General features: G+C 37.2%; 15 protein-coding genes, 1 long non-coding RNA gene and 1 pseudogene across 33 annotated transcripts; 9 read left to right on the plus strand and 8 right to left on the minus strand.

Moving 5' to 3' along the window:
* Nucleotides 1-16357: 16357 nt before the first annotated feature.
* zdhhc21 (zinc finger DHHC-type palmitoyltransferase 21) lies at nt 16358-44830 on the minus strand. 2 transcript variants are annotated; one of them, XM_048185954.1, is made up of 9 exons: nt 44666-44830; nt 43893-43970; nt 41491-41685; nt 39906-40004; nt 32760-32871; nt 29430-29568; nt 26907-27023; nt 19883-19926; nt 16358-18254 (listed from the first exon to the last, which is right to left on the minus strand). In XM_048185954.1, the coding sequence occupies exons 3-9, from the start codon at nt 41642-41644 to the stop codon at nt 18125-18127; spliced, it is 795 nt and encodes a 264-aa protein (XP_048041911.1). In that variant the 5' UTR covers nt 41645-41685; nt 43893-43970; nt 44666-44830; the 3' UTR covers nt 16358-18124. The 2 variants fall into 2 exon arrangements, with proteins under 2 accessions (XP_048041911.1, XP_048041912.1); XM_048185955.1 differs by having other exon boundaries at nt 43893-43991; nt 44666-44826.
* Nucleotides 44831-46467: 1637 nt separating this feature from the next.
* Nucleotides 46468-49343, plus strand: LOC125265612 (zinc finger protein 37-like). 2 transcript variants are annotated; one of them, XM_048185953.1, is made up of 4 exons: nt 46468-47029; nt 47502-47831; nt 47906-48033; nt 48206-48344. In XM_048185953.1, the coding sequence occupies exons 1-4, from the start codon at nt 46606-46608 to the stop codon at nt 48263-48265; spliced, it is 942 nt and encodes a 313-aa protein (XP_048041910.1). In that variant the 5' UTR covers nt 46468-46605; the 3' UTR covers nt 48266-48344. The 2 variants fall into 2 exon arrangements, with proteins under 2 accessions (XP_048041910.1, XP_048041909.1); XM_048185952.1 differs by having other exon boundaries at nt 46469-47029; nt 48130-49343.
* Nucleotides 49344-55091: 5748 nt separating this feature from the next.
* zgc:112271 (uncharacterized protein LOC553698 homolog) lies at nt 55092-58008 on the minus strand. The gene is made up of 3 exons (XM_048185959.1): nt 57795-58008; nt 57530-57627; nt 55092-55458 (listed from the first exon to the last, which is right to left on the minus strand). Exons 1-3 carry the CDS (start codon nt 57855-57857, stop codon nt 55359-55361), a joined length of 261 nt encoding a protein of 86 aa, XP_048041916.1. The 5' UTR covers nt 57858-58008; the 3' UTR covers nt 55092-55358.
* Nucleotides 58009-58168: 160 nt separating this feature from the next.
* On the plus strand, nt 58169-63311 carry slx1b (SLX1 homolog B, structure-specific endonuclease subunit). Of its 2 annotated transcripts, none has more exons than XM_048185957.1 (5): nt 58169-58787; nt 58876-58927; nt 60838-61158; nt 61274-61524; nt 62896-63311. In XM_048185957.1, exons 1-5 carry the CDS (start codon nt 58615-58617, stop codon nt 62984-62986), a joined length of 888 nt encoding a protein of 295 aa, XP_048041914.1. In that variant the 5' UTR covers nt 58169-58614; the 3' UTR covers nt 62987-63311. The 2 variants fall into 2 exon arrangements, with proteins under 2 accessions (XP_048041914.1, XP_048041915.1); XM_048185958.1 differs by having other exon boundaries at nt 58180-58787; nt 61274-61489.
* Nucleotides 63312-75347: 12036 nt separating this feature from the next.
* sema4f (sema domain, immunoglobulin domain (Ig), transmembrane domain (TM) and short cytoplasmic domain, (semaphorin) 4F) lies at nt 75348-163471 on the minus strand. Its single transcript, XM_048185960.1, has 14 exons — nt 162679-163471; nt 92475-92629; nt 87170-87229; nt 84781-84879; nt 84338-84449; nt 83784-83903; nt 83515-83669; nt 83089-83270; nt 82833-82974; nt 81050-81263; nt 80818-80927; nt 80565-80710; nt 78699-78754; nt 75348-78153 (listed from the first exon to the last, which is right to left on the minus strand). Exons 1-14 carry the CDS (start codon nt 162764-162766, stop codon nt 77390-77392), a joined length of 2403 nt encoding a protein of 800 aa, XP_048041917.1. The 5' UTR covers nt 162767-163471; the 3' UTR covers nt 75348-77389.
* Nucleotides 163472-199718: 36247 nt separating this feature from the next.
* Nucleotides 199719-231150, plus strand: LOC125265618 (meiosis 1 associated protein). Of its 5 annotated transcripts, XM_048185962.1 has the most exons (11): nt 199859-199995; nt 200077-200162; nt 201043-201301; nt 201431-201613; nt 204249-204432; nt 226351-226539; nt 226739-226892; nt 227982-228123; nt 228280-228477; nt 229553-229738; nt 230974-231150. In XM_048185962.1, the coding sequence occupies exons 3-11, from the start codon at nt 201050-201052 to the stop codon at nt 231139-231141; spliced, it is 1656 nt and encodes a 551-aa protein (XP_048041919.1). In that variant the 5' UTR covers nt 199859-199995; nt 200077-200162; nt 201043-201049; the 3' UTR covers nt 231142-231150. The 5 variants fall into 5 exon arrangements, with proteins under 5 accessions (XP_048041918.1, XP_048041922.1, XP_048041919.1 ...); XM_048185961.1 differs by lacking the exons at nt 199859-199995; nt 200077-200162 and adding an exon at nt 199719-199852; XM_048185965.1 differs by lacking the exons at nt 199859-199995; nt 200077-200162 and adding an exon at nt 199719-199852 and having other exon boundaries at nt 229622-229738.
* A 2564-nt stretch (nt 231151-233714) lies between these two features.
* On the minus strand, nt 233715-251184 carry dok1b (docking protein 1b). Its single transcript, XM_048185966.1, has 5 exons — nt 250828-251184; nt 240695-240988; nt 240257-240347; nt 237752-237924; nt 233715-236573 (listed from the first exon to the last, which is right to left on the minus strand). The coding sequence occupies exons 1-5, from the start codon at nt 250882-250884 to the stop codon at nt 235461-235463; spliced, it is 1728 nt and encodes a 575-aa protein (XP_048041923.1). The 5' UTR covers nt 250885-251184; the 3' UTR covers nt 233715-235460.
* A 1420-nt stretch (nt 251185-252604) lies between these two features.
* Nucleotides 252605-258218, plus strand: nagk (N-acetylglucosamine kinase). The gene is made up of 10 exons (XM_048185967.1): nt 252605-252709; nt 252904-252988; nt 253076-253174; nt 253259-253400; nt 253494-253604; nt 255547-255659; nt 255748-255835; nt 255921-256018; nt 256112-256190; nt 257695-258218. Exons 1-10 carry the CDS (start codon nt 252681-252683, stop codon nt 257883-257885), a joined length of 1035 nt encoding a protein of 344 aa, XP_048041924.1. The 5' UTR covers nt 252605-252680; the 3' UTR covers nt 257886-258218.
* A 2665-nt stretch (nt 258219-260883) lies between these two features.
* Nucleotides 260884-273994, minus strand: LOC125265622 (polyadenylate-binding protein-interacting protein 2B-like). 3 transcript variants are annotated; one of them, XM_048185969.1, is made up of 5 exons: nt 273809-273993; nt 272443-272558; nt 262647-262807; nt 262232-262402; nt 260884-261583 (listed from the first exon to the last, which is right to left on the minus strand). In XM_048185969.1, exons 2-5 carry the CDS (start codon nt 272447-272449, stop codon nt 261527-261529), a joined length of 396 nt encoding a protein of 131 aa, XP_048041926.1. In that variant the 5' UTR covers nt 272450-272558; nt 273809-273993; the 3' UTR covers nt 260884-261526. The 3 variants fall into 3 exon arrangements, with proteins under 3 accessions (XP_048041926.1, XP_048041927.1, XP_048041928.1); XM_048185970.1 differs by lacking the exon at nt 272443-272558 and having other exon boundaries at nt 273809-273994; XM_048185971.1 differs by lacking the exons at nt 272443-272558; nt 273809-273993 and adding an exon at nt 272053-272073.
* A 12370-nt stretch (nt 273995-286364) lies between these two features.
* On the plus strand, nt 286365-304711 carry hspa12b (heat shock protein 12B). Its single transcript, XM_048185972.1, has 13 exons — nt 286365-286409; nt 288520-288616; nt 291445-291539; nt 292962-293086; nt 293194-293380; nt 293586-293690; nt 295824-295940; nt 298106-298283; nt 300007-300093; nt 301475-301579; nt 302258-302516; nt 302608-302711; nt 302794-304711. The coding sequence occupies exons 2-13, from the start codon at nt 288571-288573 to the stop codon at nt 303459-303461; spliced, it is 2076 nt and encodes a 691-aa protein (XP_048041929.1). The 5' UTR covers nt 286365-286409; nt 288520-288570; the 3' UTR covers nt 303462-304711.
* Nucleotides 304712-304774: 63 nt separating this feature from the next.
* cct7 (chaperonin containing TCP1, subunit 7 (eta)) lies at nt 304775-315622 on the minus strand. Its single transcript, XM_048185973.1, has 11 exons — nt 315469-315622; nt 313062-313215; nt 312828-312934; nt 312355-312533; nt 312090-312261; nt 308779-308943; nt 308251-308439; nt 306958-307055; nt 306697-306829; nt 305517-305723; nt 304775-305419 (listed from the first exon to the last, which is right to left on the minus strand). The coding sequence occupies exons 1-11, from the start codon at nt 315472-315474 to the stop codon at nt 305186-305188; spliced, it is 1644 nt and encodes a 547-aa protein (XP_048041930.1). The 5' UTR covers nt 315475-315622; the 3' UTR covers nt 304775-305185.
* On the plus strand, nt 309945-310061 carry LOC125265945 (annotated as a pseudogene).
* A 4823-nt stretch (nt 315623-320445) lies between the features above and the next one.
* slc8a4b (solute carrier family 8 member 4b) lies at nt 320446-396517 on the plus strand. Of its 2 annotated transcripts, none has more exons than XM_048185975.1 (9): nt 320446-321049; nt 355287-356369; nt 358037-358300; nt 358479-358963; nt 388342-388448; nt 389902-390026; nt 390228-390327; nt 391741-392013; nt 394788-396517. In XM_048185975.1, exons 2-9 carry the CDS (start codon nt 355332-355334, stop codon nt 395165-395167), a joined length of 2772 nt encoding a protein of 923 aa, XP_048041932.1. In that variant the 5' UTR covers nt 320446-321049; nt 355287-355331; the 3' UTR covers nt 395168-396517. The 2 variants fall into 2 exon arrangements, with proteins under 2 accessions (XP_048041932.1, XP_048041931.1); XM_048185974.1 differs by lacking the exon at nt 320446-321049 and adding an exon at nt 322050-322535.
* A 10235-nt stretch (nt 396518-406752) lies between these two features.
* plcb3 (phospholipase C, beta 3 (phosphatidylinositol-specific)) lies at nt 406753-475536 on the minus strand. Of its 2 annotated transcripts, none has more exons than XM_048185977.1 (34): nt 474904-475536; nt 460794-460877; nt 434934-435002; nt 434682-434822; nt 434340-434419; nt 432797-432850; nt 432588-432660; nt 431536-431639; nt 430954-431120; nt 430707-430853; nt 430464-430621; nt 428869-428951; nt 428694-428778; nt 427957-428104; nt 425794-425898; nt 425560-425639; nt 425372-425468; nt 425157-425241; nt 424653-424777; nt 424376-424530; nt 424068-424229; nt 423824-423923; nt 423609-423713; nt 421319-421413; nt 419726-419858; nt 419515-419550; nt 419283-419392; nt 415919-416028; nt 414320-414479; nt 414143-414219; nt 413975-414064; nt 412460-412517; nt 411405-411491; nt 406753-410051 (listed from the first exon to the last, which is right to left on the minus strand). In XM_048185977.1, exons 1-34 carry the CDS (start codon nt 475000-475002, stop codon nt 409770-409772), a joined length of 3744 nt encoding a protein of 1247 aa, XP_048041934.1. In that variant the 5' UTR covers nt 475003-475536; the 3' UTR covers nt 406753-409769. The 2 variants fall into 2 exon arrangements, with proteins under 2 accessions (XP_048041934.1, XP_048041933.1); XM_048185976.1 differs by having other exon boundaries at nt 412460-412520; nt 474904-475534.
* A 1456-nt stretch (nt 475537-476992) lies between these two features.
* On the minus strand, nt 476993-479498 carry LOC125264180. Of its 2 annotated transcripts, none has more exons than XR_007184010.1 (3): nt 478595-479498; nt 477552-477721; nt 476993-477453 (listed from the first exon to the last, which is right to left on the minus strand). It is a non-coding gene; the product is annotated as an uncharacterized LOC125264180 (long non-coding RNA). The 2 variants fall into 2 exon arrangements; XR_007184011.1 differs by lacking the exon at nt 478595-479498 and adding an exon at nt 478074-478149.
* Nucleotides 479499-481735: 2237 nt separating this feature from the next.
* Nucleotides 481736-508352, plus strand: ppp1r14bb (protein phosphatase 1, regulatory (inhibitor) subunit 14Bb). Its single transcript, XM_048185984.1, has 4 exons — nt 481736-482538; nt 505894-505977; nt 506077-506109; nt 506549-508352. The coding sequence occupies exons 1-4, from the start codon at nt 482338-482340 to the stop codon at nt 506615-506617; spliced, it is 387 nt and encodes a 128-aa protein (XP_048041941.1). The 5' UTR covers nt 481736-482337; the 3' UTR covers nt 506618-508352.
* Nucleotides 508353-508653: 301 nt separating this feature from the next.
* Nucleotides 508654-525955, plus strand: brms1 (BRMS1 transcriptional repressor and anoikis regulator). Of its 6 annotated transcripts, XM_048185978.1 has the most exons (13): nt 508654-508809; nt 510866-511093; nt 511490-511580; nt 511813-511940; nt 515353-515394; nt 515813-515892; nt 516698-516782; nt 518238-518348; nt 519708-519800; nt 520197-520261; nt 520342-520381; nt 524745-524853; nt 524959-525955. In XM_048185978.1, exons 2-13 carry the CDS (start codon nt 510880-510882, stop codon nt 525074-525076), a joined length of 1176 nt encoding a protein of 391 aa, XP_048041935.1. In that variant the 5' UTR covers nt 508654-508809; nt 510866-510879; the 3' UTR covers nt 525077-525955. The 6 variants fall into 6 exon arrangements, with proteins under 6 accessions (XP_048041935.1, XP_048041939.1, XP_048041937.1 ...); XM_048185982.1 differs by lacking the exon at nt 524745-524853; XM_048185980.1 differs by lacking the exon at nt 518238-518348.
* Nucleotides 525956-557591: the final 31636 nt, after the last annotated feature.

A 557591-nucleotide genomic window follows, 5' to 3' on the forward strand; every position in this document is an offset into this window, starting at 1 on the left:
GTGCTTGAAGGAATTCTGTTACAGTATGCAAAGTGTATTTGCATATAATTGTAAAATTTCTATATTTATTATATTTTAATCAAAAATGTATTTAATTTTTACCCTAAAAGTAGATTGAAACAAATAATTTTAAAATTATATTTTATATACTAGGCTACTATTTTTTTTTTTAAATACTTTGCATAGCAACCTTATTAGAAAATACCACAATTATTTTGATGTGTGTAGTCCACTCTGGATGCCTAACAAACTATGAAACACGAAGTCTTGAAATGAACATGATGAAACACACTGTAAACCCAAACAGTTCTACTAACTTATAAAGGTTGAGTACACTGAAGTTAAAGTCTGCAACTTAAAACAATTACATTTTCTGAACGAAGAGTTTAGTTTTATTTTTGTGTAGCTCAACATTTTTGAGTAAACCCTTATACTTAAATTATGTTTTTTAAGTTCACTGAGTGACAAAAAATGACGTCATCCACATCACTTCGTTTCTCTAACCGACGTTATCAGAAGAATCCATTCAACAATAAACTGAGTTGCAGCAGATTTCAAGTTCCCAGCATGCTTTGCATCACACTGTGAAAGGAGAATAAATGGTGAAATTGAGTGTTATTTTGTGTGTTTTTGCACAAGATTAAAGGGGAAGATGTGCATTTGTTTAATGTTCTGTTATTTTGGTATTTAAAGGTGTTTCTGTGATGTTGAAGTTTTTAGGAAAGAGTAGTGCCTGTGGTTAGGTTGAGAATGGGCTGTGAAACTTCAAGGCTGTATATACTGCATGTTGATTAACAGTTCATGCAAGTAAATAGTAATAGTGTCTTTGATGGTTATATTAGCGCATGCTGTTAGCATGTAGTGCTGTTGTTAACTAACACTTAACCATAAAGATTAGGTGCTAGTTTATCCAATATTTCAATTAAAATGTAATTAGCGAGTTTGTGTAGTGCAAAATACATTTTTTAAGTTCTACTATGATAATCTTTGAGTTGTTTACTTAAATGTTTTGAGTATTCTGAACGTTTTGGGTTTTACAACCACTGCATCATTACGTATGGTAAAACGTTACGTATGGTAGAACGTATGGTAAACAATAGTTTTAAGTACAGTGGATGATTTAACCCTTAAATGCACGACTGTTTCACCAATCATTCTTACATATTCGGGTCTTTATCGACCCGGATCTATATCTAACACGGAAGGATCTCTACCCGTCGCGATAATATAAAACTCCTCTGATATTAGAGTAGCAATTACAGAAGAATAAAATAAATCGTATTTTGTAACCTTTTGGAGCTTGAAAGGGCTTGGTTTGAGCAGATGTTTTATGCCATCATCACTGTCCTCATCAGAGCTCATTTCCCAGTAAATTCAGCAAATAATAGGCTAGTTTTATGTTTGAGGTCATGAATATGAGCCCATTCGTGATCTCAAACGTATTCTCAAAACTATATAATTTTCAACATCTTCAAAATCAATATTTTGATCGCTAACAGCTTCACCAGATTCATCCAGTAACAGTTACAGTCATATTTGATTGCGTTCAGTACTTGTTCTGCAGTAAATCGCTGAGCCACGTTTTGTTATTATTTCATTTTCTGTCTAAATGAGTCGTCACTTCAGCATTGTGTATCAGACATTGCCACCTTGTGGAATAAAGGTGAATTGCACTTATTCCGTCATCAAAGATTCAATTATTGTGTGCAGAAAAAATATGCGTACACTCATACACACCTCGGGTCGTTTGCGACCCTATACAATTTTTCTTGCATTCTTTTATAATTTTATTATTTTTTTCTTGTTATATTCTTTATAATGAATTGATTGAGGAATACCAAAGTTGATGTCTAACTTGAAAAAATGAACGAGGAGTGAATGACGTCCCGGGTCACTAAAGACCCGAGGTAAACATTTAAGGGTTAAAAGATTTTAGTTGCTTCACTTAATTTTTTTGAGGTAATCTGTATCTACAAAAATTTTGAGTATTCTGAACTCAACGGGTTTTACAGTGCATAACAGAAAGAACACTTTTTCGATTTTTGAACCTGACCTTTAAACAACAAACATTGAAACTGATAATGACCGACTCTGTAAACATCTAACATGCAGCATATAGATGCCATGTAAACCAACATCAGCTTCTTGACTGCTGAGGAGGCACACAGCTGCGAGAGCTGGTGAGACTAGAAGGTTTTCAAATATTCAAGCAGTCAGAATTTCCTAGAAGCAAGTGCAAAGGCATCAGCTAGCATGTAATAACTGGCTTGCATTAATAGCATTAGCGCAGCTTTGGCTGTTTAAAGCCAAGCAAAGGAGGCTTTAAAGACATTAACCAATTATAAGGATTCTCTTGTGTCAGAAGGCAGAAAGATGCAATGTGCTGGTGCCACTGATTTACAGTTCCTGCCCGAGCTGCACAGCAACCTCATGTTTGAGGCCTGTAAAGCATGCTCACATCCCACTCCTTCAGAATTATGCTTAATACACATACATGCAAACAAATGAAGCACTGCTCGTACTTTTGACATTTGCAGATTTACGCATCAACCTGACACTCTGCTGTGAGTAGTGGGGTTTAACGCTGAATGCCAGCTTTGTTCCATGTTTGGGACTCTCTTTGTAACCTATCCAGACCTTTTTCCCTCGGCAGCGCATTCCCAACCTCCACCTCCTCACAGAATGTTCCCGCCTGCAGCTGCTTCCCTCCACGTGAATTGTGGGATTGTGTGAGAACGTCCCGCGAGTCAGGGCACAGCGCGTCTGGCATTCAGGGGCCGAGGTGGCATTTCAGAAGCACCATGGCCAGAAGAATACCTAGAGTGTTGTTTATCCTCCTCGCCTTTTGCGTTGTGTCTTTCCATTCATTTCCGAAACCTTTCCCACATTTCCACACAGGGTTCCAAAGAGATTATTCTGTTTTCTTACACTTTGGATTTCAGGGGTCATCTAAAATACACGTTGTTCCATATATAGGCTCATTCAATGTAAGCATTAGTTGAATAATTAAAATAATTTGCAAAATAATAATAATAAACCAAAGTACAATGTTATTGATACATGAATGTTAAATGAAAGCAATCAGACAAAAGAAAACAGAGAAAAATTCCATTACTTTATCAAATATTGTGAGATGTTTTCACTGTTTTCTGAATGTGCTAATTGAGTTCATGGACATTGACATTTCACTTGAATTTCCCTAACGTGTGCCGTATTGATTTTGATGCTGCAGATCAATACATTTTCTAGCCTTGATTGGATTAAGGATTACCTTTTCAGACTCTAGTTTTAATTGGATTTCTACTTTCTTTCAGTCAAGTGTTTGTAAGATTTACATGAAAAATCAATAGGCAAATCAATCATTTGAAAGCCCAGGAAGTGAAGGCTGTTGAATCGATCCAAGTAATGTGAACACCTGCTATAGACTCTCTGTGTATATAAATCTGTTTGAGCTATCTACTTACTACAAATCATAACAGTTGGAAGACATACATAATTAAGTCTTTTGGTCAACTGATATATTTATTTAATTCAAATATATTATTTCATCAGTTCATGATGTAAAAGTTGAATACCTCAAAATGCTTTTAAAAATGTCATGTCAACCTAATTTTACATGGAGCGAACACAGCAGCCATGGCTGAGGATCATTTAAAGTTTATTTGAGACTGAATGTACAAACTAGTTAATGTTGACCCATATGGGTTGGGCAGTCAGGCAATTAGGAGAGAAGAGCACGTCTGTTACTAATTGATGATTACTAATGTCTAGAGATGCTTTTTAATCCTAGTCTAGGACTGTCCAATGTCCAAGACACATTGGGATTATAATAACTGCAATCATATAGATGTGTAAAAGAGATATCATCCCAAATATCACTCCTCTAGACACCCTGTTAGGTTTTATTAAGTTTTATTCCCATAATTCCCCCTTTTGTTTAACCAGATGTCCACTCCTAGAACAATAACAGGTGGCCATTTGTTTAATTAGGCCAGTTTACTTAGCGGGCCAGACACATGGGCAAGCGGCAAATTATAATTCAATATAAATACAATATGTATTCAATATACACCATTCAAATGCATTAATTTAGATATTGAAAAGTGATTGACTGTAATTGGTGCCATTTTTCAGAATGAAATAGGACTTAAACAGTAATTAATGTCAGAACAGACAATGATTGACAGTAATGGAGTAATCTTGGCTAAAAAAAAATTAATTACAAAACCTATTGCCATGATCTGTTGGAGAGTCTAATTTGTTCACAAATGACCACCTGTTGCTCCACAGAAGAAATTATGCCTGCTTCAAGACAATGGAGAGAAATCAGGGCTAATTTTCTGAAGCTATAACACTTAAACCTAAGTGTAATTTAAGTGTCAAATTAAGTGTCAGTTCATCATTTAAATTCTGTTATCACCTATTCATGAAGAGGTTTGCTTGATTTATTCAAATATTACCCTGAAATATAAAAAAAGATGTCTGTGAAATAAAAATACATTAAAGTTATTGGCCAATATTTGTGGGAAATTCCAGGAAAATTTCTGTAAATAGTTGAGCAACAACAAGGGGATGGGTTTGATTCACAGGGAATACATGGATAAAATCTTCTACTAAATGAATAAATGTGATAAAAGGCGAAAACAAACAGCTTCCTACTAAAAGACCATAATGAAAAGCGATTCAATTCCAGTTATAAATGCAACATGTCCAATGATTAATTTTGGCTGAGAGGAGCGACGCAGGCGAACACTTGCTCAGAGGTCATGACTCAGTCTCTCAGTGAGAGAGCGACATTAAAGAGTCCCAGCCAAGACGTTTTTTTTTCCCTCTGGGATGAGGTGGTCCTGCCATCACACAGGCAATCTTTTAGGATAATTCAAGGGAGGTACTATCTGCTGTCACTCAAGTGAAGAATGCTGAACGCCGGGGAGCCAGTCACTGCTGACAGGGGCCGTCATTCACACCACCACACAGTGCAGGACACACGCCGGGCCAATCAACAGAGGCCCCTACTGGGAATGGACAGCATCAGGGCGGGAGGCATCCAACCGTGGCAAGGAGAGAGAGGATGGGAGCGAGTGGGCGTGGGACCTTCTGGGGCAATGCCAAAGTTCGACAAGAGTTAATGGAAGCAACTAAACAACCACTAGGATTAGGGGTTGAGATACAGATTAGTTAAATTAAAGGCCTTGACATGATAGCATTTCGCAAAATGACTAAATAATTATCCTATTATATGAGGAGTCCATCAAATTCTTGTGAAATATAAAAAAAAAAAGTGTCGCATTCAACTAATTATGCTTACTTATACCTAAATAAAGCAGAAACTGATCAAATTGCATAGGAAATGAAAACAACTGCTTCAGGCAGAAGTTCAAACAAGGTGGGGAGAGGACGGAGGTAGAGCTAGTTCTTACTGGCCCAGACGCCACCTTTCAGCAGGGCACAACACATACACATTTCGCTGATTCAATGAATTGTTCTTTATCCGACACACCATCCAAAGCCTCTCTAAAAGACGTCTCCTCGCAACCGTCCCCTGTGCTGCAGTATTAGACCTGCCAGCCTAGAGGAAGTACATAAGGAGCCCTTTGTTAGGTTACACTGGAGGGACATTGTGTAAAATACAGTGCCTGCCCAAGATAAAAGGCTTGCCTTTCCTCTCATCTGAACTAAGTTTATCCTCCCTGAAGTCTCTCCTTTCTGCTCAGCAGACAAAGGGATGACTTTAGTCTTAGGACCAGCTACCTATCAATACATTCATCATCCTAAGAGAAGAAAGTCATGGGGATCTTGCCAGAAATTGTTGAATGTGGGAGTGTCGTAAGCATGTTTATACACAAAAAAGGGGGAAAAGGCCCCTTAGTAAACTAAGAAAAGTATAAGTAAGACCTAACTTATCTAACTGAAAATTGGTTTGCTCTTTGTTTAAGCCACAAAACCCTTTTCAAAACATCCCATTAAACACTACAGGTAAATTCTTTATAGGATTAAACTCTGCAAATTGAGTCTTGGCTATCAGGTGGTCTGTGAAGAGCAGTTGGAAGCAGAAGTCAGCCCGTTCATGGCTCAGGTAACTGAGGTTTTGGTGTAACACTGAGCCTTGAATGGAAAGGACAACGACAAACAGGAAACACACTGTGCATTTCCATGACAACAAACTTCCATGGGAGCCAAAGACCCTACATTGCCGAAGATCAAAATTACCAGGCTTTTATTTAATTAAGGATTAATTATAATATTGATAATTATAATGTTTTAACTTAAAATGTGAGAATTTAAAATATAGCTACAACAGCTAGTTTTGGTCCTCAAATCTGATTGGCTGAGTGGTGTTCCAACTGGCTTTGTAGTCCAACACAGAGCCGTTGAAAAACAGAGTTGGAATACTCCCATAGTGTTGTGTCATGAGGCAAACAAAAGTTCCAAACACCATATAATTCCAGCATTAAACCCCATTCATTTCAGTGTTCCTCAAACACATTTGCTGGTAAGTTGATGAATGTCACATTTGATCTGCTTGAGTTTTGTTCGAGTTATCCTGTTGGTTTTGTACTGTTCCCAGTTCAGTTTCCTTTGTCTTTGTCCATTAGTTGCCATGGTTTTTGTTTTGCCCTCACGTGTTACACCCATGTCTAGTTAATCATCTCATTTAGTCACTAAAGTGTGTTTGAAATCACCCCCTATACCCTTCACTATTCCCCACATTGCTCCACTAGCTACTATAGCTACACTTCAATAGCTACTATAACTACTTTAACTACTAACAGTTGTTAAATTTTCTGCCATGTTTCTCTCCCTGGAGGTTAAATGAGTTTCTATGAAAAACTGCCCATTCAAGGAAAAACTTATCTAGCCCCTCATTGGATATATTATATAATCTGAGTGCAGTTGGTTGACTTCTTATTTTTTGCGACACAGTCATTGGATTCGGATAGGTTGCTTTCCTACCTCCATATGCCACCTGTAATTTTTCAGCTTTCAGATGCAGCCCCTGAAGCGCCTTGATTGTATGCTTTTTAATAAATGTTGGTGCAGGATTATGTTTTGTCCTCTTTTCATCAGTCTTTTTAGCTTATGTGGCTTTAGATCATGTTTGACTTTCTCCATAGAGTTATAAAGTATTAAATTCTCAATAGAATTCAAATGGGTTGCACATTTTATCATCGACATCATGATAGGAACGGCTCGAGCAGATCTTATTCACACTTTTGGAGTGTGCTGGTAAACACCGAGAGTACGGTGATTTGTGTGCCACTCCATTCAGTTCTGACGGGAACTTAGTGCTTCTAAAAGCTCAGAACGCGTGAGGTATACAATTAATTAATGGACACTCATGGTGGGTCAACAGTGAAGCATCCTGAGACATCCATGTGTGGGGTTTCTTTTCATGCTTTCACGTCCAAGTGAGTGGGTTCTCACAATTCTGCCCAAAACATTGCCATGAATAAAGAATGGTATCAAAAGAGCAACTTCTCCCAACAACCCAGGAGCAATTTATTGATGATCGGTGCATTTTCCAGCATGATGGAGCATCGTGCCACAAGGCAAGAGTCAGAGATAATTACATTAACATTTAGATATTAGATACACATATGTGGCCAAGTAACTCCCAGATACTAATCCCATAGAGAACCTGTGGTCAATCTTTAAAAGGTGAGTGGACAAGTAGAAGTCCACAAACTGTGATCAACTCTGAAAACTAATAAGGCAAGAATGGATTGCCATAAGTGAGGATTTGGCCCAGAAGCTGATATCCAGCATTCCAGAGTGAACTGCAGAGGTTATGAAGAAAAAGGGTCAACACTGTAAATATAGACTCTTTGCTTATATTGAATATTTTTGCCAATAAAAGCCTCTAAAACTTATGAAATGCTTATTGTTTTCCAGTATACCATAGAAATATGTTGAAAAATAATCTACAAATACTGAATCAGCAAACTTTATTAAACTCAAAATTTATGTCACTGCCAATACTTTTGGCCACGGCTGTAGGTACTACACTTGTTGAAGAACTTCACGACCATTAAAAAAGTAAGCTATATGTGTGTAGTATGAATGAAATCCGGACTTACTTCATCTGCCATGTTGGCTCTGTCACGTGACCTACAGCGTCAGAGTTGCGTCACTTTACTGCAATTCACATCTCCTTTCCCGTGGTTTCTTGGGATAGTAAAGTGTGCATTGAATGTACACACCAGAAACTTGGCAGAAGTAGTAGGTCAGTAGATTTTGCCTATTGTTTTTCTAATACTATGAATTCTGAGAGTCTTCAGATACTCTTTTGTATGTACTGTTTTTCGCATTCTACATATTAGGGTAGTATGCATATTTGGACACAGTGTTTGATTCTTCCAGGAACAAAACACTGCTACTGTGTTCACCTTTGTTTGGAAATATTTACACTAGCAGGTAAATGGCCATTAGAGAACTGACAACACTTGAGTTGATTAAATGAAGTTCACAACCGTAATTTTGGGAGGAGTGAATCCATCTAATCTTTTAACAAACTGCCTAAGCATATAAGAAGCCACTCACCTTGCTTCGGCATCAGCTGTTTTGTCATCATCTGGATGTTCTTCTGTTCCCGAAACATGTCTGATCTCCCAGTTATTCCCATCAGACGACAAGCTCTCCAGCGTCCCAGAGACACCTGTTTTTTCTCCTCAACGTAGAGGACGACCAGGTCGTTCCACCTTAGATTGTGATCCACCACCTGAGCGCCCAGGACGTCAGCTTCAGCGCTAATAAGCTGTGGTCAAGAAGACCGTTCTCTCCTCCTTCACCACGATCGACAGCTTCCTCCGTCTCTCGTTCTTCTCCTCCTCCTCCTCCTCCTCCTCAGACTTCATCTCTACCCACTCACACAGACACTTCGTCATTCCCTCCAATTTCAAAATGAAATGTAAACAGCCTCAGTCAAGCACTTGCTCATTTTGGTATCCATTTTTTCATGCAGATCCTCAAAGATCCAATTATACAATCTTCTGGCAAGTTCTAAAAACATTCCCAGCCCTCCTATACTCAAAACCCTAAGAGCAAAATTCAAGCAGAATAGTCGCTACCAGTCTAAACGTGCTAATCTCAAAGTGACTACTCGTACTTCCTCGTCCACTCGCATCTTGTCACGGCCGCCAAACATAGTTCTGCAGTGGATCCCACTCCAAATAATCCTCACGCTCCTTTTCAGTTGAATGTTCTACCCCCTACCTTCTCCCTCTTCTTCTGAAGATCACAGAGTGAGAATGCCTCCACAGTCCGTCCCACATTTTTCTTTTCTTCCTATTGTCCATTCTCTTCTTTCTGCAACTATACTGGTCAGGAAGCAGGCACTTCAGCACCCTCTCACCCAACTTTCACATCTGCAGCTATTTTTAGCGCAGCATGAGGATACCCCCGCAATCAATCCTAGCTTTTTCTTTTCCTCCTAATTCAAGAAGTCAAGAAGCATCAACGAGGATGCCTCTAGCTCAGCCCTGCAAGTCCCAGCTCACTAGTCATCTCATACCCTTGCGTCAGCAGAACTTTCTCCTCACACAGTAGCCCAGGAACCTCCACCAGTATCTTCACAACTTCGCTCTCTAATCCTGCAGGATCCTTCGTTCCTTACAATGGTTCCTACCAATGAATCCCATGGCTCTTTCGAATGTGGTCCCTTCACCACACACCTTAAAGACTCCATCCCCACTACCAAACAAGTACTCACCTTTTTGGAATTTTGCATAGCTTTCAGTAGATTAACAGAAGTCACGTGCGCCATCTATCCCACAAGACGCAAAGAACTAAACTACTATCTCTCAATTATAGCCGAGCTCATCTTTATTTCGTTTTTTTGCAGTAGTCATTTCTACGCATACCATAAACTTTTTTCCGCAAAATGTGCCACTTGCATCACCCACTGGAATAAGTGTCCATATTCTTGATCTCGAACTTTACAACAGTGTTTTTGAGCTGTCGAAGTCTCTCCTGCACCATTTGTAGATCGATTACTCACACAACTTCGTCTAGTCCACAGATAACACCGGATCCCCTAACTCTCCCTGAACCACAAGTGCCCAAGTCTACATCACACATCCCCCATTCCAGGAGTGAACGTAGCATTCAGCCCATTAGTTTCAACTCAGGGAAACAAGTCTGTAACAACTTTAATAACTTTGGCATATTTGCAGTTACTGTGGAGGAACTCACGCCTGCTCTGTATGTGCTTTATGCCGTTCTTCAGCAAATCTAAATAAAAACCTCAAAAGTAACTCTCTCCCCTATCATCATTTCCTCTCTAGCAAACAAACTAAAAAAACCATCCGGACAAAAACTTTACACACTACCTCATTTCAGTTTTGAAAGAAGAATACGATCTTGGTTCGGAAAGCTACAAAATTCCAGTTTAATCTGTGACAATGTCCAGTCAGCCTCAGCCATACCAGACTCCGTAGAGGCCCTCATTAAAAAAGAAGTTGATTCTGGCTTCATGATCAGTTCACCCCAGCCATTTTCCCCCAGTACTGTCCAAAAAGTCTTCACACAGTTAGGAGTCCCCCTCTCCAACCCAACACCAATTCCTCCCTATTCAGAGCTCACATTCCCGTATACCACCCTATCAGTCATCTTTACACCCTATGAATGGTCAATATTGCAAGTTGTGTCTCCCAGAGCCCTACAATCTTACTGGACAGCCTGGAACTCCTTAAACTTCCACAGAGTTTATAGATTTTTCCCTCCTCTCAATATCTTCTTTTATTTCCCACCTGAACAGAACCAAATCCATTCCACCAGGATTCATTAAAGTCTACCTCAGTGGTATACATTTCTTGTTTAAACTCACCCATGGCCACCAGTGCCCCGCTATCTCAAATTCCCTGACATCTCTTCTTATCAAAGACCTTCAAAAAATTCACCCTATACCAAACCTGATACCAGGGCATGCTCTAACTATCGACCTCCTAGGCAAATGTCTGACAACCCTCCGCTCCAGGTTTTTCTCTCCAAACCCAACCAGAACCCTAGATGCTATGTTCAATTTCGAGTTTCATAATTCACAAGCAATTCTACTTCCAACCCAGCTATCCATCCAACCTTCTCAGTTCTTCAAATTTTAAACCATGATATAATTTATTTAAACATTAAACAGAGTAAACCCGACCAATTGAAACATGGCCACTCAGTCTTCTTTCTCAATCTGCCAACACCCATTCTGCCCTATCAGTCCCTTGCCAGCCTTCCTAACTTCCTAAGATATACACAAATCAACTCCCCGCTCGACCCTCTATTTGTCAACTTGAATCCCTGCCCTGCATCCAGACACTGCATCCAAGCCCTGCATCCAGACACTGGTTTCAGAAAAAAATAAAAATTGTCAAATTGCCTAAGGTCGGGCATCCCCACAAAAAATTTTCCTTCCACTCTTTGCGCATAGGAGCAGCAGCTACCACAGCTGCACAGAAGGGCCTATCAGAAAACCAGTTAAAAATGCAAGGTGGGTGGACCTCCCATACTTTCACACCTACGTGATATCAAACCTCTTTCATATTAGAAAACCCCACCAAACTCTCACATCCACATAATCTCACGGCTATTCTCCCATTCAAATGCCCATGAGCAACCACGGCTAGCGTGGGCTCTCCCATCCAGATGCAATGTGGGCTCTCCCATTTGTATCGCAGTATGGGCCCTCCCATTCGTCTAAATCAAGTGCTTTCATGTCTTATGTTTATTGTGTGCTCCCCATTTGAATTGCAGTGAGGGATCTCCTGTTCAAATTGCATTGTAATCCCTTCATTTGGGCGCAGTAGTGGCTTTCCCTTTCTGAATCGCAGTGTGCTCCTTCATGTTCTATATCATGAAGGCTCTCCCATTCGAATCACAGTGTGGGCCCTCCTATCTATACAGCGGACTGGAGGAACCCAGAATTCGTCCCTCCACCGTAGCGGACCCATGTTCTTGAGCAATTCAAGCATTGCATCTAATACATATCGTACATATCTTTCTGTGGCTGAGGGAGGGCTTATAGCTTTGGATACTGATTGGCTGGCTTCTCCAGGGACAAGGACCTCCTTCCTCACACATAACATTAAGAGCCCCCTGCTATTCTGACTCAGGGGCTCCATGTCATGAATGTTATGGCGGGACGTACTCCATCTCTACCACGTTTCTACCTCCAGCCACAGCAGTGCTCACTCACAACCCAGGTCGATAAACGCAGCAGTAAGATACATAATAAATAAAATAAATAAATAGCTTCCTACACTACCACAGGAGTACACATTCACAGCTCCTCGTCAAGTTGTTTCTCCCAGAGCCCACTGCCGCAGCAGTGACTCTCACTCACGATTCCAAGTTGATAAAGGCAACAGTAAGATGTGTTCCAGAGTAAAGCACCCGAAATTCCCCAACAGCTCCCCAATAGCCTCCTACAAACCACAGCTCCAACACTGCCCCATTCAAACTTCCTCCAGAGTCCAGCTACTATTGTCTTTCCAGCTTGCTGTCCTAAATCTAATTCACACTTTTTAGGGGATATATCTAAGCTCATGTTGAAGCTGCTTCCTCAAGTCCCTCCACTGTGGACAGCAAGCCAAACACGCTTAACCTTATTAGCTTAAAGATTATATGGGCAAACGAACTTGTGAAGTAAAGTTCACAAATGTAATTTCAGGAGGAGTGAACCAATCTAATCTTTCAATTAACTGTCGGAGCATATAAGCAGCCGCTCACCTTGCTCCGGCATCAGCTGTTTTGGCATCCCTCCACCTCCCCAACTCCACCAACATAATTTAGGGATCTTGCTACCAGACTCATCATTCAAGCACTACTAGTCCCACTGGGGGGTATATCCAAGCTTGAGTTAAAGCTGCTTCCTTGAGCCCCTCCACTGCGGACAGCAAGCCAAATACACTTAACTTTGTTTGCCCATATAAACATTAAGCTAATAGACTCATGAAAAGACAAAAAGGAAGTGTGATAAACTTGGATCTTAAAATGAATGCTGTCACAATTATAAAACAATAAAGTTGATTTCCTAAAGCCAAAGACCACTCCATTTCATATGGCCTGTCATTTGAAGAAATGTCAGGTTCACCACCTCCCAGATCACAGACTTTCTGGGAATAATAAAATAAAATACAAAATGAATTATAACATAAGCACTGTTTTGTATCTTTTAGTAATGTTGAAAAAACAATGCGAATGTGCAGTAAAGAGCAAAGGCAGATTGCAAGTTTGATGTAAAGACCGTGACTATGCTGATTGTCTCCTTTATTTGGAAGACGGGTTCCAATTTATCCTATTCCAGTAGTCTGTCTCAGCTATAGTCTCTGTAACTATATTTTTGAACACTAATAATTTTCATTATTAACAATAACATCATACAAACCATTATAAAAACATTATACTTACATTATATATTAGGTATACTACAGTTATATATATAGGTATAGTTAAGAATACTTACCAATTGAGTATCACATATTAGCCTATAAAATTACTTATTAAAAAAAGTTAGTATCACTGAAACAATGAAACATCCCAATGAAAATGTTCATTGGAAGCAAAAGCAAATGTTATGGTAATGGTGTGATGTCAAAGCTCTTAAGAACACAGATCTAATCCATCAGACCTTCTGCGCTTTTCAACCACTGGTTAGAGAGATATTGGCTATCAGTACATCTGTGTTGCCAGGGCCTCCAACTGGAACCCCAAACTGGCACTTAACTGTCACCGTGACCGTGTGTGGAACAGTGCCTATCACCAGAGAGACCCTGGCACACACCAGGGCATGAGACACAGAGGCAGGCAGAGAGGGCATTGGGCAGCTGGCCAGGCACATAGAGGGCTGCTGAGAGGCAAAGCACCACTGCCACCGCCAACACAATCTTGCCAAAACAACACACCCCTAACAAAAGCTGCAAATGCCCAAATAAAAGGTTATTTTGCAGATATATTTCAGTACCGCAAACTATTTCAATGATCTCCAACCAAGGCAAAGTGAATAAACAGGTGCTCCTTGTAAAGTCTTTTTCATGGTGGAAAGTGGACCACTATATTGATTAGTATTTCCTTTGTTGAGGACTACTCAGAGAGACTACAGAGAGTGCTCATTGTTTTCTTGGAGGCTTAAGGATTGTCTTTGCTATAAACAGCCAGGTGAGGAACTAGCTGACAACTCAGATCATGTCAATCATTAGATAAAGCAGACCAAGGTGTTCAAATAGCAATTGCTGTAATCTCATTCAAAGACCTCAGAGCTAATTGTTTAAATGTCTGAGGAAAGCTTTTGACGCAAAAGCCAAACAAGAAACTGTGGTGTTTTAACATCCGACGTTACAAAGCTTCTGTCAAGACGGTCAGCATGTGGGTGTGGATCGGGTTAACGGAAATGCTCAAACGCGCACATAAATGCAATTCTTTAATGAAAGGTCAGTGGTTCACTACAAAGTTTAAATGGAAAGGCATTTATTCAGTTGTTAAAAGTGGATGGAATATTACCAAATGTGACAATGTATGAAGTCTGAAAATGAGTACTAAAGATGAGTGCACAGGTTTGAAATGAGCTGCAGGGAAGGATGAGTTAAGCTTTATTTGTGTAAGCGTATGAAAATAATTTACACGGAAGATTGACAGCCAAAATTCCTGAGCAGATGGGTGGATTTCACATTGAGGAGAAATTCTTTATTAAAAAGAGAAACAAATGAAGATTGGACCTTTGCCCCTCTGTGATGGGATGTTGAGGTAATACTGATTAGTATTCCAGATCTCGCAGCATCAGTGTCCTGTTCGTCCTGAATGAGCTCAACACTGAAAACAATTCGATGATTAAACGAATTACGTAAACCATTTTGCAATATATTTTTCTTTAATATAAGGGTGTTTCTTCAACTTTTTCTTCAGCCACTTTTATATTCCAGGGGGTGATTTTTATAAAAACTCAGATTTCAAATATCAAATTTGTATAAGATTTTTTATAAGCCTGGTCACAGACCAAAACATAACCCCTAATATATATATATATATATATATATATATATATATATATATATATATATATATATATATATATATATATATATATATTTTTTTTTTTTTTGTAAAAATAAGATGCGAAATGAGTAACTACTGTGACTATGACAAATATTATTTGTGTGTGTTAGCTATTAAGACAAAGGAATTTGCAATTTTATTCCAAAAGAAGAAAAAAAAAAAAGATTCACCAAATGTTATCAAACACAAAACATATTTGTTCATTATATTATTTAATATACAAATGTCATGTCTTCTGTGATTCATGTATTTACACTGTTAGACAATGTTAGTGGACAAATTAAAGTAGTAAGAGTGTGAAAAGTGTTTTACTTTTATATGACAAAAAGCACAAAACAAAATAACTGCACATCCAGCAAAAGGACACCATTTATTTAAAAAAATGCCTTCATAAATAATCTGATATGCTTCAAACTCCCATGCCCCATACAAAATAAACATTGTGACTGACACCAAAAATTAAGCAGATAAAGAGAAACACCATAACTGATATAATTCAATCATAAACCTGAATGTGGTCATAATCCTCAACAGGACAGCGATTAGTGGTTTCTTATATTATAATATTCATGAAGAGTATATTCAAATAAACTAATGTTCAGTGAACTACCTGCACGCACAATAGTAATATCTGCTATAATAGTGAGTAAATTCTAGCAGGTCTTATTGCTTCACAATGGGCGCACACACACACACACACACGCACGCATGCACGCAGGTTTGTTTCTGTGAATTGTGGGGACATTCCATAGGCATAATAGTTTTTATACTGTACAAACCGTATTTTCTATCGCCCTACACCAACCCTACACCTAAACCTACCCATCACAGGAAACTGTGCACATTTTTACTTTCTCAAAAAAACTCATTCTGTATGATTTAGAAGCCTTTTGAAAAAAAGGGGACATGGGGTAATGTCCTCATAAGTCACCCTCTCCTTGTAATACATGTCATTATACAAATTTGTGTCCTGATATGTCACAAAAACACGCACGCAGACACAGACACACACACAGCCTATCAACATAAAGCTACAGTGAGTACTGCTCTTTTATAAGCTCTCTTAACTGATATGATGTTAAAATATTACAGTTGTTCTGTAATGTTAAACATATTAAATAAATGTCTCATGAATCAAGTAATGGAATCAATCCAATAACCCCTGCACTTTATCTTCCCCCATTACGACAGTCGGGTGGTGATGAAAAGATTTACACACTTCACATCATTGGCTTAACAGCAAAAAAATAAAAAAAATAAAAAACTAAATAAAATTTAAGAAACCACTACAGTGTTCATAAATACTAAAATAACCAGAGAAGAAATTCAGCAGTTTTTAATAACCCCCTACCGTAAAATCACAAGACACAAAATGTACAGAAAAAACAACACCAAAAAGATAAAAAGTTAATGGCATGATATTCCCAATACATATTCAAGTATGTACCTCTTCAAGTGAATGTTGCCAGCTTCTAAATGCTGTTACACAAAACAAAGAGCTATTTTATAACATTATTCGGGTGGAGCGTAATGCAAGACAAAATAAATTAAAATAGATTCTCGTCACTTGACAAACTGTAACTACTTCAGGTTATGATAGCACATTTTAGCTCCTTTTGAATTAAATTCATATTCTCCATCTCGAATGGGATCTCAACTAGAGAGGCTAGAAAGGGCTACCAGATCACCATCAGAGCTACGATAACAAGAAAAACGTGTCTATTGCAAAATCATAAAGACCCAGCTTTAACCGATTACATTCACTCAGGCCTAGTGGATAAAACCCACAATTAACATTGCACAATTAACCATTTGATGAAAAATATTGTTTCATTGTTTAATCTAGAATGGCTTGTCAGTATAAATGTGTTTAATATAAACCCAAATGTACTTGTGGATCATTACTGTGTTTTCAGGAAAATGTGTGAAGTAAATCTAATGTAAAACCACAAAAGTCACAGTAGTGTATTTGTGCACCTAACGGATAATAAGTTATTTTATTAGAACTGCATGTTTAGAGGCACTTCAGACAATTGGTGATTTGCTACTACATTTGGGGGTTGATTTGGAACATATGCAAATGTTATAAGGTAATTTAATGACAAGCTATAAGCATTTATAGTGTTGTGCAATAACCTTTAGTAAATTCTGGGCAAAATAATTAACAGCATAAATCATGTTTAATCCTTTTAGTGAATTACGTCTTTATATAAGTGAACATAATTTAGAACATTTTCTTTTTCTTTTTTTTTTCCACGTGTCACATTTAAAATATATTTTTTAAATATGAAACTTATATCATTGAGTATTATTATTATTATTATTATTATTATTAACATTAGTTTAATAGCTGCTTAAAAAACATGATCAAGGTTTTCAATGTGTGACTTAATATAAAAATAAATGTGTAATAATAAGACACAAATGATTTAAAAACATATGGATTTTAAAAGGCACAAAAACAAAGAAATTAAAAAAAATTAATCAAATACAGTTATAGTAGTCAAACGCTCAGTAGAGGCATTAGCATTGCTTGGTGAGGTTTGCGTAATTATGTGCATGATAGTGAAAGGTATCGTAAACGGTGTTTGTGTACGTGTGTGTATGCAAGCCTTGTTTTTAGACTTCAGCAGTGTCTTTCACCCATGCCAGAGGTCATGACTCACCTCGAGAGCCATCAACCCTCAGTGCCATAAAACCAGACAATCTCCACCCACTCGCGTCCCTACTCGCATGACAACCGCTCACGTGATCCAGAAATGGGGGAGAGAACTGGGCCGAGGTCTCAACAAATAAGGGTTACCCTGGAGACAACAAAGCCTCACAATCAACTATTCCCTTGTAATCCCGTTTCGGTAACCCTGACCCAGTCAAAACAGAAAAAGACTACATATTTGACAGTGTTATTTTCAACTTCATTCTATATGAATAGATCATTTTCAATTGTAATGTAGAACCTGAAAAAGTTTGATCCTGTAGCGATACCAAGCTATTGTAGAGAGGGGTTTGCTGAAGACAGGGTTTGGGGGGGGGGTCGTGGGGTAACCTTCCCCACTGGAGAGATGTGTGTGTGTCTCTGTCTGTCTGTCTACACATGAGCGCGGGAGGTCAGGTTGAGCCTTAGAGGCTGTCTGCTCCTGAACGGCAGGAGCCACAGGATCTTCCAGCGAGTGCCAAACACCTCAGCCATTGCTTGCTGCCACGACCGTCGTGGTCCACTGGGAGAATGGAATAAATTAAAGTACGCATCGTAAGTTCATGTGAAATAATATGACAATATGAACTATAGAGAGAAGCTAAGAGCTTTAGGAGAGACTGGGGCTAGTTGTCGCATTTTACTCAAGTGAATATTTCTCATTGTAGGTTTACTTTTTGAAAATGAACTTCTATATAGACAGGTACCATAAACATCTCGACTAAAAAAGCTATTAAAGTCATGGTATTCTGGAAGAAAGATGTGATTTATTGAACACAAATTGACCCATTGTGCACAGTACATTATGGAACATGCTATTAAACTTTCTATTAGCGGTTTTTCAGTTAAATTTAAACAGTAAAACAATTATGAAATACAAAATTAAGCAGAAGAAAAACAGAAAAGTATAAATATCAAACAAATTCTAAATTTTCTTTTTCAACCCAGTGTACTGTTCAAAAGTTAATGGTCAGTAAGATTTTTTTTTTTATGTTTTTGAACAAATTTTCTTAAGATCACCAAGACAACATTTAGTTGATTGGAAGATTGCAATTTAAAATAACACTTTTCTATTTCTGCAGCCATTACTCCAGTCTTTAGTGTCACATGATCCTTCAGAAATCATTCTAACATGCTGATGCTTTGAACTTCTTTCTACTTTTTCTTTATTTCTGAAGAAAAGCATTTATTTGAAATAGAAATCTATATCAATTTCTTTATATTGATAAATGTGATGCTTCCTTGCTGAATAAAAGTATTTAAAATATCTTACTGATCTCAAAACCTTCCAGTTTAACAAGCAGTGTTTGGGAAAGTTACTTTTAAAAGTAATGCATTACAAAATTGGGTTATTCCCTAAAAAAAGTAACTAATTGTGTTACCTAGTTACTTATTATGTTACATTACTTTTGCAGTACTTCTTCTCACCTGGGCTGGACTTGCATGCTTGTTTGTTTTTTAATAATAACAACAACAAAAAAAGTTATATTTTTGGGAAATGTTAAGGCCCTTTCACACCAAAAGTGAAATGAATAAGTCTCAGGCTTAAGGAAATGCATATTTATGCCTGTACAGTAGAGGGCGCAGTTCAAACAAACCTTTCAGCTGTGCTGCCATTCTGGATTAAAGAAGAATAAGATAGAGGAGAAGGAAGTTCAACACTCTTGTTTCTAAATCTAATCTAAAGCAATTTTTGCTTATTCGTATGGTTGAATTAGATAATTGAAGGTCAGCAGCAAAGACATTGGTTAATAAAGTGAGATTAAATACATAAAGTATATTTGTGTAATTTAATATAGTTAATTATTACAGGTTTGCGTAAAATTCTGAGATTGCATTTCACTGTTTTTATCCATTTTGAATAATACTGAAAGTTTTCGTGCAAGTGAGATGAGTAAATGCATGTTCACATTTAGTCTAGAACTACAATAAGTAACTTGTGTTACTTATTTGAAAAAGTAACTTAGATTTGTTGTAAATTGAAAAAGTAATGCGTTACTTTACTAGTTACTTAAAAAGTAATCTGATTATATAACTCAAGTTACTTGTAATGCTTTACTCCCAACACTGGTAACAAGTAGCCCCGATCTCCATGTTTACATGTAATGAGGGTGTAAACGGCATTACATTATTGTTACTTATTGTACTTACATGTCTTCCAATAAGTGCGACATCTTCTCTATGGTCGTTGTATCCTGTTGTGGAAAACATAAAGGATAATGCTTGGTATCAGCAATGAACTATGAACAAGTTATTTCTTATGAATGTAAGACAATACAATGACAATTCATAAAATGACTTATGACAGCGAGCCAGTGGATGCGAGGGGGTGAATTGGATCAGTTTTTGATCTTTCCCACGCTGGGAGTGAAAACCGCTACAGCATACACTGAGACAAAAGAGAGACAGTGAAGCTGACAGCAGCAACACTCCCTTGGTGCCCTCCTCACCTTGCCAAGTTGGCACAGGGGCAAAAGGGCATCTGCCTGCGGACAATAGGACCGCATGCATAGGGATGCTAAAATCCCCCCTGCTTGCCAGGTGAAGAGACGCGGCAAAGAGAGAAAAAAAAAATAGACTGAATATGTAAATAAGGTGGGATTAACAGAGGCGAGACTGAAGAGCCTGTTTGTGTGAAAAATGGTGGACGTGTGATTGACAGTGGCTTTCTAGAACAATCTGTGCTTTGTGTGCAATCCACAAGACAAATAAAAAAGGACCCCATTCCTAAAACCATTCAAGGTTATGTAATATGTCCGACTTGAATTGTTGAAGTCGATGACTCTTCATTAGAAATGAAGTCAGATTCACATTGTGAACCACTAGAGGACACACTCTTGGCCCGGAGCAGCCAGCGTCATGCCAAACTGACCTGGCTGCACTTCAGGCTGAACTGAGCTGCCCTCAGAGAGCATGCGTGAGGAAAAGATCTCTGCAGGGATCAATGGCTAAGTCTACTTCCACAGTTGCTATGACTGGCACAGGGCTATGCACTAACCACCCTGTCAGCCGCTAAATCTTCCAAGACATCACAACATGGGATAGCAGGGTGAAAGAGTAGCTTGTGCGTTAAAGCATCAGGACTTTCCTGGCCTTTGGATAAACGAGACGGCTTAAGGGCAGTACAGGACACAAGATAAAACAGCTTAACATGGGCTTTTAGCAACACAGGTTAGATTAGCACTGTCAAAAGGAAGTATCCTGCAGGAATGGGTTAGCGTCAAAGGACGTCTAAAAGAATGGCGGAAGGAAGAGGAAGACACAGTTGTACAGAGGGTTTGGAGAGAGGTTAGAGTTGAGTACACTGACCCACAACAAGTGTAATGGTTGGAAATTCGTAATGAGAATACGGAAGACGCTTGCGCTCAAACGGCAGAGGATAGGATGTGAAGTGGGATGTGTTCTTTGACACACTTCCACAGCATATGGTGGACGTGTGGGGGACAATTGATCATGACTGGGAACCAGAGAATAAGATTAAGGGGAGGTGTATTCTCTTTAAAGGGCTGCATTTTTTTGCCTAATTTAACTAGGTCACTACTAATCCTCTTTTGCATCCATGAAGTCATCAATTAAAGGATCAGAGTCAAATGTGATTATCCTGCCTGCCCCAATCACAGCCATGTTTCAGGCCTAATCAACAGAGAAAGGATGGAGGACATTACGGAAGTAGAAGACGAGAATGAAGGACTCAGTAGTGTTTTGTAAGGTATACATACAGCATATGACCAAATTTTAAAAGGATTTTGCGTATGCTTATCAGAATATGAAGGACCGCATGCATGCCAAACTCCAAAGAGAGAATTAATTATAATTTTTGCAAACATATCTGTTTGCGGAATGCTTTAAGACCAAGCAGAATCCTCTGCCGGCTGGTTGCTACCGCTTCACAGCGAGCGGGACACGTGCTAGTGGCTAGTGGTTCACTGTCATTGTTTTGAATTCAGCAAATCAGTTTGGGTGAATGGAGACAACTTGATAAGTGTTCATGAGCCCAACATCCAGCCATACAAGAAAACATACAATCTACCTGAGGGAAAACATAGTCAAAAAGGGAAGTTGTTTTCAATACTGTTAAGTTAATGTTGTTAAATGGTGGTAAACTTTTTACATTTAAGCAACTTTTATGGCGCTTTTTCCACTGCATGGTATGGTACGGCTCACTTTGTGTCGCTTTTTCACCACATGGGACAGTTCTGTACGGAACGGTATGGCTCGCTTAAATAGTACCACATCAGTTGAGGTTCCAAGCGTGCCATACCGATACTAAATGTGACATGTAAATGCTGCAGATCACTAATTGGTCAGACAGACAGAATCATCACTACCAGCATCATTGGATTGAAAAAAGAAAAAAGAAATGGTTGTATCGTGGTCAGACTCGTTGTTAGCAGAGGAGTGGATCCACGGCAGTAGAAGCGGCACAACTATACGATCAGTCTATAATCCCACCCACTTTGAAGTGGTACTAAACTGCAGTGGAAAAGCAAACCGAAAGTAAAGTGATCCGAGCCGTGCCGTACTGAGCCGAGTAGTACCACGCAGTGAAAAAGCACCATTAGTCTCCCACTCTTTTCATATAGTTCCCAGTTCTCACACCCCTGGTTTTAACTGAGCCTTTGTGACCCTTAGTGTTTAACAGAAAGCTGTAAGACAACAGACAGCAATATTACACACTAGGGCTGCATGATTATGACAAAAATCATAATTGTTGATATTATTAATTACGATTATCACAATTTACATTGAATGATGTATTGAATAGCTTTATACCATTGTTTGAAGCAACTGCATGCCATATATTTGTAACAAAAAAAAAAACAAGCTGAAAACACTTCCTGAATTTTTTTTATTGTTTTTCTATAGCGTTAAACCTCAAGGGCCCTATTTTAACGATCTAAACGCAAAGTGTAAAGCGCACGGCGCCGGTGCACTCAGGGCATGTCCAAATCCACTTTTGCTATTTTAACGACGGAAAAACGGTCCGTGCGCCGGGGCGCATTTTTGAAATGGGTTGACCCTATTCTCTTAATGAGTAATGGGCGTAACGTTCAATAAACCAATCAGAGTGTCATCTCCCATTCCCTTTAAGAGCGAGATGCGCTCGCGCCATGGCGGATTGCTATTTACATGGCGTACACGCGATGAGTCAGTTAATATATATGTGTGTGTATTGGCACGATTGTTCAATTAATTAGCCAATTTCGTTCATCATTATAAGTAGTAATAGGCTGAATTGAAAATAGGTAGCCTAATTCTAATACACACAATGACTATTCATCATTACATTTTTATATTTATGTAGCCTACACAATAATATTCTTTTTCACTGTAATCCTTTTGTTTTTAATATTTGGCATGTTTGTGTGATGGGCATCCTTGTGTGTAATAAGCAAAGTCAACGCGCACTGTGGCGCCCAGAGGCGCCCAGAGGCGCAGTTTCTACCAACGCGCTCTAACAAAAAAATATTGCGCCATTGACTTTAGACTTTAGACCAGGTTTGAGTTGGTCTATGGCGCAGTCTATTTTCAGCTCCTTAAAATAGCAATGCGCCGGCAATGCGCCTGAACACACCTCTTTTTTAGACCAGCACGCCCATGGGCGCACTAACTGGCGCAAATGCATTTACTAATTTAAGGACGTGGCGCTGAACGGGAAAACGCGAACGGCGCCGGACGCAAACTAGCAAACACACTTGCGCTGCGCCTTGCGTCGCATTGCGCCGGGTGTATTATAGGGCCCCAAATGTCAACTATACATTGGTTTGGTTTCTTCTTTAAATAATAATAATTTAAAAAAGTCAACATATGCATGGTATAATAGGGGCTTTTGCATCGGGTTGTTCTTGGAACTTAGATACAGGAATTAGACACTTTTAGGAATTAGGCAGACTTTTATTTTGATGGCGCTGCTGAGTGAGAACAGTTCAGACAGATCCTGAGCACACAGTGCTCGCATTCTCCGTCTTCATTAGATTACGATCTGTTTAACAGTCCTGTCTAATACATTATTAGATAGAACTGTTATACAAAGACAGTAGACAGTATATGAAAAAATATTAGCCGTGTGATTAATGCCGATTGTGGCTAGCTTAGCAGAAATACATAATGATGTTTCGCTTGGTCTTCTCAAAGTCGTGCTGTATTTTCTACTTAGCATTAGAATGAAAGGTCCTATCACTGTTTTTCATGTGTGTACAGTTAATTTGTGGAGTAAATATATAGGCTGTGTACACTGCTTTTTAAAAATGGGGGGTGTTGGTGTTTCGTGTGCAATCGACATATCAGAGTACACCTACATCACTGGTAGCTCCTTTTGTGCTGGGTTAGACCTTTTACTTTCTTAAGTAGTCGTGATTCGCCTCTCGCAACGTAACATGCTCAAAACATACCTCTTAAACACGCAGAATATTGTAAGTGGATATTTTCCCTTGTAATCACACCTTTTAACAATTATGAAATCGTGGCATCCGTAATCGTAATCGTGATAAGAAATTTGATTAATTGTGCAGCCCTATTACACACAGCATGAAAGGTAATATTCGAAAAAGCATAATAGGGGAACTTTAAAAAAAAGGTGGAGGAAAAAGTCATGAAAGCAGCAATATATTATGCAAATGAGAGTGTAACATACATAACATACTTACAAACATTTTCAGAGGACCAGCATGCATCATATAACTAGATTTGCAATTCTTGAAGGAAATACGAGTAGCAAGACTACTTTGCTGAATTGGTCACCTCGTTCGCATATGCTAATGATTGACTTTTGCAATACTGCAAATGCTTTGAAAAAATGAATGTAAAAATTTTGGTTATGCAAGTAAAGCAACTTAAAACTAAACGATAGAGGGTAAATCATTCATCCTGAGAAACATATGCTGATTTCCATCAAAAGTCCCAGAGATCGGAAGAAAGCTCTACTAAGCTCCTGTGTCAAAATGAATATCATCCATATTTAACAAGTTATAAAGTATAATATCTAGCTTCCACCAGACCGCCTTCCGTATTCAACTTACGAAAAAAGAGAAACTGACATTGTGTTATGATGTAGCTTTTTTCGTAAACTGAATAGGGAAGTTAGTTGGGTCTAGTTTTCTTTTTAAAACCATGGAGGAACCATATCAACAACTGACCCAGTAGGTTTCAACCCACTTACAATTTCCCGTAACCGCTGAAAAATTCAAATTGATTAAAAACAGCAGTCTATGTAACAGAGCCTAAAAAGTCACAACTCATTTGCGTAATCGTCCTTCTAAGATTCTCAATCTTTGTTTTTAATGAATTAAGAAAGTTCTCGCATACTGATGGGGATGGATCTACATTTAATATGGGAGGGTTTACTGCTGTATTTATGATATTAAACAATGTTTTAGTATTATTAGCATTGTTTTCTATTAACTCGACAAAGTACAAAGTATTTAGCTGCTTTTACAGTCCTCTTAAAATTTTTTCACGTGTTTGAATGAGAGCTTCAGCGTGCGCTGCTCCAACAATTGCAAAGGGAGCTTTCTTTGATCGCTTTCTTTATATAATTTAATCACCGTTAAATAACAGATTATTTTCATCCAACTAAGAGAAACAATGCAAGTTGATGTTTAGTCACGGGTTTGATTTACTGACACACAGACAAAGAATATCTGAATATACAATACAGTCCAAAAGTTTGGAACCACTAAGATTTTTAAATGTTTTTAAAAGAAGTTTCGTCTGCTCACAAAGGCTACATTTATTTAATTAAAAATACAGTAAAAAACAGTAATATTGTGAAATATTATTACAATTTAAAATAACTGTGTACTATTTAAATATATTTGACAAAGTAATTTATTCCTGTGATGCAAAGCTGAATTTTCAGCATCGTTACTCCAGTCTTCAGTGTCACATGATCCTTCAGAAATCATTCTAATATGCTGATTTGCTGCTCAATAAACATTTATGATTATTTTCAATGTTGAAAACAGTTGTGTACTTTTTTTTTTTCAGGATTCCTTGATGAATAGAAAGTTCAAAAGAACAGCATTTATCTGAAATACAAAGCTTCTGTAGCATTATACACTACCGTTCAAAAGTTTGGGGTCAGTAAGAATTTTTATTTTTATTTTTTTTAAAAGAAATTAAAGAAATGAATACTTTTATTCAGCAAGGATGCATTAAATCAATCAAAAGTGGCAGTAAAGACATTTATAATGTTACAAAAGATTAGATTTCAGATAAACACTGTTCTTTTGAACTTTCTATTCATCAAATAATCCTGAAAAAAAATATTGTACACAAATATTTTGTACAATTGTACACATTAAATGTTTCTTGAGCAGCAGATCAGCATATTAGAATGATTTCTGAAGGATCATGTGACACTGAAGACTGGAGTAATGATGCTGAAAATTCAGCTTTGCCATCACAGGAATAAATTACTTTGTGAAATATATTCAAATAGAAAACAGTTATTTTAAATTGTAATAATATTTCACAATATTACTGTTTTTTTACTGTATTTTTAATTAAATAAATGTAGCCTTGGTGAGCAGACGAAACTTCTTTTAAAAACATTAAAAATCTTAGTGGTTCCAAACTTTTGGACTGTACTGTACATGAATCATTACATATCAGATCAGACATTAGAATTAACACAGTTGCATTACTGTCGAGTCCAGGCACTGCACAATATTTTGTAATCCTCAACGGCATGTTTATTGCTTAGTAGCTCAATCTGGTTTAGCACCATATAGGCCTATGTTACTTAGGCTACCTATTCGATTGCATGTCATGCTCGAATTGGTGGGCGGGGCTAAACAGGCAGCGATTAAGTAGGCGTTGATCTTCTTCTGCGGAGGCGGTGCTTGCTGCCCTTTGACGTCATAGATCCCCACTTTGAAAAACCTGTCGTGTGCTGGGTCTGGTGTCAATAAAACCTTTTATTAGACTAACAAGGAAGTTTTCAGTTCTGAAACTTACAGGATATTCTTATAGTATGATGACCTCTTATGTCAAAAGCTCAAAGAAAAATTAAATTTCTCAGTTCATAACCCCTTTAAGTGGTTCAAGTGGAGTAGAAAATCCACACAAGATGATGAAATCTCACCACAGTCTTGCCTTGCAAGCACAAATAATCTCAAAGACCTCAATAATTTCAAAGTCAGTTAAACCTGCACAATTAAATTTAATTACTCACTGTGAGGATTCCTTTGACTTGTGTGTAGAAAAGGCTGCTCATTCCACCAAACATAATCAGCCCCATGAAACAGGACCCACGTAGAAGAGCCAACTCATGACGTACCGCAAACGCCGCCTGAGAAAGACAAACATGTTACACACATGCTATAAATTCTCATGGACGAATCAGACTATTCTCTTTATGCTACACATACAAAGGAGGATTTTTGCACTACGGGCCATTATGGGAAGTGATGTGACACACTGCTTGATTTCTTTCGCTGAAGGCTTTTCTGTGACTATTACAGCAAACACATGCAAACACACAAATATACAAAATCCACAATATTTTGCTTCTTATGGGAAAGTTAAGCTTTTCTGGGAGATAATGTCACTATCTCTTCCATACAGCCGTTTCTGTGCCCATACAGCATCTCTCGCTTCTCAGCTGTGTCTGTTTACTCACACACAATGCTCCACAGAATAAACAAAAACAGGAAATTGAGCGTTATGAGCTTTTATTTACAGGCGGTCTACCGTTGCCATGATGGCTCAGCTGTTCAGCTGCATTCAAGTTGGAATGATGCTCCTGTGAATTTAAATGCTCTGACAGAAAATACACCACTATATTAATGATTCCTTGAGACATTGAAACAAGTCCTACAACTTCACCTGCCATTAGTTTTTTTTAAAAAAATAGCAACATTTCCAATTTATCAGAGATAATCACTATGTTCTTAACACAACTGTATAATTTCATTTGATTTCAACAGATTTCATTTAAATTTTTGAAATTGCATTATAACTCACTACCCCTAAAACCTCCAATCCTCAGACCATAACTTTCAAATATAAGAGCAGACCAGACCATAAAACTAAATATTTACTAGGAAAAATAGAAATACTAATTTGCATCCTTAAAATACTAACATTATCTTGGCAGCAAGAAGAGGTTAATCTTAAACGTATTCCTCTTTCACAAGGTTTCAGAGCTGTCTTTTGGTCAAAACCATTGATATTTACGAAATCAAAATCAAATCCAGACTTTATCCTGAAGGTCTTATTTCCATCTGCTGTGACTGTGTGCAGATAAAGATCACACAGTCTCTTAGTTTTATAGTTTGTTTTTTTCTTCTTATTCTTTAAGAAATTGTTTTATATTTACAACTGTGTAACAACTATGTAATCATCAAGAATTTCTTATCAGGATTTTTTGATCAGTCAAAAAAAAAATATTACAAAGCAAATAACACTATTTGAAAGCAGCAATAAAATATGCAATAAAACAAGAAAGACTCAAACTTTGGGAAATTGTTGTTTGCAGGTGTGTTTTGGGTGAAGTAATACAACATAAGACCAGTACAAACGATCATCGCATGCAAATACAACTTGTGTTCAATTCAGTTTCTCTCTTTCAAAGTTTATTCAGTACTTAACAGTAATGCTGATGCCACCTGCAGGTCCCTAATCTCAGTTAAGAGGTGAAAATCCAGTGCTAATCATCTGCCTCCATTGAGAAGATTCTACTAAACCACAGAATAATAAAGTTAGCTAAATAAAAACTAACATACTACATTTAATATATCTGCATAACAATATGCATATGATAAAATGTAATGCATATTGTACTGTATCCCACAATGCAATGTACTAACTTGACTTAACTATCCATATCCAATGCGACAAATGAACTGGAAAAAATCAACCACAATTTTTAATTCGATTTATTATTTAATCAGTCAAAAGATTCCAAAACATTTATGACAAATAGGCAAAAAAAAAAAAAAAAAAAAAAAAAAAGAAAATCATATATATCATGTGACATGTTTACAATCAAGAGCCATAACTGTGTCATAAACTGCCATTGTACTCATTTGCAAAGTAAAAAAAAATGTATTGCTTGTTAATGGAATTTCTGTAGTTTTATCGTATTATGGCCAGTGTTGGGTGTAATGCATTACTAAGTAATTAATTACTGTAATTTAATTACTTTTCCATTGAAAAAGTTTTTCTGTACTTGTAGAAAAATTCTATATAAAACAATAGTGGATTTAACATAAAAGTGTAATGTCTTGTATGTTGTATGTTTTTAAATGTAACCTTTTCACTTTAATGTATAAACATATGCAATGACAATAAAGACCTAACTAACTTAAAGACTTGTCTGTTCAAGAATAATTTATGCAATTTTATTTGAAAAAAAAAAAATAAAAGTCTATTAAACTAGTAATTAGTAATAAGTAATGCAATACTGTTTAGAGAAAGTAATTAGTACAGTAATCTAATTACACCGTTGTAGTTGTAATTAGTAGCTAATAATTAATTATTTTTTTAGAGTGACTTACCCAACACTAATTACAGCCCATATGTACTGTGTTTGCCTAAAACAATGTGCACACTAAATTGGAGGGAAATTATAAGGTCCGCCTGCATGATTTACAATTGTGCTCTAAAATAGTTATTCAATGATTTAAACCCTTACAGTGACATAAAGCACTTGGGACAGTATAAATGTAGGTGTCTAAATGTAAGATGGTCTTACCCGGTCCACCGAGGACAGGGGCTGGAAGTAGTAGTACTGGCAGAAGTCCAGCACCAGAGTGTAAAGACTCAGAACCTGAGTGTAAAAACACAGCTGCAAAAAGAGCCAGTGGTTATCCTCCCCAACACAGTTATTAATCCTGCACAGAGACACAGCAGTAGGGACAGAGAGAGACAGAGAGGAAGTGCAAATTAATATGTCATTTTAATACCAAAATGCTCTATTACAAATCCTAGTAAGTCGGCTTGCTACCGTCTTTGCTCTTAATAACGTTTGATATTTACGTGTTAAACTAAATGGCGTTATACTCTAATGGCATAAAAAAAAACACACAGCCACAGCAGATTTCTAAACATCCTTGTTTCACTACACACCTGGAAATTTGGCTAATTGCTGACAAAATCACACACAGCAATACAAAGTCAATCTAACACACACATACATACATACATATGCAGTCAAACCAAAATTTATTCAGACACCTTGAACATTTCATTCATTAATACAGTTTAGTTTCATTCATTAATACAGTCACTATAGTTTAAAAAAATGGAAATAAAATATAACAAGATCTCAGAGTTAAACTTGTCAGAAAAAAATAAATCTTAATTATGTCACATAACACTTAAGCAAAACATGGCCAGGTCAGTGTCTGAATAATTTTTGGCTCAACATTTTTATCAATTTTACTGGTAGTCCACTGTATGAAGAATTTTTGGGTATAATATATCACAGTTTTCCTCACTGTACATAACTGAACTATTAGTGTCCTGCACCCACTAGTAAAAATATCAAAAATGTCTGAATAATTTTTGGTTTGACTGTACATATATATATTATATATATATATAAAAAATAATATAATAAAAAAGTCATTTGGTTTAACCAAAGTTTCAGTTTTAACGAATGACACTTTTGGTTATACCGAATGACAATATTTTCAAACAATGCTAACAGGCTGATATCTAGCTAGCTAGATAGCAAAAGTACAATCAAACATTTTATATTTAGTACAAGTTTTTAAAGGACACAATTACAACATTTTCAATGTTTTATAGCGGTTGTACCAAATGACCTGATGTTTTGGACATGCGTATGATCAAGTGAAAACATGATTTTTTCAAATAGTTAAGAGAGAGTTAGTTACTTTGCTTCACAACCATGTGGTCCTTTGCAGGTGTCTGAATGATGTCACATCTTGTCACATGATACTGACCACATGACTTGATCCAAAATAGTCCCTTTATATTGGTTACTCCGAATGACATCAATGACATTCATTTTTCCGGACATTCTTTCTCATAAGCAACGACTTCTACATTTTGCACTATGTTAATAAATGGTGTTATAAAATCATGCCAAAATAAAAAAATATATACATTTATTACATTTTAAGATATTTTAAATCACAAATGAAATGACCGTATTGGCCTTTGGACGGTTAAACCGAATGACCTTTTGACACTTCATAATCTTTAAAATACCTTTTGGATTCAATAAAAGAGATCTAGTTGTACTACCTTACATACTTTGGATGTCATATATTGGTTTTTATTATTATTAAGGCCTTTGGACAAAAAAAATGACCTGTCACAACACTGACCCATATATATATATATATATATATATATATATATATATATATATATATATATATATATATATATATATATATATATATATATATATATAGTAGCAAATGAGAATTGTCAAACAAAATGATCAAATATATTTGACAAAGATGTTGTTAATGATTTTCATTTTTGTTAAATAAATCAACAGTTTTTTTAATAACTGAAGAATACACAAAATGATTTGTAATTTGTAAAAGTAAATGGTATTTGGGGTGAAAAGCACCCCTGCTGTTGGGGCTAAAGGCACAATAATTAGATAACTGTTTGATCTGTATTGTCTTAGAACTGTACTTTTCTACAATATAGACATTACTTTGACAGTCACCTGATGACAGACTCTTCTTAATTATAATGTAAAAACATACACCTTCTGTAAAGCTGCTTTGAAACTATATGTATTGTGAAAAGGGCTACACAAATAAATGTAAATTGACTTGAATAAATGATTTGATAATAAATAACTGGCTGACATGTAAGTGTTAGATTAAAATGGTTAATAGAATTTTTTTTAAGTTGGATGTCCACCTTAGAGGTAATCACTATATTCTTAATGAAACCATCACATTTAAAAATATGTATCAATTCATATTATAAAAATGTTAATCATATCATGTAATAAAATATTCATTTATTACATTTTTCTGTATTTTTAAAATGACCACATTTTAATGAGTGTATTTATTAAATAAAATTAAATTAACTTTATTTATCATCAGAACATAATATGGTACAAACTTTGCTGAAGTGATTGTTTTGATGTGTTGCACGGTCAATTTTCAATACATTTTCAAATTATACACTATACAAGTAAAAAGTGGATTTTCCTTAAGGTGTGCCTTTAGCACCGTTCCACCCTAATAACCTAGTAATGATCAATTAATAAAGACTAATTAAATAAGTGATTCAAATCTGAAAAACATTGATTTGGCATAAATGTGTAAATGCAGCATTACTAAGGAAATCATACAGCCATCAATGTGTGTTTTAGGCTGCTGTCTCTGCATGATATTAATGCTATTCTCCTGCATTTTAAGGCAAGTCACGCCACATGAAGAAGCACCAGAATAAGGAACATGAGAGAAAAGAGTTGAGAAAGCGGTCGGAGAAGGCCAAAAGAGAGGGGAGAGCAGGCAAGGTTGAACTGTTAGTCAAACGAAGACGGAAAACGATATGGCCACGTTTTTTTTCTCCTCTTCCCTCGGCCATTACAGGCGATGACAGGGAGTCACGATTTGCTGAGTCCAGACAGACAGCAGCCTTCTTCAGCTGTACTGTAGGGCTGGACTTAACACGGGCTTCTCTGGTCACTCGATATCGCCTCTCCCTCTGTTTTACCCCTCTACAGAGACTTCATTAAACTTCCTCCATACAAAACCCACCAGGAATGTAAAGCTGTCTGGAGTACAGGGTCCTTTAAGGTTATACTGTGACCTCAGGTCAACATGCCAGATTTCAGTTTGGATCCTAAACAGTCGTAAAGATCTCAGCACGTCTCACATAGACATAACAAGCCTTAGAGCACCTGTATAAAATTACCTCTTTTTTTTTGTCACTGTTAAACAGTTAATAACTAATTTATTATACAATTTATGCACAAGTTACATGGACAAGATATAGATACAGAATTTTTTTTCTCAAACAAAAGCTGGCAGTAGTGTATTGACTTTAATATTTTTATTTCTTGTTAAAGATTTACCAGGGACAGTGGTGGTCCATGCGACGGACACAGTGGCCGCAGCGGCTGCAGTGGTGTGACCTCTTTGGCCTCATCATGTTGCATTTATTGCACATCTCCCAGTTGTCTCTCTCTGAAATGACAAGGCAAACAAAACTTAAAACAAAACAATTAAATCGTAAACTCATTTTCAACATTGAAACACATACAAAAACGAACTGTAACTCTAGCTTTAGCAAAGGAAAAAAAAAAAGGTCTTCATTGCCATCTAGTGGTATTCAGAGAGAATTTTTATTTTCTCTTATTTGGTGTATGGATATGCAGGAAAACAACTTCACTGAATAATTTTAATAATTTAAAAGAAAAAAAAAGGAAAATAGACAATGACAAAGAGAGACAAAGAAAAAGAGAAAAGATGTACATGTAGTTTTATATTTTTAACACCAAACTTATTTCATAAAGACATTATGTCCTCAGAGAACATGACATTTTGAAACTATTCTGGCTTCATTGGAGCCTATCCCAATAATATTATGATTTCATTGGAGTGTATATATTCTATTGTTATTATGATTTGTAGGGGCTATACATTATGAAATCATAACCTGCTGAAAGGCAAAATTATTTGGACTTTGGACTATACAATCATTAAGATCACACTAGAGACTGTATATGTTCCAAAATCACTATAATGTAATTTTATAAAGTGTAAAATACACTTTAAAATCTAATGAAATCTTTTCCAAAATCACTATGACGTCATGAAAGGAATGGTCAGAAATGAACAGGGGCAAAATGCCCCAAAATGTTTAATGTGTGGCCAAAAATGTCCTTATAGGAATAAGATATGTGGCATGGCAAAAATTGGGGTCAAACATTTACATAAATGACTGTTAAGTTAAAAGATTTCACTAGTTGGCTAATAACACTGAATGTATTTGTTTGAATATTAGAGTGTATTTCAATCAACTTAATCACTTAAAGGTGCCCTAGATTCAAAAATTGAATCTACCTCGGCATAGTTAAATAACAAGAGTTCAGTACATGGAAATGACATACAGTGAGTCTCAAACTCCATTGTTTCCTCCTTCTAATATAAATCTCATTTGTTTAAAAGACCTCCGAAGAACAGGCGAATCTCAACATAACACCGACTGTTACGTAACAGTCGGGGTGTACGCCCCCAATATTTGCATATGCCAGCCCATGTTCCCAACATTATGAAAGACATTAGACAAGGGCAGAACGTCTGGATGTGCAGAGCTGAATCAACAGACTAGGTAAGCAAGCAAGGACAATAGCAAAAAATGGCAGATGGAGCAATAATAACTGACATGATTCATGATAACATGATATTTTTAGTGATATTTGTGAATTGTCTTTCTAAATGTTTCGTTAGCATGTTGCTAATGTACTGTTAAATGTGGTTAAAGTTACCATCGTTTCTTACTGTATTCACGGAGACAAGAGCCGTCGCTATTTTCATTTTTAAACACTTGCAGTCTGTATAATTCATAAACACAACTTCATTCTTTATAAATCTCTCCAACAGTGTAGAGCCACGGAGCACAGCCTCAAACTCAGAATCAATGTAAACATCAAAATAAACACTGTACTTGCGCGATTAGACATGCTGCATGACGAACACTTTGTAAAGATCCATTTTGAGGGTTATATTAGCTGTTTGAATTTTTTTATGTTGTTCAAGGCAAGCGCGAGCTCCGTGGGCATGGAGCACGAGATTTAAAGGGCCACACACCCTGAATCGGCTCATTTCTAATTATGCCCCAAAATAGGCAGTTAAAAAAATGAATTAAAAAAAATCTATGGGGTATTTTGAGCTGAAACTTCACAGACACATTCAGGGGACACCTTAGACTTATATTACATCTTTTAAAAAAAAGTTCTAGGGCACCTTTAAGATACAGTGGGGGAAATAAGTATTCAACATTTCTTTTTTTATTAAACAGTTCCAAGTTCAGCAATTCACAGTAATCTACTCAAATCGACATAGATACAATCCATAAAAAGTTATGTGTAATAAAGTAAAATGACAAAGGAAAAAAGTACTGACCACGCTAACTGAAATTATATTTACTACTTGGTGGAAAAGCCTTTTTTGACACATGCTGTATGAACAAATTAATCTCTCACAGTGCCCAGGTTGGATTTTGGTCCATTCTTCTAAACAGACTGTTTTTAAATCTTAAATCTTCTGGGGGGCCCTCTTGCGAATCATGATCTTCAGTTTTTTTCCACAAATGCTCTATTGGGTTTAAGTGATTGACTGGGCCATTCCAACAACTTTATTTTCTTTCTCTGGAACCAATTCAGAGTCTCCGTTGCAGAATGTTTTGGATTGTTGTCCTGCTGGAAGGTCCACCCGTGACTCATCCTGGTGAATGGCAACAGATTTGTCTTGAGAATTTCCTGGTACATGGCTCCATTCAACTTCCCTTCAATAATATGGATTCTGCCAGTACCATGAGAGGAGAAATAGCCTCCATAACATGATGCTTCAACCTCCAAACTTCACTGTTGGTATTGTATTTTAGGGTCATATGCAGAGCCATTTCTCCTCCGAACATGGCGTGTGGTATTACTGCCAAAAAAAGTTCTATTTTTGTTGCTTCTGACCAGACTACATTCTCCCAGTATTTCACAGGCTTTTCCAAATGTTGTGTAGCAAACTTCAAACGAGCTTCAACATGCCTTTTCGTCAATAATGGAGACTTCCAGGGTGAGTGTGCACAGAGGCCATGGCGGTTGAGTGCATTGCCTATTGTTTTCTCTGTGACAACTGTACCTGCTGCCTCCAAGTTTTTCTGGAGCTCTTTCCAAATGGTGCTTGGCTCTTGGGCTACTCTTCTGATTAACCTTAGTTCTGACCCTGATCAGAAATCTTGCGAGGAGATCCTGTACATGGCCCGCACAGGCCCATGGTCCACTTGTGGATAAAAGACCTCAATGGTGCTTACAGGAACATTTAAGAGTTGTGAAATCCGTTGGTAACCAGTGCCGTTGTTATGTAGCGCAACAACCTTGTTGAGAAGGTCTTGCGAGAGCTGTTTGCCTCTACCCATCATGAGATGCTTGTATACTTTCATTCAGAGGTGGGTAAGCCTTTTTCTAACCTATCAACATGCACTAACCCAGCTGATTCTAATTTGCACAGGTAGGAGGTAGAACTACTTAGGGGAATCAGCTGCTGCTTTGCTGTACTGGTTTTCCTAATGTGTTCAATACTTTTTCCACGTTATTAAATACAACTTGTTTTATGGATTGTAATATTATGATTTCTTCTGTGTGGATTTCTTGAGCTAATACCAATGTCTGGTCAAAATTTCATGTGAATTATTTTTCCTCCACTGTATACATCAGTCCAGTTTGTTGCCCAGCATAAAATAACCAGAGTGGCAGAATCTTGGACAGACATGAAGACAGAGTGGCCACGTTTGCAGCACATCTACATACTGCATCAATACCAAGCAAAATAGAATGTTGCTAAAATTGCTAATTAATTTTTCTTTTCTTTTGTCAATACAACCTCAAATGCCCTCCGGACAAGTCAGACAACTCTTCTGAAGGTTGCCTTTAACATTAAGCCAAGTGGATATCAGGTAATCTAAGGCATGACTTGCTAAGACCAGCCATTTGGTGATAACTAGCTTAGCGGCAAGCTGTTTACAGTATCAGAGTCCTAGCTGAGTCTAATAAATCTTTCGGCAAACTGACACTACTCACAAATCCTTTGATAAAATCTAATAGCCTGTGGTGACTGGTGAAGGTTAGAGCAGGACAAATGACAGAGATCTGGATAAAACTCCTTATCCATGTGATAGGGATGCACCTTAAAAGGTGAATGCGAGTGTAAAAGCAAAACTGCTAAAATAATTAAAAGGTACATAATTGTAACTTTAGGCCCTCTAGCAGTAAAACCCCAAAACTTTTCTCACTCGTTGTGACAACTAACCTCTGCCACTCCCACACCATTCTATTATTCTATTAATGCAATAATAGTACTTAAAAACTGGGTACAATGAGGTGACAATATTCTCCTCACTCCTAAACCATCAAACATCAAAAGCAAACTTAAAAGTGTAAAAGTATTAACAAATTACTATCAGCAGACCATGAATAACCTCAAAAGCTTAGATGAGTCTTTCAGCAGCAATATTACAGATGTGTATGTTGCATCAAAAATGTTCCATCATTAACTGAACCACTGATGGATTTTTCAAAGTGCTTTCCCCCATTTTGACAGATAAATGTTGCCATTTTCCAGCTTTAGAAACACTGATAGGCATTTTAAAAGTGAAAAAGTAGTTTAAAGTGCCATTTGAAAAAAAAGGAAAGAGATGTGAGCAAAGAGATTTGAGAGAAAAATGGGAAAGCAGGTCTGTCACAGTGTCTGTCATCTTTTTCATATTAATATGGCGGAAAATAAAGAAAAAAAAGACGTACAGAACACAGCTAGTGGACTGAAAAGAGCTTTTGTCACAGACATTCTTGTGATATTTATGTCACATTAAAATACCGAGCGTATTTTCCTGATGAATAAAAATAGAGCATGACAGATAATATAAAGCTCATTCAGTCAAACTGTCAGATAAAGATTATTTGCAGTGCAACCTAATTACCTGAAATGATTGTGTCATTTTGATTGGAAGTTCCCCAAATCAGAGAGCCACCCATAATTTAAAACACGGCAGGATCGTTCAGAATAAAGGTGGATATTTACTTCTAGGTGTCACTGAGAAAAATGTCCATCGTGTGTTAGTTTACTTTAGACACAACATTTAGTTTTGTAGAGTCATGTTTATCATACAGCGTAATCAGCCAATTCTAACTTATTTCATAACATAATTATATAATAAACTGATATAATTTAGAACCAATTATTGATCATTTCATCATAATAAATTTTCAATTCAGATGATCATAATTAAAAGGTTATGTTCTGTAAAGTCAAATGTAACTACAGCTAAATAACACAGACGTTAACCCATTAACTAGCTAGCATATATCAAGCGTAGCTCAAAAAAATGGTAACACTTTATTTTAAGGTGACTCTATAACTGTAACTCTATAGTAAGCACATGTAGTTAATTAATATTACTCAGTACTTATTTCAGTAAGTACAATGTAACTGTGTCAACTTAAAATAAAGTGTAACCAGTAATAAACAATTCACTTACGTACTGAAACACAACAGCTATTTATAGGAGCAAAATTAGTGCTCATCAATGCTATACGAGGCAATTCATACACTTCCATACTCAACATTTACTCTATGTCACCTGATATCTCAGTGTCTAAAGAAACCAACAGATCCCTAAATGCCAAAAAAAGGTTATTTAAAATTTAAAAAAAGTGTACCAAAGAGCACAGTTCATTAGATCACTTGCACATTGCTGTAACATTCTGAAAATGGTCTAACATAAGTGATGGTATAGTCACTGAACACTGAGGTATACTGCCCTCATCTGGTTAGTTCATAGAACTTAATGAAGAATGGAAAGCATTTGCTCTCTGCCTATGACTCAACACCTCTTTAATTAAGAGATAGCGTTGTTTTACCAATGTTTTATATTTGTTTCTCACTGTTGTTCATTTAGCTTTAGCAATTTATTCAGATGGGTCAATATTTTATTTGTTTTTAATATTCAATTAAAGGATTAGTCCACTTTCAAAGAAAATTTTCCTGATAATTTACTCACCCCCATGTCATCCAAGATGTTCATGTCCTTCTTTCTTCAGTCGAAAAGAAATTAAGGTTTTTGATGAAAACGTTCCAGGATTATTCTTTATTATTATTTATTATTATTTATTCTTTATTATAGTGGACTTCAATGGACTCCACTGTTGAAAGTCAAAATTACAGTTTCAGTGCAGCTTCAAAGGGCTTTAAACGATACCAGACGAGGAATAAGGGTCTTATCTAGCGAAACGATTGGTCATTTTCGAAAAAAATACAACTGTATATGCTTTATAAACACAAATGACCGCCTTGCAAGTGGTTCCGCCATTCCGCCTTCCGTATTCTTCAAAAAGCTTACGCTGTATGTCCTACGCCTTCCCTATTGTACTTATGGAATAAATGGAACTGGCGCCGTGTTCGTTCTGTAAGTTGAATAGGGAAGGACATACAGCGTAAGCTTTTTGAAGAATACGGAAGGCGGAATGGCGGAACCACTTGCAAGGCGATCATTTGTGTTTACAAAGTAGTGGTTCAACGGATCATAAAACTCACGGTTCGGATCATAACACGGTTATTAAGTCACGGATTGGATCATTTTTCAGATCAGCACAAAAAAAAAAATATTAAAAATTGGGGGGTGGGGGGTAACTTTTCATTTATTACTTAGCCCACTTTAACTACTCCGATACCTCAGCAGAAAATACTAGCCTAACTAATACATTATTAAAGGCAAGTGAAAAGAACAAATACTGTACACCAATTACATAGATAAATACAACATAAAGTTACAAATAAAGTACAAGGTCTAACTGTAGTATTAATTTTCATGTACAGAAATGTAATAATTAAATATAAAATGACACTGTTCACTGTATAGATTTAATATAATTACTCTATTGCGGTGAAACTTGCAATTGATCCGCGAATCACATGCGTGCCGAACTGCGGGGCTTGGTCCGTACGGATCACGGATCAACAACGATCCGTTTAACCACTATTATAAAGCATATAGAGTTGTATTTTTTTTTTTTTTTTTTTTTTTTTAAATGACCGATCGTTTCGCTAGATAAGACCCTTATTCCTCGTCTGGTATCGTTTAAAGCCCTTTGAAGCTGCACTGAAACTGTAATTTTGACTTTCAACAGTGGAGTCCATTGAAGTCCACTATAAGGAGAATAATCCTGGAATGTTTTCATCAAAAACCTTAATTTCTTTTCGACTGAAGAAAGAAGGACATGGACATCTTGGATGACATGGGAGTGAGTAAATTATCAGGAACATTTTATTTGAAAGTGGACTAATCCTTTAATGCATTCTAAACTCCAGAGCGCAGAGTTTGATGGCCTCTAATTAATAAATCCTTCAACATGTGTGAAACAAAACTATGTACTAGAATACAAGTATAGTTATTCTGTGTTATAGAAAAACAAAACAGAATGTATAGGTGAGCATTATTTGTTTCATACCTCCGAGTGGAATTTTGGGATCCTGAGCAAGTTTTCCGGGGTCTGCGGTGGAAGCCCTGAATAATGCTGAGACACACAGCAGTGATGCTAGATAGTAACCTGGTGAAAAAGAAAGATAAATTTCACATTTATCACAAAAGTCACTATAATTAGAAATTAATTGATGTCAAGAACACATGTAGAGAGATATTTATTACATTTAACACATTCACCTAAACCACTTAATGTACAGACAAATGTGGTTTTATTGATAGCACACTTAAGGCTGAAGTGATCTCATTTTGTTTTTTGTAAATTTTTACATTGTTACAAGGTTTCTATTTAAAATAAATGCTTTCTATTCAAAGGATCCAGAATCCTGGAGGGTGGGAAATTAAGTTTCCACAAAAAAAAAAAAAAAAAAAAAAAAAAAAACTGAGCAGCACAACCATTTTTAATATAAGAAAAGTTTCTCAAGCACAAAATCAACATATTAGAAGAGTGAAGAATGACTACCAAAAAGTATGAAACATGAATAAATGCCATTTTAAAATATATTAATACAGTTATTTTGAACTGTAATAATATTTTACAATTTTACTGTATTTTTTATTTAAATAAAATCATCCTTGGAGATCTCACCAACCCCAAACTTTTGAATACTACACTTTTCAGTTTCACTAACTTCAAATTACACACATGCAAATGCAAAGGACCGGAAATGCAAACTCATGCAAATTTCAGTGCGTTCCTTCCAAAGTTCATGTTTGGTGAACTCTGACCTGTAAATTCGTATCATGTGAAGAGGTGTGACCAACAGAAGATCAATGTTTCACGACCACTTAATTTAAAAGAACGCACACTTTTTACGTTGCAGTAGATTGTTTATTTTTACATTTTGGATGCATCATATATTGAGTAATGTTCTTTAAAAAGACGGCATATTACGGACATTGTCCATAGAAATTTTGCATGTTTGGGGTGGGCGACTCTGGCCCTCGAGATCCACTTTCCTGCAATGTTTAGCTCCAACCCTGAACAAACACACCTGAACAAGCTATTCAAGATCTTCAGGATTACTAGAAAGCTACAGGTATGCAAGTTTGATCAGGGTTGGAGCTAAACTCTGCAGGAAAGTGGATTTTAAGGGCTAGAGTTGCCCAGCCATTGTCTAGTGTGACTGCTGCTTAAAGTCTAAGCTTGCTTAAATGTTTAACACCATTCTTTCGCTGTTTAATATTTATATTAACATATATTAATATATATTAATTGCTGTTTAATATATATATATATATATATATATATATATATATATATATATATATATATATATATATATATGTCAGGTTTGTAATTAGTTCTCAACTGTTGATGTGGTTAAAAAAAAACCTGCTGTACATGAACCTGTCCTGCTACTCTTACTTTCATGGTGAACGTGAGCTCATTATCTCACATCTCTGCTCTAATCTAAGAGGAATTCAGGTTTTAACTGACTCATTAGTAGCTTTTGCTCATGACCTGAACAAACCAGATTGTAAAACAATGAGATACTGATTACAACACGTAATAGGGGCTGTTATCAACAGAACATGGTGAGAGCACTTACAGACCACAAGCGAAGCAGGTATGTGTCCCTCCACATAGTGTGGCAACAGCACCAGTTTGGGAATGAAGAAGCTGTTATAAAGCCAGACAAACAGCACCATGCTTATGCAGAACCAGCCCATGGGGTCCACCACAAAATGCAGTCGCAGCTTCATCCTTCTGGATAGCGTATGTGCCAGGATAACTGAAGCAGCTCCTGATCATAGAGAGAATGCAGAGTTTGGATCAATGGTGGCCAAAAATACCATTTAATATGGAATGTATTGATTTGTCCATGGCCAAAATAGGATATGAAAAATGAACCAGCTTGTATAAGAACGTCTTCACAAGCACATCAATTGAATTAAAATGGAGCGAGCATACAGCGGAGTTCAAAAAATCTACTATAATTCTACAATATTCCAAAATCTAATCTAATTTGTTACAATTTTGAAACGATCATTACAAAGAAAGGTTATGACGCAAAATCGTGAGACTCTTTTATAGACGGTCAGATGTTCTTGCTTCCATTGCTCTTTGGATCATTTCAAACTATGCTGGAGAACATTATCATCCAGTTTCTCACAAACCCGTGGAGTTCATGCAGCTTGAGAGACATAGCAAATGCATGACATTCTGAAAATCATGGTAATTTTTCAAATATACTCTTATTTGCATATATTCTTATCCTAATAACATCTTTCATAATAAAAAAACAAACGAACAATGAAATACACACGCTTTCACAAATGTGTCCAGACTTTTGGACAACATTGTATATGAAATTATCTTGTCATAAAATCAAACCAACATATTCCACCAGCCTATGGTGGAAGAAGTAATAAATAAAGTATTAAAGTGGGACATTTTCTGTCTGATCGTTTGTCAGTGGCATAGTTTTAAAATATGATCCAAACGCTACATAAGTGTGTTTTGAACGAACTTACTGCTGATTTTTAAAAATGGATGGATATACACATAACAATAGATGATTATGCTAAAGAGTCCCAGTATTATTTTAGGATTGTATATTTTTGTATGATACCTGGTGTGTGCAGTGGTGTTCTGAAATGAAAAAGCAACACATTTTCCAGTTTAAATAAATAACATATTACCTCAAACATATATATAAAAAAAAGCCACGAAAAAGAAAAACATACAGTTACTCAATTTTGTATTTTTACAATGTAATTAATGTTCTGTTTATTATATTCTCATCAAGTTAGTGTCTTTTCAGCATTTCTACATTTGTTCCAAAATAATAACTAAAAGAATGCAGCACCAAATTTAAAATCTACTTTATTTGTGCACTAATGTTCAGCTGTTCTTTTTAATAATCAACTTATTTTTGGGATCATCAGTCATTAAAAGTCAACACTGCAGGTGTCATGATAGTCAGACAAGATGTACCTTTAATTTTCAAAAAAAAGTGAATTTGTTCATTAAGTCTAATTAGCGAAATGCACGCAAAAACAAGTGATGGAATTTATCAAGCGATCAGCCAATTATAACAAGATGGAGGTATTGCCTCTTCTCACTTGAATGTTCCCCATTCATTCTCATTTACCACCCACCAAACCCACAGCACGGCTTTGTTAAAACTCAGTGGGCTCAGGGGCAATAGAGACTCTAATCTTTAAGCAGAAGGAACTGGGTGAAACATGGTTCATTTGGCCAGAGGAGAACTGGTCTCCCGACTGAGTTTGGTTTCTCCCAAGGTTATTTTTCTCCATTCTGTCACCAATGGAGTTCCTTTCCACTGTTGCCTCTAGCTTGCTTAGATGGGGACACGTAATATTCAGCAATATTATTGATTTGACTGCATTGACGAGAACTGAACTGAGCTGGACGATTACATCACCGTTTTCTACAGAGCTGCTTTATAGTTGAATTGAACTCATTTAATATTTTATGATCTTTACAATTCTTGAAAGGAACTGAATAAACACTGAACTGACCTCAGCTGAACAATGACACTATTTTCTTTTTAGAGCTGCTTTACAGCAGAATTGAACTCTGCTTGCATCAACGAATCATTATTTTCCTGTTTATCCCTGTGAAGCTGCTTTGAAACAATCTGTATTGTATAAAGCGCATGAATTATGAATAAAAGTGACTTGACTTGAGAGACGCTGCCTCGCGGTTTAACTTTAACCACTGTTGTGGCTGTTGGAAAGTGTCTTTTTAGAAAAACAAGTGATTTAAAGACTTTTTATTGTCATGTTTTGTAATATTTGTGTTGTTTTATTTTTGTACTGTGGATTATCTCATCCGATTGTTGAGGAGGCACTGCCTACCTTGTCTCCTCAGAGGAAGCGACCCTGTACCTTTATTTACCAGACTGTAGCCTAGTACCAATTAAATGTGGTGCTACAGAAGATTTGTTGATTTAAAAACTTTCATATGTGGATGTATGAAGCTTACATGAATCAGTGAAGTTCCTCTTTAATGGTGTCAGTCCACAGAAACCAGCAGCATCACAGTGGTCCTAGCCATGACAACCTGAAACACACAAAACAAACACTGATAGCTGTTTATGAAAACTAGTCCTAGAAACAAACCGACGAAGAAAAAAAAACATCTATTGTAGTCAGCATATGTGTCAGACACGTTTTACATAAAAGTCCTCACTGACTTCAGGTGGAAGAAAAAGCAAAATAAACAACAAAAGTGCTCCCGAAATTGTTAACTTCCGTTGAGATTATCAATAAAGGTAAGTTAATGAATGAGGTCACAGGAGAGACACCTACTGGACTGCACTGGCTTTGTTCATGCATACGCCCATGTAATTAAACTGATATCTGAGCAATTCTAATAGGCAAAGGAAATAAAGAAAGAAAGCCAAACGATTACATTGTTGTGGTTTCTCATAAAACAGTATTTCTCTGCATTTTATAGCAGCTCTGTACTGACAGTTCTCATGATGTTGCGTGAACAGAACAAATCTGTTCATTTCATAAACAGTCCCGGCTACTAAAAAATAACTCTCGTAAACGTGTTTATATTTTAAGGGCATTTCTATTCTATTTATGTCTACTCATCGCAATAGTCACTATAACTAGTAAACATGTCCTGACAGTGCCTCATGAGTGATGATGCCCACGAGGATGATACACAGCTAAATAAAGATCTAACACACATGAACAACCTGCCAAACGGAATATGACATCGGATTACCGAATCAATATAATACTTACTGATTTTCTCACACCGTTGTGTCTCAGTTGAGTGTCGATGGTTTGGCGTTGGTTTCTTAGATTGAAAGATATCAGCTCTTCCTGGACTCGACTGTGATTGTACGGAAGCCGCGGAGTCCGGAAAGCTTTTAGTGGGCAGCGCCAGTGAACTGTCAAAATGGCACAAGCGCGGTCTAGGTGAGGAAACACATTTTATATATCTCTGAAACCACACATAAAAATGACAGTGGTAACAACAGTTATCAAATATTGTCCAAAATATGTCTAATAGTAGACTACTACAAAATAATTCGGTAAACGGATAGCCACTACTACTGTCATAATAAAATTTAAATAAAAACTAAAGTAAATAAAGTAAAATTAACTAATTAAAGGGTTAGTTCACCCAAAAATGAAAATTCTGTCATTAATTACTCACCCTCATGCCGTTCCACACCCGTAAGACCTTCATTAATCTTCGGAACACAAATTAAGATATTTTAGTTGAAATCCGATGGCTCAGTGAGGCCTGCATAGCCAGCAATGGACACTTCCTCTCTCAAGATCCATAAAGGTACTAAAAACATATTTAAATCTGTTCATGTGAGTACAGTGGTTCAATATTAATATTATAAAGCGACGAGAATATTTTTGGTGTGCCAAAAAAGCAAAATAATGACTTGTAGCGATGGACGATTTCAAAACACTGCTTCAGGAAGCTTCGGAGCGTTATGAATCAGCGTGTCGAAATATCTTAAAGCGGAACTCAGTAAGATTTGCGAAGCTCCCCCTACAGGTTCCTTCAGTGAATCACACTGTCGTAAATACTCCAAGCGCAGCTCTGGACTACAACGACTACAATGCTCACCAGCGCAGTCGTTTTGCAAATACAGAACAAGAAAGAGGAGGTGGGTAATTTGCAAATACAGTACACTCGATGGAGGTGGGTAATTTTCAAAATGATCTTATAAAGTCATAATATATACATTGTTTTTGAATTACCGTAAAGCATTTTGTCACTCTCGCGTGAACGTGAACATGAGGCGAGATTGTGTCGGGTCGGCGTAGCTCAACTTGCAAGTGCTGTATTCTGGCGTAGACGGGCCAGATGGGGTTAGTGCTCGCCTCAAACACACCACTACAAGTCAATTAACCATCGTAAGGAATTAGAAAAATATTTATGAAGGTAAAAAAAGTTACTTAGTTCTGCTTTAATACAAAAATATCTTAATTTGTGTTCTGAAGATGAATGAAGGTCTTACGGGTGTGGAACGGCATGAGGGTGAGTAATTAATTACATTATTTTCATTTTTGGGTGAACTAACCCTTTAAAGTAAAATTGAAAAAAAGTTTTCTTAAGAGACTTATTCGATACGTTTGATGAACTATTATCTAACATAAAATTAACCTGAAAATCAACATGAAAAATGAAAAAATAGCTAGTTTTGAAAGCACCAAAAATTATTTTTAATTCACTGAAAATATAAGTTTATCAATAACTACAATCTAGTATTTCGTCCCAAACTAGCAGTCCGTTCAGCGTTTTAAACTGTGTAGTAACTAATAATGTTGCAAAAATTGCAAGTCAAACCAACAATAAATAGAAAATAAAACTGATATTGATCATTAGTATGATTTGAAGGATAAGCTGCATATATATATATATATATATATATATATATATATATATATATATATATGCAGCTTATCCTAATGATCAATATCGGTTTTATTTTCTATTTATTGTCTGTTTATATATTATTTATTTATTTATTTATTTATTTATTTATTTATTGGAAGACGTAAAGACGTTTAATGACTTTTATTTTGAAGTATTTCCTGCCGCCAAATTCAGTGCTAAGCATTCAGTAGCTGCAGTATTTTAAATGAGTGAATTAAAGACTTCCGCATTATAAGCATTCTGAAGGTGTAGACAGTGAGACACGGTGTTTTTATATAAAATGAGTGCTCATGTGAACGGCAGCGGAAGGGAGCAGATATCACTGGTGTCCAGATGTGTGGAGAGCGCGCTCGAGACGGCTCTGCGCAGGGCATTTGAGGTGGCGCTCGAGATCGCGCTGAATGAGATCAGCAGGCTGACCGCAGGTCAAGCGCTACTGGGTGTCTGCTGCGAGCACATTCGCGAGAGACCGCGGGAGAACAGCAGTCTCAAATTACCACCACAGCATCTCAGTCATGGTGAATCAAACCAGAGCAGCTTGTACAGTCGGAGAGAGGATACACCGAGGAAAGTGTGTGAAAAGCAGGAGCGCGGTGGTGAAGTAGATGAAAATGTGGATGAGAGTGAAAGTCTGGATGGGTCTTTTCACAAAATCTCTCAGGGTCGTGTACGATCACACGAAATGAACACATCACCTATTAATGGTGCGTTTAACTTGAGTATTTTAAAATGAAAAACACAAATCGTGTGATTAGACACTGACAGTAATCACAGTTGTATACTACAAAAGTCATATATTTGGTAACACTTATTACACGTTACTACATGCACTTACTATAGTAATAACAGTAAATTATGCATAATTACAAGTAACTAACCCTAACTGTAACTCTATAGTAAGTACATGTTGTTAAATAATAGTACTCAGTACATATTTGAGTAATAACAATGTAACTACGGTACTGTAAAATAAAGTGTCCATTTTCTCACTTTTAAACAAAATGTATTGATCTAGCTGAGTGCTAGCTTAGTTTAGACTAAATCTGCAATACTATTATATATATATATATATATATATATATATATATATATATATACACACACACACACACACACACAGATAGATAGATAATTAATGATCCATTTTGTGTCCTGACGTCACTTATGTCTTCACAGAGCAAGATACATCAGACCAAAAGGAGCTCAACATAGATCACATACAAGATGTAGAGCCAAGCGATCAAGACTTATCATTTCAGCCTGCAATTGATCAAGTTATGGTGAAAAGTGAAAAGCCAGACTCAGAAGAACCAGCTCTGAATAGAAGCTCTAGATGTGGTTCTCCTTATCCTAGTCCAGACTATAGTTTTGACCCAACTTGTAATGAGGAGTTTGTGCACAACAGAATGACTTTAGTTCAGTCAAAACTGCTAGAAGACTGGAGGCCTGATCCAGAGAAGCCACAGGAGACTGAACCTTTGGATCAAGAACCCAGCCACAGTCATGGTAATGGTAAATCTATAAAAGAGTTCCACTTTGCTGAAATATTGTCAATATTGATTTATGTTTCATTTCCTTAGGCTCCTCAAAAATCAATTTGCCATCCAGTAGCTGCGTCTCTCCTGTCTCCACCCAGTTTCACAACCTCTACCTATCAGCAGATGACAGGACCTCCCTCATGCAGTCAACTCAACACTGTATTGAGCAGGTGAGGAGACACATCCAGTCCGGCCTGTATATTTGTAAATTCTGTGATTGTGTATTTCCAAGTTCAAATGATCTGCATAATCATCACATTCTGCAGCACAGAACCATATTAATGAGTGTGGAAGAAGGCACTGTCGCAACCAGGCCAAAAAAACAGCAGCTTTTCCCTCCAGGGTGCAGCCCGTATCACTGCAGCATGTGCAGCCGAGACTTCAATCGCCTGGAGAACCTGAAGACTCATTTAAGGATACACACTGGAGAGCGTCCGTACAGTTGTTCGTTGTGCGGGGTGCGGTTTCGCCACTCGGGGGCACTGACACGGCACTTCCGCATTCACACCGGGGAAAAGCCATATGTATGTGGAGAGTGTGGGAAGAGTTTTAGAAACTGTGGAGGTCTGCGCTACCACCAGAAATCACACCACCCTAATACCGTCTTTAAAACATCACACATATAAAATGATATCATTAGTCAGTTTTGATAGTAAGCTTGTTGGCATATACAGGTTTAGACCATTTTAAGTTATAGATCATGAAACATCAACAGCTAAGTTGTGTGTTTGTGTTTACTGAACCTTTTATAATTGTTTTATTTGGATTCTTACTTGATTTATCTGGATTTTGAAATGTGATCTTTGTCTAAATAATGTTAAATAAACATTCAGTTCAAACCTTCCAACTCCTTTAAAAGTCAAGTCAAGTCACCTTTATTTAGATAACACTTCATACAATAGAGATCGTTTCAAAGCAGCTTTACAGGGGGAAAATAATGATTCTGTGATACAAACAGAGTTCAGTTCAGCAGTACAGCAGCTCCAAAAGCAAATAGTGTCATTGTTCAGCTGAAGTCAGTTCAGAGTATGTAAAAAGTCATCTAATATTAAATTAGTTAATTTCATATACTGTATAGCAGTTCTGCAGGCAAACAGTGACGTCATTGTCCAGCTCAGTTCAGTTCTCATCCAATAGTGTCACAGTCAAATCAATGATATTGCTGAAAATTAGAAAAGGCCTAATAATGTTATGATGTTAAAACTACGCTTAGTCTTAGACACAAGTATATTTTTAGGCTGGTAATTATTAAATATGCATTTGAAACATTTAGTTGCCTTTTATGTTGTCAAAAGTAATTTTGAATGAAAATGTTAAAATAACATTATGAATCCTCAGTTATCATTTATTTTTTATCTTTTAACTTTTAAAATTGTGCTTCTTGATCAATGTTAATACAAAAATATGTTTTATGAAAATAACGTATTAAAATATTGAACATACATTCTTGTTGAAAAGGTTGGGGTCAGTAAGTTTAAAAATAAATTAATTAATACTTTTATTCTGATGCATTAAACTGATCAAAAGTGACACTAAAGACATTATAATGTTACAAAAAACTATTTCAAATAAATGCTGTTTGTTTGAATTTTCTATTCATTAAAGAATCCTAAAAAAATATATCATGGTTTTCACAAAAATATTAAGCAGAACACCAAAAATAATAACCAAAAATAACCAGGGACTGTGTCATGCTCGATGTAGCACCCTACCATCACCACCAGTAAAATCTGCTGGATCATGACACGTTTGCTGGCTTCAGGCAGGAGAAGAACCAACTCGGTTTCCTGCTAGGCACAAAACACATTTTCATTTCTTAGTTTTCAACCTGTCAAAATGGTTACAAATATTGCTTACAAATTAGCGACTCAGATCCAAGCCAGTGGCCAGTAGGGGAGGTGTTTGGGGTAACACATAATAGGTAACGTGAGTTACGTAATCAGATTACTATTTTAAAGTAACGATTAAAGTAACGCATTACTGTTAAATTTACAACAAAATATTAGCGATATATAGGCCATGTTATAGTTACTTTTTCAAATAAGGAACGAAAGTTACTTTGTTTCCCCATTTATTGACTGACACCTCTGTCCCCATGTTGCGAGAAATTGGGAGTAAGATGCAGAGGCTTTGTATGAGCTGTGTAAACATGATGGTTACTGTAGACTAAATGTGAGCATAAATTTACTCATCTCGCACAAAAACAGATTCAGTATTCCTCAAAATGAATAAAAACTGTGAAATGTGTGTGAAAAGGCCTTTACAAAACATATATATATATATATATATATATATATATATATATATATATATATATATATGTGTGTGTTATATATGAGTGTACAGCTTGTATAACAGTGTAAATTTGCTGTCCCCTCAAAATAACTCAACACAGCCATTAATGTCTAAACCGCTGGCCACAAAAGTGAGTACACCCCTAAGGGAAAATGTCCAAATTGGCCCAATTAGCCATTTTCTCTCCCCGGTGTCATGTGACTCGTTAAGGCCAGAACACACCAAGCTGACGCCGACGAACTAGTGGCGACAAAAGCAGACTGCGGGGTTGGCTCACGGCGGCAGCGTCTGTGTCCAAAGTTGCCCTGACACACCAAACCGACGCTAAACAGCCGACGGCCAAGTACCACGTCCGTTCTGCGCCTGCGTGAGATGAAACGCCTTTCCGTACCAGCAGGTGGCAGCATCTGAACAGCCAATCAGAATGACCAGATGGCCCGACGGACCGACAAGCTCCGATGTCGATTCAACATTTCGAATCGGCCGAAAAAAAGCCGACGAGGACCAACTTCAGCCGACGGTGCGGAACAAACTAAGAAAACTTAGTCGGCCGACGAAGAAAAACTGCCCGATGGCCGACCGTCGGCTTGGTGTGTTCCTGCCTTTAGTGTTACAAGGTCTCAGGTGTGAATGGGGAGTAGGTGTGTTAAATTTAGTGTTATCGCTCTTACTCTCTCATACTGGTCACTGGAAGTTCAACATGGCACCTCATGGCAAAGAACTCTCTGAGGATCTGAAAAAAAAGAATTGTTGCTCTACACAAAGATGGCGTAGGCTATAAGAAGATTGCCAAGACCCTGAAACTGAGCTGCAGCACAGTGGCCAAGACCATACAGCGGTTTAACAGGACAGGTTCCACTCAGAACAGGCCTCGCCATGGTCGACCAAAGAAGATGAGTGTACGTGCTCAGCGTCATAGCGTCAGAGGTTGTGTTTGGGAAATAGATTTATGAGTGCTGCCAGCATTGCTGCAGAGGTTGAAGGAGTGGGGGGTCAGTCTGTCAGTGCTCAGACCATACGCCGCACACTGCATCAAATTGGTCTGCATGGCTGTCCTCCCAGAAGGAAGCCTCTTCTAAAGATGATAAACAAGACAGCCCGCAAACAGTTTGCTGTAGACAAACAGACTAAGGACATGACTAGTGTTGCCGACACTAGAGAGCTTCAGTTCATTGAGGGAACCATGAATGCCAACATATACTGTGACATACTGAAGCAGAGCATGATCCCCTCCCTTCGGAGACTGGACCGCAGGGCAGTATTCCAACATGACAATGACCCCAAACACACCTCCAAGATGACCACTGCCTTGCTAAAGAAGCTGAGGGTACCTAAACCCTATTGAGCATCAGTGGGGCATCCTCAAAACAGAAGGTGGAGGAGCGCAAGGTCTCTAACATCCACCAGCTCCGTGATGGACTCCAGTGGCAACCTGTGCAGCTAAGGCAGTGCTGGAAAATAATGGTGGCCACATTTGGGCCCTATCTGGACGTTTTCACTTAGTGGTGTACTCACTTTTGTGGCCAGCAGTTTAGACATTAATGGCTGTGTGTTGAGTTATTTTGAGGGGACAGCAAATTTACACTGTTATACAAGCTGTACACTCACTACTTTGTACATACATTGTAACAAAGTATCATTTCTTCAGTGTTGTCACATGAAAAGATATAATAAAATATTTACAAAAATGTGAGGGGTGTACTCCTGTGAGATGCACTGTATGTATGTATATATATATATATATATATATATATATATATATATATATATATATATATATATATATACATAATATTAAAAAAAACAAAAAAAAAACAATCAAGCCCAGTCCAGGTGATAAAAGGTAACTCAAAAGTAATGTATGATGCATTACTTTCCATAAAAAGTAACACAATTAGTTACTTGTTTAGGGAGTAACACAAAATTGTAACGCATTACATTTAAAACTTTCCCCAACCACTCAGACTAGTGCCAGACCGAGTTTGGCTTAAAAATCCTATACCTGGATTTAAGAGGAATGCCAGACGGTAAAGTCTGTGCTTTAGACCGAAAAAGCTTTCTAGATCTGACTCTGTTTGTGTGTAAAATAAATTTTCAAGGACAAACTTGCACGCTAATGAACACTGCAGTCACATTTGATTTACTTTTAAATTGTCATGCACTGAAATTGCTTTTCTGTGCACTTATAGTGACATGTTAATCCATTTAGCCTTAAAATAAATACTGATTTGAATGTAATATTACTGTCAGACACATGTAGGTGCGAGCAGAATGTGTTTTTGTGTGAGAAAGAGCACTGAATGACTGCAGGAGTCTGTTGTCTTTATGTCAGACAGCAGGAGGCCCGTCTGCACTCTCTCAGCTTCAGTACAAATCTTACGTGCTTTTAGCTTCATGAATAAAACATTTGCTCACACAATGCTGTTATTAATCACTTTATATTCATGCGAACATAAGAGGTTATATCTATCCCGAATCAATGACAGGTTGCCATCTTAACCAGCACTTAAAGTATGCACTAATTGGCTTGGTATTCTAATACTTCGTTATCATGAGCTTCAAAGGTTATTTGTTGCAATAATCATTTGTCACCGGTTCTCAATGGGGCAGAGAAGTATTTGTCTGACTTAGAAAATCTGGAAAACATGGAGCCTTGGGATAGTTCACCAAAAACTAGAAATCTGTCTTTTTTTACCCTCATGTTATTTTACTCAAATTATTTACTTTGTTCTGTGTAACAAAAAAACAAAAACAAAAAAAAGAAGTTTTAAAAAAATATTCATGCTGTTATTTTTGTACATACAGTGAAAGTGGATGGGGACATGTACCAAAAAATTTGTCTTTGTTTGAGGAACATAATGAAATTTCAGTTGAAAATCATAGGATAGATTTGTTTCCTGGCCCTGGGTAAATTCCAGCTGAATTGAGGTAAAGAATCAAAACATACTGATATAGTTTTTAGATTTCAGAGCTTTCAAAGTGAACTTTTTCTAACATATTATCATGAGTTTTGAAAAAATTGAAATTGGTGGCCATATTTTCTATATCGAAACATTCTGTCTGAGCCATCCACTAAAGTTTTAACCTTTGGCAGCTTTCACTCCAAAAAGACAGACATTATAGAAATTGAACTAATTAAACTTGAAAATGTACAAAAAGTTTTAGGATTTTGTGATTAACTTTTTATTATGATTTTAGCTGCATCATAAACACTAAGACAGATTCAATGAACTATATACAAACAGATGCCATGAAAATTATCACAACCAAATAACAAAATTAGGAAGTCAAGGTTTAAGTAGTTCTAACAACATTTCGGCTGTTCTTGACCAGCTTTGAATAGTACTGTCTTTAGCCCCATTGAGTTTAGCAGTGGTTCCCTCAAGCAAGGCAATGTCTCTGAAGTAAGAAAGCCAGATGTAATTGTAGGAGGTGGATGGTTCAATCCATAGCTTTAAGATAGATTTTTTGGCTGCAGTACCTGCAGCCAATAAGATCCTTCTGTGATGAGTATTTAGCTGAAGTGTAGAGTCATCTAAGAGCAAGAAGATCATGGGGTCCCGAGGTATTTCTAGATGTAAGATATCAGAAAGAACCATACATACAAGGGACCATAAAGGTACCACCATAGGGCATTCCCAGAACATGTGCAAATACGAGCCTACTATAGAATTATTACATAGATGACAGTAAGGATCAGGTCTGATCTTCATTTTATACAATAAGCTTGGAGTGATGTAGGCCCTATTAATAAGTTTATAGTGGATCATCTGATGCGCCATGTTTTTGAAAAAAAAGTTTTAGGATTTTGATTAAAACAAAGAAAAAATACAGTATGACAAGTATGAGTCACTAAAGCCTCGTTTCCACCAGTGTTGCCAAGTCCGCGGTTTTCCCGCAGAATTGGGCTACTTTTACACTGTTGCCGAGGGTTGTTTTTCATGTCCACAGGTTGAAGCAACCCAAAATAACATGATATTTAGCCCCTGGAATGCGAATTTTACCAGGGGAACCCCGCCAAAAAAGCAGGTTTTACCTCCCGGAATGTGATTGGGCTAGTTTTGAGTAGCAATTGGGCAGGTTGGACCTGGCAACCCTGGTTTCCATCGAAATTACCCGGAACAATTTGTCCCAGGAACTTTTCCCCCCAGACTCGTTGCTCTCTGCATTTCCATCGCAGTCTGTACCGTGAAGATAAGTCTGGTGACATAGGACTGTGTGCGATTTTCCAGTTTTTCCTGGATTTCATCCTCTGCATAAGCTTTATAAAGCCTGAATTCGTCGTCGGTTCATCGGTTGACTTTTTGAACTCTATTGTTGATTCGAATAGCAACACCTTACTGCACGCACCTCAACATACTTTTAGAAATGGTGGATGAAATAAAATGCTGTGTGAACTCAACCAATCAGCATGTTCAGTGCCCAAGTCCCACCCCCGAAAGTTCCTGAACTTTGGAAAAGTACTACCTCGCGAGCAGGGACTTTTTGAGGGGAGAACTTTATTTAGACCCTGGTTCCTGTGGTTGAAACGCACCAAGTACAACCCCAAGGTCCTTAGGAACTAAAGTAAAGTTCCTGCGGTGGAAACTGGGCTTAATATCATATACATTATGTACATTTGTGACACTGATCATGTGACTCCTCTGTACAAACAGTCAGATGTTCTTCCACTGAAGCACAAGATGCGCTTTAGATAACTCTCAGATCATGATCATCAGGTTATAGGCTACACAAACTTGAGCAGTTCACACAGCTGGAGTTCTGCGGTCATTAAAGCTAATGGGGGACAAAAAATTGATTTTCAGATTTCAAACAAAGTAAAATTAACAGTATTTAATGTTTTATTGGTGGCCGTATTCAGTAGCTTTCACTCCAAAAAGATAGAAATGAAGATATGTCATCAGACATTAACAAACTGATAACAACCTACAAATTCTGTTCAGAAATGTTCTTTATTGTCAGCAAACTACATTTCAAAGATCCCTCATATAGCACATAATGTATTTCAATCATTTGCAAGAGATGTTTTGCATAAGTGACTAAACACTGAAGCATAATTACTTCATAAATGCAAATGAAATTATTTCTATTACATTGGTATGATACTTTAAGGAAAAAAAGGAAGTATCAAAAAATAGAAAAGGTCACTGCTGTTTTATTTGATGGCTGCATGAATGAGTTTTGTGTGTGTCTGTATGTGTTATTGTGCTTTCTGTTTCTCCCACTGCTCTGGTGTCAATGTTTTCTGCTCGAATGCATGGATCTCTTTCAGCTCCTCTGCCAGGCAATTATTCACCATCCTAACAACAAACATAAACACAGACTTTTATAAAAACATCACATGAGGTCAGTAAGTCTATTGATCCCAGCATGCCTGTTCCTCACAGCTTGCCTCCACAGCTCCATCCTCTCTAAAGACAATACTTTTCCACATGACTTGGTCCTGTAAAAAGACTCAGATCATTCTGCTAAGCCTGCACATCTGCGTCCGTGTCTGGGGCACTCTCGGCCAGCTGGGACTCTTATCAGCTGCAGATGACCTTTGCGCAACACTCTCCACTGCATCACTGATTTCATCAAACCACATTTTTTCTTCCATTTTCAGGTGTTCTGTATTTGATTGAAAAAGTATGCCAATTGTTTTCTTAAATGGCAATATCCACTACCGATAAGAAATGCAACCTGCTTGCCACATAACAGTTAAATGAGAGATTAACATAAAAAGGACCACATTTATGAAAATATTATTAACAAATGTCAACATAAACTGATCTTACACTTACAACTGCCCTTCTGTATGTTGTGTTAAACTGACTGCAGTGCATATAACATACTGTCTGTTAAAGGTGCAGTAAGTGATTTCTAAGAAACTCTGTTGAAAGTGGATTGGACCGAGCACAACATACTTTTATCACTTTGTGAAAAAACAAAGTATTATTTTGCTTCAGATATGATAAAGAGACATCCACTCTTGCATTGTGCGTTTTTGCATTTTGGGAGCAGAGCAATGAAGGGAAGGATGTGTTTGTTTGGATTGATTTGTTTGGGTTTTGTTCAACCATGTTTCTGAGAAATTGCTTACTGCACCTTTAACTTGAGAGAGAAAATTCAGTGATTAGACATTTTTGTTCATTAATAAATGAAACAGACATTAATCATGTGCACGAATGAAACTTATGTCATTTATTAGACAAGTATAAAAAAAAAAAAAAAAAATAGCATTGTATTTCTAGTTTGATTTTTTTTTACATTTTTATTTTTGTTTTAATTTCAATTTGTCACTCCAGTTGTTTAAAATAAGTTATTTTTATTTTAGTTTAGAGCAATTAAAGAATATCTATGTTTAGTTTTTGTTTTCATTAATGTTATTAACCAGATTCCTCTCTAATTAAAACCAGACTGAAATTTAACTAAAACTAGTATTTAGATAAAAAAAAAAAAAAAAATGAATAAGATTCTGTACCATCTCGGAGTCACTAATCTCATACATGTAAATTTGTGACATTGATCATGTGACTCCTTTGCACAAACGATCTGATCCTTTGAGCATCTTGTACTTCATTCTCAAATAATTGTCATCAGGTTATAGGCTATACAAACTTGTGCAGTTCATACAGCTGGAGCTCTGAGGTCATTAAACTAATCGGAGACAAATCCGTTTTGATTTTCTCATTTCAAACTCAAATTGTTATGCTTATAACTTGAAATTTAAATATTAAAAATAGTAATTAAAGGATTAGTCCACTTTCAAATAAACTTTTCCTGATAATTTACTCACCCCCATGTCATCCAAGATGTTTATGTCTTGCTTTCTTCAGTTGAAAAGAAATTAAGGTTTTTGATGAAAACATTCCAGGATTATTCTCCTTATAGTGGACTTCAATGGACTCCAAACCATTAAATTTTTTCCACAAGTAGAATAGGGAAGGTGTAGGACATACAGCGTAAGCTTTTTGAAGAATACGAAAGTGCGGTTTTGGTGAACATGACCAATCGTTTCTCTAGATAAGACCCTTATTCCTCGTCTGGTATCATTTAAAGCCCTTTGAAGCTGCAATGAAACTTTAATTTTGACCTTCAACCGTTTGGAGGCCATTGAAGTCCACTATAAGGAGAATAATCCTGGAATGTTTTCATCAAAAACCTTAATTTCTTTTTGACTGAAGAAAGAAAGACATGAACATCTTGGATGACATGGGGGTGAGTAAATTATCAGGAAAAGTTTATTTGAAAATGGACTAATCCTTTAAATATCAATATTAATAATATGAAAGGTGCAAAATAGAAGCATTTTGCAGTCTTTTGTATTTTCTGTGGAACATAAATCATTCTCTAGTCCACAGGAACCGTGTGCAGAAGAAGTAAACTCACCTGTGTCTCTGCAACAATGGCTTTCCTTCAAACTGAGGGGATACTACAAGAACTTTAAAACTGGCAGCACATCTATTGGGAGACGTGTCTTCTACATCCTGAAACAAAAACGGATTTTGACACAATGCACCATGTATTTTCCTTCATTAACTGTTGAAATGGGAAGAAAGCAACTGCTGCCTGTTTTACATCATAAATGTATATGATCTGTAAGTTAGTTCATTCTGATTCCAGCTTCATCTGACTGTGCAGTTATATTACATACCACGTGTATCGCACCAATCTCCGCAGTCAGTTTTTCACGAATCAGATCTGGGGTGACTGACATATTTCCCGGGATAAAGTATCAGCTTTGGTGACGACGTCGACGTTTTTATAAACACCGAGGTTAATGATTTTAATGTACAGCACACAGCGCAGTTCTCTTCTAATTATGAAGTAACTACCGGTATGCCTTAGAAAGGAGGAGCTTAATAATAAAAACACCCATTTGGGCTTGGAATCAGAGAAAGTCCACGCCTCCTAAACAGTAATGACCAATCCCTTTATCGAACTGTTTACCAAAGGCATGAAAACTGACCAATCAAAGCAGAGAATTTGGGGTCCTTGCTGTTATCGGTGTTCTCTTCATTTGCATGATCGGAAAAGCCACATCATTTAATATAAGATGATCAAACCAAATTAAATCAATACAGAGGGTCAAAACGTTATTTGTTAATAACACGAATTTTGGCAAAATATTTAACTTAATTTTTTATACGCTTAATAATTGACTCCTGTATCGCATATTTGCTCAGGCCATACCTGGACTTCTTTAACGGGCTAGTTTGAAACGAAAGAGCCACAATACCAAAACAAATGAATAATGTTTTGATGATTCAAGTGGAGGAAAAAAAACAGGGCAGGATAGAGTTGTATCGCTTGAGATAAGGAGCCCTTGAAGGGTATTGCTGTATTGTATATATGAGGAAATTGTTAAATATTGCCAAGTGAACTGAACAGATGACATATGTATAAGTATAAGAAAAGTCTCCACGTTAGTAGCCTCCCTCTGGACAGGCGCTGGAGCTGCTGTAGAAAACAGGATGGTGGTCGAGGTGGAGAGTTTCTATGGCGTGTATATGCTGTACTGTACGAACCCGAAATTCAAGGGTCGAATATATATTGGCTTCACTGTGAACCCAGAGCGCCGTATCGGTCAACACAACGCAGGACGACACCGAGGAGGAGCGAAGAGAACCAGTGGCAGGGGACCATGGTGAGATTTCTGCTGAACATTTCATATGGACGACCAGCAGAGACCCCGGTGGTTCTGTAGTAATCGTACGTTTTTTATTCATTTTAAGGGAGATGGTTCTTATCATCCATGGCTTTCCATCTGATATTGCAGCTCTTCGGGTAAATATAATTTTCTCTTTATGTGTTGTATCTTGTCTTTCACTTCCCCTTTGTAGAAAATGTTCTTGTTTATGCTTATTTTCAAGCTACACTATGTAGCTTTTTGATGAATGAATAGTAGTGTTATCAACAAGAGAGTGCAGGGGAAAAAAATCTTCCAGTCCTTTACTTTACCCAAATACTCCTATAATAAATAAACCTATAAGAATGATTTATATTTTTGGAGTTCTCGGGACGGATTCCGCGGGAAATTGCATACATACATCCTAGGCTGCGACCGAAATTCCATACTTAACTACTACACAGTGCTCAGCGTAAACAAGTACTCCCCCTTTGAAAAGTAACATTTTAAACAATATCTCAATGAATATAAAAACAAATTCCAAAATGTTGACAAGACTAAGTTTTAACATCTGTTTAACTTATAACATGAAAGTAAGGTTAATAATATAACTTTGATTACACATTTTTCAGTTTTACTCAAATTAGGGTGATGCAAAATGAGTACACCCCACAACAAAAACTACTACATCTAGTACTTTGTATGGCCTCTATGATATTTAATGACAGCACCAAGTCTTCTAGGCATGGAATTAACATTTTGCAACATCTATCTTTTTCCATTCCTCAAGAAGAGTGATTCTCAACTCGTCTCTTCAGAATTCCCCATAGGTGTTCGACTGGGTTCAGATCAGGAACCACTGAATCACTTTCACCCTGTTCTTCTTCAGAAATCCAACAGTGGCCTTAGATGTGTGTTTAGGATCATTGTCATGTTGGAAAAGTGCATGACGCCCAAGGGCACGGAGAGATGGTAGCATCTTCTCTTTCAGTATAGAGCAGTACATCTGTGAATTCATGATGCCATCAATGAAATGCAGCTCATCGACACCAGCAGCACTCATGCAGCCCCACATAAGGACACTGCCACCACCATGTTTCACTGTAGGCACCATGCATTTTTCTTTGTATTCCTCACCTTTGCGACGTTTTGAAGCCAACAGTTCCAAAAACATTTATCTTGGTCTCATCACCCCACGTTTAGTGGGGTGTACTCATTTTTGCATCACCCTAATTTGAGTAAAACTGAAAATTTTGTTCTCTAAGTTATATTATTAACCTTACCTTCATGTTATTAGTTAAACCAATATTATATAAGATGTTATATTTCCCAAATGAAAGCCTAAGCCCTCAACTATGCAAAAAGTACCCGCTTGACCTACTATTTACCGCAAGATTTTGAAGTGTGTGTACGATGGACAATTTACACAATCCCATGAGGCCACGGGAGAGGATATATGAGTGGTAGTGAAGCGACGCAACTGACGCTGCTAGGTCACATAGGTCGGTGCGGGCTGTGTGTGTTCACTACTCGCCACTACAAATGTGTGTGCACTGGATGGGTTAAATGCAGAGGGTTTCTATACTTGGAAAACCTTCACATGTCATTTTCAGTTTGGACAGGGCCAGAAAAGTAACTTTGGCATGGGTAGCATAAAGCTGAAAGTTGGTTGTCACAACGAACCAGAAAAATTGACCATGAATCATTTAAAATCCACTCTGTGTCCTGTGTCCATGTGTACAGTGGTGCCTCGAACCACATTTATCTGAGGTGCACAGTTGAAGCTCAACCAAAACTTCTGCAAGAGGCATGCGGTTTTATTTTTTTTTTTTTTTTTTGTGCTGAAAGTTACATAATGTACATAGCATTAGTAACAAAAAAAAAGGTAAGATTGTGCAAACAGATTGATTAACATAATGGTAAAAGAGTAAAGAAAATAATTTTAGGATAAAAAAAATTTCAAATTGAACAGTAAAACATTCCAGTCACATTACTGTAATAAAAATTGTGAGGTGAAAATGTGCGGTTTGTCTTTGTTTTAGTTCTTTGTTAATCTTTCCTCTGCTAGTTTGAGTGGGCTTGGCAGCATCCGCACATCTCTCGTCGTCTGTCCCATGTTGCCCGGCGCAGCCGTAAAGAGTCCAGTTTGCAGTTCCACTGGCGTGTGGTGTCAAACATGCTGCGGGTGGCGCCGTGGAGTCGACTCCCCCTCACTGTGCGCTGGTTAAAGCAGGAGTACCGGATGGACTTTGCCCCTGTGTTGCAGCCTCCTCTGCACATTCCTCTGGCGTTTGGCTGTGTTCGTGCTAAGAGGAAACCGCAGCAGGAGTGCGAGGAGCAAGAGGAGAGACAGGTGGAGCAGTGCGTGTTGTGTGGGGTGTTTGTTAAGGTTAGTTCCACTCTGCTTTCAAAGTAGTTTTGAGATACCAGCTCAAGATGTTGCAGGAGTAACTGTCTCAATCCTTTGGGTTTTGCTTCTTTTTTTTGTGTGTGTGTGATTTCAGGCTGTGGATAGACTATCTTGTTTCCACCCTTCCTGTCAAATGGTTTGTCACCTGATTTGCCTGGCTAAACACTTTCTAAAGGCAGACCCTTTCCACCTACTTCCTGTTGAGGGAAAGTGCCCTGGCTGTCATCACTCGGTGCTGTGGGGGAGTTTGATACGCCATAAAAACGGCTGTTATGGTGATTTGGAAGAAATTACCTCATCCTCATCTCAGGTCAGCTTTAATATGGTATCTGAATGTATTAAAGGGTAAGTTCACCAAAAAATGAAAATTACCCCATAATTTACTCACTCTCAAGCCATTCTAGGTGTATATGACGTTCTTCTTTCTGATGAACACAATCAGAGTTATATTAAAAATATCCTGACTCTTCCAAGCTTTATAATGGGAGTGATTGGTGGATTTTGGTGAGATTTTGAAGCCCAAAAAAGTGCATCCATTGATCATAAAAAGTACTCCACGTAATTAAAGGGTTAGTTCACCCAAAAATGAAAATAATGTCATTTATTACTCACCCTCATGCCGTTCCACACCCGTAAGACCTTCGTTCATCTTCAGACCACAAATTAAGATATTTTAGTTGAAATCCGATGGCTCCGTGAGGCCTGTGTAGCCAGCAATGACACTTCCTCTCTCAAGATCCATAAAGTTACTAAAAACATGTTTAAATCGGTTCATGTGAGTACAGTGGCTCAGTATTTATATTATAAAGCGACGAGAATATTTTTGGAGCGCCAAAAAAAACTAAATAAAGACTTATTTAGTGATGGCCGATTTCAAAGCACTGCTTCAGGAAGCTTCGTAGCACAGATGAATCAGTGTGTCGAATCTGCTGTTCGGAACACCAAAGTCACGTGATTTCAGCAGTTTGGTGGTTTGACACGCGATCCGAATCATGATTCGACACAAAAGATTCATAATGCTCCGATGCTTCCTGAAGCAGTGTTTTGAAATCGGCCATCACTAAATAAGTTGTTATTTTTTTTTTTTTTTGGTGCTCCAAAAATATTCTCGTCTCTTTATAATATTAATATTTAACCACTGTACTCACATGAACTGATTTAAATATGTTTTTAGTACATTAATGGATCTTGAGAGAGGAATGTCATTGCTGGCTATGCAGGCCTCACTGAGCCATCGGATTTCAACTAAAATATCTTAATTTGTGTTCTGAAGATGAACAAAGGTCTTACAGTTGTGGAACAGCATGAGGGTGAGTAATTCATTACATTTTTGGGTGAACTAACCCTTTAATAAAGGCAAGACAGAAGCTTGTTATTTTACTTTATAAAGTTTTTAAATAAGGATATTTTTCTTACACAAGCGCATCGGTTCACTTCAGAAGGCCTTTATTAATCCCCGGAGCTGCTTGGAGTTTTAGAATTGATGAATGCACTTTTTTGGGCTTCAAAATCTCATCCTCCAATCACTCCAATTATAAAGCTTGGAAGAGTCAGGATATTTTTTAATATAACTCTGATTGTGTTTGGCTGAAAGAAGAAAGTCATATACACATAGGATGGCTTGAGGGTGAGTAAATTAGGGGTCATTTTCATTTTTGGGTGAACTATCACTTTAATATGTGTTGTCAATAAATTACACTATTTTCATTTAAACAGAGTCACTGGACGGATGAACTACAGTTGTGAAGACAATGTGATACAGCCGTTTCTGCATTTTAAGAAGTATTTATTGGACTGGAGAGTCTGAACTGACACAGAATGACTCATTAAGGTCAAGTCATCTGTACATCCTAAAAAATGTGGAATAAACAAGGATACACAGAATGAGATGACGCGTTTAACTTTTGAAATATAAGAACATCTTTAGACACATTTTAAAATATGAAATAAAACATTTTAATTCAGCAATAATAATTGTTAAACATTGTGTGTAAGCTCAGTTATGATGAGAATGACAATTACTGTTTTGTTTTTTAAACTGTGACAAAAGTTTTTAAATGTGGTTATTTTTATCTGAAATCACGTGTGGTCATATTTATTGAACAATAAATCAGCGAATTTGTGTTTTTGTATATGTGTGTGAACATTATTTTTTTCCCCCTATTCCTTGGTTGCGATGTTGAATTACCACTCACAAACAAATTTTTAGTATGTTTATACTTACTAGATGGAAACAGATGAACATTAGTAAGAATCTATAAACCGTGAGGATGATTATTGATGCAATAAATAAAGGCTGAATTCCCAGAAGTGTATATAAACCCTGCAGATCAGCAGCTTTTTATAATTGCTTGGTTTGATCGAGTAGTTTGACAACTAATAGTGAGTTTGAAGTGGGATTAGGAGGATTTTTGAAAGCAGTCATAACTGTTTTTACAATTATTATAATTTTTGCAATACTGATCAGTGCCATTGGTGGGACAGAAACACAGCAGCACTGAGTCTACAATGGTTGTGCCCACAATATAGATTATAAAGGCCTGGCTGGAACAATCATAATTCATTGATATCTGTCTATTCAGTTGACAAGGTGATTAAATTCAAAATATTTTATATATTTGAGGTATAAAATAAAACATACTGTATGTAAAAGAAAATTTATGCAAATTAAATTATTAAAAGTGATGGAATATTAGAAACAAACTGAAATATGTTTCATAAAATATTGAGTGTAAATTCACAGTGCTGGTGAAAGTTACTTTTAAAAGTAATGCATTACAACATTACGTTACTTTCTAAATAACTACTTGTGCTACAACTTAGTTACTGCTAGGTACTGGGCTAGCTTGCTTGTTTTTTAATTAAAAAAAAGTTGTCAAATGTAAACACCCTTTCACACCAAAAGTGTAAATTCATGCCCGCACAGTAGAGGGCACAGCTCAATCAAACCTTTCAGCTGTGCTGCCATTCTGGACTGCAGAAGAATAGGACACAGGAGAAGAAAGTTCAATACACTTACTTTAAAGGGTTAGTTCACCCAAAAATGAAAATTCTGTCATTTATTACTCACCCTTGTGCCGTTCCACAGCCGTAAGACCTTCGTTAATCTTCAGAACACAAATTAAGATATTTTAGTTGAAATCCGATGGCTCAGTGAGGCTTCCATAGGGAGCAATGGACATTTCCTCTCTCAAGATCCATTAATGTACTAAAAACATATTTAAATCAGTTCATGTGAGTACAGTGGTTCAATATTAATATTATAAAGTGACGAGAATATTTTTGGAGCGCCAAAAAAACAAAATAATGACTTATTTAGTGATGGCCGATTTCAAAACAATGCTTCAGGAAGATTCGGAGCACAAATGAATCAGTGTGTCATCACTGATCGTGATTCAGATCGCGTGTCAAACTGCCAACGGCTGAAATCACGTGACTTTGGCGTTCCGAACAGCAGATTCGACACACTGATTCATCTGTGCTCCGATGCTTCCTGAAGCAGTGTTTTGAAATCGGCCATCACTAAATAAGTCGTTATTTAGTTTTTTGGCGCTCCAAAAATATTCTCGTTGCTTTATAATATTAATATTGAACCACTGTACTCACATGAACTGATTTAAATATGTTTTTAGTACATGAATGGATCTTGAGAGAGGAATGTCATTGCTGGCTATGCAGGCCTCACTGAGCCATCGGATTTCAACTAAAATATCTTAATTTGTGTTCTGAAGATTAACGAAGGTCTTGCAGGTGTGGAACGGCATGAGGGTGAGTAATAAATGACATTATTTTCATTTTTGGGTGAACTAACCCTTTAACAATAAAACACAAATGTGATGTTTATCTATAGTCATTGTTGCGTATTGCTATGGGTGATTTGAATCATCTAAGGTCAGCAGCAAAGACATTGCTTAATAAAGTAAGATTAAATACATAAAGTATATTTGTATTATTTAACATTTAATTACTGCCAGTTAGCATTTCAGTGTTTTTATTCATTTTGAGGAATACTGAATCTGTTTTTGTGCAAATGAGATGAGTAAATGCATGCTCACATTTAGTCTACAATAACCATCATGTTTATACAGCGCATACAAAGCCTCTGCATCTCACAACATGGGGACAGAAGAGGTGTCAGTCAATGAATAGGGAAACAAAGTAACTTGCGTAACATATTTTAAAAAGTAACACATATTTGGTAGTAAATGTAAAAGTAATGCGATACTTTACTAGTTCCTTGAAAGTAATCTAATTAGTACATAACTCAAGTTACTTGTAATGCGTTACTCCCAACACAGATGCCTGAAATGTATAAAAGTGATCATTCAATTCTGATACACATGTTGAACAAACAGTGGTTATATAGATCTATATTGTGGATATATATTTCTCCAGGCTCTGAAGGTCTCATCACTGAATCTGTCCTCACCGAGGATCTGGAAGTCTGTTAACCGTGATTACCGGCTGAAAGAGAGTAGAATTAGAGAGTTGTCATCATATCTTTCAAAACAGCACCTTACAACATGATCTACAATTTGAATTTTCACGGGGTCTTACCATACTAGACGTGGGACAGCAGCACTGAATGACCTTGCAGCAGTATGCAGCTAAAGTGGCAGAAAGGGCAATCTGGACTGAAAGCACCAGCTTTTGTAATGCTAGGTAATTTTCAAAACCTGTCTGTAGGTGGGTAAAAAGATGAAAAAGTCAAGTCATTTATTCATACAGCGCTGTATACAATGAAATACAGACTGTTGCTTCATAGTAATGAAAATAACAGCACTGATGTTTCAAAATTCTTCACTCATTCTTCATTCTTCAATTTTAGCTATAAAGCAGCTTTAAAAAAGATTCATATGTCATTATTCAGCTCAATTTTGTTGATTGAATTTAGATTAACAGTGTCAGTGTAGCAAAGTTCATCAGTTAGGAAACTAACTCAATTCAACTATATAAAGAAGCTCTACAGAAGACATTATTGAGCTCAAGTCAGTTCAGTTCAATAACAGTGCAACATTCATCAATTATGAAACAAGTTCAATTCAGCTATAAGCAGCTCTACAGAAAGAAATAGTGTTGTTATTCTGCTCAAGACAGTTCAGTGTTAATTCAGTTCAGTTTAATAAACTGTTGAAGCTGCAAACAAATATAAAACAGCTTTACAGAAGACAATAGTGTTATCATCCAGCTCAATTCAGTTTTGTTCTCATTCAATAGTGCAGTCAAATCGATAATTAAAGACAGCAATGTAAGTTGTTCTCATCTTAACATGGATTAAGAGAACTAACAGTTAGCTGTTACAATTTTGTGACAGCATTCAATTATGAACTGTGTGCCTGGCCTCCCCTACCCATATGAATACCATATGAGAATTGTTACAATACATTTTCATGACTTACTTCTAAATGTCTACATATTGTCCTTTGGGAGGGTTTTAAATCAGGATTCCAACAATAAAATAGGGAAGTGAAAACACTTAGGTGCAGTAAAATGCAGATCACAGAGGTTGTACAGGCCACGACTTGCATTCCTAAACAGGCCTTCAGCTGCGGAGAAACACAGTGTTATTGGATGCACCAAAACAACGACATTCTGCATGTTTGGTGACCAAAAGGTCATATTTCCTTATTGAATTAAATAAAATTATGTGTCTGAAAACTTACAGTTGGGAGGTGAAGATTCTGTGCAGCTATTGCCAAACATCCAGCGATAATTATCTATAAAAGGGAAAGATCAGGACATATTATACATGGTGTCTTCAGAAAACATTCAGATTTCAGCCCTTGGTTTTTCTCTCTTATCACACATATCAGGTTAACCTTGTTTCAAAATAGATTTACTGACTGATCTGCGGTGTTGGACTTGATTTGGAAAGGCACAATTTTCTTTATAATATCCCATGGAGGTTCAGCAAAACAACGTCCAGGGTAGACTTTGAGGCCCTCCAAAACAGCATTGTGTCAGTCTGCACATAACAATGTGTTACTGTTTAATGAATTGTTTTGTGTTTCAGAACTGTTTTACCTTTAAAAACCTATATTAGGATGTTGAAGCATGTTATCCTATAAGGTCAGTATGTGTTCAGTAAGTTAACTTAAAATACATGACATAAAATACATCAGTAATACCCCTTGTGATTTTTAAAGCTTTCAACAAATGGCTAAATGGCTCTTGACTGAATAACTTCTTTTGTAACTTTAATAAGGATTAATCTATATTTAATTTATACATGAGATGAAGATATGAAGAGCAGTGTTACTTTACAGTTCAATACCTGGTTACTACTGTTAGACCTACCCGAAAAACTTCAAGCACTGTTTATTTCATTCTTTGCTCTATTACTTGTTTTTTTGTTTATAGATAAACAATATATAGCCTAAACAAACTAACAGACTAGATTATTTCTAAATAAACTCTCTTATTGATTTGTTCTTAATTTATGACTGACTGTTTACTTGTCTTTAATCATGTTTGAACTTTATTTTAGTTAGGTAAGTAGTTTTTGCTGTGGTATCGAAATTGGAATTGTGAATGGTGAAATTTCACAAAATTTCTAAAATTTAAATTTTTAGTGTCATAACCTTATTTATTAGAATTTAAGGTCACATGGGTCAAAAACAACGAAAATATATATGTATGTACAGTATGTATATCTATCTATTTTAAAGGATTAGTTCACTTTCAAATTAAAATTTCCTGATAATTTACTCACCTTCATGTCATCCAAGATGTTCATGTCCTTCTTTCTCCAGTCGAAAAGAAATTAAAGTTTTTGATGAAAACATTCCTGGATTTTTCTCCATATAGTGGACTTCAATGGGCACCAAACGGTTGAAGGTCAAAATTACAGTTTCAGTGCAGCTTCAAAGGGCTTTAAATGATACCAGACTAGGAATAAGGGTCTTATCTAGAGAAACCATCACTCATTTTCTGAAAAAAAAAAATTAAATAAATTAATTAATTAAACAAGTATAAACAAGTTTTAACAATAAATGCTCACTTTGATCTAGCTCTCTTCTTCTTCTTCTTCTCTATTAGAATTCCAGCAGTGTAGACACTGCTAAGTGTATTACTGCCCTCCTCAGGTCAAAGTTTGAACTAATTGTTATATACTTGCACTAGAATATTGTATATGACAATTTAGTTCAAACTTTGACCTGTGGAGGGCAGTAATACACTTAGCAATATCTACACTGCTGGAATTCAAATAGAGAAGAAGAAGAGAGCTAGTTCAAGATGAGCATTTATGGTTAAAATGTATAAAATGTTCAAATGTTTTTAGAAAATGAGTGATGGTTTCTCTAGATAAGACCCTTATTCCTTGTCTGGGATCGTGAAGAACACTTTGAAGCTGCAATGAAACTGTAATTTTGACATTCCACTGATTGGAGTTCATTGAAGTCCACTATAAGGAGAAAAATCCTGGAATGTTTTCATCAAAAACCTTAATTTCTTTTCGACTGAAGAAAGACAGAAATTAACATCTTGGATGACATGGGGGTGAGTAAATTATCAGGAAATTTTAATTAGAAAGTGAACTAATCCTTTAATTTTTTTTGTGGTGGTGCCAGTGAAAATTTTGTCAGGGCAAGTAAAAATGAGCTAGTGGCCCGAAAGGGCTACAAAAACCCTTTAGCGTTGAGGTTTATTCACTGAAATGAAGAGTGTGACAACTAGCCCCAGTCTTCCCTTTTTATCAAATATTGTATAATTTTCAGTGTTTTATTCGTTTTGTTTTTTAGTTTTATCAAATAGGCCTACTTCATTTTTATCACGTAGTCTATGTATACACATGTTTAGACATTCATAATAATTATTTAATTAACTGATGTCTCAATTCAACTTCTGTATTCAACTTACGAAAAAAGCGTAACTGCCGTCGCATCAGTTACGCTTGTTTCGTAAGATGAATACGGAAGGCATAAGCGTAAGCATTTTGAACTGCTGGAGGCATTACACTTTCTTCGTAAGTTGAATACGGAAGGCGGTCTGGCGAAAGCTAGTTATTTTACTTTATAACGTGTTAAATATGATTTTTTTTCTTACACAAACACACCGCTTCAGCCGTGTGGAGTACATTTATAATGGATGGATGCACTTTTTTGAGTTTCAAACAGGCGGTTTCCGTGTACTGCCATTATAAAGCTTAGGAGCATCAGGGTGATTGTCTGAAAGAAGAAAGTCATATACAGTTGCACGAAAAAGTATGTGAACCACTTGCAGAATCTGTGTGAGTGAATTTGACCTTTTTTTTTTTTTTTTTATCATTCCTCACTTGCAAGCATATTAATAAAGGGGCTCATACTATAGCTAAATTTCAACTTGTTCAGTCACTTCTGGTTCTCAGAACCCCCAATAGCTTGTTCTTCATTGTTGCATCTCCATGGATCAGACAGAAAACTACATACTGTACTTCATAGATTATTCAACCTTCATTGAATTTTATGTATAATCAATGAACTCTGAGTTCGTTGAATTCTGATGGATTCCAATGAATTCTGAGTTTGTCTGTTTCAAAAAGTAACCAAAAAAGTAAACACTAAATGTTTAACTTTCTATATTGTCAAAATAAATAATTGCAACAGTTCTATCATAATTAAAATTAAACTCATTAGGCCTACAAAGAAAATTCTTTTGAATTCCCATTTGCTGATGCATAAATGTGATACATTTTTATTTGTACTTTATAAATTAGCATCTTCTAGTACAAATGCACAGTTCTCACATTTATTTATGCATTAAAAAATTACATATAAGCTTGTGCCTTATATTGTGATCTCACATAGCAGAATATTTTAGTCCAGAGACATGTGACGCATATAAAGGCCTACATGCATGCAGTTTTAACGCAGCTTTAATCGCCTTTTTTGGTTATTTCATGACTTAATAGACGACAAAACTACGACGTTGCATTTATAATGAGTACAGCGCACCAAATTTGCGCGTGATTGAAAAGTGCGCGGTCTTGCAACCCACCAGCTGAGAAACATTTACGTAAGCTATAGCTATATAATGTTCGCCGTTCACTGTTGTTCTGCTGAAGCTCATTCGGCACCTGTATCGTTTCCGCGCGCGTTTGACTTGCGCCTGGCGCTGAGGCGAAGTTGGAGTGCGCGTCTGAAAAGTCTCCCGTTTTTGTGGTGTTAAAGAGACGGTTCTGCGTTTAAATAAACGCAATTCTTGTCAACAACAACAACAACAAAAAAAGTAGACAGAAACAGCAATTGTGAGCGGGGTGGCCAAGCTTAGGCCAAGGGTGGCCACGGCCACCCCCTGGCTCCGCCCCTGAGTGTAGGCTACTCACGATCACGGAGGTACCGCCGCTCGCTGCGTCTGCAATCGTGGACATGCCATTCACATAAAACAACAAGATCGCAAATGACAGAAACACTGCCATCGCAATCTGCGTTACCTGTAATGAACCACAAAACATGTACGAAAATTAACCACGGGTGTATTATATTAAATAGTTCCTTTAGCCTGACATTTGTACCTGTAAAAACACTATAACCACGAATTTGCAATTGTTACTAAACCATGCTTATTATAATGATAATCAATCTGCCAAAAAAATGGTTACTACAGTTATTATTCTGTACAGTAATTTTTCACATCCATGAACAAGAGTGTGTAAGCAAAAAAAAAAAAAAAAAAAAAACTATGTCGGCAGAGCTGTAAAGTACACGCACTCCTAGTATTTTGGGTTCAGCCTCCAAGTATTTGAGTTTTTGGTTGGGGTTTTTCTGAAATCGGATGTCCAGAATCTCTCCGGGGTTCCGATCTTCCCAAGACTGAATCTGAGGTTCATCTGTCGACGACATTTTCATGATTAAAGGAATTAATACACACTTACATTTATAAACACAACAATTTAGCCAAACTCATATTCGTTTCGATTCAATTCAGCAACATAAACAAATCTATAATTCTGTGAATTTCACAGAGAGAGAGAGAGAGAGAGAGAGAGAGAGAGGAATCCCCTTTTCCTGGAATTCCTGGAGCAGTCCTAACAAAATTAAGCGGAAAAATAACTCGCAGTAATACAAAAACAAACGTACCTGCCATTTTGTTGATCCCAGTAGCCTAAATTCTCTCGAAAATACTTTGAAGGTTTTAAAATACTTAATTTCTCCACGCACTTCTCTCTTCTGTTTTGGAGTGTATTGGTCCCGCCCCGTTATGAAATCGGGTTCAAGAACATCTGAAAACAGTTAGTCAGCTGACAGCAGCCCTGATACTGAATAAAAGCCCCAAATATCCACAGACTTATATCGGCTCTCTTATAGTTAGAGCTGTAGTCTGATGACACTTACAAAAATAAGTTTACTCAAGTGTGCTATTAGTAGCCTCTACTTTTTTAAACTAAAAATGAGAAAGTATATATACTTTTTATGTACTCAATGAAGTTTTTGGCAGAATATGAGAAGTTGTGTGTGGAGTGACGCGAGTTACATGGCGATGCTCCAGAATGGTGTCTTCGAAAATCTGCTGAGAAATCTAATAATAAATGCATCTCTGCCACAGTGAAGCATGGAGGAAGAGGTGTCACTGTGTGCGGAGCATTTAGCTGCTGCTATTGTTGAGCTGCTTCATTGTGAAAAGTCACTTAATGCTTTGGAGAATATTGCAGAATGGCTTGCTTCCTACAAATTAAAAGTTGTTATCTAAAGAAGAATGATCAGATGTTATTTTTCAACAACAAGATGATGCTCCTGCCCACAATGAAAAGATAATCAAGAAGTGGCTTGAGAACAAGTTCATCAGGCTCATGTTTTGGCTTTGGTTAGAGTCCTGACTTGAACCCTTTATATGGTGAATATTCAGGAAGACATTTTTCAGCTACTCATGAAATGTTTGAAACCATTAACAAGTTACACCACTAATTCTTCTTCCTGTAAAAAGCTGTCTGCAAGCTGCAGAAGGCTATTCCATGCCAAGTTCATTTATCTACAGTATTTGTGCAGTTTTTGCTCATTTCATGAGAAGTGATTTGTGATTAAAATAGTTAAAGTGTTAGTTCACCCAACTGTCATTCATTACTCACCCTCATGTCGTTCCACACCCGTAAGACCTTTGTTCATCTTTGGAACACAAATAAAAAGATATAAACCCAATTCCAAAAAAGTTGGGACACTGTACAAATTGTGAATAAAAAAGGAATGCAATAATTTACAAATCTCATAAACTTATATTTTATTCACAACAGAATATAGATAACATATCAAATGTTGAAAGTGAGACATTTTGAAATGTCATGCCAAATATTGGCTCATTTTGGATTTCATGAGAGCTACACATTTCAAAAAAGTTGGGACAGGTAGCAATAAGAGGCCGGAAAAGTTAAATGTACATATAAGGAACAGCTGGAGGACCAATCTGCAACTTATTAGGTCAATTGGCAACATGATTGGGTATAAAAAGAGCCTCTCAGAGTGGCAGTGTCTCTCAGAAGTCAAGATGGGCAGAGGATCTCCAATTCCCCCAATGCTGCATCGAAAAATAGAGGAGAAATATCAGAAAGGAGTTTCTCAGAGAAAAATTGCAAAGAGTTTGAAGTTATCATCATCTACAGTGCATAATATCATCCAAAGATTCAGAGAATCTGGAACAATCTCTGTGTGTAAGGGTCAAGGCCGGAAAACCACACTGGATGCCGTGATCTTCGGGCCCTTAGACGGCACTGCATCACATACAGGAATGCTACTGTAATGGAAATCACAACATGGGCTCAGGAATACTTCCAGAAAACATTGTCGGTGAACACAATCCATTGTGCCATTCGCTGTTGCCGGCTAAAACTCTATAGGCCAAAAAAGTCATATCTAAACATGATCCAGAAGCGCAAGTGTTTTCTCTGGGCCAAGGCTCATTTAAAATGGACTGTGGCAAAGTGGAAAACTGTTCTGTGGTCAGACGAATCAAAATTTGAAGTTCTTTTTGGAAAACTGGGACGCCATGTCATCCGGACTAAAGAGGACAAGGACAACCCAAGTTGTTATCAGCGCTCAGTTCAGAAGCCTGAATCTCTGATGGTATGGGGTTGCATGAGTGCGTGTGGCATGGGCAGCTTACACATCTGGAAAGGCACCATCAATGCTGAAAGGTATATCCAAGTTCTAGAACAACATATGCTCCCATCCAGACGTGGTCTCTTTCAGGGAAGACCTTGCATTTTCCAGTATGACAATGTCAGACCACATACTGCATCAATTACAACATCGTGGCTGCATAGAAGAAGGATCCGGGTACTGAAATGACCAGCCTACAGTCCAGATCTTTCACCCATAGAAAACATTTGGTGCATCATAAAGAGGAAGATGCGACAAAGAAGACCTAAGACAGTTGAGCAACTAGAAGCCTGTATTAGACAAGAATGGGACAACATTCCTATTCCTAAACTTGAGCAACTTGTCTCCTCAGTCCCCAGACATTTGCAGACTACTATAAAAAGAAGAGGGGATGCCACACAGTGGTAAACATGGCCTTGTCCCAACTTTTTTGAGATGTGTTGATGCCATGAAATTTAAAATCAACTTATTTTTCCCTTAAAATGATACATGTTCTCAGTTTAAACATTTGATATGTCATCTATGTTGTATTCTGAATAAAATATTGAAATTTGAAACTTCCACATCATTGCATTCTGTTTTTATTCACAATTTGTACAGTGTCCCAACTTTTTTGGAATCGGGTTTGTATTTTTGATGAAATCTGAGGGTATCTGATCCACACATAGGCAGCAACGTCATTGCACCTTTTGACATCCAGAAAGGTAGTTAAAAACATGGTTAAAATATTCAATGTGACTACAGTCAACCTCAATCTTTTGAAGCGACAAGAATACTTTTTGTGTGCTAAAACAAAACAAAAATAATGACTTTATTCAACAATTTGAACTGTTGCCATATAGTGAACTCAGTGCAGGCTTCCTTGTTTTCATCCGAATGCCGGCTCATTATTGGCCAGATCCTATTTTGCCATGTTTGTCTTGGCCCTTCTCTCTTTTTTTTTTTGCCCAGGAGTGTATACTTGACTTATACTGAACAATCTAGGTATATATGGCATATAGCCTACTTGTACTCAATCTTTTGATCGATATAAAAGTATAATTAAATATTCTAAGTATACTTGGCTTGTAGTTGTGTTTACTCTTTTGATTGAGTAGAAGACCATTAAATACTTTTTAAACACAGTTTTACTGCCTTATAAACTTACACGTTTTGGTATCCAATAGCCTACAATATATTTGATGTTTAAAAATATTGATTTATAAAGAAAACATGTATGTTCTTAATTCTGTGTGTGTGAATTTTTGTGTAGCACATGGAAATATACTTCAAATCTACTTAAAGTCAAGTTATTTCAAGTACAAATGTTAATACCTAAACAAAAACAATATAATTTATAAAATACAAATTATAATGTATTATATAACAAAATATATAGGCCTATATATAAATAGAAAACTATAAGTATGATGTTAAGTTCACTTAAACAAATCATAAGTATGCACTATAAAACTACTAAACTAGTAGTTTACTGAGAGTATACTTCTATAGTGTACTTTCATAAACTAATAAATATGACAAGCATTTAAGTAGTAAACTATTAGTATACTTATAAGTTCACTTGTAGTGCAACTACTTGTGTACTCAAAGTTTACTATTGTTACACTTAAAGTATACTTTATACAGTAAAAGTGGTCCAATTTAGTCTCCAAGTAGTATTAAAATAGTAGCATACTTCTAGTACATTAATATTAGTATACTTAAAAATATAATTGAACTTAATAAAATGAACTTATTTTTTTGTAAGGGGACCCACAGCACAGTTGTTTAGTCTGATGTCTTTCATTAACAACTTGTGTTCATTCAAAAAAAAAAAAAAAAAAAAAAAAATCAATATATAAAAATTAAGAAAATGTAATTCAAATGCGATTCATTGAAAGTGTTTGAAAATTATGTGTGCGTAGCATTGCATAAACTCAGAAACAAATGACTTAAACACTGTCACTTAAAGTTGCACACTTTTTACAGAGCAAATCATCTGTATTATTAAAATAAAATATGTTATGGTATGTTTAAATGAAATATACAGCAGGCTATTCTACAAACAATATCTTTCATTTTTTTGTTAAAACTGTTGAAAAATGATCAAAAAACACTGTCTTGAGAGGTAGTTTTTTTTTTTATTTTATTCCAAATAGCATCACAAGGCATTCACACATACAGCCATTCACACAAACACCTTCAATAAATGTTTCAAACACAAATGTACATTTATCTTCATCATATATAAATTATAAAAATAGAAACTTAGAATACAACATATCTGTACATCAATTAACATATTTATTTATTCAGAATAAACAACAAAGGGCATGTAACACTAACTGATCTGCTATTTTTATGATTATCAACATAAAACCATTGTGGACAAGTCTAACTACAGCAGATTTATTACGGTACAATAAGAGGGTGAAGACGTGTTATAAACTATCACCATTAACTCAAGAGAAGATCGAGATTTTGTGAATGAGAAGTTTATGGGGTTAAATGTACCTGTTTTATTATTTTACTGAGCACTGACAAAGAGATCTATTCAGAAGACAAGATATATTGTTACCTTCACTTTGCTTGACAATGTTACAAATATTTGTTTTACAAAAAAGAAAAAAAAAAAAAAAAAGGTACAAAATAAATAAATGGAGAACATACAGTAGATCCAAGTTATTCTAATGGAAAATGGCAGTAAATGGCATTTAATGTGGTCCAACCTTTAAGATGGCAGTTTTACACTTAGGAAGAACTCCCTCTAGTGGTGAAAAGAGAATAAAAAAAAACATGTTTGAAAGATATTTCTCACATTTTCTTTTATATTCACAGATATTTACATACTCCTGAAACAGACATCATTATGGCTACATAAATAGAACACTCATTGTACTAAGAGTGCTTTAGGTTACGCCGTAGCCCCTGATCGTTGTATTACAAATCTGGAGCTCTGTATTCATGGCTGCTTTGTCTCATGCACTTTAGTGGGGCTAAACACACCTTCAAATGGCACATTCTCTGTCCTTAAAGGGAAACTCAAAACAATCAAACATTTCCTTCACTCTTCATTTCATCTGACAACTTCATGCTAAACAATTTAAAGTGACATCCATCATCTTGTGGTCCTTTGTCTGTGCAGATTATTACGAACAGAACATGCTACATCTGGTCCCTATACGGATGGCAGTGGATGCACAAAACACAGCCAGCTCCGTTCCAGAGAAAAATAACTGCCTTGCTCTGGGAATGTGGCTGGTTTATTTTATAGTGGCCAAATTCTCACCATCTGGTATCAGTTCACAGGTTTGACATGCTCTCTCCTACTGAGAGAAGATTGCTAAATAGTTTTGTTACTCATTTTCTCTCTCCATTAAGACTTGGGCACTATAAGTCAGGACCGGCTCATGTTCCCATGAGGGCACACTCTTTGGAGGTCCATTTGAGTTATTATTTCCATATATCCTACACCAAGGGGCCCGTTGAATCAGCCTGTACTGTATGCTCTGAGGACCCCTACAATCCAGCCCTGCCATAGGCCACGGTACCTTCATTAGCAGTACATTAACAGACCTCTTTATCTATAAGGCAAAAAAAAAAAAAAAAAAACGCGTTTCCAGTATCTCTGTCATTCGGTCATTAAATGCTGCTGTGAAGCATCAATCACAGAGCTATTTTTGGTGACAAATCAAATCATTTTATTTCAGTAATCGGCCCAGGATGAGCAGATTCTTCACGACTTTGTACTGCTCTGGTCTGCGGACCATTTGAATCCTCAAAGAGGAAGCGGACCGAGCAACTACAGAATTACACACACAGATGCACAGACTATGTCCACATGTGTGCGCATGGCTTTGAGGATGGTACGCAAAAGTGCTCATGATGTCGCCCATCCGTCTGATCAAACATGCAAAACCAGTAGGATAGACACAGCATGTTATGTACACAGGAGTGAACGGACTGGATGCTGTTGTAATGGAGTAGTAGAGGAGTCAGTTGTGTATGTGCTTCTTTGTGTATCTGCGCATGTTAATCGTATATTTGGAATGTGTATCAGTTTCTTTGATTGTCTGCTATCCTCTTCTCCTCCAGCCCTCCATCTGTGTTTGTGAGCCTTTCACAGAATTTAGTTTAAAAAAAAATCACGCGTTTGCCGGTCTTCAGATAGAGCTTTCTTCGCACAGTGCCAGTGGTGCTCCTCTTAGGCAAGCCATCTTAGACAACTCCTCCTCCATCTCACGAAGCCCCTCCCCCAGCCCCTCCTCCTCTCCATCTGGCCCCGCCCTTTCTCTTCCATCCAGCTCCTCTGCCAGGTTCACAGCTGACTCCTGCAGTTTCAGTTCACTTGAGTTGGTGTAAAAATGCCTGCCGTTGTGCCCACCCGGGTGAATACTGTGTCCGTTTAGCGTCCCGTTCCTTTTCTCTGTCAACGGAACAGCCTCCGACAACAGACTGGCGCTGCTTGGAGACTGCGGCGTGTCTGTAGAAGGAAGCAAGTCCCGCCCTTTTTCCAATGTGGACGATGAGTGCCCGCCCCCTCTCATGCCACCTTGTCGTTTGTAAATTAGAAACAAGAGGAAGCCACCCAATACAAAACCTATGACGAAAAAAATGATGTGCGAGGCCAGGAAGTGTCGGCTACCCGCGATGGCCACGTTCCCCCCCATGCTGGGGTTTTCGAGGGTCAGTTGGTATTCGGCTCTGCGACAGGGTGGCTGATCTCTGCCCACTTCATCACATAGGCACCTGTAGGTGCCCAGGCTCTTATTTGTGACCTGCACCTCCAGGTCATAGTTGTGGCGGCGGGTGTGACTATCAGTGGGATGCTCCCAGCGGCAAGGACGAGGAGACACCTGCACACAAGAGAGCAGGATGCGCAGACCCAGCACGACACGCCTTTCAATTACAGGTGGGGAACAAAGACCTAAAGTTACAGAGAAAAAGTGGGAAACAGATGATTAGGTCACAATTAGTTTTCAATGCAACAAAAATGTGTTGCATGACCCCCTTGGGACATGGGAGCCACTTCCTCTCTCTCTCTCTATATATATATATATATATATATATATATATATATATGCTACCCAAGGCTGCAATTGTTTGATCATATATATATATATATATATATATATATATATATATATACACATACACTATAATATTAATAAAAATTCACTATAATTTCAAAGCAACAAAAGGTAATGTTGTGGAGAAGGTGGCGTATAAAGATACAACACAAATGCTCATAAATTGTAAATTGTTCTCACGTCTATGTATATTTGGTTATTTCTTAAAACGCAATTTGCACATTTTTCTAGGAGTCGTTTCTGCTTTTACTCCATTTAGCCTGCTAATCTGATTTCATTGTAAGTGTATTTGCTGTAAAAGTATGTATGCACACTGAGAAAATTATTGTCTGTGTTGCCACAGTGACAGATGGTATACAGACATTAATACCGCCTGACTTACCTTCACCATTGTTGCATTGCTTGACTAAATCTTCTGCTTCAAACACTTCATGAGACCTGAAACATAAATGTAACTATGTGACGACAGAGAACAAACAAAGAGCGTGTGTGTGTGTGTGTGTGGGGGGGGGTGTTTTAGAGGAATTAATATTAAATAATTAACAGATTAAAAGGGAATTAAGGGAATAAGAAGAAGAAAAAAAGTTCTAGGTCTAATCTGATATGTCTGATATAAATTACATAAATCAAATGTAAGTTATAGCATATTTTCAAATCAAAACAGTGAAATTTCATAAAAAGTTGAGTAGCTGGCATTCCTAGAGGCATGTTGGTCATTCAACATTCCTCTTGTAAAACAGTTGTCAAATATTAAATGTTTAGCTACTTATATATTCCAAACACTGCTAAATGTATGTATGTATGTATTTCACTGCTAAAACTAAACCGTCACGCTGGAATTCGCAGTCATCTTCTGCGAACCATAAGACCTGCCTTCTTTGATTTGATTGGCCATCTTGCTCATTCTGACATTGACGAGCACTGTTAGACCTCTGAGACATAGACTGGGTAAACCCAGCCTGATCTGCCGGCGATTTGATTTCACCCGGCAACTCAGTCTGAAAACCCGTACATTCATTTCTGCTGCATCTGTTACACTTTTGCAGGAACCAATCACAGACTGGCTTATCCACCTTGCTCGCTATTGGCGGGTACAGAGCTCTTTCTATGGCTCTGGGCGGGTATAACACGATGACGTCTCTCGCACGACAGTCGATCCAATTCCTTTTAACCTCTCAACGATGCTAAATGACTTCTTTAGTTTAGCAAACAAATTGCTCGACTGGGTGTAAATACCACTCACTTTCATGTTTTTTTTTGCACAACCTGCAAAAATCGCTCGATGCCATTGCTGCTTCTGCAAACCGCTGATCAATGCTACAAACCAATACAAACTATAAACCTGTCTGGAGTTTTAGCATCGCTCTGCAAAAGTATGTCACCCGGATCATTGATCTGATTGGTTGAAGGACTATCCAATTGCATGAATAATGCTCGTTGCTCACGCCTCTTGTGCAGTAGGAAGATACATAGCAAACTCCCCAGACCAATGCTCAATTTTAAATTGAGCTTGGTCTGGTGATAGCCAGACAATCTGAGACATCTAAAAATGTAACTTTTAAAATGTTTTGTTATCCTAATAACAAACAGAGCTGTGCATAATGTGCAGCATCAAGACAATTTGGCTATTTCTAAATTTTTGGGAGGAACTTGTCACTCGATGGTGGTTACAGCCCTATATATAACATACATTCTACATTTTATACATTTATATAGCATAACTTTTCTACATTTAAAATACATTTACAATGAACGACTGCTATTCAAAAAAACATGCCTACTTAAAGCAAAAGAAGCCACCTCTTTTTCTGAGCTGAGTAGATGTTGACAGTGGAAGCGTCAGAGTTAGAGCTCCCACTCTTTTAGTTGTGGGTTTATTTAAAAAACTTTGAACCTCCATTTTTAGTTAGTCTGCTATTTAGCATAAGCATAAACTAAAGCGGGAGCAGAATGAGAAGAGAGTCCACTTGCCTACCGCAATACTTAATTTGCGAGTTGCGAAAGAATGGGTCTTCTTGGTTTTTCAGTATACTATTTAAAAAAAAAAATAGCCATAACTTACTCATTCTACCCACTCAAATAATAGGATAAGACAAATAAAATGAGAAAATAAATATTCTATTTTTTTTCATAGCTCAGACAAAATCATGGTTCAAAATCATGGTCCTCATATGTCTTATGTGAATAAGTCGTATGTGAATAAGTGTCGTATATGTCGTATGTGAATAAGTGTTTGTGTGTAACATACATGAGCATAGCACAAGTTTTATTTTCATGACTCCATATGCAGCCAAGGCCTCGGGCACGTGCACACATCTCGCAGGTAGAGTACCGAGGACAATTCACTGTGAGTAACTTCTTCAGAGAGCGAGGAGAGCCCACAAGAGTCTCATTCTACAGCAGAGAGACAGAGGGTCAGTTATGCATTCACTAGTCTTTAGGTTAAAGATACACTACTGTTTTATATCACAAAAAACTACAATAAAACAATATGTAATTACTTTGTATAGCAATATGTTATTCACTGGCTCCTGTGCAGAAAACAGGGGGATTTCTTCAATAAGAGTTGCATTGGGACCAACTACAGCGACATTGTGTAGCTCTCCATGATCTATAAATACACACACATGTATATAAACCACAAATTATTAAACTGAATCAAGCATATCAATCCACGCTTGGATGACAATAAATGACACGATTACATTTTATTTTCTGTTTAGTCTCTCTTACCTGTTCCAAGGTGCAAAACGGTGGCCATGTTTTGCTTTGTGCCATCGGAGGGCGTAACGGCAAGTTTAGTGTATGTGATGCCATTTCTGACCATTAATGGCGCTGCCACAACACTGTTCTCCATGAGCGGGTGATCACGCATGAACGTCAGCACTTTATCAGGCAGCTTCAGGGAGGACTCAAAGCCCTGCTCCTTCAGAGCATTATTCAAACACTGAGAGTGAAAAGAAGAGAGGAAAGAGATTATTACAGATTTAAAGCAGGCAGTAATGATAGCAGGGTTGCCAGGTTTTCAAAACAAAACTAGCCCAATCGTGTTACAGGGGGGTCCCCCAGTAAAAATTGTGTCCCGTGGGATAAAATCAGAGTCCCTTTAAGACAAGTCATTTCACTCGGCGGCCATCTTTGAAGCGCCTCTCGGGCATCCTGGGCATCATGCAGCTCCAAAGCTGTTTGCCAAGCTTTCGATTAAATTTCATATTTGAAATCACCAATGAAATCTGACAACAACTGTCTCATAATTTTTTTTTTCAAACGCTCAAATCATGACAAAAAAACTTAATGCGCGACCTAAATGCGCGTCTCTTGTGCCTCATTTCGGAGGCGCGTGTCTGACTGTTTCTAAAGAAACTGGTGATTCTAACGGCCGCTGAAGTGACGCGATGACTTTACCAGTCGGCGATTGGCTCTTATTTAGAAGGCGGGACTTATTCCGCCATATTGCGCGTTACACTTTCTCCCATTCAAAACAATATGAGTGACATGTCTTGTGTTATTCTATAGTCTTTGATAAAATCCACATTTTTTGGTGGGGTTTCCATGGTGAAGTTCATTTCCTCTTGTGAATACATATTATATATATATATATATATATAATATATATATTGTAATGTAGTGTAATGTAATGTAGTACTACACACAGTACTTTGTATACCGCTAGTTGTTTTGGATTAATGTATCTGCCAAATACATAAATGTAAAGGCTGGAATACACTACATGACTTGAAAAGCTGAACAGATTTTAAAACACCAGACATCATACACTTACTGACTTTATAATTGGTTACAGAGAAAAACTGGGCATCATACCCTAAACGACTGAGGATCACACACTATCAAGTCATTCCAAACACAACAAACTCACGCAGAAACATGCAGCTCATTACTAGGAGACGCATGACAGATGAAAACAACCATGGATGTACAGTACAGGAACTGACCACAGTATTTGTTATAGCAACTATGCTCAAACAAAACAAATCAAGACAAAGGTAGATCAAAATGGTCAGTATGGCCTGTACAGATCGCAACGGGAAACGTAAGTGGCTTTATAGCCAATTAGGCATGCATGTCATACACTACGATATGTGTTCTAAATATCAAACAGAGATGAAATCATAGTCTGAGGCTGTGTCCATCATACACTACGTGAATTTCGATAAGGTATAATGTATAGTATATTGTAATAATGTACCTAACAGTATTATATCCATCTAATTTTGCAACACGGAAGTATGGGAGATCTTGACCAAAAATTGATGCACCTCTTGATGGAAATAACATCACAACATTTATTTCCATCAAGAGGTTATATGTCTTTCTATATGACTGTTAAAATGAATAATAATAATAATCACTGCAATAATGATCCAATCATAGACTCTTAAGTATTTGCCTATTTAAATCCACACAGCAACTTTTTTTTTTGGCCGGGCAGTGTAGTACTACATGTATTGTATAATATCATAAGTTATGGTATGGTAGTGAGGGTGCAGTTGTATACCTGTCCTGGTCGTGGTGTTGGAATGGGCTCTGGGTTAATCCAGTTCTCACAGCTCTTCTTCATCTCTTTAAAAGGTCCATCCATCGCCTTAGTGATCTCCTCCAGACTGTACATACACACGGCTGACAGCTCCTCTCTTTCCCTACACATTAAATATCAACAACAACAAAAATCATTAGAGAAATGAAATGAAACAAAATGATTCAGAAGAGATGAGATCAGCTCAGAAGGTCAGAGGTGAAACCGATCAAAGTACCACTGTGAGGTGAATATGCCATAGAAGTGTGTGCTGCTGGGGTCTCCAGACTGGTGCTGTACAGTGAACACATCAGTCAGAACGTTAAATCGCTGTCCACTTGCTCGATCTTCACACACCAGCTGAGCCTTTAAAAACGTCGTCCACCGCCTCTGCAGAGTCTTCATACCACCTACATCAGACTAGAAAACAGAGCGAGAGACCAAAATAGATCAGACATAATATAAAATGGGTGAAGAATCACAGACAGATGGCAAAGAATAGAGGAACTTTATGACTCAAGAAATATGAACTCAAGTGGAACAGTACAATTACATAACATATCAACTGAAAGCAGAACTACTGTACAACATCTCTCTGAGACATCACAGGCATAGCCATAAAAAGACTAGAGAGACAAGAAAACACACTAGGTCTAGTTCCTACCTTGCAGACCCTGGCAACTCTGGGCACTTTGACTTTGGTGAAGAGGTCATACTCTTTAGCCACCTCAGTGAAGAAGAAGTAAATTTTGTCATCTTCACCAGTAGGATTGTTCTTCTCATCCTCTTGGATGAAGGCAGAACTGACAAACTCTGGATCTGAGTTCAGAAACAAGGAGTCAAGAAGACTGTAGTTATAAACAATCTGGGTGTGAATTCACATTAAATGTTGCCTTTAATGTGTAAATGTGTCTGGATGGATGGGTGTCTTACCACTAAGCCAGTTGATTGATTGCTCAGTCCGGATGCGTTCCTGCTCGATGCCCGTTGCCCTGGAAATGTCATACATTGTGCCAAGGAAGTTACTTGTGGCGGCGGTGTAAAGGATCTCTCCTGAAAGAGAGAGCGAGCGAGAGAGAGCAGAAGGTGAAGAGTAAAACCGAAAAATAGACATTTTATTTTATTTTGTACTTTTATGTACTGTAAAAAATGATTGTATGCTATTATACGTATGTTATTTCAGTGTGTTATTTTAGTGTTAAAACATTTTGTCCCTGCAAGAATGGTACCCTGAAATCACCTATATTGTGAGCCAATGGTCCCTATGAAGAAAACTGCTTAATAAATACACTAAATAATGTCTTAATGATGATCTAAATATGCAGAAAGGTTTCTGAGAAAGCAAAAATGATTTATTCTCAAAAGAAAAAGGCAGTTTTAATTTAGGGTTCTGGTTAGCATATATAATTAGCTTTACAGTGTACAGCAACAATAGACGTCTACCGAATGCACTCATTTAGATAGCCAAGCAAACATGTGTTTCATACCTGCCATGACAGCGGTGTAATGTTGGCTGGGCTCAAAGGGGCATTTCCCCTTCCCTGTCTCCATCCTTATGCTACCATCATCATTTTTCTCCAGAGAGAATGAAGAGATGTTCTAAATGAGGCAGAAAACACAGACAAATATAATAACTGTCTTTCATTTAATTGAAAGAAATAAGCAAAAATGGGATGAAGAAGGGAGTAAGAGAGAGAGAGAGGAGTACACAGGTACACACTTATGGTCATAAACCTCAGGTGGAAAACTCTCAATCATTCTAGGGTAACAGGTTTATTGAAGTTCATCTGCCACAATCCATACACACACAGCATATGTTTACTCGCCATATTTTGCACACGTTCACGTTTCATCAAACGACACATTTCTTTTTACCAGTCCAACTTAATAGTATGACAATATTTGAGTCAGTGTAGTTGTGAAAACTTACAATAAAAACACACTGGGGATCAAAGGCGAAGGTCCCACAGGCATATATGCGTCCATTTCCCAAAAACTCCAGCAGACGGATGTAGTTCTTGCAGTCACCCTGTGAGGGGCAGCAGAGTAAAGCATGACATACTGTAAGACAAATAACATATTCTCTTTTCCTGTTTTGTTATATTACATACATGCGCTACTGTTCATAAATTTTGAGGTCAGTACATTTTTTTGGATACTTTTATTCATCAAGGATGCATTCATTTGATCAAAAGTGATATTAAAGACATTTATAATGTTACAAAATATTTCTATTTTAAATAAATTCTGTTCTTTTAAACTATTCATCTATTTCAACATTGATAGTAGTAAGAAATATTCCTTGAGCACCAAATTAGAATGGCTTTTAAATGATCATGTGACTGGATTAATGCCTGCTGTATATTATATTTCATATACATATATTTTATATATAATATTATATATATTTTATTTAAACTATTTAAAATAAAAAAATATTTATTATCACTTAAGTTACTAAATTATTTATTATTAATGATTAATTAATTATTAAATATTATATATATATATATATATATATATATATATATATATATATATATATATATATAAAATACATATACATATATACACATATATACACATATATATATATATATATATATATATATATATATATATATATACACACATATATATATATATATATATATATATATATATATATATATATATATATATATATATATATATATATATATATATATATATATATATATATATATATATATATATATATATATATATATATATATATATATATATACACACACACACATATTTAATAATTAATTAATAATAAATAAATAATTTAGTAACTTAAGTGATAATAAATATTTTTTTATTTTAAATAGTATATATATATATATATATATATATATATATATATATATATATATATACTTACATAGTGTATATATATATATATATATATATATATATATATATATATATATATATATACTTTAGTTACTAAATTATTTATTTATTATTAATTATTAATTAATTATTAAATTATATATATATATATATATATATATATATATATATATATATATATATATATATATATATATATATATATATATATATATAGCAATCACAGTCAAAGCATTGAAAGCAGTTTTGATTATTTTCTTCTTATTATTATTATTATTGTCAAGGTCGACAAGGTCAACTGTCTCTGTGCAGAACAAGAGAGTTTCTGTATCAATAACAGTGATTGGTAACCTGAACCCAACTGGGCTGTATCTGAGACCCCCATACGTTTCCTACAGTGAGACCTCCCCCATCTTTTATCTTTTAAAGGTCACAGTTAATCAGTAATGATCGACATTTCACAGTTGGACAATTTATAAAGCACACAGAAGGTTTTCTCGTACAAATGCATCCTGACTATCGTATACGGCTGGAATTTTGATGAAAACCAGTTGGCTTTACTTGAAAAGTTTCCATTTCAGGACTAGACAGACCATTAAGTACATCAATAAAGATTAATGAGAAACCAGTCTGTATCGATTCGTAGTTTTCCATGTGTTGTAATCAAACGTGAATGTGTTTGAGAAAAAGGTGAAAGTGTATTCAAATGACCAGTCGCAGGTCTGTAGGGTCAATTAGCTCACTCTTTCAGATCTTTCTCTTTCGTTTCCTCTCTTTCTACATTCTATCATGACATACCTTTTGTTTGCCTAATCACACCCTTTCTGACCCTCCCCCACTGTGGCCTCAGCCCACATGTCAATCATCCACAGGCCCCTCCCCCCCCCAACATCGCAGCACTGAATGCTAAACACAAATAAGTGAGCTCATTAGCTCTCTCTCACACTCACTCGCCCCATGTGCCGCCCTCAGCTGAGAGAAAGATGGAGAGAATGACATGCACACAGGGAACAATACTAAAGCCTGAATGTGTGCTCAGTATTGTTCTTTTTTAAATTAAAAAGGTTTAAACATGAAGAAATTAATATTACTTTAGGAAATCAGGTACTCAAATAAGACTCACGACAGAATAAATGAATCATTGCTGACTGTGAATTTGTGCATTTCTACAGTAACTGAGAATATTTGCTTTTGCGTGATGCTGTCAGTAACAGTTTGACGACTGTCATAACGGTCAGTTAAAACAAAAGCAAAAGCATTGAGGGCACCCTTAAGAATGTTATTAAAAATAAAGCAGGCGAATGATGGATTTTGGAATTATGAGCTTTTCCAAGCCTTTAACAAGATTCATATTGTTTGTTTGCTTGCTATTGAGCTCTTTACATCGCCCACCTAAAGCACACTACATACATGCATACAAACAAATCATATGAGTTTACCTCGGTTTTTCCCTTAGCAACACAAGATTTCCTCCTGTCTTCTGGAACACTCCACTCAATCTACATAGATATTGAGAGAGATAGAGAGAGGGAGAGAGAGAGAGAGAGAGAGAGAGATCAGTACTTCAGATTCTTTCCTGGTTAAAAAGAAACTATGTCAGCCATGAATATGCAAAGCATGTTTGGCCTGTTAAAAACAGAGGCTTATAACACATGAGAATGTGAATTCAGTACCTGCAAATGTTATTTACTTATTTAACCATCAAACACATTAATACATTCAGTCAGAATCCAAAATACATACCATTTGTGGTCATTTGAAACATTAATTCTCAAAAAATTATTTTGATAATATTTTGATTTTGATAAAAAATAATTTGAGTAAATCTGTTTTCCAAGATGTAAACTGACATCATATCATTTTTTCATTAAAATATTGTGTTGGACAATGGGGGGGATTAAAGTCAAAAAGGTTGAGGTGAAGTCACATTAGACTCTCAGACTATGTCCATATTGGATCAACGTTTTCCTGCTCTTTATACAAAACATAACAAATATGAAATAATAAATATTGAAAATATTATATATTGATGTAATATTAAAGAGGTAATAAAGTGATATGAGATACATGAAAATAGCACAGTGCAGACACTGGTTGCCAGAGACAACAGTCAAATATACAGGTTAAAAAAACAAATATCATCATTATACAAAAATACATGACTGCAGAATGCTGTGACTGACCAATCACAATCAAGTATTCCAGAGAGCTATATGAGAATTTTGTATATTGAGCTTCTACACTTTGCTATTTTCACATCTCTCACAGCACTCTGTAGTCTTTCTACTCACATAATCAAATAATTTCAAACCAGATCAATATTTCATGTCCATTTAATTATTTATATATTTGGCAAATTACACCCCTTTATGGCCCTATTTCCACGTGGTATTAAGATGAGTTTTGGTCGATCAGATCAGAAGTGGACGAGTGAGACACATACCCATTTCCACCTGGTATTTTAATCCATCTCTTTTGACCACTTTCAACCACTCCTGTCCTGATTTCTTTGAGGGGAGGGTCTATGGGCGGGTAAATGTATTCAGATCTTTCGATATAATGGACAAAATGAGTTCACGCAATTCACATATGAATGTGTCCGGAGACGGCAGAAAAACATATTGTGATCAGCAGCTTTCATTTCTGCTCTGAGAACCTCAAGACCGGCCAAACGTGTTTAGTTTGTACAGAAATCAGGAATGGTGAGAACACTGTGCTTGGTACATTTTTCGGTAACACTTTACAATAAGGGTTATTAGTTAACATTAGTTAACTACATTATTTAAAGGTGATAAAGAGGATCTTTTCGTCGACTGAGAAACCAAAGACTGTTAGTGAGTTTTTGAATGAGCGCATGCGTAAGAACAACCCCCCTCCTTCACAGCTCATTTCGAGGGAACGCCTCCCAAAACTCGTGCACGAGTATTGGAACACGAGTGTTTACCACCGGCATTCGCTGTGTTGTGTTAGTGGATTCATTATGTCCGATTCACCACAGGTAACTCATAATCTGCAGTTGTTACTCCTGTCTCCTGACAAAAACATTGCATGCGGCGCCTGTGGAGTGTGGAAAGTTACTGGAGCGTGCAGCCGCGCACGTCTCTCACAAGGAACGTAATGGCAGTGATTGACAAGCCAGATCGCGTAAACGATTGGCTGATGTTTTTAAGGCCCTACCTCGTGCACAGATGATGTATATTAATATTATTCCTTTCAGTGCACCTAATAAATAGTCTTTTATCAGTTAGTAAAGACAGTTTCAAGTAATATTGCAAAAATGTATAAAACAAAACATCCTCTTTAGCACCTTTAACATGAGCTAATAATGAACTGCACTTATACAGCATTTATTAATCTTTGTTCATGTTAATTTCAACATTTACTAATACATTATTAGAATCTTGTTAACATTAATTAATGCACTGTGAACCAACATGAACAATGAAGAACTGTATTTTCATTAACTAACGTTAACTAAGGTTAGTAAATACAGTAACAAATGTATTGCTCATAGTTAGTTCATGTTAGTTAATACCTTAACTATGTTTAACTAATGAACCTTATTGAAAAGTGTTACCCATTTTTCATCTTCAAACCAAACTTCAAACGTGGGTCTTCAGCTGACAAAGTTTAAATCCCACCTGGCTCATGTGCTTTCCATAATGTTTACGCATTAGGTCAGTTAGTAGGAGGAGAGTGGCCGGTTTTTAATGGCTGTTCGAACACATTCAACCACATGAGCGTTTCCACTATGAAAGCAATCCAGTCTAATGCATTTTTGACTACCTCTGGATGTGGTTGAAAGAGGACAAGCTCAAAACGTTTTACACCCTATTTACACCTGTATTTAGCGTCGCTCACTTGTGATCCGATCGACCAAAATGCATCTTAAAACCAGGTGTAAACATGGCTTAAGATACAGTACCTGAGCACCTTGACTGGGTTTATTTAGGGTACATTACCCTTCACATAGATATGAGGTTAAAATCAAAATGTGTTTGTTCTCAATAAGCTGAAAAAGAGAAATTCTAACCACAAAAATCTAAAAACTCTTTGCCTAGGGCCAAGATCATTCCTTTTTAGCACAGGAAATAAGTTATCATGATTTCAGTGCTATGATCTCACCATAGCTCTCCTTAATCTTATAGGCCTATCTAATATTACATGACACTTAACAGAGTAATTTTGCAGTAGTATGGTGCAAGCATGTGCTGGGCTCTGACACACTCTATGTGCTCGAGGGTAAATGGACGTGAAGCTACATTACAGTATGTGATGAATTTTGACTCTGATGACAGGAGACAGCGAGAGGTGACTGCTGGGAGAAAAGGGAGGGCCGTCGCGGAGGGATAATTTGGTTAGAGAGCTGCACTAGCGACCAGGGATGAGATCATCTAGTTTAGCTTGATGAAAAGCTGTGTATTGAATCCTGTTTGGCTGTCTGTTATGACTTTATGTGAGTATATTGGTGTGCAGTTGGATATTGTTATTTGGCACAAAGCATTTTATGTAATGATTTAGCTGATCATTCCACTTTAATTAAATCTTTTCATTTTATTTGAATTAAACAAACACCCACTACAATTAGCGTAAATAGTAACACTTGACAATAAGGTTAAATTTCTTAAAATTAGTAAATGCATTAGCTAAGAGCTAACAATGCACAATGTATATATATATATATATATATATATATATATATATATATATATATATATATATATATATATATATATATATATATATATATATATATATATATACATATATACACACACACACACACACACACACACACACACACACACACACACACACACACACACACAGGGCTTGAAATTAAAGGGATAGATCACCCAAAAATGAATATTTCTCACTCACCCTCATGTTGTTCCAAACCTGTATGAATTTCTTTCTTCTGTTGAACATGAAAGAAGATATTTTAAAGAATGTTGGTAACCAGAGTATTCTGGTTATTATATCTTCCATAGTATTTTTTTCCTACTGTTTGATTACCAACATTCTTTAAAATATCTTCTTTTGGGTTCAACAGAAAAAAGAAACTCATATAGGTTCGGAACAACATGACGGTGAGTAAAGGATGGCTTAATGACTAAATTATGATTTTTTTTTTTTGGGTGAACTATCCATTTAACGCCCGTCAACCTGCCAAATGAGGGTGGATTTCAGCAGTGGTGTGTAACTGAGTCACTCCTACTAGCCACTTTGGTGGGCTGAATTTTATATATAATATATACATTTTTCAATTGAAGTCTTTTAAAAAGGCACCTGAAAAATAAACTAAGTGCAATGTAGTGTTAAAATATCAATTTTTTTCGATACGTATCGATACTGAAATATTTGAAACACTTCCAGTACTCATTTTCTGAAGAATAGATAGCCTCTACGATACCAGCAGTGCTTTCTCGCTCTCTTATCTCTCCGACAGCGAGTTTACACACAAACTCACCTCCCCTCACTCACTCGTTTCATTTGCTCTGGATGAATATTTTTGATGTTACAGTGCTTGAATTTCGGCGTATATTATATTTTCACATAATATTAGTTGTTTTCTTGCCTTTTGCATAACATTGCACCATTTCATGATTTTCATCTACAGAAAGATCTTTCTTCCTCCCCATATTGCATGAGAACTGTGGCTTGCTTAACAATGTGGAACAGCATTTTTAAAGGGTTAGTTCACCCAAAAAATGAAAATTCTGTCATTTATTACCTACCCTCATGCCGTTCCACACCCGTAAGACCTTTGTTAATCTTCAGAACACAAATTAAGATATTTTAGTTGAAATCCGATAGCTCCGTGAGGCCTCCATAGGGAGCAATGACATTTCCTCTCTCAAGATCCATAAAGGTACTAAAAACATATCTAAATCAGTTCATGTGAGTACAGTGGTTCAATATTAATATTATAAAGCGACGAGAATATTTTTGGAGCGCCAAAAAAAACTAAATAACGACTTATTTAGTGATGGCCGATTTCAAAACACTGCTTCATGAAGCATCGGAGCACAGATGAATCAGTGTGTCGAATCTGCTGTTCAGAGCGCCAAAGTCACGTGATTTCAGCCGTTGGCAGTTTGACACGCGATCTGAATCATGATTCGACACACTGTTTCATAACGCTCCGAATCTTCCTGAAGCATTGTTTTGAAATCGGCCATCACTAAATAGGTCGTTATTTTGTTTTTTTGGCGCTCCAAAAATATTCTCGTCGCTTTATAATATTAATATTGAACCACTGTACTCACATGAACCGATTTAAATATGTTTTTAGTACCTTTATGGATCTTGAGAGAGGAAGTGTCCATTGCTCCCTACGGAGGCCTCACGGAGCCATCGGATTTCAACTAAAATATCTTAATTTGTGTTCCAAAGATTAACGAAGGTCTTACGGGTGTGGAACGGCATGAGGGAGAGTAATAAATGACAGAATTTTCATTTTTGGGTGAACTAACCCTTTAAGTAGGGTTTCCATTTACCTATAGACCTGGCAAATTGTTTTGCATCTTTTTAGATAACTGGTATCAGAGAAATAAAACAAACACTTTCTTTGAAAAACTAAAATCTGAATGTTTATTGTACTGAAATCCCACTGATACGTCACTTGCATTATAATTTGAAACACAGTGTATATTGACAGGTTGTGTACAAACAGAACATTTCTGTTGGCTTTTGCATTATTGTCAAGCTGTGACATTAACTGCAAGAGAAAAGAGAGCTCACCAACTTCATCTTTGATAGGTTTGATAGGTTAGCAGTATCCACAGCAATGATTGCATCACGCGCACCAACGTAGAGCATCCCAGACACGGGGTCCAACAGAAAGGTGCTGAAGTTATATATGTCCCTAAATTTAAGGGAATCCGGCTTAGAAATGACTGTTGAGGAAAAAAAGAAAGAAAAGCATGGATTAAATATCAAAAGACTTATCACAGCAAGTTTCAGTAAATTAATTAATATAAGTCACACATATTAAATATAAAAATATTCACTTAAAAATAAGACACTTTCTTCTTCCTTGCATTCATGCACACACATTCTAGGACAATGCTACTTGCCATATCCTATACACTAGCCCGTGCACAAACCTATTAATATGATCAAATTTACAGCGAAACATGATTTCAAATAGTGTTACTATATTTGTGAGGATATATTCTTACAGGAATAGCCAAACTCTTACATACACGCACACACACACTATGAATGTCTCTTTAACATTATGAGTAATTCTGTTCAGATATGTATATTAGCATGTGGGTTGAGGCTCTGAAATTTTAATGCTGTTTAAGATGTGCTATATCTGATGCCCTGGGCAAATTTAATACAGCATCTGCACTGCACTGCATTTAATCTGTTCCTCTTTATTTAAAATGTGAAACACTCATTTGCTCCATTACCCTAATCACAACCAAGTGTGTATTTAAGAGATTAGAGAAATATATATAGACACAGCGAAAGAAAGAGGACATCAGAGAAAAGTCCAGGAAAGAGGACAGATCACACTCATCTTGTAGTGTGATATGAGTGTCAGAGGGACAAATCCAGTACACGTAAGTGACACTAAGAAACAAAAATGTCTGATCTGTACGAGTTTGTTCTTGCCATGAAACCGATAGAAATGTTATGTATTAAATGAACGCTCATTTCCTGAGCAGTTCAGACTGTTAGTGTCTCGTCTGTTTAATGTCTGAACTCATTAGACAACATTAAACACAGATCTGATGTGAAACAGAAAGGCTGTCTGTGATTGGTGAACTGTATGCGTGTATGGATCTGTTTGCCTTTATATTTGTGCTTGTTTGTTCTGACTGCAGTTCATTGGCTCTGGAACTGAGCACATGTGATTAGATTAATCACTTGTAATCGCTCTTCTGCCACTCTCATCTCAGTCAATCATCCTCCATTTCTTCTTCTTCTCATAATCTTTGTAATTCTGGCCTGGATAGACATCTTTGGACAAAATTCTTTCCCACACTAAAAACAATCCCTATTTACACCAAGACGAATATTTGTTTGGATAAATTTTGGAATTTGAATGAATGGAATATGAATGCATCTGTATAGGCCGACAAGAACATTAGCATACCATCAATGAGACCATCGTTTTTGGGGGTTTTTTTATGAAAAGGTGTTGGAATCTCTTTTTCATTGGCCAAACGATAAGATTTATGTTTTGGTAATGTGCCCGAAGATCAATGGTTGCTTAGGTGTTTGCTTTAGCATTATTAGTTGGTTGATTACTGGCATTTCTCTTGAAATTCTTTAAACGTTAGGCTTCTAATATTATATCCTATCATATCAAACAAGCACACACGTTTATCTTCTTAAGAGGTGATGAACAGCCTTTAATACAGCAAGATAATCACCTCCTTCTAAAGCTGCCAAGCCAAATGTGTCCTGTTATAATACCTCACTAATACTCTATAGAACACCAGCATGTGTGATTGATGGATACACACAGACCAGACCTGAGATAGAGGAACACTGAACAAACTGAACCACTTTATCTAACGAACACATGTGAGACACTCACAAGCAGACATTTTTATATGAAATGCAACTGCAAAACCCTCAGTATTATTATATTTTTAAGTCCCTCTGCAGACAAAAATGCAAAATATCTTGTGCTATGCAATGACACCAAAAGAAAGCCTCATTATTTTTCATTGCAATCAGTCACCACACCTGCTGTTCAACTTCAAAATCAGTTTGAGTTCAGACTAACATACACAGTTTGATAAGTGCATGATTATTCTCAAATGAATTCACAGAATGGATTATCTGTGTGTTTGGTTGACAGCCAGAGAAAAAAAAAACCTGCTGTACTTTTCAAAGACGAATGGCTCACGTGAAACTGCTGAAATGCAAACAAGGCAAATAAATATGAACATGTTTTCTACAGTTTACAAAACACAATACACACATAGGCCTAATCCTAGATGCTGATTGGTTCTAGTTTAATTACACTATAGTCTTAAAGTGTGCTAAAATACACAATATATTGACAGTTATGATCTGAAACATATGTTCACCGGTTGCTTTGTATGCATAACCCCATGCAGCACCCATAGATGCCAATTATTACTCTAACTATAGGGACTGTAACTATAGTCACTTTAATTCTTAAAGGGTTAGTTCACCCAAAAATAAAAATGATCCCATAATTTACTCACCCTCAAGCCATCCTAGGTGTATATGACTTTCTTCTTTCAGTCAACCACAATCGGAGTTATATAAAAAAAACATATATTATATTCTGGCTCTTTCAAGCTTTATAATGGGAGTGAATAGTAACCGTGACTTTGAAGCCTAAAAAAGCACATTCATCCATCTTAAAAGTAATCCATATGGCTCCAGAGGATAAATAAAGGCCTTCTGAAGCAAAGTGATGTGTTTTTGTAAGAAAAATATCCATGTTTATAACTTTATAGACTATAATCACTAGCTTCCGGTAACGTACATCCGCGCATTCCGACGTATGACGTAGGATGTCGGAGATAAGTAGCATAAGCTTAGGTGAGGGTAGACACCACTCACGGTTCAAACAATCAGGGCTGGGCAACAAACTCATGTTCCTCCAACATGTCTCTTTAAAAATTCTTGTTTAATGCTGCCTTCATGTGCTCTAGGAATTATCATAAATACGAGTTTCCTAGGTAAAAAATTGCACATGGACACGCCCTCCCATTTCAAAACTTGAACGCGATGAGCTCGTAATCATGACTTCAGAAGTGGAAATTATTAAATTTCCGATAGTACGTGAAGGCAGCATTAGATTTCTAATTCATGACCGGTGTTTTGTGTCCTCAGCACTTCCGCATTCGTCAATACATCAGGTGTCGGGTCAAACTTCACTCTTCCACCGGAATCGACTGACGTACGGAAGCCAGTGATTCTAGTTTACAAAGTTATAAATATGGATATTTTTCTAGTAAAAACGCATTGCTTTGCTTCAGAAGGTCTTTTTTAACCTCCTGGAGCCGTATGGATTGGATGGATGTGTTTTTTTGGGCTTCAAAATATCGGTTACTATTCACTCCCATTATAAAGCTTGCAAGAGCCAGAATATTTTTTAATATAACTCCGATTGTATTTGACTGAAAGAATAAACACCTAGGATGGCTTGAGGCTGAGTAAATTATGGGATCATTTAATTTTTGGGTGAATTAACTCTTTAAATAATTTGTATAGAACAAGAAGAGTTTATCTAAATGGAATAAAACAAACCAATTCAAGACAATTGGGTAAAGTTGGTTTTATATTCGCACATTCGGACATCCGTATTCAATAGCCTTGTTAATCACACTACATTGGACATTCAGTGGACATTCAAAAGTAAATATGCCATTAAAACAATACTTGCCTATTTTGATCGACTGTGAAAAATGTTGTAAGTTGTTGTAAATTGTTGGTTGTCAATATCATGTCACTGCTTAAAATTCGCAAACATTAATTTATTGCACATTTATTGGAAAGTCTGAATTTATCAGAAGTCCGAATGTGCGAATATAAAACCAACTTCACCAAAGTTTCCAAGACGTGGCACCAAATCTTGTGTATAAAATGGTTATGACTCTAAAATGTGATTGGACAAACCAAGTTTAATATATGTACTGTACATGTGACTGCACATCAAATGAATATGTATATTGTGATAAAGAAAAAAATATTAATAATAATAATAATCATAACAACAACAATAATAACAGCAGTACTTATAAATATCATTACTGTTATTATTGCTATCAATAATAATAATAATAATAATAATAATAATAATAATAATACATTTTTATTTATTGTTATTATGATTATCACAATAAACATTCATCATTCATTTTTATAATAATAATAATAATAATAATAATAATAATAATAATAATAATTTATATTATATATGTAATAACAATACTTTTGCAACTTAAATGAAAACACATGCCTTTATTAAATCATAATCTCAATATTCTTCTCATTGTCTCCTTCTCCATCCAACTCTCTCTCAATCTGTGCCTCACAACCTGCCAAAAACAAACCCCACCCTCTTCCATCAGTTCTAGCTGTCATTCCCAATGAGTGACACAGAAAAGCGGAAAGCGAATGGAGGCAGTAGATGGAAACAGACAAAGACACTTGCTTCAGGCAAGGTCCTGCTAAATGTCATTGTGTCACACTCTATCCTCTCCCTCCAGGTCCTTCCAGAAATGTTCACCCCCCCTGCTGCGCATACCGATGTGTTGTTGGTTCCTAGAGCTATACCATCTGCCCCTGATCCCCAAAACCAAATGCCAATCTCCTACAACTGTATGTCTGACCACTCATCTGTGAGGGAGTATGTATGTGTGAGGGAGAGATTGACTGAGACAGACAGAGAAGACACATTTAGAAATGCTCAGCAAGAATTGATGCAAGAACAAATGTTCAAAATTCTCTTGCAGTCCACAGGCAAGTTGAAATGGTAAAATACAGAGCAATGGATCTTGTCACTAAGGCTCCAGTGTCGCACTGTCATAGGCTGATACAGCAGCCAAAGCCAACCTCCCGTCATTAATCATTCATTCAGTCTCAGCACATTAATCATGAATGACGAACGCGAGAGAAGGGGTAAAAGGGGGGAGAAGAGGGCAAGAGTGAGTTTGGTCTCTCCTCATACTGCTCTGTAAAATATTTTCTTTCTCCTTTGCTGCCTTGTCATGTCCAAACTCCTAAAAAAAAAATCATATTGATTTTCATCATTCCCTTTCTCTGCCACGCTGTACAGCCACACAGAGTGTTGAGTGGGCTGCATAAATGCTCTCTGATTGGCTCTGGCTGCTGAGGGATTTTGAGAATTGCCATTTTAGGGGGGGTTCACTACTGCTGAATAATGTACTCTGAAACTGAATCTATCAATCACAGTGAGAAATGCTGCAAGAGAACAGAGTGAAGCTAAACAAATTAGCAATGCAGTTTGTTGTGTTTAAAGCTCTCTTTTTTATACACAAGCATTGAAGTAACACCAAATAAATAAAAATATTAAAACACTTATTAAAATTTCTATTTAAAAAAAAAAAAAGCCTACAGTGTTAAAGGTGCCCTAGAACTTTTTTTTTTAAATATGTAATATAAGTCTAAGGTATCCCCTGAATGTGTCTGTGAAGTTTCAGCTCAAAATACCCCATAGATTTTTTTTTATTCATTTTTTTAACTGCCTATTTTGGGGCATAATTATAAATGAGCCGATTCAGGGCTACTGGCCCTTTAATTCTCGTGCTCCACGCCCACAGAGCTCGCGCTTGCCTTGAACAGTGCATAAACAAAGTTCACACAGCTAATATAACCCTCAGATGGATCTTTACAAAGTGTTCGTCATGTATGCGGCATGTATGCGTCGAATTATGTGAGTATTGTATACTGTTATATTGTTTACATTGATTCTGAATGAGTTTGAGGCTGTGCTCCGTGGCTAACGGCTAATGCTACACTGTTGGAGAGATTTATAAAGAATGAAGTTGTGTTTATGAATTATACAGACTGCAAGTGTTTAAAAATGAAAATAGCGACGGCTCTTGTCTCCGTGAATACAGTAAGAAACGATGGCAACTTTAACCACATTTAACAGTACATTAGCAACATGCTAACGAAACATTTAGAAAGACAATTTACAAATATCACTAAAAATATCATGGATCATGTCAGTTATTATTGCTCCATCTGCCATTTTCGCTATTGTTCTTGCTTGCTTAACTAGTCTGTTGATTCACCTGTGCACATCCAGACGTTAATACTGGTTGCCCTTGTCTAATGCCTTTCATAATGTTGGGATCATGGGCTGGCATATGCAAATATTGGGGCGTACACCCCAACTGTTACGTAACAGTCGGTGTTATGTTGAGATTCGCCTGTTCTTCGGAGGTCTTTTAAACAAATGAGATTTATATAAGAAGGAGGAAGCAATGGAGATTGAGACTCACTGTATGTCATTTCCATGTACTAAACTCTTATTTGACTAAGCCAAGATAAATTAAATTTTTCATTCGAGGGCACCTTTAATATTCTTACAGGTACATCTACCGCAACCCAGGCTGGAAAAAGTGCCTATACCTATTAGTGTTGTCAAAAGTACTGGCTTGGTATCGAACTGAAATGTTAAAAATGTGACGCTTTGAGTGCTGTTGAGAGGATTCGTAAACACCTCTGATTGGCCTTTGTGTTCATGCGCTCATCAGATATGTCTGTGATTGGCTACGCTTTAAAAACATGTTGTAAATAGACATAAATCACGCTCTTCACTGAGCGTTTACACAGATACATACGGGAGCGTTTGAAAGCAAGCATCTATCAGCGGACCGCTCCCGCTTTCAAATTCAAACACTTCATTGGGCTTTCAAACGCAACCGTACGTTGATCATTGAGGCCAATCATGTCGAGCGCGTGAACACAATGGCTAATCAGAGGTGTTTACGAACACGCTCAACAGCGCTCAAAGAATCACATTTTTAAAATTTCAGTACCGACTTGGTATCTAAGTCGATACTTTTGACTACAGTAATACCTATATTTTTTTCAAAACTCCAATAAACATCTAAAAGTACTTTCAAATTGGATGTGAAGCAGTCGTTATCCTCTGCTTTTTCACCAAGGTAAAATGAATAAATAATCAATGTAAGCTTTCTAATCTATTCAAAAATTTCACATACGCATGTGATTGAAACTATGTGCCAACAAGGAAAACCCCTGCATTGCTCATACAAACACATATTACTAACATTAAGTACACACTCATTCACCTGGTCTAATTTTCCATCAGCCCTTCAACCTTGACTCATCCAAAATGACCATTCCCACTGTGGTTTCTCCATTGGGAATTTTCTGAGGCTTATCTGCTGTGTCAGGAGTAACAGAGAGAATAAAACGCTGAAGCCATGATTTACGATTTATTCCTCATGATCACTTCATGGTTACTGTGGAGACTGTATAGATGCAGCTGACTGGCTGAATTGAAAAAGCAAATTCAAAGAGTCAGGGAGAGGAAAAGAGATGGATGGGGAGAAAAGGGAGGTATACTTCTTGCAAAACGAATGCAATAAATATTTTACCTCATGCATTTTTATACACCATAAAAACTGCGGTATGACTTATATTACAAAGGTGGGGACAGACGTGGCTCTAAATGATGTCACCATCGGTAATGGCTAACTATATAATTCTGATTCATCAATGAGATCCTCTTGAATACTGAGAAGGTGAAGAAAGTAATATTGCACTTCACACACTAGTCTAGACCTAAAATGCAAACAGACATTTAATTCATGTGTTTGAAATAGAACAGATGCGCATCAATCAAACATTAGAAACACTTCCTCTGTCTCTACAGAAAAAAAAACAAACACGTCAAGTTATCTCAGGTAATGGAGTCTATAAAAACAGTTTTGCTTTTGAATATGAGCTTTGAGATATCATCTCTCAAGCATTATTACAAAAGGCCCTGTATTTGATTACATCATTGATAATAGATTTCCTTAGACAACAATGATGCAGCTGACACCTATGAGTCACATGAAATACTTTGTTTTTATTCACTCAGGTAACTAATAAACACATATCAATCTCTTTCCTGGGGTTAAAATGGAGATTTATTCCTACAGCTCAGGTTTAAAAGTACCTCAAGGGTTTTATTTCATTGCGCATCACAACAGAGCGTTGGGTTTATGTGACTAAGTGTGTGTATGTGTGAACTTGCTACTCTACTATAGGGACTTTGAGTGTGATTGTTGTGGACAGGTTATATGACAACAGTCTGGTAGTGGGTTGTGTATGTACACTCACTTTATCTCACTATCAGTCTCTCTCACTTCATGTCAGATCACATTATTGTTATTTCTCACTTGTCAACAACTATAGAATGTAAATCGATTGTGTAGTTCACTGCAACCTTTTACAGAAGGTTTTGAACGTTGTTACAACAGAGACAAACTGAATTGTGACTTACTAAGCAGCATTTCATCTAGTCTTTTTAATATTTTCTGATATAAAATACAATTAAATTCAAAATTTTGGATTGGTAACATTTTTTAAAGAACATTTTTATTTGATCAAAAAACACAAAAACATATTGTGAAATATTATTACAATTTAAAATCATTTCTATTTTAATATTTTTTAAAATGTAATTTATTCCTGTGATGGCAAAGCAAAATTTTCATTTTCACTAGTCTTCAGTGTCACATGCTGCTCAAGAAATGTATTAATATTATTATCAATGTGGAAACCCGCTGTGCTGCATAATTTGTGTGTAAATCATGATACTGTATTTTCAGGATTTTTTAATGAATAGAAAGTTTAAAAGAAAAAGCACAGCCTCTCGTACCTTATTGCTTTTATAAAACGGTTACCACACAATACAAATATTAAAGCCAAAAACATATATCAATGCAACTTTCATGAAGTAAACTTTCACTAAAGCCTTCCTTCCGCCGGAAAAAATAGTCCCTGACCGTGAACAGCAACAGAAGTTACATTATTACGTGATTAGATGGCAGCAAAGACTGTCTTTATGAGTGTATCAGTCAGTAGTGAAGACTTTTACATTGAAAAGACTGAATTGTTGTGAACACGGAACAAGACGCTACTGACAAATGCTTTGACTAGCGCTGTCAGTCACGGGAAAACCCCTTAACTGTTAAAAGGACAAGATAATACATACAGATTTTTTATTATGAACATAGGACTGACTTGAAAGAAAATGCTAAATCTGAATACAGGTAATAATTTTCTCACAATACTCTTCTACATAATGCAGTACGCTTCAATGAACAATATTAATTGAGAACAAACAGTTTATGAGAGTGGTTGCTAAGCGTGTTGTGTAGTGATACACAGAACTGTTGGGTGAAGCGGTCATAGCCGTGTTTTATCGTGAATAAAACACAGCTACTGACCAATCAGAATCAAGGACAGGAACTAACCGTTCTATAATTTTGATATAATACACTATAATTTGAAACATTATAAACCGCTTATTATCAATTTAATGCATCACTGCTGAATAAAACTTTTTATTTATTTATTTTTTTAAAAAAACTTTACATAATCTTTACAAGACTGGTTTCTCCCTCTCTGATTCTTTCATTCCAAGCGATTTACAGTGTATTCGGGATACATTTTATCAGTCTGTTTAACCCATGACACTGACTTGTTATACTAAATGAGCTAGGAAGAGAAAAACCTCCAAATGAGGCCTGACTTGACCACACACAAGGGTCTATTTGACATAATCTGTAATGACAGGTGGCCTGAAGGGAAGACTGTAAAAAAATTCAGGGTTAATTTGACTCGACTGCAGTGTTTTGAGTGTGGTGAGAGTCTGTTTATAACACTAACATTTAACATCTCCAATGATTGAATTTCTCAGGCCCCACATTAACAAATAGAGAAAGGGAGGAAGTAAACTGTAAACACTCTAGTCACCTGAGAATCTGTGATAAATAAGCTCAACAGCTGTACAGAAAAAAAAAAAACTAACAGCTGTGTCAAGGAGAACAATAACCTTGAGCATTCTGTAGTTCCAACTAGAGCTGGACAATATATATAGTAGTTTCTTCTAGGGTAAGTATCTCTGTTTTGATTAAAGTTTATATTTTGAACAATCAGCATAACACTGATCTGTAATCTATGGAAGACATAACATTACAGTGTGTGCTGTTCATACAGTAATTATCTTATCATCTTTCATCCATCCTTCTCTAGTTCTCATCAGTCACTCTATACAGAATGGTTCATGTCTCTGACAAACCTGCTCTTTCAACCCACCCACATACACAGCGCACAGCGCACTCACAACAACAGAACACAGCTGGCGGATAGACGTTCACCAGCTGCACATACAGTATGGCTGCTGGTGTGTCTGCTGCACAGTTTGACAATGGAAGTTCACATTGTATTGTATTCTATTGTTCTATGTTAACTGTAATTAGCACAAGGACTAACCCTAACCCAATCCTTTATTCTAAACTTTTTTTTTTTTTTTTTTTGTAATGAAAAATAGATTGTTTAGGGTCTGTCTGAACCATTTTCCAGTTGGAGTAAGGTTTAGAATAATTGCATTAAATAATTTAAGTAACATATGTGCAAATATATCATTCATAGATCAAACCATTGTTAAATTTAGCTGAATTACAAAAGACAGAAGTGGTAGTAAATGAAGAGCCATTTGGGAGCCAAAAGAGATGATTATTTTTGCTGAGCTGAGCCAAATGATCTGGCTCACTAAAAAGAGCCAGAATTCTCATCACTAACACACTCACACTCACAAGTTGATCTGGCTGATATAAGATACACACACACTCACAAGATTTATGCAATAAACAGATACATTTGTCTAAAGGGTAGGTTCACCAAAAACTTTAAATTCTGTCATTACTTGCTCACCCTCATGTCATTCCAAACCCGTCAGACTTCTGTTCATCTTTGGAACACAAATGAAGATCTTTTTAACACTTAAACGCACACCTCGGGTCTTTAGTGACCCGGGACATCATTCACTACCCTCCTCCTCATTCATTTTTCAAAGTTAGACATCAACCTTCTTAGTATTCCTCAATCAATTCATTATAAAGAATATAACAAGAAAAAAAATCATAAAATTATAAAAGAATGCCTATTTTCCTATTAATTTCCCTTCCCCTTGATGTTTGCAATAGCGATTGCATGCTGACTTTTAAAACGCAGACATATCTTTTTATACAGGCTTTTTTATAATATGTTTTATGTTTTAGTCTTTACTGCACTTTATCTAGATATGCGGAGTGTTCGTTGTGTGTTTTGTCTTGTGTAGTGATCTGTATTTTTATTTTTTTTTATCTATGCTTGCTTGTGAGGTGACCTTGGGTGTTATGAAAGGCACCATTAAATAAAATGCATTATTATTATTATAACTTATTTTTTTTGTAAAAATTGGATGGGGTCGCTAATGACCCGAGGTATGTATCAGTGTACATACATTTTTTTCTACACAACAATTGAATCTTTGATGACGGAATAAGCACAATTCACCTTTATTCCACAAGGTGGCAATGTCTGATACACAATGAAGACGTGACGTTTCATTCAAACAGAAAACGAAAGAATAGGCAAAACATGAAATGGCTCAGCGATTTACTGCAGAGCAAGTACTGAATGCAATCAAATATGAGTGTCACTGTCACTTGATGGAGGAACTGGTGAAGCTATCAGCGATCAAAATATTGATTTTGAAGATGTTGAAAATGATAGTTTCGAGAATATGTCTGAGATTGCAAATGGGCTCATATTCGCAATCTCAAACATATTCTCAAAACAGTAATTTGTACTGTGAAATGAGCTCAGACGAGGACAGTGATGATGGCATGAAACATCTGCTCAAAATGAACACTTCCAAGCTCCAAACGGTAACAAAATATGCTTTATTCTTCTGTAATGGTTATTCTAATATTAGGGGAGTTTTATATTATCGCGACAAGTAGAGATCCATCCATCTTAGAAATAGATCCAGGTCGCTAAAGACCCGAATATGTAATGACGAAACATTCATGCATTTAAGGGTTAATTAAATCTTAAAGCTATCTACCCTTCCATTGACAGCCTACGCAACTACTACTTTCAAGCCCAAGAAAGGTAGTAAAGACATCATTAAAGTAATCCATGTGACTCCAATGGTTTACCTCAATTTTGTGAAGCGTCACGAGTGTTGTTTCTGCAAAAAAACAATTCACCACTTTATTTACAAAATATTAATTTCCGACGTGAGTTCACGCAACAACGTCTGCTCTTGTGTAAACAACACATGTTGTGGTGCTCTCGTGAACACATTGGAGATTAATATTTTGTAATATTATATTGATAGTATTATTTTGTAGATAAAGTGGCAAATTATGTTTTTTTGTGTAAACAAAGCACCCGCATCGCCTCATAAAATTGAGGTTAAACCACTGGAGTCACATGGAGTACTTTAATGATGTTTTACTACCTTTTTGGGGCTTGATAGTTGTAGATGTATAGGCTGTCAAAAGCTCTCAGTTTTTATTAAAAAGATTATGTTACGAAGAGGAACGAAAGTCTTACTGGTTAGGAACGAAATGAGGGTGAGTAATTAATGACAGAATTTTCATTTCTAACCCTTTAATAGAGAGTATTGTCCATTGCTCTGTATGTGTGTGTGTGTGTATTTGACATTAGCTAACTGCTCGTATTGTTACACTGAAGTGCATTGTGTGTTTGGTGACTGATGGTAGAGGTCAGTCACTGATCAACATCCTGTTCACAACAGAGCATGTGTGCGTGTGACAGTCGCAGAGTAAAGCAGGCACAACCCATGCGTACTTGTCCTACTGGACCTAAAAAGGTTGCATTGTCTTCTATTGATCCTTCCATTCGTCAAATGCTTCCAATGGACTAGTTATTTGTAACATTTAACTAATCACTGTATTTTTATGTAGTTTGTTGTCAATAAACTTTATTTCATTTAAAGTAACATCTAGTACACTAATTGCAAAGACAGAGTCCTGGGAATAATCTAAGGTATGTCAAAAGCACAGCAATGATAGAGCAGGATATATTTGCAAAAAAGCTATTTGCATATTCACTTGCTGAAGGGTGTAATGACTTACTGACACATTCAGCATTGTAGGGTGCATTTCCCAAAAGCAAACTATGGTCTCAAGTTCAGCATTTACCGAAACCACAGTTACAACGAACATTCACAAACAGCATTCCAAAGTTGTGTGGCTGGAACGACAGCTCTCAAGCTGTGATTTGAAAGATAGTTTGCATGTCACTTAATAAATCCTTATCTTGAGCCAAATAAGCAAGCTGATATTCAATACAATCTATATCTTTTATTTCGAATATATACAAATGTCATTCACATCTTTTAGTTTGTCAAGAGATTTAAAGCACCGTTTTTGAAAAGTGCACGTGCATACAGTACGTGCTAAGAATGAGATGAACAGAGTGTTTGGGATCATTATTTCTGCAATAACATTTGGTGCAGCAAGTGCTGGAGAAATTAACGAATTCACTTTTAAACCATCTGGCTTCTTGTCATTTACCACATTCTACAAATACGCATGGATAGGTTATTGCTAACATTAATATTGCTGTCTCACAAACATTAACTGCAATCAGTGGGTATTGTCCATTGTAAACTGATACGGTCAGATACATTTTCATAGAGATGTTCTCTTATTTTCACATTACACCAACACTAAACCCACACTAAACACTAATCTATGCTAAAGCCAAGATCGACTCTGTGCTTTCTTTGGCTTAGTGCTGGAGTCTTCAAAAGCTCAGCGCTTTGGCTTTGAGCGAAGCTCTTTGAAAGCGTCTTCAACAGAGACAGTTAGCAGCTCCTCCAGAGAGGTGAGATTACAAGACTTTAGACATGGGGAGAAACGGGACTAGAGCAGGACTGACAGGATTTTGACAAGTGGACAAGTATTTTTGAGGAAGGAGTTGGGTACTCTATCTCAGTGATTCCTGACCTTTTTGTCTAATGTACTCCCACAATCATATCAGTTAGGACCCCTTCATCAAAACCAAACCATCATTGAAAATATATTATAATGCATTTATAATTTAGATTATCATTAATATTCTTAAAATGCTGTAATTACAATGATTCACTTTTACACTAAAACAGTGCAGGTGAAATACAAACTTGGTGAGTACACTCTAAATAAAATGCTGGGTTAAAAACAACAAACCTAGCAAGTGGGTTGTTTTAACCCAGTGGTTGGGTTAAATGTTTGCCCAACTTGCTGGGTAGTTTTATTTAACACAACTATTGTTTAAAAATTACTGCATTGCTTGCTTAAAATGAACCCAAAGTAAGTTGGAAATTAACATTTATTAATATGTTTAATAAGTGAGCATTTATTAATAAGTTTAATGAATAAACTAAACAATAAACATGTATTAAATTGCTTAATAAAAAATGTTCACATTTTGATTATTCACTCTAAAAATGCTAGGTTAAAAACAACCCAAGTTGGGTTGAAAATGGACAAACCCAGCGAATGGGTAGTTTTAATTTGCCCAACTATTGTTTAAAAAATATATATGGCTAGCTTAAAATGAACCCAAAATATATAAAAAAAATAGGTTGGAAAATTAAAAATCAGACACATAATTTCTAGAGGCAACAATAATAACCAAAAGGTGAACATTTATTAAAAAGGAATTTAATAAATGTTTATTGTTTAATTATTGTTAATTAAACTTGCTAATAAATGTTCATTTATTAAATATATTAATAAATGTTAATTTCCAACATACTTTGGGTTAATTTTAAGCAAGCAATACAGTAATTTTTAAACAATTGTTGAGTTAAATCATATACTGTAAAAAAAAAAAAAAATATGGACGTAGTGTTCGTGACGTCACCCATAGGTTTATGAAGAGCATTTTGGAAACCGAAAGCCGGTCGTTGCCATCTTGGCAGCGCACCACCGCGCGTCACTCCCGGATAACAGAAAATGGGCAAAGAGGTGGGATGTGGGTGGAGCTGAGGTGATGTTATGGCAGCAGACAAACGACTAGTGGTGACAGCAGCGACAATCCACCTGTCACTCAAGTGACCACTCCCTTAATTATGCAGAACTTTAAGGCTTAATATAATTTAAATGCATGAGTTATATATATATATATATAAAAAGAATCACCCCCCTCGCAGTTGTCATGAAAGGCAAAATTAGCTATATAGACCAAAACCACAATTTGTACCAGGCTGTACACATGTTTTTTTCTGTTGTAACTTGTAAAGTTGGGCATTTTAACATGGGGCTCAATGAGATTCTGCTCTCTTTTGTAGCCTGTCCCTAGTGGCCAGTCGATGAATTGCAGTTTAAGTCTCCTCCATATTGGCTTCAAAAGAAACGGGGGGAGGTTGCCGCTTGAGTTAAATAAAACTACCCAGCAGGTTGGGAAAACAACCCATTTGCTGGGTTAAAACAACCCAATTGTTTTTTACCCAGCATTTTTTGGAGTGTTATTGTAGCCTCTAGTAATTACGTATGTTTAATGGCACAATGGTCACAATGGTCAAACATTTAATCCAACCGCTAAGTTAAAACAACCCGATCACTAGGTTTTTCCATTTTCAACCCAATTTGGGTTATTTTTAATCCAGCATTTTTTAGTGTAGCTTTCTTGAAACTGAAAAAGTTTAATCTAATTGTTTAATCTCTTTTGATTACAACTATTTTGTCCTAATATATATATTTAATTTTAATAAGTTGTTATTAATAAATTTAATAATGCAAACCACAATCTCTCCAAATACCACTTGAAACCCGTTTTAGCACCTTGTGCGGTACACGTGCCCCTAGTTGATAATCCTTGCTTTATATTTCTGTTTGTCTTATTTCTCTCCATACTGCGCTGTTTAGAGAACATGATAAGAGCGTGGGGCCGTCACTAATCGCACTTGCCCTAAATTCGCTCCTGCTCAAGAGGATTACAGAGAAGAGTGGAACCAAAGCTCAACTTAAAGCAATTGAACAGCAAAAACTAGCACAGTCTTGATAATTCGTCAAGTACCGAGTTATCTTTGCAGATTATCAAGGTTTTTTTTCCTAGGTTAGAAGCATCTAGAGTGAATTAACCAAGCATTGAACATCTTTTGTACAAAAACTACCTGCTATTCAGTTTAAACACTTCAGCTGATATTTTTATTATGACTGCAAGTAACTCGACTACCATGCTCTTGGTTGCACTCCTTTAGAAGTCAGAATGAGTAATCCTTAAGCACTGTGAGAGTACAAGGGTACTCTGATCAGATGATAACATCATTGAACATGACTGCCATTTTCATATACCATCATGGTACTCCAAGGTAGTTCAAAGAATAGAATGGCATCATTATGGTACGTGCTCCAAAAAATAAAAAATAAAAAAGGTATATGCAAACAATGGTATTATAATCATGTCTCTAGAAACATAATATTGCTATGGTACATGTCCACAAATCACTCTACCATGAAAACCATTGATTAAAAAAAAAGTGGTATTATCATGTTACATGTCCAGTCAACAATGGTATTATGAATACATGACATGGCAAAAACATGCTATTGCCAGGGTACATGTCCAAAAAAACATGATATTATAATGGTACCATTTCCAAAAAGCAAAGTATTACCATGGTAAATTTTAAAAACATAATATTATTGTGGTACATGCATGCCAAACAACGATAGTATTATGTCCGAAAACATAGTTTTATCATTATACATTTCCAAAAATGTGGTATTTTCATGGTACATGTATAAAAATGTGGTATTTTCGATGTCCACAGAACAATGATATTATGATCATATGTCCAAAACATGTGTGTTTTTATGTTTCTAATGTTTCTCCAATGATTCGTCAACAATTATACATTCGAAAACCAAACTATAGTATAATGCTTGTGGTACATCTCTAAAAATATTAAATCAAAGCTAAAATACGGAATACTTCAGTTCAGCTCTAGGTCAGTGAACCAATGAAAACATTGAAAATGTGTTATTTAGATCTTGACTATGATAATGACTAATGGACTTGTGGTACTATCACATTATTAATCTAATGCAAATTATAAGAATCTGTAATGCATGAATCTTCATCAACCTTTTCATAATCCCCTCAGCACTATGTAATTCTGGACACATATCCAGCACAAACAGTCCAAGTGCTGGCCTTTCTGTGACCTGATTAGGACACTGGTATTAAAGCTGTATCCATAAGCACAGTGTGTCATTAGGCCACCAGGTCAGTTTTAAAGCCGTTCTTGGTACTTAAGACTGTGCCATAGGCTTTTAATCTCACTAAATGCTTGAAGCGCCAAACACGATCTTCAGTCAGTCTTGAACACATGTGTCTGCCCGTCTGTCTGTGTGTCTATTACCTGCCAATCTGTTTCCATTTTTCTGTTAAATACAGATGGTGGAGTGGAACGACAGATGATTTTCAAGGAGAAGAACGTGATATGATCACACAGCAGATGGAGCGATCCATGCATGTCAATCTACACGTCTTCCTCAAAGGGGTGAGTTCATAGTTCAAAGGGCTGTTGCCATGGATTCAGCTTTCCAAAGTTCCAATGTTTCTCCAATCATCAATGTAAACTGCTACTGAAGCAGTCACTAAACATTTAGCTTCATGCTCACTGACAGTTTCTTAAACAGTGCTTGCAATTTCATTTTGAAAAACAGAAATGTCAGGGGAAGAGAGAGAAAACAAGAGAAGCTGAATCTCAATATGCATAATTCTACTTCTTGATAAAAGTAGGCCCATACAGAACTGATAATGGTAAATATGTATTCTTGCGTACACTACCACTCAAAGGTTTTGGATACACCTAATCATTCTTGATTGCTACAAATTTCCAAAAAAATAGTAAATACATAATTCCTCATAATTCCTATACTTCCATTATTATATTGTAATTATTACATTACATTGTAATAACCATTTAGAATATAGTTGTGTTAAAGTTTAGCACAATTTTACTTGTTTATTTCAATTTGTTTATTTTTCATGTCATAAGAAATAAGATATAAACTCAGTCAAGTGTGTTCAAATGTGGTATATTACCATATCATAAATAGCATTTTTATACAACAGGCAGATTTGAGCACCATTATGTACTCTAAGATGTTCAACATTTTATAATTTGAGACACACTAACTGAAATCTGGCATACTATGTAGTATGGATAGTATGCAAATTGGAATGCAGTAAAGAAAGCTATTGGGACAGTCACGATATCACATGCATCTCACCCACCGAGAAGTGAACATTTCAAAAATTGGCTTTCTGAGCCTCGTCGTTTAAAATCACTGTGGGCCGTTTGTGGCGCATAATCTCTCATGAAAGTCTAAAAGACAAGCTTTCATCCTGCAGCTCTTATAAGTCATCCTCTCCCCCCCAGTGCCAAGAGCGCTGGATATATATTCGATTGAGGATTATCATTGTGCGATTTACCACATAAGAACTGGATATGAAAATACAAATACGCATGAAAATGCTTCTAAATACTTTTCTAATATAATACATTTTTATAATGTAAAAGATAAGAAATATAGGTAGCACTTCAGTATGTAGAACACATATTCACTAGTATTAACTACAACTTTTGCCTCAAACTCCTAATTTACTCCTTATTAATTAAGTCAGTAAAGTAGTTTCTGTAGCATTTAAGTTTAGGTTTTAGGTAGGATTAGGGGATGTAGAATAAGGTAATTCAGAATAAGGCATTAATATGTGCTTTATAAGTACTAATAAACAGCCAATATATAGTAATATGCATGCTAATAAGCAACTAGTTAAAAGTGAGAATTGAACCCTAAAATAAAGAGTTACCAAAATATATTATATGTATAATGTATCTTATAATGTATTAACTTATACTATGGGTACGGAAAGTATTCAGACCCCCTTACATTTTTCACTCTTTGTTATATTGCAGCCATTTGCTAAAATCATTTATGTTCATTTTTTTCCTCATTAATGTACACACAGCACCCCATATTGACAGATAAACACAGAATTGTTGACATTTTTGCAGATTTATAAAAAAAGAAAAACTGAAATATCACATGGTCCTAAGTATTCAGACCCTTTGCTGTTACACTCATATATTTAACTCAGGTGCTGTCCATTTCTTCTGATCATCCTTGAAATGGTTCTACACCTTCATTTGAGTCCAGCTGTGTTTGATTATACTGATTGGACTTGATTAGGAAAGCCACACACACCTGTCTATATAAGACCTTACAGCTCACAGTGCATGTCAGAGCAAATGAGATTCATGAGGTCAAATGAACTGCCTGAAGAGCTCAGAGACAGAATTGTGGCAAGGCACAGATCTGGCCAAGGTTACAAAAAAATTTCTGCTGCACTTAAGGTTCCTAAGAGCACAGTGGCCTCCATAATCCTTAAATGGAAGATGTTTGGGACGACCAGAACCCTTCCTAGAGCTGGCCGTCCGGCCAAACTGAGCTATTGGGGGAGAAGAGCCTTGGTGAGAGAGGTAAAGAAGAACCCAAAGATCACTGTGGTTGAGCTCCAGAGATGCAGTCGGGAGATGGGAGAAAGTTGTAGAAAGTCAACCATCACTGCAGCCCTCTACCAGTCGGGGCTTTATGGCAGAGTGGCCCAACGGAAGCCTCTCCTCAGTGCAAGACACATGAAAGCCCACATGGAGTTTGCTAAAAAAAACACCTGAAGGACTCCAAGATGGTGAGAAATAAGATTCTCTGGTCTGATGAGATCAAGATAGAACTTTTTGGCCTTAATTCTAAGCGGTATGTGTGGAGAAAAGTAGGCACTGCTCCTCACCTGTCCAATACAGTCCCAACAATGAAGCATGGTGGTGGCAGCATCATGCTGTGGGGGTGTTTTTCAGCTGCAGGGACAGGACGACTGGTTGCAATCGAAGGAAAGATGAATGCGGCCAAGTACAGGGATATCCTGGACGAAAACGTTCTCCAGAGCGCTCAGGACCTCAGAATGGGCCGAAGTTTACCTTCCAACAAGACAATGACTCTAAGCACACAGCTAAAATAACGAAGGAGTGGCTTCACAACAACTCCGTGACTGTTCTTGAATGGCCCAGCCAGAGCCCTGACTTAAACCCAATTGAGCATCTCTGGAGAGACCTAAAAATGGCTGTCCACCAACGTTTACCATCCAACCTGACAGAACTGGAGAGGATCTGCAAGGAGGAATGGCAGCGGATCCCCAAATCCAGGTGTGAAAAACTTGTTGCATCTTTCCCAAAAAGACTCATGGCTGTATTAGATCAAAAGGGTGCTTCTACTAAATACTGAGCAAAGGGTCTGAATACTTAGGACCATGTGATATTTCAGTTTTTCTTTTTTAATAAATCTGCAAAAATGTCAACAATTCTGTTTTTCTGTCAATATGGGATGCTGTGTGTACATTAATGAGGGAAAAAATGAATTTGAATGATTTTAGCAAATGGCTGCAATATAACAAAGAGTGAAAAATTTAAGGGGGTCTGAATACTTTCCGTACCCACTGTATATTACCATAACAGTTCAGGTGAAAAGTTACAAATTCAGTTTGTTCCCCTTTTGCAAGAATTCAAGCTGCATGAACTCCACAAATTTGTGTCAAGCTCGATGATCATGTTCCCCACTATGACTTAAGATCATCCAAAGAGCATCATCAACCACTAAACATTTAGTTTTTCCACTAAAAAACACTAAACATCTATTTTCAGACAGTGGACCTATCACTGATATTTAATCAGAAACACACAATGTTTGTCTCAACTTTGTTTCATCAATTTCATTGAAGGGTTGAACATGTATCATAAATCGCAGGAAAGACAAAGCGCCTGTGGGGTTTCTAATCATTTCCGCCATCAGTGTTAAATATTAACCTGCATGTGTTCAGCCCACCATCTTGAAATCAATAATGAGAGCGTTTCACAAATGTGCACACACGCAAGATAGCAGATGGTTTAGTGATGACTCAGCTTCAAAATCAGAATCCAAAATCTCTAGTCCCTTCCCAAAAATCCTCTGCTTTGTCTGAGTCTCTTTTTCTCTCTCTCTCTCTCTCTCTCTCTCTCTCTCTCTCTGCTTCCCTCTGCTTTCAGTCTTTGGATGACATACTGAAAGCCACTTGGCTAAAACTGAATCCTCATTTCCGGATACTTGTGCTCTACTTGGCACAAGAGTGAGATTATATAAAACTCCTTTTCTCTCCCATCATCATCCTCTTCTCTGTTCCATCCTTGTCTAATCATATACCCATTAATCATTGATCAGATGACCTCTGACCTCTCTTTATTGAATTAGACAGGATGTGTAGGTTTGCTAAATTCACTAACTGGACATGTAGGCTCATGGGACTATGGCTCACAAATGTCAAATTCTCAAAAAGACAAAAAGAATGGTGAGGTGAGAGAGAAAGAGAGAGAGAGAAAATGGTAAGACTGATATGAGAGATGTGAACTCAAAGGGAGCGAAAAGACATTATCGCTTTGGCGTATCCATCCCCAGAGTGCAACGGTGGATTAAACTAATGAAACACTCTTGACAATCATCTCTCCCAGAACTACTGAAAAAAACCCATAAAGCCTGTTAACAAGAAGAGCTCTAAATCTCTCTCGCTCTACCAATTTACTTTCCTTCTCTCCTGTCATCACTCTTTCTAATATATATTTATTTATCAATTATTAATGAGCGTTGCTTTTAGCCTGTGAATGCCATTTATTGTATTTTCATTTCTTAGTAACTGTCCTCGGTTTCTCTCTCTCTCTCACACACACACACACACACACACACACAGGTTAACTTACCTACAGAGTTCAGAATCCAAGAAGATACATGGAAAAAAAGAGAGAAAATAGACATTAGTCCAATTATTCAAACTATTCAAACTACACTTATCATCAAATTTTATTCATCACAGCAAATTTCATACCAACAACTCACTGCAACGTGTGAAAAATCACAGTGGGATCTCTAATATCCCAACAATGATCCCATGTCTGAATGACAAACTTTGCTCAGATTTGCCAAGATTAAAAGACTTATTAAATCACAGACTTATATTAACATTTCTCAACTGCCGTACTGGGGTACGGCAGTTTGGTACGTGAGGTGACAAAAGGGGGAACAAAATGCTGAGTAGTTAATTTAATTCTACATTAAAAATAATATTAAAATAGAGCATGTATTTCTAACTGCCAAAATGTCATAAATCCAGTACATTTAATCAAATTACCTCATCATTTGCAGTCAAAAATGACTGTATCCACACAAGCAGCATGCACATGATAGATTGCGTGCCGAATCTGCTGCCTTAAATCACGCTAAATTACTGTCGTTCTCAACAGTGCATCCTTGTAAAAGTGGGGATTTAGCACTTACTCGCATGAAGAACAAATATAGTCAGAGATAATGAATTAATTTCGATTTAAGACTCAAACTTTCTCCGGTACAAAAACATACCTTGTGTGAGTTCTTGTATTTAATGATGACAACGAACAAGAACGCAATTGTTCCCAAATATCCACATGACTGCAAACGTGACATTATTATACAACAGGTCAAAAAACAAAACGTACATTTTAAACACAGTACTGCCAGTATTTACTCTATTTTGCAATGAAATAATAACAAAAACCACAGCAGAAATACAACACACGCCTGTGTTTCGCGAACAATTCTGCGGCTTTGAACGAATCGTGAGAGTCAGTGATTCAATGATTCATTCACAGCCACTTTTTTCGTTACTGAATGAATGACTCGATGACTCACTCATAAAAACAGTGACTTGCTGCCACCTACTGGCGGTTTTAGTTTAATATTTAAAAGTTTTACTTAGTTTTACCATCATTGCATATTTCTCTATTGGACATTTTTATTTAAAACATTATTTATTTTATAAAGTTATTCATAAAGGTAAAAAAAATGCACTGGAAAATCAATTTAGGGGGCAAATATTGTCCCTTAATGGAAAAGGTGTGACTGCAGTCGGTGGAAGAGAGGGGGTACGCGGAAGGATGGTAATGCCTTCAGGGGGTACTCCACACTAAAAAGTTTGGGAACCACTGCTCTATACTTTTTGCCATCAGTTTCAGTTGGGTCGTTTTATTTCTCGTAAGGAATTTTAGAAGAAAGGCGGCGTTCACACCAAGGACGATAACTGTAACTAGAACATTTTCAGAGCTGATGAACGATAAAAACATTGACTATTAGAATTCACCTGACTTTGAAGAGCTTGTACATTTAAAGTGGCAGAGGACATGAGCTTAGCTTATAATAAACAGAAAAAAGAATGCTATCGTCCATTGGTGTGGATGCTAGTTGTTGTTATACAGGTAGTTATTTGATGTTGATTATGAATTCTATATTCAGTTTGAAAGAGCAACCTCTGAGTAATAGAACTTTACTCTGTTTGACATCCAAAGAACTATGACCTGAAATTGTGAATGGCTGTGGAAAGTCTGCTGTAAATGCAATGAGTACAAATGGAGATGGCTTCCAAACATTCATATGGTGAATACTGGAGACTCAACACACACAGGAGAGCTACTGATGATCATTAGCGTATCTAAAGGCAGTTCTGGATGACTGGGTTTTCAGTAATATCACTGTGATTTATGAGGCCGTTATATAAAGAATTTTTCCACCTGTGGCAAGTTAAAATAAGCAGGAATATGTCTGGAGACCTTGAGATGGAACATAACAACAGCATGCTTCACTGATAACCCAGAGGAATGAGCCAGTCAGACATAACAGACATGCACACACACTTACTATGCCTCTGTTTTTCTCCAATGAGAACAAACCTCTTTCTTACACATGTACACAGCTTAGGGGTTAGTAAGATTTTATACATGTTTTTGAAACAAGTGTGTTATGCTCACCAAAGCTCCATTTCTTTGATCAAAAACAGTAATTACATATTAAGTACGTAGTAATTAAACAAACATAAATTACATCATTACAATTTGAATGAACAATTTTCTACGTTAATATATTTTAAAATGTAATTTATTCCCTTGCAGCTATTATTCCAGTGTTCAGTGTCACATGATTCTTCAGAAACAAGAAATATTTTCTTATTATATGTTGAAAAAAAAAAAAGTTGTGCTGCTTAATATTTTTGTGGAAATACATTTATTTCAGGATTCTTTGGTGAACAGAAAGCTCAAAAGAACAGCTTTTGTTTGAAATAGAAATAGTTTGCAACAAAAAATCTTTACTGTAGTGTAACTTTACTGTTTAGGTAAATTTAATGCATTCCTCCTGAATAAAAGTATTAATTTCTTTAAAAAAAAAAAAAGATAATCCTACTGACCTTAAACATTTAAACGTTTAAATGTTTAAATGTTGATACACACACACACACACATATATATATATAGGCAGACACATAAGAAGCTTTATGATTAAAATAAAATCTTTGTCACATCTGCGTCTCATTTCTTCTGGTCCGCTTCTGTGTGTGTGGTACAAAACATCTTTGAAGCACATGCTGTGTCCTCCAGAAGATCTGGGTTCAGGACGGCCACAAAGCAGCCAGTCAGAGTCGCTCAGACAGACAACAACAGGCCTGATGAACAAAACTACTGCACATGTCTGAATCTATTTGTGGTAAGCATTTTAAAACAAGAGTCTGGTGTTGATGTGTTCGACGGGAAGAGAAATACACTTCCAGAGCACTTAGATGCAATTTTGCCATGAGATAAAATAAGAGACCCATTTCTATAGGTTGCAGATTCATCAATACACACACACACACACACACACACACACACATCACTTCCCAAAAGCTAGCAAAGTTACTCATTGTTCTTCATCTCATAAAAAATGACAGTGGAACAGAGACCCTCTGTCCATTATAGTGTGTGCGTGTGTGTGTGTGTGTGCGCGTGTGTGTGCGCGCGTGTGTGTGTGTGTGTGTGCGCGTGTCCCATGGGAAGAGAAACAGCCTGCCCATTAAGTACAATTTTCCAGAGATTTCACGGATCTTCTGTTCAATGAGTTCGTATGGAGCTACATATCAACCAGAGCAAACTGACAGACGTATACATACGTGCGCGTTCAACAAAGCACATTTTAATTCGTCCCGCGTCATAAAACGCCAACCAGCTAAACTAACCTCATGCAAGTTATGCTGTGTCCCCATTCACCCTCACATCCAGACACATTCGTTTCAACAGAACGGCAGCCTATTTCATGTCTGCTGAGCATTGAGACCTCAGGCCAAGGGGGGTTTAATCTACTGCATCTGCCATGTCTTTGCTTAAAAATGTGAGATGAGTCTAGTTCATTTGAGGTTATGATTAAGACTGTGTTTGTGTATCTGTGCCTCTTTAAAGCTACTGTGTGTCATTTCTGTGTTATTAGTGGCATCATTTACAATTGCAAAAACAGATTTTCACATTTTCTGAAATATAAGTGGTGCTTGCCCAGTAAAACTCACTGCCACATTGCTGGGGTGTTCTAGATGGTTGCACTCTTCAAAAAAAAAAATCAGGGAATAGATGACTTTCTTACAGTTTTCTCGGTACACTGAACTGATAAATTTGAAAGTACTTTAACATCAAAAAGGTTATACACATCAGCTTTAACACACTACTTTAGAATCCATCATTAATGAATAACTACATGGGTTAGTTCACCCAAAAAATGAAATTTCTGTCATTAATTACTCACCCTCATGTCGTTTCAAAACTGGCAAGAGCTTCGTTCATCCTCGGAACACAAATTAAGATATTTTTTGATAAAATTCGAGAGGTTTTTTTTATCTCCCATAGAAAGCAACGATATTACCACATAATACCGACAAGGTCATAAAAGTAGCAAAGACATCTTTATGAAGCAACGAGAATACACAAAAAACAAACCAAAAATAATGACTTTATTCAACAATTTCTTCTCTACCCTGTCAGTCTCCTACGCAGTTGATGCAGTACAGCGTTTTCATGTTCCGTTTCCGTGTTCCAAACGCCGGCTCAGTATTGGCAGACGCTGTTCACGTGAGCACCAAGACACATGCGTGTGATGCTGACGCAGGAGCCGGCCAATAATGAGTCGGCATTCTGACGTAGAACCTGGAATCTCTGCACTGTGTCTTCAACGTAAATTGCGTAGGAGAATGACAGGGTAGAGAGGAAAATTGTTGAATAAAGTTATTTTTGTTTTGTTTTTTGCACACAAAAAAGTGTTCTCATCACTTCATTACATTAAGGTTGAACCACTGTAGTCACATTGACTATTTTAACGATGTCTTGAATGTGGGAATTACGTTGCTTTCTATGGGGGATAAAAAACCTCTTGGATTTCATCAAAAATATTTTTATTTGTATTCGTAGGAGAATAGGTCTTACGGTTTTGGAACAACAGGGGGGTGAGTAATTAATGACAGAATTTTAATTTTTGGGTGAACTAACTCTTTAACTAACAAGAACCTCTGATTAACGAATTAGTAAGTAATAGTGCTTTATCGAATGTGGTAGTTCACTATTAGCTAATCAATAACTACTATGTTTTTTCATACCTCCCAGAGAACTACTAAGAACTACTATATACCAGTGGCGTGCGGTCCATATAAGCTGTGAATTCTCTGCATACCCAAGCCATTTGTGGACTCGGCAACTAATATTAACATTATAAATTACTATTAAATCCCTTGTTTGAGGTGTACCATTAAGCTTACATGACTGGAAATGCGTATGTAACTGTCCGTAATTTATTTGCCAAACGATGGTAATTTTCTTTAAATCTGCCAGTTACGGAGACTTCTGGGTAATCTGATCTACAGCAGCTTTTGCGCCTTTGTGCTTTTGTTATGGAGCGTCATCATTGTAGCGCGTTCTCATTGGTTTGCTGGTCTATGGTGTTTTTCATAAGCAGGATAAGCTATGAGTGGAATGCTTGCCCAAGAGGAAAAGTGAGCTGCTGCCAGATCTCAATCACGGAAAAATCACATTGTATTTGATACATATCTAACTAGACTTTGCCAAAATGTGGAAACAAATCACAACTAAAACTATTTTCATAGTATTTCATTTTTTCCATAGAGAATTTTTTAATGAAAATGTTTTACTAGTTACTACTGTAACTAGGCCTATCAGAGGATGTTAATCGATAGTCTGTGCGTTTGTTAAAAGTCAGTTTGCACAATTTCAACTTAATTTTTAAAGAATAATGATATTATTATAGCCTTCTTATATTTATTCTAATTACATTTTATTTATTATTTATAATAGGCTGCTAATGCTTATGTTATACTTATTTTTAATTATCAGTTTGAAAAATACTTCTGGCATACATTTAAATTGACGCCATGGTGTTTTTTATTTGTCTTGTCTGATTTTGATCTGTGTGTGAGTGAGTAAACTAACACTGAGAACACGAGTATCTCGCATATTAGCCCTAAACCGGGACATTCTAAAATACTAAACGTGAAAAAGCTTAACATGGCTTAATTTACTAAGACAGTGTTATGAACAAACCAAACTTATAACACCATACTAATAAAGCATACTATGTACAGAACAGCAGATGAGCCCAGAATATGAACGCAACACGTTTAATTAAACATTTGCCTCCCATAAAGAAAACGCTTAACGTGGCTTAATGTATTATTAAGACTGTGACTGTGGGAGGAAAACACAACGTAGTATGTTTTAATAATAACTGTAATAGTATGGTTTATTAGTATGATGTTTACTGAGTTTGGTCTGTTAATATCACTGTCTTAGTACATTAAGCCACGTTAAGCGTTTTAGAATGTCCCTATAAACCCATTCAACGTAACTGCATTTTTTTTACATGACGCACCACCCAGCATACCCGGTTAAAAAAGACACTGCTCGCTACTGCTATATACAGGTTCATGATCAATGTGAATAATGCATAATGTATAATTAATTATAAAGTGAAGGTCATGGTAACCTACCTTCGATGGATTTGGTAACACTTGAGTCATTACTAGTGGGTTACCATGATCTTCACTTTAGAATCAATTATACATTATGCATTATTCACATTAATTATGAACCTGTATACAGTAGTACTTATTAGTCCTCTGGGAGGTATGAAAAAATAGTAGTTACTGATTAGCTAATAGTGAACTACCACATTCAACTGAGCAGTATTATTTACTAATTCGTTAATCAGAGTTTCTTGTTAGTTAACAGTAGTTACTAGAGTGTTAATAGTGCATTTCTCATTTGTGCCTGTGTACTTATTCACTAATAATAGAACAGTATTCTAAAGCGTTACCCTTTGTCTTTATATTAAGATACTAAACATACAGGTGCTGGTCATATAATTAGAATATCATCAAATATAGCTGCGAGCAGCGATGGCGGGCCCAAGCCCGGTGGCACCGCCACCCCGGTGGCTTCAGGGCAACTGTGCACAGCGGGCAATAGGCACTTAAAACGGTTAAACATCAAAGGACTATGTCAAATTCACTCCACATTTACTGCACTACAAGGTGCCACTATAGAGCCCCTCCTCCCTGCCCATTTTCAAAGGATTACATGTGCCAAGTTTTAACATTATTCTGATGAATTTTGAAGCAAATCAGGTAAAAATAAGAGGGTGATCTCAATGTATGCTGAAAGTGACACATTTTCTGCTTCCAGTTGGTGGCGCTATTACTTTGAATCACAATAGTCACATCCATGTGATCAGCCTTGTACAACGAAGACTAAGCCGAAGTTTCATCAAAATCAATTAATGTATGCAGAAGTTATAACACTTTGTTTCCCTTTTCTTGCCATAAATTCGTTGCCTCGCCACGGCCAAACCGTTTGAGATATCCAAAATCCGTTTGCAATTAAACAACTTCAATGTGTTAGCAACAAGTTAAAAAAAGTTTGGTGTAAATTGGATAAACCCTGTAGGAGCAGTAGTATAAAATTCATAGCCTGTTTTTTCAAAAAATTAACATTCAAACCAAAATAGCTGACTTCCTGTTGGTCGGAGCTAATGAATGTAAATTAGAAAATTGTCCGGCTTGATGAGAACAATATGTGTACCGAGTTTGGTGATTGTAGGAAAAACTAACCCCCCCACTTTTGTCAAAAGGTGGCGCTACTGAGCCCCTCCACCACGCCCATTTCTATGGCTTTGTCCATGTCTACTGGTTGACAATATTGATGTGTGTGTCGAGTTTCATGCAATTTGAAGCATGTTAAGAGCCTCAAAAACACTCAAGAATATTATTACAGTTTGACCTGTTGCCATGGCAACAATATTTCAAATATCAAAAATCCTGTCATAGGTCTACATCTGCTGTGTATTGACATTACACTGATGAAGTTTGAAGCAAATCAGGTAAAAATAAGAGGGTGATCTCAAAACATTTCAAAAAGTGATACACTTCCTGCTGCCAGTTGGTGGCGCTATAACTTTGACTCACAATAGTCACATCCATGTGATCAGACTCCTATAACGAACACACTCGTGAAGTTTCATAAAGATCAATATATGTATGCAGACGTTATAACACATTTCCTGTTTCCTTTTTCTCGCCATAAATTCGTTGCCTCGCCACGGCCAAACCGTTCGAGATATCAAAAATCCCCTGGCAATTTTTAATCATCAGTGTCTTGACTTCATGCTGACCGAGTTTGGTGGCGATCGGATTAATCGTCTAGGAGGAGTATATCAAATTCCAGAGCATGCGTTTTTCAAACAACCCTTAATAGCTGACTTCCTGTTGGCGTGGTGTTTAACTTAGAGCACGAAAGTTGTTCGGCCCGATGAGGTCTATATGTGTACTGAGTTTCATACTAATACGTGCAAGCGTGTTTAATATATGGACCAAATTTTCAGACTTTTTTCAAGGGGGCGCTGTCGAGCCCCCCTGCCACGCCCGGGTACCAGCCTCTCCGGCGTCCTAATGGCCGCGGATTCCAATGTGTGTGCCAATTTTCAAGAGTTTTTGAGCATGTTAAGGCCCCCAAAAAGCCCCGGAAGACGGAAAAAAATAAAAAAAAAAAAAAAAAAAAAAATAATAATAATCCTTAGAAGAACAAGAGGGCCCTGCGCGAATTTTCGCTTGGGCCCTAAAAAGTTGATTTATTTCACTAATTCCATTCAAAAAGTGAAACTTGTATATTATATTCATTCATTACACACAGACTGATATATTTCAAATGTTTATTTCTTTTAATTTTGATGATTATAACTGACAACTAAGGAAAATCACAAATTCAGTATCTCAGAAAATTAGAATATTACTTAAGACCAATATAAAGAAAGGATTTTTAGAAATCTTGGCCTACTGAAAAGTATGAACATGAAAAGTATGAGCATGTACAGCACTCAATACTTAGTTGGGGCTCCTTTTGCCTGAATTACTGCAGCAATGCGGCATGGCATGGAGTCGATCAGTCTGTGGCAGTGCTCAGGTGTTATGAGAGCCCAGGTTGCTCTGATAGTGGCCTTCAGCTCTTCTGCATTGTTGGGTCTGGCATATCGCATCTTCCTCTTCACAATACCCCATATATTTTCTATGGGGTTAAGGTCAGGCGAGTTTGCTGGCCAATTAAGAACAGGGATACCATGGTCCTTAAACCAGGTACTGGTAGCTTTGGCACTGTGTGCAGGTGCCAAGTCCTGTTGGAAAATGAAATCTGCATCTCCATAAAGTTGGTCAGCAGCAGGAAGCATGAAGTGCTCTAAAACTTCCTGGTATACGGCTGCGTTGACCTTGGACCTCAGAAAACACAGTGGACCAACACCAGCAGATGGCATGGCACCCCAAACCATCACTGACTGTGGAAACTTTACACTGGACCTCAAGCAATGTGGATTGTGTGCCTCTCCTCTCTTCCTCCAGACTCTGGGACCCTGATTTCCAAAGGAAATGCAAAATTTACTTTCATCAGAGAACATAACTTTGGACCACTCAGCAGCAGTCCAGTCTTTAGCCCAAGCGAGACGCTTCTGATGCTGTCTGTTGTTCAAGAGTGGCTTGACACAAGGAATGCGACAGCTGAAACCCATGTCTTGCATACGTCTGTGCGTAGTGGTTCTTGAAGCACTGACTCCAGCTGCAGTCCACTCTTTGTGAATCTCCCCCACATTTTTGAATGGGTTTTGTTTCACAATCCTCTCCAGCGTGCGGTTATCCCTATTGCTTGTACACTTTTTTTCTACCACATCTTTTCCTTCCCTTCGCCTCTCTATTAATGTGCTTGGACACAGAGCTCTGTGAACAGCCAGCCTCTTTTGCAATGACATTTTGTGTCTTGCCCTCCTTGCCCTGCAAGGTGTCAATGGTCGTCTTTTGGGACAACTGTCAAGTCAGCAGTCTTCCCCATGATTGTGTAGCCTACAGAACTAGACTGAGAGACCATTTAAAGGCCTTTGCAGGTGTTTTGAGTTAATTAGCTGATTAGAGTGTGGCACCAGGTGTCTTCAACATTGAACCTTTTCACAATATTCTAATTTTCTGAGATACTGAATTTGTGATTTTCCTTAGTTGTCAGTTATAATCATCAAAATTAAAAGAAATAAACATTTGAACTATATCAGGCTGTGTTGTAATGAATGAATATCATATACAAGTTTCACTTTTTGAATGGAATTAGTGAAATAAATCAACTTTTTGATGATATTCTAATTATATGACCAGCACCTGTAATATAAGGAACTGAACTGCCACTGTTCACCTCTAAATTTGAATCTTAACTTCTCATGTCTCTTTCTCTGTTCCTTTTTGTTGTTTTTTTTAAGCATTCTGTGTGTCTGGTCAGCTTGCTATTTCACCATCTACTACCTATTTTCTTCCTTTATTCTAACGCACAAGCCAGTCTATTCTGTGCTGTTTTACCATTGGATTCCCCAGAACTCCTCATTCCCTTTTTCTGCCACGTCTCCCTCGTCTGGGTTCACACAAATTTGACTGGCTCTATTATCCCAGTCCCATCCCATGCCAGCGGGAAGCCTCTCCTGGGAATCTCATCCCTGTTCCTCATTAGAGTTTCACACTCCAGAGACAAAAAGCTCAGGGACATTAGCAAAGCTGTGCAGGACTTTGCTATGGGCTGCAAACAAAATGCAGAAATTGTGAGGAAAAACTTTTGTCTTCTAGCTCAACAGGAGGTCAAAATCAAGCCAGTACTTCAGGAAAAACAGCTTGGTGGAGAGAAGTCAAGTGTAGATGAGAAACAGAGAGAGTTGGAACTAGTGACTTTTGGAAAATAAACTGGACTGGGAAAGATAGTTCTTATTAGTAAGTCATTGTACTGTATGTCTATGAACTGCCCACAATCCGTTCACTGACCGCCTGATGCATGTTGCACACAAAACTGGAATGAGTCAAGTTGCACAAGTTGTTATCAGTCTGTTGGGAATTGTATGCACTACCATTCAAAAGTTTTATTTATTTATTTATTAGAAATTAATTCTTTTATTCAGCAAGGATGCATTAAATTGATGAAAAGTGGCAGGTACTTCTTAAAATTGTGTAAGTACTTCCTAAAAACCACCACATGTATGGGTGTTAATATATTTCTCTTCATTTCTATTGCCAATATGACTGAAAAAAAAAAAAAAAAAACCTGATGTCATCCTTTGTCAGTGACAGCAAGACTCACACAGCAAAGAGGATGTTACAATCCCCAAACTGTTTTTAGCAAGTGACAGCTTTTAACTTTAAAAGGAGATTTTGGATGACATAACAAATGCAACAGTACCTTATCTATATTATTTACTGTCTGTTTTCAGTAAAAAGCAGGGAGAGGAAGACAATATTTTGTATATCACAGTTGCCAGAGAGGGACAAACTAAATAAATAAATGAAAAAGATTGTGGAAAAAAATGAACGCAATGGAGAGCCATTCTTTAACGCAGCATGAGGCGGTTTATGATGAAATGCAAATAAGCCATCTGCAGGTGTAGAACATGGTTTTTTTCCGGTTGAGCAGATTCAGTCCACAGGAGACTCAAAACATGACCTGGGTCACAGTGAGAGGGAATGTCAGTAAAATTACAACTAAAATACAAATGAAAGGTTCTCACGGAGCACATGGCGATTTGTGAAAGATAAATGTGTAACATTAACCCTTCCACGCTGCTGCCGTTGAAGATCCAAGTGTAGCATAGCAGAGATGGCATGTAAGCATTTTATATTGTCAGTCATGTTCAAATCACATCTGAGGATGTCAGGAAGTGCCAGGCTGAAAAGTTGACATTAAATTGCAGTAAATTTGCACTAAAGTCTACAAAACGGCACAGAAGGGGTAGAAAAACTATTCACACACACACACTGAACAATTCTGAAAGCAGGATGTTAGTTAAATATATGGAAGAAGAACTGAGAAAGAGAGAAAAACTGCCCCCCTGACTGAGAAAAACTGCCCACCCTCCCCCCTTCTGTCACTGATTGAGCTTGGGTTCTGTCACCTTTTGGCTTGCTTAGTTGTGAACAGTTAATATTCTGCAATATTACTGACTTGACTGCACTGACACTACTGAATGAAAACGATGACATCACTGTTTTCTCCAGAGCTGCTTTATAGATTTGTTGAAGTCATTCAACAAATGAATGATGAATTTTATACAGTTATTGAACCGAAATGAATCAAATAAATGTGACATGACTTGAGGGATGAATGAGAGGTGGTGGAAAGAAAAAAAAAACAAAGTTCAGAGGCCTTGAGAGGACCCTGAGAAAAACACTTCAGATAAATGAGGTCTTAAGGTTTTTCTCATGCACTCATCCACAAACAAAAAGAGTCAAAAGCATGAAAGCTCATGATAAGATGCTGGAGAACTGGAGAAAGAAAACCCTGCTCTTACAGTCATGCCCTTCTACAAACAGGACAAAAAAAAAAAAGTTGTTCAAATGACAATTTCAAGTTTGCATGAAAAACAGACTTGGAGCTTAACAGCCATGGTCATTATAAACTATCATTACATAAACTAGGAGTTTGAAATTTCTCTTTTCTGTGTTCTATGAAAAAAATTAACACCATACGGGTTTGGAACAACATGAGGGTGAGTAAATAAGGACAGAATGGGTGAACTATTCCATCTGGATGCTATCTAGACAGTAACACTGTCACTTCACCTCTGAACTGTGAACTATTTGAGGTCTGAGTTGGTTTGATCAGCTGATGCTCAACGGTCATGAGTTGTTTATAAAAAGCCTCATGAAAAGAGGGTTCATATCACATGATGCTACATATCAGGGCTGTTTTTTCTCAAGAAGGTCTAAACACAAAAGTCTTTGTGTGAGGGAACACAGGTGCTGAGCACGCACACTCTAGCGTCACAGACATAAGATCGGCCTTGTCATCAGATACTGGCCTAAAGTCTTATTACTCAGGGCCCAATCTGTTCTTTCATCTGTCTCTTTATGACAACACACACACACACACATCCAACCCCCTCCAACATTGACTTTCCAGGTACCCTTGTGCATTAGAAGTGATGCCAAGGGGTCCATATGACGAGTTGGGAGTTTACAGTCTACATAGTAGGTTTTAGAACAAAGCTAGCCACTAGGATTCTGAATATAGTTACATGGTCATGAAACAGTTAAGATTACAGCATCTAGCTTATAAAATAGACCCAGTTTGTCCTTTATGAGCTAGGAACATAATAACACATAACCCTTGTGAGCCTATATTCACATTTGCTGTACAAGTAAAGCATGCATCAACATTAAAAAGCAGCATGCAACATTTATGTTTGAATTCTTAGATCAATAGCTCCCAGACATGTTCATTGACAGTCAACAAAACCTTCTTTCATGATGTACTCTCCATTACACTCAGTGATAGACTTTGAGGCTGTGGATATGTTGGACGCCTATATGTCATAAAAGCATCTTCAATGAAAAATTACTGCTTTTCCGGTCTCATCAAAGAGATTGAGCAGGGAAGATAATGGTCACAGTTGGGGAGGGGAAGAGAGTGGGTTAAAGTGAAAAACTTCCCTCAAAACCACACAAACAGTCAAATACGCTACCTCTGACTATCTCAGTTTTTCCGAGCAGATTAATTCCCTCAGTTAAAATGTGTGAAATGGTATCCTTACGGTGGCAAGGCCTTCTAATCCTTTAAAGTATAACACGGGCTCAAATGCTTTTCCTGCCCAGCGGTTCTCTTAAACTGTGACCATTTATCACAGCCATGCCTATTTCAACTTCATGATCTTTGGCACTGCAAATTTTCATTTGTGTTTACCCATGCAGAACATCCAGTAACTGAACCTATTTCTTATTTTTAAAGCATTTGACCGGAAAAGTAACAAAAGTTTTTACAGAGGTGAAGCAAACCACAAAAGCCAACACAAACTGCAGAAGAAACGAGTGGTGCTTGCCTGTGCAAAACTCAACATCATTATACTACAGTGTTATGAGGGGTTGCCAGGGTGTTGCTTCGCAGTTCGATGTGCAAGCCATTCAAAATACATATGATAGTTCTCACAGTGTGGTCAATCAAAAAAAGGATATGAGGATCTAATTGCAACAGTTCAATTTTAATAAAAGAAACAAAGCATTCGATAGCATAGGATAAATGCTGGCAAAACGGAAAAGCACATGAAAATGCAACAAGAACAGACAAAACACAACTGAAACTGGAGGCTATATACACAAGGTTAAATGAGGAACCAATCAAGACACAGGTGAACATGATCAGTACTGAGGGAAACCATGGCTGTGTCCGAAAGTGATGCCTTCGGAGGACGCATTCAAGGTAGGACGGCATCAAGGCATAGCTGAATCCAATGTTAGCTTAATTTCCTGTCTCCTGAGATACCTTCATCTGATCGATTTTTGAAGGCAACATAGATGTACAGTATCCTTCACTGCCTTTGATATCCCACAATTCTCTGCGTTCCATTCCATGACAGTTGAGCTAGAAAAAGAAAGATGGCGTCTGAAAGTTGTGGTATCTGGTCAGTTTGTGTGTAAATGTACATTTTAGCAAGAAATTACTACTGTAGTAATTAAATATTTGTTTAGTTCTCATCAAATCTCGCTCTATTTTGCTGTAGACCATTAAACTGTCATGCTGCCTCAGAAGTCTGTCCAAAAATCAGTTTCGTGAGGTACCTTTGTGCGCAAACGCTGCCTGCAGAGTCATTGGCTATAAGGCAGCGAGGCAACAAGTCAGCTGCCTAAGTTTTCGGATACAGCCTATGACAGATGAAACATAGGAAACAAAGGGAACTAAAAAATATTCTAAACAAGAGTCCTTGAACAAAAACACAGAGAATCCGTGACAATAGTGAGCATGGATGGACTAGTTTGGCACATGCGCAAAACCTTGTGGACCATTTGTTTTTCTAACACTAAAATATTTTGACCATGTGCTGTTACCCATGTACAAGACTGCACAGACATCAGCAGACTCAGCTGATGACAAAAATTATGTCACGTTGCATACTTCAGCAAAGATGAAACATCCTTTATTCCAAAAGTTGTTCCATTTGAGATGACAAATTATAAAACAATTATAAAATTCTTACACTCTTATCGCAGAGTGTGGTGTAAGTGCACAGTACATTATTTGAGAATTTTTCCATCATCTCCCAGGCAAATTCATGAGTTCAATGTCAATGCCTAATTATAAAAAAATTAAAAATAATAGCATAAAGTCACATGATTTGAGGAGTCAAATGGTGCCAAAATTTTATAGTTCTATAGCACTACTAATCTTTGCCTTAAATACAGACCTAATTATGGTCACAGCATTACGCTTAAAATAAAGCAGAACTTTCCAAAGATAATAATATTTAAATAGGGTGATGGTCAAACTGACATATGCTTATTAGAGCTACCAGTTTGTTTACTGTGACCACATCATATACAAAAACAAAACAAAACACACACACATGAAAATCCATATGCAAAAGTCCAATGACTAATTCATGCAAATGAATGACAGAAAGAGACGATGGAGGTTTGTAGAACTCTGACAGGGCCATAAACGTATCTGAGACTTGACGTGTTCTTCACAGTTCTGAGAAAGGACAATCTCTGTACATATGTGAATGTGAGCGTGAATGCTTTCTTATACATTCTTTGTTGTTATTTCATATTGTTTGTCAATGCTTTGTCAGGCATAATTAGATGAAGATATTCGTGGTAAGAAGCGCAAAAGGTAAATATGATAAATAAAGGGATGGAAATGAAAGTGCAAGTATGAGGAGGTTTGCGTCTAAACGTACATTCCTCACAGGCCTGTTTGAGAGGAAGCTTTTCTCCTTCCTGTTATTGTGTGGATTAGTTCTCAACTTTACACATACTAGAACTCAGGCACTGACAGTTCATACACACGCAAACAAAATGCATGCTAATTACACTCAGAGGATTTACCTGTGAAAGCTCATGGGTTTAGTCAGAGTACTTTCATTAAAAACACTCAAAGGCCATTCGCTCTTCTCTTTCAAACGGTCCCGCTCATTCATTCCCTCTGTTCTCATCAGCACATTCGAAAACACGAAACGTATGTGTCAGATCTGGTTCTTCAGAGCAGCAGGCATCTAAGGCCGTGCTGTAGGAGGGAGAATCCAGGGCCATGGGCCGCCCTGTCACGCACCGCCCCCACCACAGATGAGAGAGAAATTTGACTGAAGGTACCGCTGTCACAGTTCAAAGAGACTTACACACCTACACACCTCGAGAGAAGAGAAGAGAAGAGAAGAGAAGAGAAGAGAAGAGAAGAGAAGAGAAGAGAAGAGAAGAGAAGAGAAGAGAAGAGAAGAGAAGAGAAGAGAAGAGAAGAGAAGAGAAGAGAAGAGAAGAGAAGAGAAGAGAAGAGAAGAGAAGAGAAGAGAAGAGAAGAGAAGGCTTTTTAAAAGATGCTTATTAAAAAGCATGAGCTGGGAGAACTAGTTATTAAAAGTCTTCAAAAACAATATTCAACTCGGGCTCAAAATAGCATTAATCCTGGCCTTTGATGATGCTCTTGAAATGGGTAATTCAGCATAAATAGACTCCACACATCTTGTTAATGGCCTTTAATATGCAGAGCCGTTATAAGATGATTTTCCTGCATGGCCGTAATGAAATAAGAGCTGCTTTGATTCTAATTCATTTTCCCTTCATTGGTCAAAACAACAGAGCACAGTTTTTATAGAGTGTGACTAGCCAAGAGTGCATGTTCAATTTCTAAAATGAAGGGGAAACTTGATGAAGGGGATTATAGTGTTTTCGGTCTTTAATGCCAGTTTTTATGAACTAATTCACAGTTTGGGATAAAAGAACTATATAAAATAACTTCAGAAGGAGAAAAACAGATATTTTACAATGACATCATGTGTCAGAAACTGTTCTGAGTTTTTGTGTTTGCTGAAGAAGTGTTGGAAATCACATTAAATTAGGGATACACAATATCGGCATCATCAGCTATCAGTAGTATTTTTATTTATCATATCATAAAGCTCAAATTGTAGATGCTCATTTACCATGTTTTCAGATTTAGATTACCTTTGCCGTCATCTAACACCGATTTAAAGTTCTTTATCTTTAGAGGGATCATTTGAAACAGTTTGGTTACCAACATTCTTTAACCCTCTGGGCTTTAACCCTCTGAGGATTTTTGGGGCCCTGGAGAAGTTTTGACATGCCCTGACATTTGTGCTTTTTTCAGTTGTTCATAAACATATAAATGACAAAAGTGTCATTACACTGTATTCAGCACAAACTAGGCTACAATAATATGTGAGGAACATGTATGTACATGTTTGTGTTTTTGAAGGAATAACGTTTATGCGTGGTTATTGAAAAAACAAAAAACTTAAGTCACTGAAATAAGGCCAAAAAATAATATTAAATCTGTGTTCACAAGACTTCTGGGTATTGGAGGTTGTAGACTAGAGTTTTTGCTTCAGAATGATGTAAAAATTATTCTGCCTACTCCTTCATATAAAACAATAGAGAGATTTAAATTTTGTAAGACACTTTTTGTCAAGAAACACAGTATGCGTAGAGGCGTGAATCTGCATGAATAATGGGCCATTTACACCTGAGAAGACAAAAGAATCACATAATAATGACCTGAAATGACTTGCATATTAATGAGGCCTTTCAGTCAGGTAGGATGTGAAAAAACCCTCTGTAATCATGTCTCAGCTCATCATAAACAGCAATACTGTGAAATATTATTACATTTTAAAATAATGGTATTCTATTATATTCTTTAAAATATAGTGTATTTCTGTGATGCAAAGTGTCTGAACAATTATGTTACCTCTATGGCATTTCATATAGGCTTTTAGCTTAAAAGCATGCACATTTGGAGAAATATTGATGGATTCTCATGTTTATGTCAATTTTCTACACTGAGAAGTAATATTTATTGTCATCACTATGAGTGCTGAATACTGTGTTTTCAATTCATTCTTGCAGCCGGAGGGCGCTCTCTGTACACCTTTAGTCCACAAATTAATCTAAAGAAGGACAACCATGTGACTCTCCAGGAACTAACAGATGCCAGAGATCGCTATATCATCCAGATAAACACTTTTCAAGACAATAAATACACGATTGAGACGATGTATGCATGCATTGCCTCAGTGTTTGCGTCTGAATAGCGCTGGCTGTGTGGGCGTGGCCGCATTAGTGGGTAATGAGCTGAATCACGGATTTCTGACATGGCTCTCTTTTCATACAGATTACATAAACAGAGAATATTTGTTTTCGATTTGACTTACGCAATTTAAAACCTGACATTTCAACGTTTTTTTTAGACATAAGTCTAATTTTTTTGTGATTAGTATTCACTAAGTTACAGTTCATTTTCTGAGAACTATCAGATTGGACTTCGTTCAGAGGGAGACGAGAGATCACGCATCATGTTAGTTTTCTTTATTTTCAACATTTTGTTTTTACTCTGAGTGTACACAAATAAAAGAAGATATTCCACAGATTAAAATGGTGTATAGCTCTTAATTGTATGTGCAACATTGACAGAGTATTTTGAGTCTCTTTCACACTGGTTAGAAAAAAAACGAGGGAGTTAAAGGGGTGGTATAATGCAACTTTTACAAGATGTAAAATAAGTCTCTGATGTCCCCAGAGTGTGTATGTGAAGTTTTAGCTCAAAATACCCCACATATCATTTTTTTAGCTTGTTAAATTTGTCGCTTTCTGAGGGTGAGCAGACGCTCCTGTGTGTCCCTTTAAATGCAAATGAGCTGCTGCTCTCAAAAGGGGGCGGAGTTTCAGGAGCATGTGTTAGCACTTAGCAGCGCCTCACAAATTACCTCACGCAGACTCTGTGAAAATGTCAGAAACTGTTCATCCTTTTATGTTCAAAATGGAATCGGACAATGATGGAGAGACTCAAGAAGAAGTGACAACATTTTGAATACAACAGGATGTTTCTGAATGGTTAGTTGATGAAGTTATGTGTCTGATGTGGAGATCTTAAAGTCATTGATAAGCATATTCTGTCATGATAATCTATAAATCGCTCATGTGGGAACTGCTGTAAACCAGAGAATATATGCTGCATGAAGATAGAACAGGTATAGTTCAGTTTAATCACGGTTATAACTTGTCATTTTGTCATCTTGTATTTATGACATGCTAATGCATTTGTGTTACGTACTGTAATGCAGTAACATGGCCTCACCCCTTTGTTGCGTGTTCTCGGGGTCAGATTTTATGTAAATTTTAGGGTTAGTGATGTCACTAACCCAGGAAGAAGCTTGTTGTAGTCCCTACCAGCCGTTTGTTGTAGTCAAACAGAGAATTCTTTAAAAGACAATATCCCCATTTGCATTGAACTTTCAGCGTTGTAACTTTGCAGATGCTGTTTATGCTCAACATTACACACTAACTAAAGTTAAAAAAAGTGAAAATCGCAATGAACCACCCCTTTAAAATATCTTCTTTTGTGTTTCACAGATGAAAGAAAGTCTTATACTTTAGGTTTGGAATGACATTTTATGGTGAATTATTCATTTAAATACATTAATAATTTAATAACATGGTTAAACGTAATCTTTAGCAAATCTCAAAATAAATGCTTAATTACTTTTTAAATCCATTTTAATGATATAGTGCCTTAATTGACTTGCAGAATTTAAATATATTTCATATTTAGTGTTTTTTTTTTTTTTTTTACACAACATTATAGTATAGACGTTTAGCATCTGCTTTTTTTTTTATTAATATCAACTATAACAGCTATATCAGCTTTTGATATCGGTGCATATTTACATTAAATCATTGATTAGTCCAGGTTCATTACTAGTTTTGGTCCATCCAAAAAATAAAGCCAGAAAGCCAGAGCACAAAACTACGACAGTTATGCAATGGCAAATTCATACACTTTTTAGAGGCTCAGGGAAGAGAGTGCAAAAGAGAGGGAAAAATAAATAATTGAAATATAGAGATGGTTTATTTCTAAATGGATGAACTTTCAGGTTCACAGGAGGTTGATGATGTAGGTGACGATGATGGTCTTAATGAAAAGGACAGATGGATTTCTTCATGATTCAGACTGAGCGGTTCAGTTATTCTGAGATCATACGGGGGAAACACTTAAAAATTTAACATAATGGCCCTCACATGAGAGACCATGGCACAGTGAATGTTAAGAGGAGCAGATTTTAAAAGGTCTTTTCTTGTGGACACAAGTGGCTCAAGCCCAAGAGTTTTCAGGCATAAACTTTAGGCTAGTGGAAAGGCTTAACTTTATCACACTGCTTAAGCAGATACTTTATCAGCTAGAGCGAAATTATCATGCTCCACTTGAACAAGAGCTGTGCTTAAAAACATCCTGCCCTTGCAGCCATGATAACGCAGACCAAAACATCAAAGCTGGAGATAGCAAACAGGACTGTGAAATACATTTAGTAAACAATGATAAAATATATTAACCACATAACAGCAGCAATTAAAAAAAAATCTTAAAATGTACACTGGACTGTATACTGGAAATTCAACTGTAGAATTCATGTGCAAGTATGAGATTTTTTACTTTTTCATTTGTTTCTTGTCAAATTGTATGATATTAGGCGAATGAGATCTTGCAGTAAAAACTGCACACTGTGCATTTGGTTTTATGGATGGCCTAAACAATTAAAGATGAACCAAGCCTAAAATAAAGAGAGAAACTTCAGAGGCTTTACAGCTGTGTGTGTGTGTGTGTGTTTTCTGGAATCCTTCCCATCGATCAATAAAGCTTTCCTTCCACTTAAGTCCCTTGATCACATGACTCACTATTGTAGAGTATCCATCCAGAACAAGGGATTTGCAGAAAAAAATAGACAAACTGAGAGAGAATATAAAAGTGAGTGATAGAATGAGCGACTGAAACACTGACCATGTTACACTCATGAAAATTCAGATTAATAGAATATTATCATATTCTGGTTATTTATGTTTCATGTAAACACATGACCCCCATTGCAATAACCTGGATAGGCCAATAATATAATACCATTGTTTCTAGAAATTTGAATAAGACAACTAGGATATGTTTGTGTTAATCTGAATTCTGTGTCCCATAAAAAGGCTTCTTCAGAATATTGATTTATTTACATGTCTACATCTACATGTCTAATCCGCCTTCCGTATTCAACTTACAGAAGAAAAAAAAAAAAAAACAGAACTGGCGTCGCGTCAGTTAAGCTTTTTCAGTTGAAAAGGGAAAGTGTAGGATGTAGCGTAAGCATTTTGAACTGCGAGAGAGTTACACTTTCTTCGTAAGTTGAATACGGAAAGTGGTCTGGTGGAAGCCAGATAATTTACTTCATAACTTGTTAAAGCCGTCAGCCGTGTGGAGTAGGTTTATGATGGATAGATGGATGTGGATGGAGGAACTTTCTTCAGCTCATAATCATTAGTTTCGCTCACTGCCATATAAAGCTCGGATGTGTCAGGATATTTATTAATATATCTCCAATTGTGTTCATCAGAAATAAGAAAGTCATATACACCAATGGCTTGAGGGCGAGTAAAGCTTGGGCTAATTTTCATTTGAAAATGAACTAATCCTTTAGTCTAAAACTGTTTGTAAACATGGTCAACATGAACATCTCCATAAATGGGCAAAGCAACTGCATGATTCCAGAAGCCTGTAAGGCCATGCACACTGTATACTGTGTGTGTGTGTGTGTGTGTGTGTGTGTGTGTGTGTGTGTGTGTGTGTGTGTGTGTGTGTGTGTGTGTGTGTGTGTGTGTGTGTGTGTGTGTGTCTCTTTTTGAGCTCCTCAGTAGTGTGGCGGATATATATTTTTGAGATATATAATTATAGTGCCCATAACCAACAGTGAAAATTATGATATTCTCAGTGGGCAAAGAGCCAATAAAGCCAGTAGGTCTAAACTTACAGAGTAGGAGATGTGAGCTGGCCTGCGGGCGATGACATAACGGTACGGACTGAAGTCGCCCTCACCCTCCCCCATGAATAATTTTTCTCAGTCCATTACAATACATAAAGCTACAACACAAACATGTCCATACTCTTGCATGCATGCAGTAATGTTTTTCAGCCCATCCTGTTATCAATCTTATGTGACAAGCCATTATCTTACCACACACTTATATTCAATCAGACACAGAGAGCAAGAAATGCTGACAAAGCTCAACACAAACCACTCTCAGCAGATGTGTAGCACTGATTGAACACACACCCCCATTGGCCTGCCCTAGACAAACGCATCCTTCCCATGTTTGTCCAGTCATTACATCTTCCATTTGCCCACAGCAAAATGCAAAAAGGAAAAAAAAGACATGATTCCTGACTGTAAACTGCACTTACAGTACCAATGAAAGCACTACATATTCCATCAGCTAAAAGCCCTATACACACACACACACACACACACACACACACACACACACACACACACACACACACACACAACAATCCTCATATGAGCTACAGAATATCAGTACCATTAAGGTGCAGTTAATTTAGTGAAATTTTGTGGGCAAAAAAGGTCTATTGTCTATTACCATAATTATATATGCATTACAGTACTTTCAAACCAAACAGATTTCTGTTGGTCAACACAGCAAATTCACGTGAACAACTCTGAACCAGTTGCAAAATCTGTGAGGGGAAATATTTAGGCATCATGCGAAATTCCTAATATCATGGATTCCTATTGAAATTACTGGATTTTGTCCGTGAAAATTAGCCAAACAATGGTGTTTGTAACCGCACCTTTACAGCAATAGACCTTAGTCAGGGTAGCGCCATATTACATTTTTGACAGGAATTAAAATAAGGCTGTGAGGGATAGAATTACAGTGCGTTCAACGGATTACACCTTTCAGTTGACAGAAACTCAATGAAACAGTTTTAAAAGTTGTAAGTTGTGAAAATGATGTGATCTAGGATCTTTATACAGTGCACGCCTTAAAGACTAATGGTGCGTTCACACCAGACGCGACTTGCGCGAATAAATCTCGCTATTCGCGCGTAGTTGGACGCTTGAACATTTTGAGTTTACTCAATTCATTCGCGCGTGAAATTCACTTCACAACAGACGCGAATTCGCATCATGAGAGGGGCTCTCCCGCTTCTTTATGTGTCCCAGACTCTTCCACTTCTTTCTGCACACTTCCTCTGAATAAACACAACTTGTCAACGGGGAAATAGTTGTAAATTACAGCGAATAAGCTCAATTGGTCGGCTTTAGCTAGCTTGTAGTCTCAATATGTATATTTATATAGCTCAAAGACCGTTTTTTACAACTTGCCAGATTGTCCGACCTCCTCACTCACTTTCTTTCAAGCAAGATCCTTTTTATTCCTGTTTCTATAAAAGTATGAAGATGTACAGCGACGATGATTTTGTCCTCCATTGTTGTTTCGGATTTCTACCTCAGCTCGCTACGTCACGTCACTACTAGAGCAAGCTCCTGATTGGTTAACGCGGCGCGAATTTTCGCCAAAGTTCAGATTTTTCAACTTGCACGTTTCGCATTACGAGCGTCAAGCGCCCGAAACGCTCGATTCGCGCCGCTTCATTCGCGCCGACTCATTCACGCGAATCGCGCCGCAGGATGTCTGTTCGTGTCTTTGCATTGACTTAACATGTAAATCACTTAACGCTTCATTCGCGTCTGGTGTGAATGCACCATAAGTCTATCCCTCAAAGCCTCGTTTTCATCTGTGCTAAATTCAATATGGCGTCTAACGCAACTAAGGTCTAAAAAGGAATTTGGTTCAATTCAATTCACGTTTATTTGTATAGTGCTCAGACTTCATCAAAAATATTTTACTGTTCCGAAGATGAACGAAGGTCTTACGGATGTGGAACGACACGAGGGTGAGTAATAAATGACAGAATTTTCATTTTTGGGTCAACTAACCCTTTAAGTGAAAACCACTGATTCTAAAGTTTTCATTGCTCGTGTCAATCTCTGCTGATCGCCTACACAACGCTGATGCAAATGCTAACACCTAACCCTAACCTAACCCCTCATCATAACCTTAGAATAGCTCTGGTAGCACAACTCCATATACAGCATTACTGTTTGTCGCGATCGGATCCATATATGGCTTTTTTGAGCTGTGAACTGAATTCATGAAATCTAAACTTTTGTTGACAGGTGACTGAGTAATTGAGTTGACCAATGATATCAGCGATGGGGCGGGGTTTCACTTAACTGGTTTGACACTATAGTGATGCAGAAATGATACACTCCTCTTTAAGATTTAATCTACAGCATATCTCCATATGTGTTAGCATTAACAGCAGCAGCTAGATGTAAAACGTCTCACTTCCTCAGTGTACTGGTATGCAGTGGCAAAGTAGAGCAAAAGGTTAGAAGGCATTTCCCTCAATGGCATTGGCTCACTAGGTGGTGGGTCGGAAACCAGGGGGCGGGGATTCTTCCTTCCTGGCTGCCTGTCAGCACAATAACAGGGTTTCCCAAATACAACACTGCTGGAGAATTGCTGAGAAACTGCTACACACAAATGTGGACTAACAGGAAGGTTTGAGTGAGGTGTGGAGTGACCTGTGGCCTGTGTGTGTGACAGTGTGACTATAAGCAACATTAGATCTCTCTTTCAGATGCACAAATACCACCCATTCAGTGCTAATGTATCATATTCTTAGCCTTCAGAATTACATAGTTCTTGGCAAGAAACTCTGACCATGCAGGCTGATGGGTCTTTAATTAATTTGGTAGCAATCACATCATTATGTACACAGCATGGCTGATTGGTTGCAGTTGCATCAGTGGCCAATGAGCTTGCTGCTAAAACATTCAAATATTTGGCATTGATGGCTGTTAGCAATCTACAGCGTGCTTTCAGATGGCATCTAAATCAACATCTAAGATAAGTAAAAATGATTTTTTTATTCCACATATGCGCTTTTGTGTGGTCCGGTTATCAATTCCTAAATGAGCTATCTTACAAGTTTTAAACTTGCGTCATGTCAACAGATTCATGAGTTTATCACTGAAGCATATAAGCAGCAGTTTTACTGCATGGTTATGCAGCAGCGGTCTATTGTTGTTACCACTATTTTACAACCCGAATTCCGGAAAAGTTAGGATGTTTTTTTAAATTTGAATAAAATGAAAACTAAAAGACTTTCAAATCACATGAGCCAATATTTTTTTCACAATAGAACATAGATAACATAAGAAATTTTACAATTTTATGCACAAAACGAGCTCATTTCAAATTTGATGCCTGCTAGTCTCAAAATAGTTGGGACAGGGGCATGTTTACCATGGTGTAGCATCTCCTCTTCTTTTCAAAACAGTTTGAAGACATCTGGGCATCGAGGTTATGGGTTTCTGGAGTTTTGGTGTTGGAATTTGGTCCCATTCTTGCCTGATATGGGATTCCAGCTGCTGAAGAGTTTGTGGTTGTCTTTGACATATTTTTCATTTAATGTTGCTCTAAAACCTTTATATACCTTTCAGCATTCATAGTGTCTTCCAAAACATGCAAGCTGCCCATACCATATGCACTTAAGCACCCCCATACCATCAGAGATGCTGGCTTTTGAACTGAATGCTGATAACACGCTGAAAGGTCTCCCTCCTCTTTAGCCCGGAGGACATGGCATCCATGATTTCCAACAATGTCAAATTTGAACTTGTCTGACCATAGATCATTTTTCCACTTTAAAACAGTCCATTTTAAATGAGCCTTGGCCCACGGGACACGACAGCGCTTTTGGACATTTTCACATATGGCTTCCTTTTTGCATGATAGAGCTTTAGTTGGCATCTGCAGATGGCACGGCGGATTGTGTTTACCAACAGTGGTTTCTGGAAGTATTCCTGGGCCCATTTAGTAATGTCATTGACACAATCATGCCGATGAGTGTTGCAGTATCGTCTGAGGGCCCGAAAACCACGGGCATCCAATAAAGGTCTTCGGCCTTGTCCCTTACGCACAGTTTCTCTGAATCTTTTGATAATGTTATGCACTGTAGATGATGAGATTTTGCATCTTTAGATCTGAGAGATTCTGCCTCTCTAAGACATCCCTTTTATAGCTACTCATGTTACAGACCTGATATCAGTTCATTTAATTAGTTGCTAAAATATCCAAACACTTTTTCGTAATTTTGAACAGCATATCAGTACAATAGTTTTGTAAATAGTACATACTTATTTATTTATTTATTTACTTAAATAGTGTGTTTTAAAATAAGTGACAGTGGGTTTGGGTTTTTTTTTTTAATTCAAAGAAGTTTGTGGATTTTTAGGGTTCGCAAAAGTTGAAAATTGAAAATTTGTGTCATCAGTTACTCAACTTCATGCTGCACAAGGACAAATCTCATTGGTTCATATGGAAGCTCAAAAGTGCTTGCGTGACATACAAGAACAAACCTCACTGTTTTTCGCTGTATATAAAACATACAATTCAAATGGTTATTCATATACGTAAATACGCACTACTTTAATGACAAGACAAGGTGATGTAGCTGTTGTGGAAAAAAACTAATAAAGCATACCAGTCACATCAGCATTCGTTCTCCCCTCCTCCATGTTTAAAGTTTATGGCACACCCAACTTGAGAACTTGGGTATCAAAATCCCCGAGCTTTAAATAATGTAAGACCAGAGAGGGCATTCCCGTCCAATTTTTAACTAGGAAACTCATATTTACAATAATTCTGAAAGCACGTGAAGGCACGTCAAATCATAAGGATTAATTTTACGATGCCTTCATGAACATTTGAAGCTTTACCATTGTGGTGGAATAGACTGTCAATGGAGGGTTAGAAATCGCTCAGGTTTCAATACAAATTTCTTCATTTGTGTTTCAAAGATGAACAAAAGTCTAATGGGTTTTTAACAACATGAGGTTAAATAAATTACATAATTTTCAATTTTAAATGAAGTATCCAAATTTGACACACTATTGAGGGTTAAGTAAATGTTCTAAACCTTTTAGGGTCATGGTGTCATGTCATGAAAGAATAACACTTGATATGTATTATAGATATATCAAGCATTTCATCTAGCCTAGCAAAATACAAAGCACACACACATTTATGCACATACATCTGATCTTCTTTTCCTGGTGTCATGTTTACTGTAAAACTGGTCAGTCAGGTTCAGTAACTCACCTGCAGGCTTTTCATTCTTTATAAAGAAAACAAGAAACACCCCCACGAGCAGCAGCTGAATTCCATTCTCTAAACCTTACACATCAAAGCTGTTAGACCAAATTCCTAAATATTTGACTATACACTCACAAACAAGTTTTAGTGGGTGGATGAATGCAGTGTGTAAGTTGTGGATTCTCCGTGCATTTTGTACTAGGGTGCTGATGACCGTGTGCTAAAGGCAGATTGATAAATAAAACCGTCTGCCTGTAAGTGTGTGTGTGTGTTAACAAAGCAACACAGGATGACCATGAATAAACATCCCTCCATGTGGGCCAGTGATGAGAAGAATGAAAGGACACAAGAAAGAGACACTATAAATGCTGGCAATGTAGGAAATAATCAGGGAATGATCAGTAATTCCATGAAATTTGTCTGAGCCTCACACACACACAATTGTGTGCCACCTGCTGATTAAGATAAACAATGTTTTGCCAGCACACTCAGCTAACAAAAGCCAGTCAGAAGATGGATCACATGACAATACACACCTGTAGCTATTCAAGAAGAGTCATTTGTGCATTAACAGCACAGTGTTATTCAGCCATATTTCAAAATATGAAAAAGTAAGACAGAAACATCCCCCCTCCTCCCCCTCTCAATGACTTTCCCTTTGGTCACAGCACTGCCTGATCGGATCAGACCATTTACTGAATAGCAAGGGGTCTGTGGGTCTTTATGCCTAATATGGTCCAGTAATAAAGGCCAGACGGAGAGGCTGAATTCACCCTTTTTCTGTATTCATACTGGACTGGTCGTAATACCCAAGGGCAGCCAGGATTACTGCCAGCCCACTACTAATGTCCCTATGCTTTTGTGTACCAGCTGAAAGTACAATCATTCACATTCAGCCTCTTTCTCTCAGCATCTCATTTTGTCTTTTTCTTCCATTAGAGCTTTGAAAGTGAGGATCAGAGAGCCTGCTACGCTCACAAAGACACCATCTTCAGCAGTTTTTAGACAGTAATTATTTCTAAATGTAAGTATGTTACAGGTAATTACTTGTTTTGTTTCACTGCCTGATATGAATTTCATCTTGGTTATTATTATACATCTATGTAAGTATATATACATAAATATATAACTATATATATAGCACAATATATACACGTATGAAGCCCATTCAGCATGGAAGCCACAACAGTTTTCTGTAGAAATTCCCTATTGGCAGGTGTATGTTACCAATGAAAAAAATGTCACCATGCAGCAAACGTCTCCAACAACAGGGGGATTTCTGAGATAAAGTGAGTCGTTTTCATTCAGTCATATGATCTCAGCATGTCAGCCTTTATTATTTGAAACCGGGTTTTCTGTAAGTTGTAAAAGTCTTTACTGTCACTTTTTACAAAATGCATGTAAAAGTTTGTTCTTGAATGTTTTTCAGGTTCAGTTGAGCTTCTGCTCATGTTAGCTGATCAATATTTACATGTGAGTAAAAGCCTAAATTACATCTGTTCATCATAAAAAGCGATCAAGTCTTTAATAACTCTCATCAGCCTCCTCTGTTTACTCTATGGCCTATTAGAATTCCCTCCCTCATTTTTTACCCTGCCCTCTTCAAGATGAACAGTAATCCTTGCAGTCTGGTTGCTAATCTTCTTTACCCTCCAAAACCAAGATGACCCAGACCTTAATCACCTGATCTCTCTACTGTAATTACATGATGAGGAGTGTTGGTGGTCTTGGCCCCTCTGCCCCCCACAAGCATACAACACGCACACACACTAACCGGTGAGACGGAGATTAAACTGGCCTTGTAGAAACTAGCAAGAATCAAAGGATGAGCAGATTATAATAAACAATACATCTGTTTGCCAAATATAATATTACATTTAATCAGGGGAGGATATTTATTTACACAGAATTTTCATATAAATGTCACTAACAAAAGAATCCACAAACATCAGAGGAAATAGCAGTGCAGCATTGTGTGAATGCAGAGAGACATCTCTATTGTGTATGTGTGAACAGACCCGTTTACACCCACAGTCTCTTTATGACAAGATTAATGACAGTGAGGTCATTCCTTCATGTGTACATAAGGGGTGACTTCATGTATTTACTTGTTAGCTTAAAACTCAAGACCGACAAGAGTTTTCATGGCTAATATCTACAGAACAGGGTGACTGATGGCAGATGTAATGCCGTTGTATACATAGCACCATGACAAAAGAAACATATAACTGTTATAAATACTGTGTAAAATATGAGTATTTGACAGTTTATTAACAGAATATCTATATTATGCCCTGATAAGACTGAGCTCAACTACTGTTTCTAATTTCAGTACTGTTTAGGGGTCAGTAAGATTTTTTTTTTTAATGTTTTTGAAAGAAGTCTCTTACGCTCACCAAGACTTTGTTTAGATAATTAATAGATAATTAATTGGCATTGCCTATATCACTATCAACTCAAAAACAACAGTGGGCCCATTTAGTGACCAAGGCCAAACTGCAGAGTGACCCAGAAATGCTCTAAGTGACCTCTACTATATGTGTATGTGAATGTTTATGTACTCTGCAGCAGTCATTTTTACACTTTAGCCGCGTTCCTGTTTGCACTTTATCACACACTGATAATGTCGAGCCAAAGGCTCACTTCCACTTCTAACAATGGCGCACAAACACACTCACACTGTGGCATTGTCTGGAGGTCGCATTAATCTCTATCACACACTCTAATTCAAAGAACACAAGCTTTTTTCTCCAGTTATACTGCTGTAATCACGGTTAAAAGGCCTTGTTCGAAAATATTTGCTCATAGAGAAAGCTGAATGTGTGTGGAATGTGTGTTCATTTACTCATCCATTAATTATTAATGATTATCCAAACGGAGGAGTGCCTGCGATCCTGTTTAGATCCTGCTTTCCTCCTGCATCTTTCTTTTTGCTCTTATTCTCTCTCTAAGACCCCTCGAGGGGAGATCACTTCACATCAGTGTGTGTCTCTCTGTCACTGTGGAGCATGAATAGATGCTCTTTCAGTGCAACAAACACACACACACACACACACACATACACAGCAGAATAGCAGGGAATACATTTATCAGCAGTGCACCGACTTTCCCAGTTAGTGTCCTTGGACAAAACAATGGTACACATCTGAAAGCACAAACATAGTTGAGATAAACGCATTAACCACGGACCAACATCTGACCTCTCTCTCCTTTCCTGTGTCTCGTCTTCTATCAGGCCTTATTCTCTTTCAGTATGTCTTGCCTTTCACCTTCAAATGCCATTGCCATAGTTTGTGTGTGTGTGTGTGTCATAAAGGCAGGATGCAATGAATTAACTCTTCAGGGCTATTATATGATTTTGTGTATAGCATACACGCCCTTTAACAATAATAAATATTTATCCACATCACACATACAGGTAGACCCAAAAAAAAACTGGTCTTTAATCTGGTCTTCCAACATTGACACTGAAAATGAAGCTGCTTTCATGCACATATTCATGTGTCATCATATATGTGTAGATGGAAAACCGGGGGTAGTTGTCACACTTTTCACTTCAGTGAATATTTCTCAGAGCAGGTTTATTTCTGAAATTGAATTTTTGTATGGACACAGAAGTGCAAACAGATATTTAAAATAAAGTTAACATTTCCAGGTAATTTCCAAGTCATTACTCAGGACAAAAGATGCAGTTCATTGAACAAATATTAAACTTTTGTGACATTTTCTCACTCTATATGGCTGAAGTTGTCACAATGGGACCTGGGATTAAATTGGCCTATTGTGATTTCAGGTAAAGTTAAGCAGTAAAACAATTATGAAGCACAAAATGATGCATGGAAATCCAAACAGTAGCATACATAAATATAAAACCAGTTGGCAATTGGCAAAAAAAAAAAAAAAAAATGTAAATAAATAAATAAATATTCGTACCAAACATTTTTATATATGGGTCTTTCGGTTTGGCATGTGTACCGAACGAATACAGCATTGTTTTAACCGCTACACTTGCGGAACTTCTCTGTGTGCAGAACGTAATTTCAAACTAAATGATACATAGACATTATTTGCATATGCCAGCCCATGATCGAGGCATTTCACAAGGGCAGCCAGTATTAACATCTGGATGTGCACAGCTGAATCGTCAGACTAGGTAAGAAAGCAAGAACAATAGCGAAGAATGGCAGATGGAGCGATAATAACTGACATGATCCATGATTACATTATATTTTTAGTGATATTTGCAAATTGTCTTTCTAAATGATTTGTTAGCATGTTGCTAATGTACTGTTAAATGTGATTAAAGTTACCATCGTTTCTTACTGTATTCACGGAGACAAGAGCTGTCGTTATTTTAATTTTTAAACACTTGCAGTCTGTATAATGCATAAACACAACTTCATTCTTTATAAATTTCTCCAACAGTGTAGCATTAGCCGTTAGCCACAGAGCACAGCCTCAAACTCATTCAGAATCAAATGTAAACATCCAAATAAACACTGTAATTACATGATTAGACATGCTGCATGACGAACACTTTGTAAAGATCCATTTTGAGGGTTATATTAGCTGTGTAAACTTTGTTTATGCTGTTCAAGGCAAGCGCGAGCTCCGTGGGCATGGAGCGTGAGCATTTAAAGGGCCAGCAGCCCTGAATTGGTGCATAGTTAATGATGCCCCAAAATAGGCAGTTAAAATTTTAAAAAAAAAATCTATGGGGTATTTTGAGCTGAAACTTCACAGACACATTCAGGGGACACCTTAGACTTACATTACATCTTGTAAAAAAACCTTCGATGGCACCTTTAATGCATTTGATACGCATTTTCCTCAGTGCAAAACTTATATCTTAGGATTGTACTTAAATGGTAAAAAGGTTATCCTGACAGCAAGCAGGTCTAGGTTTAACATCACAGACTTCAATGAACGATTGCAAGGGTTGTGCGTTTTTGTACGATGATATTGAGATTTTAGTTTGGAGGATAAACAATTCTAATTTATGTGGGTTTTGATCAATATATACAAAAAACACTGCTAGAGAAAATATATTTGTATAATTGGACTTTTGAGTCAAAACCTTATTTCTGGCATATATATTGCAGCAACATTCTCATGTGACAACTAGCCCCTATTTTAAAGTTGTGTGTTATTAAGCTCCTTCTCAAACACGTCAGATGTAAACAAACGAAACATAAATTTTTCAAGCAAACAAGCTGTGCCGAGTCTATATTTATAACACAAACAAACAAACAGGCACAGAGACAAATCTCAGCTGACTGTTGCCTGGTACCTCTGGACATAAGCTCTTACATCTTACTCTGAGAGCTCTCAAGACTAATGAGAGAGAGCGAATGATGTAAAACACAGCTGCTTGTGTCCACTGTCAACACAGCCTTTGAAACTGTACATGTAAAACAAACACTATAGTCTGCATTCAGTCATTTCAAGCAGCTTAAGTCTTAACACTATATATGGTCAAAACTCTAATATGGTTTAGTGGCTAAAATGAAACTGCACTATTTAAAATGTTTGAATAAATGTCATAACAGAAGATACAGTCAAATTTTTACCTGGTTTATTTGAGACTTTCTACATTGCTGTACATCTTTAGAGTGACATCATCACTGTTTATACAGCACTGCTGAGCTTTACAAAGTCTAGCGCGCATATGCTTATAGACACCCACTATACATCTGTAAATTGATCTGCGATATATTTATAAACTGATGCTATCGACCTCTGTCTCTGTGTGCATATGATGTGTTCTGGTTACAGTCCGTTAGCATGTGGTTTAATGTTTATTGAACGAATGTTACTTTGTGTCAGTTAATGTCCTAGCATTGTGATGGACGTTGAGGGGAGTCACTCACTTTATTAATATTAAGCAAACATAAGTTCTCTTAATATACAGTGGCAAGAAAAAGTATGTGAACCACTTGCAGAATCTGTGAAAATGTGAATAATTTTAATAAAATAAGAGGGATCATACAAAATGCATGTTATTTTTTATTTAGTACTGTCCTGAGTAAGATATTTTACATAAAAGATGTTTGCATTTAGTTCACAAGACAAAACAATAGCTGAATTTATTAAAATAACCTCATTCATAAGTATGTGAACCATTGATTCTCAATACTGTTTGTGAATACATGGATGATCCACGACTGTTTTTATGTTTTGTGACGGTTGTTCATGAGTCTCTTGTTTGTCCTGAGCAGTTAAATTGAGCTTTGCTCTTCAGAAAAAATCCTCCAGCTCCTGCAGATTCTTCAGTTTTCCACCATCTTTTGCATATTTGAACCCTTTCCAGCAGTGACAATGATTTTGAGATCCATCTTTTCACACTGAGGACAATTGAGGGACTCAAACTCAACTATTAAAAAAGGTTCAAACATTCACTGATGCTCCAGAAGGAAACACGATTAATTAAGAGTTGGGGGGGTGAAAACTTGGAATGAATGAAAACAGGATGAAGATGTCACAATTTTTCTTATTTTGTTTAAATATCATTGTTTTTCATTTAGTACTGCTCTTCGGAAGCAACAGAAGATACTTGCATGTTTCCAGGAAGAAAAATTAAGTACAATTTACCTTGATATTTGAATTCAAAAGTTTTCACCCCTCGGCTCTTAATGCATCGTGTTTCCTTCTGGAGCATCAGTGAACGTTTGAACCTTTTATAATAGTTGAGTTTGAGTCCCTCAATTGTCCTCAGGGTGAAAAGATGGATCTCAAAATCATTCAGTTACTGCTGGAAAGGGTTCAAATATGCAAAAATGCAGGACCTGGAGGATTTTTCTGAAGAACAGAGCTCAGTTTAACTGCTCAGAACAAACAAGAGACTCGTGAACAACCATCACAAAACATAAAAACAGTCGTGGATCATCAGGTATCCACACACAGTATTGAGAATCAATGGTTCACATACTTATGGATGGGGTTATTTTAATAAATTCAGCTAATTGTTTGTCTTGTGAACTAAATGTAAACATCTTTTATGTAAAATATCTTACTCAGGACAGTACTAAACAAAAAATAACATGCATTTTTTATTATCCCTCTTATTTTATTAAAATAATTCACATTTTCACAGATTCTGTAAGTGGTTCACATACTTTTTCTTGCCACTGTATATGATGAAAAACAGATCTTTTCATGTAATTTTACAGTAAAATACTTTTTAAAAAAAGAAAGAAGAAAGAAGCCATCATATAATTTACAGCTAAAAAGGTAGTTATGGTAGTTACTAAACAAATTTTAGTGACAGTGTTGCTACTTCATAAAGAGCTGTTGGATTTACTCATTTTTTTGTAAAGGACAACAGTCTGTAAAATTTACAGTTTGCTCTGTAAAGTTCTTTATACATTTTTACTGTAACTGTTACAGAATTATGCTGGCAACCACAACTGCCAGTTATATTTAGTAAATCTCTTTGTGCTATGAAATTACCATTTAGCTAAATAATGAAGCGATGATTGTCTGCATTTCTCTAGAACATGATAGTAAGTGTCAGTTAACTGAAGTATTAATTTTTTCATTTTAAGTCTAATAACAGAACAGAACTGACAGAGTCCACAATTCTCAATTCTCCGAACAGAGAAATCATTTATATGGAATTTATCACCATAGCCAAAATAAAGGTTCAAACCTGCCTACGACCCTACTACTCCGAAATGAGACGCATATAGGACTGCGCATGCGCATTAGCTTGATCCAGCCTGAAAAATAGTTTTTTGTCATGATTCGAGCATTTAGAAACAAAATGTATGAGACAGTTGTTGTCAGATTTCACTGGTGATTTCAAATATGAAATTTAATGGAAAGCTTGGCAAACAGCTTTGGAGAATTTGATGTTTCCCCATTCAAAGAGATAGGAGCTGCACTTGGATGCCCGAGGGGCGTTTCAAAGATGGCCGCCGAGTGAAATGACTTGTCTTCAAAGGGACTTTGATATAGTACATCCAGATTTCATTCAGCCTGTACACATTCAAACTTCATAGATCATATTTTAAACAGTCAAAGTACGTTCCTCATCACATGTTGTACCTATTCAGACAGTATACAATTTTGGAATAAGCCATAATTCTCCATTTGGCTGAATTATGCTTGAACTTACATGTTTCAGATTAAAGGGAGGTCGACCAGAGAAACAGGTCAACTAAGGAGCTATTTACACAACACCGTTTTCAACTAAAAACAGAAAACTTGTGCGTTTTGGCCGTGTAAACAACAAAAATGCAGATCTGTGAAAATGGTGACAGCATGCACATGCGTTTAGTCTACAGGCATGCGTGTTTTGCGCGAGTGCTCTGTAAAATATTGCGTATGTGCGCAGGCGCATAGACTTTCTTTACAAAGTGACATCGCCACTGACCTGAGATGCATAATAAAGCGTTTTTAGTCTTTTCGTGGATCCATGTGAAAGGGGATCGTTTTGACCAAGGTTGTCAACTATACAAAGAAAAATCTTTTCCCTTTTTTTCTTTCATTGTTGTTGTGTAAATGTACTCTAAACTACTGGGTGCTTTTTACAGAGAGGACTAACTGGAACAATGTATGATGATATGAAAACACACCTACACACTCAGACTAAGAGTGTTATATCTGATCTTTTGTCTTAGATGTCATATTAAACATCTATTTTATGGAGCCTGATACCATCCATGTCAATGCGTACAAATATTATGTGCAACATCCCTTTTGTTTTCTCTTCGGCAGAAGGTGAGGTCTAAAATGATTTCCTGTTGTAAAAGAACACCCTGGATGCACTTCCTGTCTTCGAAAGACCGGATGAAAGGGACTGTGATAGAAAGTGTGAGTTATATAACTTATCTCCATTGGACAAATGTTTTTGAATGTTTGGTGGATTTAAAATGACATTTTTTATAGTGATGTTTTTTCTCGAATTTACAAATGAAAGAATCTTCAAGTTTCTGTTATGCAAATCTAATGCTCACTAAATTACTAACCGAGGACAGACAAAAACAGGCTGTAGGAAATGTGTAACAGGTGGTTTATGGGGTGAGTCATCGAAGGCTCAATAAAATAAAATAAAATAAAATAGGTTTGTAAAATGATAAAAGAAGAGATGAGGCGAAAACCCATGAATCAGTAAGAGCTTTAAACTGTAGCCAGGAAAACAATGCATTATTTAGTGACCTACATGTTGACTGGAATATTTGACTGTGAACATTAATGCAGAATCGAAGACACACTAATACAAACCAACTGAATTTTTATGATGATGATGATGCATTACTCTAGTTTCCCCTCCCAACCAAACTGATAGAGTGACTGAAATCAAAATCACCTTCTTAATCTCTTAGATAACAGTCGGTCTGTGTGCAATTCATGAAGACATGTCTTCATCACATTTTCCTTCCAAATAAAAAGGAAAATTCTTAAATGACATTTTGCAGAAAGAAAATCTCATTAAAATGTGTCACACTGTGATATTATATTCTGCAATGCATTATTACTACACTACTATTCAAAAAGTTTGGGCTCTGTAAGAGTTAGAAATGTTTTTAATGTTCAAGTGTTTAATGCTCACCAAGGCAGAACTTATTCAATTAATTGTGAAAAAAAAATTACAATTTAAAACAACTATTTTGAATTATATATATATATATATATATATTATATTATACACACACCCCGATCAGGCATAACATTATGACCACCTTCCTAATATTGTGTTGGTCGCACTTTTGCTGCCAAAACTGCCCTGACCCGTTGAGGCATGGACTCCACTAGATCCCTGAAGGTGTGCTGTGGTGTCTGGCACCAAGATGTTAGCAGCAAATCCTTAAAGTCCTGTAAGTTGCGAGGTGGGGCCTCCATGGATCAGACTTGTTTGTTCAGCACATCCCACAGATGCTCGACTGGATTGAGATCTGGAGAATGGGGAGGCCGAATCAACACCTCAAACTCGTTGTGCTCCTCAAACCATTCCTGAATCATTTTTGCTTTGTGGCGGGGCACATTATCCTGCCGAAAGAGGCCACAGCCACCAAGGAATACCGTTTCCATGAAAGAGTGTAAGTGGTCTGCGACAATGCTTAGGTAGGTGGTACGTGTCAAAGTAACATCCACATGGATGGCAGGACCCAAGGTTTCCCAGCAGAACATTGCCCAAAGCATCACACTGCCTCCGCCGGCTTGACTTCTTCCCATAGTGCATCCTGGTGCCATGTGTTCCCCAGGTAAGCGACGCGCACGCACCCGGCCATCCACATGATGTAAAAGAAAACATGATTCATCAGACCAGGCCACCTTCTTCCATCGCTCCGTGGTCCAGTTCTGATGCACACTGTTGAAGCTTTCAGCGGTGGACAGAGGTCAGCATGGGCTCCCTGACTGGTCTGCGGCTATGATGAGCCCCATACGCAACAAACTGCACTGTGTATTCTGACACCTTTCTATCAGAACCAGCATTAACTTCTTGAGCAATTTGAGCTACAGTAGCTCGTCTGTTGAATCAGCCTTCGCTCCCCACGTGCATCAATGAGCCTTGGCCGCCCATGACCCTGTCGCCGGTTCACCTCTGTTCCTTTCTTGGATCACGTTTGATAGATACTGACCACTGCAGACCAAGAACACCCCACAAGAGCTGCAGTTTTGGAGATGCTCTGACCCAGTCATCTAGCCATCACAATTTGGCCCTTGTCAGGATAAATTTAGGATACATTTTAGAATGAAAGTTAAAATGTATCCAAACATGCTTAGTGAATGAGACCCGGTGTCACAATGAAAAAAAAAAATCTTGATGGTCCTAAAAATAAGCTTACTCTAAAGTAAATAAAATTTCTTATTCTCTCTATTGAATTTGGGGTGAAATAAGTTCTTGACAGGTTTCGTGGGATTCACATGAAATATGTTCATTTTTGGTCAAAGACTGTATGTATCACACTGAGACAGACCCCTCTAATGCAATCCTATTAGTGGATAATACACAACACCGAACCTCACACTATTAGAAGTCGCTTCTGGTGATGCTCTCATTCCTCTCCGTTACACTCATCTGCTCCATTCTGTTCTCTCTCTGTGTTCTTTAACTCCAGTCACTCTCATCATATCACAAAGCTTTCAGCCTGGTTAATATTTTCACTCAGTTAAGTCAAAGTATGAGATCAAAGGCTGTGTGCGCTTTTAGAGTTTCATCCTCTTTCTATGCATCTCTCGATCATGCCCGACTCAGAACCCCTTTTACGTTGCAAAAACACAACACTTGAATTACCATAATGGAACAAGGCAATAATGATTTTCTACCATGCTGCTTTTACCAAAACCAGAGGAGCACATACACCAGAGGGAGGAGAGAGAAAGAGAGAGAGAGCAGGAAACACATACACACTCTGCTTCCTGTAACACTCTTTTCTTGCCCTGCTTGGCTTCATTCCAAATCATTTCAATTTGTGAAAGAATCTCTCCAGAGAGACATGCATCAAAATCATTTCTTTGTCTGAGATTTATTCCTGCTCGCTCGAAAGAGATAATTCTCAACCTTTTAGCTTGATTAGACAGAGAAAGAGAAAAAGAGGACGGCATCTGTTGCACAGCCACCCGAAACATATGCAAAAAAATCATTCCGCATCTTTTTCCCATTTCCCTCCTATGTTACAGCCACCGCACAGAAGCTCAGGCTGTGTCTGGACTTCCCAGCATCCACTTCTTCCCATATGGCCACGACAGGGAGTCTTTAGTGCTTTTCTTTGCACTCTGATCAGATTGCAGGCTCAGGATTGGAAGGGCTGATCCTAGATCGGCATAAACAGGCAACCTGCAAGAAGACCAGTCGGGGAAAACCTCTATTTGACAAATTAACCTTCCTCGGTGTTTCACAAGCCATCCCGTTTTAATTACCACCTCCAGTGGCCAATTACAGGCCAGCAATAAAGAAAGGGATGAAAGAGAGAATGGCATGGGTTTTACATCTTCTACCTTCACCTCCACAGCACAAATCAGTGATTTCCATTAGTCAGGTCTTTTCTGATTGAAACAGGGGAGGGTCGTATACATGTTTGTGTGTATGTGTGTATGCGTGTAGAGAGAACTCCAGTCTTCCTTTGTTCTCTCAAGGCTGCATCCTGCCATTAAGGGTTTGAATGGTTTGCTGGGTTTCCTTGCTGGCACAGCCATGGTTGGAGCAGACCCCGAAAATAACACTGCCAGAGTGTCGCTATATGGTTACCAATCTAGGTGAGGGTGTAAGACTTTAACAAAATTCGGTAACACTTTATTTTACGGTGTTATTGTTACATATGTTACATGTACTTACTATAGCAATAACTATAAATTATGCATAATTACAAGCAACTAACCCTAAACCAAACCCTAATCCTCCTAACCCTATAGTAAGTACATGTAGTTACTTAATATTACTCAGTACTTAAATGTATAATTAGTGTAACAAAGTCACCTTAAAATAAAAAGTAAAATTCCGAAAATTCTTCCACCAAGCAATAGTTCTTCAGAAATGTTTAATAGAATTATTGCAACACATAACCACAGCGGCACATTAATACTGATGTAATTAGGTCACAGGTGTGTGTTTATAGAGTATTTTATAACAGCTTCCAATGTGGTTCAGCCAATCATAATCAAGGATATAGATTCAGCAGTAACATCCATAACCAAAAAAAAAAAAAAAGGGGGAGTTGCTGGAGAAGCACTAGCATAAAGAATAAAGATTGATCTCAGGATTTATAAGAATTGTTATCAAATTATTCAAATGAACATTGCAATTGATCAGAAAAAAAAGATTTTTTTCCCAGCCCTAATAAGACCACACTTCGCCCCAACTCGCAGCATGTATCTTTGCTATCTTTGCAGAAACGGGTACAAAGATAGCCAGTCAAAGTCTAATGGGTTATAAAAAAAATCACTATCCCCAAGTATGAATAGTCAGCACTCAACTAAAGAAAAAAATGGAGGTGAAAAAGTAACAGTATGCCAGAGAGTGCATCAAACAAACCTAAAGAAAGGGCTTAAATTCAGAACTAACTCAATATCTAAGATCAGATCAATACACACATATTCCTTGAACTGCATCATCATGTCCCATCTTTCCTTCAGATCAATACTTTCCAATCAGTGCAGAGCTCAGCAGCTCTAGACTCCGTTCCCTCTCGCTGACCCACAGCACCTTCTTCATCAATCATGACGGCTTATCACATATTCATGAGCTGAGTCAGTCACTGGCCAATGAGAGCAGATAACTAAATGTGTTCCATTGAGAAATATATAAGAAATATATCATTCTAAGGGATCAGTAAGAATTGTGAGAGCTTGAGGCTGTCTACACTGGACGCGACTGAGGCTATGTTCACAATGTCGGTCTAAATCTGATTATTTGTGTATCCGATTGGAATCTTATCTGATCTAAAATTATTGACTGTCCACATTGTGAATCACAACTGTTCCGATCCTATTTTGTGTGTCCCATGCCGTTCTTTCGTTTTCCGGAAAATGTGCACTGGTTTCTATGGCAACGACGTTGCGTTGGTAGGCATACGCCAACAACAACAACCGCAACATGGAGGGGCTATCTTATTTACAGCATAAAAATGTGTAGCCACCGTGTTGGATGACAGATATGTAGGAGGCTGGTATGAGTAGCTTTATTCCGTGCTGTCGTCTCCGCAGGTTTCAAAACATGTTTCCTTCATATTGTCATTTTCTGCTCGTCCGGCACTTTGTAACAAACACAACTTTGTTTCTGCAGTGACTTTCAGCATGTTTCCTCTAACAATGTCTGACATTTACATTTTACGTGGTATAAGTCACATAAACCACCCAAAAACCATTCATAGCAGACTGAAACAGATCTCCAGAAATGGTAGCTCATAACAGATTTCATATGAATTTTTGCTGTTCACACTTGCTAAATCTGATCGGATTTCAATTGGATTTGTACAAAAATTGGATTTGGACTGACAGTCTGAATGTAGCCAAAGCGACCGTTGCAAATCCATTTGTTCTTTGTGTCATAAGTAGCGTAAGTGATTGAAGTCTGTTTAATGTCGGGAATTTGTAATGTCGCGTACTGCCACATCCAGTGTAAACAGCACAGCATCAATGATTATAATGGGTTCAATTTGCTTTTGTCATGCCGCGTTACACCGCTCGCATCTGGTGAGGACACGGCGTAAGGGTGTGTTCACACTTGTAGTTCAGTTCTCTTGGTTCTTTTGGTCCTTTTGGTCCAGATCAAATAAGAAAATGATACATTTAGTCCTAGTTTGCTTAGCGTTTACACTATCATTTTTAACACCAAAAAAAAAAAAAAAGGCTTTTATGGCATATACTTTGTGATGGAACTTACTGAACATCCAAAACAATGCTTTGTGCTGGGATAAACACAAGCGCTGTATGTGTGTACATATGATGGTATCTTTAGAACTTGCGAAGAGCCTAGAAAATGTGTAAAGGAGTCAAAAAAGTGGCAGGAATTCCTCCGTTACACACTCGAATGAAGATATGCTGCAATGAGATGGCGGTCCACTTGTTTGGTGCACACCAGGGTTTGGATGGCAGCGTTCATACTTATCCAAATGCATCGCATTAACAGAGCAATCTCAACAGAGTTCGTTTTAACCTAACCAAATCTGCAAAGTGTGAACACACCCTAAGAGTTTAATGCAAAGACCACAACACAGACAAATGGGACCGTACTGCACATTTGTACCAGACAGATCCAGGCTGAGGAAAACAGATAGACACTCATTAAAATAAGCACATGAAACATTTAATGAGACACAGAGAGCTGTTTCCTACCACCCTGCAGTGTGAGTTTTATTGAGGGTGAAGCAGTCTTTACTCAGCTCTTCTAGGGAAGGTTGCCACAGTAGGGACCGTCCCACCTCCCCCAGAGGGAGCACACACATAGTGTGTGTATATGTCACACTTCACCACAGAAACAGGTCGTTACATCTCCAGGTGTGGCACACAGAAGCTCAAAGGTCTGTTAATATAAACATCCAGTAGCTGCATTACTGCATAGCCTTGAGCTGCTGAAATCAAATCAGTTATTCCTCTGAAGCAATTTGAAGAACTTTATTATAAGCTATAAAAAAATTATGTCAGCTGCTGCATCATAATACAAAGCATACCAATGACCTCAAAATTTGTTGTGTTCTTTTGATTGGTTGATAGGAATGTTGTTCCAGGACTAACAAGGATTTTGATCCAGTACCATGTCCTACTTAGCGAAATCCCAGTAAGCTCAAAGGAGTCCATGAGCACTCAACACATACTGATGAGTCAGGACACTGCATTACTGTCCACTCATCCTCTGCTGGGGACAGTTAGCCGGTATGTGTGGCAGAGATCAGAGGGTGTGTGTGGCTGATACAGACATCTGTCTTTGTATTTCTGATATATCAAGACTGAAGATCTACTTGGAGCCTCCTGCAACACAAAACGCTTTTGTACCAGAAAGTTGATCTGATTGTTAAGCTTGCGCACTAATGGATTAGAAGTACTATATGGCGTCTATCTTATTGGGTGTGAGCCTTTGTGTAGGATGTGTGCGTCAGCGCATTTAGTAAAAGGCACTGGGGTGAAGAGCAAAATATGACAATAATGAGAAAACAACGTATTTAAAATGAACATTCAAGAGCTTTTACAGTCCTACTTGCATTAGTTTAAAGGTTCATTCAGTAGTCCTTTGGATTGCTGTTGCTCATGTAGTTTAAAGGGTTAGTTCACCCAAAAATGAAATTTCTGTCATTAATTACTCACCCTCATGTCCTTTGTTCATCTTCGGAACACAAATTAAGATATTCTTGATGATATCCGAGAGGTTTCTGATCCCCCATAGAAAGCAACGCAAGTACCACATTCAAGGTCCAGAAAGGTAGTAAAGACATTGCTAAAATAGTCCACGTAACTACAGTGGTTCAACCTTAATGTTATGAAATGAAGAGAATTCTTTTTGTGCACAACAAAAATAATGACTTTATTCAACAATTTCTTCCCTGTCATTCTCCTACGCAGTTGACGTAGTAAATGCTGTGCAGCGCTTCTAGATTCTACGTCAGAATGCCGACTCAGTATTGGCTAAAGCTGATCACGTGAGCAGCACGACGCATGTGTGCGATGCTGACGCAGGAGCTGGCCAATAATGATAATAACCTGGAAGCTCTGCACTGTATGTACAATGTCAACAGCATAGGAGACTGACAGGAAAGAGAAGAAATTGTTGAATAAAGTCGTTATTTTTGTGCACAAAAAGTATTCTCATCACTTCATAACATTAAGGTTGAACCTCTGTAGTCACATGGGCTTTACCTCCTTTCTGGACCTTGAATGTGGTAATTACGTTGCTTTCTACTGGGGATCAGAAACCTCTTGGATTTCATCAAAATTATCTTAATTTGTGTTCAGAAGATGAACGAAAGCCTTACGGGTGTTTAACGACATGAGGGTGAGTAATTAATGACAGAAATTTCATTTTTGGGTGAACTAACCCTTTAAGTACCGATACTACAATGGTGTCCCTAGTGAAAAAAAAGTATACTTTATTGTATTTTAAATATATTCCCTTTTTCTATAGTACACTGCAAATATACTAACAAAAAATGTACTATCATTAAATATATAAAAAGTATATTAGTATCATATTTTCACAATGCAACTTTTAACACACTTTAAAATAATTGTACTTTAGTATATTTTCTAAAAATATATTTTAGAAAAATATACTTGAAGTGTAAGTTCAGTTTATTTTTTAAAAGTGTATTTATTTGCACTTTATAAAAATATATTTGAGGTATATTTTAACAGTGTGCTGAAAATGTTCATTGTAACAATGCACTGAAAGTATATTTAAAAAATGCATTATTTAATATCCTGAAGTTGTAGTGTATCTAATGTTAAATTTGAGTATATTTTTTAAGTTTACTTCTTCTTTCTTGGAATTCATTATATTACTTGTGCTATTTATTTCAGTATGAATGCATTACAAGCCCATTTAGTATATGCAGTGTAGCCTATAGAATTTCCAAATAAGTGTAAATGTTTATTAAGTTTACACTGGCAGAATCATTTTACAATCGTACACACAAATCTATATTAAACAACACACCAGCAGCACAAGTAATGCGAAAAAATATGTTGAGTGGTTAAACTTATAGGAATTCAAATGTCTCTTCAACTTGGTCTGTGACCAATCAGATTTTGTTGCTCACTGCCTCCAGCCAATCAGAGCTGCTGACGTCACGGTCGTCGTCTGAATCCCCTCGCTCAGTCACTCAGGTGAAGTATAATGTCGCAATGTATAATTTATGTAATAAAACACTGAAAGCGCAATACATCGCTCAATCTTGGGAATTCTGACCAGTTCAATCAAGTGACATTGCAGCCTGACCGTGATGGCGACGACAACCGGCTAATCTAATGGCCTACGCGATCCTGAAAGAACCGGAGAAAAGTGCTGCTATTGGGAGGTGAGTTGTAGTCTACCAGTTAACAAACTTTATTTTATTTTCTTTAACAAACGGAGAGTGATATTTCGGCTTGATATCTCCTTTTTGAGTTTTTGTGTGGTGGTTTATGGCACATGTTTGTATGCAGCACCAAAACATTCATATGATTGGTCAAATCGGCCCGTATTCTGTACGATATTAATTCATAAAGTGTTTTATGCTTGACTATGTACCGAAAACAATATCGACATGCCATTCTGATACAGTTCCCTGCTGCTAATCCTCATTTACTGTTCAAAAATAGTATTGGTTCAATGTAGGATTTAGACAGACTATTGTAAACGTGAATAAAGAGTTGAACAGGTCTTATATCTTTGGTATATTCTGTCAACAGATGCTGTTCTTCACGAGTCTCTGCGGTCATCATTGTGCCATCAGACACAATGAGAAGCTCATCAGAACATTGAATATAATGTGTAATTTGTATTTGTGTATAGAGGGTCACCATGGTCCAATATTTTTTTTTCTTTAATGAAAAACATGGTAAGTTTTGCTGAATCTATATTAAGTTTAAATAAAAACCATTGGATTTGTCAATGAAATATGTCTCTTCATTATGTTCTTATATTTTATTTAATTTAGTGGCCTTGAAAACAAATGCATTCAACTTTGGAAAAATGTGTTAAACTGTATTTAAATAGTAGCACAACTGTATTGTGTGAGATTATGTAATTCAAAGTACAGTAGTCAACATTTGAAGTGGATCAAAAAAGTTAGGACAACTTTGATTAAAGGTTTTGATCCGCTTCAAATGTTGACTATATTATACAAAGTAGAAGTAATAACAAAGTGTATAGTTATTGACTGCAAAGTGTGTAATGTTTAATATTTGGAATAAGCCAAAGGTACTGAGCATACAGTATATACTATAATATATTCAGTGTATATTGCTTGTGTTTTGTAATGTACTTAAATCACAAATAAAGTGTACTTATAACACAAAGTGTACTCATAACAGAAATAAAGTATACTTATAACACAAATAAAGCATACTTATAATGCAAAGTATATTATAACAAAAAATTATACTTTTAACACAAATGAAGTATACTTATAACACAAATTAAGTACACTTTAATATCACTAATCAAGCATGTAATTAGTCCCTACACAGACATATACTTAAAGTGTACTAAGTATACTTGAAGTTGTTCCAATTTAGTACACATAAGTATACTAAATATACTTAAAGTTGTATTTTAATACTACTTAATTTCAACTTAAATATACTTAGTACAAAATTAGTTGTTTCAAAATAGCACACTTTAAATGAACTAATCATTAACACACTTGAAATATACTAATAATTAGTCTTGCTGCAAGTATACTTAGTATACTTTTTTTTCACTAGGGGTTAGATGCTGCACTGGATCAGCATTATTGTCTCTGGGTTTTATGTAAATTAAACTGACACTAGTGAGCTTTAGTGAGTGGTCTACGCAATAATTAATTCCCTTATCTGTCCAACGAAAAAAGAAGCAAGCATGGCATCACTACTCAAGGTTTTCTCCATCAAATCTTTACCTTGTGCATGCAGTACCAAGGCTTTCTGGTTTCAGAACATTTCTGCTTCTTCAGCCAATTCTCCCATTGTAATTAGTACAATAAGTGTGTCTAATTTCTTCTAATTGCCTAATTTTTGAAACACCATGGGTCACATGATTTCAACATGAAACGCACTTAGGGGGATGACCCGCACCATACATACTCTTCACAAAAACACTATTTTTTTCTTGCATGTGCGTGTGAAACTTGTGAAAGGCCAAAGGCCAAAAAAATGAAATTCTGACTAAAATACTTTATTCAGGTAAGTTTTTATACAAATATTTGAATGCTTCATAGCTGGAAAATCTGGCTATTCTCGGACATGTGTGCGCGAATCGATAGAGAAAAGTAAAGTGCGCAAAAAAAAAAAAATTAGTTATATGCACTCAAAATATGCCTTCACTCACATTACAATCTACACCAGGTCTGTATTACAGAGTCAAGCAGACAGACGGCAAACACACGTCGTTTTGGCTCTCAGTGACGGATGGATTTGTGTTGTCATGGCTAAAATTGTCAGTCTGGGTTGTTAGGTAATCTGTCTGACCCTTAATCAGTTCACAGTCATTTTGTAACATGGAGACACAGAGCAAGAGGAAGAGTGTAAGAGAAACGAGAGGAAGAGTGCAAGAGAAAAACAAGAAAGCTTAAGCAAAGCTTACATCCTTAAAAACAGACTAGACAACCTATAGTATTCACAAATGCAGCATGACCTTTGACATTTGACCTAAGCTGTCTGCCACACTGGTCTTACCCTCCAACGCCTGGAAGGACCTTTATTAGACCTTGTGTGCCGTTAGCCTGCTGTGCTGTTTCTATTATATTAAGTTTGCATGAATATACCATTGAAAAGAGATAATCTAATCAACACTGCACTTTAAAGTGTTTCTAAAGACATGAAATTAAATTAGAGGGATTCCCAGGAGAGCCCCTTCTCAGACAGCTATAAAACATTAACATTGGCAAAATACATGATCAAGAAAATTGTGCACCTTGTGTCATAGAAAATATTTGGTATATTTATGGGGGACTAAGCAAAAGAATTTGCAAAATGCAGTACACAAACTCTTCACACAGAGTTAAACTATTATACCACAAAATTAATACAGTTCTCATCAGTGTGCTTACGTTAGCTATGACATTTAACACAAAAAACCCATTGCTGCTTTGTTAGGAATGCAGCACAAAACGTCTGTGAGTTTTTCTGCTGATGCACGTAAGCCCATAACACTGTAGGAGTAAGCTGTGAGAAGAATGCAAAAGTCATGACCATGTGTAGGTGGAAGAGAAATATCTGAAACCAACGCACAAGATTCACCTTATTAAACCTGTCTACTTATATTTTCCTTTACTTATTACTGCTGTTCCTCCATGTTTCCTAACTGCTGCTCTGATGTTTGTTTTGAGACTCCTTTTCTACTAAAGACATGAATCTGCCCTTTCCACGTCACCAAACAACCAGCCCTGAATTCTACAAATTGCACACCATTGTAAAAAGCATGAGATTTTGATTCAGTCATGCTTTATAACGTCACATAATGTATGAAACGGTGACCATTGTGTTTGAGCTCCTAATCATGTTCATGTGAGTAGAATTAGAAACATGACTATTCGAGGGTACCCATATGAGCCAAGGATTTTTCTCCACGCACTCAAGCAGAGAGGTCAGACGTATATAGACTGCACTGGAGTATATAACACATTTTGATTATCACAGGAGTAAAGATAAGTATTATGACCATGGCTACCCATATCTCCACAGTAGCTACAAACGCATAAGAGAATAGAAAGATAAACATGTTCTCACTGCAGGTCTGAATGTACATTTCATACAACAGTGCTGGGTCAAAAGATGTTCCTGATATCTAGTATAACATCACTCGGCTTGCCTCTGTTCATGGCATTCCCAAAAATGTTGTGATGTGTGGATATTCAATAAAACAGCACAAATGCAAGCGTAAGAAACCCTTTTAAACACAAGACACTTAAATGACTGTCAAAAATAACTGTATGGACAGAATAAGCTTGATGCATAAAGGTGTCTGCAGCGTAACAGAGAGTTTATTTATAGTGTGTCCTGAGTGGACTTTCTGTTCAAACAGTGCTCAGGTGAAGATGGGTGAAGGGTTGGGTGCTTTAGTGTTTTCAAGTAGCTAAATCTTTCCTCTGAGTGGCATTTCACATAATTTCAGCACCAGCATGCTTATGGAAAGCGAAAATCACTGGCTAGTATGCATTATGCGGTCTGCCCCAAACTGTCAACCGCTGTTTCATGGTAACCTACATATAAATGCGCAGGTCTGACTGTATCTGCACGAGGAGAGAACTGCTGAGTATCGACAGAATAAAGTTAAACACGCGAGTGAAAACATCATTCACTTTCACAAATCCAGAAAAACAATGTTGGAGGGAACATGACTGTCCCCAGGAAGGATTTGTCTCACACAAATACATATATATTAAATGTATTTCTCCCTTCAGACTAGGCTTCATGACATTTAGCCTATCTAATGTGAATCATTACAGCCTATAGGACTCAGAACCACTGAAGATGCATAAAGCTTACGATTATATACACAAAAATAATACTGAATCGACAACTGCCACAAATTAAACTATATCGCTGTTGTTTCGCTGATCTTTTCCATAGTTTCCATGTGTGCGCGCGCACAGGTTGTCACCTGCCTCCCGCCTATTGCGTTCACAGACTTTCCACACACAACAAAAGTGTCAAACAAAACTTTAAATATTTGACTTTTAAACAGCTTTTTGTGAGTACTTCTCTGCGTTTCAAACATTTCAAAGAGAGATGTCATTCTAATAGCTATTATTATTTCTTGCATCAGTTGAACTGAACTCACCTCCATGGCTGTTGATAGTGGCGCTACAGGATGAGATCGTGTAACACAGCAACACAGTTGAAGCAAACAGTCCAGTAACTGACTTCATGTTCCAACAACAGGAACCGCTCTTCTACTAGTTCGGAGACAGTCCTCTGTTTCCAGTCTCAGCTCCAGGTCATTATAACGAGGAAGATTGGAGATTTGGCTACGCACAGTTTAAATGGGTTAAATAGTTACAATATGGAAGCTATTTTTACTAAACTAATTTAAAGTCAGCATATTCTTGCTGTCCGCAACAGAACAGAAATTCAAAACGTCCACGCTGTCCTTTTTCTTTGAGACTCGAAATAATCACCAGCACAATTCAGCGCATCGCACAATATGGGTAAACCAAATCTGCTTGCTTCCGAGAAAATGTTAAACTTTCCCGAAGTTTAATCCAATGTGAAATACATTCGCTGCCAGAAGCTTGAAGCAGCAGAAGGAGCGCGTGTCGCCTGCCCTGCCGTTCAAATCCTCCAGCTCTGGCTTGAACACAATTCAATTGTCCCGTATGACCACCGGATATTCCCGTCCGAGTAAATTATATCTGAATATGTCCAACGTGGGTTTTCAAAAACATATGCAACAGAAAAAGCCAAATGTACAAGCCTGAGAAAGAAAACCAAAAGCGTGAATTCGCTTTCCAGCCGTCTCAGTAATCTCTAATAGGCACAGAGGCACAGTCAAGTGCTAGGGGCCCGCCCCATTGTCTACGTCACAACAGGTGAAGCGTCTTGATTCGAAAGGAATCGTGATGAATTTAACAATTCGGATGCCAATTCTTATACTATTTAACGATTCTGGTTCCGTTAACAATTATTGTAGGCTGCTGCCCTCAGCAGTCTGTTGCCAAATGATATTACAGATATTAAAATTTAACGCAATTCTTTCAAAATGTGTATTTAAAGGGGCAGCATAAAAATGCAACTCAATATTTGTTCCTAGCCTAGGCTATATTGAATAGAAATAGCCTATTAGGCTAATTAAACAAACATATGGGTATTTCATGCGTTCATTCTTTATAAAATAGGCATTTATTCACGTAATTATAATAATTAAATTATTAATTTTCCCACAAGTCCGATTAAATAGCCACATATTTCTATTAATTCTATTAAAATACTTAAAATTCAAACAAAACCTGTGCCAATTAGTGATAGGCTTATGTGGCAGGAGGAGCTGTCATATATTTCTATTATTTATGATTAATGCAAGTCGTTGTTGCGACGGGAACGTGCATGAGAAGGCAGAGGGAGTGCTTTGATAAATCTACTCTTATTCCCGACAAAAGCACGGGGGAGGGCGGATTTGCGCAGGCCACGACCCGCTGTCCATCTGCCTCTCTGTAATCCGCGCAAGAACAACGACATCTGAGGGCTTCAGCACTCTCTGGATTTCACGGGGCAGCAGGACAAAGGCCAGCGAATCTAAGAGGCGGCGAGCGGTCAAAGGTGACGGTGGAACAAGTTGCGGACTGAATAGATAAAGGTTTTCTGAGGAAATATATGTTGAGCAACATCCAGGTTATCACTGAAAACAAACCATACTTGATGACTGTCGTTTAAACGATCCTTATACGAGACAGTTTGTTTGTATAGGCTCTAATTACTGACATTCCTCACGACGCCCCCCTCTGGACAGGTGAGCATCCTGTTTTACTGATAAGTATGTGCTTGATTTTTTGTTCTTTCTCTAATTAAAGGAACATTTTGGTAATATTACTTTAATTGGTGACCATTTCAAATGCCTTTTGTGTGTTCGTTTTCTGTCCTTTTGTAGGCTAATATCTTTTGAACTAACAAAAGCCTGGTCATGAATGACATATCCTCCATAGTGACATCAGTTTTTGGTGAAAACAACACGAACAAGAAGCTAGTTCTGTTAGAAACAAAGTATAGAAATTTGGATGATAATAAAAGTAAAAAATGTCCCTTTCAAAAAAGCAAAATTAACTTGTTGACACTCTCATATAAGCTAGGCTAATTCTCAATTCCTTAATATGGCCATTTGTTCTAGTTTTCTTGCCATTGTGTAAATAACCAAGCTATAATTAATTACTCTGCCTTTATTATGTTCTTAAACTCTCATCTAGCTGGGCATGAGTTCCACTCAACCTTACTGAACTCCAAAAAACTCTTTTATGGACCAAACAAAAGGACACCATAGGTGAATTCCTGGAGGCCCAAATGTGCTGTGTGCTTTAAATAACTGTTCCAACATCAGCTTCCCATACCTTCATCATCGCAGATTACATACAACAACTGATCTCTGATCAGGTTCTAAGGTCTTTTATAGAAAGGTCATTTATAGAAAGACCAATCAGCTATGGCATGTTGAAAAGACCTTAAAGGGATTGTCATGGAACTTATCTGGTGGAGGACATTATTATTCTTCCCCTGAGCTGAGCGAGTAACACACAGTGTGGGGCCTGAACCCTTGAAGTGAGGTCTCGCTGTCCCCTGAGCATAAAGAAAGAAGTGTCGCGGTTTACATAGAGACCCCTACAGAGACCTCTGATTGGGATATTTCTAAAAGGTCACATCAACAATGTAATATCTTAATGGGGGGAAGTGGAGGAATTATGTGTGTGTATGTGGTTCAGATATACATTATGGGGACAAAATGTCCCTGCAAAGATCGTAATTTCCGAAATCCTTGTCCTTGTGGGGACATTTTTTGGTCACCATAAGGAAAACAGCTTATAAATCATATAAAGTAATGTTTTTTGAAAATGTAAAAATGCAGAAAGTATTCTGTGATGGGTACCGAAGAGGATTAGGGCCAAGCAATAATAAAAAAAATAAAACCATCTCGAGATTAAAGTTGTTAAATTTCAAGAAAAAACTCATTAAATTTTGAGAAAAAAGTCAAAATAAAATGTTGAGAATAAAGTCATTAAATTACGAGGAAAAAAGTCGTTAAATTACGAGAACAAAGTCGTTAAATTACGAATTTGAATTTAACAACTTTAATCTCGAGATGGTTTTATTTTTTTATTATTGCTTGGCCCTAATCGTCTTCCATAGTATAGTATAAAAATCATTATGTCCCAACATGAAAATCCAACATCCACCATTTTATGACTTTATTGCATTCACATCCAACATCCAACAATGTGTGTGTGTGTGTAATGAGTTAACTCTTAAAATATAAAAATGTATGTCAGTATCTGTCACTATCAAAAGATATGTGCATAGGCGAGATTGAAACTATAAAGTTTATGACAAAATCAGACTGAATGAATTGCTTGGTGATCAGTTAAATGGAAATCAGTTAGCAAGCTCTTTAATTATGTTCATGTGTGTGTATCTGCTTGTCCCCATCAGTCCCAGACTAAAAGATGACCTTACAGGAAAACATAAACAGGCACAGCTATGGACAAACAGTATCATAATTGGATTAAATGTTTGTCTGGATAGTCACAGCATACAAACCCTCATTAATTAGTTGTGTGCATGTGTCTCATTAAAATGACTAGATAATGTATTAGTGCACTGAGGTCAGTGACACTGTGCAGCAAATGTTAATGAGTTATTTGTTATAAGGATAACAATTCACAGAGTTCAAAACTGTAAATGATCATAAAAAATATAGGAATATATCAATATTGGTCTTCCAAAATAGAGCAAGCTCTGCAAAAGTGAAAATTAATTTCTACTTGTCTAAAAAATGTTTACATCGATTTTTTTTTTTAAATTATAAGCTACACATTTCTGCTTTTAAATCCTCCTAAAATTTATCCCATTTACTTTCATAAGTGCCTCACCTATTTTTTTTTTTTTTTTTTTTTTTTAAGAAAATGAGAGATGAGTCAAATTGAGTCATTATTTGTGTGTGTGTGTGTGTGTGTGTGTGTGGTAATAAACATTATGCCATAAATGCTGTTAAGCTTAAAGGAACACTCCACTTTTTTGAAAATAGGCTCATTTTCCAACTCCCCTGGAGTTAAACATTTGAGTTTTACCGTTTTCGAATCCATTCAGCCGATCTCCAGGTCTGGCGGTAGCACTTTTAGCATAGCTTAGCATAGTTCATTGAATCTAATTAGACCATTAGCATCTCGCTTTAAAAAGATTTTAAATATTTTTCCTATTTAAAACTTGACTCTTCTGTAGTTACATCGTGTACTAAGACCGACGGAAAATGAAAAGTTGTGATATTCTAGGCCAATATGGCTAGGAACTATACTCTCATTCCGGCATAATAATCAAGGAACTTTGCTGCCGTACCATGGGTGCAGCAGGCGCAATATTACACACCGCCTGTGAGATATTTGCGAGAGACGCTGCGTAATATCATTGCGCCTGCTGCACCCATGGTACGGCAGCAAAGTTCCTTGATTATTATGCCGGAATGAGAATATAGTTCAATAGTTAATTTTCCGTTGGTCTAGTACACAATGTTACTACAGAATAGTCAAGTTTTAAATAGGAAAAATATCAAAACTCTTTGGTCATTTTTGAGCGAGATGCTAACAGTCTAATCAGATTCAATGAACTATGCTAAGCTATGCTAAAACTGTTACCGCCAGACCCGGAGATCGGCTGAATTTTCAAAAAAAGCCTATTTTCAAAAAAAGTGGAGTGTTCCTTTAAAGGGGACCAATTATGCCCCTTTTCACAAGATGTAATATAAGTCTCTGGTGTCCCCAGAATGTGTCTGTGAAGTTTCAGCTCAAAATACCACAGATCATTTATTATTGCTTGTCAAATTTGCCCCTATTTGGGTGTGAGCAAAAACTTGCAGATTTTGTGTGCGTTTCCTCTTAAATGCAAATGAGCTGATGTTCCCGGCCCGCTTTCCAAAAGATGGCGGAGCTTTAACAGCTCGCGCTTCAGATACTCAACAACAACAAAGCTGGAGAATCTCATGCAGCCAAAATGATGATTGTCAGTAACAGTGTTCAGCCTTACATTGTTCAAACCAGAGTCGGACACTGATGGAGAGACTCAAGAAGAAGTTACACATTTTTGAATGCAACTGAACGTTTCTGAACGGTTAGTGGATAAATTTATGTAGTTGCTGTGGAGTTGATTCAACTCATCAACTAGCATGTGCCATCATGTTAATCTTTTGTGCAAATCCAGTGTTGAATTCACCCTTGTTTGTGAAGCAGTCCAGCATAAAATGACGGCATGGCAACAACACTCTACTACAACAACTCTTCCTCTTCTCTAAAGCAGCCCAACATGGCCTCACCCCCTTTGTTGCGTGTTCCCGGGGGCAGGGTTTATGTAAATTTTGGGGTTTGTGATGTCACCAACCTGGGAAGAAGCTTGTTGTAGTCCTTAAAAAGCGATTTCTGTTAAAAAAAATATGAAAATATCTCCCTTTGCATTGAACTTTGAGCGTTGCAACTATGCAGATGTTGTTTATGCTCAAACAGCAACATTAAGCCCAGAACACACCAAGCCAACGGTCGGCCATCGGGCAGTTTTTGTTCATCAGCCGACTCAGTTTTCTCAGTGTGTTCCGCACCGTCGGCTGAAGTTGGTCCTCGTCGTCTTTTTTTTGGCTGATTTGACACGTTGAATCGGCGTTGGAGCTTGTCGGTCAGTCGGGCCATCTGATCATTCTGATTGGCTGTTCAGCTGCTGCCACCTGCTGGTACGGAAAGGTATTTCTTCTTACGCAGATGTCTGTTCTGGACGTGCTACTTGGCCGTCGAGCCAACCCCGCAGTCTGCTTTCATCGCCACTAGTTCGTTGGCATCAGCTTGGTGTGTTTCGGGATTTACACACTAACTAAAGTTAAAAAAGTCATAATCAAGGACCACTTTAACTTGTATTGAACCCAGAATATTCTGTATTTCTCTAAAGCAGTCCTTCGTGACCAAAAGCTGTCCAAGATGGCTTTGGCAGGCACCAGCCAACCCAGCATGCACCAGGTCAAATCAAACTAACTTATAGTACGAACACAGAAAGAAATGTGCAGACGAATGCATATAATAATTCTGGAATATCAAGAGCTGTGGAAAGAAAAGAGAAAATCAGAAAATCATCAAAACTCAAATGAATGTGCACCAATCATAAGAGTTTTTCATGCACCAATGTGGGCACACATTTTCAGAGCCAAATTTCATCAATATGTGTATTCCAGTACATTGGCCACCTCTACCCCTCCCCCAGCCCTTGCCTCTCACCTCCAATAAGTCCTCACCTTCCTCAGTCTGCCTCATTACTCCAACACTGTTCATTGACTGGCTGAGGGAGCGTGTTGAGTCATCGGCAGCAGAACTGCAGGTCATTAAGCGGTCCTGCCATTTACCCCTTGGTCTTCTCCACCCGTGTAATAACAGTATCACTCACTCCTTCACCTCGGGCAACTGGACCAACAGGACACAGGTGATGTGATACCATCTCTAGAGATATCTGTTCACTATCTCTCGGCCACATCTCCAAATGGCCAATCTGGTTAGTTGCCCCTGAGTAGACAGACATGTCAGATGACTTCTAGCTCTGTGCTGGTGCTGGTGAGGGGGATGGTATGGTGCTACATGTACCATGGATGTTTTCCATCCCCCATCCTTGACAAGAAAAGGAATCACTGAGAATGTCAAGAGGAGATTTAATGTCTTGTGAGTTCATGCAAACAAAGTTTAAGGGAGAAATTATATAATATTATTCAGAATTATTAATTAAAAATATGCTGTAGACATAAATGGAAAAATTTACAGCATTATTCTCAGTTTGCATAATAATTTATAAAGTAAATGTAGGGGTCTTAATTTAGTGGATTTTTACAACTGAAAAAGACAGTGCCTGCATCCAAATATGTACACTTACCTACTATATAGCAGGTTAAAAACTGAAAAGAGTAGTATGTCCGAATTCAAGGTTTTCATGAAACAGTAGGTGAAAAGATCTTTTCTGGCGTGATTCTGAAGTGCACATAACACTTTATTATCCCATGAGGATTTGTGAATGGCAGCAAAGAGACACACTTGATGCTGGTAGGTAGTTTGGGGTAACACATTACAAGTAACGTAATCTGATGTAATCAGATTACTTTTTTCAAGTAACTAGTGAAGTAACACATTACTTTTAAATTTACAACAAAATATCTGAGTTTCTTTTTCAAACAAGTAACGCAAGTTACTTGGTTTTCCCATTTATTGGCTGACAGCTCTCCTGTCCCCATGTTGAAAAAAATCAGGAGTAAGTGCAGAGGTGATGTGTGCGCTGTGTAAACATGATGGTTATAGCAGTTTAGACTGAATGTGAGAATGCATTTACTCATGTCACTTGCACAAAAACAAATTCTGTATTCTTCAAAATGATTAAAAATAGTGAAATGCAAAATTAGAATATTATGCAAACCTGCAATAATTAAAGCTGCTGTCCGTAAGATTTGCCTCTTAGTTGCCATCTCTGTTTGAAACCTGCAATTGAAGTCTTATGCGGTATTATTATCTGTATGCTCCTCAGCGCAGATGAATCTAATGTTTGCTGTCAGTCACCACACCGGTGTGGATACTGAACTTCAGAATCACAGATTGTAGTCTTGAAGTATGACCAAAGTAGGAATTTTCACAGGAAAATGTCATCTGAACAAGTAAGTAACATGTCTGACACTTTTGTTCTGACTAACTGAGGGTAAAAAACATTAGGCCTACAATAAATCATGCTGCCAATGGTGATTAAATGTAATGATCGCTTAACTCATATCGCATCAAACTGTGCATAGTATTATTGTTGTTATACTTTGATCACAAATTGTTAATGTTAACAACATCAGCATTGTGTGACTGTATATAGTGTGTGTTAGCGTTACCTGTAGATTTCAATTTCTGTAGCCACTCCACAGTCTGACGTCTTTTGCTTTTGACCACGGCTGAATCTCCAGTTGTCACTTATGATTGTCATTTGGACCTTTCTGGATTACAATCCACCATCAAAATGATAAGTTTAATTATTTCAGTTGCTGTGAGAAAAGGCTATAAATGATCCGCTATCAGCAGCATCCTATATGCATGGACTCCTTCCTTCTGTTTGCAGATGTGACATAATAACACAAAGACGAACGGATGCATGCTCGAATTTCCTGCGGAAATCCACCAGTATGATTTTATTATAAAACATTATTACAAGTTTACTGTTGTGAATCAGGTTAAAGTAAGGAGAAAGCTTTGAACACTGGCTGGTTATGTACTTGCTCTAAAATTGATTTTGGATCATTTTTAACCAAAAAAAGTTACGGACTGCAGCTTTAAATATATTAAAATACACAAATGTATGTATTTAATCTCACTTTATTAACAACTTTATTATGATAGTCTAATTCAAATATACAAATAAGCTAAACATTAAATTTGTGTTTCTTTTTTATTGCTGAAGTAAGGCCCTGAACCAAATGACACACTATATATGCACTTTCGGTCATGTGGACTTACAATGGCTGCCGCGTGCACGTGTCCCTTTCAGTCCATGAGAACGTAGGGTGTCCCATTTGTCATTTTAGGTTTCAGAAGGGTGCTCATGAGCACCCCCTTTGCGGTTGGTACGCGCTCTCGATGCGCACTGAAGCGAGCTCCACAGCAGACCTCTTCCTGACAGTCAAAGGCTGAATCCCAAATGGCACAATTCTATGCACTTCCGGTCTTGTGGACTTACAATGGGTGCCGCGTACACGTGTCCGTTAAGTCCACGAGACCATAGGGCGGGGATGGGCCACTGCCAAGCAGAGTTTAGCTCCAACCCTAATCAAACACACCTGAACCAGCTAATCAAGGTCTTCAGGATTAGTAGAAAGCTATAGGCAAGTGAGTTTTTATCAGGGATGGAGATAAACTCTGCAGGACACTGGCCCTCCAGGACCGGAGTTGCCCATCCCTGCCGTAGGGTATCCCATTGATCATTTTAGGTTTCAGACCTGTGAAAGTGTGCCGCACTTCAGCTGAGGCCGCAAGTTTGCAAGGTACGCAGAGGACTTTACCTGGCAGTCAAAGTAGCATTACGTCACAAAAGTGCGGACTCAGAGGAAGACTGTGAGGGTTTAGGGTGCCATTTCGGATTCAGCCAAAGGGGCATTACGTCACGAAATTGCAGACTCAGAGGAAGACCATGAGGGTTTAGGGTGCCATTTGGGACTGGGCCAAAGTAGTGTTACGTCACAAAAGTGTGGACTCGTTGGAAAACCGCAAGTGTTTAGGGTGCCATTTGGGACAGGGCCTAAGAGTGTTTAACTTTCTTCTCCTGCATCCTATTCTTCTACAGTCCAGAACAGCAGCACAGCTGACAGGTTTGTTTGAGCTGCACCCTCTACTGTACAAATGTAAATTTACATTTCCTTCTACCTGAGGCTTATTTATTTCACTTTTGGTGTGAAAAGGCCTTTACATTTGCCAAAAATAGAACTTTTTTTGTTATCTCAAAAAACAAACAAACAAGCAAGACCATCCCAGGTGAGAAAAAGTAACGCAAAAGTAACTTAAAGCATTACATTCCATAAAAATTAATTGAGTAACACAATTAGTTACTTTTTTAGGGAGTAATGCAATATTGTAACGCATTACATTTAAAACTTTCCTCAACACTGCTGGTAGTTCACATGACAATAACAGCATGAGAAATGTAGTCTGATACAGAAGTACCTCAGAAAGAGCGATTTCAGATGCAGCCCTTCAATTGTTTCGTTACTTAATGAATCAGTGTTTTGAATAAATCAGTTAAAGGTGCTCTAAGTGATTCTGGGTGGAGTAACTTCCTGTTGACGTTCGAAGTGTTGTCAAACAAAACAGAGGCTAGCTAGACCCTCCCTCCTCCTCCTCCTCCTCCTCCCCCTCCCCTCCGTGCTTCCTGAAACAGTCATGAACGCGCATTTAAAATCATTCTTGTCGGTTATTGGCTGGAGCATGTTTATTATGTTTCGTGGTCCAGGCTGCACCAGTTTGTTTTTGTTGCCGTTTTCCCAGCTTGTGGCGACTACAGAGACCGCGTTTTTTTACAGTGTGTTCAGGGGACAGGCAGCTAGCGGACAGTGAGTTGATGTTTGCTGTATGTGACAAAAATGTTTTGGCCTAAAAACGCGTGACATCACTTAGAGCACCTTTAAGTGAATTATTGAATAAATCATGCATAAAGACAGTTACTTGTCGCCACCTGCTGCTGAGACACTGAAAACCCTCAGCACCACTGCACAGACTGCCAACACTCTTGAAAGTCTATCAAAGCTCTGTTTGGATAATCAAAATTGAGGACCTGAAGGTGGTTGTATAATTAAGAATACAACAATATGCATACTTTTTATGACATGAATTGATAACAGTGACTTTGTGCTGAAACTCAGTCAGATATAACAAGTAGTCAAAAATACATGGGTTTAAAAAAAGACAACCTTGGACTATCTACACCCACACACTCACAAACAAAGAAATGTCAAGCCATTCTGTGCCAACACAACTTCATCACCTCTAATGTTGGTTTATATCATTAGTGTACTGCAGTATGTTCTTGTACTGAGAAGACTGTTTGATTTAATAAGCTCCTTATGAAAGAGCCATTTGCTCAATTATTAAGATGAGCTTTCCATTAAAACTAATTAGCCTATTACTAAGACAGGTAGACACACTCACACCTAAAAAAAGACACACACTCGAACACATGCACTCATTTCCACTGTGTGTTCTCATATAAAAACCTTGCTTTTACCCATTAAACATAATGCACATGCTTTTGCCTTCTCTTTCTTTCAGTCTCCCCATCCATGCTGCCCACTCGAGCACATTTCTGCCTTTCAACCCCATTTAATTCAATTAGATTACAATGATGGACAGAAAATGGAAGGAATCTGAGACAATGAAAGTAAGGTGGTAATGGAGTGAAATAGAGGAAAAACATTGAGAGACCAAGAGTAAATTTTGAGACAGAGAAAAAGGAGGGTAGTCAAATTAGATTTTGCTACTTTTCCTGATTGAGTTTATGAAATGCACAAATGTGTAGAATAGACGATTAAATGAAACTAAAATGCCAAGAATCATTGTGCCAGCATTAATAATTAGGTCATGACTGAATGCAATAAAGTCATAAAATGCTTCAATCCGAGACATTTATTTTTTCTACCATTTGCAGGACAGACATCCACAGTAGGGGGTGCGATAAGGGGATTGTGGTAATATCACGCCACACAAAATATCAAATCATCCACAGACAAATCACTGTCTGATTATTCCTGAGCAAACATCAGGGTCTTACAGGTCTCTATGGAACTACTAAACATGCCCTCACTAAACAAACCGGAATATTAATGACTAATCTGCATACCTTAAGGAAGGAAGGGTGACCTACAATCATTCATTAAGTGGAGGATGGGAAATTTGTGTTTAGCTGTTTATGTAAGGTCGTATTGGAAGAGGCTCAAGAATTAGCACATGAACTTTGAGTACAATTTTATGGTATAGCTGAGTGTTGAAGGAAAGAGCAAACTTAATATAAAAATGAATATTTAAACAAACATGTCATAAGAGAATAAGAGAGAGTATTATTCGTTATTTTCTCTGACATGTTCATAAAACATATAATATTGATAAGTAGTCTCAGAAATCAGGTCTCCTTATAAGTAGTGATGAATATGTACGAGCAGGCAGTATGCATAGATTAAGCAGTGCATTTAAAGAAGACAAGATGTCAGTGAGTGGTTTCGCCATACATACTCTTTACAATGAGTCATTAGTACTAATCCACCATGAAAGACCTAGAAATCCAACGAAGGGCAGATATTATGCTTTCAGTCGACACCCCACCTAATTGAGTAATGAATATGCATGATGCAGAACAGCTAGGGATGCCAAAGAAGGATAAGTTTATGGGAAATTTTGTTTACTTTTTTAGCCACTATAAAGAGAATCAGTGTCACGAGTGGTAATGAAGGATGATATACTCTGTCTCTTGGATTAAATTTGAATGTGGCAAAAGATTGCCAGTAAACTAGAGCACAAGCATGAAATAAATAGGGGTTATGAATATATAATTATGCATCACATTTAAAAAAATAAATAAATAACTTTCAAAAAAATGTTTTCACATAAGGAAGGGATTTGGGCAGATGGCTGCTTTTGGGATCATGTTTCCACAAATACACTCCCCAATTCTGCAAACACAAGATGACAGAACATTCCGGAAAAAAAAAAAACCTCTAGTCCTTCCCTGAAGCGGCTTTGGGAATGTTTCTCTCTGATTACAGGTCAAATGAAGCCAAACTAGGGCTCAGAAAAGTTCTGCAACTCCAATCCAATAAACTACTGGTTTATGCATGATGTTATGCTGGCACTGTGCTAATGATGAATTCTATATGATGGATAATTATAGAATATGGTTCATCTGGGATCATGAGGGAACTATATTCCAAAAATAAGGATCATGTAAGGAACTATTTTAAAATTAGTCTATGAGTCATGAGTATGAGTTTAAGCCCCATAAATTTGACCACATACATGCCACAAATTTTGATGGACATCATGATGGACAACACTGCTTAAATGAATATTCTGGGTTCAGTACAAATTAAGCTCAATCTACAATAATTGTGGCTTAATTATATATAATTATGCCACATATATATAATTATATATAATGTTTCTTTAAAAAACAAATCTGGGTTATAGTGATGCAGTTACAATTAAAGTAAATGGGGCCAATCTGTAACATTAAAATACTCAATACAAATTTCAATAAGATACCCACAAAGCATAAGCAATATGCATGTTAACATGATTTTTAGTGTTAAAAATCACTTACTAACGTTTTCTGTGTTAAGTTAGACTACAGTAAATTAAATTTTATAACTTTGTTTTTGACAATGTGACAGCGTAAACCATGTAATGGCACAAAAATAACGATTTAAACGATTTTACTGCTCAAGTTTTTGATGTAAGTGCTTTTATGAAATTATAAGATTCACATTTCCATCTTTAATCTCTCTAAAAATCGCCCCTCATTTACTTCCATTGTAACTGCCTCTCTGTAACCTCATATCAAGTACAATGATACTCCAAATAACATACTTTTTACACCATTTCAAAAAGGGAAGATCACAAAAAATCATGAAAAAACACAGACATTAACTGGCCCCAAAGCTTCATTATCTTTTGCCATGAGCAACATTTTTTGGGAAAAGGAGACAAATGGACAAAGACAGCAAAAGAAAGAGATAGGAATAGTGTCAATGCCAGTCACCCTGCCTGATAAAACTGCAATTCAACTTAAGTAATGTTGTTAGCAAGAATCTTATAAGGCTACAGATGCCAGACAAGCTATTAAAAAGTAAATCCATAAAGAAATACACTAATTAAACATGTAGAAATGGGAAGCAGATGTAGACTAAGCGGCTGCTTCAATATTATAAATTCTAAATAATGACTAAAGCTGCTGGTTTAATTGACAACCATCACCCTCACCACTTCCCTCAGAAAAAAAAAAAATAAAAATCTAACAGCTGGTATAAACATTTTTATATATGTGGAGAAAAATCTTTTCTTTTTCTTCAACATGGCTGATCTCTTGGCAACCGCATGTACACACTGAAAACTGTGAGACTAATCTGTGAGTCCTTTAACCAGAGGCTGCTTGGCCTTGGATGCGTCAAATACAAGAGGCTTTAGGACCCTGAGGCCAGCAGCAGACAATCCATCTGCCACCATGTTGGCTCTAAGCCAATACTGTAGGCCACCCCCCCGCAGAGCCAAGATGGCGGAATCGCACAAAAGGCATTGCAAATACACAGGTGGGGGGTATCAGGTGTTGCGTAGATGTGGCATCATATGGAGACTGTCTGGCTGTGAATGGGGCTGGGAGAGCAAGCTGCCGCTCAGTATGACAGGAAGATTGCATTAGCACATGTGGTAGCTGCTGATGTCTTGATTCTGTGGGGAATATTTTTGGGAATGTTGACCTCAAGGCATATGTTGTGAGATATGACGGAACGTATTCAAAGGAATTACAGTGAGAAGTGAAATTTTAAAAGAGATTAGCGCTTTGGAAGTAGGTTACATTAAAAAAAAGTGAAATAAATTAGCATAACAACAACCAGCTAACTTTAGTATGTTAAAGGTGCCCTAGAATCAAAAATTGAATTTACCTTGGCATAGTTGAATAACAAGAGTTCAGTACATGGAAAAGACATACATTGAGTTTCAAACTCCATTGTTTCCTCCTTCTTATATAAATCTCATTTGTTTAAAAGACCTCCGGAAAACAGGCGAATCTCAACATAACACCGACTGTTACATAACAGTCGGGATCATTAATATGTACGCCCCCAATATTTGCATATGCCAGCCCATGTTCAAGGCATTAGACAAGGGCAGCCAGTAACATCTGGAGCAGCACAGCTGAATCATCAGACTAGGTAAGCAAGCAAAGACAATAGCGAAAAAGGGCAGATGGAGCGATAATAACTGACATGATCCATGATTACATGATATTTTTAGTGATATTTGTAAATTGTCTTTCTAAATGTTTCGTTAGCATGTTGCTAATGTACTGTTAAATATGGTTAAAGTTACCATTGTTTATTACTGTATTTGCGGAGACAAGAGCCGTCTCTATTTTCATTTTTAAAACACTTGCAGTCTGTATAATTCATAAACACAACTTCATTCTCTATAAATCTCTCCAACAGTGTGTAATGTTAGCTTTAGCCACGGAGCACTATCAAACTCATACAGAATCAAATGTAAACATCCAAATAAATACTTTACTCACATGATCCGATCCATGCATGCAGCATGCATGACGAACATCTTGTAAAGATCCATTTGAGGGTTATATTAGCTGTGTGAACTTTGTTTATGCACTGTATAACTGCACTTATAGTCGAGAGCTCGGGAGGACAGGGAGCGAGAGATTTAAAGGGGCGGCCCCTTTAAATCTCTCGCTCCCTGTCCTCCCGAGATTTAAAGGGGCCACGCAGCCTGAATCGGCGCATAGATAATGATGCCCCAAAATAGGCAGTTAAAAAAATTAATTACAAAAAATGTATGGAGTATTTTGAGCTGAAACTTCACAGACACATTCAGGGGACACCTTAGATTTATATTACATCTTGTGAAAAGATGTTCTACGGCACCTTTAATGTTAATTAGGCCTACCCCTATTCTGGTTCCAAAATGTTCAGGACACAAAGCAATGAATAGCTAGCAAATGATAAATGGGACCTGGCTTAGACGTGTGTGGTCAAATTATATAGCTGTGTAGTGTCTGATATACTGTAAATCATTTCCCGAAGTATATGTTTACATACAAACAAAGATCTAACGTCCCTCTTTCCCCATCAACTTGACCTAATTTTTTCTTTGTTCTTCTTGGTTCAGATCAAAGCAAAGCACCGTGAGAGGAAAACACAGAAGGGTTGAATATGTGAGAACCTGCCTCATGTTTGGTTGCTCAATAAGAACTCTTGAGTTCTTGAGCTAACAACTTTTTCGACTCTTTTAATAATGTCAAATTAAATTAAATATTGAACTTAAGTTGTTTTTTAACCTTTGTGTTCTGTTTAGATTCACTGTACAGTATATTCTTTGTGTTTGGGTTCGAGACCTAATGCTATATTTGAGATTAACCTTTATTTTGCCTTCAAATTCTTTTATTAATCTACAATCCTAGACTTAATAAAAACCTTAATCAGATATTATTGAAGCTTTAATCTGTTTGTTATAGTACAAAGTAGTATGGTAGTACACATCTGGAAAGTGATTTTTATTCTCTGCCGATGTATGTTTCACAGAGGACATTGGATGCATATTTTCCATTAGAAATATTATTTATAATCAACTAGGATTAGGAAAGTCATGACAAATCAACTGCACATTTCAATGTTAAGGATGTTGTTAGTGTTATTACTCTGTCTGTCTCTCAGACCCCAAACAGAACAGGAGGGCTAATGGAGAAGTAAACAATGAATGTTATGCATGTTAACAGAATATTAAGGACATCAAAGATAACATTGAGTAAAGCTGTTATCATAGACAGAGATTAGACTAACAGACAGATATTCCACATTAAATCTAATAAAAGTGTCTTGCTGGTGATCATGCAGCTTAAACTAAGATCTTCCGCAGCAGGAATCTCTAATCCCCATTGGAAAAATTAAGAGATGTCACAGGATGATTGCCAAAGAAAATGGAACAGTATAGTGACAATAACCACAATAACTGGCACATTAATTTTAAATGATTTCTGTTTATATACTTTTATACTGATCGTTCTTGCTTCATTGATGTTAACACGATCTTAATTTGTGCATATGTGATTTGTTGGATTTTCAGATGCTCACTGTTTAACAGAGACAGAAATAAAACCTAGAGTAGACAAGACACAAACAGTCTAGACCATCCAGACAGGACTGATCACTTCTATGTTGGATTAAGACTAGTAAATCCTGGATTATAATTTAAACAAAGCTTAAAAAGTTAACCACATGGGTCGTGTGTAAAGGAAAAGGTGATTTTTAATTCATTTCGACTCTGTTCAAATGTATACCTCAGCATTGCTGCAAATACCTCTTTCATCAGTTAAATTCTGTCAAATATAACTACATTTATGTACACAATCTTTATCTACAAATTCCCTGAAATACGAAATCTGTAAAGTGCTACAGGCTGTTGTGAACAATCACATGATAAAAGCCTGTTGGCATTTATTGCTTTCAGACATTCTGAATGTGTTTAGAGATAGCGGATTCACTGCTGGAGAGAGATCAACATGCACAAAATATTGAGTGACCTATTCAGACAGTTGATGTTATGGGGCCCTAATCCATAAAAAAAAAAAAAAAAAAAAAAAAAAAAAAAGTATATTGACAGACAGGGGAAAGGTATTTCCTGTTTTAAAAGTTAATTTTACAGAGATTCATTTTAAAGGCATTTTATTTTGTGCATTGTGATTGTATGTTATGTATGTTGTTTTGTTGAGGAATGTAATGGATTTGTTGACAACTAGCTTCAATATTTGCATTCTATAAAGAAGTATGTAAATAAATGAATTACATCTTAAAATGACTTCAAATGAACGGGACATTTTCCATTGACAGAAATACTACTAATTAGACAACAGTGTCATAATTAATCAGGCAGCAAACGTGGAGAAAGAGATTTGAAGCCATTTGATTGAAAGACTAACCTTAAGGGATCTTAAAGGGATAGTTCACCCAAAAATGAAAATTTGATGTTTATCTGCTTCCCCCGAGCGCATCCAAGATGTAGGTGACTTTGTTTCTTCAGTAGAACACAAATGATGATTTTGAACTCCAACCGTTGCCGTCTGTCAGTCATATAATTGGTCAATGGGAAATTTAAAAAAAGAGTAAATAAAACTTGCTTACACAAATCCAAATTAAACCCTGCGGCTCGTGACGACACATTGATGTCCTAAGACACGAAACGATTGGTTTGTGTGAGAAACCAAACAGTATTTATATCATTTTTTACCTCTAAAACACCACTATGTCCAACTGCCTTCCACATCCGGTTAGTGAGGTCTGATCGCGCTCTGACAACGAAAGTGATGTCTAGCACTCATTGAAGTATAAGCACGAGACGTCACTTTTGTTGTAAGAGCGCGATCAGACCTCACTAAGCGAATGCTGAACGCAGATAGTGGTGTTTTAGAGGTAAAAAATGATATAAATACTGTTTGGTTACTTGCACAAACCGATCGTTTCGTGTTTTAGGATATCAATGTGTCATCACGAGCCGCAGGATTTAATTTGGATTTGTATAAGCAAGTTTTATTTACTCTTATAAAAGAAGTTCCTATTGACATGCATTATACGACGGACAGACGGCAACGGTTGGAGTTAAAAATCATCATTTGTGTTCTACTGAAGAAACAAAGTCACCTACATCTTGGATGCGCTCGGGGTAAGCAGATAAACATCAAATTTTCATTTTTGGGTGAACTATCCCTTTAAGATCCCTTAAGGTTAGTCTTTCAATCAAATGGCTTCAAATCTCTTTCTCTACATTTGCTGCCTGATTAATTATGACACTGTTGTCTAATTAGTAGTATTTCTGTCAATGGAAAATGTCCCGTTCATTTGAAGTCATTTTAAGATGTAATTCTTCTTCCCATTGTGTTCATGAGAACATTTTTGCTTTTATGAAAGTTCACGAAAGCTGCGAGCAAAACAAGGGAAAGACATCTGTGGTAGTTGAATCACAGCAGAAAGAAAGCAGGAATCTGAAAAACACTTCGCTGGAGAGAAGAAATAATTGAACCACCCATAGAGGCATAATAATGGAAATCTTACTCTCACTCTCTCTGGTTATCAAAAGCATTCCCACTCCTTGTAACTCATAGCAGAGACAGTGAAGTGCAGCACTTTTTTTCCTTGGAAAAGCTGACCTTCTCTATCTGATGGAGACACAAAGGCGCTCTCTCGTGCTTTCTTCTTCTCTCTTTCACTCCTCTTCTCGTACAATAGGATTAATGGCCTGATTTCTATTTCCCTTCTTGTACTCTTCCAAGTGGGGAGGTAACTAATCCACTTGCTCAATGCTGAGTAAACCGAATGTCCATCAGCATCCTAAAACTGGGCCCTAGATTTTAATTGGCTTGGGACAGTCTGAGCTGTTTGCTCACCTTGTACAGCTCCACCCACAGGAAAACCAAAACATGAACATAAATATTTGTTGATTTCATGGTATTCATAAACAAGAGATTATCCATGTGACCCAGAATAAACAATGTAAATATAGAGAAAAAGAAGCCGACATTTCTGGTCCCATGCAGGCAGCAGGTTCCATTGTGCAATATTCAATGGTAAAAAGCCAAAGCCTACAGGGAGAACTGAAATAATAGCACAGGACAATGATGCCATGGAGACGTATAGCTGGAACAGACACAAAAGCTTGAGCACTGCTGTGACTCTGTGATGTCACATCAGCAAGACTGGCTCCTGGCCATATGGGCTTAGAGATCCAAGCGATGCAATGCCTTCTTGCTGTTTCTGGCACTAATAGGCTAAATTTAATCAAAGCCAGCTCCCTCTGTTTGTTTTGTTCTATTTATACATTTTATGTATACTGAATTTGGGCATAAGATGGAATTAAAGCACCCCAAAATTAAATTTTAAGAAACTGATTTCATAGTTTCCATTATGGTACGTGTTTGCGCACATGTTCTCCTCACTTTGGGTTTTCTTAGAAAAAGAGTGTCACTCTGGTTTAATGTTAGAGTACAACATGATTAACATTTCACGCTTTAAAGCCTTTGTGCGAGAAAGCAGTAAAAACTGAAGAGAGACAAAGAGAGAAAGAAAAAGAAAAAAGAGATGCACTCGTTGACACTCAGTTATATGATTACACATCTCTTGGGTTTGTAAATACTTATACTTACAGATGACTTACAGGTGAGTGCATCATCGCTGGCAATGTTACTGACCTATCAAACAATCTGTATGCCCAGTGGGAAGACATTTAAAAATACCTGAAACCTGACAATAGCTAAATATAAGCTATGATACCCTTAAAGGGGTTAGTTCACCCAAAAATGAAAATTCTGTCAATAATTACTCACCCTCGTGTTGTTCAATACCCGTAAGACCTTCGTTCATCTTCAGAACACAAATTAAGATATTTTTGATAAAATCCGAGAGCTTTCTGGCCTCCGATAGATTGCAATGTTATTACCACTTTCAAGGCCCAGACAGAGGTGTCAAGTAACGAAGTACAAATACTTCGTTACCTTACTTAAGTAGAAATTTCTGGTATCTATACTTTACTGGAGTAATTATTTTTCAGACGACTTTTTACTTCTACTCCTTACATTTTCACGCAATTATCTGTACTTTCTACTCCTTACATTTTAAAAATAGCCTCGTTACTCCTATTTCATTTCAGCTTGTTTTAATTCCGGCTTGAAAAAAAACAACTATCCAGATAAATCGCACCATCCGGATAGAGTGAATTTGATTGTGGTTGGATGAGAATAAACACAGGCTATACCATTCTGACACCCTATTGGTTTGTACGCGATCCATCACACCTGCACATGACACAAATCACGTCACACTCCAGCAAGGACGACAGTGTTGGGGGTCGTTACTCAAAAAAGATTATTTATTAAAAGTTATTATTTCTCTACTACTGGCTCATTTAGGCTATCAAACGGCTGTTTTCTCTTCGTCCTCTGCAAATTATGCTAGGTAGTTCGGTAGAGAGACGTTTGAATTAATTAGCGTATACACCGGTTTTTAATCTTTTTTTTTTTTTTTTTTTTTTTTTTTAGCGCGACCCTTTTTATTTATATGACCCATAGTCATATACAACCATGTAGCTAAACATGCCTAAACGAATTAATTTAAAACGAAACTGAAGGTAAACCTGCGTTGCTCTCATGGTGTTATACCTCTCTCTTTCGGTGAAGTGGAGCAGTGCTCTTGCTGAATGGCACGGATTGCACTACGAACTATTGTACATTTTATATGTTTGTTTGTTTTTTAACTGTATTTTATTTTTTATAACGAACAAGCTGCGATGTCACGTTTCCAGTGCTTTGTTGTGTGTGCGTGAGGCGCGGGCGCGATCAAACAGCTGTCTTTGCCAGGGACTTGTCTCATCGTCATGGCAACGGTTCGTGGCCAGGTTAGATTATTTCAGGCCCTGCGTTCCATTCGGAAGGGCTCATCCCTGTGCCCTAATCCCTTCAAAGGGTTTACCTTCCGGAGGGAGAGCTTCGAAGGGATGAAAGGTGTAGGAGTCAAAAATACTCCTTTTTTAGAACGCACTTCTGCGTCATCTTAACGAGACAGTCAAGGGGGATAGATAGCGCAAGCTGCGCCCTTTGTTTAACGTTAGTTTAGGCCTATATATTTATTTATTTTTGGTTTATCGCACCATAATGTATATTGTGTCTATGTATTTGAAACATTTGAATGGACTGATAAAGCTGTAAAGTATTTTTTTGAAGTACAGTGTCGTTTTGACCATAATAATGTACTAAATCTAACTCGTATAAATATTACAGTAGTAGCCTATAGAAAAATACTATACATTCATTTATAGGTAAAATCGAACTCCGAGCCTCCTGTACCCATTCTGTGATGACAAACAACTTCCCTGTGCAAAGGATCAAGGGGGCCCGAAGTGTCCATCAGTTGTACCCTTCGAAATCCTTCATTCCGAAGGGCCCTTTAAAGTGGCCAGTTTTGAACACTTCGGTTTGGAACGACCCTTCAATATGGCGGCCATGATTGTTGCCGTTTGTTGGATGCTCAGACGACCAAACAAATGCAGATTAAACATGTTCAGTCTGGTAAAAACAGACTCCAACCAACGCCAACAGGGTTATCACACCTATCCAACAAACTCCAACAGACGAGTTTGTTGGTGTTTGTCGGTGCGGTGTGAACTGAAACAGCTGAAATCTACCCGCATTTGGCGGGTTGGCGGGTGTTAATGTCAAGCCCTGATTGTTACTAAGCCTGCCCTGGGTACACCAAAACTACCTGCATTTTTCTTTCCGTTGCCCTCACAGATTCCTGCAGTTAAGCTTGGATGTACATTTACATTACAATAAATGTTACTGATGACATTTTGAGGAGGTGGAGTGCACAATAGACCCCTGTAGCGCGGCCTAAGCTTTTGTCCTTAATGGCATTTTTTTCCTTACATTACTTTTACTTTTATACTTTAAGTAGTTTTGAAACCAGTACTTTTACACTTTTACTTGAGTAAAAAGCTTGAGTTGATACTTCAACTTCTACAGAAGTATTTTTAAACCCTAGTATCTATACTTCTACTTGAGTATTGAATGTGAATACTTTTGACACCAGTGGGCCCAGAAAGGTAGTAAAGACATTGTTAAAATAGTCCACGTGACTACAGATGTAGACAAAAAACAAACAAAAAGAACAACTTTATTCAACAATTTCTTCTCTTCCCTGTCAGTCTTCTATGCCGGCTCCTGCTTCAGCATCACACACGTTCGTCACGTGAGCAGCGTCGGCCAATACTGAGCCGGCGTTCTGACGTAGAACCCGGAAGTGCTGCACTGTTTACTACATGAACAGCGTACGAGACTGACATGGAAGAGAAGACATTTTTGAATAAAGTCATTATTTTTGTTTTGTTTTTTTTTGCATATAAAAAGTATTCTCGTCGCTTCATAACATTAAGGTTGAACCACTGTAGTCATGTGGTCTTTACTACTTTTCTGGGCCTTGAAAGTGGTAATAATGCTGCAGTCTATCGGAGACCAGAAGGCTCTCGGATTAAATCAGAAATATCTTAATTGGTAACACTTTATTTTAGGGTATCTTAACTAGTTGCTTATTGGCATGCATATTACTAGAATATTGGATATTTATTTGTACTAGTTAGGCACATATTAATGCCTTATTCTGCATGACCTTATAGGGTGAATAATTAATGACATAATTTTCATTTTTGGTGAACTAACCCTTTAATATTTATCTGAGAGAGTGACAAAAGCAATTGTTGTCCAACAGTAATGGCAAGGCATAAGAAGATACATAACCAAATGCCAATATCTATTTTACCATGACATCACCACAATGGATCCACTGCACAAAAGTAGATGTTCCAGTGGGTAGCAAGGCAACACATCCTTATACGGTCTGAGAATGAACATGTATCATAATAAAATCATGAGTTTTAATGACCTACTTAAACCTCAGAAATGCCAACAATTTTCCTTTTAATAAAAGCATCTGCTACTGGTATAAATGATTTTGACCTTTGAAGTATTTGATATTTTATAGCATATTTACTGTAGTCTATATACAGTATATATGTGATATTATAGTATCTTATAGACTGAAAGGAAAAGTGGTATAACCCACCCCTAAAGGCAGTGGCTTATACATATATTAAAATAACCTTTAAAAAAAAAAAAACGAAAGTACAATATTAAACAGGTCTCGTATTTTTGAGTTTATTTATTTTTATTACAACAGAAATACCAGAGGTACAAATCAGCATAAATAGAAAGGGCTATTGTTTTGGACAAAGGGGGTCTTGGAGTCAAAATTTGGGATATAACCACTTTGTGTAGATCTACAACACAAGAGGGTGCAAGGAAAGAGATTACTAAGGAGATACTCGTGAATTAGCTGCTTTCAATATCCAGGGTGTAGTCAGTAAATTAATTAAAGACTTCAGTAATTATAAACACAGAGAGTGAGGAATAATAACAGCATTGTATTTCACATCGGATAAAATGTATTTGGGAAAAACAACATGGAGAAATCCACTCTCAAGCCTATAAAAAAAATACTGCAATATTAAAAATGCCTCTCTAAATATATCTAGGGCAGGTAAAGTTGACAGACCCTTACAGAGAGACGTCTCGGTGAGAGTCACTAGAGGAGGAGGAAGGAGAGGAAGCTCGACTGCCTCCCTCATCTGTGCAGCCAAGCCTGACCAGACACGTCCACAGTACCAGCATGCATCTCTCTGAAAGAGCCATAAGGCCTCACAGCTTGCTGGCAGAACGGTGCGATGTGACACTGCATTAGAATCCTTAGTACCAGTTGGCAGTCTCTCTCTCTCTCTCTCTCTGCCATTTCATTTCTGTGAGTGCAGAGTGACAGGAGTGAGGGCATAACTTCTAAAGTTTGTCATTCTTTCATGCTTTTAAGTTCATTTCCATAAACAAAAAAATTTCTAAGTTTGCCAGGCATGACTATTTTTTCAATAATCCAGAGCACAGAGGCCCATCTGTTTTCTGTGGAAATAGTTGTTTGCCTGAAGCACAAGGCTAATTATGAGTCTTTTACAGTCAGTTTTGACTATATAAGATACCAAGAAAACATACCATGGGAATGGCGATTAAGAGTTGGTCTTTCATAACATCAATTAACAACATTTCTACGAGAAAGAAAATCTAACACCAAGCAAAAAAATGTAGGGCTGCACATTATATTTACACCATATTGGTTATCTGCTGATATCTGCATTTTAAAAAGAAATAAAAAATTAAACTAAAGATCATCTTCAGCACTACAAGCAATAGATTATAGCAAAGGTACGCTATTATCCTTAAAGGGTTAGTTCACCCAAAAATGAAAATTCTGTCATTAATTACTCACCCTCATGTCGTTCCACACCCGTAAGTCGTTCGTTCATCTTCAGAACACAAATTAAGATATTTTTGATGAAATCCGAGAGGTATACGTCTCGTCCATATAGACAGCAATATAATCAACACTTTCAAGGTCCAGAAAGTTACTAAAGACACCATTAAAACAGTCAACATGACTGCAGTGGTTCAACCTTAATTTTATGACGTGACGAGAATACTTTTTGTGCGCAAAAACAAAACAAAAATAATTACTTTATTCAACAATATCTTCTCTTCTGTGTTATTCTCATACGTTGTTCACGTTCAGCGCTTCCAGGCTCTACATCAGAACGCAGACTCATTATTGGCCGGCTGCTGCATCAGCATCACATGTATGCGTCGTGCTGCTCACGTGATCAGCTTTGGCCAATACTGAGCCGGCATTCGTACGTAAACACGGAAGCCTTCACTATGCTTACAGCGTCAACTGCTTAAAGGTCCCGTTCTTCGTGATCCCATGTTTCAAACTTTAGTTAGTGTGTAATGTTGTTGTTAGAGTATAAATAAAATCTGTAAAATTTTAAAGCTCAAAGCTCAATGCCAAGCGAGATATTTTATTTAACAGAAGTCGCCTACATCGAACGGCCAGTTTGGACTACATCCCTCTACTTCCTTCTTTAATGACGTCACTAAAACAGTTTTTTGACTAACCTCCGCCCACAGGAATACACAAGAGTTGCGTTTGTAGAGTGTGTTTGTCGCCATGTCGTCGAAACGCTGTTATTTTCATCCCGCAGTCCAATCACCGGGTCTGATTCCGGCTCAAATTGATAGGGTAAAATTAAAGACATGTTTACAATAACACTGAGCGCGTGCATCTCCACGTTATGGTAAGAGGTGTGACCTTTCCGGGCAAGATGCGCTCAGAGCTGTCGAATCACAACACAGGAACCGCTGGCACAATCAGAACTCGTTACGTATTTCTGAAGGAGGGACTTCATAGAGCAAGGAAGTCATCAGCCCGTTTTTATGACAGTGGAAACAGCGGTATACAGATTATGTGAAAAATACTGTGTTTTTTTTACACGCGAAACATGAACACGTTATATTGCACACTATAAACACAATCAAAGCTTCAAAAAAACATGAAAAATGGGACCTTTAAGGATAATGACAGGGAAGAGAAGAGATTGAGGAATAAAGTCGTTATTTTTTGTTTTGTTTTTATTCTCGTCACTTCATAAAATTAAGGTTGAACCACTGCAGTCAATCTACTGTTTAACAATGTTTTTACTACTTTTTAAAAATCTTTTTAAAAAGTGTGCTTTCATAATTTATCCATCATAATGTGCATATTTTAAGCCTGACAGAAGTGCAGTGAACACTTCTTCATCAGTCACTGAATATCACCCGTCAGTGCCTTAAAGCCTTAAAGCCACAATAAGTATAATTTTTGGATGAAACTATCCAAAAACCACTAGAAGTGTTATATATTTTATTGACTTGTGTACGTGAATTATCCCAAATGTTTCCAAGAATGTTTAAATTCAGAGAAATAAGCAATTTTTAACCAGGATGTCGACGTGTCCGACTGTCCGTGCTTTGTCTATCAGTGACGTTCATACCCGCTTTACCCTCAATTTCCGGTTTTATTAGAAACCATGGAAACACCAAGACACTAATATATTTACATGTTTTATTAGACAAGGAACAACTGTTTGGTTACATTTATAGACAGAAAACTAATTATTGTTATATAGCTCAACACGTTTAGTCTTATTTATCAGATGCAGCTTTATTTTTAGTAACAGTAATACAGACTTTTCTCCATCATACGTTTTAAAATTAATTACATGCCATTTATCAACACAAGCCATCCAGCATTTAAAGGTGCCCAAGAATGCTTTTTCACAAGATGAAATATAAGTCTAAGGTGTCCCCTGAATGTGTCTGTGAAGTTTCAGCTCAAAATACCCCATAGATTTTTTTAAATTAATTTTTTTAACTGCCTATTTTGGGGCATCATTAACTATGCACTGATTTTTTCAGCGCGCCGCCCCTTTAATTCACGTGCTCCCTGCCACACGAGCTCTCGATTATATTACAGCACATTTACAAAGTTCACACAGCTAATATAACCCTCAAATGGATCTTTACAAGATGTTCTTCATGCATGCTGTATGCATGCTTCGAATTATGTGAGTAAAGTATTTATTTTGATGTTTATATTTGATTCTCTATGAGTTTGAGGCTGTGCTCCATGGCTAACGGCTAATGCTACACTGCTGGAGAGATTTATAAAGAATGAAGTTGTGTTTATGAATTATACAGACTGCAAGTGTTTAAAAATGAAAATAGCGACGGCTCTTGTCTCCGTGAATTCAGTAAGAAACGATGGTAACTTTAACCTCATTTAACAGTACATTAGCAACATGCTAACGAAACATTTAGATAGACAATTTACAAATATCACTAAAAATATCATGCTATCATGGATCATGTCAGTTATTATTGCTCCATCTGCCGTTTTCGCTGTTGTTCTTGCTTACCTAGTCTGTTGATTCACCTGTGCAGATCCAGACATTACTGGCTGCCCTTGTCTAATGCCTTTCATAATGTTGGGAACATGGGCTGGCATATGCAAATATTGGGGCGTACACCCCGACTGTTACATAACAGTCGTTGTTATGTTGAGATCCGCGTGTTTTCCGGAAGTCTTTTAAACAAATGAGATTTACATAAGAAAGAGAAAGCAATGGATTCAAATTTTGAATCTAGGGCACCTTTAATATGATATTCTAAAATCGATCTAGCTTACTGCAGTGTGCAACAGTGTCTCACAGCATTCTCTCGGCAGCAACCCACTCAAATGTATCTAATATGATTAATCAGCTCTGTGTTACCTCATACGCTTGACCAGAAGAAGAGGAAGTGGTGACTATGGCATAATAAGAGCTCTACTGCTCGTCTCTCATTAGCAATCGCTCAGCTCCAACAGCACTCGCCCTGCTCTGCTTCATACTACAGTAACGTTAATAATCTCATCCATGAACATGATTTCTGCCCGAGTCCCATCCCGATTCTTTTCCACCGGCTGTAAGGTGTTTGACGACATCTCCCAAGATTCCACGCTCAAACTTGGCGTCATCAGGCTATGCCTTTGTTTTGAATAGGCGACATCTAGCGGCGAAAATTTCACATACTGTGCCTTTAATATTATTTAGCTTAATTAGTTTCCTGCCATAAAACTGTTCATGATGATCTTACACAAAGCACATTAAGTCCACTGGCCTGTAACCTTCTAGTGCTAGTTTGGCACATTTAGTGTTCCTAGCAGTACAGTATCGGTTCTTTCCACTGTTTTCACAGAGGGAAAAGTCCATCTTTGAGGACTTTACATCCTGTTCCTGTTCTTCCTGACCTAAGTCTGTACATCTCCGATACCTGCTTCCTGTACCTCAAGCAACAGTGACTGTAACTGAGGAAACCAGCGCTGAGACTAGTGCCTTGCTCTTTAAAAATAGCGTGGGGGACAAGAAAGCCAGACAGAGAAACACAGACACACACACACATTTGTTTTTATGAATTGTGGGGACATTCCATAGGCGTAATGGTTTTTATACTGTACAAACCGTATTTTCTATCGCCCTACACCAACCCTACACCTAAACCAAGGAAACTGTGCACATTTTTACTTTCTCAAAAAAACTAATTCTGTATGATTTATAAGCCTTTTGAAAAATGAGGACATGGGGTAATGTCCTGATAAGTCACCCTCTCCTTGTAATATACAGTATGTAATTCCCATGTCATTATATAAATTTGTGTCCTGATATGTCACAAAAACACGCGCACGCACACACACACACACACAGATTTCTTTTTTCATTCACAGACAGAACTACTCATGTAATAGGAACTTAGAATTTTTGGAAAACATTCCATATCTCTAGTTTGCATAATGTCCGTTTCAAATGTGCTTTGCATTGTGTTTTGTACCTGCAGTGCATTCAACACATGTCATGCCCTATTTCAGTAAAGAAATTAGTCATTAGCCATGCCCTGCTGCTTTCATTCTCCATACTTCAATCAGGAACACAGTTTGAACAAAAGAAGGACTTCAGAGGTCAGGTTCCCCAGCCAACATTTTCTTATCATCTCTTGAGACAGGCTGGTAGAGTCCTCAGGAGACATGACAGATAAGGCTGTGAATTATAGAGAACATTAAAGGAACACTTTTTGCAAAGTGATTCAACCATTGCACCCCAGAGCTGTTGGATGGTTGCTTTTAACCAGAACGAAAGTTAAGATAAGCAAAGCACATTATAAACCACTGAACTGATGATGCAATTCTGTTTTTCTCTTAAGAGGAAAAATGAACAATATATTTCAGTGAATAAAAACAAAAACATCAGTCTACGTCATGAGCAATGACTAGCACAATTCCTGTGTCAACCATGTCACTTCCTGTCCACAGGGGTCATGTTCCATGTTGTGACTGGTTTGGGCCTGTTTAAAAAAAAAACAGGTTACCAGAAAAACAGCTGTGGAAAAAAAAAAAAAAAAAAAAAAAATCACATACCCTTCGACTGATTTTTCCACAATTTCATGTAATGATAGTGGAAGTTCAAAGGCATCAGTGAGATCAAGGAAATAGTAGTAAATAGTAAATAGATAGTTCATCCAAAAACAAAATCATTTGCTCTCCTTTTTTTGTCTAAACTTGATCTTTCTTCTGTGGAACACTAGAGAGGATGTTATAAAGAAATTATATATACCATTATATATATATATATATAAAACTTTTTGTTTGTTTGTTTTTGCTTTGTGAAATCAAACAGTCTGGCAATTCACAAAAGATATATTTCTTTTTTTTTTTTTTTTTTAAATGTAGTATTGAACATTTTTCAACTTAAAAAAACACACATGAATAGAAACCATAATCATTGAAGAAGAAGATGAAAGAAACGTACTAAAATGTACTAAACGTACTAATGTACTAAAAACATATTTAAATCGGTTGATGTGAGTACAGTGGTTCAATATTAATATTATAAAGCGACAAGAATATTTTTGGAGCGCCAAAAAAACAAAATAACGACTTATTTAGTGATGGCCGATTTCAAAACACTGCTTCATGAAGCATCGGAGCATAATGAATCTTGTGTCGAATCATGATTCAGATCGCGTGTCAAACTGCCAATGGCTGACTTTCACATGACTTTGGCGCTCCGAACAGCAGATTCGATACACAGATTAATTTGTGCTCCAATGCTTCCTGAAGCAGTGTTTTGAAATCGGCCATCACTAAATAAGTAGTTATTTTGTTTTTTTTGGCGCACCAAAAATATTCTTGTCGCTTTATAATATTAATATTTAACCACTGTACTCACATGAACTGATTTAAATATATTTTAGTACCTTTATGGATCTTGAGAGAGGAAGTGTCCATTGCTCCCTATGGAGGCCTCACGGAGCCATCGGATTTCAACTAAAATATCTTAATTTGTGTTCTGAAGATTAACGAAGGTCTTACGGCTGTGGAATGGCATGAGGGTGAGTAATAAATGACAGAATTTTCATTTTTGGGTGAACTAACCCTTTAAATGCATGTCTATGGTTTGGTGAAATATGCATTCTGTGTACAATTTTAAATTGTATCACCTTGACACGATTGCATACTGAAATGGATTTGGATTTCCAAATATTACCCCATTCTTCCTCACTTATAGAGAAAGAAAGTTCCCTCTCCCAAGCAAGTGTAGTATTTAAAGCTATTGTCCCTCAAATGTAGATATGATATTTCTATAGTCTAAAAAAAAAAATCTCATGAGAATTCAAGTGATTATCATTTTAAAAGTACCATATTTCAGAATGACATTTTAGAGCTCAAGTGCCATTTCACTAAATTAAACACTTTTGGGGGGAAAATAGGCTTTTATATTCTGAGTGAGAACATAAAAATTCAGAATTTTAAAAATAAAGCACCAATCGTCAGTCAGTTTTCCACCCTTTCTCACCGTCATTTTTTTTTTTTATGTGTGAGAAGATTACGACTCAAATCCAACCCCCTCAAAATCATCTTTCATGCAAGACTTTTTAAAAGCTATTTGAGAGGACCATTTCCATGACAACAGGACTGGATTAGGTTTAAAAAAAAAATACTTGCACCAATTGCAATTGTGAAGACCCTTGATTCTCAAAGGCACTTGATGATTTCTGAGGGGAGTGAACAGAGAGCCTGAAAAAGAAACACAAAGGAAAACCACTGAACACTGCAATTTTGGGATAAAATCTGAGCACTGTATTTACATTTCTTTTCCATTTAGACTATATATAAAAATACAAACCTCAAAAGCTTTTGTCATACAGAAGTACTTTTTATTATTATTATTATTGGAAGAGGTGTGAAGATTTTCCATTTTCCTTTCGGTTCTGCCTTCTCACCTCCATTCTCTTACAACATAATCAAGCAGCATGCGACGGACTCATGAATAGGATAATGAGGGGAACCCCTTTAGCTGTCTAGCATCCCTGTTAGCGCTTCCTTTCACTCTGTAGAGAGCCATTCAATGGCAGCAACATAACTGTCTAACATATATTTTTAATGCAAATCTGCATGCAGTATTCCATGTGTTCAGAAAAAAACAGGCACCACAACTACATAACTGATAGTTAAAGTAAAATGTAAAACACTGTTTCTTAATATATAATTTTTACACAGAAATCATTGACAAAGTATAAAGTGCTGCACACACCGCATACCGTTTATGATCCAAAATATCTATGCCCTGTTTTTAATCTAAGATAACAAAATATGCCAAAAGTACTGTAAATCCACCCCAGACACCTGTACCCAGATGACACATCTTTGGTAAGGCCATGACCTTGTCAAAGAGAGACTCAATCTGGAGCTGATGCAATCACCCAGAAGGCCATCCAGTGGGCTAGAAAATGAGGTCAAAGAACAGTAAATCTTGTACTGAAGCGATACGTTCATGACTGAGTGGGGAGACAGGACTCAGTTAGGATCCTGAAAATGCATGATGACCCCATCAAGCAAGCTATACCACTAGTGATATCATCTCTGATGCTTTATATGACATCTTATTTTAAATTTTAACAGCCATACATTGCATGCATTCTTATGTAACCGAGAACAAACAGCTCAGCAAAAAAAGGAAACACAAAAAAGGCAGACAGCAAAACTTTCACTTGAGTCATGTGATTTAACGCCATAAAAAGACACACCACACAGTCTAAACATTTTTTGGCTAGGATATACTAAAATGGAAGTCATTTCATCTGCTTTGCTTCCTTAGTCAGAGGAGGTCTATAATGTATTTTTATTCTAATCTATAATGAAACCATTACTCATCCCAGTGGCAGTTACCTGGCTTGCGCAGGAAAAAATTAAAAGTGCAAAAAATAAAGGTCAATTTCATGCTAAAAAAAAAAGAAAAGAAAAAAAAGGCATTGAACATGTACAATATTAGAGACACAAGTGAACACAATTTGTTGCTACAGAAACAACAGGAACATGAGGAACAAAGGAAAAAGGAAACAAGGTGAAACAAACTAAGGGTACATTTACTCGACAATGTACTAAAAGCAATGTTGTCAAAATGATCCTTGTTCACGCGGATCTGCAGAAACTACTAAAAACTCTGTATTATGCATGCCAGACCAGTAGTTGGCGATGTCACTTTGCAAAGAAACACTACGCGCCTATAGACTGAACACGTACAGGTGCTGGTCATATAGTTAGAATATCATCAAAAAGTTGATTTATTTCACTAATTCCATTCAAAAAGTGAAACTTGTATATGATATTCATTCATTACACACAGACTGATATATTTCAAATGTTTATTTCTTTTAATTTTGATGATTATAACTGACAACTAAGGAAAATCCCAAATTCAGTATCTCAGAAAATTAGAATATTGTGAAAAGGTTCAATGTTGAAGACACCTGGTGCCACACTCTAATCAGCTAATTAACTCAAAACACCTGCAAAGGCCTTTAAATGGTCTCTCAGTCTAGTTCTGTAGGCTACACAATCATGGGGAAGACTGCTGACTTGACAGTTGTCCAAAAGACGACCATTGACACCTTGCACAAGGAGGGCAAGACACAAAAGGTCATTGCAAAAGAGGCTGGCTGTTCACAGAGCTCTGTGTCCAAGCACATTAATAGAGAGGCGAAGGGAAGGAAAAGATGTGGTAGAAAAAAGTGTACAAGCAATAGGGATAACCGCACGCTGGAGAGGATTGTGAAACAAAACCCATTCAAAAATGTGGGGGAGATTCACAAAGAGTGAACTGCAGCTGGAGTCAGTGCTTCAAGAACCACTACGCACAGATGTATGCAAGACATGGGTTTCAGCTGTCGCATTCCTTGTGTCAAGCCACTCTTGAACAACAGACAGCGTCAGAAGCGTCTCGCTTGGGCTAAAGACTGGACTGCTGCTGAGTGGTCCAAAGTTATGTTCTCTGATGAAAGTAAATTTTGCATTTCCTTTGGAAATCAGGGTCCCAGAGTCTGGAGGAAGAGAGGAGAGGCACACAGTCCACATTGCTTGAGGTCCAGTGTAAAGTTTCCACAGTCAGTGATGGTTTGGGGTGCCATGTCATCTGTTGGTGTTGGTCCACTGTGTTTTCTGAGGTCTAAGGTCAACGCAGCTGTATACCAGTAAGTTTTAGAGCACTTCATGCTTCCTGCTGCTGACCAACTTTATGGAGATGCAGATTTGATTTTCCAACAGGACTTGGCACCTGCACACAGTGCCAAAGCTACCAGTACCTGGTTTAAGGATCAAGGTATCCCTGTTCTTAATTGGCCAGCAAACTCGCCTGACCTTAACCCCATAGAAAATCTATGGGGTATTGTGAAGAGGAAGATGCGATATGCCAGACCCAACAGTGCAGAAGAGCTGAAGGCCACTATCAGAGCAACCTGGGCTCTCATAACACCTGAGCAGTGCCACAGACTGATCGACTCCATGCCATGCCGCATTGCTGCAGTAATTCAGGCAAAAGGAGCCCCAACTAAGTATTGAGTGCTGTACATGCTCATACTTTTCATGTTCATACTTTTCAGTAGGCCAAGATTTCTAAAAATCCTTTCTTTGTATTGGTCTTAAATAATATTCTAATTTTCTGAGATACTGAATTTGGGATTTTCCTCAGTTGTCAGTTATAATCATCAAAATTAAAAGAAATAAACATTTGAAATATATTATTCTGTTGTAATGAATGAATATAATATACAAGTTTCACTTTTTGAATGGAATTAGTGAAATAAATCAACTTTTTGATGATATTCTAATTATATGACCAGCACCTGTAATTTGCATGCGTACGATGTTTTCTCAAATGTACATTTTGGTGGTTTACACTGAGAAAACTTTGAAACCCGTTTTCAAAAGTTTGTGTTTTCAGGCCGCCATTGTTGTGTAAATGAATAGCCAAAATGCATTAAAAGTTTTCCCTTACAGTGTCATGTAAACGTCCATAAAACAGTACACCTTAAATATGTTCTATGAAATATCACCTGCAGGGCAGTGACAGAAATTAACTTTCCCATTAAGGCCCGATATTTGCTCCCTTAAACTGATGTCCAGGGGCATTTTTTTAGCCTTTAATAATAATTTTAATCTATTGGCAGTCTTAAAATACATTTGAAAACATAATTTTATATAAAGTATGCTTTGCACATTATTCTCTCTAGACATTAGTCAAATAAATTATAACAAACAGGTTAGCTTACATATCTTTCCTGAATGAAGTTCGAGGTTATGATGGTCGTGTCCGATATCCTGGCTTTGCAAATTGTTCATACAGCAAATTTCCTTTTATGAATACGCTACTTTCAAAGTGTTTATGCTGCCTTGACGTGCTATCGGAATTACCTTAATTTCCTAGTTAAAATTGGACACGAAGGCCCTCTAAAGTCATATTTACCACTTGGAAGCTCAGGGATAATTTTTATACCCAAGTTCTCGAGTTGGGTGGGCCATAAACTTTAAACATGTTGAAGGGGAGAACAATTGCTGTTGTGACTGGTAGTTTTTTTTTTTTTTTTTTCACAACAGCTACATTGCCTTGTCATTAACATAGTGCATATTTACATATATGAATAACCATTTGAAAAGTATTGTATGTTTTATACAGTGAAAATAGCCTGTATTTGACCAAAATTCTAGAATGTAATTCTAGTCACAAGTCCTTAAATGTGCAACTCGAGTCATGTAACTCAAATCCCCCACCTCTGTTCTGAAGGGAGACTTTAATACTGCTTAGTGGGGATCAACCTTTTATTCTCTATACATCAACATGAGAACAAAAAGCATTTACCTAATCCTGGGGCAAGAATTTTTTTAATGTGAATCTAGTGATTGAGTTCATGGCTGAACAGATTTCAAATTAAGAAACTTGTGAGTACAGAGAAAGAGCTAATCAAACCTTGATCATTTGAAAATGGAGAAGGTAATAAAGGTTATGCAAAATAATTCTCCCCTCTAAAGTAACTTGAAAGAAACAGTTTAACAAATAATGTTTTATATGAGCCCTTTAGTCTAATAATGCATAATAGGGCTGCCAAGATGGTGAATAAGTATCTTATTGTTTAAAAATATCTTTATAGTGAGACTATTTTATGCTAACATGACAATTTCTGGGGTACTACAGAGTCGTGGACTTACTAAAAAGGTAAGAAAAGAGTAACTACTTGCGACTTATACTTAAAAACCATAATAGTTTTTCATTGTATGGTTTCACTTTTACCATGCTTCTTGTGCATATTTAACAATGATTGACAGTATGGATAATATCACCTTCCACTCTACCAAACATAACAATTAAATTTTGAATTGGCATAAAAAGATTAATTGCATATTGGATCAAAATTAAAAAAAAATTTTAACTTCTGAGCGTGATGTTGTAATCCCCTGCTCTGAAATAATAATGCATAAGAAATCACTGGAAATAACATGGGTCAAGCTTTTATTCTGATGTGTTGTAAACAGGTTCAGACTTTGTAATCGTCACGTTGAGGTGAGTAGTCATTGAGTTCTCTGGAAACACTGTTGACCCAAGAGGATGTTCATCTGAATGTGAGATAGGTGCTTGTAGGCTATATGAAAAAAAAAAAAAAAACATTGGTTAAAGCCATTGGAACGTGAGTTCGGCTCTGGTGGGATTTAAAGAGAGGCGTCTGGAATGCTTGGTGAGATGTTAAATTGTTTCTGGTAATTGCTCACGTTACAGTGGCAAAGTAAGTCCCAGAGTGCAAAACATCTAAACAAACTCCATCTTTAAAGACTTGTGTTCCCATTTCCTTCTTAACTTGTAGACACACACTGTTTTGAGATGAGATGTCCCCCAAGCATTCCAAAGCTTGGATTTCCGTTTTGCCAATTTCTGCAACAACGTCACTACTGGGATTGAAGCCTCTGCCTGCTTTCCCTTATCTCCAATGAACAGATGTGGGAGTTTCACGCTGATTCCTGCCTATAACGAAGAGGTGATGTGTCTCCATGTGTCAGTACTGATTTCACAACACAGCCTTCAGCTAAAGCCTCTTAAGGCTTCAGTAAGTGAGTCTGCAACCATCCCTGTGCAAATCACTGATTTTATTCATGCAGAAAACTGAACATCACAGATTAGATTTCATAATTTGACTATCCCAATTACATGGAAGTTGTGAAACTGCACCTGGGGAATAGTGATGTGAATTTTTAAAGTTTCTTAAGTAAATTTAAAAAGCAAGGGATTGATGGATATAAGCTTTGTCCACTTTTCTGCTAATTATTATATTATATTATATTATATTAAAGGTGCAGTATGTAAGAATTCTGTCCGCTAGAGTTCGCTAGAGGCCAATTCAAAACAAAGGCGTAGTTTGATGACGCCAAGTTTGAGTGTGGAATCTTGGGACATGTGGTCTTCACCTCAACGGACAGTGCAAAAGAATAGGGATAGGACTTGGGAAGAAATCATGTTCATGGGTGCGATTATTAATGTCATTGTAGTATGAAGCAGAGCAGGACTGAGTGTTGAGGGAGCTGAACGAGGCCGCTGGAGCGATTGCGCAACACACGCCTCATGAGCAGCGGAACTTTTATTATGACACAGTCGCCGGCGCCGCTTCCGTTTTTCCGGTCATGAGAATGAGGTAACGCAGCTCTGTTTATTATTAGATATATTTGAGAGTGTCGAAAATGTTATAACGTTACTCTATGCATTCACTCGGCGGCTGCTGTGAGACACTTGTTGCACACTGCAGTAAACTAGATTGATTTTAGAATATCATATTAAATGCTGGATGGCTTGTGTTGATAAATGGCATGTAATTAATTTTAAAACGTATGATGGAGAAAAGTCTGTATTACTGTTACTAAAAATAAAGCTGCATCTGATTATGATATGTTAGCTACTTGACAAAGTAGTGTTTTTCTCTGAGGCATGGTAAAGAATTGTACTCGCAAAAAAAAGAAAAAGAAAATTTGATTAATTATAAACAATCAGACTAAACGTGTTGAGCTATATAACAATAATTCGTTTTCTGTCTATACATATATCAAAGCAGTTGTTCCCTTGTCTATTAAAACATGTAACATTTTAAAGCGTCTTTGGTGTTTCCATGGTTTCTACAAAATAAAACCGGAAACCGAGGGTAACGTGGTACAATGCAATTGACAGGCGACTCCTCACACGTCCTGGAGCCTTGGTTAAAATTGCAATTTTCTCACGATTTACAAATAGTTGGAAACATTTGGGATATTGTAAGTACTCAAGTGAACAAAATATATAACACTGACCTAGTGGTTTTTGGATATTTTACTGCAAAATTCTTACATATTGCACCTTTAGTGGCGTTCTTGATAGCAATGAACCGATTCAAAATAACGATTCACTCGAGAACCGATAGCACCAATTCAATAAACACAATTAAACTGATTCATTGACAAGATCCGACTCAATAGAACGATTTGTTCACGAATCGATATCATTATGAGCGAGAGCGAGAGCGAGCGGCGGGGGAGGGGATTCAGGGAAAGCCAACGGTTAAAATGGATTATATCGTGCCGTTCGTTATTTAGTTATTCTGCAGTCTGTAACAAGTGGAAGGTAAATATAAAGTATTTGTAGACAATTTAACCACTCTACGAGTCAGAATAATAACAAGGCCTATATTTTGGAGCAGAAGTTTTTGAAATTCGGTCAAAATTAACCAAGCTGGCGCGAGATTTAGGTCACATTAGTGAAGACAGGTAAATGTTTGTAACATACAGCCCTTAAAAATAAATAAATATACATATATTTAAATTAAAATAGTATTTGTTACTTCACAGTGCTTGTAAACAAACGAAGCCCCTGTTGAAATCCATGGACCGAGAGAGAGAGAGCGGGAGAGTGCCCGTATCACCGAATCTTACCAGTAACTTACTTGTAGTGACTGTACATGAATACTGAAGTAACACCTGCTTTGCTCTTTCGTCATACTTCCTCAGCTTTCTCATCAGCACTATCTGCTGCTCATCTCGGGGCAGCGAGTCTGTGGAGCTGTTTTTAGAGCAGACAAAGTGTCTTTTGTCGCCTGAGTCGTGCTTAAGCGGCGGGAAAGGCCTGAGGCGCCGCATTAGTGCGCTCAAAGAACTCTCTTGTCAAGTGGGATAGCATTGATGAGTCCTTAGATTGCAGAGAGCTGCTGCCTTATTTAACCAATTTGCCCCATCTGCCCTGGTATGGTTAACAATATCACTCATTGTGTTTTACAGCTTTGGAAAAAGAACTTACAAGGAGTCTCTTTTTTCACAGTCTTTCTTCTTTTCTCAGAAGAACATTTTAGTTCATATTTACTGTTATTATGGCTAATGTTCCCTATTAAGTTATTGTGGTGACATTACAGGACATTTTGTTCCGTTAAAGTATTTATTTTGTGTTCCAGTATGAAATGTGACTGCATTATGGGTATCAGTCACTCTTTTTTTCCCACATGGAGAAATTAGTGAGGGATTTCCAAACACTTCCTTGATCCGATTTTGAAATCTCAGCTGTTACAAGTGGAAGTGGGTCTTGGTTTTGATGGACAAAGACAGTCTGCTCTTATTTAGGTTTCTACCTAGGCGTGTGGGGAAAGATTTAGTGATTTCATCACCAAAAAAACACCCACATACACTGTTCATCACTGACCTGGAAAAGTTGTAAATTAGGCAATCAGTGAATGAATATTAAATGCCTTTTGTACCTTTTCTTTGATTTTCCCAGATTTGATTTTAGTTCAGTATAATTACATCCATATTCATGTTCCTGTGTAGGAGAACCATGAGTGCCAGAAACAGATCCTGCTCTTCCTCCATCCTCCAAGCATGCAGTTCATCATCCTTTACCAGACAGCCTTCTCGTGTGTTGATCGTAGATGCATCACCGCCGTGGTGGTCAGAGACATGCACTGTTCTGTGTCAGGCCTTGGAGGATTTCTTTTTTCTGGCCAGTAGTCTGGCAGGACCTGTTCGTCTGCCACTGCTTAGCGTGTTTGCCATCAGTGTACAGCTGGAGTGCCTCCTACCCTTTGTGGTGAGGATGAGTATATTTGTATTTGTATCCATGTTTGACTAGGTGCGATACTAATAGACTAAAAAATGAAGTATCTCTTCTTTAATGTCTTCCAACCTGTCAATTCCTTCATCTCATTCTCTTCACCAGCAAGTTAAGGGCAATTTGACACGTCTGCTGTCCTGTGTAGAGGAGCTGCGTTCTCTGCCTCAGGAGGGCTGTGTTCGGCAACGGGGGTCACTCCTTAAACAGGCAGTTTTGGACAGCCTGCAGCAGTTTAAACAATACATGTGCCATACAGCTCATGGGGACTTCAACAGCAACTTTGTGGAGGTTAGAATTTCCACAGCTAAAACTAGAAGTGCTTTCAATTGTGTATTTGTTAGGAAAATGATTTTGGCAAAGCACTTAATTTCCTATTAAATATCACATTTTGTCACATTACAACATAAAAATCAGTAGGAAAAAAATGGTATTTTGCAGAAACGAAGGATTTTAGCACTGTAACATGAAAAAATATATAAAAATGTTAAAGTATTAATGCATGGTGGTAGCACCAATTATTGTACTGTCTGTACTGTAAAATGAATTTCAAAAAATCATTGCAGTCATTGCAAAATTAATGAATACACTAATATAATACACAGTAAAATAATGACTATATACCGCAATGTAGAAATGCGGACGGAATTGTGGAATCCAGTCACACAAATGAAATTAAAGCCGGGGACACACTTAACGATTGTAAGGCCGATTATGAATGTAAATTGATACTTATGACTGATCGCGCTCAAACGCATCCAGTCAGAGCCAGTTGCGTTCAGTCGGCGATTGCAGTCGGTGTTCAAATTCCATATGTAAGTATTTAAATCTTCTTCAGTTGCAGGAAACAATCGCTATGTGTTGAGAATAGTCTTAGAATGTTTTAGCTAGTCGTTAAATGTATGCCTGGCTTTACTGTATCAAAGTCCCTTTAAGACAAGTCATTTCACTCGGCGGCCATCTTTGAAACGCCTCTCGGGCATGCAAGCGCAACTCCTATCTCTTTCAATGGGGAAACATCAAATTCTCCAAAGCTGTTTGCCAAGCTTTCGATTAAATTTCAAATTTGTAATCACCAATCAAATCTAACAACAACTGTCTCATAAATGTTTTTTCCAAATGCTCGAATCATGTCAAAAAACTAACGCGCATGCGCAGACCTAAATGCGCGTCTCTTGTGCCTCATTTCGGAGGTGCGAGTCTGACTGTTTCTATAGAAACTGGTGCTTCTAACGGTCGTTGCAGTGACGCGATAACTTTACCAGTCGGCGATTGGCTCTTATTTAGAAGGCGGGACTTATTCCGCCATATTGCGCGTTTCACTTTCTCCCATTCAAAACAATACGAGTGACACGTCTTGTGTTATTCTATAGTCTTTGACAGTATTATGTGGAATGTTAAGGAATTTGGTTACATTCAGAGAAACATCACACAATATCACGCTACTTTTTTTGACAAAAAATGGGAGGAATTGTTCAAATTTCATTTCATCTTTTAAATTGTAATTCATTAAATGAAGTTTTATGCATTCATTTGATTACCACCATTTATATAATAAATTTGTATTAAAAATCATAAAACACAGAATGCATACAAATTTTAATATATTTTATGAATTAAATTGATTTACATCCTTTTTATTATTAAAATTTGGGGAAAAAATAAAACGTATTTTATGAGGGCTCTCTGTATTACAGTAAAGAAAACCATTAAAAAGTTACAAAACCAAACACATTACACTAATGAAAATTGGGGGGTAAAACGTTCTCAGTTGTCCTAAAAATAATGTCACAATAATGAGTTCTTTTGATTTTCACCCATAAATGCCTTAATCTCTTGTAAAGTAATTGTCCTATAATTTCTGCCCTGGTAACTCATCCTTCAAATCAACATTCACTGCCTTTCGATCTATGCATCTGCTCCCTGGCTTCATTTTAGAGTAATTCACCCTACTGCTTTGTTTAAACCTCACATCACAAGTAAAGAAATTGTCGCGTCTGTATTGGGCCTCTTCAAAGCTCAGGCATTCACATTCAGATTTCCTACCAATGAATCCAAAGCTCATTTACCCTCTACTATTAGCCTTGAATGAAGATGTTGGCGCACTAACACAGACCACATGGCCCTCAGCAGCCACTCTCCCCTCAGCAGGCTCCATTAAAACCCAGCACTAATGTCCCACCACAGGAAGCACAGCAGAGGACAAGTGAATTTAATCAGATTATACAGAATATTTTTTGTGCCCTAAATGGGATTATATGGTGTATATGGATTTGGTCTCACTTTGCAGTGACATAGACACAACAGAGCTATTGTAATTATGCCACAGATGTCTATCATAAGATGAGAGAGATGGTTGCAGCTTTGATGTATGTGATTGTCTCTTTGTGACTCTCTCTGTTCAAAATGCAACAGATCATGTAGCAATGATTTGTACAAGTTATTTATGTGGCACAGGGCACAGCTTTGATGACTGATTTATTTGTATCTTTAAATATGTTCTACAGTCTCAAATTCTACGCACAATTAAACCTCAGAAAAGATGTTTTTGTGCTGTGTAGTTTGTGAGAGATATCGCCCTCACATTTTGAGTTGGAATGTATATCAACAAGAGAGACAGCTAATGACCATAATCAGTTTTCATCCGTGCAATCATAAAAACAGGGCCAGCTTTGTAGCCTTTTGGGTCAACTGTGAGTATTGTTTGGAAATGTCAGCAGAAATGTGGCATTATCTGCGATTTACAGAGAAACAAATGTAGCATATTTTCTCAAAATCGCTTTCTGTTGGCTATTTAAATCTCAAATCCATTCACCAAAAGTTGAGTTGATACATTATAAAGTGAATTATTACAAACAGACCTGTCTGCTTATCAGATTTTTGACTTGTCAACTGCATTCTGACTGATGAATTTACATTTTTCAAGGTGACTGTATTAACCTGTCAGTCAGGACAGACAGTCCTCAGACAGCTGGAACAGGACCTGAAAAACTCGGATCTGATAAGTCTGCGCAGGCTTCTGGTGGTTCACATCACATTACAGCAGAGTCTCTCAGACAGATCTCCAGCCTGTAGCCTTGAGACACCATCATCAGAAGATGACCATGAAGGTAGGAGGACATATTTAGTCAAAACATATTCTTACTCACTGAGAAAGTAGGTGAGCATTGGCCTTTGTACTTATCAAATATGGTCATTGTGTTCTGCAACATCTGCCAACCACTGGATTAATGGAGAGTTCAACAGCTATTTTTAATACTTTCTGTATTAAGAAAAAAAAGAGAAAGAAATCAGCTATATAACACAAAAAAAAAAAAAAAAAATTCAAAAGGGGTTTCGGGTGATGCTTTGTACTGTGTACACGTTTCTGCCAAAATTCTGAGCCCTCTCTTGTTTTCTGCATAATTACCTTAATTAAGGTTTTGCGGTCGACAGTCTCAGGATTTCATACCACAGACTGAGTAAAATGAGATTCCCAGGGTAAAAGAGCAAACCAGACATCAAATCAAGAAACAGAGCCAAACATTCAAATCTCTGTGTGATCTGATAGGTAGTAATTTAGAAATCAAGGGAGGGCAGGGGAAGATGATTCAAATATAGGGGATGATGGGGCAAGTTTATGTCTGCACGTTTATAAACAACTTGAAATGATATCTTTGCTTAAAATGAAGGAATCTCTCTTTCTCCTCCTGTTTAAAGTAAATCGACTAGTAAGTGGGTTGCCTGAACTCTGCACTCTCATTTACATTTACTTTTTCCAAATAGTACTTTATAGTCTATTGGTTTCATTTTATGACTTCTAAAATCTGGGTGGCACATACTTAACACTGCAATAATTTATAGACTGTCAACAGTGAGGAATGTAATATTGTTCATTTTAATTCTAGTTGGTGTGAGGCAGCTTTGGATCTCAGAAGGCCTGTTCAGTTTAAATGTCTCAATGTTTTCCACTTCTTCGAGCTGAATATAAGTGTTCTGAGTGTGTTAAAAGGGTGGAGTGCTCTTTTTATTTCCTTAACAGAGTAAATCGAGAGCAAATCTCTTGGCTGTCACACTGCCTCAAAGCCAAAGAGGATACAACCCTGGAAAGTGGGATGGGCTAGAGATTGCATAATATCTGCCCTTGTGAAAAAGAAATGTGCTTATTCAAAATATTATTGAAATAAAAGGCCACTTAAGTGTACTTAAAGAGAGTCACTTTCATGACTGTTTCTTAACATACTTAAAGGGTTAGTTCAGCCAAAAATGAACAATATCCCATAATTTACTCACCCTCAAGCCATCCTAGGTGTATATGACTTTCTTCTTTCAGCCAAACACAATCGGAATTGTATTAAAAAATATCCTGACTCTTCCATATTTATGATGGGAGTGAATGGTACGTTAGATTTTGAAGCCCAAAAAAGCACATCCATCCATCATAAAAGTAATTCATACAGCTCCAGGGGGTTAAAGGATTAGTCCACTTTTAAATAAACTTTTCCTGATAATTTACTCACCCCCATGTCATCCAAGATGTTCATGTCTTTCTTTCGTCAGTCGAAAAGAAATTAAGGTTTTTGAGGAAAACATTCCAGGATTTTTCTCCATATAGTGGATTTCAACGGCTACCAACAGGTTGAAGGTCCAAATTGCAGTTTCAGTGCAGCTTCAAAGGGCTTTAAACGATACCAGACAAGGGATAAAGGTCTTAACTAGGGAAAACGATCTGTCATTTTCGGAAAAAAATACAACCGTTTATGATTTATAAACAAAATATCGCCTTGAACGTACTTTCCGTTTCCGCATTCTTCAAAACGCTTACCATGAATGTTCTACGCCTTCCCTATTCTACTTACGGAACGAACACGCGCCAGTTTCGTTGTTTTCCGTAAGTAAAAAAGGGAAGGCGTAGGGAAGCCTTTTTGTACGATCACCGTCGTTGTATGTTGTGTTGCGCCTGCTATTCTGCCCGTTGGATTCATCATTAAAACTAGTATTTTGGATTTATTATCTTCGTCTGTGTCTGCCTTCCTCTGTCCCTCTATTGACATCCTTTCAAAAAAAAAAAAAAAAAACAGCCTCTGGTCTCCTTCCCTGCGTACTGCAGCATTACTTTTTTTTTGGCTAACCTTGGAGGCCTCTCTTAAAGCAGCTTTGTTACTAGTAATCCTGAAGACCTTGATTAGCTTTTTCAGGTGTGTTTGATAAGGATTGGAGATAAACTGCAGGAATCTCGAAGGCCACAGCTGCCCACCCTTGTTCTATTTAGTCACAGACTGTTCGCTAATCTGACTGGACTGTTGTAGTCTGATAGATATGTCTAGTATAGGGAAGTTTGAGGTCATGTAGTCCATTGTGTTTTGCTGGATCAAGTCCATACCAGCTTTTTTATTGATTGTTCTAATGAGAGCAGCTAATGGGATAAGAACCTCTTGTCAGTTCACCCATACACACACATATGCTGAAACACTGATTTTGTTTTGATATAGCTGCCCTACAAAATTAGGTGTGAGCAGTTAGACCGACATTGAGGTCTAGAATCCCTCCCTGTCTGACATCCTGTTTTTAACTTCCAACGGACAAACTCAAGTGTTAGGAGGACCTCACAATTAATATTTTGTGTGCCTGCGGAAGGAAATAAGACTGTGTGTGTGTTTTTGTGTGTGTGTGTGAGAGAGAGAGAGTGAGAGAGATACTGTACAGTATCTTGATCATGTTCTGGATTCAGACCACTTAATTCCTTCCATTGATTTTATTGTTTGAAATTAAATTGAATTGTCTTTTTTTTTTTGTTAATGTTAACAGTAAAGGGGCCTTTGAACTCAAAATGATTTTCAGTGCTGTTTAATCTCTGTCACTATGAACACTTGTGATCGACTTTTCCTCCCTATTGTAACATATATCCAAGTAAAAACGACTTCTCGAATGAGAAAAATTTAGGACGAGACTTTTGTCCAGCGGGAATGGATTGGATCGTTGATGGGTTGCTGGAGGGTGGGGGCTATTGCCCAGTCCTTGCGTCAGTGTACGTATTATCAAGGAAGAGATATCATTGCGAGGGGGAGGGGAAGTCAATGTTTTTGTTTAAAGATTACGAGGGCACGTAAATTTAAAGAAAATAATGATGTGTAGTGCACTTATAGATCATTTATAATAAAACACATTTATTATTCTATTAAAAAAATTATAATTTTGATTTCATTTTGATGGTGACTAAGAATGCATGTTTTTGAAATGTTTGGAAGGCTTTTTAAAAAGAAAGTGCTTATATATCATTCATATATCAAGTATTCAACTTCTATCAAAATGTTCAGATGATGAATGACTCTAGAGCCATTTTCAAAATCTCTCACTGGCACTCTCATGCATTTTCTATGCACTACATAGTGAAACCACATAGCTCATTATATGAGGAACCAGTGACTGAAAACAAGTTTGCAAATTCAGACACTGATTAGACACTGAGACGCTTTGGAGGTGACACATAAACATCTTTGATTCATAAAAACATATATTGATTTTGTCTTATATATTTTTGACTGTTTGTCATGTTTAATTTATGTGTTCATGATTATTTAAAAGTTACAAGCATAAAATCCTCTGCAACCATTTCCATATTGAATTATGGTTGAAGGAATAGATCAATATGAGAGCAGTTCCTTTCTCAATTCACTTTCACTGCATGGACAAGAATATCATGAACATTCTGCCCAGCATATCTTTACAGGTTTAAAACAACATGAGGGTGAATAAATGATGACAGAATGTTTCATTTTTGGGTGAGATATCCCTTCAAATTAGTTCCAATATGGTGATGGAAAAAATTGTGGGATGAAAAACCATCTGTGTAGCACTCCATCAAATAAATCTCAGTGATAGAGTGGTTAAATGAAGGCCACTCCTGTGTAAAATTCACATGACAACCCTTTCCTTCGATTGGCAAAACCAGCTACCTCTCATCATCAGGCAAACACATGCAGGAGAACACCAGAATACCATACCTATACAGGTGCTGGTCATATAATTCAAAAAGTTGATTTATTTCACTAATTCCATTCAAAAAGTGAAACTTGTATATTATATTCATTCATTACACACAGACTGATATATTTCAAATGTTTATTTCTTTTAATTTTGATGATTATAACTGACAACTAAATCACAAAGGAAAATCACAAATTCAGTATTTCAGAAAATTAGAATATTGTGAAAAGGTTCAATATTGAAGACACCTGGTGCCACACTCTAATTAGCTAATTAACTCAAAACACCTGCAATGGCCTTTAAATGGTCTCTCAGTCTAGTTCTGTAGGCTATACAATCATGGGGAAGACTGCTGACTTGACAGTTGTCCAAATGACGACCTTTGACACCTTGCACAAGAAGGGCAAGACACAAAAGGTCATTGCAAAAGAGGCTGGCTGTTCACAGAGCTCTGTGTCCAAGCACATTAATAGAGAGGCGAAGGGAAGGAAAAGATGTGGTAGAAAAAAAGTGTACAAGCAATAGGGATAACCACACCCTGGAGAGGATTGTGAAACAAAACCCATTCAAAAATGTGGGGGAGATTCACAAAGAGTGGACTGCAGCTGGAGTCAGTGCTTCAAGAACCACTACGCACAGATGTATGCATGGGTTTCAGCTGTCGCATTCCTTGTGTCAAGCCACTCTTGAACAACAGACAGCGTCAGAAGAGTCTAAAGACAAAAAGGACTGGACTGCTGCTGAGTGGTCCAAAGTTATGTTCTCTGATGAAAGTAAATTTTGCATTTCCTTTGGAAATCAGGGTCCCAGAGTGTGGAGGAAGAGAGGAGAGGCACACAACTCTCATCACATCACTCTGTCTCCTCTCTACCAATAAGCTGGTATGTGGTTTGCGTACTGGCGCAATATGGCTGCCGTCGCATCATCCAGGTGGATGCTGCACATTGGTGGTGGTTGAGGAGATTTCCCCCTTCAATATGTAAAGCGCTTTGAGTGCCCAGAAAAGCGCTATATAAATGTAAGGATTATTATATTATTATACAATCCACGTTGCTTGAGGTCCAGTGTAAAGTTTCCACAGTCAGTGATGGTTTGGGGTGCCATGTCATCTGCTGGTGTTGGTCCACTGTGTTTTCTGAGGTCCATAGTCAAAGCAGCCTTATACCCGGAAGTTTTAGAGCACTTCATGCTTCCAGCTGCTGGTTAGGGTTATGGAGATGCAGATTTCATTTTCCAACAGGACTTGGCACCTGCACACAGTGCCAAAGCTACCAGTACCTGGTTTAAGGACCATGGTATCCCTGTTCTTAATTGGCCAGTAAACTCACCTGACCTTAACCCCATAGAATACCCCTGGGGTATTGTGAAAAGGAAGATGCGATATGCCAGACCCAACAATGCAGAAGAGCTGAAGGCCACTATCAGAGCAACCTGGGCTCTCATAACACCTGAGTAGTGCCACAGACTGATCGACTCCATGCCACGCCGCATTGCTGCAGTAATTCAGGCAAAAGGAGCCCCAACTAAGTATTGAGTGCTGTACATGCTCATACTTTTCATGTTCATACTTTTCAGTTGGCCAAGAATTCTAAAAATCCTTTCTTTGTATTGGTCTTAAGTAATATTCTAATTGTCTGAGATACTGAATTTGCGATTTTCCTTAGTTGTCAGTTATAGTCATCAAAATAAAAGAAATAAACATTTGAAATATATCAGTCTGTGTGTAATGAATGAATATAATATACAAGTTTCACTTTTTGAATGGAATTAGTGAAATAAATCAACTTTTTGATGATATTCTAATTATATGACCAGCACCTGTAGTAAAGCATAGTGGTGACGGCAATATCATGTATTATTTTTTATTGAGATAAAACTTACCTTACATGTAATGCATACACTTCTTAAGACCCCATTAAATATCTTGACGAGCGTAGTTTTCTATGTTGACATTACCTGGAAGTTGGGGTGGGCCATGCCAAAGGAAAGTTTGGATAACAATACTTGCATTTTTCCCATGACAGATGCTGCATATAAATCTTAGTTCAGGTTAGTAATTCAACCCTGTTTTGATACCCTGTGCTGGAGAACTGCAGCTATTGTTGATGTTATCATGATGAATGCTCTAGTAACCACACTATGGAGTCTTTTTGCAGTATGTGGTTAAACTCTTGAGCTGAAGAGATTTCAATTGCACTCTCAAGTGACTACATTACCATAACATTAAAGTTTATGTATATTCAATGAACACACTCTGAGACTGTTGGAGCCACTGGATACTTGACCTCTGATTTTATGGTACAACAGTTTAAGTGAATAATGTGCAAAAAGAAGAATGCATCTATAATGCATAATAAATATGCTTCTCACAGTGTTGCTAGTACATTGCTTTAACTTTTCCAAGTTTTACAAAGAAACAAAATAAATCAGGGAGTCTTAGAAATGTACATTCTGTTACATCACTAACAAAGCATGTCTGTTTGAGCTGTGTTGCAGTGGACTGTGCACATGCTCAGGATGTGTATGAGCTATTGGCTCATGGAGACCCATAGTTCAAGTCATCATCATTGTTCACACCTGATCTCTTTACAATTTCTAAGAAATGAGAACAGTAGGATGGTTCTTGTGCAAATATTTTGTGATGGTCTTTTTCCCGGCTGCCATATTAATCTAGCAGGTAGGGATTTTTTTCTGTGGTATATTCCCCACATATAAACAGAAAATGCAGAATCATTCCATTGTAAAAACATTAGTTGTTAATTTAGTTCATTTATCTATACAGCAGCTCTGGAGAAAACAGTGATGTCATCAACCAGCTCAGTTCAGTCCACATACATTGGTGTCTATGCAAGCAGATCAAAAACATTGTTGAATATTAAGGGCCCTATCATACACCCTGGCGCCAGGCGCGACGCAAGTGTTTTTTGCTACTTTCAGCCCGACGCAGTTATCATTTTAAGGTCCTGCGCCATGTTGTTTAAATAGCAAATGCATTTATGTCCATTTGTGTGCCCATGGGTGTGCTGGTCTGAAAACGAGTTGTGTTCAGGCACATTGTTGACACATTGCTATTTTGAGGTAACTGAAATGGCAATGTGCCATTGTCCAACTGAAACCTGGTCTGAAGTCAATGGCGCAATATATATATATTTTTTTGTTATTTAAAGAGCGCGTTAGTAATATGCGCCTGTAGGCATGAGTACACTGCTTGTTACACACACAGGGATGTGCAGTAGCACACAAACATGTTAAATATTAAAAATGAAATGATTACTTAAGTAAAAGATTATTATTGTGTGCATAAAGATAAAAATGCTTTGGTGGAATCTTGTCCCGTAGATGGTCTGCGAACGCAATTGGCTTTTAAAGGGAATGGGAGATGAGACGCTGATTGGTTTATTGCACGTTACGCCCAAAACACACCCATTACTCACCCAACCATTTTTCCTGTCGTTAAACTAGCAAAAGTGGATTCGTACATGCCCTAATATGGAATATGGAATATCTCATATATTCCATGCCTCATTTTCTCCTCCTCTCAGTCTGCAACCTTGTTTTTATTCATTTCATAAGTAACATGCCCTAAGCGCGAAACTGAAAATGATTTTATTAACAACCCTGCATAAAACCTTGCATTAAACATAAAAGCTGCTTCAACTTATAAGTCTAAACAAGATGTGTAGATTTGTGTATCACTGGTGCAACAAGGCGCAACAGTTAAAACAAAGCAATAAACTCAAATGCATTAGGAGAACACAGTAGATAAACTTTTGATTTATATATTTACTAAAATAATAAATACATTTAAATTTAACTTTGGACGATATAGTTTAGCTGCAAACTTTTCAATGTTTACATTTTTTCTTTACAAAAGAAAAAATTACTAATGACATAAGGGTGAATAATTGATGAAAATTGTTTCTTTAAAATATCATGTGGAGTTTCTGTGCATATTGTTTTGTCTCTACTCAAAGTAATGCCATATTTTCAGTGAGTTGAAGGTGAGATATTGTTTGTGTTTTCTGCCATTTCTATCACTTACTTGGCTTGTTGCATGTCATACTGACTAAATGCTGAACTGTCTTCAGGTACCAAAATGTGTGCAGTTCTGGTATTAAACAGTTTTAAATTTTTGGTATTGCAGTATTGTTTACTGCACAAACCTAGTCCAAAAAATAAGGTGTTATCCTAAAAATTTAAATGAATTTATTTTTCGAATATGGAAAAGACAAAGTCTTTCACTTTGCTGAAGTCATGGTTTCACCACTGGCTAGCTAGAAGACAACATAACATGTCTAGACTGTCTCTGTGTATGTTTCTATCTCCCTGTAAACTTCTTCATCTCAACTACTCTTTTTCTCATATATTCCATGCCTCATTTTCTCCTCCTCTCAGTCTGCAACCCTGTTTTTATTCATTTCAGAAGTGACAGATTTAGCGATGTGGTTTGGGAGAGTCATGGGAGCAGAAGGGTCCTGCCGTACCACCCATGCCCATCTCTCTCTCCAACTCACCCCTCCTTTGGGTCTGTAGTGTTGCCATGGTAATTTCATGGCGTGATTAGGGTAACATGCTGATGTGAAAAGCAGGACCTATGTTAATGTCACTCAGGCTGTTGTTTGGTAAGATAAAGTGTGAGTGGGTGTGATTGTGTGGAACTTTTGGGATATATTGGCAGTTGTTAGCAAGCTCACAGCAAAATAGGTCTGTAGATTAGCCCCATGTGGCTGGACTGGCCTCAACAACAGATAGAATGAACAATTTTTTTTTATTTGTGAATTGTGCTGAAAGGCTTAGCTCTCTGTGTGTGCACCAACCATCTGTTGCCATTGCAAGTTTTCTCATTTTTAGTTTCATTTTGTTCATTTTCATTTATGCTATCTCATTCATCACACTGCAGCCAAAAATCCATAGCCTAGCAAATCATAATCTCTTTTCTTACACTTACATTTATTCATTTAACAGATGCTTTTATCCAAAGTGACTTCAAATGAGCAATACAACAGAGTGATTCATCCTAAGGAGGCAGTAACATGACAGATGCATTGACTGGATTCAATAAGTTCCTCTTATAAAAAATAGAAAAGATAAGTCTGTAGTCATTTCTTGAAATTGCAAGTGACTCAGGGAAGATCATTAAACCAGCACGCCCATGGGCGAACAGCTGGGCGTGAGAGCATTTGCTATTTAAACAACGTGGGCACTGGATGTGAAAATGATAACTGCGTTGGAATGAAACTAGCAAAAAACACTTGCATCGTGTCTGGCGTCACATTGCGCCAGGTGTATGATAGGGCCCAAAGAGACTCTTGAATTATAGCTTACATACAACTAACATTACATATATCGAGTATGTGCTGATACATATTTCAAAAGTTCAAAACTTCTGTTCAAAAGCTTGTGGTCAGTATGATTTTTTTTTTAAAGAAAGGAGTGCTTTTTATTCAGCATGGATGCATTAAATTGCTCAAAAGCAGAGGTGGGTAGAGTATCCAAAAACTGTACTCAAGTAAAAGTACAAGTACTTATAGAAATATTTACTCAAAGTAAAAGTGAAAGTAATAATCCTAATAGTTACTTGAGTAAGAGTAAAAAAGTATCCAATAAAAATCTTACTCAAGTAGCTCGTTACTGGTTACTTTTATTATATATATATATATATATATATATATATATATATATATATATATATATATATATATATATATATATATATATATATATATACACACACACACACACACACACACACACACACACACACACACACACACACAATAGCATGTTATTATTTAATGTTTATTATTTAAATAGATATTTAATTTATTATCATAATTAGATATCTTTGCAACAAACAAACATAGAAGAGACAAGCATTATTTCTAGCATCTGTAACCCGAATGTATCGTTACTATATTAATAACGTATACAGCTAACGTTACATTTTAAAGAAGAGAGAAAACTCTTTACATGTGCTCGCGCTCATATCTGAACTTGACACAAACAATGATCAAATACACATTGACGGATCTTCTTCGGTCTGTTCTCCAAAATGTAATCAAATGTATATTTCAGCAGGCACATGTAAACTGCTTAACTGTGTCAATGCAAAGCGTTCATTTTCAAGACGAACAGGTCGCTGGCTCCGCCATTGTGCAATAGTATATGTATAAATTAATGTATAAATTAAGATATATGCCCATAAAAACGGTAAAGAAATACTACATACTTTTGTTATAGTGACGTAATAATCTGTTTGGTTGTAAAATGTCGGCTATTGGCTCGGCTGTATCATGAAGTAAAATCAAATGAAATCGATAGGCCTACCTGTGGAATTGTTCACAGACGGCATACGCAGCTCAACTAATAAAGATCTTCATCGCTGGCAGACAACTGTATGCATTTGCAGATTTGCTTTTAATTGACTGTAGGTCCACTGCCACTTCATCCGCTCCGAGTGAGAACCGCTTCAAACGATTCAGCACGTGCAGGAACTGAACAAATCATTCAAACTGATTCGCGAATCAATTTAGACAGCTTTACCAACTTGTTTGATCAAGTCTTTGAAAGAATCGACTCAAAAGAGTGATTCATTTGTGAATGGGGCATCATTCATGAAAAAAGAGACAGCGCGCATGGAATAAACTACGCATTTCTTAACATTTACAGTATTGAATTAAAATAAAGTAACGAGATGAACGTTGCCCATTGTAGCGAAGTAAAAGTACAGATTTTTCATTACAAATTTACTCAAGTTAAAGTAAAAGTACCCACATTTTAATCTACTCTAAAAAGTACAAATTTTCCAAAAAACTACTCAAGTAAATGTAACGAAGTAAATGTACTTCGTTACTACCCACCTCTGCTCAAAAGTGACAGTAAAAACATTTATAATGTTACAAAAGATATCCCAAATAAATGCTGTTCTTTTGAACATTTATCAAATAATCCTGAAAAAAGTCTCATGGTTTCCACAAAAATATTAAGCAGCACAATTGTTTTAATGATGATAATAATCAGAAATGTTTCTTGTGCACCAAACCAGCATATTAGAATGATTTCTGAAGGATCATGTGACACTGAAGACTGGACTAATGATGCTGAAAATTCAGCTTTGCCATTGCAGAAATACATTTTCAATATATTAAAATAAAAAAAAACAATTGTTTTAAATTGTAGTACTATTTCACAATATTATAATATTTATTTTGGATCAAATAAATGCAGCCTTAATGAGCATAAGAGACTTCTTTCAAAAACATTACCAACAGTAGTGAACAATTGCAACAACAATTACATTTTAGGAGTTTAGAATGCATCAAGACATCATTACAAAAATAACGGTCCATGTAAAACTTACTGGTACAAAATTAAATTGAAGGAATGAAATTTCAGATTTAACAATTCATCGGCTTCCAGGCAACGGTGGCAGAAGATATGCAAGAACATTGCATAAAATTGTTTTTATTTCCATAAACACAAACTTGCCCGCCCAGGAGATAACACGTTTATTGTGCTGATCTGTCCAGAGGCAGTTTTTTTTTTTTTTAAATTACACATTGTGTGTTATAATCCTACACAACATGTGTCAAAATGCTGTCAACACAGCCATGTGTGTTGTTTTTTGACACATCTGTTTTTGCAGTGCTCCCATACACATTTTCTCTAACGCACACATGCAAACAGACTCCTGACGCAACTTAATTGCCATCAGTGGAGAGTAATGAAGACAGCCTTGTAATCTTTTAGAGGCCATGCAAGCACTTTATCCAAGTTCTGGAAACACACCATGTTTCATCAATCAAATATAATTTCATCAATCCACAGGGATCAAATGTTGTTTTCATTGCTCAGTCAGGGATGGTCTCAGATATACTTCTTAGAAATATCCTCATATGACTTCATTAGTGGTTAGTTTCTTGTTGTAGAAACAAGTTCTCAGTAATATCTGATTTGCTTGTTTAAATCAGCAGCATTTTGCTTCATCTATTGGTCCATAGTTTCTCAATTTGAGCCTTTCCTTTTCAGTGAATGTGCAATTCTTTTGATTTATTAGGCACTATAGGTAAATAACTAGAAGAATATTAAAGTTAAGTAAATGGTAAAACTATTTGAACTAAAAACAAGTGTGTTTATATTATGATAATGAATTAAAAAAATATGATAACACATAGCAATTTGCAATATCAAGCAGCATAATGGACTTGTACAGCTAAAATAACTGGAAGTGGATGACACGGAAGCCTCGCACATTCAAGTTACAAATGGCTGCACCCGCTTTTAAGTTAAAAAGCAGCTTTTATGTTTAATGTGGATAAGCCCTGGTTTTAGAGGGCCTGTTAATTAATGTATTATTTAGTTCGCAAACCTGAATATGTTCCTGTTCCTAGAGCTCAAAAGCCAAGGTCAAGGGTTTGATTCCTAGAGAATTCACATACAGTACTTTGTGTGAATGCATTATAAGCTGCTTTGAATACTGTAAATGTTAAAGTGGGATTAATAGGTAAAACAAATTAGATTATTAGAGGACATAATCCATAGAGCAGAAACACTTATAAGGTGAAAAGGAAACAATGGAGGAAGCGTAGATGAAACTGGGAAAAGGGGATTAAAGATGGAGGGCTGAAAAACAATAAAGTGCACAAAAAAGATTAAGAAATTGAGCAAAGGAAAATATCAGACACAAAAAAACAAGATCCTAAGTGTGAGCTTGAAGGACGGTGCACTAACTTAAGCCTGGAAACAGAATGTGGTAAGGAGGATGATGTCAAAAACATCTTTTGCCTGCAGCAAATGTGCAGAACAAAGAATAACCATAAATTCCCATTCATCCATAACAGATTAACTGTGACTCATCAGTAGGAGTCTTTTTTTTGAGGATGTACACATTCAGCTGGCTCTTCTCTTGGATCATGTAGAATCGGTGTCCTCTGCCCACATGCCAAAACATCAGAAGGACATTTCATATGAAACTTTCTACAAGCATGTCTGTAAATCATTTGTAGTCAAAGGATGGAGTGCATTGCCCTGAGAGGCAGATTAAAAAGGCACGTGCCCTTGAAAGTAATTGGGTTTTCTCTTGCATGTTGTTTTTATGTGCTAGTATAACATTTCAACGGCCTAAAATCTCATTTTGCCCTTGTATGATTCAAGTCGAGCGACTCTCATTTTTGTTTTTTGTAGAGCAACAGAAGCATTTTGGATATTTAGATTTGTCTCTCTATTTCTGTTTTTGTCCCTTTCCCAAAATGGAGAAAATGTAGCTCTTAGAAATTAGATGATGGATGTGTGTAGGAGTGTGTGGGTGTGTGTGTGTGTGTGTGTGTGTGTGTATGGGAGTGTCTGGCTGGCATGGTGGTCTGTCCTCACACTCAGTTTCATCACTTAGTGTGCATTTCCCATGAGAATATGACTATGGCGATGATTCTGTTTGTAGAGGATTTAAAAGTAAAATGTTCTCTCTCTCCCTTTCTGTGCTTTTGATCTTGGTCTGTCTTTGACTCTCTCTCTCTCTTCTTAAAAACAGGAGAGCTATTTTGAGTTTGCAGTCTTTCATTTGTGCCTTACCTGTTTAATGCAGCGATGAAAGAGCGAGGGGTTTTATGCTTGGCTCCGCTTGTTGACTCTTTCAGTTTGATGTGTCTGTACCTGTAATGTAAATGACAATTGATGAAATTGTTACTCAACAAAGAGACATCTTTGTTAAATTTGGTACAGTAAATGCCATGCTTACCCTGAGCAGGCAGTTTATGCCAGTAACTGATTTGTTTAACCCAAATTACTGATTTCTGAGTATCTGTCAGTACAGTCATATATTTTATACATACTGTATATACACTGCCATTCAGAAGTTTGGGGTCGGTATAATTTTTAATGTTTTGATACAAATAAAAAATATATAATATTATAATATTGTAAAATATTATTATAATATCATACTATATAATATTATGTATATTATATTACATATACATATATAATATTATATATCATAATATATAATAATATATAATATTAAAATAATATTGTAAAAATATTATTATAATTTGAAATAACCAATTTATATTTTAATACATTTTAAAATTTAATTTATTTCTAAAATCTGAATTTTCAGCAGCCATTATGCCAGTCTTCAGTGTCACATTATCCTTTATTTACTGTCCCTTTTGATCATTTTAATAAATCCTTGCTGCATAAAAATACTAATTTCTAAAAAATGAAATCTTATTGAATCTTACTAAAATTTTAGTGTTTGTTACAGGTATGACAAATACAAAACTTATGTTTGGAATATCTCATCAGAACACACAAGCTTCGCATTCAGTGTACAATGTTAATAACTTGACATGTATGAAGCCAAATCTTCAAAATGTCTATGAATGTGCCATTTTTCATTATGAACATGAGGTGTCTGACACCTTTAATAAAGATTGCCCCATAAACATCACATGAAAAGCAAACTGTGGTTAATTATTTTACATATAGCTGTAAGCAACAGAAATCTGGCTTCCCAAGACTTATACCTTGAAGGGTTAGTTCACCCCAAATATTTTGTCATTATTTACTCACCCTCATATCTTTCCAAACCTGTACAACTTTCTTTCTTCTGTGAAAAATTAAAGATTATATTTTAAAAATTTCTTCATACATTGTCAGTGACATCTAATGCTGTTTTGGAAATGGAAAAAAACGTGGTGTGCTTGTATGTGTGTGTGTTGGCGTATATATTGCCTGTGTATTTCAACATGCTTATCAAAAAAAGTTTTTCTCCTCAATGCAGTGTCAAATGTCAGATGTTCTACTTTTCTGGATAAGAGTAGCTTCAACTAAAATTTGATATTGTTGTTTTTCCATGGATGAGTATCCATCCTGTACAGAGGCTGAACTCAGCAGTCTGTATTTCAGGAAATTACCCCCAGTGCTGACAGTGGAAAAGGTCACAGCAAGTCATAGCTGGTATGGCAATGATTCCATCAAAATATTAACAGGTGTGTGTACAGGTGATGGCTACTCATCACCCTTTAATATTCATTTTGTACATGCTGACACTGTATTTCCCATTTGTCATCAGTTATTGTGATAAAAGATGCAAAGAAATAATCTTTTCAGAAAAAATCCAACACCCAACACTTTCATTTTTGTTACATCAGAGAATAAGGCAATTTGTTCAATTATCACAAAGACTAATTAATGTTAAGTCAAAACTTGACTGATCTCGCTTTGATTTAAAATGATACATTTTTTCATATCAAATTTGTGAAACATCCATATCCTCAGACCTCTCTAATAGCTTTCAGTGAAGATAACAATCTGTCAGGCCATGGACTGGACAACTCATTCATTGGTGAATACTAATGGGGGGTCCATTAGAGAGGTCTGAGGATATGGATGTTTCACAGTTTGCGTAAATGGATTTGGAGTGATCTATCTGTTACACACTTAGGGAAACATTCCCTAAACTGAAACAAACAAAACATCTGTTTGCATTACATTGATGAATGACTCTCTTCTCATCTTGACATCATGTTTCTACTTTACAGAGCAAAATACACTTTGTAAAAATTTCAAGCATGTTTTTTAAACTTGGCATCCTAACACTACTAACCACTAAAACGTTATGAGGCTGTAGTTAAATGTATTCCTTTCAGATTATATTTCTAAAACTGCAAAGTGATTTTATTTTAAACAGTTTTTGCCTCATTTTTAAGTGATACAGATGGCCAAGGGTTTGTCAGGCCATAGACACTAAGCTGTCAGTACAACAGCACCCCCTTGTTAAAGGCGTAGCCTTATAAGCACAGCAGCATTTCTCAAAAACATTGTTTTAAGCAGAGCTGCTTACTGCTGCATGAATCAGTTTATAAACTTGTGAATGAAAGGATCTGAAAGAGAAAAAAGGGGGCAAAAGTGGTGTTTAAACAGTAAAGCAGCAAGCACATTTGAATGGGGTGGTAATGAAATTGAAAAGGTGTAGTTTGATATGAAAAAATAATTATGACAGAAGTGGCATCAGGAGATGCAATCTATGTGTCAAAAGGAAGCGATATGGGGGATGTGTGTCATTTGCCTTTTACACTCTCCATTCACACTTGTGTTTTCCTCACCCTCTCCATCTGGGCCACATCTACTGCATATGAGCAGGAGCACTGAGATGCACAGTAATAGGCTGTATTTATTCAGTACTGCTGACCTAAACTGTTCTGCACCTCATTAGAGCACATTTGACTCAATGATACAGTGGAAACTGAATCCAATGTAGGCTGACAGTTTGTTTGGAGGCATAGGAATAAGCAATTGCTTTTAATAAACTGTATCTAATTGATTTAAATGGTGCTGCTATTTGACCCTGATAGTTTAACCTTCTGTGCAGAATATGTTCACCAGAACTGTACAGTTTTGCCCCAGTGATTGTGGTCATATCATGGTCAAGATGGCCTATCATGTCGAGATGGATTTCATTGTTCTCCTTCTCTTACTCCAGCTATCAGGGTTTTCTCCCAGTTATTGAGTTTGTTTGGGAATGAAAGATTAAAGATGTACTGTGAAACCCCATTACCCTCTTAAGACCCTATAGCACTCTAGAGAGCACATGAATAATTTAGAGGGACTCCGAGTCCAGAGAGAGTGGCCATGATTGTTCACATACATTTCAGTTTCCACTTTAACTGTTGCAGCACATTACATGTAAAGTCAGCATAAATTCCATTTTTCATTTTAAATTTCAAGTATTTTTCCAATTCCTATTTTCTAAATGCATGTTATAGATCTTATTGTGAACAATTCATGCACAATGTGTAATCAAAATGTGTAATCAAAATGTCATAAGTGGGCCTTCCAGTGACATATACAGGACTTCTCCAATCATTTTGTCTGCTTGAATCAATGATATTTGCAGCCTGATATTTTTGCTTTGATCTGCCTGCATTGACTCTATTCTTTAAGAGCTGCTGTGCAGCCAAAGTAATGTACCAGTTATCACTGTAAAGCTGCTTTGACACAATCTACATTGTAAAAAGCGCTATATAAATAAAGGTGACTTGACTTGACTTGAAATTTGCCCTTGCAAGCTCACATCCATCTGCCTGTGCTTTGGAGTGAAATGCCCACATTTCAAAATCCAATCTATAACCAATGCATAGAACTAAGTCACAATCACAATACAGAATAAAAGATCTGTCACTACTTCATTTTCTGATTGAGCCAGACAAAATTACAAAAGAAATACCGCTGAACAGGATCAGTGGCATAGAAATAGGCATAGATGCTAGCGGGTGCCGAAATAGTAGTGAAATAGAAATAGTGAAATAGTAGCGGGTACTATTTATACTTTATGTGAACAAAATACTTTTTGTTGCTATTTACACTTAGTTTTATTTACACATGTAAATAGCATCTATCATTATTCGTACTCAGTGCAAATAGAGGTTCCCTTACTTTTATAATGCTTTGCATCCTTTTGATGCTTCTGTTCTAAAAAAAATTTCCTTCTGTGTTTCACTAAAGAAAGTTCACAGTAGTAAATGAGTAGAAAATGCCAGATTTTTTAAAGAAATTTAAGACATTTAACTGACATTTATGTTAAGGTCAGAAATATAAATATTTGTAATGTGAGACTTTGAATGATCATTCATAATCTGTGTACAATCAGTCATTTTAATTAGAAATTATAGTTTTAGCCAGGTGAAACTGGATTCTGGTTTACATTACAAATTTACTGAGCCTAAAACAGCTAACATAGCAAGAATTTATTATGTAAATATTTGCAAGATTAAATAACACACAGCACAAGCACATTTTGAGGTATTTCAAGCTGTCTTTGGAATGTTTAGTCTGGATGAGATACAGAATTTGTTTAACAGCGTCCTCTACTGGTTGTTTTGAGTACTGCAACCTTTGTCTCACAGGACATAGGGTGCTTCTCAAATGGAAGGCTGTGTCCTAGTAAGGCTGCATATCTCGGCTGCCATGTTATCAAGTGACACCAAAGGCCGTCTCAATTTGAAGTACCCTTAGAAGGCAGTCTTTGTTTCGCGTCCTTTATTTAGCTCACTTTGAAGGATGCATCTAGTGTATGCTTTGCGTTCTTCAATCACCCACAATAATACGTTATCTTTTGTTTTGGTGTAAATTAATCAAGTCAAGTCACCTTTATTTATATAGCGCTTTACACAATACAGATTGTTTCAAAGCAGCTTTAAAATGATGCATTTCAGCTGTTGTTCAGCTGAAGTCAGTTCAGTGTTGATTCAGTTACGTTGTAAAGATCATCAATTATTAAATCAGTTGATTTAATCTATAAAGCAGTTCTGCAGAAAACAGTGATGTCATCGTCCAGCTCAGTTCAGTTCTCATCCAATAGTGTCAGTGCAGTCAAATCAATAATATTGTTAAATATTAAGTATGCCAACTAAGCAAGCCAGAGGTGACAGTGGCAAGGAACCCAAATTCCATCAGGTGACAGAATGGAGAGAAAAGAACCTTGGGAGAAACCAGTTCTCCTCTGGCCAACAAACAAACACGGTGTGATTATGATTCAGGCTGCATCACAGCACTAAACTGCCAATTATGTAAGCCACTGGGAGACTGCAGACAGTTATCATTCACTGTATTGCATTAATAGAAAGCCAGATAATATAAGTATTTTTCCAAAATTAAGTTTTAATAGTATTTTCATGCTGTGACCGTGTGGGCGGGAATGTGTGATGTAGCCAATTAATTACTACCATTTTATTCTAGTTTTTAAATGCTGAGGAGGACTCTATGCTGCCTTCCATTTGAGAAGCACCCATTTTCTATTTGCCAGATGTTGTTTTATCTATAGGATGAAGTTCAGGGTTTAAATGTCATAAAAGAGGCATAATAATGAAAGTAGGAGTAATAAAGTAATAAGGAAGGTTATGGATCTGTTTTGATTTGAACAGCCTTTTTTATTATGAACCCCTGAACAATTACAGTATGCTACTAGTTATCTTGCGGTTCCAAAATGAATTTAATTATTAATTTATTTTATTATTAATGCATTAAATTGAAAATTAATGAGTTCTTTTAAGAATTTATAAAGTATAGAATCAATTTATAAATTATCTTTGGAAAAAAAAAACTAAAGGTTTAAATCTATCTTGAATTTATTTTGGTTAAAAATTAACATGCGGTAGAAGAGTAATAACACTAGCAAACAAATGTTTTTGTTAATAAATAGGCTTAAAAACAAGCTTCACGTTAGTTCGCGTTTGAGCGTTAAGCTCAACTTCCATTGGAATGAATTAAAAACAGCAATTTGGTAAACATCGCCCAGTGGACACGCACTGTTTAATGTGCCGCACGTCTGGAGAAAGAGAGAACACGCACGGAGCTGAAAGGGCTTAAATGAAGCACTAGAGGATTTAGCGCTGAAATATCATTACCACAAACAGTGTGGTGTGATCCGCACCACTGTTTTGGCACGCTGCTCACTTCAACTAGAAACAGTAAAATGGTGCTACCATTCTATCTCGTGGTCCGGATCAGTCCGGATGGAATCCGAATGCGATCATGTGGACCGCAGTCCACCATTTGAATATCAGTAGTTTAGTTCGTGTAAAACATCTTGTAGCCTAATATTCGTTTGCCGTTTTTTGCACAATAAAATCTTTACTGTTTAAATTGTGTTGCATTGTGATCGGGAACATCACAATGCCGGCTCAACATCGTGATATCTGTCAGCCGTTGGCGATGGACGGTGGCATCGTCTATCAGCCCAACCCTTGTAGCAATATCTGTATTATGTAACATACGTTGCCGTAATCAAACATTTTCATGAACTTCAGTATTGTGTGATACTATTTCAAAGTGACTTCCATCATTTTGACAGATAATAGATTGTACAGGTGCTGGTCATATAATTAGAATATCATGAAAAAGTTAATTTTTTTATTGTAAATTATTTTTAAAAATGAAACTTTCATTTATACTAGATTCCCTACATGTAAAGTAAAACATTTCAAAAGTTTTTTTTTTTTTTTTTTTTTTTTAATGAAAGTCCAAAATCCAGTATCTCAAATTATTAGAATATTTACATTTGAGTTTCATTAAATGACCATCCCTACAGTATAAATTTCGGGTATCTCTTGTTCTTTGAAACCACACTAATGGGGAAGACTGCTGACTTGGCAATGGTCCAGGAGACAATCATTGACACCCTCCACAAAGAGAGTAAGTTACATATGGTCATTACTGAATGTGATGGCTGTTTACAGAGTGATGTATCAAAGCATATTAAATGCAAAGTTGACTAGAAGGAAGAAATTGGGTAGGCAAAGGTGCACAAGCAACAGGGATGACCACAAGCTTGAGAATACTGTCAAGTAAAGCCGATTCAGACACTTGGGAGAGCTTCACAATGAGTAGAATGAAGCCGGAGTCAGCGCATCAAGAGTCACCACACTCAGACATCTTCAGGAAAATGACTACCAAGGCACTTCTGAAACAGAAACAATGTCAGAAGCATCTTACCAGGGCTAAGAAGAACTGGACAGTGAACAGTGGTCGAATGTCCTCTTTTCAGATAAAAGTAAATTTTGCATTTCATGTTGAAATCATGGTCCCAGAGTCTGAAGGAAGACTGGAGAGGCACAGAATCCAAGCTGCTTGAAGTCTAGTGGGAAGTTTCTGAAGTTAGTAATGATTTGGGGGGCCGTGACATCTGCTGGTGTTGTTCCATTGTGTTTTATCAAGTGCAAAGTCAATGCAGCCATCTTCCAGGAGATTTTGGAGCACTTTATGCTTCTATCTGCTGACAAGCTTTATGGAGATGCTGATTTCCTTTTCCAGCAGGACTTTAGCACCTGCCCACAGTACAAAAACCACTTCCAAGTGGTTTGCTGACCATGATATTACTGTGTTTTATTTGCCAGCCAACATGCCTGACCCCTGAATCTATGGGATATTTTCAAGAGAAAGATGAGAAACAGTCGATCCAACAATATACAGATGATCTGAAGGCTCAATAGTGCCTCAGCAGTGCCACAGGCTGATCACTTCCATGCCACACTTCAACGATGCTGTAATTTGTGCTAGAGCAAGTCATTTGCTGTAATATGTGCTGCCGACCAAGTATTGAGTGTACAAATGAACATACTTTAAAGAACTTGAACTTTTCTGTTTTGAAAATCCATTTTTTTATTGATCTTAGGAAATATTCTAATATTTTGAGATACTGGATTTTGGACTTTCATTAGCTGTACGCTCTAATCATCAAAATTTAAAAAAAAACTTTTGAAATGTTTTACTTTACATGGAGGGAATCTAGAATATATGAAAGTTTCATTTTTAAAAATAATTTACAATAAAAAAAACTTTCTCACGATAATCTAATTATATGAACAGCACCTGTATTTACCTGTGAAACAAACCTGAAAGAGACGTAAGGATTTGAGAAGAAAAACGAGAGATTCTTTGTGCATTCCAGTGAATTATTAATGTATATATATTGTAAATTAAATCAGGAGAAGAGACCACAAATGTGTAGTATATATTTACTACACTTTTTCATACTATTACAGCGGAATGCAAAGGGAAAAAAAGAAAATAATCAGGAGGAAAAGAATGCAGCAACTGAAAAGAGCTCTTGCCTTAGATATTTTTGCCGCGTTAAAATACCAAGCGTTAACGTTATTCTCATGACACCTGAAAATAAAACATGAAAGAAAATTTACAGCTCCAGTCAAAATGACGGATAAGCTTTATTTGTAGGGCAACTTTATGATTTGAAATGATTAGTTTCAGTCTTTTAGAATGGAAGTTTCCCAAACCGGAAGTGCCACCTATAATTCAAAACGCAGTAGGCTCCTCAGGAATAAGGTGAATAGGAAATGTCAAGCTTCATGCAGTATTGATTTGGAGAAGGAGGGGGCCTTGGTGTAAAAAAAGCTTGCCCCACTGCTATAGGGGCTACTGAATCAGAAGTCTTGCACACTTACAGGAAATACCCTAATTCTGTTTTAAAAACGAAGGTGGATAACTTTATCTTAGTTATTTTTTGCTCATAAATTCAAAGGTGTAATGTCTTTCCCTTCATCTTGTAGAAAGTCCATTGCTGGGGACAGAGATGGAACTCCAGCTGGTGGAGGGCACAGTTGTGGCCTTGGAGAATGCTCTGAAAATGTGGCTTCATGACCAGGGTGGAGACAGAGAACAACTGCACTTGTTGTTACCCCCTTCTCTCACAGCACAGGGTTCTACACCACACCCTGCCAACAACAGGCCAAGCCCAGGTATACACAGCTTGTAAACACATTTTAGGAATATATTTTAGACTTATGTTGGTTTATCCACTAAAATATTTATTCGAAAATGAATTTCTTGCTGTACGCAGCTCCAAAATGAATATTTTAGTGAAGCTTGTGTTGTGTATTGTGTGTCTGCTTATTATGTGTGTGTATGTGATGTTGCTTATGCTCATGCTCTCTGCAGTGTGTTTGAAGTGTGACATGCAGGAGAGACTTCTCAGTCCAGCCCTGCTTCCCAGCACTCCTGACCTTGGAGTTAAGACTGAGAGCATGCACGATTTCCAGCCTCCAAACAAGAGTCTGGCCAACCCCTCGGCACAGCGCCTACGAGTTGTCAAGTACAGTCAGATCTGTAGTTAGATTTAGTTTTAGGAGCTAAGATTTTAGATTTTGTAAGCAAATGACAGTAGATTACCTGTAAGCATTATTTTGACTTTTTTTTTTATGAATAGTGTTTTGCCACAGAGCTCCCAAAGTGCTGTGATAACATCACAGAGCTGGCAAAGTCCATAATAGTGGTTTTGATGGCTAATAATGTTCATATATATTCAGTAGGAACACAAAAACTCAGTATGTATGTGGCCTCTGAAACATAATTAATGTACAAGTATGCTGTGTGAGGGAGAGGAGGATAAAAAAAGCCTATGCAAAAGTCAATATGACGGAGACCACTCTGTTTGAGTCCTCTGTTTCCAACACACAGTCATACATTGTATTCCCCTTGAGTGTTTTGCATATGATTTTCATGTACATGAGGTCATTCTTTCGGGCACTGTGATACAATCATACCACTTGTCCCCACCTAGTCATTATGGGCCAATATGACATACACTTGCATAATTCCCTTTCACACGTATTTTTTTTTTTTTTTTTTTTTTTTACTCATCGACATTTTGTTTTTTACAGGGTTTGTGAGACACTTACACTTTTTAAGAAATTAATACTTTTTTTTGCAAGCATGCATTTAATTGATCAAAAGTAACAGTAAAACAATTATAATGTTATAAAAGATTTCTATTTCAAATAAAAGCACAACTGTTTTCAACATTGATTAATAATAAGCACCAATTCAGCATATTAGAATGATTTCTGAAGGATCATGTGGCACTGAAGACTGGAGTTTTACATTTATAAATGAATTAAAATATAAAACTTTTTTAAAAAAAAATTGTATTTACTGTATTTTTGATCAAATAAATGCAGTCATGGCATAAGAGACACTTTAAAAAATTGCATTTAGTTTTTTTAATAGTACTCTGATTAAACTATTTCACACAACAACATAAGCATTAACATATATGCAACAAGATTAACTAACTAAATTTATAGTAATAATATATTTTTAATAATTATTAATAATTCAATAATTAAGCATTAATTTAAAGATATACACCTTCTGATCTAGCTGTTGTGTGTGTGTGTGACAGAGTTCTTCATGCCGATGGAGTGTGTCAGTCTGTGCTGTATGGACTACCGCTCGTCATCAGACCAACCTCATGCTGGCAGCTAGACTGGGATGAAATGGAAACAAACCACCAAACATTTCATGCTCTCTGCCACATACTAAAAGTCAGTGCTTGACTGTGTGTTTCTATATATGTGTGTGTGTGTTCATAGAGCACAGCTGTGTGATAATTAGTTATGTAAGGGATGTGAAAATGTTGTTTTAAAGTAAAAAAAGAAAGAGGAAAAAAAAACTACACCATATATAAATCTGTTTGTCAGACCCGTGACTGGTTCCTGTTGGTGCGTTCAGACCCGGGGTCAGGATCAGGTTCTGGTGTGTTCTCCTACTATGTACTTCAGTCCTCTGGTTCACTCTCTCTGCTTTTGAAACCTGTGCTGACACGAGAACTGATGCTGCCCTGCTCTCTGCCTGTCTCAATGGAGGATCCACCACTTCCTGCACTCGCCACTATGGAGGTGCTGTTACATAAAGGCAGACATCTTATGCGTGGCCCTGACATAATGAACAATCATTGTTTGAAAAACACTGAATACCTTACATACAACTTGAGTCATTTAGAATCAACAACAACACCCTCAAGCCATCCTAGGTGTATATGTCTATCTTCTTTCAGATGAACACAATCAGAGATATATTTAAAAAATATGGCTCTACCAAGCTTTATAATGGCAGTAAACAGGGGGGTCCTGTTTTAAAGCCCCAAAAAAGTGCATCCATCCATCATAAATATAATCCATACGGCTCCAGGGGGTTAATAAAGGCCTTCTGAAGCAAAGCGATGGGTTTTTGTACGAAAAATATCCATATTTAAAATTAAAACATATTTAATAACTAGCTTTCAGCAGATGGCCGTACGTATCGATTTGTGGCGCAAGACTCTTGCATGACTCATTGCATGACGCAATGACGGACGCGGAAGCTCAGAGGATAGAGCAAAACAAATCACTGGTCATGAATTAGAAGTCTAAAATGAGAAATTTTAATGAGAAATGTCAGAGGATTTCGATATAAGAGAAGAGGTGCACAGCCCTATTTGTTTAAACCACGAGAGGAGTCTAAGCTTATGATAGTTCTACATCCTGCGTCACTTTAGGGCTTACTCAGTCGACTTGGGCAGTATGCGTATGGTTGTTTTAATTTATAAAGTTTTAAATATGGATATTTTTCTTACAAAAATGCATCGCTTCGCTTCAGAAGGCTTTTTTTATTAACCCCCTGGAGCTGTATGGATTATATTTATGATGGATGGAGGCATTTTTTTGGGCTCCAAAACAGGCCCCCCATTCACTACCATTATAAAGCTTGGTAAAGCCAGGATATTTTTAAATATATCTCTGATTGTGTCTGTCTGAAAGAAGATCATATACAAAAGTCATAGGATGGATTGAAAATGAGTAAATCATGGGATAATTTTCATTTTTGGGTGAACTATCCCTTTAAGAGAGTTCACTAACACTTTACAAAATATAATAATCTTTAATCATGTTTAATCACGTTACACCTCCATGATCATGTGATCACTGTGTCCAGAGCTCCCTAGAGCAGCTTGAGAAGGACCCTGTTTTTAACCCTCTCTGTCTGGACTCCAACCTTTACCAGCACCTGAGATTCAGAGGTTTGCTCACCCCCTCATTGCAACCATTTGGAGCACAAGGCCAGGGCAGAGGCCATCGAAGGGGCGCCAGTCGACCACCAGAGGGCTCCACACAGCGTCAGGTTAGAGGAGCACAATGAAACAAAACTAGATACAGCATGTGCAACACAGAAATGAGGAAGAAAATAATAAATATCTGCAGTTTGCTATAACTAAACAGTTATAGAGTTGATAGCTGTAGAATTATTGGTATTATTATGTTTATTGAGTAACTTGTTGATGTTCTAGGGAAAATTGAAGAAATACAGTTTTGCCACACCTCCATTATAAAAACATAATGACATAAAACCTGATAATGTGCCAATAGTGTTGACTTAAGTTGACCTAAATAGATTACATGTAATCAGGTTAAAGCAAAGAAGAGGCGTGTGTCAAACTTCAGCAACTTTCAAACTGAAATGTCAACCTGGTGTCATTTTAGTTCAGCTCTAAATCTGACATTTTAGAAAACAAACGAAATAATGCAAATAGTGAGGAAGTATCTTTAACCATCTATCAACAAAGATTATGGCAAATGGTTGAATTGAGAAATTCTTTGTGTGTGTGTGTGATGTTGGAAGGGGAAATTTATTGCCCCAGAGAGCAAAAACGAAACCAGGCACTGGCCTAATATTGAAACACCCACGCAAGGGGAAGACAAAAAAAAGAGAATGAGAAAGATAAAGAGCAATAAAAATAAATGGGTTCCTTTTTTGAATCTGTCCACAATCCGATTCAACATGACCAATTTTCCAACCTCAAGTGCTTTGTGATGTCACACGTTATAAATAGAAGAAAGATACACCGCAAATTCAAAACAAAAATGTTGTTATTTTCTAGTGCACTGAAAAACAGACGTAATATTCTAAATAAAGCCTGTTAGTTCCATCAGTTGATAGAGAGTGTCAAACTTGATCATCATATATTTGAGATTCAGTGGAAATGAAGCATCTGACTCTTTCGTGCAAAGAGTCAGATGATCAATGTAGCAAATTTAGTTATTTAATTAGTGACCTACATCATAATGTTGTTTGTTTCAAAATCCTTCTGTGCAATACAGGAAATTTTTGCCTAAAAGGGCTAAAGCTGCATACACAGAGAAAAGTGTTAGAAGTCACAATGACACTTAAAGCTCTGCTTGGAGGAGGAGCAAAAATTACATTTTCCATTCTTCCACTTCTTGGCAAGCAGAAATTCTAGTCTTGAATAAGATTGTCTTTTTAAAATGTGCAGCCAAACTTGAAGCCTGTGGTAGAGAGTTATACATGCTTGCTCTTGTTCACTCTCATTTTTTCTGTGCTCTCATTTTTGGTCGCAGGGTCGGCAGTCTCAGAGTCGTGCGCGAGCCACAGTGGCCCCTCTGCCGTCCATTCCTCTAAACAAGATGCCTCGCCCTTCACTAAACCTCAGCCACTCCCGACCCTGTGCCCCTGCCCTCTTTTTCCAGGACAGCTATGAGGAGGAAGACCCTCTGATCACCCAGTAAGATGAGAGAGAGAGAGAGAGAGAGCATAATACTTTCACTGTGAGAGGAAATCGCACTTTCACACTCACATTGACTAATACTAACTGCTGTGCCAGAATTCAGAGCAGTCGTTTCTAAACTCCCACAGACAGGATGTTACATACTTGCACATGACCGGATATATTCTATTATATGTACAGCTAATTTCAAATATATATATATATATATATATATATATATATATATATATATATATATATATATATATATATATATATATATATATATGCTATGTACTATACAAACTTGGTTTACTATTCAGAGAACACTGTACTGTTTTGTGCAAATCTGTTTCTCTCATCTAACACAAAGCATGTTTTAAAAACTCAGTATACACCTTCAGCTAGCTATAAAAAAAAACAATTATTTAGAAAAAAGTAAATTGTTCCTTGGTTATCAGATATAATTTAATAGTGCAACATCACAGCTTATCAAAACATTACACCTTAAATTAAATAACCTCATTACTTCTCCACAAAAAATGTCTTCGATCAAAAAAAGTCACTGACACTGCAAAATCAGTCTTCATATCTCAGACGCCAAGTATGCAAAAAACAAGCTGTTGTGTTACCCAAATGTTTGCAATTAAAACAGTCCTCATAGTAACAGCATGATTTCGCTCTTTTGGAGGAGTAATTAAACAAACTGTTTAACAAAGGCTACACCGCAACTGGGAAAATCTTGACAAAAAAATAATAGTTTGTGAGCTGCTGAGGCTGCTGAAAAGAAATAAAATACAAAACCACAGAATTGTAAAAGGACAATAAGAAAGGCTGTTTAAAGAGAGCGACCTGCCTTCTCAGTGTAAATGCTGGGGCTAAAAGGCTCTGTAGAGAGTTGAGGAGGAAGAGGGCCAGAGTAGTGGAAAAGTAGAGCCATTGTCTTCCTTTTTGGAAGCCGCCAGTACAGCCTCAAGGGAAACACACTGTACTCAGCTGAGCAGGAATTCAAGGCCTTCAATGAGTTACAGAGAGCAAAGAGAGGGGGAAAGACAGAAAGAGGTCACTCTGTGAAGCTCCGCGACCTCGCGGAACAAGGTTCAGCGTTGGAGGCAGTGGTTTAGAGTTGTGAGAGCAGAGGGATGCGATTCTGAAAGCAGACTGAGGTCAGAGCTCTGATGTTACTCAATGGGCCTCTCTTACTAGAGCCCATCATGTATTGCCTCATTAAGCTTTCCGCCATTCCACCCACCTGGCACCGCCTACGCCTTTATGACATTGTGGTGAGGTTTGACGTTGTGCAAAAGGCAGAAAAAGCAGACATAGAGAGATGATCTCACGTCATTCTCCCCTTTTTTCATATTTTACGTTCACAATTTCCTAACTCGTTCAGAAGTTACGAAAGAGATTCAGAGGGGTTTTTTTCCAAATGTCTCTTTACTTCTGATTGACTAATGTATTTAGCATGTGTTGTTTTAGGGACCAGTGCCCAAATCACTTAAGTTAAGAAAAAACATTGTAATAATTTTTGGAGTATTACTGCTAAAGGTTTTCTTAATGCAGGGGGTTTATAATATTTTCACAGTATTGTTAAAAATACAGATCTAAACAGAATCTCTGATTCAGTTTATTAATTCTAAACTGTTAAATGAAGTAGTTCTCTGTTTTCTTAATATTCTTAATATTGTACTTTCTTTATAAACCAATACACTATACTTATACTGATAAAAAAAAAAAAATGTATAAACTGTTTACATTCTATATTTTTTATTAACACTATGTATATTATTACTTGGATAAATGTTTTTAAAAAATATTCATTGCTGTTGTTTAATGTTTTTCTTTTGTACTTTTAAAAATAAAAAAACCTTAAAAGTTGACATTTTACATGAATAATCAAATAATCAAGCCTAATATATTTTTAGTGTCAGAATAAGGTATAAAAGGTATCCATTAAAAAGAACTGTTAAAATGACTGTATCTTATGTTTTTATAGAAGAACAGTTTTCCAAAATCAATATATTATTGGTTATAAATCAATGTATTGTTGATTATATTGATTATATATTGATATTTTACGATATAATTAATATTTACTATATATTAAAGGGATAGTTCACCCAAAAATGAAAATTCTGTCATCATTTACTCACCCCCAAGTTGTTCCAAATCTGTATAAATTTCTTTGTTCTGCTGAACAAAAAGGAAAATATTTTGAAGAAAGTCTGTAACTAGGCTGCATTGGGGTACCATTGACTTCCATAGTAGGGAATAAAATACTATGGAAGTCAATGGTGCCCCAGAACTGTTCAGATTCCCACATTCTTCAAAATACCTTCCTTTGTGTTCAGCAGAACAAAGAAATTTATACAGATTTGGAACAACCTGAGGGTGAGTAAATGATGACAGAATTTTTATTTTTGGGTGAACTATCCCTTTAATGCTGCTTAAACATATATTGATTATATTAATTAATTACAGTAAGAATCAGTAATAAGGTTTTTCAAAAAATCATTTGCCAATATGCACGCATTCCTGGAGTATATTTTAAGTATACAGTAATGCACATATTGGGTGATTAACACAGAAATCATGTTCATTGATGTGTACTTTAAGTACGGTATAGATTTTATTTCAATCAGCGAGTTTCTTTTAATTGAACTTTAGTTGAAAGACATAGCATTTTCAAGAAACAGATGCACTTCCCCATCATTTGCTTCACACTTCAGAGAACAACAGCTCAGTTCTGTTTTCCGTTTGGTTATCCAAGCATCAAGTGGCCAGCGGAACGAAAACATAAACGGAACATTCAAGAAAAAAGGAACTAGTACAACATGAGAAGTGCATCCAAACTGAACCAGTGTGCACCTTTTTTTTTATCCATATGATGCCAAAACTGAAACTGATAACTTGACCTCTTTAACACATACACTATTTAAAGTTTTGGTGGTAACGTGGGTCTTTAAATAGAAAGCATCTGTGTGTAGCATGATGAACCAAATTTACACCAAATTTAGCTCATCTCAAATATTTACTCGGTATGTTTGTATTATATCCAACGACAAGAATTTCAATAGACAAATAACCGTCAAAGTCAAACTAAATTAAAAAATGATACTGATTGCAAACGAGAGAGGGGAAGAGAAGAAGAGAAGAGGAAAAAAGGTGCCAGTCCACTTTCTTTTTAATACCTATGAGTAATCCGCTGTTAAAATGTACCACTGCAACCCAGTATGATGGTGAACTATGCTTAGCCAGACCTTGGACCAAATGAATACATTCTTTTTAGATGAAAGACTCTGCTCTGTCAACACATTCACTGCTTTTCTGCTTAAGAGCACCAAACATTGAAAAAATACAGCAGAATGTGATGAATAGATCAGATTTTGGCGGTCCACTTAAAAGAAAAAAAAAAACTTTAGCAGTGGAAGAAAAGACTGGGGGAGACTGGAGAGAGGACAAAAGGAAATGAGTGAGGGCCAATGAGAAAGAAAACAGGACAGGGAACAGTCTGTACCTTCACACACTGCCAGGCAGACACATATTAACTCAGCCAACTCCCATCTGAAGTAAGGCCACTGTTTTACACAGATGGTTAATATTCACTTTGCATCAGGATTATCCCTCAGATGTCAGACACTTTTCAGGACGTCAGAGGACTAGATGAATAAGGGACTGAGAGTGAAGGATAGGGCATTCAGGCTAATTTTCATGCCCCCTTAACAAACAAAGTTCAGATTTTTCCACATACTTGTACATTTTCAGAAATGGAAAAAGTATTCTCTTGTACTATAATTTTTATTATCATCATCATGATCATGTTGAACAACAGCACAGCTGCTGACTCATCCGCATACACTCAAACATATAAAACACACACACACACACGCACGCACACACACACGGCAGTGGATTAGTATCCTTTTGCTACAATCTCCATGCAAAACAATGCAAGGTTTGTATGTGCAATAACTGATCTGCCAGTGAAGTCTCTGCACTTCAACAATTAAATTGGATTTGTCAGATAACACGTTCAGTCAACAACAGCAAGTGTTATGACATACGCTTCATAATCTCTTCCAATACGCAAGTCACAGACTCAGATTCACAAAACATGACTACTTTGCTCAAGAAGTGCAAAACTCTGGCATATGCCAATACAAGCCCTTTCAGAGGGCATTATCCACACAAAAGTTTTGTATAGTCTTAGTTCTCAGACAGTTTGTCAGTCAGTGACTACATGAATAAGGTTTCAGTTTGAGCCCTGACACTGAGCACTCCCTTCTTAACGTGGACGGATTTCCTTTATCCGTGACTGCCTAAATGTCGACAAAGTTTAAGTCAAATGTCTCCTAAGTTGTCGTAGATGATGTCTGGAGACTGCGTGGTAGGATGCCACGCATTTGGAGGCGGATGATGTCTTGATACTTTGCTGTAAATCTCCATGATGTTTCCGGCACCAGCACCTCTTCTACCAACTTCCATGCTGTTGTCATGGCTGTTGCTACTGTTATTGTTGTTCAGGTTAGCACTGGCTTTATTTTGAGGCAGCAGAAGAGGGTCTTTCTTGGGCAGTGCTACTTTGCTTGGTTTGGGTGCTGTGACAGGTTTGGGGCCTTTTGGTCTGGGCATTGGCACAGGTTGTTGAGCCACCTCGTGACCTTGAGGCTCCTCCATTCCCCTGGTTTTCCAGGGTTGCATTTCAAACCGTGCTTCATCATAAAGCGTGATGATAGGCAGTGCAGATCCGGCACGTCCCTCTGGCTCATCATAGATGTGCTCTGTTGGACCTCCATCTGCAGGGTGCCTGCTTCGCCCATCGAATCCCAATGACATTGTCCTCTGCACCTCCAGACTGATCTGATCATAGATGTCCGAGTAGAACGGCTCAGGCTTGATTCCTGAGCCCTGGCGGCTACCCCCCTCTTCGCCTGTTGGCCTGAGGCGTGGGATAGGAGTGGGCATGACTTTGATACTGTCCACCGGGTCCGAGTACAAACAGTCTCCTAGACAGGGCGGCGCACGTACAGAGTCAGCAGGCTCCGAGTACAGACTCCCTTGGTCCTCTAACAGATTTTTGGACCCACGAGGCATGGGAGATCGTGGTGGGGTCCCACCAACTGGAGGCGGCGGCTCAGGAAGGCTTCGACCCTTTAAGTTTTTCCCATCCTCCTTTCGACCAAAGACACCATCCGCAGACCCAGGCTTGCTACCACCAGAATCTCCATCTGGCTCACGACTATTTGCTTCTGAGATGGCAGCACGGATCTGCTGGAGAGCTGGGCAGTCAGAGTCTAAAGATGGAAAGCTTTGATGTCGTTCTTCAGCTTGGGCTTTCTGCTCCCGAATGGATTCCTCAACAATGTGAAATATCTCATTCCCCTGCTTTGTCTCAAAGGTGAAGTTCCCTGGCCCAGATTCACAGCGTCGCCCGGCTTCAAAAGAGAACATAACCTGCAGAGCATGTCAGAAATGTGACAACATGTTTATGACATTTCTTCACTTTTATTGTAAATTCTCTTTTAGGGTCTTTCTGTGTCAAATCAACCAAATTTCAGAAACTGGGGTGGGGGGTCATTTTTACCCCCCTGTAAACTGACTCCAAGTTAAAATTGTCATTTTGACACTCCTCTACAAAATAGTGATTACTCAGTAAATATACATCCATACATTATATAATATTGTGGCTTTCTTCTTCATTTATGTATTTCTTTCACCATAATAAAACAAAATTATCAAAATCAAAAATTTTAGCCGGGGACTTCTGGTTGAGTTGACATGAAATAACCGTATACACAAATACTTGCTATTTGAATGAACCTTCTTTAAATGAACATATCAGCATCTTACTTGAAAAAACAAATATGGACCCAGCACACTGGACTTATTGATCTTTTTGGACCCACTTTATATTAGGTGTCTTTAACTACTATATAATAACATTAAATTAATCATTTGATATAATGCACTTTTGGTGTAAATGCATGATTTACATTTACTTATATTTAAAATACCTGCATTTAAATCTGTACTTAATTTTTCTGTTGACCTGACTCTTACCTTGAGAGCAGCAGAAGTGTTTCACAAAACAGCATGAACACAATAAGTGTGTTGAACCTAGCAATTTTTCTGGCATTAGTACATAGCAGTTAAAGACACCTAATATAAAGTAGGACCATCTTTTCAAACCATCATGACCTGCATTCAATAGTTATTCACCACATTAGCTCTGCCTTCCGCCCACTCATAAGGGATGGAGGAAGGCCAACTTCCTGTACCAAGGCAGTTTCTATAGTAATGACAGGAAGCAGAGTTGGAAACAACAGTGGCTTAAGTTCCTGCTTTATATGTCATCTGTAGTATGAGGCCAGCTGTCTGCAACAATGCTGGGTTAATGTAAACAGCGTTAGATAATTTTAGACATGATGTGTGCTGTCTGCATGCTAATGTGTGTGTCTATTGGCTATGTATATATAAAGTCAAGGCTAAGTCCATTTTGAAGGTCCTCTATCACAGTGGCATTGAATGTCATGCAACTGAACATTTTTAGCAATCCACACTGATTTTGTATCGGTTTGAAATCTTTGTATGATTTAATTTAGGACAGTTCAAAATCAGAAAATAACACTTACTCGATCTCTTCCATAGCGACGGAGAAGTTTGTAGGGCCATATGAGTAAATCCTTTTTAGTCTTGGGGTCCCTCAGAATAAGGTTGTCCACATTAGCCTTGAGCCAGTAATTACCAGAGAGACCACAGCGCTCTGATGCTTCTGTCCTCTGGACACTCACCCAAAATTCATTAACTGCAAAATGGAAAATGGAATGTTCTGAGTTCACTTCGAATATAATATCGCAAGCCAGGTATAATTTGTATGTGGGTCAATGGCAAAAAGAAAAATCCATAATAAAAGGAAAAAGAAACCTTTAAAATCAAGTTTAAAAACAAACGTTTTTAGTAATATACTCTTTTAATTCATGTTGGTTTTGAAAAACTTTTACACAATTTATTAATTTATACAATTTATTAATTCTAAAAATATGATATGATGTAAAAAATAATAATATTTTCCTTAGATCTCCAATAAATTTTTTTGATCTCCATGTTTCTGCATGCTGGTATGTCTTTGATTTGGCATACAAAAGTTTTATAAATATATTTTTTAATGAATAATTATAAAGATGAAAGAAAGAATACCAAACTATTTAATAGGCTTTTGATCATTTAATAGGCATTGATCACCTAAAGCACATAAGCGCTGGTGTGGCACTCTTCAAATTGAAAGCAAAACATCATTCAAATCACCATTTTGCCTTTTTGTAGTTTTAGTAGTATGATGATTCAAAGCGTTTTAAATGGTTTCTTCTTATCATGCAAGTGCATTAATAGAGGGAGAGATAGGACTGTGTGCATGAGGCTTGTCTGTGTTAGAGATCCAATGAATGTCTTGAAAGCGCAAGTGTATTGCACATAAAAAAATGAAAGTTTACAGAGTTTAGTGACAGTACTTCATTAAACTTCTATATACAGTATAATGTTAAATTTGATGTATAATAATGCAACGTATTTGTGGGTGCTGATAATGCCAAATGTCTGATTTTATAAAGGAGCCTACATTATTTTAAACATATGAAGTCAGTGCAAGCATTGTATTTTTAGCTTTAGCATTGAGAACCAGGACCAAGTCTGTTCAAGTCAGTCAAGTCCTGATGTAATACCAAATTTAGCATTTTAATCAACAGCACATTTTGTTAACTTTTCACCGTATGTCTCACCATATGTCACATATGTCTAATATGTCATATGTCTAAAAATAATAATAATTATAATAAACGTCATTTTGGCTTAAAGTATCACAATAGTATTGTATCCCGAGTTCAGTATCATATTGAATTGTGACATGAGTGTATCGTTACACCTCTAAATTTGTGTACTGACAAGACTAACAGAAGTAGTTTCTGTGACTTATAAGTAAAACTGAAAATTCTTTGAATCACAGGAAATTAGCCAACACTGGTCTTTTTCAAATCACATAGGAACAGTCCACAATATAAAAAGTCAAACCAGGATGTTTTTCATTTGATGGGTACTGTACACTATTTCTCTGCTAAATTCAGCACAGATACGCTTCTGCTTATCACAGACTAAAGGCCATGACCGATTAACCTACTTTCCTATGCTTCTCTAAATGCTCCCATGCAAACTGAAAACACATATAAAATAAGTTGCTCCACTGTGATCTACATTCATTGTCTTGTCTGTCTCTGGATTGGCTTTTAACCAAAATACCCCTGGACAGGGCACCAACCATCATTATTCAATACACTCTGATGCCCACTGTCATACACTATCACTATCATGCCAGAAAAGGTCTATATAAAGGAGATAATTGAGTCAGAGTGCTAAGACTGTATTGTTGCAAAGGCTTTTTAAATGTCAGCTCCCATACTCTTTGAGGAAGTCAGTGCTACCCTCACTAAAAACAGAAGTGTTCACAAACTATTTCCCTAGAAACACTCAAGAATGCACAGCAGGAGAAGAGGTAGTTTGTGCATTAAGTGGACTTAACAGTGTGGCTCCTTAACTGTTTACCTTGCATAGCACTGGATGAAGCGAGTGCCAGCAATGAAGGAGGGGGGGGGGGTTAGGGGAAATGCCTGAGATTCTGCTCTACTTTCTGTCTTCCTCCATTTCGCTTGTTAGCCCTTTGCGTCTTTCACTCTGTGACTATTCAAATAAAATGAGTGACACAACCAACTATGTCTTTCTGGAAACAGCTATTGAATGTGTAACCACATTCAAGAGCTCTAATATTTTGGGCTTTGTGACTAACATGAGCAGGGAATTTGCATGCAGGCCATTTGCATCTAACAGAACATTTCTGTTTATTCACTGATCTTAGATCAGTTTTGCTGGTCTAGATTTACATATAACTTAAATCTAGCAACCAAAAAGTAACTGTATTGACAGTAAAGAAGACGTCATGTCCTACGTTTTGAGAAACTCATTGCACATTATGGAAATAACACTTGGAGTTGTATAGCTCAATTGAAAAAAAACGACTGGCTCACACAACCAACAAGTTGGTTAAAACAAATCAGTAAATTCATACTGTGCCTTCCAATGTCCTTTCTTACCTTCCTCTCTGGAGTAATAAATGAGATTCTCTGCCATTTGAAGCTCTTGCTGTCCATTTGAGTCAAAACTACCAAGAGAACCACTTCCTCCCTTTAAGTGATAGAGAGAGTGAGACAGAAAGAAAGAGATGCTGACTTAGTATAGGTGCAGCTGTATTATTCCCAGCATATCTGGAATGAATTTTAATGTTCCATTTACATCCATAACCTTGTTATAATATGGTTGAAAGGTTATCATACTTGTCATATAATTTAACAGAATGTATTCATTGTTAAACTGGTATCAGTTATTCTAAGATTGCAAAAAAAAAAAAAAAAAATCAAAAAATCAAAAAAAAAATCGTATTTCTCGTTCTTCTTCAGATTCCAGGGCAAAGTTACAAACGTTAACCACAAAGGACATATAACCATTAAAAAGTCTCCATGATGTCATCTCACCTGAAAAGCAATCTCGCACATCTTCTCCACCCACTCATTGGTAATATATTTCTCAGCTGCAAAGACGTATGTCTTGTCATTGGTCTCCACACAGAAGGCAGCCATGTTTTCTTTGGGGCAGGTTTCAGTGACAGCAGGGAGTATGCTGATGCATTCTGACAGACGGATTATCTTCTTGTCCATTTTCTTAGTGCTAGGTTTATCACTGGCGCTGCCTGAGCAATCATAAAACTCAAGCCGCGCGATGCCGTTTTGACTGGCTGGGTACAGTACGAACCAGTTCTTCTTCCATTTCTAAAAAGGAGATAGGGAGAAGAAGAAATTTATACTCTTCTATGAAGATCTGGCAGTGTTTTTTTTCAGAAAAACTTCTGAAAATACATACACAAAACTATTTCTGTTAGTTTGAATCTAAACAGATACATAAACAGAATATAGGCCATGTCAACTTGTGTTGCCTCAAGTTGCTATCCATTAAATGAAAATTCACCCTACAAAAATATAATTATTATTATTTTAAGCTTGTAATTTTTAATCAAAATGTCATAATTAGACAATGGCAGACTTTTCACTGGTGATGTATACTGGAATCCTCCAATCATTTAGTCTGGTTAAACGCCACTCTGTTGTTAAAAATCAACCGCATGGTCAGATCTGCCTCCATCCAATTAAGAACCAATGGACAGAACCAGGTCCCTGCCGTACATTTTTCTTTTTCAATAATTAGTTTCACTCGCATATATGGAATATGGAAGGAAAGATCTGTCGCTACTTCCGTTACATTGCGACTTTAAAAACAAACTCCCATGTAGCTGCAAATTATTTCTAAAATCAAGGCCGTACAATCTGGAATTTTGTACAAGAGGACTGTCAAACTTGCATCACTTTCTTTAATTAGCATGTGGGGTCATAATGCTGAGGTCAACTAGAGGAACTTGACAATGACTTCTAAGCACCTTCCTCCAGATGGACAACAAAAAGCATACTCTGCAGCAAACAAAAGACATCTATGTGTGTATGGGTGTGTGTGAGAGGGTGAGTGTGGGTCAGTTCCTCATATTGTTTGTAACGTAACAAGAAAAGACAATGATCTTCAAGCACAAGTGTTTCAAGCTGATTCAATATTGTGATGCAGATGTGTAGTTGCTTGAATAAACTAATGCAGTGTACAGTGCACACTACCAAAGTCAGTCTAATAGATGAAAAGGAACAAACCATCGTGATATTTGCATTCATTAATTACATATTTTTTTTTTTATAATGTTCCCTAAGGTCTACTAATAATGTTGGTAAAATCAAAACAGCAGTCATAATTCAGAAATCATTTTCTACCCTGTATTGACATTTTGGTTTAAAGTTGCATGTCTCCTTTAAGATGTAAACAGCTATGATTGGGTAACATCTTTGCATGAAATATGAATATTATACATGTGGAACTAGAGATGTTCATTTTATTTTTTTTTCCTAACCGACAATTGACGCTTGTTAACTGATCATGAATAGGTGTCTGTGACTGTGACCCATTATAAATATCAAAATTTGTTTTCCAGGGGTTTGTGCAAATAGCCATGTGCAAATAGCAGCATAAACAACAGAACATGACGATTCACACATTGTCACATCACATACATGCAGCGCCTCTGGGAAAGGAAAAAAAGCAGAATATACTTTTGTTTTTAATGTGAGTAAACAAATTTAGAGTTTCGAATAATGTCTTACTCTTATCTGTATGACTATAAATGACGGAGTAGTATTTTAAGTTGTTTCCTCTGTCATAAGGAAAAAATTCAAGTGATCATACCAGCGCCTCACACGCACACACACACACACAACATATCTGTTCTAGCACTGCTAACAGGCTGTGATAATGAACACAGCCTGCTCATTATCAAAATAAAATACAGTGATACGAACATTATATTGTAATACGAGTGAAGTACAAAGCCTAGTTTACATAATAAATAATAGTTTAGCATGCAAATACATCACGGAACGGAAACATTTGGATTCATGCCGAATGAGAGAGGTCGGTTACGTAAACAAAACAGCGGTTTCTGTTTCAGTTTCAGTTTCACTTTAAATTTATTTGTTTTGGCTTGAAGTTTTATATTTTTCATTCTTGTTCTGTTCTGAATACCGTTAAATTGAAGGAACTAAACTGGCCTATAGCTGTGTTTATAGTGTTTATAATATTTGTAAACATTTCGCTTTATTTACTGGTATTTTACATTATTTCTAAATGTAATAATAAAATGTGAATTATCTGTTTGTTTTTTATCTCAAAAACACAATTTTATATGTAGATTATTTTTAAACCAAGCAGCAAACATTTTAGAATATCTTGAAAAATTACTTAAAAAAATTATTTTTACTTTTTTAACTGTTTAACTGATAGTATTATTCGGTCAAAATACTGTCGTTAATGGTTAACCAGTTGATTATGAGCATACCTATGTGGAACTATATAAAAATGCAATTCTGATTACAGTTGCTTGGTAATGGAACAGGAGTTTTGGCAAGAGAGCAGAACTTGCGATGAACTAAAAAGATTAACAGCTCCAGGATTATAAAGGAAGTGATCTTTGATCACTTTCTGTATATAATTGAATCACAATTTGAATAACAGTTGTTTTCATGGTACTAAAAAGAACAATGTGAAGTTGACATTTCAGTAAACAGCTGACTACACGAGTCATTACATACCAAGACAATCATTTATCATAGATCAGGCTTTAGAATTAACATAATTATGTGTTATGGCATTAAATCATGTTAAATCAAACACAATCAGGCACTGTTAAAATAAAAAGCTACTTCCCAAATGTTAAAATGCATTGGAAGGTATGCAAAAAAGCATCTTCCAAAACAAAGGACTGCATAGCATTTGGAAAAAGTTTCAGGAATCTAAATCTATTTTTATTCCAAGTGATCCTGTTGTTGTATCTGTCACTTCACTAAGATTAGAGGAAAAACCAGTCGACCAGCCATCAATCAGTTTCGATTGTTTTGTTTTTTTAACTGATCACATTTCCTGACTTGTACACAAACTGCACTGCAATCATTTCCAAAAATATAATTTGTGTGGAAATATTACAAAGTCTGTAAACAGGACACTAACACAGGCCAGAGATGGAAAACAAAGAGGACAGGAGAGCACAGATGAACTGGCAGAGAAAATATACCAGCAGCAAGCTGACTGTTCGTTAATGCGTGAAATATTGTAAGGAAAATAAAAATATTGAACTGGGGGTTGGGGTTTATATGAATGTATCTCTGAAGGGAACTGACTATCTTCAGAAAAGTTTTGATGGCATTTTCTTTTCCTCAACCTCTGTATAATGCCTATTAAAGTAGTGTTTATAAGCGAAGAGCTGCTTTGTGTACAATGGTAACAAGGGAAATGATATATCGCTGCTGTTCCATAAGCGCCACCAACTGTCAGGAAGTAAATTTGCATTTTAAGACTTATAAGTTATCCGTTTGGGATGTATACTCAGGATGTTGGGGTCTCCAGAGAACCCAGACAATAAAATGTGATTGTGTATCAAACTAATTGTTTTTTTTTAAAACAAATGTAATTTTACTCATTTTATTAATATTTTTTACTCTATGTTTGTACAGTTTGGGGGGGGGGGGGTAATATTTATATAAAATTAAAAAAGCTTTTTTTTTTTTTTTCAAAATAACCATTTATGTAAAATTCACTTTAAAAAAATTTCCACATTTCTAATTTTTATTCATGGAGATAACATGGACAATTTGCCATAGTGTAGTGTAAATTGTGCCATAGTGTAGATTTTTTGCCATTTGTTGGAAAATACAGTTTTAAAAGTAAAATAATTATCACTATAACCAGTTTTGGATGATTTTATTTGACTTTTTATAGTCTGACTAATATATTTGTGTGTCTGTGTGTGGTGCTCCATCTTGGATGTGTCATGACATGGTGTCACCACTTTATTTTTGTAGTGCTTCTGCATTTTTTGGCTGATTTTATTTGAGTTTGTGTCTGAGAGCATTTTCCATTGTGGCTGTTTTAAAGTGTTGCTTTTTTTCATTTTTTTCATTTTTCAAGTGTTACTTTTTTTCATTTTTTTGCCACTTTATTTATTTATTTTATTATTTTTTTATATCTAGAAAGTATTGACAATGTTGCAAAGTCTCATGCATTTGTATCAAGGGAAAAAAAATATATTTCAGCAAACGTCATTTGGGGTCCAAAAGGCCCCCGAATAGCTTATAAGGGTTAATTTAGTACATCTGCTGTTTTTGCTTTGTGCATGCATGTTTTAGCATAAGAACAAAATGAGTTTACTGTAAGCCATTAGCAATGAAACTATGTGAAATGTTATGCTTTCTCTCTAATGGCAACTTCCCTCACCACAGATTCTATTCACAAGTCCACATTCCTCAACTCGCAGCGCACTGAATAAGAGTCTTGTTGGGTCATTCAAGTATCTATCTGCCTTAATCAACCTCTTTTACACAACAAGACAGTCACGAGAGTTCACAGCACATATAGCACCCATCAAGGGAAGGGTCACCCACCCCCTTTAGTTACTGTTGCTATGTCCGACAAGCCATGCCGATCTCTCGCCACATATCGTTCTCACGCAGTGAAAAATACATCACGGAGCAAGGAGGACACTGACAACACATCGACAGACATGACAGAGCAGGTTACTTTTGATATGAAACAAAGTCTCATATTTCAAATTTTGTCATTTTTAAAGAAATTTAAATAATAAATACCATTTTTTGGCTCTTTAATGTGCCGTGACAGATCGCTGCAGTGCCCTCAGTTCAAGCGGCTCGTGAACCGATCATCTCTTCCTACTAGTTCATTTATGGCATCAAATAAATGAACAATCATAAGGAATGTTGTTTCAATCGCGGAAAGATGTACACACCATTTTTCAAGTTCAAGTCCACCTACGTTAATATGCAAAACTCCCCTGACTGCTTTGTCGGACAAAATGGCGGATTCAGCGTTATGATTGGTTAGATCGCCTGTCAATCAAACTCATGGCGAAAGGTCAATTACCACAATGCCACATGCTTTAAAATACAGCACACTTGAGCACATGGTGAACTGACTACTATCTGTCATGCAAAAATCAGATAAACTGAACTAAATAAATCAGAATAAATCACAAATGTGTCTACCTTTTAGACAGACTCCAACACTTGACCATTGTGCAATGTCATCAGATACTGTACAGACAGCAGATGTCAATGTGGTAAGGATGATGTGTGGGATTACCCAGCATGCACTGTTTCCTCCACCACTCTGCAGGTGTTTGTGCAGCCATGTTCATTTAAAAAAAACTCCCCTTTCCTTTTGACTGACTGATGCATTCAATGAGGAATTAGGACTATACTAATGCCAGTGGTTACAAATACAAACATTGGTGTAACTGAACACTTTACACAGTACATATCATATTAATTAATGCCACAATCAAATTAATCAGAATGGGGTGGTGTGGCATTATTTTATTTATACAGAGCTTGTATAGCCATATAAGGCAACACTTGAGGAACATATACTGTGCAGGATGGAAATTATGCAAATGATCAGAAAGAAAGAGAGTGACTGATAACTTAATCAAATCTGCATCCAAAGCTAACCTGATGAAATGTTTTAGTATGATTCTGCATGCACATTTGCTGCACTTTATATAGGCTAAATAATTATGTAAAAGAACATAAACAGCTGGATTATACTAAAATATGCTTGCAGTAAAAATATATATACAGGGTTTAACCCAAAAAATATTAATTTCCTGTTGGTAACAGCCTATTGCTTGCAAAGCACAAACATGTGAAACAGTAAAAGTTAACAGATGTTGATAGATACGCACAGACACAGTCACACTGTGTAATTTTATTTCTTGTTAATAAGTAGCCAGTGTCACAGTAATATATGAAAGATAAACTGTGAAAGTAACTTTAAAGTTCAAACTTTAACAATAATAATAATAAATATATACTTTTTTTTTCATACATAAAACATTAACTTGATCCCCAACACTGGCACCAAAATGAATGACTCCTTTAGAAAATATTCACCTGTTACCATTACCAAATAGATATTCTGGCATGAGGTGGGCGATATACCAGTAGACACAATTAACGGGTAGAAATTTGTACCATGTGACCTCTGCAGATTCATTTAGCCGTTGATAATGTTTCAAGTAAGATATGCGCTCCGAAATAAAAGATAACCAGTCCGTTCTCAGGTCCGTAAATCAAGAAAAGTTTGTTCAACCAAAAAGCCAAAATTGTCTGCACACTGAAAAACATAGAATTAGACTAAAGCAAGGGTCTATCACAAAAATTACTTTAATAATCAATAAGTTGATAATGTTGCCATAGAAACACATAATTCCCAGTCTGAGGACGTGAAGAGCCCCGAATAGAACATCATGTTTTGTCAGCTCGACACTGGTAATTACGACGTGGTGTGAATGCAGCATATAGTCTCGGATGTTACTTTGCATTTTTAAGCTTTGCGGTTTAAAAACAAGTAATTTTAAACCGTTGAAGCTCAATAAGCAACGAAAGAGTACTTATTTTGTTATATGCGTATGCTGTCTGCATGAGAGATGGTTTCTGAGCGCTGTGATATAATGATATAAGATTTTGGTCATATCGGCCACCTCTATTCTGACATGCATTTCCATTCATGAAATTGGAAATGAACGTGAACATTTAAAAAAACAGTCGGATTTGATTAATATTTTGCATTATCAAACTCTCATAATGGTCCAAATACCGATATAGGTAAAGTACAGTTCAATAGTATGAATTATTAACTCTCAAATAATTCTCAAAAGCTCTTTTAAAACAAATATGACTGTTGCTCACTGACACGCTTAGAGATGACGAGAGAAAAAATAACATTTTATTCACTGCACAAAGTGTGAGCAGTTGTCTTTCCACTTGCCAATAAAAGTAACAGAGACCAGAGTTAAAAAGAGAGAACAAGACAGTGGTAAAACTAATTTTCCACTTTGTGTATTTAAGTATGTCTCAAAAAAAGAACGCTAAAAGACTTGACTACAAAAGAAAAAAAGTGCATATAGCATATATTGCTTTCACACATTCCCAGGGGTTTCCAAATGTTTTCCCCCACCCCTACAAACTCATACTTAGGCATAACCCTACTATGTCAGAATTTCGGTATCGTGACAACACTATATTCAGTAGTGTTTTATATTGGTTGTTTATTAAATAGAGTGCTCAGGTACTCTAAAGTTCCTTGAAATGTAGTAAAAGTAAGAGCAAAGGCCAATGTGGGCCAGGCAAAAGATATCACTCCTCCATACACAAACGAGTCTAAGGATTGTAAACTGTTTGCCCTGTCACAATATATGCCTCACACAATTATGCCATAAAGTAAAGGCCATGTTTCAAACAATACAGAGATACCATTTATCTCCAGAACTATGTGATATGAAATTCCAACGTTACTCCAAAAGGGTTTTTAAACTACACTCAACTTAAATTTAGCCCTATTTCACAATTCACCTACATTGGGTTATGAAAGTGCAGTTTTTGTAATGTTAAAGCAAGTTGTTCAGCAACTGTCAACCAATTATAAACCACCTTCGTGCTCAATGAATATTCATGCATTTGTACAGTAGCACAAATTGATGTTTAGTCTCTATCTGAAGGAAAGAGTTTGAAAATGTCAAACAGAAATGAGTTAGAGTGACAGACACTGTTATGTTACAAAAGCGATCTACGTGGTAACATTTCCATATATGGACAAGCAGTTACTAAAACAGGTTATGTGCTTGTTGCATGCTGTATTTGGCAATGTTATTGACCTCATAAATATGAAAATAAAAACATTTATGCAGGTCTTACAAATGTAGTGCGTGAAATATTGAAACCTGACTACCATGGATAAAGCTCTTTAGTTCAGAGAATAGAGAAACCGTTCAATCATGTCTGTGCTCATGCTAATGTTGGGCGTGAAATGAAAACAGCTCTCTATGGTATGGAAAATTAAATAAACAGATTGCAAAAAAGCAATTGGTCAAATGTTTTACTTTGCACACCTTACACAGAGTTGTCAAACATGGTACGTGTACTTTCATACAACATTGTCATGTTATTTTTATTGTCCAACCTTGCGTTTCCGTTTTTTTGACAGTGTGACTCACAAACCCAGTAACATGTTGCGCTGTTCCAACTATTAAACTTTCATTACTAATCAAAAACCTTACATCAGTGAAGGGCATGAGGTTTCAAGTCCCCCAAATGTGCAATCATGTCTTCGTGATGCCAGGGACTGACACTCGCATTGTGCAGAATACAAATGTTCGGTAAATTACAATTGTAATCATGCATTTCTTATTCACTCTTTTGCATTTGTTATGTTGAACTTGTATCTAAAGTAGTCAACATTTGAAGTGGATCAAAAAAGTTAATCAAAGTTGTCCTAAGAATTAGTTTTAGGACAACTTTGATGAAAAGTTTTGGTCCACTTTGAATGTTGACTACTGTATTTCTACTGCATGTATAGATAGCACTATTAATCTGTAGACCAAAAAAAACGACTCTCAGATGATCCTGTGATTCAGCCATCACACTATGAGTCTATCATCAGCCTCTAAAGAGGCATCACCAAGCACACAAGTTTACTTTTAGTCATGGAAAACTAGTGTTATTATTGACAAGACACCTTGTATTTGGCTATTTAGTTGTAAATTAAGCTATAACCTTCTTACAATGTTCTTGTGCTCCTGATCTGAGAAAAACCTGCATGAATGAATGGCAGCATTAATGTATTATCCTCAGTTTGAATTTCTGCTGTTGCCTGAGGCTAAATACATGTAGCTGTGCTGTGTGCTCGTAATTTGCTTACTTCCATATGACAAAGACGTTTCAGACAGAGATAGACAGAGGAAGTAGTGAATAATGAATTAATGACAAGCCAATGCTCCAGCAAGATGTTTTTGATCCAACACAGGTCTAACTGAAGACATGACTCATATCAGTGTCTGAAGAATGACAAAAATACATGCCTAACATATTCAATGAGAGAGAAAACAAAACAGAGCCTTTTGTGGTCATGTGTCTGTGATGTAGCATTTTCCACTGCACGTGGACAGAGAAGAGAGTGGAAATTATTTAGAGACACAGATGGCCGCATGTATGTAGGCTATAACCTACTCTTGTTTAGTGGTTAGATATCACTCATGAAAAAGAAAAGGAATCTTTATGTTACTGACCCCAAAACACAGAATGCGCATGAAACCAGTTTAAAGTCGAAGATGCATTGAAGCACAGGATCTGATGTACTCATTCATGTGACACTCTCATGACAGAAGAGGAATAGATAAGTCATTCTTTCTCACTGTTAAAGAAACTACTTAAATGGACTTTAATGCTAATTTTTTTAATTGTTGACATTTAAAACATCACTCTCTATATGATTGGATACATTTGAATTTGGAACACTGGTATTAAATCACATCAGTAATGTGATGCACTTTTAAAGTTACTTAAAAGTACATATTTATATATGTTTTCAGACTGGAAGTCTGTGCGATCACAAAATTGTATGGTTACGCATACTTTTTCATTATAGTTTTTTTTTTTTTTTTTTAAACAAAAAGCTGTTATGCAATTTTGTTTTAAAATAATAGTAATATTTGAAAAAAAAACTTGTCCACCAAAGTCTGTGCTGCACAAAATCAATGCAACTTTTAACAACAGGCCTATCATATTTTGACATTTCATAGAAAAGACTAATCATAAAAAAGTCTTGATATTAATGACTCAAAAAATTTTTGTTACATTTGTTAAAATGATTAAAACAATACTTTTTAACTTGATAAATGTTTGAAAACTTTGCATTGCAAAATAATGTGTGTACACATTGAAGGTTTTTATTTATTTATTTTACTTGATGGTTACCCCACATAAGTCATCGAATCAAAATTTGTGAGGGAAAAAAATGCATAAAAAGTTGTTCAATCAAGAATACAAAGATGACATGTCTAAGAAGTTGGCACATGTGTTTAAACTAGTAAGATAACGTACTCCTGTTTATCATGTCAGACATCGTCATATGTCATTGCCTCTCAAATCAAACACTGTATGAGACAAGCTCTTACCTTTCCAAACTTCTGATGCTGGACGTACAGTTGTCCCTCCTTAACGTGAGTGTCCATTTTTAAAATACTCTACCGCTGCACAGCAAGATAAAGGATAAATATATTTCTCAGTCTTTAGACTTTTTTCCGATTTCCTACCGCGCGAACTTCCGCTTGGCAAACTGTTGCTTCAGGGGCGTTTCGACGGGAAATCATTAAGATTAATCTAACGGTTAAATGAATGTTTGGAGGGGAAAAGCGAAATGTTATAACAGAGTGTTTTCATGCTGCTGGTCCTGAGTTTTGAGACGCTGCTCTGCTGCTGATCTCTCTCTCTCTCTCTCTCTCTCTCTCTCTCTCTCTCTCTCTCTCTCTCTCTTCTCCTCGCGATAGAGGAAGCGCGCGCGCGCCCACAGCTTTCCTCCCACCTACTCCTCAACCCAAACAGGCAAAGCATGACGCCTGAAACCATCTATTTTCACTTGCAGTTATTATAGCGTACGTAATGTATGTGTTATAATGTTGTCAACGAAAAAATAAAATCACAAGACAGGTGCAACACCTGTCTTGTGATTTTTGACTGACAACATTATCAGGTGATTTATGACTGCCAGTTGTTATGCTGAGGTGCTGTTGCTGCTAATTTATTCTGTACCTACATCCATTGATTTGATTTCTCAACCATTAACAGCATTCTTTTAGGACTGATATAAATAGGAAAAAAATCCAGGGTGTCCTATTGACCTATATGATTAGTCTTTTTATTTTTAGAGAGGAATGCATTGTTTGGACTTAGTATTTGATCCATGTCCTTCATTAGGCTGCCTCACACATGTTTTCATATTGTAGATCAACTAATTTGTTTTTCTTTTATCCTTGATATTGTACATGTTGTGCAAACGTAAACATTTGATTTTATGTTATAAATTAAATATTGGTGCAAATCGTGCTGGTTAATGTCGCCATGATAAAATTGTGATAGTTATGGAAGTATGTTTAATGGGTTAAAGCAGGGTTCAAAATGTGCAAACAAACCAGTAACATTTTACACCTTATGCCATAATTTTGCAGCAAAAGTATTTTTATGAATTTGAAGCTGCCAGGAAGTTATGGTATAGATGTATAATTTCCAGCTTTTATAGCAAACATTAAAAGTCTGAACTACAGTAGAACAAAGAAATATGATTGTTTTATATATAGTTGAAATCTGAAAACAGAAGAAATTCATATTGTTCAACCTGAATGGTTAAAAACCTAGATCATTCTAAGAGTTAAGATCAGAATCAAAAGCAAACCAAATTAGTCAACCAAATTTGGAAAATATTTTTCATTTCTGTAGCTGTATTTTAGTTATTGTCGTGTATCCATCAACATTTTGAAGAATGAATTTGTAAGTTTACAATGTAAATAATAAAAATTAATTGGATAAAACAAAAATATTTATTTAATTCATAGTACATCTGTGGTCGTGTGTGACTGTATAGAAGGGATTCGTTCAATAATGCTGCCATCTATTGGTCAGAGTTTGTGATGCATGGATGTTTTTTTTAATGATTTAATAATTATTTTAATAATTTTCAATTGTTTGTTCATTGTTTATTTATGTTTAGAATGATTGTTTTAATACAAACAAACCGTTACTTAAATAATTCTGAAAAAATAAAACTTAAATATGATAAAATAAACGAATCATATTATCTTATCTTCACTTAGATATAGAGAGATGATAAAAATGGGTGTGAATAGAGATTTTATGTGAATTTAGGTAATAAAAAATAGCTAGCCTATCTGTCAAAGTCCTCGTGTTATGCACTGAAAGTTGTTTGAAGCAGCTGACTGTGATCGGTCATGTGACTAAAGAGGAAGCAGTCGAGATGAGCGTTGTGTACGGAGGAGTGGAGGGGTGAGTTTATGACAAAAACATTATAATAAACACGAATATAATCCATTTTAATGACATTTTTAAAATAAAAACCGCTGTATTAAAAAGCATAAAGATGGGCGTTGCTCTTAGCGTGTTCTTGCCAGTCGTTTGCGAATGAATAAATGAAAGTGACAGTAGCTTCAGAGTAATGAATGAGAGAATTTGATTGACAGTGGTGGGACACACTCTAAAGCAGTGCTGGTTTCTGCTGAGGGACATATCCTCGCCGAGACAGATGGACCATGTACAAACCACTGGGTGAGATCAGAGAACTTCCTTCAATGTGGACTGAAGTTACCTGTTGTGTACTTGAGTCTGTCTACAGCATTTTCTGTTCATTTGTAGTTGGTTGGTGTTGATAAATGTATCAATGGTATCAACGACATGGTCCAAAAGGCTAAAATCAAGGCAGGGCTGGACCCGGACACACCACTTTGTTCATTGGTGAGGCGATGCATCAGTCATTAATCCTCAACATATTCACCTTCATCAGGTCTCTTTGATATTGTCTACATTGTGTGTTGACAGGGCATGTCTTTGAGTGGCGGAGAGCAGAAAGCTGCTATCCAGAAGCTGATTGATGACATGAGGGAGAGATACCCTAAACTGAGTCAAAGTTATTTCATTACCACCGATGCCATTGGTGCTATGGAAACTGCCAGTGACTATGGTATTATATGTAGCGTATTTGCAGCCAGAAGCAGTAAAGAATCTCAGAACGCAACTGTCCTCCTAACTTTTTCTCTCTGTCTCTTTGTCATAGGAGGAATAGTAGTGATATCAGGCACTGGTTCGAACTGCAAGCTGGTGAATCCAGATGGCACACAGGTTGGCTGTGGAGGCTGGGGTCACATGATGGGAGACGAGGGCTCAGGTAACCATGTGGAAAGAGAAACCGATTGACGTTACAGCACTGTGATCACACACACCCAGTCTTATATTAGAAAGGTTTTATCTTATCTTAATCTTACAAATGAATTCCTCGCAAAGGCTGAGGCACACATTCAAACCAAATTTGGAGGTGGTCATATTTACACTTGGTGACTTCATGCGTTTTTACTGATGAGATTGCAGTCCACGGAAGTTTGGGAGCCCTGTAATCCACATACCTTTTAGGACAGTAGTGTAAATAAGCTCAGAGACACAAATTTGTCCTGTGCAATAGCTAAGGATTAACTACTCACTTATTGGTACTAAAACAAGGTTTTTACACTACTGTTGAAAAGTTTGGGGTCGGTTTTTAAATGTTTTTAGAATCTCGCCATGGCTGCATTCATTTAATCAAAAATACAGTAAAAAACGGTTAATATTGTGAAATAATATTACAATTTAAAACAACTGTTTTAATATATTGTATTCCTAGGATAGTAAAGCTGAATTTTCAGCATCATTACTCCAGTCTTCAGTGTCACATGATCCTTCAGAAATCATTCTAATATGATGATTTGGTGCTTAAGAATGTTGAAAACAATTGTGCTGCTTAACATTTTTGTGGAAACCATGAAACATTTTTTTTCTAGTGTTCTTTGATGAATAGAAAGTTCACAAGAACCACCTTTATTTGAAATATAAATCTTTTGTAACTTTAAAAATATATTTTCTGTCACATTCAATGAAATGAATGTGTCCTTGCTGAATTAAAAGTATTTATAAAATACTGACCCCAGACTTTTACTGCGTTCAGCCCCGACAAAATGTTGCAAAACGTTTTTTAAACGGAAACGGTGGTGCGTTGAACACTCTGTTCTGATGACGCAACTATGGCAGCTGAGAAGGCCATTCTTTGTGTTCTTTTTGAAGAATTTTTGGAGAATAAATACGTTTATTACTGCAAAATACGCTCGATGTTACAGTCACTGCCTTTGCTGAGAACATCCAAATCGAGTGAAGGGATTTGTGGAAACTTCTAATTATTGTGATCCAACATTTGCCTCACATTTCAGGATGAAAAGACAAACATTTCAGTACCTCAGACACTGTATTAAGAGATATGACCTTATTATTTTTATTGTGAGTATCAGGCTTATCATTATTGCTGATCACCTTTTGTTGTGCTATGATATTGTAATATTTACCATTATATAATCAAAGGAGTATAGAAAAGTTTATGAAAGTGTCACTTCACAATACAACAGTAAAATATATAAATATGTATAGTATTTTTATGTTACATTAATACCCATTTTGTGAGCTGTCTCTTTAATACCGCATGGTTTATATACATGTTTCCGCTGATTGGGCTAACATTTCTGACACATCCACCAAAGAGAAAGAGAAAACGTATCTCAAACCTGTTGCACACCATTTCCAGGAAACATGTCGTTCAGCCCGGAAACCGTAGCAAAACGTTACCGGTTTGAGCTTGAATGTGCCCCTGGTCTAAATTATGTTTTATTAACAAAGTTCGGGAGGAGCAACGTTCAAATAATCTGACTAATCCATCACGTCATCACGTGAGTGAAAGCCTATATATAAACACAGCCGACTCACCCATATTCCTCAACAGTTTTTTCAGCATCCCTCCACCACCCTGTCTCCTCATACTCGCCTGGTTACTTTCCTAACCAGAAATACAGGGGGGAGTACTCTGAGTTCGGGCCAAATACCGAGCTCAGAGCCCTCTACTCGGAGAGCACGCCAAACACACATACTATTATGCATACTTTTTACTATCCGATTATTTGTAAGTGTGAACTCGTAAAACAGCAATATGTATCGGCTCTTTCTGAACTGATTTGATCATCCAAAATGGATGTTATTACCAAATTTTAACAGGGCCTAAGATTTTCTTTTTCTCTGTCTTTATCTTCCTGTAGCATACTGGATTTCTCACATGGCTGTTAAAACAGTCTTTGATGCCAGAGATAACCTCGTCAAATCTCCTCATGATATCACCTATGTTAAGGAGGCAATGGAAGAATATTTCCAGGTTAGGACTTGTTCAATTGACTTAATTTTGTTCTTAAATTGATACTTGAATAGGAATAATGGTGTTTCCTTGTCATGTTCATCTCCAGGTGTCGGATTTGATGGGAATGCTTCCTCATTTGTACAGAAACTTTCAGAAGTCGCACTTCGCAGGGTTCTGTAGGAAACTAGCTGAAGGTATGCTACTAATGTACTGTATGTAGTAAGGTTGTGTGTGCATTACGCCAAACATTATAAATCTTTGTGTTTGTGTGTGCATCAGGTGGCAGTGCTGGTGATGCTTTGTGCCAACACGTGTTCACGGAGGCTGGAAAAGCCCTCGCGCAGCACATTGTAGCTGTCCTGCCCAAAGTACACCAGGTAAAATAAAAAAAAACACCCACAGTAATAGAGCCATTCTCACTCTCACTTCTTTTTCTGATCATTTGTCACTGTCATCTCTCATTCATTCAGGATTTGTTTTCTGGTGAGCTTGGCTTGCCTGTTCTGTGTGTCGGTTCTGTGTGGCGCAGCTGGGACCTGATGAAATCAGGTGCGTAATGTATTTATAGAGCTTTTTATCTTGCCTGCAGTCTCATAAATAATCTCACATCAGAGAATGTTCAAATTTGTCATGTAGAAAGTGTGTAGTGATACAGAAATTGCAGCTGGTATTTTTATTTTTATTTTTTATGGCCTTTAACCAGTATAATTTTCAATATTATATTGTAAATTCAAATAGTTTTGCCTGCATAAAAAGCCAGCCAAAAAAAAGCTCAGATGTTTTGGTCAGGAATCAAAACATTCCAATGTACAGTAGAAAGAATGGATAACTTTGAAATGTAAAGTATTGAATTAAAAAAAAAAAATAATAATAATTATCATCATAATTTAAAAAAAAAAAAGGTAATATCGGTCGACATGGTCACCGGTGTTGGGGGTAACGCGTTACAAGGGTGAGTTACATAATCAGATTACAGATTATTTTAATATTTCTTTTTTTTTTTTTTTTTATGAAAAAACAAGCAAGCCCAGTCGAGATTAGAAAAAGTAATGTAACATAGCACTTTCCAAGAAAATTATTATAATGGAATTTGTTACTTTTTTTAGGGAGTGATGCAATATATTAAAGGTCCTCTAAGCGATGTCACGTGTTTTTAGGCCAAAGCATTTTTTGTCACATACAGCAAACATCTCCTCACTATCCACTAGCTGCCTGTCCCCTGAACACACTGTAAAAAAACACGGTCTCTGTAGTCGCCACAAGCTCCGAAAACGGCAACAAAAACTACCTGGTGCAGCCTGGACCACGAATCATAATAAACATGCTCCAGCCAATAACCGACAAGAATGATTTTAAATGCGCGTTCATGACTTTTTCAGGAAGCACGGATGGGAGGGGAGGAGGAGGAGGAGGAGGGAGGGTCTAGCTAGCCTCTGTTTTGTTTGACAACACTAAGAACGTCAACAGGAAGTTACTCCACCCAGGATCACTTAGAGCACCTTTAATGCATTACTTTCGAAACTAACTTACCCCAACACCGGTACATTGTGCATCCTTATTTGAAATAAAATCTGTTTGAGAAGAAATGTCACCTACACAAGGCTTGCTTGTTTCTTGTAAACAGCACGACTATGTTGTACGTTTGCTGCCAAATTACTGATGTTTTGAGACACCCAGCCCACTTGTAGGAATTTGCGCATTACTTAGGACCATAAAAGACAGACTTGTTAAGACCACAATCACATTAGAGCTGTTTGGTTTTGGCAAAAATCATAATCACAATTATTTTCATCAATAATGAGATCACGATTATGTAACTGCAGACTACTACATTTTTAGGGAAGTGTGGAATCTGGGAAAAGGGTGTGCTGAAATTATAACACAAGATGAAGCAAAAACATCACAGCGAAACAATGCGACACAATAGTCTTGATTATCCTGTTTTCATAATCGTTGGAAGCCAAGAAATTGTAACTGAAAATAAAAATGGTTTAATGGCCCAGCCCTAATTCACATGAACTAAACATTGTGATGTGGTGTTTTTGTGCTGCAGGTTTCACTCAGGTCCTCTCACAGGCTCAGGCTCATGGTTTCAGTCACTTCCGTAAGTACAGCCTGCTTACTTTACGTCAGTCCTCTGCTCTGGGTGGCGCTAAAATGGGGGCACAGAATGCAGGAGCCAGCCTCCCTATGGACTACTCAGCCAACGCCAATGTGTTTTTCAGCCACACCTTCGATCAGTGATCGGGAAGAAACAGACCCGAGATGAGAGTTGCCACTACAGTTTTATGTTTATCTGAAATGAGAACTTCCTGTTTTTAAACTGACAGAGAAATGTTTCCAGACTTTCCTCTTGGTGGTGCTGTTTCTTAAACACCCATATCTTATCAATCAACTTATTATATGTATCTATAATATAAATAATCTCCCCCAAATTTTGAAGGCTTCCTATTAAATGCACATATGTACCTTTTTTTATTATTAAAAAAAGGAATTTCTGAACATTTGTGATATAAATATGGTAAAGTTTTGGTAAATATGGTGGAATAATTTTGTTAATAAACATTTACAAAAGCACTTTCTTGTCATTAAAAACTTTAGTTTTGCTATAGGTAATTTGAATATAAAATCGAAATATGTAAATTTTTAGTGTAGAAAACACGTTTGTTTCTGAACGGACAGTCTTTTGGCTGAAGTAAAAAAGATTATTTACAGGGAATAGTAGAGTTGGGGGGCTTCGACTTGGACTCGAGTGAAATTATGAACTTGGGTGGACTTGTACTCAAACTTGACAACGACTAAAATTTTGGACTTTGGATTTTTCAGTGTTAACATGAAAAGTAAAAGAAACAAGTAACAACATAAATTAAAATAAGACATAAATAAATGTCTCCCACTCAAACTCAATTGGTTAATGACTCCTCTGCTGATAGCAAAAATCATAGCTCAACCAAAATAGTTTTGTTCAGGAGCTTTACCTCTAAACGTGACTACACACAGCTGCTGGTGTACCTGATATTCAAATAATCTTTAGGCCACAAAGATGTGATGTAAATGTAATGAACTTGATTATTGGTGCAGGCTAATGACTGTCAGCAAGCATCAATGTTCCTAATCCCAAACATCCCCTCCTCTTCCTTTTCACCACATCCTGTTGGTGACCATACAAACAGATGTAAAAGACCTGCCACTGTTTGTCCTCGTTACAGGATGTACTGACAGTAAGATTGTGTTGATTGTCATGAGACTTATTTAGAGATGTATTTTAGGCAAGTTGGTCCCTCTACGAACTTGAGCAATGAACAGTGATAACCGGATCAAAAGATCCATGATTAATGCATCAGTTAACATTCAGCATTCACGAGTAAGCTATAAAAATGAACAAGCAATGCTGTAACTTTCAAAAACATTAAAAATCGTTTTGCATACTTTTGAATGTTAGTTTATCAACAGCAAATGTTCGAGGTTGATAAACTGGGTTTAGACATGATATATACAGAGTAATAAATGTTTGTCTGTGGTAATTCAGTGATAACCACAGTAAGAGCACATAGACAGTATAGAATTCAAATTGAGAAGCTGTCAAGCACAGATTGCGTTCATAATCTTCACACTGTCTGGAGAATCACGGTCTGTTCTCCCACAGTGGTACTTCTTTTGCCTTCATTCTGCTGATGTCCATCTATATCGTCTTCACTGCACATACTGAGATCCCCCGTCAAGTTTGCAGACATCCATGTTGCACAATTACACTGTGGCTGAAGATGATTGGCGTCAAGTGTACATGGCCAATAAAATGTAACCCCTTATCTGAACAGTGTGTACATAATCAATAGTGTGCAAGTGATCTCACGGTTTGGGACCTTGTTTGTCTGAAAGAATGAAAACTATTGTTCACAATTTTTAATTCATCATTGAATCAACTTTTTAGAATTTGATTACAAATTATTACAATAAATTGAGAGTTTTGAGACTGAATGGAATATTATATCAGTATAAGGAACACATGTGATCGGAGTATGTAGTGATGAGCTGTTACTGGGCCTGATCTGTGATATTTGAGAACAGCTACTCTTTATCAAATTTACCTTGAAGGGTTAGTTCACCTAAAAATGAAAATTCTGTCATTAATTACTCACCCTCATGTCGTTCCTCACCCGTAAGACCTTCGATCATCTTCAGAACACAAATTAAGGTATTTTTGATAAAAATCTGATGGCTCAGTGAGGCCTGCATTGACAGCAAGATAATTAACACTTTCAGATGCCCAGAAAGTTACTATATATTTAAAACAGATAATGTGACTACAGTGGTTCAACCTTAATGTTATGAAGCGACGAGAATACTTTTTGTGCGGCAAAAAAATAAATAAATAAATAAAATAACGACTTTATTCAATAATATCTAGTGATGGGTGATTTATAATCTTTTATTTAACAAGGAAATAAAACTCTCAATTGATTTCAAAACACTGCTTCATGAAGCTTCGAAGCTTTACGAATCTTTTGTTTAAAATCAGTGGTTTGGAGCATGTATCAAACTGCCAAAGTCATGTGATTTCAAAAACAAGGCTTTGTTATATCATAAGGGTTTCGAAATTTCAATGGTTCACCACTTGGGGGCATGACTTTAGCAGTTTGATACACGCTCTGAACCACTGATTCGAAACAAAAGATTCGTAAAGCTTCGAAGCTTCATAACATTAAGGTTGAACCACTGTAGTCACATGAACGGTTTTAAATATATAGTAACTTTCTGGGCATCTGAAAGTGTTAATTATCTTACTGTCAATGCAGGCCTCACTGAGCCATCAGATTTTATCAAAAATATCTTAATTTGTGTTCTGAAGATGAACGAAGGTCTTACGGGTGTGGAACGACATGAGGGTGAGTAATTAATGACTGAATTTTCATTTTAGGGTGAACTAACCCTTTAAATTTCATTATGAATTTACCATTCTAAAGAAAATCAGGACAGTTTTGCTGATGAGAAACCAGACGTTTCCAAGCAATCCCCTGGAAATTAATAAATGGATGATGTTACGTGATTTCTGAAGAGTCTCAAATAGATCAGTTCCCAACTTCCCATACACATGCATATGTTAATCGATTCACATCGATTATGTTAAATGGATAGTATTTAATGGTAATGCAACATTAAATGTGAGAATTAATACCAAGTTTCAGTACACATTTTACTGAAAGATTTAAGATACAGATTTAAAGCACAAGAAATGGTCCAATTGGGTACGAACCTTTCTTCTTTATTTGCCTTTTTCTTCCATTTTTTAAATGAAATTCAGTCCTGCGTGTAACAATTTCAATTCAAAATCAAAAGTTGAATTCATGTGAATTCCCCAACATCCTTTCCTCAGCATCCAACCCAAACCAAGGGGCTCCGCCCACCAGACACACCCCCAGCATTTATGGCCACACCCCTTAAAATCAGGAACGTGAACAGATGCATCAACTTCCCACTACAAAAGATCAATAACAAAAAAAGAAAAAAAAAGAAAAGAAAACAACCGGGAGGGAAAGTAAAGACCTGATCAGGCACAAACTGTGAAACAATGACAAGAACAGCCCTTTCGGCAAGGGTAGAAGAACATAAAACAGCCTGGTAATGAGTATGATATTAGCTAGTCACAGCACCTCCTAGAGGTTGTGTTTCAACTTAATACCCTTGGTTTATACATAACAGAAATATAAAGCTTATAGACAATCACCCCCTACTTCCCTCCCTCCCACCCCCCAAAAAAATCTGTATTCCTGCCCCTTCGAAAACTGTGTAGAAGAGTGCGTTTATGTGACCATCCTAAAACATGGGCACAACAGTCTCTGAGTATATGATCAGATGTTTGTATGAGTGAGGAGGAACGATGATCACTAGTATTTCACCCCTGGCACAAACTCCTTGGCTTCAGGGTTTAAGATGCTCTTTCGCTGGGGACAAAGAAAAGAGAAATCAATTACAAGATATCCGAGTGACATTACAAATTAGTGCTTTATTTTAAAATATTATTTACGGTGTAATATAAAAGAAAACAAATGTCCATACAATGAAAGTCAATGGTTTCCAATATTGTTTTGGACTCAAAGCAAAACAACAAGCAGTGCCTGACCACTTTTTCGGCTTGGTATCAGAAGCATTTTCCCATAGGGATTTAAAAAAAAAAAAAAAGTTATAACCACTGATAGAATCATCAGTAATGTAGTTTTTCCACCTGGAATTCCACTGTTAAATATAATCATTTAAAAAAATAAGATGGCCTTAACAAAAGCATTTACCATCAATTACAGCAACCTTGTCGCTTACAGTAGGTTTATAACTTATTGTTTAAAATCAGTTGATCAAATGAATGGCTTTTTTTACTTCAGTAACTCAATTGATGCACTCTATGACTTGGTTGTAATATTGTATACAATATTACAACTTCAAAATATCTTCTTTTGCGTTTCACAGAACAAAGTCGTACAGGTTTGGAACGACATGAGGGTGAGTAAATGATCATTTTAATTTTGGGTGTACAACACTCCTAAGATTATTTTACCATTTTATACACTAGACATCTATGAGGACTTAAAGCTTACCAAGATTTCCTCTGCATTGCCGTCGCTGACAGAAAGTCCGTTGAGCTGTTGCTGAATCTGTCCGACTGATGGGAGATCTCTCTCAGGAATGAACCAATCCTGATCCTCCTCATCCAACATCTCTTGGAAACAGCGCTCCAAAAACTCTTGCTCAAGCAATTCCTCCTCCACCTGAGATATAAACAAATTGACAAGATAAGATAAAAGTTCACTTCCAAGCCGATTTAAAATAATAATAATCGTGTAAAGCTTTACAATTTAGTGTTTCAAGAGCCACAGAACTCTATCCAAAAATGGTCCTAAAACATAAAACTATGACCTGAACTATGCTGAACGCTAACACACACCTCAGACACATCAGATCAACTGCTGAGTTTGTGTTTTTAATGGGCTGTGTGTGGGTGTATGAACAGACCTGCCGATTGTATTCCTCCTCGTTCTCCATCCACATGTACTCTGCAAAGGGGTTGGACTCATTCTCTGCATGCCCATTGGCTACTGGGTCCTTTCCCTCACTTCCTGAAACCCCGCTGCCTGGCATCTTTGCTACGTCAGGCCCGTTCATTTCTGTTGGCTCTGAAAAAGATAAAAGTAAATATTATGGATGCACCAACACTGATTTTCGTAGCAATAACATTATAAAGAACATATATATATAATACTTTGTTTTGTCAACCAATATGAGCAGCTATTTTAAATGTATACTTCTTTCTTTGTTTCAAGAAAAGCAAACATGGAATTTAACTTTCCAAAATCTGGCATACAAAGAAAGCAAACTGTTTGAACTGACTAAGAATACGACTGACCTTATTAGCGCACACAAACAGAGAGACGTAGTGGACGACACCGATATATCATGCATTTCAAATACAAATTCAGTACACACACAAACACACACAGGTTTGGGTTCAGTAAGATATTTTTCAAAGTATCTTATGCTCAACAAGGCTGCATTTATTTGATCAAAATTACAGTAAAAACAGTAATATTGTAAAAAAAAAAAAAAAAAAAAAAAAAGTACTTTTCAGTATCGAAAATATTTTTTTTGTAGTAATGTATAAGTCTTTAACTGTCACTTTTGATCCTTTTAATCAGTCCTTCCTGAATAAAAAGTAAATCCATCTAAATGTTTGAATGGCAAATCTAAAAATAAGGAATTAGAGAAATATTCTACAATAATTTGTTAAATTAAAATTAGGAGTCGACCCACTAATCGCGACTGAAAGGAGTCATGACTGCTGAAAGGAGGCATGAGGCGAGGATCTGTTTATATAGTATAATGCTAGTGACAATAGCATAAGGCTTGTCTTAATACTTAACCACACCTACTTATTGAGTACATGGACAAGATCACATTCTATAATGATGCAGTATGTAACATGGCTGAACATATGAGGGGCCGTTTACAATCACTAGTGAAACAAAAAACATTGATCAACTTCAGTGATAATCATTCATGGAGAAGACTCTTCAATAATTATGGCCTATACAGCCCCTCATCTGAACACTCAACCTGTTTGTATGTTATAGATGATCATAAACTAAATTACACAAAATTAATAAACAGCACACACTAATAAAGTACATTCTCAGATAAAACCTGATAGTTTCATTTGGTTGGGTTTCTTTTTTTCAGATTTTTTATTTTTTTTTTTGGCTATGCATTCTTGCATACTACTTAAGTTTAAGAACTTCTAACATAGTTTAATTCTTAAACACTGTAGAAGGCATAGAAAAAAAACAAAAATCTGCACAAACAGAAACACATAAGCAACTCAAAACATGCAGGTTTCCTCCCAGCTACAAACATCAACAGTAATGCCTGCTGTAAACACTAGAGGGAACAATGAACCTGATACATAATAAAAGGACTGAACAATCTCCACACCTTAATTTCACACAGTATTCAAAAGGTGTGGTTACTGTATGTTTTAATCAATACACTGTCTAACCCAGAGGCCTGTTGCATAAATCTAGCTGAACAAACTTTCTGAGTTTCAGAGTAGGTTTAGAGTTGACAAAACCACACAAATCCAGCCTGGTTTAGATCAAGTTCAGTGGGCTCACAACGCTGGTACAAATGTTCTGTCAACTCAGGTTTGATCCAGAGTTTGTGATTATACCTAAATGTGTGACACGTGCAGTGAACTGCCAGTTCAGTTTGATTCACATTCTCGTGAGAGAGCCGCACAATTGACTTCTCTGCTGAAGATGAAGAAATCCTTGTGAAGAAAAATAAATAAATAAATAAAAAATTATATAATAATAATAATAATAATAATAATAATATAATATAATATATATATATATATATATATATTCACATTTATATGCATTTGCAATGCAAGAATAACCTGCTGCTGCAGTGAAAGTTTGATAAGGCAGCTGAATGAAAATATCTGACTATAACTCAATTTAAATAATTTATATAGGTTCAAACAGCTCAAATGTAAACAGTCATTAAAAGCTTTATATGTATTTATATGAATTTAAATGCAAAGTTTAATAGTCAATTTATATAATAATTATTTGACCATATGAATTATAAATGACTGTAATTCATATAATAGAAACCTAATAAATTATTAGATACATTTTGTCTCTAATTTTTCTTCACTATAAATTTGGAGTGAGAGATACAGGGGGAGTGGCTTTATTGCATCAGATACAGTGCTCAGCATAAATGAGTACACCCCCTTTGAAAAGTAACATTTTAAACAATGGGTTTTAACACCCTTTCATAGTCAACTGTCTGCTGGACACCTGTGTAATGAATAATTAGACTCACCTGTGGTTGAATTCTTGTTAAATTTGTAGTCTAACATTTAGCTTTGCTCCAGAGACTTTCAGTGGGGTGTACTCATTTTTGCATCACCCTAATTTGAGTAAAATTGAAAATGTATTAATTTATTAAAAGTTATATTATTAACCTTACTTTCATGTTAGAAGTTAAACAGATGTTACATAAAACTTTTTGGAACAACATTTTGGAAATTGTTTTTGTTCATTGAGATTTTGTTTAAAATGTTACTTTTCAAAGGGGGTGTCTCATTTACACTGATCACTGTATATCACTTTGCTCACAGCTGATTATTCCAGTTTTAGTTTGTGATCTCTAACCCAGAATAAAACCTGCTCCGGAGCAGGTTGGCCATGTAGCGCAAGTAGTCCAAACCTCTCTGTAGATTTTTAAACTATATTTAACATAAATTATTTATACAGCATTATTTTCAGCTTTATATTTGGCATATAGTACAGTCATCTGTAAATATTTTTTTTCATTGATTTTCTCAAAAGGACAACATACAGAGGCCCTAAAATAAAAATAAAAAAAAAAAAAAAACATACAGACTTTGCATGCACACAAGAAACATTTCCATGCCCTCGAGAAACTATTAACATGCATACTGGAATTTTTTGTGTGCATGTGCATTACAATTTCTAGTTTTATATACTATAACCTATTTCCTTTGTGAGTTACTGCCAACTTACTATGAAGAAAATGAGAGCATGGATGCACATGAATTAACAGAGATCTGTTTGCTTTAGGTAAGTACCTCTAATATCAAGGCCTAATGTCCAATTTAATGTATCCTCTGTGGCGGCGGAAAAACCATGACACTAATGGGCTGATGGCACAATACAGCTGTGTGTATTGTCCTGTTTGCCAAGTTCAAGGGTCTATAAAAAAAATAAAATAAAAAAAGTGTTCAAAAGTTTCTTTTGTTAGGGCACTACGCCATATTTCAAGGCCTTAGGTCTGCTTTAACACATACTCTTTGGCGGCCAAGAAACCACACCGCAAAATGGGCTGATGATGGCACAATAGGTGGCTCAGTGTGCATTGTCCTATATGCCAAGCTAAACTCTGCAGGACAGGGGAGGACGGGGGAGTAACCCGTTACAGCACACTGAGAAAAAGCAGGCTGGAAAAAAAAGATGTCACCTGCTTACACACACCAACTGAAACCTGAAGCAGCGTTTTAATATATTAATAAAAAATAAAAAGCCACGATTGTTTAACATTTCTTTCTTGACATATCATTTGATCAAACTTAAGAGACAATTTTACACAAAATGTAATTAAAACTGCAAAATTAGCTTTTGTTATTTCAAATAAGTAAATGCATCTTGCTGAATTAGACATGTGACTAATGTGTAGTGAGGTGTAGAATACTGTTGTTGATTTATTGTGACATTAATTCCTAGATTTAAAAATAGGCATTAGCCAACATGCAGCCAACATACAGTACTGTGCAGCATGGCTGTAGCCAGCTATGAGGTCACCCCGGTCCAGACCTCTGTATTTTTCCGAGGTGGTGCATAAGAAACGATGTGAAATAATTGCCTAATATAGTATTGACTCTTCTTGGGTGCTGCAAAGATAATGCACAACACCAAGATAATAACTGAACTTCTCATTTGAGCCGTTTTAGCGGTGAGGTCTGTTACCGCAAGTAAATGTCAAAATATTTCAGATGACCAATTAACCTGTTAACTGTCACCCCCACTTTTTTTTTTAGACAAGAAAATGCACTATCCAAACTTAAATGGTTGTAATTCAAGAATACTTTGGAGTATAGACATAAGGCTGGTCTTGTTTTAAAGATGAAATTTGGCAGATTATTGTAGAAGTGAAATAACGTATGTAAGTGAAACAGAAAAAAAGTTATAGCAAAAACAAGTTTTACTCTAAAACTGCAAGGAAATCAAAGCCAAAAATCTGAACAAGTTGCGTTCCAAAATTTCAGGTTGATATCTCAAAAAATGAGCTTTCAGTAAAATTTTGTTTGGGCGCAGTACCACACTTTTTCACTAGATGACAACCAAGCTCCATTACTGACCATATAAAGGCCCCTCCATTTCCATATATGGTTTGAGTGATCTGAACCATATATTTCCATTATTTTCATACAATTTATGAAGTAGACATCCTATATAGAAGTAGTATGGGAAGTTTGGCAGAATTTGATATGAATTCAGCCTCTAATAAACATAAAAACAACATGTATGTGGGTTATAGATCGCCGCCACAATCATAAATGTATTTTTTTTCTAGTAAAAACATTTTCAGACCTTTTTCAATCAAAAATTTGAATGGATGTTATCTTTTGAACTCTTGGCATGAAAACAAACATGTTTCATCCAATCTTTGATGATTTTTCATCTATTTCAAAATAAAGGTCTGAACATGCCTTGAGTATGAAAATATGCTTGTTGCAAATTGATAAATTACTGCTCCTCTGTAATTTATTTTGAAAATCAGTCACCAAATATGTAAACTAGAGATTCTAAGCTTTAAAATGATATATAGTTTGTCAAGATTAGTTTAGGTTTAGTTTAGAATATTACTGTTTTAAATATGTAATGGCTGTGGGCCCACCGGTGGGCCAGTGACAGTTAACAGGTTAAATCAAAGTAGGCGGGCTTTATGTTCACAGAAGTTGCTCAGCACGACACGGTCATAAAGTGCGAGATCAGATGCAAGTAGCTAAACTAAACTAAACATTAATTTCACCATTTTTAATTGAAAATAGGCTAGTCCTATATCGACGTGATTCATGTAATTCGTAACTATCAATGTGAGGGGACAAGAAACATCAACGAAGCCTTTTCATCATATTAGGCATAAGATTAATATTGAATGTGTACATACTGTGAAAGAATTTATTAAGCTTAGTTACTTAGCTTTCCTGGTAGCCTTTAGTAAATTAACTTGTAAGAAAATGATTCATAAAACATAAATATCAGCTGACCATATGTTTACTTCACTGACAGAAGAAAATGAAAAGACTATCAGTCAAAGCTCTGCTTTAGGAGGGGAAGAAAAAGGGCAAGATAAGGAGACAGAGAGAAATGGGCAGGTATTGACATATTATACTGCCCACTGACATGGTTTTTAAGCTACTGTTAGCCAATTTTGTCACCTACAAACATCTTAAAATGCACATCAGAGAAATACAAGCTTTCTTGGGGAAGAAACCCCCCTAACTAGCACAAATTTGGGACCTCGTAATTATAAAACCCTGGCTACGGCCCTGCTGTGCAGTATTTAGTTTGTAGTAAGGTAGCAGAATTTTCATTTGCTACAAACACAGACTAACAGAGCATCTGTGGCTGTCTGTCTAATGTGTGTCAAGTTGGTGTATGAGAGATCAGAGACTTAAGGCTTAATAATAGCAGTGACATCACTGGAGGAAATAAGCTCATCTGTGAGTGATGACATGAGAGGATGAGCTACTGAGAAGACTGGGGGCTTTAAACACACACCTGACAGGTGATAGATGGCAAACAGAGACACACACCTTGAACAAGCTAACAGAGCACGACTTCACTGATATAAGGGTTCTGACAAAACATTCATCTGCAATGCTAAGCATTATAATACACATTTTGGGTTACGCCAACATTTTTCAGCCTCAATCACTGATTACAAGTCAAACAAACAGAATATTATACTACCGTCTGCCACCTCTCCAATAGCTGGTTTCAGACAGACATGTCTACACTAGTTGGCAGAGCTGGTGATCATGGCTGTAGTGATTATTTTGTAATAAAACACATGCATTGCTCCAGGGCAATACAAATCAATGCTGCAATCTCTGATGTTTGACCATACAAGGAAACATGTTTGTACAAACAAGCCGTTTCAATGCATTACACACACGTTAGGGATGGAAATCTAGGCCCAATATTAGGCCACATGACACAATACAATTGCGATTTTAAAAATTTTTGCAATATGCTGAGTATTGCAATAACATATATTGCAATATATTGGCGTCTATGTATTGATACAATAACCCCACTCAAAATATCACAATACTATGCTGTATCGATTTTTTTCCTTTACTCCTAAAACATATTATACGGTTAATAAAATAAATATGAGCGCAAGTGATAAGTCTGAGGTAGGTACAGGCTCCAGGACATGAATAAAGCCTATATGAAATATTTACGAAGAGGAAAATGATTGACACTGAATCAATACTTCAGCTAAACAATGACACCATTTTCTTTTTGTAGAGCTGCTTTAGAGGCAGAATTGAACTCTGTTTGCATCATTGAATCGTTATTTTCTTGTTGATCACTGTAAAGCTGCTTTGAAACAATCTGTATTCTGTACTGACTTGACAACGACTCAAAATTGTTTATTTAGCTAAAACTTGTTTTTTTTTTCCCTAAAAACAAATATCACTTTAATTTCCCAAAGCTTGGATTAACCCCACAGTTTGTGATGATACAAAATTATAGTTCAATCTAAATTACTTATTTTACCTAATATGTGTGTACTGTATCTTATGCATCATAAAACTCTATTGGAATAGACTGCAAGTGAAGTTAGTCTTGTGGAGTATATTATACAGAGTTGCCTATGTACAGCACTCAAAATCAGTCAATTATAAGGTCAATCTGTGTTAGGATGCTACGTTGTGGAAACAAACCGTTACTCCAAAAGTACCTTTACAAACCCCTAATGACTAAGCCAGCAGTGACAGTGGCCACATTCACAAAACAGCAAAATATGGTTGTCAGCCCAGTATTTGAATCTTTAAAGGATTAGTTCACCCAAAAATGAAATTTCTGTCATTAATTACTCACCCTCATGTCGTTCCAAGACCTTTGTTCAACTTCGGAATCTCAAAATTAAGATATTTTTGATGAAATCCGAGGGGTTTCTGATCCCCAATAGTAAGCAACATAATTGCCGGCATTCAGATGTAGAACCTGGAAGTGCTGCACTGTGTTTACAACATAAACAGTGTAGGAGAATGACAGGGAAGAGAAGAAATTGTTGAATAAAGTTGTTATTTTTGTTTTGTTTTTGTGCACAAAAAGTATTCTCATCATTTCAAAACATTAAGGTTGAACCACTGTAGTCACATGGACTATTTTAACAAATAGTTTACCTTTCTGGACCTTGAAGGTGGTAATAACATTGTTTTCTATGGGGGGGGGGGATCAGAAACCTCTCAGATTTCATTAAAAAAAAAAAAAAAAAAAAATCTCTTCATTTGTGTTCCAAAGATGAAAGAAGATCTTACAGGTTTGGAACGACATGAGGGTGAGTAATTAATGAAATGACAGAATTTTCATTTTTGAGCGAACTAACCCTTTAATACGGTTGCATTCACAAAGCTTGGTTATTTACTGAACTGAAAACTGCATTTTACAACTGAACTCACAGCCGTACATTTTCAGGACTCACAACTGCATTTTATGCAAACACTGTGTTGTGTGAACTGAACCGTTCTGGACAACTATGTCATGTAATGCAGCACAAGAAAGACACTCTGCACTGCACATGCGTTTCCCTACAGAGTGTAGCAAGTTTTTATATATTATGTGTGTTATATTTTGATATGTTTATAGTTTTTTTTTAAAATATTTTTATGTATGATTTTGGAGCCACATATATGAGCTGTGTTCCATTTGAAGGTTTTAGATCCAATCACGGTCTTCCTCTGAAGTTGCTCCCGTTAGTTTTGTGGTCTGAGTGCGACTCAAATGCTCCGTATTGCACTCGAGTATAAAAGCTGTTATCGGTTAATGAAGATTTGATGGATGAACTCGCGCCTCAGCTGGACTCTTGTCATGTCAAATGTAATTAGACTTTTCAGTTTTATGGACGTCACCATGTTTGATTTTACTTTAGTCACTTTCACTATAGTTTACAGGTGATTGTCACAAATATAATGAGCTTAACTCTGGTTACTCGTTCATACAGACAGCACAGGACCAGCTATTGTAAGCAACTGTGTGAACAGCATGTTTTGAGATTCACACTTGTAAGTAAATGCAGTTTTCAATCCCAAACAGTGACAGTGTAAACATAGCCAGTGACAAGGAAAAAAAACTCCCTAATGTATACTGTAGGTAGCATCTTCCTCACAGAGCTACAAATATTAATGAACACATAGATGTTAATTAGGCCAGCAGAGAGAGCGTTTATAATATTGACAAACTAGACTCTTTTTTCTTAACGCTCAGCATCACTCCCAAAACTGTGCTACAATGCTTATGTTATGTTTTCACTCTCTTTTGAATCGGTCTGCCCTCATTTTAAAATATAGGACAAGGCCAAATCATCAAACATCTACATATCATAGTCCATTATCATAAACATGAGTTCACTAAAACTAGTCTACAACAACACCTTATTATAGTCTGTTTTATGGCTTTTTATGGTTTCAATGCAATACAATATACAGCTATATTAGGTCAACAAAATAACACCTTGGTCGAGTTTAGAGAGTAGCGTAAATGTTTATCAGCTCACTTGTCAAATCATCCATTAAATACTGAGTCACAGATTCAGGATTTCTCTTTCACACCTACAAGACAAGTAGCTCAGGACAACTGGGTGTAAGAAGCTAATAATGGCAGTGGTTATACAAGTTATATATTTTTCAAACACATAATGATGTGTAGCATGACTGCAAAAAACCTGGAGCTTATGCAACAACACGCCACAGCATGTTTAGTGTCAGAAATGTCAAAACAATAGCCTGCACACACAGATAACCTTTCCTTCTTTAACACAAACTAGACAAGCACTATGATACTGGGCGAATAAATAAAACATAGTAAACAAACTCATTAAATCTTTGGCAAAAAAAACACGTCCAAACTAATAATGAGCTAAAACACGAACGCACCGAAACACGACCCAACCACACAGACCGATTTATCCGTTACACCGCTTCCTGCACGAGCTTTGTAAACACTCAAAAGCCAATTATGTAATCCACTTTTACAGTATTGAAGCGGAATAACTTATTTAGATGACAAAAAAATAGCTCTCAGCAACGGGAATATACCTCCATGGCACTTCTGAATAGGATAAGGCTCAAACTGACATAAAGGTCGTGTTGAGAAATGCCGTGACAGCCCAAGCGGGCCTCGACACCCCCTGAAATGACATGAGACTTATCTGTTCAACTAGAAAAACTTCATACACAAATACGGGTTTCAAATAACGCAATGTGAAACGCGTACGAGTAACGCACTCCCAACTGACGCACAATCAAACAAGAGTCTGTTTGCACGGCCATATTTGCTGTCGGAACCGCTTTTTACACATTAAGACAGTGTCCAGTCCGGTCAATGACAGACACAGACAGACGCAGTGAAGTCAGGTCGAGACGTGCAAATACACACACCGACAGTGCAAGCTACAGAAAGCTACGAAAACCGTGCAGATATCATACCTGGCATCGCTGGCGCTTGTAATGTCCGTCAGATCTCTTGGAGAGCTTGAGTTAACACTGTGCGGAACGATTAATCCTTAATTTGCAAGGTAGTTGAGCTGAGATGAGATGGCTGACTGCCATTAGAGAAACACAACACATTACGAGCAAGATGGTCATGTGGTTCCTGCTTAAACAAACACGCATCCACCCACCTCCCTCTGTGTTTGTGTCTCCCTCAAACACAAAAACATAAATAAAAATGCTGTTATTCCTGATAGTTTGCCATATTTATGCGCTAATGTTATCTGGAACACAGCTATTAAGTTCAAGAATGCATGTTATTATTAAATAAACACCGTTGACTTTGTGATTAAATTTACAAAGTGAACTTTTTCTGTAAAGCTGCTATGTGTGAAACGCGTTATATAAATAACATTCATTGTACTTGATAAAGTAAAATAGTAGGAAATGCAGTAAAATAGTAATGCATGAGCATGCTAAAGTAATGATAGTAAGCAAGAATCATTTAAGCGAATCGGTTCTTTCGAGTGGTTTATTTCAAAGAACTAGTTAAAACAAAACAGTTCAGTTATTTTTGTACTGTACGTCGTTACGTGATTACGTCAAAACGTGGCTTCTGACATGATAGCGTGAGATATAATAGGTTATATTTTTCTTGTTTTGTTTTTGCAGCCAAAATATATAATCTCACTTACGGTTACAATAGTGAGACTAATATTCACTGAATGTTTTGCACGTTTTAATATAATTATCATTTATTAGACCAACTACTGTGTTGATTAAACTGTCATATTAAATCGAGTTGTCGCTCAATAAGAATCACGAACGAATCGTTTTGTGAACATATGGTTCATTGAAAAGATTTGACTCGAAAGAAAGATTCATTCACTTCGAAAACATGCGTGTCCTCTCCCTGTTTCTCTCACAAACACAAAAAACACGCATATGAAACACTTTTCATTTTATCTAACTGAGCGTTTGATCATGTTTTAAGAAATAGGCTATGAAGCCTATAGGCACGAATGTTTTCTGGAATAGTTTTAAAAAAAACGGCATATCATTGTTTAAAAATAAAGAACTGTTTGAAACGAGTTGGTGGAGGAAAACAAAATGCTTTCATGCAAAAAAAAAAAAAAAAAAAATAGCCTACATTTTTTTTTTTTTTTTTTGGTTTTCCCAAAATGTCAATATGCTTAACAAGGAAGAGATGGAATTCCCCAATGTCAGTAGTCACATTATAGCCCATGTTCCATTCAAATTCCATTAAAAACTGAGTAATGTAACACAAAAAGAGTTATTACATGGTTCATTCTGCCCATATCTGATTATGTAATGTTTAAAATAACTGTTGTTTGCTACTTACTTTTAGTAATTTCCTCCGATGCCCGATAACTACATCAAACACACAGACCAGAGGAAATATTTCTGTAGACAGAAAGGTGGTCAGGACGCGGGCCAGTCTCGGATATTGACTTGTGAAAATGAGAGGACACTGGAAAAGTGCTGACAGAGGAACCGTGTCGCTTTGTCTTGATGTTTCCTATGTGCTGCGTAAATCACTAAATGTGCTAGTCACGTGACCACAGCTGATCACACTCACATTTCAGTTAATTGAAGATGTTTTGTATTTTGCTGCATTTTATAACGTTGCGTTTTATAAGTAACGTTGTTTGCGAATTGCAACGACATGCAGCGGACTTTCTGTAACCATCAACAATGATCAGGCTCCAATTTATCATCAGTAGCCTAAGATCATTTTACTGGCTGACCAGTGGAATTTATTTATTAAGTTGATCTAACGACATATTTCTTTCGTAAAGTGTTCATATTCTCGGTAGCATTTGTTATGAGTGTTTATCGTTGTCTGGTGTGTGTGGTAGGGTCTTTTTTATGTTTCTGTAGGCCTAATGGTTGAGTTGAGGGTTAGGGATTTAGGCCTATAAAGTCTGTATAAAAATCATTATGAAAAATCCTCATAAAATACACAAATCCAGCGAGTGTGTGTAAAATGTAGGCATACAACATGACCAAAATTTCGTAGTTTAAGTATACAAGTTTCTTAAGATGTCCAGCAGGTGGCGTAATAAAGCTGTTTACAATTATACTTCATAATCGTTTTACACAACAGTATAAAGATCCCTGCTGTTTGCTGGTCTAAGATGGTTTAAACATTTCTCACAGTCTGGTTAAACTATTATTTGCCTGATTTAGCTTCCTGACCAGCATGTCTCCCAGCCTGACTTGCTGAAAAGTGCCCTAACTCATATCTTAGGCTTGTTTAAGATGTTTTTTTTCTTCTAACATAAAATATTAGTTTTAACAAATCTTTTTTATTTCCAGATATTTAAAAATGCTTAATTCTAGTGAAAGGTCACCTTTCCAGAGAGACAAATGCGTATGCCTCAGCAATACTAGTAAGTTTACATGACAACAATGTAGGGTTAAAGACACACCCTAATGTGCTTCTCACCACTTCCATAGTGTCTGATTGCAGAAAAAAAAAAAAAAAAAAAAATATATATATATATATATATATATATATATATATATATATATATATATATATATATATATATATATATATATATATATATATGTGTGTTTTTGTTGAACATTGATGGAGCAACATATTTTGTGTGAAAATAAATCATAAATCATGGTTTGTTTGTTTAAAAATCTTATAAATGTATGAGGTGGCAAAGTGGGCCAAAAGGCACAAAGTATTGATACAAATACTTTAGCTAAAATAATATGTTTTTAATAATGTCTAAGTTAATACTTGTTCAAAACAATCACTTTGGCAAAGTTTGAACTATTTTCGGTTTATTTTGATAAATAAAATTATTCATTTTTGTTCAGTAAATATACTGTCATTAAAATATGTTCATTTTAAAAATACAGGAACAAAATTATTTAAAAAAAAAAAAGTAAATATTCTGAAAGCATTGAATGAGGTCCCATAATAATTTAATATAGCTTTACAGTAGTAACAAATAAATATGACGTTTTATTATATAATATAATTAAAGGGATAGTTCACCCAAAAATGAAAATTCTGTCATTAATTACTCATCCTCATTTTGTCGCTTTCGTTCATCTTCGGTCTGGGAGGTTTCTGTCCTTCCATTGACAGTCTATGCAACTACCACTCTGATGTTTCAAAAAGCTCATCAAGAGATTGTAAAACTAATCCATATGAATTTAGCGATTTAGTCCAAATTTTCTGAAAAGACAGTTTCTGAAGAGAAAGTTTAAATTTAGGCTTAAATTTATCGATTCTCATTTGCTACATAAATCTACAACTTTTTTTTTTTTTTTAAACATTAAATATCACTTTAGCACAGAATAAACTTTGCATTGCTGTCCACGTCTGTGTCAAGGACCAGCCAAATGTTCATGTGCATCATCAAAAGCGGTTGTTATGAAAAGTGCTGAGCTGAATTTTTGTGCCATCTAGTGGTTTCAAAGAAAAGCCAAATGCGCCTTTTTCCCCAGTGCACCTTTAGGTCTGTTGTACCCTACTAAAAACGGAAAAAGTTTTTCCTTTGCGTTTTTCACATACAGGTGACAAAGTTGTCAAAATGATCTCTATTCACACGTATCCGCGAAAATGACTAAAAACGCTGATTATGCATGCCAGGCGATGTCACTTTGTAAAGAAACACTATGCGCCTATAGACTGAGTACATAATGCGCATGCACGTGGCGACACAGTTTTCGCAAATGCACGTTTTTGTAATTTACACTGACTCACTTTGAAACCCTTCTTCAAAAGTTTGCGATTGCTGGCCCCCAAAACGCCGTTGTTGTGTAAATGAACACACATAAAAAGTTTTCTGTTTTAAGTTGAAAATGCAGTCATGTAAATAACTCCTCATGATGGATGAGCAGTCCTTACTGGACTCTGTTACACATCTAGTACAATTGCATTTTATGTTGGGTTTGGTTTAGTTTGTATTAGAAGTGGGGCTTGGTGACAACTTAAACATAATTTGATTATGACACAATTATCTTCAACATCTCCAGTGAGTTTTCACTATTACATCAGCACTGACATTGTTTAGCCTGCTTGAACCATTAAACATCTCTGGATCCTGTTGTATGTGTCATTTGTTTCTGCCTACAATTAAAGGCAGGGTAGGTAAGAAATTTTGTTCCAAATTTGTTTAAACTTTCTATATATATACATGCATAATTAAAATGTAAGAACTCTGATAAAAAGAGTATAAAAATCGAGTGACTCTAGACCGTTTAATCTGTATTAAACACAGCTCATTATTTCCATCCGGGACGAAACATAGGATTGGCTTAGGCGGCTGTCACTCTCTCGCAACCATGGCAACCACCCTTTTGCCACACATGACCTGCCCACTTGCGCGCGCACGTTTGATTTGGGGAATCCAAGAGGCATGGATCCTAGGAATACCAAAACAATGGCAGAGAAACAGCAAGCTAAATTCACAGTATCGGCCTATGCAGTTAGTGAAGGCAAACCAGGCAAAAAAAGGAAGACAGTAACAGTACAAGAAAAGGCAATGAACAAAAAGTCTTTGGATAAACAAAGAAATAAAACGCGAGTTAATATCGGCGTGGCTTTCCAGCGATGGCGAGAACTGAGGGAACTCAAGGGGCTGAAAAGTGACTCCTTGATGGCTTTATTTCTGCTGGACAGGTAAATCTTTCTTTTTGTATTTTGATCATACATATTTTTTTGTTTATTTTTTCATGAAGCATGTGTCATTAGCACACGTAGCTGCGTAATATAGCTAACATAACATTACTTAGCGAGCCGTAGTAGAGACGATAAATAATGATAGCTATAGTGTTGAATTGTGCATAATTTTACCCTCTGTCTAACTCTTTTACCATGTTCACCTGTAAGTTTACCTGCACGTTTTTTTTCCGCCTTTGTTTTGTTTTTATATTCTCTACCTATGTTTACTGATGTCTTTATCTTGTATCTGTGTGTGTCGTACACACTTTGTTGTATGTGTGTGTTATTATTTTGTGTCTGCAATGCAGTTGTGAGTTGATATTTGAGTGTATGTTACTCTGTTGATCTGTAGAACAACGTATATGTTATGAATCTTACACGAAATTCATCTTCATCACAGTGTAAATGATGGTAATGGAAAAACGTGTATCATGCAACCTGTTTTTAGCTTTGCCTTATAGATAGCTCGTTAGCGAATCAAAAAATATATATTTTAAACTTTACCAATATCAATATGCTAGCTTGATAGTGAGTACTAAAATACATCTTGTTTGTTTATCTTCATAATTATAAAGTTATTTTTATTACATGTGATTCTGACATGATGTCACTACATGCACTGTGCTCCTTCCTCTCCGCTCGTCTCAGGTAAATAATGCGTCTTCCAGCTCAGTGGTCGGAGTCACACGTTCATGCGTTTTGGGGGCGTGGCTTTGGAAGGAGCCCAGAAGGGAGGGGGTGGAGTGAATGGAAATAATGAGCTGTCTTTAAAACAGTCGTGAGAGGTCTACAGACACTCGATTTTTATACTTTCTTTTTCAGAGTACTTACATTTTAATTATGTATTGATATATAAATAAAGTTTAAACAAATTTTGAAAAAAAGTTTTTTATACATTTTTTTGCCTACCCTGCCTTTAAGGGAAAAGCTTGAAATTCTCCTCTTATCGAATCATGAAGCACCACTGCTCAATGCTTATTTGTTGGAAGAAGACTACACACTGTGGTCAATTAGTGAGGTTTTTGGTTTGCATTAAGAGTCCATTACACCAGCTTCACACAAATAAACTTCTTTTGTTGTTATCTAAATCTCTCAGTCCATAAAAGAGTATGTACACCAAATGCTGCTTCTCTCAGAAACTTGATCCAATTATACTACTTCTTTCCTGACAGTATCACATTATCATTATTTATGAAAACCACCCTAACACTGGGTTCCCAAGGTCCTCGTATCTTGTTCTCATATGGGCCAAGGGTGGGTGGATTTTGATGGTGTGGCTGTACTCATCTAGTAATTCTAGCATTACAATAGAGTTAAAGTGGTGGGAGTCTCATTGAAAATAGCAATGTGTGTGACTGAGGTCAGAGGAGTGGACCCACCTTTTCCTCAAGTACAGACAACAGTCACAGGAAAGGCAAGGCTGGAAGGCATACATTCATGTGCACATAGTACACATGCATAGAATATACGCATACATGCTCATAATATGACATGTTTGGTGATAAAAAATTAATTTAGATGAGTTGCAGAACTGATAGGGATCAAATCTATCAATTGATTTAAAAGGAGAACAGGTGTAATAAGTTACAAAATGACTATTTGCCATTCTGATTGCTAAAGAAAGGCTGACGCTTATGGGCAGCCCTTCTGAAAGCGGAAGGGTGGTGTGTAAAAGAGGAAGCTTTAGGGTGTGTTTGTGATCAGAGCCAAAGCACTTCCTGGTTCAGTGTGCAGCACGAGTAGCTTAGTCGGGGGTTGTTCACTTCCTCTCAACTCACTTGGTTGCTTCCTGTCTGACCAAGAAAGCAATGTGTGGTCTGGAGTGTTTATACACAGACTGGCCAGAACATGCTGGAGTGGGTCGGCTAATAGTTGTGAATGGATATGGCATGAACTTACAGTCAAATAACAGAGAAGATGTGTCTCTGTCAGTAAACAAAGGCTAAAAAAAAATGGGTCAGAGGAAAAGTGGACTTTCTCTTTTTTGTTGGCCTTTCTAATGAACTTTGTGAGATTGACCTTGGTGGCTCAGGAAGGTAAATGCCTTTGGTATGCCTTTAAATCTAGATTAAAGATGCATCTCTTTAGCCAAGCATTCACATAATGCATCTCCTATCAGATCAATTGCACATGACTATCTTTGCTTAATGTTATGAACAGCAGCTACGCTAATTATTCTCCATTTGCTTTTCTGTTTTGTTTCCCGAGGTGACTAGAGAGTACATCAGCTTAAGTTTGGATCCAGCCTCCTAAGAAGACTTCAGATGATGCAACATCTGGATCAACATGCACATTCCCAAATTTCTATACAGGTGCTGGTCATATAATTAGAATATTGTGAAAAAGTTCATTTTTTTATTGTAAATTATTTTTAAAAATGAAACTTTCATATATTCTAGATTCCCTATGTAAAGTAAAACATTTCAAAAGTTTTTTTTTTTTTAAATTTTGATGATTAGAGCGTACAGCTCATGAAAGTCCAAAATCCAGTATCTCAAAATATTAGAATATTTCCTAAGATCAATCAAAAAATGGATTTTCAAAACAGAAAAGTTCAAGTTCTTTAAAGTATGTTCATTTGTACACTCAATACTTGGTCGGCAGCACATATTACAGCAAATGACTTTCTCTAGCACAAATTACAGCATCGTTGAAGTGTGGCATGGAAGTGATCAGCCTGTGGCACTGCTGAGGCACTATTGAGCCTTCAGATCATCTGTATATTGTTGGATTACCTGTTTCTCATCTTTCTCTTGAAAATATCCCATATATTCAGGGGTCAGGCATGTTGGCTGGCCAATAAAACACAGTAATATTATGGTCAGCAAACCACTTGGAAGTGGTTTTTGGTGCTAAAATCCTGCTGGAAAAGGAAATCAGCATCTCCATAAAGCTTGTCAGCAGATGGAAGCATAAAGTGCTCCAAAATCTCCTGGAAGATGCACTTTGCACTTGATAAAACACAATGGACCAACACCAGCAGATGTCACGGCCCCCCAAATCATTACTAACTTCAGAAACTTCCCACTAGACTTCAAGCAGCTTGGATTCTGTGCCTCTCCAGTCTTCCTTCAGACTCTGGGACCATGATTTCAACATGAAATGCAAAATTTACTTTTATCTGAAAAGAGGACTTTCGACCACTGTTCACTGTCCAGTTCTTTTTCTCCTTAGCCCAGGTAAGATGCTTCTGACGTTGTTTCTGTTTCAGAAGTGGCTTGGTAGTCCTTTTCCTGAAGATGTCTGCGTGTGGTGACTCTTGATGCGCTGACTCCGGCTTCATTTGACTCATTGTGAAGCTCTCCCAAGTGTTTGAACCGGCTTTACTTGACAGTATTCTCAAGCTTGTGGTCATCCCTGTTGCTTGTGCACCTTTGCCTACCCAATTTCTTCCTTCTAGTCAACTTTGCTTTTAATATGCTTTGATACATCACTCTGTAAACAGCCACCACATTCAGTAATGACCATCTGTGACTTACTCTCTTTGTGGAGGGTGTCAATGATTGTCTCCTGGACCATTGCCAAGTCAGCAGTCTTCCCCATTAGTGTGGTTTCAAAGAACAAGAGATACCCGGAATTTATACTGTAGGGATGGTCATTTAATGAAACTCAAATGTAAATATTCTAATATTTTGAGATACTGGATTTTGGACTTTCATGAGCTGTACGCTCTAATCATCAAATTAAAAAAAAAAAACTTTACATGTAGGGAATCTAGTATAAATAAAAGTTTCATTTTTAAAAATAATTTACAATAAAAAAAAAGAACTTTTTCACGATATTCTAATTATACGACCAGCACCTGTATATCCTAATTATTTTTAATATGTAATTCATTATTTCCAGGAGCCCATTGCTTCTACCTTCAATTAATCTGCTATCAGTGATTGTAAATTAAATTGCCTAAATTATTACATTGTTAGCTAACAGTATTCTCTAAATTGTAATGTTGACATGCATTCTCTGTAAAGCTGCTTTGAAACGATATGTATCGTGAAAAGCGCTATACAGATAAATGTGAATTGAATTGAATTGAATGAAAAGTTGTCTTCTGTCAAGAGAAATAGATAGGGGGAAAGAGTATTTGTGAGTGCATTTGAGCAGACATTTCAACTACCACCTGAGTGGCACTAAAATGTACTAATTTTACTGTTGGCAGCAGACATTGTATATTTTGCTTAAAGTGTAGTATGGACTTCATATGCCTGTATAAGTCTGTTTAGGAAATTAGGAACATTGCATACATTTGGTACATGCAATTTTATTTGACTTACAATATTCTTAATGGTAGTTTTTTTTTCTTTTCACTTTTAAGTAAAAGGTATTGATTACCTTATACATTTGCAGTGAATATTCATATTTAACAAGAAAGTATGTATAATTTTATGGAGGAATATATGTTTTTATGAGTAAAAAGTATCAATAAAGAATGAATCACTTTATAACTGTCACAGATCCCGTGTTCCCCGGACTCCATTTCCCAGTATCCTCTTGTCTCCACACCTGCACTCACTTCCCTCGTCTTCTCCTCATCATCACCAATCATCTGCACCTGGACTTCCTCATCAGCACTCCCTTTATATATGGACTCACTCCCTTCACTCCTTGTCTCTTCTTAATGTTATTTTGTATGTGATATTGTGCTTTGGCTCCGTGTTCATCTCTATTGCATACACGTCACGTAACAATAACTTATAGAGAAAGGCAAGGCTGTGCTCAGACATTTTGGGGGAAAGGTGCTCAAGTGGAAAGGCACCCCTGGCATAATTATTAAAAATTATTATTAAAAATTATTAAAAATCTGTTTATAAAAAATGTATTTAAAAAGAAACTGTTTAACATCTTTTAATTACTTACACTAATTACCTCTATACTCGGCTGTTACCAGTCAAATGCTACCGGTAGGTGGTGTCAAGTCTTGATAAGTGAATTATAGAATCATTCATTCAACAGATTCGTTCAAACTGCCTGATTCATTCATGAACGAAACAAGTGACCACTGTCTTTATGAATGTGTCATTGAATCATTGGTTTACCCAATTCATTCAAAAACACTGAATCATTCAAGAACGAAACAACATTTTGTTGCTGGAACTGTTCTGCTTAGTTTGGAACTATTTTGTTGGCAAAATAGAGCAAAAACAGTCAAAACTGTAAATGTTTTAAGTAAAAATGGTCAATTAATGTAATTAAGGTATTGTTTATTGAACTGTTATATAAAATCAAAATCAATCAGATTTGCAATTATGCTGATATTCAGGAAAATAGTACTCTTGGTCATGTGATATTGCTTAAATAGGCCTGTTATAAATGTTATAAACAAAAAACAAGAACTTATTTAGGGGCAATTCATATCTTAAATTTTGGGGATATTTTTATTAATGTGTGTGGCATTTCCGACCCTGCACGGCATTTTACACCAACGTCAGACTAGCTTACTTGTTAAGCTGTCTGTATAAAGATAATTTAATAGTTGTTTTAATTTCATAGTAGTGATAAACAGTGCGGAAGTTTAGGGCAAACACGATCGTTACCTGGTTATCAACAATGAGGGCAGGACTGGAAGACGTGGATGCTGCTCTGCAAGACACACGATTTGCATGCACAAAGTGTGGGGATATCAAAGAAGGGGAGGGGCAGGGGCTTGTACGGACTTACAGAATTAGAACTTAAATGCTATTGTTTGACACACGCTTAATTAATTAATACCATGGGCCAAATTTCAATAAAAACTAAAATATAAAATAAAATAAAAAAGTCTTGCAAAAGGGCACTTATCTAGTGAGAGGCCAAAAGGGCAGGTGTTTGAGCACCAATTAGGCTCTATCTGTGCACATGCCTGGGAGTAGCAATGGTGGAGCCTTAGTGAAAACAGGGGAGGACAGACAGAGCCAAAGAAAGCCAAGAAGAGTCAAAGGGACTGGGTGACACTGAAGGTCCTGGAGACCAAGACGAAGCCACGAGGATGAGTGGCTGAGGTGAACCCAAGGCGCTGGAGAACTGAGGAGCCCAACAGAGCTGAAGGGGTGGAAGGCTGAGGTGCAGATGAAGGCCCAGATGTCCATGGTGAAGGCAGAGCGACGACTGCCCAAGGCGGAGCCTGAGGGACAAGGAAGCCCGATGGAGCCATAAGAACGATGGTCTCAGGTGGAGCCGAGGGAGCAAGGAACCATGGTGGAGCTGACTGGTCGACGGACTGAGGTGGAGTGACAGGCTTGTAGGTTTGAGGTGAAGCTAGAGGGGCGACACACCAGGGCAGAGATGGCGAACTGGAAGCCCAAGACGGATCTGAGCTGCTAGCATGAGACAGGCAGATAGTTCAATAATGGCCTCCTTGGCCAACAAGGGACAGGCAGAGAATTCAATAACAGCCTCCTTGGCTGATACGGGACAGGCAGAGAGTTTAATAATGGCCTCCTTGACCAACACAGGACAGGCAGAGAGTTCAATAACAGCCTCCTTGGCTGATACGGGACAGGCAGAGAGTTTAATAATGGCCTCCTTGACCAACAAGGGACAGGCAGAGAATTCAATAACAGCCTCCTTGGCTGATACGGGACAGGCAGAGAGTTTAATAATGGCCTCCTTGACCAACACAGAACAGGCAGAGAGTTCAATAACAGCCTCCTTGGCTGATACGGGACAGGCAGAGAGTTTAATAATGGCCTCCTTGACCAACACAGGACAGGCAGAGAATTCAATAACAGCCTCCTTGGCTGATACGGGACAGGCAGAGAGTTTAATAATGGCCTCCTTGACCAACACAGGACAGGCAGAGAGTTCAATAACAGCCTCCTTGGCTGATATGGGACAGGCAGAGGAAGTGGGAGTGGGAGGTAGGGTGGGAGCATCAGCGAGGCGACGTAACAGGCTTGGTGCTGGGTGGGACCAACAGCGACGGGAGATCCTGGGAACCAACCTCCTCCAATTCCTCACACAATTTTTTTATAAGTTAATGATCAGCAGTAGGAGTATATGGGCACGGCTCCACGTCATGCCTACTCACTGAATGAAAATGCCCACCTGAATGGACACGGGGACTGGCTCACACACCTGGTAAGACTCCCTTTTTTGGCTCATGCTTCAGGACGATGGTAGCCTTAGGGTTATTCTCCTTGGTGGAAGTGAGGGCTGGTTCACGCAATGGGTCAGACATGGCACTTTTCAACTTTGGGTCTGCGGTGGGCTCTGTTTCCATCTTCACAGTTGGTTCGATGATAGGATGGGTGGGTGGGACTGTGGGTGGGTAAAGATCCTCCTCACTCTCTCCAATGTTGTTGGGGCATCCACACTGATGTTACACCTGTTCAACAAATTTGTGGAACCTCCCTCGAGGGCTGTCTCCAGGCAGGCACACCTTGGTGTGTTGATTTAGACCTGCCTGGACAAACATGCAGAGGCTTATGTCTTTGTAGTGCACAAAGGGGACAAGAGCAAGAAACCTTTGTGTGTGCTCCTCGAGGGACTGATCCCCCTGTCCCCCTGGGAGAGGAGGAGGTTCTGAACTGGTGCTAGATCAATTTGTTATGGTCAGATCTTCTGTCAACAAGGGGTTGCAAAAAGGTGGAAATAAAAGAGCTGGATCTATTTGCAAGCAGTTTTCATTAATCAAAATAAATTCAAAATTAAATTTCTTCAGGCTATCTGGAAACAAAACACAGGAAGCAGAACAACACCTATAGTAAGACGAGATCTGATAAACAACAACTGAAAATGAGGGCTATATATACCTACATAAAAAACACTAGAGACTAAAGGAGGTAGTTAACAAGACACAGGTGAGCCACATGAGGGCAAATAAAAAAACATGGTAACTGATGAACAAATCCTTATACACCGCATAGCATATACAAATGAATGGCAAGTTCTAAAGGATAAGATGCAGGAAATGAAAAATAAAACATTGTCAATAGAAAATCTTTTCTGTTTTTGTTTTTACTCATTTCTCATCAGTGCTCCACACTACCAGTTGGTGCTGGTAATGCACCAAAAGCTGGTCTGCCAACTGGCAATAAACTGAAAAGAAGAAGAACTAAGACAAAGGAAAGACAGGAAACTGAACTATGAACAGTGCAAAACCAACTTAAAAAAAAAAGTCCAACTCAAGCAAAACACTAACGCAGAACAGACGTGACAGTATCAAACATCTGTGTGTGTAATTTCTCACATGTTTGTGCTATAGGAGAGCCAGTAAGCAAGCACCTAGCAGCTCCACAGAACCACAGAAATATATAAGTAGATGTCCGATTCGACCACTCAAGACATGTTGATACGTCCGCCATCATGAAACGATTAACACTTCAGATGCTGTCGTCAGTAAAATGACAGTAAAATGAGTTTTCACTAAAAGTAAAACTCCATGAGTTTTCCAAGATGCCACAACATTGTGCAGCCTCTGGTAGTAAAAACTGCAGAGATTTAAATTTCCAAAGAAACTGGAAAACATATGTGCATTTGTTAGAAATGCAGCCTCTAGTGAGAACTCATGAACATTTACAATAAGCAGATCAGACTAATTCAACATAGATGAGCTAACATGCATTTGTTTGTATGCAAATATAGTTTTAAACTGTTTTAATACGATTCTTTTAGTTAGGAAAGAGCTTTGTTAGAGAGGGAAAGGGGAGTAAGACTGAAATGAAACAGAGAGTGAAGAGAAGACAGGAAAGACAAGAAAAATGCTCGAACTGGAAGAGAAGCTGAGAGGGAAGAAAGAGCTGGATGCAGGGGGTGGGCAGAAGGAAAAGAGGGGAAACACAAGGAGGGGGGATCGGATGACTTAATCAGTGCACGCTGCCACTCCAAATACTCTCCACCCTCTCTCTCTCTCACTCCAACAAACACACCGATACACAGTGATTTAATCTGTGTCAGTATGAAGTCAGATCCCCTCCCTTTCCCCCTTCACTACAGCAACCTTCATATTCAGTCCCTGTACATGTGTGTGTGTGCGGCTCTCTCAACCATTCCTCCCTGACATTCCTCAGCAGATGAAGGATTGACTGCTGGGATACAGAAACAGAGGAATATTCTGGATCTGAGCACTTTTGTAACTTTTTTCAACTTTAGAACACCTTCAGCACCATCAGTGCTTTTCTTCTTTCAGACCTTAGGCTGGAACTTCTGTTGGAAAACAGCATCATTACGCAGACTCTGCTACTGAAACATCCAATTCCTTTTGGGATTTTGGACTTTGATCAGGGACTAAACAACCCCAGGCAGGGGACGATAGAACATTATAAACAAAAGGGTGAGTACAAATTTAACATGCTAAAAAGTTGAATGGGACCAGCATCAGGTGCAGTGCTTTGTCTTCTTTGTGTGCTGACTGACAGAAGTGGGATTGATGGGGGCGTTCCAGAGAGATTAATGACTTAATCATGCTCTAGTATAACATGAAAAGACAAATGGTATTTTACTGGACATTCTGACCACAATTACCTGACGGACATTGAAATATGACTTTGTACATCCTCTAAAATGACTATAATTGTAATGTAGTAGGAAAGGGGTCTGTAATTCATCATACTTGACCTCAGCTTCTGCAAAGTGTCGCAAGTAGCTCATGGGTGGAAATTAATAGGAAGATTTTCCTAGAAAACTCTCAGAGGAAACAAGATGTTTGTTTGTGGTTTTTTTACTGAGGTACAAGCTGAAATTATTTTCAGTGGCAGTCGACAATATACTGAGGATGGTTAAATAGAAATTGTTGTTTTAATATCATTGATATACCATTATAGTTTTTAATGTTTTCATTTAGATTTTTCTATTTTTCTTTTCATTTTAAGTTTTATATATTTAAGTTTTTTTTTAATATCCCTATATAGTTTTAAGTTATTGTATTACTTAAACTTAAAGCTAAACGAAAAAGACAGTTTATACATATTTCAGTTAATGTTTACTTTATTTCAAGTAATGAAAATGTGTTTTTATGGTTTTAGTTTTAGTTAATGATAATAACCCTGACTAGAAACAAAAGTATTTTACAGTTACTGAGAATAAATATAATCTGCCACAAGTCAAACAACTGAAATGTCTCACTGGAGCAGACAGAAGCTTTAAATTCTGCTCATTGCCCAAAGATAGGTACTACAAGTGGTCACTAAATACATTTTTTTAATACAGAGATAGTATTTTAAAAGCACATTTTAGTTCATATTCATGGTGTCTCAAAATAGCACAGTTGAGTACACTTACATGTTCTAAAGATTATCTTAAGAAGTACTAAAGAAGAATTTTTAGTATATTAAGTACAAAATTAGTGCGTGAAAATAGAGCACTTTAAGTGCATTATGGAAGTGTACTTTTTTTTCACCTGGGACAACACAATAACCTTTGCAAAGCAGGTAGAAAAAAGTATACCATGAAGAAACAGTGTTTCTTTGTTCAAATGACTCAGCCTCAGTGGCAGAAAGCCTCTTTGATGTCATTTGTAATCTGTATGAAGTGTGTCTGAAACCATATGGAGAGGCAGTGATAAATCATATCATCTGAAGGCAATCAAGTTCAATGGGCTTGTATCATTTTAAAGTTTTGAATGTTTAAATGTACAAATATCTTTATCTTTCACACACACACACACACACTGCTTCCCTCAAACCCTACAACCTTTGAGAGGGTTTGAAACTAACAGTGGAAGAAAAAGAAAATGGGAACGAGTCCAAAGAAAAGATTAAGGCAAGAGGCATGGGGAAAACAGGGGGGAAAGGGGAACACTTTGGGGGTAGGGGACATGAGGTTGAATTTCAGAAAGAACCATATTCATTTTTCAGAAAAAATCCATTGTATTGTAAACTAAACACTTAAATCATACTAGCATTTAACAGCATTTACTTAACACATTTCTGTGTTTATTGTGTTTCTCTCCTGTTGCAGATCATTTGGTCTGGAAACAGAGCCCAACAAGAGCTTTGGGAGATAGGATGACTAATACACACCCACTAACACATCATGTCATGCTTTTGTTGTTGCAGCTGGGACATCCTAATATGATGTTTTAAAAAGAGAAAGAGAGAAAAAATATAGATTTGTATTCAAAGAAATGATAGAATTTATTCTGTATGTGTGAAACGTCTAAGGTCAATGACTAAATCTTTTAAAAATGTAGTTTAAAACATGTTCCACATTCTAAGAAACTCTGTCTAATATGTATTCATGTTGATTTCTTATGGTTATTTTAAAGAATATTTACTGACCCCCTAAACATCTGGGATATTCATGAAGTAAAATCAAATAACATATTTTCCTAAAACCTTGAATTCATATTAATTTTACATTACATTTAAATGACATTACATGTAAATATTTCTTGACATCATGAAAGAAAAATGTTTAAATATTAATAAAAGCTTGCTTCACAGGTCAGAGTTATTCTTACCCTGTTAGGCTGTAAAAGCCCTGTGACCTCTACAATGGCAGACGTCCTGCAGCTCAGTACCAACAGTCTACAAGTGCCAGGTAACATTTCATTAAAATTCTTCTGTGGGATATGGTGCTAAAATTAAGACTTGGATGAAAAAAATCATATCTGTAGAATATCCTGAGGAACCTAGGTTAATAATAGTTTAGTAGAACAAGTAGGCTACTTTTGCAGCATACAACCAGAATTTATATACAGCAGACTTGGAGTCCAAAATGTAAAGCTGAATTGAAACCTGTGATCATCCACATATTTCCACAGGAATTATGCTGTAATTCCTGTCTATGCCGTCAACAATACTGGACAGGGGTGTGACCCTCTCTTATCTACGCTCTGCACTCTTGAGAATATCTGTACATGTCGATAACATTCCTCTCACTCTTGAGTGAATTCCACCCATATTTGAGTGTGTGCATGTTTGAAGGCATATTAGAGTGACCTTGCTGGAAGGGGTCAATCCATGTTGATAGTACTTGCCATGGAATTCATTTTGACCTGATTGCCATACGCACATTTTGACCATGATAGGAATTATGGAATGTTCGGAATTCTGCTCCTGAAATTCCTTGTGTTGCCATAGATATGAGACACCAAAAATCAAAGTGTTAATGCTGAGTTCACATGATGACAGTGTTGAAGACAAAACTGAATGCTCATTTTAACTCCTGTGTTAGATAATGATAGAAAACAGCTTTCAAATGTATTTGTATTTCAGGCCTGGAAATAATTGTTCAGGTTTTAAAGTCTATCATCTATTTTCTAAATGCATGTTATTGATCTCATAGTAAATTAATCGTCCCCTGTATATATTTCATTGTTATTTTTAATCAAAATGTCATAACTCGATCTTCCGGTGAAACTTCTTTCTGATGACATATGACGACATAATGGTGATATAAGTCCACAACTGACTACAAGCCCGGATTCAGATCTGCCTCCATCACATCTCAAAACCCAATAGACCCTTTTCACAGACTGTGATGACGCGTTTTAACGGTTATCAATATCGTAAATCCTGCAAAGATTTTTATATTTTCATTTTTTTTTTTTACGTATGTACATTTATAATACTATACTTAGTATTATATTACCTTTGCATCAAATTACAAAAAACTAGTTAATGCTGCTGTGAGGGTGTTTCTAATACAGCGGCTATGGGAGTAAAAATGATATCTTTCTCTCTTCTGACTGCCGTTATCAATCGTTTTCTATTTTTTTTCCCCTCTTTTTGAAAGTTGTGAAAACACTATTGTGGAGTTTTTCTTTAATTTAATGTATTCTTTCATTCACCGCCATAGAATTTAGCTAATATAGCTAATATATAGCTAATAGAACCAAGTCCCTGTCCAGCTTTTTTCTTTTTCGATATGCATTAAACTCGGATGTACATCATAATATGGAGGAAAAGATCTGTTTCATTTCATTGCAATTTTAAATGTGCCCTAGAATTAAAAATTGAATTTACCTTGGCATAGTTAAATAACAAGAGTTCAGTACATGGAAATGACATACAGTGAGTCTCAAACTCCATTGTTTCCTCCTTCTTATATAAATCTCATTTGTTTAAAAGACCTCCGAAGAACAGGCGAATCTCAACATAACACCGACTGTTACGTAACAGTCGGGATCATTAATATGTACGCCCCCAATATTTGCATATGCCAGCCCATGTTCAAGGCATTAGACAAGGGCAGCCAGTAACGTCTGGATGTGCACAGCTGAATCATCAGACTAGGTAAGCAAGCAAGGACAATAGCGAAAAATGGCAGATGGAGCAATAATAACTGACATGATCCATGAATACATGATATTTTTAGTGATATTTGTAAACTGTCTTTCTAAATGTTTCGTTAGCATGTTGCTAATGTACTGTTAAATGTGGTTAAAGTTACCATCGTTTCTTACTGTATTCATGGAGACAAGAGCCGTCGCTATTTTCATTTTTAAACACTTGCAGTTTGTATAATTCATAAACACATCTTCATTCTTTATAAATTTCTCCAACAGTGTGTAATGTTAGCTTTAGCCACGGAGCACTATCAAACTCATTCAGAATCAAATGTAAACATCCAAATAAATACAATACTCACATAATCCGATGTATGCATGCAGCATGCATGACGAACACTTTGTAAAGATCCATTTTGAGGGTTATATTAGCTGTGTGAACTTTGTTTATGCAATGATAGAGTTGAGAGCTCGGAGAGAGGGCGGAGAGCACGAGCAATTAAAGGGGCCGCAGCCTGAATTGGCGCATTTCTAATTATGCCCCAAAATAAAATTATTTTAAAAAATCTATGGGGTATTTTGAGCTGAAACTTCACAGACACATTCAGGGGACACCTTAGACTTATATTATATCTTGTATAAAAAAACATTCAATGGCACCTTTAAATACTTCTGAAAGAAGGCTAGATGTATTTCCACGTCTTTTATAAAGGTATAAGGTCATTCACCACATAAGGTGCTATGAAATCTAAAATGATCCACATTGCAGTGTTTTTCCACGAAACCATCCATTGGAAATTCTGATGTCGCCAAACACATGCCAGTTGGGGTTAAAAGCTCAGGCAAACAATATGGAATTTTGAATTCTCTTAGTTGCTCAGCCTCTCTGGTGTTTTCATAACCCCTAACACTCCTGTTCAAACTGCCATGCTCTAAGGCGGACTCGAACCCTGGTCTGCTGGCATGGGAGTCGGGCGCTCTAACAAGGAGGCTAAAAACTCTCTTTCTCTTAGAGCTCTTACTTGCCTATCCTGATCTTGTTTTTCGAGTTTAATGCATGAGCAACTCACTTATTTAAATATTTTCAGGATTCCTCCATTCATCCCTCATTCTTTCTCTTTCATCTTATCTTTTTCAGGTGAAGACAGATCAGCCTCTACATCTCCATCTGGTTCTCCATCTCCTTCCAGAAATGAGTGCAGTATCACTCCTCTTACTCCCTCTCCCTCTCCGGTAAGATCATGACAGATACAGTGCTGTACTATGCACCCTCTTTAGCGCTTTATATGATAAACCTGGACCAAATGCCAAGATCAGATGCTTCAAACTACAGTAATGTTGAAAGAGGATGTGGTACCGCCAGAAATATGCAATTATGCTTCTTTACTTAGCACTCAGTCAGTTGGTTTAAAACAGCTCTGTCATTAGCTAATCCTCCAGTCAAAGTGCACTGCAATCTGTGGTAGCGCAAAAATGTTTTGTTCGAAAGTTGACTTACTCCTGTATCACTTAAAGGTGAAGTGTGTCATTTCTTCACCACTAGTGTCACAAAAGGGAATTGCAAAAATAATGTCAAGGTTTCTCAAACACTCACCCTGTCTGCCTTCGGCTGGATAAACACATAGTCCCACCTCAAACTCATGCCATTGGTTGAGGTAATGACCCTGTCCCTTGTGACTTACAGAATGGCTGCGTCTGAAATTGCATACTTCTCTATAGTAGGCAAAAAACATATGTGATAAAAGAAGTATGTCCGAATTCCCGGGTACTCATAGGCAAAAACTCGGATGATCTACTTCTTCTGTCGAGATTCTGAAGTGTACATTTTATGGACACTTTATTATTATGAGGCCATGGGAGAGGATTTATGAATGGCAGTGAAGCAACGTAACTGATGCTGGTAGGTCATGTGATAAGGATAACATGGCATAATATACAAGTTCATACGGTATTTTTTTAGCTGTCATGAAGTAACTACTTATTCAAAATAAGTACCTACTATGATTTCGGATGCAGCCAATGTTTTTATGTATACCACTGCACTGCTTTTCCATAGTTTTTGATGCTTTGGACCATTGCGTTCACATCTAACATCTTTTTTAGTGTCTCACGCAAAACATGGTGTTCTAAAAACATGGTTAAACTTAAAAAACACACACATTTCTAGACTTTGCCTTTTCCGTTCCACTGTTGTGCTTCTCGCATATTTAAACGCAAAATTGCATTCTGTGTGAATGTCCCCTTATTTTTTTTCATTCCACTGCTTTACCCTTCCATTGTTCTTCGATGTAAACATACACTAGACGTACGTTTAACCATTGTTCTTGCATTTTGTGGCTCTTTGCTCATGTCACAGCATTCGAAATGCTTCTCTAGACCTTACGTTTTTTCGTTCCACTGCCCTGCGTCTCACGTTTTTAAACACAAACACATACTTACATAAATCACCTTGAAAATACTGGTATGAACATAAGCTGCAAGTGATTCACGATACACCTCCCTCTTGAGGTGTTTGGTCAATGTAACACTCAGGTCAGGGAAATGATCTAGAGATAAGAGAAGAGAGGGAGAAGCTGGAGTCAGTTACTCTTTGTGTAAAGTCACCCCTCTGAAAAAGTGATAAGGCCTTGTTTATTTCTCTCTTTCTCTCTTTAGAGGACAGAACTGAGGCCGCGTGTGGCTCGTCCATTTTCTGTGGTGGTTGCTATAGATTTTGGCACCACCTCCAGCGGCTATGCCTTCAGTTTCACAGAAGATCCTGAGACCATTCACATGATGAGGTATATATGACATCTGCACACAACTGTCTCTAACCTGAAGTTATTATAAGTTCTTATAACTCCCCAGCCCATTTCTTACCCTATATTTCTCTTTGTTTTTCTAACAGACGGTGGGAGGGTGGCGATCCTGGTGTAGCCAATCAGAAGAGTCCAACCTGTCTGCTTCTGACCCCTGACCTCCGGTTCCACAGTTTTGGCTTTGCAGCTCGAGACTGCTACCATGACCTTGACCCAGAGGAGGCCAGGCATTGGCTCTACTTTGACAAATTCAAAATGAAAATCCACAGCACCAGTGTAAACAGAACATACTTTTACTGACTCTGTTTTTTATAGTAGAATTTATTCAGGTAGAGTAAGTGCTTAGCTTAGGGACATCAAACATTGTTGATAAGGTATCACAACACTGGCTAAAAAAGAAGAAGCTAGATCTACTGTCTACTGTATTATTTGTGACACTTCTGTGAGCATTTCTGCAGCAGAATTTCTTGGTTTTCTGTAGGATCTCACTATGGAGACTGAACTGGAGTCAGTTAGTGGAAGAAGAGTACGGGCCATTGAGGTGTTTGCTCATGCCTTGAGGTTCTTCAGAGAACATGCTTTAAAGGTGAACACACACACAAAGCAGGAGCAAAAGGACTATCAACTAATCAAGGAGTCATATTAGTACACTAAGGATTGATATTAAAACCTAAAGAGTATACTTATCTAAAGAGTACATATCTTATTAGGGTACAATTGATTGTGATTAATTAGTAATTCTTTATAATTTGCCATAGCTTCACTGTAAAACCGAACAGTGAAATTAATTAAATTAAATGAGTTTGTTTCACTCAAATAATAATGAAAGTTCATTGTACTTAATAGAAAAAAGTTGCATGAACTCAAAATTTCATTGTAGTAAGCTGAACTTAATATGATTGAGTTGAGCTGCAGCAGATTTCTAATTCCCAGCATGCTTTGCGTCAGACCATATAAATAACCGTTGAAATTAAGTGTTATTTTGTGTGTTTTTGCACAAGATTAACATATGGAGATATAAGTTAATGTTTAATGTTGTGTTATGTTGGGATTCAGGGGGGTTCTGTTATGTTAGTTTTGTAGGGTTACCACTGTGGTGAAGAGTAGAGCCTGTGGTTAGGTTGAGGATGAGCTGCAAAACATTTAAGACCACATATGTTGTTTGATTACATATGCAAGTATGTAATGACTCTCTGATAATGTCTCTCTGATAGTTATAATAGCATGTGTTATTTGCTATGTAACATTTAACCAAGATCTGAATGTGATGTTTATGTAAATTAACTGTATGTAATTAACATTATGATGAGGTGGGAAAGGGATTCTGGTGACGGGATTGTTAGTGAGAGACACCGGTGCACCACACTGGCCTTGATCCGCTTCCATGGCTCTCAGCCCCGCCCCACTTGTCACAAAAATTTTAAGTTCTACCAACTTTAAAAAATGAGTTAGTTTACTTAAATGTTTTGAGGTAATAAGTTTCCTCAAATGTTTTGAGTATTCTGAACTTATTGGGTTTTACAGTGTTGTTGATAGTTATTAATGAGACAAATCTCAATTTAGTAATTATTGATTACCTAATAAGCAACTTTCTCTCAGTCCCAAAGCTTATTTCCATATAAGTTAACAGAAGTAACTGAAGTATTATTGTAGTACTACTCATTTGTCTTGCATTAGTTCCTGCATAGTTACCTATTAATGACCAACCATTATTCTAAAGTGTTACCGAAATTATATATTAATTTCAGCCTTTGGCCCAACATGCTGGTATAGTATAATTTTTGGTTTAACTTAAAAAAGTAAGTTACCTGGTTGCCCTAGAATTTTGAGTTCATTTAAACAAAAAAGTTGAGTTAATCAATGAAGGTGATTGGTTTAATAAACAGAATCTCATATATTATGTTATCTGAACCACATTAATTATCTAAGTTGATTTGACAAAAGAAAAAATGTGATAAATCATGAAAATATTTTGTATGTAGGGTCAATTCCCATCAAGTGGTTTTTAGAATGGATGGATATTAATTCTAGAATGTCTGAAATATAATTTTTAAAATGTATTTTATCAAATGTATTTTATTTTATTGTATTTTTTTAAAAAATATCTAATTTCTTTATACTTGTATTTGACTTACTAATTATTTGAACATTTGAATCTGTGAAACACATTTTTCCAGTGCTGTTAGTATTGTCTTGGTTATTTTTTTCACTACGCAGGCTTTTGTTGCCTATTTTAATTGTGTAATATAAATCTCTAACTAGGGCCAGACTGAACATGAACCACCAGTGTAATGTAGAGCAGTAGTGTTCTGTGGCTTTGGTCTAAATTTTTCAGGACATACTTTTCCTTCACTCAAATAAGAACAAATCCAGTCTCTGTGAACAGTGGGGGTCGGGGGAGGTGGAGGTTCTGGGCCAATCTGTAGTCAGTCTTGGCTGGACCCAAACCTTCTTCCTCCTGCTTCCTGGAGCCCCTGAAGGCTTGTGGGAAAACACTAACATGGAGATTTCTACCAAACTCCGGCCATGCATCCTGAGGGTCATGAGTTCTGCACATCACGGTACATTTTAGAGCGGAACGGAAATAAGGGATATCAATAACTAATAGAAGTATGAAAATGTTATCTGTGGAATGTAGTTTAGATAAGAGTAGGAAAAATAGTAATGTGTGTGTGTGTGTGTGTGTGTGTCTGTGTGTGTGTGTGTGTGCGCTTTTCAGGAGGTGAAGGACCAATCCTCCTCTGTGCTGGAAAGTAATGAAGTACGATGGGTCATCACTGTTCCTGCGGTGTGGCGGCAGCCAGCCAAGCAATTCATGCGAGAAGCTGCGTATTTGGTAATGTAGCATAACTGATCTAAGATCGGTTTCCACTACATATGAAAAATTACACATATTAAAGTACACACACTTTGTCTTTCACTTTCTCTTTTTCTTTCTCTTTCTCTTTCTTTTTGTTTTTCTTTCTCTTTCTCTTTTTCTTTCTCTTTCTCCCTTTCGTCTCTCATGCACACTCCCACATTAAATGTGATGTCCTTCAGCCCCCCAGTACAGTTCAGGAAATGTGCGTATATGAAAAGGAATGCAATAGTCACTGCACACATATAGTAAATGGGAATGTTGAAAGACTTTTGTATGAGTGGAGAGAAATAGTGTGCCAAGAGGGGACTATAACCTGATATCCATTATATATGTGTGTGTGTGTGTGTCTAAGAAATCACTAAGAAATCAGTCACAGAGATTATTTTTACATACATCAACAGTACCTGGATCGCCGTCAAAGAACAAAGACTGTCGATTCGATCACTACCAGCTGCACAGACTCTAAGACCCCCGCAGTTATATCTAAACCAGCCAACAACTCTACATTTTAAATAGGTCTGAACTGAATTTGTTGTAGTAGCCCTGGATCTTTCGCTCTCACTACCTTAGTAGAGGTAAGGCAGGTTAAGGTTAATTTTTCTCTTTGCAATGTCACAAAGGTTAAACAATGCAAGGGACCAGCACACAAACACAGGAAACCACGCCTGTCCCAGTCAAGCAAGAGAGGGTGAACGAGGCAGCCCACCTCCTCCTATCATAACTCCATGACAAACTGGGGAAGTGTACTGATACTTTCACAAAGTACTGAAACCTTCTTTCCGATTACTTTGGTTACCACGTTACCAGTGCTCATTGTACAGTAAATGTGTTGTTTATATTTTGTAGTAACATTCAATGTTGTGAAACATTATGTTTATATTAAGTTTTCTGAAGAAAATCTGAGAAGTGCAAGCTCATAAAACATGTAAATTAATGCTAGGGTGTAGTGAATGGGTGCCAGGGTGTTGCTATGCAGTTGTTAAGGTGTTCTTACTAAATTCTTATTGAGAGTTCTTACTAAATTACTGGTGGCTAGAGTGTCCTGGGTGGTTGCTAGGGTATTGCTATGGTGTTTGACTGTCTCAAGTCAAAAGAACCCGATGCGCCATACAGTTCAACAGCACTGGTACATTTTTGTATCAGTTTGAATTTCTCAAGACCAAGGCCGGCCCAGATTCTGTTGGTACCCAGGCAAGATTTTAGATTGTGCATTTTAGACAACTCTCCCCAGTTTTGCTAATGGCTAAAACTAATACCTATGGTAACTGTGCTGTCATACAATTAACACATTATGCTGATCATGTCATGCTTGCTGTAAACTATTACATTTTTTTTTTACGTTGATCACAACATTGCTATTGTATGTTGTATATGTTGTGTATCAATAGTAATCTAAAATACTATAAAAGGATATTAATTGGCAGAAACGTGGGCAAAGCTCCATTGAAAATCACTAAAAAGCTGTCACTCATCTCAGTTCATTGGGATCTCACAAAGTTACATTATAATCAATAAAGCTGTCTACAATGCACAATAAATCTCTTATTTACATTGTGTCTACAACTCATTTGTTATAATGCGAGGATTTGCGAGCGTGCAGAACTCAAGAGTCAGCACTGAGCAAAATATGCCACGGGATGGCCCTGCTCCAGACAAACTCTCAATCTGGGCATTAGTTTTAGGGATTTTTCAATCAGTCTTTCTGCAGGTTATATCGTTACTTACTTATGCCAGTAGGTGGGAACAAGTGTCTCTTTGAGTGAATTATTCAGTTATTCACAAATTCATTCAAAACATTCATCCAAATTACTGTCTATACGAGAGAGTCATTGAATCATTCACTCAACTGATTTGTTCAAAAACCGATTCATTCAGGAACTAAACAAATTATTGTCTGTATGAGTGAGTCATTGAATTGTTCACTCAACCAGTTCATTCAGTGATTCATTCAGTAATGAATAGTTGCTGTTTATACAAGTGAGTCACTGAAATATTAACTTAACTGATTTGTTCAAAAGGCTGATTTATTTAGGACCTAAACATCACTCTGTGTGTTGCTTAAAAACTGTTGATTAGTGTAAATTACTCAGTATTAACTCAAACTCTACTAATTAGGGCTCATTTTGTTTATCTTATTGTAGGCAGGTTTGGTGACTCCAGACTCTCCTGAACAGCTCCTCATAGCTCTTGAACCAGAGGCTGCATCCATCTACTGCAGGAAGCTCCGTCTACACCAGGTCATTGACCTCAGCCAACGACCAGTAACCAATGGTTTAGATGTAGATGGCTCCCGCCCTTTCGATTCCAGTTTTAGGCAGGGTAAGAAAAGTTTTTTTTCTTCTTCTTCTTCTTTTTCTAAATCAATTAGCATTATACAATATCACTTGCTCTCGGATTGATCCTGGGAAGGAGTCCAAATTTCTTGCTTTAAGTGTATCACATTTCTCTATAAACATTAAATGGGAACCATGCTTAAAGCATGGAGAATACAGGACTGTCTTTCATCCCTTGAAAATAGAGTACTGCTTTTGTTTTGGGTGGGTTTGTGTGGGTATGTGTGGGTTTATGCATGGAGGACAGTTAGATCGGGGGCAGATTGATCCAGAACCAAGTGGGTCTTAGTGACTGTGAGAGCATGTGGTTTGGGTTAAGACAGAAAATACAAGATGACATTTTCTCAAAGGTTAGAGTGTCCCCTGAGGTCACAGAGCTGAAAAACTCTTTGAAAGATTGACAGTGTTTTTGTTATCAGTGCTTGAAACAAAATGGGGCTCTTTTACAAACACTCTTTTCACATTTATATACCACAAAAAATAAAGTACTGTAGACACCATCATTCATTCCTGCTTTTACACTCAAATAAAATATACTCACAATTATACACACACATTTCACATTATAATTGGAACAAGGTGCTGTGGACCATGAGCTCACCCTCCTCTGGACTGCTTACACTAGTTTCCCTGGATGATTCCTTTTGTTCTTTCAGTCTTTCTTGCATTTTTGCTTGCTTGCTAATTCAAAGGTTTGTGAGTGCATGTATGTTCCAAAGGGTAATCTCCCAAAACATGTTTTACAATTGGACAATGTTCATATACACACAGAATTCGAGGGACACAAACACACAATTCAACTTTGGCACTTTTATGTTCCAAGGGATTTTTTTATTATTATTATTTACACTAACAGGCATGTGTTTTTTCCTTTATGAAGGTAACAAACTTTCCTGAAAACCATGAAGTCTTGTTTTTGATGCTTCTGAAAGTGGTTTGCATTTTATGCATTGATTGTGTTGTTTTATTCATCGCACAGAGACTTAGAAACTAGTCCAAATAATTTAGTCCATCATTGTCTGTCCTCTCATCTATATTAAGACCATGGATGCATTATTCATCTCTGTCTCTGGTCTACCAAACCACATGGGTTTTAGAGTAATTAAAGTTCAAATCAGTTTATTTTTACTTTTTCCTTTTCCCTTTGTCTTGTTTCAAATGTTGTCTCATATTGTAATGGGTTCCAGATTGTCCCTAAAGTGTAGTTTTTTTCTGTGTTTTTGCAAGCTGTGGGAATGTTCAGCAGCATGTCTATATTCTCTAGTGTTCACAGACTGTACCTGAAAAGAAAATGTTTGAAGTAATGCATTCCATAAAAAGAGTTCCTCAGGAAATATGACATCCAGTATAGCCTTACTAACCCCAAAAGTGAAGCAGAGATCATTCTTAGTTTAGCAGGTCATTATTCACTAAAAGCACCCACTATAAAACTGCAGCCATGAAACAAGCTTGTTTTATTAGGTATAAGAGCAAAACTTGATGTAAATTGAGCTCACATCTCAAAGATCATGTTTTACAAATAAAAGCTTTAGGTTCATTAAATCAGGGTCTGTTTAGCAGGTTGCCTTAAAGATCTAGGTATCTGCAATCTCTCCCTTTCTCTTTTGCTCTCTGTGTGAATTTTATTGATTCTAATGTGACAAGGCTTTGATTAATGCTGCCCATGTGTGAATGATTCATAGATTAAAGGAAGTCAATGTGTCTTTCAGCCCGTGAGCAGCTCCGCAGATCCAGACATAGCCGAACTTTTCTGGTGGAGAGTGGTACTGGAGAATTGTGGTCTGAGATGCAGACAGGTAAGAGATGGAAACACACACACATTTATTTAGCTATAAAAAATGGCAATGGCAGCAATAAATAAATATAATAAACGGTAATTTTGACCTCAGACACACAAAGTATATTGGAAACTGACATCTTGTTGCCTTGAGGCCATATAGATTGCCGACACTAACAAATTGTCTTTTTTATTTATAATTCTTTTATCATAATACAAGTAACCACAAATAGACCATAATACGTTCCAGGGTAATAATTCCCAGAGTATTGTATTGCAAGACTTTTTCATTTTTCATGTAAGATGGAACATTACTATTTTAAAACATGATTTCCCCTAGCCAAGCTTCCTTGTTCTCTCTGTGCATATAATGTTTATATGACTGTAATTGCTGTGCATATGTGTAAGAGACCCTCATTATGGAGCAATCATTGGTATGTTGTTACTGGCTGTACAGTCTGAGCGCATGGCTGCAGTGTGTGTGCGTGCAGTTCTCTCTGCATGACTGGCACAATGACAAGGTGCAGGGTCAAAATAATCAGATCTTTAGCTCCAGATGTTTCCTGAAGAGAGAGAGGGATCGAGAAGGAGAGTTTATTAAGATCTAACTCATACAATACTCAAAATACAGATCTCCTTCAATCTCTCATAGTCTCCTGTGATTCTTAATAGTGCACACATGCTTATAGGTTCGCAAAGACAAGGCAATTTTCCATGAGTTATTACACCACTGTAAACAAACAAGAAACACACTTTCCTGTGTAGTTAACTTAAGTCAATTGGCAGGAGCCAAGCTAAGCCACTTTTATCTCAGATTGCATCATAAATGTCTGAAGGCTGTTTGCTAGAAGATCTTCCTGACTGCAATAGGTCTGGGAGAAAAGAAAGGGGGTGTTATTTAAACAAGTCTTGTTGATTTAAAAAAATCTGGTAACAATTATTAAGCAGGTAACGAGAGAGGGGTGTCCATACTCGGTCCTGGGGGGCCACTATCCTGCAGAGTTCAGCCAGAGATTGCATATTATAGGGAGATGAGAGAGTCTGTATCTCTTACCACTGGAGAAAGCATAACGGCTAACTTAATCATGTGTGGCACCTCTCAGCCTATTGTGTAATGGCAGTGACATCAGTGTCCGCCATTCAAAACTCCTTCCCTGCGTGTCGCCAGAGCCGGAGTGTTACGCTTTTTTGGCTAAAGGTTGCAGGCTTGCCTTTCAGTGGCTCTGGTTTAGCTCCAACCCCAATTAAACACACCTGAACCAGCTAGTCAAGGTCTAATTAAGCATACAAGAAACTTTCAGCCAGGTGTGTTGAGGCAAGTTGGAGCTAAACTCTGCAGGACTGTGCTTGGTGACCCCTGGACTAAGGTCAAGATTAAATAACCATGTGTATTCTCAAAGGTGATCGGTACATTGTGGCAGACTGTGGTGGTGGGACGGTGGATCTGACAGTGCATCAGATTGAGCAGCCACAGGGCACTCTGAAGGAGCTTTACAAAGCCTCAGGTTAGTTGAAGACCAAAGCCAACTTCTTCATCACACTTACAACTACCTCCCTGACGATTATAATCTTTGTCTCAAAGATCTTCAAGACTAGAGTGAAATGATAGGGCTTTGCTGAAATGAATACTCATGAGTGACCAAATTTGATTTCAACTAGTGTTGTACATGATTTTACAATGTATAACATGTTCCTGGATCGATGTCCCTCCTTGATTCCATTCCAATTCCATCCCAATTCCATCCCATGTTGTGGGATGGAATATTTGGGCCATAGTACCAAATGTATGGTAGTGTTAGCTATGAGTGTGAGCTTGGCAAAAAGACAAATCAAGGGCGCTCATAAGCAGGGTAGGGTAAGGTTGGGTTGGGGGTCCAATCCTGCACCTGGAGGGCCACCTTCCAGGAGAGCAACAAATCTAGGAGCACATCCTATCCTACTAGGCAACATGTTTATCACTAGTTGGAATGAAATCAAAGGTGGAGTGGTCCATCTTGATTATTCACTTCAACCATGCCCTGTCTTTTCACCCCAATCCTGAAAAAATCTGATTCTGAAGGTCGTCTGATCACGGTTATTCCAAAGGATTTAGTTTAGGACCTTAAGAAAAATAAGGTGAACATGCAAATCAAGTGGCATGTTACCTAAACCTAAATGGTACATAATATATGTTTCTCTTTCAGGAGGTCCCTATGGAGCAGTTGGTGTGGATCTTGCCTTTGAGGCTATGTTGTGCCAGATCTTTGGGGCTGACTTCATTGAGAGTTTTAAAGCAAAACGTCCAGCAGCTTGGGTGGACCTCACCATTGCATTTGAAGCCCGTAAGCGCACAGCGGCTCCTGGCCGGGCCAACTCATTAAACATCTTGCTGCCCTTCTCTTTCATTGACTTCTACAAGCGACACCGGGGGCAGAGTGTGGAGACTGCCCTGCGCAAGAGCAAGTAAGTCCGACTCATTGAGGACATTATTGCTGAATTATGTCTTTGAAAGTGTGAGTATTTAAGTTTTAACTTTGTGTAATGTTTTTGTCAGTATGAATTTTATAAAGTGGTCATCTCAAGGGATGCTGAGATTCTCTGCAGAGGCCATGAATGAGCTTTTTCAGCCAACCATCAACAATATCATAAGACATATTGGTAAGAGACGTCTCTCAAACAAACACTAAGCCAGGGATCGGTATTTAATTCTCTAACTTATCGATTTCTCTTACCCTACCAGAGAACCTGATGCAGAAGGAAGAGGTAAAAGGTGTGCGTTTTCTCTTCTTGGTTGGAGGATTCGCAGAGTCGCCCATGCTTCAACGTGCAGCCCAGAACGCACTAGGGCGGAATTGCCGTATCATAATTCCACATGACGTAGGTCTAACCATCCTGAAGGGTGCAGTCCTGTTTGGACTAGACCCCACTGTTGTCCGTGTACGCCGTTGCCCATTAACTTATGGTGTTGGGGTTTTGAACCGCTATGTGGAAGGCCGACACCCTCGTGACAAACTACTTCTCAAAGATGGCCGAGAATGGTGCACTGACATCCTGGACCGCTTTGTTAGCGTTGATCAGTCGGTGGCTTTGGGTGAGGTGGTGAGGCGGAGCTACACTCCAGCAAGAATAGGACAAAGGAAGATCATAATCAACATCTACTGCTGCGACACTGATGACATAACCTACATTACTGACCCCGGGGTGAGGAAGTGTGGTGCCATCACGCTGGACCTGCTTGAGTCAGGGGCAGCGGCAGCTAATGTTGGTGAAAACGATAAAGGATCCACATTTGAACGCAGGGAGATTCGCACTACCATGCAGTTTGGAGACACCGAGATCAAAGTCACAGCTGTTGATGTGGCAACTGGTCGACTGGTGCGGGCATCGATTGACTTTCTGTCCAACTGATCCTACTACACCGTTTCTGGAGAGAACTGGAAGTCGTAGAATGCGAGGGACATTTAACGACAGCTAATCTCGTCAAAAAATCTCAAATAACAGCTTTGAGTTTCAACATCTGGATACATAAGGATTGCAGATGTAAAAACTGGAGGGCTGAATGATAAACTGGAATGTTATTGGGATTCCATTTCATCGTGCAAAGCACCAGCTATTTGGACTCTCTCTATATTAAGTATACTGTAAGCTTTGGATTTGAAAGATATTCTAATTATGAGTAATGAAAATCTCAATTATGTCAAGAGCCCTAGACAAAATTTAACTAGACCTATAGTAAAAAGAACAGAAAACGCATTTACATTGTCAAACAAGCTTCCATTTTTGGCATAATTTCTGTAAAAGGATTTCCTGTTAAAAAATAGGAAGTAGTTCCAATTCTGTTATTGCTGGTAGTGTTAACTAGCATGTCACGCATGCAGTAAACGAACATATATATTTTTTCAGGTTTGCAGATACTTAGTATTTAAATTGATTTATCAAATAAAGCCACTTAATTATTTTTGTAAACATATTCTATAACTAAATATTAATCATTTTAAACTTGTATCAAAACAGATCTCATGTTTATAAATGATGGTTACACCACCTGGAGGTAAGAAGAGGAAGTAATCATTTTGAATGATGTTGAGGAGGTTGGTTAACAGAGAAATGGTTTAAATTAATTTTCTGATTTCCTAGGTACAAAACAGGTAGTTACATTTTGAAATGCGACTTGTAAAAAAAATAAATCCTGCCTGGATGTAATTATAGTTTTACTTATTTGCTCCATGAAAAATCTGGTTTGTTCTTCCAGCACAATTTAATTAGCTAAAGCCAATGAAACACTACCTCTCAAGACTTTAAATTATTCCAGGTCTAAACTTTTAAGGTCTGTTTGTTTTTTTTGTTTTTTTGGATACATGCCTGGTATAAACTTTAAGTGATAACATTTATCACACTAACACTTATCATTCTTTAATCTGTTATGTAAAAGTAATATTGGATTTTCATCTACCAGGAGGTAAGAAACCCACTTCAAAAGATGTTAAATTTCCTATTAAATATGCTGGACATCAGTTCGAAATAAGGAAATCAAGCTAGGGGTTAAATCACTCAACACAATGTTGGAATATAGTCCTAAAATTTTAGTTCAATACTATGAAATTGTTGGTATACTAATCACAATGACTGAAAATAAAGTTATTTTTCTTTAAAATGTTTATCTGATCTGATGTATAGTCACTTCTCATTCATGACTGAAAGAAGAAAACCTCACACAAATGTTGAGAAGCAAAAGTACTGCTTTTAATGGTCCAATAAATAGTTCCGCCGAATGACCAACACAGGAACGAATCTCAGCAGAGTGCCTGCATATCAGTGCTTATACAGATCTACAAACTGACTTTATTTTTTGAGTGCGTGTAGGGTTTGCGTGTGTTCTCAGACTATCACAAAACAACATTCAAATCTCCAACTACCCAACAGATGATTCAATCTCCATCGATCTGGAACTAATTACATTTTATTCTGTTTTAGCCTTTGTAAACGCACAGAAATGCATGGATTTAGTGGGACCAGGGAATAACAAAACAGGTCAAGGAAACAAATTAAGGCCCTATAAGAGGCCAGCATTTGTTTTGACCTTCTGAAAGTCCAGAGGCTCTGCCCAAGACACTGCTGGGGATGGGTGTGGATTAGTGGGCGTGTTGGGGTCTACCACGACCTCTTCCTCTGCCAGCAGGTGCCGCTGGGCCGTCAGCAGTGGAGCGAGGGTTCTTGATGGTCTCATCCACTGAGAGGATGAGGCACGCAGCCTCAGAGGCAGCAGTCAGGGCATTGATACGCACAACAGAGGGCTCCCATACGCACGCTTGGAAGTTATCCGCTATGTCTTCATTATTTATATCCACTCCATACCACATGCCACCCTAGGGGAGAGAGAGATTATGCAAAGGTACATTACAACACTGACATTACATTTAGATGATTAAATAAAACAAGATCAAGCATGACTTGTGTAGCTACCTGTGCATGCTTGGCCCTCAGTTTATTTAGGATATTGGTAGCATCAAAGCCTGCATTGTCACACAGCTGTCTGGGAATTATCTCCAGGGCTTTGGCATAGGCTCCGATCAGTAGCTGCTGCTTCCCTGGAATTGTTCTAGAGTAATCCCTCAGATACTTCGAAAGCTCCATCTCTATAGCGCCACCTCCAGCAACAATTGAGTCATTCTATCATGGGGAAATAGGAGCATGTTAACTTTTTTTTTACTTAAAAGATTAGTCCACTTTCAAATGAAAATTACCCCAAGATTTACTCACCCTCAAGCCATCCTAGGTGTATCTGACTTTCTTCTTTCTGATTAACACAATCAGAGTTATATTAAAAATATCCTGATGCATCCAAACTTTAATGGATGCGTCAGGATATTTATTTATATAACTCTGATTGTGTTCATCTGAATGAAGAAAGTCATATACACCAAGGAGTGCAGCCATTTTCTAAAAAAATAAATAACTAAAGTTATACACGTTTTAACCATAATTCTAATAGAGAAGAAGAGAGCTAGTTCAAGACGAGCGTTTATGGTAAAGACATATATAATTTAAACATTTTTTTTAGAAAATGATTGATCGTTTCGCTAGATAAGACCCTTATTCCTTCTCTGGGATCGTGTAGAGCTCTTTCACGCAGCACTGAAACTGTAATTTTGACCTTCAACTGTTTGGAGTCTATTGAAGTCCACTATAAGGAGAATAATCCTGGAATGTTTTCATCAAAAACCTTCATTTCTTTTCGACTGAAGAAAAAAAGACAAACATCTTGGATGACATGGGGGTGAGTAAATTATCAGGAAATTTTAATTTGAAAGTGGACTAATCCTTTAAAGGCTTAAGAAATTTGTCTCCCCCTGCTGGCAGTTCTTAAAGCATTCTGAAATTTCAGCATGTCAAGATTCCTCACCAGCGTTTTTGATAATTTTCACAAAATTTCATAGGCACCAGAATATTTTATTTACGAATACGAATATCTGAAGTTACAATATATTGAAAAAAACAACAAACAACAACAACAAAAAAAACATTTTATTCTAGCTTCATACTTTTTTATCAACACTTCTGGGCAATTTTCATTTAAAAAACAACAAACAAAACAAAATCTGCAATTGTAATTTATAGCAAGAGATGCTAAAGCTTTCCCCACCTTGATCGCTCTGCGCACAATCATGATAGCATCGTGCAGTGAGCGTTCCGTCTCTTCCATGAACTGCTCTGCGCCGCCCCTCAGGATGAAGGTGCAGGTCTTGGCTTTTGGACAGCCTTTAAAAACGTTGTATCTGTAATGGAAAACATATCGTTAAGTATGGAAAATGTTTATGTGAAATCATTTATCAAATTAAAATCTCTAGTTTCATGGACAATTACATTTTGTATCAACGCAAGAAAAAAACAAAATAAAACATACCTTTCTCCTCCAACCTGCACTTCTTCAAAGAGCTCACACTGTCCTAGCACATCATCAGTCAGGGCACCGACACTGGTCTGAATAGAGCCGCCACAGGCCTGGAGGACATAATACAACTGCTTTAACAACTACATGGTCAACAACACATCAGGACCATAACATCACTGCATGTGCTCAAGGGAACATATATCAGCCATTAAATTACTCACAATAACTTTCAAATAACACTATAGAGTTCAGCAGGGATGACATTTTTGTAGGCTAAAACCCAGAAAAGAGAATTTTAAGTACTTCCAGTTCCATCATCCTCAAATCAATGGGTTTTTGGTTAAATGCCTGAAATAAGGTCTGACTAACACTAAAAGCTTAATAGTGGTAATTGTCATGTGACCATGGTGTAGTTCTTTTATGGCTTTTTCCACCAAGAGGTAGGATACAGTACAGTACATTTCGGGACTGAAAACCCTGATCTGGCTTGCGTTTCCACCGCCAACAGTACCCTTACTTGATAGACGTGGTGTATGCCAGAAAGTAGCGATTGCGCAAAGAAAAAAGCATCACAGTAAACAACAATGGAGGACATACAGCAGATCTTGTTCTTGCTTCTCAGCATGTGGCTGTTTGTCACAAGAAGACAAGCTTTTATGGTGTTTCAACTATATTTAAAAAAAAAATGGCACCTCGTGTTCTCATTCCTCTTGTAGCACGTGCAAGCGACGATTCTCTGTCAACCAATCAACGTTCTGCAGCGAGTCTAGCTCCATCCTTTAGGTACCAGACTACTGTGCTAGGTCGCCCAAAGGAAGGGTCCCAAAAAAGTGGTACTGTTTGGAATTTTGTTACCATTCACAACTTCTGACAATCAAAATAGAAATAATTGCGTACCATACTGTACCGTACTGCTTGGTGGAAACGAGCCATTATAGCCTGTGTTTAGCCATTTACCTCTGCCAATTCTAATTATTTAAAATTCATACAAGCTGTGTTAATTTGACAAGATTATCTGTGAAAAAAAACATGCAAGAATCTTAAACTTGTGTTGGTCATGAGCTAATTTCTGCAGTAATCCAAAAGCCAATGGAAAAATCCTATTGGGTTTTGTCAAGAGAAACAGGATGATGCTAACATTTTGGTTGGCCTACAAAAAACATCATCCCTGCAGTGCTCTATAACAATGCTAAAAGAACACTGGATTTAATGGTTTATATAATGTAAACAGACTGGAATTGAATCATGAAAGACATACTGATAGACAGTCAAAGCTAAACGACAGGACACGGGAAACCATCATACCATCATAGTTCTCTTGAGATCTTCCTCCACAACACGGCCTGCACAGAACAGATCTCTGTCTGCAAAGTACTGTGTGGCTACATCTCCAATGGGCAGCTTGGACAGCACCACTTTAGCACCAGATTTGTAGATCTTCTCCAGCTTATCATACAGAATGTTCCATTCGGCATCAACAATGGCCTGATAGTCCTGCAAACAGCCGCAGAAACATGATGTAAACAACTTTGTTTACACGGACCATGAAGGTTTACTGAAATGAGAATGTGTTCCAGAAAATTTTGTCTTGCGAACTTTAGCACTAGTTAGTGTGACTTCAATAACTTGTAGAAATTATAGAAATCAGATGATACTAATGAGCCTTCACTTCTGCCAAAACATTAGTCCATGTTAAAATGACACCATCAGTAACTGTTAGTCTTACTTTAACCAGACCTCCTCGTGGCCCAGTCCTTTCATTATTCAACAATCAAAAGGAATGTACTTGAGAAGTACATTAGAAAACCTGTGACAGTGAAGAGCAGTACTGACCTCCACAGAGTTCACGCGAACCTCAGCATTGTCCTTCTCTGCCTTCAACTCCAGCTCAATGTTGAGCAGTGCGATCTTTGGGTTCACATAGCGCTTGGGCTGCATCTCAAAGCCAGCATAGGAGAAGGTCTTCTTGAATGCAACACCAGCCACAAGCTGAGATTCCTGACACAAAGCAAAAACAAAGGAGTGTAAAGTTAAGATTGCAATTTGTCAGTGGAGAGACTTTTTTTTTTCCACCCATTCTGTAACTTTTTGAACATCATACTAGGTAGATCCACAATGTTCAGCTGTCACAACAATGACACTAAGTGTAAAAGGCTTTGTTCAGGCAGCAAAACTGTTGTTTTTTGTCATATTTAAATCGGATTTGTACAGATTTTGTTGTCTGAATGGCAAATAACATGTTTTCCAGTTTCCATTCTCTCTTAAAACACTGACAGTTATTCTCAGTTGCTGTATGAGTAAAGGCTGGAATACACAACATGATTTTTGCCCACATTTGTGTGCTGATTTGCAGTCTGGAAGAGTTGACACTAGTTGGAGAAATTCAGAGCCAGTCTTCAGATTTTCTGCTGTCAAAGCTGTCAAAATCCAATTTTTTTTTTGTGCTTGAGACTAAAATTCCATCCAGTCCAAGGCTCGAAATTGCGACCATTTTGGTTTGTTTTTTGGACCCTTTCTCTACAAAATGTTTGCCAATTACAGCACAGTATGTGCCTGCTGTAAGCTGACAGATTGACCATTAAATCTTTCTATCACATAAACAATTAAACCATCTTTACATTCTTAACTTTAAACCAGTTTTTAGGTTGGTTAACATTAGTAGTCAATCACTCCTATTTACTGCACTCCGATGTCATGTGATGGGGATCTCATCTAACTAGAAAGCAATATGTAAAGAGCTGAAAAGAGAAGATGAAAATAACACTGTTACATATCACATACCCAGCACTTGGTTCATCCTAGTTAACTACTTTACTAAAATGCTCCCACACTGTATTTTTCTTTCCTTCCTTTTGTTGTTTTTAATTCTTCATTTCAAAATTTCTCTTGGATATGTTTAGCCTCTGTTGTTGCTTAAACAAGTGGACCTGACAACAGCATAGCTTAATGAGAGACTGCAAATTAGTGCCTGAAGAAAAAAGTTAAAGTGCCCCATCATGGCCAGCAGCCATATCACCCTGTAGCCCAAGACTGGTTGCCCACTGAAGCTAAGCAGGGCTGAGCCTGGTTAGTACCTGGATGGGAGACCTCCTGGGAAAACTAGGTAGCTGCTGGAAGAGGTGTTAGTGAGGCCAGCAGGGGGTGCTCACCCTGTGGTCTGTGTGGGTCCTAATGCCCCAGTATAGTGATGGGGACACTATACTGTCAAAAAGCACCGTCCTTCGGATGAGACGTTAAACCGAGGTCCTGACTCTCTGTGGTTATTAAAAATCCCAGGATGTCCTTCGAAAAGAGTAGGGGTGTAACCCCGACATCCTGGCCAGATTTGCCCATTGGCCTCTGTCCATAATGGCCTCCTAATCATCCCCATATACTGATTGGCTTCATCACTCTGTCTCCTCTCCACCAATAAGCTGGTGTGTGGTGGGCGTTCTGGCGCAATATGGCTGCCGTCGCATCATCCAGGTGGATGCTGCACATTGGTGGTGGTTGAGGAGATTCCCCCTTCCATATGTAAAGCGCTTTGAGGACCCAGAAAAGCGCTATATAAATGTAACAATTTATTATGCTTTTCGAACATTACCTTTCATGCAATGTGTAATGTGGCTGTCTGTGAATGTAAACGATCTGCAAAGTTGTGAAGCCGAAAGTGCACAATAAATAGTTATATTGTCTCTCAAAAGAAAGAATCGGCTCTGAACCCCCTAAACGAGTCATGCAAAATTCAAATCCCACTTCCATGACTGCTACACATCACTGGGTAACACATTTGCCTAATCCCTAGTTCTTTTGCCTAGTTCTATGTTGTCCACCAGCGAACAACTTGACCAATCCTCAAACACCGTAGCTAGCTGTTCGTGTTGTGTACATGTGGAGAAGAGGCTGTTTTCTGCTTTGCAAAAGCAAATTCTCTTTGTAAACACTTCCATAGGATGAGGATGTGAAAAGTCGGTGGTTAAAATTACCACAGCGAAACAACAGCTGTATAACCTTTTGACAATTTATTCTCAAATCTCTGTGAGGTCTAAATAGGATTTTAAAAAATGCTTATTTGTTAAAGACGGGACAGTACCAACTTATCTGGACCAACTTGCTCCTCAGAATCACAACCTGTAAGTATGATTAATTATTGATGTATATATTTTCTACCGGGTGTTCAAAATATATAGTTTTGCGTTTTATATTATGTAGGTATAACCGGCTAACTCACATTATCCCTGTCTTACTCCTGCTAATCAGCTGTGGGCCACTATACCTACAATTGTGTCCAGTAATGCAGATTGTCTCATAAAACGTTCAAAAATGTAAACGCATGGGAGAAAGAAGAGCAGAGACATGGATAAATCGATGCGAAAGAGAGCTCAATTTAGTTCGGTTTTCCATGCACAGACAGAAAAGTTTTGTTTTTTTTGTCGAACAGACAAATACACACAAAATTGTCAAAAATGTCTGTTTTGGCGAATATTCACGTAAACAGTTGATTCCGTCTTAAGTGAATGTAAACAGTTGGGAGAATATTGGATGTGTATCAGTGTATTGGATCTCTGCATTCGACCTTAAAGTGACAGCAGCCAATAAATACCTGCTGCGTCTATGACATTAATGTTCATCAAACAAAACATCTTTAACAAAGATTAACATAAATTTAATCTATACAGTGAACACTATTGTGTTATTTTACATTTACATTTCTGTGCCTAAATACTATAGTTGGACCTTTATTTATTTCTAATTTTGTTATATTGTACTTATCTATGCTAGTAATTAATGTATTTGTTTTTGTTTTGTTTTTTACTTTACCACCACATGCCCCCACTCCACGCCTATTTTTTTTTCCTTGCTGATCCGAAAAATTATCTGATGTTTAAATGATTTAAAATCTGTGTGAAAATATGTGTGGTGTATTCCAGCTCTAAGTCGTGCTGACCCTTGCATCATTACTATTTAAAGCAACTGATAAGATACATTAGATAGTGACTATACAGATTTCATAAAAAGACTAAATATACAGCTTGAATATGCAGATTTCAAAACTTGCAAAATGACAGTATGGCCAGTCGTTTCAAAAGATTTGTGCAATGTGAACAAAGCCAATAACCTACTTACAAAAATTATTTTAAATCTAGAACACAGCCTTCTCTCACCTCCAGAGCTCCACCCTGCACCTTCTTCACTCCAATCATCTTCAAAGGCAGCAGATCGTCCAGCATCATCACCGCATCTACCACCATCTTGGAGAAGAAATCCTTCTGTCCTGCGATCAGCTTCGAGTTCATAGCTGTAGCAGCACACTTCTCCAACAACCTCCTTTGTTCCCTGTGGTGGCAAAAGAGGAGAAATGATCACCTCTGTGACATTTATGTGATACTAACTCATGACTATGTAATAGCACACAGGGTCTGGACTCACTGCTCGTCATCCTTTTTGACTGTAACAGCGATTTCGTTGATCTTTTTAACGGCAAGCTGAGTGGCAGTGCGGAAAGCTCTGATGATGGTCTGGGGGTGAAGTCCCTCCTCCACGTACGGCTTCAACTGCTTCAGAAACTCAGCAGCAAGCAGAGTCACTGAGGTGGTGCCATCACCAACCTGAATAAACACAAAGAATGATGTCGCACATTACACATTGCAAAGAATTATGAACTATTTCTTATTTACAATTAAATAGAAAAGGAAAAATATTTAATTAATATTAAATAACATGGCATTTTCTAAATATTTGCTTTGCAGTGACACTCAATAGCTAGTTGAACACGTGTTTCACATCATAGCTGCTATAATATTGTGCATTTTAGAATAGCATGTCAGTCAATCAACGCTGAAAACCAGAACCATTTCCTTTTAAAGCAGCCTGACTGAACAGACAATGAGAGGGAATCTTACCTCAGCATCCTGAGATCTGGCAATGTCTACCAGAGTCTTGGCCGCAGGATGTACAACTTCCAAAAGTTTCAGAATGGTGGCTCCATCATTAGAAATGGTGGCTTTGCCTGCAAGATAACATCATGTAAATCACAACATGAAGCGAAGCATCATATTAATATGATATCAAGAAATGTATCAATACTTCACAATTAAAGAACACTTCTATACTTGATTATAGAAGTGCAGACGTACCTCTGTTATCCACCACAAGCTTGTCCATGCCACGGGGGCCGAGGGTGGTCCGCACAGCCTCTGCCACAACCTGGCAGGCATTGATGTTGCTGACCAGCTGCGGGACCCCCTGAGAAGAGTCTGTGCCCTCCTTTAGGAGGATGACTGGAGTGGGCTGAGAGGAGAGATTCAAGAATGGTCACATAATCAACATAATATCAACGTTACACAGTCAGGCATTTCTATTCAGGGAAAACCAATCAAGGAAACCATATGCCTAGAGCATCTTCTAGTGGTCATTATATAAAAAACACAAAAGGACCCCACATGAGATATTGCTTAAAGGTGGTAAAGAGGATGTTTTGTTTTATACATTTTTGCAATATTACTTGAAACTGTCTTTACTAACTGATAAAAGACTATTTATTAGGTGCACTGAAAGGAATAATATTAATATACATCATCTGTGCACGAGGTAGGGCCTTAAAAACATCAGCCAATCGTTTACGCGATCATCGCGTAAACGACTGGCCCTCTGGCTTGTCAATCACTGCCATTGTGAGAGACGTGCGCGGATTGGCCCTCTGGCTTGTCAATCACTGCCATGACGTTCCTTGTGAACGTCATGGCAGTGATTGGCAGTGAATGGCAGTCATGGCAGTGAAAGTTACTAGTAACTTTCCACACTTTACAGGCACCGCATGCAATGTTTTTGTCAGGAGACAGGAGTAACAACTGCAGATTATGAGGTGAGTCCGACATAATGAATCCACTAAGTGTGTGCGCGGCTTAACGATTGTAAGGCCGATTATGAATGTAAATTGATACTTATGACTGATCGCGATCAAACGCGTCCAGTCAGAGCCAGTTGCTTTCTGTCTGCGATTACAGTCGGTGTTCAAATTCCATGTGAAAGTATATAAATCTGCTTCAGGAGCAGGAAACTATCGCTGTATGTTGAGCATAGTCACAATGTTTTAGCTAGTCGTAAAATGTGTATCATTTCAAACGCTCATTTCAAAAACTCAGTCGACGAAAACATCCTCTGTACCACCTTTAAAAACTTAACAGCTTTAACTAAAAATATACACAAGCTTAACAGAAATTATTCTGATGAGTGTTTTTTCAACACTGATGTAATGAAATGGAGACAATGGAGTAAAAACTGTGATTATAGGCTATTAAGGAAATTTAATTTTGCCAAAGAAGAACTTTTATTTTAGATATTTAAAAGCCACCTACTTAAGTGTCATGTTACTATATTATCATGCTTAACACTGAGAATTTTAATAATTATTTTGTGATGATCAGGTGCAGATATCTAAATCAGAGAATACCGTAGGTCTGGGAAGTTGGCGGGTGGATGATTTATTTTTAACAGCACTGAACATGGGTTTAAGCTCTTAATTTTGATTTTGAACTCTCAAAGTGCCCAAGATTAATGAATTCATTTTTAAAATGTACAAAATTTTCTTCCGGGGGAGCATGCCCCCGGACACCCCTATGGAGACAGAGGTACAACCACCACAGAAAACACACAATTCTGTGGGAAACACTCTCTATATCTGATGGTGTTCTCAAAATACAAATCTTATTCTCTTAATATTAAAATATGTGCTTTTAAAAGTGTTTTTTTTTTTTCAGCCATGATCAGGATTTTACCACCACCACCTCATTCTGAGCCAGGAAAAACCCTGTAGTCAATTCATTTTTGAAATATTTTTAAGAGCAGACCAAAGAAAATATGTTTTATTTACAATAGAACTGACCACAATATTTTGCAATATTGTGCTTATAACCTTTCCAAACCTGTAAATTAACAAATTTCAAGGGTTTCCATGACCATTGGAGAGTTTTGACAGTTCATTTACAGACAATGTAATTGACTATATATAACAATGCTGTGCTGTTCACTTAAAGAGCTTTACTACATCGTATGAAATAATATCTGCTCTTATCTTAGAATAAGCGTTTTATAAAAGCACAGATTTATCGTAGTGACTGTTAAAAACAAACCGTGTTAAAGGGTGTAACCGGTTAACAGTTCATTGCATCTTTCCTCATTACGGAAAGGATGCTAAGTCAAACCCTTTGGTGTTATTTAGCAACCAAAAATACTGTGAAATACAAATGTTTAAATGTGCACATATGCCGTACAAAAGCGATCTTGTGCACGTCGCATCGTGACGCACATCTCTAAATTCTCCCTGTCATTCTCAAACAGAAGAATGAATCGTTAGCAACCAAGCTAGCTAGCATGAATGTAAAACTTTAGGTGTATTATCTCATTTAAGATAAAAAATAATCTCGCAGACATGTCCTTTATGCTTTACTCTCTCTGGACGTTTATATCCCAACACTAGGAGAAGAGTAAACTGCTAAGATGACGATGGATTTCAAAGTAAAACAGGCATGAATGAGCACTCACCATCATGTTTGCGGAATAGAGGAGGATGGATGGAGCCGGGTTGAGGTCCCACAATGCACTTAGAACTCTCTAGAACACGTGACGCGTCTGATGTTCAACCGATGACGGCCATCAGAGGGCGCTATTACTCTATTACTATAGTTTTCATCCTGCTCCGCAACCCGGAAATATCTCTTCAAGTTATGCAGATAATAGATCTCTCTCTCTCTCTCTCTCCTTCTCTTACTCCCCGTTCCTACTGTGCCTCTTATTTATATCCTTATGGATCTATATATTCACCTTTTACATTTAAAAGTGTAAAAGCATCAACAAGGTTTCATGGGACCATGAATAACCGCAAAAGCGCGATTCTTTCCACAGCAATAACAGCCGGTTTAAATCACTGTATAGTTAAATCAGGAGAACAGACCACAGATGTGCAGTATATGTTGTCCTTTTTCATAGTGTTAAAGCGGAATGCAAAGGGGGGAAATAATCATGAGGAAAATAATGCAGAGACTTCCCTTATGGAAGGAAAATATATTTCCCTATTTATGAATGATGCATATATTACATGATTTGAAAATATACAGAAAAATATAAATATATTACAATATATTTAATAATACATAAGGAATTGCCGCTTTTCATATACTGAAAAATATGTGATAATATATTTACTCATATATATTATAATGTATGACATTTTATATTCAGTAATAGGCCTATACTTCATAATATATAGATTTATGTGTGATCAGGTATGGCATGAATAATATATTGCAGATACTCATGCAGTATAAACACATATATGGTAAAATATATTGTGTAACATATTTCTTATATTTTATAATTATTTACATGTTTCATTCAAGTTAGTTAACAAAAGCACACATGCATGTACTAAAGTTTCTACCAAAAAGACTCTGTGATATAGCATACACAGCCATTACTTTTTAGAGTTTTTAATAACTTTTTAAAGTTATTATAGTCTTAATGTTGTTCAGCCCATAATAAACCTCACCACAGGCTCTACTCTCCAGCATAAAAAAAACTCACACATACCAGAAAACCTTTTAAATTCCAAAATAATACAACTTTAAACACTAACAGATCTCCCCCTATATCAATATTGAGCAAAACACATGAAATAACACTTAATTTTAACATTTACTCTCCTTAACAGTCAGAAACAAAGCATGCTGGGAACTATAGAAGCCTGTTGTAACCACTGATTGTAACTCATTCTGTGAATGTGTGTGTATGTGTGTGTACAATACATTCACATTTATATGGGACATGTATGTGCAATATATGTACACAATAAAGGATAAAACTTTATGAATGTAATGCTATTTTTGTCTTCATTTATACATTATATGTATCAATATATAGCCATATATGGTCAATGCATATATTGCAGTATATTGAAAAAAATAAGCACTAGTTTCCCATATATGGAAATGTATTATGCAATACATCACATTATATTTTGCCGTATATTCCCATATATTTTTGTTGCCATAGATATTCTTGTTATAACATGTAACGTTAAAATTCCAAGCGTTACGTTATTCCCAAGATCAGATTTTCATTAAGGAAAATTGACAGATAAGCTTTGTTTGTAGGGCAACCTTATGATTTGAAATAATTAATTTCAGTCTTTTTGAATGGAAGTTCCCCAAACCAGAAGTGCCACCCATAATTCAAAACACCTAGGCTCATCAGGAATAAGGTGAATAGATTTTTTCTTTTTTTGGTTCATATTGATTTTTTTTCTAATTTGTCTACCTCTGTCAACACCAGGCAAGCTTTTACATCATTTTTACTGCCTTCATTTTGTACCACAGAGTGATTATCCTTCAGAACAATTCAAATCTGGCCAAATTAAAACAAACAGGCAAACACGCTGATGGTTAAGATATAAACGTCACACAGACTTCTCCTCTTTTTCTCTCTTCTTCCCGCATGCACACACCAATGTAAACACACATCAATGTTTAACATAGCCTGGTTTATGCACTGTATTCTTCTCTATATATTTAAGATGTCTCAGATGTAAGAGCACATGTGGATATTTTTTTTTACCCAGTGTAACTACAGGCTTAGGCTGCTGTGGTTTGCAAGCGGTTCTGGATAGTGAGGGTGGCGCATGTTTCCCTTCTGTGATGTGTCTGCAGTCTGTGGCTGAACTCGAAGCTCTCAGGGTTCCCTGTTTTAGACACATGTAATTATCAGACGTTATATATACCCGCCCTGCCTCGCCCTTATGGAGGGTACCTTTTAACTGGGATATTTCTAGCATCTATGGCAGTTGACCCACCCATTTGTGAGACTGCACAAGCTGAAGATTCAGTGCTATGTAAAATGCACCAGTCCTCATCCAGACACACAGAGATCCCTGAAAAATATACAGTAGAACATAACCTGCCTTGCTTCAGAGCCAAGTCATGACTGGTCAAGCTAATCACTCTGAATTTGTGATTTGAACTGTCAGTCAAACCCTTCAGAGCTGAGCCCTCACTGACAACCTTTACAAACTGAACTAGATCTCAGGCACCCTGCCTGAGCACTGAAAAGAGACCTACCACAGATTTCATTCTGCCTTTATGCCCCCCCCCCCCCTCTCTTTCTATCCCTCTGTCATTATCAACCCTCTTTCCAATCTCTCCTCCTTTACCGTGCCCTTTAATGTGGCCATACCACTCCATATGTGTCCTCTTGTGTGACAGAGCTCAGGCTGTAATCACAAACACCACTGATGAATGGGGGCTACTGGTGGCTTTTGGGGCTGACAATCTTTTCCTCCTCTTCTCACTCCAGTCTATTACATGGTCCACCAAGCACTGGGTGCCTCATGTGGACTAGATGATAACAACTAGCGCAGAAATTCAGCTATAGATTGGTGAGATAAGGCTGGGTAGTTCCATTCTAGGAATACTGCAAACAGTAATTTAAACATGACACAATGTTCGGGGAGATGGATGTGCATTGGGTTCACACATCTTTAGACATTAAAGAGCAGGGCAGTGATTTGGATCCAAGAACTGGCCTGGAAGGACTGAATCAGCTAAGAGGGCTCGATATTTAATTTGCGAAGTGTGTGTGTATTCATGCATGTTCCCTTATTTTTGAACTAATTCCCATGTAAGTAAATGTCCACACATGCATAAGCAAATCCGCAGCCAAAATTGTTGTGCATGTTGTTCAGTACTAGGTGAGCCATTCATCTGAACACTTGCATCATGCTTGACAATTAAAAAGCCAATCCATCACAGCCTAATCAATACGTCTCACTCTGAGGTGTGGGGGTGTTTGTCCTAATAACGGTTTTGGGACTTGCCATTAATCTTTGTGTGAGTTTGTATATGTGTGTGTGTACTTGTACAACATCTGAGGTTGGACAAAGTGAGGTTTTGACTGGTCCTCACTTTCTGAGACCCCTTTAAAGGCCTGTTTGCAGGTCAAGATTTGGTTTTAAGGAGAAGGTTTTTAGGCATTTAGTTGTGATGGGTAGGCTTAGGGATGGGTAGGCTAAGTGTGTGTGTGTGAGAGAGAGACCCCTGATAGTATGGATGTTACCAAATGTTTAGGATTGTTGTGGGGTTCAAAAATCTGAGGTTCAAGAATTAGCCACTGAGAAATTAATATTGATTGACCATTAATCTGAATATATTTAAATGTCTATGGTGGTTACTGCTCAAACATGCACCAAAACATATTCACCAAACAAAAATGTGTTTTTTTTAATGTCAATAAAGTCCCTGCGAATTAATGACATTGCATATAACCAAGTTACTTCAAATGGGGAGAAATAACTGCTGCCAAAATAACTGCTACCAATCACTGGAGGAATCATCTGGCTTTTTAACTTAAAGGTGCAATGTGTAACATTTGGGAGGATCTATTGACAGAAATGCAATATAATACACATAACTATGTTTTCAGTGGTGTATAAAGACCTTAATGAACCGTTATGTTTTTATTACCATTTATAAAGCTTTATACATTTATACAGTGTTCACAGCAGCCCTAAATGGACAAACTGCTCTGCAGAGCGCGTTTAGTCACTATGTTGTAGTTCTTCTAAGTCGTTTGTGTTTTTAGAGGCAGCTTACATTGTCACTATGTTGAATACGCACGAAGAAGAAGTAGTAGTAGTAGTCGTCTGGTTTATTAGAAGCAGAGACCGTTCTTTGTTACAATAAGAAATCTCATTGCTTGACTGGCTAACATACTCTCTGCTGTCTCAGACGATTACATCTTTGACTTGTGTTGGCCAGACGGCCACCGTAGCTTCTCTATTTTGCTTCGGCCGTTGGTTGCAGTTCGCAACCTCGCCGCTAGATGCCGCTAAAATTTACACACTGCACCTTTAAAAAAGTAAGTTACCTTGTTGCCTTAAAATTTTGAGTTCATACAATGAAGGTGATTGGTTTAATCAACGTAAACTCAAAATATTATGCTATCTGAACCACATTCATTATCTAAGTTGATTTGACAAAAGAAAAAATGTGATAACAAATCATGAAAATAATTTTTTATAGTGTAGGATTTTAACATATTAAATATGCAATCAATGTTGCTTATTTTTAAGTGCCTATTTTGGACTTTACAGTGACACCACTGGATACATGAAGTTTTTTTGTTTTTTTTTTCTTTTTTGTTCCTTATCATCTGGTAGAGGCAAACATTCAGTTTGGACTGTTGTATAGTTTGGTACTTGTATGTTTGCATAATAAAGCGCCCCGAGCTCTGACTAAAAGTATTATATAAAAATTCCATATTAGCACAAGATGACTGTGATGACATGTGATGTCAACATGGCAGCACCCATGAGGGGGCGACCAGCTCCATGTAGAACAAAACAGTTTGTTTTTAAAAGACTGGCAATACTGTGGTGTCATCTAATGAGACTGTAATAGGCCTAATGATATTGCTTAAAAGTGCTGTTAGTAAACAAATGTTATTTTCAATTATCACTGCACCTTTAATTGTTTCACTTATTAACACACGCTGTAGAAACGCACAAGCCTAACCTGTTTTTACGAATGTAGGTGGCTCTCTCTCCCCACCCTCGGTACAGGAGCTGATGCTGATGCGAGTACACTCATCCTGAGCGAGACACTGTCACCCGCTCCTCCTTTATTCTCTTCATTGAACTTTGAGCAGCGCGTTCATACTGTAGTCAGCGGCGTTTCGTCTCGTTATTCTCAATGAAGATATGACAAGAGCAACCTCTCACGAAAGGAACTGTTCAATTACAATGATGCTGATCAATGGAGGAGACGTGCGTGGACACTAGATCAGTTTGATCTTTGCAGGACACATCCCAGAGGTTTTGAGTCTTAAGAGGAAGCGAGAGCCGTGTCCTTTCCCTAACCAGCTCAAACAGTGTCAAACGGGAACCGACTGGGTTTTGAAAACAGCTACTTAAGAGCAAAGAGAGGTGGATGAAGACTATTTTATTTAGTGATACATGCCAGTACACGAGCAGCGGATGAGAGAGAGCTGTATTACAAGAGCTAGAGAAGATCGTTGAAAGTCCATCCTTACCAAGAGGGGGAATTCAACAGACGGTGCGCTGCATTGAATTTGGAAGGTCAGTTGTCAACTTTAGCTCAAGTCTATGTCATGTCGAAGTTTTGAATTACGGTCATTTTAAATGGAAAAGAACACGCTGTTAACATATTTATTTGGTTGGGTTGGTTACCACAGGCGTTGACAATAGCCTAATTATATTTTAAAAAGGCAATTTATTTTATTTTACTGTAAAATAGAAAAAGTTCATTTGTTTAAAAAGAAAACTTTTCACGGTACAATGTTGTTAAATGAAGTTAAGTAAAAGGTATGAAATGATTAGCCCAATTGAAATCATGCAGCACTAGCAACAAGGTCAGGGTTGATTCCCAAAAAAGCATGTGTACCGGCCTGAATGCATTGCAATGCATCTGCCAAATGTGAAAAAAGTTTTGGCTATAGGCTATTTAAGAAGACAAACCATCAAACCAAAGAAACTTGCATTTTATTTCAAAATGTTAGTTTTGAGTTGTGTAGATTTGGATGCTTTATGTTGCGTTTATGTTTTTCAGTTCATTTTTAGGCTACTACATTACAGTGAACATTAGGTAATAACACTTGTAAAATAGCTAGGCTACTACAATCACCAAAAATACCATCTCGTTAATTCTTGAAACATGTCATTGTGTTCTGGCAATATTTTAGGCTACCTATAAGCCTACAGTTTTTAGAGTAGGCTAGCTACTATTTTAGTCAAAACAATGCCGCTTTTTCAGTAGGGGTATAGCCTATAGGCCTATTTGAAGAGCAAGTTTTTAATAACGTGTTAGAAAACTAAAAGTTTTGATGTTTTATTGACGCACAGTCCGATAAAACGACTGAAATAGCTATTGCTATGGTTACCTCCTCATCTGCGAAATCGCAAACGCCTATAATTTAGCACTGTTTGGTTAATTTATAATATAACTTTTGTAATTGAAGGTACTGTTAACACTTTAAGAACCATTTTAGGCGTTTAACGTTATAATGGGCATAATGTAGTCAATATTACCCCCCCCCCCTGCTCTTCTGTCTAAGCTATAACCTTGATTATAATTTGTTTAACATCATCCATTTCAGTTTATATGATAGGCTACCATACGATAAAAATTTGAGTTCAGTACTCAAATGCACAGTTCTTAAAATAATACAGATGTAAGGATAAGTAGGCCTATATAATGCGCGCATGGTGACTCATTCATTAAGGTTAGGCTACACAACTTCTTTGAGTCGCGTCGCTTTGCGTCGCGTAGCACACAGCGATCAGTGAAATGACCGCCTCCGTTGTATCAGTGCTGATTAAGTTGTTTAAATGCGTTACATGAGGTCAGCGGGATAACAGCACATTACCGGGTCTCCTCAAACTGAAAAGCTAGTTGTCTGTCTGGAAACCTACTCGCCTTGGACGCGCTGGAGAAATAGATCCCTGTCATGATCGACTAACACCATCGACAAACAACAACACACACCGGCGGATAAACCGCACTGATCCCTGCGTGTAACCACCTGTTTCCAGCGCAGACCAACCGGTAAGCTCTGAACTTTACTGAGGGACAACACAAGAGAATAGCTTCTGTTTGTATACGTCTCCAAAATGTTTATTAGATATCTGTTCGTGTGAATATTGCCGTTTGGGCGACCGCTATGAATGAAAGCGCATTAGATATGAACGTGCTGCAGGGGTTTTTGTAAATCTTTTAGTCATAGAGTTCTCATGCTTTATAATCCAATCACCTTAATGTAGTTTAACCACTGAAAGGGGTTGAATGATTGTTAAGCAAGAGCACAGAATCACAAACAAACGAGGCACTTTGAAGATCCAAATCCACTTTCATGTCTATGCGCGCGTACTCATCCTTTTCTTCCTCTCATCCTTTCATTCAGACTCTATCTCAGTCACCAATTCCCTCATCTCTCGCTCAGATTATTTTCCTGTAATCCAACGCACAACTAAAGTCGCATTTGAACCTGCGTTACGCAATTTGTGACACTGGTGAGGATGTAGTTAGGCGCGCGCGCAACCTGCGTGTTTCGTGTGGAGCAAATCCCTCTTAAATTGCAGATTATAGAGGAATGGGGGAAAAACGTGGGTTTGTGATGTGTTTGTTATACATTAAAAAAAAATGTTGTTTATTTTCTGTTATTGTTATGACTGAGAGGTTAATTGCTTTGTATTGTCATTCCAAAAATGTCTTACTCAGGAATACCTTATTAGTCAGAGAAAATTATCCAGTTATGCTAGATTTTTTGTGTCCTTGCTAGTACACTGACAACAATTCACAAACACAAAGCAAAATAATTTGACCAACACACCCAAACAAGCAGGGAGAGACATAATGTTTTAATGAGCAATTATACTGCCAGATGCCTTTCTGACCCTTGTTTGGTTTAAGGGAAATGCACCAGCCTAAGGAGATCTATGATGTGAGATCTGTGATGTTAAAGGCAGCAGAATGGGGAAAATAAGTCTTTTATACAAGTTCACCCAAAAAATGAAATTTCTGTCATTAATTATTCACCCTCATGTCGTTCCAAACCCTTAAGACCTTCATTCATCTTCAGAACATAAATTAAGATATTTTTGATGAAATCCAAGAGGTGTTTTTTTTTAAATCTCCCATAGAAAGCATGTAATTGCCACATTCAATGTTCAGAGAAGTAGTAAAGACATCATTAAAATAGTCCATCTGACTACAGTGGTTCAACCTTACTGTTATGAAGTGGAGAGAATACTTTTTGTGCTCAAAAATAATGACTTTATTCAACAATTTCTTCTCTACCCTGTCAGTCTCCTATGCTGTTGACATTGTATAGACAGTGCAGCTTCCAGGTTCTACGTCAGAACTCAGGCTCATTATTACTTACTCCTGCGTAAGCATCATACGCATGTGCCGTGGTGCTCACGTGAACAGCGTCGGCCAATAATGAGCCTGAGTTCGGACGTAGAACCTGGAAGCGCTGCACTGTCTATATACAACGTAAACAGCGTAGGAGACTGACAGGGTAGAGAAGAAATTTTGGAATAAATTCATTACAAAAAGTATTCTCGTCACTTCATAAAATTAAGGTTGAGCCACTGTGGTCACATGGACTATTTTAACAATGTCTTTACTACTTTTCTAGACCATGACTGTGGCAATTATGTTGCTTCTAGAGCAGGGGTCTCAAACTCAAATTGGCGGGGGGCCGTTTCTGTGATTGACACCTCATAGGAGGGCCATATTAACATACAAGCGCAAGAAAGTGCAACATTTCAGAAAATTTACTTTCCTTTGCATTATTTCTCATTTACTTCAAATTTCATTAGGCCTACTAAAATATTTGTATACCTATACTATAAATATTTTATTTAACATACTAAATGTAAACAGCAGTGTCTCTCTCATTGTTACAGAGTGTAATATAATTATATAATACTATTACTAATATAATACTACTAATATACTAATATAATACTATTAATTGCAATAGTCTGGTGCAACTTCTCACATCCAACAAGGTGCATGGAATAAAAAAAAAAAAAAATAGTAATTTAGGAACAAAACCAGCAACACTTGTGTCATGGAGGGGTCAGAAATAAACAAAAAACTATATATATATATATATATATATATATATATATATATATATATATATATATATATATATATATATATATATATATATATATATTTTGCCAAAAAATAAAAATCTCTCATTGTTACATACTTTATTAGTTTTTAACATTTAGTGGAAGTATTTTCCCTTACTTTATGTTAGCTTAAATAACATTAAAATCCTGCACTGAACAACACTGAACTGAACAAATACAATCCCTGAATACATTTGTACACTCTTCTGTTTCTTGACAGACACGTGGCAGTGCTTGTGCTCACACAGCTGAGACACATTTGTCCAAGATGCTGTTTGAGCATCGTTAACGTTTAATGGTTGCATCGGACGCGTTTCGGTGGTTTAAATCGACGCTCGTGACTTAAAGTCGAGTGCTTTTACTGTAATTTAGGCAAGCGCGCTCATAATAGAACCAACGCGGTTGAGAGCGCGGCTCATGGTTGCATAGCAACGACAGACGCCACTGGAGCGAAAGTGCATTGGAAAGAAGGAGAATGAGGCGCGGCCACTTATCTGACGCGATATGTGAATGCCCCCATAGAACGGCGACTTTTTCTTTGCATATCAGACAGGTAGTAACTAGAGAATAATCATAATAATTTAGCGGGCCGGATTATGTTTTATTTTTGAGATCAGTTGCGGGCCGGGTAGAGGGGGAGGGCGGGCCGTAAATGGCCCGCGGGCCGGCAGTTTGAGACCACTGTTCTAGAGGATAAAAACAACCTCTTTGTTTTTATCGAATATAAAATATCTTAATTTGTGTTCTGAAGATGAATGAAGGTCTTACGGGTTTGGAATGACAGGAGGGTGAGTACTTAATGACAGAAATTTCATTTTTGGGTGAACTAACCCTTTAAGCACTCGAAAATGGCAGCTGACTCAGCAGCTTTGTAAGGCAGTGCTGAACGCCACTGCCTCAGAATCTTTCACTTTCAGACGCTTGCTCAGACATCTCAGCTACTGACGCAAAGACAAGTGAATCGAACTCGAAAGGGAATGTCTCCGGTTACTCAACGTAACCTCAGTTCCCCCGAGATGAGGAAGTAAACATTGCTTAAGCAGCCTTGTTACATAGCTCAGAGTGTCTTATGAGCTCCACTCTTCCTTCAGTCTGCAGATTCTGAGGTAATGGCTTTCAGAGCCACCTTAAAGTCAGCTGCCATTTTCACACATTTGAATGCCATTGGCCAGTGTACTTAAACTGGCGTGAATCAAGTTTTCAGTATTTTGGGAGAAAGGAGTTTCCCCACAGCGTCAGCTACTGAGGCAATGTCTCATTCCCTCATCTCAGGGAACCGATATTACGTTGAATAACTGTAGATATTTCAGTAGGAAATATATAAATAGAAGAAAGAAAACTGCTTGTCTTCACATTAATGGGTTAGATGCATGTACTATAACTATTACTAAACAATTTAAATTCAACCTGCTCATTAGAAAAATGTGCCTCTACCTAAATTTTTTTGCAAACACATAGCCTACCTATACTTACAATTTGCAACAGTTTCCATCTGAAATGACTATAGTGGCAGTAAAACACCAACAACTTTTATTCTTGCTCACACAAATTATGATTACAGGGGCAGATTATTGATTAATAAAGACTTATTTTCACATGGTTGCTTACTTAATATTATGTTATGACCACAAAACACTTTTACCATAGTGCTATTTGTAAACTAATACTTTTATCGCCACTCACTGGATATTTTATTTCTAACCAATCGGTGATACATACAACAATCCATGTAATAAACATTGGAAGATTCAGGTTCATCTGTTTCAGATAAAACTGAACACGTTTTTAGCATCACTCACTGGACAATTCACTTTGAAAGTGTTGTGAAACACGTAAAAATCAAAGTAACGTCGTCACGTGCACATCTTTCCAGTGAGCTAGGGTTTCTTGTATAGGGTTGAAATATGTTTTCCAAATGAACGACGGCTAAAAGTTTCTCAAGCCACTCTGCCATTTATTTGAGACTAGGCCTGCTTTTTCTGGTCCAGGTCACATTTTTTATTAATATGAAGTGCAAGTGTGCCAGGAAATATGTCTTATTTGACCTGCGGGATTGGTGGTTGGAGTGAGCGAGGGGAAGAGGTAATTAAAATAGATGGGTTGAGGAAATTGAGATTGGCTAAGAGAGGCTAACGTTATGGAATCACTTGTCAAAACCAGCACTGTCATTAGTCATACCTATTCGTGCGATAACAGAGGCACGAGCAGGTTATGTGTGGTGACAACCATAGTGTTGTTGAATGTTATGTGTTTATAATAGAAACAGGAAGCACTCAGGTTTACTTACGGTTTTGATAAAATCATAAAATGCTCGGCATTCTCTTACTTTTTTTTGTCAGGTGGTATTATATTTTAAAATTCTTGAAATGGGGTATCCAGTATATATCAAATCAAACGAGGCAAAGTGAAAAACAGCTGAAACATGCATGTATGATCCATATCTGATGGTATTCAAGCTGGTTTAATGAGACACATATATTTGTTTGTTTGTGGTATAGATTAAACCTAATTCTGCACCAAACCCCTCATTTAACTACTATTGACAGTTTAATTGCTTTTTCTATTCAAGCCCTGAAATCCAAAGGTTAAATAGCATTTGCTGAAGATCTGTCAGTTTCATGATTGGAATTAGATGTGGAGCTAAAAACCAAAGTTTGCGCTTTAAAATGTTTGTTTATTACCTCAAAAAAAACTTTTCAAAATGACACCGTATATAATTACAAAAGAGTGGTAAGATTAGGGCTGCACGATATATCGCATGAGATTGTCACGCGCATTTCGTCAGTAAAGCCGGTTCCCTGATTACCGCTAAATCGCCATCACCTGCTTTCAAATAGAGCGCCATTTAATAGACAGAGCCGTAGATCACTGAAAAGCCACGCAATATCGCATTCATATCGCAGATGAATCGCCTTCGATAATGAACGCGATATTGCGTAAGATCATTATTATCTTGTGCAGAATTCATTGCCAGGGCAAACATCTTTACTCCCTCTGTGGATTATGATTTGACATGGTTCAAACTATTATTGATCATAGATGCTGATGAGAGACATCACCCGACTCCTCAAACAGGAAAACTATTATTTATTTTTATTGATAGTTATTTTTATTTATAATTATTTTCAATTTATGCTTTAATGTTATTTATTTCAGTTTTTTTACATCAATATCTAAATAGTTTTTGTATATGATAATAAATCGGTAGTTAATTTCTTTAGATCATTGATGTCTGTGTCATATGGAATGGATGAAGGAGGGATGAATGCAAAAGTGAGAGATGATCTCTGATTATCTAATGAGGGGAGACAGTCTCTCACATGTCAGCTGATAAAAAAGTGATGTGCAACATCTGCCTGAAGATGGAGAGAGCATGAGAGAAGCATAGAAGTGTGAGAACGAGAGGTGTGAGGAAGTAATCTATGTATGAGGATGCGAAAGAGCAGATTTTTTAGGTCAGATTTCTCCCAGAAGCTCTTGATGTTAGATACCACTCTCAGACACTCTGGAGAGGAAAATCTTTTGAATTGGAGACCTACATCTCTCTGACAACCCTTAAACAGCAACACAGACCACTGAGACTGTAGAGGTGCATATAGTGGCTGCCAAAAAAGTATTTGGACACTTAATAATGTATAAATGTCATTACGTTCAAGGTTTGAAATCAACATTTTCACTCACCAGCCAATTTGGCTACTAAATTTTAAAGTTACTAGTCATTCAGAACCTATACTATCCAAAACAAAAATATCAGAAATAAGTTAGATTATCAAAATCGCAGCGTAGATTTTAATGTCTATTATAAAATCTGATTATGAATTATTGGATTGCTTACCGTTTTATGACCGTCAATCATTGTTTGTCGATAACATGAAAGAGTAGTGCCAACCTGTTCTCAACCCCTAGGCCTCTGATAATAATGAAATATAAATAATTCTCCTAAATATCATGTCACAATGACAGAATTATACCTCACATAATTATAGTTTCATGATGATAAAATTGGGCCCTTCATGTATATGTGTCACCGTTTAAAGTCTAAAGATGAAGATGAGTCCGGAATTCCAAAGTGAATGATTTAATAAGAAAATAAGCCCATATAATCTAGTACAATGTACTACTGTATCTACAAACAAACAATAACCAACACTGAACTGAGGAACTAAAGGTACTTAAATATACAGTGATAGCAAAGTCAAATATGAACAGCTGTGATGATTAAATTAATATCCATGGTAACAAACAATTGGCTGGATATGTGAACAAAGACAACAGGAAATAATGACAAGCAAACTAAAAGTCTATGAAAATAAACTAAATAAACAGATTAAATATTGGTGACAATATGGATGGCAGTGGCATGCAGTGGCGTTCTGAAATAAGAAGGCAAAGTCCTCACATTTTTCTTTTTTCAAATAAATCAAATGTAAATTCATGTTGTCATATTTTTCTTGTAAAATAAACATTACTTTAAAAAGAACCCAAATAGAATTCGATTTTGTATTTTTACATTAACAATGTTATTAATGTTCTCTTTATTAAAACCAAGTATACAAATTTAATCATGTTGTTGTTTTTAAGCATTACATTTAATCCAAAACAATAACTAAAAGCAGTAATAATTTAAACAATATATTTTATTGGTAACACTTTACATTAAGGTTCATTAGTTAACATGAACTAATAATGAACTGCATTTATTAATCTTTGTTAATATTAATTTCAACATTTACTAATACATTATTAAAATCTTAACAACATGAAAAAAACAATGAACAACTGTATTTTCATTAACTAACGTTAATGAAGATTAGTAAATACAGTAACAAATATATTGCTCATGGTTAGTTCATGTTAGTTAATACATTAAAGGGTTAGTTCACCCAAAAATAAAAATTCTGTCATTTATTACTCACCCTCATGCCGTTCCACACCCGTAAGACATTCGTTAATCTTCAGAACACAAATTAAGATATTTTAGTTGAAATCCGATGGCTCAGTGAGGCCTCCATAGGGAGCAATGGACACTTCCTCTCTGAAGATCCATAAAGGTACTAAAAACATTTTTAAATCAGTTCATGTGAGTACAGTGGTTCAATATTAATATTATGAAGCGACGAGAATATTTTTGGAGCGCCAAAAAAAATTAAATAATGACTTATTTAGTGATGGCCAATTTCAAAACACAAGCATCAGAGCACAGATGAATTAGTGTATGGAATCATGATTCGGATCGCGTGTCAAACTGCCAATGGCTGAAATAACGTGACTTTGGCGCTCCGAACAGCAGATTCGACACACTGATTCATCTGTGCTCCGATGCTTCATGAAGCAGTGTTTTGAAATCGGCCATCACTAAATAAGTCGTTATTTAATTTTTTTTGGCGCACCAAAAATATTCTCGTCGCTTTATAATATTAATATTGAACCACTGTACTCACATGAACTGATTTGAATATGTTTTTAGTACCTTTATGGATCTTGAGAGAGGAAGTGTCCATTGCTCCCTATGGAGGCCTCACGGAGCTATCGGATTTCAACTAAAATATCTTAATTTGTGTTCCGAAGATTAACGAAGGTCTTACAGGTGTGGAACAGCATGAGGGTGAGTAATAAATGACAGAATTTTCATTTTTGGGTGAACTAACCCTTTAACTAATGTTTAACTTATGAACCTTATTGTAAAGTGTTACTATTTTATTTGTGAACTTTGTTCAGCTGTTCTTTTTAATAGTATTAACTTATTTTCGGATCATCAGTCATCATGCTCGCCATTGCTCTGTAAACATTGGTTACAGACACAAAGATGTACCTTTAATTTCTCCAAGTTGACTGCTCACTAAAATCCCTCACAGTCATCATATTTTCAGGCCATTTTCAGTTTGATTTTGACGTGACAGAAAGCGGTGATATCTAAGTGAGTTATTACTTTTTAATTAGTCTTTCCATTAACGACATCATTTTGTGCACTCAGACTGATTCACGAGCACAAAACACGCACAAAAACAACAGGCGGGATTTATTGCCAATCATATCCAATTACATCCAATCATAGCATGATGGAGGCATTGCCTCCTCTCACATTACTTTCCCACATTCATTCCCAATTACCCCCCACCAAACCCATTGCATGCTTTAGGGGGTCTGTTAAAACTCAGTGGGCTCAGGGGAGGCAAGAGAGTCGTGGCGTCCCACTTTACCTGCTGCGTCACTGTTTGAAAAGTGTTACTTTAGAAAAACAAGTGATTTATAAAAATTTTTAATGTCACATTTTTAATATTTGCTTTGTTTTATTTTTTAATATGGATTATTTTCTCATTCATTTTTTTAAGGAGGCACTGCCTCCCTTGCCTCCTGAGGAAACGGCCCTGATGGATGGCAAATGTTTCTTAAAAACAATTGGTTAACTGGCAGCGTCAGAATAAAGATGCTAAAAGGTGCTTTTGGCATCCGTATAGTGATGTGCAAAAGTCTAGGATATGTGGCACTTCATTGGATGCCTAAGTGAGAACGGGCTGAAAAACTGGTCCCTTCTCTTTGCCAGTGTTTTGGAATGTTATGCTGTGTTTTGCTCATGTTGGAGGTTCTGATAGCGATGGCATGCAAAGTGATAAAACATAGTCATAGCCCACTAAAAACTGGCTAGTGAATTCATTGCATTACAGTTGACTTTTTAATTTCACATACAGTTAATTTCAAACCCTGATCACATTACATACAAAATATCAAGCCAAGTGACTGCAAACAAATGGTGCTAGAGCTTTTCTCAGAACTTTCTTTACTTTTCTTAGCCATCTTTGCAATGACTTTTAACCAGCTGGTGTCAAGGTGATTTTTACAGAATGAGTCATCACATTTCCTATGAACTTGATTTAGTAATATTAGACAACCTGAACATGTTTGTTTTGTCCCAATACAATATATCTATATGTATTTGTTCTCTGTTTATTTAAAACTACTTTATGGTCCTTTCAGTTAACATTTCAGATAGCCTCTTCAGTTTCTTTTGCCATGTTGTTCATATACTCAGCATTTCTACTCTGCCAGATGCTGTCTGCCCACCTCCAGATATTGTTTTTTTTTTTTTGCATCCTTTTATTTATCTTAATGAAACATGATGTTCACAGACCTTTGCCACTGTGAGCCCAGATGTTAAACCACAGAAAAAAATATTGGTTTATAAAAGTCTGAGGGAGATGAAGAGATTAAGTGTAAGAAATATCAAAAAAGAGGAAGCAGAGATATGTCGATCTGAGGGAGGCGTGGGGGAGACGACGATGTGAAGTCAGGTGATGTTATGGGGTCAGCACTTGTAGGCACTGTCCCCTTGAGGACATTTTTGTTTGACACTAGCAAGCTGTGACCCTGAGCATTGAAGTCAGCATGCAGAAACCATGTGGGGCTGCAGGGATGTAAAACGCTCATGGTTAGATGCCACTTTGCAAACCGTGTGTGTATGTGTGTGAGTGAAGTATACCCTCCTACTGTCTGCTAATGTCACGCTGTCTGTTTGGCTGACGACGCTCAGCATGGCACAGGGCTGCTCTGCCTCAGTGCTGCGGGAACCGTCCAACAGTGACTGCAGTTCCAGAGCTTTTACTCACAGAAATTGAAAGCCTCTGAGAGCTCTGAGGGGTTTTAAGGAACAGAGATGACTTGCTTCCGTGGAGAAGTTTTGAAAGTTGATCTAAAGTGACAAGAGTTTTGGAGCTGAGGCTGACATCTCTTTCTCTGCTGGATTCTGAATGAGCTCATGAGTATTTTTAGATTCCGTTTGTAGATTTCCTGTTTACTTTTTTGGAAATAATATAAATAATATGTTTCTGCATATATTAGCATATATTTAATTAGAGTATGGAATTATGGCTCATTTATAATGGTACACTGTCTGTACCCACTAAGCACACATACTTTGTCAGGATAAGCATCTGATAAACATATTTAAAAGTGCTCATTCATGTACATTCTAAATCGTAAATGTTCTCCTGAAACGGTGGAGTGGGGGCCATTTTGTGACATCATTGCACAGTGATTTCTTAACTTAATATTACTTAATATTAATATTACTTAATATTAAATGTAGGGCTGTCAAACGATTAATCACGATTAATCGCATACAAAATAAAAGTATGAGTTTGCCTAATATATGTGGGTGTACTGTGTGTAATTATTATGTATATATAAATACAAACACATCCATGTATATATTTGAGAAATATTTACAAATATATGTATTTATTTATATTTTTATATAATTTATATTATATATAAATACATTTTTTTTGTACATAAATAACATATTTCTCTTAAATATATACATTAATTTGTGTGTATTTATATATACATATTATTTACACACATTACTCACACATATATTATGCAAACTCAAACTTTTATTTTGTATGCGATTAATCGCGATTAATCGTTTGACAGCCCTAATTAAATGTTTATTTTTTTACATAAACTTTTATTGTTGTGATGAATATTTGAAAACACATATCCTAAATTACATCTAAATTAAGTTTTGATCTGGAGATCAATAAATAGTCTGTACCAAGAATGTACATTTAATGCAAGTCAACATAAGTATAAGTTGAATGACAAAAATGTGTTGCTGCATCATTTTTGACAAATTATATTTTGTTGCTTCTTTCCCTTTTCCCATCAGTTTCAAAGTGAAATGCCTAGTGAGTGATTCTAAAAGCACGCTGAATGAATATGACTGTGACAATATGTTATTAAATTAGATGTTGCACATTTTGCGGCAGTTCAGAAATGAAATGTCACCAAACCCTACCATAAACCTAACTGATAGTGTAAGCAAAAGCAAATGTAAGATAAAAAAAAAAATGCGTTCTGAAGCAACCTTGCCAATTTATCCTGCTTCTACAAGTCTTTGAGCTCTTCTTTTGAATGTTGTGACTTGTGTTTATGAGACTCATACCAAGCAGTCTGCATCGCCAGTGCCGTACCAGGTGATCTACTGAGCAAGTTTACTATGTCGGGAAAGCCTGGTTATTATAGTTAATGTCTTTATTAATCGATAATCTGCCTTGTTGGTGTTTTACTGCCACTTACAGCGTTCATTTCAGCGTGAAACTTTCAACTGGAAACCATATAGGTACCAAACACTTTTTTTTTTTTTAAATAGTTTTGTTATTGGTTGGGCAAACAAACAGCTCTGTCACTAGAAGCTAATGTCGCCAAGACAAATTCCTTGTGAGTGTAAGCATACTTGGCAACAAATCTCATTCTGATTCTGATAGTCCACCACCAAACTCATGCCACTGGTTTAGCCAATAATCCTTTTTCGGATGAATCATTGTACATCTGACTACATCAGTTGTCTCTGCATATTAAGCTAGTATAAAAGAAAGTACATAGCCACATCATTTTAATATCAGCCAACTAAGAGATAAAAGTGTGGAGGACTCGCTGACAAACATGACTTATACCATATGTGTGTTATCAGGGATAGTTAACGATTAACACTAGTCATGTCCATATGTGTGTGTCTAACAGATGGGAGATTCTCAGTCTCAAATGCAAGAAATAGCATTATCAAAAGTGGCATTTAGCACTGCATGCTGCTTTTTCATCACCAGCAGCAGCACAATCAGTATTTGAAATGACTATTTTCAGAGAGGAAGCAACTGTATTCTGCCTTTAGCCCATTTCACACATTGTGATAGTCTTTATTAAAACCAGATACTAAGATATAATGAATGATAAATACAGCACTAATCATTTTTTCATGTGAGCATTGCAAATAGACTACATTCAACATTGGTTTTTATCTTTTTATATACTGTGTGCGTATATTCGGTTTGTTTTATTAGGCCACACTGACCACAAAATATCTTGATAGATTAATTGTTTTCTTCACAACAAGGCTCATTTCTTCTTATCAGTGAGTTCTTTTTATCAGCAATATCAAACATGTATTTTTGTCTTTTACTATCTTCCCTTTCCCTTTGTCTCTTCCTCTCTATTTCACTTCCCCTTCATTCTTGTGTTGTTGTGTTCCGTTCTGTTCCGTTGTTCCGTGGTTGTGCTGATACAGTTGTTAATTAGAAGCAGTGAGATTGAATTATTTAGGCTCTGTAATTAGATCCTTATCAGCATACTTGGATTTTACTCTCTTGTACAGTGTCAGTCTTGGGTGTTAAGATGTCATCTGTTACCTCAGAGGCGTTTCTGAACAGATGCAGCTTGCTGGATGTGCCCTGGGTGTGTTTACATCTGATGGAGTGTTGTTTTGCTTTCTTTTTGGCTGGCAGCCTATATGAGTGTTAGTGTATATGAATGTCTTAAGTTTGTTCAGATGTGTGTGTGTTTGTGTGTCTGTGGTGAAATGGAAAAGTCCATGATCAATTTATTCAGGGACAAGAAGCTGTGCAGTCCTGTGTAGTCTCATTTGGTCAGCTGAGAGTTTCATTGCACATGGTGGAAAAATATAAGTAAATGATGATATACAGTCATCGGGACATTATCGTACAATAAACATCAGTGTGATCATGATACAAAGCTACCAACCAAATAATTGTATACATTAGGGTCAGTAAAGGCCAGAACACAGACCGTCCTGCCTTAAGAGTTTTTTTTTATTTTTTTTATTACTGTTCAGCAAGGATGCATTAATTGATCAAAAGTGACACAGTAAAGTCTTTTACATTGTTACAATAAAATATTTTTCGAGTAAATGCTGTTCTTTTGAACTTTCTACTCACAATCACAATTTCCACAATAAAATTAAGCAGCATCTGTTTTGTATCGCACTGATGATAATAATATGACATTTTTCTTGAGCAATAAATCAGATTATTAAAATGATTTCTGAAGGATCATGTGACACTGAAGACTGGAGTAATGATGCTGAAAGTTCAGCTTTGTCATCACAGGAATAAATTACTTTTTAATACATTAAAATAGAAAACCATTCATTTATATTGTAATATTTCTCAATATTTTTGGTACTGCATTTTTTATTAAATAAAGGCAGTCTTTGTGACGCATCTTTTCTTTCTTTTTTTTTTTTTAAAAAGAAAGATTAAACCCAAACTTTTCTACAGTGTACATAGACATGAAATATTGATTCGAGTCAGAATTATGTTAAAATGTGAGAAGAAAGAGACGGCAGATTTATACAAAAGTCATGATGACAGCACAGTGTAGGTGATAACTGCCAAGGATAATATTAAATATAGTCAAACATACATTTTAGCAGTTATTGAAAATAATTTTCCTCTAGTCAGATTCATTTAACACTGTAACTGTAATCCATTTGTAAAGATGGGAGATATTCATCTAAACCATTTGACAGGTTTTTCTCAGAAGGTTCCTGGGATTTCCCTGTTTAGTTAGCACATTTATCATTTGGTCTTGTCGAACAGTTTCTTTAGAATGATAAGGCATAAGAAGGTCAGCATTTGTTCAGAAAAATTATGCCACATCTTCAATAATTTCTTCTACCCATGAATACATTGGTCCAGCTAACTTTCTTCTATGCAGTAGTATAAATCTAGTGCATTGCCAGCCAGCCAAACACCAAAAGACCTAAGAATACAATGTAGTGACATTGATCAAATATTGGGTATGATGAGTTTCTTTGCCAATAGGCTGGTAATAATGACTGGTTATAAATAAACTGGTTAATAATCTGGTTAAAGAGCATATTATGGTATGTTCTGTGAATCGAAGATGAATCCTGTCAAATGAAGCTCAAGTCAATCAAATGTTGAGTGTATGTTGAAGAGCTGATATGATCATTGAATCGAAGGCAGAGACACTCATGTGGAAACAGAGTAACAGCTTGTCTCCTTTAGCTCTCCCTGGAGCTATTCAAAATGTCAGTGGGATTAGTATTAATATAATGATCGAATGAGAGGATGACGTTAAGCCTTGTTTTGTGATTGCTGTTGTGGGATTGATTTATAGAGTTAGGTCACAGAGCCAGTCATTTAATTTTCAATACCTTGCCCTTTCTGTTCATGCGCAGAAAAATTGAGATGCGAATGGGGAAGCAGTGCTTGGGGACAGACTGAGAAAGAGTAATAGTGTATACGCTTATTTGAAGGGCACTGCGAAGCCATAACCTTTACCTTTTCGTAGCATATTAATCAGGGAAAACAGCAAAGGCTGTAAACTTCTGGCATCTCGGAGCTGTCAGTTCCCCTCCAGCTGCTAATTGATGAGCTCGTATCCGTGTGGAAGTTTGGCCATCAGTGATCTCCTGTGAGCCAAGACATGGGAATGTGGCCTGTACACTTCATCAGTCAGAGGACCGCTGAATTACTGCTGCTCAGGGTGAGATGCTGTAAATACAGCCCAGAGTTACTGGATATTATCACACAGCCCTTTGGAATACTTGATTCTGATTGGTTAATTGTGACATTCTGTTGTCAAGTATTTTTGTATAATAAACACTAAACTGTAAAAGTAATGGATGCATGTTATTGGTACCATGTCATTATCAGCCAGCTAGTAGAAATTTTTAATTTAAAGCTACAATATGTAGATTTTTTGCCACTAGATGTCGCCTATTCAAAACAAAGGCGTAGCTTGATGACGCCGAGTTTGAGCGTGGATTCTTGGGTGATGTCATCTTCACCTCACAGTCAGTGGAAAAGAATCGAGATAGGACTCATATTGATTTATGAGATTATTAACATTACTGTAGTATGAAGCAGAGCAGGGCGAGTGCTGTTGGAGATGAACGAGGCCGCTGGAGTGATTACTAATGCATGGTACTCTCGGAAAATCAAGAAAACTAGATTTAAACAATAAGACTGAACGTGTTGAGCTATTTAACAATAATTTGTTTTCTGTCTATAAATGTTGTTCCCTGTCTTATAAAACATGTAATATATTAAAGCATCTTTAGTGTCTTTGGTAAAACCGGAAACCGAGGGTAACGCGGATATGACGCTAGGGCTGTGTATCACCAATGTCACGATACGATACGCATCACGATACTAAAGCCACGATACGATACGTATCACGATATGGTTCAATTTAGAATTTAAATTTATTTTGAGCAGAGTTTAGTAACAGTAATATGTGTTTATTGAATAACCAGTGTTATAACAGTCGTGATAACTGAAAAACTATTTTGTTTTTGTCATTAAAAAAACCAATGATTTAAATTAAATATAAAAAAATTGTCACAAAAAAGCTTCTTTTAAAGTCACTCCCTCAGTAACTGAATTGACAATTATAGTGACACTGAAGCATATCAACAAAGCTCAATGACTAATTTCACTTGCAACAGTAAGTTGACTGTAAGAAAACTAAGTTGGTTAATTATATCGGCTATAATATTATAATAATGTCTATACTGCCTGTTTTTTTTCCATCTGTAAAAATGATTTTTTTGGATATCAACTCAAAATATGTTCTAGAACAACATACGTTTTTATTAACGTGGTCTACAAAATATGGGCTACATGAGTTTACAATACACACTTAACAATAAGGTTCATTTATTAAACATCAGATAATGTATTAACATGAACTAACCATGAGCAATACATACTGTATTAGTTCATCTTTGTTAATGTTAGTTATTAAAAAATACAGTTGTTGATTGTTTGTTCATGCTGGTTTACAGTGCATTAACTAATGTTAACAAGATTTAAATGATGCGATGTGACCGCAAAGGGCACTTTCACTTTCACGATCAAAGTGCATGCCACTGATAAGCACTGTAAATGCAGTATTACAGTATAGCTACACATACCAATTAAATGCGCAGGTCTCCTCTCGTGCGTCCTCCCCACTGGACGAGGCCAATATCACTTTCGTTTCGCTTTCAGATATCTCTATTATATATGTCATCACTGCTTTTACCTTTCTAGATGTAATTACCGAAATCAAAACAGTCCATAAACTATATCCTCACGAAAACTTAAGTCAAGCCAGCTCGCGCGTCAACCTGAGAGATCGGCCTCCAAATTTCTCGGTTTCTAAATGGACGGTTTGGCTTGATTGACAAACGCTAACGTTCGGGCATGATTTATATACCATCGACCTGTCCTAAAACGTTAGCACGCTTTGATCGATGATTTGGAGATTGCGTGTTTCTCCGTTCGAGAGCGCATTTCCTGTTCACATTCGCGACAAAACAGCTGATTATTTACGAATGAAAGCTCACAGAAACGTGAATGTGTGCTTGCATTGCTTGCTAGCGTCAATTGACATCACGTGATTGGCTAGATTTAAAAGCAAGACAGACTCGATACGGCAGCTGCTGTATCGATACGCGCATCGTCAGGAGTTCATGACGATGTATCGATATTCTGAGCACAGCCCTATATGACGCCATTGACAGGTGACTCCCGGACACGTCCTTGGTTAAAATTGCAATTATTCTCACAATTTACAAATAGTTGGAAACATTTGGGATATTATAAATACTCAATTAAACAAAATATATAACACTGGTCTAGCGGTTTTTGGATATTTTACTGCAACAATTTTACATATTGTGCCTTTGACAGCCATACTGGCTTTATATGAAATGGTACGTGTTCATTTCCCCTATTTTTACATTTATATCACATTTGCCGTAGGGCTGGGCGATATATCGCATGTGATTTGTCACGCGCATTTCGCATTTGTCATCGCGTTCATATCGCAGATGAATCGCCTTCTCATGCCACTCTGCAGTCTCTTTCTTTGCACATAATAAAATCGTTTCAATCAAATGAATATTTAATGTCCATTTATTTATTTGGTAAGCAGTCGTGTAATAAGTGGCTTACTAAGCTTCAAGAAAGATTACCTAGAAGCTGGAATGATGGCTGAGGATCTGATGAGAAATCAGGCTTGGAGCTTTTTGAGTAGGACTAAATTAAAATGGGATGAGGCTGCTTTATCTCCTCTAAATTTGACACCTTCTCTCTCACTCTCATTCAATGTTATTTTCTCCATCACTTTCATTTTTACACCCATGTCTTTTTAAAGAGTGTCTTTTTAGCACTCGCTCTCTCACATTTCTTTCTTTTTCGAATATTGGCATCATCCCACCACCCTCAGCTCCTGACTTAATCTCTTAACCTGTCTCTTCTGTTGTCTTTCAGGACACCTTCCTTCGCACTGCCATTATAATGTCATTCTCACCGCTCACACATCCTTCACTTCTCTCTTAGCGATCATGTGTGTTGAAATTTACAAGGACAATTGTTTATCAATATTGTAATTTGCCTTCAGGACTGTTCTAGCACCTGTTAGCTGGACCATTAAGACTGCGACAGATCAATTGTCTTATCGGCCGTGAACGATGCAGAGAGACCACAAGAATAATGAGGTTTCAGCAGCAGCGTCTAGATGACTGGTCCCAATGTAATCAATTTAACACTGTAGTGTGAGAACTCTGTGTTTAATACCATTGAACTAGGAGACGCTCAGTGTTTTATATACAACGATTCAGTATATAAATATTCTGTTTGTAATCCTGCTTGACCGAAATATGAAATTTGCACAACAATATCATAAGCAGGGGTTCTCAACTCTGAAACCTCGAGGTTCCAACCGCTAACCTTAAACAAACGCACCTGGACAAGATAATCAAGGTCCATCTGAAAGCTTAAAAATGCTGCCTTCAGAGGCATTCCAAGGTAGGAAGGCATTGAGGCACATCCGACTCCAGTGAATCTGAACGATTTTGAAGGCAGCATAGATGTATGATATCCCACAATCCTGTGTGTTCCATTCTTTGACAGTTAAGCTAAAAATAAAGATGGCATCTGAAAGTTGCGATTGGTGGTCAGTTTGACGTTTTGACGTTTTCCACTTTTGATGTCATTTCTACTGAGAAATTAGTATCGTAGTAGTTAAATATTCTCTAAATTATCATCCAAGCTCTCTCTATTTTGTTGTGGATCGTTAAACTGAAGTGCTGCCTCAGAAGTCTACCCAAAATCAATTTCGTGTGGTACCTTCGTGCGCAAACGCTGCCTGCGGTGTTCAATTCAGCTCTCTAAGCTTTCAAACGAAAGCCATAGAAAGTTATAGGCAGGTGATTTTGATCAAGGTTCAAGCTAAACTCTGCAGAAAAGTGAACATCGAGGGCCAAAGTTGAGACACCCTGTCATATAGACATGCATTGGACCCCCCAAAAATGTATTTACACATAATTAAACACATTTACACAATATGCTTTAACGTGTAATGGAATATTTTGTATTATTAGCCCCCACAAAAAATTAATTCAGTCCTTTTAGAAATACAGTGGGTATTGAAAGTATTCAGACCCTCTTAAATTTTTCACTCTTTGTTATATTGCAGCCATTTTCTAAAATCATTTAAGTTCATTTTTTTTCCTCATTAATGTACACACAGCACCCCATATTGACAGAAAAACACAGAATTGTTGACATTTTTGCAGATTTATTAAAAAAGAAAAACTGAAATATCACATGGTCCTAAGTATTCAGACCCTTTGCTGTGACACTCATATATTTAACTCAGGTGCTGTCCATTTCTTCTGATCATCCTTGAGATGGTTCTACACCTTCATTTGAGTCCAGCTGTGTTTGATTATACTGATTGGACTTGATTAGGAAAGCCACACACACCTGTCTATATAAGACCTTACAGCTCACAGTGCATGTCAGAGCAAATGAGAATCATGAGGTCAAAGGAACTGCCTGAAGAGCTCAGAGACAGAATTGTGGCAAGGCACAGATCTGGCCAAGGTTACAAAAAATGGCAGAGGATCCCCAAATCCAGGTGTGAAAAACTTGTTGCATCTTCCCCAAAAAGACTCATGGCTGTATTAGATCAAAAGGGTGCTTCTACTAAATACTGAGCAAAGGGTCTGAATACTTAGGACCATGTGATATTTCAGTTTTTCTTTTTTAATAAATCTGCAAAAATGTCAACAATTCTGTGTTTTTCTGTCAATATGGGGTGTTGTGTGTACATTAATGAGGAAAAAATTGAACTTAAATGATTTTAGCAAATGGCTGCAATATAGCAAAGAGTGAAAAATTTAAGGGGGTCTGAATACTTTCCTTACCCACTGTAAGTCTGTCTGGAAAGTATTGTGAAGAAGATAAGAATGTCTGAAGGGTTATAAATCCAGAATATACTTTCCTGCTGTGCATAGCCAATGTGAACATAGAATGGACTGCACTGTTTAAACGAAGGCTTTTGATGTAACTATTGGTTTTCAATTTCAAGGGCACACACACACACATTTGCAGTACATTCTCCTGCTGAGCGGCCAGCTGCTTGTTTTGTTAGTAGTGGGCTGTCTGTTTCTGAGCTTGCTGTTCCTGTCCAACAGGCTTCAGGATTCAGCTGCTGCTGAAGGTCACCATGCATAAATTTACTGTATACTGTATCTACTAAGATCATTCTGTGTGTAGAGGTCAGAGAACTTGAGCTGCTCTGACTGCTGATATGTTCCCTGCTGGGATCCAAATGACTGTGAACATCATTTACTTTCTGCAGACTAACTCGTGATGCACTGCTGAGTTATTCTGAGACTGCTGTAGCAAATGAGAAGTTATGTAATATGTGGAAATAAGGGGAAAACAATAATACAGAACCACAAATTCTTAGAAAAATTTTGGACAAATCCCTTCTAGAAATCACAGCATTTCAAAACAGCAAGGTTTACAGTGAGCCATAATAGAAAAATCTCAACAATTATGACACTTTTTTTTTTTTTTTTTTTTTTCCACTTTGACAAGGTGCCAGTTGGTGCCCAATCTGGAATAGTTTCATACAAGGGATCAAATATTGGCTCGACCTTCTGGTAGATGCCACAATTAAACCATCTAACACTTTAAAGGATTAGTTCACTTTCAAATGAAAATTACCCCAAGCTTTACTCGCCTTCAAGCCATCCTAGGTGTATATGACTTTCTTTCTTTCTGATGAACACAGAGTTATATTAATAAATATCCTGACGCATCCAAGCTTTAAAATGGCAGTGAACGGGACCAACAAGTATGAGCTGAAGAAAGTGCTTCCATCCATCATAAACATACTCCACAAGGCTCCGGGGGGTTAATAAAGGCCTTCTGATGTGAAGCGACGTGTTTGTGTAAGAAAAATATCCATATTTAACATATTATAAAGTAAAATATCTAACTTCCACCAGACCGCCTATATATATATATATAATATATGATAGCTTGAGGGTGAGTAAAGCTTGGGCTAATTTTCATTTTAAAGTGAACTAATCCTTTAACATATTTCCGATTTCAAATAGACACTGAATTAAATGACTTGTTAAAAAATTTTCTCAAAACTTGTAATTTTTCTGGATTTATACTGATTTTCATATTTTCTTCCTAAAAAAAAAAAAAAAAAAGGATAAATTGAATAAATACAGTAAATAAATAAAGTTTAATTTACTAAAATCAAAAATATTTTTTTACAACGTTTACAGATCCCCTGACAGTGGATTAGTTAGCTAGCAATGATACCAGCACCAAGTCACTCTTTCTGTCATTTTTCATAACTATTTTATTTATTTTATTCTCTGTCATGTTGTCTTGTTCTCTGTCTGTCAGTTCACTTTTCTACAATGCTTCATGTCCTGCGGCGACCTTTCTTCTCCTGTTGCCCTTTTCACACTTCGTCTCCCTCTCTGCCTCTGTGTATTTGCTTATAGTATGCGCTGCGGTGCTTTCATCCATGAGTGGACATGTTCTAAGAGGGCCTCAGCGTAGCACACACAGGTGCATCTACACACACCCACTTCCATTAACAGTTTAGGCTTCTATTTTGAGTGCTCATTTATAGTGAGATTGAAAGTCATGACCATGAAGACATTTATCTCCTGTCCAATCTTATGTTACAGCATTTCCCACAACAATTACCAGCCAGCATTTACATCTATTTAACATGCATTGCCACGGCACCCACGCAAGACAACCACTGGCCATCATCATTAGCTGCCAAGCATGCAATTAGCTAATTATGAAATATAATAGCCTGCTTCTTTCAGCACATCTGACTGTGAGACTGATGGGCTGAGTCCTTTATCTTGAGTTTTAGAGAGATATATTATGAACTACACAGTGGTTACATTTGGTCTCCATTGCCCATAAATCCCTATTATGGATGTACTTCTCTCCGCCCCATTGGTTTTGCCTTTAGAAGTCAGCAGGGATCACAGTCAGTAACAGTGAGCCTCTGTAAAACATTTTAAAGAACAATGATGAAGTATACATATTTGGTGTGGTTTTCATGGACAAATAAAAATCTAACATTTGACTACTTTGTTGTTTCAAATAGCTGATGTTTTCTACTCCCGAGAATGTGAATTTGAGCATTGTTCACTCTGAAGAGATGCTGCATAGCAAATTTCAAGCTGTTTATCATATTATTATTATTATTATTTTTTTTTTTTTAAAAAGATAAACAGCAAGTGAAGATAATTTAACTTTAGTAACACTAATGCCAACAAATATGAATGTCACACTGAGAGCTGTGAAAGGGCACCAGTGGTCCTGGCTCATTTACCCTTGGTGAGAAATGTTGTGTAGAAACCATCCTACATTTGATCTTAAGATCATTTCTCAAATGTGTGCACATGTAATTCATGGTGTTATGCCTCTCTTCTAGATGTAAAATCTATAAACCACAAATGATCTTGAAATTGTACGCAGCTGAATGGTTTCAGATCTACGCCTTGTAAACACTGCTTAATGTCATTTTGACATATAAAAGTGCACTAGTCAATGTCCAAATCCTTTACTTGATAATGACGAGTGGCAAGAATTGCTTATATTTCCAAATACCTGCAATACTCCGACTCGCTGCCTCAAGGAAATATAACTTATAATATTATAAATAATATATGGACTTATAACCTGACATGGCACAAAGCACCTTTCCGTCGTTTTTATAAATGTGAACCTTGCCGTGGATTTTACAGTATATGCACACTCTAATTTCAAATCTGTGCGTACACACATTTTATAAATGAGGCCCATGATATGTCCAAAAGGGTAAAAAAGCACTCTGTTGTTCTTTATTGTTGGGGACTGTGATAGAGTTTAGAATAAAAGAAGACCGGGGTTCAAATCATAGAGTTTTAAACAAGCATATGTTTTTACCTAAAATAAGCAGATTAATTTTCAAAGATACTCTAAAACTGTTCAGAACTTTTAAATCAGTAAGATTCTAAAAAAAAAATGTCCCCTCTGCATTTATTTGATCAATTAAATGCATTCTTGCTGAATTAAAAATTGTATTTCCTTATTGACCCCAAATTTGCCAAAATTTAACATATTAAAACATTTCATTTAACACAAAATAATGGCTTTCATAGACACGAGGCTTGATCTTAAAGTTATATTACACACAAAAAAAAATTAAATTCTGTCATCTTTTTCACCTTCATATTATTCCAAACCTGTATGAATTTTTTTTGTTTTGTGGAACATTAAGGATGATATTATGAAGAATGTTGGTAACCACAGTTGTTTTTTCATTGTAGTGCCAAAATAAACAATGAAGCTGCATCCAAAATCAAATACTTCCCTAGTATGCGAATAACAGTATGCCAACAGAGTAGTATGTCCGAATACACAGTATTCCAAAAAAAAAAAAAAAAAAACAGTAGGCAAAAAGTACCCAGATGACCTTCTACTTCCGCCAAGAATCTGAAGTGCGCATTCTTTACTATCCACAAAGCCAACAGAGAGTATTTATGAATGCCAGCGAAGCAATGCAACTGACACTGGTTGGTCATGTGACAGTAAATAAGTCCAAATTTAATAACTTTGTGCATACTATATAGAACATACTTTTTTAACGGTCACAAAATAAGTTCAAATTCAAATGTAGTACCTGTTTAAACAGTATGCAATTACACTGGGAGACATTCCTTAAAATATCATCTTTTATGTTCCACAGAAGAAAGAAAATCACACAAGGTTGAGTAAATGATGAAAGAAATTTCATTTTTGGGTGAATCTCTTGAATTTCTAAGTTCTGACATGCTGTATAGAAAAGAACAGGTGTTGTGACTATCCGGTAGGTCCTGAAACTGAACATGAGCCAGCTGGTGAGAGGCAAGTTCAGTGAAAGGCTGTTCCTGGGTCAGACCAGTCTGTGCTGGTATTGGACAGGTGTGACCTCTGCAACCTCTGACTGTGATCAGGCTTTTAAAGAGGGAAAATTCAGGTGATGGAGAAAGAAGAGCAGCGGAAAGTATCACAGAGGGCAGGCATGATTGGGAAAGTAATGAAAAAGATGAGTGGAGAGTGAGCCACAGGCCTCTCAGTGCCTCATACAATCTCCTCTTGATTTTTTTTTTTTTTTTTTTTTTCCCCAAGGTCATCCATGATGACTGCCCTATAAAAAACAGCCTACAAATTATTTGCTAATGAAACTGATACCAGATATGCATCAGTGGGTCTTCTCTTCATCTTATCTCTTTTATTTTCTTTTTTATGATACTACTTTTTACTCATATTGATTACTATTAATGGATTCACTAAGATAAGAATCCTTCTGAGACAGTCCTTGAGAAAGTGTATTCTCAGTAGTCAAAACCTGATAGTAGCAAAAAATAAAAAATTTAACATAATAAAATGTTTTACTTTAAGAATGACACACAAGTGTAAAGTATGAACAACATACAGCCATGTGAATGAAATTCAGTGTTCATTGTAGCTGTTTATGGGACAAATACACAAGGAGGTTGATGGCAAAATAACAGAACCTGTTGGAACCTGTTTTGCTGCCTTCTACCCTACACCTATCAGAGTGGTGCTGGTTCTAATGCCGGTTTCCGCTTGGACAGGGAATATACAGACCCCTTTGAGAACCAGATTATAATTTTTCTAAATAAAATCTAGCCAGAATAAGTTGTTGCTGTTTTGAAAACTTTATGTGGTGAGGACATTATCTTATCCCTCGGCCAGTGGCCACTGATGTTAATGGTTCCTGACTCGAGTCTAGCAGTGTTTGCTGCATGATGTTTCCCTCCCGAAACTGCCTTTTCCATGGTGGAAACCAGTAGAACAAGGCCAAATTGGGCAATTGGAAAAGGGTTGTTTGCTGTAGTGGTTTGTTGTCCCTTCGGGTTTCTCAGCCCAGGCCGTATGCTGCCTTCACATGCTATCAGAAATTTCATACTTCCCAACATTTAGGCAGCATAATTACCCCCTTCGCCCTGCAGGAACTCTTGTCAACAATGGACAGTCTTGATTGCCAATTTCAGTCTGTTACTTATTGACAAGAGCTTATGTCAAGCTCATTTTGATCAATAATATTTCCCATCTGTGTTAAGCTTCATAAGCAATTACTTTAGGACAAAAAAAAAAATGCAGGTTCTTTTTTTTTATTTTTTAACAATCTTTTTATTTGATGTTTTTTTCCAAAGTAACTACCTTGCCTGGATGGAGGATTGGATTGTCTTTATTGTATAAATACAATACAGATCTGCATTAAAAATTTTAATGAAAATAATATTAATCTTAATGGTACTTTTCCTGATTTTGATAACATTTTATATGACAATTCAGCCATAGATCAAAACAACCCCCAGTCTCCTCAAACACACACACCAAACAGTAAAAGTCAATGGTAACAAAATCTGTTTGGATACCAATATTCTTGGATACCAAAATATTTTATTTTGTGTTCAGCAGAAGAAAAGAAATGCATACAAGTTTGGAAAGACTTGACGTTGAGCAAATGATAGAATCTGATCTACCCTTTTAAATAAATGGTAGTTTCTTAAACTGAGTCCTTCAAATCAGAGAGGGTGAGGACTCTAAATCTGTAAGTCGTGGCACTGTTACTAATCCCTCAGTTAGGTCATATAGTAGTGGCCCTGTCCACAGAGCCTGTATTGGATTTCAGCTTGTGCACCTCCAGCTAAACTCTTTGAAGGACTAAATGCAGGGACCCTTTCAGGGTTTTTGTATAATAAGGAAACAAATGGGCTGTTCACACTTGAAATTGCCTTTTCACACTTGAAATTGCCAATCCAGTAAAAAGCGGTGCCTTTTAACCTTGGGTTATTAATTATATAAAAATATTGCAACTCTCAGAGCAGCTGTGGAGATGAAGTTTAAGTGTCCTCATATATTAAGATGAGAGATGCTGGACACATCATGAGCATCACATGTGCTTGAGGATGTGTAGTAGAAGAAATTGCACCGCTCATTCACACAGAAACATGCAGATCATGCAGGCTTCATATTTAAATAGAGACAATTGTGAACATTTGATTAAGAGTACAACCCTACTTTTGATTTATTCATTCAAATTTTCCATCAATCAAATCCATCACTGAAATCATAGGGCCCTGTTGAATCTGTGTTGTTGCAATCGATTAAACAAATAATTCAATGACTCACTTATAAAGATAGTCACTTGTCGCCACCAACAGTGTAACCTGAAAGTTTGTCACAGTCTATTTTAAACCACTATAAACTGGGCAGTACCAGTTCAGGTAAACATCAAATGGAACATTTAACATCTTCACTGGGCTAAGTGTAGTGTGAAAAACCATTTTAGTAGGATGCAGTTTCTAGTAAGCACCATCCAAAGAAATCACTGTTATTTTCATATATCTTTTTTTACAATTCTTTGTGCTTTCTAGTATAAAGAAGCTTTCAAAATATATTGCATTTATCAGTGAACCAAAATTATGTCTCAAAGCAAAGTATATACTTAGTGGTTAGTTTAAGCACTATAAAAATCCACCAAATGAGCCTGTTTTACATTGGAAGCTAAGGAAATGCATATAGTATAATCTTTTTGGGCAACCCTATACTATAACCCATGCTCCACCCTTTTGTCCTCATCATTACTATTTAGCCTGTGCCTCCCCGCTTTGAGTTAAACCTCAGCTCGTCCATTGGGGGGTGGATCTCTGAGTGGGGAACTCTGAACCAAACCACACTGGGTTATAAATATGGCCGTGGTAGAACGTGGAACACCCATGGAGAGGCCTGGAAGATCACACTTGCGGATCCAAGCCCGGATCTAACTGATCTAGTATTGAAAACACCTGGTGCTATATTTGGCCCCCTCAACTTTGCATAGCAGCTTGTAATATATGCTGCTTCTTCAAGGAAGAGAGAGCGAGATATGACTGCATTTTCATAGTCTGCCAGTGTCTGTCTGCATATTTAAGAATATTGAAAAGATTTTTGGAGTGAATCAACAGTGTATCTCAAGACGGACAGAGTGCACGGCCTCCAGCCGTGTCTGTGTGTGTCAAGGGCAGACAGGACATCTGGTGGGATGGTAATGAGGCATACGCTGAGAAGATGTCAACCCATCCATAGTGAGGGCACAGTAACATACTGCATATCTACACACATAAACACAACCCTGCTGAAAAATCCAGCATAAAGCAGCATGAATTCCATGCTGGTCCAGGCTGGTTTATGCTGGTATAGTACTGGTATAGTGCTGGTTATTGCTGGTATAGTGCTGGTCCAGCTGATAGTCATGCTGTTCTCAAGCAAAACAGAGCTGGAGAAGCTGGTTCACCAGTATGGTCTTGCAGGGTTTGATTATGAGTAGGCAAGCAGTGCTTTGGGACATTTGCTTATTTGCTTATTTCTATATTTAACACAATAATGATGTAAAGAAAAAGCAATATATGATTTAACATGATTGATTTATTGTAATATATAAATTAAACAATTAAAATTTTCATGATGACTTCAAATAGACTTCAACAACCTGGTTTATAATAAGTTGGTGGTGATGATGATGCTTAAACATCCTCTGGTGAGATATCATTGATTTTATTTGCAGTTGATTTAATCTAAAGCTGTCTGCTCGTCTCTTCTCTTTTTTCAGTTCTTGTTGTTTCTCTTATCTTCAGTGATTCTGTATGCGTAGGTGTTCATCACTAATGGTCAATCATCACTTGTAGAGTGAATCTACTTTATTTCACTAACTGCAGCACTGCTTCAGTGTTACTTTTAGGCTCTATAGATTGGGACCGATTATTTTTCTATGTAACAATAAAGTAAACTGCAACACGTTTTTCTTTATTAAATAATTAAAAAAATGGATAATTATGTTTATTTATTTAAAGCTGCTGTCCGTGATTTTTGGCCCTCTAGAGGTTAATAAACAGAACTGTACGCGTCTTGCGGAGGAACATTCTAGCCGGAGCTACTTTTCTCCGTGTATGTCTATGGCGAGTCACGCAGTTACTGTGATACTCTGCAGCGGGTCCTACCAGTCCGGTCTGAAATAGTCCGAATATAAACACGTATTATAAGTGTACCATAATGATTCAGGATAAGACAAAAACACAGTTTGGAAAATGGATTCATGTTGTATATTCTCATTATATCATTTTTGTAAATCTTTAACACAAAAAAAGTTGCGGACTGCAGCTTTAACTATGAACTCACTAAGAAACGTAATATGTAACACAGTTTTGTTGTGGTCTTGCTGGGATCATACCAGCACCCAAAAACAACATATGTTGGTCCACCAGTGTTTGGGTCCAGCGTGCAAAACATTATGCGGGTCCACCGGTCCACCAGCTTCCCATGTTGGGGACCAGCAACCCAGCAACCAGCATCCCATGCTGGGAACCAGCATACAAAACATACCTTATGCTGGTGACCAGCAATGCTGGATTTTTCAGCAGGGAACTGCAGGAACATGAACATGAAATGCAGGAACAGGAACATAAAATCCACATGGACTTGCATACACAAAGTAAAAGAGAGTAGGCCATAAGTGAGCTAACTGAATCAGTCAACTATATAAATTCTTCTGCATCTACCGGTTTGTACCATGTTATGAAAACTAGTTTTATGTCAAGATCCTGAGTTTTGTGAGAGAAATTATGATGCTACTACACTTTTATTGTAGCACTAAATCTCACTGTGGCCTGAAGATATTATTTAATGTGTTGTTAAAACAGCTATTTTATCCCAGTGAGTGGATTTTGTTGTGTTGTGTGAGTGACCACAGATACACATATAGAAGGAATGAGTATTGGACACAGACTACTTATCTAACATTTGTTTTTATATACAGAAAATTATTAATCCATGCTTTTTCTCCAAACCCCACCCCACAACTGATTTCATTGGTTAAATCAATCACATAGTCATCTATCCAGAAATGTTCAGACTTAAGGAAAAATCATTGCTGGACATGGCTGTTTATCAGGCTGCCAAAGCTATAGGTTAAGGTTAGGGTTTAGAATAGGGTTAGAGGTTAATGTTCTGGGTTAATGGACAATTTTTTTTTAAAATACAGTTAAGTGTGTATACACACACACACACACACACACACACTTTGAGTATTCATGTTTTATGGGAACATTCCATATACATAATCATTTTTATACTCTACAAACAGTATGTTCTATCCCCTAACCCTAAACCTACCCATCACAGAAAACTTTGAGCATTTTTACATTTTCAAACGTCACTTAGTATGATTTACTTCAAAATCTGCTGTAAATGGGGGCATTGCATAGACTTCTAATGTTTTTATATACAGCTAGCTATAAATACTGTAACCTAACCCACACCCTAATCCTAAAACTTTCTGAATTCTTACAATATTAATAATAACTTTTTTTATACTTTTTTATATTTTTATACAATTGTTACAAATGAGGATGTCCCAAAAGGAGTTTTTTTTTCAGATGGAGCTCACTTATGGGTACACATTTGTATTAATTTAACAATAATAAAAAATTGTATCAATTGTATCTGTAGACTTCTATTGTTATCCCAAACTAATTCACCCCATAATCCATTTTTAAAATACAATTAACTTTTTATTGACTTTATTTATGAATCATGATTATTTATGAAATTAGTTTTACCTTTGAATATGTCCCTGGATGTCCCTAAAGGGATCTTTGTCAGTTTTAGCCCACTTTTGTGGATAGTTTGGACAACCTAACCTAACGCATCACACATTTGAATATTTGAATACACAACCTGATATGCATTTGATATATTGCAATATTGCGTTGTCGATTGTGTATCTTTTTCATTTACACAAATCTTAACCCACACTCAGTAGTCATTCATGTAGCATTAACTTGTTAGCACACAACTTCATTATGTTCATTAGTTCATTATGCTTTTCTGCCCTCATATCTAGGATTCGGCAGCAAAGGTCCTCGCATATTTCATGTAATCACCTATAACGCCCACATTTCTCCTTAGAATTCACTGGTTGCCTGTCTGTTAATGTATTCAATATAAGCTCAGGTCAAACTGACATTTTTGGTTGGTAGAGCTTTTATGTGTACAGATGAATGAAAGTCATTATTAACTGACAAGAGATTGAAAATAGAGGATATAAATCAAACACTAGGAGGCATCTGCTGAACCAGATAACGGTCCAACAGTGTGTTTTTGACCCTGTCAAAATAAATCTAATATGACATTAGCTGGATTTCCTGAAGCATAAGTAGAAGGATAATTAATCTCTATGGCATAAAAAGCATTGTTATTTAAGTTGGCTAAGTTGAACGTAAAATTACCGTTAGCACCTCAGACCGCTTGTAAGCCCATTACATGCAAACTGCTTTTCGTTTGTTATAATGTATTGTAAAAGAATGTTATTAAACATAATATATAATTTGTATAAATTAGAATATATAATATGATAGAAATTATACTGTGGTGGACACATTCATGCTGGATCAGGGAAAACAAAATCTTCCTGTGATGTATGTAGATTGTTGGACAGTATAAGTGAACAACTAGTGAGAGTGAGAAAAGTGTGTTTTGAGAGAGTTTATTTTCTGAAAGTCCACAGGGCCAAAAGCGCGTGTGGTTGAAGAAACACGCCTCACTGGTGACCCAACCAACTAATCTTCTTTAAGTCTATTTCTTTTCCATTCAAGTACACGTACGCAGCCCGCAAGACTTCTTTAATTTATCTCATGTGTCAGTGTGTGTGTGTGTGCGTGTGTGTGTGTGTGTGTGCGTGTCCTGAGTCAGCACTGTTCTCTCAGCATTAGAAAGCTCAAGAACAGCAGCGCTTTCCACTCAAGCTGTGTCTCACACAAACACACACACACACGTGCATACATTACAGATCGGAGAGGGACTTACTGACTTCAGTCTACAAGCCTATAAACATGTTCAGACATCTGCTTCTACACACACACTTATAAGCCGTCCATTAGGTTATTAACTCAGCCATAATTTACTGATGACATCACAGCACATTTTCTCTGTGTATGTGTGGTTTGGTTTATTTGTGTAGGTCTCAGAATAGATGTATTAATTTTCGTGGTGGCTAAAATTTTCTGAACGCACATTTTTATTTATTTATAATCCATATAGGGATTGAATGGCATCTTATGAAATAATGTCTCCTTACCAACGGTAAAAGTTTAAGAACTGGTCAATGAGAAAAAAGACCACCAATCTTAATATTAAGAGTTGCAAACAATACAGTGGACTTTGGGTTTGTTGGTATTCTCAAACTTATGATGATCATCCCTACAAAGTGGTGGAAAGAAATCAGGAGAGGGGGGTCAAGAAGGTTATAGAAATGATAATCATCATAGCATGATGAAAAAGATTGAGAAGCTGGAGCAAAAATGAAGGAATGTGTATGAAGAAAGCAAAGAGAGGGATGTATAGCATGAAAGTAGGCGAGTCGAGATGAAGCAGAATTAATGAGCTTAGACAGAACTACAGAGAGGGCTGGCACAACCATACAGAGAAAGTGACAAGAGAAAGAAGGATTTTCACACCAAAGGCCTTGTAGAAATGGTCACAACCTCAACCTATATCTCTAAAGGAGGGACACTACAGGCAAAAACGCTGTTTTTTCAGGCACCTGTCAATTTTGAGATTTTGCACTTTTTGGCTTTTCATTAAGTGTTTTTTCAGACTGGTGGAAAGAAAACATCCAAAATCCACTTTTAAGTGTATATTTTATAGCACTTTATCTATTTGCGTCTATAGATTCCAATTACAGTAAATATCTTTAAAGGCCGTTTTCTCAAAATGAGTTTTTTCTCCTGCTCTGAGTCAGAAATCTTCACTTCAGCAGAACTTACATGCACTAAACTTTAGTTTTATTCCTATCTATATTCTGAAGGTTTTTACAGAGGGATTTGTTGATATGTAATTTGCCTGATTTTATACAACATTTTATTCCTAAAAAAATGGTGAAAATATATATTTTTTTCTGGCTGTTGATAGTATTTTCTGATTTATGGAGTGATAAAAAGAGATATCCCTCTGTAAAAACCTTTTGATTTTAATATGTCCAAAAAAATTAAATGAGAATTTTGAACCTGACGTCATCCAATATTCAGATTTTTGTTCTAGAAATGTATGCAAATCAGCGCATATTTAATTAGATAATGCCTCATTTGCATATTTAAACATAACATTTTAGAAAACTTGTAATACAAAAAATGTTTGCAATTTTTAATGTAATCAATCACATGGGGTAGTATGGTGATATCTATTAGTTAATTTTTTTACCCTATTCACCTGGGGTGTCTCGCCTAAAGCACATATCTAGATTTTATCTGGCAACCCAACACAGTACTGAAATCATTTTTTTGTTCAAAAGTAACTAAAAGTTATTTTCTATTCTTTTATGTTACAAATAATTATTTTATTTCGATATTCTAAATTTCTCTTGAATATTGAAGAGTTCACTGAACAAAAAATCATGGATCAACACAGACCAGTTTTTGAGTTACAACTTACCACTGTAGTTCTAGAGAGTTTTCTGTGCAGTATAGTGCAGCATATGTGACCCGTGCTGGCAAAATTAATCGCAATGAGCAAATTTTCAAAAAAAATAGTTATTTTCAAAATCTCTATTAAAAAAACTTTCAAAATGATGTATTATTTGTTGGAATCAGAGAACAAAGGACTGAGCTACACCTGTTTGAAGTCGATAGAATGAGCAAAGTCAGTTTGGAGAAAAATCGAGGTTCAAAAGAAAATCACCTAGCAACCATACCTTAAAATACCTGGTACTTCCACCAAATTTGGCATACACCTCATCAAAACCACTTATCTGTAGGAAAAATATATATTCAACTTTTTTTCTTAATATTTTGCTTCAATATTTTGAAGTAGCCTACTGTAATTCTTTTTATATGTGTATATCGGGATCGCGCGCTGTCTGAGGCGTCTTTGCGCGCACGCTTCGGATCTGTCAGTCAGCGCGAGTAAGATTGATTTGTTTACATCATCAGCATGAGTTTGAAAATCACATTTTATGGGTTCAGACTCATGCCATCAAAAATTTGCTATGAATATTCACAAAGTTGGAGTGCTGTGCTTTAAAACGATACCAAACTTGTGCTGAGGGGAAGTGCGAGTGGTGACGCAAGCAGAGAAAATGTTAGAAAACATACAAATAAAGATACTTTTAGATATTTAATTGTTATTTGAAGCATTTGGATTGCTAGACGAGGGTGAATTAATGTGCTTAATGAACTAATTTTTGTGGAAACCTCAAATTTGACCAAAATCAAAATTTTTGACTTGTTTTGCCTGTAGTTCGTAATAGCCCGCGCACATTCCGACTCATTTTGCCTGCACGGGTCACATAGTTTAATTTCCTTTGCTTTCAGCTTCTCATTTCTTTTCCAATCTCTTTATACTACAGTATATGAATAAAAATGCAAGTCAGAGTTTAAAACTCATTGACTCAGTGTCTCTCTGTTTCTCTGTAGGTGGTGTGAAGAATTGTTGCAGAATCAGATCGACCCCACCTCACCATGCCTTTGTCCTTCAGTTCATCCCACCTTTTCCCCTTCTCCTTCATTCCCTTGATCCTTCTTCTGTCTTTCTCCATCCCCTCTCAAGCTGACTCCCAAGATGTAGCCCAGTCTACCTCCAACTGTTCCCAGACTGACGTGTGTGCAGATGGGGTTCTTTTACCAGTGTGGAATCCTCTAAATCCCTCAGTTGGTGACAAAGTGGCTCGTGCCATTGTGTACCTAGTGGCGCTAGTCTACATGTTCTTAGGTATGTCGATAATTGCTGACCGCTTCATGACTGCCATTGAAGTTATAACTTCTCAAGAAAAGGAGATCACTACAAAAAGACCCAATGGTGAAACGGTCACCACCACAGTTCGCATATGGAATGAGACCGTCTCCAATCTGACCCTCATGGCTCTGGGTTCATCAGCCCCTGAGATTTTGCTTTCAGTCATTGAGGTCTGTGGGCATAATTTTGAGGCCGGTTCTCTTGGTCCCAGCACTATCGTAGGTAGCGCTGCCTTCAATTTGTTCGTGATCATTGGCATCTGCGTCTATGTGGTACCTGATGGTGAAAGGCGGAAGGTCAAACATCTTCGGGTGTTTTTCGTGACTGCAGCGTGGAGCATGTTTGCCTACATCTGGCTCTATCTTATCATCTCTGTGGTCTCACCTGGTGAGGTGGAAGTGTGGGAAGCAGTGTTGACGTTCCTTTTCTTCCCTCTCTGCGTAGTCCAGGCCTGGATCGCTGATCGGAGATTGCTCTTTTACAAGTATGCTCGCAAACGCTACCGAACCGAAAAGGGACGTGGAATTATTGTGTCCGAGGGCGGGGAGGAGGTTGGCAAGGATGCAGGATTCACAAAGATGGACATGCTTGAAATCGATGGAATCACAACACATCTGGATGGAGTGCTGGGAGGGGAAAGTGGGCTTGGAGGACGTGATCAAGAGGATGAGGCCAGGAGAGATATGGCCAGAACTCTAAAGGAACTCAAACAAAGACATCCTGACAAGGACATGGAGCAGCTCATAGAGATGGCCAACTATCAGGTAAAAAGCAAAATAACATGAATAAAATAACACATTTAAATTTAAATGAATTTGTATGAACTTCTATTCTTTGCAGGCCAAGTTACTGAAACTGAAACTGTTGTGTGTAAAAACAATATTAAAGTACTCTCTAATTGTACAATTGTAAGAAAGTCATTCATTTCCCAAAAACTATAAACATTCTTATGCTATTTTAAAGCCCCACTGTAGTCAATAATTTTAGCCCCGCCTCCACTCACTTGCACAAGCTCAGAGATCCACTCGGTTAACTTACTGAAGCCCTGTCCACACGAACATGGGTGTTTTCAAAACTGCAGCTTTTTCTATGCAGTTTGGCCATTCGTCCACAGTCCACACGCAAACGCAGTATCCTGACACTGAAAGCCAGGGCTTTTTAGAAATTCCAGTTGCACTGTTGACATGTAGACGGTGAAACTGGAGATTTTGACTTGCGACATCAGAACAGGAACCAGTAATAACCTTTTTTCCAGGGTTCTGATTGGCCAATATGGCTTTACGGTTAGGGTTATATAGCCACCTGTTGGTTTGGCATGCTCTTGACAGTGCTTCATGGCACGTTTTTGAGTTTTCATGTAGACGCTATTTTTTTATTTTTTTTATACCCGTGTTCGTGTGGACTGGGCCTGAGATGCTCCACAATGGTATCGCTTTTTACAACGTCAGACACATGCCGGTAATTAATATGATTACCCTTTTGCTTGACTACATTATCAAACAGCTGCTAATAATGTGTTGTTAATGTTACAAACCATGTTCCCATTCTTGTCGCCATCTGAGTCGGACAGCTGCCTTCTAAAAATAAGTATCCTTAGAAACACTTTGAACAACTCAGAACTTCATTGAAAGGCATATAGTTTATCATAACATCGTAATATACATCATACACCCGCTATATTGCTAAATCTACACGATTTTTCATATCAACAGAAAAATATACCAGGATATATTCTCTTGAGACTCCTTCAGAGCGGTCATGGTTAATGGCACGTTGACGTGATTGGTTACAAGGTAGTTTGTCACAAGGGATTTCAAACTGCGTTTTTGAAACTGTCTTTAGATCACTATAGTTTTAAAGAGAAAATACTCAGCAATGATGTGAATTTGCGCATGGTTTGTCTTAAAGCATATTAAAAACGCCACATAGACATAAGAACAAAAAACATGAAAAACTTGACTTTAAACATTATTTATAAATGTACAGGTATATTCACTTTGAATATTATCTGTCAACTGGACTGTAAGAATACTTTTTTAAAATGTCATGTAAATGCTTTAGTTCAACTGAAATCGCACTTGACTGCTTTTTTTATTATTTTTTGCGAAGTCGTAACAGACCTGGATAATACAGTTGTAGCATGTATGCACATAAGTCGGACAGTCAAATGAAGAATTAGTTCTGTACTCATTGACTCCTAATGGCTTATTAATGAAGTGAGTTTCGGCGGCAACTCCACCTATTTGTCCAAACAATGCAAGACTAGGGGATTGTTTGGAAAACAATTATTATTTTAGAAAATTGCATTTAGTGCTGATTGTGCTGCAGAATTTAAATGGTGCAAATTTAAAATGGCTGTTTTACAGCTTGAGAAATCATCCTGCAACTAAACTGCAGGTTAAAAATAACTTTCTCAAACTTACCTTTGCAGGTTCTGATACAGCAACAGAAGAGCAGAGCTTTCTACCGCATTCAAGCAACAAGGATGATGATTGGTGCTGGGAACATTTTGAAGAAACACGCAGCAGATCAGGCCCGTAAAGTGGTCAGCAGTGGGGAACCTCAAGAGCAGGAGGACGACCCTCATGTTACAAAAATAGACTTTGAACCTGCCCTTTACCAGTGCTTTGAAAACTGTGGATCCTTAAAACTTACTGTGCAGAGGCGTGGAGGAGATGCCGGGTGTACTGTTAAGGTGAGTTTAAAGTAAAATACTCTTTAGTTTATTCACTTTACTAGGGAATAGGATACTTCTAAACTTATTCTCTGATCTTGACTATTAAATGATGTAAATTGTGAAACACATTTGTTTATTTAATAAGAACAAGGGAGAACTTTGATCTTTTAAAATGTTTATTCATGCAAAACTCCAGGTGGATTATCGCACGGAAGATGGCACAGCCAATGCAGGTTCTGACTATGAATTCGCTGAGGGCACACTTGTCTTCAAACCTGGCGAGAACCTTAAAGAGCTCACCGTCGGCATTATTGATGATGACATCTTTGAAGAAGATGAATACTTCTATGTCCGCCTGAGCAATCCCCGTATAATTGGGTGGGCTGATGGACATCCTATTGTTTTGGAGGCCGGAGCACCTGCCCCTACCGTAGCCCTTGGTGAGGCCCACACGGCGACCGTCACAATCTACGATGACGACCATGCAGGAATTTTTACATTTGAGAGCGAATCGATCCGAGTTAGCGAAAGCATCGGCATCATGCAGGTGAAGGTCCAGAGGACATCAGGAGCACGTGGTCTGGTGGCTGTACCGTACCATACAGTGGATGGGACAGCTTGCGGAGGGGAGGACTTTGAGGAAGTGTCTGGAAAACTGGAGTTCCAGAACGACGAGACAATGTAAGAGGTTTCTGTCAGCTAATGTGTTTGTGTGTGAGAATGTGTGTGTCTCTGTGTTAGTGCCTTTATTTAGCTCTTTCCGTGAAGAGATTGTACCGCATAAGTGACCCTTCACAGAGAAAATGATTTTAGGCACACAGTAGTTAAAGGGTTAGTTCACCCAAAAATGAAATTTCTGTTTCTGTTTCTCGGGAACACAAATTTTTGATGAAATCCAAGGGTTTCTGAACCACATATAGGCAGCAATGTGATTGCACCTTTTGAGATTCAGAAAGGTAATAAAGACATCATTAAAATAGTCCATGTGACTACAGTGGTTCAACCTTAATGTTATAAAGCGACGAGAATACTTTTTGTGCGCAAAAACAAAAAAATAACGACTTTATACAGCATTTCAAGGTCTTACAGATTTGGAATAACATGAGGATGAGTACTTAAAGACAGAAATTTCATTTTTGGGTGAACTAACCCTTTAAAAAATGTTTTGCAACCTACTAGTTGAGAATCACTGATTGAGGGAGTTTCTGTGCAGCATGGGGCAACATATTTTCATTTTCATCTCTATCAGAAAATTGACTTAAACGGTTAGTTCACCCAAAAATGAAAAAATGTCATTTATTACTTACCCTCATGCCGTTCCACACCCGTAAGACCTTCGTTAATCTTCGGAACACAAATTAAGATATTTTAATTGAAATCCGATGGCTCCGTGAGGCCTCCATAGGGAGCAATGGACACTTCCTCTCTCAAGATCCATAAAGGTACAAAAAACATATTTAAATCAGTTCATGTGAGTACAGTGGTTCAATATTAATATTATAAAGCGACGATTAAGTAATTATGAATTGTTATTAATTAAATGTCAATGTATTCATTCATTTAATAACATTATAGTATTAACTAATAATGTAAATTAATGTGTTAATGACCACAATTGGTCAAAGCCATGTATTTCAGTTGTCTGCTTTAATTAATCGTTAGCTAATGATTTGCACATTTATCATTATGACTACTTGTTGAGGCACATGACTATAACATTATGATTCATTTGCAAATCATTAGCTAATGATTAATTAAAGCAGACAACTAGAAGTTGAAATACATAGCTTTGACTAATTGTGGTCATTAACACATTCATTTACATTATTAGTTAATACTATATGTTATTAAGGAATTGATACATTATGACATTTAATTAATAACAATTCACATAATATATTAATCATATAGAACCTTTATTAGTTGTTAATGCAGTAATCATTAATAAATGTTTTAGTTCTTCATGAGTCATACATTAACACGTGATTATCTGTGCATTAGTTAAGCATGAATTAATGCACAGAGCACCCGTACTGTAAAGTGTTACCAGGTCATATACAACGGGTATGGCAGTTTGACATGCCTCAGGCTGTATTACACATATAGCAAGTGAAAGGGAAATTGAAGTGTTCAAGTAAAGGTTATAAAAGTCTACAGCTAACAAAGTGTTTATATGGTGCCCTTGTGAGCTGACCTGTTTCTGTGGATCAGTTCTTTCAAAGTAATGCTGGTAAATCACTTCAAACTGTGGATTGTGGTTGGCTTCATATTGAGAAAGCTTGTGATAATGTGTGATGCAGTTTCAACTGTCATTGTCGTTGGCCGATCATAATATAATGCTGATATTACATTAAATTTAACCATATTCATTTCCCATTATTAATAAAAGGCTATAGCTGATAGATAGATCGATAGATCTGAAAACAGAAAGTCACATACATTTAGGTTTGGGGGAACAAATGTAATTATTTATGAAAGCCTTAGTTAGCTATGGTGGTGAGCCCTGGTCTGAATTCAAAGAGATCAGACAGAGGACAAAGAGAATGGCTTATATCATTTTTGTTACAGTTGGTCTCTGTTGATTTATTATCCAATAAGCCTTCACAACAGGGGCACACAGCAAGCAGACCTACAGCAAAATGAAACAGAAAGCACTGCCACAAAATGAAATACACACACACCCACACGTCATGGGGTCTGTAATGGACAGAGGAGGGCTGGAGACAATCAGCAATAGTCTGTATTTCAGTGTTGAAACACTATCCTATTGCATCTCTACTTCCCTGGCACCTGTCTCACTCTCTCTCCCTCCTTTCAGTCCACATTCTTCCCTCTCTCTTATCCTCAGTTCAAGTCTTACTATCTTACTGTCATTCCCACTGGAAAAACCAGGTCATACCAGATTAAAGGTGGGGTAAGCCATTTTTCAAAAACGCTGTTAGACATTGTTGATATTTGAAATCAACCCAAACAAACACACCCCTCTCTTCATTGGTCCGCCTGCCTCCAATCCTAACCACCCTGCTCCGAGTCGGTCTCGAACCCCGGCCCGAACGCTGCTGGCAGGCAAGGCGAGTGCACTAACAATGTCGTTAACCACATTCTCTAGCGGTCGTGAGTGCGCAGTGGATTGCCTGCACAACTCTCAATAGCTGACTTCTCTTACACACGCAATGCGAGAGTGGATGTCTGTTTATCAGAGCTGACGTGTAACAAAATAATGCTTCACGAAAAATAAAGCGAAGATGATGAACGAATGACAAGGACGCACAAAAAATGAACGTACAGTACACGAGTGAATACAAAGAAGAGTTTGTTGTTAGTCGCCAACAGCACAGCAGCTCCAGACGATCAATGACACTCAAACCCAGTGATACTCACATGTGATGCAGAATCAAAGCAGCCTCCGCGTCTGTTTTCGGGTTTTCCCGTTTAGCTCTCTCCAGCGCTGGAAAGATTTTCTAATATTAACCCGGGTCCTAAAGATCTTGCCCAGTCATAACCCTTCATTCCAGTGATATTCTTTTGAGCTCTTTTGTATTGTGTCTTATCTCTCTCTCTGCAGTTTTTCTTCAAATCTCCCTCTTGCTCGTTCTCTCTCCTCGACCGTCATACGCCCCCTAATGCTGATTGTTTACACGTTTGTTGTTGGTGTCGGCCCAGACTAACTTCCAAACAGTGTTTCTGAAATATGACTTACCCCACCTTTAACCCTCATGTTCTGTTGAGATTGATTTGTGTAAAAATAATGATGGAAATTTCTAATTTTATTAAGTTCATCTGACCAATCAAACCTCAAAAGACCGACATAATGGTAGCCGTATCTCTCTATTTAACCATAATGTAGGGATGTGGTTTTTTGAGAAATGTCAAACGATCAGATGAATGAACATTCATTGCATTATGTAATGGTCATACTGTATCTGGGGTCTCTGAGAACCTGAATATAAATAATGTAACATTCTTAAAGGTATTAAAATGGCTAGAAAGCAGAACATTGGTTTTGGGATATGTTAGTTGCTGCTGTGAGATGGTCTACCAGTCCTAACTATTCTGAGCAAGATTGTCTACCATGTTTGTCTATGGACAAGCAAATGACCAGCTAGAAATCATTGGATTTTCCAACAGGGTTTCACTCACACCCTTTGTCCTTTCACTTTATTTCCCATTTTTCTTTATTTCTCCACATTTTTGTGAACAAATGAGCTCTTTGAAGGCATTTTTTCAGTACTGTTATTCAAGCTAAACATAATTTCTTCAGTTTACTACCCTTTCTCAGTTCTGTCTCCCAGCCTTCCATTCATCCATCATCACTCACTTAATGAATCTCTTTGAAAGAAGTTGCAGACAAAACAAAGATTTATTAGAGTAAAATACTATTTTAGTCTTCCTACTTCAAAATTCATGTTTAATTCAATGTGATATTTGCCATTTCTTTGTGAAATTTACTAGCAATTTCTGAGTGAATATTGTTTCAGTGTAATATAAAATATATGTGTGTGTCAGTGCCTGTGTGTGTGCAGTACTGTGTGAGTGAGAGGTGGGCAGGTTAATATTCTTCTGGTCCCAGTGGAGCTCTACAGCGCCCTGAGCTTGACATAGACATAGAGACCAGTGGACGGGTGAAGAGGTGGCAACACACAATAAATGAAATACAGAGAAGACATGGATGAGATTAGGACAGGCATTGAGGTCTGGAGGATTAGTTTGAATGTGTCTGAATGTGTCTTTGCCCATTACATTCATGCTACGATATATCGAGTGCTGTGCCTTGATGTCATTCCATTGCTTTCACACTAATTTATTGCTCATATTTCATGAAGGATTTATGAGGTGCTGAGAAGCGCTCTCACATACGCATCCTCGCATATGAAGTGTCTCGCCACCCTGTCTCTTTGTATTCCTATCACTATACACTCATGTCTTTCTAATAAGATTTTCCTTTTGCCGTGTTTGCACAGCGCCCATATTTCAGGCACAAAATTTAATTCTGCCCATTAAATTCTCAATTTCTAATATTTTGTTTTCTTTGCTGGCTTTTTCTAATTCAACCCCTGTATGTTCCTTGTCATACCAAATGTTCTTTTGCCTCTCTCTCGTGACATGGGATGCTGCATTAGGCCTTTCCCTAGGGTGACCCAGAATACTGTGAGCACTAGATACGTGTTCCAAGTGGACCACAGCATGAAATCGCTCATCTTAAAGTTTGTGTGCAAAGTAAAAGTAGATCGCTTTTCAGATTGATGAGCAGTGTTTGTATAGGACCATTTAAAAACCTGCTCACCATTTACACTTTCTTTTACACCTTCTGACAATACATGAAACTAGTACTCAGTACACAGAAAGCAAAATAGATATTCTTTTTTAAGAGACAAAACAATAAAATGTAATTTAAAGGGATATTTAACTCAAAATAAAAATGGCCATATTTACATATAATGATGTCATGCCTTGTTGCAGTGGTGACCAGGGCTTTCAAGCTCCAAAAATTAGAAGAAGAAAAAAAAAAATCAGTAGTCAAAAAAGTCAGGTCAAGTCCATATAACTTGTGCACCATATTTCACTGTACAAAGCACTGTACAGTAGCTTTGTGTAAAGAAAATAACATTTCAGATGATGGCAACACTTGCGAAGACAACAAGATGATGACACCTTTGGATCGATCATAGTGTGTGAGCGATCATTGTGTCTGCTTAATTAGGTTTTACTAATGTAGTTCGGGAGGAACAAGTCAAATAAGCTACAAAATCATTACGTCATCTCAATCAGCTGTCAACAATCTGTAATCAACATATCTACCCAATCGGCATGAGTTCAGGCCTATATATAATCGCAGTCAATCTCACCCAAGGATCCTCGACAGTTTCCAGAATCCCTCCACCACCCTGTCTCCTCACACTCTCTGGGCTACTTCATATAACCTAAAAGGGGGGGGGGGGGTACTCTGGTTCGGGCCGATTACCAAGCTCGGAGAGCCCTCTCCCCGGACAGCACGGCAAATACGTTTACCAATTAATTTACCTGACTTATTTGTAAGTGTGAACTCGTGAAACTGAATACATGTTGCCCCAGTTTCACAGACTAGGCTTAAGCTAGTCCCAGACTAAAATGCATGTTTGAGCTGTTTTATCTAAAAGCAACTTGCACTGGCATAAAATCACTGACATAAAATCTTAAAATACGTCAGTACCATTGTTTTGTTTTAAGATGCACACCAGTAATGTTTTTTTTTCTAAGGCACATTTATAAAAGCTACTTAAATGTTCTAATTGAACTAAGACTTAATCCTGGTTTAATCTAAGCCCTTTCTGTGAAACCAGGCTGATGTTTACTTACACAACTTATGTTATCTTATAGCTGTATATTACTGCTTTATGGACTACTTTGATACACTCATCTTTTGACTGAAATAACAGAATACTTCCTGATTGTAACATTGAAACGTATTTTCTGTGAAGCTGATTTGAAACTAAAAAAGTCTTTCCATTGTACCTCTCGAATCGCATTTGTGTGAATATTTTTTTATTTATTTATTTTTTTTTTAATATGCATAGTTTGGAACACGGCAATCAGTTGTGAGACGCATTCTGCACCACTGATATCAAATTGTCTGAATTTTCAGTGAATAATAACTTACATTTTGGTTTGTTCATACCAATCTTTAGCATTACTTCAGAAGACTTAAAAATAGCACATATCAGTCATTTGAACCGCTTTTGTATTGAATTTTCCATTTTTGGGTGAACTAACCCTTTACATCTCAGATTTCATGTGAACATGCACTGATTTTTTTTTGAAGAGTAACCATGCCTTTGAACATTCTGCAGTTTCCAACATCTACTCTCAGATCTCTTTGTAGTTTCTTTTTCATATTATTTGCTCTATTCCTCTTGTGATCTTTCAGAATGCTCTGGGTTTACATGAATGCAGCCTTAGGCTTGCCAAGGCAACCTCTGATCGTAACTTTTGGTAAATATAACAAAGAAAGACAGAAGAGAAAAACAGTCTCAATGTCTGTCTGTCAGTGTCAGGTCAGGTACCTCTGGAGCTTTGAGTATGTGTGTGAAAGAGAGAGTAGCATCAAATGCTTTTTAAATCTAACTGCTTAAAGGGATAGTTCACCCAAAAATGAAAATTATCCCAAGATTTACTCACCTTCAAGCATTCTAGGTGTGACTGTCTTCTTTCAGATGAACACAATCTGAGTTATATTAAAAAAACTCTTTGTTCTTCCAAGGTTTATAATGGTATTGAATGGAAAAAAACATCCATCCATTATATTAGTAATACATACACCGACTTCATGGGGTTGATAAAGGCCTTCTGAAGCAAAGCGATGGGTTTTTGTAAGAAATATATCCATATTTAAAACTTTATAAACTAAAATAACTAGCTTCCAGCAGACAGCCTACGTAGGTCGACTTGTGCCAAAAGAGTAACTTCTGACGTGATGTACAGTATATAGGAGTATTGTAAGCTTAGACGCCTCTTGCGGTTCAATCTTCTCTTATATCGAAATCCTCCGATATTTCTCTTTAAAAATTCTTGTTTTAGACTTCTAATTCATGACCGGTGTTTTGTTTTGCTCTATCCTCTGGGCTTCCGAGTCAATGCATCAGATCAGAGATTACTCTTTTCGCGTAAGTCGATTAGCGTAGGACGTCTGCTGAAAGCTAGTTAGTTTATAAAGATTTAAACATGGATATTTTTCTTATAAAAACCCATCGCTTTGCTTCGAAAGGTCTTTATTAACCCCCTGTAGCCATGTGGATATCTTTTACAATAGATGGATGCACTTTTTTTGTGCTTCAAAATCAGGAGCGCCATTCACTACCATTACAAAGCTTGGAAGGGCCACGATACTTTATAATATAACTCCGATTGTGTTTGTCTGAAAGAAGATAGTCATATACACCTAGGATGGCTTGAGGGTGAGTAAATCATGGGTTAATTTTAAATTTTGGGTGAACTATCTCTTTAATGGAAGGTCATCATAGAAGATAATAGGGGTATAACGGTATGCGTATTTCCTCATTATCTTCATCTGGGATGTTCCATGTTCCCCGCGTACCGTTGCACCCCTAGAAGATAATATAATAAACACTAACCGTTATAAACTAAACATTGGCATGCATGGACTCAGATGCACACTTGTTGCAAAGGAATCAAAATATACTATAATGTAAATTATAGCTGTATAATTGTCAACATGGCAATTCTGCTTCTTAGTATGTGTTTTTGGACATTCACATTATGGCATCTCTAAATTTTACACTGTGACAGAGCCTTATCATCAGTGTGCCTGCCATGTCACTAATTTTACCATGGGTGTACCCTGCCCTAACCTCATTCTACCACTGGCTATCTGCATGTAAAACCACATTACTGAAAAATACAGGGGTCTGCTATATTTCCTCCAGTTGTGCTCTGAAGATAGTTAGGATTTAGATGCATAAGCTGTAATTGCCTTAACCTGAAAGAAAATTGTGATACTAGTTTGTAATTTAGGAACCTTGCAAGAGGACTGCATAATAATATGTGAGCATGAGTGTGCGTATGATTGATATGGCCAGTAAACAGTAAAACGACTTATTAAAAAATCTGCCATAAGCCACTTGAATTTTTTAGAGTAATTCCTCTGCACTTCAAGGTGCTATATAAGATAACCTGTGTACAGCAGATAAAGCCACATTGCCTTTTACTGTTACGGCTGTGCATTTATAATCTTTAAAGGGATAGTTTACTTAAAAACTAAAAATAAACTCTATAAACCCTACTGTAACATATTTGATGCAATGCAATGAGGGGAAACTTTATCAGATATTGTCGCAGTGTGATTCTTGTTACATTTAGCTTTAAGCATCTGCGTGTCAGATATTGTTATCGACTCATTTGTTCTGGGCCATTTTGCAGGAACCCCCCCAGCATGCCAGGGCCCTGGGCGACTGGCTGCATAGCCTATAGCCGTCTCAGCCTACATGTATCCACATACACACATCTGCACACTTACACACACTATGGAGCTCTTTAATTAGAGTGCAGATGTCCAGGCAGAGGGAGACTGCAGGCCTGTTGTCCAAGTCATGATTAGAGCCTTCACAGCTGCCTCATTGCTCTCTCGGGCCCCTGGAGCCTCTGCGGAGGGCCAAGACCTTCTCCCCAACTCAGCATCTCTTACCAGCACACATGCCAGTAAAGTCCTCTGCTGCATTAAGTTTATGAGTAGAAATGATAAAACTTTGATTGGGCTGTTTGGAAATGCATCTAAATGAAAGTGCATAGTGATTTGATTCATTGTGTACTTTTAAGTGATGGAACCAAGACAACCACGGCCTGTTGCCATATCAGTAAGTCCTGTGCCAATTTGTTAAAGTAAATGCAAAAACTAATTTGATTTATGTTGAGACGGAAATACTTTTAGATATATTAGGCCAATAATGGTGAGTGAATTTTAATATGAAAAGAAATGCAGCCAGTTGAGAGAGGTCTTCCTCTCGGTCTCAGTCTTTCATCCCTGTTTAGTCTAAATTTAAGACAAAGACACACAAACTGATCACACAATGAAAGCCAGTGTGAATGAAAGCTAATACAACAGCTGAGAGTGATGACAAATTTGACATCTTTCTCTGTTCTGACCAATGTAATCAATGTCTTGATATTTTTTTCTCTTTTGTTAAGTAATAGAAATGCTATTGTGGATTTTTCTTTTGCTATTGAACCAAATGGTATGCAAAAATTATATATATTTTTTGTAGTTTCCGTTCACTGCTATAAAACTGTCATGATTATGTTATGTTTGATTTTGCCTTAGCTCCTGTGTTTCCTTTTGTATTTAGTACCTGTTCTCGTTGACTATTAGTTGCTAAGGTTACTGATTGATTGTTTGATTTAGTTCACCTGTTCCTCATCTAGATTCTTCTCCTCTAGCCTGTATAGAGTGCCCCAGGGATGACGCATTTTTGTAGGCAAAACCCGGAAGCGAGTTAGCATTTTAGGACTTCTGGTTCCAACGCCGTAAAGTCTATGGGTTTTTTGAATGGGTTTTTGCTAAATCGCCTGAAATAAGGTCTGTGGTTAACAAAGCCTCTAAATACTTTCACGTTTTGATCTATGACATAAAACACACCAGTTATAACCCACGATAACCTAACGATTTTTTTTAAAACTTTTACTGTGTCTTAAAATCGGCGGTTGCTAACAAGTTGCTAAAAGGGACTACTTCCTTTGGCGGGGACTTAGACGTCACCATTAAAAACGGGACATTTGGACAGCATTTCTCATGAAAAAGTGGATAAGTATTCATAACAGCACAGATCATAATCGGCGAGCATGTTTTTAAATAAAGTTGTTTTTTAAATAAAGTTTGAGCAAGCTTGGTGGCGGTGACGTTGATCCGCGACCGTGGTGTGCTGTAGTCCGTTTATAGCCTACTGTTAGCCTTTTATATCTGACGACTTTATTTAGGCTTCAAAATCTATAAATGTTGTGTTAACTTGTAAAGATTATCTTGATAGACAAAACGTGTAAGTGTCATAACCCTTTGTTAAACACAGAGCTTATTTTCTGAAATTTTCCAAAAGTCTATGGGAAAAATGCATAGGCTTTCAACCGAGGGAACCTGTGCGCCGCTAACTTCCGGGTTGGCCTACAAAAACGCGTCATCCCTGGGGCACTCTATATATATATATATATATATATATATAATATACTCCCGTGTTTCAGTTTCTCATTGTTGGTTCTCGTTCACGTTTGCATGGTATGGTTAGGTTTTCTCTTGTTTTTCTTAAGTGATCTCATTAGTGTTAGTTTTGTTAAATAAACCCCTGGTGGTTTATTTACAAGGCTTAAGCCTTAACTGTTTTAACTAAAAGTAACTTGCATTGGCATATCCTAAAATATGTCACTACCATTGTTTTGTTGCAAAATGCACACCAGTAATGTTTTTTTTTTCTAAGGCACATTTATAAAAGCTACTTAAATGCCTTGAAATAAGGCCTAATCCTGGCTTAATTTAAGCCCTGTCTGTGATTTTTGGAATTCACCTTCTTCATCATGCTTGTCTGCAACCACAGCATCAGCAAACATGTGACATATATTCAACCTTGTTGATTTCCGATTCTGAAAAAAAAAATAGAAATGGGAAAAGGGTCCACCAGAATGATTTCTGAAGGATCATGTGACACTGAAGACTGGAATGGCTGCCTTATATCATTATTTTAAATTGTAATAACATTTCACAATATTAATGTTTTTATTGTATTTTTAAACATAAATGCTGCCTTGGTGAACAAGAGACTTCTTTCAAAGAGCCCAAATTTTTGAATGGTACTGTAAATGTCCACTTTTAGGTCAACTATCTATTCAAATTAACAAATGGCTCAGTAAAGCACTTTATTGGAGGTACTCATCTGCTTGCACTGGGGTGGTTTTTGTTGCTACCTACGAGGCTACAACTCTGACAGTTTGAACCTAATTAAAATATATTACACTCCTGTGTTATTAAACACTAACTCAATCTCTTCCCTCTTCCCTGACTGTAATTATAAGTGGGATCAGACCTGTGGTAGTCAACCTAAAGCTCTGTCAGTGATCTATATAGCAACTCTACTTTTCTCTCTTCCCTTTATTTCTGTCGGCGTTCTTTTCCCGCTCATTCCCTGTCTGCTCATTCACATACTGAAAATCGATTGACATTCTTGTACTTTGAGATAAAACAACGGAGCAAACGTTCAGTTATCCAGGGGATATTTCATTGCATGCTTAAAACAAAGCTTTTAGCACTGTGCGTATAACACCCACTTAAGTTGCAGCCAATAAGGCGACATTATTGTGGCTCCCCAGAATGCCGAACGTTAATGGTCCTTCAACACCCCTGCCCTCATCTAACACCTCATTTAGTTCGGGGTATATAATGACCTCTTTTGTATTCTGGCTTTTGAAGTCTTATCTCCCCCCTGAGAGTCTTATCCTGAGCATTTATTATCTCTAATCTGGACCGTTGTTATCTGGATTCATGTTTGCATATATTTTGAGTATGATTTGGATTAGTCTCATTACTCAGTTTGCTTTTGTTTTTAATTTTGATAGTAGGTTTGTAATTATACAACAAGACTTGGAACCTGCTCTCTGTTTAACTTTGCTCTGTTTGAGTTTAGATGATGCCCTACCCTAGTTAGTTTCCCCCATTTACTGTTTGTCATCTAAATCCTATACTCCTAAATTGGAAGTGGCTTAATTAGCACTGCAGAGACAAGTCGTTGAGGCGTTCCCTGGCGATTAACTTGAAGTGACAGTGTGTGCTTGTGTGTGCTGTTCTATGTTTAAGGGAGATGTCAGACCGAAGGAGACATGGGAAGAGTTGCAACAATGAGAAAGAACACAGAGTGAGATAACACAAAGCGAAAGAACACAAAACACTGTCTGCTGAATTGACAAGTTATTTATCAGAATGCTAACTACCAATCTAACTGTTTAAGGAAAGAGATGCTGAAAGAATGTTTTGAGGTGATTTGGAGGACGATTGTAATGCAGAGGTAAAGTCTATGAAAGACAACAGACTGAAAAAAGGTTGGTAGATAATATATTTCAGAGTGAATATTACAGGGGAAGTTCATCAAAATATAAAATATTCGTAGCTAAGATACTAAGATACTGAACATTTGTGTGTATGTGCTTGTTTTATGAGTTATGAGGACACAAATTTGTATAATAACATGGGTATTACACTGGAATTACAACATAACATGGTTTATGAGGGCATTTCTTGAATCCTCGTTATTAAAATGGCTTAAAAAACATACTAAACAATGTTTAATAAAAAAATGTAAAAATGCAGAAAGTTTTCTGTGATGGATGGTTAGGGTTAGGTGACAGAATATACAGTTTGAACAGTATAAAAACCGTTATGCCTATGGAATATCCTCATAATGATAGGTGTGTGTGTGTGTATGTAAGGGAAAGACACATAGATCAATGCAGGAAAACAGCTGCTAGTGCCAAACGTTGGCTTCATGAGCTGGCATGATTCTAGGAGATGTTGATATACTGGCAGCAGCTGGCATGTCATCCCATATACCTCATCCAATCACACAGTCACCTTCAACTTCTGAAAAGTGCCAGTGGTCCTCTGTGGCACATGGTGGGTAATGAGCTTTAATGTTCAATGTTAGCTAAAAAGATATTGATGGCAGGAAAGTAGAGAAGAAAGACTGATGTGAGGATGTTAAAACATACATGAGATGAGAAAAAAGAACTGGGAGATGATGGATGCCAAATGAGCGGGTGGAGAATTAATTTTTTCACATAAAAAATGGAAAGTTTAATGAAAAAGAAGGAGGGGGCAATACTTTGCTGCTGTCAAGGCCAATTCATCTCTTTCTCTTTGTTTCTCTTGCTGCGGGTTTGGAATAAGCATGATTTTTCAATTTAAACATAGACTGAGATATCGAAAGAGTCACACTGTCTGTCACTATGTTTGTGTGTGTGAGAAAGAAACAGTTGCAGGTGTGATTATGTGGTTATCAAACCTGTTAACGCTTTCTCAGGTTTGATTTGATAGGAAGATCGGTGAAAACAACGAGAGAAGGAGAGAATGAGAGAGAGTTTTGGTTGTTACAGGGAAAGTTGATTCAGGTCAGTTCTCAAGCACTTTCAGACGGGATTAGTTTTCGAAAATTACTTTTCAGTTACATTTATTTTAGCAAATCAAATCTATGAGTTCAGTTAATAATTGAGATTGAGATCTCTGTAGTTTTTAGGAGTGTTTTTATCTTCGTTTTTCTGAAGGTGTGCATAATGAAATTTACTGGAAAAACAACATTATAGAAGTGATATGATTATAACATTATGTAAATAATTAAAAGAAGGAGATGATTCCTATTGTTTTAATTCTCTTTTGTCACATGGAATGCCAGCAGTACTTTATTTATGTTTTATTTTACACAGAAAGCTGGCAAAAGGATGAAAGTACACCAAATGTAGCTTTAGTTCCGTTGTTCGACCAAGGTCAGAATACTTGAGAAAATGTGGGAAAATTAAATATCACACTGTAAAAAATATGCTGTTAAATTCACATTAACAAAATCTGCCAGTTGTGGTTGCTAGAAATTCACTGTGAAAACAAAATAAAATGCAAAAGTGCTTAAAGTATTATTTGAATGACAGTAATATCCAGTAATGGAAACCACTCAACATTTTGTCAAATGTTGCTGTTTTGAATTGAAAATGAAAATATAGGGTATAATTTTCATGATTCATGTTATTCATAACTGAATGTGACAACACAGGAAACACTAACAGAGCTGTTTGATATATGCGTATGATTAAGAATGAACCGACTATTTGCAAATAGTTAAATTTACTATATTACTTTCAAATTAATTAAATTCTAGCTCTTTTGCTGTTATTCTTAACATTTATTTCTTTGCTACTTTAAAATGCCATGTGTAGACTCTGTTGTCACAGAAGAATTGTAGAGGGTCACATTGTCAAATCTTGATACCAATGGAAAAAACGGCTATAAATAAAAGAGTGGGGCAAATAGTGAATTGAAGTGTTTGTCAAGGGCCTGTCCCAGAGTTCTTGTGAAGCATTGTGTGAATGGGTTGTAGAGAAAGTCTAGAAAAGCACAGGTCCGATCCATGAGTCATAGATACAGGATCATTTTAAAGAAAGAAGTGCAAAATACTGTTAAAAATACTGATGCAAGATCATTTAACTGATGCAAAAGTCACCTGCATGATAAACTCTGAAACACCTGAAATAAAAAATTAATTTTGATCATATACTGATCTGAACAATTTACATCTACCATTTTATCTCTTCGGGTGATGCTGTTATAGGTGATTTTAGAGTGAGATATAATTTTAATCTGGTCTGATCTAATTCATATCTAGATTTTGTTTACACACCTGTGTAGTTTGTAGTGTTTATAGTCTATATTTTCTATTTTCTGTAGTCTATGAGCTTAATCAAACAGGTAACAACAAGAATTTTAAAAATGTTTGTTGAAGTGCTAGGTTTTGAATAAAATTACCCACCTTAATGCCATCTCAGTGGAGTTTTTTTTTTTTTTTTTAACTTACATTTACTTAAATTAGTGAAGTAAAGTGACGTGTCGCCAAATATGGTGTCCCATACTCTGACTTTGTGCTCTGCATTTCACCCATGCAGTGAGTAGTGAAAACACCAAAAGCAGTGGCCAGCCATTTTTTTGCTGCAGCGCCTGGGGAGCAATTGGGGGTTGGGTGTCTTACTCAAGGGCACCTCAGTTGTGGGAAATGAGAGTGGAAGAGAGCACTGTTCATTCACTCCCCCACCTACATTTCCTGCCGGTACTGAGACTTGAACCCACAACCATCAGGTTACAAGTCAGACTCTCTAACCATCAGACCACAACTGCCCCTGAAGCTTCCTTTTGAAAATTTGCCCCTGAAATTGAATTTACAAAGATCAATGAGACAAATTAGGCTAATTGATCTTTGCCATTTTGTATCTTCTCTGCTGAGTCTTATCTTCTCTGTATCTTCTCTGCATCTCATCCAGTTTTATCACTCTACTCATCCCAGCACTCAATGATGTGGGGTTTCTTCACTGTCTTCTTTCTTTCCTCATCAAATATATGTCATCCCACTTGTCCCAGCGTTCAAAGGTGGCAATGGCATGCTGGCAGCCATTAGAAGTGGCAAAGGAAAATTTTGGTGTCCATCTTGCCATTCAGCCTGCCGTTCATCATATGCGCATGGGGTCATATGACTTATGAGCCTTTAATGTTTCTGTACTGCCTTCTTTCTTTCCTTTGACCTGCTTTCCAGCTTCAAAGAACAGCATATATGTCATCCCACTCGTCCCAGTGTTCACAACAGGCTTCGTTGTTACTGAACGTCTTTCTGCTGACAAAGAGAAATGACTCAACCATTTTTGCAATAGTTGGTACCCACAGTTCTCATCCATTTGCAGTGCACCTGGCAAATTGGCGGATCAGCCTTCTAAAGCTCCTCAGCTCCTTAAGTTTTCTCACTGAAGTTGTCTTCTCCTCCTGACCCAATTCTATTATTTACCACTTGTTCCACAACATCCAAGTTCCCTTGTTTCAGTTTATATATAACCATGCAAGCTTTTTATTTAAATCTCATGTACTTTAATGTGTAGCTGCCAAATATGAGAATATTAGTCCATATAATAAGACAATAATATATATATATATATATATATATATATATATATATATATATATATATTTTTTTTTTTTTTTTTTTTTTTTGTATGTATAATTTCAAAATGTAATACGCAGGTCATAGTTCACCAACCTTGACCTTTGGAAGACAGTGAAATGTTAATCTTCTTCTCATGAACTTGCACTTACAGTCTCCAGCATTCATATGCATATGAATAGAAGTGTATGGAACGAAAAGTGTAGTCTGACAAATGCACCCAAAGCACAGACACACAAAACGAAATCCTTCAGTGTATGAGTGCTGAATTGAGATGTTTTTTTGCAGATTATTGTGCTTGAATAATTAAATACACACAGTTATGTAAAAAACGTGTGAGTATTCAGGTAAACGCAGTCGCTATGTCTTAAAGGGGGACTCTGTATTATTTCAAATACACTGTTTGGAAGTTAGTCGGGTCGAGTCCAACAACAAACGTGTAACCATTCAGCATTAGGGGGCGTATGACGGTCGAGGAGAGAGAACGAGCAAGAGGGAGATTTGAAAATAAGAAAAAAAAACTGCAGAGCGAGAGATGGGACACAATACAAAAGAGCTCAAAAGAATATCACTGGAATGAAGGTTTATGCCTGGGCAAGCGCTTTAGGACCCGGTTTATATTAGAAAAGCTTTCCAGCGCTGGAGAGAGCTAAGTGGGAAGGCCTGAAAACTGCTTTGATCCCGCTTATCATGTGAGTACACTGGGTTTTGATTGTCTGGAGCTGCTGTGCTGTTTGCGACTAACAACGAACACTTTGTATTTACTCTTGTGTACTGCACTCTAAAAAGTGCTGGGTTAAAAACAACCCAAGTTGGGTAAAATATGGACAAACCCAGCAGGTTGGGTTAAAGGGCACCTATTAAGCCCTCTTTCACAAGATGTAATATAAGTCTCTGGTCTGGTCAAGTTTCAGCTTAAAATACCCCACAAATTTGACCCTATTTGGGGGTGAGCAAAAACATGCATTTTGCTATATTAATATATTGCTGGCTAAAAAAATAAACCCAAAATTGGTTGAAAAAATGGCTGGGTGAAAACAACCCAATCCCTGGGTTTGTCCATAGCATTTTTTAGAGTGTGTATGTTCATTTTTTGTGCTTCCTTATTGTTTGTTCATCAACTGCGCTTTATTTTTCGTGAAGCATTTTGCTGCACGTCAGCTGTGATAAACAGACGTCCACTTGCACTGCGTGTGTAACAGCGGCCAGACAGTGAGAGTTGAGCAAGTAAACCACTGTGCACTGACGACCGCTAGAGAATGAGGTGCTTAGCGTCATTGGTAGTACATTCGCCTCGCAGGCCAGCAGCGATCGGGCAGCAGTCCGAGACCGACTCGGAGCAGGGTGGTTAGGATTGGAGTGTGAGCTTTGGAGGCGGAGCAATGAAGAGAGATTTCAAATATCAACAATGTCCAACAGCGTAGTTCAAATACTACTTACTGCACCTTTAAGTGAGTGTTGGGAGAAAATCAGATGTGTATCAATATATTGAATCAGTGCATTAGATCTTAAAGTGACAGCAGTATAATAAACGTGTTGCTGTCTGTGTCCTTAATGTTAAAAAACTGAATGTCTTTTGTAACTTTAATAAGGAATAATCTATATTTAATTCAGTGAAGACAATCGGTTTTTGATTAATTTTATTACATTATTTTCTGTAGTATTTCTACCTGAATTATACTGTTAGACCACATTTTATTAAATGTTCAGTGTTTAAGAATTCTTAAAAGGCTGATTTATTCTCTCTTATAACTCTCTGGAAAACACAAATGAAGCCCTAGATATATGTTACCATGGGAAGTTTTAACAGTGGTAGTTTTTATCACCTGATTTATGAATGTACATACTGTATTTGTTTGGCTTTTGGTGGTCATGCCAACTGACAGTCAGCAAGGGCTGCTGATGATGATCACCACACAGAAAAGATATTAAACTCTCAACTAAATCTGGTTGAATATGGAAATATATTTGGACATCTTTTACCAGCAGTTCACATGTATTGCTCCATATTAGTCCAAAACATTAGTGGAACAGCCCATAGCTACAGTTTCAACCAAGTCTAAAGTGTAGGGTGTACATTACTGTATGTGGCCTCTTCTCACTGCAGGGTTAGTGTAGGTGAAAGGCTGTAGATTGAAATCTGCAGCGAACAATTATCATTATATAAGCACCAAGCTGCTCCAGAGGAACTGTCCCTGTAAAAAGTGTACTGTATGTTGCTTAGAATCATTAGTAAATGACAGTATTTAGTGACTATTATAGTTCTCTCTAAGTGTTATCACTTCGTCAGCTAACTAAGGACTTTTTATAACTCTTTGTTTGAAAATGGATGAGACTGTGTGGGTGTATCATTGTTGTAATTTGTCTAATAATCTAATTTCCTCCACGCCCTCTGTTAATCGTCATCAGTATATTTACCTGTGCTGTTTCTGCCTTCATCCTCCTCTGTGTTGAGCGTAGAATCATTCAGACAAAGGAGTCTACAGATATATCCAGAAGACAGATGAAGAAAAACAGTGTGTGAGGGCAAATGTAGGAATTACAGACCTGTGTCTGTACAGCAATTTATATAATGCTATTCCTCCTTACCTTTTCTGCATTGTCAACACATCCCAAACAAGTAAATACTTTCTGACAAACTCTTTGAAAGTTGGGATATTCAGAAATATGTCCACCTTCCTCAACAGTAGCAACCTGCTTGACATCATCAATCCAATGGATCATCCTCAATCACCTTTCTCTTTTGTAGACCACATCTTTCTGCTTCACGCTTCATAGTGTCTGGAAAAATTAGGCCTTTATTCCACTCAGCTCCTAGAGTTCAGATTCTAGACACTTTGTGGTTAGAGAGGTGCCACTCACTCTTTGCTCAAAACAGGCTTATGGCACTTTTCTACTGCATGGGACGGCTCGGTACAGAACGGTTCGGCTCGCTTAAATAGTTTCAAGCGAGCTGTACCAATACTAAATGTGATGTGTAAACACTGCAGATCACTGATTGGTCAGAGAGAATCGTCACTAACAGCGTCATTAGATTTGAAACTAGATTTAAATAGTCAGTCACAGCCACCGCAGTATCATTTGTTCGTGAAACGACTTGCTTTAAAAGACTGTCGCACGAAACTTGAAAAAAATATGTATTGTGGTCAGTAGATGAAGTGCAGATTCGTTGGTAGATGAGGAGCAGATCCACGGCAGTAGAGGCGGCGCAACTATAACAATCAGTCTATAATACCACCTACTTTGAAGCAGTACTAACTAAATGGAAAAGCAAACCAAAAGTAAAGCGAGCCGTGCCGTGCCGTGCTGAGCCGAGAAGTATCACGCAGTGGAAAAGCGCCATTATATGCCACCCGTTCCCTTGTTTGTCCTTCATGCTTTTGACTTATGAAAATTGTCTTGTTTCACTGTTTAGGTCTCTACAATAAAAACTAAAATCATTTAATGAATCAACAGCCTATCAACTAATCTTTAAGATGTTTGCCCTTAAACATTAATTTTGGATTTTTATATTTTTCAGTTGAGTTCACACCCAAATAAATAAATAGAAATAATGCTTTTTATAAAAGAATATATGTGTAGATATGTTCTTCTCTATGTCTGCTACTGTATATACCAGTGATGTCTGATTCTTGAACAAATCGTTCTTTTGAGCCGGTTCTCAGGAAGTAACCAACCAGCTGAATCGAACTTTAGTTCTGGGTTGATAACACATGATGTCAACGGCAAGGATGACAAAGGAGTCTGATGAGTGAGTTGACTATACTATGCAAGCTTGGGGCACATACTGGAAATATTCTTATTATAACAACTATTATTAAATAATATTTTATTAAAACCTGCAAATTCCTTTCTGTCTAGAGATGTAAATGAATTACTATGGTTTATTGTGAATGCAGATTATATTTTAAGTTGAGCTAAATCAAGGAGAGAGATATATATCTGCATTTGTGGCTCAGTGTCTGTAATGTATGTTGTAGGTGCGAAACGTTTAGGAAATGTATCCAAGATGTAGGCTACTCATTATTGGTCAGTCGTATCTTACATGAAGGATCATCAAATGAAACTGTGACTGCAAACACCATTAACTTAAGAAAATGAAAGGCAATAATCAGCAATATGCATTGACAAACATGCCTTTATTTGAATGTTTCATTGATATAACATGACAATGAGTTGTTAGAAAAGCAATGCATACTGACATCATTGCATGATGATGTAAGGAACCAATGAATTGTTTTTTTTTTTAACCGGTCCATTGAAACGAATTGTTAGAAAGAACTGGTTTGCAGAAATGAATCAGACTTGACATCACTACTAGATATACATCATTTTATTTCATTTTTAGTTTTGTGTGACTTGTAGCAGACATTCTGACAGGTTGAGAATCACACCTCTGTCTTATAAGCTTAAACGCTAGTTCCTCAACATTATCACAATGTTCAGAGTCACTGTCCGTGCCACCCATAAGCTGCTCGTCATTGTTCTTTAATTAGAAAGCTGTTATCTAGGGAGCGCCAGATAGAAAAGCACGTGGGTGACAGCAGAAAACAGACTTTAATGCAATTTAAATTATGACTGAATGCTACTGCCTAAATCTACACTCCTGACCCTTTTTGATCAATAACTCCACCCAAGATGCGTCACCATTCATCATGAGGGAGGAGAGCACGTGTGTGGACTGCCCTGAGCAGCTCTGCCCTGGTTTCAGTATCTGCTGTGTGTATGTGTGTGTGTTTAGAGCAGGGAGCAGGTGGTGAAATTTGGAGAACATGACCGACTCATAAATGATGAATATCTCAGTCCCATTGCTCTGCCTGGATGCTTCACTTCTATGATATATAAAGCTGCACAACCTCATGTCTCTCTCTCAAGCACACGTTAAATTTTGCTGAACAAACAGATGCTTAAGACGGTGGGGGTGTTTCCAGGACAATGACCTAAACCTATACAGTACAATGTCAAAGGGAAAAAATGAAATCGGTGCTACCTGACTAGAGAAAACACAGAAAAACTTCCCTTTTGCCAAATAGGTATAAGAAAACTTCCATAACCCATAATGCACTGGGCATGTTGCCGACCAAAGCCTCTAGCACCAGTCTGCTCTGAATACGCTTACCAGAGTCAAACAGCACTTGCTTTAGTACAGGGGTGTCCAAACTCGGTCCTGGAGGGCCACTGTCCTGCAAAGTTTTGCTCCAACTTGCCTCAACACACCTGGCTGGAAGTTTTTAGTATGCCTATACTAGACCTTGATTAGCTGGTTCAGATGAGTTTAACTGGGGTTGGAGCTAAACTCTGCAGGACGGTGGCCCTCCAGAAGCAGGATTGGGCAACCCTGCTTTAGTAGGAAATACTTCTTAACAAACTTTGTTATAACGGGGTTGACTTGTATTGTTACTGGGGGCAAGAACTCAAAAATTTAACATTTAACGGGAGCGTGTTATTTTCGGTTTCCAGTGAAGGATCGTAAATATGGAGAGAACGCCGCGACGGACAATCTGAAAAACCTCATGACAAACTGGATGACCACAGTACACCGTATTTTAGAAAGAACAATTTTCAGTGATAAACCTACGCTTAAAGTAACTGTTTTGATAACCCTCTGTCAATCCGACTGTATGTAGTCAGGGATACAAACATGCGGAAGTATGATCTGTAGTTTTCACAAAAGCCCTGGAGCTGTCAAAAGTTGAACTTTTGCTGATTATTAAATGTGAATTTCTTGGATTTGGTAACATGGAGAACAAGTAAACATCATTCATCTATATATAGTACAGACATTGTAACAATATAAAGCAGGTTGGAAATTGGCAAAGTTACGCTTTAAGTACATTTGCTGACAAATGTTTGCATAAGGTTGCAATAAAAATGGAAATAAAAGTGCTGGATCTATTTGCAAGCAGTTATTTTAATGAAAATAAAGTCAAAGTAACTCTTCTCAAGAACTCAGGAAACAAAAACACAGGAAACAGAGCAACCTCTTTGTTTTAAGATGAGATCTGCAAAGAACAACTGAAAATGAGCCCGTATATACACAGAGAGAAACACACGAGGTAATTAACAAGACACAGGTGAGACACATGAGGGCAAATCAAAAACCATGGCAACAGAAGAGCATGAACAAAGAAAACACAGGAAACTGAACTGAGAACAGTGCAAAACTCAAAGTCCAACTGAACTAAAGCCGGGGACACACCTAACGATTAGCTGAAACATTCTAAGACTGAACTGAACACACATACCGATTGTTTCCTTCGACTGGAGCCGATTTACATACTCACACATGGAATTTGAACACCGACTGTAATCGCAGACTGAACGCAACTGGCTCTGACTGGACGCGTTTGAGCGCGATCAGTCATAAGTATCAATTTACATTCATAATCGGCCTTACAATCGTTAAGTGTGTGCGCGGCTTAAAACAAACACAGATAATAGAATGAATAGAATTAAAACAAGAATGTCAATTTAAAGTGTCATTATTTATAAAACTTAAAATTCTTAAAAATGGTATCTGAGCTGAATGACATTCTATTAAACAATATTTCACTTTTTTATGTGATTGACAGCCTTAAGTGGAAGTAATTATGAGAGGATGTGATCAAATCACTCGTCTCTAAATAAACAATCATCTCAATGCATACTCACCCCCTATGGTGGAAATGTAGATTGCATTACCATGTAATATTCATTGCAGAAGTGTTTTTGATTTGATTTTGATTTGAGGCTTTATGGATTACATGGAAGAAATTACATGCATTTGATTACCTAATGCCATGACCTCTTTACGTAGTACCATAGAAGTACCATAGTGCAGTGATGGGATCAGATGGTTGCTAATATATGGGTCGTTCTCACAATATGGTGACAAGCATGTCCCTTGTCATTTCTTGACAATGTTTTTAATGAAACCTAGAGAGATTTGTGGCCCTCCAAAAAGCCCATTCCACCCCAGTTTTCAAACTTCGTTTGTATAGTTTAATCAAAGTCTTTTGAAGAGACATGATCACTTTATATGTGATCAGATTTAATGTAGGCCAGTGGTTCTCTGCATATTTTGTATGTACCTCTAATCAAACACACCTGATTCAACTCAATGTAGTCTTCAAGACCTGAAATGGTTATGTGTGTGACATCCAAAATGTTGTTCTTGGTTCAACAACATATGCTGACCCAGGAACGCATCTAACTTAGAAAAACCAGGACATGTAACCCATATACCATGATTAGAATGATTAATGTATTCATAAACAATAGTATTTGCATGATTTTCCAATGTACTTCAAACCTTACTAAGGTATTACCATGGTACCGTGCCCACAAAAATCAGTTCTTGTAAATGGCATTCTTCTTCAGACATTTTCACTGTATTTGTCTCTACTCTGCAGTCTACTTTTCAGTTTGACTCTTTTCAGTTCATACAAAAAAGCTACACCACATTTCCCTTCTTTTGCTTCTGACTCTTTGACTGATTCTGTCAAGCCAATATTGAAATCCTTTTTATTTAATCCTTTTTATCAGTTGGGAAGAACTATCTTTGTCTTCCTTTCTTTATGGTCTCTATTTGTGGAATTTGTTGACTGTAACATAATGACTGTAAATGTCCATGACTGTCCTGTGGAGGGTTCTCTGGACCCAGACTGTCACATCTGCCCTCAGCTTTGTCACCCTTAAAGGTGAAGTGTGTAATTTTTTCGATGTTAAAATACTTTCTCCTATCCCAGGCTAATGTGCGGAGACAACTATAAATAAGCTATTCATAAGTTGATTTCCTGAACAGTGGAAACATGGTGGCTTGGTGCTATTTTGAGTGGTTCGATATATTGTCTTTTCATTATTCTTCGTGCAGCTATATGTGTTTGGGCTTTTGTATGAAGGAACTGTACAAATGAGTTCCTAAATAATGAAATGCTAAAAATAATGATGAAATTCAATCAATCCTTTCCTCTGATCATGTAATTATAGGTTGGTGTGTAGCATTTATCTTTATTAATCAGCTTCTGTTCGTGTGTGAGTTGCATTAATTAAACTATGTACACAGTTCAATGTACTGAACATGTCGGTCCTTGTCTCTTATTAATTATCAGCAACCACAACCTGCTAATCATCATGATAAGCAAGAGCTACTGGAAGTTGAGTGTGGAATTTTCATTAGGCAGAATAGGAACTGATGATTGGTGTGTGTGTGTGTGTGTGTGTGTGTGTGTGTGTGTGTGTGTGTGTGTGTGTGTGTGTGTGTGTGTGTGTGTGTGTGTGTGTGTGTGTGTGTGTGTGTGTGTGTGTGTGTGTGTGTGTGTGTGTGTGTGTTTCAGGTAAACTTACGTTATGGGGATAAATCTCCCTACAAAGATGGCACTTTCCGAAATCCTTGTCCTTGTGGGGACATTTTTGGTCCCCATGAGGAAAACAGCTTATAAAGCATACTAAGTGATGTTTTTTGACAATATAAAAATGCTAAACGTTTTCTGTGATGGGTAGGTTTAGGGGATAGAATATACAGTTTGTACAGTATAAAAATCATTATGTCTATGGAAAGTCCCCATTAAACATATGTGTGTGTGTGTGTGTGTGTGTGTGTGTGTGTGTGTGTGTGTGTGTGTGTGTGTGTGTGTGTGTGTGTGTGTGTGTGTGTGTGTGTGTGTGTGTGTGTGTGTGTGTGTGTGTGTGTGTGTGTGTGTGTGTGTGTGTGTAAATAATGACCAGGTGTCTTTATCTGAAGTTGCCTTCAGTGCAATGTTGCCAATATTGGTACTGTGTGATTCTGGCTGTGATTGTTTAATATGAATCTCCTCTCTGTGTTTAATTTAATGCTTTGAGGCTTTCTTTAGAAATGAAAACACTCAAGAAAATGAAAGTGGAGAGTTTTAGGACCTGCACTTAGAGAAGGAGCTCATTAATGCTTCAAAATGGAGTTGAAGTGGAGAAAACACTCAACATACCTTTTTATAGCCAACACCCTTGGCAAAATGAAACTGTCTGGGGCGATTTCACTTTTGCGTATGTTATTTCAGTGCCAAAAATTATGTTGCGCTGTACAGTTTTTGACAATGTATAGTCTGTTGTAAGGCTCTTTGATCGATAATTACAATAAAGTTTCTACGACATGTCTATTAAAGAACCAATAAGAGAAAATCAATGAAAGACAGAGTGAGAGACAGATGTTCTGTTTCAAATATTAATACTAACTTGTCTGTATGACATGCAGCATAAATACTGTACCTTGTGTTATTCAATGTGTGATTAATAACAATTATAAAAGTAAAATCACATTTATTTCTAGCAATTTTTTACAATACAGATTTTCAAAACAGCCTTAGCACCAGCAAATTAAGAAAATAACAGTGAGAATGTTGAAAAATGCATCAGTTATGAAACATATTCAAAGCAGCTTTATAGAAGATCAAGTCAGTTCAGTGTTGATTCAGTTAAGTTCAATAAATGTGTCAATGTTGCAAAGTTCATAAATTATGAAACAACCTCACAGTCAGCTTATCAGAAAACAATAATGTCATTATCCAGCTTAAAGGTGCAGTAAGTAGATTTTGATAAACGCTGTTGGACATTGTTGATATTTGAAATCAACCCAAACAAACCCACCCCTCTCTTCATTGCTCCTCCTCCAAAACTCGTACTACAATTCTAATCATCCTGCTCCGAGTCGGTCTCGAACCCTGGCCCGAGCGCTGCTGGAAGGCGAGGCGAATGATGCTAAACAGCAGTTGTCAGTGTGCAGTGGTTTACCTGCACAACTCTCACTTTTTGGCCACTGTTACACATGCAATGTGAGTGGATAACTAAATAACACAACTGACGCACCACAAAATGCTTCACGAAAAACAGCGCAGATGATGAACGAATGACAAGGAAGTACAAAAAATGAGCATACAGTACACAAGAGTCTAAATACAAACAAGAGTTGACAAACCCAGTGATACTCACATGTGAAGCGGAATCAAAGCAGCCTCCGCGTCTGTTTTCAGGCCTTCCCACTCTCTCCAGCGCTGGAAAGCTTTCTAATATTAACGCTGGTCCTAAAGTGCTTGCCCAGTCATAACCTTTCATTCCAGTGATACTCTTTTGAGCTCTTTTGTATTGTCTCATCAACTCTCTTTCTGCAGTTTTTTTTTTTTTCTTCAAATTTGCGCGTAGTTGGACGCTTGAACATCTTGAGTTTACTCGCTTCATTTGCGCATGAAAATCCCTTCACAACAGACGTGAATTTGCGTCATGAGAGGGGCTCTCCCGCTCCTTTATGTGTCCCAGACTCTCCCACTGCTTTCTGCACACTTCCTCTGAATAAACACAACTTGTCAGCGGGGAAATAATTGTAAATTACAGCGAAAGCTCAATTGGTCATCTTTAGTTGGCTTGTTGTCTTAATATGTATATATATGTGTGTGTGTAATATATATATATATATATACACCGTTATATATATATAGACCGTTTTTTTTCAATCAGATTGTCCGACCTCCCCACTCACTTTCTTTCAAACACGATCCTTTTTTTTCTATAAACGTATGAAGATGTACAGCGACGATGATTTTGTCCTCCATTGTTGTTTCAAATTTCTGCCTCAGCTCGCTACGTCACGTCACTACTAGAGCAAGCTCCTGATTGGTTAACGCGGCGAAAATTTTCGCCAAAGTTCAGATTTTTCAACTTGCGCGATTCGCGCGAATCACGCGTTAAACGCGTCAAACGCCCGAATCGCTCAATTCTTGCGAATCTCGCCGCAGGATGTCAATTCGCGTCTTTGCATTGACTTAACATGTAAATCACTCGCACTTACCGCTTCATTCGCGTCTGGTGTGAATGCACCATTACTCATTCTGTCTCCTCGACCATTGTAGCCACACCCCCTAATGCTGATTGGTTACACATTTGCTGTTGGTGTCGGCCCGACTAACTTCCAAACAGTGCTTTTCAAAATCTATTTACTGCACCTTTAATTCATTTCAAGTTTGTTCTCATCAAATTTCCTAAATTTGCATATTGTGGATTTGATAGTAATATCAGCACCCACAATCCCTCTTAAGCAGGCGTTAAACGTGCTAGTATAGTCGGTGTCACACCTTGAATATTTAAATTAAGTATTTGTCATTCTTACAGTATCTGCACAAACGCATAATTTCTCTGCAAATTAGGCTTATATGGATATATGGATTGCCTGTCGCAACTGACATTGTGCTATGAATGTGTGCCGAAAGCAAGTGGTAAATGTGCATTAATCATCATAGAAGCTGTAATTCATCAAAACGTACAATCTCCATGCATTCTTGTAGCTTAAACAGTGGCGCATGGCACTAGCAATGCCAAAGGCATGGGTTCGACTCCCAGAGAATGCATGAACTAGGTAAAATGTATACATCGAACTTACGTTATGTAAGTAGTTTTGGATAAAAGCTTCATGAAAATAGCCTTATCAGGTGCTTATGGTGATGCTGTTTAATCCCAGTAAAGTACACCAGATAAAGGTAATCTGCTGCATTTTACACAACCTAGTACTCAGAAACCGCCTCAAAGATGGTTTTTAGCACAGATGTTTTGGTCTTGCACTGTTACCCAATTTGCATAAGTCATTTAGTGAATTGGATGTTAAAACAACACAGACAGCATAGATAAATAAACAGCATTATCAACGACTCTCTCTTACTTTCTGTCCTTCCTTTTGTTTCTTTATCATCTTCAGCTCCCTTCTTCCTTACTCTTTTACAATATTAAAGAGTTATGTGTGTGAGGGAGCAGCAGCAGGTAAATGCAATAAAACGCATAGCTGACAAGATCTTAATTGCGCTGCATGCTGGATTCAGCTCAAGAACACCAAAAAAAAATCTAATAAGTGCACAGTGAAGTGAGGGAAAGAGAAGGGGAACGGGATGGAGGTCATGGGGAAATGTACTATAGTGAGAGGAGAGGTAGATGGTGAGCGGGAAAGCAAGAGTGTTGCTCTCCTCTTAACAAAAATTAAGAGGAGAGCAGGAGGTTGAAAGCTGGAGGCCAGAGAAAGGTGATGAGAGGCAAGAAGAATTCAACTGAATTTTCTCAGTCCTCTGAATAATCTAAGATAAAGGTTGATCAGTCAAGCTGACATTGAATTAACGGATTGAGAGAAACACAGGGAGAGGAAAAGTGTTGAAATTGCTGCTCTGGGAAGGAAGATTAAACAGAAGAGGCACTTATAATCTGTAATACTTTCGGATTCAGAACATTTTCTTCCGAGTGTGTGCGGTGTGCTTATATACTTTAGAAATGTACGTCTATTTGTAGAGCAGAAAATCCCAATGTCAACAGAACAATTTTTCATCCTCTTTAAAAACTGTATGCGCTCCCTTTGTCTCTGTCTTTCTCTCTGTGTTCTTCACACAGAAGAAGATAAAGGCTATTGATTAAGCCTGCTTTAATTTAATGTATCTGTCAATTTTAATTGAACAAAGATGAATAAATGTATGATGAAGTCAGTGGGTAGTGAAAGTGGGAAACTGAGTATTACAGCCACAATAATAGTCTCTTCTTCTTGAGGTCGACACAGGGGCTTGTGACCTCTCGCTTATCCATATACACAAACAAATAAACAGTTTGTGTGTACTATTGAGACTCTAAAAAGAATAAATATATAATATCTAAATACTCCTTTCTCAGATTTGATCCCTTACCAAAACAACTATGGTACTGTAGTAAGGGACTTCTGCATATTCTTTAATTTTACTAAGATTATTGTAATGTAGCATTTTCCTTAGCTTTTTTTTTATTTTACAAAACCTTGTTTACAGCTCAAAATTCAAGTTGCAAATGTATTGTGCACCAGGTAAATGGTTCACGGATGTTTCACAAATAAATTCACTCCAGATTTTTTTATTATATGCACAGTTTATTATTTTTTATTTTTATTATTATTTCCAAAAACTATGCATTAAAGTGATCAAAAGTGACAGTAAAGACATTTATAAAGTTACAAAAGCTTTCTAATTCAAATAATTGTGGTTGTTTTGAACTTTCTATTCATCAAAGAATCCTGAAAAAAAGTGGTTTCCACAAAATCCACAAAAACAAAAATATTAGGCAGCACAACATTAATAAGAAGAAGAAATGAGCACCAAATCAGCATATTTAATGATTTCTGAAGGATCATGTGACATTGAAGCTTTGCTATCACAGGAATCAATTGCATTTTTAAATATATTACAATAAAAAGGTTATTTTAAATATTTAAAAATATACTGTTTTACTGTATTTTTGATCAAATAAATGCAGCCTTGGTGAGCATAAGATACTTTTTTTATAAAGATTAAAAAAATACCAGAAACAAACTTTTTTTTGACAAGTTGTGCACTGTGCTACTTCAAAATACTTCAAATAATACCATGGCACACAAATATGAATATCATCGATTTCTGTGCAGGATATTGGTGAACCAGTTTCAGTACTTGTTAAGCTAGTGTGCAGTTCTTATTATAGCTCAAGGTTGTTGTTTGAGGAGAGCACTGCTGTAATATCTCTCTATGGGAGTATGATGTTCTCAATTTATTTAACTATAAAGCAATTATTTTCAATCCTGTACTTAGTTTCCACCCCATTGGCATTTACGTTGGCACTACAAAACGTCATTATATAATGATGTATTTTGGGTGTGTAATTGTTTACTGTATGTTAGGGTTATGCAAATCCTGGCGTGAATTACATATGAATGTGCATGAGTTCATTAAACTGTAATTCTTATTGTTTGGAGTCATAGTTTCATAGCATGTGTATGTGATTTAGAGTAATTAAAATAGAAATTATGTAAGTGTGTTTAAAGGAATGACAATGTTTTTGAGCTTAGTGTCTGTTTTTCTCTCTCTACAGGAAAACAATTGAGGTGAAGATTATAGATGATGAAGAGTATGAAAAGAACAAGACCTTCTGCATTGAGTTAGGAGAGCCAGTGCTACTCGAGATTGGACAAAAACATGGTAAATTGTGTAAATATGTATGTACATGTATGTTCTGAATGTTGGAGCTAAGCAATATTCAGAGCTGAATTGAAAGGCCATGGAAATGTCAATTCATTTTCTGTACTTGAATTGAGTGTTAAAGGTGCAGTAAATGATTTCTACTGTTGATATTTGAAATCACCAAAACAAGTTTCTCAGAATTCGCTTACTGCACCTTTAAGTGAGGTAGCAAACCTGACACAGAATTGCAATTCGAATTTGAATATTAAAAGGATTAAAATGGAATAAAAAGTTCATGCAATTCACTAGTGTATTTTTTAACTAGAAAAGGAAAGTTTGAGTGTTGGCTTTGAATAATAATAATAATAATAATTCTCTGAAAGTTGTTCAAATAAATATAGCAGTACAAAAATATCTAATTCTTGCCCTCTGCAAAAGCAGCAAAATTCTAAAAATGTTCAAAAAATATTTTCATCCATTATAAAGAATACTAAAATTGGTCAAATTAGTCTCCATTAAAGGTTAAGTTTGTGGACAACATTTGTGTGTGTGGATCTTCAATTTATCATCCATTATTCTCACGATTTCACACTTTTGCTAATCGGATGTGTAGTAATAAGAGACTGCTTACTAATTAGCCTTTGGAGCACAGCAGACAGAAACAGCTGAATGTTTCCTGCTTTATTTACACCAGCAGCCGTGCTTTTGTGCCACTTTCTGCTGCACATTCTCAAACAATAAAAAAAAAATAAAGCTTGCAAATTAGCAGTGCTGTCAAGGCTACAAATAAAATGATTGTGGAGGTCATTTAATGAGGAGAACATGAACAAAGTGTTGAAAGATGAAAGGTTACAGATAAAAGAAAGGAAAAAGGATAAATTAAAAAACAGAAGCGAGTTGAGCGTTCAGGAGGAGCAGCGATTACATAATGTCCTTTTAAGCTTAAAGACATGTTTTTAATGGAGTGAATGAAATGATTTCTTTCTCTCTCTCTCTTTCTCTCTTTATAATTTCATATCCCCTGGCTTAGTAAATAATGTGTACTGTAGGAAATATGTTTACAGTAAAGTATTAGACACTAATACCTGCAGGCTGTGAAGATTGTTACCTCAGGAAAAAATTGTCCGTCTCTATATCACCTCGTGTAAGCAGCGTGACTGGAGGCGATCACTATTCTCTACATTATTTATACAGCCTTCTCCGGCAATGACCCTTCCATCTTAAATGCCTTCCTTTACAATTCAATTAGCACAATGACGCTCAAAAGATTTATGAAATTTCCTGCTTGTCAGTTTCAGAAACTGAGAAGTGTATCTTTCCATCTAGCCGTCAGTCACTGTTATACTGCTCATTTTTGTTCGCTCTGATTAATTTCATGAGATTTAATATCTAGCTTGACAAATATAAGGAATATGTTTCTAATATACTGTTTTTCTTTGTCTACTTTGTCATGTTTATGTGTGTACTGTAGGGGACTCTAATGAAAATAAGCCGGAGATTGGGGCGGAGGAAGAGGAAGTAGCTAAAATGGGATGTCCTAGTCTGGGTGAACATACCAGATTGGAGGTGGTGATTGAAGAGTCCTATGAGTTTAAGGTAGAACTGCCTTTATCACTCTTAAGTTAAGCAACGATGCAAAATGAGTTACAAGTAATAGTTATTTAGCAATTCATGGTGATTTATGTGTACCACAGCCGAGCGTGATATTGCTTTTATGTAACAGTTCAATATATAAAAATATAAATATATAAATATTTTTTGCAACTGTATGTATGTGTTGTGTGTGTGTGTGTGTAGAATACGGTGGATAAACTGATTAAGAAGACTAACCTGGCTCTGGTAGTCGGCAGCAGTAGCTGGAGAGAGCAGTTTGTTAGTGCTGTTACTGTAAGCGCAGGTAAGCTACTTCCTGTTTGTTCATCCTTTACATTTTGTCACATGGGCATCATTGAGGCACCAATATGAATTAATGTGCAAGGACATGTTAAATTGGTCAAAATACATTTATAATGTTACAAAATATGTATATTTAAAAAAAAAAAAATGCTGTTCTGTTGAACTTTCTATTCATCAATGTCATAAAAAAAACACATCATGTTTTCCACACAAATATTAAGCAGCAAAACTGTTTTCGACATTAATAATAATAAGAAGAAATGTTTCTTTAGCACCAAATCAGCATATTAGAATGATTTCTGAAGGAACATGTGACATTGAAGACTGGAGTAATGATGCTAAAAATACAGCTTTGCTATCACAAAAAAATACTACATTTTAAAATGCCTTAAAATAGGAAACAGTTTTTTTTATTTTTAATAATATATATTTTTAATATGTTCCTTGAGCTTCATTCATCATGTTAAAGGTGCAGTGTGTAAATATTAGTGGCTTGTAGCGGTGAGGTTGCGAACTGCGAACTTTTGAAGCAAAATAGAGAAGCTATGGTGGCCGTCTGGCCGACACAAGACAAAGATGTCGTCGTCTGAGACAGCAGAGAGTATGTTAGCCAGTCAAGCAATGAGGTTTCTTCTTACTTCTAACAAAGAATGGTCTCTGCTTCTAATAAACTACTACCACTACTACTACTACTACTACTTCTTTGTGCATATTCAACATAGTGATGATGCAAGCTGCCTTTAAAAACACAAAATTTAGAAGAAGAACAACATAGTGATTAAACGCGCTCTGTAGAGAAGTTTGTCCATTTAGGGCTGCTGTAGAAACATGCGGCGCAAAATGGCAGCTTAACGTAAGGGGACCCACGGGACATAGAAATGCCTCATTCTAAGGTAATAAAAACATAACAGTTCATTATTTAAGGTCTTTATACACTACTGAAAACATAGTTATGTATATTATATTGCATTTCTCTCAATATATCCTCACAAATTTTACACATTGCACCTTTAATAAAGTATTTTGCACAAATAATAAAAAAAAAAACAGTCATATATTTGCAAAAAAATTATTATTTTCAGCCCTCATTCAGACTCTCTGTCTGAAATGATCCATTGTTTTAAGGGGCGGCTCCTTTAAGGCCTGTCAGTAAACAGCCATGGTTATGATTGCCTAACGTCAGTGCATAGGAAAACATTATCCATATAAAAGCGTCATTTACACACAAAGCATTAAGAAATCATTTACTGATTTACTGTAGCTGCTGTCAGATCCAAAACAGTTACATCTAAATCTTGCAACAAAAAGTGACAAAAAGACTGCGAAGATGTTCTTTTACAAGGCACATTTTGATACAGCTTTAACTCTCTTATGCCGGCTAACACATACTACTCATCTTTCTTTGACCTCTTAGGTGATGACAATGAGGAGGAGAGTGGTGAAGAGCGTCTTCCATCCTGCTTTGATTATATCATGCACTTCCTCACAGTCTTCTGGAAGGTTCTGTTTGCATTCGTCCCGCCTACAGAGTACTGGAATGGATGGGCATGCTTCATTGTGTCTATCTTCCTGATTGGTGTGTTGACGGCTGTCACAGGAGATCTCGCTTCCCACTTTGGGTGCACTATTGGTCTGAAGGATTCAGTCACCGCCGTGGTCTTTGTTGCCTTGGGGACATCTGTCCCAGGTAAGTGTCCAAGTTACCAAGTTTCAAATAATGCAGTGTCCGACTCCGGTTTGAACAATGTAAGGCCGAACACCGCTACTGACAATCGTCATTTTGGCTGCATGAGATTCTCCAGCTTTGTTGTTGTTGAGCAAACGAAGCGTGAGCTGTTAAAGCTCCACCCTCTTCTGGAAAGAGCAGAAGAGAGCAGCAGCTCATTTTCAGTTAAAGGGACACACACAAAGACGGCGTGTTTTTGCTCATACCCCCAAACATTATCTGTGGGGTATTTCAAGCTGAAAATTCACAGACACATTCTGGGGACACCAGAGACTTACAAACCCGATTCCAAAAAAGTTGGGACACTGTACAAATTGTGAATAAAAACAGAATGCAATGATGTGGAAGTTTCAAATTTCAATATTTTATTCAGAATACAACATAGATGACATCAAATGTTTAAACTAAGAAAATGTATCATTTTAAGGGAAAAATAAGTTGATTTTAAATTTCATGGCATCAACACATCTCAAAAAAGTTGGGACAAGGCCATGTTAACCACTGTGTGGCATCCCCTCTTCTTTTTATAACAGTCTGCAAACATCTGGGGACTGAGGAGACAAGTTGCTCAAGTTTAGGAATAGGAATGTTGTCCCATTCTTGTCTAATAGAGGCTTCTAGTTGTTCAACTGTCTTAGGTCTTCTTTGTCGCATCTTCCTCTTTATGATGCGCCAAATGTTTTCTATGGGTGAAAGATCTGGACTGCAGGCTGGCCATTTCAGTACCCGGATCCTTCTTCTACGCAGCCATGATGTTGTAATTGATGCAGTATGTGGTCTGGCATTGTCATGTTGGAAAATGCAAGGTCTTCCCTGAAAGAGACGACATCTGGATGGGAGCATATGTTGTTCTAGAACTTGGATATACCTTTCAGCATTGATGGTGCCTTTCCAGATGTGTAAGCTGCCCATGCCACACGCACTCATGCAACCCCATACCATCAGAGATGCAGGCTCCATTACAGTAGCATTCCTGTATGTGATGCAGTGCCGTCTAAGGGCCCAAAGATCACGGGCATCCAGTATGGTTTTCCGGCCTTGACCCTTACGCACAGAGATTGTTCCAGATTCTCTGAATCTTTGGATGATATTATGCACTGTAGATGATGATAACTTCAAACTCTTTGCAATTTTTCTCTGAGAAACTCCTTTCTGATATTGCTCCACTATTTTTCGCCGCAGCATTGGGGGAATTGGTGATCCTCTGCCCATCTTGACTTCTGAGAGACACTGCCACTCTGAGAGACTCTTTTTATACCCAATCATGTTGCCAGTTGACCTAATAAGTTGCAAAGTGGTCCTCCAGCTGTTCCTTGTATGTACATTTAACTTTTCTGGCCTCTTATTGCTACCTGTCCCCACTTTTTTAGAATGTGTAGCTCTCATGAAATCCAAAATGAGCCAATATTTGGCATGACATTTCAAAATGTCTCACTTTCAACATTTGATATATTATCTATATTCTATGGTGAATAAAATTTAAGTTTATGAGATTTGTAAATTATTGCATTCCTTTTTTATTCACAATTTGTACAGTGTCCCAACTTTTTTGGAATCGGGTTTGTATATTACATCTTTTGAAAAGGGGTATAATAGGTCCCCTTTAATCAAAACCTGAACAAATACAAAATGACTCGACTCAACAACGGGTTACAAACAAAGCTAGACAAAACACAATGGGAACATGATGGCTATATATATATATATATATATATATATATATATATATATATATATATATATATATATATATATATATATATATATATATATATATATATATATATATATATATATACACACACAAACACAAACACTAATGACTAATAACACCTAAACACAATGAACCAATAAACCAATGAGAAAACAGAACTGATGAAACAAGAAGCAATAGGTGTGTTCGACTTCGGCTGCATGTGACCGATTGGCGAGAGTTGCCGCTTGAATTCGGGGAGGAGCTTAAAACAGAGACTTCAAGTCGGACACTTTCTGCTTCCCGTAGTGACGCTCACACTGTGTTTTATCAAAGATTAGGTGAATTAAATGCAATATTTGTCAAATACACAGACATTTCTATGTTTTTTTTTTAATCAGTTTTATTTTGATAAACATGACACAATATAACATTGCGACTACATGAAAAGAGCTTTAACTGTTATAAAAATACAGAATTGTGAGCGTTAGTGAAACTGAAGGTGTCAGAATAAACATGAAACACATGTGATTGTTGTCATGCTGTGAATCCGGCCAATCGTGAAACAGCTGTGTCGTCACCATAGCTTGTGCAGCCACTCTGGAGAAGCTGAGTCAGCCGTCTGAGTCAGTCCAAACGGTCTACGCAGCGCCGATGCATCTTGAACAAGCCTAATGACACATAAGACTAGGGAAGTACATGACAGGATCACATGACTGAATAAGGGAATCATATGACAAAACCAGGATTATGTGTTTTCAGCTGGTGTATCAATCTGTTTGTTTTTTCTTTGACTCTTTCCAGTGCACTCACCTGAACCCTCTCTTGTTTTCTCTCTTCCTCCTTTTTCTTTCTCTTCCTTTTTTCTCAGTTCCTCTTTTGCTTACCCTTTCCCTTTCTTTGACCTCTCTTTCCAATACTTCTTACTTCTATTTTCAGCCAAATCCTGTTCTCTTTTTCATTCAATAACAACATCTTGCAGTTCAAATTGTAATTGTATTGTAGTCTGATCATAATTTAATTCTATCTCTCCTTTGCACAGACACTTTTGCCAGTAAGGTTGCAGCCATCCAAGACCAGTATGCTGACGCCTCCATTGGTAATGTGACGGGCAGCAACGCTGTCAATGTTTTCCTGGGCATCGGTGTGGCGTGGACCATAGCTGCTGTATACTGGCGTACCAAAGGCAAATCTTTCCAAGTCGAGCCGGGCTCTCTGGCCTTCTCTGTCACACTCTTCACTGCTATGGCTGTGGTGGTTGTCAGTGTGCTGTTGTATCGTCGGCGCCCCTCAGTGGCTGGAGGAGAGCTCGGCGGTCCACGGACTTGCAAGATATTGACGTCCTTGCTTTTCATTTCCCTCTGGTTGTTGTACATCCTGTTGTCCTCACTGGAAACATACTGCCACATCCCTGGATTCTGAGGCAGCAAGGCCTCATATTATTTAAGCTTTGAAAGGAATATGAAAATCACCACTGAAGGAGCTTTTTTTGTTGTTGTATTTATTAGATATTTATCTTAACTTTTATTAAGTCTAATAAGTCAGTTTTTGTAACTTTCCATTTTCTTTCTTAAAGGGATAGTTCATCCAAAATTAAAAATTGTCATTATTCACAGCTATCCATAGAATATAAAAAATGGTTTATTTTATTTATTTACTTTTTTTTTTTTTCAAAGATATTTACTTTTTTGGGGAGCGATATGAAGGTATGTAAATGATGACAGTTTTGTTTCTCTTTTTTTTTTTTTTTGATAAACTGTCTCTTTAAATTAGTTTGGATGCAGTATCTTACATATCATTCCTTGTTCCCTTGCCTTACACTTGTATCCGTCTCTCAGTGCTGTCTTAAATTTTTCCAAACCTGTAACCAATGACTCTTTTTTTTTTTTTTTTTTTTTTTTTTTTTTTTTTTTGTACCCCTATTTGAGCCAATCCGAGCTTTCGGTTACTGAATGAAGGGGTTTAATTTTTTGGACTTTTTTTATGTGTCAGTATTACGCTCATGTAAATGTAATGATATTTTAAAAGACATTTAAATGAACAGAATGATCAAAAATGAACTTTCAGTTATTAAGAGCAGATTGAACAAACAGAATGGACTTACTATTGCTTGTGTAAGAAGAAAAGCATGTTTCAGGACTAAATAAGAATCGGACAGAAAAGCATGTCAAGTTCATAATTAATCGTATATCATAAATGAAGGTTGACATTATTGGGAAAGTAAAATAGCAAAAAAGGAATGAAACTCAAAAAAGTGTGGAAAAAGGGACTGGAATAATCCCACAGAGGACAGAAGAGCAATTGGAAAATATTGACAGTGACGGTGCTGAATATCATTCAAAATAATTCTAATTTAAAATGTATATAATGTGTCTGTGTGTGTGAGTGAGTGAGAGAGAGAGAGAGAGAGAGAGAGAGAGAGAGAGAGAGAGAGAGAGAGAGAACACCCAACCAAGAATAAACAGCTCAGCTGATGTTCTCTTGAAATAACAAACCAAGTAATTGATGTAATAAGCTGTCTGTATCTATCTGTATTTGTCTTATCCCATGATGGTCACACTCCTTGACATCAAATGTTTCATAGGAAATACTAGCCAGTTAACATGATGTGACTTTTGACATGGTGACAAATGCTCTTATTGACTGTGTACCACACTGTATCCCTTAGTTCACAAAAAAATACAATTCTGAGCATTTACTCACCCTCATGTCATTCCAAACCCATATGATCTGTGGAAAATAAATGTGAACATAAAAAATAGATGTTTAGCAGAATGTTCATGCTGCTCTTTTCTGTACAACAAAAGCTGACACTGAGCCTTACATAAAAGAAAAATATTTCAAGTTAATTTTATGTAAATGCATAAAATTTAGTAAGTATACTATTTCACTAAATAATTTTTAGTTTATAAAGTATACTGTTAAGTGTAGTAAATGTGGAGTACAAAACTAGTTCACATCAAAAAAAGATTTTCAACTATACTACAAGTGAACTCAAGTTATACAGTTGGTTTACTAACTATACACTTCTAGCCCAAATGTTAAATATTAAAAAAAAAATAATAATAATAATAATAATAAACAAAAACATGAGTACTGCAAGTATACTTGTTTTCTTCAAGTGAACTTAACATTATACTTAGGTATACTTAAAGGCTTTAGGTTCAGCCTAAAATGAAAATTCTGTCATTTACTCACCCTCAAGTTGTTCTAAACCTGTATGAATTTCTTTCTTCTGCTGAACACAAAAGAAGATATTTTGAATAACGTGAGTAAGCAAACAGTTGATGAACCCATTGACTTCCATATGATGGGGAAAAAAATACTATGAAAGTCAATGTTTGGTGACAGTCATTCTTCAAAATATCTTCTTTTGTGTTCTTCAGAAGAAGGATGAGTAAATGTTGACAGAATTTCTATTTTGGGGTGAACTAACCCTTTAAGTATACATCAGTATCATTTTGTGCAAGTACATAAAAAGTATGTGACTGAAGTAAGTATACTCTCTTTTTTTGTTGTCAAAAAAGTATGCAAAATGCACACTTGACCTTTTTTTTTATAGGGGCAGGTGCTGTCAAGCTCAAAAAAAGGACTAAAACACACCATAAAAGCACTTCAAAAGTAGTCCATGTAAGAGTTTACCATTTGGTGGAAGGGGACGTTTTCAGTCTGTTCCTCACCTAGTCATACCTAGTCTTATTGTGTCTTCAGAATTAATGGAATATACCATACAAGTCACCATATCTACTTTTATAGTGCTTTTTTTATGATTTCTGGATTTAAAATATGGGTTTAGAATGAAATGAGGGTGCATGAGAAATGAAAATACTTACTTGCAACAAACGCAAGTACTTTTATTTATCAGTATTGGTTGTTTTATCATGTCTGTCACAGTGAATTTTCAGTTGTCACTGTTTCAGTGTTCTGTCTATCTGTTTCTGACTGCTGTGTAATTATTCTGTGAGACATTTAGGGAGATGGTGGGAGGGTGGAAGACGTCGGCTTTGGCACGCTGAATGATGGAGAGCACAGAAAAAGAATGAATGAGACAGATTTAGCAGTAGCGTAGATATTTAGCTCTCACAAGTAGCTTCTATCCTCAGTCTAGTACAGTATTGGGAGTGAGAGAATGTGCACCCAGAGTATTTTTAGTATTATCTTGTTGCTAGGCGACCCGCCCAGAGAGTCATTGTCTTGTCTGGGCCCAGTGACGAATCTGTGTGTGTGTGTGTGTGTGTGTGTGTGTGTTGCTGTATATGTGTAACACCATCTCATTTAAGTCTATTTAAGGCTTAAATCAATGAATAAACCAACTTAACTTCTCATAGTAACCTAAGTTTAGAGGGGGTTTCAACAGAACTAAAAAGATTTTGCTTTTTATAATGTGGTTACCAAAAAGATAATCATATCGATATCAGTTATGATCGTGTAATTGATTTGATTGAATTGATGATCGTTAATCATCATGCCAGCCCGTGCGGTCACAAAAGGATCAACTATCATCAGTAATGAATCCCACATCAGACTGACATACAGCTGAAGAGTGCACATAATCGCTTTATAGGATCACCGTTTTCTCTCTCTCTGCCAGGTTACTCTTGAAGCGCAATGAATTGAAGTGCAATCCCAAATGTCACACTGAAAAACAGTCATTGTAATTGGATTAAGCAGCTTGGCCAGAGAGAAAGAGAAAGAGAGAGATGGGGAATGTAAACACTTCCCCGACGACACAATCACACACATACCTGATGAAATTGCATGTAAAGATTATTGTGTGTGTTTATAGCATTTTAACTCTGCAAGAGAGAGAGTGTATTTGTGTGTCTTAATCAGTTTTGTGATGCAGTTTCAGTGCATGTTTAAGTGTCAAACACGTGCAAAACAGGCTATTTAATACTATTCAATAACTATGGTATTTGACCCTTAAAAACGTAGGAATGTCATTACATTAAATACAATTTCAAACAGTGACAATTGCATTCAAATGATGCTAGAGCTTTTCTAACATGTTCGTGTTCCATAAGCAGTATTTCTATTGTTTTATGAAGTAAAGTCATGTTTCTTTTTTTTCTTTTTTTTTTAATGTTGACCTTGTGATTTCATGCCGTCCTGCATTTTTCTTTTTCAATAAACCGTTTCATTCAGATGTATGTCACAATACAGAAAAAAGATACTTCTGTTACATCTGCACTTTTGATATTTGTTAGCTAGTGCAATGACATTCATACATTTCCAAGTGTGTCCTGAATGTTCAAATATTTTGCAGGGAAACTAAAGCTGCAAATCAAGATACACAGATAAGTGTATGGTTCCTGTTTCTAACCCATTCTGCTAACTGCCCTTGTGTTACAGAATGTGAAACCAGGCAATGCTAAAATGTATTTATATTTCTTGAATTTGTGTGTGTGATTGGATTTCTGTGCATAGTGCTGGTACAGCATTGACTTACATGTGTACAGAAGATACACTAAGAGAAGAGGTTAATATGATAAGCTAACAGCTGAAGTGCCCTGAGGAAGCAGCCACCATGTCATCCTGTATCATTGTGCGTGTTGCCCTTGGCTGTTCTGTGTTGTCTGGTCTTTGCGTGATGCATCTTTCTGATCTTTCTGTTCATTAGAATTTTGATTATTCCTTCATTAATGGTTTAATTGATTTCATTGTTAATTTCTCAGTCTTTGTTTCTCATAATGAGTGAATCACCAAGTGCTTTTCTTTTCCTTTTATATGGCAGATTTGAGTTGGATTCTTCCTATTTTACTTTCTCTCCATGTCTCTTGATTTGATGCATGAAACATTCTCTTACCCTTGTTAAGTGTTTTAGAAATTGTTGTCCTGGAATCTTTTTTTAAAATGTCTTTTATTAAAAAAATCTGAATTAAACACTACATGTCGAATCACTTATGTCTTATTAAGGAGTGGATGATTTTTATTTGTGCATAAAACTTTAGATTCACTTCAGCGGTTAGTTCCTGTCCTTGATTGTCATTGGTCAGTAGCTGTTTTATTCACGATAAAACACGGCTATGACCGCTTCACCCAACGGTTCTGTATATCACTACACAAGACCCTTAGCACCCACTCTTAGCAACGTAAACTGTATGATCTCAATTGATATTGTTCATTGAAGCTTACTGTATTATGTAGAAGAGTATTGTGAGAAAGAGATCGAGTGAGCGAATTTATTACCTGCAATCAGATTTAGCATTTTCCTTCAGGTCAGTCCTATGTTCATAATAAAAAATCTGTTTAAATGTCCGATGTATTATCTTGTCCTTTTAACAGTTAAGGGGTTTTCCTGTGACTGACAGCGCTAGTCAAAGCATTTGTCAGTTGCGTCTTGTTCCGTGTTCACAACAATTCAGTCTTTTCATTGTAAAAGTCTTTGCTACTGACTGACACACTCATAAAGACAGTCTTTGCCGCCATCTAATCATGTAATAATGTAACTTCTGTTGCTGTTCACGGTCAGGGACTATTTTTTCCGGCGGAAGGAATGCTTTTAGTGAAAGTTTACTTCATGAAAGTTGCATTGATACATATTTTTGGCTTTAATATTTGTATTGTGTGGTAACCGTTTTATAAAAGCAATAAGGTAAGAGAGGCTGTTTCGCATCGTGCCTAATAACGCCCTTCGGCTGTGACTTATTCACAATACAGCACAGCCTCTCGTACCTTATTGCTTACTTAACACCATTCTATCAGGTTTCTGCTTCAAATGTGATTGCTTCATGTTAAATTGACTGAAGATTACTTAACTTGATGTTTGTAATATATATATATATATATATATATATATATATATATATATATATATATATATATAACAAGATGAGAAAATGGAGAGACTTGTTAATGTTTAAAGTTCTATTTTGTTGGTATTTAAAAGTTTCTGTTATGTTATTGGTTTGGGGGTTACCATTGTTGTGAAGTGCTGGGCTTGTGCTTGGGTTGAGGACCTCCTAACAAGAATTCAAATTGCTTTAATAATGAAGCAACCACTATAGTGTTCTGGTGTAAACCAGTATCACTTCTGCACTGCCAACATGTAACATCACGTGTAAAGTTTGTAGGATTATTTGAATGTAAATTTAAATGAAAACCATTTATATAAGTTAAACTAAAATCATGTATTCAAGTTAAATGAACACCATTGATTCTAGTTATTTGCACATGGTGGATTCTATTTGGTTTTGGAACCACTGTCCATGAATATCTATCTATCATGTTCATCCAAAGAGCTATTTTTTTGAGTGAACAACCAATTTGAGTCATTGAATCATTCACTCAACCAAGTGAACTTTTTTGTTTAATAAGACAGATTTTAACTAACCATGTGTTCTATTCAGAAGGGCTCATCCCTATTCCCTAATCCCTTCAAAGTGTTTACCCTCCGGAGTGAGAGCTTCGAAGGGATGAAGGGTGTGGGGGTCAAAAAAACTCTTTTCTTGGAATGCACTTCTGCGTCATCTTAAGACAATCAATGAGGTACCTTCGTCACACATTTTGTACACTGGTTGACACTTCGGTTTGGAACGACCGTTCAATATGGCGGCCATGATTGTTTTCACACCAAAGTGCCCTTCGGAGGGTGATATATCCCATTTGGAACACACCATAAATGCCACTACTGTATGTTGCTCTTCATTGGTGAAGAAAAATACTAACTGGAAATAATTGATCTGATATTGTATATACTGTAAAAGCTATATCATACTCAATATCACAATCAATCATGCTGTTGGTCTAAATATCAGTACTAATCGCTTGGTAAGTCATGATGACTACTGTTTCTGGGGCTAAGCCTCTACTCCGTTTCAAGAGAGAATACAATGAGCAGTTTATGAGCACTATTCCTTTATAGCACATCTTGCTTTTAAAAACTCAGGTTTTCAGTCTTCTACAGTTTCTGAGCTCACAGTGTCCTGGACACTAATATTTTAATGACTCAGAAAAAATGAATCAATCACTGTCTGTCCAACTAAGCTTTCAGTATTAAGATGATCGGAGGATCATGATTTTTCAGTAGTATTACAGCACACTGTGATTATTATATTACATATTAGCACTTTATTTTTTATTAGCACTGCTTGTCATTTTCTGTCATGCACGATTGTTCATGTGATATTGCTTAGATGAACTTGTTCAGTTGAGTTACAAAAATGCAGATTGGATGTATGAGGTGCTACAAGTGAGCAAGAAGAGTGGGATGTACATATTCCTCTGTAAACTGAGTTGATGGATGTCAGGCATTACATTCGGGCGCCGGCTCTACGCTCTGACTCGCACTCATGGACCTGTCCACTGGAAAGAAAGAAATGACAGAACGAGAGCAGAAAGAATGAGGTGGAAGCAGATGCTCACTAGGGAACAAAACAGAAAAAGGGAGAGAGGAGAAAAGCTTTGTGCTCGAAATACAAAGGCAGGAGATAAGAAAGAGTAAGAATGTGAAGAGTTCAGAAAAGAAAAATGAATGAATGGGAAATTACTGGGAAATCTAATTAAAGATTGACTGGCTGCTGAGGCCCTTGAGAGGCTGTGAGAGAATTTGAATGTGCAGGTTATGTTCCTCAGATATATAGTGAATTGGATTGTTTAATGCTTTGTTACATTCCACAACTGGGGTTTAAAATCTAATTTAAAAAGATTTAGGGTTTTGAAAAGCTAAAAAAAGCATTATGACCAAACTAATTTCAGATTCTGTCCTAAGCATATTTGCATAACTCCTTTGTACAAATGGTCAGATGTTCTTGCTTCCATTGAAGCACAAAACGCTCTTTGGATCATTCTCAAATGATCCTCACCTTGTTTGACACAAAACTTGTGGAGTTCATACATTTTGAGTATGCTTTGAGTAAAGCCAATTAACATGCAATTCATGTTAATTTTACAGTTCACTCAAATATATTATCATTTGTAATAAATATTGTTGTATTAACCTCCTGGGACCCAGAAAAAAAAAGTTTTTGAATTTAATATTTTGTTTCATATCAATACATTGTTTAGAGCACAAGAAAAAAAAATGGAAAAATAACATTTTTGAAAAATTATATTTTATTCATATTTTATGCTATTTATGTAGTGGACACCAGAACTAAGTTGTTTAAAAAATAAAATGACAATAAATTACATGTATAGGCAAAAACAATGGAATTTTTTTTATTCACCAATCAATTTTTAGGTTTCAGGATTTTTTTTAACTAAATTTTGTTTAAAGATGATTCTCAACTATGTTATGAAAGACATAACGGAATGAATTTTACTTTATGCAATATGTGGGTAAAATGGCCATACATGAATTTTCCCGTTCAATACAATGGATCTATACACTGTATCTAATTTGCATATTAATGTGTTCTTGGAGCAACATGTAATGAAAAAAGAAGTGTAATAATGGGATTAAATTGGCAATATTTTCATAATAATATCTAATAATTAATAGGAATATTGATATATAATTTATTTCACTATTCAATTGTTGTGTCTCCCAAAATGCCTGATAATCATGATTTAAAAAAGAAAAAAATTATAAAAAAGTTAAATAGAAGTGTTTGCACTGGTGGTCTCCCAATGTGTCAGTTATGGAAATTAAAGATTGACACACTTTCATGTATTTGCTTTATTCTAATTCTGATTTTTAAATGTTTTTATTATTTTTACCCTAGTAATAACCTTCATAGCATCAACTAACATGTATCCAAATAATCCAAGTAAATTAATATCCTAATATTTAATGAGATTGCAGAGGATTGTATTTTTCAGTCACTTGATTGTTTGATGCTAAGCTGAAATCAGAAATGGAACATTTTTGCAACATCACTGCCCCATCATAAAAACAAGCCTTGCAAAGCAATCCCAGCTGTAAATCAAAGGAAACAGTCTTTTTTTCTGTCGCCATCTTCAAATAAAGGCAGGAGAGGCTTTTGTACTTAGAAGCTGTTGAAGGGTCTTAAGAATTGCATTCAGTTCTGAGGAGCTTTCATAAGCCTCACAGTTACATTCTTTGAACAGTTGCTCTAAAAAGGAGACAAATTCCCTCTTCCATCTCAAACTCTGTGGTAAAACTGTGGTAACTAGTCAAAAATGGGACAAAGGTTATTCTAAAAATCATGTTTCACAGATGTCTTTCAACCATCAGTAGACAACTGAGAAAGTATTAACTCTTCAAAGTAATGTCATATGACAATTTACTAGTATCTATTTATAAGCAAACTGTACAGCAATGTTGAATGATAATATTCAACATCAGGATGCTTTATGGATGTTTTCATGGGCGTGTGCAAAAAAAAAAAAAAAAAAAAAAAAAATACAATCCTTTATGCACATGAAAAATGTGAAGGCGCCCCCGGTGGGTGATTTCTTTCTAATTTCTCACAGGCCTCTATAGGCCGTGAGTAAAACAGGCCCAGTGAGTTTCATTCCGATTGGCCTCCGTTAACCCTTGATAGCTGCTCAAAATTCATTGGCCGTCGCTGACCACATTTTTCGAGATATGCGAATGTCCTCAAAGGCAGTCTTGGCACCTTGGACAAAGACACCACATGCCAATTTTCAAGTCAGTCAGACTAAGAATTGCATAGTTATAGCGGTTTTTATGTTTTTTTTCCTTTTACAGCGCCACCAAGTGGCCAGTCACCGAGCCCTTTTTCACACAACCACATAATGAGCTCATATATACAGGTGCTGGTCATATAATTAGAATATCGTGAAAAAGTTCAATTTTTTTTATTGTAAATTATTTTTAAAAATGAAACATTCATATATTCTAGATTCCCTACATATAAAGTAAAACATTTCAAAAGTTTTTTTTTTTTTTTTTTTAATTTTGATGATTAGAGCGTACAGCTCATGAAAGTCCAAAATCCAGTATCTCAAAATATTAGAATATTTACATTTGAGTTTCATTAAATGACCATACCTACAGTATAAATTTCGGGTATCTCTTGTTCTTTGAAACCACACTAATGGGGAAGACTGCTGACTTGGCAATGGTCCAGGAGACAATCATTGACACCCTCCACAAAGAGAGTAAGTCACAGATGGTCATTACTGAATGTAGTGGCTGTTTACAGAGTGATGTATCAAAGCATATTAAATGCAAAGTTGATTAGAAGGAAGAAATTGGGTAGGCAAAGGTGCACAAGCAACAGGGATGACCACAAGCTTGAGAATACTGTCAAGTAAAGCCGATTCAAACACTTGGGAGAGCTTCACAATGAGTAGAATGAAGCCGGAGTCAGCGCATCAAGAGTCACCACACGCAGACATCTTCAGGAAAAGGACTACCAAGCCACTTCTGAAACAGAAACAACGTCAGAAGCATCTTACCTGGGCTAAGAAGAACTGGACAGTGAACAGTGGTTGAAAGTCCTCTTTTCAGATAAAAGTAAATTTTGCATTTCATGTTGAAATCATGGTCCCAGAGTCTGAAGGAAGACTGAAGAGGCACAGAATCCACGCTGCTTGAAGTCTAGTGTGAAGTTTCTGAAGTCAGTAATGATTTTGGGGGGGGGGGGGGGGGGTTGCGTGACATCTGCTGGTGTTGGTCCATTGTGTTTTATCAAGTGCAAAGTCAATGCAGCCATCTTCCAGGAGATTTTGGAGCACTTTATGCTTCCATCTGCTGACAAGCTGATTTCCTTTTCCAGCAGGACTTTAGCACCTGCCCACAGTGCAAAAACCACTTCCAAGTGGTTTGCTGACCATGATATTACCGTGCTTTATTGGCCAGCCAACATGCCTGACCTGAATCTATGGGATATTTTCAAGAGAAAGATGAGAAACAGTCGATCCAACAATATATAGATGATCTGAAGGCTCAATAGTGCCTCAGCAGTGCCACAGGCTGATCACTTCCATGCCACACTTCAACGATGCTGTAATTTGTGCTAGGAGCAAGTCATTTGCTGTAATATGTGCTGCCGACCAAGTATTGAGTGTACAAATGAACATACTTTAAAGAACTTGAACTTTTCTGTTTTGAAAATCCATTTTTTGATTGATCTTAGGAAATATTCTAATATTTTGAGATACTGGATTTTGGACTTTCATGAGCTGTATGCTCTAATCATCAAAATGTAAAAAAAAAAACTTTTGAAATGTTTTACTTTACATGTAGGGAATCTAGAATATATGAAAGTTTCATTTAAAAAATAATTTACAATAAAAAAAAAATGAACTTTTTCACGATATTCTAATTATATGACCAGCACCTGTATATGTGCTGAGTTTGATGAAAATATCTCAGCTAAAAAGTTATAGCCATTTCAGTAAAAGTGGCTACATCCTGAACATTTTGGCTGCCCTTAGGGACAGTGAATCGAAATTCTTCAAAAACTTTTTTTTTAATAATTATTGATAATCATACTCCAGAGAACCTTGCTGCACTGGTTTGGATTTTAGGATTAGATCACAGAAGTAGGTTCAAAAAAATCAAACAGATTGAATCTGAGGTATGCATTTTGTCCAACGATTCCAATAAACAGTTGAGCCTACACATAATGGTTTAAGAGTTATGAGCCATTTCGTACTTTTCACCGCTGTAGCGCCCCTTTCAGGCCAATCGGGGTGAGTCTTGGTGATGTTGTAGAGGGTGTAAGTACTACCAGCCCTCAAAGTTTCAAGTCTCTACAACTTACGGTTTGGTCTGCCCGATCACTTTTATGGGAGAATGCTGAACCTTGGAAATTTTAACAATTACAATAGGGTTTCAGCGCTACATGCTTGAACCCCTAATTATAAAAAAAATATATATAAATAGATAAGCTAATTCAAAATATTAATAAATACTACCATAGTTCATAAATATTACTAAACACTGGACATTTTCTATTTCTTTCTTTCTTTCTTTCCCACACTCATATTTAGCAATAAAAAATTGAGGACGTCTCGCACACCTTCATCATGTCACGTAATCTGTCCTTCACAAAAGAACTATATCATTTCACAATCTGAAAACACGTTCTCATCCTATAAAAGTAGAACTGAAAAAGGGAAGCAAGACAATGTTTGACAATGTTCTGCATTTATTGAATGTACAGTTATATTATTTATCGAGGCAATAAAAATTACATCCAGAGTAATAATTTTCCCTTTAAACAAGGCAGACCAGTACATTATCTACATACAGTGTTAACAAAAGAGTGTTTCAGTAGGAAGCTGATAAAGAGACAGACGCAGAGAGAAACTATGAGATATGTACTTGGATAAAGCTGTAACTGAGGCCGAGCAGAAGTTAGCCCTTGGTTAAGCATGTTTTGTCCCTTAAAGTCTGACTGCAGTCCTCACAGATTTCAGTACAGACAAAGCATCACTCAGTTTGGGCCCACAAGTGTGATGGACCAGCCTGGCTCATCCCCTGAGGACGTTTGATTAAAGACTGAAATTTGCATGCTAATGTCGGCTTTGAAAAAACAAACTGTATACCAACAATGAACTCAATTTACAGGACATGATTTGCAAAGCATTTTTAAAATAAAAGGTGCTAAAATTAAAATAAAAAGAAGAATAACCTGAATTGTTGTCCCATTTTAAGACAATAAAAAGTGGGGTTCTAAATCCCTCAATTAAAAAAAAAAAAAAAAAAAAAATTAAAAGAAAGTAGTGCCATTCAACCATTACTACTGTCTATAAACATAAGAGAACCATAACACGATATTACACAGGCACAATATAGAATCATGCCACTGTAAGGAATATGACAATCATAAAGTGTCTACAATTTAAAAATAATAAAATTACAGGCCATAAAGTATTAAGGTGTTTCTCAATAAAACACTTGTACCTCAATTTAACCAAAAAATAAAATGACAGACAGGCAGTAAAAGACAGCTGAATGGTGCTTAGGACGACTGTAAAGTGTGTGTGTTATACTGGGACACTAGATCAGCCTAAGACGAGCAAAAAGACAGAAGTCACTCACGACTTCTCCTCTAGTCAGTAGTAGAATTCATTTACCTCTAAAATGGAATGAATTATATGTAGATCGATATAAACTCTCATGTGGTTTCGACTGAAATGCACACATTAATATTTCCTGGTATGTACAACAATAATGTCCCTCTCCAAAGATAACGAGACATGAAGAGAGGAAATGTTTACATGCAAGTACCATTTATCCCTGCTTATACGGGTACATATAGCTACTGACTTAACATGCAAACACATTAAATGGGCTGAGTCATAAAAACAAACCCTCAACGCTAGCTTCTCAAAGGTGTTGTCCATCTCTCTTCAGCCCTTTTGCCTTCTAAACTCTACTGTGCGGTGTCCATTCTCACAGCCAGCACTAACCTCACACATACAAACACACACACACACACACACACACACACACACACACATACACACACACACAATGTAAATTACTCTAGGACATGTTTTCATCAACACATGGAGAAGAAACGTAAAGCGCATGTTGCATATTATGTTACTCACTCAGCAAATGTAATTGTTTGGTAGTCATAAGTGCTGTAATCATTGTCCTTCTCAAAGTGCTTCGATCGAGATCTTAGAGCACACTGTCATGTGAATGATGCACGCTAGCACTGAATGCATGTACGTCAACTCCAACTCTCTTAATTTTGAGCATCGGAGCCCTGAGAGACACAAAGAGAGTGAAAGGAAGACAGGCAAATGGACATAGAACCCATAAACTGACCAAAGTTATGAAAGTAAACAGGAAGAGGAAGGTGACCAGATTACAGTACGAGAAAGCAAAATCCAACCGTCATGCATTCTAATGGATTAAAAAAAGCCCTGGATTGCGGTGATCGGAGCTAAGCTGTAAAAGTCTTGCTTCAGTCTCAGATAAAAACCCCTCATATGCTGTTTTGTTGCATATTATGCAACATGCTATGACCTTGATAAAGTAAGATAGGGGATTTGCAAGGGACGTCCCTCCGTTCGTGAGCGGATTCATCTGCGGTTGGACAAAAATACAAGGGGTGGCCCATGAAGTTTCCTGGACATCACTGGATTTCAGACAGTGTGAGATGTGGGATCACTGCCAATTACACAGAGTCGGGATTAGATTAAGCCAACCGACAGAGAGACAGATACGGGGGAGAGAGCGAGTGGTGGGATTACACGAATTATCTGGGTGAAAGAATTCAAGAGAAGTACTGTATATGTAGATTTTAGGCACTTAATCATTTAAGTGTCATAGAACATAAATAGACTCAAAAAAAAAAAAAAAAAAAAAAAAAAAAAAAATTTAACTTTAGAGGTTTAACAGCTTGCCACTGGGGTGGCATCCTCAAATGGACAAATTTGTACCTTATTTAACCTTAAACGATTCATTGTAATACTTTAATGGAATATATCACCACTTTAAGGAACTAATTTCTACCTTTAAGGGATGGATAAGATACATAGTTGTCCCTTTGTGACAAGCTGTAGTTCCCTTATTGGTACAGCATTTGTAGATTTTTTTTTTTTTTCTGACAGTTGAATTTAGGACCCGATAAACATTCACATGACAGGATGTTTCGGCTGCAGTGGTGAAATGAATGAAATTAAATCTGTGTTTCTGGGGGCTGGGTAAGCAATAGTCCATCTGTGCATTATTATGTAAACACATACCACCAGATTAAGCATTAGCCTAGCGTTAGCATCACAGCCTCAGAATTCTTTACTGCCAAATTTACACTGCCACCTTCAGGACGACTCATGGAACTACACTTAAAGCTGCAAAGTGCACAATATACAACAGAAATAAATAGAGAACCCCGTCCCTCTGTTTTCCACAGGTCTTACGTACAGGCATTAGTATGTATGAGAGCCCACGTCATTAAAGCTAGATAAAATCCACTTTGTTTCTGGATTAAAACTGATAAAAAAAAAAAAAAAAAAGACATCAGATTTGATTCAGACAGAGTGGCAAAGTGTATACAGGTTTTTAAAAAATCCTCAAAAAAATGCATAAAATTTTTAGTAATACTATGTCTATTCTTTAAATCCACTGTGGACAGAAATGGATTGTAGAGAGTGATAGGAAAGTCAAATAAAACAAACTGTAGTATCACTAGTATACTCCTGTAGTATCCGCCTCTGACTTGACGGGAGTGTTTGAGGTTGAGGAGGATTCCAGCAGTGAGATACTGCCCATGTTGCTCCAGCTGTGGTTGGGGGAGGAGTAAGGGGGTGTGCTGCAGTTGGAGGAGGGGCCAGAGCTGGGGCTGTCATTGGCCTGGCCGATCAGGTCTTTACGAGAGCCTTTGCTCTCAAGCTCCTGAAGGAAGTGAGAGACCTCCTTTGGAAAGAGCTTCACCTCCGCCTCGCACTCGCGTGTCAGACGGGCCTGATTCTGCAAAGAAATGAGGATTTAGAGTGCCAATCCACATGAAGTAAGGAGGAAAAAAATATCTAAGCTCATTAACATTATTTGAGATATCAAAAAGGTTGGGTGATAAGTTTTTATGTCATAATATGAGCAATTTTACTTCATGATAACAGTGTACATCACAATAAAGTTATAATTACTGGGGAAAAAAAGGTTGTTATATCATCAACTTTAAAAAAAAAAAAAAAAAAAAAAAAACAGAAATTTCTCTACAGAAATTAAATAATCAAATGTAAAAATAAAACACTAAACTAAATTAAATAAATATATTGATTCTTTCTAAAGCTACAAAAGTTATTTAGTTACTTTCTCTTTTGTTTGATAAAATTAAGGACACTGACAGAAGCAGGTATATTAGGCTGCTGTCACTTTAAGACCGAATGTATGGATCTAATATATTGGTACATATTTGATTTCCCCCCAACTGTTTAAGACATAACCGTCTATTTTTACCTGAATACTTGCCAAAATCGAGCAGCGATTACAGCTAGATGGGCACATAACTTTGTGTGTATTTGGCTGTTTTTTAAAGGATAGTTCACCCAAAATTTTAAATAAAGTAAAAGCCTAAATTAAATTAGTTCATAATATAAAGGGATCATATCTCTTCACAAGACTTGGATTAAACCGCTTATATGGATTCATATTATGATGCCTTTATGACTGTTTTTTTTACCAGTACTTTTACTGCAGGAACCTAAAATGTAACCTCTCAGATTTCATTAAAAATATCTTAATTTGTGTTCTGAAGATTAACCAAAGTCTAACAGGTTTGAAAAGACATGATGGTGAGTAAATGATTTTAATTTTTGGGCAAAATATCCCTTTAAGTGTAATCAGCCATGAAAAAAAAAAAAAAAAAAAAAAAAAAACTAAATTCATTACAGTACTTATAAACGCATACGCTTCGGATGTGTGCGCTCAGAAAGCCGTCTGTCAAACAGCGTGCAAATACTGAATTGTCTTTTTGTGCTTGAAAAGTTTAAAATCAAGGCAAGTAACTGGTTGTCAAATTTCTAGTGGTTTATCGTGTCTGGTATATCCCCTACCCTTACTTCAAATATAGTGTAAGAAGCTTTCAGAATCTGAAATGACCATTTCTTTTTTCTTGATGACAGTGTTTGTCATTATATCTCCTGTAACTATGGTATTTTGGCAAAAGCTACAGTATAGTTACTACGGGACATTTCTGTAAGGGATACCTCCTAAATTCTGCCTTAAATAGGAGGAATTGATCAGTAAAAGAAAATAATGTGGTGATAAACAGGTACTAGCATGCCAGGACTGAAGACTGAATAGATCTGTGCATGGACTGACCTGAGGAACCTCCTCCTCTATTTTCTGAAGGATGTCCTTGTAAAGGGTTTTTAACTTGTCTTGACGCTTCCCCTGAGACACTTCCAGCTACACAAAAAGAGAGAAGAAATTAGAGGACTTTATGAGGAAGCTTGACCTTGAATGTTTGTACTAGAGTATGTTTTATATGGCTCTGTAACACTTTGTCCTAACAAGATGTGGAGCAATAACGGCATCAATCCATAATCTAGAGTTTTTTTTTCCAAAAGTGATGAGATTCTGTCAAGTGCTTTGTTTATTAGACAGCTTTCTTGAGTTTTACTATGGCTGGAGCTACCCAGTGATGAAACAAACAGAAACATCCAATCCTCTGATTGACTATGACTTTTTTTTGTCTTGTGCTGCATTAAGGCTGTGACACACACGGCAAATGTCGGCCATTGTCGAGCGCCTGCCCGGCCTAGTTTTTGCTCTGCATTCCATAGCATTGGCACTAGTCTGACCCCTGTGGGTAGCTTTTCGGCCAATTGAGCATGTTGACTCGGTGATGGAGCATAGCGGTGAGACAGATCACTCTGACTGGCTGTTCAGCTTAGTGAACCAGAAGGAAAATTAAAGTGACAAAAGCAAGCAACTGTGTTTTACGGTTTCTACCACAGTCAAAGTCACAGATGTAGCTCTTCCGGTTACCCCTTTGAGTGACGCATGCAGCATATTACTTTCACCTGCTGGTATGGAGAGTTATTTCCAATCATGCAGGCACAGAAAGTCCAGTATGTGGTAGCAGGCTGCTGGCTGTAGTCTTTGCAGTGTGTTTAAATGCAACTTTTTGGTCCAGACACAGGCGATGTGAGGTGACACCACAGCTGGCTTTTGTTGCCACTAGTTCTCTGATGTCAGTTTTTGGTGTGTCTGGGCTTTTGTGGTCTCAGTATAGGCCAAAGTAAATAAATAAATAAACCTGACAATGACAATGGAGACTTTAGTGGCACCTAATTAGGACAAGGTGTAAAGGCTTTCTTAAATATCACAAAGAGCCATTAACATGGAAATCCAGACACTTTTCCAGAACTCACCTGACGGATTAAGCTGACTGATTCAGCAATATGTTTTTTATTGATCTCGTTCAGCTCCCTGCTAAGTGAGAGAATGACAGAAGAAGGTTACTTTCCTTGTACAATCTTTGTAGCAATGCTGAACTTTCTAGAAGTTAAAGGGATAGTTCACCCAAAAATGGAAATTTGATGTTTATCTGCTTACCCCCAGAGCATCCAAGATGTAGGTGACTTTGTTTCTTCAGTAGAACACAAATGATGATTTTTAACTCCAACCGTTGCCGTCTGTCAGTCTTATAATGCGAGTGAATGGTAACACAATTTATAAGAGTCAAAAAATATGCTTAGACAAATCCATTTAAACCCTGCGGCTCGTGACGACACACTGATGTCCTAAGACACGAAACGATCGGTTTGTGCGAGAAACCGAACATTATTTATATCATTTTTTTACCTCTAAAACACCAATATGTCCAACTGCGTTCTGCACTCGTTTAGTAAGGTCTGATCGCGCTCTGAAAACGACAGTGATGTCTCGCGCTTATACTTCAACGAGTGCAAGGCATCACTGCCGCTGTCAGAGCGCGATCAGACCTCACTAAGCGAATCCTGAACGCAGTTGGACATAGTGGTGTTTTAGAGGTAAAAAAATAATATAAATAATGTTCGGTTTCTCGCACAAACCGATCGTTTCGTGTCTTAGGACATCAATGTGTCGTCACGAGCCGCAGGGTTTAATTTGGATTTGTCTATGCATATTTATTGACTCTTATAAATTGTGTTACCATTCACTCGCATTATAAGACAGACGGCAACGGTTGCAGTTAAAAATCATCATTTGTGTTCTACTGAAGAAACAAAGTCACCTACATCTTGAATGCCCTGGGGGTAAGCAGATAAACATCAAATTTTCATTTTTGGGTGAACTATCCCTTTAATGGCTCGATCAACCTCAAAAGCACATTCAAAAAATGGTCTTGCTTATCTTTGTGTATATGTTTCACTTGACACAGTTTCAATAACAGACATTTAAAGACATCTCTAGGCATCGCGGAACTTTAAAGGGATGTAACAGCATTTTGTCCATATAATGAAAGTCAGTACTGTCCAAAACAACAGAAAAACCCCATTGACTTTCATATATGGACAAAACACACATAAGGGTGAGTAAATTACGATAGAATTTTGACTTTTTGGTGAGGCATGCACTTAAAGAGTTCATCCAAAAATGAAAATTCTGCCATCATTTATTCACCCTCACATCGATCCAAACCTGTATGATTTTCTTTCTTCTATGAAAAGATATTTTTAGAAATGTCTCAGAGGTTTATCCAGTGGATGTTAATGGTAATCAAAACAGTTTAGTCACCAATATTCTTCAAAATATCTTTTTTAGTGTTCTGCAGAAGAAAGAAAGTCAGACCGGATGAGGGCGAATAAATGATGGCAGAATTTTCATTTTTGGGTGAGCTAACCGTTTAACCCCTAGGACTGCTACAGGCACTGTCCTTGAGATGAGAAAAAACCATTACTAACATCTCAGCCTTTTCCTTTTCTGCTTTCTTGGCCTCGATGATGCTGTTTAGCCTCTTCCTGTCCAGAATCTTCTGTAACTCTTTCTTCTCTCTGCAAATAGAAATGTGACATTTCAGCATTTGTCCACACACACAAATGCACCTCAAAGCACAACCAAACATTTCTTACTTGTCACACACTTCCTTGAGTTTTTTGATCTGGGCTGCTTGGCAGTCTTGGGCGATATCCCTCAGTTTCTGATTTGCCTGAGACACAAAGAATCAGCATTTTTAGCAGCGTGTGTGTAGTGCCTCTCAGAGCTGCTGTGATCGCGATGTCTTTGGGCTATTGTTATGCGTGTCATACCTCTTTGAGGTGGCATTGTTTAGCCTCTTTCTCTATCAGATGTTGTGCCTCTCTGAGCGCAAGAAGCTCTTTCATCTGCTCCTCTCTGAACTGCTCCGTCTGTCTCTGTAGCTCCAGATCCAGCTCGTTCAACTCCCTCTGCACGGGCTCCTCTGACCCACTGTGCGCACACAAACAGCAAACACCCCTTTATAATATTAATTCACAAAGAAATTATTCAATGTGAACACTCTCCAATGTTGTTTAAACCAAGGGCCAGTTTAAAATAAAATCTCCTAAAAATCAAAGTAGGATTTTGATCAATTTATAACAAAGAAATGTTCTACTGTAACGTGAAGAAATATTTCAGATTCTGCACTTTTTCTAGGACACTAATCAAAACTTGTGACATTGAGCATGTGTGTCGATGGGTGTCGTTGCCTGCTTTAAACAATGTAAAATACCCATCAGAGGGCCTAAGCCCATTCCTTTCCTTTATTCTGTACTTAATGTTCCTCAAGAGAACTGCACGTTCATTTCAGTGTGGCTGCTTTACCGCTCTGAGCTCCTGACCTCTTGATCTCTACAGTACAGTCCAAAAGTTTGGAACCACTAAGATTTTTAATGTTTTTAAAAGAAGTTTCGTCTGCTCACCAAGGCTACATTTATTTAATTAAAAATACAGTAAAAAACAGTAATATTGTGAAATATTATTACAATTTAAAATAACTGTTTTCTATTTGAATATATTTGACAAAGTAATTTATTCCTGTGATGCAAAGCTGAATTTTCAGCATCATTACTCCAGTCTTCAGTGTCACATGATCCTTCGGAAATCATTCTAATATGCTGATCTGCTGCTCAAGAAACATTTAATGTGTACAATTGTACAAAATATTTGTGTACAATATTTTTTTTCAGGATTATTTGATGAATAGAAAGAACAGTGTTTATCTGAAATCTAATCTTTTGTAACATTATAAATGTCTTTACTGCCACTTTTGATTGATTTAATGCATCCTTGCTGAATAAAAGTATTCATTTCTTTAATTTCTTTTCAAAAAAATAAAAATAAAAATTCTTACTGACCCCAAACTTTTGAACGGTAGTGTATAATGCTACAGAAGCTTTGTATTTCAGATAAATGCTGTTCTTTTGAACTTTCTATTCATCAAGGAATCCTGAAAAAAAAAGTACACAACTGTTTTCAACATTGAAAATAATCATAAATGTTTATTGAGCAGCAGATCATCATATTAGAATGATTTCTGAAGGATCATGTGACACTGAAGACTGGAGTAACGATGCTGAAAATTCAGCTTTGCATCACAGGAATAAATTACTTTGTCAAATATATTTAAATAGTACACAGTTATTTTAAATTGTAATAATATTTCACAATATTACTGTTTTTTACCGTATTTTTAATTAAATAAATGTAGCCTTGGTGAGCAGACGAAACTTCTTTTAAAAACATTAAAAATCTTAGTGGTTCCAAACTTTTGGACTGTACTGTATATGATCATAATATGAAATGTCACAAGCACAATATCCAATGGCAACACAATGGCCAACAATAATTAAAGTAAAAAGGTCAAAGTCGACTTTAAATGCCCTCACTTTTTCTTCAGACTGGAGCGCAGGCGCTTCTCCACCTGAATCCGTTTCCTCTGGAGGTCAGAGTTTAGCTGATTACAGCGAGTCCTTTGATCCTTACTGAGAGCCCACATCTAAAACACACATACACACATTATTTTTTTAAAAGTTACTCTTTCTGCCTTTAACGGCATAGGACAGTCAAAAAGAGACAATTGGACAGCAGAGAAGGGGACTTTTGCTCAAAGTGCTGCTGTACAATTAATCAGAGTTTACTATTCTTATGCCACAGCACTTCTGAAAGCTTGAAAGAACAGCACAGTTATTACCTCGCTGGTGAGTCATGTATCTTTTAAGTTGCTAAACTATTTTACTGATTATTTCATCAGAGCAGCGCTGACAAAACGTTTTTGTGCGAGTGTGTGTCCGTACTATACAGTACGTGTGTACGTTTAAAAGAGAGAGAGAGAGCGTGGGAGAGTATGCAGTTTCAGGACACAATAAAACGTATTTTGAGGCAAAAACCATGACAATAATATGTCGTTTTCATCCTATTGTTTACTATATTTATTTGCTAGGTCGGTGTCATTGTGGGTTTTGTTTCTTTTGTGGTTGTAGGCTGTAGGACCTATTGAAATAACTGAAATCATTTGGTGAAGTGATATGGAAGTGCAATGCGGTCAAAACCTGCCTAGAACTACTTTAGCACACCTTAGAACGTTGGTCAACCAATCAGATTTAAGCATTCAACAGCCCCGTCGTATAATTTTCTATAATAGCACGTTTATGAAGTGATTCCAGGTCTTGACCTGATTGCCGTTCCATATCATTCCAGCAAATGATCAGAACTTCAAATAGCTGTAGTCATGATGATAAAGTACTAGAAATGACAAACAAATGAGATTTGTATCTAAAAAAATTTTTTAGTTTTTATCATTCGACTGTCCAGCTAGCTCAATACTTCAATGAAACATCAATAAAAGCATCTAAAAACTAAATTATGATGCTCTTGCCTCACTACTGAAAAATGAAGTTAACTTCGCTATCTACTGAGGGCTGCAGCAGACTCAAGTCACGCTCTCTCGCTATAACATTGTTACCGTGTAACTGCTTAGAAACAGCCCCAGTTCTAAAGTGAGGCTTTCAAATTAGTAACAGAGGCTTGAGCGGTTTCAACGCAAGCCAATTGAACATGCCCGAAGAAAAGAGTTTTACACACTAGAGTTTTACAAAAGTCTTGAGATAAACACGTGCACCTGTTTTGTTAACATGTTTTAGCACATTTAGCAACAAAACATGCTAGCAACTTGCTAAACACCCTTTCTAGCCAGGCTTGCTCAACCCCAAATCAAAGTTGATCTAGAAGAACTTATGTAGTTAAATATTAATGCACACCCTTGGTTGAACGCAGTGGCGTGCAGTGGTGTTCTGAACTGAGGAGGCTTATTTTTTATTTATATATGAATCAATGTCAATTCACGTGTATTACTCTTAACGTTGACACATCTTCCTTGTTAAATGAACATTACTTTACATTACATCAAAAAAGAAACCAAAGACAATTCTATTTTGTCATTTTACATTAACAATGTATTGTATTAAACATTCTATTTATCAAAACCATGTCAATCTCATCAAGTTAGTGTTTTAAGCATTTCTACATTCAATCAAAATTAATAACTAAAGGCTGTAACCATTTAAACACTATATTTTATTTGTGTATTGATGTTTTTCTTTTTAATAGTCAACATAGGCTATTTTGGATCGTCAGTCATGCTCCGTAAACACCGTCTGTCACAGACACTAATTGTATTTTTAATTTCACCAAGCTGATTGCACTAAAAACCCCCGCAGTCATCATGTTTTCAGTCCATTTCAAGTTTGATTTTGACGTGACACAAAGCGGTGATATCTATCTGGGTGATCTGTTTACTTACTTTTCAATTAGTCTTTCCATTGACGCCATCATTTGTTCAGTCAAACTGACGCGCGGAACGCGCACGTAAACAAGAGGCGGGATTTATCGCACAAACCAATCATACACTCTAAAAAATAACTCTTTGAACAAACATAAAAAAATCATGGAAAGGATTTCCACATGATTAAGTTGCTTTATTTCAGCATTATGCAATTCTGTTATTCCAATTTAATGTACTTATGTTGGGTCAACTTAATTTATTAAGGTTGATTCAACTTATTTACTATGGTTGGGCACAGCTTAATTTAATAGTGTCGGCCCAACTAATTTGCAATGTTTTGGAAAATAAATAAAAAGCTATACATAAATAAATAAATAAAAAAATTGTTTTCATATACATAAATTTTTACAATTAATTCTTCTTGTTTAATTTTGTGATTTACATAACTTTTGTGATGTTCTGTGTTAGAAATCTAGATGTGATACTGGATTCATCCTAAATTGCCTTAACCAAAAACATTGTAAAGCCTAAATTGATCATAAGTCCATTGGTGGCAATGGTTTTACAATCAACATAGGCTTACAATGCTTTTGGGAAATGCAACCCAGAGCATTACCACAGTGATTACTTTCTTATTAAAGTAATTTGAAAGTTTGTTAGCAGGTCCTCAACCCAAGCACAAGTGCAACAATTCAACACAATGGTATCAACCCTAAAACTATTAATTAACAGAAACTTTTAAATACCAACATAATAGAACAGTAAACATTAAAAAGTCTTTCCATTTTCTCATCTTCCTAAAAACTGCTTTCAACATTTACACTCCTAGTTCAGTCCCTTTGCAAAGCATGATGGGAAGTGAAAATCCTGTTTGATTGAGTCCTGGTTGGGTTTACTTGATTGAAACATGTTTTTCCAATATGAAAACATCAAGTTAAGTCAAAGAGTAATCGTTTCAAGTCAATTTAACATGAATCAATCACCTGATACAATGGTGTTGAATCAAAATAAATTGTTTAAATAAACTGAACAGCATCAAAAAAATCTTTTTTTTGAGTGTATCCGTAACCAATTACATCCAATCATAGCGCGATGGAGACATTGCCTCCTCTCACATGACTTTCCCCCATTCATTCTCAATTACCCCCCACAAAACCCACCGCACGCCAAGGGTCTAATGATTTTCTATGGTTTCCTATGAGAGCAAAGGGAGGCATGACTCCTGCTGAAACTTTACCTGCGGGTGTCGCTGTTGGGCAGTGTTCCTTTAGAAAGACGTGTGACTTGCGCTCTTTTTAATGTCATAATTTGTAATATTTGTATTGTTTTGTATGTAATATGGATTATTTTCTCATCCTGTTTTTTTGAGGAGGCACTGCCTCCCATGCCTACTCGGAGGAAACGTCCATGGTTGAACGTGACCTTGATGGCACATTCCTTACTTAAAACTTAATATAAGTGCTTTTGACCTTTTTCTGATGTTTCTTGCTCAGCTCCTTGAGTTCCTTGCACTGCTTCTTCAACAGCTTCTGGTAGGAGTTGTGCTGTTTGAACTCATCAATAGACTGAGGTTCGATTACTGCAGAACACAAACAGACACACAGCGTGAAGATGATATACAACACCGCTCTCAGTGCTCTGCAGGCGAGTGACTGTTGAGGATGAGTGTATGATGGTTAAATGAGGGTGAGTGAATCTTACCTTTAAGAATATTGTTGATTAGATCTTCTTTTGCGCCTAAAATATATTACATGGAACATACAGGTCACTTAATGGACATGACACATACATATTCATGAGTAGACATCTATACAAAACTGACATGACTAACATTATGGCCAAAATGCAGACAGAGAATGATTGAGAGGATGATAGCAGGAAAAAGAAGATTGTTCCAGAGGTTAGACCAAACCTGATGGAGGAGGATTCATGACCTCAGCAACTACAGGAGAAAGTGTTGGAGATGGCAGAGGGCAGAAAGGGTCAGCAGGGTTAACGCCGCCAGAGTCAACCCCGTCTCGTTCTTCTGGTTTCGCAGTCCCACCCTGCACACACACACAAACACACATGTTGGATTTCCATGTTTTATGGAGACTTTCCATAGCCATAAGGATTTTTATACTGTACAAACGGTATATTCTATCCCTTAAAGGATTAGTTCACTTCAGAATGAAAATTTCCTAATAATTTAATCATCCAAGATGTTCATGTTTTTCTTTCTTCAGTCGAAAAGAAATTATGTTTTTTGAGGAACACATTCCAGGATTTTTCTCCATATAGTGGACTTCAGCGGCTACCGATCGGATGAAGGTCCAAATTTCAATGCAGCTTCAAAGGGCTCTACACAATCCCAGGAATTCCCAAGGAATAAGGGTCTTATCTAGCCAAACGATCGGCCATTTTCTAAAAAAAAAAAGAAACATTTATATACTTTTTAACCACAAATGCTTGTCTTGCACTGCTCTGTGATGCGCCACACATTACACTGAAAGGTCACACGTGACGTAGGTGGAAGTACTGTGGTCGAAAAATGTCATGATCTTCTCCTCCAACTTCAAAATCTTCCGACATTGTTGTTTTACCCTTTTTTTGTAAAGGCTGTGTGACTTAGTCTTTGCACATTTGCTCAATACTTCCGCCTACGTCACACGTGACCTTTCCGACGTGATTACGTAAAGCATGCTGCATCACAGAGCTAGTGCAAGATGAGCATTTGTGGTTAAAAAGTATAATTTTTTATTTATTTATTTTTAGAAAATGACCGATCGTTTCGCTAAATAAGACCCTTATTCCTTGCCTGGCATCGTGTAGAGTCCTTTGAAACAGCCCTTTGACCCGTTGGTAGCCACTTAAGTCCATAATATGGAGAAATATCCTGGAATGTTTTCCTTAAAAACCATAATTTCTTTTCGACTGAAGAAAGACAGACAAACATGTATTCACTTATTGTCTTAAATATCTGTAAGATGATCTGTAAGTTCATGGGAGGGTGAGCTAATGGTAAATGGAATAGTTTAACCAAAAATTTAAAGCCATCATTTTACTCTCACCTTCATTTTGTTTCAAACCCATTTGATTTTACTTCTTCCATGGAAAAAAAAATTTTGAGAAGCTCTGAATATACATATCAGACTGTGTGACTACGAGGAACGATTACCTCAAAATGTACGTCCGTATGCAAGTCCAAGCGACTTTATTTAAACAAAATACATACACCTCTTTAGTTATCATCACATGCCAGTGATTATCCCTCCGCGTGCCAATGTTGTTAAGCGTGCTATAGTTTGTCGACTCCTGTTCTACAGAGTAAAGAAAATCATAAAAGTTTGGAACGACACAAAGGTGAGCAAATGAAGACTTTTGAAGACTGCGAGTCCAGAAGAGAGATCAGAAGAAAGAACTGGTTGGTAACAGAGATTCAAATTTGCACTACTAGATTTGCTAAATGGCACCTAACTAAGATAAAGTCAAGGCTGCTTTAGACACAAAAACAAGGGTGACTGACCTCAGTGGGTTCCTCCATAAGTGCTAATAGCTGCCTTTCTCTCTGGGCCAGCAGAGAGAGATGTTTGATGGGGTTTGTCAGAGCCTCTGCATACTCTTAACACACACAGATGGAAGACAGAAGAAAAACATCAGAGTAAGACTCTGTTACGAAGGTAGACATATCAGAGCTTGTAACCTAAAGACTGTTGGTGTAAATCCCACTCTTCAAATTACCATTGTGTAAGACACTTAACTACAGTAGTTTCTGCTACTGTAAATGACTACTTGCATAAAAAAAGATTTCTGTACACACTGCAGCTAACTACACAAGTCACTTTCATGCACAGAACTGAACTGAAAAACTAACTTTGAACAACTTAATGCATGTCACACTTTTTTTGGTCACTAAAATCGTTTAATGCCGTTTAAAAGCAGCATTTTAACAAGAATGAACAAAACACTGCACCTCTGTCATATAATGAACCTGTTTTTGGCAGATGTATATATATATATATATACACACACACACACACACAGTGTATAATGTACACTGTATATATACAGTGGGTACGGAAAGTATTCAGACCCCCTTAAATTTTTCACTCTTTGTTATATTGCAGCCATTTGCTAAAATCATTTAAGTTCATTTTTTCCCTCATTAATGTACACACAGCACCCCATATTGACAGAAAAACACAGAATTGTTGACATTTTTGCAGATTTATTAAAAAAGAAAAACTGAAATATCACATGGTCCTAAGTATTCAGACCCTTTGCTGTGACACTCATATATTTAACTCAGGTGCTGTCCATTTCTTCTGATCATCTTTGAGATGGTTCTACACCTTCATTTGAGTCCAGCTGTGTTTGATTATACTGATTGGACTTGATTAGGAAAGCCACACACACCTGTCTATATAAGACCTTACAGCTCACAGTGCATGTCAGAGCAAATGAGATTCATGAGGTCAAAGGAACTGCCTGAAGAGCTCAGAGACAGAATTGTGGCAAGGCACAGATCTGGCCAAGGTTACAAAAAAATTTCTGCTGCACTTAAGGTTCCCAAGAGTACAGTGGCCTCCATAATCCTTAAATGGAAGACATTTGGGATGACCAGAACCCTTCCTAGAGCTGGCTGTCCAGCCAAACTGAGCTATCGGGGGAGAAGAGCCTTGGTGAGAGAGGTAAAGAAGAACCCAAAGATCACTGTGGCTGAGCTCCAGAGATGCAGTCGGGAGATGGGAGAAAGTTGTAGAAAGTCAACCATCACTGCAGCCCTCCACCAGTCAGGGCTTTATGGCAGAGTGGCCCGACGGAAGCCTCTCCTCAGTGCAAGACACATGAAAGCCCACATGGAGTTTGCTAAAAAACACCTGAAGGACTCCAAGATGGTGTGAAATAAGATTCTCTGGTTTGATGAGACCAAGATAGAACTTATTGGCCTTAATTCTAAGCGGTATATATGGAGAAAACCAGGCACTGCTCCTCACCTGTCCAATACAGTCCCAACAGTGAAGCATGGTGGTGGCAGCATCATGCTGTGGGGGTGTTTTTCAGCTGCAGGGACAGGACCACTGGTTGCAATTGAGGGAAAGATGAATGCGGCCAAGTACAGGGATATCTTGGATGAAAACCTTCTCCAGAGTGTTCAGGACCTCAGAATGGGCCGAAGGTTTACCTTCCAACAAGACAATGACTCTAAGCACACAGCTAAAATAACGAAGGAGTGGCTTCACAACAACTCTGTGACTGTTCTTGAATGGCCCAGCCAGAGACCTGACTTAAACCTAATTGAGCATCTCTGGAGAGACCTAAAAATGGCTGTCCACCAACGTTTACCATCCAACCTGACAGAACTGGAGAGGATCTGCAAGGAGGAATGGCAGAGGATCCCCAAATCCAGGTGTGAAAAACTTGTTGCATCTTTCCCAAAAAGACTCATGGCTGTATTAGATCAAAAGGGTGCTTCTACTAAATACTGAGAAAAGGGTCTGAATACTTAGGACCATGTGATATTTCAGTTTTTCTTTTTTAATAAATCTGCAAAAATGTCAACAATTCTGTGTTTTTCTGTCAATATGGGGTGCTGTGTGTACATTAATGAGGAAAAAAAATGAACTTAAATGATTTTAGCAAATGGCTGCAATATAACAAAGAGTGAAAAATTTAAGGGGGTCTGAATACTTTCCGTACCCACTGTATATATATATACACACACACACACACACACACACACACACAGACGATCAGTTGCAAATAGTAATTCTGTGTAGTAACACATTTCATAGTCCCATAGATCTCTCTCGTACCTTGGTGCTCATTGGGGATGTAGTCTTGTGCTTCAGTGTACACGAGTAGGGATGACAGCATGAGCGGTTGGTTCAGCTCATTCTTCAGACTGATGTAGTGATATCCTAACAGACACACAAACACACACATATATAGAAGATGTGAGGCAGCAAATCTTTAGTGCAGTACCAGAACAGCTAGTCTGTTAAAACAATGCCATGTATTTTGCACAAACCTGGGCGCAGAGCCGATACTGGCAAGATACGATGACCAATAAACTTCCCATTTTCCTCATACACTGCTACTCGAAGAGACGCCAGGGTAGGTAATACCACCTAGAGAGAGATTAACAGCATACTTCACTTCATTTAATAAAAATGTGGAGATTATTACAGTACAAGTACATTATTAGACAGCTTCAGAGCTTTGTGCACGGCAGAACTGACATGACTGGATGAACTATTCCTTTCATTTGTTACCTTATTGAACACAAAGGTTTCATCATCCCAGACTGGGTCCAGAGAGTTGTTGTTAGAAGTTTTTGTTCGATATTTTCTTTTAGTGTCTGCAGGAAGTCCAAACATGTCTACTTCCGCATAAACACCGACCTTCTTATCGTTCAGAAACTGACCTGAGATGATCTGTGTATGCAAGTGAAAGGTGAGAGGTGATCTGATTGTACATATTACATTTGAAAAACAAGAAAATTAAGACACTATTACTACACTATCACTATGCTATACTATTGCTATAACTTCAAACAGAACGGTACAGGTGAACACAATACCTTGATTTTAATGGTGTTGGCTACAATGCCATCCACAATATCAACAGTAAAGGGGTCAAAGTGTTTATCCGTGCGTCTCATGAACTCCGGCTTCAGCAGATAACCACAACGGCCGTTATATTCAAACACCCCCATGTTCAGCTGCATCGGCAAGTCTGAGAAACAGAGATATGAGCTTATTTTAAGATATAAAGGCACCTAAAATATACGTAAATGTAGAACAACAGATAAGAAAGAATGAAGAAGGCAATAACAGGGTGCTATCAGCATGTCTGACCGAGAGTTTGGAAGTTTAGCGCCACCATCTGGCAGCCCACGTTCCAGAAGAGCTGTGGCATATAGTTACTGGAATCCACACGTGTCCCTTTGGGATAGATGCGACTTAGCTGCTTTTTGTTGTATCTAAATAAAAACATTTTGCTCAGGAAAAACAACATTACTCGGATATGAAAATAGTGCAAACATGACGCATCAAACATACGTAACTGAAACAACTGCCGCGTCGTGATTCGCATACTAATTCGCATACTAACGGAATTAGGATTAGTGTGTCCCAAATCACAGCATGTTGAAATAAGTGTGTCAAAGGTACTCGGATTGTCTGCTACTTCTTGTGGAAATTTGTGCACACTATATAATGACTAATATTGCACTCAACACATTACAATTTGGAGGAGGATTCGGATCAGAACTACACACACAAATAAAAAGAGTACGTTTAGAAAAGGTGATTGAGTAATTAATCAATATCTAATCAGTATTCGAGGCTGTTGAAGGATACTCGACAAACTCGCTGGGAGAACTCTTCAATGTGTCCATGCCTTTGGTCTCCACAAAAGATGACATCTCAAAATACTTATTCCTCTCTGAAAAAGATGATTGTGAAATGGATGATTCTGTCCTAGCTTCTGATTGGTCAATACAGTTTTGCTGTTCTAGCCATGCTAAAACACATAGTATAGTAACAGCTATGATGTGAAAGGTATCATTACTCACTCGCTGCCGCCTCAAAGGATTTGAATTTGACTGGTTCTATGTAGTTGACCAACGTGGACATCTCCTCTGTAGCGTTCACCTCACTGTATGCAGTACCCTGAAACAGAGAGACACATCAAAGACGTGCATAAAAAAAAAAGAGAGAGAGACAGAGAGCAGAAAAGTGAACAGGACAGTGAACAACTTACCTCATCAGTGTTGTTATGTTTTTTTGGATCTGGAATGGGTTCCTCTTCCTCCTCTTCATCAGTCTCTCCATCTCCCCGGTCTATAAGGTAATATTAAAAAATAATACACACAAAACATGGAAAATTGAATACACACTTAAATGCATTGACCATGAGCTTCCATACTGGTGCCTAAGTGACTTCGGTCTTCATCCTGATTGGTTGAAACCTCATGTCAACTAGGCACAAACCCACCAATAGACTTGCGGATATCAAGGTCTTTGGTCATCCTCTCTGCAAGCTTCTCGCCCCCATTGGACATGTTCTGGCCCATATCCCCATCAGTGGGCGATGGACAATCTAAACACAAATCTCATGATGAATGGGTTTGAACGTGAAATGAAATCAGTAAAAGAAAAATGGATCATGTGTATATTTAATTGCTCATGAATGGGCCTGAATGGTTTTGGAACCACAACAAGAGTTCAAATTTAAACTAAAACAGCCCCTCATGCATTTGCACTGCCAAATGTATGCAAAGTTGTAAATGTCATCATTTAGAGCTAAGAAAGAAAGCCATATGAATTTGGAACGACATGAGTTTGAGTAAATGATGACAGATAGTTCATGAGCTAATCAAGCAGATATGAGAGAGATGTGCAATAAAATGTCCCATGAGAGTAAGTTATGAATTAAAAATGATCTCAGAATGAAATAAATGTGATACTTTGTGTTAGAAGATCAGATGAGGAATGTTTGTTGAAGATTGTGTGATACTAGTGTGTATATAGTGTGTAGAATTGGCTCACAAGAGTCATTCATTCACAAATTGAACATCACGGGTTGCACTGTGCTTGCTGGGACAACAAGCAAGGCAACACAACACAACACAATACTGATACTGATGCAGGAAACACTGACACAGACTCTTAAGGGGCGGTTCACACAGAACTTGTTGTTTTACGCTTCACTACGCAAATTTTTTAAATGCAAAAATGAGTTGTGTGTGAATGGCCCCAAAGTGTCACGAAACCCCATCTTGATGCAAGTTGCTACACATATTTCAATTATTGTAGCAATTGTTTTGATGCATTTGCAACCATTTTAATCAGTAGCCCCTCACTGCAGAACAAGAGATCCAGGGGGTGGAGATGGGTAGCTTTAGGGATATGTAAAGTGGGAGGAGTTGGATCCAGATCCAGGGGGTGTAGATGGGTAGGTTTAGATCCAGGGGGCGGAGATGGGTAGGTTTAGGGATATGTAAAGTGGGAGGAGTTGGATCTGGATCCAGGGGGTGGAGATGGGTAGGTTTAGATCCAGGGGGCGGAGATGGGTAGGTTTAGGGATATGTAAAGTGGGAGGAGTTGGATCCAGATCCAGGGGGTGGAGATGGGTAGGTTTAGATCCAGGGGGCGGAGATGGGTAGGTTTAGGGATATGTAAAGTGGGAGGAGTTGGATCCAGATCCAGGGGGCGGAGATGGGTAAATTTAGGGATATGTAAAGTGGGAGGAGTTGGATCTGGATCCAGGGGGTGGAGATGGGTAGGTTTAGGGATATGTAAAGTGGGAGGAGTTGGATCCAGATCCAGGGGGTGGAGATGGGTAGGTTTAGATCCAGGGGGCGGAGATGGGTAGGTTTAGATCCAGGGGGCGGAGATGGGTAGGTTTAGGGATATGTAAAATGGGAGGAGTTGGATCTGGATCCAGGGGGTGGAGATGGGTAGGTTTAGATCCAGGGGGCGGAGATGGGTAGGTTTAGGGATATGTAAAGTGGGAGGAGTTGGATCCAGATCCAGGGGGCGGAGATGGGTAAATTTAGGGATATGTAAAGTGGGAGGAGTTGGATCCAGATCCAGGGGGCGGAGATGGGTAGGTTTAGGGATATGTAAAGTGGGTGGAGTTGGATCCAGATCCAGGGGGTGGAGATGGGTAGATTTAGATCCAGGGGGCGGAGATGGGTAGGTTTAGGGATATTCAAAGTGGGAGGAGTTGGATCTGGATCCAGGGGGTGGAGATGGGTAGGTTTAGATCCAGGGGGCAGAGATGGGTAGGTTTAGGGATATGTAAAGTGGGAGGAGTTGGATCTGGATCCAGGGGGTAGAGATGGGTAGGTTTAGGGATATGTAAATTGGGAGGAGTTGGATCCAGATCCAGGGGGCGGAGATGGGTAGGTTTAGGGATATGTAAAGTGGGAGGAGTTGGATCTGGATCCAGGGGGTGGAGATGGGTAGGTTTAGGGATATGTAAAGTGGGAGGAGTTGGATCTGGATCCAGGGGGTGGAGATGGGTAGGTTTAGGCATATGTAAAGTGGGAGGAGTTAGATCCAGATCCAGGGGGTGGAGATGGATAGGTATAGAAACAAACACTTATTTGCTAGAGCAGATCAGGCTATTTTTTTAGTGGCTGTGTTTACACACCATTCAAAGGCGAGGACTGTTCATCTGTCCCTTCCTTGCGTCTAATGCTGCCACCGTTAGTTGCCCTGTGGTGATGTTTCTTCTTGTTCTTGATCAAGATCTTCCCCATCAGCTCCTGGGGGCTTGGCAGTTGCTGACCAGGAACCAGCTGTAAAAACAACATGAATGTAAAACCTACGAATCTATTCTCAATCTAAAAATATTGTTGTTTATTAATCTTAGTTATTACATGGCCAATCACTGCATTCTGTGGTCAGATATTTTTTGAATGACTAAAACTGTATAATGAACTACTGTTACAGCCTGCCTATTTCCTACAGCTATAATATTACACTCTTTCTTCTTACAGTAATGCAATGATTTTAGGTCAAATCAAAATTTTACGTTCATTTATTCTTTTATCTGGTAAGTAGTTGTGTAATAAGAGGGGAACCAATGCTTTCAGGATGATACAAGACCCTTTCACTTTGCACTGAGGTCCTGATCACCCTGTCTACATTTATTCTGTAATAATGACCATATGACTGCATATCATCCTCAACTAGATGAGTAATGTTTAGCAATGTTGGCTTTAGAAAGCCTGGCCTGAAATTGATTTTAAAATCTTGAAGTTTGAAAGTTTTAAGGAGGATAGTCAGACCTGCTCTATCTTTTAGATTTATAATTTTTGTTTATTAAGAAAATAGACAACATAGTTCATATTATTTGGAAGTTGGAGTTCGAAAACCCGCCCTTACCGGATATTTCTCTAGGGGATCAATGAGCAGCGCGTCTCCGAACATAGAGCGACAGTACTCTGCCATTTTAGCCTGCTGCTTTGCTCTAAAAGATCAGATAATAATAAAGATAAAAAATAAACAAGAAAAATGACAAGCAATATGCATTATCTACACACTTATGCCTTATACTTACGAGTCCACATGATTCTCAAAGGACAAGATGAGAGGATAGGGAGATGTCTTGAATGCACTTTCAGCGATAGCTTCAATCACCTCCTAAAAAAACAAAGATTGAAACATTACACACACTGTCCCTTTAGTGTGTGCACAGCATAAATGGGCAGCTTGCGATTAGTGACTGCACATTAGTGAAAATTTGTGGGTAAAAAACAGTGTGGTGATGTATGAAGTACTGCTCACCAGAAGTCCCTTTCAAACCAGACAGCTTTCTGTTGGTCACCGCAGAAAATCAGTGTGACCAACTTGAACCTGTTGTTAAATCTTTTGCCTTCACACTATAGGCATAATTTGCAGGTGGGACATGTCCCCACCACTTTTTTAAAACCCACTGAAAAATAGCGCACACTACGCTTACAACACAAAGAAAAAGCATCTCCAATCCGTCATTCTTCATAATTTAATTTATATATGTAACACAAAATACATTTACACCAATGAGACAGACCTGAAATATCAACCTTGTCACACACATATTGGGATTTCTAAACAATAAACAGTTTAAATATGTGTACAGCGCCCATACACTCTGAATGAATGTCATGAATGGCCTAACTCCACTAATGAATGGGGTTAGGCACAGAAATTACATTAAATTATTATCCAGAAGTTAAAAAATGCAGATGTGCTTGTTACTATAACAACGCACTAGTATTCAAAGACCTACATGTACATCTGTCCCTTTACCATGCACAAAAAACACAAATGGCTGTTAACTGATGCTGAAGTCTGATGACGCACTAATATTAGTGCAAATTAAAGGTGCGCTATGTAAGAAAGACAGCTAGTGGTTGAAATGGGTACTGCAGTCCAAATTCAAAATATTGTTTGCCCCGCCCTCTCCTCCTCAGACTCAACACTCTTGCGGGTTGCCAGTTTGAAGACACGCAACAGCGAGATCAATTGACATTGCAAGGCGAGGAGACTTACACATTGTAAGATAATTAGTTGATTTATTGATTTATGATGAGTTGATATTGCGTTTTAACATGCTCCCGTTCATAGAGAATTTTAGATGCTGAGGCTTTTTAGGTTGGGTAGAATCTGCGATCTTTGAGCCAGTTTGTTCGCTGCCTTCCATGGCTTCCTGGGGTGGTGAAATACTATTGGGTAAATTGGCAACGTGCCGTCTTGCACAGAACGAAACAAAAACAGAAATTCCGACACGGAATGCAAATTTCTAAGTAAAATAACTGGCTGTAGCAATGGTTTTCAGAGAAACGAATATGTCACTCAGCATGTTTAATAAATATCTGCAAGCATATTATGGTATTTTTATACTTCAGTAAAATCAAAATCTTACATAGAGCACCTTTTAAGTTTAAATATTTCTAGATTCAAGCAACCTTTCCAGTGCAGCCCTTAGGAAAGTATGTACAATTTATCTGGTTGCCATATAAACTTCCAATGTAAATTCCCAATCCCAAAGGGTTCCTAACAAAATGACTGGATTTCTGCCATGAAAATTCCCCAACCAACACTAAATGTGACCGCATCATAAGAGCGATGGAAATTACAATGGTCAAGTGGGAGATGGGCTCATAAACACACCTTGAATGGAATCTCAGTTGTCATGGTGAAACCGTGCGTGATGATTGGCTCTTCTTCAGGTGGGCGGCCCTTCCAACAGTCCAACTCTATACAGCGGCATCCTGTCAGCAACACCTGCCGGTACATCTCTACTGATGACAGGCCCGTCAACTGCCCCACTAAACCGGGAAAGCACAGATGGGTTTTAGTGTGAGTTTATGACCATATTTGCGTCTTTTAGAGCGTGTGTTTGCATTTGTATACCTGTGAGGTATGTATTGTGTGAAGAGTTGATGAAATAGTGGGACAGGGGTTGGTTCATATCATCGAGGATGTCCAACCTCTCAGGGGGAACCACAGAGTTCTCCTCCCCACCAAGATACTTTGTGAAACCCATTAGGGAGATCTGATCTGCTCACACATGGACACATGAAATAAACCGCTATCAGTCTTATCGTCACCATGTCTAAAAGTGTGTGTGTGTGTGTGTGATAGAGAGTGTGTTTTGTACCTCTTTCCAGCTGGCTGGCGTTGGTTTCATATCTCTCCATGAGCTGGCGGACCTGATCTCGCTTGAGGGGTGGGTAAAGAACCTCATTTAGTCGAGAATCTCTCTGTCTGCGATTTATAAAGTCCATCAACTGGTCCAGAGACAGGAAGGGTTTCCCTTTAGAGCCACTACACACACACACACACACACACACACAGAGTAAAAAAATTACACATTGTGCAAAGGATCTTTACATAGTTGTTAAGACAAAGTGCACCCAAAAAGTATTTGGACAGACTTAATAATTATAAATATCAGTGTTTTAGAAACAAACTTTGACTTCTTTCATCTGTTTTACATGGACATGTTCTACTGTTGTTACTTTTTAAAAATATTTTATTTTGAATAGCATTTCTATGTTTTCGTGAAAAAAGTTTGGCTTGAAAAGTGTACTTATGCCATCTTTTTTTAAAATAAATGCCAATTGGTTTATATATTATGTAATGGAATGGCATTCATTCATTTTTAAATATGGCCGAGTGTCCAAATACATTTTTGGGGCCACTGTATCTGTGTCACTGTTGTTGGACTCTGCTCACTCACAGCTCCACAAAGATACGCTCCACCTCTGGTCTGGGACTTAGTTTGTTGAGAAAGTTCTGGAACATTTCCCAGGAGAAGTCATCTGGCTTAATACCATGATCCGCCTGAGGGAAAAATACATTAATAAATAAACACATAATACATAATTACATACATAAATGCACAAACAAACAAGACAGCGCAGATCAGTTTGGTTAGATATGTAATCTGATCCGTTTCAATCGCTTGGTCGTGCAAGGAAACATTTGTTCTGCACTTTGTAGTGAGTTGTGCTACGTTTTTGGGGTTGTTCGTATTGGTACAGCAAATGACTAGAATTTTTTTTTTTTTTTTTTTAAAAAGGCCCCCTTGTGTAGAGTAAGGCACCTTTAAAGGGATAGTTCACCCGAAAATAACAATTTTGTCATAATTTACTCACCCTCATGTTGTTCCAAAGCTTAATAAGTTTAAAGATAAAGAAAAGATATGTTAAAGAAGGTTGGTAATCAAACAGTTGACAGCATCCATTGACTATGGAAGTCAATGGCTAGTCAACTGTTTGATTTCCAACATTCTTTAAAATATCTTCTTGTGTGTTCAACAGAAGAACGAAACTCATAGAGGTTTGGAACAACATGAGGGTGAGTAATTCGCAACAAAATTTTTGTTTGGGATCAATTCCTTAAGTCTCAATTCATTCTGAAATGTAACCAGTAGAGGGCAGTGTAAGACAGTGAGCAGATTGACATGTGGACATGTGCTGATCTAAGACCAGCTCCTCTGTGTCCAAATTGAACCATAAAAGGATTGATCACAGATCACCATGAAGGAAAACAAATGATGTGGAACATATGACAACAGAGGGAGATACTACAAGAGATTAGGCTAAAGAGATGATCAAATCTTCTAAGCAAGTGTGGGTTATTTGAAAAACATGCCTTTATATAGAAAGAACAAAACAGAGAGAGCGAGAGAGAGAGAGAGATGGACACAAACCCTTCTTATGAAAGCTCAACAGACAAAACTGAAAGGTTTAATGTGAAATAACTGGTGATTGGTGCATGACTGATTACCCTGTTATTGACCAGTCCACAGTGCTCCAACGCCGTCTCTACACGTTTCTTATCCGAGAACATTTTCAGGATGCTGAGAGAAGTGAAAGAGAAAGAAAAAGAGAAGAAGTGAAAGGAGTGATGAAAGGAGAAGTGGCATATTAGCAACGAAAGCCCTGAAGAACTGGAAACATAACCGTGTTTGATTTAGACAGCTTGTGTTTACTCACTTCTTCACTGGGATTTTCCCATCCTGATTTACCTGCAGCTTCAGCTTTGTGTAACTATGAAAAATGACACAAAAAAGGCAGACAGTGAGATACAGATGATTGCATCAGATTGGTTTTGTTATCTTTACACTGATTATTTGCACTTATTATGCTTTGTCAATAACACTATCAACAACAAATAATAATAATAATAAACCGGCATTGCCTCCGACTGAGGTAAAGGCTAGGAAAATAAGGGCTGGGGTATTTTATTTTGGAGGTTACAAAGCTGAACCCAAGTCATGTTGAACCCAAGACCCAGTGAATGGAAAGATCATACAAAACATGTATGATCTTTCTTTCTTTCATGATTGGGGATTGGAGCTTTAAATTAAATGTTTGGGTGAACTAACCATATACAACCATACATAACCATCAATTACAAAAACAACCCTGAGGCAAACCCAAAGTTATAATGTGAAAAACTGGCTTGAACTTTTGTCAGCTCCAGTCGAGATGTTTTATGTCTCAATGTGACTTGATAAAACAAATGCGAGAAATAAGAAGTCACATAAGTCACAATTGTGATAAGTCGCAATTGTGAGAAATAAAAGTCACAATTCTGATAAATAAACCTGCAACAGTGAGACAAAGTCACGCTTTTAGACACAAGGTTGCAGTTTAGAGATATAAAGCCACAATAGTAAGATATAAAGTTGCAGAGAAAGGAAGTAGTATATGCAAGATATGAAGTAACAGAGTCACAAATAGGAGTAATAAAGTTTTTTGAGATATAAAGACACATTTAAAGATTTAGTCGCAATTGTGAGATGTCACATTTTTGATGACAATTAGGAGATTTAAGCATAAGCAACTGGGAAATATAAAGTTCAGTGAAGTCAGCTGAGACTTTTTGTAATATCACTAGTCTTCACAAAAAATTTTCAGACACACACACACACACACACACACACACACGTTGGGTTTCCATGTTTTTATGGGAACTTTCCATAGACATAATGATTCTTATACTGTATAAACTGTATATTCTATCCTCTAACCTCTAATCTAGCCCTAAACCTACCCATCACAGAAAACATTATACTTCCCAAACTGTCACGGTACGGACATCACTGTTCCGAGTATACAGTCACATGACAAAACAGTCGGTCACAGGTGATGCACACTCCAATCCAGAAGGGGGCGCGCAGTAATGCAATGCTGTTTGCTAACCGCCACAACAGGAAAAAGCGCAGAAGAAGAAGAACAGACGATCTTCGCATAAATATGTTTGTGTATTCTCTCAACCAGTGTTTCAACCGTGGAAAGACATCAATAAAACAGCTTGAGAATTATTTCTCACGTAGCACATGTACTTCCTTATATAGTTTACAGCATCAGCTGAGATAGATTTTTTTATCCTTAAGAAAATGGTAATTATAATTGAATTTATTTAAAGGGAGAGAAACATGTTTAATAAAAAGAAAAAAAAGAAGCAATCTCCCCCCTCTTCTATATTATATATATACACACACACACAGACACAGACAAACAGAGTACTCACGCTTTGAATAAGAAGGTGTTGCGGGAAGCATTCTGGGACAGTATGTTTGTGGCAAGTTTAAACAGTTCGTCAGTCCACACCTGGAAACCCAATCATAACAGAAAACAAACGTGTATAAATGAACTCATGCATTTATTATGTAAATATGATAATCCTATAAATAAATCAATGTGTGTGCCATGGTTTTGAAGAGAGAGGAAAAAAATAAAAGGAGAGTCATCTGATATAATTCATTCAGAGCGCACACTTGCAAAGGTAGAAAGTGAAAAAGCAAGACAGAGGGAGAGGGAGCGATAGCATGGACATGGTATCTAGGTGACAGGGACCGGTCGTCGTGGTTACTTTGCAATAGCCATCCTGCACAGCTTGGAAGTTGAGGAAGGAGATGTTGACCAGGTCGTTGCCGTAGACAACAGTTAGCAGCTTTGAGTCTGAATTCCCTTCTCCTTTGCCCAAACCCAACATATCACGTATACGTTGGTCCTACAAACACAGGCAAAGTTTATCACCCACGCACACTCCTGACATATGAATCCTTTTCAAACATAACCTTTATACTGACTTTTTCCAACACCGGCACAATTAAAAACATACCTTTGGCATCTTGGCAAATCTCCCTGTCCTGGTGTCCCTGATTTGACTGATGTCCAGGATTTCCACTTCCTGTAGTGAAAAAGAGATGATGTGTTACAAATATACAACCAAATAATACATGTTCTTGTTTATTCTTGGTTCTCAAACAGGAGGCCTGGATCCACTAGGGGGCCTCAGCACACTTCCAAGGGGGCCTCAAAATGACTTAAAATTATTTAAAATAAGACAAAACAAGACAATGGGTTTAGTAGTCAAAACAACTAAAAATCAAGATAGTTCTTAATTTAATTCACCCCCTCAACAATAACAGTTTTTTTTTTCTTTAAAGATTCAGGATTCCCACAGACTTGATTTATTAAAGCTATAAAAAAAAAAAATAAATAAAAAATAAAAATAATAAATGATAAAATAAAAATATAATGAAAAAAATTAAATAATAATGAAAAAAATAAAAACTAATGAAAACAATAATAAATGATAATAAATAAATAAATTAATGATGATAAATACATGATAAATAAAAATAAATGATAAAAAATAAAAATGAATGATGATAAATGATAAATAAATGAATAAATAAAAGAATGAATGAATGAATGAATACATACAAAGTTATAACAAGCTTTAGGTACAAATTGTCGTTTTTTTAATCCTTATCCGTGGGAGCAGTGCTTGCTTGTGCAAAACTCGCCACCATGTTTCTAGGGTGTTGTGACTGGTTGCTAAGTTGCTACAGTTGCTAAGGTGTTCAATGTAGTTTTTAGAAGGCTATATGGTTGTGTCTACACTGGACGTGAGCGGAGCAATGTGACGTGACAAAAGACAATAGAACACCATATAATTAGCGATGCTGTCTACACTAGATGTGGCGTGGCGACACGACACATCCCTGAGAGTAAACTGAGGCCACGTTCTACGTTCTAAGCGGTTGCACTATTTCTGATATGAAGAACAATGATTTGCAACAGCCGCATCCAGTGTAGACCGCCTCAAGCTGTTGCACCACGACAACTGAGATCAGCGATTTCAATGAGATCATTTAAAGGTGCCCTAGAATCAAAAATTGAATTTATCTCGGCATAGTTGAATAACAAGAGTTCAGTACATGGAAAAGACATACATTGAGTTTCAAACCCCATTGTTTCCTCCTTCTTATATAAATCTCATTTGTTTAAAAGACTTCCGGAAAACACACGGATCTCAACATAACACCGACTGTTACGAAACAGTCGGGATCATTATTATGTACGCCCCCAATATTTGCATATATGCCAGCCCATGTTCAAGCATTAGACAAGGAAAGGCAGTATTAACGTCTGGATCTGTGCACAGACAAGGTAAGTAAGCAAGAACAATGGCAGATGGAGCAATAATAACTGACATGATCCATGATAACATGATATTTTTAGTGATATTTGTAAATTGTCTATCTAAATGTTTCGTTAGCATGTTGCTAATGTACTGTTAAATGAGGTTAAAGTTACCATCGCTTCTTACTGTATTCACGGAGACAAGAGAGCCGTCGCTATTTTCATTTTTAAACACTTGCAGTCTGTATAATGCTTAAACACAACTTCCTTCTTTATAAATCTCTCCAACAGTGTAGCATTAGCCGTTAGCCACGGAGCACCATCAAACTCATTCAGAATCAAATGTAAACATCAAAATAAATACTTTACTCACATGATTCGATGTATGCATGATGAACATCTTGTAAAGATCCATTTGAGGGTTATTTTAGCTGTGTGAACTTTGTAAATGCACTGTAATATAGTCGAGAGCTTGTGTGGCAGGGAGCACGCGATTTAAAGGGGCGGCGTGCTGAAAAAATCAGTGTATAGTTAATTATGCCCCAAAATAGGCAGTTAAAATTAAAATTAAAATTAATTTTAAAAAATCTATGGGGTATTTTGAGCTGAAACTTAACAGACACATTCAGAAGACACCTTAGACTTATATTACATCTTGTGAAAAAGCATTCTTGGGCACCTTTAACACTTTATCTGTCCTGGGAAAAATATTGATGACTCATCCTGCACTGATTTCTGTCCAGTCAGATTATCTCTAGAATAAGAATGCCCTGCCCCCCCCAAAACACCTGTCACCGACTAGGAAGTAGCAAATCATGGCTCAGAGCTGCGATTTCTTTACAGCTTAAAAAAGGAAGGGCAGTTAATATGTCCAGTCTGTTTCAGGAAAATATGTCAGCACAGTAAAAAGAAAACGGCGCTCTTCAAGTAATTTCATCAGATCTTTAAGAGCAATCTGGAATGAAATAACACTGAACAGAGGTCCAGAGAATCCCTGACACACCACATACACAAGCACTGACAAAGTAAAGGATACTGTCACTGAAGCGGAGAAGAAGTCATAAGTTTAGAGTGAACTTTAAATTCATGACAGATTCACTCAACACTTCAGGATTCACATCTCAGATAAATATCTCTCACTTCTTCTGCTTCAAATGTTTGTGGGCTCGTAAAGAAAATAGCTGAGTAAATGAGCATGGCCAGTGGTTGGAGGACTGTGCTTGTAAACTTCAACAATAAACAAAGCAGATCTGGACTGTAAATACTTGCTCTAGCAGAGGAGTCCCTCCCTTTCTCTCTCGTTCTTTATCATCTTTCTCTTTCCTGTACTCTTGTCCCCCTCCCACCATGGAGTGCAACAGTGCGGATGAAGTTGCTGAGTTGAACGTTCCCCAGAGTGTGTGCGAGTGTCATGGGTTACTGGTCGAAGTCTGCTAAAGACTGGTTCCAGTCCAAACAGGTCCAGCAGGATAGACCCATACACAAACAAACAAAAACACACGCACACACACACACTTAAGTGAGGACATTCCATAGACGTAATGGTTTTTATACTGTACAAACTGTACATTTTATCCCCCTACACTACCTCTACCCCTAAACCTACCCATCACAGAAAACATTCTGCATTTTTACTTTTTTAATAAAACAAGTATGTTTTTAAAGCTATTTTCATGAGGACTCATGAAATTTCCTCATATTTCATGTTTATGTCATAATACCAGTATAATACCCATGTCATTATACAAGTTTGTGTCCTCATAAATCTCTCTCTCTCTCACACACACACACACACACACACACACACGTATCTTTTCCCTGCAGCTATTGACTCATCATGTAATACTGGCTCTAACTGGGACAATTTATTTATATTTTTATGATTCATTTTCAGATACTGGGACTTTTTATTTCACAAATTTCTGAGCCAGTGATGTCACTCCGTCCATACAGTACATGTACAACAGAATGTTTTTAAAGTATTTATTTAGAATTTTAAAAAAAATTATATATATATATAATATATATAAATATAATAAATAAACAAATATATATATATATATATATATATATATATATATATATATATATATATATATATATATATATATATATATATATAAATATATATAAAATATATATTATATATAAAATAAATAAATAAATAAACAAATATATAATATATAATATATATATATATATATATATATATATATATATAAAAATATAATAAAATAAACAAATATCTACATCTGTGATGTAGGCTTGATGTAGCCCTGCTTCCCCCCCTTCTATGGGTGTGACTATAAATATAAACAAGTAAAATGAGATTTCCACCTCAGAGGTCCTGCATACCAAAATAAAAACCGAAAGCTCACATTTATTAAACACTATGACATAAACAATGAATTAAAAAAAACAATCCATATCCCTAAAGACAGACACGCACAAAGCTATGTTTATCACAGTGCAGCTGTAAAGTAACGTAACCTCAATGGTAACAGGTTGCATCCGACTAACTGATACAGGCTCAGACTTGTGAAATATCTTCCTGGAAATTGAGCAAGCATGTGAGCACAAGCGCGTATGCAAGTGTGCGGCTGTTCCTAACATATACATTCCCCTCATTCCTGGCGAGCAAAGACTGTTGACCTAAAGTTTAATATTTAGCCCACAATGTCACTGTAGTATTATTATGTCATTTATAAAGTGCAGTGAGAGAAACACAATACGTTCACCAAATACACTTATAGACACAAACATTCTTGTACTTGTGGCAGTGACTTCACTCCAGATCAAACATCCGTTCGTTCTTTCTATTTATTAACCCAGTATCCTCACGGACACAGAGAAAATCACCTGCTCTGTTCTGGATTACAGCGTTTACCTTACACAGCTGACTTTGGCCTTGACTTGTTAACTTGCATCAGCATGACAACAGCTGACAGAGTGTCAATTTATATAAACCAGAAAAACACATGAATGGCCATCATGTTTACTAGTTATTTGTCTATGTATGTAGGCCTACAGATGGTTGTCAAAGATCATTGCACAGTTCACTGAAATACTCCATTCCAACTGGTCAAGCACGGCATTCAAATATTCAAATATATGAAATATTTTTGAATAACGGCTGTTGCCCAGGGTAACACTGTATAACTGACAGGTCATATAGGAAACAAGCATTTCATGGTCTCTACAAGAAAAACAATAAGTTAATTTCAACTCAAAACAATATTTCCTGCCACCATATTTAACTAGCATTCAGATCCTGTCATCCTGATAACCCTCTTGTTTACTGTAATAAAGCCTATCTGACTGTACATTAGCACTTACTTGAAGTCCCCCTGTAGTCAATAATTTTATCTCTTAAAAATCATCTTTGATTACCAAAATGACATATTTAAACATTTTTTTCCTTAAAAAAATAAAGTCTTCATGCCTTAAAATAGCTTTGATGCAACTCTTCACCTTTGCCTCATTTAGTATATGCAAATTAGCCCCGCTCGATCCACTCGTTATCGATCCACTCGTTGATGATCACACATTGACATGATTGGTTACAAGGTAGTTTGTGATGTCAGAAACACCAGCGATTTCAAACTGCATTTTTGAGACTGTCTTTGGTTCACTGCAGTTTTAAAGAGAAAATACTCAGCAATGATGTTAACTTATAATTGCACATGTTTTGTATTAAAGCACATTAAAACACCACATAGACATATAAACAACATGAAAAACTTGATTTTCACCATATGGGGATTTAAATATCTTGTTTAATACTGATTTTTATTTTATAATAAATAAAAATTATATATACACATATCTTTTTAATTTAATTTAATTATTCCACCTATGGAGAGAGAGAGAGAGAGAGAGAGAGAGAGAGAGAGAGAGAGTGTCTGTGTGTGCTTGTTTTTGTGATTTATGAGGACACAAATTTGTACAAGGACATGGGTATGACACTGGTATTACGACGCAAACATGAAATATGAGTACATTTCATGAGTCCTCATATTTAAAATAGCTTGAAAAACATACTAAACAATGTTTTACTAAAAATGCACAATGTTTTCTGTGATGGGTAGGTTTAGGGGTAGTGGTAGTGTGACAGAACGTACAGTTTGTACAGTATAAAAACCATTACGCCTATGGAATGTCCTCACTTTGATAGCAAAACAAACCTGTGTGTGTGTGTGTGTGAGAGAGAGAGAACAAGCGGGAATCTCCAGGGTACAGTCATTCATGCTATTATTACAATACAACACAATAGTGAGCCACCACACCCTGACCCCAATTTACTGTATTTACTTTTTTTCCATGTTAAAAGGTGATTTATATGAGGAGATGAGTGAGTGCAGAGGTCATATGCATGAAAGACGTGATGTCCCCTGTACTACCTCTCCCATAATTTCTTCCACAAAGCCCCAGGGGCTGTTCACTGCCCTGCACCCTTGAGTGATGGCCTTCTTGTTGCCTCTTGTGGGATGTTAACTATGGGCAACAATTAATCTCCCAAAACAGAAAGTGCTCAACATGAAATACAGCTTCCCCTTCTGATTAATGAACACAAACTTGTGAGCACAAGAGAGGACACACACACACACACACACACACACACACACACACACACACACACAGATGATATTGGTGAAAGGGAAACTACCATGTGTCTGTGAACATATCATGCTGTAACTTCCTTGTGTAGCCCTGGCAACAGTGACTTCCTGTCGTGTCTGGCACTGGGGCGGGCACACGGGTGTTGAGAGTGAGCAAGTGTGTGTGTGACAGCTGTAATGAAGGTAAAATCCCATGGCTTTGAGTGGCATTGTCGAAACATAACACCCATGAGAACAACACACCTTACCATACAGAGTCAGGTTTGTTTTTTCCCTTGTCCCATTCTCCTGTTTCACTCAAGGTTACTGACATTTGTACTGATCCCTGATGACTTGAGATTTAAAAAGAAACAATGAGAGAGAGAAACAGACAGAAACTATATCTGAAATTACTCCCATTCACTGTTCCCTACATTAGTCCGTTGGTCATGGAGCACCGCAAACAAACGGCAGCCTCCTTTTACAGTTCCTATTGAATCAAAACTGCCTTAATTACCGCAATTAAGAGACGGCAGCCTGTGACATTCTAACCGGAGCTGTTCAGTCAGACTCAAAATTATGTGTATCCATGTCAACAGTGTCAACAACGAAATGAATCTGCAGCAGTCAGTTACAAGCTTTCTAAATTGTTTATGTTCAGTATTATTATAATGTTATGTGCTTTGAGACATGAGGTAGTTTAACGCTGTCTCTTGTGACACTTTGCCGAGAGCAGCTGTGTGTGTGCGTCTTCATGTGTTCTGGAGGAGACGTGACTTTGGACGGCAATTTACAGGGAGGGGGCGATTGTATGCTTTTAATGCTTTAACGTTAGCATTTCCCAGATAATCAATTAAAAAAAGAACACCTCTGGGATTCAGCTGTGTACACCATATACTGCTGAGACATGACCCTCACAGTGCATTATGGGTATTCTTTAGCCATTCATTGTGCACTATTTGATAGTATGGGGGTCATTTCAGACTGCGCAATGTATATGCATCTCCTTCTATACAATTTTTTTCTTCTAGAAAAGAAAACCTATAACATTACTAAAGTGTTAGTTCACCCAAAAATAAAAATACTGTCATTAACTCCTCACCCTGATGTCATTCCAAACCCTTAAGACTTTCGTTTATCTTCAGAACACAAATGAAGATCTTTTTGAAGAAATCTGAGAGATTTCTTTCCCTCCACTGACAGCCTACGCAACAACCATTTTCAAGGTCCAGAAAGGTAGAAAGGACATTATTAAAGTAATCCATGTGTCTCCAGTGGTTTAACCTCAATTTTATGTGACGCAAGTGATTTGCTTGTGCAAAAAAACATGATTTACAACTTTATTTACAAAATATGAATCTCCATAGCACGTTAGTTCAACGGAGGGACAGAAATCACTGAAGTATCATGAAAAATATGGTTGAACTTTTAAGATGTAATTATTTCAGTGTAATTACACAAATAAGTACTGAGTAACAATTAAAAATATGTACTTACTATAGGGTTGGGTTAGTTGCTTGTAGTTATGCATGATTTACTCTTTTTGCTATAGTATGTAACATGTAAATCATAAACACAGTAAAATAAAGTGTTACCAAAAATATCTTCATTTGTGTTTTGAAGATGAATAAAAGTATTATATGTTTGGAACGACATGAGGGTGAGTAAATGATTTGGGTGTACCAACTCTTTGATTATCAAGAAATGTGAATACAGAAATATAATTTGATAGTAAATCTAAATAAAGCAACAAAACAGCACATGCAATTTCTGCACAGACTTAACACAAACATAAATATGTGCTGAATCACAGGTAAATCAGTGAACCTGAAAGAAAATTTCTTGGTAACAAAAGACAAAGAAGAGAGCGAGACAGATTAGAGGTAAAGTGGAATGAAGTATTTATTATTTCCTGGTTTATTCTTTAACTTCATTTTTCTCACACTGAAATAATACCAAAGATCAAATAATAAATTTCATATTAGACCATGAAAGCTTGAAACACAAATCATTTTCATTTATGTGATAGAAAAAATCATTAACGTCCATAATGCAAAATAGTACAGTATACACAAACAAAGCTTTAGTTGTGTTATGATTGGTTGCTGTACAGCATGCCTGTGTTAAGTCTAAATTATGAGTAAATATTTATTATTAATAATTATATGTATTTATTTTTTTTAACCACTCAATCAAAGAGCAGTGCTCACTTCAAATTTTCTACATACTCATAATGCCACATTAAAGCAAATTCCAAAAGAGCTGGCTGAAGAACTAAACCAGAAGAATGTCTGATCATGATCTGAGTGTGAGCTGAAGCCTCATTGTAATTGAGTGATGCTGCAAGACAATGATTCAAAACACAGAAGCAATTCCACACCAGAATGGCTGACAAGAACCTAAATTAAGGATGTACAGTGACCTAGTTCAAGTCCTGACCTGAATCCTACAGAGGTGATGTGGCAGGACCGGTTCAAGACCAACTGTAACAATCTGTCAAAGCTTTTCTGCAAGGTAGAATGAGCCAAGATTCCTCAACAGAGATTTGAAAGACTCATATTAAATTACATGTGGTGTTTAGTTGCAGTGTTTGCTGCTGAGTGCTGTCAAACCAAATATTAGGCATTTACTTTTTCACAAGGTTGAGCAGTTGCAATCTGATTTATGCAACCTCTGGAAATCATCAGTCCACCTGGAAATTAAGCATGATAAAATGTCCTGGATGATAAAACGAGAGCTTCTGAGGAAAAACAGATTTGCCAAAGGCCGAAATCATTGTGAGAAACAGAGAGGTTTAAGAAGTGCTTCTCCGACGGTGCATTTTTACTGTGCCAGTGTCTAAATGTGGATAAGCTACAGCAGGTAAACATGTCAGATGTATGGATGCGTATGGAATTTAATCAATCTTCTTTTTGATGAGCCTATATCTTGATTCGTCAATCCCAAAAACAATCTTTTAGTCTATGCTAGGGATGCACCGACCTGATATTCAGTATCGTTATCTGCTCCGATACTGAAAATTTTGCTTCTTTTTTTTCCAGACGGGACTGATCCAAATCGGATACTGTGTGTACTCATACTCCATTCAACATTCAAACAGAGTGCCGTGTTTGGTTACAAATCTCTCTGAGATGATTCAGTACTCCCATTACTGTACTTGAACTTTAGATAGAGTAATTTTATGCAAATCAACAGACCTATCTTGCTGGGGTTTATTGCTGTTTCTTAATGGTGTGGTACTCTCTACCGGGTGTCTGTTAGATCACAACAGTGGAGTAGAGAGGTCTATGAATTAGCATCATGCACACAGTGACTGGAATTTAAAACTGTGAAGAAAAAATGCTTATATATATATATATATATATATATATATATATATATATATATATATATATATATATATATATATATATATATATATATATATATATACATATATATGTATATATATATATATATATATATATATATATATATATATATATATATATATATATATATATATACACATATATATATATATATATATATATATATATATATATATATATATATATATATATATATATATATATATATATATACACACATATATACATATATATATATATATACATACTTTATGTAAACAAACTTTCATGTTAGATGCGATTAATCGTGATTAATCAATTTGACAGCCTCAATTAATATACAAATCTTGTAAATTGTTTAGATGTATATAAATCTAATATAAGTGTATTTTATAACAATACAAATAGTAACACTTTTTTATTAACATTTTTAGCAGATTTAGCACTACACTTGTTCACTTTTACTTGTTCCCTATTAAATGATGTATTTCACTAAATGTTTAGATTTTATAAAAATTGCTGTGCACCAAATATTTTTCTGGAAGTACTTTTGCTGCTGAATTATCCACTCACCTAGTTTATAATGTATATGTATTTGTTGTAGATTGATTATATTTTTTATTCATTTGTTGTTTTTCTCTATAATGAAGTAGTGTGCATTTAGTGGATTGTGTTTAACACATAAAATAGTGATCATCAGTTCTGCACACACAAACAGAGGTACAGATAGTCTAATGACCAAGAAAAAAAACACTGGTATCAGATCTGTATTGGACAATAATTTTGAATATCGATTTAGATTTAGATTGGTTATGAAAAAATGGTATAGGTGCATCCCTAGTCTATGCTGTTTTCAGCCTCCCATCCAGTAATGGCAAAAAGCTTTGTGCTCTGTTACTTTTGATATGAAAAAGTCTCAGCTTTCAAATTCTGTATGAATTCCATCACAAAATTCAAACAATAAATGTGGCGATCTTCCTCTTTACTACTAGTTACAGCACAAAATAAACATGAATGAAAATCAGAACGCATGTTCAGTGTTTTGGTAAAAAAAAATAAAAAATTTAGGCGCAGCACTACTATGCCAGCACAGCAATCTCTTCCTGTCTAAGTGGGCGGTTTGAACTGCAAATTGGACCAGGCATCCTGCCAATAGTCAAAAGTCAGGCTTCAGGAGGCTAGATTAGAGTCAACAGAGAACTAGGGACTTTTGCATTGAGAGACACACCAAAAGGTGAAACAGGCAAACAGAAAATGTCACAAGAGATCATGTATTTCTTCATTTCAGTGACCCTCCCTCTATCACTCACCCTCACCACACCACATCAACACAGGACAGCTTTGTTAACCTTGTCGCCTGTCTGTCGCTCCAGCTTTATCCCTCCACCCCCTCTCTCTTTCTCTTGCCTTTCTGTTTCTTCCTCTTTCTCTTTCTTCTCTGCAGATAATCAAATTGGTCTGGGTCAGGAGTTTGTGATTCCTGTCATTCTTTTGCCACATAAGAGTGAAAACCCTCTTTCAGCTAAGCAGTACATTATATTATACATTATATACACATACAGTGCCCTCCACAATTATTGGCACCCTTAGTAATTATGAGCAAAAGCAGCTGTGAAAATAAATCTGCATTGTTCATCCTTTTGATCTTTCATTAAAAAAAATTCACAAAATTCTAACCTTTCATTTAAGGAAAATAATTGAAAAGGGGGGGGGGGGGGGGGGGGGGAATCACATTATGAAATAAATGTTTTTCTCCAAAACACGTTGGCCACAATTATTGGCACCCTTTTATTCAAAACTTTTTGCAACCTCCTTTTGCCAAGAAAACAGCTCTGAGTCTTCTTCTATAATGCCTGATGAGTTTGGACAACACCTGAACAAGAGATCAGAGACCATTCCTTCATGCAGAATCTCTACAGATCCTTCAGATTCCAGCTCCATGTTGGTGCTGCTTCTCTTCAGTTCACTCCACTCATTTTCTTTAGGGTTCAGGTCAGGGGACTGAGATGGTCATGGCAGAAGCTTCATTTTGCGCTCAGTGACCCATTTTTGTATTGGATTTGATGTTTGTTTTGGATCATTGTCCTGATGGAAGATCCAACCACAGCCCATTATTGGATTTCTAGCAGAAGCGGTCAGGTTTTGATTTTTATCTGTTAGTATTTGATATAATCCATGATACCATGTATCTGAACAAGATGTCCAGGACCTCCAGCAGAAAAATAGGCCCACAGCATTAAAGATCCAGCAGCATATTTAACTGTGGGCATGGGGTACTTTTTATCCATGTGTGCACCAAACCCATCTGGTGGGTTTGCTGCCAAAAAGCTCTTTTTTTAGTTTCATCTGACCATAGAACCCAGTCCAGTTTGAAGTTCCAGTCGTGTCTGACAACTGAATTTGCTGGAGATTGTTTCTGGATGAGAGAAGATGATTTTTCTTGAAACCCTCCCGAACATCTTGTGGGGATGTAGGTGCTGTTTGATAATTTTTTTAGGCTTTCTGAGACTCAAGACTCAACTAATCTCTGCAATTCTCCAACTGTGATGCTTGGAGAGTCTTTGGCCACTCAAACTTTCCTCCTCACTTCACATTAGGACGATTTAGACACACGTCCTCTTCCAGGCAGATTTGTAACATATTTAGTTAATTGGAACTTCTTAATTATTGCCCTGATGGTGGAAATGGGGATTTTCAATGCTTCAGATATTTTCTTACAGCCACTTTCTATTTTGTGAAGCTCAACAATCTTTTGCTGCACATCAGAACTATATTCTTTGGCTTTTCTCATTGTGATGAATGATTACGGGAATTTGGTCTTTGTGTTTCCTCATGTTTATTCTCCTGTGGAACAGGAAGTCATGGCTGGACAATTTCATGTTCATGATCACCCTGGTGTGCTAAAAAATGTAAATATGAATGGGAATATACTTCAGAGATATTTTACTCATAAGAATTACTAGGGGTGCCAATAATTGTGGCCAATGTGTTTTGGAGAAAAACATTCATTTCATAATGTGATTATTTGAAATATATATATATATATATATATATATATATATATATATATATATATATATATATATATATATATATATATATATATATATATATATATATATATATATATATATATATATATATATCTCCTGCTCAGCTGTACATTACCAATATAACCAATCTAAATCGATATTCAAAATTATTGTCCAATACAGATCTGATACCAGTGTTTTTTTCTTGGTCATTAGACTATCTGTACCTCTGTTTGTGTGTGCAGAACTGATGATCACTATTTTATGTGTTAAACACAATCCACTAAATGCACTCTACTTCATTATAGAGAAAAACAACAAATGAATAAAAAATATAATCAATCTACAACAAATACGTATACATTATAAACTAGGTGAGTGGATAATTCAGCAGCAAAAGTACTTCTAGAAAATCTTTTGGTGCACAGCAATTTTTATATAATCTAAACATTTAGTGAAATACATCATTTAATAGGGAAAAAGTAAAAGTGAACAAGTGTAGTGCTAAATCTGCTAAAAATGTTAATAAAAAAGCATTACTATTATATATATATAAGCCCAGAGAAAACAATGAGGGAAACATATGACCACTGAGTATTAATGATGGCTTGTACAGGCTTGATTTTCAGGCATAAGTCCAGAGCCATCTATAACAGGAAAATTTGATGTCAGGAATAAAAGCCTACTTGTAGAGGAAGAAAGAAGGACAAGGATATGAACAAAAGGAAACCATTATATTATCAACCCAGAAAACAAATTTCCTGTCTGTGTGTGTAAATGTGTATCATTTCTGAGGGATTTGTTTCATTTTTACAGTGTCCTCAACCAGCATTTGCAATAAACTCTCATGGAGTCAGACGTCATATTTTATGTTTTGGCAAATTGGTAGATAATTTGTATGAAATGTGACATCTCATTTGTGTGATCTGCTTATGCACTACTGTTTGAGTTTAGCTGTAGGGGTGGACCTTTATGCTTTTCTTTTCTTTTCTTTTCTTTTCTTTTCTTTTCTTTTCTTTTCTTTTCTTTTCTAATTCTAAAAATCTCTGTAAAAATTCATCACGTCATAAACTACTTATGTTTTCACATGAGATTGACAGGTTTGTATTTGCACTTAAGCTATTCTTAAATGTATAAATTTCACTGCATTAGATACCAGTGTCATTTGTTTTAAAGAAAGTCATAACACTGACTTGTTTTCAGTTTGTGGTTACAGTAAGGAAACCTGTGTGAACATGAGGAACTGGCTCCATGAACTTAAAACTGTGGTCACACAATGTTACTTAAGGTACTGTAATGAATAATTCTGTGACGTTTAGATCCTCTGTTTGCCAAAAATCTTTTCACTATATGCAAATTCATAGGTTAGAGTTACTTGAACTTTGACTGAGTAATAGACAAAATATCGAAGAGATCTGCTTGCACTTTGACTGTCCCAGATTCACATGTGTGTGATTGGAAGTGAATGGAGCATAACATCAAGTGTGACCACACCTTTAGGCCCTGTTCCAAATGGCACACTTCACATGCACTTTTGGTCTTGTGCTGCTGCGTGCACATGTCCGTTAAGTCCATGAGACCGCAGGGTGTCCCATTTGTCATTTTAAGTTTCAGAAGTGTGCTCACAAGCACCCCCTTTGCGGTCGATATGAGCCCTTGATGTGCACTGAAGCGAGCTCCACAACGTCACGAAAACTATATTTACTGTATATTCAGTTAAATGTAATTTGCTCCAGACACCACATGGCAAACTGTGTTCTCAACAATTATAAATCATTCATCCTCAAGTCTGACTTAAAGGGATAGTTCTCCCCAAAAAGTTTGGTCTACATTTTCCCACACTCATGTCATTCCAAACCTGTATGACTTCCTTCTGTGAAGCACAAAAGAAGCTATTTAAGAATGTTGGTAACAATAAATTCTCAAAATAATAATACAGGTCATACAAAGTCATATAGGTTTGTATGGAAGCTTGTTTCCACCACATAATTAAAAATAAATAAATAAAAAATTAAAAAAAAAAAAAAAAAAAAAAAAAAAAAAAAGGTAATTTTAACTTTCTCTCACAATTCTGACTTTTTTCGAATTGCATGATAAAAGTCACATGAGTGAGAAAAAGTCATAATTGCATGATATAAAGTCGCAATTGCGTGTTTTTTCTCAGAATCGCACGTTTATATCTCATAATTCTGACTTTATAATGCAATTGTGAGTCAGTAAAAAACTATTTTTTCCTCAGAACTGGACTTTATAAATCGCAATTATAAGTTTATATCTCACAATTCTGAGAAAGGAAGTCAGAATTGTGAGATATACTGTAAACTCGCAATTGTGAGAAAAAAAAGTAACGTGCGAGTTTATATCTCGTAATTGTAAGAAAAAAAGTCCGAATTGTGAGATATACTGTAAACTCGCAATTGTGAGAAAAAAAAGTAACCTGCGAGTTTATATCTCGTAATTGTAAGAAAAAAAGTCAGAATTGTGAGATGAAAAAGTGGCAATTATCTTTTACATTTTTTTATTTTGTAGTGGAAACAAGCTTCCATAGGTTTGGAACGACAACATGAGGGTGAATAAATGATGACAATATCCCTTAAATGCATACCTCGGGTCTTTAGTGACCCGGGACATCATTCACTACCCTCCTCCTCATTCATTTTTTAAAGTTAGACATCAAACTTCTTGGTATTCCTCAATCAATTCATTATAAAGAATATAACAAGAAATTAAATCATAAAATTATAAAAGAATGCCTATTTTTGTATTCATTTTTTGTAAAAGTTGTATAGGGTCGCTAACGACCCGAGGTGTGTATCAGTGTACGTATATTTTTTTCTTCACAACAATAATTGAATCTTAGATGACGGAATAAATGCAATTCACCTTTATTCCACAAGGTGGCAATGTCTGATACACAATGCTGAAGTGACGACTCATTCAGACAGAAAACGAAATAATAAGAAAAACATGAAATGGCTCAGCGATTTACTGCAGAACAAGTACTGAACGCAATCAAATATGACTGTAACTGTTACTGGATTGATCTGGTGAAGCGGTTAGCGATCGAAATATTGATTTTGAGAATACGTTTGAGATCGCAAATGGGCTTATATTCGTGACCTCAAACATAAAACTAGCCTATTATTTGCTGAATTTACTGGGAAATGAGCTCTGACGAGGACAGTGATGATGGCATAAAACATCTGTTCAAACTGAGGCCTTTCAAGCTCCAAAAGGTTACAAAATATGATTTAATTTATTCTTCTGTAGTTGCTACTCTAATATCAGAGAAGTTTTATATTATCGCGACGGGTAAAGATCCTTCCGTGTTAGATATAGATCCGGGTTGATAAAGACCCGAATATGTAAAAATGATTGGCGAAACAGTCATGCATTTAAGGGATATTTTAATTTTTGGGTAAAATATCCTTTTAAGTGTCAAAGTACCTTTAGGGACCACTGTATATTTTAGCATATATGGAGTTATTCTGTTACAGTGGATATAAAAAGTCCCTGTTAATCTCTTCAGGCCATGTCACCTTCAACAAATAATAATGACCGGCAGCAGTGGCCAATAATGTCACACTTCCTTATGAATGAACTATGTACCACTATGAGCCATAACAGGCTGGGAGCCACTAAACTTAGATTAATACATAACAAAACACAGAGATTGGAGTTAGATCAGGCCTGACATGACTGGACAGCTTTGAAGAGCTCTTTCTGACTGATATCTCTCCTCCATTATCTCTCCTACGCACCCTTTTTCTGTGGTTTGGTTTCATTAATGGGCTTTGTTTTTCCTGAGGTATTTTGAAAATGCGCTCTTATCTTTACTCAGTCTATAGGGTATGTTTTAATGCTGTGTCTCGGGGCAGTTTGAAACCACAACTTTTTAAAAGGATGAAACTCTCTGCCTATCAGTCTGCTGTTCATTGTACATGACCCTCTTGAAAAGAAAAAAAATACAGCTTAAAAACCAGGTAAGGTGGTTGATCGGTCTCTTAGTCTGGACAAACCGGTTAGACTGCTCTGCCTTTTGACTGCTCTGAAAAGGTTTTCAGAGTGCAAAAAGAAAAGCAGAAATCTTTTGTAACATTATAAAGTATTTAGTGTCACTTTAAATGAGTCTTACATTTTTCCATTACAAATTATATTATCAGCATAAAAAATTGAGTACATTTGAAGTTTAATGGAAAAATTCACATGAAGATTAGTGTCACACATTTGCTTATATGACATAAGTGTTGCAAAATCATTTTTCATTATTTATATTTCATTTTTCATTATTGATGTCTTCATTTCCAAGATTTATTTATTTTTGCTGATTTCCAGATTTAAATTTGAGTTTGAATCCCACATTTTTAATGTGGAACTTGGGACCCCACTGCATAAATCTATCATCACTCCAGACCATTTGTTCACCACTAAAGGTGAAAGTGAGAGAGCAAGAAAGAGGAAGAGAGCGTGAATGAGTAAAAGAGGGAGGGAGAGAGTTATTGAGTTTTTTTTTTTTTTTTTTTTTTTTGGAGGGCATGCCATTGGTGAAGGGCACAGGGCAAGTTATGCTCCAAAACTACCCTAACAGTCTGAACGATTTCCTGTATGCTTTCCCACGCTTGCAGAAAGTGAGAGGGGGAGAGAAAGAAACCAAGAGAAGCGAAAAGAACGAGAGGAAGGGAGATACTACGGAGAGAGATATAGAGAAGTAGAGAGGAAGTGTCATGTCTCCGTTTACAATTAACGGTTGCACTGACGCCTTTCTGTTCCTCACTGATGACAACCAGCTGTCCATGACAGAGAATGACAGTGCTGAAGAAAGAGAAAATGAAGCGCAGAGCAAGGGGAGAAGAGAAGGATGTATGAGGAGTGAAAACGGACACATGGGGAGAGCAAGACAAGCCAGAATGAGTCTGTGGGCTAAAATGAACCAGTGCAAAGGCTAATGCAGCCTCAGTGCCATCATTAGCCATTAGCTTCAGCACAGATGGGCTCCTCATCCTGCTTTACCACAAACAAATTCTGCTAATTGAAGAATAGAGAACACAAGAGTGCTGTTACCCTCCAATCACATGCCACAATCTGCCATTAAGGACAGCAATATTAATGTACACAATCCCACATCCTTTAGAGAACCACAAATTTACTAAAAATCTAACTAGATGCATGTCTGATGGAGCTTTCTGATGCTAACGCTAATCTATTATTGATTCCTCATAATGGCAGTCGTTTATGTTTTATGTAAAGCTTTCTTATTGTTGAGAAAAGCCATTAATTCAATTTCATTTCTAAGCTAACCATGTTTATATGAGATAATCGCCTCACTTTGTGACTAATTCAGTTAGTTTTGTAATTATGTTAGACTCTATGCTTTCAAACACATCACCATAAAATGGATGGTTTAAACTTTAGCTACTCAGACAGTCAAAAGCGATTTCTTGAAGCATCCAATACAAACTATAGCTACAAGACACTTTGTCAATTCTTTATTGATCTTTTTAAATAGCTACACTGGCTAGAAGCACAGACTGATCTTTGTTGTCTTACTGACAGTTTATTTGAGCTGACACCCATTTTGTTTACACACGCCGTTATAAATGAGCTACAGCGGCTTACAAAGGCTTTTTTTTTTTGTAGTTCAAGTAGCTTGATTATAATATAGCACTTGAAATGTAGTTCTAAGTTGTAAAATATACAAAAGACCATTATGCCATCTCGCAATACCTAAAATATTGTCATCATATATTTTTTTTACTAAGAATTTAACAGCTGCAGGTTTTTACTGTAAATTTAACAGAATATTTATTTACAGTTTATTAAGTGGAATTACATATGTGAATATGGACTGTTATTTAGGTATATTTATTAAATATTAAATTGAATATCATGTTTTTTTATTAAATATTTAATATATGATTTAGATAATATATTAACAAATATTTATTCTAACATCTAATAAGTTAAATTTTACAATACATTTTTTTTACAGGAATTTTTCAACGAAAAGTGCAAGTTAGTATATATTATGCAACTTGTTTCCTTTGTTGCATAGCACATTAACTTGCATAAACACACACACGTTTGTTTCACTATATTACTGAGGACATTGCATAGACTACCATGTTTTTTTTATGAGGTTAATTATATTTTCTATCACCTAAACCATACCCATCACAGCAACATGTGCAAAACCAGATTTAAATAAAAAAAAAATATATGTTTTGGCCAATTTATAAGCCTTTTGACCAGTAAAGTCAGTGTACTTTTACACACACATAGTTTTTTCCTCTTTCTCCTTCCTGTGACATGACTTTGCTCATAAGAGAAAGTAAAGTGACTATTCATTTAGTATTGGCCAAGAACATTGTAGCCGGAGCTACTTTTCTCCGTGTATGTCTATGGCGTGTCACGCAGTTACTGTTATACTCTGCGGCGGGTCCTCCCAGTCCAGTCTGAAATAGTCCGAATATAAACACTTATTATAAGTGTACCATAATGATACAGGGTAAAAACACAGTTTGCAAAATGGATTCATGTTGTACATTCTCATTATACAATTTGTATAAATTTTGAACACAAAAAGTTACGGACAGCAGCTTTAAGTGACTCAATGTGATGTGTCTGGGCATGCCACATCCCTATAACACATACTAAGTGAGCTTTAAAGCTGCTGTCCATAAGATTTGCCTCTTAGTTGCCATCTCTGTTTGAAACCTGCAATTGCAGTCATATGCGGAATTATTATCTTTACGTGCGTTGTACATCGGCACAGCTCCTCAGCGCAGATGAATCTAATGTTTGCTGTCAGTCACCATACAGATGTGGATACTGTACTTCAGAATCACAGACTGTAGTCTTGAAGTATGACCAAAGTAGGAATTTTCACCATAAAATGTCATCTGAACAAATAGGTAACATGTCTGCCACTTTTGTTCTGACCAACTGAGGGGAAGAAGCATTAGGCCTACAATAAATCGCGCTGCCAATGGTGATTAAATTTAATGATTGCTTAACTCGTATCGCATCAAACCGTGCAAATTATTATTTTATACTTTGTTCTCAAATTGTTAATGTTAACAACATCGGCATTGTGTGACTGTGTACTGTATATAGTGTGTGTTAGCGTTACCTGTAGAGTTCAGTTTCTATAGCCACTCTGCAGTTTTTTTACTTTTGACTACTGGTGAATCTCCAGTTGTCACTGATGATTGTTATTTGGACCATTCTGCATTACAATCCACCTTCAAAATGATAAGTTTAATTATTTCAGCTGCTGTGAGAAAAGGCTATAAATGAACCGCTACCAGCAGCATCCTATAGGCATAGTCTAGCTGGGACTCCTTCCTTTCTGTTTACAGACGTGACATAATGACGCAAAGACGAACGCCTGCATGCTCCAATTTCCAGCAGAAATCCACCAGTATCGATTTATTATAAAACATTATTACAAGCTTACTGTTGTGAATCGGGCTAAGGTAAGGAGATAGTTTTGAACACTGGCTGGTTATGTACTTGCTCAAAAATTTATTTTGGATCATTTTTAACCAAAAAAAGTTATGGACTGCAGCTTTAACTAATAACTGAGGAATACAAGCAACCCAGGTAAAGAATTGAACTGGACAAATGGCAGAAAGTCCTGAAAGACAACTGATTCCTGGTAATCATGTCTCTACCTGTAGAGCTGAAGGCTATGTTGGATCTAGAAACCACTAACCAGGTACGAGATTTGCCTTGAAAATAGGCCACACATGCCAACAAACCCACAAACATGGTTCACAGAATAACAGAGCATTGTGACGGACATGCATGCAAACCTGCCTTGTATATTGAGTGGGTAGCACAGTGACACTGTGGCTCAGCCACACACAAACAACACAACAGCAGAAAAAACCCTCAGGAAAACAGTTCTCACAGTGCGAGGGTGTTTTGCTACACACAAAACCCGTTCTACCACAAAATTATGTTCATTTCTTGACGAAACAATCAAGCTCGACTGCGCATGTGCCGCTGAGCCTGTGAGAACATGTGTGAGATCACCACCATTATCCAACTTGCCAAAAAAAAAGAAAAAGGGAACAGAGAATGACATAAAATGGATTCATGGAAGTATGGCTGACTTTAAACAACCTTTCAGTACTTAGAAGGAAAAGAAATAGAGTGTGTTGGATAATGGCATCATTAAATATAATAATAGCGACATTAAATATAAATGTGCCTGAATGTGCAAGCAAGTTACTGAAGAGACGAGATGAGGTGGCCTCTTTACTATTAACTGGAGAGGACGGGCTCCCCAGGGCCAAAATTCCCTACACCAAACAAGGTTACTGTCTTTCCTCAGGCGAAGATCGGCCTAGTGTCCTAATACCGTATCGCAACACACTCAATGCAACACAAATGCAACATCCTTATAGATTCAAATAGACAGCCAAAAAAAAAAATATTATTCTCAGCTTGTTGCTTCAGTGTTTAGGAAGTAAACACATTAGCACCTTCGGCACATTAAGGAATCTCCAAATAACATACTCGGCTAGCAAAATAAACAATTCGTCTTGGCAACTGGCATGAATTTGCTGCCGAGTTTATGTGAGTTTCACACACTGCGCTGTCTCCTTAGACTGCAGAAAGTCCCTTCTCTAAATTTACTGGAACCAGCTTGAGCTGCGTCCTCATACCACACATGCCACACTGATCAGCACGAGAGCATGAAAAGAGGGAAAACAACGTATCTAATAACTAAAGAGAGAGTGAGAGAAAGGATGGGAGGATGCCTTGATTGAATTTCACTGGCTAAAATTTAATTTCATTCATGAGCACTCACATGATAAGCCAGTAGCCCGCATGGCAGGAGGAGAGAGAGACGGACAGAAAAAGAGAAGTGACGCAGACAGGACTGATAATATATGGCAGAATTGGGAGGACAGGTCAAATTAAGCTAGGGGTAAAAAAAAAAAAAAAAACTTTAGTCATAAAACAAGTCAATCATGTTTCTTTTTAGTATGATTGAAAGACATAATACCTGACTTTATCAAACAATTCAGTGCTCATTTTATTAGTGTGCTAAACTTCTTCCCCTAGGACATCCAAGCTGATTTATGTTTCTGCCGGTGGGTGTTCCAGCTTTGAATGAAACATACATGACACAAGAGTGTTTAGAGTTCCATAATGCTTTCATTGCCTCATTTTGGATAAGAATAAAATGTCAAGTCATGCAGAGAATATCTTGTCTCTTTGAATTTAAAGGTGCCCTCAAATGAAAAATTGAATTTATCTTGGCATAGTCAAATAACAAGAGTTCAGTACATGGAAATGACATACAGTGAGTCTCAGTCTGTTACGTAACAGTCGGAGTGTACGCCCCAATATTTGCATATGCCAGCCCATGTTCCCAACATTATGAAAGGCATTAGACAAGGGCAGCCAGTATTAACGTCTGGATCTGTGCACAGCTGAATCATCAGACTAGGTAAGCAAGCAAGAACAACAGCGAAAAATGGCAGATGGAGCAATAATAACTGACATGATCCATGATAACATGATATTTTTAGTGATATTTGTAAACTGTCTTTCTAAATGTTTCGTTAGCATGTTGCTAATGTACTGTTAAATGTGGTTAAAGTTACCATCGTTTCTTACTGTATTCACGAAGACAAGAGCCGTCGCTATTTTCATTATTAAACACTTGCAGTCTGTATAATTCATAAACACAACTTCATTCTTTATAAATCTCTCCAACAGTGTAGCAATAGCCGTTAGCCACGGAGCACAGCCTCAAATTCATTCAGAATCAAAGTAAACAATATAACAGTATACAATACTCACATAATCCGATGCATGCATGACGAACACTTTGTAAAGATCCATTTGAGGGTTATATTAGCTGTGTAAACTTTGTTTATGCACTGTTCAAGGCAAGCACGAGCTCTGTGGGCGGAGAGCACGAGAATTAAAGGGCCAGTAGCCCTGAATCGGCTCATTTATAATGATGCCCCAAAATAGGCAGTTAAAAAAATTAATAAAAAAAAAAAAATCTATGGGGTATTTTGAGCTGAAACTTCACAGACACATTCAGGGGACACCTTAGACTTATATTACATCTTTTTTTAAAAAGTTCTAGGGCACCTTTAAATCTAGATTTATTCACGTTGGCCCATGAAAGGGATAGTTCACCCAAAAAAGAAAGCATTATGGAATGTCAAATGTGTACGGCTGTCACACCAGAAGCTCATTATTTTACTTTATAAAGTTTTAAATAAGGATACTTGTCTTACACAAATGCATCAATTCACTTCAAAAGGCCTTTATTAACCACCTGGAGTCGTATGGAATCATTTTTTTATGGATGGATGAATTTTTTTTTTTTTTTTTTTTTTTTTTTTTGTCGGATTGCTCTCTCTGTGATAAACCTGGTGATTTTGGAATTAATCACGTAAAATGCGATTTGTCATCATGCAAAAAACAGACAGCACAAGCTTTTGTGTCAGGTTGTTATGCTAAATATAATGGTTGAATTATGTGTACTATGACCCACTGGGACTCAACGTGAGATCCACCAATTAGAGAGGTTCCCGAATCTCAATCGATTTTTTGATTTGTTAAAATGAATGGAGAAAATATCTTGTGTATTTTCCGTGGGTGCTTGACAATTTCCATGGGTGCTCAAGCTTCTGAGCACCAACAGGATTGAAATCTATGCCCTTGGATACTGTTGCTAGGTCTGACAAGCTTTACAGAATGTCAGTGTGATTTTCTTTAATAAGTGCTCAAAAAAAAAAATGGTACTTAACTTCAATAGATATTATTCTAATGTGGGCTGGAATGGATTGTGACATTGCAAAGCATTTTATCTGCCACATTCCTTCAAAAAATTATACAGTTAAAGTGACAAAAACCGTGAAAACAGCAAATCAGGATTGAGACAAAAGCTAGCGTCAAAAAGAGAAAAGCCTTATTAACCAAGCTTCTAATTCATCCAAGTAAATTTAATTCATATAATTCACAAAAACAATTAATGAAGGAAGCATCATTTAAATCCTACGCTTAAGAAACTTTTTGTTAGTTTGCTATTTAAAACTGGTAATATTAGTGTAAGTTAACAGAACTGTTTCCAACATTTCTACATCATACACACTACGCGAACACCTTAAAGGGTTTACCCAAAAATGAAAAGTCTGTCATCATTTACTCACCCTCATGTCATTCCAAACCTATATGACTTTTGTTCATTTTCAAAACACAAATGAAACCTGAGAGATTTCTGTCCCTCTATTGAAAGCCCATTCCCCCAAAACTGCACCAAGAGACTTTATGAAGTTTATGAAGATATTGTAAAAGTAATCCAAATAAATCAAGCAGTTTAGTCCAAGTCTTCTAAAGAGACACAAATCACTTTATATGATATATTTAGTTTAGGCTTTTATTCATATAAACATTGATTAATGTACATATATATCGTAAATATGATAAACAGAAGCTCAAACATACTTGATGTGTGAGAACAAATCTCACTGGGTCTTGCTGAAACTCAAACGTGCTTGACACGAGAGAACAAACCTTGTTGTAAGCTAGAACGCTTGAGTTTCTGTTTACCATATTTTATGTGCTTGATGTATGTGCATTCACTGCATTGATTAATGTTTGTTTGTGAATAAATTAAATTATGACAGAATTCTCATTTTTGGGTGAACCATCCCTTTAACTAACTGTCGCTTATGTTTGAACCAATATGTATTTGAACTAATGTTCACTAAACTAGTATTACATCAATTTACCTAGGAGTAAATGTCACCTTACTGATGGTTTTCATTTAGGATAGAGACTGATGCATAAAATAATCCACTGTATGAACTTTAATATTTGTTTTAACACTGTAAAATTTAATTAGTTAACCGTACTTTTAAAAGCATGCAAACAGATTGCCTTTAAGTAAACTTAAAACTTCAAATCGTTCATAAAGAGATCGTAAAACTAATCCATATGAATTGAGTGGTTTAGTCCACATTTTGTAAACATACATGATCGCTTTACATGATGAACAGACTGAATTTAGGCTTTTATTCACATATAAACACTCATTAAAGGTGCTAAAGAGGATGTTTTGTTTTATACATTTTTGCAATATTACTTGAAACTGTCTTTACTAACTGATAAAAGACTATTTATAAGGTGCACAAAGGAATAATATTAATATACATCATCTGTGCACGAGGTAGGGCCTTAAAAACATCAGCCAATCGTTTATCAGCCAACCTTCTGGCTTGTCAATCACTGCCATGACGTACCTTGTGAGAGACGAGCGCGGCTGCGCGCTCCAGTAACTCTCCACACTCCATAGGCGCTGCATGCAATGTTTTAGTCAGGAGACAGGAATAACAACTGCAGATTATGAGTTACCTGCGGTGAGTCCGACATAATGAATCCACTAACACGATACAGCGAATGCCGGTGGTAAACACTCGTGTTCCAATACTCATGCACGTTCCCTCGAAAGGAGGGGGGGTTGTTCTTACGCATGCGCTCATCTCAAAAACTCAGTAACAGTCTTTGGTTTCTCAGTCGACGAAAATTATCACCTTTAACTCACACATCAGACATGGTAAACGGAAACTCAAGCATGTTTGCTTGACATGCAAGAACCAATGAGGTTTATTCTTGTGTGTTTCGCAGCACGTTTGAGCTTCTGCAAGAACCTATGAGGTTTGTTCTCACGCATCAAGCAAGTAAGCTTTTGTTTATATTTGCAGATCAGTGTTTATATGTGAATAAATTAAATGTGTTCATCATATAAAGCGATCATCTCGCTTCAGAAAATTTGCACTAAACTGCTCAATTCATGTGGATTATTGATTCAAAGTGGTAGTTGTGTAGACTGTCAATGGAGGGACAGAAATCTCTCATTCACTTGTGTTCTGAAGATGAAAAGTCTTGCGGGTTTGAAGCGAGGGTGAGTAAATGATGACAGAATTTTGATTTTTGGCTGAACTAACTAACTCTTTAACATTAGTAGACCCATCCTCGACCCAACCACAGGTTATACCCTTCAGCAAAATGGTAACCTCCCCAAAACGCAGACATAACAAACCCTTTTAAAACCAAATATAATAGAACATTAAACACTAAAAAATCTCCCCCTGTATTAATCTTATGAAAAATCACATAAAATAATACCCCTAGTGTCTGAAGCAAAGCATGTTGGGAATGTGAAATCTGCTGTCACTCATTCAATTTAAGTTCTGCCTAATATAATCAATTTATCTTAACAAGGGCTTTCTGAGTAACAAAGGCATAGTATGCAAATAGTGCAGATCACTAGAATCTAACAATTAAGCAAAGTCAAATAAAAAGTGTTAGGACATTTATTGGGTTTTTACAGTGAAGATTTGGTGAAAAAAATAAGTACCTGTGTTCATATAATAAGAAACATGACAACAGGATTTGCCATATTTTAGTATAATTTCTGCAAAACTTACATTAGTACAGAATAAAAAGGATTGTTTGATAATACTACAACCAACAACAGGTGCCATGCCAGGGCTGGTATTTGCTGGTACAAGCAAAAAGGAAAATAACTGACCATGTTGGTCCCTCCAGACCAGTAGAGGAAGAATCCATCTGGGTCCACTTTGAGGGTGATGAGGCTGGGTGTGCTGTTGGCATCCTGAACACATACAAATGGAAAAAAAAAAATCAACCAGGTGGCAATCAGCACATTCATGCAGTTTTACAAAAAACATCAGTACTCCTATACAGAAAGCAGAAGAATGTCATTCACTTAATGATATGAAAAACATTAGCAACTGACATGATTACTATTGAAGATCACTGGGAAACAAAGACCTGGTTTACAACATTTATTAAATAAAATTAATTGCTAATTCAACTGGAATCAAATTGAACTGATACCATAGTAATCAAGACACAATGGCAGCCATGCCAACACGTCAATTATGAACATACAGCCAATAAGCAGAAAGGCAGAGACATATAGGCATAATGATTTAAAAGCAAGTTAGATAAATGGGAAGTGCTTGGAATGGGTGGATGGTCCTGAGGGACAGTATGATTTAGAAATGAATGTAATGACTGAAACCAAAACCTCAAAAGCCACAGAGAGAGACATTAGGGGAGTTTAATGCATAAGCCACAGAAGCTGATGGCTGCATATGACTGGAACTGCATATTACCATAATATATACTTGTATTTATTTTGAAGTATGTAGTATGTATACTACACAAAGCTTAAAAAAAAAAGAAGCTTGGGGTTAGTAAGATTATTATTATTTTTTTTTTTATAAATGAACACTTTTATTCAGCAAGTATACATTAAATTGACCAAAAGTGAGAATAAAGACATTTATAACGTTAGAAAAAATATTTCTATTTCAAACAAATGCAGTTCTTTTGAAATGTATGTAAATGAAAAAATCCTTTAAAAAAATGTATCATGGTTTCACAAAAATATTAGTTTAATAATTAATATTAAGCAGGACAAATGTTTTGACGATAATAAGAAATGTTTCTTGAGCACAAAATCAGCATATCAGAAAGATTTCTGATCATGTGACACTGAAGACGGAAAAATTCAGCTTTGTCATCACAGGAATAAATTACATTTTAAGAATAAATTAAAATACAAAACAGCTATTTTAAATTGTAATAATATTCCACAATATTACTGTTTTGATTGAAAAAAAATCTGACTTGGTGAGAAAGAGACACTTCTTTTTTTTTTGTAGCATTTTTAATCATTAATAAATATGTTTCATTATTTGACTGGACTGCCAAAAGTTTTTACATAAAGTTGGATGAAAAATGCAAAATAAGATACACAACAATCAAATACCATTCACTCATGTAAAACTTACTGTACTGTTGCATATTGTTCAACATATTATTTTAGTAGTACGCAGTATTTACTGTGCAGTGTGCAGTATGCTAGCATTCCATACCGGTCATAGCCATCTATTTCAGGTGACATGCAAAGGTTTTCGACTCTTATCTATGTCCCAAAGAGCGAAAACAAAGATCTATTTGCACGTTGTAGTTTTTTTTTTTTTTTTGCCTCATTAAAAATTCTTCACTGGTCAATTACTGAAAATATTCTACATCAGCACACTTAATCTGATGTGTTTGGACAGTCAGTTAAGAACTAATCTCATCTGTATGTGTTAGCAGTGAAGTGACGTGCAGCTGCCGATGTATAGTTGCAGTCTTGTGGAATGTTTGCATATGATTAAATTAATCTGGGAGCACAGATTTCCTTTACAACATCTCTGAAATACTCCACCCAGTGCTGAGAGATATAAACACACACACACACACGGCACATGGCACACACACACCGGCTGTCTCTAAGCACAATCAAACGAATTTGCATGCTGACTGCTTTTAATGTTTGCATAAACAAATGTTACTGTTGCAATACTACTGCTGAATAAGCTTTATTTAAAGCACTGTATACTATCGGTGTACACAGACCTCTCAAAAACATCAGGTGAGCTGAATATAGTATAAAAAGACAGCAGGAAAAAATATACAGACAGCATATGAGAGAAAGAGAGAAGTAGCAGACCTTAGTCTGAGTAAACAGCATATTTTATTTTGTTATGAAGGAAAAATGTTCAGTGCGTTCAACAGATCTTATGGACTTAAAGGGATAGTTCACACCAAAATGAATATTCTGTCATCATTTACTCACCCTCATGTCATTACAAAACCACATGACTTTTACTTCTGTGGAACACAAAGGACAATATTTTAAGAAATGTCTCTTCTTTCAATAGAATGGAAGTCAATGGTAACCAAAACTGTATTTGTTCTGAACATTCTTCAAGAAAGAAATCAATGCCATTTTGGGGTGAGCTATCCTTTCAACGTCTTTGGTTACCACTCTTCACAACCTGGAGTCTTTTTTTTTTTTTTTGTGCACTGGAAATGTTTTGGAAAGGCAAAACAGGGTAAACAACATTACAACTTGAACGTGTAGAAGGGAGGGAAGTGACCTTCACCCTGTAAGGGTCTCATTAGTGTGGGTGTACAGGCTTATAAAAACCTGTCAAGCTTCTCTGACTCCCAATGTCAAGCCCTAATGATATGACACATGCACACACACACTCATACACACACACACACACGACGATGACCACAAATGGAGTTTTGTCATATTTTGCTAATATGCAAGGAGAACTTTATTCCCAAAGTTTATCCAAATTACAGCTTCATCTTTGTGTGCATGGTTGACATTTGCACATGTCAGAGGACTTTAAATGGTTATTTGGGTAAACCATTAAAGCGAACTGAAGCTTGTGGCCAGCAAATGACAGCAGTGTGTGCATTCTCTCAGACAGAGGCGCATACAGTTAATGCATCAACAATGTGAGTTATTTCAGTGGGTGAGTGGCCTGCTCTCTTGGCTCTTGGGTGTATTTGGCTTCCAATATTTACATGCTTTTATAGCCCTTACATAATGCACACACGCACAAACTATGACATGACTGACTTCAACACCTCAAAGTCTAGGAATGCACGACAAGTAGACAGAATAAAAGAGACAAAAATTATTTTACAGTAAAAATCTGTATAATCAAAGCTATCAATAATAAATCATTGTTTAGTTTGCCAGCATGTATATTATATGTGCCGCCTTGTCAACATGCAGCTTTTTATGTCTAGACTTCACCTTTGGACTCACCAGATTAGCAGGGCATGGACACATGTACATACAGTACAGGTAAGTAAGGGATACTGTAAAGCCAGTCGCTTATTATTGCTAAATAGACCCTGAAGTGAAGCAGAGGGGTCGTGGATCACCGAGGGGGTTTATTTTGCGATAATGACCACCTGACTGTACATTATCCTGCCTTATTACAAATAAATGGACATTAAATACTGATTTGTATAGAAAATATAATCTTATTTGTAGATTAGCATAAAGCTTTTACTAAAAAAAAAAAAATAATAATAGTCGCAAATGGATATGACTTAATGCATAGGACTTGTCTAATATTATTAAAGTAGTTATACATATTGACAAAAATATTTAAAAAAAAAAACAAACACAAATGCTTGGCATAAAAATTTGGTCTTGTTTGCAAGCATTTTTTATTTTTAAACAATGTGTTGCGGGGAAAAAAAACAAAAAACGCTAGACAGGCTGAATGAAAACGCAAATTCACTCTCTGACAGTGGGTGGCTCTTATTGAAAAGCAGAAATATCACGGTTACCCCAGTACACAAAGCGCTACGCAACTTTCCATCTCTTTTGCCTGCATGTCATGTAGAAGAAAGAAAGTCAAAAAGTATATACATGTTTTCAATCAGCCGGTCAGTATTCATTTATCATATTTTAATGGAAAAGCATGACCAGGAAAGTCTGTTGCACAATAGAATGAAATTCATACAAATTTGTAGGGGTGGTTGATATAACCAAAGTCTTATTTCACAATAACGATACATATCATACATATATTTGTATTTATTTTTGTTAGTTTTGTTATTTTATAGAGCAGCAAGATATTATTTCTTTTGTTTAAATTAACATTAATGACGCAGAGAGCAGTAGGTATATTAGGCTGCTGTCACTTTAAGATCGAATGCACGAACCCATTATACCGATACGCATCCAGTTTACACCCAACTGTTTACTTCCACTTGAGACAACCGATTGTGTTTACGATGGGCATTTTAAGATAATTGTGTGTGTATTTAATTGTGTGTGTATTCGACCATTCAAGCGCAATAAGGCTTGAAAGAGAACCGAATTTGCGATCAGAGACACAGCTATCTGTGTGCGCACTTCAGCTGTCTCAGTCAGCGCGAGCACCGCATTTTCTTTTCCACAGCTTATTGTGCTTAATAACTCTTTTTAACTTTAAGCACGTCCCAAATTCGCAATTGCCTTCTGAGAGAGGAAGCCTTCCGTGTGCAAACTTTGGCAGTGTGCCAGTCAGCCCGAGTACCGCACTGAGTTCTTCACTATTTATTGCGCTTAACTCTAACAACCTGCTCTATATTGTCTCATTCATGCATTTCATCCCTCTAAAGTGTCAATAGTTCTGTGCTAAGCATATGTATATACACACACCCTGATACACCAGAATCTCAAACAATAGACATTTCATACAGTCACCACAATATATATGTCATACCGCCCAGCCCTACAAATTTGGAATGACATAAGAGTGAGTAAATGATGAAAAAAATAATTGTAGAGTGAATTAACCTTTTAACATTTACCAAGAGGTATAAAGCAACTGAATGACAAAGAGTGGGAAGAAAATGCCAAAGACGTCCCAGGTTAAAGTAAAGAAAGAAAGAGGGAAGGAAGACGGAAGAGAGACATTTTCTGATGCATTTAAATGCTGATTTACAGCAACCTTTCAAAAGAGCGAATGACTTGGTCTAAATTACACACACTAAAAGGTCTCCTTCCTGAATGAGAGGGCGAAACAGAAGGAGAGGAAAGGCTGGAGGGGGCGAGCAGAGGTCAAACACACCCATATGTGAACTGTGGGTCATCGACTTGGACATGTTCTGTTTGAGTATGCAATAATGCCCCTGTTCTTCCTCAGTCTCTGTCTTCACCTTGCTGAAAGTGTGTGGAGGCTTGTTTTGCAGTGAGGTGAGACTCCATTAGCAGTGTGGCAAGAGTCAATAAACGCAAATACAGCTGCAGTGGGCCACCTGGATGAGTGGTCCCCTCTCAGCCCTTTCCAGGAAACTGTTCATAGACAGCTCTTATCCTGAATAATCAGCACACGCAAACGAAAAGCTACTGGATGCAAAGCTCCAGGATGATGCATTTTCTTGTTTCTGTGCTTTGTTGCTATACTTGTTTCCTGTATCGTCTCAAATTGCTGATTTTTTTTCTGGCAGCAAACCAAAACAACATGCTGGTATGAGGTCGGTCGAGTTTTGCATGTTGCAAACCACATCAGCCTCTTGCATTGTGCGCCTGTGAGCACCAAGGGCGTTTTTCCCTGAGAGGGGAGGCAGTGCCTACACAACAAATTTCTGATGAGAAATAATCAACAATACAGATCACTTGTACAACAAAACATGTTCTTCTACAGCAATACTGTCCTAAAGTAACACTCAAGTTTCAGACAGAAACAGTGCATCTTTTTCCTCCCTTGAGATCAATGCATTCTCAATAATGTCCAAAGGTGCACCATGAATATGAGGTGGGCCTACATGCAGCTGTGATTGGCTGATTACCTATTACGGTTGCAACAGATACGCAAATCCCCAGTGGAAATGGATGGATTAATAATTACAAAGTAAACAACTCACCCACTATGATATCATCACAACAAACTTGATCACGTCATGATCTGCGAGCGAGTCACTTCTAATGAACATTCAGCTAAGTGCGACCATCATTACATTTGCACCGTTTATTGAGGATTTGAAGGCTGTCATTCACATATAAACGCAGATCAACACACAACATCAAATATGATAAATATAAACAAATATATGATGAATATAAACCTCACTGGTTCTCAAGTGTATTGCACACCTTCCAGCCAATCAGAATTGAGTATTCAGACAGACCATGGTATGTGTTAATAAACACATACAGTACTAAAATATTACAATATTAGTTCTTTGTTGATAGTATCGTGTAAACGCTCTCCCATATATTCTGGAAACTGTGTAATAATCAAATGGAAATAGCACACAATTTTGAGTTTTATTTGGACTAAAAAGCCATACTCCGAGAGAAATCATTGCCTCCATATTTCTGGTGTGCATGAACATGTGTTCTAAACAGTGTGTGGGCTTTCGTGTGACAGTCACTGGACAGAAGTCTGAGGAATGAAGAAATAAGAAGGGGAGAAAAATGTGATCAGTTAGTGGGAGGACAAGCAAAAAACAAAATGAAAAACATACGGAGGATATGAAGGAGGGAAAAATGTGAAACCACAAGAAACTTTTTTTTTTTTTGTAATTTCCGAAGAAAACATGAGTGGCGCTTACAATTGTGGGAGTATAGTCTAGTATGCATAGTCTAGTACTCTCCAGTGTTACAGTACACTTGTAAGCATACTAGACTATTCTAGGTGCTAGACTATTCTAAAGGCCGAAACACACTAAGCCGACGCCGACGAACTAGTGACGACGAAAGCAGACTGCAGGGTTGGTTCACGTCGGCAGAGTCTGTGTCCAAAGTTGCCCTGACACACCAAACCAACGCTAGACAGCCGACGGCCAAGTAGCACGTCCGTTCTGCGCCTGCGTGAGATGAAATGCCTTTCCGAAGCAGCAGGTGGCAGTATCTGAACAGCCAATCAGAACGTTCAGATGGCCCGACGGACCGACGAGCTCCGACAGTGATTCGAATTGGCCGAAAAAAAGCCAACCAACTTCAGCTGACGGTGCGGAACACACTGAGAAAACTTAGTCGGCCGACGAACAAAAACTGCCCGACGGCCGACCGTCGGCTCGGTGTGTAGAAGGAGTATGATGCTAGGGTGGTATGGTTGGTTTCCAGGGCATTGCTAATTGCTATAAAGTTTCTAAAGTGTTCTGTGTGGCTTCAGCATGTTGCTAGGTGGTTGCTATGATGTTCTGGTTGGTTGCTTACTGGCCCAAGTAAAAAAAAATGGAACACAGAATTGTGCACATTCTCTGCAACCTGTGTTTATTTATTTTATTTGTTGTGTGTGTCAAATGAATCATTTAGCTATGAAATGTAAACCAATCATCTTTTAACACGTTCAAATTCATCCCATAGAATCAAAAAGATCAGTGCAGAAAATGTGAAACAAATCAGATTCTTTCTAAGCATGATCATGAGCCTCTATACACAAACACACACTGCCTCAATTAGGATATTTAAGGAACCAACAAAATGTAAACAACATTAATATTATAATATGTGGAGCAATTCCCTTCACAGGATGTGCCAAGCTCTTGTGTACACATGCGCACCAGACATGACTAAACATGCACAGCTCCCTGCTTCCTCAAAGTCAAATAAAGTCTCTTAAACACACACAGATTTTGTCACACTCAATATAGTCAAAACAATAATATTTACCCTGAGACACACTACTCGTGGCCTTAAGACAGTGACATTTCCAGATTTACCACACGACATACAAACACGCATGTGACGTGCGGCTAATAAATAAAGCAGTTAGCATTAGTACATGATGAGGAATGAGAAAGGGGAAGCAAAAACGAAAGTGGAAAGAGACTGATAAGTGAGGAGCCAGCAAGTTTGCCATCAGGAACAGAAGTAGAATCTAGATGTCAGATGTTCAGTCTTTTTGGGTTTCCTGTGATTTTCTTCTCTCTGCCTACATGGTCTCTCATTTTTCTGCGCCTCAGAGTGCCAGGCGTCACTTCTCAATATTTTCCTCCATGTTATCTCCTTGTTTGGCCTCCGTGTGTGAAACTTCTCTCCGCTCACGCACAGTTCGCCCTCCCTCCTTCCCTCTCAGAATTATTCTCCTACACCAGCCAAACTTTTATTCAGTCACCCTGTGTGTCCAAGTCGCTGCTGTTTTTCTGTTCCATTGAGAGAAACACTACCACAGTTTCTTGCAGTTCACACAGTTAATCACAAACCCTAAATACTTCCTTTGGAAATCCCTCAGAGAGAAAAGCATGAATAATATAGTCCCTGTGAATCCTCTGTCAGATTGGTTTGTTTAGACAGAGGGTATGTCCATTACAAACCATCCTTACTGGGTTTGGACAACATTTATATTCCTGTTTAAAAAACAGTTATGCAAGACAGCTACATCTGTATTTCTCTCTCACACTCGCACACACACACAGATATGCAGAATTTGTCGTTGTATGATATATGTATGACTGTATCTAACTCTTCACGGCTTTCCATAACTACGACCCTCAGTGCTCACTTTCACCCCAGACACCTGTCAAGCGTCACCTGACAAATTTGCAAGTCAAAGCTCACAGCTAGCTGATGTGCTCAGGGGCATCAGTCCTACAACACGGTCTTCACTGTACTACAACCAAGGACTTAATTAAAATTACAAAAATTACTCACTTGCCACAAACACACAGCAATATTTAGGGAGTAAACAATCCATTTCAACAGAGACTGTTTAAAAGAATGATGGTTCATTTGTACAATCTACTGTTCAAAAGTTTGGTCTATTATGGTCTACTAAAAACAGTAATATTGTGAAATATTTTAATATGTAATTTATTCCTGTGATGGCGAAACTGAATTTTCAGCATCATTACTCCAGTCTTAAGTGTCACATGATCTGTCAGATATCATTCTAATATGTGATTTACTGCTCAAGAAATGTTTCATATCAATGTTGAAAACAGCTTTAATATGGTTATAGAAACCATGAAACTTTTTCAGGATTGTTTGATGAATATAAAGTTCAAAAATCATTTGTAATATTATAAATGTCTTCATCACTTTTAAACATACTGAATGTGTCCTTGCTGAATAAAACTATTAATTTCTTTAAAAAAACACTTTCTATGAAGACCATGCTTATAATGAATTATAGCTCCATTTATACTTATTTCTAATCAAGTACTACTATTTTATAAACATATTTATAAAGACTTAAGACCTATATTATATTATTTTTATAATGTCATGCATTTTCCATTTCAATGCATGTTCATAATTCATTATACATTGATTTTTAAGTATTAATTAGCCCGTTGTATGGTTCCATGAATGTATTTATAGCAATGCAAGGTGCATCTTAATAATGTTATATTATAGTTAAAATGACTTTTTATTCAGATTTGTCAAATTAGTGAATATATTGTTATTAATAGACATGTTGTGTTCTTATAAATACTTATTGTGAGTAATAATAGTTACTAATCTCTATAAATGCATCATTGTTGGCTTTAAATAAAGTGAAAACATAGGATGCAATTTTCCTAAATTAAATGTTAAGAAATTACGAATATGTGCTCATTTTATATTTTAAGCTTACTTGTAAATGTAACTAATAAACAACAATTCCTGCAATGAAATAAAAAAAGGAAATCATTTATACAAACAGTTGATTTTTTTTTTTTTTAATGTTACATACTCGCAAAACAATATTTTTAAAGTATAATTCCAGATTTTAACAAATCAAAATTATCATTCATTACCTCTAATGCAAACTTTAGCCATTAAAACATAATAATAGTTGATACAGCAAACAAGGAACTATTTTGTGATCATTTATAAATCAGTGTATAATAAGCATGCACATTGAAAAAGAAAATGCATGGCTTATAAGTAATTATAAAAATAATATAAATATATCTATAACTGTTCTTATAATGCAGTATAAATCTTAATGAGTCTTTATAAATATATTTATAGAATAGTAATACTTACTTATAAATAAGTATAAATGTGGCCATAAATCATTATAAGCATGGTCTTCATAGAAAGTGTTACCAAAAAAATCTTACTGACCCAGTGTTGCTAAGTAATTTGGGCTACTTTTACATTGTTGCCAATGGTAGTTTTTGTAGTCAGCAATTTTTACTGTAATTGGGCTAGTTTTGATTAGCAGTTGGCCAGGTTTTGTTGTGCAGACCTGGCAACCTTGTACTGACCCCAAAATGTACTGACTACCAAAATCGTAATGCTAAATATGGCTGTAGTTAAATATGGTAGTTGTAGGAATAAAAGTCCTGCCCTGCCTGCACCTGTTTATTTATGCCAGGGGTATCAAACTCAGTTCCTGGGGGGGTCACAGTCCTAAAGAGTTTAATTCCAACCCTGCTCCAGAGTAGATACTACATTTGAATTTGAATTTACTTCGCGACCATTAAAAAAAGTATGTTCTATGAATATAGGTAGTATGAATGACATTCAGACATTGCATTGCATTCAGACATACTGTGTTGGCGTACTGTTTTTAGCACACTATGTAAGTATTCGATTTTGGACGCAGCGCTGTAGTTTTCAAATAAGCATGCAAGGACTTGATTAGCTGGATCAGGTGTGCTAAATTAATGTCAAAGCTAAACTCTGCAGGGCTGTGGCCCTCCAGTAACTGAGTTTGACTCCCCTGGTCTACACTACAATGTAACCTAACCTGAAAAACTGTGTTTCTTGCATCATGAGTTTTAAAAAGTACAATTTATGACACCATTGTTGTCAGATTTCAACAGCTACAAAGTTTGTTGTAAATGTTGAAACTGTTCGTTTGTTTGCCAATTCAATTAGATTGGAGCTGCACTTGCATGAATAGAGACTAAGGACTAAGCTTAATCCTTTTCTGTGGAACTGGGGGTGAGTGTTCACTGCTTCTAATTACAGTTTAGTTGCTCAGTTGGGAGCTGCACACAGTATGCAGATTTAATGAAAATTTGGTTTTTACCACCTGCAGTCCTCGGCAGTAAAATGCCACACAATGTGAATTTGTCAGAAATAACCAAACTCTGTGTAAAAGTGAGATTGACCGCTCAGAAGAGAAGTTACAACTCTAATTATCTGCTGTGTGTATGTAGCCAGAGAGGCAGCGGACTTGATGGAGGGGATTAAGTTTAGCCGCAGTCCATTCCGTGATCAATTAGGATCCTATCCAAGCTGGCTTCCAATCCCATACAGGTCGAGGGTTGGGAAATGGTCCATTGAATGTTTAAAGGTGCACTAGAGCATTACATCTTACAGTCTGACTCACACCGGTTCATTCTGAGAATTAGATAATGTGTTATAGATCATTAGATCACATCAGTAGCCACAATGTTTGACTACAGTTTATTTCAGAGAGAAGAAGAGATTAACAGAACAGGAGGGTGGCAGAGAGGCAGAGATGATAAGAGAGGCACTGTTGCAGCATCTTCTTTCTCATTGATATCTGACATTAAGCACTATGTGAATGTCCTCATCATCAGTGGCACAACCACAAGGCATAAAAGGGACTCAAATACACAACAGACCGTTACATCACAAAACAAAAACGCCATACCATCACTAGGAGTTCAAGCCCTGACATGACATATTCACGCATTGTGAGTTTGCTTGCACAGCTTAAAAGCTTTTATCCATTTCCATGTTATTTAAAGATCATGTACAATGCATTATACATAAGAAACACTGTGTAACTTACACATTTCATCTTAGAGATATGGGACAACAGTGTTATGTTTTAGCTATCTTAACAGCATTCATCTGTGATCTTTGAAAATCAAGAAACATTCTGGTGTTCTTGATTACGGAACGATGGGTTTAAAGACTCCCTCAAAGAAAATGTGTTTTTATCTCGATAAAAGTGTATTATGATAGAAAAAACATTATATTTATTATATTAAATATTATATTGATAGAGTAACACAATTTGAGTAACATGTTAAAGAACTTTGAGACACAACCTGGTTAGTTTCAATCACTTTTGGAATTTCATAATCTCACATGTTTTATTCTAAAGCCTGTATTATTCTGCTATTATTTAATGAGTAGAGTACATCTTAGAGCTATAAAAACAAACATATCGCCATTGTGATGGTGCACGCCCATCTCAACAAATCCATTATCCCAACTTATGCAAAACTATACAACAGGTGTTTAGGTATTTAGTGCTGTACTTTTTCTGTTACCATGTAGCATTTTAGGTGAAAATTTAATCCAAGGGGCTTTTACCCTGGTGATTATACCCTCATAGAGAAAACTATGTATATGTGAAGGGCTAATTCTCTAAATAAAGTCAATTATTTCTTGGTCAGATTTTTACAAAAACAAACCATTTTTGAATAATAAAAAAAAAAAAGAATAAAATTGGATTTTGTTGAGATCTTCTTGACAAAGTCTCAAAGTCTGGTTCCAATAGCAAAAAAGGGGTCAGAATTTGCCTGAAGACAATAGAAGGTTAAACTGGCTTTGTGACAGACAGGCAATTATGCCCTTAACTATAGCTATGACCTCAGTTAAGGGTATAATAAGACCCCATTATAGTTAAATACAGCTAGTTATTTATTTATGGATGCCTCTGTAGACACAGACTTATCTGCCAATGGATGCACACATACACACACTCCAAATGAAATGCCACTTTCTACATTCAACAATAAGAACAGTTCTATAATATTGAAGGTTTATGACAGCCTCTCTCTCTCTCTCATGCACACACACACACACACACACACCTGGAGCATGTCTATGTAGAGTGAACTCAACACAAACCACTCAGCATTTATGGGCTGCTTAAGTTAATTATTAATGACTTTTTAAGACATGAAGTGCATCAAGTTGTACAGGCCCACTTTCTCCTTACTCAACGCTGCTCTTATCAAAAGGTGTTGGCTCTTTAAGCTCCAGTTAAGAGCAGTGGGGATCAGCTAAAGCGGCGCTCAGTGATTTGATCAAATAATGGAAAAGAAGCGAAGATTTTCTCCCCCTAATCTTTCAACATAATTACAAATGTAATGGCTATCCAATGCAAGATTTGAAACATGATCCGCACACACACACACACAGGCCCTTGTTGCCAGGAGAGCAAGTACGCGGAAGAATTTAGAGGAGATGGTGATTTCTTGTAAACATATGGGTTTATGTTGGCATTAACCCTTTAAGAGAAATACTCAAGGGGAAATTGTGCAAATTATGTTTCCATCGAGTTAACTAACATTCAAATACCAAAACAACTTATTTTATTTTGACCTTTCATGAAAGCACCACTGTTCCTCAATTGACATTTTATGGAGAGGTCTACAACAATAGGATGGATGAAGAAGAAATGCAATTATGTCTAAAACAAAATTGAATTTCTATTTCATGAGAAAATATAATTTATCTCAGTCCAATTTATTATTAAATTACACTTATTCTGAGTGCTTTCATATGAGCAGAAGGGATGTGTTCAGAACAGGGACATCTTACATTGATGTCTATCAGTGGGAGGTGGATGCCCCATCTACATACATTTTAGAAGTCTGTCTTCACAAAGTATGCCTAACATACCTAAATCAACTCAAGGTATCATTAATAAAGGTTCCAAGACCTGAACCGAGTTCACACATGTAATTATTTTATATATAACTACTATAAATGAACTTTATGTGCCGTTCATCTGCATTACCTTCAAATGACAGACTGAAGGTAGCCTACCTTTTGGTTCAGGTTTTTAAAAATGTGGTATGTTTAATATTTTGTGCATTTCTGAAATCTGATAGCCCCATCACGTAAATCTCCTCCTGATATCCCTTACTCAATTCAAAAGAATTTCCTAACACAACCATAATACTGTCAGGATGCTTTTGGACTTCACTTCCTCCTTCAATGCGAAAAGGTTTTAAAGACCCAAAACATGTTTCCTGACTCTAATGACAAACATGGAAAATGGGCCTGATCCACAGTGTTTTGATTTGACACTAAACTGGTCTATAATTATGTCTAGAAGCAGTTAAAGGGTTAAACTCAACTCCATATGCGACACGACTTATGAATTTCATTGCTCTTACATATTTAGCATTATCATATTTCTCGGTAGAAAACAATTTGCGAGTAGCTAGAACAACTCGGTATGAGGAAAAAACATCATCAAACATAAGTTGAGTGAGAGTTATGAACATGAGACACAAGAACTCGATTTAAAGAGCGTTGAACTCCACATCTGTCCTGGGTGTCAGATGTACTCCTGTAAATTACTTCAACAACATAAAGTAACACAAGCCGGGAATCACGCCACATAAAATCACAGAGACGCGCACGGACGCGATCTTCTTACCTCGTCCCACTTGATAAACTTGCTCCCCCGTTTGAGCACCTCATGGACAGACACCGGTTTGAGCTGCAACGCGTGTACTCCCGGTTTCGCCCCGGCCATGACTGCTGAATCGACGGGTGGCGACGCCTCTACTTCTCGGTTTGAAGTCTCTGACCTTCAGTGTCTAGAACCAGAGCCCGAGCCAAAGCCTCGAGTCCGGCTGGCTCAACGCACGCGGACGCGACTGTCACACATTCACGAGCGAGCAGAGTTTATGACTTTCGCGATTGTTTATTCATCTAAGCGCTTATCACGGCAAGGACTTGAATTGATATTTTCCTTCCTGTCCGTCCATCCGCTTGGTAATGATGAGATCCCCGCTCAGGAGAAACTTTCACTTGACTTTGGTCCTCGCTGGAATTTGCTCCTCTTTTCCTTCATGTTTTCTCCGAACTAAATGGGAGCGCGAGAAGGACAGGGAAGGAGAGAGAGAGAGAGAGAGAGACGGGGGGAGTAAGGAAGTGAAGGAAGAAAAAGAGAACAGACGAGGGAGTGTTTTTCTTTTCTTTTCTTCTGTCTTTCCGTTGTCATTCCAGTCTTTATAGAAGCATGTGCTGCTGGTATAATGTATCCAACATTAAGAATAATTACTTTCACTTTCCTCTGGTACAGTTTTTCCCCTCTATTTAAGCATGTTTTTCATCATTCCAAGAAAGAATGTTAAACACGAATCTCGCTGTGAGCCAAAGCACTTGAGCACATATAAAAAAAATAGTGCTGTCAATCGATTTAAAAAATAATTAATCGCTCATTTTTCTGTAGGCTAATTAATCACGATTAATCGCACATAACCCTAAAGTTTTTAATATATTATTATATTGTAACCTAATACTTTCGCATTAAATCTCCAACATAAAGACGGGACATTTTAAATATTTGTTTATTGGCATCTAGCAGAGGGCCAGTGATACTGGTAGTACTGGTGTCCAATTGATTTTTTTTTTTTTTCTCTCTCTCAATTTTAGACATTAACCACTGAACATTACAGCTATACATTTTAACATTTAATAGGCTTTAAAAATATAACATTTTAATTGAAATGAACTTAAAACAATCAGATAAATCCGTTGTAATAGGCTAAGGCCGGTTTCACAGTCAGGGCTTAGCCCAGGATTAAGCCTTAGTTCAATTAGGATATTTAAGTAGCTTTTATAAAAGTACACTAGATTAAAACATTACTGGTGTGCATCTTGAGACAAAGAAATGAAACTGACATATTTTAAGATATGTCAGTACAAGTTGCTTTCAGTCGAAACAACTCAAACATGCATTTTAGTCCAGGATAGCTTAAGCCTTGTCTGTGAAACCGGGGGTAAATGTCACACTTAGCTGTGCCTTTAATATGTCAGGGTTCAATGGTTTATCCGAAATTGCATATTTCCCTACTATATAGTAGGCGAACAACAATATGTGACAAAAGAAGTATGTCCGACTTCACAGTACTCATAAAAGAGTAGATGACCTGATACTTCTGGTGAGATTCTTAAGTGTGGACTTTTTACTATCCCACGAGGCCACGAAAGAAGATTTGTGAATGGTAGTGAAGCAACACAACTGGTCACATGATAATGACAACATGGCGAATGTAGTAATCTGGATTACATTCAAACTACACACATTCATACTATATAGAACATACTTTTTTAGCAGTCATGAAGTACTTTATTCAAAATAAGTACCGGCCTATCAGTATGCGATTTCTAACGCAGACTAATTTTTTTTTCTACTGACCCAGTCAGGCTGGTTCAATGTGTTAATTTTGACAGCCCTAAATAAACACAAACAAAATCCATTAACGTGCATATTAACTCCAGCCCTCATTTGTGGATATAAAAATTAGTATGTTATATGCTTAATTTATCTTTCTTTTCTAAATTAAATATATAGAACAACCTCTCTCTCTCTCTCTCTCTCTCTAAGTAATCCTAATTTGCACAGTTATAAATTAGGATATTTAGCCTACTTTCAGTCCTCTAATTGGATTTATCAGCATGTTGATATTTCACATAACAGCATCAGGACATTTCGCAATTTCAGAGACAGCCTTGGCTTCTTAGGGACAATTTTTATTGGCGGAAAATAACTGCATATTTTAAAATAACTCGCCATAAGTGTTGATAGAACTGTATTAATAAAGCCAAATAAAGGGTCTACATGTTGGCCTATATATAAATAAAATAATTATATCCCACACAAGGTGGATATTTGCTTATGTGATACTGCTTCAATTTTGTGCACACCACCAGTTTGATCAAATCTCTTGTACACTGAATTAGCTAAACAAACTGCGTCACAGTAGAGTTAACATGTTTTGATAATACAAAGTCCGGTGAAACCATGGATGTTTGAGACAGGATCCAGTCTTCAGGTATAGGCTTTCCCTGTTACTTTTTTGCTGCATACAGTGCTGGAAGGTTCCAGCTTGTCAGTGCCCATTAATACTGCCCCCCTTTCTCTTCCTCATTCCCGAACAGGTGTCCTCTTCCCAGATGAAAATATACAGTAATTCTCCTGGGAGAGTCAGAAAGCAGAAAGACAGTCAAAAAGTGACCCTTCAAAGGTGCACCTTGCACATTTTCTCAACTTTTATTACTTTTTGGGATACTCACTCCCCCCACACACAGACACATATTTTCAATGTCAAGCCCAGCTGGGCCTCTCATTCTGTGCTCTGAATGTGTCTTACAACCCCGGCTGTGAAGAATGAGATTTGTGGACTCAAGAGGGCATGTCGCTTTGGTAAAGCTGGAACAGAAATTTTGATGAAGAATAATAACCACTGCGGAGAAAGAGAGAGAGAGAGAGCGATGAGAATATAAGGTCATGAGAGGAAAGATAACTGCAACTTCGATAACTGCAGTGGTCCAGTCGCTCTAATCACAGACTATTTCTGACCGAAAGCCAAGCACTCACAAAGACACATTGTATTTTAGCCCAGAGACACAAGTTAACATACACACACAGCCTTATCCAGAACATATTTGATTAAAAAATATGCCATTTAAAGATGTCATCTGAACTTTCTACAAAGTTCCTCCTCTGTTCATTGCTCAGTGTATCTTTCTCCCTGTTTTACCTAATGAGAAATCCCTGACAGAGTCTACAGTAGCAGCAAAGGCTGATCACATTACTTTTTAGATAGCAGAAATGTGTGCCAAATGCTCTGAAACCTCCTCAAAAGCTTCTTTGTTAAACCTCAGGCAAGACTGACTCAAGGTCTTCCAAGTCAAACAGTTCACTGTTGCCATCTAGTGGTAGCTACATCATAACTCTGGAACGGTAATACAAACTAGGGGAGCGGAAGCTAGTTCCAAACACAGTATGTTATAATATTATAGCATGCAATTGATATGATATTTTTTATTAAAGTGCCAACAAATGTGATTTAAAATGGTCAGAAATCAGTTCTCAATTGCCTTTTCTAGAGCATTGGTTCTAAGCCACGGTGCTGGAGTCCACTAGGGGGCCTCAGCAAACTTCCAAGGGGATCTCGAGATTAATTAAAATGACAAAACAAGCATTAAAATAAACCGAAAAACTAAAAATCTATATATACTACACGGGGTTATATGTTGCCTAATTTAAAATTAAATATTAAAATGATCGGATTTATTATTTTTATTTTATAAATATCTTGTTCAGTAAACCATACCACTGAAAATGTCGGACTTTAAATATTGTTGTGGACAATGGAGGTCTTGAAGACAAAAAGGTTGAAAACCAGAGCCTGAATTTTTACACAACAGCTGTGTTATTAATGCATCGGTTTCCTCATCATTCCTTCAGTTTCTCTCAATGGCCACAGCTGTGGACTAATCAAACTAATCTCTCATCAAAATGGCGCTTTTGTTTCCTCTCCCCACCCACTGCAGGCATCCTCGTCGCTCTATTCCTTCCCAGATCCTTATTTCACTGGCTCTCTGTTGTTATACCCCTAATATAGGTCATTTTCAGTTTGCCAAACACTCTGCTGCCAATTCATTTTTCTCTATCTGTTGTTTGTTGTGATGCCATCTTTCTCTTCAGCCAGGTGGCAGCAGCAGCACAACTGAGATTAATGCCTTGGTTGATAATTTACACGAAGTATATGTGTGTAGCCTACCGTCTTTCTCTGTGCTGGTTGTGTAATTTGATACGAATTGGTCAGAATATATTTTAAGGTTGTCATTTTATCCTGGGTCAGTCATGAAGGCAGTGAATCATGTGTGATTTCAGAGAAATGCTATTAAGGAGGGGTTTGACAAGAACAGATGCAGCAAACTTCATTGTTTATTTTCATGAATAATATTTTGAGAATTTTTGTTCTGTAAATCTGCACAGGTCTGAGTCAAATGAATTCACACTCCTGATGGCAGTCTACTGCTGCGTTTTTTGATTCCTCGGGACCGCATGTGCCTAAACTCTCGTGCTGAGCTTTTGTCCATGGGTGAGGGGCTGCAGAAATTGGGGAAGACAAAAGAAAAGGCTTATTTTGAGTAATTTCACCTCCTTCCTTTTTGTCTAAACACAAACAATAATTTTATCCTTTATAATAAAACTATTCATTGTACACAACACACCACAACGTGAGTAAAATGATGTGTTTTATTTCATGAGGCAAATCTGACATGATTTATTGTGTTTTTTAGATGAGTATATCAGTTATTACTAGCCATTCTTAAGAGATTATTACAAGTTCACACAAGAATCAAGTCACAAATGCAGCTTTACCCTCTTACCCTCGCACACCTAGGGATCATAAAATGCTACTTAGAGACCATAAGAAGACTGCAATATTAGCACATGATACTATCGTACATAGAAAATCAATAGTCGCCAATAATGTTGTACATATCTTGTAAATATCTGTACATATGCCTGAGTTTACAGATACATATATGTGAAAAACTGTGTCACAGCATGCAGTGGGTTTACTGGACTGTAAGATCCAGACACAGCATTTTGAATAATTCATTGTCTTCATGCCACTTGTAAAACATCATAGTTAGAGGTAGGAATGTGCTGTGGCCTCTACAATCAGCCTATAGCATTCTGACAACAACATTCCACTTCTTAATTGTTTGTTATGATCATTTTTAAAGTCAGTAAGTTTCGGCTGAATCTAAAATGTCTACTGGCATACTGTCTTTCTGTCAGCTGTACATTAGGAATAATTGACGATGGGCCGTTTAATTATAAAAAAAAATTAATGCACACCAAACAAAGCAAAAATGCGCCAAAAGATATCTTTAGCCCTCCCATAAAGCACTGCGAATGATGTAATCGAGTCGATCTCCCTACACTTTCAAAATATTTAAATATGATTATATTTTGCAATAAACTTCAAATATATTGTTTACACACACACATATATCGTATATATACAGTATAATATGCTGTTTGCAGTGGTTGCAATTTTTCATGGGATTGTAGTTCTTTCCCTCACTAAAGCCGTTAAATACACAGTCTTGTAGTTGTACCTTTGTATTTTTGACCGATTTTCAAATACTTTTTTGCTTCAAACGCAAGTTTGTAATGTTATGATTCACCACTTGGCTTGGTTAATGGCTTATAATGCTTTAACTAAGATTTTTTGAAATCCTTGTGGAAGAAATGAATTGGAAAAAATACTTACGCAACCAATGCCGCTTCAAAAGTGTGTGTGTGGGGGTGTGGGGGGGGGATGGGGGGGGGGGGGGTTGGCGCACAGGTTTCCTCGATCGAAAGCCTATGCATTTTTCCCACAGACTTTTGGAAAATCACAAAAAATAAACTCTGTGTTTAACAAAGGGTTATGACACTTACACGTTTTGTCTATCAAGATAATCTTTACAAGTTAACACGACATTTATAGATTTTGAAGCCTAAATAAAGTCGTCAGATATAAAAGGCTAACAGTAGGCTATAAACGGACTACAGCACACCGTGGTCGCAGATCAACGTCACCGCCACCAAGCTTGCTCAAACTTTATTTAAAAAACAACTTTATTTAAAAACATGCTCGCTGTGTATGAATACTTATCCACTTTTTCATGAGGAATGCTGTCCAAATGTCCCGTTTGTCATGATGACGTCTAAAGTCCCCGCCAAAGGAAGTAGTCCCTTTGAGCAACTTGTTAGCAACCGCCGTTTTTAAGACACAGTAAAGGTTTAAAAAATCACAAGCGGGTTATAACTGCTGTGTTTTATGTCATAGATCAAAAGATTAAAATATTTAGAGGCTTTGTTAACCACAGACCTTATTTCAGGCGATTTTAGCAAAAACCCCATAGACTTTACGATGATGGAACCGGAAGTCCTAAAGTGCTAACTCGCTTCGGGTTTAGCCTACAAAAACACGTCATCCCAGAGGTACTCTATTAAAGATTATTACGGCACATGAATTAAAAAAAATAATGATAAATATAAAGTCACTTATAATAGATACTGCAATATTCCAAATAAAAATAAAGAGTTGTCAGTTTTGATTTCATGGTGACTTTAACTCACGAATAAAAAGTTCTGGTTTGGCTAGTTAGCTAGATCCTGCTGTAACAGGCCTGGTGGGTGAGGGAAAAATATTATTGTTCACTTTTATACGCTTTAATTTCTTTATCTAGGCCTATAAAATAATAAAAGTTACTGAAATCAAACAGACAAAATCTTAACAGAGTTCAAAAGTGTCATATGTAGATGCCACTATCAGAGAAACCTTTCGTTTCACATTCCTCACTTTTTATAGCAACTAACTTGAAATAACAGGATTATCTGGTTGTATTTAGCCTGAAGTGAGGGTTGGTGAACTTATTAGTCAGCAGTAGACAGGAAGAGAGAGACTGACAGAGAGGGAGGGAGAGAGAGAAAGGACAGCCGTGGCTCAGAGGGGGTTACACACACACACACACACACATCACTCGGGTGAGGGAAGCAGAGTAGGAAAAGAGAGGAGGGGAAAAGGAAGGACAAAAAAGAAGGGGGACACTGCACTGTTTGTTTTCGTTTTAACTGCTTTGAATAAGAGAAAAAAACGCTGCTGTTTCTCTTTAAATGCACGGATAAATCATTGTAAACGGCTTCCATTTTTATTTGAAGGAAAACAGTAGGCCACGAGGAATACGCTGGAGTCTGAAGTGATTTGAGCGTCTGTGGCTTACTTTCTAAAGCAGCAAAAGGAGACACGCGGTTTGCAGTCCTGTAAGTGCTTAGCGGCTTGATAGTTTGTGACAACAAGACCAAGCGAAACAAACAATCAGAAATAGTTACTTTACATTACTTTAGAAATATTGTCAAGTAGTTGCCAAATGTCATTGAGTTCTGCGAGAAGGAATAAATACTAGCTCTATTAGTGGCCTTATAAATCACACTGCTCAGCGAACACGGGGAAGAAAACCCTATCTACTTTACCAGCCGGTTATTCACAGCATATATTTGCGGACTATGGCGGCGGTAACAAGTCCAGAATCGAGCCAACAAGCTCGCGTTTACTTCCAGACGCCCCCCGGTTCAACCGAAGAAGCCGAGACCCCGGTCCGCAAGCAAGGAAGGGTCACAGTAAAATACGACCGGAAAGAACTGAGAAAGAGACTTAATTTGGAAGAGTGGATTATTGACCAGCTAACGGATCTCTACGACTGTGAGGTAAGACTCTTTGTGGAAGCTTTACTAAACAAAAGTGAGCTAGTCTAGACTATTAATCGTTTGTTGGGGTTGTATATGGGTTCATGTATATAGCTACTAAACAAAAGCCACAATAAAGTCTCCAACAGGTCAAGAACCTATTGTTGCGCCCGTACTAAATGGATGAGTGCGCTTTGTAACGGCAGCAGTGATCAAGTTATCTTATGCAGCTACCGTAACACATCATTACGAGCCAATGCGCAGATGTAAGTATGTGTTTAAGAGTCAATCTGCAGTTGACCCACATTCTATTTCAAGAGACTTTAAGCGCTAAAGAGAGAGCGCATTAGTTACTACGTTACGTTAACTGTATTTCTACCTGCGCGTTATCCCGTAACGCGCCGCGGTGACGTCACGTGCACGTCGCTTAGGAGGTTAAGGAGGTTAACCTGATGAAACTAGTAATAGTTAAAATTTTATGTGGCGCGCGATTGAAACTATAAAGCGTACAAGTCTGGAAAAGGTGAGTTACGATGAGATTGTCTCGTGGGTACTGTCTCTTCATTTTGATTCATTACAGGGATTTGTTTCCCTTCACTAAAATGATTAATTCAGTGACCCGTCTGCAAGTTAGTTACATCGTTACACCAGTAGGTGTCGAGAAGTGTGTCCATGCGTCCAAAAATATGGGTACTTAGCTACTATAGGCCTAAATACTACGTATAAATCAGTACTTTAGGCAGTATTCAAAAAACATAAGTCAAATGATGCTTGGATAACGTAGTAGGCTACATCCACAGAGATTGTAATTGGATCAGAATTCCCATACTTTACGAATTGGATGAATTAGATGAATGAATACATTCTTGCACATACTATATGTGATGTTCTGTGACCTTATGTTTTTATTAATTTATTTTTAATCTGAGATGTAGCTACTAACAAAATATAATTTCTCAAAAATAAAATAATTGTTGTTAAACAGGTACATTTTAACTGAGGAACAACTCTCCATGTAGCCTACCTATAGCTCTTAGTTCTTTTTGCATTTTTTTTGTTCAGTTTTTCTAATTTGATGGCCCCTCAGCTTCCATGACCTTCTGAAACACGTTTTTGTTGGCCAAGTGGTTCTTCTTCAGTGTAAGTAAAAGGACAAATATGCACTAAAGATTAATTTTAATAGGTCTACTGGTTGTAAAGTCTTTTTTACATAAAGTCTTCAATTACATGAAGTCAAAAATGAGTGTTGAGACTGGCCATAAACCTGTCTTGGGAGGGAACCTCCAGCATTTTAACAAAAGAGATGAACACGTGGTTTGGCATATTCCTCATGTCTCTTGTACCCTCCCCCAATCTATAACTACACAGCCAGAAACAAGCATACCCGTTTGCTTCCTCACGTTATCCAAACCCATGTCAGCATGTTAAATCCGCTTTGCCAACTTTCCTAGCTTTTTAGTAAACAATAATGCGTGACGTGGCGGTCCCTTGAGAGTCTTAATCCTTTTCATTTAAAACTCCTTAAATTGTCAGAAGCCAGATACCAATTTTGCTGTGGAAGGAGCCGGCGTGGCATACTGCCATAGAGAGAAGCAATCAAGTCATTATAATCTCACTTTCTGCACAGCAAGTGTTTGGTTTCCCTGGATATGGAGTGTGTAGTATTTTAAAAAGACTAGACAGAAACGCTTCAGTAACAATGTTACAGATGTGGCTTGGCGTTAAGGAAAATTGCTGCGGATAATAAAAGGGAGAAGAAAACAAAAATACTGACTGGGAGGGTAAAGCATGAGGGCTCAAATTATTTTTTTTTAAAGCTCAGCAAGTGTATGTTTTCAGGGAATGATTGACTAATGAGTCATTGTGATAAACTGTGATGAGACATCATCACTTGATGTGGAGTCCTTTTGAAATCAAGAACTAATGGCAGTGTTAAATGAAGTTTAAAAAAGAGGATGCAAAAATCAAGGGAGAAGTAAACAGACAATCATTGATGGAGACTAACAGACGGTCTGTGAAAGAGTTGGAGGGAGGGAGGTATAGAGAGGGACAGCTGTGGCTTTGGCCAGGAACACAAGGATGGCGTTGAGTGTTTTTCCTCCTTCCTCTCATTAACACTCACACAGTGTGTTGCACTTTTTAACATGTGATGTCACACATGAAATTGCAAAATAAATGTCTTATTTGGACTTTAGGTTTAAATGACTGAGTCAAGTGTGTACATCTGAACACTCATTGTGACTTAGTTAACATGGTAACAGAGTAGGTCCACAACTCATGTTTGCTACCAGTTTGTTCACTTTGGAATGAATCGGCGAATTTCTCCTATGCGTACAAGATGGGAAAGGCAAATAAGTGAAAGAAAAAGAGGATGGAGGATCTTCTGACAGGCTTAGGAGGAGAAGGAGAGGCATAATTGTAGTGGGATCATGGGTTGATGCCACATAATGGAGACTGCCGAGCCGTGAGTCATGACCGAAGGAAATGCCAGTGACAGGCGAAACTGCAGGAAGTGTGTGCGTATGTTGTGTTTCTCTGATGTTTTAAGAAGGCAGTAAAGGTCACAGCAGTGTCGTGACCTCAGCTTTGGAGCAGTCCTTTTGTGTGTACACGTGCTGCGCAATGATGAACAGTGTAAGGATGTTGAGTCGCTCTGTATATTGGCTCTATATTTACTTTGTGTTGAGTTCTCTTATCTCCTTCCTTCATCACACTCAGACCCTATTTGAATACTTCAGTTCCTCACCTGCTAGCTGCTGTCAAGCACACACCCCTCCCCCCAATCGCACCTGTGTGAAAGTGTGTGCGCGCTGTGTGTTTTTGCATGCGTGTGTGTTTTTGTGTATAGGGGAAAGAACAGGTTTAGGCATGTCCTATATGTCACAGTCAGAAAACATATTTAAAAAGGCAGCTTTGCATGTCTGTTAAAGATTTGCAAAGAAAAAAACCACTATGTACACCTAATCTACACTATTGTTCAAAAGTTTGGGGTCGGTAAGATTTTTTTGTTTGTTTGAAAGAAATGAATAATTTTATTCAGCAAGGATACATTAAATTGTTCAAGTAGAGATGTTTTACAGTTTCTGCAAAAAAAAAAAAAATATATATATATAAATCAGCAGAATATTATGATTTCTGAAGGATCATGTGACACTGAAGACTGGAGTAATGATGTTGAAAATTCAGCTTCACCATCACAGGAGTACATTATGATTAATTAAATCTTCATGTGAAAAAACATTACAGAACCAACGCCAGAACATAAAAAAAATCTTTTGACTTTTGAACTGTAATACACTCCCTATAAGTAAACCCACAGTTTTCTCAGGATCCGTATAATTCGAAATAAATATGAATCATTCAGATGAATAATATTGCCACATATTACCTGCAGGTATTTGGAGATCATGAGATTGGGCCAAACCTTATGTTTTCAAATTTTAATGAATTATATCTCATGATTTGTCATGTTTTGACATGAATTTACGCTTGCAAATATACTTGATTTGTTGGTTTTTTTAGGTTAATTTGATTTTGATTGATTGATTAATTTTGATTATTTTAAGTTTATACCTTTGGCAGATACAGAGTAACATCAAATGCACTTCCTATGTAATCATATAGCTTTGAAAGGATAAGATCCCACCCTCCCTTCAGAGCATCTCCAAAGCCACATCTCCTCCAAAACACATGAATGCGTACAGCTGGGAGCAAAGAAAAGTGTCACAAGAGACTGCATTATACTCGTGTCTCAAAGCACATAACATTACAATAATAATGAACATAAAACCTTAAAGAGCGCTGACCTGTATCACTTGACTGCTGCAGATTCATTTTGGCATTGATGGTGTTGCCATTGAAACACATGTGTTTAAAGCCCGGGATACACTGCACAATTTTTGGCTGTCCCAGACGAAAGATTGCCATCGTGAAACAATCGTGCCAATTTCCGTGATTGTGGCTCTTAATCGGTGGTCCTATGTCGTACAGTGAGAGAGGTTCAAAGATGGCTGTTTTCCTGGTCTTGCGACCAAAGATAGCCTATGATAATTTTCTGACAGTGTCAGAAATTCGGCATGATCAACGCACAGTGTGTACATCTACCGACCAGCCAATGAAAATGCGACATGAAATCAACGCTAAAACTGCTTGCCTCAAGCTCTTTTCCCTTCTTTTTTCACCGCTTCCTTTTTTTTTTTCAGCACACATAAAAACTACAACTGCCCAAGTGTGATTCAGCGTGGTCTTTTTGTTTACCACTAGCGCATACTGATGACGTTTTATTCTTCTATAGAAACTTGCATCGTAGCCTACGAGTCAATAGATGTCATCATCGTACAGTCTACATGCGTGCCGTACAGTGTGATAAAGTAATGATCTTATAGGATTGCTAAAATTGTGCAGTGTATCCCGGCTTAAGACTGTACGACAGTCAAGACACGTTAAAAACCGATGCACGCATGAAAAGTTGTCCGGAGGTTTACATCAACACATACACGTTCGGTGACTGTGAGCTGCATTACACGCAGGACTGAAATGCAAGGACTGTCTCTTGCGTTTATTTTGATCACGGCTTGTCTTGAAAAACAAGTCAATTTGACGGTCGTCATTGAAATCTGTGCGCCAAATCTTCAGAGACTGCCAGAATTTCGTCTGAGGAAATATTTGCAACGGTTTGATTAATCGGCTGTCGATGAACATGTCAAACTAGCGATCAAAGAATTCAGAGTTTAGCCTAGTATCAGAGGAATCTTTTAGGATTCTCAAAATTTGTCTCAGACGACCAAATCGTGGCCAAAATTGTACATTGTGCACCCGCCTTAACTTAATTGCTATTAGGATATGAAGAAACTTTCAACCAGCGTAACAAAACATGTTTCTGGAACAAATCACCTACCCTGCCTTTAAATACCGATTTTTAAAGTAATTCATTTTAAGGGAATGAATTTAGCTAGAAGCTAAATCTATGCACATCAATTGTTTAAAGTTAATGTATTATAAATGTCCCATTCTCAAAAGTATCCAGTAATTTTAGTGCTTAGTATAAGTGTGAATTTGGATGCAGCCATTGTCTTAATTTGCTCAACATCTAATTCAACATTCTACAGTTTACATAACTGCATTTACACACCCGCTAATCACAGAACCTAATTACAGAGAGAGGTGAGTATACACACTAATTCTGATTGAGTAGTAATTTTCCTCACCATCCACACTGTAAGTATAAGAGTTAGCAACTTGTTAAGTGAAAATTGTCTAGTGTGTTGTACAGTAAATGATCTCTGTTTATGATGCTGTTCTGTTCTCGAAAAGTGAACCACAAACCATTTTAAATGTTCCTCACTTGTAAACAGAGAGAGAGATTTATTGATCTCAACATGCGTCAAAGCAGGATGTCTTCAGATCTGACCTTTTCTGTTGGTCATTCAGTGATCCTTATGTAAAAGGGCTCTGATCTGGCTGGAAATAGCCTTCCCTTTTGTACACAGCCTAATTCAAGAGCAGAGGATTCAGCAAAGTGAACCAACTTAACTTCCAGACAGACTGTCTGGCTCTTTAGCTTGTTTAAAATCCAGTTAAGTAATTCTATGTTACTTTGGAAAGTTGCTGTAGATTGAAGCCAAGAGAGCCTTAGATAACAGCACTGGAGTGAACGATTAATTTGATACTTGATATTAGTTATGGGTCACTAACAACAACAGACTAATCAAGTCAGTTTCTGCAGTTGAATAGTTAATGGTTTTCCCCCTTTTTTATTTTAAATTTGATATCTTTTGCATGCCTTGCTTAAATACGTGTGCTGATGGTAGGGCTGTAACGATATGCGATATAAAACCGAAATCGCGATACGCAGGTCCACGAACCATATCGCGATGTGAGAAGGCAGAATCGCGACACACCCCTTCCAACTCCCAGAGTTATCCTGTCTCAATCAGCTCTCTAGTTCAGTAAGTGTTTCGCGCACACATTGAATCTTGCAAGCAGGTTTAAACGTTTCTCATGTCAGTCTCTTGCATGGTCGCGTGAGAAAAGTCGTGGCTTTCTTTCACCGCAGTGCCACAGCAACAGCTGTGCTCACAGAAAAGCAAAAGACGCTTGCGATGCTTTGCTTTAAGAAGTTCTGTGGGGCCGTTCACATATTGCGTCTTTTCCGCGTGCAAGTCCGTTATTATTTTCAAATGTAGCCGCGTGGCAGGCGTGCTCATAATGGGATCAACGCGGTCGCGACGCGCATGCAATTCTCAACTTCTCAGAATGCCGCAAGCGCACCGCAGGTCGTGTGACAAGAATCAACCGATCAGCTATGGCCTTTCCGTAACAAAACATCAAAAGCTCAGCCGAACAGCTGATCATAGCTGTACATGGTGGTTTTTATATCTTATCTCCATCAATATATCTCGTAGTAAAACTAATGCAAGGGCTAGAAATCATTTATCCTTTGCAGAAACATCCTGTTCCTCTTGGAGAGCTCAGTTCATGGTTGCATAGCAACGACCGACGCCACGGGAGCGCGAGCGCTTTGGGAAGAAGGAGAAGCGGTGCGGCCGCGCCTTCCACGCGTTTTTAGACGCGATATGTAAACGTCTAAGTTCATGTTAAATTTAACATTTTTTTTCAGTGACAGACAGCCCTATTCAACTGTTAATTTGAATACAGAAGGTTTTTATTAAATTTTATATTTATTTATTTTATTGAAATGTGATCTTGTATGTACAACAAGGAAAATTATTGAAATTTGTTCATGTTTTTTTAATAAATCTTGTTTGAATTTCACTTTCATTTTGTTCAAAATATCGTGATACGTATCGTATCGTGAACTCCGTATCGAGATACGTACCGTATCGTGACCTGAGCGTATCGTTACACCCCTAGCTGATGGTATAGCCATACAAATTCAAAGAACACATTTGGCCGTTACAGCAGATCCTTAGCTTATGTAGGGCCTGAACTCCACCTGTGACATCATCACCAGCCATATATTAGGTCAAAGGGTGTAGTCACAGCAATATATACCCCTCAGTCCTTTAATGATGCAGAAACACTTTCATTAGTCCAAAGGGCTTTGTGATAATTACGGCTAGAAACCTGTAATTACAGAAACTAGAGCAGCGGAGCACAGTATCGTTTTCTCGTTTCTCTCTTTGATTTTCAGCTTGATGTAATGGCTGTTTTTTAGCCATATACTTGCTGTTTTTAAAAACTCTTAAGGAGTGCCCTGTCCTGAAGGATTAGTGGAACTGTGGGTAACTCAGAGTGAATTGGACTTAGTTTCAATCAAGTATGAATAGAAATACACATGCACAGACATGCACGCACACACTTGAAGGCGCCCAGACTGAATATCCTAAAGTGCTCTAATCTAGGGAATATGATGAACGCTTGCCTGCTTTGTTCCGCTCCAGAAACGACAGACGAGAGAGAGAGAGAGAGGGGCTTGCTGGTCTTGCCCTCTTGGTGTTTCTCTTTATCACCTCTGCTTTTTCTCAACTTCCCCCTCCAACTTGTTCTATCTTTAGAAGGAATTATCACAGAGCCAGATTTATAAAGACTACAACACACCTCGTACACTGTATTTATTGATTCAAGATCTCATGATGTTTTGCAATGGCTGTCTCATGGCCATTGCAAAGATCACTTCTGATTTTTGAAACCTGTCATCAGGGATTCCCAAACTTTTTTTGTCAGCCTAACCCCTTTGACCTAAAATATTTACTTGAAGTACCCCCTGAGATTTTAAGTTAGTATTTCAATAATTGAACCACATCTGCAGGTTCATAGTTTTCTGATATTGGTTAATGGCTACATGACATGCAGGAAAACAAATAAAATAATATTTTTAAATATTATTATTATTATTATTATTATTATTATTGTTTAGTAAGTTTGTTTAAAGAATGTAGAAAAAAAATGTTTTAAAGACCCTGTGAAAAACACTTTCTGTCTTGTGTTGACTCATTTTCTATTGAACAGGAAGTTGGTACATGTTGTGTTATGACTGGATTTGGTTAAAGTTGACATTATAAATATGTTTCTTCTGTGTAGATATTTATCAGAGATTCTTTAAAGGTCCCGTTTTTCATGTTTTTTTGAAGCTTTGATTGTGTTTATAGTGTGCAATATAACGTGTGTTCATGTTTCGCGTGTAAAAAAACACAGTATTTTTCACATAATTTACTTATCTGTATACCGCTGTTTCCACTGTCATAAAAACGGGCTGATGACTTCCTTGTTCTATGAAGTCCCTCCTTCAGAAATACGTAACGAGTTCTGATTGTGCCAGCGGTTCCTGTGTTGTGATTTGACAGCAGCTTAGCGCATCTTGCCCGGAAAGGTCACGCCTCTTACCATAACGTGGAGATGCACGCGCTCAGTGTTATTGTAAACATGTCTTTAATTTTACCCTATCAATTTGAGCCGGAATCAGACCCGGTGATTGGACTGCGGGATGAAAATAACAGCGTTTCGACGACATGGCGACAAACACACTCTACAAACGCAACTCTTGTGTACTTCCTGTGGGCGGAGGTTAGTCAAAAAACTGTTTTAGTGACGTCATTTTTGATTTTTGGAATTGAGTAAAATATTAACTACAAAGAAAGTATTTATGTGCATTTTGTTTATCTCATTTACTTACAAATGTATGGATTATTTCATCCAACTTGGTTTTCCAGCGCTGAAGTAAGCTATTTCATCCGATAATTCAGAAAATAACTAGAATAATAGCAAAGTGCAGTAAACTTTAAAAGTATTTGTGCTACTAACCAGTATGTTTATTATTATGATTATACATTTAAAATAAAATAACAAATACCAGTTTGCAACATCAAGCAGTATAACTTTTTTTTTTTTTTGTACAGCTAAAATAAATAGAAGCAGATGACGCTGGAAGTTAAAAATGGTTGCGGCCAGTCTTAGGTTAAAAGTAAGTCAGATAGTTATTATTGACTTAAGCCTTATTAGTTAACCACTAGTTATGTTGTTAAAAAAAACAAAATTCTGCTTTAAATAGAGAGGATGCCAGAGTGTCTAAATGACTTTCTCTCAGATTAAGGGCAATGAGTTCAGACTGAGCCAAAATGCATTGCTCGCTTTCTATCAGTCTTAAATCTTAAACAATTTTGTGGGTTTGCCAGTTGATTAAGCTTATGGACTGATTGTGATTCCTTTCATTGTGTGAGGTCATTATTGTTTCTCTTAATTAAAGGCCTCTCTGCTTGTCACGGACTCAACAATCCATCCAATCATTAGAGTTCTTACATTTTTCTTCCTGTCACAGACATCTGGATTCTTTATCTCTAATAGCTGTTTGTGACTCTCCTTTTCTTACATCCTTACTGCTTTAGTTTTAACATTCTTTGTCGAGAAGGAAGCGGGAGGTCAAATGTGTAGTGACCTGTTGATTTGGTGTTTCGTGTCTGGATGTGTGTTATGTTCAGCAACAGTATTTCTATGGAAACCGCTCCCATATGATCTGGTCTCTTTGATAAAGCATGCTCTCACTCCCTTGGGTCATTCGCTACATAATATGAAAATACACAAGCCCATCTGACTCTCTGTGACTTGGTTTAGATTAATTCATTAATTTCTTTTTCATTTAACACTTTATATTTTTCAGCTGCTTGTGTAAAATGTAATTTTATTTTTTTAATAAAAGACCAATAAAAGATCTAATCCTTTCTCTTTTACAGTGTTGCTGTTGTTTTAATGAAAGTAAAAGTTCATTTTTGTTTTAATGTAGAGGAAAAGTCTTGTTGACGTGTGTGTGTGTGTGTGTGTGTGTGTGTGTGTGTGTGTGTGTGTGTGTGTTGTTATTCTCAGTTTGTTATCTGCTGATAAGCCCCCAGTGTGTGGTGAGAGACAGCGGGTTATACACCCCCACCCGTCATGGCCCACTTCAGCCCAGCCAGAGGACTCTCTCCTGGGGCAGCGTGTGTCCCTAGTCCTCTTTCTCTCAGTTCTCTGTCAGCACCACTGCTGTCTATCATAATGCCAGACTGTAGCCGACTGAGAATAAATCAATAGTACGGCACTGTGTGTGTGTTTACATGAGATAGATCAGAGGTTAGCAAAGTGAGCAGTATGAGGTGGAGAGTGAGTGATTCAGAACAAACTTTTGTAGGTTTTGTCACTCCCCTCTTTAGTTTAGAGTTCATCTGGATGTTATTGAAGGTTACTATTCGTAATGGTATGTATCATTGCAAAAGACCTCATGAAATAATTTGTTGAGCGCAGCTTTCTTTTTTTCCTGTAACATATATTTTCTATTTAAACAAGAAGTTCAGGCAAGGCATATCAAAGGGCATCTGTTTTGTCTTATCACTGAATCATTACTGTCTTCATATAGCAGCTTATTTTTAACGTCGGGCCTGGGCATGTCCATTTTTAACTTGAATGGGCAAGGTACTTCGTTATTTTAGCTGTACAAAAACAGTCTGTTATGTTGTTTGATATTGCAAACTGGTAGTCCTATTTTTTGTCATTATTTTATTCTATTATTGTAACCACGAACACATTAGCGCAAACTCGGATGAAATGCTACTTTTTACATTCAATTTTTTCCCCATTTGAAGTATGTATGTAAGATTTTTATTTTTTTATGTTAAACTACATTTTTTTTTACCTAGTTTATTGTGCATTGACTACTATTAATATGCCATTCATGGATTTTATCTCCCCCAAAAGTGTAAATATTGAGCATAAACTGTGAGCAGCAAAATAGGTACTTTTGCTAAAACACTGCAGAAAACAAAATTGCAGCTAATGCAATTTTTTTATGTCATACAGATGACTGAGACCATTTAACTCAACCAGATTTGTAAGTTAACGTGTAACGCCTTTAAAATCCCCCCATGTGTTTAACATTATTCATTAATCAGCATATTAAGTACATTTCATAATAAATGCTGTTATAATTTGGAAATTATTAAGAGATGGCAAGGGAAGACTAAAAACTTTTGAAATTACTAGTAGTTAACTTTTTGTGCTCATGATGAAGAGTTTTGATTATTAGATTATGTACGTTGTTTGTTTTTAGTAGTTTATTACTTTGTGCAAAATATATAAATGGTCCATACTTTTCTTAAGAGGTAACCTGCACCCCTAGTATGTTTTCTCAGTCTCAAGGCCTTCTATGTGCCATACAAAAATATCAAAAATAAAATATAATGAAAGCCTGATAAAACATCTGCTCTAACCTTTTTATATTCATAACTTGGGAAAAATATTTACCTTTTTTTTGGTAAATATTGGTAAAAAAAATTGATTACCAATTTGAGTGTTTAGTATTATTTCTTTTACAAAGTAATACGGTTGCCCCAATGGAAATGTATAACTGTTCCAAAAAAGTATTGTCCGGTCCTCCACTGGGAAGGAAATATAGAGTCCGGACCTCTTGGAACTTTAATTGAATATCTCCGCTGTAGAGGGCATGTTTTTAGACCTTCAAAGATTAAACGGATCATGAACACCTCAAAGTGAATGCAACTCGCTACAATGGAAGCTTCAATACAACATCATAATGTACCCATTCAGAAAGACAGATGTTCCAGTTAATATTTGTTCCAGTTTATTTGCTGTATTCAGTGTAGATAGCCTCAATCAGTTGGGGAGCATCATTTCAAAAATGCACCCATTGCTGATACATTGCGTTGGTTTATTATAAATGAGACATTCACATTTGCTCTAGAAAGAGTGTTAGTCTACTCAGTTGCTTACTCATGATGACGCATAGCAACACAAAACTATTCCTAATATGTTCCTTTTATTGAGACCTGATGAGACATGCCTTCACAAGCACTTCTAATAGCTGTGATTGTAATGCTTAAGTTGGGGAGATGTAGTCTCAGCCGTCACACCCCCAGACTTTTGACTGAATGTCTGATGCATATGGCACACAAAATGGGGAAACACTTAGGGAGTTTCGAAGTCGTCATCTGATTGGTTGAATTCTACAGGATTTCTGTGAGACGTTTGTGTCACGTTCTTTAACGGTCTGCCTGGAAACAAAGCTGTCGTGATGCCAAACCCCCTCATGGAAGAAGAAACCATTGTGTTTACAACTGTGACTGAGCACATAATCAGGATCAACTAAATGCTGGATTTGATGTTTGTGGTGCCATTGTTGCAGTAAACATTTACAACGCTCTTGAATGACTAATTTATTAGATGCATGCCGTCTGTTATCAAGGGGGCACTGATTTTTTTCGACATTTTCACGCCCCTAAACATGAGGTGGAACAAAAGTAACTGTTAAAGACTGCGATTATTTTTTTGAGGAGCTTGTCAATGAAGTATGTCTCCAAATGCTAATCCATCTGAAAGCACTGCGAGTTTGAGTCTCTTATAATGTACATTTGAAAAAGCAACATGCGTCAAACATCTTTCCAGACATTAGAAGCATCTATTAACATCTTGTCCAACAAAAGACAACATTTAATAATATGTTTTTACTCCAAACTCACTTCATAACGACAGTTGAGTATCCTTCTGTGAGGTGTGGCTTCTTACACAGAATAAGGCAGTCGTGTGTTTATTAGTCATATTTAATCAAAGTGTTTCAATCTTCTGTTTATTCAGCTACAGCGATAGTATGAAGCCCATTGGGATTTCCTGGAATGACGCGTGTTTTATGTACTTCTACGGCAGGGCATATTTGGAGTTTCTGCGCAAGAGCGCCCTCTGGCTTTCAGGTGGAAAAGCATTTACTACTGATCACAGAGCCGTACAGCACTGACAAGCTGCGCATAAAATAATTGCAGCCTTGCCACATCGTATGTGATAAATCATGCAGCCCTGGTTGCTTTACATGTCAGTCAGACGTCATCTTGGGCGGTCCTTGGCCTGTAAAGGCTGTGATAGTGTCCAGACCTTCTGCTGTCAGTCTGAAGGTCTGGCTGTGTGAGCCGTGCGAAAGGGATGTTTGCAAAATATGCTGTATTTCTGTAATTCTGCTAGGTGCCACTAGTGTCGCAGAAACTACATACTTCACCTTTAAGAGTAACGTCTCAATTACTAATGTTAATTTCCCTTCACATTGTAAGAGTTCTTTCTTCTTCAACTTAATCTTTTCTTAATCTTCATGCAAAACCTGTTTTATGTTAAACTTCCCACAGCTGTCAAACTATGTTCTTCCTATCTTCAGATTAGCCAACTATCAATATGCATCCCTGGTCTTAAAAAGACTCAGCTGTGTCTTGTTCCTTTTGTTTCGTACAGCTAAGATGTTCACCATCACATCTCTGTCCTCAGTTACCAATGACATGCCTCTCCAAAGAATCATCTTATACTGTTTAATCTTCTCAACTCCTAAACATTAAGTCATCTGAACATTTAAGAGCTGGTGTATTAAAAAACTGTTCCTTACTCTCATAAAATGAATCATTTTTTTTCTGTGTATTGCCCCAGGATGTGGGTTTTTACAATCTGCTAAAGCATCTAAGGAAATTCCTGAATTACTCCTCCAGTTGTCTTGGATGTTGTTGTGCAATGACGAGAGCCGTTGAATGTGCACACCTGGACTCAAATGTAATTTGTCTCAGGGGTAATATTATGCAACGTTTTGCATATGCTCACAGTAAAAGCGTAAGACAAAGAGAGAAAGATTATGTGGGTGTAAAGGCTCTTAGGTTTATTGATAAATTCAAACCAGTGGAAGTGACCAGTGTCTGATGTCTACTCATTTCCTTTTTCCGCTCTCTCTCTGTCTGTCTTTTTTCTTCTCTATCCTCTTCATCTCTGTTTTTTTTTTTCTTTCCCCGAACTTATCTTGGCATCAGAGATTAACAAACCCATGCAGAAACTCCTACAGTCATTAGCCACAGGTAGAAGTGCTGGCACTTGAATATGTGATCAGATATCAGGCATAAATTACTCTGTCAGCACGGAGCAAATACGCACATGCATAAAGAGCATAGAACAACATGTGCTCAGATAGACAAAACACTTAATGTGAACGTCACCTTAACAGAAGACATGTTGAAATCAGACATATTACATTTTTATTACATATTACATATTACATTACATCATATAGAGTTGCCTGTGATTGTAAGATTCACATGAGAACATTTGCTGTGATAAAAGCATGTCAAGTCAGGTTTACTTATAGCACTTTATATAAAACGGATTGCTTCAAATCAGCTTTACAGTAATACACATGAAGAAGTCAATTTTACAAAACAAATTTAAGAATCAGTCTTTTAAATTATAATTAATTAATTACAACATCAATTTTAACTATAAAGCAGCTCTAGATAATTTAGTGTCATTAAGTTCAATTATTCAGCCACCTCATTTGATAATTTCAATTGATACATTTTTACTGATAATTAATTGTCTTTTTTAACAGCATGTTTATCCAGGCAATTGACAAAAATAGGGATTCTCTTCAACGTCTGCAGATGAGGTGTACATTTCTCTATGATTGCTGGCTGTTGAATGATGTTGATCTTTTGCCCTTGATAATGTCATGACGTCAGTCTCTGTCCTCATGTATCATCTGAAGCTCAGAGGATGTTCTGGATTCAATACAGGTTCTGTCAATAACATCTGTGGTATAACATTGATTACCACAGTGAGTAACTTTGACTAGTAGGCCTTCAGTATATTTAATTTAAAATTTTTATTTTTTTTTAAAGTATTGAGTTAATTCGGCCCTTATAAGGTTTTAATAATTGTTCTAATTCTAGAGAATATCAAAGTTCACACCACAACTATAACGTTAATGACACATGTCATTAATTACTCCCCTTTTATGTCGTTCCAAACCTGTAAGACTTTCGTTCATCTTCGGATCACAAATGAAGATATTTTAATGAAATCTGAGATCTTTCTATCCCTCCATTGACAGTCTACTCAACTACCACTTTCAAACCACAGAAAGGTAGTAAATAGCAGAACCTGATTTTACTAAGTGCAACATGATCCTGGATAAACTTCTTTGAACCTGGAACAACATTCCAGTCAACCAGTCAGATTTGAGGGACAAGTTTACAGTTCATGTCAAGGTTAGGTGCTTCTACATCAATGTTATTCACCTATCATTTCACTCAAGATTTTAGGGATAACTTATGGGTATGGGTAAGGATATGGTTAGTACTACATTTTCGGACAGGAATGTTGTTCCAGGATCAACAATATGTTGACCCAGGAATGTGTCTAACTTGGCAAAATCGGGACGTACTAGTAAACGCATCATAAAAGTAATCCATGTGACTCCAGTGGTTTGACCTCAATTTTATGAAGCAACATGAGTGTTTTTAATTTACCACTTTATTTACTAAAATATGAATCTCCAACCCACGTTCATGAGAGCACCACAACGCATAAATTTTGTGTTTCATAAAATTGAGGTTAAACCACTGGAGTCACATGGATTACTTTTAATGATGTCTTTACTACCTTTTTGGGGCTTGAAAGCTGTAGTTGTGTAGGCTGTCAGTGGAGAGACAGAAATCTCTCATATTTTATTAAAAAGATCTTCATTTGTGTTCCGAGGATGAATTAATGTCTTAAGGGTTTGGAACGACATGAGGTGAGTAATTAATGAGAGAATTTTAATTTTGGGGGGAATTAACCCTTTAAGAGCTCAAGCATTATAGCGGCAGTTGACATAACTGCAGTGCTTTTAATAAACAGAGCGTTGTATTTCATGGACATTAATAGTTATTGTTCTTGGTGTAAATGGGCCTTATTATGAAATGAATGAATTGTTTACTGACCTGTAAAGTTCTATCCAATCTTTCAGTTGGCATGGTAATGTAACCAGGTTGTGCTAGACATTCAATAATACCACAACAGCATGTGACATAACAATCTGTAAAGCACTGTTTACATGGAGAAAATACCATGGGAATTGCATTGGTTATGCATAACTAGAAGTTCATCCATTTAGAAAAGTATTCTCTCCTAAAAAGGATAATTTCCTCTTCACTTCAAATAGTGATTTAACAAAAATTGATAGAGCTTAGCTTGTATTGAACCTGAAATATCGGCTGCTTTAAATCAAACATCTTTCACACTCTGAGGATATTGAGGATACTGAGGATACATGATCTATACTGTGCTTTGGAAGTATGTTTTTATATAATGCTCTTGTTATTGTTTTGGACAAAGGTCGCGCAAGAACTGAAAGCCTTATGACCTCAAATGAGCTACCATACGGTTCATATTGCCTCCATCCTCATCCTTGGTGATGAAGACAGCTGTGTAATGTAGGTCAAACTAGAGCCGAGTCTGAGACCCTCCTGCACTCATAATGTCACATCAGATTCACCATGACCACAGGAGACCTGTGGTAACATAGATGCTCATACACACATATGCTGAATTATAAAGGTCACATGCACACAGACACACATTTCCAGACATGAATGCAGTCATCCGTAAATCCTGAGTAGACGTGTTCTCCCTGACTAAAGCAACTCAACACACCTGCACATTGACCAACAGGTTGACTCACATGGACACGAAGCATTTAGTTTCAGTCTCAGACACTGTCCATTCACTGACTGTCTGATGAATCCCCCCCCCCCCCTTGCTTTTCTGTTGTGGTATCATGTTATATCTCAAACAAAAATTAAGTTTGGGGTGAGTAAAATTCTTTTTTTTATTTTTTATTTTAGTCTACATAGCATAGTCTCATGCTCACCAAGACTGCTTATTAAAAAAAAAAAAAAACAGTAAAAATAGTAATATTCTAAAATATTATTGCCATTTTAACTAGCTGTTTTCTATTTAGTTTTCTATTTAGTCCTGTGATGGCAAAGCTGAATTTTCAGCAGCAGCAGTCTTCAGTGTCACATGATCCTTCAGAAATCATTCTAATATTCTAATTTGCTGTTCAAGAAACATTTCTTATATTATCAATGTTGACAGTTGTGCTGCTTAATATTATGTGGAAACCGTGAAACATTCTTTTTCATTATTCTTTGATAAATTCAATCACTTTTGATCAGTTTAATGCATCCTTGTTGAATAGATGCATTCAAAAAAATATTGCTGTCCACAGTCTTTTTATATATGTGGCCCTGGTCACTGTTTGGTCTCATGCTTCATTAAGTAGTTAGAATAATATTGTATTGTTGCTGATAGCACTGTTTGATTTAGGATTTAAAGAACAACTGGGAGCTTCTACACAACAAGTGTGCATGACAAGTAGAATATTATGCAATTATATTGCACATCTTAACAAATATACAACAATATATATATATTTTTTTTTACACAACTTCATTCACAAGGAAGAAGTACATGGGTGTAGAATATGCAGGGGACTTATAAATAAATTTATTTGCATTTAATACTTTTATTTATTAAATCATTTGGTAAATAGAAATCTTTTGTAACATTTTAAATGCCTTCACTGTCACTTTTGATTAATTTAATGCATGCTTGATGAATAAAAGTTTTAACTACTTTCTTTTTTAATCTTACCACAAATTTCTGAATTGTATCATGGTTTCCACAGCAATCTGAAGCAGCACAACTGTTTTCAACATTGCTGATAATAATAAGAAATGTTTCTTAAACAGCAAATCAGCATTTTAGAATGATTTCTGAAGGATCATGTGACACTGAAGACTGGAGTAATGATGCTGAAAATTCAGCTTTGCCATCACAGGAATAAATTACATTTTACTGAGCCTCACTATACTGTATATTCTCATTGAAAACAGCTATTTCAAATTGTAATAACATATCACTCTATCCCTGTTTTACTGTATTTTTGATTAAATAAATGCCTTGGTGAGCAGAAGAGACTTCTGTGATCGTTTTCTACATTGTATATTATCCTTGAGCGCTTAAAGGTGCCCTCGAATGAAAAATTGAATTTATCTTGGCATAGTTAAATAACAAGAGTTCAGTACATGGAAATGACATACAGTGAGTCTCAAACTCCATTGTTTCCTCCTTCTTATATAAATCTCATTTGTTTAAAAGACCTCCGAAGAACAGGCGAATCTCAACATAACACCGACTGTTACGTAACAGTCGGGGTGTACGCCCCCAATATTTGCATATGCCAGCCCACGTTTCCAACATTATAAAAGGCATTACACAAGGGCAGCCAGTATTAACGTCTGGATGTGCACAACCAAATCATCAGACTAGGTAAGCAAGCAGGAACAATAGCGAAAAATGGCAGATGGAGCAATAATAACTGACATGATCCATGATAACATGATATTTTTAGTGATATTTGTAAACTGTCTTTCTAAATGTTTCGTTAGCATGTTGCTAATGTACTGTTAAATGTGGTTAAAGTTACCATCGTTTCTTACTGTATTCACGGAGACAAGAGCCGTCGCTATTTTCATTTTTAAACACTTGCAGTCTGTATAATGCATAAACACAACTTCATTCTTTATAAATCTCTCCAACAGTGTAGCATTACCCGTTAGCCACGGAGCACTATCAAACTCATTCAAAATCAGAAGTAAACAATATAACAGTATACAATACTCACATAATCCGACGCATGCATGACGAACACTTTGTAAAGATCAATTTTGAGGGTTATATTAGCTGTGTAAACTTTAAGGCACTGTTCAAGGAAAGCGCGAGCTCTGTGGGCGGAGAGCACGGGATTTAAAGGGGCCGCAGCATAAAATCGGCGCGTTTATAATGATGCCCCAAAATAGGCAGTTAAAAAAATTAATAAAAAATAATCTATGGGGTATTTTGAGCTGAAACTTCACAGACACATTCAGGGGACACCTTAGACGTATATTACATCTTTTAAAAACATAATCTAGGTCACCTTTAATGTGTTTGTAATAAATAAACCAAAAATAAAATTCTCATATAATATAAATGAAAAAGTAGTGGTTATTGTTCAGCAGTGTATTTGATTTATTACCGAATTAAAGGTGCCCTAGAACTTTTTTTAAAAGATGTAATATAAGTCTAAGGTGTCCCCTGAATGTGTCTGTGAAGTTTCAGCTCAAAATACCCCATAGATTATTTTTTATTAATTTTTTTAACTGCCTATTTTGGGGCATCATTATAAACGCGCCGATTTTATGCTGCGGCCCCTTTAAATCCCGTGCTCTCCGCCCACAGAGCTCGCGCTTTCCTTGAACAGTGCCTTAAAGTTTACACAGCTAATATAACCCTCAAAATTGATCTTTACAAAGTGTTCGTCATGCATGCGTCGGATTATGTGAGTATTGTATACTGTTATATTGTTTACTTCTGATTTTGAATGAGTTTGATAGTGCTCCGTGGCTAACGGGTAATGCTACACTGTTGGAGAGATTTATAAAGAATGAAGTTGTGTTTATGAATTATACAGACTGCAAGTGTTTAAAAATGAAAATAGCGACGGCTCTTGTCTCCGTGAATACAGTAATAAACGATGGTAACTTTAACCACATTTAACAGTACATTAGCAACATGCTAACAAAACATTTAGAAAGACAATTTACAAATATCACTAAAAAATATCGTTATCATTGATCATGTCAGTTATTATTGCTCCATCTGTCATTTTTCGCTGTTGTTCTTGCTTGCTTACCTAGTCTGATGATTTGGTTGTGCACATCCAGACGTTAATACTGGCTGCCCTTGTCTAATGCCATTCATAATGTTGGGAACGTGGGCTGGCATATGCAAATATTGGGGGCGTACACCCCGACTGTTACGTAACAGTCGGTGTTATGTTGAGATTCGCCTGTTCTTCGGAGGTCTTTTAAACAAATGAGATTTATATAAGAAGGAGGAAACAATGGAGTTTGAGACTCACTGTATGTCATTTCCATGTACTGAACTCTTGTTATTTAACTATGCCGAGGTAAATTCAATTTTTGAATCTAGGGCACCTTTAAAAGCAAGTGAATAGATAAAAAATAAAATCTGTCAAGAAGACAAAGGTCAGATAAAAATCAGTATCTGAAATGATGGCTATGCCCAAATATGTAGCTTAAGAATTATACATGAAAATAAATTTGCAGTATGTATAAACATAATGGCATAATTATTAATAATAACAACAATAAGTATTATTCTAACCATTAATAACAATCAAAATAATCAGGCATCTTACAACTTCAACAAGAAGTAGCAGAAGTCACCTTTTTCACAGACTTAATTTAAACCACAATCAAAGTCACTTCCTATGAATAAATCACATATAAATCTCCTTGTTCTCTTTTTTTATACTGTTCTGCCTTTAACTTCTGCTCTAGTTTCTGTACTCCAGCTTACTCTTGAAACTTGGCAGTGTGGTGCGTTGACTATCATAGGCACTTATTGCTTGTGATGTTCCTCATTTTTTGCTTTGGATAAAAGTATCTGCTAAATTAGTAAATGACTCCTAAACATTAAAACAATGTTGTATTGGACATAAAACATTGTCTCTAGCTAGGTACTTCACCCTTTCACCCAGGTGTCTGTGTTTCTAATAAGTGAACTGTAAGTTGCTTGCAATTGGTTATCTGTGCATGTAAAATTAGTGTAAATGACCAGCTCTGTGGATTTAATGCATCTCTATTTGATTGTGAGTGCCTTTTTGGTTATTTTTGTATTTCCTGTCTTTTGCTTGGCTTTATGTTGCTCTTTTTAAAAAAAAATCTTTTTCCTTGTCTCTGAATGAGTGACTAGTAGCACATGGTGCCCACATGTTGTGCCTTGCATTCTTTGTCTTGTGTCCACACACACACTCTCTCTCACACACACACATACTCACACACACTCACTCACTCACTCACATTCCAGTCCCTAGCAGCCAACTCAAGTGGTTTTTACAGCTCATTCGCTCCTGTGTACTCATGCACCCTTTAGTTATATGCACACTACTCATAAACACAAATTGAAGGTTTGTTAATTCAACAGAGCAATTAAAGCTTCCATTCACACGTGATGGTGCCATGGCAATATCAGTGTGCCTGAATGAACTGTAGTGTGTGTGCTTGTGTTGGTAAGAGAGAGAGAGAGATTTGGGCAAGGGGTAGTCAGGCAGGTGCAATGACAGCTGGTCTGGGCTGCTCAAACCGAGGGGGAGGAAGAGAGCGGTGAAAAGACAAAGTACTGATAGTAGCATCAAGAACTAGAGAGAGTGTTTGGGGGGGGGGGAAGCATCAGCTCTAGAAATAGATCCATTCCTGCATGTGCCTTTTTGATTTTCCATTGTGAAGCAATGGGCAGTTTTAATGTTCCTTACTTCAGTGCTTGTTTCTCTAGACAGACGATATTTTAATATGCCGTTTGAGTCACTGCACCAGAACCACAATGAGCTTATGCGTGTTCATAAGACTTGTGTGTGTGTGTGTGTGTGTGTGTGTGTGTGTGTGTGTGTGTGTGTGTGTGTGTGTGTGTGTGTGTGTGTGTGTGTGTGTGTGTGTGTGTGTGTGTGTGTGTGTGTGTCTGGAAGAAGATGATGAAGTGTGTTTTGGTAAGGCTCTGAGGGAGCAAATGTTTGCAGAATAGGGAGAGTGGAAATGTTAAAGAGAGAGAGAGAGAAAGGGGGGTTTGCGAGTCTTGTGAAGGCCATTTATAGCTTTGTGGGTTGAGAGATGTATTAGCTAGTCTTTATTGAAAGAGACAACTTTGTAAAAAGAAACCAAATCGGCAGACTAAAGGGACGAGACGAGAAAAAATACAGCAGCATATAATTGAGGTTTGGAGTCTCCAGTGGCATAGTTGGATTTTTATTCTTAAAAACAGAGCTAAAACTAAAACATAGGGATATAAAGAGCATTTAAATTTGAATCAGGGTTTTGATTTGAATTAGAGCTATTAGGGAAGTTGATGTGATCAGAGAGAAAGACAAAGGCGTCTGATGGCAGACTAACAGTAGGAAAGAAAAGCAGACAGATCTGTTTCATGGCCAGCGCCTTGCCAACAACCCGAGGCCAAATATGTGAACTGGACTGATAAAAAATAGCCAAACACGGCAGTATTTCTCAAAACAAACATGCTTATTTGAATCTGCACAAAGTCACATTTGGTTCCAGATGTTTTGCTGCTGTGTCTGTATTCAACTTCTCTTTCAGCTACGAATGTTCTGTTTTAGTCATGAATAGATGCTGGAACTTGCCAGCCTGGATGAATCATCACATCTTTAACATATTAACTGTCAGTTAATGTCTTCCTCATTATCAAACAATATATTCTCCATAATATATTGCTCCATAATAGACATATTTTAAAATGGATGGGCTTTATTAGTGATATTAGACTAGACTATATGTAAATACACAGCATGCGAGGACAAGTTGATATGGAAAATATGGCAACACTTTATTTTACATGGTCTTTGCTACATGTTACATGAAGTTAATAGTAATAACTATTAATTATGCATAATTACATGCAGCTAACCCTAAACCAAGCCTAACCCTATATTAAGTACATGTTGTTAATTAATATTACTCAGTAGTTAAATGTACTTAAAAGAAGGAAATAAAGCGTAACCGAAAGTACATATTTTAATCAACTTGAATTAGAATTTTTGTAATATTGCCACCAAATCAGGCCCCAAAACATATATATATAATTTTTTTTTTAAAGAAATTTAATATTATTCAGGGGTGCATCAAATGTATCAAAAGTGACAGTAAAGACATTTACAATGTTAAAATAATTTTATTTAAAATAAATGCGTTTAAAAAAAGAGTTGATATAATATCCTCAACTAATTTTATATATATGATATAATGTGAATATAATATCCTCAACTAATTTTATATATATATATATATATATATATATAAAAACACACAATTACACAAGCTAGACAGTTAACTCCAGGGCAAGTAGAAACTGATCTAAATGCACAGCAGTGAGTAACACAACCATCATTGCTCTGAATAGATACATAAATTCCACTAAAGTGGTTAAGAGGAAGGTGAAGCAAATAGAAACCTACTTGAATCAAACTGAGAAAATACCATAGGTTTCTTCTCTTTTTGCTGATCTGCTAACTGGATAAGTTTATTTTGTATTATGGTTTGGCCCAAAGGCTGACTTTTAACTGTTTGTGTGACACAAGAGATACCTCTAGTGGTGACGAGGCAGCATTACAGTGACCTTCATCAACCCTGGTGGGGACTTAGCAAGAAACTGCTACTTGTGTATAAATGCCTTAAAAACCGATCCCCAGTCCCAGACTCGCCTACATACACAAACATTCCAGAGTCTTCCGTGCCACCAGCGTCACTGTGTTTCCATTGTCTCTGCCTAGCTACTTTTCCCCCACTGTGTTTCTTTGCCCTCTGGGAATACTGCATAATTTCAGGAGCTGCAGGGAATTACCAAGTACAGTTGTGTAATTTCCAATTAGCTGTTACTTCTTGGGGGTATTTGAATATACACACATCCATGATCCAAACAGATTATTTCCCTCTGCTTCATGATTATTATGTCTATGTGCCACAGGAAGAGGCGATCCCAGAGCTGGAGATTGATGTGGATGAGCTGTTGGACATGGAGAACGACGTAGACCGTGCTGCACGAGTCAAGGTATCCTTCTCAAAAATGTCAGATTTAATATTTTATCATCATCTTCAGTTTTTAACAGGCTTACATTTGTATGACATTCTTTTTCTTATTGTCCAACAGGACCTGCTGGTAGACTGTTATAAACCTACTGAAGTGAGTAAATCGTCTCATATCTAAGAGCAGGCAGGGTTATTGTAGTTAACTCAAACTAAAGCTAAAACTATACATAAAGAAGTTTTTTATATTTCAGCCTTTCTTATTTTCTTTTAGTTTAATTTGATGTCAAGTCTTTTTTTCCACATTTTATGTCCTAATTCTGTGAACAGATCAGTGGAATTATGAAAAATTGACATAAATTTGGCAATATGTACAGAGCTGAGAGCACAATACACATACTGGCAGCTGAAAGCAGAATTAATTTAGACAAATATTTAACTTATTTAAACAACATTAATTCTCTTTATAATGAGAATAAACAAATGAATGTGTACAGTTTTAGGCTTATGGCTGTTCAAATTAGGGAGCATGTTAAGTGTCAACTACCTTTCTGCTAAATTTGTTCAAAACTGTGCTCCTTTTTCTTCTTTCGTAGGAGTTTGTAGCTGAATTGCTGGACAGGATCCGTGGCATGCAGAAGCTCAGTACTCCTCAGAAGAAATGAAGCTCCTCCCGCCTCCACCCCTCCTCCACCAATCCCATCCCTCCTTTTCCAATTTTAGGTGCGTGTCTATTCACCCCCGAGCAGGTGCTCATCCAGTCCCGTTGCTCCTTTGCGTCGGTTGGGAAGGAGGTGGAGGCAAAGTTATGGGAGGTTTAATTAGATCCTTATAAGCAGGGCTTATTTTTCTCATTTTGTTGATTTTTATTTGTATTATTTTATTGTTTCACTTTTTTTTTTGTAAAGGAGGAAGATTTCATTGTTTTGAAATGTTCTTAAAAATATTTTTATGTTTTTTTTTTTTTTTTTTTTGTTAAATTAGTCTTTATGCATAGAATGGTTTTATTTTATAAACTTGGATTTTTGTTAGAATTTTGTTATAACTTGGTATCAAAGTTCCCTGCTCTCTCAGTGAACACATGGACTAAACCCTTTGTGAAACTGTGACGATCCTTGGTTTAAAATGACGTCAGAGGAGATCAAATAGAAGCGGCCTTGTGGATTTTTTTCCTCTCTCTCTCTATTTTTGATCCTCCTCTTCCTTGAATGAGTGCAGGAACATTTTTAATTAAAAAAACTAATAAAAAGAGTGATTAAATCTGTTTAAAAGTGAGGGAGTTACTTTGGATTTGTGGTATTAACAGGGAGGGAACTGTGTGTAGGGGAAAAAAATGGGGCTTTGATTTTCTTTAATTTTCCCCTGTCTTTACACATGCCACACACACACACTCTCTGAAATTCATGGGCATCACCACCCTCAGGGATCAGGAGAAATTACCACACACACACACACACACACACACCACCACAGCTGTGGCTCTTGGGCCTCACACACATCCACAGATGTGAACACTGCCTCTTCCAGAGACCGATAGGGAGGGACTGGAGGAGAGCAGGCTAGACAAGCTGCAGTGCGTCATGGTCACTGCCAAGCGTACGTTTAGAATTAATCCTCTCACATGACTCTCCTAAATCATCTCTCCCAGGAAGCCATCTGCTCTTTTTGTCTCAGCCAATCAAATACTGTAATAAGAGGGCTAATAGTCTCACTCAGTGCTCTTGAACTTCACCAGTCCAACATTTCCAGCAGGTGTTTTAGGATAGTTTTCCCTATCACATAACGCATATTAATCATACACTGAAGCTCTTCCACATCCCATCTGAGTTCACTTGTGTATTACATAAAGTCGGGTACAATGACAATTGTCCAGGACTCGCAACTGTTTTCTCTCTTTCTCCGCTTATTGTTTTTCTTTGAGGCCTTAGGATAAAGAGTTATGTTATGACAACCAAATGAATTTAATCATGTTTGAGGAATACACAAGAAGAAAAAAATAGCTGCAAAAGTGGAAATCTTTTTAAAGTTTTAGGATAAAAAAAGGTTCTTGTACTTTCAGTGATTCTGTTTTTTACTAGGAAAGGAAGTTGACTATACAGAGCATTTTTTAGATGCATTAACATCTATTAACATAAAATGGAATCATTGATTTGTATCATCATGTGGACCTTGTAGTGCTGTTCATTTCTGTTTTCCATGTCCAGTTGGACAGTTGAGGACTGAAAGAATCAACTGGACTCACTTGTATGAATTAGGAAAAAATGTAAGCAATTGTGATGAAGGTAATACCTTTTGGAGGAAAAAAAAGTATCTTTTAGCAATACTAAAAAAAAAAAGTCTTGTTTTTTGCCCAATTTTGTTACACTTTTATGCAACTTTAATAAAAATATGGTAAATGACTTTTTTGTGTGGCTGTCTCTTTTTTTATTTGACTGAATAACTTTATTTTGACTTCTTTATTGCAAGCTTAAGAATTAGCAATACTGTAAGAATAAACTGCATATTTGTAATAAAATACGTTTCTCTTCTGCTCATCCACAATATTTCAAGAAAGTCTTTTTTGAGAAACTTTGTCAATTGGTAGAAAGTTGGTTAGCTACAGCTCAAAATGCTATTGGTCGGTTTGATCACCGTACTGAAATCGATGAGAGAGCGATTCCTCAACTCCGAGCTTCTATTGGTTCCTAGAGGTAGCGAGGTTTGCATTGATTGGCTAGCGCCTCAAAACGGTAGTGTGTTTCAACAAACGTCTAAAAGCTGAGGAAGTAGACTTGTCCGATGTCAACTTGCCCTGATATGCAAATTCAGTCGACAATATGTAATATTTTTCATGACTTAAACAGTAATCGACAAGAAGGTAAGCTGTTTTGCTGTGGTTTGTGCACTTATTAGACTTTGTTTGTAAGATCGCTGTGTATTGTTATCCCATGTCTTGCATCGGTTAATTTGCGGAGAACATTCATGGAGCGATCAAGAGATCCCATACAACGTTACGAAGTAAGATAGTCAATTACTACATCGCAACTGAGACGTTTTAAAAGGCGTAAACGTTTGTTTTTTCACTCTTGTGCATTAACATCACTGTACCGCGTTATACCGGACACTTCATGTCCCTGAATGAAGTGCGGAGTTGTTCAATTCAACGAGTTTTTATAACTAACTTAAATCCAGAATTATATATGAACAGCAGGAGACTGTAACTGTTAGTGTATCTCACAGAAGATAATGTCTGAGCTGTAGATGTGCAGAATGAGTTATGAGCTTGTAGTGTAAGTCAGTGCAGTGCGGCCTTTAGAGGATGTAACGTTACATGATACACGTCGAGTCTGTGAACTCACATAAAGCCCACTGAAGAACAGCGCTAATTCATTACACTGCGAACTATGGCAGTAGATTGCATACAGTTTCCTCTCTCTAATTAAACATAAACTGGTTAATACGGTCTTAAATATCTCTTGTTGTCTCTGGGCACTGTGCTCTTAGCTGCTAGTGTCCTCTAGAGGTCTTTAGTCTGGTCATTTGTCTTTACATGCGCATTAAAAATGTGTGCTGTTATATATATATATATATATATATATATATATATATATATATATATATATATATATATATATATATATATAACTGTGTGTGTGTGTGTGTGTGTGTGTGTGTGTGTACAATACCTGTCAAAATTTTGGAAACATTACAGTTTTTTAATGTTTTTGAAAGAAGTCTCTTAAGCTCACCACGGCTGCATTTATTTAATCTAAAATACAGTAAAAACAGTAATATTGTGAAATATTATAGGTAACATTCCTTATTATTACTATTATTATTATCAATGTTGAAAACAGTTGTGCTGCTTAACATTATTGTGGATATTTATTAATGCATTTATTAAATAGAAATGTCTTTACTGTCATTTATGATCAATTTAATGCATCATTGATGAATAAAAATATTAACTTCTCTCTTTTTTTAATCTTACCACAAATGTTGGTATCATTATTCCCACAAAAATGTTAAAGCAGCAAAAATGTTTTCAACATTGATAATAATAATACTGAATATTTCTTGAGCAGCAAATCAGCATATCAGAATGATTTCTGAAGGATCATGTGACACTGAAGACTGGAGTAATGATGCTGAAAATACAGCTTTGTCATCACAGGAATAAATTACATTTTTAAATTAAAATAGAAATCTTTTTTTTTGTAACAATATTTCACAAATCACAATATTACTTATTTTGGTAACACTTTACAATAAGGTCTCATTTGGTAACATTAGTTAATGTATTAACTAATGTGAACTAACAATGAGCAATACATTTGTACTGTATTTATTCATCTTTGATAATGTTAGTTCATAAAAATACTGTCATTCATTGTTCATGTTAGTTCACAGTGCATTAACTAACGTTAACAAATACAACTTTTGATTTTAATAATGTATTAGTTTTTAGTAAATGTTGAAATCAATGAACTAAGATTAATAGATGCTGTAGAAGTATTGTTCATTCTTAGTTCATTCATGTTATTTTTACTGTATTTTTTCTTTAAATAAATGCAGCCTTGGTGAGCATAAGAGACTTCTTTCAAAAACATTAAAAATGTAATGTTTTCAAACTTTAGACAGGTATCTATATATTAATTTTTGAATATACATATACTGTTAATGGATTATTATGGATCAATCACTTATTGATTAAGTTATTATAAACATTTAATGATGAGAAAATATAAAAGTTGAAAATTTGTAGTATTATTTTATTATTTATATAATCAAATATAATTTATTTATAATCATATAAAAATTTTTTTTTTTAAATAATTTATGTTATTATATTAATACATAATAGTGTGTTTTTTTAAATTCACTGCATCAGACACAAAGTAATTGTACCACTGTTATTACACTGTTCGATACAGTGCTATAAGCAGTCATGCCAGCTCAGCCCGCTGCCAGAGAGCCAGAGGAGGAGATGGAGACAGAGGCCGACTCTGAGGTTCCTCGAACTAACGGTGAGGTGGAGGAGGAGCGGGAGAGAGAGAGGGGAGAGGCCGAGGAGACGATGGAGGAGAGCGGAGAGGAACGGGACAGCGACCTGGAGGACAGTGAGGCAGAGGAAGAAGAGGAGGAAGAGGAAGAGAGTTCAGGTCTATTTAAAACAGATTCAATTATTTATAATTTTCTCTGTGTATTTTCTCAGTATATTGTTGCAGCAGCTGTTAAAGTGGCTGCATAGAGAGAGAAATATTTCACTCTAAAATAATATATATATATATATATATATATATATATATATATATATATATATATATATATATATATATATTTTAAATTTTAAAACTTACTTTTAATTTTTGCATGACAATTAATTGACAAATCCCTTCCAAATCTTATCCCTGAACTGCATAGAGCTTTTGAATAGCATCTGAATAGCTAAAATTGATCATGTAGTGATTTATTAAATGCAGTTTAGTAAAGTCTGACTGGAATCGAAAGGAAAACAGAATGAACAGGGTTGGATGAGTGTGTGTTCTCTCTTTCAGAAATGGATGATGAAGATTGTGAGAGAAGACGATCACAGTGCCTGGATGAAATGTCTGACCTGGAAAAACAATTCCTGGAGTTAAAAGACAAGTAAGAATTCTTCTTTTCTGATTGGTTTAGACTAGGTGGCATTTCATTTTTTGGTCCAAATGAAACGGGGCCATCATCTGGGATGGATGGGATTAAGAGGAAGCCTACCAATAAAAATTGATATCCTGTATTGTATTGTTCAAACAAATTGTATTGTTTGAAAACATTGTCTCTACATTGTTGATACAACCAAATTCTAGAGCTCTATAGATAACTTTTTCATCTATTTCAGGCTTTTTCAAGAACGTCTGAACCAGGTTAAGATGAAGCTGGAAGAGGTGTTGACAGGAAAGGCAGCAGAGTACAGAGAACCTCTGGCAACCCTGCAGCAGAACCTACAGCAGAGGACACAAGTGGCAGGTGACACACATATCTGCCTTATGATATCTCTTTTACATCTGAACCACCTGAGGTCTTGGATCTTGGATAAAACTAGTCTACAGCCAGTGCTTGAAGTGGAAAAATATGCGAAGTAATATAAAGTATTAAAGGGTTAGTTCACCCAGAAATGAAAATTCTGTCATTTATTACTTACCCTCATGCCGTTCCACACCCGTAAGATCTTCGTTAATCTTCGGAACACAAATTAAGATATTTTAGTTGAAATCCGATGGCTCCGTGAGGCCTCCATAGGGAGCAATGACACTTCCTCTCTCAAGATCCATTAATGTACTAAAAACATATTTAAATCGGTTCATGTGAGTACAGTGGTTAAATATTAATATTATAAAGCGACGAGAATATTTTTGGTGCGACAAAAAAACAAAATAACGACTTATTTAGTGATGGCCGATTTCAAAACACTACTTCCGGAAGATTTGGAGCACAAATGAATCAGCGTATCGAATCTGCTGTTCGGAGTTATTTTGTTTTGTTTTTGGAGCACCAAAAATATTCTCGTCGCTTTATAATATTAATATTGAACCACTGTACTCACATGAACTGATTTAAATATGTTTTTAGTACATTAATGGATCTTGAGAGAGGAAATGTCATTGCTCCTTATGGAGGCCCCACAGGCCTTACGGGTGTGGAACGGCATGAGGGTGAGTAATAAATGACAGAATTTTCATTTTTGGGTAAACTAACCCTTTAAGTAAAGTATTAAAGTAAAATTTCTTATACGGAAAATATAATAAAAAATATAGAATATCTGAAAGCCAGGTTTTTCCTAATATCTGTAATTATTAGCAGAACACATTTTGTACATGGGGAAAACCAGTTGTTTAGTCAGTAATTCAAGAAGGTCCAGACTTTAAAGCTCTTGATTCTAACTTGTACTTGGCCTTATGAAAAAGTAACATAGTTCTTGTAATTGTTTAACCTTAACATTTGTTACAATAAGGATATAATTACAAGTAAGACCATTGATGGCTCCTCATTACCATGTTTCTTTTCTTTTTTCTTTAAAAAATACTTCCTACACCTTTAGAAACTATAGCTACATGTCACAGTTGTAATATAAATCTTTAGTGAAAAAAATATTCCCTGAACAGATGATCTATTATAAATTCTTCAACAAGTTAGTCAAAATTTACCACAATATATAAAACAGGCCGTGATAAATTCTAGTTGTCATGAGTTGTTTAAAAAGTTTCTAATTAATGTTGGTGCAGGATGTTTTCCCCTTTTTTCATCAGTCTTTTTAGTTTATGTGGCTGTTTTAGATCATGTTTGACTTACTCCATAGTGTTTTAAAGGTGCCCTAGATTATGTTTTTAAAAGATGTAATATAAGTCTAAGGTGTCCCCTGAATGTGTCTGTGAAGTTGCAGCTCAAAATACCCCATAGATTTTTTTTAATAAATTTTTTTAACTGCCTATTTTGGGGCATCATTATAAACGCGCCGATTTTATGCTGCGGCCCCTTTAAATCCCGTGCTCTCCGCCCACAGAGCTCGCGCTTGCCTTAAACAGTGCCTTAACAAAGTTCACACAGCTAATATAACCCTCAAAATGGATCTTTACAAAGTGTTCGTCATGCGTGCGTCGGATTATGTGAGTATTGTATACTGTTATATTGTTTACTTCTGATTTTGAATGAGTTTGATGGTGCTCCGTGGCTAACGGCTAATGCTACACTGTTGGAGAGATTTATAAAGAATGAAGTTGTGTTTATGAATTATACAGACTGCAAGTGTTTAAAAATGAAAATATCGACGGCTCTCTTGTCTCCGTGAATACAGTAATAACCGATGGTAACTTTAACCACATTTAACAGTACATTAGCAAAACATGCTAATGAAACATTTAGAAAGACAGTTTACAAATATCACTAAAAATATCATGTAATCATGGATCATGTCAGTTATTATCGCTCCATCTGCCATTTTTCGCTATTGTTCTTGCTTGCTTACCTAGTCTGATGATTTGGTTGTGCACATCCAGACGTTAATACTGGCTGCCCTTGTCTAATGTCTTTTATAATGTTGGGAACTTGGGCTGGCATATGCAAATATTGGGGGCGTACACCCCGACTGTTACGTAACAGTCGGTGTTATGTTGAGATTCGCCTGTTCTTCGGAGGTCTTTTAAACAAATGAGATTTATATAAGAAGGAGGAAACAATGGAGTTTGAGACTCACTGTATGTCATTTCCATATACTGAACTCTTGTTATTTAACTATGCCAAGATAAATTCAATTTTTCATTCGAGGGCACCTTTAAAGTGGTACATTCTCAATAGAGTTCAAATGGGTCACACATTTTATCATCAATGCCTCGGTAGGAATGGCTCAAGCCAATTTTTATCACACTTTTGGAGCTTGCTGGTGAACGCACCTTAGGTGATTTGCATGCCTCTCATGCAAAATTAAACAATTAGGCTTCAGTCATATTGGGCAGATAATTGCTCCGTTCAGTTCGTACAGCTTATAAAAGCTCTGAACGCATGATGTATACAGTTAATTAATAGCCTGATTCTATGTTTCACTGTGGGCGATGAGAGTACCGGCAACATGTGAGAAATGCTGGTATATGTAAGAAAAAGTGAGGGTACGCTACAGAATAAAATATAGAAATATATAAAATATATGTACCAACCCACTTCAAGCACTGTCTACAGCCAAAATACTTCTGAAATAAATGTAGTCAAACTTGACTAATTCTGGGTCACAGAGAACAAAAATGATGCTTAAAATTGTTGATTGGCTCTAGTTTTCAAGATATGCTATTGGGTCTTAAAGCTGTTTTGCTGCATAATGGCTATGTTTTGCCATCAGTTCTAGTTGATTATGCAGTCCATATGAAGTAAACATATGACAACATTAAACAACTTTTGAGGTGCATAAAGTTTGACCAAAGGCAGCTTTGTGGCGATTTGAAGGTTTTTGCTCTCTTGCTTGGTCTGCATACTGGATATACAAAGTACTGCTGTTTTCTCTGCGAATGGGAGAGTCGTGCAAGTGATTGCCACTACATCAAGAAAGATTGGAAACTCTGACAGTCATTGCAGCCTGGGAGGATAAGTGTTCATCATCCACAACTTGTTGAATAAATGACGAGTTTGTTACCATACTTACACATCAAACTGGGTCTGATGAAGAACTTTGTCAAGGTCATGGACAAAACACAAGCAGCTTTCAAGTTCCTCCGTGGAAAATATCCAAGGTTAAGTGAAGCTAAGATGAAAAGACGTAATGGAAAGCCTACCATTTTCTTGGAAACAACAAGGCAGACAACTACAGGTTGTTGGTGGAAAACCTCCTCAAGACATACAAAAGCACTGGTTGCAACATTTCACTAAAGATAATTTTTTTTGCACTCTCATCTAGATTTTTTTCCTCTGAACCACGGAGCAGTGAGTGGCGAGCACGGTGAGCAATTTCACCAGGGCAAATGGAGCCCATCAATGCTTGCAGACTATTGCTGGACAGTGACAAGAGATTCTCCATTTAATGAATACTAGAGACTAGCCAAGTGCAGAGTAGACACTGAATAGGACTAAACTATGTACATAATAGGTTTTTGCCTTTTGTTTTGTAATAAATTTTATTTATAAAACCCCTTTGCCGCTTTTAAAGTGTTACATAAACAGGACAGGTGACAGCTACTGTCTACACAATATACATAGATGTAAAATGTAAAAACTTAAATATCTTGGAAACAGTAGCCAATCAGTTGTTTTAGTTGTCATATTTGAATTCAGCACATCATAATACATAATAAATATCACAAAAAATTGTTGACCAGTGTTATTTGTTTATTCTCTGATCTCCCTGTCGCCCCCTGTAGGTGTGTACAGAGAACTATGTCTGCAAGTGGTCCAGCACAAACATGAATGTGAAGTGCAGGGGGCAAAACAACATTTAGAGGTAAGGCGGCTTATCAGACCCACATATCTACATGTAACATCCTTTACAAAAAGCAGTCCCACTTTATATTAAGTGTCTTTATACCATGGTCTGTCTGAATACTTGGTTCTGATTGGCTGGAAGGTGTGCAATAAAACCGTTAAATGTACAGGTAGTTCCAAGTCAGTTTAATCATCCATTGAATTTCATTGAGGCACACACACACACAGATCACTCGCACACAGAGACCGGAGATCTCGCTGCGCGCACGCAGAAACATTGAGGAGCACAGAAACTTGATATCAACGCTGCCCCACGACTTTTATTAGGGGGTTAATTAACCCAAAATGAAAATTCTGTCATTAATTACTCACCCTCATGTCATTCCAAACCTGTAAGACTTTCGTTCATCTTCGAACGCCTACGCAATTAAAGTCTAAAAAGAGATTGTAAAACTAGTCCATATGAATTGAGTGGTTTAGGTGAATTTTATATAGCAGTTAAAGACACCTAATATCTGTGACTCACAAAACTACCCTGGTACTTAATGATCATGTACATATTCATGCCATGGAATTTACATGGAACTCATTTCAGGAATGTCATAGATTCAAGATTCATACACAAACAAACATGCACACACTACATTTATCATAATCTAGAGGCAGTATCACACAAAACACACACCAGTGAAAAAACACTGCTGTAAATAAATGATTGCATGTCTCTGCCAAAACAGTTGTCTTTGTTTGTTTGTTGACAGTGCATGAATCATATCGAGTCAGACAGTGTGTGTGTATATGTAATGAGATGCTCATTTCTCTAGAGTGAGAGGACACTCTTGTTTGATGCCATGAAAACAGAACTGCTGGAGAAGATCCGCAGACTGGAGGAGGACAAACAGAGTTCAGGTACACACACACACACTAACTGGCTATCTGAACAGGGATGAAGCATAGACGTCTGATGTTTCGAATACAGCTCTCAATCCCTAAGCTTACTAGAGGTGTGCTACCCACCTAAAACCAGGTTCGGGTCTGTTTTTATAATATATATATATATATATATATATATATATATATATATATATGTATATATATTTCAGCAGTGGCGTGTAACACAGTCACTCCTACTAGCTACTTTGGCGTAATTGGTAATTGTAGTCTTTAAAAAGCATCTTAAATAATAAACTAAGTGCAATGTAGTGTTGTCAATAATGATTTTTCCATACATATCGATACTGAAATATCTGAAATGTTTCCAGTACTCATTTTCTGCAGAATAGATACACAATACCAGCTGTGCTTTCTCGCTCTCTCATGATCTCTTCAACAGCGAGTTGACACACAAACCCTCCTCCCCTCTCTTACTTGTTTCATTTGCTCCGGATGAATATTGTTGGCGTTACAGGGCTTGAATTTTGCTGTGAGATTACTCGTATTGCGCATAATTTTACTTATTCCCACACATTTTGTGCTCACACCCAAAGTGCGCGCACATAAAGCCACCTCTAAACACAGTAAGTTATGTTTTAAGTGAACGTAAACAGTTGAGAAAGAAAACGCATGTGTAACAGTATAATGGATCTGTGTATCAGGTCTTAAAGTGACAGCAGCCTAATAATGAGATAATATTAAAAATATCTATATGGCAGTTTTCCCCCATGGTATCGATGTCAAAATTGTGGGCGGTGAAAATGCTGAGTGGATAGTTAACTTTGGAAAAACACTAGCCATTATTATAAATAATGAAAAAATAGATTTTAAAAACAAAAAAATAATTTACATTTTAATTTTAAACTTATAAACCTGACCTAAGAAATAAGCAGAAAATAATTTATTGTTTTGAAATGGAAGAGTTTATTGAACATTTAGACAAAATCTAAAAATGATCAAAGAAAAATCTTTTATGATTTCTTTTTTTATGAAAATCTTAAGCTCTGTAGTTTTTATTGTGTGGGACAAAACATATAATGCAGTGAAAAAAAAAATGATGATTGAGAAATGTGCACATAAACGTTTCTTTAAAGCCTGATTTTTCTAAAAGTATTGATCATGAAGTGAACCTAAATTGCTACAGTGCATTAAGTGTTGTTCTTGAAATATTACTAACAATACAAATGTTATTTTTACGTTTGCTTTATAAAAATCAGTAAAGTTTTAACAGCAAAAAGACACATGGACCACAACCTGAAAGGGTGTGTTTTTAGAATGATACTAAAAGGTCTTTTACTTGCTAAAGATCATGTTGATAATTTAGGTGCCTTAGAAATTTGCGTATCAAATATGATACAGTAGGCTTTATAGGGTTAACACATAGACTGTCAAAAAAGATGGACGACGCACCTTCACTCTTTTCCGTTGTAGAAAAGAGAAGCCGCCAGTGTCCCAAGATGGCGCTGACATCTTGCACTAATTACGTTGTTCGGAGCCCGAGTCTGCACAGTAGTGAGTGTGAAGTGGAGCCACGGTATCAAGGTCCTACCCACACTCCTGCAGAATCAATCGCAAGCACACACCCCTGAACTTTTTTAAGTAGCCTGAACTGCTCCAATTGTGATGCCTGCTGATTTTAGTACAACTGAAGTCTTGTTAAAATAAAGTAAATACAACTACTTAGTCATATTTAAAAAGTAACACATACATATTGTATACTGTAAAATACTAGTAATGTAATTTTTCATATTATTGAAATTAAACAACCATCACAATTTGGTGAACAGCCATCCTAGAATTTATGGTTAACACCTATGGTTAACACATTCAATATGTTAGCAACTAGTTATTAATGCAACACGCCTCTGCTTTTCTCATATAAAATTGGGTTATTTGAATGGATTGTTAGTCATTGTTTATTTTTGTTATCCTCATTTTAGACAAAAATTAATAAAAAATACATTTCTAACCATATTAATTTTTAGCTAGCTGGCCCATAACATTTATTTACTAATTAGCTTATAAAGCACAAATAAAAAATACTGAAAAAAAAAAAAAAAGATCCATCGGATCCCTCAGGTCAGTTTACTGCAGAACAACTCATTATGTCAGTGTGAAATAAACAGTTATGGAAATGTAGAAATTAAAGTCAAAGCTCCAATCTCCTCCCGAAGATCCTGAAAAAAAGTCTGTTGGTGCCTCCGTGACTACTTCACTCAGAGAATCTGTCAATCACAGCTGTCAATCACAATGTCACACCCCCGTTTTTATAGCTTCAAATAACTAACTAAAACCAAACTTGTTTAAAAAACGAACACTTGAACTTACATCAGTGTGATAAAAGCTGCATAAAATGACAGGAAAAAATAAATACATGGTAAAAATGTATTTGAAGTGTAATTTGGCTCAAGTCCCATTTGTTTACATGGAGAGGGCATGGTTTATGACATATACTGCATCCAGCCACCAGGGGGCGATCTAAATGCTTTGGGTTCACTTTTTTTAGGACTTGTGCAGCACACTTGGGTTAACCTAGCTTAAACACTCTCTCCTTCTATGTTAGAGCTGTATCTGAGGCATCTGGGTCTGCTGAGAGAGGAAAACTTAAGAGAAGGAGTGATTGGTCGGGTCACACTGTCTCTCTCGAGTTTATGCAAATCTCTATTAGAACACTTTATTATAATTTTGGTATATTTATATTTATAAAAATTATATACATTTAGAATATTACTTATTTTATAATAACACAAACATTATTCACTTTATTTATGAAACACTTTTTCAAGAGGAGGGGAGAATTTATAAGCGTATTTGTTCTCTGGGAATTGCTAGTGGTTGTTGGAAACACATACAAATACTCACCAGATCCTTAAACGCACAAACTTGGTCTTTATCAATCAGAATGGTGGAATGATGATGAGAAGATAAAGAAGTGCAAGAGAAGAAGTCACCTGATTCGCTCAGACAGGAAGAAGAAGGCAGCTCTTGTGTCAGGTAATGAAGTGTTTTAGATCCATCTCTTCTTCTCGTGTTCACTCGCCACTTGTATCGTCATACATTGTGCTGTCTTATTGTTTGGACATTTTCTGGGAAGGAAATTGAGACTAGACCTCATGAAACTTTCATACTGGTCCAAGCTGGTTTATGCTAGTTTTGCTCAGCCAACATGGTCTTTCTAAAGAGGCTGATTGAAAATGGGAATCTTGCTGGTTAAGCTAGTTAAGAAGCCTGGTATAGTCACCAGCATCTTAATCACGACAATCACCCGAACAAATCACCCAGTTACCAAGCTAGATCATTAACCACTAGCCTACACTTTTTATCCAAACTCTGTTTAAAGAAGTTCTTCCTTCCTCTCCTGCTTGCTCAACATGTCTGTCTGTTTTTTAGGGCCATACATAGTGTATATGCTAAGAGACATTGATATACTGGAGGACTGGACGGCCATCAAGAAGGTATTCATGATGAGTGATCAGCCCTTCAATCACAGTGAAGCTGTGTGACGGATTGTGACTTTTATCTGTCTGTCTTTCAGGCAAAAGCAGCACTGATGCCTCTGAAGAAGAAAGCAGACAGTAAGTCAATTATTAAATGGACTGTATTCATTTAAGTACTTCATTCAGGATTCCCTGTCGGTTTCTGTTTTTCTCAGGCAGCTACACTGGGAGGTCAAGACCTCATGGTAGTCAGGTGAACCTCATTAAACTTTGACAAAACTGACTGCCTCCATGAATTAACTCATTGTATATTTATTAAAGGAAATCACCTCCGCTGACCACCAGGGTCCTTGGCTTGGGCTAAATATATGTAACCGATGATTTCTTTCTCACGACAAGCTCAGAATAGATTTTATAGTGCAAAATGTGACTCTCTCATTCTCTTTCTAAAAATGTGACTGTAAAATGCTGTATAGTGTGGCTGTCTGTCTTTAGCTTAAATGGCATCAAAAGCGTAAGCATGTTCTCCATTGCCATCCCAGTTGCTTCCATTCGCCCTGACCCTCACTCACAAGCTCTCTCTGTCTGGCCTCTGATTAAGTTAGATACAGACATTTGATTTATAATGCCATTTCCCTTTTTCTGTCACTCCAGACTGATCGACTGAAAGTACTTTGGCTTTAATGTCACATTTAGATTCCTGTTCTATTTTTGAGAAAGAAAGATGGCTTGACATGTAACATTTGATTCCACTCCATCACTCATTTGTCTTTTTATTTCTCCCACTTTCATCCTTCTATTCCTTTGCTGTCCTCATTGGCACCATAGGCATAAATTACAACCAAATACACCACTGTTAATAGTACTGCCCTTGTGAAAAGTGTGTTTAATTGTATTGCATGTGCAGTTATAGTGTACTTCAAATTTTAAAAGTATAGATACCACACTACAAAAGTACACTATTAAAAAGTGCACTTTGTAATAATTAATAAAATAAAAGTTTTACTTTAAAGTACATTTTAAATCATTGTTTTAATAATCTTTTTCCATGCTTTAAAGAAATGCACTTATTTTAATGTTGCCTAACCTACTAAAGCAAGGTGCTTGATACTGATCATTTTAACTGTAGTGTGTTTAGATAGATAGATAGAATTAAAGGGTTAGTTCACCCAAAAATGAAAATTCTGTCATTTATTACTTACCCTCATGCCGTTCCACACCCATAAGACCTACGTTAATCTTCGGAACACAAATGAAGATATTTTTGTTGAAATCCGATGGCTCTGTGAGGCATCCATAGGGAGCAATGACACTTCCTCTCTCAAGATCCATAAAGGTACTAAAAACATATTTAAATCTGTTCATGTGAGTACAGTGGTTCAATATTAAAGGTGCTCCAAGCGATGTCACGCGTTTTTAGGCCAAAACATTTATTGTCACATACAGCAAACATCTCCTCACTATCCGCTAGCTGCCTGTCCCCTGAACACACTGTAAAAAAAAACGCGGTCTCTGTAGTCGCCACAAGCTCCAAAAACGGCAACAAAAACTACCTGGTGCAGCCTGGACCACGAAACATAATAAACATGCTCCAGCCAATAACCGACAACAATGATTTTAAATGCGCGTTCATGACTGTTTCAGGAAGCACGGAGGGGAGGGGGAGGAGGAGGAGGAGGGAGGGTCTAGCTAGCCTCTGTTTTCTTTGACAACACTTCAAACGTCAACAGGAAGTTACTCCACCCAGGATCACTGGAAAAAACAAAATAACTACTTATTTAGTGATGGCCGATTTCAAAACACTGCTTCAGGAAGCATCGGAGTATTATGAATCAGTGTGTCGAATCATGATTCAGATCGCGTGTCAAACTGCCAACGGCTGAAATCACGTGACTTTGGCGCTCCGAACAGCAGATTCGATACACTGATTCATTTGTGCTCCGAATCTTCCTGAAGCAGTGTTTTGAAATCGGCCATCACTAAATAAGTTGTTATTTTGTTTTTTTGGCGCTCCAAAAATATTCTCGCCACTTTATAATATTAATATTGAACCACTGTACTCACATGAATTGGTTTAAATATGTTTTTAGTACCTTTATGGATCTTGACAGAGGAAGTGTCATTGCTCCCTATGGAGGCCTCACGGAGCCATCGGATTTCAAACTAAAATATCTTAATTTGTGTTCCGAAGATTAACGAAGGTCTTACGGATGTGGAATGGCATGAGGGTAAGTAATAAATGACAGAATTTTCTTTTTTGGGTGAACTAACCCTTTAAGTCAAGAATCACAATGTGAACTTGAATAGCACACATTTATCTATGAGTGCATTAAGTATTAAATATTAAATATCAAAATGATGACACACCAATCAGAATCCATCCTAGAGAAAGCTGAAAGAATCATCTACATGATTTTTTTATACTACTTACACATACAGTATGGTTCACTATTCTGTGTCCAGTAAACTGTAGCACATGTGCACCCTCAAACTTGTGACTGTCAAATTTATTTGTATTACATGTACTGTATTTTTGCAGAACTGAGAAATGACTAAAGGAGGTCTTTTGTCAGAAGAACAAGAAACTACTCTAGTACTGTATACTGCAATGAAATTTGGCCAAAGGTGCAGAGGATGCTGAATTTATTTTTTATTGTACTGTAATTGACAGTATACTGTATTGTGTTACATACCTATTTAAATCTTTGGTATTTGAACTTTTCTTTTCACTCTTCATCTACTGTAAGATCACTTTACAGTAGTGTAATGTAAAATTTTCGTAAAGCTCATTGTTGTATTTTACTATATCATTCTGCACTCTTTAATTTATGCTGTACACTGTAATAGACATTGAGCTGCAAAATTATTCCTGAATCCCAATAAGAGATTTGTGATACAGTGTTTTGAATTGATCCAACTAGTGTTCACTGGACAGGAAAATGTTGTGTGTATTTGTTAGGTTTTGTGTGTCATTTGAGGCCAAATGACAAAAATTCTGACAAAAGAGAATGTTTTTGACTAAAGTATTTAATTTTGACATGACAGTTTAAGGTTTGTACAAGTGGGTATGTAGTATGTAGTGGTAAGATTGTGTTTATAGTTATTGAAAATAGTGAATTGTTTCATGTATTGTGTTAGCAATCAAGAAAAACTAATATAAATGTAATTATAATACAATTAATTAATTAATTAATTTAATTTCAATTAAGTGTCTGAAAACATTACATTTCCCAGGTGAAAAAAGTACATTTCTATAATGTACTTTAAGTGCTCTATTTTCGCACGCTAATTTTGTACTTAATATACTAAAAATTCTTCTTTAGTACTACTTAAGATCATCTTAAGAACATCTAAGTGTACTCAACTGTGCTATTTTGAGACACCATGAAATATGAACTAAAAGGTGCTTTTAACATACTATCTTTGTATTTAAAAAATGTATTTAGATACCACTTATAGTACATTTGAACCCATAGTGTACTACAAGTGGTGACGAAATATATTTTTCAAATACAGAGATAGTATAATATTAAAAGCACATTTTAGTTCATACTTCATGGTGTCTCAAAATAGCAGTTGAGTACACTTAGATGTTCTTAAGATGATCTTAAGAAGTAATAAAGAATAATTTTTAGTATATTAAGTACAAAATTAGCGCGCAAAAATAGAGCACTTTAAGTGCATTATAGAAGTGTACTTTTTATCACCTGGGTTAGTTCGCACTTAAAGGGACAGTTCACCCAAAAAAATGAAGATTCTGTCATCAAATACTCGCCCTCAAGTTGTTTCAAACCTGTATGAGTTTCTTTCTTCTGATGAACACAAACAAAAATATTTTAAAGAATGTCAGTAATCAAACAGTTGACTAGCCTTTGACTTCCATAGTAGGAAGAAAAAAAAAAAGGTCAACTGAAAGATACATGAGGGCGAGTAAATGATGATAGAAAGCATGTGCCCTTTAAAAAATACTAAAGTGTACTTCTTTTCACAAGGGTGTATAAATCTACTGATGCCATTTTCATTTGTTTATTTAAAACAGCTGAGCAAGTCAAACTCTCAACTAGTTAAACGCAAGACAATGTCTTAATACCTACCACTTAAACCCTAACTAGGACGACACAGTGAGCTTCAGAATAGATAATCAGATGATATTTGATGATGTACTGTATAGTGTTCTCCTATGTGGCATTTTAGACCAATCAGATTTCACGGTGGGCTGGGCTAGTTCATGCAGAGACAGAAATGGAAACTGATTAACAAAATCTGTCACTCATCTCTTGTTGCAGTCACAGCTAGTTCACACAAAGACTCAGATTTACTTGGAAGAGATACCTTTTATGATGTCTCTTGCCTGCTTTATGTCTGTGAACCAATTTAATGACAGCATTTTCTAGACAGCCCTATATAGTGATAAAACGTCTCAACAATAGAGAGTTAGAGCATTATGAGCTATTAAAGCGTAATGTGTTGAAGATGGTGAGCGTGTCTGTTTGTCTCTCAGACAGGCAGGTGTCCGTACGCTGTGAAGATGGGGCTCTCTTCTATGATGGAGAGAGATTCTCCAAAGGCAGCAGTGTCGTTCTAGAAGTCAATGACAACAGCCCAGCACAGTCAGTAGAGCATAAGACACAAGACCGCATCTGTCTTCGCTTCGGCTTTGCTTGCAAAAACATTTCAATTGAAATGGTCTCCCTGTTTTCTTGTGTTTCTCTTAGGGTCGTAATAACAGGGATCAGCGCAGGAGAGGTCTGGTTCAAGCGCACAGATGGCACCAAAACCAAAATCTACGTCTCCCAACTTCAGAAAGGCAAACACGCCATACGAAAAGCTTAAGAAGATAAATGTCGCACTCAGAGAGTGTCTGAACCTTCCCTTTAATAACTACCAAACACAAATTTACCAACTCCTTTAGAACAGCTTATGAAATCCAATCTAATGCTATGCACTGGTGTTGATCAGACCAGAGTATGTTTATTATGTGCAGTGACATGATCTCCGATCAGTCTTGGCCTTTCAAATACATATTTCATAATGAATATGATAATAAGGCGGATCTGGTCCCAGATCAACACTGTTAACATCAAGTAGGCATTTTTTTCGTGCAGCTGATGTTTATTAATTAATACAAACACAACATGGACATTCAATAACTGTTGACCAAATGCTAATAGACCATATGAAGCCTTTCTTTACCATAATACTTTGAGTTCCTCAAACTGAAAACATTCATAATGCTAACCGTATATGAAGTGTGATACACACTTAAATCATGTTAGGCTTGTTTGTTTATCTTTGCCATTTAAAATGATTATAAAAGTCCATTTCATGTACTCAAAAAACACCACAGAAGCAAAAAGGACTGCACTCACACATCAAATCTTTTCTATCTCAAACTGCTTCTTTAAACTGATCTTGGATCTGTTTTAATAGCTAAGGGTTTATATTTAGAAGGATGAGGTCGCAGTGAAAAGCGCTGTCTGTACCCAGAACACAGAAAAACACAATCGGACACCTATAATTGCACTCAGAAAAAGAAGAGATGTAACAGATTTGTTTCCAGTACATTTTGAAAGACTTGTTGTAATACATCGTATTTATAGACATCTGTAAAGTGATTTGAAAAAGAGGGTGCTTTTTAAGACTTATTTATGAAGTGTTCAAGATAACCATGTATTTATAACAAGAAGCATTAAAATCTAAACTTTTATTACATTTGCTGTTTAATGACTCACTGATTATAAAATCTTGCAGACTGTCAATAGGCTGTTTATTTTAAATATGTACCGCGTGTGCCCTCCAGGGGACGCTGTAGCGTAACCATTTCCATTAGTGCTGAATGAGCTATACAGCATATTTTGCTTTTAGCCACTAGATGGGAGAAACACCTAACGTAACATGAACGTTGAACACTGAAGGGAAAACAAATATCTACTAATCGGGGGAAAGAAAACTCGAGAAGTTTTAATATTAATGTATACATTTGAAAATTAAAAACTCAATCCCTGGCGTACATCCAAATACAGACTCTTCTGTTTCAATCATTAGGTCGTTGAGATTTAATGAATCTAACGATTCAAGAGTATCTGAGTGATTTGTGATTTATAGATTGAAGAGGTGAAGCTACGCAGACTCGTGAGGAAGAGGTAAGATCTTGTGTCGAGGATTGAAGGTGGGTAGACATTAAAGAGTTGCATGAAAATAGTTTGGTCTGAACCATACCATAAATACACCAAACAAGAGAGCAATAAATATACAGTGATGAGTCCTGCACTTTATTTAGCTATATAATAAACGACTAGAAGCTGTGATTATATTCCCAATGTAGCACCAACCTTATTAAGAAATGTTTTTTTTTTTTTAATTAAAATACCTTATTATAGTCCCTGTTAGGTAAGCTAGGTGTGGGTGTTACACATTAATATACACAGGAGCATGGTGAGACTGTTTGGTGTCGTGTTGTACATTAGCTGTTATCAGAGATTATGAAGTGGAAAATGATTTTTTCCCCTCATTATATTTTTGCTAATTTAACTTCAGTAGAACACACGTCTGATTTTAAATGGCAGTCAGTGGAATAAGATGTTTTTTTTGTTTTGTTTTGGGTTTTTTTTTTTTTGCCCACAGAATAGGCTAGCATCTTCCTAACAACAACTGTCCATACAAACATCTAAACCTCGGTACCTTGATTGTTGCTGTCATTTTAGCACTGCTGGAATGCATAATTTACCAATCAGTATCCTGAACTATAGTTCATGCTTTTTATACTTTGAGGCGCTTTAAGCCAAAGGTGCCATTTTGAAAAGTTTTATCACACAACCCCTCAATAGAATGTCTTTTGGGGGATCATCACAATAAAGAGATAGCAGATATTTAGTAGACAGTCTACTAATACTTTGAGAGTTAGTTACAAAGATAGTTACATGTAGTTGCAAAGTTACTTATAGTCAACAGAATGTTCAAAAGGGACCATCAAAAAGTGTTACCTAATAGATTTAACAGTGCATTACTACTGTATAGTGTGTAGTTTTAAATATATAATATTACCTTTTCAGTGTATAAATTGGGTGTTTAAAAGATATGCCAAATACATTTTAAGATGGGGGGGGGGGTCCCTCACATGGGGGATGATCATATTTGGGGGTCCGTGGCATCTAAAAGCTTGGCGCTGTCACAGGTGTGATTTCCCTGGAAAGCAGTGATATCTGTCAAGTAGTAGGGACAAAAAGTGCTTACATCAACTTTAAAGGGATAGTACACAAAAGATCTGAGCAAGGGCCAAATTGTTATGGCAAAGCGACTGGGTCAGAGTATATCTGAAATGGCATGGCTTGTGGGTTACTCCCAATCAGCAGTAGGGAGAATTTACCAACAGTTGTCTGAGGAGGGACAAACCACAAACTGGCGACAGGGTGTTGGGCACCCAAGGTGTACTAAGGCAATGAAGGCTATCCTGTCTGGTTTCATTATCAGGAGAATCTGCGGATGTCCACACACCCCATCCACATGCAGCCCAATTTTTGAGACCGCGTGGACGGTCTGCGTACAACAGCTCATGTGCGAGTGACTCCACTAGATAAAAGTGCAAAATCCATCAGACGTCTTTCCGTGCTCATGGTCAAAAGAGTATACTTTAAGTGCGAGACATAGAGCGGAATGCAGAAAACTATATACCCAGGCCTTAATGCACCCTGCCACGCTGCACACATTGTTTAGGAATGGTTTGAGGAACATGATGTAGAGTTGAAGGTGTTTCCCTGGCCTCTAAGATCTCATTCCAATTGAGCATCTGTTGGATGTGCTGGACCAAATAGTTTGATCTACGGTGGCTCTACCTCGCAACCTACAGGACTTGAAGTATCTGCTGCTAATGTCTTTGTGCCCACACATTTACACAGCTGCTCTCATGCACATGATCCGCTTAATTCCTGAACAGATGAGAAAGGCAAAAAGGGAAAAGGCAATCTTAAATATAATTTGTCCTTTTGTTGATCCTCCAGTTTTTTTTTAGCCTAGTTACATGTTCAGAGCTCCCCATCATTCATATGAGCACTGGGGTGGAGAGGCAGAGCAGAACGTACAGAGACACTCGAGCGAGCGGAGCAGAGGAGAGCAGGCTTGACGGAGTGAAAACAAAGCCTGGGTGACGGTACCGGACGTGGGCAGCATCCCGTTAAAAAACACTTGAGTCAATCAGAGTCTGTGTTTATTAGCGCTCATTTCTCTCTCTCTCTCTGTTTGTTCTCTGTCCTCCACAGTTTTCATCTCACTCTTTCACTCTTATTTGAACATTTTCTGTTCATCCATTCTGCTCTCACCATGTGTTTTTCTTTCCCAGTTTCTTGGCTGCACTAAATATCCTGCTGACAATCTTAGATCAGAGAACCTGGTTTATACTGGTTTAGTGAAAGTATCATTTGATATATTGAAGGTATTGTTGTCTGTTGTAATCATTTTTTTTTTTTTTTGTCTTTACTACCAGACATATATCTCTGGTGTCCAGGGAAAACTGTCACATTGATAGTTCAACCAAAAATGAAAATTCTGTCATCATTTACTCACCCTCATGTCATTCCATATAACTTGACTTTCCATTATCTTCTTCTTTGGAACACAAGTTTTTGTTGTTTTTTTGGTCCATACAATGAAAGTTAATGGGGTTCAGTGTTGTTTTGACTTACATTATGTGGGTAAAACTGTTAAAATATTCTTCAAAATGTCTTTGTGATGGAGAGACTGTGGAGCAGCCTGCCATCACTGTATTTTTTTGTGTTCATAAAGATTTTATGTATTGCCCATTTTGTAATGTTTTTCAGGGGTTTTGCTTGAGAGTTGTCATCAACTCCAGCCTCAATTGTTTATAGAGAGGAGTCAATGTTGCTTTTAGTATCTAGCACAGGGGTGTCCAATCCTGCTTCTGGAAGGCCACTGTCCAGTAGAGCTAACCCCTATTAAACACACCTTATACCAGCTATTGAAGGTCTTACTAGGCATAGAAACTTCCAGGCAGGTGTGTTGAGGCAAGTTAGAGCTAAACTCAGGACAGTGGACCTCCAGAAGCAGAATTGGACACCTCTTTTCTAGTTTTTAAACTGTTTTAATCATGATTTTAAACACTTTATTTGCATATTTTGATATCCACTTTTAATAGACGTCAACTTGTTTTATTAACAAAGTTCAGGAGGAGCGTGTTTTGATAATCTACCCAATCAGCGTGAGGAGACCTATATAAAAATTACCGACTCACCTCTGTCCCATGACAGTTTTCCAGCATTCCTCATCCAACTCACTCTTATCTGTTCTGATCCCAGCCAGGGATGGGGGGGAGGGGGACGGGTACTCTGGGTTTGGGCCACATTCCAAGCTCAGAACCTATATTTGATTATATTACAAGTGACAGGTGAAGTGAATAACACTGATTATCTCTTCATCATGGCACCTGTTAGTGTGTGGGATATATTAGGCAGCAAGTGAACATTTTGTCCTCAAAGTTGATGTGTTAGAAGCAGGAAAAATGGGACTGGGTCAGAGCATCTGCAAAACTGCAGCTCTTGTGAGGTGTTCCCAGTCTGCAGTGGTCAGAATCTATCAAAATGGTAAAAGGAAGGAATAGTGGTGAACTGGTGACAGGGTCATGGGCGGCCAAGGCTCATAGATGCATGTGGGGAGCGAATGCTGGCCTGTGTGATCCGACAGACGAGCTACTGTAGCTCAAATTGTTCAAGAAGTTAATGTTGGTTCTGGTAGAAAGGTCTCAGAATAAACAGTGCTTCGCAGTTTGTTGACCAGTCAGTGTATTCATGCTGACCCCTGTTCACAGCTGAAAGCGGCAACAGTTGGCATGTGAGCATCAGAACTGGACCACGGAGCAGTGAAAGAAGGTGGCCTGGTCTGATGAATCACATTTTCTTTTCTTCTACATCTTTTTTTCTTTTACATCACATGGATGCACTATGGGAAGAAGGCAAGCCGGCGGAGGCAGTGTGATGCTTTGGGCAATGTTCTGCTGGCAAACCTTGGGTCCTGCCATCCATGTGGATGTTACTTTGACACGTACCACCTACCTAAGCATTGTTGCAGACCATGTACACCCTTTCACGGAAATGGTATTCTCTGGTGGCTGTGGCTTCTTTCAGCAGGATAATGCGCCCTTGCCACACAGCAAAAATGGTTCAGGAATGGTTTGAGGAGCACAACAATGAGTTTGAGGTGTTGACTTGGCCTCCAAATTCCCCAGATCTCAATCCAATCCAGCATCCGATCCATGGAGGCCCCACCTCGCAACTTGCAGGACTTAAATGATCTGCTGCTAACATCTTGGTGCCAGATACCACAGCACACCTTCCGGGGTCTAGTGGAGTCCATGCCTCAACAGATCAGGGCTGTTTTGGCAGCAAAATTGGGATCAATGCAATATTAGGAAGGTGGTCATAATGTTATGCCTGATTGGTGTATAAGTGTGAACTCATGAAATAGACATAGACACTACCATTACTACCATTTCTGTATTCAGTCCTGGTGTGATTCTTCTTGTGACCACTTCGGTCTCGATCACAATCTTTTCTGGGTTCTGCATGATGGTCCGTAAATGCTCACTCAATTTTCATTTTTGGGTTAACTAACCCCCTTTATAATTAAAATTTGTTGGGAAGCCTGGTGAGGACACCAGACACCAACATCCAAAAGACAACACATGCTGGTGCCCAGATATGCTGGTCTTTTCTGTAGAGTTCATGAAATGGAGCTCTAGGCCTCCTTTTCTCATTAACATTTCCAGCTCTGTGACCTCCTCTTCTCTCTGATAGCTTTGGCTGTGCTAAATATCATGTCACTAGAGATGCTCTCACTTGCTCGCCCTCCCTCTCTCGATCTCTCAGCACTTCTTCTTTCCCTCTGCACACTCTCCATCTTGCCAAGATGCAGACGCAGCGCTATTATCCCAGCTTGTGGGTGTGAAGAGTAGGAGACAGACAAAGAGAGAGAGAGAGAGAGTGCTGTATTTCAGAAAAACGGAAAGAGAGAAACCTAGTGAACTCTATTCAAAAACCTACTGAGCTGCCTACACTGGCAGCAGGCTTCCAAGACAGCAAGTTATCTGAAATGAAAAACTGTAAAAACATGCAGGTCTTATCCTAAATTTCTAAATGATCTGCAGGTCTATGCATGATACTAACAATGCATACGCACAAAGTGCATGGGAGACTCAACAATATGCCTACTTCCTTACTATATTGTAGGCAAAAAAACAGTATGTCCCAATTCACAATATTCAGAAAAAATTAGGCAAAAAGTTCCTGGATGACCTGTCTAATTGTTTATATACTGTATAGTCTATTGCCTTATGAAGGTGTTTCACGTAAACTAGTTATTATAATCTACAGCATGCAACAGAATGTGTTTTGATAGAATGAGAGAGAAAGAGACAGATGCATACAGTGTAACGTAGCGGGACTCATGGTAAGATCCATATGCAAGCTTTTATTTACAGTGGTAAGCGTGGTCGTACAGGCAGGGTCTAAGCAGGGGCAAACAGGAACAGCAAGGGCTAGGCAGAATCGTAGTCAGGGTACAGGCAGTAGATCGAGGCAGGCAGATAACATTCACAGAACAGGATGGCAAGGCAAGGCAAGGGTCAAAGGCAGGAACAGGAACAGACAGGGAAACAGGATAAACACAGGGAAACGCTTAGAATTGACACACAGGGTAATCAAGACTTCGCGATCGGATGGTGTGAGTGAGAGTCCTTTTATAGTCCAGGTAACAAGCTGCAGCTGGGTGTGGTGATTAGTGAGGAGTGTGTGCATGGCTGTATGTGGCGACAGGTGATAGGTGTGGAGTGAACATGTGACTGGCAGGGAGGATTGTGGGAAGTGTAGTCCGGGAACTGACAGGAGCAGACTGTGATCATGACATAATGCCCCCCTCCCGGAAGGCGCGTCCTCGCGACGTAAACGGAACAGCTAGGGAGGGGGGGTGGGTGCACTGGGGACTGGTATGCAGACATGAACAGGGTCCCCAATGCAGGTTCCAGGAACTCGGCCACCATGGCGGGTCAGGTGCCACGGGCAGCCATGGTGGGTCAGGTGCCACGGAGAGCCACGGCGGGTCAGGTGCCACGGAGAGCCACGGCGGGTCAGGTGCCACGGAGAGCCACGGCGGGTCAGGTGGCTTGGGCAGCCACGGCGGGTCAGGTGGCTTGGGCAGCCACGGCGGGTCAGGTGGCTTGGGCAGCCACGGCGGGTCAGGTGGCTTGGGCAGCCACGGCGGGTCAGGTGGCTTGGGCAGCCACGGCGGGTCAGGTGGCTTGGGCAGCCACGGCAGGTCAGGTGGCTTGGGCAGCCACGGCAGGTCAGGTGGCTTGGGCAGCCACGGCAGGTCAGGTGGCTTGGGCAGCCACGGCAGGTCAGGTGGCTTGGGCAGCCACGGCAGGTCAGGTGGCTTGGGCAGCCACGGCAGGTCAGGTGGCTTGGGCAGCCACGGCAGGTCAGGTGGCTTGGGCAGCCACGGCAGGTCAGGTGGCTTGGGCAGCCACGGCAGGTCAGGTGGCTTGGGCAGCCACGGCAGGTCAGGTGGTTTGGGCAGCCACGGCAGGTCAGGTGGCTTGGGCAGCCACGGCAGGTCAGGTGGTTTGGGCAGCCACGGCAGGTCAGGTGGTTCGGGCAACCACGGCAGGTCAGGTAGCTTGGGCAGCCACGGCAGGTCAGGTGGTTCGGGCAACCACGGCAGGTCAGGTAGCTTGGGCAGCCACGGCAGGTCAGGTGGTTCGGGCAACCACGGCAGGTCAGATGGTTTGGACGGCCACTGCGGGACAGAGTCCATAGATGACCCCAGCGGGTCAGAGTCCATTAGTGGCCATAACAGTTCAAAGGCCCATGCCGGCAGTGATCGAGCAAGGTCCCCACCCACAAGCTCCCCACCCCTAGGTATACTGCCCCCCCCAAAAAAGTTCTTGGGGAAATCAACGGAGGCATTGGCGGGTTCATGGGCAAGGAGCTCGGGTGGCGCCAGCAGGGCAGATGGCCTGAGCGGCAGCGGCAGGACAAATGGCCTGGGCGGTGGTGTCAGGGCCGACCAGGGGTGCTCTGTGGCCGTATCAGGGAGAGCGGGCAGCTCGGTGACGGCCTCCGTGGCCGTGTCAGGGAGAGTGGGCAGCTCGGTGACGGCCTCCGTGGCCGTGTCAGGGAGAGCGGACAGCTCCGGGACGGCAGCGGGCTCGGGCTGCTCCGGGACGGCAGCGGGCTCGGGCTGCTCCGGGACGGCAGCGGGCTCGGGCTGCTCCGGGACGGCAGCGGGCTCGGGCTGCTCCGGGACGGCAGCGGGCTCGGACTGACAGACTGGTCCATGGTCAAAGGAGCCTGAGTGCATTCTCCAGGCCCGCAAAACAGCCAGAACATAGAACGCGAACACAGTCCTTCTGGCCATGACGGGACTGACAGGAAGCGCATGCGGGACTGGAGCAGACTCACTGGCTGGAGCGGATTCTGGAGCGGACTTACTGACTGAAGCGGGTCCTGGAGCGGACTCAATGGCTGGAACACCCCCTACCTCCGCGAGCACTGAAGGGGCGGCCATCTTGCCCGTAGGCACTGGCAAAGCAGCCATCTTGTCCATCGCGTCCAGGGCGTTTGAGTGCGTCGCAACCGGTGAACTTGACTGCGTTGCACCCGGCGAACATGAGTCCATAGCAACCGGCGAACTTGAGAGCGTTGCAATAGACGAACTTGAGAGCGTTGAAACAGACGAACTTGAGAGCGTTGAAACAGACGAATTTGAGAGCGTTGAAACAGACGGGCTTGAGTGCGAAGCGGCCGCCGGGCTTGAGAGCGAAGCGGCCGGCTGGCTTGAGAGCGAAGCGGCCGGCTGGCTTGAGAGCGAAGCGGCCGGCGTGGGTTTCGGAATGCCAGCCGCTCGTGCTGTAGTCATTGGAGGATCATTCATGCTGGAACGCAACCCTCTCCGCTCCCTGACTGATCTAGAGACGTGACGTGACTCTGGGCGATCAGCGGAGAAGTGGCGTTGCTCTGGGCGATCAGCGGAGACGTGACGTTGCTCTGGGCGATCAGCGGAGACGTGACGTTGCTCTGGGCGATCAGCGGAGACGTGACGTTGCTCTGGGCGATCAGCGGAGACGTGACGTTGCTCTGGGCGATCAGCGGAGACGTGACGTTGCTCTGGGCGATCAGCGAAGGCGTGACGTGGCTCTGGGCGATCAGCGAAGCCGTGACTTGGCTCTGTTATTGTGGTAACCGCCATTTTGTGAGTGTCAACTGGCGCGGCGGCCATTACACAACCAGACGAGGAATCGCGTTCCTCCGCGACACCCACAGTAAACAGAGAACCAACAGTCAATAGAGCATAATCCAGAAAACGACTAAGTGAAGAACGGGGTCCCTCACGAATCAGCTGTGACTTGAGTGGCTGATTAACGCCTTCACAGAAAAAGTCTATGAGCACACAGTCCGGCAGGTCTGAACAATATGCAATGTCCAAGTATTCCTCAATGTAATTCTCCAGCAATCGTGAGCCCTGCTTGAGCTCTAATAACAAAAATGCAAAGTTCCTACCAGACCAGTGTTCATCAGAAAAGCTGCTGGATCGTGGTGGTGGCGAAGTCTTCTGTAACGTAGCGGGACTCATGGTAAGATCCATATGCAAGCTTTTATTTACAGTGGTAAGCGTGGTCGTACAGGCAGGGTCTAAGCAGGGGCAAACAGGAACAGCAAGGGCTAGGCAGAATCGTAGTCAGGGTACAGGCAGTAGATCGAGGCAGGCAGATAACATTCACAGAACAGGATGGCAAGGCAAGGCAAGGGTCAAAGGCAGGAACAGGAACAGACAGGGAAACAGGATAAACACAGGGAAACGCTTAGAATTGACACACAGGGTAATCAAGACTTCGCGATCGGATGGTGTGAGTGAGAGTCCTTTTATAGTCCAGGTAACAAGCTGCAGCTGGGTGTGGTGATTAGTGAGGAGTGTGTGCATGGCTGTATGTGGCGACAGGTGATAGGTGTGGAGTGAACATGTGACTGGCAGGGAGGATTGTGGGAAGTGTAGTCCGGGAACTGACAGGAGCAGACTGTGATCATGACATACAGATTGGAGCATTATGATCCAGTCGGGATATACAGACAGAGAGAAGTGTACTCTCTAATCCAGGCAGGTGTTGAAGTAGCGTGTGCATGTCATAGACAGTCTGTCCCAGTTGGCCAAGGCAGCAGAAGTTAATCATGAGAGTCAGAAACATGCTTGCAAAGGTCAGTGTTTTCCTCTGTGAAGCCGTTTTATTGGTCGATGCCTGACCAATGAACAACGTCAGCAAGTGTACGCACTGTGCGTATACCATGAGAGGGCGCTATTTTAATTTTTTACATAATTTTTAAATTGATTATTAAAACCTATCTGCGTAAACTCATGACATATTAAGAGAGCAAGAGAGAATGAGAATAAATAAAAGTGTGTGTTTGTGTGTTGTAAAGTCAAATGTGTGTATGTGCGTGCATGGGTGGGCGTGGGGGATATGGGTGAAAAGAAATCTGATTGGATAGTTTAGTTTTATCGCTTTTTCTACACATGAAAAATGACGTTACAGATAGTTCATGTTTAAAAACAGGCTCAAAATGAGTAACGCTCTCTAAAAAAGCTAAATTGGACTGAAACATTGAAGCTTTTCTCTAAATCTTTCGGGAAAGGTTTCAAACCATCAAGAGTGTCGAAAACAGTGCCATCTTCTGGCAGGTAAAATTTACAGCAGCCATAAACCTGAGTGCGCAGCTCCGTTGTTTTATCCAAAGCACAAATAAAAGCCTGACGACACTAAATGTGTTTATTTCAATAATATAAATGACATATTAAAGTTTGGCAATAAATGAAATGGATCAACAAAAACAATAATTCTAATAATACTAATAATACATACTTTTATTGTTTGGGGCAAGTACATTTTATTGTAGCCTAATTACTGTTTATATGACAGAACATATGATGATGTAATATAGGCTACAGGCTTATATATTTAAAATGTTTAGTAAATGGACTTGAACTTCCATATGTCACAGACACGTCAGGTTCCACCATCCACCAACCACAGCGCACTCAATCACCCGAGTACTGATCACCGTCACCTGCACCTCATCATCACTGCAATCATCAGCACTATAAAGCACCCACACTCACACACAGTCTTTGTCCGGTCTCGTTTGCACTACAACCTCTGTATGCTTACCTTAAGGACTCCTAATGCCATACTTACCTGCTCCAGTCGTCTCCTCCATCTCCTGTTCTCCTCGTGTGCCTACCTGCGTGTGTGTGTGTGTGTGTGTGTGTGTGTGTGTGTGTGTGTGTGTGTGTGTGTGTGTGTGTGTGTGTGTGTGTGTGTGTGTGTGTGTGTGTGTGTGTGTGTGTGTGTGTGTGTGTGTGTGTGTGTGTGTGTGTGTGTGTGTGTGTGTGTGTGTGTGTGTGTGTGTGTGTGTGTGTGTGTGTGTGTGTGTGTGTGTGTGTGTGTGTGTGTGTGTGTGTGTGTGTGTGTGTGTGTGTGTGTGTGTGTGTGTGTGTGTGTGTGTGTGTGTGTGTGTGAGTGAGTGAGTGAGTGAGTGAGTGAGTGAGTGAGTGAGTCTCCGCCATCATCCTCCAACGCCAATCTCCACCCGCATCTGAAAAACACCATAAGGACAGTATCACCTTCTCTTCATCATTCATGTACTGCTTTATCATCCCACCATTACCATTTGCTCTGCTGTTTTCACAATAAACCTACCTGTGTTGCTTTTACGTCTGCCTCCGTGTCTCTGTTGTAACACCATATAGTAGGCTAATGGTGCATTCACACCAGACGCGAATGAAGCGTTATGGGGCGTTCACACCAGACTTGGCTTGCGCGAATAAATCGCGCTATTCACGCGTAGTTTGATGCTTGAACATTTTGAGTTTACTCGCTTCATTCGCGCGTGAAATTCACTTCACAACAGATGCAAATTTGCGTCATGAGAGGGGCTTCTGCCAGGTGGCTTGTCTTGTTTCTCCACACTTCCTCTGAATAAACACGTCAACTCGTCAGCGGGAAAGTAGTTGTAAAATACGGCGAATAAGCTCAATTTGTCGGCTTTAGCTAGCTTGTAGTCTATATATATATATATATATATATATATATATATATATAGCTCAAATTGAGTAAAGAGCGGATTTTTACAACATACCAGATTGTCCGACCTCCTCACTCACTTTCTTCCAAGCAAGATCCTTTTTATTCTGGTTTCTATAAAAGTACAAAGACATATCGTACAGCAACGATGATTTTGTCCTCCATTGTTGTTTCAGATTTCTGCCACCGCTCGCTATACGTCATAATCATGTCACTACTAGAGCAAGCTTCTGACTGCGGCACGAAAATTCGCCAAAGTTCCGATTTTTCAACTCGGGCGATTTGCACGAATCACGTTATGTACGTCAAACACCTGAAATGCTCAATTCGTGCCGCGTCATTCGTGAGAATCACGTTATTCACGCCGTCTCATTCGTGCGAATCGCACCGCAGGATGTCTATTCATGTCTTTGCCTTAACTTAACATGTAAATCACTCGCACTTGACGCTTCATTCGCGTCTGGTGTGAACGTACCATTAGGCGCAAGTGATTTACATGTCAAGTCAATGCAAAGAGACATCCTCCGGCGTGATTTGCGCAAATGAGGCGGATCTGAAAAGTTGTACAGCGAAACTGAAGTAAAGTGCAAAAGTAAATATGTCTCACACATTTGTGTCTGTCATTTTGTTTATGTGAATGCCATTTTACACATTTGTAACTATTAATCTGCGACTTCAACTTCGTAACACGGTGTTTTGATTGTTGTCTGTGTGTGCAAATCGAAACATTCAGCTTTTCACATCAGGGCTGTGAGTGTAAATTTCAATTTACAAATACAAATATTAATACTACAAGTTCTCACATTCAAATCAGCGACCTCTCGAGTTTTGCTACTGATTTACCTTCATACTTATGAGGGCGTTAGTAAATAAAGTCACAAGATCTCACAGGTAAGTGAATGTTCCTGTTTATTTGAAATATTTTATCAAATGCTGCATCCAAGACCACCAAACCAAATCAGGGTAATTCTCAGGAAACAGTGAAATTTGATGATGACAATCAAATTACACTTAAAAAATGTTTTTTCCAAAGACGGTTTCTGTAATTTTATGTAGTTTTTATCACAATGATGTAAGTTCAAGTGTTTTTTTTTTTTTTTAAGTTTGGGTTTAGTTATTTGATGCTATACGAACGGGGGTTTGACGTCATGATTGACAGCTGAGATTGACAGCTTTTCTGAATGAAGTAGTCACTGAGGCATCAACTGACTTTTTTCAGGAGAAGATTGGAGCTTCAACCTTCACATTTCCATAACTGTTTATTTCACACCAACATGCGTTGTTCTGCAGTAAACTGTACTAACCAATTCTGTGGCAGTGTGGGCAGGGCCTTGATACCGCAGCTCGACTTCACGCTCACTACTGCGCAGACTCAGACTCCGAGTTCAATACTGCACAGACTTGGGTTCCAAGATGTCAGCGCCATATTTGGACATTGGCGGCATTTGGACTTATCAGTGGAAGAGAGTGAAGGTACGTCGTCCATATTTTTTTTACGGTCTATGGTTCTGCTCTGGTGTAAATAATTAAGGATGGCATCAATTTAAATCCAATTCAAACCTGATTCAGACCCTGACAATGTTAACGAACAAGAGGATCAGGAACGGATTTCAAGGACGGACTTTGCAATCACAGATAGCGTAAGTTGAAAAAGTGAAAAAGCATAATTGGACCCTTTTAAACAGGGTTTGTTAATTTGGTGACACTTTTTTTGGTGTTAATTTGGTAACACATTTAAAACAGTATTATGAGGTGGTATTATTCAGTTTCATAAAGGAATTATAATTTTGCATTATATTTAGTATTTGATACTGTCGCAAGTGCGTATGTTTTTGTGTGTTGGTGTGTGTGCTGAATCATTAGTATGCAGTGTGGGTGTGCTTGTGTCTGAAATGTGCTTGTGTGTAGTACAAATGCCCTAACAAAGCAGAGATGACAGTAATTAACTAAATGAGATGAAACTTTACCTGAGGGTAGAGAAAGAGAGAGGTTATTCGTCCCTAAGCAGCATGCTAAAGAGAGCGATATACACTATACATACATACTACAGTATAGTTATTAACTCATGTTATCATCCTCCAGTGATTGTCCTTGAGTAGGAGCAGAAGTTTATCTTTAAATGTCAGCTGAGGAGATCTCTTTTTCTCTATACCAGTATTTTACGCTATCTTCCTTCATAGTCTTGATTGTCCTCTAATCTAACCCTTGATTTGTTGTGTGAAATTATATAGCACTGTGTTCACATTTCATCTAGAAATATATTGTTGTATGACACCAGTAAACGGCCCTGAGTTTTCAAACACACATACACTTGTGTGTGTCGAACACACAAGCTCGATCACCAGCTAATCCCCTGTAATAATACAAACTCACACACATCGCCTCAAAGCAACACCTGAAATAAGAATCAGAGCCTCAAGCTCTCATTGGCAATCCAAGCACCCATGTTGAGTCTCGGGGGAACACACGGCAAAAGAACGAGTAAGAGAGAGAGTGGACGCGAGGGCTGTCAGGCTGTCTAACCCCAGCTAGATAAACCAGACTGCCTTTGGGTATGACAAATCCCACTTCAGGTTTTAGGCATGTTAATGGATATAGAAAACATACCACTTTATTCAAGGCCAGACAGAATCAAACTCCATGTGTTATGACAGAAATAGACAGACAGACATGTTTGCTTCTTTTATTATTGGTTATACAAAATTATATTGTTTTTCCTACACTCTTAGAAAGAATGTGTTAAAAATGACTCTATAGGCCTACCTGTGTTAAATATTTAACACATTAATGGGTAAGTATTGGGACAACACGTATTGTGTTAATTTGAACTCATTCACTGTGTTCTAATTTAGGCAAACTGATGACATTGCATTTTGATGCGCTATGTAACTTTACCATAATAATATTTCATGAGTTGATTTGCCCTGTCTTTATTTTTAATTTTTTTTAAATGTTCAGCTTTGGGTAATTGGCAGCTCTCGTCACTGTCACTTTTTACTCAGCCGTCTAATCACAGTGGAGGAAGGGTGGGACAAATAGGCCTACTATACTGAACAATCATCCCACTTGTACAACGACTGAACAACAATAAAGTTAGTATTGCTTTCTGCATTTTTATATGCAGTAATATTCTTCAAATGAAAACGCTGCATTGTCAGAAGAGCACCAGACATTTTTTAGCTGGCTAGAAATGTAAATCTACTTAGAGAAGAATTAAAGAACTCCACAAACAGCATTACAGCTTCAAATATTACTAACCAGATTTACTTTATTTCTGTCACTCATCTATATAAGTTGAACCATGAACAGAAAACAATAAACTACAATGACAAACAGATATGAGCAATCAGCGTATGAATCTGAACAATGGTGAAAACAAAATATTCAGACAATCAGATCAACTCTGGACATCACAAAAAGCTACTAAAAGACAGAACAAAAACCACAGCAAAAAAATAAAAGCAAATAGTTAGAATTAAAGAAAATAATTGGACAATTCAGCTGCATATTTTTTCATGCTGTGATGCATGCTGGGAGTTTTGTACTATTGTTCCCAGCATGCATTGCAGCATGACACTTTTGATTGTTACCATTGTTGAGATTCATGTGCTGATTCATGATGTCTTTGTGTGTCATCTTAGAAAAGTTTTTGTGTCTTTTAATCTAACTGATTTCTGCGATATAGCATGATCGCATGTTGCAGTAACAGGGTTTGTAATGTAAATGTATTACACTGTAAAAAGAAAAAAAAAAGCTTTTCTTGTTTAGTGTTTTTGTCTTGTTACCAGTCTTTTTTTTCTTGTTTTCTAGGAAAAAAAAAATCTAAACGAAGTGAGTTTTTGCTTAAAACAAGCAAAATTATCTGTCCCAAACAGAAACAAGATTATTTTTCTTACCGCATTGGCAGATAATTTTGCTTGTTTTAAGCAAAAACTCACTTCATTTTGATTTTGTGCTCTGTAAAAGAATGTGACATCACAAACTACTTGTCTGGCATGCAAAATACAGTGTTTTTAGTCATTTACGCGGATCCATGTGAATGGGGATTTTTGATAATGTTGTCATCTGTACAAAGAAACAACTTTTCAGTTTTTAGTACATTGTTGTCGTGTAAACATGTAGTAGTGTTAGTTTTTCTCTTGCTGCAGAAATTGTGTTAGCTGTGGCAAAAATAGCAAAGGAAAATGTGGTCAGGTGATGTTGACAACTTGATGAAGAGGTTGTCATCATCTTGGTCTAATCTTGTTTTTTTGATCATGTAGATGTAGTTCATTTCAACTTAATCATAGTTTGTTATAGAATGAATTGCGGCATGAAGCATGTCACCATTATTGAGATTTATATGTCTGCGTAAGAGGGTCTATGGTTGGAAAATGCTTGAGAAGCCCTGCAGCAGTCAACCTGAAGCTTTCGCCTGCACACCACTGAAGCTAAGCAGGGATGAGCACGGTCTCTTTCTGGATTGGAGACCTTCTGGGAGACCGGGTAGCTGCGGGAAGAGGTGTTAGAGAGGCCAGCAGGTCTGATCAACCTGTGGTCTTAGTGGGTCGTAATGCCCCAAGACAGTAGCAATAAGCTGTACTGTATAAAGGGTGTAACCCTGATGTAAAATAGTCTATACAGCCCAATGCCCCAGTAAAGTCACCATAAACTGTATTGAATAAAGGGTTAAAATAAACCCCACAAAATAGGGAGTCTAACCCTGGGCCATAAATAATCCCTACATTACATCACACGCCGTGCAGGTAGTTAGTTCATTAGTTTCACATCACAAATGATATAGTTCTTTAATTAAAGTATATGCAATGAAACAAAACCAAAAATCATTGAAATGTCATTGAAATCACGTAAAGGAACAAAACTGACTGTCATTGAAATCTTGTAACAAAATAAAATTGACTGTCTTTGAAATCTTGTAACAGAAGAAAACCGAACATCATTGAAATCTTGAAAAGGAACAAAACCGACCGTCGTTGAAATCTTGTTAAAGGATTAGTTCACTTTTAAATAAACTTTTGCTGATAATTTACTCACCCCCATGTTATCCAAGATGTCCATGTCTTTCTTTTTTCAGTCGAAAAGAAATTAAGGTTTTTGATGTAAACATTCTAGGATTTTTCTCCATATCATTCATTTCAATGGGCAACAAATGGTTGAAGGTCCAAATGGCAGCTTCAGTGCAGCTTCAAAGGGCTTTAAATGACACCAGACGATACCAGATGATGAATAAGGGTCTTATCTAGCGAAACGATCGGTTATTTAAAAAAAAAAAAAAAAAAAAAAGTTTAAGTTTTATAAGCACACATGCTGGCTTTCCTCTTTTCTCCGATGCGCGTTCGTGACTTCACGTAATACGCAATTACGTTGAAAAGGTCACGGTTGACGTAGGCGTAGCAACCACAGTTTTATTCGCTCAGGATTGTGTATAGGAAATCTCTGAAAAGTCACAAATTTCTGTCCTGACAAAAATTTTCTTTTAGGCTTTCTAATATTAAAACACCCAGGATACGCACACCTTTCAAGTGTGAGTTTAAAATATTCTAACTGATCGCCAGAGTGAGTTTTTTTTTAAGGCGACCCTTATTTTAGAACGTTTGCCCTTATTGTTTCCATGGCGATGCGTGCGTGTCACGAGCGCTGAACGTAGCCACAATAACACTGTATGAGAGATGGATCACTATTATTTTGTTTTTCCTTTTTTATTTAAAATATTCGCAAACTTGCTTACATGTCTTCAACTATATGATATTCCGATTCTCAAATATGTGTGAGTGTGTTTTGTCGTTTAAAAACCTTTATAAATGATCTTTATCTTGATCTATAATGCGAGATGGGCGCCGCCATCTTAGTTAGCACTGCAGTTCACAGAGTTCTGTCAGTCTGATTTACAGCAGGTGAATACATCAGTTTCTCCTGAAATATATGCAAGTAAGTGGCTGGTGAACTGGAAGAATAAGAGAGTAAAATTTATAGTTACTTAGACCCATTATGTGTGTCTGATATGAATAAATGTCGGCAAATTATATTTGAATTCACTGTTTATTGATGCTTCCACTGACGTCTGACATCAGTGTGTATTTTATAAACTCCAAATGTATTGTTTAATGGTGCTTATGCGTATTTAAATGTCTGAAACATTAAAAGAAAGATTATGTGGCTGAAAACACTGCATAGCTGTGATGACAAGAGAGCGCGCGTCCATCTCGCACTGAAACTGCCATTTGGACCTTCAACCGTTTGGTGCCCATTGAAATGAATGATATGGAGAAAAATCCTAGAATGTTTACATCAAAAACCTTAATTTCTTTTCGACTGAAGAAAGAAAGACATGGACATCTTGGTTGACATAGGGGTGAGTAAATTATCAGCAAAAGTTTATTTAAAAGTGAAGTAATCCTTTAAGGAACAAAATTGACTGTCATTGAAATCTTGTGACAAAACAAAACCAACCATCATTGAAATCTCATAAAGGAACAAAACTGACAGTCATTTATATCTCATAATGGAACAAAAAAATGACCATCTTTGAAATCTTGCAAAGGAACAAAACTGACCATCACAAATGAAACCGACCATCATTGAAATCTTATAATGGAGCAAAGCTGATCGTCACTGAAATCTTGTAATGGAAAAAAATGAACTGTCATTGAAATCTTGTAACCAAATAAAACCGACACTGAAAATATCTTTGAAAACCGAACATCATTGAAATCTTGTAAAGGAACAAAACTGACAGTCATTGAGATCTCAAAACCGAATAAAACTGTCATTGAAATATCAAAATGGATTAAAACCAACTGTCATCAAAATCTCGTAAAAGAACAAAACATAACTTTTTGAGATCTCGTAACTGAACAAAACTGACTGACAATGAAAACCAACTGTCATTGAAATCTCGTAAAGGAACATAACTGACCATCATTGAGATTTTGTAACCGAACAAAACTGACCATCCCTGAAATCTCATAGTTGAATAAAACAGACGTCATTGAAATATCATAACTAAATAAAACAGGCCGTCATTGAAATCTCTTAACGAAACAAAACTGTCTTTGAAATCTCGTAACAGAAGAAAACCGACCATCACTGAAAACTGACCATCATTGAAATCTTTTAAAAGAACAAAACCGACTGTCATTGAAATCTTGCCAAGGAACAAAACTGACCGTCGTTGAAATCTCATAATGAAACAAAATTGACAGTCATTGAGATCTCGTAAAGTAATGAAACTGACTGATATTGAGATCTTCTAAAGGAACAAAACTGACCATCATTGCATTCTAGTAACGAAACAAAACCAAATGTTGTTGAAATCTCATAAAAGAACAAAGAAACAAAAACGTCTGTTACTGAAATCTCATAACCCAGCAAAACCGACCGTCATTGAAATCTCATAACCGAATAAAAACCTGACCATAACTGTAAACTTGTAATGGAATAAAACTGTCATAAAAATCTTGTAAAAGTACAAAACATACCTTATTGAGATATCGTAACTGAACAAAACTGAATGACCATGAAAACCAACTGTCATTGAAATCTTGTAAAGGAACAAAACTGACTGCTATTGAGATCTCCTAAAGGAACAAAACCGACCATCATTGAAATCTCATAATAAAGCAAAACTGACTGTCTTTGAAATCTTGTAAAAGAACAAAGAAACAAAACCGACCGTTGTTAAAATCTCGTAATGGAACAAAACTGACACTGAAAACCGAATGTTATTGAAATACCATAACCAAATAAAACCGCCCATCATTGAAATCTCAATGAAATCTCAAATGGAACAAAACCTGCGTCCCTGAAATCTCGCAACTGTCATTAAAATCTTGTAAAAGTGAACATTTGAAAATGTGACTGACTGACAATGAAAACCGACCATCATTGAAATCTCGTAATGGAATGAAACAGACCGTCATTGAAATCTCGCAAAGGAACAAAACTGACAGTCATCGTAAAGGAACGAAACTGACTGCTATTGAGATCTCCTAAAGGAACAAAACCGACCATCATTTAAATCTTGTAATGAAACGAAACCAAATGTCTTTGTAATCTTGTAAAATAACAAAAACAAAACCAACCCTCATTGAAATCTCATAACAAAACAAAACTGTCAACCACTGAGATCTCGTAAAGGAACAAAGGAACAAAACCTGCCATTGAGATCTCGTAAAAAATTAAAACCAACCATCACTGAGTTCTTGCAACAAAACAAAATTGACCGTCTTTGAAATCTTGTAACGAAACAAAACCGAAATGTCGGAAATTATGTAATGGAACAAAACAGGCCATCACTGAAATCTCGTAAAAGGAACAAAACTGACAGTCATTGAGATCTCGTAAAGGAATGAAACTGACTGCTACTGAGATGTCCTAAAGGAACAAAGTGACAGTCATTGAAATCAGTGTTGCCAATTTAGTGATTTTGTCACTAGATTTAATGACTTCCCTGCCCCTTTTGAGACTTTTTTTCAAAAGGTTAGGGACAAATCTAGCAACGTTTTGGACAAACCTTATCTATATTCATATTTATATAGATCAAAGAATCTGCCATTATGATGTCATCTAGTGACATTTAGCTACCAGTTTTAGCTACTTTTAAATGAAAGCAATTGACAACAATGATTGAAATTGCATAGCAAAATGAAACCGTTTGAGATCTTGCAAACAAACAAAGCCGACCATCACTAAAATGTTATAGTAGAACAAAACTGATCAGAAGATTAAAAAACAACAACAAAAAAAAAACAAAATTATTTTAAAATGACACACAAAGACATCAAAAATCAACATGAATCTCAACAAAGGTGACAATCAAACATGTCATGCCGCAATGCATGCTGGGAACAATAGTACAAAACTCCCAGCATGAATGCAGCTGAATTGTCCTATTTTCTTTAATTCTAATTATTTGCTTTTATTTTTTTCTGTGGTTTTTGTTCTGTCTTTTAGTAGCTTTTTGTGATGTCCAGAGTTGATCTGATCTGAATATTTTTTCTTAATATCTGAATATTTTGTTGTCGCCATTGTTGAGATTCATATGCTGATTTCCCATGTCCGTGTTTGTCATTGTAGTTTACATTTTTCTGTGGTTTTCATCAATGCACTTTAGCTATGTTCGTTATTCATTCTAATGGGTCTGGGGAATGTTCTTAAAACACTAATCAAAGTAATATCATACCTTCTGTTCTCTTCTTTTTAAAGAATATCAAAAGATGCGCTTGAACCGTTCTCCTGATCCTTTTGAACAAGCATGAAAAAGGACGAAAGCTTGCTTGAATCAGAGCTCTGGCGTGGCTGTGTGCAGCAAGTTACAATACTGAGTTCTGATCGGTCAATCACTGTTATTTATAGTTTATAGTTTTAATGTTTGGATTTAATTAATATACACACGTTTAAGTTTGTGAATCCAGAGGAGAGTTTTCGTAAAGGTCCATTTTACATGCAAATCACTTCTAATTTGCTCGTATACAGTACAGTCCAAAAGTTTGGAACCACTAAGATTTTTAATGTTTTTAAAAGACGTTTCGTCTGCTCACCAAGGCTACATTTATTTAATTAAAAATACAGTAAAAACAGTAATATTGTGAAATATTATTACAATTTAAAATAAATGTTTTCTATTTGAATATATTTCACAAAGTAATTTATTCCTGTGATGCAAAGCTGAATTTTCAGCATCATTACTCCAGTCTTCAGTGTCACATGATCCTTCAGAAATCATTCTAATATGCTGATCTGCTCAAGAAACATTTAATGTGTGCAATTGTACAAAATATTTGTGTACAATATTTTTTTTCAGGATTATTTGATGAATAGAAGGTTCAAAAGAACAGTGTTTATCTGAAATCTAATCTTTTGTAAAATTATAAATGTCTTTACTGCCACTTTTGATTGATTTAATGCATCCTTGCTGAATAAAAGTATTCATTTCTTTCATTTCTTTTAAAAAAAAATAAAAATAAAAATTCTTACTAACCCCAAACTTTTGAACGGTAGTGTATAATGCTACAGAAGCTTTGTATTTCAGATAAATGCTGTTCTTTTGAACTTTCTATTCATCAAGGAATCCTGAAAAAAAAAGTACACAACTGTTTTCAACATTGAAAATAATCATAAATGTTTATTGAGCAGCAAATCAGCATATTAGAATGATTTCTGAAGGATCATGTGACACTGAAGACTGGAGTAACGATGCTGAAAATTCAGCTTTGCATCACAGGAATAAATTACTTTGTCAAATATATTTAAATAGTACACAGTTATTTTAAATTGTAATAATATTTCTGTCACAGACACGTCAGGTTCCAACGTCACCCAATCACAGCGCGCACCTTCTCCAGAGTACTGATCACCGCCACCTGCACCTCATCACTCATCTCATCAACAGCACCATAAAACACACATGCACACAGCACTCCATGTCCGGTCTCGTTCGCATACCCTTCATGCTATGCTTACCTCAAGGACTCCTCTTCGTATACTCACCTGTCTCCAGCGTGTCCCTTCCTTCTGTGTGCCTCGTCTGCTGTGTGAGTGTGTCTCCGTCAGCTCCCAAGTTCTCCAGCGATCCCAAAACTCCAGCGTGTTTCTACCTGCAAAGAAAAGGACAGTAAATATACCTCACATTACCTGCTCAAGTCTATCTGCTACCAGTTTTACTCACCTGTGTGATTCACCCTGCTCTACTGTGGTCAATAAACAAACTGTTACCCGTTACATCTGTGTCTGTCTCCAGTCTACTGTAACAATTTCACAATATTACTGTTTTTTACTGTATTTTTAATTAAATAAATGTAGCCTTGGTGAGCAGACGAAACTTCTTTTAAAAACATTAAAAATCTTAGTGGTTCCAAACTTTTGGACTGTACTGTATTTGCGAAAGTTTCATGAATGAGGTCCATTTTGTTAAAAAAACGTACCTAAAATCTTAAACAAAACATTTGAAAAAAATGAACGTAAAGTCATCAATCTTTTTTTATGAAACATTTTTATAATGAAATTAATGATTACAAACAATTAAATTAATAAAACTACAGAATATAAAAATACAATTTTAAGCAGCCAAAAAGGAAATGCCCAACATACAAGTAGGACAAAACAGTTTTCACAATCTCATTAGGTAACATGACACATAACCTACAGTAACCTAATCATTTCACTTATTTCCAAACTTTGTTGGATTGATGTACAATGGTGGCCAAAAGTTTGGAATGTTTAATTTATTTGATAAAAAACCTATGGTAAAAAGAGTAATATTGTGAAAGATTTCTATGTGAATATGTTGTAACATGTAATTTATCCCTGTGATGCAAAGCAGAATTTTCATCATCATTACAGTCTTCAGTATCACATTGTAACGAACTTCCACTGAAAGCAAGCTTGATGAACCCATGTGCAGTTTTATTCCAAAAATACAAAATAAAGACCTAATAGAGCATGATTTGGTTTGACTTGAAAGATGAAGATGAACATGAACAGCAGCTTACACAAACAATAGTAGATGAAGAAACAATGAAACATGAGGGCTATATATAAACAAAGACTAATAACAAAACACACAAAGCAATGAACCAACAAGAATGACACACTGACAAGGGAACCAATCGGAACATGACACATTCACAGGGGAATCACATGACAAGATCACATGAGGAGAAAGGGAAACAAATTACAAACAGGAAACATGACCATGAGTAAACTTCAAAATAAAATACCTGAAAACAATAACATGAACAAAACTCAAAACCAAATGTGACACTCATGATCCTTCAGAAATCAGTCTATTATGCTGATTTGCTGCTCAAGAAACATTTCTTATTATTGTCAATTTCTGTACTCCATCTTTTCCACAGCATATGAGTAAAAGTGATAATCATAATCAAATAGTCTTTAAAAAAGAAAAACAATGTTTTGTCTACATTTGGGAATAAATGAACTTCTCCAAAGATGGGTTTCTGTTTAGAACTTGACTGACAACATCAGAATGTTCCCTGGTCTGTATGTTTTCCACAAACACAGATATGCTCAGTTCTTCCTCAAGAGGAGATTTCGGTTTCACTATCACACTGTGATTGGCTTATAACAATATCATTTTGATATACGGAAAGGAGGCGTAATGAATCTGAAAGCAATAATGCCCACCTCTCACACTCGCAACAGGTCATACAGACAGAGTAAACATCTCACAAACTCGGACATCATCATCATTTTTAATCTTGTTCGAATCAAAATTAACTTAAAATCTAAAATGCTTGGAATTAATGGTTTCAGTGAGCACTCAGCTCAGTTAAAATAATGCTGCAGCTCTTTGATGATGACAGCTGCTGTGTTTACAGAGGATTTAATGACTAATGGACAGGAAAAGTGACTATTAAAAATTATAGCAGACCACCAGGTGTCAAATTATTAAATGAATATGTAGGGCATGAGTCAGTTGTGAGGGCTCAAACAAGTTCACTCGATTTAAAATACAGTTTCAGTCCATATATTAAGCAAAGTTTTCTTAAAGGTGCAATGTGTAAATTTTAGCGGTGAGGTTGCGAACTGCAACTAACGGCGCACACTCCTCGCACCCATCCCTTTCGGAGAAGCTACGGTGGCCGTCTGGGATATGTAATAGAAATGGCTCATTCTAAGGTAATAAAAACATAATGGTTCATTATGTAATGTTTTTATGTACAACTGAAAACATAGTTATGTATATTATATTGCATTTCTGTCAATAGATCCTCCCAGATTTTACACATTGCAGGTTGATATTTCAAAGAAGAAAAATGTGCAGAGTGTCTCTCATGTTAATCACACATAGACATTTGTAGACGTCATATTATCGTTTTAGACAAGCCAACGGCAAATACACCCCCACACACAGCACACACACACATTACCGCTGTAATATTAAAACGCTGGTGACCAGACAGGATGTAACCAAATGAATCTTAGTTTAACGGATGAATAAACCAGAGCCTGTGTGTATGTGTGAGTCAGAGAGCAGACGCACACAGGTTGTGTGGTGTTTAAGTAAAGCGAGGCCATGTGCTCTTTACAAGCTAGGGGGCTACAGCATTTACACACTCCAGCATGGAGGCGGAGACAGTAAAATAAGCATCTATGACTCATAAAGGGCCTCCCTTCTCCGTCTTTTTCACTTTCTTTCTCAGTAATGTTATAAAAAGATCTATGTGCGTTTGACATCCAGGGGCTTTCAAATGTTGAAACGGTTCACTCAAAAGTAGTTTGGTTTATTGCTCAGTAGGTGGCTGGAAATAGTAAAAAAAAAAAAAAAAAAGGAAATTTCCTCATTCTGTTCACCTCACCTTGCCTCTCTCTCTCTCTCTGTCCCCTTCTCCTCCCCCCTGTCGTGACAGTGCCATTGACACAAACACAAAATGACAGAACATTCCTGGAGAAGAAAGGGCACCGTAAGAACCTCAGGACCCACCACTGAGATGACACACACTCACACGTGACTGTGCGCACATGCACCGACAGACACACTTTTACCTGTCATCTGCACAACGCACTCGCCGACACACACAGCCAGGCCACCTGTCCTCGCGACTACACAGCCTTGGGGATGAATTCACCGAGATAAAAAAAAAGAGAGAAAGATGGAAAAAGACAAACGAGAAGGACGATCGGACACAAGAACAGCAGTGTGGATGAGAAGGATTCTGGAGGCCAGTAAAAGACAGAGAATGATGCAATACAACAAAGTGAGAGTACATGGGTGTGAAGAAGAATTGAAAAGATTTAAAGGAGGAGTTTGCCCAAAACACATAATTTACTCATCCTCATGCCATTTTCAAAACCAGAGTTTCTTTCTTCTGTGGAACACAAAAGGAGGATTTTGAAGAATTGTACTGGTCGTCCCCTCAATGCAATTACAATGAAAGGGGACTGAGGTTTCAAAAAGCATCAAAAAGAATGCAAAAGCATTGATTCAAAATGTCATAAAAAAGTGGTCACACAAAACTGTTATGCCTCAATGATTTCATATACAACTTCAATATAAATCAGGCTTTTCATGTAATTGTTAGTTCACCTAAAAATGAAATTTCTGTCATTAATTACTCAACCTCACGTCGTTCCAAACCTGTAAGATCTTTGTTCATCTTACGAACAGAAATTAAGGTATTTTTGATGAAATCCGAGAGGATTTTTTTATCCCTCATAGAAAGCAACATAATTACCTCTTTCAAGGTCCAGAAAGGTCCATCGTTAAAATAGTCAATTTGACTACACTGGTTCAACCTTAATATTATGAAGCAATGAGAATACTTTTTGCGCGCGCAAAAAAAAAAAAAAGACTTTATTCAACAATTTTGTCTTTTGTCTAATTTAACATTAAGTTTGAACCATAGTCACGCTGACTATTTTAACAATGTCTTTACTACTTTTCTGGACCTTGAATGTAGTAATTACATTGCTTTCTATGGGGGATTTAAAAAAAACCTCTTGGATTTCATAAAAAATATCTTAATTTGTGTTCCAAAGATGAACGAAGGTCTTATGGGTGTGGAACGATATAAAGATGAGAATTTTCATTTTTGGGTGAAACCCTTTAAAAGATTAGTTCACTTTTACTAACCCTTAAGCCATCCTAGGTGTATATGACTTTCTTCTTTCTGATGAACATGATCGGAGAAATAGTAATAAATATCCTGACGCATCCGAGCTTTATAATGGCAATGAGCGGGATCAACAAGTATGAGCTGAAGAAAGTGCTCCCATCCACATCCATCCATCATAAACGTACTTCACACGGCTCCGGTGGGTTAATAATAGTGGGCCTTCTGAAGTGAAGCGATGTGGTTGTGTAAAAAATTTCCATATTTAACAAGTTATAAAGTAAAATATCTAACTTCTGCCAGACCGCCTTCCGTATTCAAGTTACGAAGAAAGTGTAAACTGGCATCGCATCAGTTAAGCTTTTTCGTAAGTTGAATAGGGAAAGCATGACGTAGTGTAAGATTTTTGAACTGCGAGAGTTTTACACTTTCTTCGTAAGTATAATACGAAAGGCGGTCTGGCGGCAGCTAGATATTTTACTTCATAACTTGTTAAATATGGATTTTTTTTTTTTTTTTTTTTACACAAACGCAGGTCTTTATTAACCCCCCGGAGCCATGTGAAGTATTTTTATGATGGATGGATGTGGATGGAGGCACATACTCATACTCAGCTCATCTCACACTTGTTGATCCCGCTCACTGCCAATATAAAGCTTGGATGCGTCAGGATATATATTAATATTTCTGCGATTGTGTATGGCCTGTTTTTTTGTTTTTAAAGGATGTTTTTTTTTCTCACTCCCATTTTCAGGTTTATTCAGCAGTGTTTTCTACATGCTCATACATCAAATGTGCACAGTTTTTAGCTCTGTGTTTGAGCAAACATGTGTTTGCATTACAGGTTTATTTTCTTCAGTATTGTTCTCTCATCTCCACCCCAGCAATGTTGCTTTATGTATGTCAGTATGACTGAGTGAAGCTTTGTGTTTCCAAAGATCAGTGCTAAGGAAGAAAAAATGTGTTTGTCTGAATGCAAGTGTGTGTATATGTGTAAAGATGAAAGAGAGGCTGTAATATGTAGTTTTCTAGTATGTGATAAATACAAATCACACTGCAGACTGAGAGACAGTATGTAAACGAAATCCACTGGAAAAGGAAAGAGAAGAATAATGAGAGGGAGTCTGGAAGAGGACAGGCTGTCTCAGACAATGAGGAAAGGTAAAGAGAACTTAACCTTTTAGGGGAAGGAAAAGAATAACCGTCCATCTCTTCTTTCTGGATGGATGAAGGAAAGTGTCAGAGCGAGACAGAGCGGGACCTGCGGGCGAGATCTGTTTCCCAGGTCCTTTAATCCAGCTCTCCTCTCACCTCTGCTCTGTTCTCTCTCTGTCTTTGTACAGCCCGCGGCTCTCCATCATTTTCCCGCTCTGGATATTGTTGCCAAACAAGATGGAGGAGCTCAAGGTATGCGGAGAATGCAAGAGATGTGGGGAAAAAAATGCAGGAGAGTTGATGAGAGAGAACGCCCCAGGAGGAATTCATCCTTGGTTGACCTCAAAGAGCTCTATATAATACTTGAAGAAAGCCATCTGTTAGAATTCTGACGGTGTAGTTACGGCATTTACCAACAGGGGATAACAGGGGCTATATTAACCTTTGTAATTTTTACGTAAAAAACTAAAAATGCTACGGTAAAAACCTGTCATTTGGTTAACAGTAATTTCCATTATATACAGTGAAAAACTGTAATAAATCTAGCAGGGCATTTTATTTTTGTAATTTTATAGCAATGCTGCAGACTTTTTAAGTACAGTTTTCGGAAGAGTGAAAAAGACACTGACAACTGCCTGTGTGACACTTTTTGTAGTTATGTACAGGTACATTAAGATTTTATGTTACAGCTTATGTTGTTTAATTAATGTTTATTGCATTATTTTTGTATATTGTTTGTTACCAAGTGTTCTGTATTTGATACTGCGCACACATATTTTCCTCAGATTGTGGAAAATGTAATTGTAATCATTATGTGTCTCTTTTACCACCAGTATCATTTTGGTGGTTCTAAGAATATTATATGTAAGCAATAAGGTACGAGAGGCTGTGCTGTATCGTGAATAAGTCACGGCTGAAGGGCATTGTTCGGCACGACGCAAATTATTACAAATATTAAAGCCAAAAATATGTAACAATGCAACTTTCATGAAGTAAACTCCTACTAAAAGACATCTTTCCACCAGAAAAAAATAGTCCCTGACTGTGAACAGCAACAGAAGTTACATTATTATGGCGTTAGATGGCAGCAAAGACTGTCTTTATGAGTGTGTCAGTCAGTAGCGAAGACTTTTACATTGAAAAGACTGAATTGTTGTGAACACGGAACAAGATGCAACTGACAAATGCTTTGACTAGCGCTGTCAGTCACGGGAAAACCCCTTAAATGTTAAAAGGACAAGATAATACATATAGATTTTTTATTATGAACATAGGACTGACCTGAAGGAAAATGCTAAATCTGAATGCAGGTAATGATTTTTCTCACAATACTCTTCTACATAATACAGTAAGCTTCAATGAACAATATCAATTGAGAACATACAGTTTACGTTGCTAAGAGTGGTTGCTAAGGGTGTTCTTTAGTGATACACAGAACCGTTGGGTACACTTTATTTTAAGGAGTTTATTTTTTTATTTTTTATTAAGGATTTTCAAATAGTACAAACAAAGAAGATAAAGACAATCAAACAAACAAACCCCAAAAGCTGCAAGTTATAAAATGTACAAATGTATCTGTTTACAAAAAACATAAGTCAAAACAAGAGAAGCCAGAACTCTCTTAAAATAAAAATTCAAAATTTGTGTAGGAAGGATTGGAGAGGTTCCCAAAGACTCCTGAATTTGTCCTGTTTATGGTTGAGGACATAAGTCAATTTCTCCAAAGGCAGAAAAGCTGACAGCTGAGTAATCCACATGGAGATAGTTTCGACCTGAGATGTAGACCATTTTAATAGTATACATTTCTTAGCCAGGAATATAAGGGTTGGAAACAGAGGTCTGAAGTCTGAGTCAAAAAAAAATGTCATTCAACAAAAAAAGTGAGGGGGATAAGTAAAAACGTTTTCCTATTATCTCCTGGATTGCAGAGTGAACCCCTTTCCAAAATGGTTGGATGTGAGCACAGGACCAAAATACATGTGCCCTTACAAGTTTTGCATTTAAAACAGAGATCGGAACAACCTGGGAACATTTTATGCAGACGAACAGGTGTAAAATAAATTCTGTGAAAGAATTTAAAATTTTGTTTATGTATGGAAATCAAGGTGCATTTTGGAAAAATACCATCACAGATCTTGGTCCAATCATCGGAATTACAGTTTTTTACAATCACTTTGCTACTATTTTCAGAACCTTGATGTCATTTTTCACAACTCTAGACACAAAACTCAAAACCAATGATCAAAATGCACATTTTTCAAAACTCTAACCCTTTTCTCAACTGCTTGGATACAATGCACATAAAACTTAGATCATTTGTTCATTCAACAAAAATCACCTGTTCAATATGACACAACTTAACATCAAAGTACTACTATTTCAAAAGGCAATTCACACATTACATTTCAAATGAGTATCTATTCATTTCCTTACAATGATCTAACTATCAAATGAAACAACTTCTCAAAATGATAAGTAACTGTTGCATTACTCTTAAAGGGCACCTATTATGCCCCTTTTTACAAGATGTAATATTGGTCTTGGGTGTCCCCAGAATGTATTTGTGAAGTTTCAGCACAAAATACCCCACAGTTAATTTATTATAACCATTTGAAAATGTCATTTTTGGGGCCTGTTTTAAAAAGAGCTGTTTTGGTGTGTACCACCTTAAATATAAATGAGCTGCATATCACCGCCCTGCCTTTGGATGAGGGCGTAACTTGCATACCTATGGCAATAAAAAGTTGGTAGAAGCAGAATGGCTGAGAGTGAGAGACCCGCTGTTTTGTATGGCATTCAGCCGTACATGTTTGAACCGGAATCAGACCCAGATGATGAAGAGACTCCGGCAGAAGAAACACAATTGAGAATGGAGCAGGACGTCTCTGAATGGTTATTTGATACATTTATGTACTTATGCATTTTCAGTGGCTCTAATGTCGGAAGTAAGTGAAAACTACTATGTTCATTATTACATCCCACAACAGAACACTTATGTTTCTTAGGAGACATTACCGGCTGTCGTTGAAACAATGGAGGATGGTTGACAGATCACCGATGGCGGGGTCTATGCCAAAACCAGATTGTCAATCAAACCACGTGGGTGGGGCTTAGCGCAATTCTACGTCACAGTGAGAGCAATCTTAGAACAGGGCGTTCTGAGACAGTGCTTATGAATTATTGAGATTGTAAAAAAACCACTGGGTGGATTTTTCTCATTCTAGGGTGGTTTTGCTCACACACTGCCAACACACATTTATGGTCAAACACCATGTAAAAGTGAATTTTGCATAATAGGTGCCCTTTAATGCATAGTTGTATGGAAACAGAAAAACAATCTTCCATGTTTACTGTAAATTATGAAAGTTTCAGGTTAATGAGGTTCATTGTCACCAATTAGCATGGAGCATGAACCAATTAGACTACAATATCCATGGATGTAGCCCAATATTTTATCATAATGCTTCATCAGACACAGTGTATATGGCCCCAAATACTGTACCACCTTCTCACACTCCAAAAAATGCTGTTCTTACTTAGTGTTTTTGTCTTGTTTCTAGTCAAAATATGTTAAAGTTCTTAAATCAAGAAGCATTTTCTTGACAAGTAAAAATTATTTTCTTGTTTTCAGAAAAAAACTTACTTAATTTTGACTTATTTTTCCTGAAAACAAGAAAATAATTTTTACTTGTCAAGAAAATGCTTCTTGATTTAAGAACTTTAACATATTTTAACTAGAAACAAGACAAAAACACTAAGTAAGAACAGCATGTTTTGCAGTGCACTCCTGTTGTGTTTCTTACAGTACAAGCAAGCAAGTTGAGGAACACTGCATTTGATGTTTTACAGTACTGACTTTTCTTTTCTATTTCATAGCTAATTATTTTTGCTTTGATTCAAATAAACCTATGTTGTGACTGTACTGTAGTGTTTTGCATCAATATATTACAATCTTTGTTCAATGATTCCACTGTGTCTGTAGTATTCTCTCTACTACTGTAGTACTTTTACAGAGATGTATTTACTGTACAGTACCATAATGAAACCTGTATCACCTATTTTGTTCTACAATATTTAATGATTGTACGAACAATGACACAGTGAAACTATCGGTTGCTTGTGTGTGGTTGATCTATAGTTATGTTTCAATGGTATTTCACAGTAAATTTGTATTTTGAACCAATGATTGTGCAAGTGCAAGATTTCTTTAAAGATCTGAATGCACAATGCAATGTTTTGAACATTAGACAGCCTGTGTTACAAGTGATAACCGTTTTGAATTTTGTGTCTAGAGTTTTGAAAAATGACATCAAGATTCTGAAAATAGTAGCAAAGTGATTGTAAAAAACTGTAAACAAAACTCCTAGGTCCCGTTCCCACAGTGGTTTCAAAGAATCATAAACTGAGAAATCAGAGTAAGCTAGTAATGCATACAATTTGGAAATAAGCCCTTTGAAAGAATTGACTGACAATATGGTTTCTT

The sequence above is a fragment of the Megalobrama amblycephala genome, linkage group LG3 (genome assembly GCF_018812025.1).
Source record: "Megalobrama amblycephala isolate DHTTF-2021 linkage group LG3, ASM1881202v1, whole genome shotgun sequence".
NCBI lineage: Eukaryota > Metazoa > Chordata > Actinopteri > Cypriniformes > Xenocyprididae > Megalobrama > Megalobrama amblycephala.

Bases quoted from the DNA above. Each gene is read 5' to 3' on its own strand.
- cct7 (XM_048185973.1), bottom strand. The intron at 307,056-308,250 runs GTATGATGGTTT...TATGTCCTCCAG, and splicing joins ATCTCAAGAGAACTATGATG to GCCTGTGGCGGCTCTATTCA. The intron at 305,420-305,516 runs GTAGCTACACAA...TCTCTCCCCTAG, and splicing joins TGAGGGCCAAGCATGCACAG to GGTGGCATGTGGTATGGAGT.
- sema4f (XM_048185960.1), bottom strand. From the start codon at position 162,766: ATGAAGTCAGTTACTGGACTGTTTGCTTCAACTGTGTTGCTGTGTTAC. The intron at 84,880-87,169 runs GTAAACTCATAT...TGCCCCTCACAG, and splicing joins TTGCTAAGGGAAAAACCGAG to GGTGACTGCAAGAACTACAT. The intron at 80,928-81,049 runs GTAAGAGAGACT...GTGTATTTATAG, and splicing joins CGTTTTGCACCTTGGAACAG to ATCATGGAGAGCTACACAAT.
- dok1b (XM_048185966.1), bottom strand. From the start codon at position 250,884: ATGGACACTCACGTTAAGGAGGGACAACTGTACGTCCAGCATCAGAAG. The intron at 240,348-240,694 runs GTGAGATGACAT...TATCACTTAAAG, and splicing joins TGTGCGAGATTGCTTTTCAG to GGAGGAAGTGGTTCTCTTGG. The intron at 237,925-240,256 runs GTAAGAAAGGAC...TCCATTTTGCAG, and splicing joins TTATTACTCCAGAGAGGAAG to TTAATGAATTTTGGGTGAGT.
- zgc:112271 (XM_048185959.1), bottom strand. From the start codon at position 57,857: ATGTCAGTCACCCCAGATCTGATTCGTGAAAAACTGACTGCGGAGATT. The intron at 57,628-57,794 runs GTATGTAATATA...TTTTTGTTTCAG, and splicing joins AGATTGGTGCGATACACGTG to GATGTAGAAGACACGTCTCC. The intron at 55,459-57,529 runs GTGAGTTTACTT...GTTTGTTGTTAG, and splicing joins CCATTGTTGCAGAGACACAG to GATGGTGAATAATTGCCTGG.
- hspa12b (XM_048185972.1), top strand. From the start codon at position 288,571: ATGGCAGACGTCCTGCAGCTCAGTACCAACAGTCTACAAGTGCCAG. The intron at 293,691-295,823 runs GTGAACACACAC...TGCGCTTTTCAG, and splicing joins TCAGAGAACATGCTTTAAAG to GAGGTGAAGGACCAATCCTC. The intron at 295,941-298,105 runs GTAATGTAGCAT...ATCTTATTGTAG, and splicing joins TGCGAGAAGCTGCGTATTTG to GCAGGTTTGGTGACTCCAGA.
- LOC125265612 (XM_048185952.1), top strand. From the start codon at position 46,606: ATGAGTGCTCATGTGAACGGCAGCGGAAGGGAGCAGATATCACTGGTG. The intron at 47,030-47,501 runs GTGCGTTTAACT...ATGTCTTCACAG, and splicing joins GAACACATCACCTATTAATG to AGCAAGATACATCAGACCAA. The intron at 47,832-47,905 runs GTAATGGTAAAT...TCATTTCCTTAG, and splicing joins AGAACCCAGCCACAGTCATG to GCTCCTCAAAAATCAATTTG.
- LOC125265622 (XM_048185969.1), bottom strand. The intron at 262,403-262,646 runs GTCTGTTCATAC...TTTATATCTCAG, and splicing joins AGGAGGAATACAATCGGCAG to GTGGAGGAGGAATTGCTTGA. The intron at 261,584-262,231 runs GTAAGCTTTAAG...CTTTGTCCCCAG, and splicing joins GCAATGCAGAGGAAATCTTG to CGAAAGAGCATCTTAAACCC.
- LOC125265618 (XM_048185961.1), top strand. From the start codon at position 201,050: ATGAGTGCCAGAAACAGATCCTGCTCTTCCTCCATCCTCCAAGCATGC. The intron at 226,540-226,738 runs GTATACACAGCT...TGCTCTCTGCAG, and splicing joins CAACAACAGGCCAAGCCCAG to TGTGTTTGAAGTGTGACATG. The intron at 228,478-229,552 runs GTGCTGTTACAT...CACTGTGTCCAG, and splicing joins CTGCACTCGCCACTATGGAG to AGCTCCCTAGAGCAGCTTGA.
- ppp1r14bb (XM_048185984.1), top strand. From the start codon at position 482,338: ATGGCGGCGGTAACAAGTCCAGAATCGAGCCAACAAGCTCGCGTTTAC. The intron at 482,539-505,893 runs GTAAGACTCTTT...TATGTGCCACAG, and splicing joins CGGATCTCTACGACTGTGAG to GAAGAGGCGATCCCAGAGCT. The intron at 505,978-506,076 runs GTATCCTTCTCA...ATTGTCCAACAG, and splicing joins ACCGTGCTGCACGAGTCAAG to GACCTGCTGGTAGACTGTTA.
- nagk (XM_048185967.1), top strand. From the start codon at position 252,681: ATGAGCGTTGTGTACGGAGGAGTGGAGGG. The intron at 255,660-255,747 runs GTTAGGACTTGT...GTTCATCTCCAG, and splicing joins CAATGGAAGAATATTTCCAG to GTGTCGGATTTGATGGGAAT. The intron at 256,191-257,694 runs GTGCGTAATGTA...TTTGTGCTGCAG, and splicing joins CTGGGACCTGATGAAATCAG to GTTTCACTCAGGTCCTCTCA.
- zdhhc21 (XM_048185954.1), bottom strand. From the start codon at position 41,644: ATGAAGCTGCGACTGCATTTTGTGGTGGACCCCATGGGCTGGTTCTGC. The intron at 32,872-39,905 runs GTATGAAACAAA...TTGTCATTTCAG, and splicing joins TCCCAAAATTCCACTCGGAG to AGAGAGACAACTGGGAGATG. The intron at 19,927-26,906 runs GTGAGTAATTAA...TTTCCACAACAG, and splicing joins AAGTCAAAGGAATCCTCACA to GATACAACGACCATAGAGAA.
- plcb3 (XM_048185976.1), bottom strand. From the start codon at position 475,002: ATGGCCGGGGCGAAACCGGGAGTACACGCGTTGCAGCTCAAACCGGTG. The intron at 434,420-434,681 runs GTAACCACGACG...TTGGGTTTCCAG, and splicing joins TGCAGGATGGCTATTGCAAA to GTGTGGACTGACGAACTGTT. The intron at 414,065-414,142 runs GTAAGAAATGTT...TTCTATTTGCAG, and splicing joins CTCAAGGAAGTGTGTGACAA to AGAGAAGAAAGAGTTACAGA.
- slx1b (XM_048185957.1), top strand. From the start codon at position 58,615: ATGGTGGTCGAGGTGGAGAGTTTCTATGGCGTGTATATGCTGTACTGT. The intron at 61,159-61,273 runs GTTAGTTCCACT...GTGTGATTTCAG, and splicing joins TGTGTGGGGTGTTTGTTAAG to GCTGTGGATAGACTATCTTG. The intron at 61,525-62,895 runs GTAAGTTCACCA...TCATTTAAACAG, and splicing joins GTATCTGAATGTATTAAAGG to AGTCACTGGACGGATGAACT.
- brms1 (XM_048185978.1), top strand. From the start codon at position 510,880: ATGCCAGCTCAGCCCGCTGCCAGAGAGCCAGAGGAGGAGATGGAGACA. The intron at 515,893-516,697 runs GTAAGGCGGCTT...TCATTTCTCTAG, and splicing joins GGGCAAAACAACATTTAGAG to AGTGAGAGGACACTCTTGTT. The intron at 524,854-524,958 runs GTCAGTAGAGCA...TGTTTCTCTTAG, and splicing joins AATGACAACAGCCCAGCACA to GGTCGTAATAACAGGGATCA.
- slc8a4b (XM_048185975.1), top strand. From the start codon at position 355,332: ATGCCTTTGTCCTTCAGTTCATCCCACCTTTTCCCCTTCTCCTTCATT. The intron at 358,964-388,341 runs GTAAGAGGTTTC...CTCTCTCTACAG, and splicing joins TTCCAGAACGACGAGACAAT to GAAAACAATTGAGGTGAAGA. The intron at 390,328-391,740 runs GTAAGCTACTTC...TTGACCTCTTAG, and splicing joins TGCTGTTACTGTAAGCGCAG to GTGATGACAATGAGGAGGAG.